This window comes from Aquarana catesbeiana, linkage group LG01, assembly GCF_042186555.1.
Source record: "Aquarana catesbeiana isolate 2022-GZ linkage group LG01, ASM4218655v1, whole genome shotgun sequence".
Taxonomy (NCBI): domain Eukaryota; kingdom Metazoa; phylum Chordata; class Amphibia; order Anura; family Ranidae; genus Aquarana; species Aquarana catesbeiana.
In genome coordinates this window covers 601,567,269-602,103,725 of record NC_133324.1, presented here as the reverse complement: position 1 = coordinate 602,103,725, position 536,457 = coordinate 601,567,269, and the positions used below count along the sequence as shown (strand labels likewise).

Below are 536,457 nucleotides of genomic sequence, written 5' to 3'. Positions count from 1 at the left end.
CTTATTATAATTAGGGGCAGGGTATTCGTTTGTGGGCGTGGCATAGCAAAAAATTTGCGTGGTTTTAGCAAAATCGTTGACGTGGCTTAAAGGGCATGGCTCTAAGGGGGTGTGGTTAGAGTCTGAGATGAACGAGGGTTCATCTCATCTCAAAAATTTGCGTGGTTTCAGCGTAATCGTGGGCATGGCTTAAAGGGTGTGGCTCTAAGGGGGTGTGGTTAGAGTCTGAGATGAACGAGGGATGGAGGGAGAGAGAGGTTGAGAGGGAGAGAGGGAGAGAGAGATGGAGGGACAGCAGGCCCAGATCCTACACAACAATAGAAATATGTGTATTCCAGAAAGTATAACAATCAGCAGATAAAAATACTCCAAACACCTGGTGTTAACGCTTCAATCATCCGGGCATCATGGTTGTTATGGTGTCAGGATGATTGAAGCGCATTATTTCTATTACATTGTAATATAAAATCAAATTATTCAACTCACCATAATGCATAATCAGTGGGAGCCCTGAGCGTGTCACCTGCCAAGTCGCCTGCCACCAGATGTCATCAGGTGCCCCCAGTGGAGTCCGTCCTTACATCGGGTGCCCCCATCAGAGTGCCTCCTCATATCTGTGTCCCCATCAGTGGAGTCCTCCTCACATCTGTGTCCCCACCAGCGGAGCCCTCTTCACATCTGTGTCACCATCAGCGGAGCCCCTCCTTACATCTGTGTCCTTATCAGCGGAGTCCCTCCTTACATCTGTGTCCCCATCAGCGGAGTCCTCCTTACATCAGTCAATAAAACAAATTTCTATCAGCGCAAATATTAATAACCTTAATTACTATATAGTGATATGAGTAGTAAGTGATATAACAAAATCCCACAAAAAAAAAAAATGGAAAATACCCCTCCACCTGGCTGCTGCACACACAGAAAATGCGCAAAGGATAATAACCTTAATCACTATGTAGTGATATGTGTAGTAGGTGATGTGACAAAATTCCACCACAAACCAAAAATTGGAAAATACCCCCCCCCCCCCCACCTGGCTGCTGCACACACAGAAAATGCTTTCACTTTCCATATTGAATATACTTAACACAACAGTGCTGCGATTCCTAAATAACTACCAATAAATCCTTAAAGAGAATAGATGATTAACTTGCAATAAAGCAAGATACTGAGTGCACAATCAAATATTCGTGTTCCCTGACTGGGAATAGCGAACAATACACAATAATGAAATATACGTGTTCCCTATATGGGAATAGTGAACAATAGACAATAAAGAAAAAGTCCACACACTCAAAAAAAAAAAATTGAGTCAAAATGCACAAAAATAATTCTCAGAGTCTTCTGCACAAAAACGCACAACACACCACTAGTGCATAAACGTTGAAAATGCAAGTGCTCTCCTCCACCCCAATATCCTAGCCACTCACCTCACGTTCTGACCCCTGTTTCACCAGAAGGTCAGAAAAAGCAGGTTCCCTCTCAGGGATATAAACGAATCAGCTGGTCATGGAGCTCCAATTCCGTCCGTGCTGCCTCCGGCTGATTAGGTGGATACCAGCCAGTACAGATTCCCTCAATGGGGGGTGCACATAGGAACAGAAAAGGCAAAATCTAATGCTCTCTGTATCAAAACGGTTTATTTCCTCATAAAGGCATTTAAACGTTACTCACAAACGCAGCACTTAAGCAGTGTGGGCTCAGGATGCATAGAAACGACAAGATGTTCACGGGATGACGTTGCCACTGCGACTTCTTCCCCCTATATGCGTTACGTCAAATGGGCTACTACACCACCGTGACTTCTTCCGTAAGGGTTGAAGACTGGACTTCTCACAGCTGTTTAAATAGACTAATGCCGCGTACACACGAGCGGACTTTTAGACCGAACTGGTCCGACGGACTATCTGACGGACCTTCGGCGGACTTCCAATGGACTTTCCCAACGAACGGACTTGCCTACACACGATCACATCAAAGTCCGATGGATTCGTACGTGATGATGTACGACTGGACTAAAATAAGGAAGTTGATAGCCAGTAGCCAATAGCTGCCCTAGCGTCCGTTTTCGTCCGTCGGACTAGCATACAGACAAGCAGACTTTTTGATAGGAACTGGGTCCGGTGGAGTTTCAACGTAAAGATTTGAAACATGTTCCAAATGTAAAGTCTGTCAGATTTTCGACCCAAAAAGTCCGCTGCAGGTCCGATTAAGCCCACACACGGTTGAATTGTCCACCGGACTCAGTTCGTCGGACCAGTCCGGTCGGAAAGTCCACTCGTGTGTACATGGCATAATATTCTCTAATCAAGTGTGTTGCATCAACATTTCCTGGTCCGACCCACCTTGCTGAACCAGACCTCATGGCACACCCGTCCAGGCTGACACAGGAATCAGGAAGTGGTGAAAACAGCACCAATACACAAGGGGACATCTGACAAGCTGAAAATCATAGAAAAAACTATTGTGTTAGTGACCATTATTAAACCTACCACTAGCAACACCATCCTGTAAGCATCTTGACCACATTTAATAAAATAATAAAATTACACAAATACATCAAAAAACCAATAAAAATAATATAATTATAAAATAAATATACATATATATAAAAACATATAAAATCATGAATAACTGAACTCAAAAATTACTGATAAAACAGTTCAAATCGAAGTCCACGTTCAAACCCCTCGGCCAAAGTACCTTACTTTCATAAATCCAGAAGGATTCCCTTTTGCTGAGTTGTCTGATATAATGACCCCCCCTCCAGTGTCTATCCACCTGTTCTATACCCCAAAATTGCAGCGAACTAGGATTCTTATTGTGTACCAATTTAAAATGTTTTGGGAAACCATGGGTGGTTATACATTTTTTAATATTGGTAATATGCTCTCCCACTGTAATCTGCAAGGTTCTTGATGTACGCCAATGTACTGCAATCCACATCCACATTGCAGCATATAAATAACACCTGTGGATACACAGGTTACAAAATCACGAATTTGGTACCTTTTGCCTGTACTGGTAGAACAGAATTCCTTTCTCTTTTTAACATTCTTCTTTGTGTGTCTACAAGCCCTACACCTGCCACACACGAAGAAACCAGGGAAAATGCCGAAACAAGATGCAGAAGGTCCCTTCTGCTTTTTTGGGGGATCTATCATCACTCCTGGTGCTAAAAGATCCTTCAAGGTAGGATGTCAGAAGAAGCCTTCATTCCGGTCCGGTCGTTTTTCACGCATTCCCGGCGGAACGGCGTTCCGGCACATGCGCGTTCGTGGCTCAGCGTTACGACGCTCGCGCACGCGCACTGGTGCACACCCAACGTGATTCCCTGGGCAGCCTATAAAAGGCGCTCAGAGAATCAAACAAGTTGCTGGTTTGTCTCAGCTTCCTGTATTACCTGAACCTGTATCCTGCATCTCTGCCTGACTACCCGTTGTGACCCGGATCTGCCTTTGGACTTCTCTTGCCTCTCTCCTGGACCTGACCTCTGCCTGTTTATCGGACTCCCACCAATCTCCTGTGTTTGACCCTCGGCCTGTTACCTGGACTGTCTCCTGTCTCCTAGCCTGACCTCCTGCTTGTACCTGGACTCTCTTGATCTTGTCACCTTACCTTGCAGATCCTGCAGTGCCATAGCACCATTCCGGTGTCTGATCCTCTGCCCAGCTTCGGACCTTCTGCCTGTGGTCTCTGACTGCACCTACCTACCAGTACCTGCACAGCGGCTCCTCTCTATCAAGACCCCACAAGCAAGCCACCTACGGTCCATTGGGGAGCCTGTGCCTCTTTGTGCCGTTCACTCCCTGTCCCAACTCCAGGGGGGGGACTGCGCTTAGTCGCAAGGCGAACCCGCTCTCGGCATATCGGCCTCGGTGAGTACCATTAGTGACAGTACAAACCAGCCATGTCTGAGGCCGACAGAGCGCGTTCCCCATTGGAGATCCTGTGTCAGCAGGTCTCGGCCCTCACTGAGGCCGTCCAGAAATTGCAAGATGGCTACGCCCAAATTGATGGCCGCCTTTAGCAGCTTTCCAGACCATCTCCAGCTCCTGCCACGGCTTCTGTACCTCCCAGTGGAGCTTCCTCTCCTCAGATACCAACTAATCCCACTGTGGTCATGGCCGCTCCAGAACCTAGGGTCCCCATTCCAGAGCGTTTCTCCGGCAATCGCAAGAAGTTCAGGGCTTTTAAAAATGCTTGCTCTCTGTATCTGGCTCTGCAACCCAGGACCTTTTCGTCAGAGGTGGTAAAAGTTGGGTTCATCATTTCTCTCTTGGCCGATGAACCACAAGCTTGGGCTCATAGCCTAATGGAACAGAGGAACCCTATACTGAATTCAGTAGATGTCTTCTTCGAAAGGTATGGCATAACTTTATGACGACCCCCAGCGCACGGCCACAGCCGAAGCCTTATTGCATAACCTGAGCCAAGGACGAAGACCAGTAGAGGACTATATCGTAGAGTTCCGGAAAAGTTCAGCTGATACTGGCTGGAATGAACCTGCCCTTAAATACCAGTTCCGTCAAGGGCTGTCTGAAGCATTGAAGGATGAGCTGGCCAGGATTGAGACCCCTGATTCTTTGGAAGACCTCATCCAAATTACTACTAAATTGGATCGTCGCATGCGTGAGCGACGCACAGAGCGCTTCCAGACTCCTCGCCCTACCTGGATGATGCCTAAACCAACTCCTGTCCATCCACCTTACACAGCTCCACCAGTTTCTACCGCTCCTGAAGCTGAACCAATGCAGCTCGGTCTAGTCCGTGCCCCACTCACTTTAGAGGAAAGACTACGTAGGCGCCAGGGCAATCTGTGCCTTTATTGTGGGGGTTCTGGACACTTCCTTCGTTCTTGCCCCGTGAGACCCAGTAAGTCCTACCTACGGTCTGCTATTAATCAACAAGTTACCGGTTCTTCTCAGCCTTATGTAACTCTTTTTGTCTCCTTACAGCTTACGGAAAAGGAGGTTCACCTACCCGCTATAATTGACTCCGGAGCATGTAGCTGTTTTTTGGACGCCTCATTAGCCGCAAGCTTGCATGTTCCTTTGACCACGAAGAACCAAAGTCTACGGATCCACCTGGCCGATGGGTCTCTTCCCCGCTCTGGGCCCATCACGCAGGAAACCAGACCCATCCTTACCACCACTGATACTGGCCACCAGGAATACCTGCTCTTTGATATCATCTCTTCTCCGATGTTCCCCATAATCTTGGGACTCCCATGGCTTCAAGCCCACGAACCACAGATCAACTGGAATAAGAAAGAAGTCTCTTTTTCGTCTCAATATTGTTCCAGACATTGCCTCCTTCCGGCCCCAGCCTCTGTTTCTACCATTACAACCATGTCCGATAGTCTGCAACATGTACCCGAAAGCTACCTAGAATTCAGAGATGTGTTTGATAAACAACAGGCAGACTGACTACCACCTCATCGGCCTTACGACTGCCCTATAGACCTGTTGCCGGGTGCTGAAATTCCTTTTGGTCGCATTTTCCTTTTGTCCGAAACAGAATTAAAAGCTCTTAAAACATACATTGATGAAAATCTTGAGAAAGGGTTCATTCGCTCCTCCTCATCACAGGCTGGAGCTGGTATTTTCTTTGTAGAAAAAAAAATGGATCCCTCCGACCTTGCATCGATTACAGGGAATTAAATAAAATTACCGTCAAGAATCGGTACCCGCTTCCTCTCATCCCGGAATTATTCCAACGTTTCAGATCCGCCCGCATCTTCTCCAAACTAGACTTGCGTGGCGCATACAATCTCATCCGGATCCGAGCAGGCGATGAATGGAAGACCGCCTTTAGATCCAGGTTTGGACACTATGAGTACCTGGTAATGCCGTTTGGACTCTGTAATGCCCCGGCTACGTTCCAACACCTAGTGAACGATATCTTTCGTGAATATCTTGACGACTTTCTAGTAGTCTACCTTGACGACATTCTCATTTTTTCAGCCACCGTGGAACTCCATCGGGTACATGTCAAACTGGTTCTCTCGATTCTCAGAAAACACAAATTATATCTCAAGGCGGAGAAATGTGAATTTGAGAAGACTACAGTGCAATTCTTAGGATTCATAATCTCAATTGACGGCATTGCAATGGACCCCCAGAAGGTCAAAGCAATCCAGGAGTGGCCAGCTCCTGTAGACAGAAAAGGGGTACCACGGTTCTTAGGTTTCTCCAACTTCTACCGGAGATTCATTGTAGGGTTCTCAGCTATCGTGGCTCCCATTACTCAACTGACACGCCAGCATAATCGTTTTCAATGGTCCTTGGAGGCTCAGGAAGCATTTCTAAAATTGAAAGCACAATTCTCGTCTGCACCAGTCTTACGACACCCGGATCCAGCCCTGCCTTTTATTCTGGAAGTCGATGCTTCAGAGACCGCTACTGGTGCCATCCTCTCACAAAGACAAGGGCTCAAGGCTCTATTACATCCTGTGGCTTTTGCATCCCGGAAATTAAGCATCCCCGAGAGAAACTATGACGTAGGCGATAGGGAGTTACTGGCCATCAAATTCGCCTTAGAGGAGTGGAGATATCTGCTTGAAGGGGCGTCCAATCCTATCATGATCTTTACTGACCACAAAAACCTGGAATACCTGTGAACTGCTAAACGTCTAAGACCCAGGCAAGCCCGATGGGCTCTCTTCTTTTCCCGATTTAACTTTCACATATCTTATAGACCAGGTTCAAAGAACGGAAAAGTGGACGCACTTTCAAGGATGTTCCATGAAACTTCCCAGGTAACAGAGCCAAGTACCATTTTGTCTCCGCAAAATTTCCTCCTGGTTACTCAAGGAGACCTAATGTCCGCAATCAAATCTACATCCGCTCAATGCTCTGAACCCCACGTATCTTCTATGGAGAAACCCAATGATTTATTTTGGTCTCATGGAAAAATCTTCGTCCCGCTGGAAGCTAGGCTACTAACCCTACAGTCCTTTCATGACCACAAGCTAGCAGGCCATTTCGGGTCACAAAAGACCATGGAATTGATCTCACGTTCCTTTTGGTGGCCAGGCTGGAGACAAGACTGCAAAAACTATGTTTCATCTTGCATCCCGTGCCAGCGCAGCAAAGGCTCAAATACAAAGTCGTGGGGCCTACTCAAACCCTTGTCCATCCCTGAACGCCCATGGGCGGAAATCTCCATGGACTTTATTGTGGATCTGCCTCCATCAGGAGGGTTCACGACTATCTTTGTCGTAATTGACCGACTCTCAAAAATGGCACACTTTCTGCCCATGGTGGGTACTCCCTCTGCCTCCGCTACTGCTAGCATGTTTTTTAAAGAAATTATCAGGCTTCATGGTACCCCGGTGAGCATCACCTCTGACAGAGGGGTTCAATTTACTTCAAAATTTTGGAAGGAATTATGCAAGACCTTGGAAATAAAAATTTGCTTGTCTTCTGCTTATCATCCTCAAAGTAACGGTCAGACGGAGAGGACAAATCAAACCCTGGAACAATACCTCCGATGCTTCTGTTCCAATTCCCAGGATGAATGGTCCTCCCTCCTGTCATATGCAGAATTTGCATATAACAACTCCATCCATTCCGCTACCAACCAGACACCTTTCTGGTCCAATTTTGGATTTCACCCTTCCTTTCTTCCAGTTTCCATCCCTGAATTATCTGTCCCTGCAGTGCAGAACCGAATAAACTCTATCCAGTTAAATTTCCAAAAGATCAAAGCAGCGATGCAAAAAGCTCAGGATGACTACCAAAAATATTACAACAGGGGAAGGAAGGAGAACCCGGCCTTTAAAGTAGGCGAAGAAGTGTGGCTATCAACTATCCATCTCAGACTGCCAATTCCCTCCCGGAAACTGGGGCCAAAGTTTATAGGTCCTTTTAAAATAAAAAGGGTAATCAACCCAGTCGCTTTTGAATTAGCTCTTCCTGATGCTTACAAGGTGCACCCAGTCTTCCATGCATCCCTCTTAAAGCCTATTGCTCCCAGCCCTTTTTCTGACAGAGAAAAACCTCCACCGCCACCGGTTCTAATCGACGGAGAAGACGAGTTTGAGGTAGAAAAAATTCTAAATTGCAGAAAAAATGGCAGACAGTTACAGTTTTTAATCAAATGGAAGGGGTATCCTTCTGAGGATAACTCCTGGGAACCAGCCAGGAATCTACATGCTCCTCAGCTTCTCCAGGCTTTCCACCAACAACATCCAGAACTGATGTCAACCTTGGGTGTCCAGAGGCCACCCCTCGGGGGGGGGCACTGTCAGAAGAAGTCTTCGTTCCGGTCCGGTCGTTTTTCACGCGCACTGGTGCACACCCAACGTGATTCCCTGGGCAGCCTATAAAAGGCGCTCAGAGAATCAAACAAGTTGCTGGTTTGTCTCAGCTTCCTGTATTACCTGAACCTGTATCCTGCATCTCTGCCTGACTACCTGTTGTGACCCGGATCTGCCTTTGGACTTCTCTTACCTCTCTCCTGGACCTGACCTCTGCCTGTTTATCGGATTCCCACCAATCTCCTGTGTTTGACCCTCGGCCTGTTACCTGGACTGTCTCCTGTCTCCTAGCCTGACCTCCTGCTTGTACCTGGACTCTCTTGATCTTGTCACCTTACCTTGCAGATCCTGCAGTGCCATAGCACCATTCCGGTGTCTGATCCTCTGCCCAGCTTCGGACCTTCTGCCTGTGGTCTCTGACTGCACCTACCTACCAGTACCTGCACAGCGGCTCCTCTCTATCAAGACCCCACAAGCAAGCCACCTACGGTCCATTGGGGAGCCTGTGCCTCTTTGTGCTGTTCACTCCCTGTCCCAACTCCAGGGGGGGGACTGCACTTAGTCGCAAGGCGAACCCGCTCTCGGCATATCGGCCTCGGTGAGTACCATTAGTGACATAGGAGCTTTTCTGTAAATAAATCCTGGAAGGGCTGGTAATTTGGGCCCTAGCACCCTATCTTTCCTTAGGATACCCCAATTTTTTTTATTATTTTTCCCACCTGTCTGAATTTCACATTAAAATCAAGAATGAGATTGAACTCACGACACAAGGGCTCATGTTATTTCTTATCTGATAGTAGTTGGTCCCTATCCATGTTTAGTACCTTCATTTTAACTTCCTCAACTTTCTCAAGGTCATATCCTTTTTCCTTAAACCTACTGGTCAGTATTTCGGATTGACTCAGAAAGTCTTCCTTTTTGGTACAATTTCTACGAATCCTCATGTACTGGCCCTTTGGTATATTCACCAGCCAGGGCTTATGATGCCAGCTGTCCATCGACAGATAGGAATTTCTGGCGGTGGGCTTAAAATGGTTCTTTGTCAGCAGTCTACCCTCCTCCTTGAAGATCTCTAAATCAAGGAAGGTGATAAACTCATTGCTGACAGTCCAGGTGAGCTGAATATTTTTGTCATTCCCTTCCATGGATCCTTTAAATGCTTCAAAGGATGTCACACCCCCCTTCCAGATGATTACAAGATCATCTATGAATCTTTTGTATAAAATAAGTTCTTTAGGTCTAGGGTTGAGTACATCCACGCCCTCCCAATGGGCCATAAAAAGGTTTGCGACACTTGGTGTGAACCTCGCACCCATAGCTATACCCCTTATTTTCAAATAATAATCACCACTATACCAAAAATAATTATGCTTTAAGCAGAATTGTAAATATTTAATCAGAAACTTCTTTTGTTTACTGGGGAGGTTGGAGCTCTCCAATGCCCATTTTACAGATACCACAGCCTCATGATGTCCAATAATGGTATATAAAAACCCTACATCCGCAGTGGCCAAAATACACTCCAAATTCTTGGTGTCCCTGACATACGCATCAGTTTTAACCACCAGCGGTTGCAAGAAGGTATCTATATATTGCCCTAAGCGGGCACAAACTGAGTCGATACCGTTAATGATCGGCCTCCCTGGTGGTTCTGTAGTGCTTTTACGGATTTTCGGCAAAAAATAAATAATAAATAATGGGCGTGCGACAAGATATGGGGTTCAAATATCGTGCTTCTTTGACAGACAAGATATCTTTGGATTTCCCTTTTTCCACCACCTCCCCAAGTTTGTTCTTAAATTCCAGCATAGGGTTACCAGTGAGCTTGAGATATGTAACTGCCTTTCCATTTCTGTTTGGTAATACTGTTTGGTCATAATGACCAACCCCCCCCCCCCTTTATCAGCAGGTCGTATGACCACGTCTTTATGCTGCTCAAGTCTCCAATTCCCTTTTTGATCCAATGAGGATAGTGAACCTTTCTTATTTTTAGTTGTTCCAGATCTTCAACTACCATAATTTTGAAGAAATCTAAAAATGTATTATCAACATTTTGGGGGTTAAAAACAGATTTATTTTGTAGGGATGAGTGGTGAAAACTACTAGCATAGAGTGGGGGTCTTGGATTGGGTTTAGACAAAAAATATTTCTTCAAATTCAATGTGCGTACATACTTGTGGATTTGGACATAGGTGTCAAACTTATTTACATTTTTAATTGGTGCAAATTTGAGTCCCTTGTCCAAAAGAGTAATCTCTTCTTTAGTGAGATCTATATCACTGAAATTATAGATCCCGGTCCCTACTGGTGTTTGCTTTTTTGGGTCCTTCTTCCTGCTCTCCTCCCTCTCTTTCTCTTCTTTTCCCCCTCTTCCATTTCTGGTCGGGTTGGAAATGGATAAGTTTGACACCTACAGTATCTCACAAAAGTGAGTACACCCCTCACATTTTTGTAAATATTTTATTATATCTTTTCATGCGACAACTCTGAAAAAATGACACTTTGCTACATTGTAAGGAGTGAGTGTACAGCTTGTATAATAGTGTAAATTTGCTGTCCCCTCAAAATAACTCAACACACAGCCATTAATGTCTAAACCGCTGGCAACAAAAGTGAGTACACCCCTAAGTGAAAATGTCCAAATTGGGCCCAATTAGCCATTTTTCCTCCCCAGTGTCATGTGACTTGTTAGCCTCGGTTCACACTGGGACGACTTGTCAGGCAACCTAGGTCGCCTGACAAGTAGCGTCCCGTTCAGTACAATGGAACCGTTCTAATCGGAGCGACGCAAGTCGCTCCGACTTAGAAAAAGGTTCCTGTACGACTTTGGGCGCGACTTGGGGCGACTTGCATAGACTTCTATACAGAAGTCGTTTTGCAAGTCGCCCCGGCAGTCGTGTGCAGGTCGCCTCGGTGAGGCGACCTGCAAGTCGTGCCGCCTCTGGTGTGAACCGAGGCGTAGTGTTACAAGGTCTCAGGTGTGAATGGGGAGCAAGTGTGTCACATATGGTGTTATCGCTGTCACTCTCTCATACTGACCACTGAAAGTTCAACATGGCACCTCATGGCAAAGAACTCTCTGAGGATCTGAAAAAAAAGAATTGTTGCTCTACATAAAGATGGCCTAGGCTATAAGAAGATTGCCAACACCCTGAAATTGAGCTGCATGGTGGCCAAGATCATACAGCGGTTTAAAAGGACAGGATCCACGCAGAACAGGTGTCAGGGTGATAACCGTAGGACGGGTAATTCTGCCAGTATTCCTCATGGTGGCGCCCTTCTGCCTATTTAAGCCTGCTGCTGCTGCATGCTGGTTGCTGGATTATCATCAGCTTCCTGTGTTCCTTGTTCCTGTTGTGATATCTGCTTCCTGTTACTACTCGGCTTGCCTGACTGCTCCAGTATTCCGCCTGCATTGACCCCGGCTTGGACCTAACTATTCTTTGGCTCCGCATCTGTACCTTGATCGTCCTCCTGTGTTTGACCCCCGGCTCGGCTACCTTCTCTGTTCCTGATTATCCTGCTGTACCTCAACTTGTACTGATTCCTGTGCTGAATGACCATTGGCCTGGCTCTGACTCTGCTCCTGGTTGCTCCATGGCTCCATACCTGGAATCCCTCCTTGCACGGTTGCGCTTCAACCTTACCAGCGCACCCCAGCAGCTCCCTGCTACTCAGCAACAGCGCTCTGGCAACCCGTGCACCTTTGGGCACCGTACTCCCTGTCTCACTCCCAGGGTTACGCTGCACTTAGCCGCAAGGGGCGCCCCCTCTGCAATCCGGCCTCACATCCAGGACTCTGACAGTATAATCCAGCCATGACTGAGGCCGGCGGAGGTGCGTCCCCAATAGAGACTTTATGCCAACAAGCCGCTACCCTTACACGAGTAGTCCAAGTTCTTCAGGAAAGATACCTTCAATTAGAAGGAAAACTCCAACATTTTATGCTACCATCTGCCTTTTTGGATCCTGGTTCTTCCTCCACCAATCTCCCTGCTACGGCCTCTTCAGTACTGACCTTGCCCTCAGAACCGCGGGTACCTACCCCTGAACGTTTCTCTGGAGACCGGCAGAAATTCAGATCCTTCAAGAATGCCTGCCTGTTATATCTGGCTCTGCAACCCCGTACCTTTTCCACTGAGACTGTCAAAGTTGGCTTTCTTATCTCCCTGCTGACCAATGAACCCCAGGCATGGGCCCACAGGTTATGGGAACAGAAGGACCCAGCTGCTAGTTCAGTGGAAACGTTCTTTACGGCCTTGTCGCAATTGTATGAAGACCCTCAGCGTACAGCCACCGCTGAGGCCACTCTGCATTCTCTTCAACAGAAACAGCGCCCGGTGGAAGACTATACTGTGGACTTCCGCCAGTGGTCTGCCGATACAGACTGGAATGAGGCAGCGTTGAAATACCAGTTTCGCCTGGGGCTTTCTGAATCCCTTAAGGACGAGTTGGCCAGGGTCGGCATCCCTGCTACCCTCGAGGGGCTCATTCAACTATCCATCCAGTTGGATAGACGCCTTCGGGAGCACCAGGCTGAACGTTCTCAGACTCCCAAAGTGCTGGTACCAGAGATCGGCGCTATGCCCGTTGGTTTGGTGGGATCTGCACTGACTCCTGAGGAAAAACAGCGTCAGCGTCAAGCCAATCTCTGTCTCTATTGTGGCCGAAAGGGACATTTCCTGAGCAACTGCCCCATAAGGCCCAGCAAGGTACCCAAGAACTCTCCAGTGTACTTCCAGATGTCCGGAACTTCCACTTCTCACCTTATCCTTTCCATCACGCTACGGTTGGCCAACAAGGGGGTTCAGCTTCAGGCCATAGTCGACTCCGGGGCATGCAGTTGTTTCTTGGACTTGGACTTAGCAGTAAAGCTCGGTCTGGCCCTACTTCCAAAGAACCGTAGATTGGAAGTTCTCCTGGCTGATGGCACCCTGCCTAGTTCCGGTCCTGTGACACAAGAGACCGTTCCTCTTTTGGTTACTACTCCTGATGGTCATCAGGAATTCATACGTTTCGACATTCTAAGCTCACCTATGTTCCCCGTCATCTTGGGTACCCCATGGCTCCAAGCCCACAACCCCCAGATCAACTGGATCAGGAAAGAAATTTCATTCACTTCACCTTATTGCCTACAGCACTGTCTTGCCTCTGAAACCAGTAATGTAGCCAGTTGCCTGTCAGTTCAACCTGTACCTGTCAACAATCAGAGTATTCCACCGGCCTACCAGGAGTTTGCAGATGTCTTTGACAAGAAAAAGGCTGATGTCCTGCCACCACACCGGTCATACGACAGTCCAATTGAATTACTCCCAGGAGCCAAAATCCCATTCGGTCGCATATTCCCCCTCTCGGAGATGGAACTAGGAACATTGCGACAATACATTGATGAAAACCTGGAGAAAGGCTTCATCCGTTCCTCCTCTTCTCCTGCTGGAGCCGGAATCTTTTTTGTCGAAAAAAGGGACAAATCCCTAAGACCATGTGTGGATTACAGGGAGCTCAATAAAATCACTATAAAAAACCGTTACCCTCTTCCTCTAGTTCCGGAACTTTTCCAGAGACTCCGTACTGCCCGAATATTTACTAAGCTTGACCTTCGAGGAGCCTACAATCTCGTTCGCATCCGAGAGGGTGACGAATGGAAGACAGCATTTAGAACTCGCTTTGGACATTTCGAGTACTTAGTGATGCCATTTGGATTGTGCAACACCCCGGCCACATTCCAACATTTCGTAAACGATATCTTTCGAGAATTTCTGGATTACTTCGTCATCATCTACCTGGATGATATCCTGATATTTTCAACCACCCTGGAGCTCCATCGTACTCATGTAAGGACATTTCTGCACACTCTACGTAAGCACAAACTCTATGTAAAAGCAGAGAAGTGTGATTTTGAAAAGCAGTCAATACAATTCCTGGGGCTAATTATCTCCACCGGTGGTGTTGCCATGGACCCGCAAAAGGTACAGGCAATCTTGGACTGGCCAACTCCATCGGATAAAAAGGGAGTACAAAGATTTGTGGGGTTTGCAAACTTTTATAGGAGGTTTATAAAGAACTTTTCCTCCATCATCTCACCAATCACCCAAGTTACCTGTTTGCATACTCGGTTCCTGTGGTCTTCAGAAGCCCAATCAGCTTTTGATAAGCTCAAATCCCTCTTTACCTCCGCGCCTATCCTGCAACATCCTGATCCGGCCCTCCCTTACATCTTAGAGGTTGACACCTCTGAAGTTGCCACAGGGGCAGTCTTATCCCAACGTCAGGGTCCTAAGTCGTTACTCCATCCTGTGGCCTTCTCCTCGCGGAAGATGAGTCCGTCTGAAAGGAATTATGATGTGGGAGATCGAGAGCTCTTGGCTATTAAAACTGCCCTGGAGGAATGGCGGTACCTTCTTGAAGGTGCTCAGCATCCCATCATGATAGTCACGGATCACAGAAACCTGGAGTATCTTCGCACTGCTAAACGATTGAGACCCCGACAAGCTCGATGGGCCTTGTTTTTTGCCAGATTCAATTTTCATATCTCCTTCCGCCCGGGGTCTAAGAATGGGAAGGCCGATGCCTTGTCCCGGATGTTTCCTGACACTCCCGAAGAAATTACTCCTAGCACTATATTGTCTCCACAGAATTTTCTCATGATTCAAACCGACCTGAGTTCCTCACTGAAACAAGCTTCTTCCTAATGCTCTGAACCAGAAGCACTGTCTTTAAGAAACCAGGAAGGTTTTCTTTGGTATCAGAACAAAACTTTTGTTCCGCAGCAAGCCAGAGCCCAGGTCCTAAAGACTTTACATGACCACCAACTTGCTGGTCACTTCGGGGTACGAAAGACTTTGAGCTTGTTCAACGATCTTTTTGGTGGCCCACTCTGAAGCCTGACTGCAGGGAATATGTCAGTTCCTGCACCATTTGTCAACGTAACAAGGGGTCTAACATCAGATCTTGGGGTCTACTACGCCCATTGCCTATGCCGGCGCAACCATGGAAAGAAGTATCTATGGATTTCATAGTAGAGTTACCACCCTCTGAGAAATTTACAACCATCTTGGTAGTCGTTGACCGCCTGTCCAAGATGGCGCATTTCTTGCCCATGATGGGTACACCATCTGCTGCTGACACAGTGAAGATCTTCATAAAGGAGATAGTCAGACTTCACGGCCTACCGAACAACATTGTGTCCGACAGAGGGGTGCAATTCACCTCTAGGTTCTGGAAGGAGCTCTGCAAAATGCTTTCCATTAAAGTGTGCCTATCTTCAGCTTACCATCCTCAAAGCAACAGTCAAACCGAAAGAACTAATCAAACTTTAGAACAGTACTTACGTTGCTTCTGCTCCTTTTCCCAGGACGACTGGTCCTTGCTACTCCCGTGTGCGGAGTTTGCATACAATTCAATCCATGCTTCCACCAATCAGTCACCTTTCTGGGCCAACTACGGTTTCCATCCCTCATTCTTGCCTAATGTTATACCAGAGACCTCAGTCCCCGCAGTCCAGGACAGGATAAATGCCATTCAGGCTAATTACCTAACTCTCCAGGCAACTATGCAGAAGGCCCAAGAGAATTATAAAAAACATTATGACAAAGGGAGGAGAGATCCCGTCTTTAAAGTTGGAGATAGAGTGTGGCTTTCCTCAACAAATCTTAAGCTTCCTTGCCCCTCCCGGAAGTTAGGACCAAGGTTTATCGGTCCATTCACAATTAAGAAGGAAATTAACCCAGTGGCATTTGAATTGTCTTTACCAAGTTCCTATAAAATCCACCCAGTATTCCATGTTTCGTTATTAAAATCTGTTGTCTCCAGTCCTTTTCCAGGGAGAGAAGAAGCTCCGCCGCCTCCAACCTTGGTGGACAATGAAACAGAATACGAAGTAGAAGCCATTCTGGACTGCCGTCGGAGAGGTAGGACTGTTCAATTTCTTGTTAAATGGAAAGGTTACTCTGTAGAAGATAATTCTTGGGAACCAGCAGATAACATTCATGCCCCTAGACTGTTGCAGAGATTTCAAGCCCGATACCCTGAAAAATGGGCCAGATTGGGCATCCGGAGGCTGCCCCTAGAGGGGGGGGCACTGTCAGGGTGATAACCGTAGGACGGGTAATTCTGCCAGTATTCCTCATGGTGGCGCCCTTCTGCCTATTTAAGCCTGCTGCTGCTGCATGCTGGTTGCTGGATTATCATCAGCTTCCTGTGTTCCTTGTTCCTGTTGTGATATCTGCTTCCTGTTACTACTCGGCTTGCCTGACTGCTCCAGTATTCCGCCTGCATTGACCCCGGCTTGGACCTAACTATTCTTTGGCTCCGCATCTGTACCTTGATCGTCCTCCTGTGTTTGACCCCCGGCTCGGCTACCTTCTCTGTTCCTGATTATCCTGCTGTACCTCAACTTGTACTGATTCCTGTGCTGAATGACCATTGGCCTGGCTCTGACTCCGCTCCTGGTTGCTCCATGGCTCCATACCTGGAATCCCTCCTTGCACGGTTGCCCTTCAACCTTACCAGCGCACCCCAGCAGCTCCCTGCTACTCAGCAACAGCGCTCTGGCAACCCATGCACCTTTGGGCACCGTACTCCCTGTCTCACTCCCAGGGTTACGCTGCACTTAGCCGCAAGGGGCGCCCCCTCTGCAATCCGGCCTCACATCCAGGACTCTGACAACAGGCCTCGCCATGGTCGACCAAAGATGTTGAATGCCCATGCTCGGCGTCATATCCAGAGGTTTTCTTTGGGGAAATAGATGTATGAGTGCTGCCAACATTGCTGCAGAGGTTGAAGGGGTGGGGGGGTCAGCCTGTTAGTTCTCAGACCATACGCCGCACACTGCATCAAATTGGTCTGCATGGCTGTCATCCCAGAAAGAAAGCCTCTTCTAAAGATGATGCACAAGAAAGCCCGCAAACAGTTTGCTGAAGACAAGCAGACTAAGGACATGGATTACTGGAACCATGTCCTGTGGTCTGAGGAGACCAAGTTAAACTTATTTGGTTCAGATGGTGTCATGCGTGTCTTGCGGCAACCAGGTGAGGAGTACAAAGACAAATGTTTCTTGCCTACAGTCAAGCATGGTGGTGGGAGTGTAATGGTCTGGTGCTGCATGAGTGCTGCCGGCACCGGGGAGCTAGAGTTCATTGAGGGAACCATGAATGCCAACATGTACTGTGACATACTGAAGCAGAGCATGATCCTCTCCCTTCAGAGACTGGGCCACAGGGCAATATTCCAACATGATAATGACCCCAAACACACCACCAAGATGACTACCGCCTTGCTAAGAAGCTAAGGGTAAAGGTGATGGACTGGCCAAGCATGTCTCCAGACCTAAACCCTATTGAGCATCTGTGGGACATCCTCAAACGGAAAACGGAGGAGCGTAAGGTCTCTAACATCCACCAGCTCCGTGATGTCGCCGTGGAAGTGTGGATGAGGACTCCAGTGGCAACCTGTGAAGCTCTGGTGAACTCCATGCCCAAGAGGGTTAAGGCAGTGCTGGAAAATAATGGCGACCACACAAAATATTGACACTTTGCGCCCAATTTGGACATTTTAACTTAGGGCTGTACTCACTTTTGTTGTCAGCGGTTTAGACAGGAATGGCTGTGTGTTATTTTGAGAGGACAGCAAATTTACACTGTTATACAAGCTGTACACTCACCACTTTACATTGTGGAAAAGTGTAATTTCTTCGGTGTTGTCACATGAAAAGATATAATAAAATATTTACAAAAATTTGAGGGGTGTACTAACTTTTGTCAGATACTGTATGTCCAAATCCAGAAGTATGTACGTACATTGAATTTGAAGAAATATTTTTTGTCTAAACCCAATTCGAGAGCCCCACTCTATGCTAGTAGTTTTCACCACTCATCCCTAAAAAATAAATCTGTTGTTAACCCCCAAAATGTTCATAATACATTTTTAGATGTCTTAGATACATATCTCAAGCTCACCGGTAAACCTATGCTGGAATTTAGGAACATCTTGGGGAGGTGGTGGAAAAAGGGAAATCCAAAGATATCTTGTCTGTCAAAAAAGCACGATATTTGAACCCCATATCTTGTCGCACGCCCTTTATTTAAGCACTACAGAACCACCAGGGAGGCCGATCATCAACGGTATCGACTAAGTTTGTGCCCGCTTAGGGCAATATATAGATACCTTCTTGCAACCGCTGGTGGTTAAAACTGATGCGTATGTCAGGGACACCAAGCATGTGATCCAGTGTCTGGAGTCCCTTGAGAATTTGGATCAGTGTATTTTGGCCACTGCAGATGTAGGGTCTTTATATACCATTATCGGACATCATGAGGCTGTGGTATCTGTAAAATGGGCATTGGAAAACTCCAACCTCCCAAGTAAACAAAAGAAGTTTCTGATTAAATGTTTATGATTCTGCTTAAAGCATAATTATTTTTGGTATAGTGGTGATTATTATTTGAAAATAAGGGGTATAGCTATGGGCGCGAGGTTCGCACCGAGTGTTGCGAACCTTTTTATGGCCCATTGGGAGGATGTGGATGTACTCAACCCTAGACCTAAAGAACTTATTTTATACAAAAGATTCATAGATGATCTTGTAATCATCTGGAAGGGGGATGTGATATACTTTGAAGCATTTAAAGGATTCATGGAAGTGAATGACAAAAATATTCAGCTCACCTGGACTGTCAGCAATGAGTGTATCACCTTCCTTGATTTAGAGATCTTCAAGGAGGAGGGTAGACTGCTGACAAGGAACCATTTTAAGCCCACTGCCAGAAATTCCTATCTGTCGATGGATAGCTGTCATCATAAGCCCTGGCTGGTGAATATACGAAAGGGCCAGTACATGAGGAATCATAGAAATTGTACCAAAAAGGAAGACTTTTTTAGTCAATCCGAAATACTGACCAGTAGGTTTAAGGAAAAAGGATATGACCTTGAGAAAGTTGAAAAAGTTAAAATGAAGGCACTAAACATGGATAGGGACCAACTACTATCAGATAAGAAATCACATGAGCCCTTGTGTCGTGAGTTCAATCTCATTCTTGAATTTAATGTGCAATTCAGACAGGTGGAAAAAATAATAAAAAACATTGGGGTATCCTAAGGAAAGATAGGGTGCTAGGGCCCAAATTACCAGCCCTTCCAGGGTTTATTTACAGAAAAGCTCCTACCTTGAAGGATTTTTTAGCACCAAGAGTGATGATAGATCCCCCAAAAAAGCAGAAGGGACCTTCTGCATCTTGTTTCTGCATTTTCACTGGTTGCTTCGCGTGTGGCAGGTGTAGGGCTTGTAGACACGCAAAGAAGAATATTAAAAAGAGAAAGGAATTCAGTTCTACCAGTACAGGCAAAAGGTACGAAATTCGTGATTTTGTAACCTGTGCATCCACAGGTGTTATTTATATGCTGCAATGTGGATGTGGGTTGCAGTACATTGGCCGTACATCAAGAACCTTGCAGATTACAGTGGGAGAGCATATTAGCAATATTAAAAAAGGTATAACCACCCATAGTGTCCCGAAACATTTTAAATTAGAACACAATAAGGATCCCAGTTCGCTGCAATTTTGGGGTATAGAACAGGTGCATAGACACTGGAGGGGGGGGTCATTATATCAGACAATGCAGCAAGAGGGAATCCTTCTGGATTTATGAAAGTAAGGTACTTTGGCCGAGGGGTTTGAACGTGGACTTCGATTTGAACTGTTTTATCAGTAATTTATGAGTTCAGTTATTCATGATTTTATATATTTTTATATATATGTATTTTTATTTTATAATTATATTGTTTTTATTGTTTTTTTGATGTACTTGTGTAATTTTATTATTTTATTAAATGTGGTCAAGATGCTTACAGGATGGTGTTGCCAGTAGTAGGTTTAATAATGGTCACTAACACAATAGTTTTTTATATGAAAAAACCTGACTTGGGAAGAATTGATTTTCAGCTTGTCAGATGTCCCCATGTGTATTGGTGCTGTTTTCACCACTTCCTGTTTCCTGTGTCAGCCCAGATGAGTGTGCTATGAGGTCTGGTTCAGCAAGGTGGGCCGGACCAGGAAGTGTTGATGCAACACACTTGATTAGAGAGTATTAAACAGCGGTGAGACTTCCAGTCTTCAACCCTTACTGAAGAAGTCACGGTGGTGTAGTAGCCTATTTGACGTAATGCGTATAGGGGGAAGAAGTCGCAGTGGCAACGTCATCCCACGAGCATCTTGTCGTTTCTATGCATCCTGAGCCCACACTGCTCAAATGTTGCATTTGTGAGTAACGTTTTAATGTTTTTATGAGGAAATAAACCGTTTTGATATACAGAGAGCACTAGATTTTGCCTTTTCTGTTCCTATGTGCACCGGACCCCATTGAGGGAATCTGTATTGGCTGGTATCCACCTAATCAGCCGGAGGCAGCACAGACAGAATAGGAGCTCCATGACCAGCTGATTTGTTTATATCCCTGAGAGGGAACCTGCTTTTTCTGACCTTCTGGTGAAACAGGGGTCAGAACGTGAGGTGAGCAGCTAGGATATTGAGGTGGAGGAGAGCACTTGCATTTTCAACGTTTATGCACTAGTGGTGTGTTGTGCGTTTTTGTGCAGAAGACTCTGAGGATTATTTTTGTGCATTTGGACTCTTATTTTTATTCAATTTTTTTTCTGAGTGTGTGGACTTTATCTTTATTGTCTATTGTTCACTATTTCCATATATGGAACATATATATTTGATTGGGCACTCAGTATCCTGCTTTATTGCAAGTTAATCATCTATTCTCTTTAAAGATTTATTGGTAGTTATTTAGGAAGCGCAACTCCTTACATCAGTGTCCCCATCAGCGGAGCCCCTCCTTACATTGGTGGCCCCATCAGCTAAGCCCCTCCTTACATCTGTGTCCCCATCAGCAGAGCCCTTCCTTACATCTGTAAACCAATTAGCGGAGTCTTCCTTACATCTGTGTCCCCATCAGCGGAGCTCCTCCTTACATCAGGTGCCCCCAGCAGCGGAAGCCCTCCTCACATCTGTGTCCCCATCAGCAGAGTCCTCCTTACATCTGTGTTCCCATCAGCGGAGCCCCTCCTTACATCTGTGTCCCCATCAGCGGAGCCCCTCTTTACATCTGTGTCCCCATCAGTGGAGTCCTCCTTACATCTGTGTTCCCATCAGCAGAGCCCCTCCTTACATCTGTGTCCCCATCAGCGGAGCCCCTCCTTACATCAGTGTCCCCATCAGCAGAGTCCTCCTCACATGTGTGTCCCCATCAGCAGAGTACTCCTCACATGTGTGTCCCCATCAGCAGAGTCCTCCTCACATCTCAGTGTCCCCATCAGCAGAGTCCTCACATCTCAGTGTCCCCATCAGCAGAGTCCTCCTCAAATCTCAGTATCCCCATCAGCAGAGTCCTCCTCACATGTGTCCCTGGCAGCGGAGCCCCTCCTTCATGCCACGTCTGTCCCCTTTAGCAGCAGCTTGTCAGTTGCCGGCTTTCTCCGTGTGTACAGTGGAGAGGGGCCTCCCCTCTCTACTGAACACAAGGGGATTAGTCCTCACAGCGGCCATCTTTTTGTAACCCGCCATAGTGATACAAAGCACCCGGCATAGTGATACTACGGCCGGGCGGAAGTTGTCCGGCGCGATGGACTGCGCCACAAGCCCATTCAAAACCCCACAAATGAAGCATCTCGTCTGCAATCTCGTGATTGCATAGACGTGACGCTTCCCATAGTGCACTGTGTCCGGCGCCCAAAGACAGTGCACGTAAAGGAAATTTTTTTCTATTTTTTTTTAAAGGGCCTTTTTTAAAAAAATGTTTTTTTTTGTGACTGCTGGGGGGGACGGGCCACCATTGATAGGCACAACATTGGCCTTATGCTAATCCAGTGATACTATTCCAGTCATTAAAGAGTCCCTAAAAATAAAAAACAATGGCTTTAAAATGACAGAGCTCAATTATTTTAGGATCCATGGGTGTATGCCCTCTAGTCCAGGTGCTTTATTCACCTTTATGCTTTTTAAAAATTTCTGGATAATATCAGTTTTGCGCTCTTGTGGATCATTTGGGGCTGTGTCAATACCATCCCCATTATGGACTTGAGCTCCTCCATGCTCCTTTGTATACACAGAGCTGAAGGAGGTATTTAATACATTTGTCTTCTCTTGGTCCCCAGTCACCCACTCTAGATTATTTTGTAAAGGGCTCAGACCTGACCTTTTTACTATTAATATATTTGAAGAAATTTGGGGGGTTTGTCGTACTAACTTTAGCAATCTGTTGTTCGTTTTGAATTTTTGCGGTCTTGATTTCCTTTTTACATATTCTGTTAGTCTTTTCTTTTCTTAATATTTATAGCTTTTTTAACTTTGGCTGTGAGCCATGAAATTTTTTTTTTAGGCTTTTGAAATTATTGTCCATGGGAATATATTGCAGTGTGTTCACATACAGTCCTTTTAAAGAATTTCCATTTCTGTTCTGTGTTCATCGATACCAATACTCCCTCCCAGTCTAAGACTTGGAGAGCAGCCCTCATCTTTGGAAAATTTGCTCTCTTAAATTTAAGTGTTTTTATATTTCCAGTATGTGTTTGTTGCTTAAAGCTTACAATAAATGAAATCATGATATGGTCACTACTACCCAGATGTTTTTTTATATGAACATTAGTAATAGGCTCTGCATGGTTTGAGATTACCAGGTCCAGGAGAGCATCATTCTTAGTCAGGGCATCTATGAACTGGACCATAAAATTGTCTTGTAATAGGTTTAGGAAATATTGCCCTTTAACTGTTCCAGCAGTGCCATTACTCCAGTCAATCTCCAGGTAGTTAAAATTCCCCATTATTTTCACTGTCCCAGCCATTGCAGCCCTTTCTATCTGTGCAAGGAGCTGAGTCTCCACCTCCTCATTAACACTGGGTGGCCTATAACAAACTCCAATGATTATCTTTCTAGTACACACGTCTATGTGCAATTCCACCCATAATGCCTCAGCCTTATCATACTCCCCATCAACTAGGTCCTCTTTCACACTTGCTTTGAAATCACTTGTTGCTTGTAACACGGGAACCTTCTTTTCACCAGCCATAGCCCTCCCTTCATCTTTCCCCATTCCACCCACCAATAGGGACTGACCCCTGTCTGACCCATTATAATCTAATTGACCCTCCCCCTAAATCCTAATCTAAATACTCCTCCAGCCTTGCCCAGAACAGCACACCCCCTTCCATTTAGGTGCAAACCATCTTTAGCATATAGGTTTTTCCCCAATGAGAAGTTAGTCCAGTGCACTAGAAACCCAAATCATTCCCTCTTATTCCAGGTCTTTAGCCATGCATTCAGTTCTCTAATCTCCCTCTGTCTTTCCTGTGTTGCGCATGGCACAGGCAATATTTCAGAGACTACCACCTTGGAGGTCCTTCCCTTCAACTTGCAGCCTAGACCTAGCTCCTTGGGGAGCTTTCTTCGAGACCAGGTGGTTCCTGTGACAATCCTCTGAAGACCTACCCTTTGATTTGCTTTAATCCCATCATTTTGTAGTAGCTGTAAAGCCAGTGATGGATTGGGTGAAGATCCATTACCGCCCAAAAAAGATGTAAGAAATGCTATACAAACTTACAGAACAGGACGAGTTGTATCCTTATGCTTTCCTATCTTGCAGCTGTAGAATACTTCTCTCAGGATAGACACATCTTTACATAGGCTGGCCAGTTTACTAGAGCAGGGGCAGTCTGTAAATCAGTGATAGCTTTGAACCCAGTGTGGTTTTCTAAAGTAAAGTCATCCTTAGCACAAGAAACAGAGGATCAGTGTCAGAAACCATGAAATCAGACCGAGACAGAAGTACAGTTAAATCACTCTTGTTTAATAATAAAAGTAAAAAGAACAAACATAGTCAAAACATTGCCAAAGTTTAGTAACCGGAATGGATAGTCAGCCAAGCAGAAGTCAGGGATCAAAGTAGTGGAACAGCAAGTAGGATCTGGAGCCAGAAGGGATGTCAGCAAAGCCAGTCTTTAAACAGGAACGCAAGAGATAGTTTCTTGTGATGTGACCAAGGTGAAGGCAGAGCTCCTCTGGACTGGATGGCTTAAACGAGCAGGACTGATGAGCAGGAACATCAATTAGCCGACAGCTGAGTGGCCAGCTCAGAGAAGGAAGGGCTGAGCCCAGCCCTGACAGTACCCCCTCCTCAATGACCCCTCCCCCTCAGAGGACCACCTGGCTTGAGGGGAAAACATCTATGGAAATCACGGAGGAGGACAGGGGCATGTACATCTGAGGATGAGACCCAAGAGCGTTCCTCCGGACCGTACCCTTTCCAATGCACCAGGTACTGTATGCGCCCACGGAACCTACGGGAGTCAACAATGGACTGTACTTCATACTCCTCATGGTTCTCAACCTGTACAGGGTGAGGACGTGGCACCGAGGTGATAAAGCGGTTGCAGACCAAAGGTTTTAATAAGGTGACATGAGATACATTTGAAATACGCATATTAGAAGGAAGGTCTAATGCGTAAGCCACTGGGTTAATCCTGTGAAGAATACAGAAAGGCCCAATAAACCGAGGAGCGAACTTCAGTGAGGAGACACGAAGTCGGAGGTTGCGAGATGACAGCCAGACCCTGTCCCCAATCTGGTAGGAAGGTGCAGGCAGGCGTCTGCGGTCAGCATAGAGTCTGTACCTATCATTAGCATGACGCAAAGCCTCCTGGACTTGTGCCCAAGTGGAACGAAGACCATGGAGATGCTCCTCTAATGCAGGAATACTCTGCGGAACAAACGAGTCAGGCAACATGGCAGGTTGAAAACCATAGTTCGCCATAAACGGGGACAATCAGGAAGCAAAATTCAAGGCACTGTTGCGAGCAAACTCTGCCCACGGTAATAAGTCTGACCAGTTGTTATGATGGTCAGAAATATAGCAATGTATGAATTGCTCAAGGACTGATTGGCTCGTTCTGCGACCCCATTAGACTGCGCGTTATACTCAGAGGAGAAAGCAAGCTGAATTCCCAACTGTGCACAATAGGCTCGCCAGAACCGGGACACAAACTGACTAACCCTGTCCGAGACAATCAGCTTGGGTAGCCCATGTAAGCTAAAGATCTCCCGAGCAAAAATGGAAGCCAGTTCCTTAGAAGTGGGCGATTTCTTAAGTGGAATACAATGACACATCTTTGAGAACCGGTCAACCATCATAAGGATAACAGTGTTGCCTTGGGAGTTGGGTAACTCCACAATGAAATCCATAAACAGGTGGGTCCAGAGCCTCTCTCCATAGGGTATGGGATGTAGGAGGCCCACTGGAAGGTGTCGTGGAGTCTTACTCTGAGCACACACAGAACAGGCAGCTACAAAGGCAGTTACATCAGCACGTAGACTAGGCCACCAGAATTGTTGGGAAATGGCCCAAATGAGTGGATTCTTCCCAGGGTGGCCAGCTGCCTTGGGAGAATGGTTAGTCTGGAGCACGGCAGTACGGAGACTCTCTCCGACAAAGCTTCGGTCACAAGGTTTCTCAGGAGGAGCATGGACCTGAGCAGCAAGAATTTTGTCACCCAAAGGAGAACTGAGATTGGTGCGAACCATAGCCAGAATGCCATCAGGAGGAATCACAGGAACCGGAACAAACTCCAACTTGGAAGTGGAGGAAAATTGTCGTGACAAGGCGTCAGCCCTTACATTCTTAGTACTGGGTAAGAATGAGACAATGTAATTAAAACTTGACAAGAAAAGAGCCCATCGCGCCCTTCTGGGAGAGAGGCTTTTGGCCTCAGACAAGAATGTGAGATTCTTATGGTCAGTAAGAATGAGAACCGGCACAGTGGTACCTTCGAGGAGATGTCTCCATTCTTTCAGGGCTAAAATGATCGCCAACAGCTCTCTGTCACCAATTTCGTAATTGTACTCCACAGGTGACAATTTCTTGGAAAAGTATCCACAAGGATGCATAGCGATCCCAGAGGTAGGATGTTGAGACAGAAGGGCGCCAACACCAGTCTCAGAAGCATCAACCTCAAGGATAAAAGGTAACGTAGGATCAGGATGTGCCAACACAGGAGCAGAAACAAAGGCAGCCTTGAGACTCTCAAAGGCCTTAATGGACTCCGGAGACCAACTTTGTGGGTTACCATCCTTTCTGGTCATATCAGTCAGGGGCTTGACCACAGACGAGAAGTTACAAATAAACTAACGATAATAGTTGGCAAAGCCCAGGAAACGCTGCAGAGGACGTAAACCCATGGGTCAGGGCCACTGTAGGACTGCCGAAAGTTTCTCTGGGTCCATCGAAAAACCAGCAGTGGAAATGACATGCAATTTAACCTGTTCACGATGGAACTCGCACTTCTCCAGTTTACAATAGAGATTGTTCTCTCTTAGTTTCTGAAGCACACGACAGACATCTGTGTGGTGGCTCTCCAGGGACATGGAAAATATGAGGATATCATCAAGATAAACCACCACACATAACTGCAACAAATCTCAGAGGACATCGTTAATAAATTCCTGGAAAACTGCCGGAGCGTTACAAAGGCCAAAAGGCATTACGAGGTACTCATAATGGCCTGTTCTGGTATTAAACGCAGTTTTCCACTCGTCGCCCTCCTTAATCCTCACGAGAATGTATGCCCTTCTCAAATCAAGCTTTGTGAAAACCGTTGCTCCATTGAGGCAGTCAAATAACTCTGAAATCAACGGAATTGGATAGGCATTCTTAATCGTGAAATGATTGAGACCCCTATAATCAATACAAGGTCTCAGTTCACCGCTCTTCTTCTTCACAAAGAAGAAACCAGCACCAGCAGGAGACAAGGATTTGCGGATGAAACCTCGAGAAAGTGTGTCTGCAACCAATAACCAGCAGAAACTTAGGTGAGGAAATAACTTGGAATTGGATTATCACATGGTGAAGAGCCCCTATGGCCATGGACAACGAAACCGTCTCATGAGTCACATGGGCAGGCTGTAGAGGTCTCCCGTCAAGAGCCTCAATGGCAAGTGGAGTGTAACGCAGCTGCAGCGGAATTGAGTGCTTCGATACAAAGGCAGCATTAATGAACAGGCCTGCAGCCCCAGAATCGATTAGAGCCTGTATCTGGATGGACGACTTAGCCCGAAAAAGGGTGACCGAAACCAGGGGCTTATCCTTCTGGATAACTGGGGACGAAACAATGCCACCTTCAAAAAGTGACCTGCCTGGCCACAATAAAGACACAATCTCTCCCTCCTCCTAAAGGATCTCTCATCCGCAGAGAGACGATGAAGCCCAAGTGCATGGGTTCATCTTCACTGACCGACTCGGTACCAGGAGGCATGGGAGGTGAGGGAGGCACGGGTGGGACTGCAAAGTTCGAAGGCAAACGTACAGGTGGCTTTCGCAAGCGCTCCTTAAAAGAGAGTGTTTTTCTGAGTCTGAAGTCAATGAGGATGGCAAAAGTGATCAACTTCTCCAGCTCAGTGGGTATATCTCGGGCTGCTATCTCATCCTTCATGGAATCCGAGAGACCATGAGAAAAAGCAGCCACGAGGGCCTCATTGTTCCAAGCGACCTCTTCTGCCAGAGTACAGAATTCAATGGCGTAGTAGGCAATAGTTCTCGTACTCTGTTTAATGGACATGAGGCACTTGGCAGCAGAAGAAGAGCATGCGGGAACGTCAAATACCCTTTTAAAGGAGGCCACAAACTCAGGGTAACTCAAGACAACAGGTTTTTGCGTCTCCCATAGAGGGTTTGCCCAGACCAAGGCTCTCTCAGAAAGCAAAGATATAACAAAACCTACTTTGCTTCTGTCCGTGGGAAACACCTGGGGCAGCATTTCAAAGTATATCTCAACCTGGTTGAGAAACCCTCTGCATTGAACTGGATCACCCCCAAATCGCTGTGGAAGCGGAGCGGAACCAGACATACCTCTTATAGAGGTAATACTCGAGGCTGGTGCCTGCACAGAGACTGGCGCTCAGGTTGTACTGGAGCAGCCACAGTGGGAGATTCCAGGTGAGCCGTGTGACTCAGGAGCGTTTGTAACGCTATGGCAAACTGATCCATGCGTTGATCTTGCTCATCCAATCTGGAAAAATATTACCAACAAGTGGATTGACTGTATCTTCTGAATTCATGGCCTTCGCCTACTGTCAGAAACCATGAAATCAGACCGAGACAGAAGTACAGTTAAATCACACTTGTTTAATAATAAGAGTAAAAAGAACAAAAGTAATCAAAACATAGCCAAAAGTTCAGTAACCGGAATGGATAGTCAGCCAAGCAAAAGTCAGGGATCAAAGTAGTGGAACAGCAAGCAGGATCTGGAGCCAGAAGGGATGTCAGCAAAGCCAGTCTTTAAACAGGAACGCAGGAGATAGTTTCTTGTGATGTGACCAAGGCAAAGGCAGAGCTCCTCTGGACTGGACGGCTTAAATAGGCAGGACTGATGAGTAGGATCATCAAAAGCTGGGTAACTGTGGAGAGAGATGGGAGCTGGCAATTAGCCGACAGCTGAGCAGCCAGCTCAGAGAAGGAAGGGCTGAGCCCAGCCCTGACAATGAGTCAGCCAATGCAGCATTGGAGGGTCTAAGGCTGTTATCCAAATTGCTGTAGAGTTTGTTAAATTAGCTTTAGGAACATGGGTCAGCATACTCTTCCAGCAAGCAGGGTTTATGTACCACTGTTTGTCTCCATTGCCAAAGAACTTGAAATAGTATTATAGTCACAACATACTCTTTTATTTTATAACACCAGCATTGTAATATAAATAATTTTTTATTTTTGACAGTATAAGCTTACTTGAAAAAATCTCCTTTCATGTTGTGAGTTTTGTCTGTCTGCTGGCTATCTTTTTTCACAACTTCTTGGATTCCTTGAATGCTTTGCAGCACTTCCTCTGATGTTAAGTTTCCGCTTTTGAGACTACATGTCCAATGGTATCTCGTTGCATGTAAACAGTGATTTCAGCACTGTTCCCGCCTCCTTAAAGAGGAGTTCCACCCAGGGGGGCCGTCAAAAAAAAAAAAAATTAAAAGTCAGCAGCTACAAATACTGCAGCTGCTGACTTTTAATTGGACACTTACCTGTCCCTGGGTCCAGCGATGCGGGGGATCGAAGCCCCGCTCTTCCCCCCCCTCCGCTCGTCGGCGCCGGCATTTCAACTGTGGGCGCAGGGCTGTGGCTTCACAGCCTGGCACCCACTGCGCATGCGCGAGTGGCGCCGCGCGCCATGATTGGCCGCTCAATCACCTGGGACCTGTATTGGGTCCCAGATGATTGACAGGAGGGAGGGAGCAGAGCGGAGCCCTTCCTGTGCCTGGGGGGAAGTGATGTCACCAGCCCAGGCAAAGGAACAGGCAGACTACGAGGGACCTACTAGCAACAGGCATTTAGAGGTAAGTGAAAAAAAAAAATATCCAAATGTTTTTTTGGTTTTTTTTTTAGAATTTTTACAGGTATTTTTGTTTTTTGGGTGGAACCCCACTTTAAACTCCTCCTTTCATCACCACTGCAGTTCAGAAGGCAATCTCTGTAAATTCTTTAAACAGCAGTGCCTACTCACGGGGCATATTAAATATGTATCACATAATTCAAGGATGTAAATGTGTGCGGTCTTCACAAAGTACATTTACAAACTTCAAAATTGTCCAGATTCATTCATCAAACCACTTTTGACCTCCAATTCCTGTTCATGGCAGATGTCCTCAATTTTTATTTAATCAGGTCTTAATGGTGGATTGAGCTACAGCACTCTCAAAGTACTTATCTCAGCACTGTATGTACTTATAGACCACCAGTGGGTCACTTGCAGTTCGATTTCTACACTATTAAAATACAACTGCTGTCATCCTGTCTTCCCTAAATGCAGCTTGCCGCTTTTCCAAGTTTCTTACCCAAAGCAAGCTCAGAATCTCATTTAACTCGGATCTACTCTCCCGGCCATCCCATCCTCAGCCTTAAATTTAGAATTGTGTTGGAGTGAACTGGACTAAAAGGCCCTGTTACAAACTTACATGCTTAGAACACAGTCTCTTTGTTTTGCCAAAGGGATTGAAGAAGAGGACCTCCAATGCATTCCCAAGGGTGATATCCTCATGAGTATACAAGATCACTTACTCAAAGGAAGTTCTACCCTCTCCAGTGGAAGTGAAAGTGAATTCGACCAGGGTAGTGGAACACATCCTGGGCAGCTTGGTGGAAGGTATCGGTAGATGTGGTTTGTAAAGCGGCAAGTTGGAGTACTCCCAACACATTTGTCCACTACTATATGCTAGATGTGGGTTTAAATCCTAGACAAATCATGGGTACTCCAGTCTTTTCTTCTGCTCTGGAGCAGCATTTAGGCTAAACTTACGCTGTGTGATGACTGCATTGTAAAATGCCACTTACTGCAAGGACACACAGAAAACAATTCTTTTCTGTGTGTCCTATTCACACTGCAATGCAGACTGGAGCTGTGCTGCAGCAAGCTACAATAAAATTCAGACATTTTATTGCAGCTTGTACACTTCAAATAAAGTTCAGTGAAACAAAAGGGAGCTGTTTGATGCACTGCATTGCGCGCCACACCGCCAGCTATGGCGGCCAGAACAGACAGCTGCCAGAGGGGAAACTACTACAGTTTACCTCTCTGACAGCTGTCCATTCTGTGTGAATTAGCCCCCTTTTTTTCCAAATTCTTTAAGCGTAATGCCGCGTACACACGAGCAGAAGTGCGATGGGCGCTTTTCATCGTATATTCCGATCGAGTGTTTGCCTCATCAGACTTTTTCCATCAAAAATTCTGACGGACCTAGAAAGAGAACATGTTCTAAATATATCGGACAGAACCAATTCCTGTATGCTGTTTTGACGCACCAAAAACGACGCATGCTCTGAAGCAAGTACGAGACGGAAGCTATTGGCTACTGGCTATTGAACTTCCTTTTTCTAGTCCCTTCGTAGGTGTTGTACATCACCACGTTCTGGATGGTCGGCCTTTGGTGGGATCGCGTGTACGCAAGACAGTTTCAGCGGAGTTCCGTCGGAACTCCGTCGGAAAAAACCTTCAGAGTTTATTCCAACGGGAAAACCGGTCGCGTGTACAGGGCATAAGAGGCATTTTGCAGATGGAAACGAAATCATACAATTAGACACGAATAGTGAAGTCTCTGAATGGGCATTCAAAAGCGATTATAGACATGGTATGATATCATTCCAAATCAAAGTAGAGTCAGGTGACAGTCACTAAAAAAAAAAAAACTTAGCGACAAATCCTTACACAGTTTTTTCAGTATTTATGCTCATATCTAGAATTTGGAAAAAAGGAGAATGACTAAAAAGAAAGTTAGAGGGGGTTTTAGAGAGAGCGGAGAGAAAGAGGTCAAAAGAGAGGAATGTTGGGAAACAGAGGGAGGAAAGTGGTGTAGGGAAAAGATATGTAGTGGTGTAATAGGGTAGAATAGTTACTGCATTAGCACTTTTTGAAAAGCATTATATCTGGCCCAGTAAATTAATTGCTAATATTCTTACTTTGCAGTTTACAACTTTCAATGCTGATTCCTTGCTTAAAGGATTTGTGTATTGTTAATGTTGCCCTTGAAGCTGCATGGTATTTAAAAGAAAAAAAAAAGTCTTTCTATGTCCCCAGTCCAATGTCCAGCTTCCCATGCCCTTTTTTTTACATTTTTTACATTTGTTTGCTGTTAACTCTTAAAAATGGCCAGAATTTACTACGAGGACCCCCCCCCCCCCCCCCAATAGACTTTAATGGGATTCACTACAAAATTCAGGTTTTGCAAATCCTGTTTGAAATTCTTGGCAAAAAGACCCCAGGCAGGTTCGCCTATCTCAGATTAGGCACATTTAGATTTTAAAGAGCCACCTAGTGTTCATGATAGTATGTAACAGTGATTAGTACCTTTCTATCTAACATATGATGCATTATACATCCCTTTAGCTTGCAGACAAGCAGAGCTTGACTAGTTTATGCAACTTTATTAAAAGTGCTCAAGAAGGCTATATATCTCTGATCTTCAACTTTTTACCCTGTGAAAACAGTCTTGATAGGAGCTACATGCTGTGAATGAGCCTTTGTGGCACAAGGACTCAGGGCGTTCTTCAGATGTTTCCAGCTATCAGTGTGCATGAATACACATCCCTCATCTCGTTCTCATATCAAAGAATCAAGACACCTCTCTTCTACTTAATAATCAACTGTGCAATTCTCTTGGACTTTAACCAGTTCAGAACCAGTACCATGATTTCAATATTTGACTGACCAACAGGGAAAATATGATTTATAATTATAGTTATAGTCTTATTTTTTAAGCTTATAGAGATTTAAACTGATAGTTTTAACACTTTTTTATCTTTATTAATATGAAAAAGTCAGACTTGCATTTAGCTACTGTAAGGTTTAGAAATATATGTTCTGTTCAGTGAAAATATCAAAACTAAGCACCATTTTACCTATAGCAATAATTTTTCCAAAAAGGCTGGAATGCCTACTGGTATTTGGATACCTCCCGAGACTAAGTGCAGCGTTATATTCTCAGAACTGGGTACAGGTACCATTTCAGATAACTTCATGATGTGGAGATGGTTCAAGGCAGGTACCGTATGCAGGAGTGACTAGGACTAGTGAGTGACAGGGTTCAGCGTGTGGTGGTCAGGACTGGCTAGCAGTAGACAGAGGCAGAGTCCATTATCCAAGCAAGGCTCAGGGCAGGCAGCAAGGCAATCACAGGGTAATCCGTTATCCAGGCAGGAAGTTAGTAACTGGAGAATCCATGACAAGACAAGGCAAGGCAGGTGTACAGCCAGGAAGCAGAATGCTAGCAAACAGAGCACCCAGTGCCACCAACCATTCAGAGCTGTAATAGGGGGCAGGTAGCATCAGGCCACTACCAAGCAATGCAGACACCACAGCCCCGCCAGTCAATCAGACAGTGAAGAGCCGCTGCCTAGCAACAAGGATGCAACTGGCCTGAGAGAGTGAAGGGGGTATTGCTGGTGGAGAGTGGCTAGCTGCAAAGCAGTTAAGGGAGATGCTGTGGGTAAATAGCCATGCTAAATAATAAACCATAAAGGTTAGAGTAGCCAAAAGCAGCAGAAGCTTTCTGGGAGGCCAAAGCATGCATAGGGTTGTTATGTGTGGATTTCCAAATGAGACAGAAACAATCCACAAGTTTTTTAAATATAAATATATGAGAAAAACCGAGCAGCACCTGGGATGGAGGCCATATATGCAATAATGGGATCAAAACCGAGAGGAAGACTCTAAATGTTATAGGCAAATTCTGCCCACCAGATGAAAGAGGCCCGTTCAGTTTGCTTGTCGAAGGTGAAGCAGTGGAAGAACACATCTAGGGACTGATTAGTGCACCCTTCTTGCCCTTTAGTTTGCAAGTAATATGTAAAGGACAGGTAGGACATTCCCAACTGAGAACAGAAGACTTTCCAAAAAGAGAGATGAGATGAGAACCTCTGTCAGAAAGAATGCTTACTGGCACACCATGAAGCCAAATAATTTATTGTATGAATAAAGGTTGTTTGCCATAAGTTGTTTGCCATAAGGCAACTTGGGTAATGACATGAAGGGAGTTATCTTACTAAAGTGAACCACCATCACCCAGCAGACAGTCTTGCTCTCAGAGGGAAGTAAATCAATGATAACATCTATTGAAAGATTAGTTCACAAATATTCAGGCACAGGCAGCAGTAAGAGTGGGCTAGAAGGCTTAGCCCCGGAAGACTTTAACTGTGTACAGGTCTTGCAAGCTCTGACATTGACAGAGATAGCGACGGAGATCTAGGCATAAGGCAGAATAGGGTGCTCATCATATTGGAAAGCAAAACAGGGGTTTAAAACTTCAAGAAGGAGCCTCTGTCTTTAAGTTCTTACAACCCAGAAGACAGGTCGTGATGATATTGAGCTTTAAGAGGAAGAGCGACCACAAAGTCTGCTGGGAATTTCAGCATTTAGCCAACTTAATATACTCTAGGCTCTTGTGTCCGTATAGATTGTAAATGGATGTTGGACCCCCTCCAGCCAATGATGCTACTTCTCCAAGGCCCATTTAACAGTCATTACCTCACAGCTATCAATATCATAGTTGCACTCAATAGATGAGAACTTGAGAGAAAGTAATGCTTAAGAATACAGGTTACCATTAAAAGTATGTTGTGATATAAAAGCTTCTGCCCCTTTCAGAAGCATTGTCTTCCAAAAGGAGCGACAAAACTGGGCCTGGGTGCCTCAAGATAGGAGCATAAGTGAAAGCTTCAATAGATTCTTTTGACCACACCTTGGGAATGGCACCTTTCTTGGTAATGTCAGTTTTGGGTGCCACCTGCGTGAAGAAGCCTCAGATGAACTCTCTATAGAAATGAGCAAACCCTAGGAAACATTGTATGGAATGAAGATCCTTAGGCTAGGGCCACTGCAAGATGGCTCACACTTTGATGGGATCCATGGCTAAGCTACTGTCTAAAGCCCCATACACACAATAGGACTTTGTACAAACTTTCCCTTGGATTTTTGGACAAAGGACGTTGGCGAGAAGTTTGTCTTGCATACAGACGACAGGACTTTTCCAGCCAACTTTCACCAAATCATGTGGTTTTTCAGCTCTTTACCACCACCCTTTGGTCAACTTCTGTATGGTTGTCTGATATTGTGTCAATCTCGCCACTTTTATTGGCGAGATTGACACCTTGTGAGCCGGGTTCACACTGGTGCGGGGATCTGTGTGTGGTATGAATCTTGAGGGGGAATTCCACGCCAAATTTTAAATAAAAAACCGGCATGGGTTCCCCTCCAGGGGCATACCAGGCCCTTAGATCTGGCATGAATTTTAAGGGGAACCCCCTACGCTGAAAGAACAGCGTGGGGGGTCCCCCCAAAATCCATACCAGACCCTTATCCGAGCACGCAGCCCGGCCGGTCAGGAAAGGGGGTGGGGACGAGTGAGAGCCCCCCCCTCCTAAGCCATACCAGGCCGCATGCCCTCAACATGGGGGGTGGGTGCTTTGGGGTAGGGGGGCATGCTGGGACTGTGAGGTCATAAGGGGGCGTGGTCATAGGATGACATGACCACTCCCCCTTATGACCTCACAGTCCCAGCATGCCCTGGGACTGTGATGTCATAGGGGGGCGGGGTCACCGCCTATATAAATCATAGCAGAGCACACAGACAGCATTACAGCCGGAGAGAGCGTCATGTCAACATCTCTGGAAGAGAAGAGGGAATGTCCGGGCTCCTCCGCTAGCAAAAGAGCGGCAAAAGAGCAGAAGATAGTGGAGGAGCCCGGCAGAAGGCACCGGAGAAGAACCAGAGAGCACGGAGACGACACCGGAGAGAGGGAGAAGAGGCCTGAGAGACCCCCGAAGTCGGCAGAAGACCCCCGAAGTCAGAAGAAGACCCCTGGAGCTGCCTAATAAATTACTTTTAAAACCTGTGTAGTGTGTTTTTTTTTTATTGACACTTTTATTCCCTAGGTGAATGGGTAGGGGTACCATGTACCCCATACTCATTTACATTGGGTGGGGGGCCGGGATCTGGGGGCCCCCTTATTAAAGGGGGCTCCCTAAATCCGATAAGCCCCCCGCCCGCAGACCCCGACAACCAATGGCCAGGGTTGTCGGGAAGAGGCCCTTGTCCTCATCAACATGGGGACAAGGTGCTTTGGGGGAGGGGGGCCGCAGGGCGCCCCCCTCCCCCAAAGCACCCACCCCCCATGTTGAGGGCATGCGGCCTGGTACGGCTCAGGGGGGGGGGGCGCTCGCTCGTCCCCACCCCCTTTCCTGACCGGCCGGGCTGCGTGCTCGGATAAGGGTCTGGTATGGATTTTGGGGGGACCCCCACGCCGTTTTTACGGCGTAGGGGGTTCCCCTTAAAATCCATACCAGACCTAAGGGCCTGGCATGCCCCCAGAGGGGAATTCCCTCTCGCGCTCGCCGCAATAGTAAAATGTGTTTTTCCTATTGCAGCCAGCGCAAGATGTACAGTACCCTGTCGCCGAGAACCAGCGCGATGGGTTCGCGCTGGAAACATTCTCGCGGCCACGTACTGTAGTTTGTACAAAAGTCCGATGCTTTTGTGTACACACGATCGGACTTTGCTCCATCTAACTTTTGTTGCCGGAAAGTTTGTCCGCTGGCACAGCCAACAACAGTCAAATGGAAACAGAAAAAGTTTGTCCGATGGAGCGTACACACGGTCGGATGTTGCTCCAAAACAGCTACTTTGCATGTTTGTTGTCAAAAAGTCCGATCGTGTCTACGGGCCTTAAGATAATGTACCCCAGAAATGGGTCCTCAGTAACATGAAACTTCTCAAGTTTGGTCTAAAGAGGGTGTTCTAAAAGCTTGGCCAGGACTGCTTCAAGATGATATTTTTGGTCAACGAAAGACTAGGAAAAAAATCAAAATATCATCCATGACTAAGAACTTGCCCAAGTATCCACAGAAATTATTATTTACAAATTCCTGAAAACACAGCACAAGCATTAAGTAAATTGAATGGCATTACCAAGTACTTGTACTGTCCATCTCTGCTGTTGAAAGCTTTATTCCACTCACCCCCCTCAGGGAACATAACTAAGTTGCATGCTCCCCTAAGACAAGCTTAAAGAAAATCTGGGCTCCCTTGGTATAGCTGAATAGTTCAATGAGCAATGGGAGAGGGTATTGCTTATGAATGGTAATGTGAATCAGGCCTCTACAGTCAATAAATGAACAGAGGGTGCCATCTTTTTTCTCAATAAAGAAGAAGCCCGCACAAGCAGGAGAAATTGAAGGGCAACAGTGTTTTTAGGTTGTCATCAATGTAGTCCTTCATGGCCTGGTTTTCCGTTTCCAAAAGGAGGTAAACTTAGTCCTTGGGCAGTGAGGTTTCACAGAGCAAATCAAATAGGCAGTTATTAGAAGGACGCAGAAGTATCTTGTCAGGAAGAGACTGTAAAGCAAGAGAAGCTAGAAGTTTTTGCTCATGTAGTTAGTTATCAGTGCAGAAGTTCCCACAATCTTCTGAGTAGCCTAACTGGCACTTGGGTTGTATACGTAACCATAGACACCTTGTGTGTAATAATAGTTAGAGCAACCTACAGGACCAGGGCTGTGGTGCACCTGTCTAGTGACCCTGACCCTGAAGATTCCTTAGAGAATGTGCCCAATGGAAGGGAAAAGACTATCAAGATGGGCATGTCTCCTAGATCCTAGTATCGCAGGGTCAGTGTCAGGAAGTTGTAAAATTGTCCCTAGGCATTGCTGCGCCTGTATAATTTTCCTTATATGCTGCCTCACTACGCATGCATACCCCCCTCTTCTTTTTTTGGGGGGCTCTCGCCTTTCCCTCTGCCTGTGCACCACCTCCATGATCCTCGGGATGCCTTGAACTTCTGCTGCCTTCAGTGATAGAGCCATGGACTGGAATTAACCCTCTTGTGCTAGCATTGGTTTGTTTGTTAGTACCATTGTGGGCAACTTCAATCCTCATTTGCATACTTTGGTGATTCACAAGACCAGGAGCAGTGGTCCTGCAGGTCGTGTTAGCTTGCATTACAATCACAGGATCTACAGCAGTGTTCTTTCTAATAGACCTGACACCAATAGCCCAGATCACTGTCCCCTGCTTGGGTCACAGCACTCCACTGAATCTTCCTTACCTCTTCAGGGGTTCACGCTTTCTTTCTAGGAAAGAATTCTCAGCTACTATGTCTGTGGTTACTAGCAAAATTGCAGCAATGATTATTCTTTCAATGTAAATCCTTGTTTTGTTTTTCTTGTCGGAGCTGATTGTGTTGTATGTTGCAATCTTAATAAAAAAAAAAATTGCAGCAATAATAGCAGACTCAAAAACAACATTCTTCCTCCATTTCTGAATTCCCTGAGGCTGCAGTTGCTTCTGCACAGCCATCTGAGAATGAGGAGGTTTTTTTGCCCTATCCTTATTTGAGGACTTGGCACACGAGGAGCTGCAATCTGCGGGTATTATTCCAAAACATAAAGATATCTTCTTGATCCTTATTGATGCATTGCACACATGCCTAGATTTGGAGCTTCTTGCAGCACCTACACCCTAAGTCAGTCAACCCAAGCTCCGTCAGCCAATGTCTAATGGACTGTGCAGAACCTACAGAGATTCGGTGGATTCCAAATCTCTAGAAATCAGCATTGGACTATTTGGTTTGAATGAGGATATGGAGCTAACAGGCGTTTTCCTTTCCTGGACAAATGCCAGTCTTTCTGCTCCAATGTTTGGACATTGCAGTCCAGGACCCAGTAGGATAAGAGGGTGCATTTGAAAAAAGTGCTCTTGTTGGATGCCAGCCTATCAGGCTGGGGAAGAGTCCTAGGTATACAAAAAGATGGCAACCACCCCAGTTTATATCTAGCAATTGTAGTAAGATGCACATGGAAGGCCAATACATATTACATACAGACAAAAATTTACCAGCACTCTTACTAGCCAGCCTGCAAAAAACAAAAAAAAAAAACAAATCGACCCCTAACAAAATTACATTAAAAAGAGAGGGTTTAGTAGCACACATTTTCAAATATATGTGGAAACGGCAGTGCTTACACCAAGGCTCCTCTGTAAACTGTGGTCCTAACTCTAAATTTTTGAGAGTCTCCAAGTTGGAGCATAAATAGCAGTGGATAAAATAAGGGCAGGTTTGCCTAAAGGGAGCCCGCACCTCCTTAAAGGCCAGGGCTTCCACATATATTTGCAAATGTTTTTAACAAATGTGAATTGTTAGACAGGGTAATTTTTTTTTGCAAGCTAGCTGGTAAGTGTGCTGGGAAATCTTTTCTGTTTGTGAGGAGTCCTAGGTACCCTACTAGTAAAAAATCATCAGAAAAAAACTCATCACCCAATCAATATTCTGCAACTCAGGGCGATTTAGTTATCCATTCAGTGCTGGACCTCTCACCTGCAACCAGGATTCAGTTAGACAATGCCACAACAGTGGCTTACATCAACCATCAGGCTTGAGAAGTCTCATGGCTAAAAGAGATTCTTGGTTGGGCAGAACGTTCCAGCCCTACCCACCATGTACATCCCAGGGATGGAAAATTGGAGGGGACTTCCTCAGTTTTTATGTCTGAAATTCAGAGTATGGTTTCTTCACCCAGAGGTGTTTCAAGACCTCTGTCGCAGGTGGATTATGCTGAACGTGGACTTTCTGGCTTCCAGATTCAGTAACAAACTGAGCAGGTTTGTCTCCAGATTGAGCAATCTTCTAGTCTTTGCAGTAGATTCTGTGGTGATTCCCCGGGATCAGTTAAGCCTGACCTATGCTTTTCCTCCTTTCTTGAGTACTCCAGTGGGCATGGGGAGTTTTCCAGTGCTTCTCATCACATCGAACTGAAATAGGTATTTGGACCCTGCAAGGCTTCTGGCAGACTTTGTGTGGGGGCTCCCAGATTCTCTGGATTCTCTGTCCTAAAGTCTGGTTTGCCACCCTGTTTCTCGGTTGCTGGTTTTAATGGCTTGGCTGGTAAAGCTCTGTTCTGAAGGACAGGGACCTATCAGATTCAGGCACCCCTACACTCTTTATAGATAGAAAATAGACCATGGCACATTGAAAGTATATTTCTCTTGGTGTGAGACAAAAAGTTTTAATCAAGTTCTCCATTGGATGAATCATGAATTTTCTCCAGTTTGGTCTGGATAAGCTTTTGGCCTTATGTACTATAAAGGGTTTAAGTATCAGCCTTAGCAGTTCTGTTTTAGAGCCTGCTTCTTAGTGAAGACTTTTGTACAGGGTGTTGCTCACAATGTTTTTCCTGTAGGTTCCCCAGTGACTCAGTGGGATGTCAACCTGGTTCTGTCAGCTCTTCACTGGCCGCCATTTGAAACTATTAAGGCTATAACGCCATCTATTCTTACTTGCAAGATTGCATTTCTCATCACCATCACTTTTGTGAAGCAAGTTTTTGAGTCTGAGACCTTAACCTGTAGAGAACCCTCACTTTTGCTACACAGCCAAACACCCATTAATTCGGCCTTTCACACAGAAGTACAAAAATGCAGAGGTCTCTCTCATATTTTTTCCCCTTCTGGTTGAACGTTCTCCATTGGTGAATGTTCTTCACCTCTTATGGTCAAATGTTCTTATTGGCTATTTTCTCTTGGGATCAAATGATAAAGGAATGTTACATTCTCTTGGCGAAAGGCAACAAATAGAAACTGACATTATCCACATATTACAAATATTATGGGTATTATTTGTTACTTTTGCCTGAACGATGAGACATTCACAAAGCAATTTTTTTTTTATACATAGACCCCATTGTGTCTTGTAGATTCAACAGGAATTGAGAGGCTACCTTTCCAATGTAAGGGAAATCCCCTGTTAGACCCTTCCAATAGTATCCCTACTTTAAGATTTCCCCTCTATTCCTGTTCTGGTGGCAACTAAAAATTTTCGATTTTCCCCTTACTTTCATTACCTATGATATTAGTCATCAGGACAATTAGAGAAAGTGAATCTCCCTAACGAAGACACAGACAGCAATGATGACCTGGCATTGGTTCTAACTCCTCACCACTCTAGCCAAATCTATAAAAAGGTTTTGCCTTTACATATACTCTAACAACAAACATCTTGCAAACATCTTTTCTCTGTTCATTTTGGTTTTTAATCAGGCTGTTGTATTAATGGTAGTTTTTGCAAAGTTGCTTGACAGGTCCACTTTAACATCCTTGCTCTAAATTGTGCATGTTCATATTCCAGAGTGAAAAGATATGTTTTTCACCCAGCAATGATTTTGACTCGTAGTACAAATGTAATTCAAATAGAAGGCATGAAACACAAGGGGGAGAGTGGCATCTAGTAAAGAACTTACTTCAGCACAGTGCTGGCAAGCTCTTTATTTGGGATCACTTACACAGATGGTATCTTAGAAATAGGCTCTAGTCCTTATTGCACCCTTCGAAAACCAGATCAACAAGTTCCAGAGACAGCCTGAAAGGGAAAGCCAACCTTTCAATTTCCTTGGCAACAGTTAAAACACATTTGTCTATGGCCATTTTTTTTTCTACGGCTTTAATTTCATAGAATCCCACTGGGACTGAAAGCGTTTTCCGAATATTTGAATTTGACCAGGATTTGAATTCGCTATCTGGCCTCTGGTTAAATAGAAGGCCTTTTAAAGCCAAAAGTTCTTTTGTTTAAAGTCTGAAGAGAAGATTTTACATTGCAAAAATACTTGCACATGTATGTAGATTTGACTAAGGTTACCCTGTGTATACCTTTCCTAAAAGAATAAGTAGCAGCCATATCTATTACCCTATTGCTTATGCTCAAATGTTAAACAGGGAACGGGTAAATACATGTAAAATTGGAATGTAACAAAATACAATTACATTTCCCCATGCCTCAATAAATTCTGTACCTATGGGTTTTTTTAATTATTCAGTCCGAGTTGAGGAATTATGCCTTATTAGAATTGTTTTGACTATTTATTGGTTATTATTCGTGTTAAACTCTTGTTAAACTCTGCTTGGTGGTATGTAAATATATTACTAATATTTTGTAAATTATGCTTATTTAGTATGTGATTTTGTTGTTTCAGGTGATGTGTTAGGCACAGTATAATAAATACTGTATATTATTTTCATTCATTTAACATAGAGGTTCGTTGTTTTCATGTATAGGTTGCTGAATTAACATGGAACTAAAGTTGCAATACTTACCTCTCCTAATGGTCCAAGGTCCCTCGCCGGGACTGGCATTGCATCTTCTACCCAGCTTCTTCTGGGTGCAAGGCTATCATCTTCATTGGCAGGTGTGAAATTATGTCACATCTGCGCTTGCAAAGGGTTCAGTCATCCTGCCACACAGGATCTGCGTGCTTGCAGTTTTTCATTTAGAGACGTCAGTTCCACTTTAAGCATATGATGCAGTATTTGTATTTCACTAGTTATTCTCTGTTTTATTAGGAAATGCTTTGATGTATGCGAAAGGTAATTTATCTTAAGTTATACCTTGTACTTCACACATGCAGAACATAAATATATTTACTTTGTTAATCCTCTACTCCTAACCTAGACTAAACTAGCATTTAACCCACGTGGTGCGGGGAGGACAACACTGCAAAGGTGGATTTTTTTATTTTGCTGAAGTTGGGTTTTAAACATGGGAATGGATTTCAATGATGTCTCCTTCACTACTAAACTCTCTGAGCCAGAAAAGCTACTAGCTACCTCTCCTTCCTTGGGGAACACAGAAGCAGTCAGAGGAAAGTAAGAAAGATGGAATCTGGGAGAGATTGATAAGGAAGCTCTCTTGCAGTCCCTGCGGTCTGAGGAGGACAGCGACTCCAAACACGGGCAGTGGTTTAGGGGCAGTAGAATTACAGTTCTGCTTGGAAATGTCACCAACCCCCCCACTTAATCATTAGCAGAAATAGTGCCAGCAGAGCCCACAGACCCACCACCTTGAACATATGCTCCGTCTTTTGTGGCGAGGTAGATCCTCCTAGGGGTACTTACAAAACCACATCTGGAGAGCAGGAAGGGTTCTGTTAGCAGTCATTGGCCTACAGGGGGCCCAGTATGTCCAAGAATTGCTATGCTGTATCCACTAGAAGCGGGGGTGCAGCCAGTTAATGTGCAGAGAGAATAAAGGGTTAAAATTAATAACGCCTTTTTCTTGTGACTGTGGTACTCTCCACTTATGGTGCAGAGCCATAAGTGGAAAGTACCATAAGTGGAGAGGACTTAGTTCAGTGCAGAGAATACCAGGGGCTTACTGGAACAACAAGTGAATTGTGGGACTTTGTTATCCCCTCTGCAAGCACCCCATAATAGGAATTACTTTCCATATTAAATTCCATATGTGGAATGTTATGGACTATGAATTTAAATTGGAGTGTCTCACTCCGGAGAGAGTAGGATAGTGACTGCAATGTAGCAGGCCCTTGTGTGTGTGAATCAGGTTGTATCTTTCAGGATTGGTGCTCAGTTATGTACTTCTTCTCTAACAAAATTTTTGGACTGCATTGTCCATTATTTGGACATCAAGGAAGGTCTGAAGCAGCTTCTGTCTGGTTCTGTGCCTCCCAAGTCAGGCCACAGGACAGATTAATGTAGAAATGGGATGGAGGGAAGATAGCAAGTTTGAGGCAGAAATGGTGGAGGCCAGTGACAGAGGAATGTTTTTTAATGTCAAGGCACATCAATCATGGGCTACTGTCTTTGGTCCTCAGCTGCATCTCAAGGCCTGGCCTAGGGGCCTGCCTAGAACTACAATATAGCAGGGCCTCACAAGTGTTCAAAGTGATGTGTGGCTCTGTTCTGCTGTGTTGTGGACCCTGTGTGTATGAAGTAAGCTGATAGAAGGGATTGGGTTATAATCTGTACAAGTGAGCAGATAAGAATGCCTGCACAGCAACCCATTTTTAATAGTCGCATGTAATGTATACTGGTAGCTCCTTCCCCCATGTAAGACTCTCTATATGTGTCCTATATGTGTTCTGGCCATGACATCCTGCGATTACTAGGGGACACTTACACATGCGCAGTAGGCTGGGGAGAAAAAAGGCTGTGCAGATACCCGAGTGGCCCTAGGTTGGCAAATTTTACAATGAAAAACAAATGCTGGATTGTCCCCAACTGTTGGCTGCAACTAGTGAAAGGAGATTGCTCTGAGGTAAAGGGGGTATGTAATGTGAAGGGGGGGGGGGGGCTGAGAATAGGGAAAAATTGAGGACACTGATGTAAAGGGAAAGCTGTGATGTGATCGGGGAGACTGAGGACACTGATGTAAAGGGGGAGACTGAGGACACTAATGTTAATGGAAAGCTGTGAGGCGAAGAAGGAGACTGAGGACACTGATGTAAAGGGAAAGCTATGATGTGAAGGGGAGATTGAGGACACTGATGTAAAGGGAAAGCTGTGAAGTGAAGGGGGAGATTGAGGACACTAATGTACTGTAAATGTAAAGCTGTGATGTGAAGGGGAGACTGAGGACACTAATGTAAAGGTAAAGCTGTGATGGGAAAGGGGAGATTGAGGACGCTGATGTAAAGGGAAAGCTGTGATGTAAAGGGGGAGATTGAGGACACTGATGTAAAGGGGGAGATTGAGGACACTGATGTAAAGGGAAAGCTGTGATGTAAAGGGGGAGACTGAGGACACTAATGTTAATGGAAAGCTGTGAGGTGAAGGAGACTGAGGACACTGATGTAAAGGGAAAGCTATGATGTGAAGGGGAGATTGAGGACACTGATGTAAAGGGAAAGCTGTGATGTGAAGGGGGAGATTGAGGACACTAATGTACTGTAAATGTAAAGCTGTGATGTGAAGGGGAGACTGAGGACACTAATGTAAAGGTAAAGCTGTGATGGGAAAGGGGAGATTGAGGATGCTGATGTAAAGGGAAAGCTGTGATGTAAAGGGGGAGATTGAGGACACTGATGTAAAGGGAAAGCTGTGATGTAAAGGGGAGACTGAGGACACTGATGTAAAGGGGGAGAATGGGGACACCAATGTAAAGGGAAAACTGTGATGTGAAGGGGGAGATTGAGGACACTGATGTAAAGGGAAAGCTGTGATGTAAAGGGGAGACTGAGGACACTGATGTAAAGGGGGAGACTGGTGACACCAATGAAAAGGGAAAGCTGTGATGTGAAGGGGAAGACAGAGGACACTGATGTAAAGGGAAAGCTGTGATGTGAAGGGAGAGATTGAGGACACCGATGTAAAGGGAAAGCTGTGATGTGAAGGGAGAGATTGAGGACACCGATGTAAATGGAAAGTTGTAATGTGAAGGGGGAGACAGAGGACACAGATGTAAAGTGAAAGCTGTGATGTAAAGGGGGAGACTGAGGACACTGATGTAAAGGGAAAGCTGTGATGTGAAGGGGAAGACAGAGGACACTGATGTAAAGGGAAAGCTGTGATGTGAAGGGAAAGCTGTGATGTGAAGGGGAAGACAGAGGACACTGATGTAAATGGAAAGCTGTGATGTGAAGGGGGAGATTGAGGACACTAATGTAAAGGGGGAGCCTGAGAACCCTAATGTGGGAGCCTAGTAGCAAAATTCTCTGTAAAAGGAACACCAACCCCTCTACTCTAATTGACTAAAGCTGTTACGGCCACTGACTTCTGATCAGTGACTGCCTCTGTGAGTCTCATAATCTGTGGGTCCATATGCTGCATGTAAAAGCTTAAAGTTATATTATACAGAAACCCACAATTATGCTTCCCTCTCCTGACCTCTTTTTGTCTCATCCCATTGTCCCGGCCCCTACTTTTCTGTGTTCGGGTGTCTCTTTGCTCTAGGATACTATGTAGAGACAATCAGTGTTTATGGACTTTAATATAATCAAACACTTAATTCAAAGCGCTGTTGATGACTATACAAGTGTATTTAAGAAGAAAAACTGGCATGAGCTCTGCTGTACTAGTTGATGATCACGCGAGTCCATTGCATTTCATGCACATGTCAAACTCTGGACCCCACCTACTGTGCATATTGTACCCTTAAAGTAGAATTGAAGGTAAGAGTTGTTGTTTTTTTTTTTTGATAGAGTAAGTCTCTATTCACACCTATGCATGTTGCTTTTGAGCGTTTCTGCAGTGCTTTTTGCTGGCTTTTTTTACTGCGAATATGCTGCAATTTGCAGTTTTAATTTTATTTTTTTTGGGGGGCAAAATTTGTTGGACAGATTTAAAAACGTAAGATGCAAATCACAGTAAAAATGCGCTATGTGCTTTTCTGTAGCTCTTCAATTGAAGTCTATTGAACCCAAAAAGCAAAAAAAAACATTTTAAAAAGTCCCTGACCCTTCCCAAAAACATAGAGGCTCAAAAAAGGCATTGATGAGAACGTGTTTCGTAGGAACCAGTGTTAAAAATAATGTTCTGTGTTTCTGCAGAAAGCATGAAAAAAATGCATTTGTGTGAATGGAGCCTAAGGAAGGGTTATAATCCATGTCAGTTGTTTTGGAATCTAGGTCCCATTGGGGATATTTCTCTTCACTTCCTTTACCATAGCCAAAACAGGAAGCAAGAGGAATTCCCTCAAAGCGGGGATAATCCCTGGTAGTCACCAGAACTACTGTCCCCTTTATTCCTGTTATGGTGATAACTCCAAATTTAGAATTTTCTTTCACACCTGGTGATAAGTAAATAAGATAACTAGAAAGGGCAAATCTCCCAATGTGAGGACGCAGGCGCAATAAAAATCAGACAGGTGTTTTAATCCCTCTCTACTCTAGCCAAAAAAGTGTCTTCAGCTATAATGGCTTACTGTACAATCTATCCACTATGTAGAGCTAGGGCCTACCTGATTTGATACAAATGGAATCAGTTGTTTAGCTTTGTCCTCAAATGACATAGTTTTGGTAACTTGCAAGGAGATTGTACAATCATATTCTTTAACCACTTGCTGCCCACCCACAGTACATTTACTACAGGCGGCAGCTCCAGGATAAGCGATGTACGGGTACGTCCAGGCTTACTTCCTGGTTCCTGGGCGTGCTGTACATGCCCCCCTGCTGATCTGTGTTGTAATTGGCCACAGCACATGTCTGTCAGCAGGTTACAGCTAATGATTTTGTCTCAGCACAGACCTCTATGTGTTTATAAAAAGAACACACAGGATCTGGACAGTTTCTTCCTCCCTGAGCTGTTTTCATTTAGGGAGAGAAGCCAGCCAGATTCTGTGCGAGTACAAGCAGCACATATACACTTGCATATACTTGTTAGGCACTTTTAATCCCTTGATTGCCCTGTCACCCAGCCAGTGTCATTAGTACAGTGACAGTGTACGCAGTATTATCACTGAGCTAGTGTAACTAGTGATGTCGGTGTCCGTTATTGTCCCTCCCAGTCAATGTCAGATTGTCTGCCACACTATCACAGTCACACTATAAGTCACTGATCACCACCATTACTAGTACAGTGTCTGTATGGATTAGTATCTTGATCACAATCAGAAGTATACAAGTGTGGTCAATGATATAGTGTCCTCAAAAATGCAATTTGGTTTTTACCAAAGACATGTAGCAGAATACATTTTGGCCTATTTCTTTAAAGAAATTACATTTTATTGGATATGTTTTAAACAAAAAGTAAAAAATTTTTTTTTTTTTTTCAAAATGTATGGTCTTTTTTCTTTTATAAAAAAAAAAAGTAAAAAGACTGGTGATCAAAATAAAGCTCTATTTGTGTGAAAAAAAATTATATAAAATTTTATTTGGGTACAGTGTTGCATGACTGAGCAATTGCCAGTTAAAGTAGCACAGTGCTGAATAGCAAACAAATGCCCTGGTCATGAAGGGATAAAACCTTTCAGAGGTCAAGTGGTTAACATATGGCAAGCTTAAGACCCCTATGTAAACAAAGAGAAAATAGCCTTCCCACCTCAACTGACTTTGAGGTGAAATAAAAATGCTGCAATGTTGTAAGACGCAGTCTCAACATCCTTCTATGTAGACGGAATGGTTACTGCATAGAAGTGATTAATAACCTGAGCTGAACTTTTAACACTGCTTTGATCCTGGTTGGAATTTGGCTGGGGAAGGAACAGTAAGGAGGTTAGGTTGTATGGGGATGCTACAAGTATACTGCTCTGTATGCTTCGTGGGTTTTTTTTTTTCCTTTTCAATCATATTTTTGTTTTAAAGAGAAAGTGTACAAAACATTGTGGGTTTGGCACATGAATACAATCTTGCCCTTTGCGCATAAAAAAACGCATTATATAAAGAAAAGGAATTTTTCCCATCTTTGATTATGTGTGGTAACATAGAAATTAGACTAGATAACATCAAATATTAGAACAGATGCAATCAATATAAGTATGAAAACAAAAAAACTGAATAAATGGAACCTTTCTATCCCCTACCAATATGCTAAAACGAAAATTCTCTTTTCAGTGTGTCTATCTGAAATTAACCAACACGTGTTGGGCAAACTGGAATGATACCCAGTGGAGCCGGCTCCTCTTTACCACCACATTCTGCTTTAAAAATCAGCTAAGTCTTTCATGGGATGCCCCACTGAAGCAGAAGACAACCTCCAAGAAAAGGAGAAGAAAACGAAGGTAGAAAGTGGTACAAAAGTGAGAGATAAGACCAAAGGACCCCAAATCTTTTCAAATTATTTTATCATTTAGAATTGCAGAAAGTCTTTTATTTATCATGATCCAAGATAGCTTTAATTTGACAAGATCAAATGGAATAATAACAGACTTTGGATCTCACGATAGTAATTTGGACCGCTATAAATATGAAAAAAAGTAGTCTCCTCACATGTCTCTGGGCCTCTTGCACAGGATGACCCAATACAGCTTGTTGTGGGGATTTTTTGAGGTTTGTTTGGGTCAATGAGTAAATGTAATTATGGACATGTATCCAATAACGTTTTACTTTTGGACATGTCCACCAAACATGGTAGAGTGTGCTCTCCTGACTGCAACCTCAAAAACATTGCAGAGGCTTGAAACAAAAGAGACCAACCTAGTCGGAACTATATACCATTGAAGCAGTATTTTATAATTAGCTTCAATGATAGACATGTTTGTGTAAAATTTAGAGGTGTAGCTCGCTATCTTGTATCATTTGTCCTGATCCATTTCCAAGTCGTTTTGCATTTTGCCATATAAGACAATTTTGTAGATATAGACATTAATTAAGAATACAAAGCTGAAATATGGCCAGAATGTTTATCAAGATTCCTGCACAAAGATTCCAACACAGTCATGCTAGACAGGTCATTCTTTCATTGTAGGAAAGTTATAAAGTGAAAAATTTGCGATCGGTATCGGTAGAGTTGTGTGTCAGAGAACTGGTATTTTTCTCGCAATAATTGTTGTGATAGAACACATCTGCAATCCTTAAAAAGCTTTTATTCTGCCACCATTTAAATATCGAAGGGGTGAGGCCTGGGGTAAACTGTGGGTTGAGAAATAAAGGAGCCAGGGGAGTGTGAGCAGATCTTCATGTTTTTCTAGGCACAAAGCATACCACTTCTGCTGCAGGCGGTGTGTAATTTTCTGTATTTAATTTTATTGTGATTGCTTCACAGTAGCACTTATGTCTAATTATCAACATTTTCCCACAAGATTCACAAATTTAACTGAACTAGGAAAGAAATGTGTGACTCTTGGGTGACAAAATTGATTAATTGACTCCTAATTTATGTAATTATTACAATAAAATTTTATTTAAGATGTATGGATGCTGCATAGGAGCACCTGTCCTCTTATTAGTTTATTTAGTACAGTAGTATTATATTATTTTAGTATTTTTTTTTATTTTCTATTTACAGATGTTGAACATTTCTCTATTGTGAAATGCTGAGCATAACTTCCTTAAACCGATTTACAATGGACTATATGAACTAAGGATTACAAGGCAGTTCGGCCTTATGTACACTGATTTAAAAGCATAGGATAAGACTGTAGAAAGCCAAATATTATGGTTATCACGTAATCCAAAGCTTTAAGGCTATAGCTGGCTGTGCGCAGCCTGCCCATACATGGATCAAAATTCAGGCGATCCCTGCCGAACAGGCCAAATTCATGTACAGCCAGCTTAAAGCGGAGGTCCGGCAAAAAAAAAAAAAAAAAGATTAAAGGCCCGCAGCTACACATACTGCAGCTGCTGGCTTTTAATAGTAGGACACTTCCTCATTGCCTTTTTACTCTATTATGCAAAAAAAACGATTCTTCTTAGGTGGACATCTGCATCCCCCCCACCATGAAGCTTTGGGAAGAAACTATCAATAAGGCTCTCCCACTGTATAAAATGACGTATTTGAATAGAAAGTGCCCCAAGGAGTTTGAGGGTATTTGGTCACCTTGGACAGCTTAGGGTTTTATGAGGGACATGTTTGAAAAGCATAATGGAACGTGTATACACCTGTTGCCTGAAATGCTCTGCCCCCCCCCCCCCCTATCGTCTGTATTCTCGTGGTTCTACCCACCATATATGACATGTAAGGCATACCATTTATATATTTCTGTCTTGTACCATGTTGTTTTTCTTTATCAATAAAATTAGATTTTTGACCATGAAATAATAGGACACTTACCTGTCCTGGAGTCCAGCGATGTCGGCACTGCAGCTGATGTTTCCATTAGCTGTCGGGTGCTGCCACCGCCATTGTGGGTAAGGGAACCCTGTAGTGTAGCCTTACGGCTTCACGCCGGGAACCCTACTACTTATGCGCGAGGCCCCGCTCCTCTCTCCTACTGGCCTGGCGACAGGTGGAGGAGGAGGGAGCCCCGCGGTGACGTCATGGGCCGATGCGCGGACTTCCGGAAGTGGAAACGGGATACCTGTCAAAGACAGGTATCATGCCCCCCCCCTCCCCCCGAAAGGTGCCAATTGTGGCACTGGAGGGGGAGAGGAGACAAATGAGAGGAAGTTACACTTTTGGGTGGAACCACGCTTTAAGACTTTGGTATTTGGCAATTTCAGGAGTGGTGGAAGCCAGTGTCCCCTGCAGAGTTCTGTGGTTCCACTTTCCAACCCCTACAAGACTTAGCAGTGACAAAGGAGTTGAGGATGAAACCACAAGGTGTGGGGTGTGGGGAATAATACTTCTAACTTCAGGGAGGCGTCTTTCAGCAGGATTTGTTTTTGCAGCTAGGTAAATAATTCTTCATAGGCGATGGAATGTTTATTATGGTTGCATCCCTTCTCAGATGAAACATTTTTTACATTTATTTGTTTTAAATTTTAGCTTCTGTCTTTGTATTCTATGAAGCTAATCTTTCTTTCTGCAGCAAATCACTATAGTGTTCAAATACAAATGGAGAAAGGATGGAAAAAAAAAAAAAAAAAAAAGCTTTATTCACAATATTCTGTACAATGACTAATAAGCAGATACATAACAAAATAAATGAAAAAAGTTACTGTAGTATCAATAGTGTGTATAAATATTTACACACATACTGCAAATGTAATGAAAATTGAAATACTTTTCTTTTTCAATTTATTTCATTTTTTTTTTAACAAAAAGTACCATGTTTTCTAAATATGATTTCTAACTATAATTTTTCCTGCTGCAAGGTCCCAGGGAACAACCTGTTCAACTTGCAGTATATAAAAACAAACCACCCTTACTGGAGATGTGTACCGTAAAACAATTATAAAGAGCCTCTTAGCAGAGCTTTGCTCATATGTCCTCACTGTTGGTCACCCTGTGACTGGCTGTCTGATGCCTCACTGAGTGCTCTGGAGGTAGCTGGAAGATAAAGCTGTCATTCAGGTTCTTATATGGCCTTGTATATACTGAGCTGTAGTTTGACAAGTATTCATGTGGTCCAGTTTGTGTTTGGATAAATATGTGGTTCTGAAGAGTTTGTAGTGAATTAGCAAGCATTTGGGTTATTGGAGATTTTCAAGTCATCTGCACCAGGGCTTTCCAAATCTGGGGAAAATTTCTTTTCAGCCATATTTGCAGATTCTGAGCTCAGAGGGTCTTCTGGCTCTAATACTGTCCTCTCTGTATTTGAGCATGTCTGTTCCTCTGTGGTGTCTAATGTGCCCTTCTCTGTGCCCATTTGCTGCTGTTCTTCTGCAGAATGGCATTCTTGATCTACGTTAGGTTCCTCTTTCTCACTGTGCTGTTCCAATACTGGCTCTGAGCCACTGGGAGCTAGAACCAGAGGAGGATTTGGAAGGTCTTTTTGCTGAAAAAGGAAGCAAATGTCAGCCAGTGTATAGAATGTAGGCAGTACTACAAAATACACTACATACATTTTATGCAGGTCTGAAAAGGTGAGCCATTATAAAAAGACAGTAAAATACATAAATAACGTGAAATATAAAAACAAAAGTTCTGAAACAATGGCAGAAGCTGATTAGTAGCATAATGTAAACCCACAGGAGTTAATCATACTAAAACTAGAATTTTTTTTTTTTCTCTACAACATACCAAATACCAACCTGACTGGATACAGTTGGAGGTGCAGACTAGTCCCTATTTATAGACCTCCTGATGTGGCTCCCAACATGAGAACGTTGGGCTATTCTGAGCCCTTCTTTATCCCAATCTCACTCTCTACGTCTCTGGGACATGGTGTGCATATTATACTCGCTGAGGTCTCCCCATTTCCCTGTGGCCCCTATAATTAATAACCTGCATTTTCCTCCAGGACAGAATCCCCAACAATTAATGTGGTAGGTTAACAAAGGCCTTTACAGGATAGCACACTTCATAGATTACAAAGGGATTAGGGTCTTATTTTCTGGACATGCTACAGATGCCCCAGACAGAATCCTTTTGCCTGTATCAAATTATTCATTTTATAAAATCCCTGAGTACGGATCAGATAGACATAACCACTAGGCCCTTGTTTGAAAACAAATGCTTACGCGGACGCGAGTCACGTGGGGGGGGTGAGATCTCGGAGCTCTATGTCCTCTTCAATGGTCAACAGACTAAGCCCTCCTACCAAACGGCATGGGAATCAGACCTGGGCGAGACTACAGAAGAGGAGGTATGGGTGCAGTAGTCAACCATGGTGCACAGAGGAATACTCAATACTTCCTTGGTGGAAGTGAATTACAAGGTGCTGTCCAGATGCTACCTGGTCCCAGCGAGGCTGGCAAGATTGCACCCTGGTATTTCACCCCTTTGTTTCAGAGGGTGCGGGCGAGAGGGTACTATGTTCCATGTTTGGTGGACCCATCCAAAGGTCCAGCGCTTTTGGATCAGAATATTCACCCTTGTTTACAGTATTCAGTGACAGGACAAAATATACCTAAAAAAAAATCCTAAAACGGCGCTGTTTGCGGACTTGCTGAATAAGATCCCTTGAAATCTCCGAACTCTCATTTTCTTAGCAGCTAAATTTACTATAGCACGAGCAAGAACATCACCATTGGTCAATGTTGCATTAGTAAAACACAACGTTTCCTGGATCACGGTCAATGAAAAACTGACCATCATCCTCAGGGACAAACAAGCCAGATTCGAAAAAGTGTGGCCCCCTGGATTAAACACTTTCAAGCCTCATAGCTCCCAGAATTAGTGGTTGCGGGCCTGGGCCGAGGGAATCGATGCCTGCTTCTTTCTTCTTATCACTTTTTTTTTTCTCTTTGTATGCTTTATGACATTTACCCTATGCATGCAAATAGAGAGTCCTAGCGCCTCTCATTTTTCGATGTCAATATGACAGCTACGTAAAGTGCCAGGCATCCTCTGGTCCTCCTCCAGGCCCTGCACTTTTTGCTTCCCAGCTCTGCCCCCAGCTTCTTCCACGCAGCAGCACAAGGGAAGGTGGTTATACTGTGATGTAAGGGAGGGTGGGGGACTCTTGACTTCTAATGGTGGGGGTGCTCTGGACATCTAGTCTTACTGATACAACTGACACTTTGAGGGCAACCATAATGCTGACACGGCTCGCAATGAAATTAAGTTCAACAATCCTGGCCAAGGTGATCCGAGTGAAAGTGGGGGTGGGTACCTGTCCAAACTTAGTCCAAAAAAAAAAAAAAAAAAAAAAGCTCTTTAAACGTTGTAAACTGGGGAAAAGCAGCACTTCCCTTTTTAGCTGGTGTTCCACGCTTCAAAGTTTTCTTATTGGTACAATTTACTCAAATGATCATTTAGGTGTGCTGCACAGGTATGTGACAGAATGTGAAAAGGGCTAGATGTTCATACAGAGTCTGAGTCACCCAAGCTTAAAGGATGGTGAACTTTAAACATCCAATCGTGTAGGGAAATTTACGGGAAGAAAAAAAATACACGTATTCTAGGCATGAATAAATGTATGAAATTAACAAAGGTACACTTCATACTTTACTAAAGCATGCTATAAAATATAGATAGTGGCAGAGAGGGTATTAATAATCACAATTAACAAAAGCTTTATTAATTATGAAGATGTGTCATCATTCTTCTGCGTGGTGAAACATTTTTAATATTAATAAATCCAGTTAAAGTGTTACTAAACCCAGTAGTATGAAAATAGTTCCTCTGTCCTCCCCCCCCCCCCCAACAGCTTCTAAATCTCCCTTTTACATTAAAATACTGCCACTATATATATATTTTTTGCTGATCTGTATACCACGGTCACATGATAAACTGCACAGTTTGTCCAGAGCTGAGTTTCCAGGTAGGAGATTTCCACTATAGCCTGTTTACACACCCACATGTGTAATGTCAATATCATGTGACCTGAACAGTTCAACTGAAACAGGAAATGTTCTCTCCAGCAATAGAAACTAAGCTGAGCATATGCAGGACGGCTACCCTCACTGTATTATATGGCCTTGCCAAGATAGACAGTGCAGGAGGAAAGGATCTGTCCCATATAGTGTCAAACAGCCTTTTTACACAATGCAGAGGATAAACCCTTTAAGTTCCACAGTGAGTATAACAAGCATGCTATTCTGCATATACAGAAAGATTTTACTGTTGTAGGTTTAGTAACACTTTAAATATGACTAATACTAGCTATATCATGAGCTAGATAAATTAATGTGTTTTTCAGCAGGAGGGAGCAGAGTGCTCTCAATGTCCAGCTCATTCTAGCCTCAGGGAACAGGGGGAATTATATAAATAATAAAAATTCTGTCACCTGGGAGTCTCTGATTTTAAAATACTGGCAATATTCCCTAAATATTGACCTAATAACAAACACCGAAAGAGCTATTAAGCTCCCTATACATTTTGAGACCCTGCATTTGAAGGGCATTTAGATCAGAGCCATCTGCCAAGCGGAAAAAACAAAAAACAAAAAAAAACAAAAAAACACACAGTAAAGAAAATGGAAAAAATACCCCACCGCAATGTGATTAAGAGTTTTGCACACGTGTTTATAGACCCCCCTTTTTCTAAACTAACTAAATAAATTTAAAAAATGGCAGACATATTAAGCAGAATTGTGGAATCATGGCATGAGTCCTAACACATTTAATGAAAAGCTGTCATGCAGCAAAACATCCATGTAATGAAGCTGTCTCAGAAACAGCTAGGTCCTGACTCGTCTCAAGTTCCAGGCAGTTACTGCACACATGTCATGCACTTGTGTTTTGCTCATAAACAGGTTCACTTCAACACAGGTAAACACACACAAGCAGTAACATTTGATAACAGAAATATGATCCTATTGTGTTAATTCTGCAAGGGGTTACTCAACTTTATCTGATTTAGAGTTTAAAACATTAGTAATTCTTGAAGACAGTCATATCAAACAGGTATTCACCACAAAGCCGCTGCCCGTCCAAAACATAGGGAGTTCCTTTCGCCAAAGGGCCACAGTCAGACTTGTAAGTAGTGTGCAGGGGACTAAATAGAGAAGAGCAGGCTGGCCCCTCTGCATCAGGGCGAGAGCCACAAACGTCACCAGGAGACCAATACCATAGGCTGCATGGGGTAAAAAGAGAACAAGTAAATATATAGAACAAAGTTTAAAGATAACATGACAAGGTAACATATTTTAGAAATTACATCTAAGGGGTTGTAAGACATAGAGGGGGAGATTTACTAAAACTGGTGCACACAGAATGTGGTGCTGCTGTGCATAGTAACCAATCAGCTTCTGGGATTTATTTGCAAAGCTTAATTGAACAAGCTGAAGTTAGAAGCTGATAGGTTACTGTGCACAGTTGCACCGGATTCTGTATGCACCTGCTTTAGTAAATTTCCTCCAGAGTGCCCACAAAGGGTCCTGGCATTGGGTAGTTGATAGGTGCAAAGATTGTATGCAGCCAGTAAACGGCTGCAATTAGCCCTTTAAATAACTGCACTTTCAAACAAAATGCATTGATTCTTTTCTCCATTGCCTCCACACACTTACACAAACCTCACAACTGCAGGCTTTGGCATTCATGTATATTGTCTTGGCGAAAATCTTCTGTAAACTTGCAAGTAAACATGAGATAGTGGGGTGGTCTAGAGTCCGCTTTTTGTCAGCACTCAGTACAGTGAGTAGAGCATAGTGAGATGGACATAAGAGAAACATACCTATGGTGCATGCTAGAAAGTAGATCCTTGAAGACTGAATCTGAATGTCAAATCTGTGACAGTAAGCCACCAGAAGACCTGCAGAAGGTACAAAGAACAGAATACAGTGAAAATGTTTAGCTTTGGATACAAATATGTTCTTATTTATTTAATTGGCAATCATTTTTTTAATCATTTTATATTTGCTTCAAACGCACTTGTGCATGAAAAATGTGGAAAGCCTGCAATGCCTCAAACAGTATAATGCCTTAAAATTATAGTTATTCAATTTTTTCCTTATATTTTCTGCTCTTGGAATATTTAAATAAGTCCTAGATACACCAAATGTTAGATTGCAGTATGCACAACCTGGCCCTAGGGTCTAAGGATTTAAATTTGAAGACTAAGCCAAAAGCGCCAACAAGGCTCACTTGAGCGTCAGAACTGGACCACGGAGCAATGGAAGAAGGTGTCTTCGAGGTCTTGACTTGGCCTCCAAATTTTCCAGATCTCAATCGATGGAGTATCTGTGGCATGTGCTGGAAAAATAAATCCGATGCATGGTGGCCTCACCTCACAACTTACAGGACTTAAAAGATTTGCTACTGACTGCTTGGTGCCAGGATCCACAGCATACCTTCAAAAGTCTAGTGGCATCTATGCCTTGACAGGTCAAGGCTGTTTGAGTCACAAAAGGGGAACCTACTCATTATTAGGTGGATGGTCATGATTATGGCTGATCAGTGTATGTGTTCTTGTTCCAGGTCAGTAACTCAATGTAGGGAAAAAGGCGGCCAGACAGCATGATAGCGAACACCTTCATTAGGAAACTTATCAACGGCCTTTATACTTCTCTCAAGATAGGCTTTTCCAGTAATACAGATTTGATAAAATAATAATTATTAAAAAAAAAAAAAAACTCTGTAATTTTATAACATCCTGTACCCAAACGTCTGCTCTCTGATATATTTTAGCTATATTCCTAATTTGTCTTTGGCTAGAATATATTGTAGGAACTAAAGCAGTAATAGCAATTGTAGAGACTACTGTTTGACAATTCATAATACAACATTTCTTTTCCATTTGTTCTTATTGCTTAATAGATTTCAATATTTTGTTGTCACCTTGTATTTTCAAAATGACATGAAACAAAAATCATCATCATTTGGGTAACCTCTTTACCTGGTACCAAAATGTCTCCGAAGCCCAAGAGAGAGAATGGCCTGTCACACAGAGCCAGGGGTGAAGAGTTTAATCTTGGCACTTTAAGAACCATTGGGAGCTAAATGGGAACAAAAATAATCATGAAACAATCACTGACATAAAGGCCCAAAAATGTATGACATGAAACACTGAATATATAAAAAAAACAAAAAACAAAATAGATCGAGAGATAAAATGGTGCCAGAAGGCAGCAAGGCTATGGTAATGTTTTTTTAATTTTGTAGAAATAACCTAAATCTGGGTATACACTAATTAGACAGTCGTTTACATTTTTTGTTTTAAGTGCATTTGTTTAATTTTGTAATCATTAGAGGGTCAAATCGACCTTCATTTTTGACCACAGTGATGAGAAAATTCAAAGGAACAATATGGAAAAATGTTCTCAAACAAATATGTTTTTAACAGTGTGTGCAGTTGTTGTTTGGGAAAATACATTCATTCATTCCAAAATCGAATGTTAAAAGCAAATGACATTTTAAAGCACTTTGGAACAGCATTCATCCTGTCAACGAAATGTACAAAGAGTTTTCACATGAATGTTCTTATGAACGTTTGTACAACAGTTCAAAAGTTTATTTGAAAATATACTAGTGTATTTTCACACATGCGGATTATTTGTCCATTTTTCATTCATCCGTTGACGGATAAAAAAACAGACATCGATGCATCTCTATGGAAAAACAGATGTAAATACAGTAGATGATCATCCATTTACACCTGTTTACATCTGCTTCTGTCAACATCCATTTTTTGGAATGGATCGGACAAAAAACGGATGTAAAAACAGACAAACTGTCTGTTTTTGCATAAAAAAATGGCTCCAGGAATGAAGTGGTTAAGTACTCTCGTTGGTGGATGTAAAAAGCGAATGTGAAAACGAAAAAAACTGATTCAAACTTCATCTGTTTTTTTTTCTTTCAAAAAACATAACTTCACTGATGAAACAAACGGTCTGCATGTGTGAAAGGGACCTACAGCTAGTTTTAGGCCCCTTTCACACATGAGGACCCTTTGTTTCATCAGTGCAGTCATGTTTTTTTCAAAGAAAAACCCGGATGAAGTTTGCATCAGTTTTTCGCATCTGCCAGCTAGAGTCCTTAACCACCCGAGTCCCAGAGTAAATTTTTTTCATGCAAAAATTAACTGTTTGTCCGTTTACATCCGGTTTTCGTCAGATCTGTTTTTTAAATGGAAGTAAAATAGGGTTTTGATTCCTTCCAAAAAACATTGCCAAAAATGTATGACTAAAGATTTTTAAAAAAACAGCCTAGTCTAACAAATTTCGATTTCTGCTGCAAAATGGATGTGTCATGTCAAGATTTTTGTGTACACAGCATGAATTCATGGGTCCATTTAAAACCTATATAATCTCTGGCTAGTTCCAAGAATATGATGGTGAATAATAGAGTGCTCTAATACTGTGCAATACTTAGCTCTTAATCTAGAAGAGCATCTTTGGAATGTGTTGAAATGGGAGGTTTGCTGCGGTAATGTGTGGCAGACAAATCTGTAGAACTCTGCACTGCTCTGTCAGCATGGACCAAATTCCCTAAGGAACATTTTCTTTAACTTGCATAGAATTCAAGCGTTTGTAAAGGTACATTTAAAAAAAAAATAATAATCATGTTATACTTCATGCAGGCTCTGCCCCTGCTCACTAGCTGTGATTGATAGCAACAGGAGCCAGTGAGTAGCAAGAGAGAGAGTAGCAATGCTGCTCTCATGCACAGTGGTGGATCTACATCAGGCTCACGTATAAGGGGGGGGGGGGGGGGGGCGGGGGCGGGGGGGGGGGGGTTGGGGCGCTGAGAGAGACACACACACGCTATTATATATATATATATATATATATATATATATATATATATATATATATCACACACACACACACACACACACACACACACATATTAGGATTTTTATAGTAGCTTACCTGTAAGATCCTTTTCTTGGAGTACATCATGGGACACAGAGCCTAAGTAATAACTTAAATGGTATATAGGCACCTTCAGGTGATGGCCACTGGTATACCCAATACAGGAAGTTCACTCCCTATATAACCCCTCCTTCTTCCAGGAGCACATCAGTTTTTGTAGCGAAGCAATATACTTAAACCCCATAAAAGAGGGGAGGGACCTCTGTGTCCCGTGATGTACTCCAAGAAAAGGATTTTACAGGTAAGCTGTTACAAAAATCCTATTTTCTTTATCGTACATCATGGGACACAGAGCCTAAGTAATAACTTAATGGGACGTCCCATAGCAATGCTATTTAAGGGGAGGGAGAGACAACTCAGACTTGAGAACTTATACTGCTGCCTGCCTGATAGAATTTTGTAAATGTATGTACTGAAGACCAAGTTGCGGCCTTGCAGATCTGAGCCATGGAGGCCTGGTGACGCACTGCCCAAGAAGCACTAACCGACCTGGTAGAGTGCGCTTTGACTTGAAAAGGAGGAATCTTTCCCCTTAAATCATAAGTCTGAATTATAACTTGCCAAATCCACTTAGTGGCAGTGGATTTCGACGCTGCTTGTCCTTTCCTAGGACCCTCTGGCAGAATACATAAGACATTAGTCTTTCGAATCTGAGCAGTTGTCTTTAAATAGATTTTCACTGCTCTCACCACATCAAGACAACGTAGTGACTTTTCTTCCCTGGAACATGGTTTTGGAAAAAACGATGGCAGGACAATATCTTGATTCAGGTGAAAACCTGAAACGACTTTTGGTAAAAAGTCTGGACGAGGGCGTAACACCACTCTGTCCTGAATAACCAAGTATGGCTCTTTACAAGAAAGAGCAGACAATTCCGAAAGCCTCCTTGCTGAGGATATAGCAACCAAGAACACCAGCTTCCTTGTCAGAAGGACTGAGGGAATATACTGTATCCATTCAAATGGCTGTTTTTGTAATACTGACAAAACTAAGTTCAAGTCCCAAGGGGGCTCAAAAGGTGATTTAACTGGCGGATTAATCCACATCACCCCTTGCGTAAAGCCCCGGACTAGAGAATGCGTAGCAAGCGGTCTTTGAAATAAGATCGATAAGGCTGAGACTTGGTCTTTAATAGTACTGAAGGCCAACTTCATCTCTACCCCTAATTTTAAAAAGGCAAGAATTCTGCCTATGATATATCTCAGAGGGTGCCAACCCTTGGATTCACACCAGGAAACATAAGCCCTCCAGACTCTATAGTATATAGTTCTGGAAGCTGGCTTCCTTGCATTAATCAAAGTAGAGATAACTGACCCGGAAAGCCCACGTTTCTTCAGAATGTGGGTTTCAATAGCCGAGCCGGTAAATTTAGCTTTTGTAAAGTAGGATGGAATATCGGTCCCTGTGAGAGCAGGTCTGGCCTTAGTGGAAGGGACCATGTAAATCCTCCACTGCCATCTTTACGATTTCTGCATACCATGACCTTCTGGGCCATGCTGGTGCTACCAGAATTACTGGCTTTCTTTCCAGCTTGATCCTGCAAAGAAGTCATGGCAGCAACTGAATAGGGGGGGAATGCATAAATCAGTGAGAACCGATCCCACGGGGTCACCAACGCATCTGTTTCACATGCAAGTGGATCCCATTGTCCTGGACACAAAGTTGACTAACTTCATGTTGAATCTGGATGCTAGAAGATCTCCGTCCGGAGTTCCGCATCTTTGGCAAACAGCCTGAAAAATGTCGGGCTGAAGAGACCCTTCCCCCGGGAATAACTGCTGGTGACTCAAGTAGTTCACCTGCCAATTCTCTACTCCCAGAATGAAGACTGCTGATAGGCACGGAACATTCCTTTCTGCCCAAGTTAGAATATGGTTCACCTCTCTCTGCACCGAGAGACTCTTGGTGCCCCCTTGCTGATTGATATAGGCCACAGCTGTGGCATTGTTGGATTGGATCCTGACAGGACAATCCCTTAACCTGGAAGTTCAGGCCTTCAGAGCCAGACGCACAGCCTGAATCTCTAGGATGTTGAAGGGCAAGGCTCTTTCGGTTCTTGACCATTGTCCCTGGACAGTCGTCTTCTCTAGTACCGCTCCCCAGCCTTAAAGGCTGGCATCTGTCGTTACCACTTTCCAGATAACTGGTCTGAAGGATTTTCCTTTCAGCAGATTCTGGGTTAGTAACCAACTGAGGCTTTAGGACAGCCGCATTGGCAAGTCCAAAGCTTGGATCGCTTTGTTCCAAGCAGACAGGATACTGTTTTGCAACAGTCTCAAAAGGAACTGGGCATAGGGGACTGCTTTGAATGAAGCCACCATCTTTCCCAACAACCTCATGCAAAGGCGAATGGAGGGATCTCCTTTCGACCTGACCATCTGCACCAGCTTTCTTTTGGAGTTGATTTTTGCCGGAGGCAAGAACACCTTTTTCTGGGCTGTGTCTATAATCAGGCCCAAATACTCCAGCTTTTTTAGCGGTTTTAAGGAAGACTTCTCTAGGTTGAGAATCCAACCCAGACTTTCCAGGTAACTGGTTGTAATGCGTACACTTTGCTCCAAGCGAGCCACAGACAGGTCTATTAGCAATAGATCCTCTAGGTACACCAAGACTGTTATGGCCTGTGCCCTTAACCTGGCTAGAGGTGGGGCCAGCACTTTAGTGAAAACCCGGGGTGCTGTAGCTAGCCCGAAGGACAAGGCTACAAACTGAAAGTGCTGCTGTTCTACTTCGAATCGCAGAAACCTTTGGTGAGCGGGAAATATAGGGACATGCATCCCTGATGTCGATGGACGCCAGAAGTTCTCTTCCTTGTAGGATAGAAACTACTGACCTGATCGACTCCATGCGAAAGGACCGGATCTTCAGGAACTGATTTAGATTCTATAGATCTAGAATGGGTCTGACATCTCCATTTGGTTTTGGTAGCGTAAAAAGGTTTGAATAAAACCCCAAACCTTGCTCTTCTGTGGGGATCTGTATGATCACCCCCTGAGCCAGTAAACGTTCTAATGCTTGAAACAGAGATTTATTTTCCCTGGATCTTTGGGAACGCTTGATCTCAGAAAACGAGACGGTGGAAACTCCCAAAATTCTGGTTTGTATCCTAGAGACACCGTGGAGATGACCCATCTGTCCTGAATTTCCTCTTGCCAGACTTCTGAGTATTGCAGAAGTCTTCCCCCCACTCTGGCGAGGGGGGGCGCATCTTCATAATGAGGCTTTAGTATTCTGCTTTGCAGATTTCCGGCCCCAGGTCTTCTTTTGTGCCTGGGCCTGACCCTGAGGTTTTCCTCTAGAGTCTGATGGCGGAGGCCATCGGCACTGCCTAGAGGCGGATGCCCCTGGTACAGGAGAAAAAGTCTGTTTAAATGAAGGACGTTTATACTTTCTTTTGACTGGCAAAAGAGTACTCTTCCCACTAGAAATCGTTTGGATGTATTTATCCAAATCATCCCCAAATAGTCGATCCCCATGAAAAGGGAAACTAGTCAGAAGCCTTTTGCAAGGTGCTTAAACTGACCAATTTTTTAACCAAAGGACCCCACGCATGTATACTAGCATTGCGGGTTGCCTGGTGAATAGAGTCTTTCATAGCGTCTATGGCAAAACGCAATGCCTTTGGTAGTTCGGCCAACTCACAGGCCTGTTTTACAGAGACCTCCTTAAGGGCCTCTCTGAACTGGTCCTTTAGGGATTGACAGATGCCTATTGCAGCGACTGCAGGCTGAGTAATGTCCCCCGCCAAGGAAAAAGAGGATTTTAAGAATTCCAACTTTTTATCTTTTGGATCTTTAAGCATTTGCGCATTGTCTATTGTACAAGTTAAACTTTTATTCATCTGGAAATTGCAGCGTCAACTGCTGGTACATTCCATCTTTTGGTGAATTTCTCCTCCATGGGATAGAGAACTGAAAATTTCTTTGGAGGGAGAAAATGCTTATCCGGGTGATCCCATTCAGTATAAATAAGCTTTTCTAGTAATGCATGGACTGGAAACGCATGAAAAGGCTGTAAAGGTTTTAAAGAACCCAAGGAAGAAACCGAACTTTCAGCCGACTCTATTAGGGGTAGCATGAAAGTGGACCGAACCATCTCCGTAAGAGTTTGTGCCAGCCATTTCTCAGATTGCGAAACTGTTGTTTCCTCTGCAGAGGAATAATCAGCTTGTTTTTCCTAGTGATCGCCTGAGGGTGATACCTCATCCTGTATCCACTGTTCCCTTGGTAAAGGGTTTGAGGTGTGGGAGGGGGATCTAGCATGCTTCCTATCCATTTGGATGGAGGATGTGATTAAAGCCGCTAATATTCTTTCTAGGCCCTGCAGTAGTCTAGCAAAACAATGCCACCATAAAGATCAGCTTGATGCCGAGTAACAATGTATTTCCTGTACTGGAAATGCCTGTATACATCCCTTACGTGCCCCAGCGCTCCTGTGTCCTGTGTGGCAGAGAATCTTCTGATAATGAGAGTGTCTGTTTTACAAAACACTTCAGGTGTGAGCCTGATTGGCGCCCCAGCGTATGCGCCGCATGCTCCACGTGGACGCTGAGTCTTGCACACGCCGCCTGCCTTAAGCCACGCCCTTCCAGTAACCCGCCCTCCTCCTTTTTTAAAAATGAGCCTTAGTGCACGCAGACGGACGGACGCAGCGGCATTCGGGTCTGTAATGCAGAATCGATGGAGGAGGCTCTGCATTCGACCATCTGGCGCTCTTGCCAGGTTTCTACATGTACTGGAGCGCAACAAGGCTTATTAAAAAGGCAGGTCAGACATACTAAATGTAAGTCATTATAGTAATTTACCCATAAGGAAGCTGCCACCGCACTCCTCGGGGGGGATGTCTTCTCAGTAGTATGAGGCTTAGTTCTGGTAACACCTGAGTGTTTAGCAGGAGCCATATACATCACAATGCTGAACCCCGAGAGCAACACCTTTGTTCAATTAAGAACCCCCTCCTGGCTGCTGGGGCGCACACACTTTGTTTATAGCTGGACACAGAGCTGCTGAGAAGCAACGTAGCAAGGTATTGTATTTTTACTCCCTCTAGTGGAGATTTTAAGGCATTACAATGTTTTTCATATGAAAGAAAAAGGCATAGGTGGACTTTTTACAGTTCCTAGGCTTCTTACCTTACCTTCTCTTCGCTGTAGGATACTGCTGAAAACAGACAGATCCAAACTTCACCCAAACTTCACAAAAAGTGTCCTGGGTTCCAGCCCTCAAAAGAGAGGCTTACAGGCAAAACCTTGTTCTTCTATGTCAGGCCTGGGTACCATCCACTTTGGCCTCAGTGGCTTGGATGGATCCGGTGTGTGGAGGTTATTTAAATCCAGCATGGATTCCTCTTGGAGCTCCTCTGAGCACATCTTCACTCGCGACCAACACCTTAGACACTGGCGAAAAAACTGATGTGCTCCTAGAAGGAAGAGGGGTTATATAGGGAGTGAACTTGCTGTATTGGGTATACCAGTGTCCATCACCTGAAGGTGCCTATATACCCATTAAGTTATTACTTAGGCTCTGTGTCATATGATGTACGATAAAGAAATATATATATCCTAAAAACCTGGAAAGTATGCACAAATGGGTGAAAAGTAGCTGTGCTGAAGACCCCAGAAAATCAAAAGGTTATAAAAGAAATACTTCAAACTAACAGATTTGCATATAAACTTCCACCAGCATCAAAAGAAGCATAGAAATGTCTCCATTTACTGTTCTTGGTCAGATATCCATTATTAAAATCACTGTGATAGCCGTTTAATCACATAACTTTATGCAACAGAAGCTAATAAAGACTGCTAGTAGATTACAATACTATAGAAAAGATGAACCGTTCTTACCTTTTCCTGGGTGCTTGAATCTGAGGGGCCAGCAGCAACTTCCACCATGATGCTCTCCCCACTCTGCAATTTAAAAATGCATATTTCTGAAGTTGAAGTGATGAGACTCATTCAGTGTATTTGATAATTAAATTATATTAGATCAAATGTTCATTTAGATGTGCTCGCTAGTCCCCCCCTAGGACCCTTAAGCTGACCATAGATAGTTTGAATCCTACTGAACAGGTCAAGATTCAAACCATGTGTGGGCAGGCTAAATGTACCAAGTTGATTGATCGATCAATTTGAGTACAACCAGCCTGCCGGATTCACTTTAGCGATTATCACTAGTGGTTGCTATAGCAGCTAGCAATTATCACTGTCTTCCACCAGGCGCGGACAACTGCTCGGCAGGAGAGAACTCCCTGCCAGCACTGTCTGTGTTTATGGGGGCAATCGTGAGAATTTCTTTCCTACAACCCGTGGTTGCGTCAAAGAATTTTGCACCGTCTATGGCCTGCCTTCCTCTTTGGACAAGTTTCTGGAAATATTATCTGCCATAACAAAAAGATAAGAGGGAAAGTGTCTAAACCATGCAAATTTCAGGGCTAGTGCCTAATACATATAAGGAATTAAAAAAGTAGGTTGACAAATAAAGCTTGAAATTTTATATATATATATATATATATATATATATATATATATACACACATATAATCATCTTGAAGAGCTGCATGCATCAGAGATTGTTTGTGTTTAGGGGGGAAAAGAGTCCACTTTAAGCCCCACCATCTTGTTAAAACCTGGGCATGAAGGCCTACAAAGAAAACACAGGTACGCCTATCCTAATTATTACTTTTAAAAAGGTTTGAGGGGCAAATTGTCGAAATACGCATTCTAAGTTCCAGTGACACTAGTTACCAAAACAAAGAAGAAATGTATTAGTCATCAAGAGGGAATAAATAGCTAAGCAGATGCTAGAAATACAGCTCAGTTGAAGCCTCAGTGTTTACCACTGTAATACATTCAGGCTGCATATACCGTAATAAATATGCTTTCCTTCCTGTTTAATTTTAATGTAATGTTAAATACAAAGTAACACAGCAAGAGTAAAATACACAGTGCTAGCTGTACACTGGAGAGTCAGACCGCTGTTTGCACTCAAAAGCAGTGGCTTCGGTATCCAGTGTTCCAAAGTTACCCATGCACAGTGCTTGAACAACAGCACTCACAATCACTGAGCAAAACTGTTGACTAAAGAATTCTGAGGGGTAAGTTTGAGACCACTAGAGACATGGGCCATGTGCTGTGTTGCTAGCAGAAACAGATGCTGAGAAATTCCATACAGCCGTCACTAGGCAGGAAGAATACACAGCAAAGGGACTGCAGGAGATAAGCAGCATTAAAATGCAACAAAGGATCAAAACAAGTATTTTGAATGGATATATGAAAGACACCTTCCCCACTCATAAGTCAACCACCATATTAAAAAAAAGTCATACCTTTGTAAGAAATGGAGTGATGAACACGAAAAACACGTCGTATATAAAGAGAACGAACAGGAGTAAAGTGCAGCTCTGCAGGGAAATTGAGGGAGAATTAACACTTATTTTAAATTTTTTTTTAAAATTACTTATTTAACAAGATGACACGTTTGATATGATTATTTTTCTTATATTCAGAAAATTGTTCTTAAAAATAACGATAATACCGTCTGGATTGCAGCTACCTAGCTAGCAATACTTTTGTACAGCAGTGGCAACTTCTGCATAAACTATTGGTGCCCAAGACATACAGTGGGGACGGAAAGTATTCAGACCCCCTTACATTTTTCACTCTTTGTTATATTGCAGCCATTTGCTAAAATCATTTATGTTCATTTTATTTTCCTCATTAATGTACACACAGCACCCCATATTGACAGAAAAACACAGAATTGTTGACATTTTTGCAGATTTATTAAAAAAGAAAAACTATAATATCACATGGTCAGAAGTATTCAGACCCTTTGCTGTGACACTCATATATTTAACTCAGGTGCTGTCCATTTCTTCTGATCATCCTTGAGATGGTTCTACACCTTCATTTGAGTCCAGCTGTGTTTGATTATACTGATTGGAATCGATTAGGAAAGCCACACACCTGTCTACATAAGACCTTACAGCTCACAGTGCATGTCAGAGCAAATGAGAATCATGAGGTCAAAGAAACTGCCTGAAGAGCTCAGAGACAGAATTGTGGCAAGGCACAGATCTGGCCAAGGTTACAAAAAAATTTCTGTTGCACTTAAGGTTCCTAAGAGCACAGTGGCCTCCATAATCCTTAAATGGAAGACATTTGGGGCGACCAGAACCCTTCCTAGAGCTGGCCGTCTGGCCAAACTGAGCTATCGGGGGAGAAGTGCCTTGGTGAGAGAGGTAAAGAAGAATCCAAAGATCACTGTGGCTGAGCTCCAGAGATGCAGTCGGGAAATGGGAGAAAGTTGTAGAAAGTCAACCATCACTGCAGCACTCCACCAGTTGGGGCTTTATGGCAGAGTGGCCCGACGGAAGCCTCTCCTCAGTGCAAGACACATGAAAGTCCGCATGGAGTTTGCTAAAAAACACCTGAAGGACTCCAAGATGGTGAGAAATAAGATTCTCTGGTCTGATGAGACCAAAATAGAACTTTTTGGCCTTAATTCTAAGCGGTATGTGTGGAGAAAACCAGGCTCTGCTCATCACCTGTCCAATACAGTCCCAACAGTGAAGCATGGTGGTGGGAGCATCATGCTGTGGGGGTGTTTTTTAGCTGCAGGGACAGGACGACTGGTTGCAATCGAGGGAAAGATGAATGCGGCCAAGTACAAGGATATCCTAGGCGAAAACCTTCTCCAGAGTGCTGAGGACCTCAGACTGGGCCGAAGGTTTACCTTCCAACAAGACAATGACCCTTAGCACAGAGCTAAAATAACGAAGGAGTGGCTTCACAACGACTCCGTGACTGTTCTTGAATGGCCCAGCCAGAGCCCTGACTTAAACCCAATTGAGCATCTCTGGAGAGACCTAAAAAAAATGGCTGTCCACCAATGTTTACCATCCAACCTGACAGAACTGGAGAGGATCTGCACGGAGGAATGGCAGAGGATCCCCAAATCCAAGTGTGAAAAACTTGTTGCATCTTTCCCAAAAAGACTCATGGCTGTATTAGATCAAAAGGGTGCTTCTACTAAATCAGGGGTCTCAAACTGGTGGCCCTCCAGCTGTTGCAGAACTACAATTCCCATTAAGCATTGCAAGACTCACAGTTACAAGCATGACTCCCATAGGCAGAGGCATGATGGGACTTGTAGTTCTGTAACAGCTGGAGGGCCACCAGTTTGAGACCCCTGCACTAAATACTGAGCAAAGGGTCTGAATACTTAGGACCATGTAATATTTCAGTTTTCGCTTTTAATAAATCTGCAAAAATGTCACCAATTCTGTGTTTTTTTGTCAATATGGGGTGCTGTGTATACATTAATGAGGAAAAAAATTAACTTAAATGATTTTAGCAAATGGCTGCAATGTAACAAAGAGTGGAAAATGTAAGGGGGTCTGAATACTTTCTGTCCCCACTGTATAAAACCCACATACCTGTCACATATGAAACAGTATGGAAAATTATGTGACTACAATACATAATAAACAGGTGAAGTTATAAGTTATAAAATGGGGAAGCAGCATAGTGATGAGTATGCCTCATGTCAGCACATGAACCAACTGGTTCCTTATACTGCTTTTTTCTCTCCACACTAGCTTTGCTGTACTGGGGCTACAGGAGGCTTATACCAGCAAAAAATCAAGATACTTACACGGCTGGCACTTAAAAATAGGATTTTTATTACAGCTTACCTGTAAAATCATTTTCTTGGGACACAGAGCCTTAGGGTCGGTTCACACTAGGACGACTTTTCAGGCGACTTAGTCGCCTGACAAGTAGCGTCCCATTCTGTACAACGGAACCGTTCTAGTCGGAGCGACGCAAGTCGCTCCGACTTAGAAAAAGGGTCCTGTACTACTTTTGGGGCGACTTGAGGCGACTTGCATAGACTTCTATACAGAAGTCGTTTTGCAAGTCGCCGTGGATGTCGTGTGCAGGTGAGGCGACCTGCAAGTCGTGCCGCCCCTAGTGTGAACCGAGCCTTAAGTAATTACTTAATGTGTTATAGGCCACCTTTAGGTGTTGACACTCGTAAACCCAATCAAAGGAAGTTTACCCCCTATATAACCCCTCCTTCCTTCCAGGAGCACATCAGTTTTTGTAGCAAAGCAATATACTTAAATCCCAAAAAAGAGGGGAGGGATCTCTGTGTCCCATGATGTACTCCAAGAAAAGGATTTTACAGGTAAGCTGTAATAAAAATCCTATTTTCTTTATCGTACATCATGGGACACAGTGCCTTAAGTAATTACTTAATGGGACGTCCCATAGCAATGCCACTTGAGGGGTGAGAGAAAAAACCCGCAGGGTACACCCAGACTTGAGGATCTATACTGCTGCTTGCAGCACACTGCACCCGAAGGGGATATCCTCATACCTCCTTACATCCACCTGATAAAATTTTGTGAATGTATGTACTGAAGACCAAGTTGCGGCCTTACAGATCTGAGCCATGGAGGCCTGATGACACACTGCCCAAAAAGCACTAACCGACCTGGTAGAATGCGCCTTAACTTGAAAACGGGGGAATCTTACCCCTTAGATCATAAGTTTGAATTATCACTTGCCGAATCCACTTGGCGACAGTGGATTTCGACGTTGCCTGTCCTTTCTTAGGAACCTCTGGCAGAATAGATAAGACATCAGTCCTACGAATCTAAGCAGTTTTCTTTAAATAGATTTTCACTGCTCTCACCACATCAAGACAATGTAGTGACTTTTCTTCCCTGGAACATGGTTTTGGAAAAAACAATGGCAGGACAATATCTTGGTTCAGGTGAAAACCTGAAATCACTTTTAGCAAAAAGCCTGGACGATGGCGTAACACCATTCTGTCCTCATGAAAAATCAAATATGAATCTTTACAAGAAAGAGCAGCCAATTCTGAAACCCTCCTTGCTGAGGATATAGCAACCAAAAATATCAACTTGCTTGTCAGAAGGACTAGGGGAATCTGTTGTATCAGTTCAAACGGCTATTTTTGTAACACAGAGAAAACTAAGTTCAAGTCCCAAGGGTTCAAGGGAGGTTTGACGGGCGGATTAAGCTGCGTCACCCCTTGTATAAAGCCCTGGAATAAAGAAGGGGTAGCGAGTGGTCTTTGAAATAAGACCGATAAAGCTGAGACTTGGCCTTTAATAGTACTTAAGGCCAATTTAATTTCTACCCCTAATTGTAGAAAGGCAAGAATTCTGCCTATGACACATCTCCGAGGGTGCCAACCCTTGGATTCACACCAGGAAACGTAAGCCCTCCAGACTCTAATGCAAGGAAGACAGCTTCCAGAACTACATATTATAATCAGGGTAGAGATTACTGACCCGGAAAGCCCACGTTTCTTTAGAATGTGGGTTTCAATAGCCAAGCCATTAAATTTAGAGACCGTAATGAAGGATGGAATATCGGTCCCTGAGAGAGCAGATCTGGCCATAGTGGGAGGGACCATGGGCCCTCCACTGCCATCTTTACGATTTCTGCGTATCATGACCGTCTGGGCCATGCTGGTGCCACCAGAATTACCGGCTTTCTTTGCAGCTTGATCCTGCAAAGAAGTCGAGGCAGCAACTGAATAGGGGGAATGCATAGATCAGTGAGAACTGATCCCATGGGGTTACCAACGCATCCTTTCCGCATGCGAATGAATCCCTTGTTCTGGCCACAAATTTGACCAACTTCATGTTGAACCTGGATGCTAGGAGATCCACGTCCGGAGTCCCCCCATCTTTGGCAAACAGCCTGAAATATGTCGGGGTGAAGAGAACATTCCCCTGGGAATAACTTCTGGCGACTTAAGTAGTCCGCCTGCCAATTCTCTACTCCCGGACTGAAGACTGCCGAAAGGCATGGGACATTCCTTTCTGTCCAAGTTAGAATATGGTTCACCTCTCTGTGCTGAGAGACTTTTGGTGCCCCCTTGGTGATTGATATAGGCCACAGCTGTGGCATTGTCGGACTGAATCCTGACAGGACAATCCCGTAACCTGAAAGTCCAGGCTTTTAGAGCCAGACGTACTGCCCAAATCTCTAGGATATTGATGGGCAAGATTCTTTCGGTTCTTGACCACTGTCCTTAGACAGTTCTCTTTTCTAGTACAGCTCCCCAGCCTGAAAGGCTGGCATCCGTCGTTACCACTTTCCAGATGACTGGTCTGAAGGATCTTCCTTTTAGCAGATTCTGGGTTAGTAACCACCAAGTGAGGCTTTGGGACACTCTTGGGGACAGCTGCATTGGTAAGTCTAAAACTTGAATTGTTTTGTTCCAAGCAGACAGGGTTTTGCAACAATTGAACTGGGCATAGGGAACTGCTTCGAATGAAGCCACCATGGTTCCTAGCAACCTCATGCAGAGGCGAATGGAGGGATTGCCATTTGACCTGACCCTCCGCACAAGTTCTCTTATGGAGTTGATTTTTGCCCGAGGCAAGAACACCCTTTCCTGGGCTGTATCTATGATCAGACCCAAGTACTCCAGCCTTTTTAGCGGTATTAAGGAAGATTTCTCTAGGTTGAGAATCCAACCCAAACTTTTCAGATAGTTGGTTGTAGTGCATACGCTTTGCTCCAAATGAGCCACCGACTGATCTATAAGCAATAGATCTTCTAGGTATGCTACGATCGTTATGCCCTGTGCCCTTAACCTGGCTAGAGGTGGGGTCAGCACCTTGGTGAACACCCGTGGTGCTGTGGCTAGCCCGAAGGGCAGGGCTACAAACTGGAAATGCTGCTGTTCTACCTCAAACCGCGGAAACTTTTGATGAGCGGAAAATATAGGGACATGCAGATATGCATCCCTGATGTCGATTGACGCCGGAAGTTCTCCTCCTAGAAGGATAGAACTACTGACCCGATTGTCTCCATGCGAAAGGAGCGGATCTTTAGGAACTGATTCAGCTTTCTTAGATCTAGAATGGGTCTGATGTCTCCATTTGGTTTTGGTACCATGAAAAGATTTGAATAAAACCCCAGACCTTGCTCTTTGGTGAGGATCTGCATGACCACCCCTTGTGATATTAATCTGTCTAGTGCCTGAAACAAAGATTGCTTTTTCTCTCAGGAAACGAGACGGTGGAAAGTCCTGAAATTCCAGCTTGTACCCCAGCGTTACTGTGGAGATGACCCAACTGTCCTGAATTTCCTTTTTCCAGACTTCTGAAAATTGCAGAAGTCTTCCCCCCACCTTGGTGAGGGGGGTTGCCTCTTCATGATGAGGCTTTAGGATTCTGTTTTGCAGATTTCCTACCCCAGGGCTTCTTTTGAGCCTGGGTCTGACCCTGAGGTTTTACTATAGAGGAGGAGGCCGTCGCCACTGCCTAGAGGCGGAAGCCCCTGGCGCAGGGGAAAGAGCGCGTTTAAATAAAGGGCGTTTATATTTTCTTTTGACTGGTAAAAGAGTACTTTTCCCATTAGAAATTGTATTGATATATTTATCCAAGTCTTCTCCAAATAGTCGCTCCCCATGAAAGAGGAACCCAGTTAGGAGGTTTTTACATGGTGTTTCAGCTGACCAATTTTTCAACCACAGGATTCTACGCATATGTAGAAGCATAAGCGTAAGACGGAATGCCTGGTGAATAGAATCTTTAATGGCATCTATGGCAAACCATGCAAAGGATGGGAAGGTTTTAAATAACCTAAGGAAGAGGCCGAGTTTTCATGAGACTCTGAGGCAGCATGAAAGTGGAACAAACCATTTCTGTAAAAGATTATATCAGCAATTTCTCGGATTGAGAACCTAAAAAAAGGTTCATCTACCGTTGTTTCCTCTGCAGAGGAATCATCGGTTTGCTTTTCTTCCTGATCGAATGAGGGTAACACCTCATAATGGGGGAAGGGGACCTAGTCCCCTTCCTATCCAATTGAATGGAGGATGCGATTAAAGCTGCTAATCTTTCTTCCAGACCCTGCAGGGTGGAGGAAAGAACATCTTCAGTCACGTATACAGGTGCTGAGATGTGAGAGGCAGCTGCACCATCAATTTGTTCCAATGGCTCACCCTGAGTTGCCATAATTGGTAATTCATGCGAGGATGACAGCGTGGAAATACAGCTCGAGATCCCAATGCCTGGGGGTGTAAACAAGGAAAAGGGCGCCTCTAAGTATGTATCATAAAACAATTTAAACAACAATATCCACTCACATGAAAGAAAGAGGAGTAGCATTCAGGTCCATAAGCTGGGCTGATAAGATGGTATGGGACTGCAGGTCACAGCAGATCCTGTATGGCTGGCACCACATCAAATCCAGGAAGGAGAGGGTGAAAATGGCTGAGCACAGCGCAGACTCCTTCAGTGTTCCCGGCTAGATGCCTATCGCAGTCCGGTGGAGTAATAAAAAGTCCATCAGATGAAGATAGGGGTTCCAGTGAGGGGGGATGGACATCAGTGCGGATGGCTCTGTGGTGTGGAGAGAGACACGCCCGTGTATCCGGATCGAAAGCGAGGCTTGGGGAGCAAACACAGGACGGCGCCCAGCCGTGACGTCATACACATGCATGTGTTTGCTCCCCAAGCCTCGCTTTCGATCCGGATACAAGGCCGTGTCTCTCTCCACACCACAGAGGCGGAACGAACGCTGTGGAGATACAGCGCGGCTCAGCCATCCGCACTGACATCCATCCTCCCCTCACCGGAACCCCTATCTTCATCTGGTGGACTTTTTATTACTCCACCGGACTGCGATAGGCATCTTGCCAGGAACATTGAAGGAGACTGCGCTGTGCTCAGCCATTTTCACCCTCTCCTGCCTGGATTTGATGTGGTGCCAGCCATACAGGATCTGCTGTGACCTGCAGTCCCATACCATCTTCTTAGCCCAGTTAATGGGAACCCATACGTGTCCCACAGCTCATGTTTACCTGTGTGCAGGCAGCTTGTTTCCTCCTCATCAGCAGAGGAGAGACTGTCACAGCTGTATTTATCTGCTTTTAGCCTGGCGTCCGTCCTCGTGGATGTTCACGGCACCTGTGTTCCGGCGCCGTCCCCTCCCAAAAAATTCCACCCCCTTTTTTATTTAAATTGTTTCCCGCACCAGAGCGTGGTGTTTTTCGGGTCCCAGACCCAACACGAGGGGGGAGGGGAGGCAGAGACTCCTGCAGTGAGGCACAGATATGTAAAAAATACAGCCACAGTAACAAACTTTTAGCGGTAAAATAGCGGGACCTCTGCATCCCCCATGTCGGGGGGGGGTGGGGGGTAATGTAAGGGGGGTGCAGCGCTGCTGTCCCCCTAACCCTCTGGTCCCATCAGGGGGAGAAAATGAATTTTTTGCAGATTTCTTTTTTACTTTGCAAATCTCCCTCAACACGCTGTGCAACCAGGCACGGATTGAGCTAACAGTGTAGACAACAGAGTAAGGTAAGTCAGGTCCATAAATATTGAGACATCGACACAATTCTCATCTTTTTGGCTCTATACACCACCACAATGGATTTGAAATGAAACAAACAAGATGTGCAGACTTTCAGCTTTAATCTGAGGGTATTTACATTCAAATCAGGTGAACGGTGTAGGAATTACAACAGTTTGTATATGTGCCTTAACAATCATCCATCAAACTTTCACTTTTTAATACTTGGTTGCAAGTCCTTTGCAGTCAATTACAGCCTGCAGTCTGGAACGCATAGACATCACCAGACGCTGGGTTTCATCCCTTGTGATGCTCTGCCAGGCTACTGCAACTGTCTTCAGTTCCTGCTTCTTCTTGGGGCATTTTCCCTTCAGTTTTGTCTTCAGCAAGTGAAATGCATGCTCAATTGGATTTAGGTCAGGTGATTGACTTGGCCATTGCATAACATTCCACTTCTTTCCCTTAAAAAACTCTTTGGTTGCTTTCGCAGTATGCTTCGGGTCACTGTCCATCTGCACTGTGAAGCGCCGTACAATGAGTTCTGAAGCATTTTGCTGAATATGAGCAGATAATATTGCCCAAAACACTTCAGAATTCATCCTGCTGCATTTATCAGCAGTCATATCATCAATAAATACAAGAGAACCAGTTCCATTGGCAGCCATACATGCCCACGCCATGACACTACCACCATGCTTCACCGATGAGGTGGTATGCTTTGGATCATGAGCAGTTCCTTTCCTTCTCCATACTCTTCTCTTCCCATCACTCTGGTACAAGTTGATCTTGGTCTCATCTGTCCATAGGATGATGTTCCAGAACTGTGAAGGTTTTTTTAGATGTTGTTTGGCAAACTCTAATCTGGCCTTCCTGTTTTTGAGGCTCACCAATGGTTTACATCTTGTGGTGAACCCTCTTTATTTACTCTGGTGAAGTCTTCTCTTGATTGTTGACTTTGACACACATACACCTACCTCCTGGAGAGTGTTCTTGATCTGGCCAATTGTTGTGAAGGGTGTTTTCTTCACCAGGGAAAGAATTCTTCGGTCATCCATCAAGGTTGTTTTCCGTGGTCTTCCGGGTCTTTTGGTATTGCTGAGCTCACCGATGCGTTATTTCTTTTTAAAGGATGTTCCAAACAGTTGATTTGGCCACACCTAATGTTTTTGCTATCTCTCTGATGGGTTTGTTTTTTCAGCCCAATGATGGCTTGCTTCACTGATAATGACAGCTCTTTGGATCTCATATTGAGAGTTTACAGCAACAGATTCCAAATGCAAAAAGCACACTTGACATGAACTCTGGACCTTTTATCTGCTCCTTGTAAATGAGATAATGAGGGAATAACACAGACCTGGCCATGGAACAGCTGAGCAGCCAATTGTCCCATTACTTTTGGTCCCTTAAAAAGTGGGAGGCACATATACAAACTGTTGTAATTCCTACACCATTCACCTGATTTGGATGTAAATACCCTCAAATTAAAGCTGAAAGTCTGCAGGTAAAGCACATCTTGTTCATTTCAAATCCACTGTGGTGGTGTATAGAGCCAAAAAGATTAGAATTGTGTTGATGTCCCAATATTTATGGACCTGACTGTATGTGCATAGACCCCATCTAGTGGAGATTTTAAGGCATGACAACATTTTTTTTCCTTTAATGGAAGAAATACATAGATATTTTTAAATACCTAAGTTTATTCCCTTACCTTATCCTCACCGCAGGATTTTGCTGAATTAACAGAAAATCCAACCTTCACCCATCACGGCGGGCTGCATTTAGCAAACCTTCAAGGACTGGGTCCCTAAAACGGGGTTCCAACTGCCTTTGTCTATGTACAAGCACCCCATCAGGAAGCTTTAGGAAATGTAACGAGACTAAGCCCTGGGTTCCTGGGGTCCAGCCCTACAAAGAGAGGTGTTACAGGCAAAACCTCATGCTTCGGATACGAGGTCCCAGGTACCATCAATCTTAGGCCTCAGTGGCACTTTGAATGGATCTGGCTTCTTTTTATGGAGGAATTTAAATCCAGCATGGATCCCTCTTGGGGCTCCTCAGAGCACTTCTTCACCAACTTCGTGACCAACACCTTAGACACTGGCGAAAAAACTGATGTGCTCCTGGAAGGAGGAGGGGTTATATAGGGAGTAAACTTCCTTTGATTGGGTTTACCAGCGTCAACACCTGCAGGTGGTCTATAACCCATTAATTACTCTGTGTCCCATGAAGTATGATAAAAAAATATAATTTTATGATGAATCGATGATTATAGATCTGCATTCCTCTATTTTATATCTGCCTAGAGTTCAGCTGTAGCATTTCTTTTACCTTAAATGTGGGTAGGCGGATGGTCTTCAACATGTAAAGACAAAAAGCTATACCAAGAATATCCTGGAGAATCCAAGCCCACCTAAAAGATAAAATACTTTATTATTACAGATTCTTAAATGGCTTTTTAAAAATAATTTTTAGGCTGGTACACTTTAGTACTTACTGATCTTCATTTCGATATACTCCCCATAATACACTGACAGCAATACAGAATGACGCCAGCAGGAGTTTCCATATAGGTGGTCGATTGTGAAAGTATGGAAGGTTATTGTCTGGAATTCTGATAAGGAATGTATAAATGTAGTGCAGATTATTGTCTGTAATTCTAATGCAAATTTGTAAAAAAAAAATTATGGTAAAGATGAAAAAAGTGATACATAAAAAAGTGATACAGAAATAATTGTAAAATTAAACAGAAAAGTCAATTTCATCTTATCCAGTATACATGAGAGTGTATTTCCTGGGCATCTTCTATAAATAACCTGTATACTGCTGCCCAGTTATGATATAACTCCTATCCGGTTCTCATGTATTATACAAACAACACAAAAAAGGGAATGAAGAAAAAAGTGTCTTGTCAGTAAACATGGGTAAATTAAATTTGCAGGTAAGCACAAAATGTTATAACTTGTGTATCCTTTTAGCTAAAACCAAACATATTATATCAAGGGAAATAAAAAAAAACTCCCACAAATGGGGGACAAACCTGGCCACAACTAAGATGCAGGACTAGTGAGAATCCATGTGGGTAATTGTTACTAAATTTACCAATATAATTTTGGCTCTCAAGTCTTCGTATAAAGTACTCATGCATTGGTAACTACAAGAATTTCCCACACAATACTCTCCTGCCTCGAAACTTGCTGCTTGCACCACACAACACATTTGCCACCCACAAATAATGAATTTCAGGCCCAAGGTCTTTGGCCTTAACCCATAGGCCCCTTTCACACGATTGGCCCGCAAAGATCCGCCTTTCCTGAGCGGGCCACCCATTGACTTGTATGGGCAGGCAGATGTCAACGTAGATGTGTCCGCTGACACCTGCCTGCCATCCGATAAGATCAACTGAAAACAGACAGATGGCGATACGTTCGCCATCCATCCAGTGTATCGGATGGAATCGGATAAATATGGACATGCTCTCCGGTTTCATCCGATCTTCCCATAGAGAACAGCGGGGCTCTGACAGGTCCATCCCTGCAAGGTGAGCAGAGACGGATCCTGTCATCCACAGCTTAGCGGGAATCAACAGAGCGTTCCCCCGCTGAGCGGATTCCGCCCCATGTGAAAGGGGCCATAGTCTCTTCTTCAATGTTGTTTAACGAAAAAAACCCATGGAGGGCACTTCTGTATAAACCATTTGTGCGATCGGGAGGCCCGGTGTCCGTTCGGCTGCCTTCGGCGGCTGGGGGCGGACTGGAACGAAGCTGCGAGCGGCTTCGTTCCAGCCTTCTTGTTGTAAACGCGGAAGCGACGTCATGACGTCACTTCCCGTTTACTCGGCTGCCAATGGCGCCGAATTGAAAAAAGTACACAGTATTCAGAATCGCCGTTTTCGGCGATCTGAATACTTTGAAGTGTAAAGGAGGGATGGGGGGTCTTTTAGACCCCCCATCCCTCCATAAAGAGTACCTGTCACCACATATTACTGTCACAAGGGATGTTTACATTGCTTGTGACAGCAATAAAAGTAAAAAAAAAAAAAAAAAAAAAAAAAATTTTAAACACAATTTATAAAGTACAAAAATAAATAAAATAAAAAAAAAAAAAAAAAAATTTTTAAAGAGCCCCTGTCCCCGCGAGCTCGCGCAGCGAAGAAAACGCATACGGAAGTCGCGCCCGCATATGTAAACGGTGTTCAAACCACACATGTGAGGTATCGCCGCGATCGTCAGAGCGAGAGCAATAATTCTAGCCCTAGACCTCCTCTGTAGCTCAAATCTGGTAACCGTAAAAAATTTTTAAAGCGTCGCCTATGGAAATTCAAAGGTACCGTAGTTCGTCGCCATTCCACGAGTGCGTGCAATTATAAAGGGTGACATGTTTGGTATCTATTTACTCGGCGTAACATCATCTTTCACATTATACAAAAAAAATTGGGGTAACTTTACTGTTTGGATTTTTTAAAATTCATGAAAGTGTCACTTTTCCAAAAATTTGCGTTTAAAACACCGCTGCACAAATACTGTGTGATAAAAAATATTGCAACAATCGCCATTTTATTCTCTAGATTCTCTGCTAAAAAAATATATATAACGTTTGGGGGTTCTAAGTAATTTTCTAGCAAAAAATACGGATTTTAACTTGTAAACACCAAATTTCAAAAATAGGCTTAGTCATGAAAGGGTTAAAGTTATGCTATGTGAATGGGAACACATAAATATAAAAGTAGGTGTTATCCCAATACAGTAGAGTACAGATAAAATACAACAGTGCTCTAGTTTCTTACCTGCACTTGCCATATGGGATTCTGCGGACAAATGGAAAGAGACAACTGTATAGACCGATGGATGCAGCCAAACAGAAAATTGCAATGATTACATAAACTGCAAAAAAAAATAAAAATAAAATAAAAATAAAAAAAGTGATGCATATGCACTTTTTACTACACATTTTTAAAATACTGTTGAAAACAATCACAGCAAAATATTTCTGGGGCTAAGCCACATGTGATAGCCTATACTGTATATACATTTTGCTAAATGTGAATTGATTGTCTGCCAATAGCAGTTGTATTTTAGTGATTAATATCATCAGTCATTGATTCATTCACATTGGGTCCTCTTAATGCAATCAGTTTTTGAAAGGAATGCATTTCCATGGAAACAAACAATATATTAAACGATCTTAAAGTTATGCATATAACCAGAATAAAGGATATTTAATGTATGCGCTAGCTAATGGTAATAAATCTACCAACCAACCATCCAGTAAAATAAAATGCAGTTCCTGGGAGCTAGCTTTTAAGAAGCAGCAGGATACTTCCTCAAAGGGAAGACTGGTATTATACAGTGGAACATCATGCTGCCATAAGTCGATACCACACCAGATTTAATCCAGTGATACAAAAACTGTGTGCCACTTGAAGAATTCAGAAAGAGAGCCCTATTTTTATGTAGTAAGTGGGAAAATGCCATTAAAACATTAATCTTTCCACTGCCAGACCAATTCTCCCATTTTTCACACACATGCCACAAGGGCACATTATTGCTGTGAAAATTGACTAAAGACCCCCAAACGATATATATATGTTTTTAAATAAAATGAACATTTAAGCAGATGACAAAAAGTAAAAGCACTGGTGTAAGACGGCTCTAATAGGTACAGGTACCCGGTTTGATCAGGGAACAATTTAAAGAATATGTTACACTAACATTTCATATTCCTGATGTGTACCTGCTGTACCATGTACTTGTATGAAAAAGTATCAGGTTCTCTTTGTATTGTTTCCTTTGTGTGAAATACCCAGTGTTCCTGCCAGTCCCTTGGCTTTCCTATTAAAAACTGATCACACCAGGCATGAGAGCACGGCATGGTCAGTTTTCTAACTTTGCTGGGAACTCAGCCTTCTTTTCTCCAATGATCAGACTTGTACTGACAGCACCCCCCTACACAGCCATTCAATGGGAAGATCAGTGTCCTGCTGTTTCACTTCCCGTAGCTCTCTGAGCTCCTTATGCAGCTGATAACAGAGGGTATGTGATCACTTATAAAAAAGAAAAAGAAAAAGGTATATACACATACATACATAGACAAACACACACATACACAGTATGTCACAAAAGTGAGTACACCCCTCACAATTTTGTAAATATTTTATTACATCTTTTCATGCGACGACACTGAAGAAATGACACTTTGCTACAATGTAAAGTAGTGAGTGTACAGCTTGTATAACAGTGTGAAATTGCTGCCCCCCCCCCAAAATAATTCAACACAGCCATTACTGTCTAAACCATTGGCAACAAAAGCGAGTACACCCCTAAGTGAAAATGTCCAAATTGGGCCAAAAGTGTCAATGTTTTGTGTGGCCACCATTATTTTCCAGCACTGCCTTAACCCTCTTGGGCATGGAGTTCACCAGAGCTTCATAAGTTGCCACTGAAGTCCTCTTCCACTCCTCCATGACGACATCACGTAGCTGGTGGATGTTAGAGAGCTTGGGCTCCTCCACCTTCCGTTTGAGGATGTCCCACAGATGCTCAATAGAGTTTAGGTCTGGAGACATGCTTGGCCAGTCCATCACCTTTACCCTCAGCTTCTTTAGCAAGGCAGTGACCGTCTTGGAGGTGTGTTGGGGGCTGTTATGTTGGAAAACTGCACTGCGGCACATTTTTTCTAAGGGAGGGAATCATGCTCTGCTTCAGTATGTCACAGTATATGTTGGCATTCATGGTTCCCTCAATGAACTGTAGCTCTCCAGTGCCGGCAGCACTCATGCAGCCCCAGACCATGAAACTTCCACCACCATGCTTGACTGTAGGCAAGACACACTTGTCTTTGTACTCCTCACCTGGTTGCCGCCACACACGCTTGACACCATCTGAACCAAATACGTTTATCTTGGTCTCATCAGATCACAGGACATGGTTCCAGTAATCCATGTCCTTAGTCTGCTTGTCTTCAGCAAACGGTTTGTGGGCTTTCTTGTGCATCATCTTTAGAAGAGGCTTCCTTCTGGGACGACAGCTATGCAGACCAATTTGATGCAGTGTGCGGCGTATGGCCTGAGCACTGACAGGCTGACCCCCCACCCCTTCAACGTCCACAGCAATGCTGGCAGCATTCATACGTCTATTTCCCAAAGACAACCTCTGGATAGGACGCTGAGCACGTGCACTCAACTCCTTTGGTCGACCATGGCGAGGCCTGTTCTGAGTGGTACCTGTCCTGTTAAACGACTGTATGGTCTTGGCCACCGTGCTGCAGCTCAGTTTCATGGTCTTGGCAATCTTTTTATAGCCCAGGCCATCTTTATGTAGAGCAACAATTCTTTTTTTTCAGATCCTCAGAGAGTTCTTTGCCATGAGGTGCCATGTTGAACTTCCAGTGACCAGTATGAGAGAGAGCAATAACACCAAATTTAACACACCTGCTCCCCATTCACACCTGAGACCTTGTAACAATAACGAGTCACATGACACCGGGGAGGGAAAATGGCTAATTGGGCCCAATTTGGACATTTTCACTTAGGGGTGTACTCACTTTTGTTGCCAGCGGTTTAGACATTAATGGCTGTGTGTTGAGTTATTTTGAGTGGACAGCATATTCACACTGTTATACAAGCTGTACACTCAATACTTTACATTGTAGCAAAGTGTCATTTCTTCAGTGTTGTCACATAAAAGAATATAATAAAATTTTTACAAAAATGTGAGCAGTACATTTATTTTTGTAAGATACTGTAAATATTACACACACAAAGGTTTTGAATTTCATTTCTATTTTAAACTGAATGAGTTGTTTTACAAGGTGAGGGTTCACATAGTGTATACTTTAATGTTTATGGGACACCCAGAGACACTGCTGGCTCATTAGGAATAATGGTGATTGGACAGGTAAACCTTTTTTCAAATGCTACCGTTTTGAATTTGATGAGCTGGTGGCTAGGTGGTGTCTGCAGCCAGTATCTCCTACTTTGTGCCCCACAAGCCTACAAATGGTCACTTATGTGATTCGTGGCACATAACCAGACTGCTCTATAGAACCTATGGCCAGCTTGAGACCAGCTTTAATAAATGACACTAAAATCATCGCAGATGTCAGAATTTTTTTTTATGCGCAAATTAATGCACATTTCAAATAATGTACACAGAGAAATAAAGCAATGCAAGTTGCACCATTTTGTACTGGGCTTGTTCTTCCTAAGGATCATCTAATGTGAGAATTGTGTAGGGCATTTACAGTTTGGTAAGCATGAAAAGAACAAGCAAGAGAAATATCCAGCCACTGTTTCTTCACCTAAGCGATCATAGAATTGGTAGAGAAGAATCAACATTGAGCAGCACATGACCACAAACACACAGATCATGACAGGCGTAACATCCACAGTCTCATCATCATGTTTCTTATCAGATCCATCATCCCTCTTATGCTTCATGTACCGCCTGCAAGTAAGAGAAAGAAAAACATTTGTTACTCTTATGTTTGCTTACAAACAGATTTATTTTGTTTTCTAAAATTAAAAGTACAACTAAAGCCAAAATTTTTTATACATTTTTTTTGGCTAGAGTGGCGAGGCATTAGAAGACTATACTGCATTTGTTCCGTTTACCATTATCATTATAAAAAAGAAAATCCCAAATTTTAGGTTGCCCCCAGAAAAGTAATAGAGGGGAAATCATCCTATGGGGACACTAGTTCTGGTGACCTGGGGGTCCCCAAGGGATTTTCTTAATTTGCAAGGATTTCCTCTCACTTCTTGTTTTGTTTAGGCTATGGGACAGGAAGTGAAGTGAAATCTCCTCAATGGGACACAGATGGCAAAAAATTAACTGACAGGAGTTATGACACTCCCTTACTCTAGCCAAAATGAAAAAAAAAGGTTTTGCCCATAGTTATACTTTAATGTAGAGAAGGGTTTAAAAAAAAAAAAAAAATTAAGTGTCACTAAGATTTTCGGAATCAAAAATTAGGCCTAAACTATATGAGTGACTTTGATCTGAGTGCTTTAACTTCTTGCTGCCAATCACCTCATTTGCAATATATCAATGTCAATCTGTTGCAAATTAGGTGGTATCACAGGCAAGAATGGGTGAACACCACCCCACTGTTAATTTTGACGTCAAATTTCGATTTAGGTTTAGTCATAGTCTTTTGACTAAATTTCATTTTTAGTTGTATTTTAGTTGACTAAAATCTGTAGTACATTTTAGTCGACTAAAACCTCCTGTACCCACCTGAACTTCCACTTCCCTCTGAGCTTTGCTGGTCTGTTAAAGCCCCAGCCCGACTCTATTGGCAAGCTGTATTGGCTGAGAGAAGCAGGCTCCCTCTGTCTGCCTGCTGCCTGGGAGTTCTGGGACAATGCCCTGCAGACCACAGAAGAGAAACTCCTCCATCGGATTTGTGTCTGTCAGGATGTGATGTGGTGTGGTGAGTGTATCCCCTCCATCAAGGTAGCAGTGCTTAACACTATGTAAAATAACAGCCTTCCCAGACCATCCAGTTCTCTGCCCTGTGCACTCCCATTTACTTCTCCATCCCCACTTGCAGGTCATCTCCCCATCCCCAAAGTATAATGCACCCTGCCCTGTGCACTCCTTCACTCTCATTTACTTCCCCATCCCCACATGCAACCTGGCGTTACAGCCAATAGAGTTTACAAGTTTGTTTTTTTTAATATTTATATATATTTTAAAGTTTGTCAAAAAGCAATATTTTTTTTTGTTTGTGAGACTTAGTTTTAATCATAAAAACATTATATATCACAACAGGTAAATCTGTGTCTGTAGTGCACGTTCAAACTTTAATACCATATTCGATTTTTACTCCAGTAGTGTATAATGAGTTTGGCAATTTCTAGAGAAATGCTTAAATAATGCATTACAATTTAGCTAAACCCATTAGATTTTAGTTGACTAAAACGTACTGGAGATTATAGTCAACTAAATGAAAATTGGAATTGATTTTCGTCATAGTTTTCATCAATTGACTTAGTTAGAACTTTATTTTCAATTCGTTTTCCTTACTGAAAACATGCAGCTGGCGAAAACTATGACGAACATATGTTTGGCAGTGAAATTAACACTGCACTGGCCCCATCAAACAGAAATAATGTGTAAATTATTGCAAAAGTAAAACTATATCAATTTAGAAACACTTAGGACCGGTTCACACAGGGGTGGCTTGAAAGTCGCCCGACTCTCGTCCGACTCTGAAGCCGCCCTGTACAGAGTGACTTCAGTGCGGCTTGCAAAACGACTTCTGTATTGAAGTCAATGCAAGCCGCTCCGAAGTCGCCCCAAAGTAGTACAGCAACCTTTTTCTAAGTTCTGAGTTGCTCCTATTAGAACGGTTCCATTGCAATGCATGGAGAGCGACTTTTCCCAACTAGAGATCCTGCCAGTAGCAGCCCTCCATTCCTAAGTACACATCTTACCTGGTAGCCAAACCTCATTATTAGTCTCAGCTTTCCATGAGCGTTTTTATATGTGAGATGACTGATGCTCAGGGCTCTCGCATTCTCTTTGCTGTGGAAGCCTGTTGCTGGGTGAAAAGGCTGAGTGTTGACAGAACATAAAAAAAGGGTACAAAAGCTGCCAGTTTGTATTTGGGTACTGATTATGAAGAACCCTTCAAGAACGGACCTGAGTTTAGTAAGTGGCTTGGATGAGCAATTGCTGTGCATAGTCCTCCTGGAGTAAAAACTTTACTTTTGTTTCTTGCCTTGCTGAAAAAGTGCAGGACAAACCTGCTTAGACTGTTCCTATGCGTCCCTGTCTAATGCATGGTTTACCACTGCTAAAACCAATTGAGCATGTTCCCCTTACAAAAATATATATACACACACACCAATTAGCCATAATATTATGACCACTGACAAGTTAAGTAAATAACATTGCTTATCACCTTACAATGGCATCTGAAAGTCGGTGGGCTATATTAGGCAGGAAGTGAACATGCTGTCCTGAAAGTTGATGTGTTGAAAGCAGAAATAAATGGGCAAGTGTAAAAATTTTAGTGACCTTGACAAGGGCCAAATTGTAATAGCTAGATGACTGGGTCAAAGCATCTCCAAAAATCTGCAGTTGTCAGACCCTACTAAAAGTGGCCTAAGGGAGGAACACCAGCGAACTGGCATTAGGGTCATGTGTGGCCAAGACTCACTGATGCACGTGGGGAGTGAAGGCTGGCCTGTGTAGTCTGATTCAACAGAAGAGCTACTGTAGCTCAAATTGCTGAGAAAAGTTAATGCTGTTTCTGATAGAAAGGTGTCAGAATACATAATGCATTGCAGTTTTCTGCATATGAGGCTGCGTAATCGCAGACTGGTCAGGGTATGATGACCTGTGTCCACAGCCAAAAATGCCTCAAATGAACCACGGAGCAATGGAAGAAGGTGGCCTGATCTGATGAATCACATGCTTCCTTTTACATCATTTGGATGGCCGGGTGCTTGTGCATCGCATGTACCTGGGGAAGGGATGACAGCAGGTTGCACTATGGGAAGAAGGCAAGCTTGCGAAGGCAGTGTGATGCTTTGGCCAGTGGTGCCAATGCCTCAATGGGTCAAGGCTGTTTTGAAGGGGAAAAGGGGGGAACCTACTCAATAATAATTGGGTGGTCATAATGTTGGCTGATCGGTTTATATATAATCACCTATCTATAAGTCAGCTTACAAATATATGCTAAACAACAGTGGCCATAGGGAAGGAAAGGTTCTTTCTTCATACTGTAACATTCTCACTTTTTTAATAACTAAAGTCGTAACAATTTATTCTGTATTCCACTGCAGCATAAACATTTTTCTGTAATAACAAATGAAACGACAGACATAATGTTAGTCCAAATGCCTATTCTAAACATAACACCTAAAATATACTTACTTTTTAACATCTCTGCTACCTGCCCAATAGCCACCAATGGCTACAGTTCCTACAGCCATTACGAAAATGATGACCATGTTGTAGTCCAGAACAGGCTCATTTGGTGCATACATGGCCACTTTCACTGAGGGACCGAATGTCTAGCAAAAAAAGGTGAGAGAGTGTGGTCAGCTAACAATTAAGTATGCAAGGTACATTTCTTAGGAAAAGCTATAATTAAATTAAACTCAATCTTTATTACCCTTGGAAATAGAAAGTAAAGAACAGTAGACAATCAAATAGGTTAAAATATATTATGTCAATGAAGTATGATAAAAAAAATTAACTTCAAAAGGGGTCTGCCCATTTGGTAGTCAGATGTTATTTATTAATATGATGCTTAAGATACTTCAGATGTACTGTATCAGCATTTTTTTCCTTACCTTACTGATATCCAACATATCACTGTAGCTAAGTAGAGCCACTGGAATATCAATCTCTTCATACTGACTACGATTACCGCCAGGAGGGACCTGAAAATAGTATTAACACATTCAATACTAGACAAAGGTATTATTAAAATCGAGTTCCACCCACTTTTACAACTCTTCAGCATCCCTCACTAAACTGTGCACTGTAAACGAATTGGATATTTAAAAAATTTTTTTCTCAGCACCTACTGTATATCTGCTGTATTCATTTTTCACTTCCTCCTCCCTGGCCGTGGCCCATCGCATCATTTTCTGTTTGCAATGCCTTCTGGGAAGGGGCAGCAACTTCCTCTGACACTGCTGTTGCTATGAAAACCTGACCTGAAACCTATTACACTGCTTGTGCTGCACTGAGCATGTGTGAGATCTGCAAGGATGAGATTCAGGAAGAAATACAGTCTGGCTTCAGATGCCCACACTTAAGATGGCCACAGCCTTCTGTAAGTTTATAAAATAAACTACTGCTATAAACTAACAAAACAGACCTTAGTTTACAGACTAACTTTACTAGAATACATTAAGCTTGTGTATTATAGGGGTATTTTTATTTAAAAAGTATAATTTCGGCCGGAACACCACTTTAAATTCAATTATCATTAACATTCTCAGGCTAAAGAAACCATTAAAACTCAATGATATTTGTGGTTTTGGATGCTTGTGGCTTTTTAGGGGCTTGCATACATGGGTATTTGTGTCAGAAATTGAAAGGCAAAAGCAACTGAACTCCAAAGGTTAGACCATGAGCTGCCTGAATTGATCTTCACTGCCACCTTTAGACTATTTCTGGTACTGCAATTCTGCCACTGTAAGCGGCACACCTGACTCTTGTTTAATATCTACTGTATATAGGAAATGCAGTAATTCCATCCAGGGCCTGATTGACAGATTCTTAAGCTGGGTACACACTAAGAAATTTGAAAGAAAAATTACGTACGAGGAATGATCGACCGATTATTATTTGCTCGTTAGTTTAGTGCTTTTGACAGCCGATTAGGGTGGGGAAAAAAAAAAAAAAAAAAAGAGTGCCAGGCTAGAAAATTTTTACTGTACGTGAACATATCGTCTGATTTTCACTCAATGTGTACAGTAATCATACAGAAATAATCGAATACAGAAAAACATGCATGATCACAAGCAAAGAACGAGCCAGAAGAACGTGGCAACAAAACATATAAATCATACACAAGAAAGAACATTTGCCTTTGTCGTTCGAGAATTTTTGTACAAGCTAATTCCATTGTCAGTTACATCATGATACACACCCTTGTGGAAAAGCTGATGACCGTTCATCTGATTTTCTCATACTGTGTACCCACATTTAGTCCACTTGATTACACTGCATTTAAACTGGGTTCACATATGTCCAGGCGCGGTTTTAGTGCGATTTTTAAAAGGAGTCTAATGCAGTTTCGTTCTTCGGTTTAGGTGCAAATTTTTACATGAAATCACACCTGAACCAGACTGAGAAATGTACAGGACTCTTTTTTAATACAGACTGCTGCCGGCCCGGACATATGTGCTGCTTAGAAAGTCAGGTAGGTTCACATGTCATGTAAATTGGATGTGGTTTAAAACGCATCCAATTCTCATATATGTGAACCAAGCCTTAAACTTGACATCTGCAATATAACCTCTGCCTGTCATTTGCACTTAACTATCTGCTGCCCCTCTCAACTCCTTGGCTGTTTGACTATGCTTCTGTTTTCCACCTGCTTCGAACTTTTGCTTGTCTGACTAAGGCCAGCCATAGATGGTATGAATTTCGTTCCTGCAACCAAAAAATTTTGCACGATTCCTCCATCAACTCAGACAGTGCTGACAGGGGAATCAGCAATTGTCTGCTCCTGGCAGGGGAAGCCAGTGGTTATAGCAGCCGCTAGCAGTAATAGCAAGTGTATCCAGCAGGCTGGTTGTACCCAAGTTGATCGATCAGCTTGGTGCATACAGCCTGCCCACACACGGTTCCGGCTGAATCGGCTGAGATTCAAACAGTCTATGGCTGGCCTAAGTTTCTGCTTCTCTACTTGGTACTCTGCCTGTTTGTTGGTTCACTGTCACCACTGGATCCCCTAAAAAGTAGCCCCAGAGGCATCGGCTGTGTAACATTCACACCGCCAGCGAATCTTGTAAAGACCTCACACTCCAAGGTTGCGGTTGGGAGGGAGTTTGGCACCGCTGACATGGAGGGTTCACTAACTCACAAAAAGCAGTATTAACAAGCTAAGAAGTTTAGAAACATCCAAGAAAGAACTTTAATATTAAATGCAAGCCTAATGCACCTGAAAGCATTCTGCATTTGCCTTTTTACAAATGTTTTAAATAGCTTGACCATGGCAATGATGTTTGCAGCAGAGCAAGACAGGGCTTGGAAAAAGAAAAGGGCTGAGACAAGGAGGGGGCTGAGGTAGCACATGCCCTGGGCACTGTGTTAAGGGGGGAGAGGGTGCATTGGTGACTTGTCCACTCATCCCTCTCCTCACTGACAGGAGTAACTGCAGTGTCACTCCTGTTAGAAGGAACAGCGGCTGAAACTGCTAGAGGGAAGATTTGGCTTCCCTTCCTCTAGCCTGCACAGAGTGGAGCAGAGCCAGTGCTGAGACTGAGAACTCACCTCAGGCTCAGGGCAGTACTGCTGAGGAGTGAGGGCAGACTGCCCTTTTTCCTCTCTCCCTTAGTCATGTGACATATCACATGACCGGACAGGGGAAGAAAAAGCTGCCATAAAGCTCCCAGCAGGTGCTGTGTTAATCGGAGTCATCTGTGAGACCTCCCCTCTCCTCCTCAGACCCCCTTAACCTCCTCCCTCTCCTAGTCTAGGTTCACATTTGTGCATCGCAGGAATGCGAGCAGAATCATATGTGTTCCCGCAATTAATAAAAACACAGCCCTTTTACTAGTGTGCGATTGTGCCATTAATTTCTTAACGCATGTGCTCATTCACCCACGCCAAAACACGATAAAAAAGTACTATGCGTTTTGGTGTGGAGCGATCAAAAAAAAAAAAAAGGGGGTATGCACTTCTTTTGTGAGTTTTTCACACAAATGGCAGCCCATTGAAATGAAACACATGCACTTTAGGGCTAGTTTAGACTTGCAGTAGCCTTCTGAAGAGAGATTCACACTGGATTGCATTTCAGAGGGCATTTGACAGGCAGTGAGAAGTAGTTTTGTCGCCTTATCTGTGCCTGTTTTAACCCCTAAAATCCCACATCGCTGTGCCATAGCCACATGCATTGCATGTGGTTGTGGGGGAGTGGCATGGGTCGTGTTCAGTGAGTGATACGGACCATCAAATGTGACAGGGGATAATTTTTGGCACCCATAAGGCTGCCTTTGCATCTTGGAGGTAGTAAAAACACAGTTCAACTGCCTGTGTTTACAGCCCCTCCCAACCAACCACAAGTGTACGCAATTCTAGTCAGTGTCCTTGCCAGGTATATCCAAAACACCAGCATAGGTTACTCTGCACACAATCAGCATGCCTCAGTTTTGTAGCAGAGTAGTAAGAAAGCATGAATATAAAACACAGAGGGCTGGGACCTGTGTGAGCCACATAGAGAGGGTGGAACAAGAAACCTGAACACCTTTCCACAGTGCATTCGAGATGACAAAAGTTATCAGTCTTTTGAAAGTGATCTGGAGTCAACTGGAATCAGACAGAGGGATGGAAGAACAATGACTGGGTTGAGGCTGACAGCAGAAACTACCTTAGGCAAGGAGGAAGTCCTGAGCCTCAACACTACTGTGTCTCCAGGATAAAGCCACCAGTTCAGACACCTACCTCGCAAAGGTGATGGCTACAAGGAATACCAACCTTATGGGTAAGAAAAGAAGAAAGATGTTTTTAGTGGGTTCAAACAGCAGTTTCTAAAGCACAGACAGAACCAGATTCAGATGTCAAAGGGAAACTAAAATGGAGGAGCTACATACGAGACTCCATGTTCAAAGGTCTCAATCAAGGAAAGAGAAGCCCAAAGTACTTTGAAACAAGATAGAAAAGTCCAAAAACCTGACTCTGAAAAGAATTGAAAGCAAGATGGTGCGCTGGTCAGGAAGATGAAGATTCATCCCACATAGAAACTCCTACAGTGAAAGCCTTGAGATTCACACCAAGCAAAGTAAGCCTTCAACATGTATAGATCTTAACAGAAGCACCCTTCCTATCTTTTATCATTGTAGAAATCAAAGATGAAGAAACGTTCCAGGGGCTGCAATAACCAGGTTCTTAAGCCAGTGACCACAAAGCAGAATGGTAAATCAGTCCTTAAAAGAGGAGATCCTGACATTATAGGAAAGCTCAAGGAACAACTTCCAGGAATCTTACTATATTAAAGTACCACCTGCGCCTGGACCATTCCAGCACAATGAGAATCACTGGAATGCCTTTTATCTTGATCCTGCGAAGCAGATGAGAAAGAAGCTTCAGGGGAGGAAAAAGATTCCACGGAGTCACCAGAGCATCCCCACTAGATGACATTTGACAGTAGAAAAATCTTCTAAATGAACAAACAAACAGCAGAGCTGAAGAAAACATGACCGCTCTCCAGAGGACACAGGAAAAAAACTGAGGCATGAAGGTTGTGGGCGGAATTATCCTGTACAGGCTTTTTTGTTGCTAGTGTCCATTTCTCCTGTAGGCAAGAATACAACCCAACAACTTAAGAATTTCTGTGTCCCTCAATGGACAAGAAAAAAAAAAATGAAGATACTTTTCCTTCCGTAAAGTTTAGCATATTGAGCCCAAATCTGTAAATCATTAAAGTGGAAGTAAACCCCCCTGTTGTTTTCAGCCAAGGAAGCTGCCATCTTGGTCTCTGTTTAAAGCGGTTGTATACCTGCACAGAAATTTTGTTATTTTAAAAAAAAGAAAAAAAAAAACCTGCAAGGCAAAGGCATAATGAGCTAGTATGCAGCGCGTACTAGCTCATTATGAAATACTCACCTTAGAAGGAAGCACCGGCATCTGATCCCGGTCCACACCGAGGGAGCTGACATTTTGCCCTCGGCATTTCTTCCGGGTTCGCGGCTCCAGCGATGTGAGTGGCCGGAGCCGCGATTACGTCACTCCTGCACATGCGCGCGGGAGTCTTCTTCCCGGAGAGGTCTGGCAGCGTCTGCCGGACCTTCAACCGGGCCTTCACAGCGCATGCGCCGCTGACGTCAGCGGCTGCATGCAAAGTGAATATCTCCTAAACCGTACAGGTTTATTATTGATTTTATAGGCTTACCTGTAGGTAAAAATATTTTTTAAAAAAAGGGTATACAACCGCTTTAAATTTCAACTACCATGATCCTGCACGTGTGATCAGTTATGACACCAGCCACTGGATGGTTTGACAGTTTGGTTGAGAGCACAACCAATGTGACAGTTACATTTCTGGCACGTGGAATCTAACTATTTTTTAAAACTGTTAAATCAATGGGTTTACTTCCACTTTAAATTGCTAGAATTTTATAATGACAAGATGATGCAGAAAGAAATGCTTGACTAGTAACCAGTATCTGGAAAAACAGATTTTAGCAATGAGGGCCACTTGTTTTCCCTCATTTCCAGCCTGTGTTTGGGTTGGAGGGGATACTCATCTTTTATAAGAAAAATGTTTAGGCTGTTTATTGGCATTGAAAAATGGCAACTACTACAAAGTATGTCATTAGAAAACTGATCACGCAAAAGATCCATAATACCCTTCTACTCACCAGCCGCTCCCGACTAACGATCAGTAGCCCACGTGCTCCATTGATTTGCGCCAGTCGCACCTTCTCATAAAAAGTGCAATTTCCTCTCATTACCATAGGGATACGATTACTGAAGCCACCATCTGGGACATCCGCAGGGGAACAAAGAACAGATGCAGTCTGATCTTGAAGATGGAGCAAGGCCTATGTTTAGGACAAAATGAGAACGTTTTTAATTAAACTAGTAAAATAGCAGATTTCTGACATATTACTCAATATTTTACTGAGTACACAGAGCAATTGTCATTAGTCCCTGCCTGCCAAAGGAGCTTCTAATCTCAAGTCCCTAAAATACTTCCTAGTTGCCGACTTTAGAAGTATTGAGCATACAGAGCCATCTTTATAAAGAGATTTTCCCTACCCACTGGAGTTTATTTACTAAAGCTAGGGAGTGCAAAATCAGGCTCACTTCTGCATAGAAACTTCAGCTTGTTCAATTAAGCTTTGGCAATAAAACCTGGAAGCCAATTGGTTTCTATACAGAAGTGAGCCTGATTTTGCACTCTCCAATTTTAGTAAATAAACCCCGCTGTTACTAGAATAGGACATTTCTGTTTTCACGGTTGTCCGTATTCTCATCACTTCTTACATCGATGACCACTGTCAGGAGGGGCACACAGTAAACACCTGACAGAGGTTTCATTTTTCTATACTCTTTTCAAATATCCAATATTGTAAAAGTTCTATCCATCTTACCAGGTTATCCACTAAAACAAAAAAATAAATACCTGCAAAAGAAAGAAAAAAAAATCCAGGGCAGCATATGTTATCTCTTCACCCTACTCTTTGTTCCTGTGGGGCTGCGTTAGTGGCCTTTGGGCTTGTGTCAATGGCATCAGTTTGACATTATTTTGAAATGTTTGCTGGGATCATTCAGAAGTCATTGTCAGGTGCAATTGACCTCCTCCTCACGTGCATTTGACCTGCCACAACCATGTTTTGCAAACCCATAGACTTGTATGAGGACGCAAAACTGTCTGAAGCAAAACAGGCCCTTATTCTTTTTTTTTATTTCGCACAGTACATTCGTACCTAGAACAACATTCGTACCTAGGACTGTAACCGTCTTATAGTTGTGATGCATTACAAGGCTTCCCTTTATATTATAGGGGAAATTGTATTTATTGCAATTTGGAGATTCACATAGTTTGCGGATAGCTGTAAAGTATTGTCCTTGTAAAAATTACTTTCAAAGCAAAACTTTCAATACGAGATATATATTTTTAAAGCACTGCAAGAAAAACATAGCAGGTTAAGTGATGGATGGTCCTTGTATGATGAATGGCTGCAAAAACAAGGCTTTGTTTTTTGTCCTTGAAAAGGATTTTGTATCTACTAGACAGGTCTGTCAGTGATCCTGGAGATTTTTATTGAGATTGTTTGTTTTGAACATATGTGTGTGTTAAGGTTGCCACCTCATCACATTAAACCTGAACGCATATTAACCGCTTCAGCCCCACACCATTTGCTGGCCAAAAACCAGAGCACTTTTTGCGATTCGGCACCAAGTCGCTTTAACTGACAATTGCGCGGTCATGCGACGTGGCTCCCAAACAAAATCGACGTCCTTTTTTCCCCACAAATAGAGCTTTCTTTTGATGGTATTTGATCACCTCAGCGTTTTTTATTTTTTGCGCTATAAACAAAAAAAGAGCAACAATTTTGAAAAAAAAGCATTATTTTTTACTATAATAAATATCCCCAAAAAATAGATTTAAAAAAAAGTTTTTTTCCTTAGTTTAGGCCGATACATATTCTTTTACATATTTTTGGAAAAAAAAAAAATTGTAATAAGCGTATATTGATTTGTTTGCGCAAAAGTTATAGCGTCTACAAAATAGGAGATAGTTTTATGGCATTAATAATAATTAATAATTTTTTTTTACTAGTAATGGCAGCAATCAGCGATTTTTATCGTGACTGTGACATTATGGCGAACACATTTTTGGGACCACTGGCATTAATACAGCGCTATTAAAATGCATTCATCAATGTAAAAATGTCACTGGCAGTGAAGGGGTTAACACTAGGGGACAGTGAAGGGGTTAATGTGTGTCCAAGGAAGTGTTCTAACTGAAGGGGGACTGTGGACTGTGCAGGGAAACTAACAGATCGCCTGTTCATACTCTATATGAACAGAGGATCTGTCAATTCTCCCCTCAGAGAACCAGAAACTGCGTGTTTACACACACAGCTCCTGGTTCTACGTGTGCCCTGAGCGATCGCGAGAGCCCGACGGTGATCGAGACCGCCGGGCACTCGCATTGGCTCAGTGGACAAGCAAGGGGCATGCGCACATGCCCCCTAGTGGCCGTCTATGGTACAGACGTACCATGATGGCGATTCGCCTGCCTGTGCCATTCTGCCGCAGTATAACTGCGGCGGACAGCCGGCAAGCAGTTAATTACACAGGTTCTGTGGCTGATTAAGGTGGTAATTAAACTCACTTAAATGCCTTAAATGCAAAAAATTTGCCTCAGAACCTGTATCATTCATATGTGTTCTGTTTTAAAAGGATGAGGTGGCAACGCTAATATGTGTGTGTGTGTGTATGTGTGTGTGCTTAGTTGGCTACATACACAGTATTGTTGCATTACATGCAACATATAGAACATTTGCATTTTGACTGCAGGTAAAGGACAATCTGGGGGTGATTTACTAAAACTGGAGTGTGCAAAATCTGGTGCAGCTGTGCATGGTATCCAATCAGCTTCTAACTTCAGCTTTTTCAATTAAGCTTTGACAAAAAAAAAATGGAAGCTGATTGGTTTCTATGCAGAGCTGCACCAGACTGTGCACTATTTAGTTTTAGTAAATCTCCCCTCTGTATTAATGTCAATGGGGAATACATGCTGATGCTGTCAGACTCCTACTGCACCACATACTTTAGTGCAGCTGGGTTACCTCCTGACTGCAAGAACTTGTTTCTAGTATAGCAATCAACAGGCAGATTTAGCCTTGGTTCACACCAGTGCGGCTTTGAAATCTACTTCAGCGCAACTTCAAAGCCACAAATCAGTGCGATTTGGATCTCAGATTTAATTTCAGCTTAAGACTTAATTTAACAGAAGTCAATGCAAGGTGCAATGAAATTTCAGAACAGTAGTTACAGGAACCTTTTTCAGAGTCGCAACGACTTGAATGGTTCCATTGTCGAAAATAGGGTGCAACTTGTTATGCGATTTTGAACTGTCAAATCGCATTGGTGTGAACTTTACCCCACAACCGTCAAATGTCAACTCAATCACTCAATACAGCAATTGCATGTGTTTTTCCACACATATTTCTAATGCAAATTAATTAGCAATGGAAAACAAACAGTATTCTGAGAACTTTCTATTTAACCAACGTGGCAAATTAAATATGGAGTTAGGAGCTTGATATGGCTTTGTGCCAACACTGCAGATAGAAAATTAAAAGTGTGATGTTCACGCTGTCATTAACATCAAAGCAGACATGTCACAAATGTGGAAAATTCAGGGTGAGTTTATGATGAAAACATTGTATAATCAGAGCTAAGGATGAGTGAAAACCACATGTCAGAACAGCTGGTAGTGCTACAGATACACTATGGGGATGATTAACTAATGTTGGCTGGCTTCGGCTGGTGCAATAGAAATTGGCTGACATTTGGCTCATTTAAATGGCGGCCATTCAGCTGGCTTCTGTCGAAGGCTTAAGACCGAAAAGGGTCTGCCTACGGGCTCTCTATCGGCGCTCTCCTGACCAGAGTGTTCTGGCGGAGGGGCCCCCCCCATGTCAGAACACAATAAAACAGCAGGGGAGATCGCTATACTAACATCGGACTGTTAGTACAGCGGCGTCAGTTTTTTGTAGTGGTGTGTACAAGGCTTCAGTTCTAGAGAAACTGCAATTGAAGTGCACAGTATAATTGCCTTTAGTAAATCAATCTCAATAGCTCTATGGAGAGACATTTAATTAAGTTAGATAAACAGTTACACAGTTATGGAATGTAAGGAGGGAAGGCTTACTTACAGCTTTGGTCAGGTCATGAGGCAAATGAGCCCAATCTGAATTAAAAAGAATACAGTAATCTTTGGCACTGCCACTGCTTTTCTCTGATGTTACATGAACCATTCCATATTCACACAGTACCTGAAAGAGATCAAAGACACAGCTGAATATTCTGTCCAACTTTACAAAGCAAATTATTTTAAAAGAACATCCTGATTAATCATTTATTTAAATAGAAGTATTAAAGCCCAATGTTACCAAAAAATGTTTTTTTTTTTTTTTTTAAAGGATTTAGATATACTTGGTAAGAGGAAATACTTCTGCCCAGTCTTTTTTGTTCTCTGTGACACCAGGAAAGATTTTCCCTCCTTCCTGTGTCAGTGACCCAGCATGTTGGTCATATAATGTTGTGTACAGCTTCCATCCTCCCACACTCCTCATGCACAACTGCTTTGCATAACTGAAGTCTCACAAGAGCTTCAAGACCTTTCATGTTTTCCAGGTTCTGTTAAAAAAAAAAAAAAAAAAATCCCGTTTTCAGTTTCAACAGATGAAGTTGAAATTCACACACACACACAAATGAATTGCAGGAGTAACCCACACTATATTACCAAAAGTATTGGGACACCTGCCTTTACACCCACATGAACTTTAATGTCATCCCAGTCTTAAGCATGCCGTACACAGTCGAATTTCCAACTAATTTTCTTTTCAAAATCAGAATGTTTTTTTGTGATCTGATGATGCCACCATTGATTTTCATAATTCGGCCGACCAAGCCCTCAATTTCACCTCATGTTGCTAAATAAAAGAATTTTCATGGCCGGGAATCTTCTTTTCTCTCCGTAAATTTTCTTTCCTTATTACATTTCTCACACGATTCTCCCATCATTGATTAGAAAATCGTTTGTTTTTCTAAAAATTTCCAACATGTCCGATTCCTCAAATTTGATTTCCGCAAGAAAATCAGCCCACTAATGGTGCGAAATTCGTACGAAAATTCTTTCATACGATTTTCAAAAGAAAATTCTTACGGAATTCGAACTGTGTATGGCCGCCATTAGTCTGTAGGGTTCAATATTGAGTTGGCCCACCCTTTGCAGCTGTAACACCTTAAACTCTTCTGGGAAGGATGTCCACAAGGTTTAGAAGTGTCTATGGGAATGTTTGACCATTCTTCCAGAAGTGCATTTGTGAGTTCAGGCACTGATGTTGGACAAGAAGGCCTGGCTCGCAGTCTTCCCTCCAATTCATCCCAAAGGTGTTCTATCAGGTTGAGGTCAGGACTCTGTGCAGGCCAGTCAAGTTCCTCCACCCCAAACTCCCTCATCCATGTCTTAATGGACCTTGTTTGTGCACCGGTGCGCAGTCATGTTGGAACTGGAAGGGACCATCCCCAAACTGTTAATACCCCAAAGCACCTTGTCCCCATGTTGATGAGGACAAGGGCCTCTTCTCGACAACCCTGGCCATTGGTTGTCGGGGTCTGTGGGCGGGGGGCTTATCGGAATCCAGGAGCCCCCTTTAATAAGGGGGCCCCCAGATCCCGGCACCTGTGTAGTGTGTTTTTTTTAATTGACACTTTTTTCCTAGGTGAATGGGTAGGGGTACGCTGTACCCCATACTCATTCACATAGGGTGGGGGGGTCGGGATCTGGGGGCCCCCTTATTAAAGGGGGCTCCCGGATTCTGATAAGCCCCCCACCCACAGACCCTGACAACCAACGGCCAGGGTTGTCGGGAAGAGGCCCTTGTCCTCATCAACATGGGGACAAGGTGCTTTGGGGTGGGGGGCCGCAGGGCTCCCCCTCCCCCAAAGCACCCACCCCCCATGTTGAGGGCATGCGGCCTGGTACGGCTCGGGGGGGTGCTCGCTCGTCCCCACCCCCTTTCCTGACCGGCCGGGCTGCGTGCTCGGATAGGGGTCTATTATGGATTTGGGGGGACCCCTACGCCGTTTTTTTTGGGTGTAGGGGGTTCCCCTTAAAATCCATACCAGACCTAAGGGCCTGGTATGCCCCTGGAGGGGAACCCATGCCGGTTTTTTATTTAAAATTTGGCGTGGAGTTCCCCCTCAAGATTCATACCAAACAAAGTGCCTGGCATTGGCGGGGATCCAAGTCGGATCCCCGCACCAGTGTGAACCCAGCTCACAAGGTGTCAATCTCGCCAGTAAAATTGGCGAGATTGACACATTATCAGACAACAATACAGAAGTTGACCAAAGGGTGGTGGTAAAGAGCTGAAAAACCACGTGATTTGGTGAAAGTTGGCTGGAAAAGTACTGTCATCTGTATGCAAGACAAACTTCTAGCCAATGCCCTTTGTACAAAAATCCAAGGGAAAGTTTGTACAAAGTCCTATCTTGTGTATGGGGCTTAAGACTGGGATGCCATTAAAGCGGGGGTCCACCTAAACCGCCAAAAAAAAAAAAAATATTAAAAGCCAGCAGCTACAAGTCAAGCTGCTGACTTTTAATACATGGCCACTTACCTGTCCCAGGGTCCAGCGATGTCGGCAGGCGACGCCGAGAACCCGCTCGGTTCTCAGCAGCTGCCGCCGCCATCCTAGGTGAGGGAATCAGGAAGTGAAGCGTTGCGGCTTCACTTCCCGGTTCCCTACTGCGCATGCGCGAGTCGCACTGCGCATCGTAACTGGTCCCCGCTATTCTCCTGGAAGCTGTGTGTTTCCCAGGAGACAGCGCGGACTGACAGGAAGAGGCATAGACTCCCATGGGAGTCTATGCCGGAAGTGGGTGCAAATACCTGTCTTAGACAGGTATCTGCACGCCCCTCTCCCCTGAAAGGTGCCAAATGTGACACCGGAGGGGGGGAGGGTTCCGAAAAGCGGAAGTTCCATTTTTGTGTGGAACTCCGCTTTAAAGTTCATTTGTGTGTAAAGGCAGGAGTCCCAATACTTTTGGTAATATAGTGTATTTCTATCTGTGACCCATAGGAAGGCACTGACAGCAATAAAAATGTTATTAGAGATCTAACCCCTCTCCACTCTACTAAAATGTGTTTTGCCTTTGGAGAGATTTCTCATCACTTCCTGTTGTGACCAGAATTGAAGGGGAAACACATTGCAATAAAAAGCTCATTTGAAAAAAAAATAAATCTGGAAATGGGCTTTAAACTTTAAATAAAATTGACCTAACTCATTACAGATTTCCGTAATATGCTGTGATCAGAGGGAATGCAAACCATATTGCAGGCCAAACAACTCTGGTATGCATGTTAAATGCCATATTACCGGTATTTACAACATTTTAGGTCCTCTGATAGGTGTTCTAGTCAAGTAATCACGGTCCTTTTTCAGATTATAAAAGGAACATCACAATGGAAGTTTTTTTTTTTTACATAAAACAACAATGAAACATTTCTGATGGAAGTATTTAGTTATTACAGAAGCAATTCTGTCCCAGAAATACTGGGCTATTAGTTTGATTGTTTTTGTGATGGACAAAAGACGGTCTTCTATGAAACATTTCTCCATAAATGCTGTAAAAGAACACTATTGGTTAACGAGAAACAAAGGCAAGCAGGATCCGCAGTATCAAAATTTCATTTACTATGGCTGCTTGCATGAAAACACGATACTTATCCAAAAACGTTGTGCTGATTAGCTATTAGCCACAGAAACGCAGTTGGGATGCATTCCTGCATTTTTGATGTGTTTTGCTGCATACTGGTGCTTTTTTGATGCATCCCCCCCCCCCCCCCCCCCCGCCCATGTTTCCTGGGGTTGTTTTACTGTAATGCGTTCTTTATGCGTTCCAGTGTGTTTTTGATGCGTTTTGCCGCTTTCCAGTACAGTTCTGTGCACTAGAACTGACCGCACTAGTGTGAACTAGGCCAGTGGTTCTCAACCTCAGTCCTCAACTACCCCCAACAGGCCATGTTTGCAGGTTTTCCTTTATCTTGCACAGGGGCCTCAAATCAGAGTCAATGGATTGGTATTCTGGACAGTTATTTTATCTAAGAGAAGTTCCCAAAACATGGCCTGTTGGGGGTACTTGAGGACCGAGGTTGAGAATCACTGAACTAGGCCATTTAAACCCATATAATCCTCTATCAATGCATATCTGATGCAGAAAACAAATGAACTGGACTGCATCTGGTGTGAACCAGTCCTTAGATTGCTTTCACACATCTCTGCAGCAAAATCACGGGAAAAAACGCATATGCATATTAGATGCATTTCTCGTGTTATCTGGTTGCCTGCACCTGTGAAAAATGGACATGTGACTAAAAAAACAAGAAAAAACACTAAAGCATTTTTGGTGTGTTTTTGCTGCGTTTTCCATTCATTTCAATGGGGAGCTGTGTTTTTGGTGCGGTTTTAAAAACCGCAACAAAGATGCAGCATGTGGGACTTTTCCAAATGCACTGCACCCGCAGCGCAGTGGTGTGAAGAGTCCCTTAGGATTAAGGGCCAATTCACACTATGTGGTGACAGACCTTTTACTGCATAGGCATCCTGACCACTTTGCGGCTATGCAGTCCCATACACAACAAACTGCATTGCCCATTTTTTCTGCTTTCAGCACATCAACTTCAGGGACAACATGTTTACTTGCTGCCTAATATATCCCACTGACTTTCAGATGCCATTATAACAAGATAATAAACGTTATTCACGTAAGCGGTTAGTGGTCATAACGCTATGGTTGATCGGTGTATATACGCTTGGGTTCCTGCATTTGTAAATCTGCTGTGGCCATTAGTCTATTATTACGTTGAATTTTTTAGGTATTTTATATTATGCAGAAGGCAATAGAAGGTGCTAAAAAATGCAAAGGTTGGTGGAAACAGCGACAGTATTGGAGGAGTTATGGCAGAAAGAGTATCCAAAATATCAGTAAAATTGGGCGGCGTTGTAACCCACTATGCATGCAGCCATAAAGAATTCTCTAAAGGAGTTGGTACGTGGATGGTCTTAGTTCCAAGGTGATTTTCCCAGAATCCACTTCTACCTAAATGCATTTTCTACCCTAGTTAACTGTTAAAGCCTAACTTCAGCCAAACATATTTTTACACTGATTTGGCTAAAGCAGGAAAGGGATAAGAGCCTTTGTGAGATTTTATTGCCATCTATTGGAGAATTTCCCCTTAACTAAAGCCATTTATTTTTTAAATGTTGAATGGAGTAGGGTAGGGGTGCTCAACCTCTGGCCCTCAGAGCATTCTGATGTGGCCCTCAACCTCAAACCAGGGAAGCGCACTTCTACTATATCCTGCAGATTTGGTGTGGTTTATGAAAGCGCACCAAAATGGTTTTGGTGCACCACACCCACAAAATATAATAGAAGTCTATGGCAAAGCTAACCCACAGGTGCACCCATGTTGTGGGTAAACCACAGCGCATCAATGTAAAAGCAGCCTTACAGGGGGCTCAAGACAGCAGGGGCTTCCTTACATTTGTGGTTTGGGGGGGCCGTAAATCACCATAGTTGAGACATGTTTTTACCCCCCAACCACTGGTGTAGCATCAGGGGTATTTTACACATGGACAGGAGGGGCTGTGGGGGGTGGCATATACAGGAACCAATCCTCTCCATTTTCCTCCTGCAACCTCTGAAAGCCAGCTTCTCCTCCTCTCCTTCCCACCGGCAATAAATGTGAAATTATGAACCATTTCATTTCATTGTGGCCTGGGACCAGTTACCAAATCATACAGTTGTGCTAAAAAGTTTGCATACCCTGGTAGAAATTGTGAAATTTTATCATTTATATTGAAAATATGACTTTTATTCAAGGATAGTGATCACATGAAGCCATTTATTAGCACATAGTTTTTTGGCTCCTTTTAGCCACTTAAGCCCTGGACCATTTGGCTGGCCAAAGACCAGAGCACTTTTTGCGATTCGGCACTGCGTCGCTTTAACTGACAATTGCGCGGTCTTGCGGCGTGGCTCCCAAACAAAGCGGACGTCCTTTTTTACCCACAAATAGAGCTTTTTTTGGTGGTATTTGATCGCCTCTGCGGTTTTTATTTTTTGCACTATAAACAAAAAAAGGCGACAATTTTGAAAAAAAGCATTATTTTTTACTTTTTGCTATAATAAATATCCCCAAAAAATATATAAAAAACATTTTTTTTTCAGTTTAGGCCAATACGTATTCTTTTACATATTTTTGGTAAAAAAAAAAAAAAAAAAAAAAAAGCAATAAGTGTTTATTGATTGGTTTGCGCAAAAGTTATAGCGTCTACAAAATAGGGGATAGTTTTATCGCATTTTTATAAATAATTTTTTTTTTTTACTAGTAATGGCGGCGATCAGCGATTTTTATTGTGACTGTGACATTATGGTGGACAGATTGGACACTTTTGGTGCTATTTTGGGACCATTCACATTTATACAGCGATCAGTGCGATTAAAAATGCATTGATTACTGTGTAAATGTGACTGGCAGTGAAGGGGTTAACCAGGAGGGGGCGCTGCAGGGGTTAAGTGTGTCCTAGGGAGTGATTCTAACCGTGGGGGGGAGGGCTACGTGCGGTGATCAGTGTCACTAGGCAGAATGGGGAAATGTTTACATCAGCACTTCCCCGTTCTTCAGCTCCGTGAGACGATCGCGGCTATCCCCACAGACATAGAGTCCACGGGACCCGTGATCACACTCACGGAGCTCACGACAGGGTCGCGCGCCTGCGACCACACAGCAGCAAATTCAAAGGGACGTACAGGTACACCTATTTGCGCAGCCGTGCTATTCTGCCGACGTAAATGTACATGTGGCGGTCGGCAAGTGGTTAAATTTGACTATTTATACACAGACATTAATTGTGATTTAAAAATTCACAAATGTGAGAAATTAACCTTTAATTGCCATTTAAACCAGTGTGTGCCACCTTCTGTGTCTGTACCAGGGCATTCCAGGGTATGTAAACTTTTGATCAGGGCCATTTGGGTGATTTCTGTTATCATTATGATTTTAAAAGGAGCCAAAAAACTATGCGATATTAATTGGCTTCATGTGATCACTAGCCTTGAATAAAAGACGGTTTTTGGCATGATCGGTCATATTTTCAATATAAATGTCAAAGTTTCACAATTTCTGCAGGGTATGCAAACTTTTGAGCACAACTGTACACTGCCCACGCTCGCTAAATGGTTGAGCACCTCTGGAGTAGGGAATGGTTAAAACCCTTGTCAGTTTTTTGGGGGTTTTTTTGCTATCTATCCCATAGACACAACACAGAATGGAAATCTTTCACTTCCCTCTTGGGGGTCGTTTACACATGCAACAAGGACTGCGCCACCTCTGAAAAGTGATCTGTGGACAATATATGTGGCCTCCTCACTGCCTGTTTTTAACCCCATCAATACCACACCACTGTGCAGCAACCATTCACTTGCATAAGTTAGGTTCGGTGGTGGTATTGGCTGCTAAAATGTGACAGGGAGCAAGTGAACCCCCTGTCTGCTGACGTTGAAGCTTAGGGGGGAGTGGTTAAAAAAAAAAACCACAGCTCAACCACATGTTTTTACCACCCGTAAGTGTAAACAAGGCCTTAGACAGTTGTTAGCTACACAAGTGACTCCTTGCTACTCTGTACAAAACAAAAAAACAAAAAAACAAAAAAACAAAACTCTCAATTGTCTTCTTGTAGCCACCTTTGCAGTGCTGTCTGTTCTAGATTTGCTGTTCCAAAGTTTTTGCAGTAGTATATACGCTGGCACAAGCCTGTGGCCCTATTTTACCATCCAGCAATGGTACAGACTTCCAATTACTTAACTTCAGATACAGCATAGCAGCAACCCCTAAATCACACATAGGAAGGGACAATATCATTAATCCACATCCATTAGATGAGTGCAGCTTCTTGGGATTTCATTAAATACTGCTTCCAGTTACAAGAATGGAATGGATGTAACTGGATGAGGTGTCCTTCCTGGCCCAGATTATTCGGATATTTTTAAAATAAACATGTTTTTGTTACCTTCCATGATAAATAGAAGTGAAGAAAATCAGCTTGGTCTGCACTCCACTAAGAGGCTAAATTAACTACTGTGGTCATTACAAAGAAGATATTCTAAAAGGGATTGTAGCAACAACTGATGTATTTTCCTATGGATAATACAATTCTAATACCCTTGAAATAAATATATTCATTTTTCACATGTATACCTATAAACACTGGCACTCCAATTACCCTACACAAAAAAAAAAAAAAAAAAAAAAAAAAAACTACACAACTCACGTACAATATGATTTACTCAATATACTGTGACCATGCTGTTTTACTGCAAAGGGTACGCAGAATTCTCAAGGATGCAAATTGAGGGGCTCCACAGTATCAGTTCTGAGATTTTTTTTCGATTCTCAAAGTGAGTTGTGGAGTTCAGAGACTTCAAAGAGTCTTGGGAGGGACGAAGCCTCTTACCCTGTGTCCAGGTCATACCAAACACCAGCAGGTCTTGTGTGTGCACACCCTTATTAGTCACAGGGCTCAACCTTGGAGACAAGAGGTCCCAAGCCAGGGCATAGATCAGTGCAGGAGGGGGCTTGAGAGAGTGCAGAGCGAGAGGTACAGGGGTGCTGTGTAGCAGTCAGAGGGACCAGCCAAAGAACTAAGCTTGAGGCCTAAGCAGTGGTGCTGCAAAAGAAGGAAAAACACTACGAAGGCAACTGTTTGTTTTCTGAAACTTTTACATTCTTTTCAAATAAAAGTGGGCCAACAACACTTAAAACAGGACTACCTGGCTGGACTGAAATCATTGGTAAGCATTACACCTTGAGGGAAATCCACCACATATCACAATACCTAGAATTGGTCCATATACTCTAATACAATACATTGATCTACTCTCCATATTAAAAAACAGAATATTCAAAACACCTCGATGTCGCAACATATTCTTTTGTGAAAGCAGTGAATTGTAACAGTGGAGCCATTATTATACAGGATTTATATAGTGCCAATAGTTTGTGCAGCGCTTTACAACATGAGGGCAGATAGTACAATTACAATACAGGAGGAATTAGAGGGCCCTGCTCGTTAGCGCTTACAATCTAGGAGTATAGGATCCACTTCATCTTATGTCACAAGCAACTATGGATATTACAGTTGTATGCAAAAGTTTAGGAACCCCTGACAATTTCCACGATTGTCATTTATAAATATTTGGGTGTTTGGATCAGCAATTTCATTTTGATCTATAAAATAACTGAAGGACACAGTAATATTTCACTAGTGAAATGAGGTTTATTGGATTAACAGAAAATGCGCAATATGCATCAAAACGAAATTAGACAGGTGCATAAATTTGGGCACCCCAACAGAGAAATCACATCAATATTTAGTAGAGCCTCCTTTAGCAGAAATAACAGCCTCTAGACGCTTCCTATAGCCTGTAATGAGTGTCTGAATTCTGGACGAATGTATTTTGGACCATTCCTTACAAAACATCTCCAGTTCAGTTAGGTTAGATGGTTGCCAAGCATGGACAGCCCGCTTCAAATCACCCCACAGATGTTCAATGATATTCAGGTCTGGGGACTGGGATGGCCATTCCAGAACATTGTACTTGTTCCTCTACATAAATGCCCGAGTAGATTTTGAGCAGTGTTTTGGGTCGTTGCCTTGTTGAAGTATCCAGCCCCGGCGTAACTTTAACTTTGTGACTGATTCTTCAACATTATTCTCAAGAATCTTCAGACATTGAGTGGAATCCATGCGACCCTCAACTTTAACCAGATTCCCAGTACCGGCGCTGGCCACACAGCCCCACAGCATGATGGAACCTCCACCAAATTTTACTGTGGGTAGCAAGTGTTTTTCTTGGAATGCTGTGTTCTTTTGCCGCCATGCATAAAGCCCCTTGTTATGACCAAATAACTCAATGTTTGTTTCATCAGTCCACAGCACCTTATTCCAAAATGAAGCTGGCTTGTCCAAATGTGCGTTTGCATACCTCAAGCAACTCCGTTTGTGGCGTGTGTACAGAAAAGGCTTCTTTCACATCACTCTCCCATACAGCTTCTCCCTGTGCAAAGTGCGCTGAATTGTTGAAGGATGCACAGTGACACCATCTGCAGCAAGTTGATGTTGTAGGTCTTTGGAGGTGGTCCGTGGGCTGTTTTTGACCGTTCTCACCATCCTTCACCTTTGCCTCACCAATGTTTTATGTGGCCTTCCACTTCTGGCCTTAACAAGAACTGTGCCTGTGGTCTTCTATTTCCTCACTATGTTCCTCACAGTGGACACTGACAGCTTATATCTCTGCGATAACTTTTTTTTAGCCTTCCCCTAAACCATAATGTAGGACAATCTTTGTTTTCAGGTCATTTGAGAGTTGTTTTGAGGCCCCCCCATGTTGCCACTCTTCAGAGGAGAGTCAAAGAGAATAACAACTTGCAATTGGCCACCTTAAATACCCTTTCTCATGATTGGATGCACCTATCTATAAATTCAAGGCTTAATGAGCTCACCAAACCAAGTGTGTGTTCCAATCAATCAGTGCTAAGTAGTTACAGGTATTCAAATCAAATTTGATGCATATTGCGCATTTTCTGTTAATCCAATAAACCTCATTTCACTACTGAAATATTACTGTGTCCTTCAGTTATTTGATAGATCAAAATGAAATTGCTGATTCAAACAACCAAATATTTCTAAATGACAATCATGGAAACTTTTTACCTACGATTATCTCTAGCATCTGCTATAGCCACTAGCAATAATCACTGTCCACCCTTTCCCCGTCGGGAAAAGACAATGGCCCGGCAGGAGGGATTCCCTCATCAACACTGCCTGTGGTTGCAGGAAAGAAGTTCGCTCTGTGTATGGCCAGCCTTATTTTTAAGCTCCTAGCAGCTAGTTTAGGCATTTTTTTATTTTATTTCTGCCCCTAGAAGCAAATAGTGTTATTCTATGTGCCCATGCACACTATTGTAAGCTGGAAGCGTTTTCCAGCTTCAGCGTCTAGAAGCAGATTTAAAGAAAAAAAAAAAGGCTTTTTTTTTTTGCTTTTTTGGGAGCAATTCACCAGCTGGAAAAAAATCTGACAGCTCCTAGAAGCTCCTTAACACTGTTAATAGCTGTCAAGCACCCATTTCCAGCATTTTTGTTTTCTGGCCAGCAGCCCGCCAGCATCCTTAACAACGAATGAATAGCTAGGGGGCCTCCTTCCCCCAAATCCATACCAGACCCCTGTCCGAGCATGTAGCCTGGCAGGCCGAGAAAGGGGGTGACAATAAAGCACTCCCCCTCCCTCCTGAACCAGACCAGGCCACATGTCCTCAACATGGGGGGGTGCTTTGGGGCATGTTGATGAAGACAAGGGCCCTGGCTTCATTGTTGTGTGGGTGTGGGAGGGGGGGTGACTTATCAGAATCTGGAAGCTATTTACTGGTTGTTGAGGACATGGGCGATTATCTGATCCTTAACAAAAACACTACTGTTCCTAAACAGCAAAAATGCTGGAAAAAAATATAAATATTAGCATTTTTTTATCATGTAGTGTGCATGGAGCCTGAATTTCAGCCCGTCTATGGCCAGCTTTAGACTTCACTAAAGCATTTGACATAGGTGGCTAATGTGTACGTTAAAGTGGAACTAAATTGACTGATTTAACAAAACAAACACATTCAAGACATGCCCCTATTGATGTCTGTCACAATTGCTGCCTGTGTGCCAATAAGCCCCCAACCAAACATTCAAGCCTTCAAATGGCTGGCGTCATAGCTGATCACAAGTGCAGCACCATGGCACCTGCAGATCTAAATAAAGGCTAAGATGGTGCACTCCACAGCTGTAAAGGATAGAAGGGTTTAACTCCTCTTTAGGATTATAGGTTTAGGCCGACCATACATGGTTCAAATCTCGGCTGGTTCAGCAGAAACCAGTCGAGATTCAAACTGTTAATGGGCAGGCTGAATGTACACTATATTGTCCAAAGTATTGGGACGCCTGCCTTTACACTCACATGAACTTTAATGGCATCCCAGTCTTAGTCCGTAGGGTTCAATATTGAGTTGGCCCATCCTTTGCAGCTATAACAGCTTCAACTCTTCTGGGAAGGCTGTTCACAAGGTTTAGGAGTGTGTCTATGGGAATGTTTGACCATTCTTCCAGAAGTGCATTTGTGAGGTCAGGTACTGATGTGGACGAGAAGGTCTGGCTCGCAGTCTCCACTAATTCATCCCAAATGTGTTCTATCAGGTTGAGGTCAGGATAGTCAAGTTCCTCCTCCCCAAACTCACTCATCCAAGTCTTTATGGACCTTATGGGACTTGTGCACTGGTGTGCAGTCATGTAGGAACATGAAGGGGCCATCCCCAAACTGTTCCCACAAAGTTGGGAGCAGGAAATTGTTCAAAATGTCTTGGTATGCTGACACCTTAAGTGTTCCCTTCACTGGAACTAAGGGGCCAAGCCCAACCCCTGAAAAACAAACCCACACCATAAGCCCCCTCCACCAAAGGATTTGGAGGGGTGGCCCAATACTTTTGGCAATATAGTGTGGATAAACTTGACAGGCCTGACCTCAAGCCAATAGAACACCTTTGGGATGAATTAGAGCAGAGACTGTGAGCCAGGCCTTCTCATCCACATCAGTGCTTGATCTCACAAATGCTCTTCTGGAAGAATGGTCAAACATTCCTATAGACACACTCCTAAACTGAGTCTGGGATGCCATTAAAGTTCATGTGCGTGTAAAGGCAGATCTTCCAATACTTTGGACAATAAAGTGTACCAAGTTGATCAATCAATTAACTTGGGTACAACCAGCCTGCCGGATTCTCTTTCAATTATCGCTAACGGCTGCTATATCCGCAAGCAATAATCACTGTCTTCTCCTGGCGGGGACGGCTTCCCCCACCTGTTGAAAACAACTGCTCAGCAGGAGGGATTCACCCGTCAGCACTGTGTTGATGGGGGAATTGTGCGAATTTCTTTCCTGCAACCGCACTGTGTATGGCCGGCCTTAAACATTTCAGTCTGTAAATGTATAAAGCATTGGTTTTAAGATCATAGTTGTAATTAATGATTCATACTCTGAATGGTTGTTAGCAGTGTACTCCAAGGTTCAGTGTTGAGTTACTTTTTAAGCTATTTATAAACTATATAGAGTATGCACACTGGGCTTAAAAAACGCTGCTTCTACAGGAGTTTTGTGTTTTGCCTGTAGAAGCAGCTCAATGTTATCCTGTGTCCATGTACATTAGGATGATTAGAGTAAAATTGTAACCACATCAGCTCCGGAAGGTTTTTTCTCCCTTCATGACCAGGCCATTTTTAGCTATTTAGCCCTACGCAAATTTAACTGGCAATTGCACGATCATGCAACGCTGTACCCAGATTAAATTTGTATGATTTTTTTACATATAAAATAGAGCTTTCTTTTGGTGGCATTTGATCACCGCTGGGTTTTTTCTTATATGAATAAAAAAAAAATTGGAAAAAAAAAACAAAATGTTAATATTTACTTCCTGCTATAAAACATAAAAAAAAAGTAAAAAACATTACATTTCTTCATAAATTTAGGCCAAATTGTATTTTGCTACATGTCTTTGGTAAAAAAAAATCTCAATAAAGTGTATATTGATTGTCTTACGTGAAAGTTATAGCATCTACAAACTATGGTATATATACTTCAATTTTTTTTATATACTACTAATACCGGTGTACAGTGACTTATATTAGGACTGTAATAGTTGACGGCTAATCTGACACTAACTTACACTGGGTGGGAACTAACTGCCACTAATACAGTGATCAGTAATAGAGAGATTATTCCCTGTGTACAGAGCCCTGTGTTATTTGTCAACACAGGGCTCTGGGCTGTGATTGGACACAGCCGATCAGCAGGTCTCAGCCATGAATCATTGTTGGCGGGTGTCATGTAGGCGGACAGGGTCGCACATGCCTTGTACCCGGAAGAGGCCAGCAACGTATAGGTACATCACTGTGCTTGTACAGGTCACGTGTCTGCAGTACATTGCGGGCAGGCGGTTCTTAAAGTAATCGTAAAGGTAAAATAAATAAAAAAATACCAAACATGTCTATACTTTCCTGTTCTGTGCAATGAAGTTGCACAGAGCGGCCTCAAACCTCCTCTTTTCAAGTCCCCTGCCGGTGCTCCTGGCCCCTCCCCTTTGTCCAATGCTTGTTTGCTCCTGAGCTCCTGCTGCATCCATTGACACAGACAGTGGGACTCGGCCCTGCCCCCTGCTCCCTTGTCACTGGCTTTGATTGACAGCACTGGGATCCAATGGCTCCCGGTGCCCCAGCAAAGCTAGGGACACTCAGTGAGGGGTGAGGGGAGAGGAGAGCTGCAGATGTGCACGGCACGGATTGAAAGAGGGCTCAGGTAAGTAAAAGGGGGGGGGAGAGGGGGGATGCCGATACCTAAAATTTTTTTACCTTAATGCAAGGATGCATTAAGGTAAAAAAATTGCTCTATGTAAGTATTTTTTTCTGTAAAAAAAACTGGTGTTTCTTTAAGCCCAGTGTGTATGGACCCTTAAAGTAGTTGTAAACCCTAGAAAAAACTAAAAAAACCAACAAAAAAAAAAACAAAAAAACCTGCAAGACAAAGGCATAATTGAGCTAGTATGCATAGCATACTAGCTCATTATGAATTACTTACCTGAGATCGAAGCCCCTGCCAGCCATCCTCATACCCCGCTCCGGCGGCCGACATCGCTCCCAGAGTTACTTTCGTGTATTGCGGGCTCTGGCGCTGCTATTGGCCAGAGCCGCAATGACATCACTCCCGCACATGTGCGCGGGATCTGCCGGTAACGGCACAGTCTAACTGAACCAATTGCACGTACTGCCATTGCTTCAGTGCGCATGTGCCGATGACGTCAGCACATGCAAATACAGGGGAGCTCTCTTAAACCGCGCATGTTTAGGAGATATCCAGTGTAACTACTGGTAAGCCTAATTATAGGCTTACCTGTAACAAAAAGTGGTTGTAAAGGGTTTGCAACCACTTTAAAGTACGATCTCTGTACACCAAGTTATGTAGTAGAATGCCGTCCTAACAAGGTCTCAAATTTACAAGCTTACCAAGATTCACTCTGAGTGGGCAACTACATGGCAAATGAGGTTTAAAGTTTTTAAATTAGCTAAAGGCAATTTTTTTTTTTTTTTCATTTTGGATAGAGTAATGGGTGGGTATACCACCATAATTTTTATTTTATTTTTTTCCCATCTGTGTCCTATTGGGGAGAGTTCCTTTCACTTTCTGTCCCATAGTTGAAGTAGGAAGTGAGAGGAAATTCATCCAAGTGAGGCAATCCCTGGTCGTCACCAGAACTTCACATTTGTAGACCACAAGAACACTTTAGTAAGGCACCATACAGCGTTATGGTGATATGCAAAATGCACTCCATCATTTTTTTTTTTTTTTTTGTAAAACATGAGAGCTTGGTCAAATGTTGAGTACAGCAAGTACAGCATAAAAATAACAGTTCACTGACGTCAGTCAAAATGTAGGCACAAAACTATATTGAGTAAAGCCCTTTATTATGCCATTATCTCTAAAAATATCCTGCTCAACCCAACTTTAGCAGGGAAAGTAGGTCCACCCCCCTATAGAGAACTGCTATTCTCTGACCCACCTATATTATATTTGCTAAAAATATGACTGCCTAAAAGACCGATGTTCCCAAGCCTTTATCAAGCAAGCCTGGCAGTCTGGATTAGTCACATATGCATTGTTCAATTCCCTGCAATGCAAAGAAATCTAGAACAGAGGCTGTTAGACACAAGCCATTAAAAAACAGCTCTGCAGTGTAGATTCCTCCCAACCGCTATAAACCATGACAAGTGCTTGTTAGCTGCAGAAAACCATGTATAGATATTTGGCCCTTCATTCTCTTTGACATCTCAGGTAGAGTTTTGTGGAAAGCAAAAGAAAAAAAAAAAAAGGACAATCGCGTAAAAACCAGCAATTTCAGCTATTTTTTAGGAGCATAAATCTTGGAATTTTAATAAGATAGGTGAATGGTAAGGATTTAAAAAAAAAAACCTTCTATTGGAGGATAAAGAGGTCAGAGATATGTCTAGTCGTAAATTTGTAAAATAACTTGGTATTCTGTGCACACAAACGTATAGCCCACCGACTGCCTACCTAAAAGATAACATACTGCCAGTGAGGGCTGTACACATGCTGCAAGTCACAATGCTTTGCTTTCATTCCACTTGTTGAATTTGACTGGCAGCACCACCTGTCAAATTCGCCCATTGGAGTCCACCCCATTCCAAAATTTGGGCTGAAAAAACAAAAACAAAAAAAAAAAGAAACAGGCATTCACCTCCTGCGTGATTTTGAGTGAGACTTTACACGCTCTGGAACTCAAGCTGCAAGAAAGTGGAATCGAAGTAATGCAGGAATCTTTTCCGAGTCGATGTAAGGGCTGAACAAGCTAACAGCATGAATAGAGGAATCTCCACTGGAGGACTCATTTATTTAGACAGCCGCAGCACCCGTGGCTGCATGAATACAATGGGGCTGTCGAACAGCGACTGCATCTGATCGGGCGCAGTCACTGTTCTGACCGATCATTTTCCACCCGCATTACTCAGTTTTTAAATGTGGTGCTTGCAGGACCACTCTCGGCTTGAAATTTGACTAATTTAGCAAGAATTGGCCACAATCTGAGTCACTTATAGGTGGGCCTTTACTCTCTCAGAAAACTCATGCATGAACTGACGGTGCCCCGCTTACTTTTCCAGGACAAGAAAATACTGAAGGTGTATGGTTCAGCTAGGACCCCACAACTGTCCTTCCCCTAGAACTCCAGGGTGGTGGGATGATCTGCTTAGGCAAAAGGTATCATACATATCCATTTAGTAATAGGGATGGAGCAGATTCAATGCCAAAAAAAACACTAAAATCTACCTCCCATGCAATGCTGCACTTGTGTGTGGACACAAAGTACAGTCCACCGTGATTTTACACCCACCAGGCCTTTCCTGTTTTGGCTTCATGGAAACACGTCATGAGAGAAACACTAATGCCCCGTACACACGGTGGGATTTTCCGATGGAGAATGTCCAATCGGAGCGTGTTGTCGGAAATTCCGACCGTGTGTGGGCTCCATCGGACATTTTCCATCGGATTTTCCGACACACAAAGTTTGAGAGCAGGATATAAAATTTTCCGACAACAAAATGCGTTGTCAGAAATTCCGATCGTGTGTACACAAATCCGACGGACAAAGTGCCACGCATGCTCAGAATAAATAAAGAGATGAAAGCTATTGGCCACTGCCCCGTTTATAGTCCCGACGTACGTGTTTTACGTCACCGCGTTTAGAACGATCGGATTTTCCGACAACTTTGTGTGACCGTGTGTATGCAAGACAAGTTTGAGCCAACATCCGTCGGAAAAAATCCTAGGATTTTGTTGTCGGAATGTCCGAACAAAGTCCGACCGTGTGTACGGGGCATTAGGCCTTGTTTGTTTTTACAGCTGTGGTTTCGGGCGTCAGACGTGATTTTTTTTTTTTTAACAGCTTCTAAACTCCGCTCCATGTTATCCTACTGTATGTGTTCATGCGGACATAGGCTTTTAGCGTTCTGGAGCAGCAGCGTTTTGGCAGAAAAAATGCTGACAGCTCCTAAACTCTGCTAAATGCCGGTGCCCAGTGTTTTTCCTTTCTTTTGGAAGTGCTTCTTTTTACATTTTGGCATGGGATTCCCCTTTCACAATTTTTTATTGGCGGCAATTTTTTTTTTTTTACATTCAGCTGTCAGCGGGGAACCTCACTGACAGCTGATGACTGGCCTGTTGATAAGGACACGGCGCTATTTACTGGTTGTTAAGGATGCCGGCGGCCCCACTTCTTGATGCTAAATGTAGCTTAAACACCGGAAAAAACCCTAAAACATTAGCGTTTTTTGTTCAGCATTTTTAAAGCAGTTTTTAGCGTGCATTAAGCCTTAAGCTGGGTATGCACTATGAAAATAAAAAATTTACAGATAAACTGTACTAATACAAGCGATGCATTTGCAGCAATCTCCCCCACTGAGCTATTGTGTTTTGACAGGGGGACTGCCCCCTCCAGAACACACTGATCAGTGCGCGCAGCCATTCGCTGCGTGTGCTGATTGGATGCTGGTTTTCCGGCATGCTCATTCAACAGAACCCGGGTGCGAGACTGGCTTATTTATTTATTATTATTTATTTATTTCAGGTACTTATATAGCGCCATCAATTTACGTAGCGCTTTACATATACATTGTACATTCACATCAGTCCCTACCCTCAAGGAGCTTACAATCTAAGGTCCCTAACTCACATTCATACATACTAGGGACAATTTAGACAGGATCTAATTAACCTACCAGCATGTCTTTTGGAGTGTGGGAGGAAACCGGAGTACCCGGAGGAAACCCACGCAGGCACAGGGAGAACATGCAAACTCCAGGCAGGTAGTGTCGTGGTTGGGATTCGAACCAGTGACCCTTCTTACTGCTAGGCGAGAGTGCTACCACTACACCACTGGGCTTCTGTGTAACCCAATCACAGGCTGGATTCACACCTATGTGTGTCAGTAAGGCAAGTTAACGCACCATACACGTGTTTGTGTGTTACATTTCCTCTTCATTTTCAGTGGCATCGTAGTACACTAAGGCCCCATTCACACTTGTGTGACTTGTCATGCGACTTTGGACCCCAAAGTCACATGACAAGTTGCACCCAATGAGTAAAGTTTATATTTGAGCAACTTTAAAGTAGTTCCTGCACTACTTTGGTCCGACTTTTATGGAACTTGAGGGCAATAGACCTCAAAGTCGCATCAAAGTCTCACCTGCTGATATACATGCGACTTTGTAGAGCAAAAACAATCACATTGTTCAAAGCCAGAGCAGCATCAAAGCTGCACACCTCTAAAATCGCAAAGTCACATCAAGTCTCACTGAAAAGTTGCAATGGAAATCGCACAAGTGTGGATGGACTCTAAGAGAATGCATATTCGTGCTGCTGCACTACATATTTGGAGAAGGGAATTAAAAAAAAAAAAATTGTGAAAAAATGTGTATTAGAATACGTATCGGCCTAAACTGAGGAAAAAAAATGTTTTTTTAAATATTTTTTCTGGATATTTATTATAGCAAATAGTTAAAAATGCATCTTTTTTTTCAAAATTGTCGCTACTTTTTTGTTTATGGCACAAAAAATAAAAATCGCAGAGGTGATCAAATACCACCAAAAGAAAGCTCTATTTCTGGGAAAAAAAAAGGACGTCAATTTTGTTTGGGAGCCACGGTGCACGACCGCACAAGTGTCAGTTAAAGCGACGCAGTTCCGAATTGCAAAAAACGCACTGGTCAGGAAGGGGGTAAATTCTTCCGGGGCTGAAGTGGTTGAATTGTTCCCTGATCAAACCGGGTACCTATACCTATTAGAGCCTGCTTACACCAGTGCTTTTACTTTTTGTCATCTGCTTAAATGTTCATTTTATTTAAAAACATATATATATTGTTTGGGGGTCTTTAGTCAATTTTCACAGCAAAATTGTGCCCTAAAGGGATGCTGGGGTAGGCAAGAAGATGTTAGGGCAGAATGGGACCCTAGGTGGGGTAAAAGCTTTGGACCCGTTTTGGAGATCCTGGTGACATACTTTTCACTACAATTGGTGATCCTTCCTACCCCGGGTGTTTAAAACCTTTTTAAGGGACGCTGGGGTAGGCAGGAAGACGTTAGGGCAGAATGGGAACCCTTAGGTGAGGTAAAATCTTTGGACCTGGTTTGAAGATCCTGGTGTACCATTGATGTACTTTTCGCTGATTGATGATCCTTCCCGCCCCCCACCATGGGTGTTTAGAACCTTTTTAAGGGACGCCGGGTAGGCAGGAAGACGTTAGGGCAGAATGGGACCCTAGGTGGGGTAAAAGCTTTGGACCTGGTTTGAAGATCCTGGTGTGCCATTGATGTACTTCTCGCTATGATTGGTGATCCTTCCCGCCCCCCACCATGGGTGTTTAGAACCTTTTTAAGGGACGCCGGGGTAGGCAAGAAGATGTTAGGGCAGAATGGGACCCTAGGTGGTGTAAAATCTTTGGACCTGGTTTGAAGATCCTGGTGTACCATTGATGTACTTTTCGCTGATTGATGATCCTTCCCGCCCCCCACCATGGGTGTTTAGAACCTTTTTAAGGGACGCCGGGGTAGGCAGGAAGACATTAGGGCAGAATGGGTCCCTAGGTGGGGTAAAAGCTTTGGACCGGTTTGAGCTCCTGGTGACATACTTCTTGCTATGATTAGTGATCCTTCCCTCCCCCAACCCTGAGTGTTTAGAACCTTTTTAAGGGACGCCGGGGTAGGCAAAAACATGTTAGGGCAGAATGGGTCCCTAGGTGGGGTAAAAGCTTTGGACCGGTTTGAGATCCTGGTGACATACTTCTCGCTATGATTGGTGATCCTTCCCACCCCGGGTGTTTAGAACCTTTTTAAAGGGATGCTGGGGTAGGCAAGAAGATGTTAGGGCAGAATGGGACCCGGGGGGGGGGGTAAAAGATTTGGACCTGTTTTGGAGATTCTGGTGTGCTGGTGACATACGTCTCGCTTTGCACCCATCTGCTGCCATTTCAGGATACTTGGGATTGGCAATCATGTGACGGGGTGTCATGTGATTTGGGCGGTTAATAGAGAGCGAGGGCTGTCTTGGACAGCTCGGTCCCTGCGCTGTGATTGCGCTCTCAGCACAGGAACACTGGCCCCTCAGTGACGTATACGTACGGCGTATGGGCGTTCAATGCCCAGGTTCATGTATCTCAGATCTCCCTTGTTACCTTTACCAGGAAGCCATCAGGAACAAAGCCGTACTATGTGGAGGGTGGAGGGTGAAGTGTGAGTGTGCTGTGCAGCCATGATTATCTGGGAGTCTCCCTCCATCCTAGGAAGGACAAACACTCTGCTCATAGGAGATGTCGGCGCTCACATCACCATCAGAGGGCATCCCCTGCCGCCTCTTCTCCTTCAGAAAAGTCGGCCTCCTCAGCACTAACCTTGGACAATGTGGCCGCCCAGGTGAGGAGAAGAACGGGGCTCTTCATTCTGGTTTACTGTCGGTGCCCTCAAACCGGGCGAACACATCCAGAACACTGCCAGTCAGCTGTTACTCAGTCAGCACCATGCTCTGCGCATGCGCACTGAGCCATTGCCGGGTTCTCTCCCAGCCTCCCGTCCTCCTCTCGGGCGCAGGATCCCTGGCTGGGAGTGGAGAGCGGATCATGACGTCATTACAACCGTCTCCTTCTACAATAATACATATTACAGGCGCAAGGAGTTACCAGCAGAGGGCGCTCTTGTGTTTAAACACGATGCCTTGGAACAGCGCGCTATGCTTTTCATACATAGGAGAGCTATAGGAACTATTAATAATTTATGCATGAATAAAATAATGGTAAATGGTAAGTGACATTGCGCCACGGTATTTATCAAGCGAATATATGTGAAAGTAAACAGGTGGGTGCCCCAGTAATCAAAAAAAAAAAAAAAATATATATATTTAAAAAAAATAAATGAAAAATTATATATGTATATGTGTGTATATATATATATATATATATATATATATATATATATATATATATATATATATATATATATAAAGTATAAGAGAAATTGCTGCCTCTACATATTACTACCACCTATGTGGAGCAAAAATTGGGTTAAGAGGTGTAGATATGGCGCTATTTCTCTCTAGGTGGAAAAGAAATGTCTGGCAATTGGGGGGCCTTGGAATGAAAAACATATTTTTGGAACCTTGGTTTGCCACCAGACCTAAACTAACATTTATGATAAAAGAAAAGATTCCAGGCAGAACATAACAAAAAAAAAAGGAGTGAAACAGTGAAAACTGCTGTTGTGCTACACCCTCTGCCTTAGTAAAATCAGGCAAATAATAAAAAGGTGTATATGTGGTAGTTTGACTCTACCTAAAAGATGTTATGGAATCCAGATGTCAGGGTGTTAGGTGTCAAAAAAATGGCCCAAGTGTGTTACACCCCCTGTCTGCCACTAATAAATTATATGCCGGTAACTGGTGTACAAATAAATAATAAATACCCCTAGTGTGATAAGCACACAGAAAATTGAGCAGGTAAGCTGGTATGGGAAACAACAGGGTAAATGCAGTGTGTTACACCCTCTGGAATAAAGGGTGTCAGAGGTTAAATCTCCTTTTATACCCAAAGTGATTCATGTGTTTGATCCTTTGTGTGTGTAAGAAATCAAAACATAAAAATAAAAGGTAAATGCAAAGTAGACTAGTGTGTTGCACTCTCTGGAGTAGAGAATGCCAAAAGTTAAAAAATCTTAGTGCAAATAAAGTGACATGTGTGTTTGATCCTCTGCATCAGAGACCAAACCACAAACGTGATCACAAATGTAAATAATATATGTAACGAGCAAATATGAAACTCTTTTGTGAATACAAAGTTAAAGAAATGAATTCTTTTGTGAATACAAAATTGAATATGTGAAATAAAATAAAAATAAATATAAATAAATAATTGAACTGTATTAAATGATATACAATTTCATTGAATAAAGTGACTTAGTGCTTTAAAACAGTGTTCGGTGCCCATTCAAAAATAGTTCTGATTTTTCTCTCAGGTGACAAATGGTGCCAGGTGACTTTATCCGTGCTGGAAATAAGTTTGCACTCACCAGATGGCATTACCCCCCGGGGGTATTAAGCGTTCACAGTAGGGATAAGCTTCAAGTTCGAGTCGAATGTAAGTTAGACCTGAACATAGGCCGTTCGACAAATTGCGAACATTATGGGCCAATTGCTGGTGTTCTCTTCCTAATATACTTACAGGCAGGCAGCTGCAGTATTTTCAGTCAGTGTACTGTATCCTGTGCACAGTGTGCAACTAAAGCTAACTGCACACAATTGCTGGTGGAAGGCCAACAAGGAGAGGCAGACAGTCACAAGCCAATAAAAGAGGGCAAGCAGGCTCTGTGTCTAGAGGCAACAGTGCTGGTCATGGACATGGTGCATCCTCATCAGCACGTGGCCGTGGGGCATGCTTGTCCTTTTTCTCAGCAGCTGGCCATGTTGAGCCACAACATGCCGAAGAGTTGGCAGAGTGAATGACCAAGCCGTCCTCATCCTCTGTCACCCAGGCTACCTTGGCTGCCAATGCAGGTGCCAAAGTAGCCTATTCCTTGGACTCGAGGTCATCATCAGTTACTCCTTCCCTAGCCCCACTGGAGGAGTCCCCCGAACTGTTCGACCACAGTGTCGTGTACATGCTGCAGGAGGATGCGCAGCGTTTTGAAAGTTCCGATGATGGTACCAAGCTTGAGGAAGGCAGTAACGTGAGCCCAGAGAGAGGGGTTGCCCAAGAAGGACAACAAACTGGCAGTCATGTTCCCCCAGCTGCAGCATACTGCCAGGTTTGCTTCAGTGACGAGGAGGGAGGGGATGATGAGCTCACTGACTCTACGTGGGTGCCTGATAGGAGTGAGGAGGCGATGGAGGAGGCACATCTCCAACGAGGCAGGGTATCTTCCAGGGGCCAGCTTAAGGGCAGCCAACCAACTGCATTGCACCGCAGAGCTCCGCAAGTGCAGGGCGCTGGTGACTCCGCGCGTTATTCCAAAAGTTCTTCGGTGTGGGCCTTTTTTGAGACGTGTGCAGCAGATTGCACCATTGCTATTTGCAACATATGTCTGGAGCGAACATATGCTTGTGGCACAGGAGCCACACTGGGGCAGAGATTCTGTCAGCTCTGCAGGGGCAGGTTCAGAGGTGGTTGACGGCGTGCCAGCTTAAGCCAGGAATGGTGGTTTGCGACAATGGCACCAACCTCCTCTCCGCCCTCCGACAGGGACAACTGACCCATGTGCCCTGTTTGGCTCACGTCCTTACCTTGGTGGCGCAGTGGTTCTTGGGCAGGTACCCGGGCTTACAGGATGTCCTGAGGCAGGCCAGGAAAGTCTGTGTGCATTTCTGCAGGTCATATAATGCCAGTGCTCGGCTGGCTGACCTCTAAAAGGAATTTAACCTGCCCAATAACCGCCTAATCTGTGACATGCACACCAGGTGGAACTCAACATTGGCAGCAGAGGGCCATCAATGAGTACCTATACGACTATGGCACCAGGACAGGGGAGCTTGTTTTTTTTCCCCACGCCAGTGGGCCATGATCAGGGATGCATGCACTGTCCTGTTACCATTTGAGGAGGCCACGAGGATGGTGAGCAGTGGCAGTGCATGCATTAGTGACACTGTCCCTCTTGTCCACCTGTTGGAGCACACGCTGCGTAGAATAATGGACAGGGCACTTGAGGCAGAACAGAGGCAGGAAGAGGAGGACTTCCTTACCTCTCAAGGCCCCCTTTAACCAGACAGTGTTCCTGCGTGCCCACCGATCACACAGGAAGAGGACGAGGAGGAGCAGGAGGAGGATTGTGTCAGCATGGAGGTGGGGCCTAGCATCAGCAGCAGTCTTCAAGGGATCATTTACAGTCCGAAGAAATCCATGGACTTGTACGTGGCTGCGGATGGTCTGCAAGTCAGATGCTGGATGGTTGATGATTAAATGAAGCTCATGGCACAGGCATCCGGGGTAAAGCGGTCCACATAGACCATCCCTCGCAACGCCGGCGCTATCAGTCTGCAATCATGACCGTGGTCTGCAATCGTGACCGTGGGCACGATTACAGACTGACAGCGGTGAGAGCCGGTGGTGCGAGGGATGGTTTTTGTGGACCGCTTTACCCCGGATGCCTGTGCCATGAGCTTCTTTTAATCATCAACCATCCAGCATCTGACTTGCAAACCATTCAGCAGGCTCCAGAGAGCTACACAGTGGCTAATACTGTGAACGCTTAATACCCCCGGGGGGGGGGGGGGGGGGTAATGCCATCTGGTGAGTGCAAACTTATTTCCAGCACGGATAAAGTCACCTGGCACCATTTGTCACCTGAGAGAAAAATCAGAACTATTTTTGAATGGGCACCGCACACTGTTTTAAAGCATTAAGTCACTTAATTCAATGAAATTGTATATCATTTAATACAGTTCAATTATTTATTTTTATTTTATGTATTCAATTTTGTATTCACAAAAGAATTCATTTCTTTAACTTTGTATTCACAAAAGAGTTTCATATTTGCCCGTTACAGATATTATTTATATTTGTGATCACGTTTGTGGTTTGGTCTCTGATGCAGAGGATCAAACACACATGTCACTTTATTTGCACTAAGATTTTTTAACATTTGGCATCCTCTACTCCAGAGGGTGCAACACACTAGTCTACTTTGCATTTACCTTTTATTTTTATGTTTTGATCTCTGACACAAAGGATCAAACACATGAATCACTTTGGGTATAAAAGGAGATTTAACCTCTGACACCCTTTATTCCAGAGGGTGTAACACACTGAATTTACACTGTTGCCCACACCAGCTTACCTGCTCAATTTTCTGTGTGCTTATCACACTAGGGGTATTTATTATTTATTTGTCCACCAGTTACCCGCATATCATTTATTAGTGGCAGACAGGGGGTGTAACACACTTGGGCCATTTTTTTGACACCAAAAGTGGCCTAAAACCCCGATATCTGGATTCCATAATATTTTTTAGGTAGAGTCAAACGACCACATATACACCTTTTTATTATTTATTTGTCTGATTTTACAACACCAGTTTTCACTATTTCACTCCCTTTTTTGTGTTTTTTTGATGTTCTGCCCGGAATCTTTTCTTTTTCTTTTATCATAAATTTTAGTTTAGGTCTGGTGGTAAGCCAAGGTTCCAAAAAAAAGAATCCATATTTACACCTCTTAACCCATGAATAAATAATACTGAATAAATGCAAACACTCTTGTCTTTATAATAAAGTTGAATGAAACGACGTGCACTAGAGCGCGGTTGTTTAGTGAGTGTATTAACACTTGGCAGCCATGTTTGTGAAGCCAAACACCCGTTAAGATTCAGGCTTTGTACTTCTCAAAAATGGCTCCTGTATTGCAGACTGAAAAAAAAAAACCCGGAAATGTAGGCCAACATTGTCCAGCTTTTTGGACGCTACCAAAAATAGGAGGCAAACATAAGCGTTTGTGTTTTATACAGACGTAGACGCGTTGCCAGTTTTATGGAGAGTGATAGAAGCAGTTTTTATTTTGTGTCCTGCGGAAAGAGACTGAAGACGGGGTGAGGATTAGGAGTTGTGTGGGAAGTGGAATCGTTTGGTCACCCCCCCCCCATGAAAGGGTAAAAGTGGCAGAGCCCGGGTCGGGGAAGTAAAGGCGCGGAAAGATGGCGGTAGGTGTTGCTGGGAATGGAATGAATAGTGATAGCGTAGTATGTTTATTTTTTACAATTTCTAGGAATTGTAGTGTCAAAGCATGTTCCGTATTGTAGGATATGGAGGTAGACTGTGGGGTGGTCTCCAGGCAGTACCCCTTGGACCACACGGAACTTGTTCCTGCTAGTGACATGTGTTTGGGGGAGATTAGAGCTGTAATAATCCACAGGCAACATTTACTAATGTGCAGCTCCTCAATACTTAGATGTTAAGGCTGTATTCGTTTGTTTTAGGCTTTCTTTTCATCTGGTGATCTGGCCAGTAAGTCTGTTTTTCAAACGAACAAGCTGTTCTGTAGATATTACAGGGATGAGACAAACCATTGTTTACATGTATTCATGGCTTTGTGTTAAATTGCAAATTTTTAACGCAGTGCAATGCAACACACTTGTTTGCAACATTGTAGCGTGGACCGAGGCACCTAGAAATACACCTGAATGGGGCCAGGCTGCAATCGTGTGCAATGCAGGATTTGAGGTTAAAATGGGTGGTGAGGAGGTGACATAACACCCCCTCACCACCCTCTGAAGTACAAGTACTACTTGAGGCTGGGTTCACACCATTGCGAATTGGATGAGAGTTTCCCCGCATCCAATTCGCAATAGCAGGAGATTTTTACTTGCTCTCTATGGAGTCGGCTCGCGTATCTCTGCAGCGGGTCCGGTGCATTTTGCACAAAACCGCTGTGCGTCTTTTTTGCTCCGTTTCAGGTCCAAATTCAACCCAAAATTTGGGGCTGAAATGGGGAACCAGGATGCACCGGACCTAGGGTTGCCACCTCATCCCTTTAAACCCGAACACATATTAATTACACAGGTTCTGTGGCTGATTAAGGTGGTAATTAAACTCACTTAGTGCCTTATCTGCATTCAGTTAGCCACAGAACCTGTGTAATTAATGTGTTTGGGTTTAAGGGGATGAGGTGACAGCTCTAACCGTACCCCTTCTGTGAGCCGGATGCGGCAAAGGCGTGAACCCAGCCTGAAGGTTGTTGATATCCTGCTAGCAACTTGTTTAAAGTGACAATCAGTACATCTATTAAGATCAGCGTTTAACATTTCTAAATAGGAGCTGAGGGGTTCTTTACCTCTTTTGCTGCCACCGTGCTTCAGTGCAGCAGCTAGCCCCATTTGAGTGTTATGCCCCGTACACACGGTCACACATTGATCAGACATTCCGACGGATGTTGGCTCAAACTTGTCTTGCATACACACGGTCACACAAAGTTGTCGGAAAATCCGATCGTTCTGAACGCGGTGACGTAAAACACGTACGTCGGGACTATAAACGGGGCAGTAGCCAATAGCTTTCATCTCTTTATTTATTCTGAGCATGCGTGGCACTTTGTGCGTCAGATTTGTGTACACACGATCGGAATTTCCGACAACGGATTTTGTTGTCGGAAAATTGTATAGCAAGCTCTCAAACTTTGTGTGTCGGAAATTCCGATGGAAAATGTGTGATGGAGCCTACACACGGTCGGAATTTCCGACAACAAGGTCCTATCACACATTTTCTGCCGGAAAATCCGACCGTGTGTACGGGGCATAAGGGAGATATCAGGAGTCTAATAGATACCTGATGTCTCATGAAAGAGAACCTGTTACTATAAATATGCTATCACATAGTGGGCTGTTGGTCCCCTATGTGATAGCAGTAAAGTTAAACGAGTAAAAAAAAAAAAAAAAATTAAAGTTGCACTCGAACAACCTAAACCCCAAAAAAATAAAAAAACTGCCCAGGACACTCCTACCTTCTCAGTAGGATGCAGGTGGACCTTCTGTGCAGCCCGGTTCCCTGGCCGCTTCAGCTATTGTGGGCAGCAGGTTCTGGAGGACCTTTCTGGCCAGGTGGTGTATGTACCATAGAGTTCACAGGACCCAGCCCACAGCTGGGCCTGGTTCACTACCCAAGGGGTGTCGTCGTATTAGTGGCTTACTTGTTTTGCATTGTGTCTCAAGGTCCTGAAAGTGATATCAGAATTAGGAAGCATGTTGGGGGGGAGAAACTCCTTACGTCTGGAAAGTCCTGCTGGAAGTCTAAGTGAAGTGCACTCAGATATGGGGCAGTATTCCCTTGTGCTTCTGGATTTAGAGTGGTTGTAAACCCTTACATATACCCAATGAAGTGACTGGCCTCGGGTGATGCACAAACAAATCCTCCTACATACGTTGTTTCTGTTTATCTACAGCTGTTCAAAGTGTAGGATTTATAAAGCTCACCTGAGCTTTCGGAAAGCAGGTGGCAGGGAGATGAAGTTACTCTATAGAGCTCAGTGAAAAGAGATGATTGGAGGGAAGGGACACACCCCCAGCACACAAGTACAGAGCTGAGGCTGTCACTCACAGGCTGTGAACTGAAGCTCCCCTGTTGTTTTACCTATTGGTATCGTGAAAACTTGTCAGAAGCGACTCATGCTGATAATAGAAGAACAGGGCAGCAAAGAGAAATTACACTTAGTTCTCTGGATTGAGACAAGTACACATTATAGAGGGATATGCCTTGTTCATATTTCATTTCAGTGGAACTTCCGCTTTAAGTACTCGTGAGTCCCTGACATGCCACATTTGGCATGTCATTCTTTTGGGCGGCGCCGGAAGGAAGTTCACCTCTCCCCCCTCCATCCTTGCAATCTTCTGAAGATTGCCCGACCATTCATAATGCGCAGTGTGCGCCCAGCTGTGAAGCCACAGCCAGGCTCCCACACTTGCAATGCCAACGCTGCAGAGAGGAGGGGGAGAGAAGCGAGGCTTTGGGCAGCCACATCGCTGGATTGTGGGACAGGTAAGTGTCTGTTTATTAAAAGTCTTTTTGTAGCTGCTGACTTTTAAAAGGGTGGAACTCCGCTTTAAGGTGGCGGTAAGCATACCTCTTGTGTGGGCGCATGTGGCAGCAGTTACATGGCAGTCTTTAAATTACTGTGCAAAATTTGTAGATGTCTTTGGTCCAGATTGCCTCTGCTGTACCAAGAGCTCTGCAACAGAGGACCTCAAAGCTGCAGCAGGGCACTGGCTCTTCTGTGGTAAGCTTTCTTCAAAAAAGGGAATTTGACTACAGCAGAATAAAGTGAAGGTTCTGGAGTGGCCATCTCAGTCTCCTGACCTCAATATCATTGAGCCACTCTGGGGAGATCTCAAATGTGCAGTTCATGCAAGACAGCCCAAAAATTTACAGGAACTGGAAGCTGTTTGCCAAGAGGAATGGGCAGCTTTACCATCTGAGAAGATAAAGAGCCTCGTCCACAAATACCACAAAAGACTTCAAGCTGTCATTGATGTCAAAGGGGGCAATACACGGTATTAAGAACTGGGGTATGTAAACTTTTGATCAGGGTCATTTGGGTAGTTTCTGTTGTCATTATGATTTAAAAAGTAAACACAGTTGACTGATAATAAATGGCTTCAGCCAAACACTAACCATGAGTGAAAGAAAAGTTTGTGTTATCAATCATAGGGGTTGATTTACTAAAGGCAAATCCACTCTGCACTACAAGTGCACTTGGAAGTGCAGTCGCTGTAAATCTGAGGGGAAGCTCTGCTGATTTTATCATCCAATCTTGTACAAGCAAAAATGCATGTCCCCCTCGGATCTACAGCGACTGCACTTCCAGGTACACTTGCAGTCCACTTGTAGTGAAAAGTGGATGCGCCTATAGTAAATAACCCCCATATTCTCTTAAAAATGGCCAAGAAATCACAAATTATCTATCTCTAGATATATATATTGAGACTAAAATGGCGGTCGTTGCAATACTTTATTACACCGTATTTGCGCAGCGGTCTTATTTTGGAAAAAATACACTTTTTTTTTAAAATAAAAAAACCAATTGTTTTCTTTGTGTTCTTATGCAAACCTACATCAGGAAAATGCACGTCTCTGCACAAGTTGTGAACAAGCACAAATACTCTATGAAAGTCAAACCTACGCATTTTTTTCTCAGTTTTGATGCACATATGATGTAGAGGCCTAAGAAAAGATATTGTACTTTAGAAATATCTGTACTAGAACAACGTCAGTTCTTATGTTTTCTAAGTTGAAATACAAAGTTGCCTTCTTTATTTATATTTTTGATTTATTTTGTCTAGGACAAGGAAAAGAAGAAAAAGGAAAGCATACTTGACCTGTCCAAATACATAGACAAGACTATTCGAGTGAAGTTTCAGGGTGGAAGAGAAGGTATGTATGTAAGAAGTGTGTACTGTGAGAGAGTTACATGTATTTACACAGCTCAGGCGTTGGGCTGGCTCTGTCGCTAGTGGAAATGGGGCAAAGCACTCTGCTTTTATCAACTTTATATAAGCATCAAATTTAGGAAGATAGCTTTCTTTCTGTCTCCTCGATTGGTTTGTTAGGCAAACCTGATCACAATGTTGACCTGTACCTGTACTCTATGACCCCTTTCACTCTGAGGCACTTTTCAGGCGTTATAGCGCCTGTAAACTGCCTCCCCAGTGTGAAAGCCCAAGTGCTTTCACACTGGGGCGGTGCGCTTGGTGGAGGGGAAAAAAAGGCCTGCAAGCAGCATCTTTGGGGTGGTGTTGGAGTGCTGTATACATTAATAGGTGTTCAGTAGATACGCTAGAAATAATTTACTGGTTTTGACATTCCCAGTAGGCATTCAGTGTGTATTATGTGTAGTATTTTACATATTAAAGTTGTCTTTTGTGATGATTTTGTGCATGCTGCTACTAAATGCCTGTTTTCTGCCAGCATTTTTACTTTTGTTTTCTTTTTCCAGCAAGTGGAGTTCTCAAGGGATTTGATCCTCTATTGAACCTTGTATTGGATGGGACCATAGAGTATATGAGAGGTGAGTGTTAAAGTGATACTCAAGCCTTTATTATTAAAAAAAAAAAAATGTTATACTTACCTGCTCTGTGCAGTGATTTTGCACAGAGCAGCTTGGATCCTCCTCTTCTGGGGTCCCTCGCCGGTACTCCTGGCTACTCCCTCTTGCCGGGTGCCCCCACAGCAAGCAGCTTGCTCTGGGAGCACCCAAGTAGGTGCGCTTTTGACCCACGGCTGTGTGTGACATCAGCGGAAGCCAATGACTCCTGCTGCTTGCAAAAGCCAATCAGGAGTACGAGTCCCCAGAGAGGCAAGGCTCTCGTGGACAACTCCTGGATAGAGAGGGGGCTCAGGTAAGTATTAGAGGGGGGCTGCTGCATACAGGTTTTTTTACCTTCATAGATAGACTGCATGAAGGTAAAAAAACCTTGTGCCTTTACAACCACTTTAACTCTTGTCTTCTTTGTCACACAATTATATATGACTGTAAAGGGCTCAAATTCCTTTATTTCGGAAACCTATTGCTACATGTTGAGTGACTTGTTTAGGGTTAATGACAATAGACAAATCACTCCACAGGATTCTTAGGGTCTTTGAGCCTAGGTTCACACTGAAGCGATTTGGCAATCAGCGCGATTCCAGCGCTGGCTCACGCATCGCATCTCTCCCGCAGGCAGTTCACACTGCCCTCTGCGAACTGAGGCGGGTGTCAATATAATGTTAATGACACCCCTACAACGGTTCAAAGATTGCAGTGCGATGAGAACACCCATGCGATCCGTTTCCAGTGCGGGGGGTGTTGAAAGAGCGCCTGCACTTTTTTGTGCGAGTTTAGCGTTACATCTGTATGGCTGAACTTGCATTGCACAGACATTGCATGCGATCGGCACCGCAGTGTGGGTGCGAATCACATGCGATGTCTGTGTTCACTATAGTGTAAACTCAAGCTGATAGTTGGATCTCCAATTTAGAGTTTTCAGGGCAGTCCATTTGTTTACAGTATTGAGAATGCAGTAGAAGGCATGAAAAGCCAGTGTTTGGCTTCCTAAATAGTAAGGGGCAGAACTCAAAACTCTGTTAGATGTGGCTGCTTAGAAATGTAACAAGCCAGAAAGTGATAACAACTTAATCCAAAATAGAAACACAAGTGTGTGTTTATTAAATTGAGATAAGCCATGATAGTGATTATCTTGGCTCATCTCCACTGTGCAGCAGTTTATTAACCACTTCAGCTCTGAAAGATTTTACCCCCTTCATTACCAGGCCATTTTTTGCTATTTAGTATTGCGCTACGTTAAAGGGGTTGTAAATATGTTTTTTTTTTTTTTTTTTTAAAATAACAAACATGTTATACTTACCTTCACTGTGCAGCTCGTTCTGCACAGAGTGGCCCCGAACCTGGTCTTCTGGGGTCCCTCGGCGGCTGTTTCAGCTCCTCCCCGCAAGCATTTACCACCTTCATGCGAGCTCCCTCGCACGGTGGTGAGTGCTTGCGGGCGCGCTCCCGTGATACAGCCGGCGGCTATAGCCGCTCGCTGTATCACTCGGCCCCGCCCCCCGGCGCGCCGCGTCATCGGATGTGATTGACAGCAGCGCGAGCCAATGGCTGCGCTGCTTTCAATCCATCCACTGCAGCCAATCAGCGACCAGGCTGAGCTGCAATGAAGCTGACGAGGACGAGGAGCGAAGATTCGAGGCGTCAGGTAAGTAAAACGGGGGGGGGGCTGGGGCGGCGGTACTGTCAAAAGTTTTTTCACCTTAATGCATAGAATGCATTAAGGTGAAAAAATTTTTACCTTTACAACCCCTTTAACTGTTAATTGCACGGTCATGCAACGTTGTACTCAAACTAAATTTTTATATACCGTATTTATCGGCGTATAACATGCACCCCAAGTTTAGGAGGGAAGTTTAAGGAAAAAAAACTTACATTTAAATGCCCATCAATGCAGCGTTATCGTGTCCATCTGCAGCCTTGTCAGTGCAGCCTTGTCAGTGCAGCCTTGTCAGTGCAGCCTTGTCAGTGCAGCCTTGTCAGTGCAGCCTTGTCAGTGCAGCCTTGCCAGTGCAGCTTTGCCCCAGTGCAGCCTTGCCAGTGCAGCTTTGCCCCAGTGCAGCCTTGCCAGTGCAGCTTTGCCCCAGTGCAGCCTTGTCAGTGCAGCTTTGCCCCAGTGCAGCCTTGTCAGTGCAGCTTTGCCCCAGTGCAGCCTTGTCAGTGCAGCTTTGCCCCAGTGCAGCCTTGTCAGTGCAGCTTTGCCCCAGTGCAGCCTTGTCAGTGCAGCTTTGCCCCAGTGCAGCCTTGTCAGTGCAGCTTTGCCCCAGTGCAGCCTTGTCAGTGCAGCTTTGCCCCAGTGCAGCCTTGTCAGTGCAGCTTTGCCCCAGTGCAGCCTTGTCCCCAGTGTACATTACATGATCGCCGCCGACATACACAAGTTTAGTGTGTAATTTTAAATATGGCGCCGCAGAGTTCGGAGGGACTCGGCGGCGCTCATTCAGCTGAACGAGCGCCGCCGAGAACACAGTGACTGGGTGGAGCCGAGATACACATAGCCGAGGGTTCTCGGCTCTTCTCGCCGCCGTTCACAGTTACGCCCAGTCCCTATGATGGACATAACAGAGGTCCAATGGCGGGACTGTGAACGGCGCCGAGAACCCTCGGCTATATGTATCTCGGCTCCGCCCAGTCACTGTGTTCTCGGCGGCGCTCGTTCAGCTGAACGAGCGCCGCAGAGTCCCTCCAAACTCTGCGGCGCCATATTTAAAAATACACGCTATGTGAATGTCGGCGGCGATTGCTCCGATAGATCACAAAATAGCGGGGATCGGCGTATAACACGCACCCACGATTTTCCCCTGATTTTAAGGGGAAAAAATACGGTAATTTGTTTCACACAAATATGCCTTACTTTTGGTGGTATTTGATCACCACTGGGTTTTTTATTTTTCGCAATATAAACAAAAAAAAGGCCAAAAATTTTCAAAACAAAAAGATTTTTTACTTTCTATTATAAAGCACATAAAAATCTAATTTCTTCGTAAATTTTGGCCAAAATGTATTCTGCCACATGTCTTTAGTAAAAGGAAAATCCCAATATGTGTCTATTGATTGGTGTGCATGATTTTTTTATTATTTTTTTAATACTATTAATGCTGGTAATCAGCGACTTATAATGGGACTGCTATAGTGCAACGGGCAATCTAACACTAACTGACGCTGGGGGGGACCTGATTGACTGCCACTGACATCACCAGTGGCACTAATACAGTAATCGGTGATAATACTATACACTGTCACTGTACTAATGACACTGATTTAGATCATGTGACCATTCTGAAAGCTTCATATCCCATCATGCACTTCCTTATGCATCGCAGAATAGGGCGTGCTTACCTGTTTGGACCACAGCTACCTCATTAATATATAATATGCCACTTCATTATTACACACCCTCTGTAATATCTCCTTTAGATCTACCATTAGCTGTGCAGTGCAAGAGCCTGTCTGATTTGATCCACATTGAATAGATTGTTCAGGTGGGTTCTCCTATTCCATAGTTTTGGTAAGATCTAAAATAAATTGTACAGAGATTGTACAATCAAATTGCATAGTGTATGGCCATCTTTATACAATTACATAGGAAGGAGTGGTTGGAGACACTCAGCTGTCAGGCCCCTTTCACATCTCTGCGTAGTGGAAACTCAGGTTCCCGCAAGCTTTTTTTTTGTGGGGGGGCGTCTTGAAGCGTTTTACTTGAATGCGCTGCCCTATGTGTGACATATGCCCCAAAGAAGCTTCAGCACTTTTTTATAAACAGAGCGTGCCGCATTTTCTTACCACGCTTTTTTGGTGAATTTGCAGCATATTTGTCACATTGTAAACATGCTTCTGCTACACACACTTGGGGTGCCATTACCATTTAATGGCAGCACAAGCATGATGAGGATTTACAGTGCATTCCCAAAAAAGTGCAGAAAAATCAGCGTTTTCTGTGCCTTTTGCCATGCGTTTGGAAACACAATGATGTGAATGGAGCCTCATTGCTCTTGTGTAAACACTCCAATTTCACTTTGAGGCCCCATTCACATCAACCGTTGTGGAAACACACGTTTTTTTTTAGCTAATTTTTTCTGACACACACATTGAATTCAACGGGCTGTGCTGCATATGGTAAAGTAACTCCTGGGACATTTTGGTGTGTTGCGGTTTGCATGCTTTTTGCTGCGTTTGATGCTTGTTTTTTCACGCAGCAAAATGTGTGTTTGATTCTGCATTTGGGGTGCCGTTAACAATTAATGGCACTAAAAAGGCAAACTAGTTCATTTTAGGTGTATAGAGGTGGCCATACACTATATACAACAGGGGTAGGCAACCTTAACCACTTCAATACCAGGCACTTAGACACCGTCCCGCCCAGGCCAATTTTCAGCTTTCAGCGCTGTCACAATTTGAAGGACAATTGCGCGGTCGTGCTACACTGTATTCAAACAAATTTTTTTATTATTTTGTTCCCACAAATAGAGCTTTCTTTTGGTGGTATTTGATCACCTCTGCGGTTTTTATTTTTTGCGCACCAATTCAAAAATACCGAAAATTTTGAAAGTTTTTCTTTGTTTGTTAAATTTTGTAAGTAAGTAAATTTTCTTCACTGACGGGCACTGATAGGGCGGCACTGATGGGCACTGATAGGTGGCACCGATGGGCATTCATAGGCGTCACTGTGTACTCGTAGGTAGCATTGATGGGTACTTATGGGTGGCACTGGTAGGTGGCACGGATGGGCACTGATAGGTGGGCACGGATGGGCACTGACAGGTGGCACTGATGACACTGGTGGCACTGATGCTCCTAAGGTTGGCATTGCAGGGCATCTAGGCAATATTATGGTGCCAATCGGTGCTCATTTGTGGGCACAGATTGGGCACATGTGGATGGCCATGTGGTACATACCTGGCCATCCACATGTTGCCCCTTCCCTGGTGGTCCTAGTGGCGATCCCTGGTGGTCCAGTGTGGTCATCTGAGGGGGTTCTGCGCTGATAAACAATCAGCACAGACCCCTCCTGTCAGGAGATCGGCTCTCTTCTGCTCGCGTCTGTCAGATGCGAGTGAGGAAAAGCCGATCAACGGCTCTTCCTATTGACATCGTGATCAGCCGTGATTGGACACGGCTGATCACGTGGTAAAGAGCCTCCGCCGGAGGCTCTTTACCAAGATCGGTGGAGCGACTGACACACCGCTCTGCCGGTGGAGCGACTGACACACCGCTCCGCCGATCACCGCGGGCGTGCGGCGGCATGTTATCCTGCTGGACGTCATATGACGCCCAGTCAGGATAACGGAACCACTTCCCGGACGTCAATCCGCTATAGGCCGGGCGGGTAGTGGTTAAAGATGTGGAGATCTACCTGAACAACATGGGAGAAGCAAAAGATCACTGGGCACAGTGTCAGCACCTCAAACCTGATTTAAACCTCTAATTGCCGTACTATCATATGGCAATCATGAGTCTAAATCAGGTGGTGAGGAGGCAACATATTTTCTCCTCACCACCTGTCGAACACTCTGTTTGCTTTTTAGAGTAGCGGCAGTGCCTACTGCACTTATGCATGAGCCTTTAGTTGCATTCGGCAGCGGCCCCCCTAGGGCTCGTTCACACATAAAGTTTGGAGGTGGTAAAACCCTGCAGTTGAGTCGCAGTATTACCTCCCCCAATCCCTACCCCCTTTAGCTACTGAGGCAGCAGGCAAAGGTGTACACATAACACTTGGGTGCTACTGCCTGCCAATCACAACCTATTCAAGTAACTAGGGCCACTTTGCAAGTGCCCCACAACTCCATGCTTCTGTGGGGTCATAGGGTTTAAATAAGGTGGTAAGAAAGCAATAGAACACTGCCTGCTTTAACCCATTGTTTACTGTACTGCACAAGGTCACAGGGCACTTGCAAAGCCGCCTCATTCACTTAAATGGTTAATGCTTGGCAGGTGCTACACGCACCAACCGTGACAGAGCGTATAACTGCGACATGTGTACAGGTGCGGTTGGGTAATAAGATCACGTATATGAACCCTTACTGTTCTGAGCCCCCTATAACGCTGCTTTCACACTGATGTGCTGTGGTTCATCTGCACTGCAGGTGCAGCGCAGTGCATCTGAAACTTTCCTGGGTAAGTTGTGCTTTGCCATAGACTTCTATTATATCCTGCAGGTGTGGTGCACTTTCTGAAAGCGCACCAAAACTCCTGCATACAGACAGTGCACCAAACCCACAGGATATAATAGAAGTCTATGACTAAGTGCAGCCAACTCGCAGGTATGTTGCACTGCACCCGAGGTGTGGGTAAACCACAGCACATCGGTGTGAAAGCAGCCCTATACTATCATGCCCAGTGTATTGCTTCACACTGAGCTGAAGATCTCCTCTTTCCTGCTTCTGGCACCACTCTGGAGACCGCTAGCTGGGATAAGAGGTGGAGTGCAGTTGGTATTACTCCTCATGAGACAGGAGCCAGCACTACAAAGACAGCCTAGGTTTATGCGGCTCTTGCTCCCTACTACAGCTCCAACTATACAAGTAGTCCCTCTGCATTTTTTTTTTTTTTAAAGATATTTTTATTGGGTTTAAAGAGGGAGTCCACCTAAACCGCCTAAAAAAAAAAAAAAAATATTAAAAGCCAGCAGCTACAAATACTGCAGCTGCTGACTTTTAATAAATGGCCACTTACCTGTCCCAGGGTTCAGCGATGTCGCCAGCCAAAGCCGAGAACCCGCTCGGTTCTCGGCAGCTGCTGCCGCCATCCTAGGTGAGGGAATCAGAAAGTGAAGTGTTGCGGCTTCACTTCCCGGTTCCCTACTGCGCATGCGCGAGTCGCGCTGCGCATCGTAACTGGTCCCCGCTATCTCTTGGGACCTGTGTGTTTCCCAGGAGACAGCGCGGAGGGACAGGAAGAGGCATAGACTCCCATGTGTATTCATTCTGGGTTAAGTGTCAGAGGACTAGCTATCCATCTACCCCAAATTTTGTGGAATGTCTTATTCCTTTTCCGGAGTTCAAATGTGTGTTTGTTTAGTGGTATAGAATCATTGATTAACTTTAACCAGAGGGATTTCGGAGGGGTCTGTGTTCCCTTCCAAGACGGCAAGATAGTCTTTTTAACATAGAAATACAGAATGCGGAGTAGTCTCTTAGCATGGGACGGTATGCGTAAGTCACCAAAGATGCCTAGAAGGCAGTTCTTGGGATGAACACACGGGAGGCCCACCGCCAAGGAAATTAAAGAACCTACATCTGCCCAGAAGTCTTGAACCACTGGACAGGACCAGAAACAGTGTAGGAAGTCAGCGGTTTGGCACAGTCTCGAAAGCACTCACCGAGGGTGCTGTTCCCATTTTATGTAACCTAGCTGGAGTAAGTTGAGAGTGGTGAAAGCTTTTGATGTGTATAATTCGGTCCCTGGATGAGATAACTGAAGTCTTGTACGTATCACTAAATTCCGACCAGACATCATTTTGTGAGGGAAATGTCCATAGAGGTCCATTTCATCTGAGCCATACGGAATCTAGGGTTAAAATCAGTCGTGAGGGCAGCATAGTAAATGGAGATGAGTTTAGTGGGGTGAGGGTGTCTTAGCAGTTTCTCCAATGGGGGTATAGTTGTAGGGTCGTCTAATGAGCCAAACTGGGCACGAATAGCATGTTAGAGCTGATAATAATAGAACAGGTAGGAGCATGGTAGGTCAAAGTCAATGCGTAGTTGATAGATTTAAACCCCTGTGCATCGTGTAAATGACATGGGTGTTTAACCCCCTTAGAGTTCCAGCGATTGGGATCGGGTAGGGAGTACAGTTCCTGCAGATTGGGATTGAACCACAGAGGATTATTGGGAGAGGTCGACCAAGATTGTTTAGATAGCTTCAAAACAATTGAGCGAAATAATGAAAGAAGTAGCTAATATGGATGTGCCAGGACCCGGCCTCTATAGATAATGTTATGGAGGGAGGGTCTCTAGGGAAGAGGTAATGGCTTCCTCGGTAGTAGTACATGCTTTTGCTGCAACTGGGTGCAGCCAATCATGAATATGGACCAGTTGAGATGCTAGATAATATAGATAAAAGTTAGGAAACGCCAAACCTGCCAGATGTGTCGGCAACCTATAGCGTTTCAAGTGCTTCATTATAGTTTAATTTTTAAATAAAACAAAATGTCAGCATGTGTTAATACAAACATAAAACATTAAAATATTTACCTTTTTGTATTACAGATCCAGATGATCAGTACAAGCTAACAGAGGACACACGACAACTTGGACTTGTTGTTTGCAGAGGGACATCTGTGGTTCTTATATGCCCACAAGATGGCATGGAGGCTATTCCAAACCCTTTCGTTCAACAGCAAGATGGTTAATATTTCTACAAAGAAAACACAACCAGATTCTATTGGGATGCAGCATACTTCAAGTTGAAGACTTTTTTTGTTTTGTTTTTAAGATTTAAAAAAAAAAAAGAAACTTTTTTTTGTGGTGGCAGACATGAGCCATGTACAGCAAGTCAGGACTTGCTCTGTAAGTTAAATTTTACTTTTTGTTTTAATCACGCTTTATTTTATAGTGATTCACAATTCCTGTGGTCACGCTGTGTGTGTTTTTTGTTCTGTTTCAATAAATTTTTATTGAAAAATTTTCAAGTTACAATAAAACACATTAAAACAAAGCAAGATGATATTACTGATAAGAGTTAAATTCTTAGAACAAGGATTTTGCTATTGTATGGAGTATTCAACCAAAAGAGTATAGGAGGCCCATGCTTGTATGGTAAAAAGCCTATAGATGAGTTGGTAGAGTGTACTTTTTGTATATATTACATACCCAGATACCCACTCGCCTATAACACAGCCTTTAACGGTGTGTCTGTGGTAGAAGAAAACCAGGTTTTACAGAGAAGTGGAAAGTATATATAAAGTGGGAGAGAGAGAACCCTGGAGTAGGACAACTCTCCAAACGTTAGGCAGGCATGTTTGTGTATGGAAGTGAACGAGAGTTATATAGTTAATAAGGAATTAACAAACGTTTGAAAAATAGTTATCCGTGGTGTCTAGACTTTCTGGAATCTGTTCATAGACTCCCCCCGAGTATGACTATGTGAGATTACATTTTTTTAGGTACCAAGCAATTTTGTTTCTGACCTGTGATATTGTTGATAGCTTAGACCACCATGCTCTGGACATGGTTTGTTTTGACAGTTTATAGATAAAGATAAGTGGTTTTTGTACCATAAAAAATTGCAGCACATAACACATCTTATACAGTATAAATGTAAAAATGAAGTTCAAAGTGAGTCTTGTGCAAAAAATTGAAGGTAATATATTCAAGGTGGTCTCTCACCTCCAGTGCTTGTCACCCAGTGCGGCCTCCACCAATAACAGAAAGACACACTCACCAGATAAAGTTTTTGTCTAAGAATCTTGCATATTACAGGATCCAAGTCATCAGAAGTATGTAGCTATCCTTTTCTCACACCTTCCACCTCTATCCAATCCAAGGAATCGTCTCTTTAAATGTGTTAGGATATATGGATTGTAACACGAAAAGACTCTCCTCATAATCTAAGGCAACGAGTCACCAACAACAAAGAAGAAAATCTCACGGTGCCGTATTTATTGGCAAACCAGCATAATTAAAAAAAAAAAAAAAAAAAAAGCAAACCTATAAAACAATAATGCCTAAAAAGCTGCCAATCCAGCAAGGGAAAGTGGCGGCAGGACCTTGGGCATAAAACACTGTGCATAAATAGTAAGCACACACTTACATAATGTGCTGCCAGTCTCTCGGGCGATAGATCAAAGCGAACCTCTACAGCTGTTTCGCGCACACACACACGGATCATCAGGAGTATAAAAGTTTTGCATGTAAAAACAAAAAAGCAGTGATTTATATAGCCTAAGTACATAGTACAAGCGGTTTCCGGGGTCAAAACAGATCCAGAACCTCACCTCTGGTTTCACACCATCTTAAAAAAAGGAAGTATAAACTAGAAGGGCAAAAACAGGCAATGTAAGGGCGAGAACGTTACTTCTGGCCCAGCACTGTCTTAAAGAAGGGCAAGGCCATGTATATGATTAGTGGCAATTTTGGGACAGGGAATACCCTCATATTAAATTGATAGCTAATGGGTAAAATTTACAAACTGGAAATTACATCACCATCTTAAAGGGCAAACCTTCCTAATGTGTAACACTGGCAAGGCAAATATAATTAAATAAAAAAATAAAAAAGGGGTAAAAACATAATGATCGGGTGTTAGGTCTATATAAAGGCCCAATTGTAATGATAACTAAAGGGGGGGTATACTGAAAAACAAAAGCATATTAACATATGCAGCATGTTGTGGCGTCGTCTTAAAGTAGACTTACCCTGTAAAATGCCGGCGTCCCCAAAGTATGATACTAGCTAACGAAAAATGTAAAAAAGGTATAGGCATATTGTGATGTGCAACATGCTGCAACGTCATCTTAAAGGAAACGCAATCTATAAAGAAACAATGGGGTTGATTTACTAAAGGCAAAGAGACTGTGTACTTTGCAAAGTGCAGTTGCTCCAGAGCTTAGTAAATGAGGGAAATGTTTTCTTTGCAAAGAGTACCCAATCCCATTCAAGGAAAATTTAAAATAAATTTTTGCTTGCACGTGATTGGATGATAGAAGTCAGCAGAGCTTCTGCTCATTTACAAAGCTCTGGAGCAACTGCACTTTGCAAAGTGCATTGTCTCTTTTGCCCTTAGTAAATCAACCCCCAATGTGTTTTCCCTACAAAAATATATATTAATATAAATGAAAAGAAAATATTTGACAAAAAAAGTAATGGATATGAAAATCTTAAAATAACAGGCGAAGTATCTGAGCTATATAGCACACATGCTCATACAACACAGTAACTTACAACATCTCTATATTATATTATCTATAGTATACATGAATGGGTGAAAGATCAAAAAAAATGGAATACTAAAGAGTCTCGATAGGTTATACATGTATCCTTCACACGATCAAAAGTTAAACGGACAAATATCATATATACTGTGTGTGTATATATAATATGTGTGTGTGTGTGTGTGTATATGTTAACCACTTCAGCCCTGGAGGATTTGGCTGCTCAATGACCAGAGCGCTTTTTACAATTTGGCACTGCGCTGCTTTAACTGGTAATTGCGCGATCTTGCAATGCTGTACCCAAACAATTTGCTTCCTTTTTTTTCCCACAAATAGAGCTTTCTTTTGAGGGTATTTGATTGCCTCTGCGATTTTTATTTTTTGCGATATAAACGAAAAAAGACCCAAAATTTTGAAAAAAATAATTATATTTTCTAATTTTTGTTATAAAAAAAAATTGAATAAACTAAATTTTAGTCATACATTTAGGCCAAAACGTATTCAGCCACATGTCTTTGTTAAAAAAAAATGTCAAACGTATATTTATTGGTTTGCGCAAAAGTTATAGCGTCTACAAACTAGGGTACATTTTCTGGAATTTATGCAGCTTTTAGTTTGACTGCCTATCTCATTTCTTGAAGTGCTAAAATGGTAGGGCAGTACAACCCCCCCCAAATGACCCCATTTTGGAAAGTAGACACCCCAAGGAAATTGCTGAGAGGCATTTCGAGCCCATTGAATATTTTATTTTTTTGTCACAAGTGATTGAAAAATGACAAAAAAAAATTAAAAATTACACAAAGTTGTCACTAAATGATATATTGCTCACACGTGCCATGGTTATATGTGGTATTACACCCCAAAATACATTCTGCTGCTTCTCCTGAGTATCGGGATACTTCATGTGTGAGACTTTTTGGGAGCCTAGCCACGTACAGGACCCCGAAAACCAATCACCGCATTCAGGATTTCTAAGGGTATAAATTTTTGATTCCACTCCTCACTACCTATCACAGTTTTGAAGGCCATAAAATGAAAAGATAGCACAAACCCCCCCAAATTACCCCATTTTGGAAATAGACACCCCGAGCTATTTGCTGATAGGCATGTTGAGTGCATGGAATATTTTATATTTTGCCACAAGTTGCGGGAAAATGACTTTTTTTTTTTTTTTGCACAAAGTTGTCACTAAATGATATATTGCTCAAACACGCCATAGGCATATGTGAAATTACACCCCAAAATACATTCTGCTGCTTCTCCTGAGTACTGGGATATCACAAGTGTGAGACTTTTTGGGAGCCTAGCCATGTACAGGACCCCGAAAACCAAGCACCGCCTTCAGGCTTTCTAAGTGCGTAAAATGGTGATTTCACTTCCTCACTACGTATCACAGTTTCGGAGACCATGAAATTACAAGATGGCACAACTCCCCCCCCCCCCCCCCCCAAATGACCCCATTTTAGAAAGTAGACACCCGAGCTATCTGCTGAGAGGCATGTTGAGTATTTTGCAGATCTTGCTTATTGTCACAAAGTTTTGAAAATTGAAAAAAGAAAAAAAAATTTTTTTTTCTTTTCTTTCTTAATTTTCAAAAATAAATGAGATCTGCAAAATACTCACCATGCCTCTTAGCAAATACCTTGGGGTGTCTACTTTCCAAAATGGGGTAATTTGGGGGGGTTTTGTGCTATCTGGACATTTCAGGGTCTTCGTAACTGTGATAGGTAGTGAGGAGTAAAATCACAATTTTACACCCTTGGAAAGCCTGAAGGCGGTGCTTGGTTTTTGGGGTCCTGTATGCGGCTAGGCTCCCAAAAAGTCCCACACATATGGTATCCCCATACACAGGAGAAGCAGCATAATGTATTTTGGGGTGTAATTCAGCATATAACCATGCCATGTTTGAACAAAATATAATTTAGTGACAACTTTGTGTAAAAAAAAATTGTAATTTTCCAAAAACTTGTGGCAAAATATCAAATATTCCATGAACACAGCATACCTCTCAGCAAAAAGCTTGAAGTGTCTTCTTTCCAAAATGGGGTAATTGGGGGGGTGGGGGGTTGTGCTATCTTGGCATTTTATGGCCTTCAAAACTGTGATAGGTAGTGAGGAGTGAAATAAAAAATTTACACCCTTAGAAATCCTGAAGGCGGTGATTGGTTTTCGGGGTCCTCTGCGTGGCTAGGCTCCCAAAAAGTCTCACACACAAGGCATCCCCGTACTCAGGAGCAGCAGCAGAATGTATTTTGGGGTGTAATTCCACATATAACCATGCCAAGTTTGAACAATATATCATTTAGTGACAACTTTGTGCAAAAAAAAAAAAAAAAAAGTGTAATTTTCCCAAAACTTGTGGCAAAATATAAAATATTCCATGGACTCAACATGCCTATCAACAAATAGATTGGGGTGTCTACTTTCCAAAAAGGGGTTATTTGGGGGGGGGGGGTTGAACTGTCCTGGCATTTTATGCACAACATTTAGAAGCTTATGTCACACATCACCCACTCTTCTAACCACTTGAAGACAAAGCCCTTTCTGACACTTTTTGTTTACATGAAAAAATATTATTTTTTTGCAAGAAAATTACTTTTAACCCCCAAACATTATATATTTTTTTAAAGCAAAGGCCCTACAGATTAAAGTTGTGGGCGTTGGAATTTTTTTTTTCACACAGAATTTGCGCAGCGATTTTTCAAACACAATTTTTTGGGAAAAACACACTTTTTTAAATTTTAATGCACTAAAACACACTATTTTGCCCATATGTTTGATGAAATAAAAAAGATGATCTTATGCCAAGTACATGGATACCAAACACGACATGCTTTTAAAATTGTGCACAAACGTGCAGCGGCGACAGACTACATACATTTTCTAAAATTACTGCCCTCCATCTGACCTTTGCGGTGATACCTCACATGCATGGTGCAATTGCTGTTTACATATGACACCAGACTGACGCTTGCGTTTGCCTTTGCGCATGAGCACGGGGGGACAGGGGTGCTTTTTTTTTTTAATTATTTATTTTGCTTTTTTTATTATATTTTTAAACTGTTCCTTTAATTTTTTTATTTTTTTTAATTTCTTTTTTATTATTTATTATTATTATTATTTATTATTGTTATCTCAGGGAATGTAATTATCCCCTATGATAGCAATAGGTAGTGACAGGTACTCTTTTTTGAAAAAATTGGGGTCTATTAGACCCTAGATCTCTCCTCTGCCTTCAAAGCATCTGACCACTCCAAGATCGGTGTGATAAAATGCTTTGCCAATTTCTATGGTCAGCTGGCGGAACCACCGGCTGCATTCTTGGGTTCCCTGTTGGGACAGGAGAGCCCGAGAAAACCATGGAAGAAGGAGGGAGGGGGGGACGTTCCCTCCCACTGCTTATAAAAGCAGTCTAGTGGCTAATTAGCCATTAGGATTGCTTTTACATGAAAGCTGACCGCTGGCTGAAAAGAATGATACCAAGATGATACCTAAACCTGCAGGCATCATTGTGGTATAACCACTCAAATTCCAGCAACATACCAGTACGTTGCTGGTCCTTGTTGGGCATACCTTTTAATGTTCCTTTTTTCATGCAGCCTGTGGGCTGAACAAAAAAAAGAGATTGATCGGTGGGTATGCCCACCATTAGAATACCGTCCTTCATCCACCCGCTTCTAATGATGGGCAAACATGCACCATTTTCTTTTAACTAATCACCTCCTATAGCGCTGGAGTCGCTGATTTACGTATCGTGGGAGCAAACGCTGCGCCTGTCAATAAATCAGTGCTGCAGCAGAATGGCCTACCTGTTAAGCAAATTATGGTTAACAATAAAACAAAGTAACATTACAGTATAACAGTAAGACTTACCATACCTGCAAAGCAAATACAATACAACATAGTAAAAATAAAACATTTTTAACACAATCTGTGCCTAAAAAATATATGCCGAAGCATGGGGGCATCTGTCCCTAATGCTAGGAGCAAATCGCTCCTCCACCCCTGCTGCCCCCATGCTTCGGCATATATGCTCGTTTTTTTAACTAGTGGTAAAATCACCTCCGACAGCGCTGGAGTCACAGCTTTACATATTGTCAGAGCAAATGCTGTTGTTGTCAAGATAAATAAACCCGTCCTGCAGCTGAATGGCGTACCTGAAAACAAAAAAATGGTTAACAATAAAACACAGTAAACAGTAAAATATAAAAGAATTACATACCTGAAAAGCAAACATGATAAAACATAGTAACAATAAAACATTGCTTTGTAGAATACAGTAAAAAAGAGCAGAACAATAGAGAGAAAATAGAGCGAGAACAATAAAACGACAACAATTTTTGTTTTTTTTATTTTATTTTTTTTGGTTTTTTTACACTTTTTTTTGTAACTGTTATAACGGTTTGGTTCCAGGTTCGGGCCTCCCGATGGCATCTTTGGAGCCCTTGTGAATGTGTGTCCTAGTCTGTGCAGTGCTGTACCCTACGCTAAAACTCCACTAGTGTGTGGTAGCGTTCAAAACATTCACCAATGCAAAGACCAGGATGACTTCCTCTTCACTATCTGTCATGCTCAGAAACGTGTAGGCCTCTTCACTAGTGTACCTTCGATTTGACATTTTGGTCTCTAAATTTACTGGTACACTAGTGAGACTCACAGGTAAAAAAGCTCCTGACTGTTAGCGACTGATTCAAACCCTACCAGAAAAACTGTTAGCATTCGCAGGGATCAGGCCTGACTCTGCGAATGCTGCAGTTATGTGTGTTGTGTTTTGTAAGTGACAGTGATCGATTGATACTGCACTTGGCTGGGCTGGGCTGGGTGGAGGGGCTAAACACAGGTGCTAGCAGGTATCTAGGCTGATCCCGCTAACACTGTGTTTTTGGGAACCCTAAACTGCTGGGGACACTAGTATAGATCTGATCAGATATCGATCTGCTCAGACACTATACTACTAAGGGAGGTGTATGGTGCACGTGTGGGTATTAGCACTACTGGCACTAATCTGGCGCTGCCTGGGGCGACGCAGACCCTAACTGATGCTAAAACCTAACTTATATCACCTGCCAGGCGATCAAGGGGTTAAACCTTTATTGGGTAATATACGGCGGGTGCCCTGATACTATAAAAAGCAAACTAACTAACCAGCATCACCCGTAACACTAATATGGTGATCACTGGTGACAGGGGGTGAAAGGGTTAACTAGGGGGCAATCAGGGGGTTAAAACCTTTATTAGGTAATATATGGGGGTACCTGAGGCTATAAAAACCTGACGGTGAAACTAACTGGCTAACTAGCGTCACCAGTGACACAAATATGGCGATCAATTAGTGACACTGGCGACAGGGGTGAAAGGGTTAACCAGGGGGTTAAAACCTTTATTGGGTAGTATATATGGGGGTACCTGACACTATAAAAACCTGATGGTGAAACTAACTGGCTAACTAGCGTCACCAGTGACACAAATATGGCGATCAATTAGTGACACTGGCGACAGGGGTGAAAGGGTTAACCAGGGGGTTAAAACCTTTATTGGGTAGTATATATGGGGGTACCTGACACTATAAAAACCTGATCGTGAAACTAATCACCTGACTGTCTAACTAGCGTCACCAGTGACACAAATACGGCGATCGATTAGTGACACTGGCGACAGGGGGTGAAAGGGTTAACTGGGGCGATCAAGGGGTTAAACCTTTATTAGGGGGGGTATCAGTGAAAAATCAGTGAAAAATCTGAAAACTGCAATAGGTGATACAATGACAGGGAGTGAAAGAGTTAACTGGGGGGGGGGGGCGATCGGGGGGTGAAAAGTGTACCTATGTATGCTGATGTCAGTTTACTGTTGGTGCAACTCATGGTTAGATGTCTCCTCTCTCTCACTGGAATTGAAAAGACTCCACGAGAAGAGATTACATCACTTCCTCCTGTCTGTGTTTACATTTACACAGGCAGGGGAAGCGATTGTGCCCCCCGCCCACGGGGAGGGTGGGATGTACAGCTATGCCCATTTGCCCACCTGTGCCATTCTGCTGACGTACATCAGCGTGCGGCGGTTGGGAACTGGTTAAACGTTAAAAAAAGTCTTGCAAGCAGCATCTTTGGGGCGCTTTAGGAGCCCCCCTGCCGCCAAAGCGCCTCGGCAGCAGCGATATACGACGCATTTAACCCTTTATTTGGCCACTAGCGGGGGTTAAAAGTGCTAGCGCCCAAAAAGCGCCTCTAAAACAACGGTAAATCGCCGCTAAAGCTAGTGGCCGCTCTGTCAGTGTGAAAGGGCTCTTTGAAACTGACCTTTAGGAACGTAAAGGATGATGGCAGCTGTCGAGGGGAATATAGCTATTCCTGTCAGAAGCCTTATGCCGCGTACACACGGTCGGACTTTTCACCTGCAAAAGTCCGACGGACGCCGCCGTGGTCGACCACGCCCCCTAAAACATCACAGTCCCAGCATGCCCAGGGACTGTGACATCATATGGGGGCGGGGTCTCCGCCTATATAAGTCACAACGCAGCCCTCAGAGACCAGTCCAGCCGGAGAGAGCGTCGTGTCAACATCTGGGGGAAGAGAAGAGAACACAAGAAGCCAAGAAGCCAAGAAGTCCGGACCTCTGCTGGCAATAGAGCTACCTGAAGACAGCGGAGGGGCCGGCCGAAGACCTGGGACACCGGGAGAAGAGGCCGGAGAGCGGAGAAGAATCAACCGGACGCCGGGAGAAGATGAACCAGAGGGACCCCCGAAGACGGAAGAAGACCCCCCCCCGGAGCTGTTTAATAAATTATTTTAAAAACCTGTGTTGTGTTTTATTATTGACACTTTTTACCTAGGTGAATGGGTAGGGGTACCATGTACCCCATACTCATTCACATAGGGTGGGGGGGCCGGGATCTGGGGGCCCTCTTATTATAGGGGGCTCCCGGATTCCGATAAGCCCCCCGCCCGCAGACCCCGACAACCAACGGCCAGGGTTGTCGGGAAGAGGCCCTTGTCCTCATCAACATGGGGACAAGGTGCTTTGTGGTGGGGGGCACCGCAAGGCGCCCCCTCCCCCAAAGCACCCCCCCATGTTGAGGGCATGCGGCCTGGTACGGTTCAGGAGGGGGGGGCGCTCGTTCGTCCCCACCCCCTTTCCTGACCGGCCGGGCTGCGTGCTCGGATCGGGGTCTGGTATGGATTTTGGGGGGACCCCCACGCCGGTTTTTCGGCGTAGGGGGTTCCCCTTAAAGTTCCATACCAGACCTAAGGGCCTGCGACGGGGCTCGCAAGGTTTCAATCTCGCCAAAAAAAGCGGCGAGATTGAATTCCTTTTCTAGTCCCGTCGTACCCAAGTCACGTTCAAAATGAACGGACTTGTCCGTGTGTGGGAAAGTCCGTTCATTCTGAAAGTCCGGCAGAAGTCCGTCGGGAAGACCGGATTCCGGAAAGTCCGACCGTGTGTAGGCAAGTCCGGCCGTTCAGAAAGTCCGGCGGTAGTCCGCCGGAAGTCTGGCGGCAAGTACGTCGGACCTAGCTTTCTAGAAAGTCCGACCGTGTGTATGCGGCATTAGAGAAAGGTTTGGTTAATATTTCTTCATTATGAACACATAAATGCAAATCTAGGAAAATAATTTCTGTCTTACTGTAAGAGAAGGTAAAGTTTATGTTTTGATCAATGTCATTCAAGAAGGCAATAAAATTGTACAAGGAGGATTCACTACCCCTCCATAATAGTAAAATGTCATCGATGTATCTTTTATAAAAAGTAAATTGTCCCATTGTTGGCCATATATTGTTTCTAATTCCCAACTGGACAAACAAATTACCAAGCTAGGGGCAAATTTGGCCCCCATGGCAACTCCTTTACGTTTCAAGTAAAAGGCACCGTTGAACCATCAATAGTTATGTAACATAGAGAATTCCAGTACTGTAAGCAGGAAATCCCTTTGTTTTGGGTGATAAAACTATTCATTAAATAATGTGAACTGCTTTCATTCCATTAATGTGGTTAATGTTAGAATACAATAAAGCCACATCTAGCAATGTTTCATCATCGACATGGATATTACTCAATTCAGTCAGAACAATATATTCTCCTACCCGGGAAGTTAGAGACCCTATTCCACAAATGATTGGTCTACCCGGTGGATCAATGGGGTTTTTGTGTATCTTCGGTAAAAAATATATGATGTGAATTTTTGGTGCCACCGGTATCAAATAATCCCTTTCTTTTTTATTCAGGATCCCCTCTTCGTAACCTGTTTTTATTAGTGTTTTTAATTCTCTGTTATACTTAGCGGTGGGATCTCTATACAATGGAGAATAAGTGGTGGTGTCATTCAGGATCTCTTGCATTTTGTTCACATAAGTCCTACCCACATGTCTAATAGTGACAAGCCACACCCACATTTACAATAGTGACAAGCCCCGCCCATATTTCCAACAGTGACAAGCGCCGCCTACATTTCCAACAGTGACAAGCCCCATCCATATTTTCAATAGTGACAAGTCCCACCCACATTTACGCTTATTCATGTTCTTTGTGCGTAGAGCCAGCAATCAAACCTAAAAAATATGTAATGCATGTTAATAAGTATAAATAATTAAAGTAAACCTAATCATTAAAATCTCATATGAACAAATGTTCAGTAATTCTAAATATTTAACTTCCCGATGTTCCTGCAATGGAGGTCCTTGTTTGGCATCCTCTTCTTATTTAATTTTGTTCCTGCGTTCATCATAAGTTGGGCCCCCGCAGCTGAGAAAAAGTGCGTTGCTCTGCGCCACAAGAAAAGTTGGGTGTGATTTTCATTGCGGTGAATACTGGCTGTGGCTTAAAGGGAGAGTGCCGGGGTTCAGTAGTAAGTGACACAAAGGTTCAGGAATAATTTCAACAAGTTCCCAGAAGCTCAACAGTAATTCCACAAACTGTCACCTGTTTGTTGTTTTCTCAATCACAGTGAAGTCCCTTATTTTTGAGATTGGTAGTGGCAACCAAGCGAGTCATCTTCCTCCAGATGGTGGGCAGGGCTAGCAGGACTGTGATTGGCTTTAGCAGTGGCCAATGACAGTCCTCCTCCTCTTGGAAACAGGGACAGCCCCCCCACCCCTTAGCAGAACTACACCCAATCTCTTCCCCATCACAAAAGCTGACGATCGCAGCTACAGCAAAGTTAGAGAACCAAACAATGTTTCCCATCTTTTACAATGTGTGGGGGGCGATCAGGGGGTGACCAGGGGGCCTCCCCTCAGTGTAGGTACGGCGTGGGGCACTCTGAAATTGGAATGCATTAGTGTCTCACTGACACTTCCCTGCGCTGCTCTGCTGATGGAGAGGGAGTCGAGTGCCGGCAAAAGAGACTCTGTGTGCCGCTTGCGGCACCAGTGCTAGGGGTTGCCTACTTCTGTTTTAGAATGATTCATTTTTGGAATTCATTTAGTGTATTCAGATTTGTTTTGTATTTTCTGATCTGTTTCGTATATTTGTTTTTTTTTTTAAATTGATTTACATTTCAGAAGTTGTTTCAGAAGATTGGCTATGCTCGTTTTGACATGATAATTTGTTATTTCGCGCGATTACTAATGCACTCTGGCTTGGATGAAGGTGGATCCATCAGAATCATAACGTAACGAATTGAATGAAATTAATTTCGGATTCATTCGCTCTGATTCAAAGATTCTGAAGAATACACCTACATCCAACCCAAACACAATAAGGGCCCTTTCACACTGATCCGTTTTTGATCCGTTTTTCAGTATAAAAAAGCAGAAGGAAAATGCGTTAAAAATGCACCCCTTTAAATCCTATTGAACTCCTAACATTGGTCCTTTGCATATCAGTTGTGTTTTTAAAAGTCCTGCTTGCTGCAGTTTTGGTGCATGTTTTGTGAGGTAAAGAAAAAAAAGCACCAAAAACACACCTCTCCATTGAAATGAATAGAAACCACAGCAAAAACACATCAAAAATGCAACACACCTATGTTTTGTGCTTTAAATCATGCAACAATCGCGGGAAAACCACACCGTGTTTTGGTGCCTTTAAATATGAATGGCACACAAACATATGTCATGCGTTTTGCCAGCATTACAGTGTGATTTGGAATTACGGAAAAAGTTGCAGCAATTTCACCCCCCCCCCCAGAATTCCATCTGGTTCAGTTCTTCAGCTTTTGAGAAAGAGAGGGGAGTGGGTCTCTCCAGTGGGATGCATGATTTGGCGGCATTAGGAAGGCGTCGGAGGACCGATTATTTTGTATGTTATAACAGGGATATCTGAAACGTGAAGAAGAAAAAAGGAAGGATCCTCTAAGAGAACATAATCCGTAAATTTATGTGAGATTCTTCATACTTCCTTCCAAAAATGTGACAGCTTCGAGCAGGACCAAAATATATGTAATATAGTCCCCCGTTCCTCCTGGCATCTTCAGCAGTGATCAGAAACTGAGGGAATGTATTTGTTAAAGAACAGATGGTGTCCGAAACCATCTTGTGAGAATTTTTAAATTAGCTTCTTGTAGTCGTGTACTAATTGAAGATTTTAATTTAAAATGGCTGATGTTCCTATTTTGCTCTGTGGAAAAGGATCTACACGAATTGGTGGTTTGTATTAGTCTGTTGGTAATATCAATAGAGAATACATAGAGAGTGTTGAAGGGGCCCAGTGTCAGAGCAGAGATTCTCGAATGGTGTTAATGAGCGGCGGTAAAGGCAGGGTGGAGGGAGAGATACCAGAAAATGTCGAAGTTGAAGGGCCTTCCAGTGATCTAGGCCATAGGTTCCTGGGGAGAACATCAGAGTAGAAAGGGTCAGCCAATGTTTGGAGTGAAGAAAGTGTGATGCTTGAAAGCACTGTGCCTCCAGGGCAGAGCGAAAGTGGCCATCCAGAAGTCCCAAAGCAAAACATGGGTTTCCTAGGTAAGGAAACAGTAGGGAATTCGGTGAGGATGGGGGGTGTCAGAGCATATGCAGGACCACTTGTATAATGTGTAGTGGATGTGCTTTGATTGAAGGGGGTAAGACCGTGTAACACCAAGGTGCTCTTTTAAGCAAAATGGAGATTTGAGCCTATTTAATCAGTGGCCACATTTTAAGGTCGGTTTGTCACCACCCATCAATAAGTCTCCCTAAGTGGGCAGCTTGATAATAATCTGGATAGCCTGTAGAGTTAGACCTCTATATTGTTTAAGCAGTGTTAGCCAGGCATCTAGGTAATCTTGGTGTCTTGTTGGTCTATATGGTGAAGAGGGTATTAATCTTTTTAAAAAAAGTGGATAGAATATGATTCGGAAGGGCTTGCAAATTTGTTTTGGCAGAATGGCCATTTTAATAATGTTACAGAGTCCAAACCAAGAAACGAGACCGGACTGCCTCTCTTATTTCCTGTTCCTGACGCCAACATGGCAGCATACATATGATATAGCTCCGCCCCCACAGGACCTGTCCAAATCTATAAAAGTCTGACTAAGAGCAACCTCCCCCATTCTCATTTTTGTCCTCAAGATATACACCCGCAAGACTGTGATGTTGCGATAAGTCCCTACCTGCTGACTGTGTCGGTGTCCTTCTGGATTCAGCCTCTCCCAGGCGCAGTCCCACATCTTAGGTTGCTAAATGCACCAACAAGGTGGGAGCCCCTTCTGGTGGTCTTTTGGGGCTGAGGAGTTCTCTAACTAGAGACGTCAAGCGTTCATGTGGTGCACCTGAGCTGGCGTTTGGTTGCTGGAGTCCATGATGCATGTGTTTCTCTGCACACCTGTGCTGAATCCTGATGCTGGTGTCAGTGTTGCATTTTCTTTTCTCCTACAGGTATGTGCTAGTCCATTTTTGTTTTCCACTCTTCCCTCTAAATTCATTAGGCTTAAAATTAGATTGAAGATCTCCCTCTGCTTGTTGTTCTGTGCTGCATACACACCACAAGATTGGTTCTGTCCTTGTCAGTTTGCCACTCAAATTCAACCAATGACCCCCATGGACTATTATTGGTGAAATATGTTTCATGATCACAAAACAAAGACACTGCTGAGATTTTAGTTCACAATTCTCAACTCATACTGCACACATTCCATTAGATGGGGTCAGAATTTTCTTTCACATCTGAAAAGATAACATCACACCGTACAATTTTCACATGATAATAATCTCAGAATGGTGGCTGGTACTTGTAATTTCTTTTTTTTTTATTTGTCTGCAGTTATTCTCCTTTCATCTGTGGCTTTTGCTATGACGAGTGTGTGTGCACAGTCTGGTCCAGGTTTTGTGGCTGTTTCTGGTCTCGGAGCCAGCTATGGTGTCCATGCATGCACTGTGCCGAGGGCCTCATGTGGTAGGCATCTTTGCTATGGCATGTCCAGGCTCACACATGCGTGAGGTAGTTTTTGCACTGGAAACATCTTGTGTTTTCCCTTGATTATGCTGCAAGTGAATGGGGGAGGGGAGGAAGGTGATTCAGGCACATGTATATGATCTGTTTGCTTTTTTTCTCTGAGCCCGGGTTCACACCTATGCGAATTAGAGGTGCGTTTCCGCACCTCTAATTCGCATAGCAGGAGAATGTGACTGGCTCCCTATGGAGCCGGTTCACATATCTCCGGGGCGGCTGCGGTGCGCACTGCACAAAAACGCTGTGCGTCTTTGGCTGCGTTTCAGGGCCGAATTCAGGCATAGAATCGGCCCTGATTCGTCCCTGAAACGGTGAACAGGGACGCACAGCGCTCCTGTGCGGTGCGCAGCGTATTATGGTGTGAACCCGGGCTCAGTCTTTTTTCTTACTGCGCAGTGCTGACATCCTTGCTTCAAAAGGAACTTTCTGCCACATAGCCAAGACCTCCGTGTGCTCAGGTGGGACCATCAGCCTGGTAATTAAGAAGAGCAAAAAGAGTGCCTTTCCATGAGCATGCCCTTCGTCTTCTGATGCAACTCTCTCTCTTGCTAAAAGTCAAGCTAAAAGAGCGTTGCCATGTCATGACAAGTCCAGTGTGGACAGCTGCTCATCCATCCCCGCAGGTCTCACCCAAGAGGCACAGAAAGTTACCAGTAAGTGTCAGCATTCCTCCTCCCCTGAGTGCTAATAGAGACAAAACGGTAAGAAGTGCTGTGCCTGCGGTGCAGCCTTATTACCATACTAACATGTCTGTGGATATTGCCGCTGAAACCTTTCTAAGGACAAAGGATGCTGTAAGCCAGAAAGTCATGGCCGTTCATGGGCAAGTAGCTATTGAGTCTCTGAGTTTTCCAGCCACTTATGTCAGACTCGGCGCAGCCCTGCAGATAGGTTCAGGGCATCACAATCAGCCCTTCTAACCAAGGAGGCCCCGAGTCCATTACAGCCAACTTTGTTCCCAGCTCTGAGGGCACCTTTATCCAAGCCATTCAGCCCTGCCTTATACCTGGCTACACCAGAGGTAGAAACGGATTGGTAGTCCTCTTTGAAGGGGCTAAGCAGATTTTGTGTGTCTCTTGGGTCCAGTCATTCATTAGGGTGGTAAAGCAGGCCCGGAATGGCGGGGATCGACAGGCACATCAGGGATCGACAGGCACATCAGGATTGACGGGCACATCGGACAGGCTGCGGCAGGCATCTGGCAGCGTCTCCTGTGTTCTCTTCCCTTCTGAGATCACGGCGGCTTCTCCTCCCCTCCTCCTAGGTGTCCACCCTATTTTAAAGCCTATGGCTCTAATCCAGTGAAAACACCCCCCGCCGCTGTAATTTATGCGCCATGAATGAATCTATCCATTAACCATATAGGAGGGTGGAGTGGATAGTAGTACTTTGTGGCAAGCGCAATAGAGTTGAGACCCAGAGTGGAGGTCTCCCTCACCCATGAATCGCTAAAAGAGCAGATTTTTTAGTGCTCTTGGTGAGCTTAAGTGCTCAGCGGATTTTGTGGATGAAGTAGTATTTAGACATGTGCAGGAGGAAAAAATTAGTTTAGTTTCGTTTCTATTCGTTATTTACATAAATTAGTTTAGTTAAATTTGTTTAGTTTGTTTAATTCGTTTTCTAAATTCGTTTTGTTTATTTGTTTTCTAATCGATTCGAGTTTTCCAATTTCCAAAGAGAATAAAAATAAAGAAAATAAATAAAGAAATATAAGAATATAATTTTCTCTATTCCTTTTTTTTCCTAATTTATTTTATTTTCTTTGGATATTGGAAAACTATTTGAATTCAAAAACATTTCGAAAATGATTTGAATTCAAATTTCATCCAATTTTTTTTTTCGTTATTTCAGATTAGTTTAAATTTGGTACTATTCTAATTCAGAAATTCGGATACATCCGAAGTTCCGAAAAACGAAAATTAGTAGCATTTGTTGTTATTAACAGGCAGTGCTTCATTCAGTGACAATAAAGTGGGCTTTAAAGCCCAGTCCTTGGTCAACAAACATGTCCTCAGGCAGAGTGGTCGTAAGTGCCTGTATGATGACAAGTTTTTCCCTCTGACTAAAAATGTTGACTAGTCCAAGAGACTCACCGCCACTCAACCCTGGATATCCTCAGTGTCATGGACACACTACTTCCAGAACTGCAACAGGGCTCAGGTGCATACCCGCCAACAGGTCCCCAGTAACGAACAGGCGTGCGCCAATGCGCGTGCGCCGATCGTGGAGATCATGCGCGCGCGCACAGTAAGGTGGCTCTGGCGCCCAGTGGCCTTTAAGAGGGGCTTCCACCATTCAGCTCTTGCTGTTTGATCTGCAGCTTCAACTGTTTCCTGTTCCTGTAATCTGCATCTGATCACCTTCTGACCTGGCTCTCTGACTACGCTGCTGTCTCCAATCCTGAACCTTGGCTCTCCATTGACCCTGATCCTGTTTGCTTGCCTGCCTGATCTCCTGCTACCAAAACCAGCCTGAACTTGACCATTCCTTGCCTGCCAAATCTGTTGATCTGATCCGCTGTGTATGACCCGGCTTGTCTGACCTTGCTTCTGCCTGCTGTGCACACTCATGTGCGTTTGCTGCTTCTTGGCGCACCTGCATCCAGCTCACCTGCATTCAGCTGACCTGCATCCGGCTTACCTGCACCCTGCTGACCTGCATCCGGCTTACCTGCAGCCTGCTGACCTGCATCCAGCTCACCTGCATCCAGCTGACCTGCATCCGGCTTACCTGAACCCTGCTGACCTGCATCCAGCTTACCTGCAGCCTGCTGACCTGCATCCAGCTCACCTGCATCCAGCTCACCTGCATCCAGCTTACCTGCACCCGGCACTCCAGCCAGTTCCAGTGCCTCCCAGCGGACGTCATCTTCGTTTCCAGAGAATCCACCAGGCACTCATACCCCGCTGTGCTCCTACGGTCACTGTCCTCAACTCCAGTGATCTGGGAACCAGGGCTGTACGAGAGGTCTCCCTCTGCACGTCAGGCTCACATACGAGGTACGTGTCAGTATCAAACAGCCATGCCTGAGCCTGCAAGAGGAACCTCCGCTACTAATGAAATCTGCCAATTGCTCTCTGCCCTCACTCAAGAGGTGAAATCCCTCCAGGACAGCTATGAACACCTTGAGAGACAAGTGCAGTCCCGGACGAGTATTACAAACCTTCCTTTCAGCGGGTTGTCGTCAGAGGCTTCCCCCACACTCCCTGTAATGATGTCATCTCCAGAACCTAGGGTCCCAATTCCGGAGAAGTTTTCTGGGGATCGAAGCAAGTTTTGGACTTTCCGTAATGCATGCGAGCTGTACTTTTCCTTACTACCCTTAACTTTTTCACGGGAAAGCACCAAGGTGGGGTTTGTTGTCTCACTTCTGCTGGGAGATCCACAAGCCTGGGCTCATCACCTGCTGGAAGAACACCATGTTTCTCTGGACTCTTTGTCATCCTTCTTTGACACAATGTCACTTCTTTATGATGACCCCCCAATGAACTTCCACTGCCGAGGCTGCTCTTAGTACACTCCTGCAAGGCCGCAGAGTGGTAGAGGACTATATAACAGACTTTAGGCGCTGGAGCGCAGATACCCACTGGAATCATGCAGCTTTACGGCACCAGTTTCGCCTAGGCTTGTCAGAAGAATTAAAAGATGAACTGGCTCGGGTCGGTGTACCAAATTCTCTGGAATCGTTGATTACCCTAACTATTCAGATAGACTGTCGTCTTCAGGAACGCAAGATGGACAGGGTGACTCAGCAGACCCAACTAACTTGGTTGATACCCCAAGTGTCGACAACCTCTCGTCCTGTTCCTCTCAGACCGGTCCCAGTTAATCCTGCACCAACCAAACTAACACCGGACTTTCATAAATCTGGGCAGGTTGGACTAATGAGAACTGCATTATCCGCTGAAGAGCGTCTACGTCGGCAACAGCTCAACCTTTGCTTGTACTGCGGGGGAACTGGCCACTATGTACATTCATGTCCTGCCAAGTATCGTAGATCTTCACCCATCCCATCACACAGTCACCCAGCTCCCTCTACTCACCTGGTGATTCCCATCTCCCTTCAGTTCTCCGGAAAGACTGTGTCTGTTACTGCAATAATAGACTCTGGTGCATGCAGTTGTTTTATTCATTTGAACTTTGCCAATCAACAACGCATTCCACTCCAACACAGGGCTCAAGGACTTTCCGTTTTCTTGGCGGATGGATCCCGAATTAAATCTGGCCAGGTGACTCAAGAGACTCTTCCACTGCCTGTAGTTACTGCCTCAAACCACAAGGAGCTGCTTAAGTTTGATGCAATTGCTTCCCCTTTGTTCCCGGTCATCTTGGGTCTACCGTGGCTTCAGGCCCACAACCCGCAGATTGATTGGGGCTCCGGAGAAATCAAGTTTCAGTCTCTCTACTGCCAAGGACACTGTCTGCCCTTACCTCCCTTTGCTGGGTCTGGAAGCTGACTCAGAATTACGCTCAGCGGTACCCGCACAGTACCACGAGTTCTTGGACGTTTTTAGTAAACGAGGGGCAGAGACACTTCCTCCTCATCGTTCCTACGATTGCCCAATTGAGTTACTGCCCGGAGCTGAAATCCCCTTCGGGCAGATTTTCCCCCTGTCTGAGCGGGAGTTGGAAGTGTTAAAGGAATATGTTAATGAAAACCTTAAGAGGGGGTTCATCCGGCCATCCACCTCTCCGGCTGGGGCAGGGATCTTTTTTGTGGAGAAGAAGGATCACTCATTGCGTCCTTGTGTGGACTACCGGGAGCTGAACAAGGTCAAGGTCAAGAATCGGTATCCCTTACCCCTGGTTCCTGAGCTTTTTCAGAGGCTGAGAACTACTGTTGTGTTCACCAAACTCGATCTTCGCCTACAATTTGGTTCGCATTCGTGCAGGGGACGAGTGGAAGACGGCCTTCCGTACCAGGTTTGGCCACTATGAATACCTAGTGATGCCCTTCAGCCTGTGTAATGCCCTTGCTACCTTCCAGCACCTGATAAATGATATCTTCAGAGACTATCTGGACATCTTCGTCATAGCCTACTTAGGCGATATCCTGATCTTTTCCTCATCCTTGGATCAGCATCGGAAACACGTCAAGATGGTACTCTGCCGACTCCGTCAGCATGGGCTATATGCCAAACCAGAAAAATGCGAGTTAGAGCGGCAGAGTATCCAATTCCTGGGCCTGGTAATTTCCACAGAGGGGTTCAAGATGGACCCACAGAAGGTTACAGCTGTCCTGGACTGGCCTGCACCCTCGGATAAGAACGGGGTGCATGTTTTGTTGGCTTCGCCAATTTTTACAGAAGGTTTATCAAGGGATTTTCTGCAATTATCTCCCCGATCACCCAGCTAACAAGACAAAACATCCGATTCCAGTGGAATCCCCAGTCTCAAGCCGCCTTTTCTACCCTAAAGGGACTTTTTACCTCTGCCCCCATCTTGAGCCACCCGGATCCTTCTCTTCCTTACCTACTCGAGGTTGATGCCTCAGAAACAGCTGTGGGGGCAGTTATTTCTCAGCGTCAAGGACTCAAGGACCTCATGCACCCCATAGCTTTCTTCTCCCGGAAGCTTTCGCCTGCCCAGAAGAATTACGATGTAGGTGACCGTGAACTTCTGGCCATTAAGGCCGCGCTCGAAGAATGGCGATATCTGCTAGAGGGAGCTGCACATCCCATGCTTATCTACACAGATCATAAAAATCTGGAATATTTACGAACTGCCAAACGTTTGAAGCCGCGCCAAGCACGATGGGCGTTATTCTTTTCCAGATTTTCATTTCACATCACCTACCGACCAGGATCAAAGAACATCAAGCCTGACGCTCTCTCTCTGATGCACGATGACCCCAAGGGAACTTCAGTCCCTGACACCATTTTATCTGAGGGCAACTTTCTGCTTTTCCAGACAGACCTGATGTCCGGTCTAAAACAAGCCTCAGAGGGGGTGTCCGGTCCTCCAGGATCAACCTTGATACCCAGGGATGGGATGCTTTGGAAGGACAGCAAAATTTTTGTGCCAGAAAGTTGCCGGACAGAAGTTCTGAGCCTGTGTCACGACCATCCACTGGCCGGACATTTTGGGGTTCACAAGACTCGTGAACTAATCCAGCGCATGTTTTGGTGGCCGAAGCTTGAAGAAGATTGCAAGGACTATGTCAAATCATGTGTCACCTGTACCTAAAGCAAGTCTGCCAGGACCAAGTCCTGGGGTCTCCTCAGACCACTACCAATTCCTGACAGACCCTGGAGCATGATTGCCATGGACTTTGTAGTGGAACTACCCCCTTCTGAAGGACATACAGCTATCTTTGTAGTGGTTGACCGTTTGTCTAAGATGGCCCACTTCATACCCCTAAAGAGTACTCCGTCTGCTTTGGAAACTGCCCGGGTGTTTGTCAGGGAGATCGTAAGGCTGCACGGGGTACCAACCAACATTGTATCTGACAGGGGAGTCCAGTTCACCTCCCGCTTCTGGAGGTCACTATGCCAAATCCTGAAAATCGAGCTTTCCATGTCATCTGCTTTCCACCCCCAGACTAACGGACAAACTGAGAGGACGAACCAAACCCTGGAACAGTACATCCGTTGCTTTACCTCGTTTGTCCAGGATGATTGGGTAGCACTTTTGCCTCTAGCGGAATTCGCTTTCAACAATGCCAGCCATTCAGCCACAGGTCAGTCACCATTCTTTGCAAACTATGGGTTCCATCCTGTCTTCCTGCCTAACATTATCCCGGAATCTCCAGTTCCAGCAGTACAAAGCACTGTCGAATTCCTGGGTCGCAACAACAAGTTGTTGCAAGAAGCAATGGCCAAAGCGCAGCCAACCAACAAGAGGCTTTATGACAGGAAGAGAAGAGGTGAATTACGTCTCCAACCAGGTCATCAGGTGTGGTTATCTATCACCAACCTCAAGATGGCTTGCCCTTCAAAAAAGCTGTCACCCAAATTCATTGGCCCTTTTCCAGTTAAAAGGAAATTGAATGAGGTCTCCTATGAGCTTACCTTGCCTGAGTCGCTCAAAGTGCACCCAGTGTTTCACGTGTCTCTGCTTAAACCCACAGTACCTGACCCTTTCCCGGACAGAGGATCGGGGCCACCCGAACCTGTTATTATTAATAAGGACGAAGAGTATGAAGTGGAGGCTGTCGCAGACTGCAGGAGGAGAGGTAACCAACTTCAATTTTTAATCAAGTGGAAGGGTTATGGACCAGAGGAGAACTCATGGGAACCTAAGTAAAATGTGCATGCCCCTGCTGATGGGTATGTCAGGGGACCCTCACTTGATCCCATCTGGAAGGTTCACTAACCAGGACCATTGTAAACACTGATGCCAGTACTTGGTTTACAATGAATGGGTCTTTAATCGGAAGGTGTTGCTCATATCACTCAAGTATGTGGCCACCCTCAGCTGAGTCTGTTTGCATCACTATCCATTCACAAGGTGCCTCTCTTCCTACTTTCACCCTTTGGTAGAGGAAGTGGATGCCCTCACTCACCCAAGAAATAGTGACCTAGCAGATGCCTTTCTTCTAGTGCCTTTGGTCATGAAGTTCCAGGGGAGACTTGTCTGAGGGTCTCACTGTGATAGCAAGCATGCCGATTGGATCACAGGCCTTGGGTTTACCCCATCCATGCATTCTAGTCAGGACCAGACACTTCAGGTATCAGTGTTTTTCACAACACCTGTCCCACAACGGACTGTAAATTGAGGGGGAAGGATTGGGGGGCCACCTTCTAGAAGTTGTTCAATCCTGTCAAGGTTCCAGAATGGACGTCAACAAATGCTATTTACTTTTAAGTCTGGAATAGGTTCACAGACTGAGCAGAATTTTGATCCTCGCAACCCGGAGCTTGTAGAGTTACTATCATTTCTTCACATAGATCTGGATTTGTTGCTCAGCCTAGTTCTGTAAGGACTCACCATTTCAGCTATTTCAGCTTTCACCAGGAAAAATGGGCATGTGAGGGGAATGCTTCACAAGGTCAGCCCTGAGACTTTGCCCTGAGGTGGAATAATGTTCCCCAGTAGGTTTTATTCTGGTCCCGGATTTCCTTGCCTTTCCTTGTTTGCATCATCTGAGAGCAGTCCTCAGTGGGACATCACTTGAGAGGCAGTGTCCCTCGATAACTTCAGGAAATAGCTTCAAGGGGCAGAGGATCGGCTCTGCAAGCACTTGGAGCTACAGAATCCTACATCTTATTCCTTATGGACAAGTTGGGTCCTATGCCCCTCAAGCACCTTTGTTCCCAAGGTGGCTTCTGTTTTCATCTTACAAACAAAGTGGCGGTTCCATCCCTTCTGGTAGAGATAGTACCTAACCTACACTGTATGTACCAAGGATCTAAATGCCTACCTCTAAGCAGCTACCTAGGTAAAATCCTCCGGAAGGCTGTTTGTGTTTCCATCAAGCAAATTCGGAGGAGGAACCTACAGCAAAACCGTGTCATCTTGGAGAGTCAAGGTCATCCAGAAAATATACAGTGTGGCCAGGCAAGAGCCTCCAGAAATGATACAGGCTCATTCAGCTAGGTCCATTTTTAGATCTCTAAATCCGGGCATTTGTCTATGGCAGGCATGTCTAAAGTCCGGCACGTGGGCCAATTGCAGCCCGTGGTCCGGTTTCACACGGCCCCACTGGTAATTTGTAAATATATATCTTTTGTGGCCCCCAACGAATCCCAGAGTGCCGCACAGTGCTCGGGGATTTGTTAGGGGCCACAAAAGATATATACTGTATTTAACATTCCTCGGAGGGGACAGGGAGGGGGCGGGACGAGTGTCGTCAGATTACATACAGGAGATTCTTTTTTGATTTTTTAGTTATATGTCAAATATTTAGCACAAATGTTATTTGTTCACTCCTAGCGCTGCTACATTCTTTTTAAACCTTTGGAAGCCACATGCACACTCTGAACTGCCATAATGAATCTGGCATTCCTACATCTAACTTCTTTGACCAATTTACATTAAGCACCTAGATCTTCATAATTGCTGCTTCACTGTTTGTAGGTGTCCACGAGGTTTGCACAGCTCTAGTGGTTTTCAGGACAGCACAAGTAAACATTGATTAAATATCAGTTTAAATTGAAATAAAATTGACCAAAACCCATCAGTTGCGGTTTGAACACTTCTTGCAAGGTGAGTAGCATTGCACCCTGACATTCTGTATGAAAACATGGGGGACTTCTGTAAATGACCTGAATCGCACAATAAAGTATCTTTGGAAAATGTAGGAAAGAGATTGTGAGAATCTGACTTTATCCCTTTCATGACTAAGCCTATTTTTGAAATTTGGTGTTTACAAGTTAAAATCTGTATTTTTTGCTAGAAAATTACTTAGAACCCCCAAACATTATATATATTTTTTTAGCAGAGAATCTATAGAATAAAATGGCGACTGTTGCAATATTTTTTATCACACGGTATTTGTGCAGCGGTGTTTTAAACGCAAATTTTTGGAAAAGTGACACTTTCATGAATTTTAAAAAATCCAAACAGTAAAGTTACCCCAATTTTTTTGTATAATGTGAAAGATGATGTTACGCCGAGTAAATAGATACCAAACATGTCACCCTTTATAATTGCACGCACTCGTGGAATGGCGACGAACTACGGTACCTATGAATTTCCATAGGCGACGCTTTAAAATTTTTTTACGGTTACCAGGTTTAAGCTGCAGAGGAGGCCTAGGGCTAGAATTATTGCTCTCGCTCTGACGATCGCGGCGATACCTCACATGTGTGGTTTGAACACCGTTTACATATGCGGGCGCGACTTCCATATGCGTTTTCTTCGCTGCGCGAGCTCGCGGGGACAGGGGCACTTTAAAAATTTTTTTTTTTTTTTATTTATTTTATTTATTTTTGTACTTTATAAATTGTGTTTTAAAAAATTTTTCTTTTTTTTTACTTTTATTGCTGTCACAAGCAATGTAAACATCCCTTGTGACAGTAATAGGTGGTGACAGGTACTCTTTATGGAGGGATCAGGGGGTCTAAAAGACCCCCCATCCCTCCTTTACACTTCAAAGTATTCAGATTGCCGAAAACGGCGATTCTGAATACTGTGTACTTTTTTAAATTCGGCGCCATTGGCAGCCGAGTAAACGGGAAGTGACGTCATGACGTCGCTTCCGCGTTTACAAGGAGAAGGCTGGAACGAAGCCACTCACAGCTTCGTTCCAGCCCGCCCCCAGCCGCCCAAGGCAGCCGAATGGACACCGGGCCTCCCGATCGTACGGGAGGCCCGGTAACAGCGTCGGGAGGCGGCGGGAGGGGGGGGATGTCCCCTCCCGCTCCTCCGGTATAACAGCCGAGCAACTTTTAACCGCATCGGTTGTTATACACGGGTAGCCGATCACCCGCTGTAAACAACGGTACCGGAATGATGCCTGCAGCTGCGGGCATCATCCCGGTATAACCCCGGAAAGCCGAGTACGCATATCTGCCTACGGTCGGCGGGAAGGGGTTATATTTTAAAGCAAAAACATATTTGTAAAATACAAAATTTGTACTAAAATGATATCAAAACAGGTTTGTAGGGGCAATTATCTAGCTGGCCAAAAAAAGAGTACTTTGTCGAATAGTAACAGTTTAGAAATTTAAAGTTGTTAGTCATGGTGTTCCAATATTTTGATACTGAAAAGCAGACATGTTTACCATGTGTCACTGTTTATTTAGCATATGTTGCTGTCATTACTATAAAATTTTATAATTTTTTTAGTGCTGTGCTGAAGTGGACTCTCTCTCGTAACTTAATGGGTGAATTCCTTTGCTAAATGAAGAACATACGCAGTGTTTAAAAAAAAACAGCAAGCTATTTCTGGAACAGCTGAGCAGTCAACATTCAAAGTATGATACAGCCAACACACCGTGTCTGCAGTTTGAATACAGAATCTATCTTCCTTCCATGAGAACAGGCCATGCAGTACAGAACCTCGCCTTGCTGGATGTATTGCTGTCAGGTTAAGCAGTGAGTGCCGTATGGACTTTGAGCAATATATATAATCTAAAATTCATATTCAGTTCGCATTTAAATGTCGTCTTGTGTTATTTTAATTATTTCTGCATAGTTAAATAGAATTTCTGCTTGACAAGCTACGTGCTCATACACACCGATTCTTCAAATACGAATGCATGTTTATTAAGGACATTTATTATGCTAAAGTTCCATGGGCTACATGTTCTGGAGATTATGTGATGCTAGTTTTTGTAAATGGTGCATGTAAGAGCCGTCTGAGATGGAGCAGGTGGAAGAAATAATCCTTGAGGTAGAACAGAAATGTTTTCCTGTGGCCAAATCTGCCCTAGCAGCAGAAAGTAGCTATTTTCAAATAATGTTTTATGGTGGATTCAAAGAGAGCTCTATGCGCCAAATCCACCTGTATGGTGTAAGTGAGACCTGTTTTCGGATTCTTCTGGACTTTGTAAAAACTGGTAAAATTGAACTGAACCAAGGAAATGTTACAGATCTTCTGGAGACGGCAGATTTCTTAGATCTAAGACAAGCAAAGCAGCTTTGCATTGGATACCTAGTACAAGAATTAGGAGTGACTAACTGCTTGGGTATGATGGCCTACTCTCAGCAATATGGCTGTACTGAGCTTTTTGATTCAGCTTTCCATGTTGCAGTCACTCATCTAGTGGAGCTTATGAAGGATGCTGAAGATGAATTTAATCAACTGGACAAGAATACCCTTGAAGAGTTGCTGCAAACTGATGAACTGTATGTCCCCAATGAAGACCTTGTCTTCGATGCTGTGATGAAGTGGGTCATGGGAGACCCTGTAAGAGAGAAGGATTTTGAAGAATTAGTCAGTCTGGTTAGGCCTGCTTTTCTTAGTCTCACTTTTCTTGATGTTCTAGTAAAGCGCAGTCAGAGATCAAAAGAAGGTGATGTCTACACAAGACTTTTACAGATACTGAACACTAAACCACCCAAAACATGGAGTATTATGAAAGAGATTATGTCTACAAGCAGAATCTATGAGACCTTATATGTGCTCGGTGGCAAACATGAAAAAGAACAGCAAGAACTATATGTCTACCTGCCAAAGACCGCAACATGGAAACCCTGCTCACCCTTACAGCGCAAAAATCTCACACAGTATGCAGTCGCCACAGTAGGTAACACCTTTCTTACAACTTAAATTTAATCACTATTTCTATTTCTATGATGTTATAAAAAATATGATGGTAAAGTCTATGTGAGGTATACATTTATATGAATGTTTTTACTGTTTGTATATAGTTTTTGTTCCATTTTTGCCAGTTCTAAAGCTAAACTGCAGTCAAGCAGCTAGAAACACAGCTAGAATACAAATAAAAAATGCAGTCCCTCTATATTTGTTTGATTTGGGCATTTACCTGGCCAAGGATTTGTAAATTTGTTCAGCCAATCGTGTGATCCAGACACCACTATCAGACAGCGCAGAAAAGTCATTGACCCCCATTGCCAATGGAACAATGAAGTAGCAGCAGGCAGCCACGGATTAACTGATCTATTTGTTCACTCTGCTCTACACCCTCTTCATCATGTTCACTGTCAGCACTTGTGCACCATACAGTCTGGTTGGCCACTCTCTCCTAGTTTGAGTGCTTCTACACATTGAATTACAGGAAACTAAAATCAAGATGGTTTCAGATACAGACTCTTGTTTCACTTAAAATATATTTAAAGCCTAAGTTCAGCCAAAAAAAAAAAAAAAAAATCAAAAATCAACACAAGGGAAATAACTTATAGCCAGCAGGATATGTCCCTTGTGCTGATATCTGATGATCCTCCTCCATTGATGCCCCACCCCCCACTACCATAATCTTCCAGTGCGGCAGGGGTTAATAATACTCTGGGCACTGTCACAGGCTGTCATCAAGAGTACCCGACCGTGCACTCCCTTTCCTCCCAGCTGCTCTGTTCATACTAGCTGTACTGCAGGTTCTATGAATTAAATATGATCTATGAGTAGAGGATGAGCAGATGAAAGGCCTACCCCCTCCAATCATAGATCCTGTTTCAATGGTAATTTTAGTTTATAGTATGCCTGGAGTCTATCTTTAAAGGGTAAGTTCACCTTTGTACTCTTTTTATTTATTTTTTTCTAAATTCCAGCTCCCCTATGCAACAATATAGCATTCATGTACTTTTTTTGCAAAAATATCAAAGCTTTCCATTAAATCTACAGTCACTTACTTTTTTTGCCCTAATCCATGTTTCCAGACATTTCCATTAGTAATGTCTTTCTTCCTGATCAGACTTTAGGTCATGACACAGGAAGGAGTTGACCTCATTAGCACACACCCTGCATCATCCTCCCACCCATTCCCAGTTGCATGTTGCAATCAATCAGTGATCACCCTTCTTGTGTCTTGTTTTTCCTTTGACACACATAGGATAGCTTGATGATTTCAATTGGCTGCACTACATGTGGTTACTGGGACATTTTGGCTTTTTGTGGGTTGTGTGTTTTTTACTTTTTTAAATTGCAGAATTTGCCCCTTGTTTTTCACATGGCAAAATGTGTGTTTGCTTCTGTGTTTGGTGTGCCGTTAACAATTAATGGCACTGAAAGCGCAACTAGTAATTTTAGGTGTATAAACATGGCCATACACTATGCAATCTAATTGTATATTGTGTATTTAGTGAGAAGGGTGATCACTGATTGATTGCATTTCATTTAAAAAACGTGCAGCTGGGAATGGAAGGGTGGATGATGTAGGGTGTGTGCTAATGAGGTCAGCAGGTCAACTCCTTCCTGTGTCATGACCTATAGTCTGTGAGGAAGAAAGACATTAGTAATAGAAATATCTGGAAATGTTTATTACGTTGATTAGGACAAGAAAAGTAAGTGACTGTAGATTTAATGGAAAGCTTTGATATTTTTAAAAGGTACATGAATGCTATATTGATGCATAGTGGAGCTGGAATTTTGAAAAAAAAAGTGTACAAAGATGAACTTATCCTTTAACCACTTGCCGACCGCCTAACGTAGATATACGTCGGCAGAATGGCACGGGCAGGCAGAATCACGTATATATACGTGATCTGCCTCCCGCGGGCGGGGGGTCCGATCGGACCCCCCCCCGGTGCCATCGGCGGTCGGCATCTGACTGGGAGCGTCGGGAGGCGAGGGGGAGACCATCCGATCGTGGCCCCCCCCTCGCGATCGCTCCCAGCCAATAGGAATCCTCCCCTGCCTGTGTGTAGTTTCACACAGGCAGAGGATGTGATGTCATCTCTCCTCGGCTCGGCAGTTTCCGTCCAGCGCCGAGGAGAGAAGACATGTAAGTGCACACAACACACACACACACACAGTAGAACATGCCAGGCATACCTTACACCCCCGATCCCCCCCCGATCGCCCCCCGATCCCCCCCCAATCACCCCCCCCCCCTGTCACAAACTGACATTAGCAGTATTTTTTTTTTTTTTTTTTTTTTCTGATTACTGCATAGTGTCAGTTTGTGACAGTTACAGTGTTAGGGCAGGTAGTATTACCCCCCTTTAGGTCTAGGATACCCCCCTAACCCCCCCTAATAAAGTTTTAACCCCTTGATCACCCCCTGTCACCAGTGTCACTAAGCGATCATTTTTCTGATCGCTGTATTAGTGTCGCTGGTGACGCTAGTTAGGAACGTAAATATTTAGGTTCGCCGTCAGCGTTTTATAGCGACAGGGACCCCCATATACTACCTAATAAATGTTTTAACCCCTTGATTGCCCCCTAGTTAACCCTTTCACCACTGATCACCGTATAACTGTTACGGTGACGCTGGTTAGTTTGTTTATTTTTTATAGTGTCAGGGCACCCGCCGTTTATTACCGAATAAAGGTTTAGCCCCCCGGTCGCCCGGCGGTGATATGCGTCGCCCCAGGCAGCGTCAGATTAGCGCCAGTACCGCTAACACCCACGCACGCAGCATACGCCTCCCTTAGTGGTATAGTATCTGTACGGATCAATATCTGATCCAATCAGATCTATACTAGCGTCCCCAGCAGTTTAGGGTTCCCGAAAACGCAGTGTTAGCGGGATCAGCCCAGATACCCGCTAGCACCTGCGTTTTGCCCCTCTGCCCGGCCCACCCAAGTGCAGTATCGATCGATCACTGTCACTTACAAAACACTAAACGCATAACTGCAGCGTTCGCATAGTCAGGCCTGATCCCTGCGATCGCTAACAGTTTTTTTGGTAGCGTTTTGGTGAACTGGCAAGCACCAGCCCCAGGCAGCGTCAGATTAGCGCCAGTACCGCTAACACCCACGCACGCAGCATACGCCTCCCTTAGTGGTATAGTATCTGATCGGATCAATATCTGATCTGATCAGATCTATACTAGCGTCCCCAGCAGTTTAGGGTTCCCACAAACGCAGTGTTAGCGGGATCAGCCCAGATACCTGCTAGCACCTGCGTTTTGCCCCTCCACCCGGCCCAGCCCAGCCCACCCAAGTGCAGTATCGATCGATCACTGACACTTACAAAACACTAAACGCATAACTGCAGCGTTCGCAGAGTCAGGCCTGATCCTTGCGATCGCTAACAGTTTTTTTGGTAGCGTTTTGGTGAACTGGCAAGCCCCAGCGGCCTAGTACACCCCGGTTGTAGTCAAACCAGCACTGCAGTAACACTTGGTGACGTGGCGAGTCCCATAAGTGCAGTTCAAGCTGGTGAGGTGACAAGCACAAGTAGTGTCCCGCTGCCACCAAGAAGACAAACACAGGCCCGTCGTGTCCATAGTGCCCTTCCTGCTGCATTCGCCAATCCTAATTGGGAACCCACCACTTCTGCAGCGCCCGTACTTCCCCCATTCACATCCCCAACCAAATGCAGTCGGCTGCATGAGAGGCATTTTCTTTATGTCCTCCCGAGTACCCCTACCCAACGAACCCCCCCAAAAAAGATGTCGTGTCTGCAGCAAGCGCAGATATAGGCGTGACACCCGCTATTATTGTCCCTCCTGTCCTGACAATCCTGGTCTTTGCATTGGTGAATGTTTTGAACACTACCATTCACTAGTTGAGTATTAGCGTAGGGTACAGCATTGCACAGACTAGGCACACTTTCACAGGGTCTCCCAAGATGCCATCGCATTTTGAGAGACCCGAACCTGGAACCGGTTACAGTTATAAAAGTTAGTTACAAAAAAAAGTGTAAAAAAAAAAAAAAAAAAAAAACACATACAAAAATATAAAATAAAAAAAAAAATAGTTGTCGTTTTATTGTTCTTTCTCTCTCTCTATTGTTCTGTTCTTTTTTACTGTATTCTATTCTGCAATGTTTTATTGTTGTTATGTTTTATCATGTTTGCTTTTCAGGTATGCAATTTTTTATACCTTACCGTTTACTGTGCTTTATTGTTAACCATTTTTTTGTCTTCAGGTACGCCATTCACGACTTTGAGTGGTTATACCAGAATGATGCCTGCAGGTTTAGGTATCATCTTGGTATCATTCTTTTCAGCCAGCGGTCGGCTTTCATGTAAAAGCAATCCTAGCGGCTAATTAGCCTCTAGACTGCTTTTACAAGCAGTGGGAGGGAATGCCCCTCCCCCCCCAACGTCTTCCGTGTTTTTCTCTGGCTCTCCTGTCTCAACAGGGAACCTGAAAATGCAGCCGGTGATTCAGCCAGCTGACCATAGAGCTGATCAGAGACCAGAGTGGCTCCAAACATCTCTATGGCCTAAGAAACCGGAAGCTACGAGCATTTTATGACTTAGATTTCGCCGGATGTAAACAGCGCCATTGGGAAATTGGGAAAGCATTTTATCACACCGATCTTGGTGTGGTCAGATGCTTTGAGGGCAGAGGAGAAATCTAGGGTCTAATAGACCCCAATTTTTGCAAAAAAGAGTACCTGTCACTACCTATTGCTATGATAGGGGATATTTACATTCCCTGAGATAACAATAAAAATGATTAAAAAAAAAAAAATGAAAGGAACAGTTTAAAAATAAGATAAAAAAATAATAATAATAAAGGAAAAAAAAAAAAAAAAAAAAAAAGCACCCCTGTCCCCCCTGCTCTCGCGCTAAGGCGAACGCAAGCGTCGGTCTGGCGTCAAATGTAAACAGCAATTGCACCATGCATGTGAGGTATCGCCGCGAAGGTCAGATCGAGGGCAGTATTTTTAGCAGTAGACCTCCTCTGTAAATCTAAAGTGGTAACCTGTAAAGGCTTTTAAAGGCTTTTAAAAATGTATTTAGTTTGTCGCCACTGCACGTTTGTGCGCAATTTTAAAGCATGTCATGTTTGGTATCCATGTACTCGGCCTAAGATCATCTTTTTTATTCCATCAAACATTTGGGCAATATAGTGTGTTTTAGTGCATTAAAATGTAAAAAAGTGTGTTTTTTCCCCAAAAAATGCGTTTGAAAAATCGCTGCGCAAATACTGTGTGAAAAAAAAAAATGAAACACCCACCATTTTAATCTGTAGGGCATTTGCTTTAAAAAAAATATATAATGTTTGGGGGTTCAAAGTAATTTTCTTGCAAAAAAAAATTATTTTTTTATGTAAACAATAAGTGTCAGAAAGGGCTTTGTCTTCAAGTGGTTAGAAGTGTGGGTGATGTGTGACATAAGCTTCTAGATGTTGTGCATAAAATGCCAGGACAGTTCAAAACCCCCCCAAATGACCCCATTTTGGAAAGTAGACACCCCAAGCTATTTGCTGAGAGTCATGTTGAGTCCATGGAATAATTTATATTGTGACACAAGTTGCGGGAAAGAGACAATTTTTTATTTTTTTAATTTTTTTTTGCGCAAAGTTGTCACTAAATGATATATTGCTCAAACATGCCATGGGAATATGTGAAATTACACCCCAAAATACATTCTGCTGCTTCTCCTGAGTACGGGGATACCACATGTGTGAGACTTTTTGGGAGCCTAGCCGCGTACGGGACCCCGAAAACCAATCACTGCCTTCAGGCTTTCTAAGGCCGTAAATTTTTGATTTCACTCTTCACTGCCTATCACAGTTTCGGAGGCCATGGAATGCCCAGGTGGCAAAAAAAAACCCCAAATGACCCCATTTTGGAAAGTAGACACCCCAAGCTATTTGATGAGAGGTATAGTGAGTATTTTGCAGACCTCACTTTTTGTCACAAAGTTTTGAAAATTGAAAAAAGAAAAAAAAAAAATGTTTTTTCTCGTCTTTCTTTATTTTCAAAAACAAATGAGAGCTGCAAAATACTCACCATGCCTCTCAGCAAATAGCTTGGGGTGTCTACTTTCCAAAATGGGGTCATTTGGGGGGGGTTTGTGCCACCTGGGCATTCCATGGCCTCCGAAACTGTGATAGGCAGTGAGGAGTAAAATTAAAAATGTACGCCCTTAGAAATCCTGAAGGCAGTGATTGGTTTTCGGGGCCCCGTACGCGGCTAGGCTCCCAAAAAGTCCCACACATGTGGTATCCCCGTACTCAGGAGAAGCAGCTAAATGTATTTTGGGGTGCAATTCCACATATGCCCATGGCCTGTGTGAGCAATATATCATTTAGTGACAACTTTGTGCAAAAAAAAAAAAAAAAAAAAAAAATTTGTCACTTTCCCGCAACTTGTGTCAAAATATAAAATATTCCATGGACTCAACATGCCTCAAAGCAAATAGCTTGGGGTGTCTACTTTCCAAAATGGGGTCATTTGGGGGGGTTTTATGTCATCTGGGCATTTTATGGCCTTCAAAACTGTGATAGGTAGTGAGGAGTAAAATCAAAAATGTACGCCCTTAGAAATCCTGAAGGCAGTGATTGGTTTTCGGGGCCCCGTACGCGGCTAGGCTCCCAAAAAGTCCCACACATGTGGTATCCCCATACTCAGGAGAAGCAGCTAAATGTATTTTGGGGTGCAATTCCACATATGCCCATGGCCTGTGTGAGCAATATATCATTTAGTGACAACTTTTTGTAATTTTTTTTTTTTTTTTTTTTTTTTGTCATTGTTCAATCACTTGGGACAAAAAAAATGAATATTCAATGGGCTCAACATGCCTCTCAGCAAATTCCTTGGGGTGTCTACTTTCCAAAATGGGGTCATTTGTGGGGGTTTTGTACTGCCCTGCCATTTTAGCACCTCAAGAAACGACATAGGCAGTCATAAATTAAAGGCTGTGTAAATTCCAGAAAATGTACCCTAGTTTGTAGACGCTATAACTTTTGCGCAAACCAATAAATATACACTTATTGACATTTTTTTTACCAAAGACATGTGGCCGAATACATTTTGGCCTAAATGTATGACTAAAATTGAGTTTATTGGATTTTTTTTAGAACAAAAAGTAGAAAATATCATTTTTTTTCAAAATTTTCGGTCTTTTTCCGTGTATAGCGCAAAAAATAAAAACGGCAGAGGTGATCAAATACTATCAAAAGAAAGCTCTATTTGTGGGAAGAAAAGGACGCAAATTTCGTTTGGGTACAGCATTGCATGACCGCGCAATTAGCAGTTAAAGCGACGCAGTGCCGAATTGTAAAAAGTGCTCTGGTCAGGAAGGGGGTAAATCCTTCCGGGGCTGAAGTGGTTAAGGTGTGCATATAGAGGATGTCTTTAAAGTATATGTAAACCCTCACCTTGCAAAACAATCCATTCCGTTTAAAATAGAATTTAATGACAAAACATTTGTGTATATATAAAAACATTATAAATACCTTTTCCCCTTTTTATAATTGATCACATTCCCTCTGTTTTCAGCTGCATTAGGAGCTCAGAGAGCTGGCGGAGGAACAGCAGTACACTGGTCTTTCCAGTGAATGGCTGTGTGCATGTGAGGGGGTGTCAGCACAAGTATGATCATTGGAGGAGAGCAGGCTGAATTGCCAGCACAGCCTGAAAACTGACCACACTGTGCTCTCATGCCTAATGTGGTCAGTAAAACAGAGGGACTGGCAGGAACACCAGGGATTTTAACACAAAGAAAGCAATACAAAGAGAACAGGATACTTTTTCATACAAATATATACATGGTACAGCAGGTACATATCAGGAATATGAAATGTTGTACTACTGCATACATTGTGTACCTTTTATGCTGCCGCACTCTGAATTCTGTGTTATACAGTTCATTTCTATTATTAAGAAGCTATGATTTTCATCCCTTGTTTTTACAAACAGGCTCACCTTTTCCAGTAATTTTTTAGAATAATTTACATATACTTGTGCCACATGTGTTACATCTACCTGCCACGGTATAGTGGTTAGCATGTTTTAAAGCACCTAGATATGAAGGTTACCTAATGCAATTCGACTTGCTTACAAATAAAATTTATATACAAATGAAAACTAATATATAGTCAGGGCGTCCTTCAACACAGAATAGGAATGGTAACAAGAGGTCAAAGCATAGTGCCTGTGGGGGACTGCACTTGGAGAACAAAGATGAGTATTGCGGCAGAAGCTGCATTTTTTATTTCCACAGGTACAGTCAAATTATTATTTTCGTTTATATACCCCATAAAAACACTCATGCATATTCCTTAATGTTTCCATTTCTGCTATGAGTCTATTGATTTACAGTAATAAACAAATATATACAGTATATAATTTTATTTATTTGGGACAAGCAAGTCTTTCATACAAAATCTATTTTATGTTCCTATTTTATCATGGATATGTGATAGTTTACATTTTTTGGGGTTGTATTTGATTGTGCAAGGAGAGATCACACAAATACTTAGAAGTATCACCTTTAATGAAGTAATAACAGATACAGATAATATTATTAGAAAATATAACAAATACTTAACTAAAAATGCTGTTTTGCCACGGAGTCTCCGCCCACTTTTGCGGAGTGGCCAGATGATCGGACCCAGGCAGATGCTCGCCCTGGTAGAGACTGAATATCTGAATATTCCAAATTATAACTGTAGCATGTAGAACTTGTGTGTAAGGAATGGCCACTCCCCCTCCCCCCCAGTCAACTACCCTCGCAAGCAAAATTATCTTTTAAGAACCTGATCAGGGGACTAACACAGGAGGAGACCCCAGAAGGGTTGCCTCCGAAGTTAGTCAGTAGTTCCAGTCCCCCAATGCCTGTACCCACACAGTACCCAAAACAAATTGTCCCAAACATTGCATTACTCACTCAGCCAACCTCTGTCTCTCTCGTAGAACATACCCGCTGCTGGGGGGAAGTGTGTACTGGCCCTTCTCCCTGGAGTCCTTTCAATTGTTGAAGAAAAGACAGGGTGGCTGGGCTCACTCCATCATGCTGTTGGGGATCTGGGCCAACTGCCCAGCATCCCTGGGGTATACAGATGGAGACTGCAGTCCAATCCACCTAACAGACCAAGCTGCAGTTGTAAGGGTGCCAATTGCATTCTCTCCCTGGAGCTCCTGCGGAGTGGATTGTTCTGTGCAGAGGCCAGTAGTGTTCTGCCCTGTTAGCGCTTCAGTGCTCACATCATCCGCTCCGGCTAACTGTTGGGGAGGGAAGACAGTTTCCTCCACTCTGGCTGACTGTTGGGGAGGGAAGATGACAACCTTCTCTCCCTGGGCCTCCAGAACTGCCGCAGGTGTGGGGCAGAGGTCTTGGAACCTCTGTCCGGTTGACAGCGCTTCAGCTGGGTTGGTGTCCTCATTCTGTCTGCTGTTGGGATGCCCTTTCTCTTGTACTGTCTCCCAAGTGCACGAATCCCTATTGGGGTGGGGAAATGGCTGCTTTCTCTCCCTGCATCTCTGCAATCCACTGGGGAAGAAGAAACACCACCTCCTCACCTCGGGCCTCCAAAACTGCCACGAGTGTGGAGCAGGGGTCTGCAGTACTCTGTGCTGCTGCCAGCACTTCTGCTGGGGATTCGCTAGGTGGTTCCTCCTCTACAGAAACGTCTTTTAAATCCCCAGACTCTGGAATTGCTAAAACTCCAGGGTATGGGCTAGCGGCCTTTGGGCCCAGTGCCAACACGTTGGCAGGTGACTCATCAATTAAATCCATTGCTGACACTTCAGCCGAGATTTCAGAACTGTCGGCTGGTACTTTTGGATAGTCCCAAGCAAAGGGAGCCCAGCCCTGGTACTGAGCAGAGTCTAGCAGCCGCCTGTAGGCGATCTCCAGCTCCCATTACTGAACGGCCAGAAACTCTATATCTTCCAGTGCCCAGTGTACTTCCGAGACGTTCAGTATCTCTTCTCTGAAATCCTTTATTTAGTCCAACCGCAACTCCTAATGGAAATTGGTCAGCCATGGCAATACAAACTACAATCACAACATATGAGCCACTCCAAATCGCTCCCAAAGTTATGGTCCCCTGTCAGCTTCACGTACAACACCCCCAGGCTGCCATAGCCAAAGCCTTCCGTTGGGCTGTCATCCGCTATCCAAAGGAATGCTTGTGATACTTGCCACTGGAGGGCTCCGTAGCTCTCATCCAGCTGCATCTCTGCCCAGACCAGCCTGATTAACTCAGCTGTCGGCTCCTTGTGCAGCATTTCTTCCAAAAACAGCACCCGCAATCCATACTGCGACCAGTACCTTTCCTGGATGGAGGGGAGAATTTTTCCCTGGTGGCGCTACTCACGGGCTAGCACTGCCTTCCAGAGTTCACAGCGGATAGAATCATACCATCCTAGCAGGACCTGCTCTGATACTGGTCCCCTGTGCTGTATCTGTATCTCTCACTACCTCCGTCCGAATTCCTCTTCCATGGCAGCTGGTATCTGTACCTCTCCTGTCCTGCTATCTGGACCTTGGATCCAGGTGGAGGTTTGGATGTCCCAGACTGCAGGAAGCGTCCCACTGCTTGCCACCAATGTAACAGATCCCTGTCGCACTCCGCTTGAGTGCTTCCGCCAGTACACTTCTTCCTCCAGTCTGGACCATTAGATATCAGATATTACAGCCCATATATTATAAGAACCAGGGGAGACTAGCTCAGTTACACAGCTTGAACATGGAACTGTTTATTGAAAACACCCGGTACACAGAGGTAAAATTCGGGACAATCTCCCCCACCTTTGCATTCGGAGCGGGGTAAACATTACCTCCTCCAGTAGCACAACACACAGGTATTCAACTATCCAATAGTAGACTGTCTTTGGGAGGGGCTGCTGAAGGAATTACCCCCCCCCTTCACAGCTTATCCACATAGACATACATCCCATAATACTTTGCTCACAAGGCAGACAAACAATAGAACAATAGAATACAGCCACACCTCAAATAACCTAGCAAACAGTCCACAACAGTATGAGACAATATACAAATATATATACTGTATATATACAACATTCCAGTGTGATTGTACAGTGAGTCTGACTAGTACAGATCAGATTGGGGTTCTCGTTCACACTGTGCCCCCAATGGACACAGGGTGACTTACACATAGGAGGGGCCTGGGAGCTGGACCAGGAGCTTCCAGTGCTCTCCAAGGTAAGCTGGGTTTCACAAGCCCCCTGCCTAAAGTGGCTCTCATCACATATATAACTATAGTCATGTTACATTCTCAATATTACTCCTCAGCACCATTCATTTTTTTAGAGCATGCGTCTTATACTCAAAGCCCTCAGCTGGTGAACCCCCTGTTGGGCTTTAAAATCTAGAAATAACTCAGGGCATCTTCATTCATTAGGTACATTTTGAGAGGAAGCAAGGAAATTATTTGTCCGCTTTCGCATGGTAATATGGGTAATTCTAATAGCAGATGATGCATCTCTTATTTCTTAATAAAATCGAATAAAAAGTTCGAACTACCCCACCCCAGTCTACCAAAAAGGTTTGCTCAGTGGGGCTTTTAAGGTGATTTTTTTTTACAAAATTTTTTAAAAGATTAAGGCAAGGTTAAAACCCCTGTCACGAATTTAATGGTCTCCAGTGGGTAAATTTATTCCTAATGAAATCCAGTGATTTAATTACAGTAAAAACTTGGATTGCGGGCATAATTTGTTCCGGAAACGTGCTTGTAATCCAAAGCACTCACACATATATATGAACGCGAATTTCCCCATAAAAAATAATGGAAACTCAGATGCTTTGTTCCACAACCATTTGTAACCATATTGCTACACTTATGCCCTGTACATACGATAGGATTTTCCGACAACAATATCCATGTTTTTTTGTGTGACGGAAATTCTGATGGAAAATGTCCGATGGAGCCTACACATGGTCGGAATTTCCGACAAGCTCCTATAGAACATTTTCCGTTGGAAATTCTATCATATGTACGGGGCATTATGCCGCGTACACACGAACGGACATTCCGACAACAAAATCCATGGATTTTTTCCGACGGATGTTGGCTCAAACCTGTCTTGCATACACACGGTCACACAAATCTTGTTAGAAATTCCGAACATCAAGAACGCGGTGACGTACAACACGTACAACAAGCTGAGAAAAATGCAGTTCAATAGCCAGTGCGGCTCTTCTGCTTGATTCTGAGCATGCGTGAAACTTTGTGAGTGGGAATTGTGTACACAAGTTCAGAATTTAGGACAACGGATTTTGTTGTCGGAAAATTTGAGATCCACATCTCAAATTTTGTGTGACGGAAATTCCGATGAAAAATGTCTGATGGAGCCTACAGACGGTCGGAATTTCTGACAACAAGCTCCCATCGAACATTTTCCGTCAGAAAATCCGAACGTGTATACGGGGCATTATTATTTGTTATTGGCACACTTCAGCTGGGGTTGTTTCTTCTCAAAACTCCTAATCAGGTGATACAAAGAACAAAAAGAACAAGCCATCTAAAGGCCCATACACACAATCTGACTTTTTTACAACAAACATGCAAATTACCTGTTTTAAGGCAACATCCGACCGTGTGTACGCTCCATCGGACAAACTTTTTTGATTTTCATCGGACAAATGTTGGCTGTGCAAACATACAAACTTTCCGTCAACAAAAGTCAGATGGTGCAAAATCCTATCGTGTGTACACAAGTCCATAGGACTTTAGTCCAAAGTACAAACACGCATGCTCAGAACCAATGCAAAAGATCAGACAACAATACAGAAGTTGACCAAAGGGTGGCGGTAAAGAGCTGAAAAACCACACAATTTGGTGAAAGTTGGCTGAAAAAGTCCTGCCGTGTGTATGCATACCAAGTTCACGGCCAACGCCCTTTGGACAGAAATCCACAGTAAAGTTTGTTTGAAGTCCGATCGTTTGTATGAGGCTTTAGTGTACTATAGTATGATCACAGTTTTAATGTAAAAAAAGTGGAATGACACTCACAGTGTTAAAAACAATATCCAGCGTTAAGGAGTCTGGTGCTCATCTGCGTAAAGCCGCTGGTGTATATGTGGCCAGAGGTCCAGGGGGTGCTGGTGGCTCCCAGCGCTTCTTGGAGAATTTGGAGACACTGTTGGAACTGGGGGAACTGTTGACGTCACTTCTCGGTACTCCGAACGCACGCTATGCCTGCTCCACCTGGCTTGGAGTGTCTCCGAGTTCTCCAGGAAGCACTGGGACCAGCACCAGTCCCTGGAACTTTCGCCACGTATACACCAGCGGCTTTACATGGATAAGCACCAGACTCCTTAAAGTGCATTCAATGCATTAAGATAAAAAGCTGTGTAGCAAAACCCCTCAGCCCCTCTAATACTTACCCGAGTTCCGTCTCGATTCAGCGATGTCCACGAATGCCTCGGTTGTCCGGGACTCTCCCTCCTGATTGGCTGAGACACAGCAGCGGCGCCATTAGCTCCCGCAGTCAATCAAACTCAGTTGGCTAGTGGGGAGAGAGAGAGGGCAGGGTCGAACCACGGCTCTGTGTCTGAATGGATACACAGAGCTGCAGCTCGGCCCTGGTGCCCCCATAACAAGCTGCTTGCTGTGGGGCACTTAACAGGAAGGAGGGGCCAGCAGCTCCAGCCAGGGACCCGAGAAGAGGAGGTGCTGGGCTTCCCTGTGCAAAACCACTACACAGAGCAGGTAAGTATAACATGTTTGTTATTTTAATAGAAAAAAAAAAAGAGACTTTACAATCACTTTAACGCTGGATATTGTTTTTAACATTGTGAATGTCATTCCACTTTTTTTACATTAAAACTGTGATCATACTACACTTTGATGGCGCTGCTGGATGCTACTCGTATTGCAAGACATCGCTCGTATATCAAGTTAAAATTTTGCTCATCTTGCAAAACACTCGCAGACCAAGCTACTCGCAATCCAAGGTTTTACTGTATAAGCTAAGCTTTCTGTTTCCCCTGTGAATTCTGTTTCATTATTTTTATTGTTGTTCAGTGAGAACAAGAACGGGCACATAGTTAAACCCTGCAGGGGCTGTTCAGGTAATACAGAAAAAAAAACCCAGCAAGTCATAGTAGCTGATACCAAATAATACTGAATTGTAGGGGTGTCAACTGTAAAGAAAGTGACAGAAAGCCATATCCCTAAAGCCTAGTACACACTGTGAGTCTTTTTCCATTCAACCCGAAGGGACAACTCTGGTCAGAGCCGCTGTACTAACGATCCTACGTTAGTACACCAATCCCCCCCCCCGCTGAGCTGTTATATTCTGATCGGGGGCAGCCCCTCCTTCAGAACATTCCGGCCATTAGCTGAGAGAGTAGATCGGGAGCCGGTCGGCTGCTGGTTTTCTAGTATGCTCAGTTGGCTTCTGTCGGACCGCCTCCCATACACACAGGAGTAATGTTGGCCGGTTTTTATTTAAACGGCCGATGTCGCCCGGCATTCGGCCCGTGTGTACAGGGCTTAAAGCCTCAGTATGATTGTCTTGGGAGTGATCCCCTACCCGTATGAAGCCAGCCCCAAGAGACTACGACCCTATGAAAGAGAGACACATAAAGACCAGAAAAGGAAACCAGGGGGGAAAGGCAGTAAGTTATATTAAGAAGGGGAGGAAGGAGAGGGAGAAGGAGAAGGAGGAAGGGACATTCTAGACTAGGAAGCTTTGGGGGTAGCCTTATTTCTCCCGCAAATTCTCAATACATTTCTTTGGAAAATCCACTAAGGAACCTGTGACACTGTCATCAGCTCCTAGTGGAACATGCTGTATATGATCTATAGAATGGATTTCAAAAAAGAGCAGAAGAAAGTTGGGTTCACAGCCTTGGGTGTCACAAGGACAGAAAGTGAGAGGAAAACTTTTTAGTGGGGACACAGACATTAATAAAAAGCCTTTTCTTTTTGCAATGCAGGATGCTGGAATGCTGTGCCATATGGTAAATATTCAGCATGTAATTGCTACAGACATGTAAGGCCTGTAAGTAAAACCGAATTGATAAAAAATATGAGTGAACATTTTTTTCAATAATTAATTATTTTTAATTCCCTGTTTATTATTTCAGGTAACCTGGTAATAGTGACTGGTGGATACTTTCGTGGAGATTTTGTATGGTATAGCATAGACTGGGTTCTCATATATGACTCTTCAAACAACTCCTGGAAAGAAGGACCACCTATGAAGATATCCCGGAACTGCCATTGTGCTGTAGGGGTTGGACTCTACCTTTATGTTATAGGAGGAAATACAGATGAGGGTGTTACTGCAGATGTTGAGAGGCTGGACCTGGCAGAGATGACTTGGGAAGCTCGTAGCCCTCTTATCAGACCTGTCGAAAGAGCAGCAGCTGCCAGTGTGGATACTAAGCTGTACGTAATATGTGGCCGTGATGAGAATGGAGATGTGTACAGTGGAGTGCAGAGGCTAGACACAGAGACTGGTGCATGGGATATAATTACATACTCTCCTATGCCAAGGTATGCTGATAACACAAACTAATGTCTCTTGCCAGTTTTAATACATCTGCTCCTTGCTTTATATACATTCTGAATGAAAGTGTACTGTATCTCTAGGCAAAAAACCTTTTATAGTTTTAGATAGAGCTGGCAATGGTTACACTTTCTGTCAAGTTTTTAAGGTTGTGTGTGTCCCCTCTATCTGAAGTGGTGCATTTCAAAGTCAGGAGAGATCCTAAATTTTAGAATTGTCCACAGAATGGGAGATGAGGGGGAATCTACCAATAGGGACACCTGTCCGGGGACAACTGTCTAAGACTGGAACCCCCCTCCCTTTGTAGAGATTTCCTCTAACTTCCTGTGGTGTCTTTTGGACAGGGAGTGAAGGGAAATGCACAGACAGCAAAAAAAATCAGGGGTTTTATCCCTACTGTATCAAAAACTAACAAAAAAAGTTTGGGCTATACATACACTTTAAAACAAGCCATAGATAGAGCTCTCGTCAATTTGGGTGGAAGAGTAGATATCTGTGAATTGTTGTTAGGATTACTGACTCTCAAATTTGACATTTGGGGACACGCACCCGCATGGCTGTCAACTTGGGACCATTAGGTGTTTCTGTACAGCCACTGTGTCCCAACAGACTTGAATAGGACTGCCTGCACATGAATGCACAGAACACCTATGCATCTCGTAGAGGCAAAGGCAGGGCTTCTCACGGGTGTACGGATTAGTGTATGGATAGCTGAATGAGGCCTAAAGGTCATCAGTGGCCTACGTAAAGAAAGGCTTGCATGTGGATGGAGCTACCCTTAGGTCATGTGTTGATGCCTTTTATTTGTGTCTCCACTGCTTCTCTCACCAACCTAATGCATTAATATGTAGATGAATGTGGCCTCAGCCAACGCTGCTGTACCCTGACATGTTTTGCCCCCGCTCACCTCTGTGACCAGGGGGGCTTGGTCGGGGGGGTATGGCTAGAGCGATGCTGGCTGAGGCCACATTCATCTATATATTAATGCACTGGGTTGTTGAGCAGCCCTCTTTCTTCTCTTTGATAATGCTCTTACACCTCTAAATGGTGCCCTAACACCAGCTCATTGCAACCGTCGGGGAGATCTCTGTTTCAGCTTAGAGCAGCACTGCAAGTTTCATTTGGATCAACTACTTCTCTCCCATACAAGTCAACAAGAATGCAAAAGAAACTTGAAGCAGGTTAATGCAGTATAGAGGGAGGTTAATGCAGGTCAGAAAAAGATTTGCAGGTCATATGCGCTTGTTAATGAAGTCTGAATGATCTCAAAAGCATCTTAGGGCCCATTTTCACTATTGCAGTGTACATAACGCTGTACATTAAGGCACAATAACATGCTAACGCATAATTGTTAAGGCAGTTTATTCAGCTAAATACACAATTTTTTGCAAAAGAAATGTAATTTTGTTCAGCATTCTTGTGATGTACATACCTCTGCCACACTGCAAAGCCTGCAAGATCATTCTAATACTGTCTAATATGGATTCATTCAGTGAGCAGACTAGAGAGAAAGTGGTTATAAAGGAACCTGCATTGTCAAGTCAGGAAATAATTGTGTTAGCTGCTTGGTTATGCAGTATGACAGATGTGTGTGAAGATTGGCCGCATAGAATTAGAAATCCTACAATTCTACGTGTAAATGGTGTTTTTTAGCTGTTTGCCTGGAGTTCTGTTTCAACTGGCACAAATCAATTTATCTTATCAAAGAAACTGGATAACTACAATGGATATAAAAAGTCTACACAAAAACGAGACAAAGATAAACCATTTCAGAACTTTTTCCACCTTTAATGTGACCTATAAGCTGTACAACTCAATTAAAAAACCAAATTGAAATCTTTTTTTTTTGGGGGGGGGGGGGGGGAGTAAAAATAAAAAACTAATAAAATAATATGGTTTCATAAGTGTGCACACTCTCTTATAACTTGGGGTGTAGCTGTGCTCAGAATTAAGTAATAACATTCAAACTCATGTTAAATAGGAGTCAGTACACACCTGTCCAGGTAATTTTCTGGTAATTTTCTTTGGGGGGGGGTGGCAAACAGTATTCAGTATTCATTAGCTGTTGTAACACCTGGGAGGGCTCATGGCGCAATGCTCTACGCCAAAGGCCACATAGTTTGAAGCCTATTAGAGCCTATGGCTCTATTCAGGTGCTTAAAAAAAACACCCACGCTGCTGTAATTCAGGCGCTCGACCTCCTGAAAGGGGCCGGACGCCTAAATAGGGGGTGGCAGCGGCGACCGTGGATAGATTCATGCTGTGCATGAATCTATCCATTAGTCATATAGGGGGTGGCGTGGAGAGAGGGGGTGACGCCCCGGTGCCCGTAAAGGACAGGCCACCACTGCACCTGTCATCATTTAAAGTGCCTCTGATTAACCCCAAATAAAGTTCAGCTGTTCTAGTAGGTCTTTCCTGACATTTTCTTAGTCGCATCATACAGTAAAAGTCATGGTCCGCAAAGAGCTTGCAAAGCATCAGAGGGATCTCATTGTTAAAAGGTATCAGTCAGGAGAAGAGTACAAAAGAATTTCCAAGGCATTAGATATACCATGAACCACAGTGAAGACAGTCATCATCAAGTGGAGAAAATATGGCCCCTGCTTAGTCATGGTAGAGGTAATTATGAACATTTCTAAATACCAGTATTGGCACAAAACCTTCAGGCTTCTGCTAGAAAGCTGAATATGAAGAGGAACTTCCATCTTTTAGCATGACAACGATCCAAAGCATACAGCCAAATCAACAAAGGAATGACTTCACCAGAGGTAGATTAAAGTTTTGGAATGGCCCAGCCAGAGCCCAGACCTGAATTCGATTGAAAATCTGTGGGGTAATCTGAAGAGGGCTGTGCACAGGAGATTCCCTCGCAATCTGACAGATTTGGAGTGTTTTTGCAAAGAAGAGTGGGCAAATATTGCAAAGTCAAGATGTGCCATGCTGATAGACTCAATCCCAAAAAGACTGAGTGCTGTAATAAAATCAAAAGGTGCTTCAACCAAGTAGTAGTTTAAGGGTGTGCACACTTATGCCGCGTACACACGGTCGAAATTTCCAACAACAAATGTTCGATGTGAGTTTGTTGTCAGAAATTCCGACTGTGTGTAGGCTCCATCTGACATTTTTTGTCGGAATTTCCGACAAACAAAATTTGAGAGCTGGTTCTCACATTTTCCGACAACAAAATCCGTTGTCGTAAATTCCGATCACGTGTACACAATTCCGATGCACAAAATTCCATGCATGCTCGGAATCAAGCAGAAGAGCCACACTGGCTATTGAACTTAATTTTTCTCGGCTCGTCGTACGTGTTGTAAGTCACCGCGTTCTTGACGTTTGGCATTTCCGACAAGATTTGTGCGACCGTGTGTATGCAAGACAAGTTTGAGCCAACATCCGTCAGAAATAAATCCAGGATTTTGTTGTCGGAATATCCGATCGTTTGTACGCCGCATTACAGTGTGCAACCATATTATTTTATTTTTTTATTTTTTACTTCCCTCCAGCTAAAAGATTTCAATTCGTTGTTCAACTGAGTTGTACAGTTTATAGGTCACATTAAAAGTGGAAAAAGTTCTGAAATTATTTATCTTTGTCTCATTTTTTTACATCACAGAAACCTGACATTTTACCAGGGGTGTGTAGACTTTTTATATCCACTGTATCTTCTCCTTTAGGGCTCATGCACATGGGCATACAATTTGCTGAGCACAAAATAGAGTGTATACTTATGGTATGGTGAAAAGGTTTTTGTTAAATTAGATTAATTTTATCATTTGATACTGTCTAAAATTATCAGATACTAGCTATACTAAAGAAGTAGGCTCAATATTACAGGATGTTGCAGGTGTTAAGGAAATTGAATCTGTCACTATGCCAGAAAAAAAAACAGAATGTTCAAAAAGCTTGTCTTTTTAAGTTTTTTAGTTAGCAACTAAAAGGTATCACTTTGACAATACTAATTTGTCTTCTGTTGGATTATCTAAGATGTATAAAAAAAGCTAGGGTGCAATCTGGACCACACTAGTCCACCTAGAACTATCACTTTAGTCAATATTTCATCCTCAGAATACCTGAATGTACTTGGCCTGCTCTGTTGCATAAAATCCACCAATTGGCAGGAACACATAATCCCAAGCCTGCACATCTGCAGTACAAGTTTAACCAAATCTTTACATTAATATCTAATCATGTACACCCTAATTATATAGAAATAACTTATTCATACCCCTGGTCCATCCCCCTTGTTGTCTAAGAGGCATTATATCCAGGAAAATGTAACTGAGAATGTTTTCACAAATGAGATTGTGCAGAAGAGAGTAACTGGCTATAGCTACACCTTTTTAACAATAGGAACATTATGTTGAACATTAATATTCACTGGGTGGACTTTTTGACTTTGGCATATTTATTAGTTCACCTAATTATTTTGATTATTGCTTGGAGTTGCAACTTAACTATACTGTCAATATTTTAGGTATGATCTCTGTGCTACGGTGCTTAATGGAGTCTTATATACGATTGGGGGCAAGGCTCTGAGATTTGACCTTCGTACTGAGAAGTGGTCAGTTATTGAGGAGGAATGTCTTGACCGCAAGTTCTACATGGGATGCTGCTCCGCCAATGGAAGAATGTATTTCCTGGGACAAAGAAGAGCAAGTATAACTAGTGATATTTCCAACTTTGTCTTGTTTGACCCTTATCTGGATGTCTGTCAGGTGGTCAATACCAACCTTCCTTGCCCTCTTCCTATTAGGGGCTGTGTGACCATGAGACGCTATGATGTTTGGCCTTAAAGATCAACAATGCAATAGATTGCAAAATATTGCTTTGAAACTCTGGCCTGTTGCTGGAATATATAACTGCAATATTTTTTCTAATAAAAATAATTTCATTCAAATGTACATCTTGGTTCAAATACCTTCCAATATTGTTAGATACAGAGAAACAAATGATAGATGTACTGGGTTTTTGAGATATCACATTCAGTACAGTCCATCACTCAGATTACTCCTAATATGTATGTGTTTGAAGATAGATGTAATAAATCAAAGCGTCTCTATTTTTATGGGGAGAGAATAGTGGCTTTACATTATTTATTATGGTCGAAACTTATAAAAGAAAAAAAAAAAAATTAAATATTTTGCTTTTTTTAATTTGAAAATTCTACTATGATTATTGCATATTTTATTTTAAGTAGTTACAAACATCCAACTTACAAACGACTCCTACTTACAAACGGAGGGAGACAACAGGAAGTGAGAGGAAATCTACCCCATAGGAAGGTAAATTCACTCCTGTAAGAGCTATTATGGGGAAAAGGTACCTCCACTGATGCTTTATCACCAATCCTTGTTTCCACAACAACCCAAAATTTTCAAAATCCAATTGTCATTGGGACAGAAAGTGAGGCAAAATCTTCTGAACAGGGGCACAGACAGCAAAACAAATGTTACAGGGGTGTTAACCCTTCCCTATGCTATCCAAATAGCTTAAAAATAGTTTTTTTGGCTGGAGCTACACTTAAAACATGTACCTGTTCTGACTTACAAACAGATTCAACTTAAGAGCAAACCTACAGTCCCTAGCTTGTAACCCGGGGACCCCCTGTACTCGGTTTCTTTTCAAGTTTAGTCGTACAGCCTTTGTTTAAAGAAGAGCTTCATATTTAAGATATCAATGGCTTAAGCTACAATTTATACATGAATGAATGAGTCTGAATAGGGATTCATCCACCTAAATCAACCTCCCCTCTGCTGTGTACAGACAGCTTCCTGCAAAGGTTCATATCGAAAATAACAAACATAATGGTAAACAGCTTCTGCTCTGGCCCCTCTTTAGAAAACCCATAGTGCTCTGCAAATTTTGTGTCAAAGTTATACACTGTGGTAAATGCTTAATGTAGTTGTAAATCAAATAAAACCTAAACTAAATAAACGAAAACAAAAATGTAAATATAAATGATCAAGTTTCCCTTTGGATCATGAAAATAAACACCTTTTATAACTGTTAATAAGTTTTTATTTAAGAAATGATGCACTGTGAACCATAGCAGTAAATCCAGTTGGGCATTTATGGGCCTGAAGCTTTGCAGTAGTTTCTACCTGCTGAGTTGTAACCATCTCATGCTCAAAACAAAGCACCTATGGTGAAACTAGTGATTGTTCTTATATAAAGGTACACGGGAGAAGTAGGACATAAACATTGTAGACTAGAAACCAACGTAGTGCCAAAAGTAGGAAATGTATTATTTTAAAATGTATGTTTGCTTAGCCTCTGTATGTATAAAAGGAACGTACCCATGTAAACAAGGCAGATTGCCGTTCTGACAGGAGGGAAGGGATGCTATTGCAAAGCAAGGAACAAATTCCATTTCTTCCCCTAGTAAAAGCACGTCCCACAGTACAGTAAAACACTGGCTAGGCACACAGTTAACCCTTTGATCACCCCTGATGTTTAACCACTTCCCAGCCAGTGTCATTAGTACAGTGACAGTGCATATTTTTAGCACTGATCACTGTATTAGTATCACTGGTCCCCAAAAAGTGACAAAAGTGTCAGCCGCAATATTGCAGTCCTGCTAAAAGTAGCTGATCGCAGCCATTACTAGTAAAAAAAAAAAAAAAAAAAAGTGTGTATATATATATATATATATATATATATATATATATATATATATATATATATCCCATAGTTTGTAGATGCTATACCTTTTTGCACAAACCAATCAATATATCATATTTGAATCCATTAAGTCAACAGCATTCTGTTAATTGTTCCATTGTCTTTCAGCTTCCCTTTCACTCTGATATGAAACCATTGCCAAGATTCTGGAGTTTGCTTTCTGGAGTGGCCTTTGTATTGATGATAATAAGAAATAAGTATCAACATTCATAAATCAACTTTAACATTTAGACTTTATTACTTATTTAGTTCATTAATGTTATATTTCTACCATCAATAATAAAAAAGTATACATTTATTCTGAGTTAAAACAATTCAAAAAGGTTCCAATCCCCATTTATCTTTTTATTAACCTTACATATAACTGCTCATAAATTATTTTGAAGCTGGTTTGCTGAATTTGGTTATTAAAAAAAATGGTATCATTTAAAAGAAACCAATAAGGCATCATTCAAGAAAAGGTAACCACTTAAAGCGAGTTCCACCCAAAAATGGAACTTCCACTTTTTGGATTCCCCCCCCTCCCTCCGTTGTCACCTTTCAGGGGGAAGGGGGGAGCAGATACCTGTATAATCCAGGTATTTGCTCCCAATTCCAGGCATAGATCGTTGCAGTATCCACAACTATCTACACAATGTCTGGCCTCCCCCCCCCCCCCTGCTGTCTTCTGGATGACACACAGGTCCCAGAAGACAGCATGGACCAGTGAGATCGTGCAGCGTGACTCGCGAATGCGCAGTAGGGAACAGATCGGCTTCGGGTGAGGACATCACGGGCGCCCTGGACAGGTAAGCGTCCTAATATTTAAAGTCGGCAGCTGCAGTATTTGTAGCTGCTGACTTTTATCAATTTTTTTTCGGCGGAACTCCGCTTTAAGGGTCAGTCCATCTACTCGTATTTCAGTTTTTTTTTTTTCGGTCACTGCTAGTTGCCTAAACATTCACTACCTTCTTTTAAATGGAAAATTACCATCTAATGTTCCAGGTTCTGATCTTCCTTTTCCAAAAGGCTCAAGTACTATAGCCATTAGATGTTCCTATGAACTTGGCACAGCTGAGACAACAGCTACCACAATTTTTCTCTGGTGCCCCTGTTAAAAATAGAAGCTAAAGGGTAATTCATCATTCAGGCATCTACCAGCAGGCTGATATTTGGGTGGACTGAACCTTTACAATGTAGCCTTTATCCCACTTATGCTAAAGACCCAAAACAAGGCAGTAATAAAAACTCTAATTGATTACCACAATGATTTAGTAAAGATTTTGATGAAGAGCTACTAAAGTTTGACGAAGCCGTACAATCAGATTTTTAAATTAGTAATAGGGCTACAGGATTTGGTGTAAGTTGGCAACTAACTGCCAGAGTGCATGACCACTATATTCAACACAACTAAAGTAGCAAAGATCACAAAAGCATTAGGTAGTACAGTCCATAAGTAGCTGTAACTTAAATGGTCTTTCAGTGGCTGTTACTAATCACTCCGTTTCCTGTAGCTTTGCGGGACACACAATTGTTGTTGCTGCGCCGGTGAGCCCTCTTTTTCTCTACTTCTGAAGACTTTTTGAATCCTTGTCCACTATCATCACTGTCCTCCACATCACTTCGAACATCATTGCCTAGCTGCATGGTACAAAAGATTTAATTGGAATAATGTTCAGATTTAATTTGCACTGTTATAAGCAGAATTTTAAGGATAAAAGCAATAAATTAAACAAAGCATAAGAAACAATGCATTTTAAGTTAATATAAGTTAATTTTCAGATATACAGTAAGTAAAACTGAAAACCTTGCTGAGAACTGAGAACAAATGCTGAAAGAATAGTTTTCTTAGCCTTTTTTTGTAAGAAAAGGCAACTATAATTTAAAAAATCTAAAATTATGAGACCCTAAACAATATATTATGGATAACATTGCCCCGCTCCTAGCTAAATTTAGGGGAAAAATAAAAATATGGAAACGGCTCCCACTATCTGTAGCGGGACGATGTAATCTTATTAAAATGCTATGGATGCCGCAGCTTCTGTATGCACTGCATAACTCCCCAGTGTGAGTGTATAAAAAGTGCTTTCAAAAGATAGACACTATTTTTAGAGAACTAGTCTGGAAGGGTGGCCCGGCAAGAATTAATTTGTGCACTTTACAATTACAAAGACAGAAAGAAGGAGTAGCACTTCCACACCCTTGGAGTTACTTCCTAGCCTCACAGCTTCAGTATATGGGATAGTGCAGTAGGCTGGATGGGGGATATTTGAGGAGGGAAATGCTGTTACAGAACACCCTGCATAGATCAATGGTGGAAGCCGTGGAGGCGGGCTCCTTCCCCTCTGGGTTTCCTACTTTAAGATTGATGGTTAGATTATGGGACACAGTGAAGACATTGCTGGGGTATAGAGGATTCACAGAGTATCCCCCCCTGTGGGAGAATAGAAACTTGGGGGAAGTCCAGAAGATGGGGGCAATAAAGGAATGGGAAAGGTGTGGAATAAAATTCATTAATCAGCTATATAAAGACGGTACTCTGAAGTATTTCCAGGAATTGAGAGAACAATATGCAATACCGAATAAGTCTTTCTTTAGGTATTTACAGATTAGGCATGCCCTAGGAGAACAGTTTATAGAGAGGACACTGGAATGAAGCAAGATCCCTCTGCTCCAGAAAGTTATCAACGCAAAAATGTTAAAAGGCCTAATATTGAGCGTATACCCACATATATACAAGGGGAGCCTGGAGGGGATAGAAGCCCCACCATGTAGGATGAGATGGGAACAAGACATGGGAATTATAACTGAAGCACAGTGGAATAGAATCCTGGAACTCGCCCTGTTGGTCTCGCTCTCCCCCTCCCAGAGGATGTCACATTTGTTTTTGTTATATAGAGCTTATTATACCCCGCAAAAACTTTTTTTGTTTGGCCGCAGATTAGATGCCAGCTGCCCCAGGTGTGGGGAAATAGAAGGTGATTTAATCCACATGTTCTGGAGGTGCCCGGAGCTATTTTTGCTACTGGAGGCAGGTCCTGGGAATTATAGGACAGGTATTTGGGGGGCCCCCAAATCTGGATGTTAAGTTATGTGTTCTGGGCTTGGTAGAGGGAGAGGGAAACTCTGGAAGTATTCAAGTCGCAATTCTTGGATGCTTATCTCAGGCAAGGAAACTAATAGCTCAGAGATGGCAATCGGTTCTACCACCATCCAGTAGAGGATGGGAACGCGACATGAATGAGACAATTTTGAAGGAAAAGTCGGTATATGTTGGACAAGGTGGCATAAAGAAATATGACGAGATTTGGAAACCTTGGTGGGATATAAAAGGATACCCGCCCTAGTAGAGGATGTAGGACGAAAATGAGAGAGGAATTTCCTGTACAAAGTTAGGGAAGGAAGAGAAGGTGGAAAGGGTAGAGGTAAACAGCTTCTGGTAACAGGTACAATTCAAAGCAGAGCAATGACAATTTTTAAATTAGTAGGTGGGGAAAGGATGAATGTTTGTTATCCAGGGAACGTGTCCTAGCTGTAAATGTCAGACAATATGCAGTGCCTTGAAAAAGTATTCATACCCCTTGAAATGGTCCGCATTTTGTCATGTTACAACCAAAAACGTAAATGTATTTTATTTGGATTTTATGTGATAGACCAACACAAAGTCACACATAATTGTGAAGTGAAAGGAAAATGATAAATGGTTTTCAATTTTTTTTACATATAAATATGTGAAAAATTTGGCGTTTATTTGAATTGAGCCCCCTGAGTCTTTACTTTTGTAGAACCACCTATCACTGCAATTACAGCTGCAAGTCTTTTTGGATATGTCTCTACCAGCTTTGCACATCTAGACAGTGACATTTTTGCCTATTCTTCTTTGCAAAATAGCTCAAGCTCTGTCAGATTGGATGAAGGAGTGTCTGTGAACAGCAATTTTCAAGTCTTGCCAGAAATTCTCAATTGGATTTAGGTCCAATAGACTTTGGGCCATTCTAACACATGAATATGCTTTGATCTAAACAATTACATTGTAGCTTTGGCTGCATGTTTAGGGTCATTGTCCTGCTGGAAAGTGAACCTCCGCCCCAGTCTCAAGTCTTTTGCAGACTCTAATGCCCCGTACACACTGTCGGACTTTGTTCGGACATTCCGACAACAAAATCCTAGGATTTTTTCCGACGGATATTGGCTCAAACTTGTCTTGCATACACACGGTCACACAAAGTTGTCGGAAATCCGATCGTTCTGAACGTGGTGACGTAAAACACGTACGTCGGGACTATAAACGGGGCAGTGGCCAATAGCTTTCATCTCTTTATTTATTCTGAGCATGTGTGGCACTTTGTCCGTCGGATTTGTGTACACACGTTCGGAATTTCCGACAACGGATTTTGTTGTCGGAAAATTTTATATCCTGCTCTCAAACTTTGTGTGTCGCAAAATCCAATGGAAAATGTGTGATGGAGCCTACACACGGTCGGAATTTCCGACAACAAGGTCCTATCACACATTTTCCGTCGGAAAATCCGACCGTGTGTACGGGGCATTACAGGTTTTCTTCTAAGATTGCCCTGTATATGGCTCCATAACTCTTCCCATCAACTCTGACCAGCTTCCTTGTGCATGCTGAAGAAAAGCATCCCCACAACATAATGCTTCCACCACCACGTTTCACGGTAGGGATGGTGCGTTCAGGGTGATGTGCAGTGTTTAATTTTCCACCACACATAGCTTTTGCTTTTAGGTCAAAAAGTTCAATTTTGGTCTCATCTGACCAGAGCACCTTCTTCCACATGTTTGCTGTATCCCCACATAACTTCTCACAAACTGCAAACGGGACTTCTTATGGCTTTTTTTCAACAAAGGCTTTTTTCTTGCCACTCTTCGATAAAGGCCAGATTTGTGGAGTGCACAACTAATGGTTGTCTTGTGGACAGATTCTCCCACCTGAGCTGTGGATCTCTGCAGCTCTTCCAGAGTTACCATGGGCCTCTTTGCTGCTTCTCTGATTAATGCTCTCCTTGCCCGGCCTGTCAGTTTAGGTGGACAGACATGTCTTGATAGGTTTGCAGTTGTGCCATACTCTTTCCATTTTCGGAAGATGGATTGAACAGTGCTCCGTGAGATGTTCAAAGCTTGGGATATTTTTTTTAAACCTAACCCTGCTTTAAACTTCTCCACAACTTTAACCCTGACCTGTCTAGTGTGTTCCTTGGCCTTCATGATGTTGTTTGTACACTAAGGTTCTCTAACAAACTCTGAGGGCTTAACAGAACAGCTGTATTTATACTGAGAATAAATTACATACAGGTGGACTCTATTTACTAATTAGGTGACTTCTGAAGGCAATTGGTTCCACTAGATTTTAGTTAGGGGTATCAGAGTAAAGGAGGCTGAATACAAATGCACGCCACACTTTTCACATATTTATTTGTAAAAAATTTGGAAAACCATTTATCATTTCCTTCCATTTCACAATTATGTACCACTTTGTGTTAGTCTATCACATAAAATCCCAATAAATTACATTTACGTTCTTGACTGTAACATGACAAAAAAATTTCAAGAGGTATACTTTTTCAAGGCACTGTAGCCTTATAACATAGAAAGTGCGGCTTCAGCAGGTAAGCTTATCTATGTTAGGCTGCTTGCAAAGTTTCATAGTATATAAAGCAGACATTTATGTTACTGTGTTTCACATTACCAAATACAGTTGCTAAATTTTTAAAGTATGCTTTTATGTAGCATAAGATAAAATGTATGCAACTTTTATTTATTTCAACACTTTATTAATTACTAGCAATATTAATGAACATCTAGGACACATGATATGTGCTAGAAACAATTACTGGATATCAAACTAAACTGTTATAAAAACATTTTTCTCAAATGGTTACAGCGTACAATATATCTACAGTACATGCCCAATGGCTTAATGTAATATTTATCAACCTGCCATAGGCAATTATTGTATATATATATATATATTGTATATTTTCCTTCTATATTACTTCTATTTTTTCAGAGTCTAAACTCTATAGCTGCTATAGCTTCTTCTGTGCCAATATCACTGTTTATCAACTTTACATTTCTTCATATGTAAAATCTTTTTTTTTTTAACAATAGATGCTGGCCATTTTAACATGGTACTTCTGCTGCAATTGCAATATTTACTGATACAGTGCATCCAGAAAGTATTCACAGTGCCTTCCGCATGTTATAGCCTTATTTCAAAATGGATTAAATTAATTATTTTCCTCAAAATTCTACAAACAATATCCCATATTGACAATGGGAAAGAAGCTTGTTTGACATCTTTGCAAATTTATTAAAAATAAAAAACAAAAAAAGTCACATGAACATAAGTATTCACCGCCTTTGCTATGACACTCAAAATTGAGCTCATATGCATCCTGTTTCCATGCATCATTCTTGAGATGTTTCAATAACTTGATTGGAGTCCACCTGTGGTAAATTCAGTTGATTGGACATGATTTGGAAAGGCACACACCTGTCTATCCACTTCACGCCCGCCATATAGCAGAATGACGGCCGGAAAGTGGTTGCATTATCCTGACTGGGCATCATATGACATCCAGCAGAATAAGCCACTTGTGCGAGCATCCAGGGACGCGCTGCGTGGCGATCGTTGGCGCAGTGTGTTGTTCCCACACACCGCTTCTCAGATCTAGGTAAAGAGCCTCTGATAATCAGCGCATTGATTATCAGTGCAGACCCATCAGCAATGCCCACCAGTGCCCCCAGTTATGCCCATCAGTACCCCACCAGTGTTGCCCACCTGTACCCACATCATAAGCCAATCAGTGCCCATAAAGGATGCCAATCAGTGCCCATTAGTAATGCCAGTCAGTGCCCATCAGTGATGCCTGTCATTGGCTCCTCATCAGTGCTGTCTATCAGTGCCATCTATCAGTGCTGCCCCATCAGTGCCCATCATTGCTGCCCATCAGTGCCTATCAGTGCCCATCACTGCTGAATATCAGTGCCACCTATCAGTGCCCATCAGTGCTGCATATTAGTGCCTCCTCATCAGTGCCCATCAGTGCCCCCTCATCTGTGCCGCCTTATCAGTGCCCCTCAGTGAAGGAGAAAACGTACTTATTTACAAAATTTTATAACAGAAACAAAAGAAAAACGTTTTTTTCCCAAATTTTCGGTCTTTTTTTATTTGTAGCGCAAAAAATAAACAAGCCAGTGGTCATCAAATACCACCAAAAGAAAGCTCTATTTGTGGAGAAAAAAAAGCTAAAAATATTTCATATGGGTAGTGTTGCATGTCATTCAAAGTGTCATAGTGCTGAAAGCTGAAAATTGGGCTGGGCAGGAAGGGGGTAAAAGTGCCCTGTATTGAAGTGATTAAATAAGGTCCCACAGTTAACAGTGCATGTCAGAGCATAAACCAAGCCATGAAGTTCACAGAATTGTCTGTAGACCTCTGAGACAGGATTGTATCAAGGCACAGATCTGGAGAAGGATACAGAAACATTTGTGCAGCATTGAAAGTCCCAATGAGCACAGTGGCCACCATCATCCGTAAATAGAAGACGTTTGGAACCGCCAGGACTCTTCCTAGAGCAGGCCTGCCTAGCCAAATTTAACAAGGGAGAAAGACCTTGGTCAAGGAGGTGACCAAGAACCCGATGAGCACTCAGAAAGAGCTCCAGCATTTCTCTGTGGAGAGAGGAGAACCTTCCAGAAGAACAACCATCTCTGCAGCAAACCACGATCAGGCCTGTAGTGTAGAATTGGCAGATGGAAGCTACTCCTCAGTAAAAGGCACATGACAGCCCGCCTGGAGTTTGCCAAAAGTCACCCGAAGGACTCTCAGACCATAAGAAACAAAATTCTCTGATCTGATGAAACAAAGAATTAACTCTTTGGCCTGAATGGCAAGTGTCATGTCTGGAGGAAGCCAGGCACTGCTCATCACCTGGCCAATACCATCCCTACCATCCCTACAGTGAAGCATGGTGGTGGGAGCATCATGCTGTGGGGATGTTTTTCATCAGCAGAAACTGAGAGACTAGTCAGGATTGAGGGAAAGATGACTGCAGCAATGTACAGAAACATCCTTGATTAAAACCTGCTCCAGAGTGCTCTGGACCTCAGACTGAGGCGAAGGTTCATCTTTCAACAGGACAACGACCCTAAGCACACAGCCAAGATAACAAAGAAGTGGCTACGGGACAACTCTGTGAATGTCCTTGAGTGGCTCAGCCAGAGCCCAGGCTTGAATCCAATTGAACATCTGGAGAGATTTGAAGATGGCTGTGTACCGATGTTCCCCATCCAACCCGATGAAGCTTGAGAGGTCCTGCAAAGAAGAATGGGAGAAACTGCCCAAAAATAGGTGTGCCAAGCTTGTAGTATCATATTTAAAAAGACTTGAGGCTGTAATTGGTTCCAAAGGTGTTTCAACAAGCAAAAAATAAAGAGGAAAATAATGAATTTAATCCATTTTGGAATAAGGCTGTAACAAAATGTGGAAAAAGTGAAGCTCTGTGAATACTTTCCGGATGCACTGCAAGTACCCTTTTTTCAACGCTAAAATTGCGGTCATATGACCACCAATGGCGTCACTTGGGGGTGGCTATTGAGGCTGGAGCCCAGAATCTGAGGCCCATAGCTCCAAGTCCAGGGCCAGCCCTACCGTGAAATTGTCCCGGGCTGCCTGACACAGCGCTGTCCCACTCAGCCGCGGCACTCTCACTGAGTCTTCACTCTGTGCTTCACTGACAGCCATAGCCAGGAGATCAGTGTGTGTGAGAGTGAGCCTGGTTTCACACATGTGCGGTGCGAATTGAAGCTCAGGTTTCACTGGGGAGATAACAATCTCCTGTTCAACGGATTCATTGCGTTTTGGCTCAGGATTAGAGTGCAGGGAGAGGGGGAGGGAGGGGGGGGGAGAGGGGGAGGTGTAGTGAGGAGAAAGAGAAAATCCTTGTTCAGAACGCAATGCATCTGCGAATCAGATGCGTTCCCATAGGAGATAATAGGCTTGTAGTTCGCACCGCAATGCCCAAAAAACGCACACGTTTTTTGTGCAATGCGCAGTGCGAATGCAACGCACATATGTGAACCAGATACATTCATATGAATGTATTTTAAAATGTCCTGCGAATTAGATGCGGTGTAAGCCGCATCTAATTCGCATAGGTGTGAACCCGGGCTTAGTCTTCTCCCTTGCTCTTCCCATATCATAGAGTTGAGAGGAACTTTCTTACACAGAGCTCCTGAGCAGGTGAGTGCAGACCATGGGGGAGGGGGGAAACTGTACTACCCAGTCTGTCTGTACAGTATATACACCAGCCTCTCGGTATATACACTGACCTCTCTGCATATACACCAGCCTCTATGTACAGTATATACACCAGCTTCTCTGTACAGTATATACACCAGCCTCTCTGTATATACACTAGCCTCTCTGTACAATATATACACCAGCCTCTCTGTACAGTATATACACCAGCCTCTCTGTATATACACTAGCCTCTCTGTATATACACCAGCCTCTCTGTATATACTATATACACCAGCCTCTCTGTACAGTATATACACCAACCTCTCTGTATATACACCGGCCTCTCCGTACGGTATTTCCACCAGCCTCTCTGTACAGTATATACACCAGCCTCTCTGTATATACAGCAGCCTCTCTTTACAGTATATAAACCAGCCTCTCTGTATATACACCAGCATCTCTGTATACACCGGCCTCTCTGTACATACCCCAGCCTCTCTCTGTATATACACCAGCCTCTCTGTATACCCAACCTCTCTGTATATACACCAACCTCTCTGTATATACACCAGCCTCTCTGTATATACACCAGTCTCTCTGTATATACACCAGCCTCTCTGTATATTCACCAGCCTCTCTGTATATACACCAGCCTCTCTGTAAATACAGCAGCCTCTCTGTATATACACTAGCCTCTCCGTACAATATATACACCAGTCTCTCTGTACAGTATATACACCAGCCTCTCTGTATATACACTAGCCTCTCTGTATATACACCAGCCTCTCTGTATATACCCAGCCTCTCTGTATATACCCAGCCTCTCTGTATATACACCAGCCTCTCTATATATACACCAGCCTCTCTGTATACCGAGCCTCTCTGTATATACACCTGCCTATCTGTATATATACACACACACACATGTATATTATATACATGTGTATGCCTGCCCAAGCGTATGACTTTCTTAACTTCACTTCTATGGGCTCAGACTTAGCAACGCCCCTGATGACCACTTAGTTCTCCTTCTTATGCTCGTAGTGCTCCATGTGAAAGTTGGGAACAGTGCAGCTCAACACCCTCATGAGGCACACACTTGCATAGGGACTGCATGTGCTAGTAGACCTAGCGACTCATGCTGTGAAAAGTGTGAGGCTTTGTTTGAACAATTTCATGCTCACAAACGTGTTAAGCCAGGTCGAGGAAGACATCAAATTTAATCACATTTCCCCTTTATTTTGAGGTACTACAGTGTGTGTGACATTGACCAGAATAATAAAGAGATGTCTAATGGTGACCGTCACACAACTAGAAGTTTAAACAAAGCCAGAGCCACAAAAAAATGGGGATGTCTGCATGTTATACATAGAGCAAGCAAAATAAATGATGGGGGTCAGAATGCTCTGTCCTAGCCCAGTCACATGAAAATTTATAAATTGGAGTTCTACGTTAGTTTTTCTTTTAGGTGCCAAATAGAGAGTGACCCTGACCAGACTATTAGCCCCCATTCACACTGGTGTGACAGTTCCAAATCGCATGACAACTTGCATCGTATTGTCGGCAATGGAACTGTTCAAATCGGTGCAACTCCAACTTTGTGGTGCTGCACCGGTTTGTAAGAAAAGATTACTACACTTTTTTTTTATGATTTTAGGTATGACTTGCATAGACATCTGTGCATGAAGTCGCACAGATGTCAGGCAAATCGCAACTCTGAACTTGCACTGACCTGCGACTTTGAAATCATGCCACTTTCAGTGAAGTAGCACAATTTCAAAGTTGCATTCAGTGTGAATGGGGGCTTAATGAAACAGTTATTAAGATACATTTTTAAACATATTTTAATTATATTAGATTTCAATAAATAACACTGGGTTTGCAATAATAAAATGATCTGAGAGATGTATATGATGGTTCAACATTCCTTGCTGGGTTCTTAAAAATATGCATCAGGATAGGCACTCTGAAAAAATCTGTGCATAGCCTCCACCTCTGATACTATTAGCCACTCACCTCAAATATAAGACCCCTGAGTTAACAGGTAGGTCAAACGCACTTGCCCATAAGGGCATAAATCCTCAACATGGTGCAAAATCTGCACCATGTTGTCAGGTATGCTATCCATGTCGGATAGCAAACCTGACTACATCGTAAGGATTTATACCTTCATGGGCACAGTGTGAAAGGGGTCTTTGTGTCCTATGTCGATGAACTGTTTTCTATGAACTTTTTTCATTTACCTCATTTTCCAGCGCTGTACTATTGTATTTTATATTGATTGTTGGGGTGTTGTAATATTGACCTTAAGTGTCCAGCTGCTATTTGTTTTTAGGAATTATTTGTTTGTGCTGAATATACCTTTTATCAGGTTCTTAAAAAAGCAGCTTTTCTTATGAGTTTTTAAATACATATACTTTTTCCTTTTAAGGCTTAAAACATGATATAGACTGCACAATAAAAAAAACCTCCTCAGCAGGGCTTCAGGAGGAGCGGTGCAGTTTTAGGCCTATTCATACCCCAACTAGAAAGTGAGGGACAATCTTGACTGGACATGGGCAAATATACTGTTGTCAATGGATCCCCCGGGACTCCACGTGACATTATTACAGTCATAGACATGGATGTCCGCAGAACTTTTTTCAGGGGGTGGCATCATTTTAGGGTCACCCATGCGCCGCCTCTTTTCAACCATGTCATTATGCTCAGAGACTGTAGATGTAGTACAGTCCCTAGGATAAGTAATGGGTAATGGCACTCTTACCAGACCCAGCGAAATTACAGCAGTGATCCCTCCGGCTGGACAATCGCTCACTCTGGGTTCCCCGGGGGGTGACTCTGGTATAATGTCTATACCCTGGCAGTGGCTCAGTCTCTCTGGTGGCGCTGAGCAGCATGGCTCTCTCTCTGGTGGTGCTGGGCAGCATGGCTCTCTCTCTGGTGGCGCTGGGCAGCATGGCTCTCACTGGTGGCGCTGGGTAGCGTGGTTCTCTCTGGTGGCGCTGAGCAGTGTGGCACTCTCTCTGGCTTCCACCCAGCACACCCCTCTTTCTTTGTCCTGTAGCACTTGCTCCCTCAGCTTTTTTCCAGGCTGCAGTTTCTCAATCTCTCTTGATCGAGCTGTAGCCTCCTCCCTGTGGAAAATGGAGCCGCCAATCTTTGGGACTACATGTCCCATGATGCTCTCTTCTCCTAGTCTCCTTTGATTGGCCCTCAGTTATGGCCAATGGGGAAGGAACGGAGTGGGCAGGAAGCTGGGCGGCGAACCTAGCGAAAGTCCCCGTCTCTTCTCCCTGACAGGAGAAAGGGGGGGCGAGCGGGGAGAAACCTCTGACAGACCGCAGCTCACCTTTCTCCTGTCACATTGCCGCGAGTTCTCTGCTGGACTGAGCAGGGAAAGGAGCCTGCAGTCACACTACACTGATGGGGGGGCTTGACAACACCTTGATGGTGTCACCTGACTGGTGGGCTGCCCGCACCCCCATAGCGACGCCACTGTGCTGAATTTAACAGTGCCGATCTGATCCCCGATTCCAGGGGGGGGGCACTTGACCCCCCTTGCCCCTACCTGCGGACACCCATGGTCATAGACCATATTTATTTTAACAATACCATATTTGGACACTCAGAAATAGCTGGGAAATTACTTTTTTTAATAACATCTTTGTCAATGAGCCCAGCTGAATGATATGGTACTTGCCTGGCTTATGTCACTCAAAATGACTGTGGTTAAAGCACAGTATATTTAACTTTTTTTAAAGTTTTTTTTTTTTTTTTTTGCTAGCTGTGTCTAATTCGGGAGATTTCCCTTCATTGCCTGTCCCAGAGATACAACAGGAATTCAGAGGAAATCCTATCAGCGGTCACCTCAACAAGTGCCCCATTGGAATATTTTTTCTCTGTTCCTCTTCTGGTGACAGATCAAAATTTTGGATTTCTAATTACTTTCTGCCCCATTGATATTGTCACCACAGCAAATAGTAGGAGTGAAAAAAAAAATTAACAAAGTACCAAACAGTGGTACTAACCCTATTGTATTCAAAACAAAAAAAATTGTTATGGTTTTAGATACACTCTAACCAGCAACAGCCTGTCCAGCGTCCATACGGGGCGCAAGGGCGCCGCCCCCCTAATTCTTGCGCCCGGCCCCTAATTTACATGCAGGGTGCTGGACGCATGGATTCCAAAGGAGTTTTTTTTTTTGAAGCACGTGATTAGAGCCTGAGGCTCTAATTGGCTTCAAAAAAGGGAGGGCTCGGGGCGGAGCCCACCCAATTGTGTCACAATTGCGAATTAATATTCGCTATTGTCTTCCTGATTCTCCTACTGGCCAATCCCGGCTCAGGAAGTGGGTCCTGAGACCCGATTTGCTGAGAGGAGAAGCAATTGTATTGGCCACTGAGGAGGAGAACGGAGGAGACGCAGGGGAAGCTGCACCACTGTGAAGCAGTGGAAGGAGGAGACGCAGGGTGAAGCTGCCACCCGGAGGAAAAAAAAATATACCACCAGCCACCACCGGCTTTAACTATTTTAAAATATTCAAACTACAACATGCTCTACCTAGTAGGGCCTTGGTGTGGGAAAGTACACCTCATAATTCAGTTTGGCCTTCATAAGACTCAATGGGGCTGATTTACTGAAACTGGAAAGTGCAAAATCTGGTGCAGCCATGCAAGGTAGCCAATCAGCTTCTAACCTCCACTTGTTCAATTTAGCTTTGTCAAAAAAAAAAAAAAATGGATACTGATTGGTTTTTGTGCAAAGCTGCACAAGATTTTGCAAAACAAGCACACACCTAGGGGTTGATTTACTAAAGGCAAATAGACTGTGCACTTTGCAAGAGCTTAGTAAATGAGCAGAAGCTCTGCTGACTTCCCTCATCCAATCATATGCAAGCAAAATTGCCATTTTTCTTGTTCTTACACATGATTGGGTATTCTTTGCAAAGTGGAGCTTTACTTTATTTACTAAGCTGTGGAGCAACTGCACTTTGCAAAGTGCACAGTCTATTTGCTTTTATTAAATCAATCCCTTAGTGTCTTATGAATGTGCGTTTTCCGCACACTTGTTTTTTTTTTTTGCACGTTTTTATACACAACAAACGCGCCAACAAAGCTCATGTAACTTTTTGGGCATTGAGGTTCACACATTTAACTGCATGTTTTAACGCGCCCCTGCTCTTCACATTTGGGGTGCCATTAACAATCAATAGCACCACAAGTGTGGTGTGCGCTTTTCACGCATGCCATTAATGCATGCAAAGCCACATGCTTTTGCATGCACGCTCAGATGTGAATGCAGCCTAAATGAAGAGCATTATATTACATTATAGTACATACAGTGCCTTGCAAAAGTATTCACCCACTCCCTTGGCTTTTTACCTATATTGTTACATTACAGCCTTTAGTTCAATGTTTTTTTAATCTGAATTATATGTGATGGATCAGAAATTGGTAAAGTAAAATTAGAAAAATATATACATAAAACTATTTTTCAGAAATAAAAAACTGATAATTGGCATGTGTGTATATATTCACCCCCTTTGTTATGAAGCCCATAAAAAGCTCTGGTGCAACCAATTACCTTCAGAAGTCACATAATTAGTGAAATGATGTCCACCTGTGTGCAATCGAAGTGGTGTCACATGATCTGTCATTACATATACACACCTTTTTGAAAGGCCCCAAAGGCTGAAACACCTAAGCAAGAGGCCCCACTAACCAAACACTGCCATGAAGACCAAGGAACTCTCCAAACAAGTAAGGGACAATGTTGTTGAGAAGTACAAGTCAGGGTTAGGTTATAAAAAAATATCCAAATCTTTGATGATCCTTAGGAGCACCATCAAATCTATCATAACCAAATGGAAAGAACATGGCACAACAGCAAGCCTGCCAAGAGACAGCAGCACACCAAAACTCACGGACCAGGCAAGGAGGGAATTAATCAGAGAGGCAGCACAGAGACCTAAGGTAACCCTGGAGGAGCTGCAGAGTTCCACAGCAGAGACTGGAGTATCTGTACATAGGACGACATTAAGCCTTACGATTCATAGAGTTGGGCTTTATGGCAGAGTGGCCAGAAGAAAGCCATTACTTTCAGCAAAAAACAAAATGCCACGTTTTGAGTTTGCGAAAAGGCATGTGGGAGACTCCCAAAATGTATGGAGGAAGGTGCTCTGGTCTGATGAGACTAAAATTGAACTTTTTTGGCCATCAAAGAAAACGCTGTGTCTGGCGCAAACCCAACACATCACATCATCCAAAGAACACCATCCCCATAGTGAAACATGGTGGTGGCAGCATCATGCTGTGGGGATGTTTTTCAGCAGTCGGGACTGGGAAACTGGTCAGAGTTGAGGGAAAGATGGATGGTGCTAAATACAGGGATATTCTTGAGCAAAACCTGTACTACACTGTGTGTGGTTTGACGCTAGGATGGAGGTTCACCTTCCAGCAGGACAATGACCCCAAACACACTGCTAAAGCAACACTTGAGTGGTTTAAGGGGAAACATGTAAATGTGTTGGAATGGCCTAGTCAAAGCCCAGACCTGAATCCAATAGAAAATCTGTGGTCATACTTAAAGATTGCTGTTCACAAGCGCAAACCATCCAACTTGAAGGAGCTGGAGCAGTTTTGCAAAGAGGAATGGGCAAAATTCCAAGTGGTAAGATGTGGCAAGCTCATAGAGACTTATCCAAAGCGACTTGGAGCTGTGATAGCCTCAAAAGGTGGCTCTACAAAGTATTGACTTTAAGGGGGTGAATAGTTATGCACATTGACTTTTTCTGTTATTTTGTCCTATTTGTTGTTTGCTTCACAAAAAAAAAAACATCTTCAAAGTTGTGGGCATGTTCTGTAAATTAAATGATGCAAATCCTCAAACAATCCATGTTAATTCCAGGTTGTGAGGCAACAAAACATGAAAAATGCCAGGGGGGGGGGGGGTGAATACTTTTGCAAGGCACTGTACAGATATACTTTAAAGCACATTTTGCAAACAAATGGTAAAAAAAATCATTCATACCTTTCCAGTGAATGTTAACCTATAAAGCATCCGCAATATCATATATGCCCAAATCATATGCAGTATTTGCAGAATCATTAGTAGGGCATTAAAAAAATAATATCCAAAGAAAGGCTGAAAGCGTACCATGGAGTAGTAATACGTGCTATAAATAATCCTGGAAAACAGAAATTTGGACATCTTAATCTGGATTGGAGTATACATCTATTATTAAAACATTTCAGGTGACCTATGGAAGAGGTAGTAGCAATGACTGTGAATTCTTATTCCATATTTATGACCTACCAAATGTTAAAAGTACAAAATAGCAAACAGTGTGGCATTGCCCATGGCGTTATATCATATACAGTATCTGCCACTGCATTAAAAATCATGAAACAAAATTTGAGATAGTTTCTATGGCTAATTCTTCCACTTTTCACATTTGTGTAGAATATTCATGTAAGAAAAAACACTGAATATGTTAATTTTATGTTACAAGTTATTGTAATGACATGATAGAAGACAACACATAATTAATTAGGCAATATACTGTATTTCAATCTCATTTGCTTTAGATAACCTTTGCATTTTGGGTCCTTAGTGGCAATTCATAGTGAACTGACATCTTAAAGCAAAGAAGTATTTATATTTCTACATATAATATATACAGTATATAGCTTTGTAAGATAGAGGCAACATGAGGCAAAAAGGAAGTTTTGGACAGCCGCACTCCGGAATATAGCCTTTATTAGTAAAAAGTCCAACAAATACAAGCCACAGCAAAAAATGGGACAAACAAGCTGACGCGTTTCGCACTTAACTGTGCTTAGTCATAGCTATGACTAAGCACAGTTAAGTGTGAAACGCGTTAGATAGTTTGTCCCATTTTTTGCTGTGGCTTGTATTTGTTGGACTTTTTACTAATAAAGGCTATATTCCGCAGTGCGGCTGTCCAGAACTTCCTTTTTGCCTCATGTTGCTATATGCTTAGCAGGCACCTGGTGTTCCAGTTCCGAGGAGCGTTCTATATCCACATTTCCACCTGGAGCGGTGATCCCTTTCCCTTCCCCCATTGTTCTAGGATAGAGGCAACATAGATCTGTCCAGTTATGATAGGATTACAAATTCCAGAGTTCTGTGCCACTGACTGGTGAGGAATTCTGAGACTGTAATTCCACCATAGTTGGACACATATGTCCGTTTTCATCCGATCCGCTAGACGGATGGAAAATAGGACATCCATCCGTCTGGATTTTGCGGAGAGGATCGGATCAGGGCGGATCGGATGTCAGCGGACATGTCACCGCTGACATCCGTCGCTCCATAGAGATGTATGGAGCGACCGTTCAGATCCGCCTGAAAAAACTGACCGGCGGATCTGAATGGTCCGCACATAAAAGAAAGTAATAAAGCATCAGCAACAACAAGGGAAAAAGTTTCTGCCGGAGTGCAGCTTTAAAATGGTTGTAAAAGCACAAGGTGTGCTCCCCACCTAATACACAATACCAGCGTTATGCATGAGAGCCTCGCCTGTCCCAGGCCTCTCTCTTCTCATTGGCTGAGACAGCAGCGGGAGCCTTTGAGGAGAGAGTGGGGGACGGGGCCGAGCCGCGACTGTGTGTGAATGGACACACAGGAGCAAGCCTGCTCAGGCACCCCCACAGCAACCTGCTTGCTGTGGGGGCACTCAACAAGAGGGAGGGGCCAGGAGCGCCGATGGGGGACCCGAGAAGAGGAGGATCGGGGCTTCGGAACAAGCTGACATTAGAAGCTGATTAGCTACCATTCACAGCTTCATTGGATTCTGAGTACACCAGTTTTAGTAAATCTCCCCCCATTTTGTCTGTAACATTTGAGGAAACGCAAAAACCAGAGCATTTTTTATAAAATAACACAATTTTACAAGATACAAAAAACTTTAAGCCAAAGTACATGGATATACATTATAGTATATGGGTGTAATATCTGACAGATACTGTGTTGTCTTAGGTAAGAACTAGGCTACCTCTCACCAGCTATTTCTTTTCAAGCTGCAACAGTTCTGCTATATCTCTAACTATTGAACCCCTCCCACAGGCACACCGCTATTGATGCACGGAAATTCCCTGATCTGTGTCTGCTACCTCCCTATTTTGGGGGTGCTTCTTCCTTACTCTCTTCCTGTATGGGGTTACCCTATGGCAAGACTGATAAGATGTCTGAATAATGTTTGCAAGTAAGTCACTATTAAGCTTCACTGCACTTAACAGCATCAAGGGCCCCTGGGCAAAGTAATGCACTGAGGCCTCTACTAGGAAGACGGTGACCTACAGCCACAGCAAAGAGTTGTTGTGGCTCAACCATGCTACATATTGAGTGTGTTTTGTAAAAGTAAAAGTTTTGTAAAAGTTTGACCTTTTACAATTTTTTAAAATATTTTTTTACATTTTTTTTTTTCATTTTAATTTTTTATTCATTTTAATTTAATATTTTTTCCCACAATGCTGTTGGGGCCATTGGTGTGATATCAGAAGTCTCACTTTTGATACAGAAAAAGGGACTGAGGTAACACAGTCCCCGGACCCTTTCTCTGTATCCTTAGCTGCACTGCAGATGAATGAACAGGAGACAGAGGCTCCTGTTCATTCATAAACTGAAGAATTATTGAACACAGAGAGTGATCAAAAACAATCATTTACTGTGTTCACTTAGAAAAGGAAGGGGACAGTAAATTACATATTTACAAGCCCCTTTCCTGCTCTCCACCCTTATGATCCCCCTTTGTGCCTGCAGCTGCTGCCGGCGGGAGAGGAGGGCATCTGGTAGTGGTGCAGGGGAAAGGGGCTTTCCGCAGGGGCACTCAATGAAAAGGAGGGGCCTGGAGCGCCGGTGGGGCACCCCAGAAGAGGAGGATCGGGCTGTTCTGTGCAAAATGATTGCACAGAGCAGGTAAGTATAGGCATGTTTGTTATTTTTATTAAAAAAAAAACAAAAAATGATGGTTTACAACCCCTTTAATATGTCAGTCACTAATGTTGACCTGGTCCTCTCTATATTGGCCCATCCAACTATAATAAAATCTTATTGGTTGTTATGGGCACCTAAAATTCCTTCAGGCACTTTCATAAAAGACCAAATTGGCCTTCTCATTTCAGTGAATGAATAAAGGTCTAGGACAGATGCTATGATTTGCATAATTTGGTGAAACATGTAAAGGGACACTATTTTAATGCCCAATTTCAATGGAGATGGGGAGCTTATCACACAGGGCAACAGTAGTGGTCAAGGCAGATGCCTGATTGAATGGTCCTGTCAGTGGCGGCTGGTGCTCAAAATTTTTTTGGTGGGGCGCAAACAAACTGAAAAATACTGAAACCCCCCAATCCATTGCAGCCTCACTGTGCCCATCAATTGCAGCCTCACTGTGCCCATCAAATGCAGCCACTGTGCCCATCAAATGCAACCACTGTGCCCATCATATGCTGCAGCCACTGTGCCCATCATATGCAGCCACTTGTGGCCATCTTATGCAGCCAGTGTGCCCATCATATGCAGCCACTGTGCCCGTCCTATGCAGCCTCTGTACTCGTCAAATGCAGCTACTTGTGCCCGTCAAATGCAGCCACTTGTGCCCATCATATGCAGACACCTGTGCCCATCAAACACAGCCCTTGTGCCCATCAAATGCAGCCACTTGTGCCCATCAAATGCAGCCACTTGTGCCCATCAAACACAGCCACTTGTGCCCATCATATGCAGCCACTTGTGCCCATCAAATGTAGCCACTTGTGCCCATCAAATGCAGCCACTTGTACCCATCATATGCAGCCACTTGTGCCCATCATATGCAGCCACTTGTGCCCATCAAATGCAGACACTTGTGCCCATGAAATGCAGCCAATTGTGCCCATCATATGCAGCCATTTTGCCCATCAAATGCAGCCACTGTGCCTGTCAAATGCAGCCACTGTGCCCATCAAATGCAGCCACTTGTGCCCATCAAATGCAGTCACGTGTGCCCAGTATATGCAGCCACGTGTGCCCAGTATATGCAGCCACTTGTGCCCATTATATGCAACCACTTGTGCCCATCATATGCCACCACTTGTGCCCATCATATGCAGCCACTTGTGTCCATCAAATGCAGCCACTTGTGCCCATCATATGCAGCCATTGTGCCCCTCAAACGCAGCCACTGTGCCCATCAAATACAACCACTGTGCCCATCAAATGCAGCCACTTGTGCCCATCAAATGCAGCCACTTGTGCCCATCACATGCAGCCATTGTGCCCATCATATGCAGCCACTGTGCCCATCAAACGCAGCCACTGTGCCCTTCAAATGCAGTCACTGTGCCCATCAAATGCAGCCACTTATGCCCCGTATATGCAGCCACTTGTGCCCATCATATGCAGCCACTTGTGCCCATCAAATGCAGCCACTTGTGCCTGTCAAATGCAGCCACTTGTGCGCAGTATATGCAGCCACTTGTGCCCACCGCCCCCCCCTCACGGCCTTGGCGGCCCCCCGCTCACGGCTCTGACGACCCCCCCAGCTCGCAACTCTGACGGCCCCCTGCTCGTGGCTCTCTGACAGCACCCCCCCGCAGATGGTCCAGTACTGGCCGCCAGTCCTGAGTCCATCAGAGCAGCCATGGCGGCGGGGGTGTCAGTCCTCGTGTCTCCTCTGTGCCACCTCTTCCTAAGCGCCAATAGGATGTCCTGGCGCTTTGGCCAATCGGGAAACAGGTCTGACGAACTGCCTCCCTGATTGGCGGGGAGGAGAGTTGGTGTGAAGATAGCGAAAATTCATTCGCTATCGTCAGACAATTGGGTGGGATCAGGGCGCACTCTCTGCGCTCCAAGCCCACCCTATTTTGAAGCCTATTAGAACCTCTGGCTCTAATCAGGTGCTTCAAAAAGTACCACCCCCTCCTGCCCCTGCCATAGGAATCCATGCGTCCAGGCGTCCTGAAAGGGGCCGGGGGCATGGATGAGGGGGCGGCGCCTGTGCGCCCACAGTGCATGGGCCGCCCCTGGTTCCTGTTGACATTGGGATGGAGAACCTACCATAGACATGAGCTGCAATAGGTAGTGCACATTTTTCATGGGTGGTATTTATTGCAATAAACAATTTTACTATATGGAAACACACATCTATATGGAAACGCACATCTAATCTGCAAAAAAAATGGTCACAAATTACGTATCAGGACTCACCTTGCAGGAAGCAGATACAGACGAGTGACAATGAATGCTAAGGTAAAGATTACAAACAATATGTTGCACGTCCTTTTCCACTTGCTGTAAGTGAACATCTTTGCTAGCTAAGGAAAAAATGAAGAAAAGGTTTTAAAAAGTTAGCTTTTTTTGGACAAATAGATACTGTATAACTTAATTTTACACAAGACTTAGAGGATTATTTATTAGGTTAGTGCACTGAACATTACACACAGTAATTCTATAATTCTATTACTTTTTAGCACATTCCAAAAACCAAAATGTGATTTCTAATTGATTGCTATACATTGACCCACATTGTTATCCGCCTAATTAAAATGCAAATTAGGAAGTCTCTCAGCACACAGATTTTTTTTTACCACTTTAGGACCAGTATGTTACACACCCTTCCTGTCCAGACCATTTTTCAGTTTTCAGTGCTATGAAAGTTTGACTGACAATTACTTGGTCCTGCAAAACTGTACCCAATTAATTTTATATTAATTTTTTGAAACAGATAGAGATTTTTTTTGGTGGTATTTAACCACTTCAATCCTGGGCACTTTTACTCCCTTCTTGCCCAGGCCAATTTTTAGCTTTCAGTGCTGTTGCATTTTGAATGACAATTAGTCAGTCATGCAACACTGTACCCATTTGAAGTTTGAATCATTTTGTTGAGACAGATAGAGCTTTATTTTTGTGATATTTAAACAAACAAAAATAAGACCAACAAATTTGAAAAAAAAAATGTTTTTCTTTGTTTTTCTTATAAAATATAGCAAATAAGTAATTTTTCTTCACTGATGTACGCTAATGAGACTGCACTGATGGGCACTGATGAGGCTGCACTGCTGTGCACTGATGAAGCTGAACTGATTATCAGTGTATACTGTATGTGCCCTGTCAGACTTGCCGGTTATCGGCTCTCCTTTCCTCGTGCTGTGGCAGTTGGTTTACATATTATTAGCTGTGATTGGATACAGCTGATCACATGGTAAAGAGCCGCGGTGATTTGCCCTTTACGCGATCTGTGATCAGCTATGATCAAAGTACACATAATTCATACAGCATGCCCAATGCTCGCCCCAGGAGGCACGCATGAGGCATGTTCTGGGAGGATTTCTATGGATGCCCTCCCAAAACAAGAGAGCCACGCTGTAGCCGTCCTTTGGTTATGAGGCAGTATTGAGGTGGTTGATAACCACAGTTTTTTTTTTTTGTTTTTTTTAGTTTGTCTGTGTTTTGTACTTTAGAAAGGAAAACACTTTGAGGAGGAGGAGAAACACATCCAAGGAGAAGTTCTGGCAGGAAATGATGTGCAACAATGTATATTTGTGTGCTTGCACTACCTGCTTGTTGGATATCAAGTAAAGAATGGCAGAAGTTCCATCTGTTTGTTAGTATGTGGATATTGTGAGGAAGAACAGATCCCAGAAGGTATGCACCCATAGTTCGTGGATCTCTAAAAGTGTCACTTGGTGATGATTTGAAAGATAGTCAGGGATGGTAACATTTTTGTGCATGTTTACTCAGGAGCAGAAATAATTGCATTCCTTCTTTCACCTTATTTGGCAATACCTCTTTATAATGGAAACACCCAAATTGTAAGTATCTTGCAGTACTGTAGGTCAGGGGTCCTCAAACTTTTTAGACAGGGGGCCAGTTCACGGTCCCTCAGACTGTTGGGGGGCCGCACTATAGTTTAAAAAAAAATATGAACTAATTCCTAAATTCCTATGCACACATCTTTTTTGTAGTGCAAAAGAATAAAAGAATGAATAATAAATAATAATATATATAGGGGATGGACAGGGGGACAGAGGGATGGACAGGGGGACAGTGGGATGGACAGAGGGGTGGACAGGGGGACAGAGGGACAGAGGGGTGGACAGGGGGACAGTGGGGTGGACAGGGGGACAGAGGGGGGGACAGGGGGACAGAGGGGTGGACAGGGGGACAGTGGGGTGGACAGAGGGACAGAGGGGGGGACAGTGGGGTGGACAGGGGGACAGAGGGATGGACAGAGGGACAGTGGGGTGGACAGGGGGACAGTGGGGTGGACAGGGGGACAGAGGGGAGGCAGTGGGACAGTGGGGTGGACAGGGGGACAGTGGGGTGGACAGGGGGACAGAGGGGGGACAGTGGGGTGGACAGGGGGACAGTGGGGTGGACAGGGGGACAGTGGGATGGACAGTGGGGTGGACAGGGGGACAGTGGGGTGGACAGGGGGACAGAGGGGTGGACAGGGGGACAGTGGGGTGGACAGGGGGACAGTGGGATGGACAGGGGGACAGTGGGATGGACAGGGGGACAGACAGTGGGGTGGACAGGGGGACAGTGGGGTGGACAGAGGGGGGGACAGGGGGACAGTGGGGTGGACAGGAGGACAGAGGGGTGGACAGAGGGGTGGACAGGGGGACAGAGGGGGGGACAGGGGGACAGGGGGGGGACAGGGGGACAGGGGGACAGAGGGACAGAGGGGTGGACAGGGGGACAGAGGGGTGGACAGGGGGACAGTGGGGTGGACAGGGGGACAATGGGGTGGACAGGGGGACAGTGGGATGGACAGGGGGACAGTGGGATGGACAGTGGGGTGGACAGGGGGACAGTGGGGTGGACAGGGGGACAGTGGGGTGGACAGAGGGGGGGACAGGGGGACAGTGGGGTGGACAGGAGGACAGAGGGGTGGACAGGAGGACAGAGGGATGGACAGGAGGACAGAGGGGTGGACAGAGGGGTGGACAGGGGGACAGAGGGGGGGACAGGGGGACAGAGGGGGGGGACAGGGGGACAGTGGGGTGGACAGGGGGACAGTGGGGTGGACAGGGGGACAAAGGGGTGGACAGGGGGACAGAGGGGTGGACAGGGGGACAGTGGGGAGGACAGGGGGACAGAGGGGTGGACAGGGGGACAGTGGAGTGGACAGGGGGACAGAGGGGGGGACAGTGGGGTGGACAGGGGGACAGAGGGGTGGACAGGGGGACAGTGGGGGGGACAGTGGGGTGGACAGGGGGACAGAGGGGTGGACAGGGGGACAGTGGGATGGACAGGGGGACAGGGGGGGGACAGGGGGACAGTGGGGGGGACAGTGGGGTGGACAGGGGGACAGAGGGGTGGACAGGGGGACAGTGGGGTGGACAGGGGGACAGAGGGGTGGACAGGGGGACAGTGGGGTGGACAGGAGGACAGAGGGGTGGACAGGAGGACAGAGGGGTGGACAGGGGGACAGAGGGGGGGACAGGGGGACAGAGGGGGGGACAGGGGGACAGAGGGGTGGACAGGGGGACAAAGGGGTGGACAGGGGGACAGTGGGGTGGACAGGGGGACAGTGGGATGGACAGGGGGACAGTGGGATGGACAGTGGGGTGGACAGGGGGACAGTGGGGTGGACAGGGGAACAGTGGGGTGGACAGGGGGACAGTGGGGTGGACAGAGGGGGGGACAGGGGGACAGTGGGGTGGACAGGAGGACAGAGGGGTGGACAGGAGGACAGAGGGGTAGACAGGAGGACAGAGGGGTGGACAGAGGGGTGGACAGGGGGACAGAGGGGGGGACAGGGGGACAGAGGGGGGGACAGGGGGACAGTGGGGTGGACAGAGGGACAGAGGGGTGGACAGGGGGACAGTGGGGTGGACAGGGGGACAGAGGGGTGGACAGGGGGACAGTGGGGTGGACAGAGGGACAGAGGGGTGGACAGGGGGACAGTGGGGTGGACAGGGGGACAGAGGGGTGGACAGGGGGACAGTGGGGTGGACAGGGGGACAGAGGGGTGGACAGGGGGACAGTGGAGTGGACAGGGGGACAGAGGGGGGGACAGTGGGGTGGACAGGGGGACAGAGGGGTGGACAGGGGGACAGAGGGGTGGACAGGGGGACAGTGGGGGGGACAGTGGGGTGGACAGGGGGACAGTGGGGTGGACAGGGGGACAGAGGGGTGGACAGGGGGACAGTGGGATGGACAGGGGGACAGGGGGTGGACAGGGGGACAGTGGGGGGGGACAGTGGGGTGGACAGAGGGGTGGACAGGGGGACAGTGGGGTGGACAGGGGGACAGAGGGGTGGACAGGGGGACAGTGGGATGGACAGGGGGACAGTGGGATGGACAGGGGGACAGAGGGGTGGAAAGGGGGACAGAGGGGTGGACAGGGGGACAGAGGGGTGGACAGGGGGACAGTGGGGGGGACAGTGGGGTGGACAGGGGGACAGTGGGGTGGACAGGGGGACAGTGGGGTGGACAGAGGGGTGGACAGGGGGACAGAGGGGTGGACAGGGGGACAGTGGGGTGGACAGGGGGACAGAGGGGTGGACAGGGGGACAGTGGGGTGGACAGGGGGACAGAGGGGGGGACAGAGGGGGGACAGGGGGACAGTGGGGTGGACAGGGGGACAGAGGGGTGGACAGAGGGGGGGACAGAGGGGGGGACAGAGGGGGGGGGCAGTGGGGTGGACAGGGGGACAGAGGGGTGGACAGGGGGACAGAGGGGTGGACAGGGGGACAGTGGGGTGGACAGAGGGGTGGACAGGGGGACAGAGGGGGGGACAGTGGGGTGGACAGGGGGACAGAGGGGTGGACAGGGGGACAGAGGGGGGGACAGTGGGACAGTGAGGTGGACAGGGGGACAGTGGGGTGGACAGGGGGACAGAGGGGGGGGACAGTGGGGTGGACAGGGGGACAGTGGGGTGGACAGGGGGACAGAGGGGTGGACAGGGGGACAGTGGGGTGGACAGGGGGACAGTGGGATGGACAGGGGGACAGTGGGATGGACAGTAGGGTGGACAGGGGGACAGTGGGGGGGCAGAGGGGTGGACAGGGGGACAGTGGGTGGACAAGGGGACAGTGGGGTGGACAGGGGGACAGTGGGGTGGACAGGGGGACAGAGGGGTGGACAGGGGGACAGTGGGGGGGACAGTGGGGTGGACAGGGGGACAGTGGGGTGGACAGGGGGACAGAGGGGGGGACAGTGGGGTGGACAGGGGGACAGAGGGGTGGACAGGGAGACAGAGGGGTGGACAGGGGGACAGTGGGATGGACAGGGGGACAGAGGGGTGGACAGGGGGACAGTGGGGTGGACAGGGGGACAGTGGGGTGGACAGGGGGACAGAGGGGTGGACAGGGGGACAGTGGGGTGGACAGAGGGGGGGACAGGGGGACAGTGGGGTGGACAGGACAGAGGAGTGGACAGAGGGGTGGACAGGGGGACAGAGGGGTGGACAGAGGGGTGGACAGGGGGACAGAGGGGGGGACAAGGGGACAGAGGGGGGGACAGGGGGACAGTGGGGTGGACAGGGGGACAGTGGGACAGTGAGGTGGACAGGGGGACAGAGGGGTGGACAGGGGGACAGAGGGGTGGACAGGGGGACAGTGGGGTGGACAGGGGGACAGTGGGGTGGACAGGGGGACAGAGGGGTGGACAGGGGGACAGTGGGGTGGACAGGGGGACAGTGGGGTGGACAGGGGGGACAGAGGGGGGACAGTGGGGTGGACAGGGGGACAGTGGGGTGGACAGGGGGACAGAGGGGTGGACAGAAGGGGGGACAGGGGGACAGAGGGGTGGACAGAGGGGTGGACAGAGGGGGGACAGAGGGGGGACAGGGGGACAGTGGGGTGGACAGGGGGACAGAGGGGTGGACAGGGGGACAGAGGGGTGGACAGAGGGACAGTGGGGTGGACAGAGGGGTGGACAGGGGGACAGAGGGGGGGACAGGGGGACAGTGGGGTGGACAGGGGGACAGTGGGGTGGACAGGGGGACAGAGGGGGGGACAGAGGGGTGGACAGGGGGACAGAGGGGGGGACAGAGGGGTGGACAGGGGGACAGAGGGGTGGACAGAGGGGTGGACAGAGGGGGGACAGGGGGACAGAGGGGTGGACAGAGGGGGGGACAGGGGGACAGAGGGGTGGACAGGGGGACAGAGGGGGGACAGTGGGGTGGACAGGGGGACAGAGGGGTGGACAGGGGGACAGAGGGGTGGACAGGGGGACAGTGGGGTGGACAGGGGGACAGAGGGGTGGACAGGGGGACAGTGGGGTCCTCACTTGTTCGTAGGCTGTTGCTTGAAGCCTCCGCTCTCTCTGTCAATCTTCGTGCCTCCTGTCTCCGTGCGGGACTGTGCTGGGAACTACACTTCCCAGCATGCAGCGCGGCACACAGAACCCTCCATTACTGGTGTGGGGGAGGCGGCTTGAGCGGAGCGGAGCGGATATGCTCCCTGCCGAAGCCGAGCCGCATGTGGCCCGCGGGCCGTAGTTTGAGGACCCCTGCTGTAGGTAGTCCATCATAATGACCAAGTGGGATTGTTTGCAAGCGTTACCGTTATAGTGTAATGTTTGTATTATTGTATATATATACATATACACTGCTCAAAAAAATTAAAGGAACACTTTGAAAACACATCAGATCTCAAAGGGGAAAAATATCATGCTGGATATCTATACTTATATGGACTGGGTAATGTGTTAGGAACAAAAGGATGCCACATCGTTTGATGGAAATGAAAATTATCAACCTACAGAGGGCTGAAATCAAAGACACTCCGAAAATCAAAGTGAAAAATTGATGCAGCAGACTAGTCCATTTTGCTGGAATTTAATTGCAGCTACTCAAAATGGTACTCAGTAGCTTGTATGGCCCCAATGTGCTTGTATGCATGCCTGACAACGTCGGGGCCTGCTCCTAATGAGACAACGGATTGTATCCTGGGGTATTTCCTCCCAGATCTGGACCAGGGCATCACTGAGCTCCTGAACAGACTAAGGTGCAACCTGGTGGACTGACACATACAGTGGGGATCGAAAGTTTGGGCACCCCAGGTAAAAATGTGTATTAATGTGCATAACGAAGCCAAGGAAAGATGGAAAAATCTCCAAATGGCATCAAATTACAGATTGGACATTCTTATAATATGTCAAAAAAAGTTAGATTTTATTTCCATCATTTACACTTTCAAAATTACAGAAAACAAAAAAATGGCGTCTGCAAAAGTTTGGGCACCCTGCAGAGTTAATATCTTGTACTGCCCCCTTTGGCAAGTATCACAGCTTGTAAACGCTTTTTGTAGCCAGCCAAGAGTCTTTCGATTCTCATTTGAGGTGTCTTTGCCCATTTCTTCCTTACAAAAGTCTTCCAGTTCTTTGAGATTTCTGGGCTGTCTGTCACGCACTGCTCTTTTAAGGTGTATCCATAGATTTTCAATAATGTTGAGGTCAGGAGATTGTGAAGGCCATGGTAAAACCCTTAGTTTACACCTTTTTTATGTAATCCCCCATGGATTTTGAGGTGTGTTTAGGATCATTATCCATTTGTAGAAGCCATCCTCTCTTTAACTTCAGCTTTTTCACAGATGGCATCAGGTTACCATCCAAAATTTGCTGAAATTGTATTGAATCCATTTTTCCTTCTACTCGTGAAATGTTCCCTGTGCCACTGGCTGCAATACAACCCCAAAGCATGATTGATCCCCCCCATGCTTCACAGTTGGACAGAAGTTCTTTTCATTAAATTCTGTGCCCTTTCTTTTCCAAAGGTACCTTTGCTCTTTCCGGCCAAAAAGTTCTATTTTAACCTCCTCGGTCCACAGAACTTGTTTCCAAAATGCCTCAGGCTTGTCTATATGTTCATTTGCAATGTTCAAACGCTGATTTTTGTGGTGAGGACGTAGAAGAGGTTTTCTTCTGATGACTCTTCCATGAAGACCATATTTGTACAAATATCTCTTTATAGTGGAATAGTGTACCACAACTCCAGTGTCTGCCAGATCTTTCTGGAGGGATCGTGCAGTCAAACGTGGGTTTTGAATTGCTTTTCTCACAATCCTGCAAGCTGTTCTGTCTGATATTTTTCTTGGTCTTCCAGATCTTGCTTTAACTTCCACTGTTCCTGATGACTGCCATTTCTTAATTACATTCCGAGCAGAGGATATTGACATCTGAAAACGCTTTGCTATCTTCTTATAGCCTTCTCCAGCTTTGTGAGCATCAACTATTTTCAGTTTCAGTTTTCTAGACAACTGCTTAGAAGAACCCATGGTGCTGATTGCTGGGGCAAGGTCAGATGAGTCTGGCAATTTAAAACCTTTGAGATTGACATCACCTGGTCTTCCCAGACGATGATTGAGAACAATCAATGACACTGGCAGGTCTCCGCTTTGCAAAGGGGGCAGTGCATGCTATAAATTCTGCAGGATGCCCAAACTTTTGCAGACGCCATTTTTTTGTTTTCTGTAATTCTGAAAGTGTAAATGATGGAAATAAAATCTAACTTTTTTTGACATAGTATAAGAATGTCTAATCTGTAATTTGATGCCATTTGGAGATTTTTCCATCTTTCCTTGGCTTCGTTATGCACATTAATACACACTTTTACCTGGGGTGCCCAAACTTTCGATCCCCACTGTAATGTCCCAGAGGTGTGCTATTGAATTTAGGTCAGGCGAGCGTGGGGGCCATTGAATGTTATCAATTCCTTCATCCTCCAGGAACTGGCTGCATACTCTCGCCACATGAGGCTAGACATTGTCGTGCACCAGGAGGACCCCAGGACCCACTGCACCAGTGTAGGGTCTAACAATGGGTCCAAGGATTTCATTCCGATACCTAATGGCAGTCAGGGTGCCATTGTCTAGCCTGTAGAAGTCTGTGCGTCCCTCCATGGATATGCCTCCTCAGACCATCACTGACCCACCACAAAACCGGTCATGCTGAACAATGTTACAGGCAGCATAATGTTCTCCACAGCTTCTCCAAACCCTTTCACGTCTGCCCCATGTGCTCAGCATGAACCTGCTCTCATCTGTGAAAAGCACAGGGCGCCAGTGGTGGACCTGTCAATTCTGGTGTTCAATGGCAAATGCCAATCGAGTTCCATGGTGCTGGGCAGTGAGCACAGGGCCCACTGGAGGACATCAGGCCCTCAGGCCACCTTCATGAAGTCTGTTTCTGATTGTGTGGTGAGAGACATTCACACCAGTGGCCGGCTGGAGGTCAATTTGTAGGCCTATGGTAGAGCTCATCTTGTTCCTTCTTGCACAAAGGAGCAGATACTGGCCCTGTCCAGCTCTCCTAAAGTACCTGCCTGTATCCTGGAATCTCCTCCCTGCTCTTGAGACCGTGCTGGGAGACACAGCAAACCTTCTGGTAATGGTACGTATTGATGTGCCATCCTGGAGGAGTTGGTCTGCCTGTGCAACCTCTACAGAGTCCAGGTATCGCCTCATGCTACCAGTAGTGACACTGACCCTAGCCAAATGCAAAACTAGTAAAAACCAGTCAGAAAAGAGGAGTAGGGGAAAAAAATGGCAGTGGCCTCCACCTGTAAAAGCATTCCTGTTTTGAAGGTCGTATCATTGTTGCCCATCTAGTGCACCTGTTGGTAATTTCGTTAACACTAAGGCTCGGTTCACACCAGGGGCGGCACGACTTGCAGGTCGCCTCACCGAGGCGACCTGCACACGACTGCCATGGCGACTTGCAAAACGACTTCTGTATAGAAGTCTATGCAAGTCGCCCCAAGTCGCCCCCAAAGTAGTACAGGAACCTTTTTCTAAGTCGAACGGTTCTATTGTACTGAACGGGACGCTACTTGTCAGGCGACCTAGGTCGCCTGACAAGTCGTCCAAGTGTGAACTGAGCATTAAGCAGCTGAAACTGATTAACAACTTTGCAATTGACTTGATGCTATACTCTGATTTTTTTTTGAGCAGTGTATATGATGTAAAGTTCAGGGATTATAGCACTTCGGGATCATGTGCAAAGCCATTTGTCTTAAGCATAAAAGTCTTTATTCTTATCTTAAGAGCAAATATAAACAGAGCTTCCAGCAGCAAACAAAACTGACTTGACTACATCAACACAAACACAAAAGTCTGCTTGTCTTCAGCACAAAAGAAATACAAGACATACAAATTTCAGGTAAGGGATTCATGCATAGCATCTATCCATGGCCGCCGCGGCCACCCCCTATTCAGGCTTCCAGCCTCCTTTAGGACGCCGAGTTCCTGAATTACAGAGGCGGGGGTTTTTTAAGCACCTGATTAGAGCCATAGGCTTTAATAGGCTTCAAAATAGGGTGGACTTGGAGCGCAGAGCATTCCGCTCGGAGCCCATATAGGTGTGTTAGAAAATCAAATGAATATTCGCTTTTCTAACACTCAACTGCCAATCAGGAAGCGCGGGTTTAATACCCGTCATTTGATTGGCTGAAAGTACAGGCACTCCTATTGCACGCCTAGCAGGAAGAAAGAAGAGACGCACTGAGGACACAGCTTGCTGCTGCCTGACCTGCTGCCTCTCCCACAGCTCGCCGCCGTCACCCACTGCCTGACCTGCAACCGAGATGGGGTAAGTGCCGATCAGACATCGAGCGGGCGGGCGGGGGTTACAGTGGCAGCATTTGATTGGCACAGTAGAAACATTTGATGGGCACAGTGGCTGCATTTGATGGGCACCTGCAACTGCTGCCATTCCTTTGTACCCTACACCCCCCCAGAATCCATTCCCCTAAAAAATATCATCCTTCCCCGTCTGTAAATCATAAGGCAGATGGCGAGTTTTCTAAAAAAAGCTCTGTTTTCACATGTGGAGTCAGATATGAAAATTAGCATCAACTTATAAAAAATAGTTTTAATTAAGAGAGTACTGAGAATTATTTTCAAAGCATAACTATTAGGTAACCATTTATGATGTCCTATGGATTTTGCAAGCCTTGCTAAGCTTTGTTCATTGGTTAATGTAAAAACTAAGTCTATGTTCTCTATTTTTTTACACTTGATTATGCCAAAGATTTGCTTTGTTCTCTGCTTGTTAACCTCCCTGGTGGTTTTCCTGAGTGTGGCTCGGGGTTAAATTTCAGCACCATTAGCGGTAACCCCAAGCCACACTCGAGATTGCATTGCAGGATCCTGGTGCAGTATACTTACCTTGTCCCCAGGATCCTGTGATGTCCCCCCACTGTGTCCGCGGGCTCTGTCCTCCGCCCGGAGCCCCTCTATGCCGTGCTCCATTCCCTGCGAGCGTCGCAACGCACGGGGGCAGAGCCCGGCGGCAAATTCAAAAACGTGAAAAATCATAACACATACAGTACACTGTAATCTTACAGATTACATTACTGTATGAAATAATTTCACATCCCTTTTGTCCCCAGTGCTTTGTCCAATGTCCTGCATGCAGTTTTATATTATATATACCGTTCTTTCTGCCTGGAAACTGGAGATTGTCCATAGCAACCAAAAAGCATCCCTTTACGTCAAAAGTGGTTTTAGACCAGCTAGAAAACAGCGATAATAAATTAGAACACTTGCAGAATTGAGCGATAGTGAATCGTGGGGAAATTCATTATTATTATTATATTATATTATTATATTATTATTTTTTATAATTATATATATTTATGTATTATATTATAATTTATGATTTTGTGTTTCAAACTTCATCATACCCGGGATGTCTACTAGACTCTGGTTTGGACAGATTTAAGTGTGTTATTGCTAAGAATTACAGGCCTACAATATACAACACCAAATTTCTATGCAAAATAATTGTACCGCTTTCAGCACCTAAAATCCGACATAATCATACCGCCAGGGAGGCTACTGATAGCTAGAGTTTGTGGATGCTGTACATTTTGTCAAAACAGCCTATGTTTTTGTTCTCATTACATATCTTTGTATTTAATTGTATTGCAACCGCTTTGTCTGTATTATTGGAATCACTAAACAGGGAATTTTAAAACATTGCTATGTTTTCTATATTAAAAAATAGATTACTCAGTGTAAAAAAAATATTACTCAGTGATTTGGATGTGAATACTGAAAAAGTAAACTGAAAACACATGAGGGGTAAATACTGTATTATTCTATAGAATGTGTGGTGCATACGTGCAATGAAAGGATTTACTTGCATTAATTTGTAAAACCAATAGACTGCATTGCAAAGGCTAATTTACAAGTCATCTCTGAGTAATTTTGAACAGCACCATTCTACTTCTTGCAAAGGGCAACTATTCCTGCTTAGAAGGCACAGCTGCTGTTCTTCTCTTGTTACTGAAGTTGTCAATGTCAGGCTTTACACTAACAACTGTACAAGTGGCTGTGGCTGGCATAAGTGCTGCTACAGTGGAACAGCAGATTTTCTAATATTATTAGTAGTACGTTTTGTATAAACCATCTCAACAACCCTAAAAAAACTAAACAAATAACTCTTAGGGATATATTAATGAAAACAATTGTTGTTCAAATGTAGAAGCATTTGCACACACATTGTGAATAATCCCTATGTTTGTAATATGTATGAAATGTCACTTTCTTTCTCGTACATCATGGGACACAGAACAGCCATATACATTACTACCTGGATTATGCGCCACCTATAGGTGAATGGACACTGGCAGAATAACCAAAAACAGGAAGTGATCCCCTATATAACCCCTCACATACAGGTAGTACTCCAGTTTTTTCGCCAGTGTTTAAAATGGTGGATGGTCACTTTTGAGCTCTCTGTGAGCTTCCATGCTGTAATCCCGGACAGGTTCTTAAGAATCAAGGGACAGCGTTTCTAGATCGGAAATATTTCAAAAAGCTACTATGCTAAGATAAATGGTACTTGAGCCTCGTAAAGAAGATTAAAGGATCAACGAGGTTTTGCCTGTAATGCAACCTTCGGGTGCTGGACCCTGCGTAATGGAATTCTGGACACCACAGCGCTAAGGCATTCCTGCAGGGTGCTGTACAGGTCCAAGGGAGTGGACCCTCATACTAAAAGGGTACCCAGTCCTTGAAGGTCCATGGTGACAGAACTTGCCACGATGGGTGAAGGTTGGACCTCTGGCTTAGGCTATTGTCCTACGGCGGGAGTGGTAAGTGGCCCTGTAAAAAACCAGGGTCCAATTATTATATTTTCCCCTGCTACAGTTGTATCTAGGCTGACATGTTTTGAAAAAAAAAAAGAAAAATATGTTTTCCTTGCTATGCTTGTTTGCCCTCTAGAGGGCATGGGTTTGCTGCTCTGTGTTTTCTCTTCCCAGAGCTGCACAAGCCGTGGGAAGCTTTAAAAAAAAAAAAAAAGCCTACAGTCAAAGCTCCTGTTGGACAGACTGGAGGGACACAGAGCAGCCTATCCTGGTGTGGGTAGGTGATAGCAGATGTAGCCTAGTTATGTTGCACTGACTGGAACTTGTGTATTGTGTCACAAAGCCAGTTACCATTGCTTCAACAAGCTATGTCTTCCAAGAAGCGTTCTGGGTGGAGTGCTGCAGCAAGGGGCACATGTGTTCCATCAGTGGCCCCTGTAGAGGCTAAACTGAACTCTGCTGCAATAGCCTTACCTGAAAGACCAGATGACACCGGGCAATCTGAGCCGCTGCATCTATCTGCCAATGTGCCTGCTACCAATGCTTTTACCTCAGAGTATATTACTAAGGAGGATCTATCATCAGCTTTGGCTGGTCTAGAAAGCAAGATTACTGGAATGATCGCTTCTGTCACACAGAGTGGAAGAAAGCGTGACAGATCCCCTTCCCCTATTCCTCCTATATTGGAGCAAGACTGGGTTGATGAAGAAGAGGAGGTAATGGCCGATTAGGCAGCTGATATCCAAACAGAGCAATCTCCCTCAAGTGATTCAGAGCCTGAAGAGGCTCAGATTATATCAGCCTCTCAATCACAAATCTTCTCATCCATTCTCTTATACAGATGGCCCATACAGCTTTTAAGTTACCTCCAATGGCGGTCCCTGAAACACCTTGTTCCTCCCTGGGTTCTTTGAAACCACAGCAGGGTACACAGGTGTTTCCTTTTTACCCAATCTTGAAGCAGGTGGTATATTCCGACTGGGAGCACCCAGACAGGATATTTGTTCCTCCAAGGAGGTTTTCTCTGTTATATCCTATGGAGGAAAGCTTTACCAAGAAGTGGAGCATACCGGTTGTAGATGCAGCGGTTTCCTTCCTGAGCAAGACCTTAACTTGTCCAGTGGATAATGCACAGGTTTTTAAGGATCCTGGGGATAAGCAGCTGGAAGCCTTGTTAAAGGCATCCTTCGCCCTGGCAGGTTCCGCTATTCAGCCCACAGTAGCAGCAATTGGGGTCTGTCAAGCATTGAAAGATCAGGCTAGACGGCCCAATAGACTGCAGGATTCTGTTCAGGATAGAGCAGCTCTGCCTCAGGCTCTTTGCTTTGCTATAGATGGCCTTAAATACTCCATGCAGCAGATCTCCCGCATGGCTCTTTTGTCTGTGCACATGCGCAGAATTTTATGGCTAAAAAGCTGGTCAGCAGAGCTCCCTTGTAAGAGGATGCTAGCTGGTTTTCCTTTTCATGGAGAACGTTTGTTTGGGGATGATTCTGATAAGTACATGCTAAAGATATCTGGAGGAAAGAGTTCCTTCCTTCCTGTGAAAAAGGTAGCTACATGGCCCTCTTTTAAGGTGCCACATGCTAATTTCTCAGGTTTTTTTAGGCCCTAGGCAGTTCCGATGACACCATGGATCTGCTGCCAAAGGTAAACAGCAGGGCCAGGGCCAAAAGAGGCTGTGGGTCCAAAGTTCCACTAATACTGGCACCAAACCTTTCTTGTGAAGGGACACCCCCACTCCTGTGGGTTTGCTGCAGTTTGTGAGATTGTTGGGAACGCTAATACAGGACAGGCAGGTCATCTCCACAGTGTCTCAGGGTTACAGCTGGAATTACACTCTTACCCTCCTCAAAGATTTGTCAGGTCTAGCGTTCCCACGGACCTTTCAAGAAAGGGCTTATTACTCCAAGCACAGACCGTTTATGGCGGCAGGGGGTGATCATAGAGGTCCCAGTTCCCGAAAAGGGAACAGGGTTTTATTTGAATCTGTTCACGGTTCCAAAGCCAAATGGCAACATAAGACTAATTTTGGATCTAAGAGCGCTGAACCGTTATCTCTCAGTGCGGCCATTTTGGATGGAATCAGTCTGCTCTGTCGTGACCTCTCTCCAAGAAAGAGATTTTCTGACATCCAAAGATATCAGGGATGCATACCTGCACGTGCCAATTTTTCAACCTCATCAAAGGCTTTTGCGCTTTGTCATAGAGGAACAACATTTTCAGTTTGTGGCTCTGCCCTTAGGGCTTGCAACCATACCCCGGGTCTTCACAAAGTTCCTAGCACCAGTACTGGGTCTTCTAAGATCTCGAGGGATCTTGATTGCAGGCTACTTAGACGATGTCCTACTCAGAGATTAATCGCTGCAGGTTTTGATAAGGAACAGATGGATCATAAATTCTGAGAAATCGGCCCTAAAACCAGTTCAAACTCTGGAATACTTAGGCCTTGTTATGGACACAGTACAGGCAAGAGTGTTCTTGCCTCCAACAAGGGTCGAGGCCCTAAAGGATCAGGTTTGGCAGGTAAGCTGAAAGAGACGCCCTTCTGTCCGACTCTGTATGAGTTTTCTGGGAAGGATGGTTTCCTCATTCGAGGCAATTCTGTATGCCAGTTCCATTCCAGGGCATTGCAGCAGAACATTCTGTCTGCATGGAGCAGAATGATGCAGGTTTTGGATTTCTGCATGATCATAACCCCCAAGGCTCGAGGAAGTCTCGCTTGGTGGTTAGTGGACCAGGATATGGTTCAGGGAAGGTCTTTTCCTCCACTGTTGTGGAAGGTAGTGACCACAGATGCCAGTCTTTCCAGCTGGGGCACAGTCATGGAAAGTTCCACAGTCCAGGGGAAATGGACTCTGAAGGAACAGGGATTGCCCATCAATGCCTCGCGCTGAATTATTGGACGTCAAAGTTACAGGGTCACCTGGTAAGGGTGCAAACCGTCAATGCCACGGCTGTGGCCTATGTCAACCATCAGGGTGGCACCAAGTGTCGTCTGACCCACATGGAGGTCAGAGGTCAGTCATGTGTTATCCTGGACAGAAAGGCATGTGCCAGTGCTGTCCGCCGTCCACATTCTGGAGGTAGAGAACTGGAAGGCAGGCTATCTCAGCCGCCAACAAATACATCCAGGAGAATGGTCTCTGCACCCACCAGATGTAGACCTGCTGGCATCCAGGTTCAACTTCAAAATTCAGCAGTTTGTATCCAGAGCAAGAAATCCACTTGCAATCGGGATAGATGCTCTGGTAGTTCCCTGGACTCAGTTCTCTTTGATTTATGCTTTCCAACCGATTCCTCTTCTGCCACATCTTTTGCGCAGGATCCGAGAAGAGATGACATCATTCTGGCAGTTCCAGCCTGGTACCCGGGTTAGTGAGATTAGAAGTAGGCAAGCCTATGACGCTTCCTCTCTGGCTCAATCAAATGTCACAGGGGCCTATATTACACCCAAATTTACTCACGCTGAATTTGAAGGCGTGGCTATTGAAGCCAGGTTGCTAGGAGATAATGGTATCTCAGGACCAGTGGTAACTACATTGGTGAATGCCAGAAAGGCGGTCACCAGGAAGATTTATCACAGAGATTGGAAGGCTTACATTGTGTGGTGTGAGGCCAGAAGTTGGCATCCTTGCAGATATTTGATAGAGAGAATTCTCTTTTTTCTTCAGTCAGGCTTAGATAAAAGATTAGTCTTGACAACAATTAAAGGGCAGGTTTCAGCTTTTGTCTGCATGGAGCATTCTGTCTGCATGGAGCAGGAAGATGCAGGTTTTGGATTCCTGCATGATCATAACCCCCAAGGCTCGAGGAAGTCTCACTTGGTGGTTAGTGGACCAGGATCTGGTTCAGGGAAGGTCTTTTCCTCCACTGTTGTGGAAGGTAATGACCACAGATGCCAGTCTTTCCAGCTGGGGCACAGTCATGGAAAGTTCAGTCAGGCTTAGATAAAAGATTAGTCTTGACAACAATTAAAGGGCAGGTTTCAGCTTTATCAGTGTAGATTCAGAAGCCTTTGGCTTCACATTCCCTGGTCTGGACTTTTCTTCAGGGAGTGACTCACTTATTGCCGCCCGTTAAATCACCTCTTTGCCCTTGGGATTTGAATTTGGTTTTGTCGGTGCTTTTGACACGGAAGTTGGCTTTTCTTTTTGCAATTACTTTGGCTAGAAGGGTCTCTGAATTGGCGGCCCTTTCTTGTAAGGAGCCGTATTTGAATTTTGCACCATGATAAAGTGGTGCTATGTCCTGTTCCATCCTTCTAAGGTAGTCCCTGAATTTCATTTAAATCAGGATATTGTTCTACCTTCTTTTTTCTCTCAGCCTGGCTCGCAAGAAGAGAAGCAGTTGCACCTTTTGGATGTGGTGCGGGCGGTCAGAGTCTACCTGAAAAGGTCTGCAAGCATCAGAAGTTCTGATGCATTTTTTGTTTTGCCAGAAGGCCCCAAGAAGGGTGAAGTGGCTTCTAAGGTGTCCATTTCACTTTGGATTCACCAGTTAATTACTCAGGCCTATGCCTTGAAGAGTAAGGCTCCTCCTTTTGGGGTTAGAGCTCATTCTACCAGGGGTGTTGGAACCTCCTGGGCTTTTCGCCATCAGGCGTGGTCTTCGGTACATACAGTGGGGCAAAAAAGTATTTAGTCAGACACCAATTGTGCAAGTTCTCCCACTTAAAAAGATGAGAGAGGCCTGTAATTGTCATCATAGGTATACCTCAACTATGAGAGACAAAATGTGGAAACAAATCCAGACAATCACATTGTCTGATTTTTGAAAGAATGTATTTGCAAATTATGGTGGAAAATAAGTATTTGGTCAATATCAAAAGTTCATCTCAATACTTTGTTATATATCCTTTGTTGGCAATGACAGAGGTCAAACGTTTTCTGTAAGTCTTCACAAGGTTGTCACACACTGTTGCTGGTATGTTGGCCCATTCCTCCAGGCAGATCTCCTCTAGAACAGTGATGTTTTGAGGCCGTCGCTGGGCAACACGGACTTTCAACTCCCTCCAAAGGTTTTCTATGGGGTTGAGATCTGGAGACTGGCTAGGCCACTCCAGGACCTTGAAATGCTTCTTACAACGCCACTCCTTCGTTGCCCGGGCAGTGTGTTTGGGATCATTGTCATGCTGAAATACCCAGCCACGTTTCATCTTCAATGCCCTTGCTGATGGGAGGAGGTTTGCACTCAAAATCTCATGATACATGGCCCCATTCATTCTTACATGTACACGGATCAGTCGTCCTGTTCCCTTTGCAGAGAAACAGCCCCAAAGCATGATGTTGCCATCCCCATGCTTCACAGTAGGTATGGTGTTCTTTGGTTGCAACTCAGCATTCTCTCCTCCAAACACGACGAGTTGAGTTTCTACCAAACAGTTTAATCTGACCATATGACATTCCCCAATCCTCTTCTGGATCATCCAAATGCTCTCTAGCAAACCTCAGATGGGCCCGGACATGTACTGGCTTAAGCAGGGGGACACATCTGGCACTGCAGGATCTGAGTCCCTGGCGGCGTAGTGTTACTGATGGTAGCCTTTGTTATGTTGGTTCCAGCTCACTGCAGGTCATTCACTAGGTCCCCCCGTGTGGTTCTGGGATTTTTGCTCACCGCTCTTGTGATCATTTTGACCCCACGGTGTGATATTTTGTGTGGAGCCCCAGATCGAGGGAGATTATCAGTGGTCTTGTATGTCTTCCATTTTCTAATTATTGCTCTCACAGTTGATTTCTTCATACCAAGCTGCTTGTCTATTGCAGATTCAGTCTTTCCAGCCTGGTGCAGGTCTACAATTTTGTTCCTGGTGTCCTTCAACAGCTCTTTGGTCTTCACCATAGTGGAGTTTGGAGCGTGACTGTTTGAGGTTGTGGACAGGTGTCTTTTATACTGATAACAAGTTCAAGCAGGTGCCATTAATACAGGTAATGAGTGGAGGACAGAAGAGCCTCTTAAGGAAGAGAATACAGGTCTGTGAGAGCCATAAATCTTGCTTGTTTGTAGGTGACCATATACTTATTTTCCACCATAATTTGCAAATAAATACTTTCAAAAATCAGACAATGTGATTGTCTGGATTTGTTTCCATATTTTGTCTCTCATAGTTAAGGTATACCTATGATGACAATTACAGGCCTCTCATCTTTTTAAGTGGGAGAACTTGCACAATTGGTGGCTGACTAAATACTTTTTTGTCCCACTGTACGTTCACAAGATTTTATCAGGTGGAAGTTAAGGCAGCAGAGGACTCGGCTTTCGCTGTAGTATCTTACAGGCTGCTATATAAATCTGATGGTGTTTTCATACAGTGTGTCTCTCTCCCCTCAAGGCTATTGCTCTGGGATGTCCCAGATAGTAATGTATATAGCTGCTTTGTGTCCCGTGATGTACAAGAAAGAAAATTGGATTTTTTCTTCATACTTACCTGTAAAATCCATTTCTTTGAGTACATCATGGCACACAGAGGTCCCTGCCCTCTCTTTTTGGGAGTTCATTGCTTGCTAAAACTGGAGTACTTCCTGTGTGTGTGAGGGGTTATATAGGGGATCACTTCCTGTCTTTGGTTATTCTACCAGTGTCCATTCACCTATAGGTGGCGCATAACCCAGGTAGTAATGTATATGGCTGCTCTGTGTCCCATGATGTACTCAAAGAAATGGATTTTTACAGCTAAGTATGAAGAAAAAAATAGAATTTTCTGTTTTTCCTATGATTGTCACTTCCATTTAATGGCCATACATTCGATATTTTCCTTATTGAGGCATTTCAGGAAAATACTGCAAGATGGTAATGACAATCATAGGTAATACATATAAAATTACATTTCACACACGCTACAATATTAAGACATTTGCAAAGCAGATATTTTTATATCTAGACCCCTTTGTGTTTACAAGGGAAAACCTGAAGTGTTATCGCATCATATAGATATGAGGAATTAAGGAAGTAGCCAAGTATATTATTTGTAATATCCTAAACATCCCCTGTTCTAAAAGAGATATAGTTTTTCTTGTTAATAATAAACATTTAAAATTTCAGTATAATCTCCTCTCTAATCCATTTTCAATTATTCAAATATTATCATCAGATTTTTATAATATTGTTGAGGTTAAATTGGTTCCGTTTGGTCCTGAAAGGGGATGACCACTTACGAAAAAAAATATGCAATTTAGATTTCCCAGTGAATACTAGCTGCATTAAGAAGACTGATGACCATCACAGGAGATAGACTTTGGCAATAACTGGATTATTCACCCAAATGCAAGCTGCTATGAAAGTTAAAGTAGAACTATATGAAAAACCTTTTTTTTTTTTCTCATTTTGGATAGAGTAAGGGAGGGTTATAACCCTGTCCTTACTATGGTCAGCATGTGTATACATACAGTTTTTTTTTTACAGTACTTTTAGCTGTCCTCTTGATCTCTGCATTCACAGCTGTCCATGAGATTGCATCACTACACTACCTGGTTTATAGTTTTTAACTCTCATCTGTTGGCTTGCAACCACTAACCCCTCTAAGAGTTTGTTAGCATTTAGAATACCATGTTGCTATATTTTGTAATATGCTATTATTGTTCAGTTACACTTGAACACTTGAGAGTTGTATATGGGGGTCTGTTCTCCTAAGGTCTAAGCTTACAGTGTATATTTTGAGCTATGATTTTATGTTCTGTAATAAAAATATATTAAACTGTTTTTATACTTTATATATTTTCTGATTTTAGATTGTTAAATTCTATGCATTGTCGTTTTAAGAAAATGTTTTGCCATTTATTAAGAGATAGTAGGAGGAGGTAGAGCAGGAAGTTTGTATGATTAATAAAGATGGTGACCTGTTAACTCTCTCTGCACTTCTCAGACACAACAGTGGCTCATGAAGGTCATCTAGGTGTGGTACAGACAAAACAACTTTGCAAAGAAGCAGTGTGGTGGCTTGTTATAGACCAGGAGTCTCCAAACTGCGGCCCGAGGGCCAGATATGGCCCTTTGCTAGCCTTTATCCAACCCTTGGGGCACTATTCCTCTCACTTATATGAGGCACTATTCCTCCCACTGACACCAACAATGGGGCGCTATTTATTCACCCGATACCAGTGATGGGATCCTATTCCTCTTACTAATAGGGACACTAATCCTATTGACCACCAACCCTAAGGCCATAATACTTCTCACTCATGCCAGGTCTGTGACATTTTCTGCCCCTGCTGGCCACAATCCAGCCCTCTTCAAGCCTGAAGGACAATAAACTGGCCCTTTGTTTGAAAAGTTTGAAGACCCCTGGTATAGACAACCAAATAGAAGCTTTAATTCACAATTGTAAACTGTGATATCTCCCAAAAGGCCTGTGAAGGAATGTGATGTAGATAATAATAATAGTAATCTGAAAATGTCTATTTTCTTATGTGCATACATATTTTTCTCCTTACTCATTATATAAGTATACAGGTTTGCTCTGTTCCTATATTTTCTCAAGATGGCGGGTACCCCCTGCATCCCACACATCAGAAGAACGCGGAACTGAAGATAAAACCAAAGACAGCCAAACCTCGTTATGAACATTCTCCATTTTCTTTTTCTATCTTAACCAATGAGATGTACCTATTAGACTAACATAGCAATGACGTATTTGTGTGTATAAAACATTAACACCGCCTTGAATAAATTAGAAGTGTAAAAAGTAACGGTGCTGAGCGTGTCTCAGAGTGTTTACTTTTAAATGCATGCATATCAACACTTTTCAAATTAGAGACAGCAGCAGATAACCTTGGGCTCGATTGGAGCTCTTAATCATTTCCTTAACAGATGGTGCCGAAACCCGGGACCTCAGGCTACAGTCGAAGTTATACCGCGACAAGCATTCGGGCGTTAACTGATTGATGAGAGTGGGGTTTGCGCAGCCCTAACAGTACCAGTGAGTTTGATTTATATTCTTACCACTGTACGACTCTCTTATCTTTCGGTTGACGGCTGGATTCTGTCGGTATGCTGAGACTGTCTTAGAGGCAGGTATTTCCTCGCCTGAGGTTGTTTAACGAACCTGTCAATGGGTTTCTGCTGACTGTATTTGTTCACTGTCTGCCATTCTTTGTGCTACGAAACTCAGCAGTCTAAAAGTGCTACATGTGTGTTCTCATTTCCAGACGAGCTGTCGGCTTCTGGAATGAGATGGGTTATTGTGGCAGTCGGTTATAGGACGGTTACTCAAGGATTTGTCGGATCTTTAAAAGGAAATCTCAGCTGCTGGCGTTGCAGTCTGAAAGCATTACAGATGTGTCACCCCCAGATGTGCTGTCGGCCTCTGGGAGGTAACTGTAATGACGGCCTTTAACTGGATTGTGAAGGGGGTGATGTCTGCCCCTGGGGTTATCTTAGCCTGCTGAAATTTTGCAGTTCGAAGAGTGACAGGTGTAATGTCCTGTCGTGAGTGTATTTGTGATTTACTGTTTGCTACGTTGCTCCCTATTACCCCTGATGTGTTTGTTCTTGTTCTGAGATTAAACGTACATTAGTCTTATGTGCCCCCACCGAAGGAATTTGTTGATAAGAACACTGAGAAAAAATATTAACCCCTTGGTTGAGAGAGAGAAAAGAAAGTGATATTGTAAAGAAGGAGAGAAGAAGATGTTGAAATAGTTAACAAAGTTGAAAGAAGTGGCGAAAGTTATGTTGCTGAAGAAACAGGGAGAAAAATCCTGTGTGATAAAGAAAATTGGATAAAGGAAGTTAAGAAAGATGGCGATTGTATTATGTATGTGTATCACAGAGCTGATGATATGTTGGAACTTGAAACAAAGGAGGGGAGGGACAGCACTGCCCTCCGTCTAACAACCACTCCTTTCTCACCACCCAAGCACAACCCACTGTGACAACTCAGCCCGGCGGCCATCTTAGTGCACCCATGCCTTCACTTTCTACCCAGTCCAGTGCACTTCCTGCTGGCGGCCATCTTGGTACACCCAGTAAGCTTAAACAGCCTGTACCCAGCCCTCCCTGTTTTAAACCAAGATGGTTCATACCACACACCTGTCTTCCCCAATACGGGAGCATCACATTCCCAGGCCGGATATGTTAATGATGAAGAAGCGTCTGAGTGGGAAGCCCAACAGCAGGCAGCAAGGCCACCCACTGATTTAACCCCCAATCCGGCTCCGGACTCACAGTTCCGAGAGGATCTCAAACACATGCTGGCAACCGTAAAGAACAGTGCCCCTTGCCAGCCCCTGCCCCAACAACAGTCTCGGTTACCAGAAGGGGCACCAGTGATGTATGTCGCTTTTACTCTATCACAAGCAGCGGCCTTAGTGACAAGTCTGCCTGACCCAGAGAAGCAGCCAATTCCCTTCTACCACAGGATAGTGCAGATACAAGAAACTTACTCAGCTGCCTGGAGAGACTTGATCAGCCTATGCCAAATCAAAGCAGGATATGTCTTTTGGCCAGTCATGCAGACGGCCTTCAATGATGCCAGCCTGACAAGTGCCACTTCCTACACCTCAGGCGTGGAGTTCTGTGCACAACTCCACGACTGGGCAAAGGAGAAGTTGACGGATCAGAAGACCACAATCCAAGATATTACCCAAGATAAAGGGGAGTCTGTGAAGAAGTATCATGCTAGACTCATAAAGGCACACACACACATGTTATCAACTGCTTTTGTTTCAGGGCTCAGAGAGGATATCAGAAAAGGCCTGATGGTGGCCCGCCCTGAATACCATTCAATGAAAATGTCTGATTTATTGTTGGTGACCAGAGGTATAGAAAATCAAAAAAGGAAAAAACCAACGCCCCTCATGGTAACCCATGACGAAGATCCCGCCTACACTAGTCCACCACCACTGCCCAATACCAGGGAAAGGATCACCTGTTACAACTGTGGGAAACGGGGTCACTTCAGAAAAGAATGCAGAGCCCCAAGATGTCCCAGACGAAAAACCTACCACTTTCCTCATTGACAGGGGTGCAGCCAAAAGTGTGTTGAGGGCGGTGAACCTGCCTAATAGTTCTTTCCTTTCCACTATTGATGTTTCCTGCGTAGGAATGGATGGGGTGCCCCGCTCCAGTCCACTTCCTGATTTGCTTGCCAGATTTGTGGTGTCCTCTACATGTCCCTTGAATCTACTAGGAGCTGATGTGTTGTCCAGACTACAGGCCTCAATCAGGACACGCCTGAAGGGGGGATGAAGTTACATACTCCCCTATCTTTAGAAGACTCATCTGCCTTGTGTTCTCTGCCTCTCCTGATGACACTTAATGAAGAAAAAACTTCAAGTTCAATACTGCAGGAAGTACTTGACAGAATCCCTGCGTGCCTATGGTCCACAGGACCGGAAGACAACGGTCACTTAAAGGTGCCACCAGTTTCAGTCAAGCTAAAAGAGGGCGCATCATTGCCCCGGAAACCACAATAACCCCAAGAAGAGAACCCCTAAAGGAGAACCAGGTACCTGCTGTGGATGCCTTTGACTGCAAAATACCTCACAGAGGTGGACCTTACAAACGTTTTCTTCAGTGTCCACCCTCACCCCCCCTGCTGGTACCTTTTTGCATTCATCCACGGAAAGAAACGGAAACATACCTAAACAGTTGTGCCACAAGGGGTACAGAACTTTCCAAGCCAGTCTGCAAAAACTATGGCTATCATCCTTGACACATGACAAGAGGAACAGCCGGAAGTGATTCTCTTCCAACATGTTGATGACCTTCTCCTTTGTGCAGCTGACTTACCCCCTGTTGAAGTCACCTCAGAAAGCCTGTTGTGCTATCTTGCCAACCAGGGCTGCAGAGCCTCAAAGCCCAAATTGCAGTGGTGCTCAACACCTGTCATTTTCCTTGGACTAATTTCCGAGTGCAGAGCATGGATTCCAGAAGCCTTCCTACTGATGCTCTGCAATCAGACCCTTCCAGATGTCTCCTGAAGAAATATCTAAAGTTTGAAGCCTTTAAGTGCGCCACCCCCGGCGCTAGGGCTCCCAGCCTACGGCAAAACGCTCAAGTTCTTTGTATCCGAACGTCTGGGACATGCTGCAGGTGTACTCACCCAATCACACGGCATCAGCCTACGCCCTGTAGGATATTATTCCTGTCGACTGGATGTGGTAGCAAGAGGAGGCCTATTGTGTCTGTGAGCTGGCTTTGCTACACAAGCCTTGCTTGACAAAACTTTGAACTTGGTCCTCGGACACTGCCTCGTTCTGCTTGCTCCCCATGACGTTGTTGCCATATTCAACCAAGATCCAGCCGAAACACTAGTCTACTACCAGACACTTGAGACTCCTGTGTTCCCTCCTACTGGACAGCATTACTCTATTAAGTTGTCAAACACTGAACCCTACCACCCTTCTTCCACTTCTCGAGGGGGGAAAGGAGGAGGAGGAGTAGAGTCTTGACTTGTTACCCCATGACCACACAGGACACGCGGTCACCACTGAAAACACTGTTCTACAAGCTGAAGCCTTACCACTGGTGATGTCTGCACAGGAGGCAGAGCTGTAAGCACTTACTACAGCATATAAATGGGCAGAGGGAAAAAGAGCCAACATTCATATGGACTCAAGATATGCTTTCAGCATTGCCCATGATTATGGTGTTATCTAGGACAGAGGATTCCTGATGGCTGCAGGAACACTTGTGAAAACTTGATTGATGCCTTGCTTCTCCCAACCCAAGTGACTATTCTGAGTAAAGCACACAACAAAATGAACTCAAAGGAAGCTTAAGGCAATCATCGAGCCAATACAGCTGCCAAACAGACAGCTGGTGGTCCATGGGAAGTGGACAGCAGGGTGGTAGAAGAAGACCACCCCGTGCTTACCTTACAGACTTTCCCAGTGGACAGAGTTTATCTAAAAGAACTACAGGAAACAACAAGTGCGGATAAGAAGGAAAGCTGGAAACGGAGAGGAGCAACTCTCAGAAATGGACTATTCGAGTGCAACAAGAAGCCTTGTCTACCCAGGAGTATGTACCCAGCCGTGGTGCAATGGGCACATGGAGCTGCCCACTTGACAAAGACTTTTATGAACTCTCTTATCAACAAGTGTTGCACCAAGAGTTACTCCACTGACCGACAGCTTCTGCAGATCATGCATTATCTGCACCAAATGTAACCCAGGAAGCACAGAAGAAGCACAGAAGAAGCACAGAAGAAGCACCTGGCAAAAGCCCTATACCCCATTCCAGAGGATGCAAATTGATCATTCTCAAGTGCCAAGAAGTGGCAGATTCGAATACGCCCTAGTGGAAGTGGTCATGACTGCCAGGACCACAGCTAAGAAACTACTGAGTGAGATAGTATGTAGATTTGGGGTCCCAGAGGTGATATTGAGAGATCAGGGACCAGCCCTAACAACAACCCTTACTAAAGAGATTTGGGCAGCACTGGGGGTTCAGTTGGCACTACACATCCCATACCACCCTCAAAGTAGCGGGAAGGTAGAAAGGATGAATGGGACACTAAAAACAGGATGTTAAAGATGGCCCAAGAGACTAACATGAGTTGGCCAGACAGTTAGTCCATTGCCCTGTTCAGTGTCAGACACACCCCCAGGGGAAACATGCCCTATCCCCTTATGACATTTTGTTTGGTTCAGCTCCCAGACTTGGTTGTTACTTTCCACAACAGTTACAGTTACAGTCTGATGTGTTGACTAATTATGTAACCACATTATCACGAGAATTAACCTGAATGCATGTCCAGGTGTTTTCTTCCATTCCAGATCCTGAATTAGATACAGGAACACACCAACTACTGTCTGGAGATACTTGAGCCAAGTTATGATGGTCCATTCCAAGTTTTGCTGACCACAGCCACCTCAGTCAAGTTGGCCAGGAAGAACACCTGAATGCACGCTTATCACTGCAGGAGAGCGTGTTTTCGGGTGCTGCATATCCTTTTCCTGTTTGATCTAGGGGGGAGGGGCCCAGGAGGTGGCCATCACAAAAATGATAACATAATTACGTTTTAGTGTAACTCTTCAGGTACACATGTGACCACCTTTACCTTAGATTACTGTGACATAGTACCTAGTCCGTTTGACCCTTCATGGTGATGCCATTGGTACAGTGATATCCCTGATGGTAAGGACATATATGTATGCCACACAGACAGTTACTGGGGACAGAGTTGTGGTTTCTGTGGGGGCCAGTGGGTTGGAACCCAGGGCCAGACTGGGCGACCACAGAGTGCATTAGACAAAAAAAAAAAGATGAAAATAGAAAGCCCCATATCCTAACCAAAGATACCCCTGATACATACACTGACCCAGCACACAGTCAGAGGAGGAAGCGAGCAGCTCTCTCCGGAAGCTTTGATCCTCATGTATACATACATGTCATAGGGGTTACAAGGGGGGTCCCTGATGAGTTTAAAGCCAGGGATCAGGTAAAAGCTGGTTTTGAGTCTTTGATCCCCATAACAACTGTCAGCAAGAATGTAGATTGGATTAACTACATGTCATGGTTATGCAATAGAGTTTGTCGATCAGCATACCTGTCTCCATGTGTTCATCTCTAGAGACCAGCTGACCCTCACCTGACTACTTTTGTAACCTCTCCTCTAAGCATGGCCCCACCCCAGGCCCTATCAGGGAACCCTATATTAACCTGTGCACTGCAAGCCAGCAGTGCTGATCAACCACTGTGTGTTAGCCTCTGTGTGTACTTGCTGTGTTTCCTACATCTGATTCCTGTTACCGACCTTGGCTTGTACCTTACTTTCCTTGTTGTTCCAGCCTGCTGCCTCCTTCCTCTTCTCCTGTAGTCTACCGTGAGCGTGAGCTGTGAGACCCTGGGGGCCGCGACCTGGAGCCAGACTGCAGCGCAGTCCATCCTTACCTTTAAAGGCTCTGGTGAATACCTGCTGGCTCTTAGACTCCGCGCCCTGGGGAATCTATGCTCTAGCTCCCAGTGGGATCTGTGTCAGTGATCCAGTAGACCTGCTTCCTGAACCTCCCAGGGTTCAATCCACAGCAGTCACCCGTAGGGTCCACTACCTTGCGGTGCACTCCTGATCCCAACGGTGTGCATCTGTCACCCAGCCTCTAGGTGACCTGACACTACACATATTATAACCAACAGAGATTTGTAAATTACTCTAAAGATGCCCTCCAGCGAATTGCTGACCAGTTAGCCCCCACTTCCTACATGACATTCCAGGACCGGATGGCCTTAGACATGGTGCTAGCTGGGAAAGGAGGTGTTTTGTAAAATCATAGGAAAAAAAAAACGGGAACCTGTTGTACATACATTCCTGATAATACTGGCCCAAATGGTAAGGTTACTCTAGCTATAAAGAAATTAGAAGATCTGTCACTAGAGTTGAAGAAGAACTCAGGTATCACAGACCCATGGGACGAATATTTTAGCTGGATGAGTGGGTGGCAGAAGGTGCTCGCCCAGATACGGGTAACAGTATTAATAATCCTGGTTCTTTTAGCCCTGATTGTATGCTGTATTCTACCTTTCATAAAAAGTTAACCACTTAAGGACCGCCTAACGCCGATTTACGTCGGCAAAGCGGCACGGGCAGGCAAAATCACGTACATGTACGTGATTTGCCTTCCGCGGGTGGGGGGTCCGATCGGACCCCCCCCCGCCGCCCGAGGCGGTCCCGTTCTGTTCCCCGGCGATCCGAGATGAGGGGGAGGCCATCCGTTCGTGGCCCCCCCCTCGCGATCGCCGCCGGCCAATGGGAACATTCCTTTTGCTGCTGTATGCTAAACAGCAGCAAAGGAAATGATGTCATCTCCCCTCAGCTCGGTATTCCGTTCCAGCGCCGAGGGGAGAAGACATCAATGTAAGTGCACAACACACTACACACACAGTAGAACATGCCAGGCATACAAAACACCCCGATCCCCCCCCCGATCGCCCCCCGATCCCCCCCCAATCACCCCCCCCCCCTGTCACAAACTGACACCAGCAGGTTTTTTTTTTTTTTTTTTCTGATTACTGCATAGTGTCAGTTTGTGACAGTTACAGTGTTGGGACAGTTAGTATTACCCCCCTTTAGGTCTAGGGTACCCCCCTAACCCCCCCTAATAAAGTTTTAACCCCTTGATCACCCCCTGTCACCAGTGTTGCTAAGCGATCATTTTTCTGATCGCTGTATTAGTGTCACTGGTGACGCTAGTTAGGGACGTAAATATTTAGGTTCGCCGTCAGCGTTTTATAGTGTCAGGGACCTCCATATACTATCTAATAAATGTTTTAACCCCTTGATTGCCCCCTAGTTAACCCTTTCACCACTGATCACCGTATAAACGTTACGGTTGACGCTGGTTAGTTCGTTTATTTTTTATAGTGTCAGGGCACCCGCCGTTTATTACCGAATAAAGGTTTAGCCCCCTGATCGCCCGGCGGTGATATGCGTCGCCCCAGGCAGCGTCAGATTAGCGCCAGTACCGCTAACACCCACGCACGCAGCATACGCCTCCCTTAGTGGTATAGTATCTGATCGGATCAATATCTGATCCGATCAGATCTATACTAGCGTCCCCAGCAGTTTAGGGTTCCCAAAAACGCAGTGTTAGCGGGATCAGCCCAGATACCCGCTAGCACCTGCGTTTTGCCCCTCCGCCCGGCCCACCCAAGTGCAGTATCGATCGATCGCTGTCACTTACAAAACACTAAACGCATAACTGCAGCGTTCGCAGAGTCAGGCCTGATCCCTGCGATCGCTAACAGTTTTTTTGGTAGCATTTTGGTGAACTGGCAAGCAAGCACCAGGCAGCGTCAGGTTAGCGCCAGTAGCGCTAACACCCACGCACGCACCGTACACCTCCCTTAGTGGTATAGTATCTGATCGGATCAATATCTGATCCGATCAGATCTATACTAGCGTCCCCAGCAGTTTAGGGTTCCCAAAAACGCAGTGTTAGCGGGATCAGCCCAGATACCTGCTAGCACCTGCGTTTTGCCCCTCCGCCCGGCCCGACCCACCCAAGTGCAGTATCGATCGATCACTGTCCCTTACAAAACACTAAACGCATAACTGCAGCGTTCGCAGAGTCAGGCCTGATCCCTGCGATCGCTAACAGTTTTTTTGGTAGCGTTTTGGTGAACTGGCAAGCACCAGCCCCAGGCAGCGTCAGGTTAGCGCCAGTACCGCTAACACCCACGCACGCAGCATACACCTCCCTTAGTGGTATAGTATCTGAACGGATCAATATCTGATCCGATCAGATCTATACTAGCGTCCCCAGCAGTTTAGGGTTCCCAAAAACGCAGTGTTAGCGGGATCAGCCCAGATACCTGCTAGCACCTGTGTTTTGCCCCTCCGCCCGGCCCAGCCCAGCCCACCCAAGTGCAGTATCGATCGATCGCTGACACTTACAAAACACTAAACACATAACTGCAGCGTTCGCAGAGTCAGGCCTTGATCCCTGCGATCGCTAACAGTTTTTTTGGTAGCGTTTTGGTGAACTGGCAAGCACCAGCGGCCTAGTACACCCCGGTCGTAGTCAAACCAGCACTACAGCAACACTTGGTGACGTGGCGAGTCCCATAAGTGCAGTTCAAGCTGGTGATGTGGCAAGCACAAGTAGTGTCCCGCTGCCACCAAGAAGACAAACACAGGCCCGTCGTGCCCATAGTGCCCTTCCTGCTGCATTCGCCAATCCTAATTGGGAACCCACCACTTCTGCAGCGCCCGTACTTCCCCCATTCACATCCCCAATCAAATGCAGTCGGCTGCATGAGAGGCATTTTCTTTATGTCCTCCCGAGTACCCCTACCCAACGAACCCCCCCAAAAAAGATGTTGTGTCTGCAGGAAGCGCGGATATAGGCGTGACACCCGCTATTATTGTCCCTCCTGTCCTGACAATCCTGGTCTTTGCATTGGTGAATGTTTTGAACGCTACCATTCACTAGTTGAGTATTAGCGTAGGGTACAGCATTGCACAGACTAGGACACACTTTCACAGGGTCTCCCAAGATGCCATCGCATTTTGAGAGACCCGAACCTGGAACCGGTTACAGTTACAAAAGTTAGTTACAAAAAAAGTGTCAAAAAAAATATATATATATAAAATAAAAAAAAATAGTTGTCGTTTTATTGTTCTCTCTCTCTCTATTCTCTCTCTATTGTTCTGCTCTTTTTTACTGTATTCTATTCTGCAATGTTTTATTGTTATTATGTTTTATCATGTTTGCTTTTTCAGGTATGCAATTTTTTATACTTTACCGTTTACTGTGCTTTATTGTTAACCATTTTTTTGTCTTCAGGTACGCCATTCAGGACTTTGAGTGGTTATACCAGAATGATGCCTGCAGGTTTAGGTATCATCTTGGTATCATTCTTTTCAGCCAGCGGTCGGCTTTCATGTAAAAGCAATCCTAGCAGCTAATTAGCCTCTAGACTGCTTTTACAAGCCGTGGGAGGGAATGCCCCCCCCCCCACCGTCTTCCGTGTTTTTCTCTGGCTCTCCTGTCTCAACAGGGAACCTGAGAATGCAGCCGGTGATTCAGCCAGCTGACCATAGAGCTGATCAGAGACCAGAGTGGCTCCAAACATCTCTATGGCCTAAGAAACCGGAAGCTACAAGCATTTTATGACTTAGATTTCGCCGGATGTAAATAGCGCCATTGGGAAATTGGGGAAGCATTTTATCACACCGATCTTGGTGTGGTCAGATGCTTTGAGGGCAGAGGAGAGATCTAGGGTCTAATAGACCCCAATTTTTTCAAAAAAGAGTACCTGTCACTACCTATTGCTATCATAGGGGATATTTACATTCCCCGAGATAACAATAAAAATGATTAAAAAAAAAAAAATATGAAAGGAACAGTTTAAAAATAAGATAAAAAAAGCAGAAAAATAATAAAGAAAAAAAAAAAAAAAAAAAAAAAAAGCACCCCTGTCGCCCCCTACTTTCGCGCTAAGGCGAACGCAATCGGCGGTCTGTCGTCAAACGTAAACAGCAATTGCACCATGCATGTGAGGTATCACCGCGAAGGTCAGATCGAGGGCAGTAATTTTTGCAGTAGACCTCCTCTGTAGATCTAAAGTGGTAACCTGTAAAGGCTTTTAAAGGCTTTTAAAAATGTATTTATTTTGTTGCCACTGCACGTTTGTGCGCAATTTTAAAGCATGTCATGTTTGGTATCCATGTACTCGGCCTAAGATCATCTTTTTTATTTCATCAAACATTTGGGCAATATAGTGTGTTTTAGTGCATTAAAATTTAAAAAAGTGTGTTTTTTCCCCAAAAAATGCGTTTGAAAAATCGCTGCGCAAATACTGTGTGAAAAAAAAAAATGAAACACCCACCATTTTAATCTGTAGGGCATTTGCTTTAAAAAAAATATATAATGTTTGGGGGTTCAAAGTAATTTTTTTGCAAAAAAAAATAACTTTTTCATGTAAACAATAAGTGTCAGAAAGGGCTTTGTCTTCAAGTGGTTAGAAGAGTGGGTGATGTGTGACATAAGCTTCTAAATGTTGTGCATAAAATGCCAGGACAGTTCAAAACCCCCCCAAATGACCCCATTTTGGAAAGTAGACACCCCAAGCTATTTGCTGAGAGGCATGTCGAGTCCATGGAATATTTTATATTGCGACACAAGTTGCGGGAAAGAGACACATTTTTTTTTTTTTTTTTTTTTTGCACAAAGTTGTCACTAAATGTTATATTGCTCAAACATGCCATGGGAATATGTGAAATTACACCCCAAAATACATTCTGCTGCTTCTCCTGAGTACGGGGATACCACATGTGTGAGACTTTTTGGGAGCCTAGCCACGTACGGGACCCCGAAAACCAAGCACCGCCTTCAGGCTTTCTAAGGGCGTGAATTTTTGATTTCACTCTTCACTGCCTATCACAGTTTCGGAGGCCATGGAAAGCCCAGGTGGCACAAACCCCCCCCAAATGACCCCATTTTGGAAAGTAGACACCCCAAGCTATTTGCTGAGAGGTATAGTGAGTATTTTGCAGACCTCACTTTTTGTCACAAAGTTTTGAAAATTGAAAAAAGAAAAAAAAAAATGTTTTTTCTTGTCTTTCTTCATTTTCAAAAACAAATGAGAGCTGCAAAATACTCACCCTGCCTGTCAGCAAATAGCTTGGGGTGTCTACTTTCCAAAATGGGGTCATTTTGGGGGGTTTTGTGCCACCTGGGCATTCCATGGCCTCCGAAACTGTGATAGGTAGTGAGGAGTAAAATCAAAAATTTACACCCTTAGAAATCCTGAAGGTGGTGATTGGTTTTCGGGGCCCCGTACGCGGCTAGGCTCCCAAAAAGTCCCACACATGTGGTATCCCCATACTCAGGAGAAGCAGCTGAATGTATTTTGGGGTGCAATTCCACATAGGCCCATGGCCTGTGTGAGTAATATATCATTTAGTGACAACTTTTTGTAAATATTTTTTTTTTTTTTGTCATTATTCAATCACTTGGGACAAAAAAAATAAATATTCAATGGGTTCAACATGCCTCTCAGCAATTTCCTTGGGGTGTCTACTTTCCAAAATGGGGTCACTTGGGGGGGTTTTGTACTGCCCTGCCATTTTAGCACCTCAAGAAATGACATAGGCAGTCATAAACTAAAAGCTGTGTAAATTACAGAAAATGTACCCTAGTTTGTAGACGCTATAACTTTTGCGTAAACCAATAAATATACGCTTATTGACATTTTTTTTACCAAAGACATGTGGCCGAATACATTTTGGCCTAAATGTATGACTAAAATTTAGTTTATTGGATTTTTTTTATAACAAAAATTAGAAAATATCATTTTTTTTCAAAATTTTCAGTCTTTTTCCGTTTATAGCGCAAAAAATAAAAACCGCAGAGGTGATCAAATACCATCAAAAGAAAGCTCTATTTGTGGGAAGAAAAGGACGCAAATTTCGTTTGGGTACAGCATTGCATGACCGCGCAATTAGCAGTTAAAGCGACGCAGTGCCAAATTGGAAAAAGACCTCTGGTCCTTAGGCAGCATAATGGTCCGGGGCTCAAGTGGTTAATGAGCAAGGCTGCAGACAATAGCACACCTACATTTCTCCACCAAGAAGAAGAGGACCTCCTTATGATGGAAGATGACAAACCGTTCACTCCTCTACAGTCACTGCCTGTCCAAAATCTCACAATCCTATAGGGTTATAGGGATAGATAGCGCCTGACTGCACCTCTCCAGCTGTATCGAGGAGGGAAGTGAACAGTTGCTGCCCAATTCTATATACAGCCTAAAAGAGTTGCTGAGGAGAAGGGCCAGGCCAAAGTGGGACCTTTAGTATTAGGGACAGAAAAGAGAAAATAGTCATTTTAGGGGGGATTGTGAAGGAATGTGATGTAGATAATAATAATAGTAATCTGAAAATGTCTATTTTCTTATGTGCATACATATTTTTCTCCTTACTCATTATATAAGTATACAGGTTTGCTCTGTTCCTATATTTTCTCAAGATGGCGGGTACCCCCTGCATCCCACACATCAGAAGAACGCGGAACTGAAGATAAAACCAAAGACAGCCAAACCTCGTTATGAACATTCTCCATTTTCTTTTTCTATCTTAACCAATGAGATGTACCTATTAGACTAACATAGCAATGACGTATTTGTGTGTATAAAACATTAACACCGCCTTGAATAAATTAGAAGTGTAAAAAGTAACGGTGCTGAGCGTGTCTCAGAGTGTTTACTTTTATATGCATGCATATCAACACTTTTCAAATTAGAGACAGCAGCAGATAACCTTGGGCTCGATTGGAGCTCTTAATCATTTCCTTAACAGGCCCATGGAATACAATCCAATTAGATGTATGTGGAGAAATTACAGCAGGACCAAACCTCAAAGATACTTATGATTTGTACTTAAAATGGCCAGAGGTGGCTACAGCAGAAATCATGACTATTAAAGTTGTCACCACCAACTTGGAGAAATGGTAATCTAAAGCCACGCACAAACGAGCGGAATGTCCGACAAAAAAATTCAGACGGAAGCTTTTCATTATCTATTCTGATTGTGTGTGTGTGTGCCTCATCGGACTTTTTTGTTTTTGAAAATTCTGACAGACCTAGAAATAGAACATGTTCTAAATATTTCCGACGGAACCAATTCCTATCGGGAAAGCCGCTCATCTGTATGCTGTTCCGATGGACCAAAAACGATGCATGCTCTGAAGCAAGTATGAGACAGAAGCTATTGGCTACTGGCTATTGAACTTCCTTTTTCTAGTCCCGTCGTACGTGCTGCACGTCACTGCGTTCTGGACGGTCGGACTTTGGTTTGACCATGTGTAGGCAAGCCCGCTTGAATGGAATTCCGTCGGAGTTCCATCGGAGAAACCTTTGGAGTTTATTCCGAAGGCAAAACCGGTTGTGTGCACATGTCATAAGTGGGACTTCCTCTGGAAATCATTACTGACAATGGTCAACAATTTATTTCAAAAGAGTTTGAGACTTCCCTTAAAGGGTAACTCCACTTTCGTGGGGGAAAAAAATGGCAAATAAAGAAAAAAATAATATAGTGTATAGAATTGCAATACAAGTTATATTATAATTAAATGTTATTAAAATTGACCTTCTTTTTCAATCTGCAGCTATGTAATTTTCTGAAAATACAATGCAATATGGCTATCTGGAGGTATTCTGTACTCAGAATGTGTACAGAACGCCCCCCAGAAACATAATTTCCTGCTTGTGTGATTAGCTCATTGATTTTCTCAGAAGTCTGTCCTAAGATACATGTCAGATATCAGGCATCCCCTGCAACAAAAATGTCATTTTTGGTGAGATGCTTCCAACTTCACGTCTAAAGGCATGCATGCCCAGCAGCTTTCCTCATTAGAGCCCTACAGGTGCACAGCTGATTGATAATTATGAAACCACTCCCATTAGACTCACTTTTCCACATGGGCACAGACAAACACACAGGGATTTCTTGATAATAACAAAAGTTAGGAATCTGCATCAAAGTTTGTTAAAATCCTTGTAATGTACATAGATCCCCCAGAGGGCGGAATGTTTTTTTCTCAACAAAAGTGGAGTCACGCTTTAACATCACAACACCATCCACAAGTCGATGGAGGTGTGGAACGTTTTAACCAGATATTAAAAATGACCTAAAGACACATCTGCACGAGGGACTCGAATTCAGCAAAGCTATAACTGCTTTTCTACAACAGTACAGGTCAGCTCCTCATAGCACCATTGGGGAATCTCCTGAAAGACTGATGATCTTGATGATTATTGGTGATTTATGGTCATGATTATCAAATCCCACTCACAAGTTTGAAGCCACCAAATAAAGTAAGAGAACCACTAAACCTGTGAGCTAGTGTGGCGAGGTACCAGGTCAAAGCAAAAACTTTTGTGATGCATAAAAAAGGACTGCCAAAACAACTATCCTCATTCCTGGCTGGTGGGTGAGGATAAGAGAGCCAGCAACCAAAGTCAAAGTTTACCCTAGCATTTAATCCTATCCTATCTATCTAATCCACAGCCAATTGGAGCCAATAACCTATAGCTTGGAGGATGGATCAATTTGACAAAAGAGCAGGTTGGTGCCTAATGCCCGTACACACGATCGGAAATTCCGCCAGCAAAAGTCCGATGTGAGCTTTTGGTTGGAAATTCCGACCGTGTGTATGCTCCATTGGACTTTTGCTGGCGGAATTTCTGCCAGCAAAAGATTGAGAGCAGGTTCTCTATTTTTCCGTTGGAAAAAGTTCCTATCAGAAATTCCATTCGTCTGTATGCAATTCCAACGTGCAAAAAACCATGCATGCTAAGAATCATCGCTTCGTATGGCACTTCCCTTTTCTAGTGCCGTCGTACGTGTTGTACGTCACCTCGTTCTTGACGGTCGAAACTTCAGAGAATTTTTGTGTGACTGTGTGTATGCAAGCCAAGCTTGAGCGTAATTCCGTCATGTGTACAGGGCATTACTTAGCTTACTTGGGATGGAGCGTCCATCCCAGCCACAAACATCTGGAAGCCTGCAAAACACCTTCCATTCCAGTGAATTGGAGAGGGGAGCCCAGAACGCAATAAAACCTTACCTAAGCATCTGCTTGGCTATTTACTTTGTAATGTGATCAAGTTTTGAAGTGTAACGAAGGATAGGCAGTTTTTTGTGTATTTATTAGGTTCGGTGCATTTTCCGTTTAGAAAAATATTATGGCTTTCTGCTTTAAGAGATAGCAGGAAGAGTTTGAGCAGGAAGTTTGTGTGATTAGATTAACAATAGTGACCTGTTAACTGTCTGTCTGCACTTCTGAGACACAACACTCACCAGTATGGACACAGAGAGCAATGAAAAACCTAAGAGATGTTCTAACCCTTCCACACTCTATCCACAGCTAAATTAAAAATAGTGGCTATAGGTACACTTTAAACTCAAACATGGACTACATCTTTAAAAAGGAGAACATTGCAGATCTTATCATTTTCTGGTGTTACTGGGCTATTGTGGTCTGAATACCATTGTGATGAAAATGCTAATTTTCTGTTGCCAGTTATTGTTAAAAAAACAAACTGTGGTATATATGTGGGTAATCTTTAATAACTTTGGTGAAACTGGGAAAGGGGCAATCCATTAACAAGTTTACATATACTGCATCTGCTCTCTCTTCAGTCCAGCACCAGATGAGGGTGGAGGGGAGAGCGTAGTAGGAAGGAGTGAAGTTACAATGAAGCTTTGTTCTGAAAGCACATGGCTGGGTTCCATCTCAAGGGATGGCTTTATGAGGAGGACAGAGAATGGTTTGAGAAACTGTTTCTGGAAGGGCCTAATCTACATTTCCCTATAACAAGAACCATTGTGTAGAGTTGAAATCCTTGATGCCTTTTTTATTGCATTTATAAGGGAAGGGAATTTCCAGTCTAACTGAGCCTGTCACTCGTTTACCTTGCTAGTGCCACTTGTTTATTTAAAAAATAAAGAAATAATGACATATTTTCCATAAGTGCGTTTTATAAATACTACAACAGTTCTTCGAACTGTCATTTCAGTGCTCATTAAAAAATCATATTACCTAACATGAACTCTCATCCATTGTCCCACACATAACTGCTCTTTTCACAAACACACATACAGTATGTAAATGGAATGGCTGATTTAGTAAAAGAGGAGAGCATGTTAAATTTCAAGGTGGATTTTACCTATTGAATGAGGTGAAACAAACTAAAAATTCACTTTGCAAAAAATACCCAATCATGGGAAAAGGAAAAAAATGATTTTTGTGCATTTCTGATTAGGTGATTTAAGTCGGTCCAACTTCATTTTATTCACTAAGCTAGGTAAATTTCCTCTTTGCAAGGTACATTTTCACTTTAATCAGTGAAAAGAATAAAGCTGTTTGTATTCAGCAAAAATATTTTTCCTTGCACACAATTGGGTATTCTTTGCAGAATTATTTTCACTTTGCTTCACCTCATTCACTAATGATAACTTCACTTTGCAAATTAACATGTTAAAATTAAAATTAACAAATTAAAATTATAGATCCTCCAGTAAATCAATCAAATATTTTAGTAATTATAAACTGCTAAATACCTTTTTTCATCAGTGGTATTTAGCAGTCTTGTGACTTTTATCAGTGTCTGGTTAAAGCTCGTAGGAGGAGTTTTCATTCTGCCCTGACAGTCCTATCAGGATGCAGGACCCCTGACCCTCTATCTGAATAGTGCTGATTGGCCCTGTGCTGATCACATGCACCCTCCCAAGAAAAAGAAACTCTCTAGCAATGCACACAAAGCTGAGCATGTGCAGCCTCTCCCCTGGCTCTATATTATAAGGAAATATATTGGGGACAGTGGAACAAGAGGATCAGAGGAGAAAATATCAAACAGCCTTTTTACACAATGCAAAGGATTAACCCCTTAGGTTCCACAGTGAGTATAACAAGCATGTTTTACTGCATATACAGACTGATTTTACTGTTGTGGGTTTAGTAACACTTTAAAGCTTAGGATTTTTCCATCTATATCTCAAATCCTATAGGTTTACATCACAAATAAGCTCTGTGTAGACCTATGAGAAAGAATTTTATCATACACCCAGTGATCACTAAATTAAAGCGGAACTTAGCTCACTCAATAATCGTTGACTGTTTTTAATCTTTGTGCTGCTAACATTCATAAATAGATAAGAAATTATATCATATTTACTTGGTTTAAACTTTTTTTTTACATTTCTTCAGTTACTTACTGGTTCCCAGGCCTAGGCAAAGTATGCCATGCTTCCCATGAGTCTTCAGGAGTGGAGGAGGGATCTTCTCAGCTAAGTACAACCTCCAGCCTGCATGCCTGAGCTAAGGGCAGATGGATTCCAGGAAGTAAATGCTATATGAATCATCTGTCCTAACTCAAGATGGCAACAATTAAATCAAAGTGATTGATCAGCAAAAAAAAATGAGGCATGGATGGATTTGTGAGCTTACATTGAATATTAAAACAGTGTTTTTTGTTTATTAGTTCCACTTCAATTATGCCCGCTTGTTAACATAAGCATTTAAAAAGCAAGGCGAGTGCCTTAATCATTCAGACATGGTAAAGAGTTTGAATTTTGTTTAAACACTATAACACTATGTAGCCAGGTTGGCAGCCCTGTAAGGGGTGATGGTCCAAAGACCCACAGTTGGACTGCTGCCTTTGGTTTGTCTTCCGCTGTAAGATTGGTCAGTGTGACTGTGACACACAATATCAAAAGAAAGGAGAACTGTGATTGACTCCAAGGCAGTCTAACGGCTTATCTGCACCCACTGGATAAGATATACAGAGCCTGGGGAGATGGGAAGACAAATGCCCATCAAACAGGCAATGCAGGCACTGGATGAATGGGACATTCCTGAGCCTCAGAAGAAGCAAAGAATTCTGGAACTGTGGAAGGGTAGACTCGCCTGACATTGGAAACTGTCTGAGCCCTATGTCAAGGAAATGAACACCGGGTCAGAGGGGCAGCTGGGGTTGAAGCCATTAGAGTTACTGTTGCTGGCACCTCAAAGTTATACTCTAATTTGACTTAAGTGAAAAATGAAAGACTACCTATGTTCAACAAGAAATATTTGACGAAAGACAAAGAAGACGACCCCCTTATGTCATACAACATTGAAAGTGCTGGAGAGTTGTTGTAAGTAGGTTTTCCCAACGGACTCTCCAGAGGCGGCCCGACTGGCCCATAAAGAATGTGTTCAATTACTTCATTGTGATGGGGTGGTCTACTGAAGCGGTCCCTCATGTGATCCCAAAGACGAGTGGCTATTGTTTTTATCTGAAATGCACAGAGGAAGTTCCAAAACTTGCATGATCAATATGGTCAACATGGGACCAGAGAGGGATTTTAAATTAGTTACAGACCTGTCCTAAACTCGAGACAATAAACAGAGTCAGGAGGATAATTCATCCTTCAAAAAGGAACTGTAGTCTTTGATTGTCCAATTCCATGGTGGAAAACAGTGTGGCCAGGAAACACTGGCTCAGGAGGAAGGAGGACTGTGATTAGCTGGGTCAGATGGGAGAAACAGACAAGAGTAGGAGGAGAGAGGCAGAACATGAGAGACATGTATGGATTGGGAAGACACTTAGGCTTAATGTACACGGGACGCTGAGGCAACCTCCTCTGAGCGATTTTTTTGACAGCTTGGAACCGGCGTTTAAAGACGCCTGTTTAGCCGCGTTTGCATGCCGCGTTTAGTGGCATTTTGCCAGAGTTCATTGCTACTTCAGGGGGAAAACCTAACCCTAACACCCTAAACCCTAACCTTAACCTTGTTCTTCAGGGGGAAACCCTAACCCTAACCCTAAACCCTAACCTTGTTCTTCAGGGGGAAACCCTAACCCTAAACCTTAACCTTGTTCTTCAGGGGGAAACCCTAACCCCGTAACCCTAACCTTAATCCTAACCTTGTTCTTCAGGGGGAAACCCTAACCCTGACGCCTAACCCTAAACCCTAACCTTGTTCTTCAGGGGGAAAACCTAACCCTAACACCCTAACCCTAATGGGAAACCCTAAACTATGATTATGACTATGATTGGAGGGAGGAGCATAAAATGATGTGTATCATTGTCTGAAAGAACAATTTGTGTCAACAGCCAGACATTATGAAAATATAATTTGCTACTGTACCTAGGTTCTCTGCCTCTATGGGGGTTCATGAGCCAAAGCACACAGTTTTGGGCAATAATTATCAACATTGAGGGCTTGCTCATATAGGGATGGTTGGGCTCATAGGTTTATAAACTTACATAGGTAAGCAAAGGCTGGGGGAGCGGGGTGGGTTGGGGACAAATAGTGCAGTTTGCTCAAGGGTAGGGTGGTCTCCTAGGTAACCTGAGAGTCATGTTGTGGGGGGTGGGGGGGCTGAGTAAACATTGATATGAAATGCCTGCTGAAGTTGGGACTTAGAAAATATCAGACTGGGTGAAGACACTGATAAGATAAGTTAGAACTTGGATGAAGGGTGGGTGTCCAAGATAACAGGTTGGCGTGAGGGGAAGAGACAGTGCTGTGAATCATTGTTGAAGCTACCTAGAATTTAACATGAGGGCAAAATGCAATTAAAAAAGCCAGATATTAAATTTCATGCAACTATGTTTGATCAAGTCGGGGTCAAGTTCCATGGTGGGATCATCTGGTTCAAATCTAACAACATATAGTTCAAATTCCAATACTACTTTGGCTAACACCAATGCTACTGGTGTATTGGATTGGATCATGGGCTCATTAGGGATATTTAAATGGTCTATGAAGCATTGCAAGCATTTACAAGTTTTTAAAATATTTTTTTATGGTTTTTCATCATTTACTATCATTTTTAAGATTTGTAATGTAAAAAAAATAGGGCACCTTTAAAAACGCGTTTAAACTAAAACGCGGTACCGGCGTTTAGCCGCGTTTGGCCTCTGAAACGTCGGAAACTTCGGCTTCTGAACTAATTTAAAGCCTATAAACGCAACTGCCTAAAAACGACATTAAACAAACCTGTGAACATGTACACATAAGATAACATTGGATGAGTTCAGGGGCAGCTGAAAAAAGCATCCAACTGCCTCTGAACGTCCGTTTACCAGCAGCAGTGTACATGAGGCCTTATGCTGCCACAGATACCAGCAAAAGAACCTGTCTGTGATGTATGATAATATGGACTGACAATCTTGTGCTACCTAATAATAAATGCCTGTGCATCTGTCAATATATGTGATAAAACAACATAAAAAACAAAATATAAATAATAAATACTAGGAAGTGCCTGCAAGCAAAAATTTTGTTCCCACAACCCATACAGTAAAAATATTATATATAGCAATGCTGAGCCTCCCTTAATGTCAGCTATTACCTTCAATTACAATTCCTATACATATACAAAATGCAACACCACTTTGTAAGCCTAAACAATATACTGTAATGAAGATGGAAATGTGTCAATATACATACATTCCAATGTTTCTGGCATCAATATATTTCTGCGTTTAAGTGTCCCAATATATATAATACTCTTAGTCTCTTAATGATAATACAAAAAAATAAAATAAAAATTAAAAACATTCTTCTACATCCAGCACTTCTATTCCTCCACTTGTGTTCTGGTAACATCATGCGTAGTGACTCCCATCACAGTTCTTTTATGTGCTCATCTCAGATGGTGGACCTTCCAATTTTCACGTCAAATGACACTTTACCCTCCTTGGAGCTACTTTCAGGTTCCACCTAGATAAAGCCTCACTTGGATAGCCTCCTCCTGTTGCCACTTTTGATGGTATATAGAACTTCCACATATACTGTACACTGTAGTTGTATGACCATTTAAAGGATCAAACTTCCTCCCGTTTATTTATTCATAAAATAGAGGGGTTCCCCATAGTGTAGTATGTTTTCAAAACTACTTTATTAGCTTAAAATTGCACTTACTGTCACTGCCTCTGCACTAACTTGACCCACTAAAGTCTCAACCTTATTTGTAAAATCCTATACCCTTCCTGTACTAGGACAGGAACAATAGTAAAGTCAATATATATATACCCTACCACCTAACAAACACCTGAACTCTGCCTGAATCTGTGGTATCTAAAGATATGTATTTAGTGTCTGAAATATGAAAAGCTCAGTGCTGCAGATCTTATGTGCTCCTCACCTTCTCATATATTTTTATATAGTACCCTCACTATAAGCCTGGGTTAAAAAGTAAAGTGATTGTTAACACCTTTTTTAAATAACAAATATGTCATACTTACCTGCTCTGTGCAATGGTTTCGCACAGAGCAGTCCCAATCCTCCTCTTCTGGGGTCTCCCGCTGGCACTCCCACCCCCTGCCAAGTGCCCACGTAGCAAGCTGCTTGATATGGGGGCACTCATAGACACACACAGCACGTCTCGGCCCCGCCCCCACTCTCCTCATAAGCAACTTCTAGACCTTTGTCCTATTACTATCCACAGTTTTGAAAAATAAAATTGAGTATATCAATCACATCGAAATGTCAAAGCAAATAATTCTACAAAGGTGCCGTCACCTTGTGGTGCCAGCAAATACTTCTTCAAATTGATTTTTGTATAACTGCAAAGCCCCTAGATCCCTGGGCAGAAGGCCTTGACTTCTATTTGACCTACAGCCATGCCTCAGTCCTTCTTAAAGCTGAACTTACTCCCACCATTTAAAGGTCCAACTTGAGTACCAGTACTGACCAGTGAGACTCTGGCACAATTCTGTTAAACCAAAGGATGGTGTTAAGCTCCTAGAGGGACATGGGCTTCTTCCACAGTAGACAAAAGTCAAAGCTCTGTATACAATGCATTTCTAGAATACAGGGACTCTCTGTGCACACGGAAATCAATAAAATAATTATCAAAGGTGCATGATATATATATGTGCTGGTAGTATTTTAGCATGGCATAATTCTATACCTTCCAGATTCTAATTAAATCCACTTGTTTTATCATAATTTAAAAAATGTTCTGTTTTCATATGATCTTATAACTTGGTTTACCTCTAGCAAGTGGTCAGCTGCATCATGCAGGAGCATCACCAAGGTTCCAACTCGCATGTAATTAGCACAATAGGAGAATGTAATCAGGAAAATGGTGGCAAAGTGATGCACTGTCTGCTCCTTAATGTCCTGTAAACAACGCATCAAGACAATTGTAATTAAACAAAATAGATATCTTCCTTTAGTAACAGGATAATAATCTATGTTCATGCACAAAAAAAGTCAGTTGTAATTTATTGTCAACAGCATCTATGTATGTCCATTTTTTAAAAATCAAATTACAATATATGTTATGGTAGTCTTCAAAAGGATCCCGTGTATTTTTTAATTTAATTAGGATTTTAAACATAAGTGTGTAACATCACTTTCTTTGCTGAAGAGTACACTAAAAATAAAAATCCTAAAAAAAAAACTATAAACCCCTAACTACAATTTAAAAAAAAAATCAAAAACAGGATTTTTTACTTAACGTAAAATAATTTTCTTGAGGTTCAATAAGGGACACAGAGCTGAAGGAATTCTGAGATGCTGAGTTATGCTGCCACTTACAGTAGAATTGGACACTGGCAACAAAAACAATGGTTGAACAGGCAGTATAACCCCTAACAGTTCCATCATGTCTTAGTTTTGTGCAAAAGCAGTAGTAGCAGTGATCATAAGTAGTAGCAGTGATCATAAGAAAGAAGGGTGGCCTGTGTTCCTTAATGAATTTAAAAAAAATGATTTTACAGTAAGTCAAAAATCCTGTTTTCTTAATAGTTCAAGGAAAAGGAATTCTGATACTTTGGGGAGTCCCAAAGCAGTCCAACTCATGGGTGAGCAGTACAGCAAACAACACACTAACAGACCCACAAACTAGAGGGTAAAAACTGGGGGCTACTTGCGCCTTGATGAGCTGCCTGAAGGAACCTTTGCCCAAAGTTTGCATCTGTGGAGGCCTGAACATTGACCTGGTAAAAATGTATGAATGGAAGACCCAGTGGCAGGTTTGCAAATTTTGGGAAACACATGCCTGATGCTGAAAAGCCTAAGAGACACATACAAATCTAGTAGACTGTGCCTTGGCAGGAAACGATGTAACGTTATCCTTAAGTCAATAGGCTTGAATGATGAGCTACCTAAGCCACCTAGAAATGGTGGAGTGAGAAACAGGTTGACCCTTACAGGGGCATTCTTGTAATGACAACAACAGAGCCAGTCAGTCTAAACGAAGACATGGCAGAGAGATAAACGCTAACAGCTTGTTCCACATCCAAACATACAAGGAAATTCTTCTTGGGATGTACCAGAGCGGGACAGATAGATGGAAGGAAAACATCACCTTAGGGAGAAAAGAGGCCCTTCCTACGGAGCCGAAGAAAAGGTTCCCTATAGGACAAGGCTGCCAACTCTATTGCCAAGGTAATGGCAACAAGAAATACTACCTTGAAAATGAATAGGTTCAAAGGTATTTTTTTGGAGAACTATCAGAGGCTCCCTGGAGTCACAACTATTAACTCAGTAAGAGGTTTTTTTAATGTTTTATTTATTCCAGAATGTGGCATACCCTGAGAGCATAGCAAGCCTGGAACAGGAGCCAGCACCTTGGAAAAGTTTGAGGTGACAGGAAGGGCAATGAACTAGTAGTGCATGCCCACAGCAAAATGCAGGAAGTGTTGATGTGCCATAACGATGAGGGCTTTCAGGTAGGTATCTTTTATGATGTCCACTGAGCTTAAAAAGTAAACTGGAAGGAGGGAAGCAATGACTGATTGGGTAGATCCTATACAGATTTTTTTCTTTAGAAGAAAACAAATGTTTGAATGCCTCCTTTGTTTTGGGAATGTTAAACAGTGCATACCTTGAGCACTTAGTAAATAAACACATAGGGGTTTATTTACTAAAATTGGAGAGTGCAAAATCTGTTCCAGCTGAGCATGGTAGCCAATCAACTTCTAACTTCAGCTTGTTCAATTAAGCTTTGACAAAAAAAAACTGTATGATTGGTTTCTGTGCAGAACTGTACCAGATTTTGCACTCTGCAGTTTTAGTAAATCAGCCCCAATATTTTTTTCAACAATTGTATATAAGTTAAATTTGCAAGTGTAACTTTTGCCTCTACAGAAGAAGATAAATTAGTGTACATAATTGCACAGCAAAATGCTACATTACACAGTAAGTCTCCTTTCACTCATGTGGACTGATCAGACCACCTATTGTTCTCGATGGAGAGGCGGATGTAAACGGACATGTGTCCGTTTACACCGCCTGCATCTGATCTGATCCGTTACGCTAAAAACAGATGGATGGGGATCTGTTCCCCATCCATGTAACAGATCAGATGGCAGTCGAATGGAAATGGACAGACAGTTTGTTTCCATCCGACTGCCCCATAGAGAACAGCAGACTGTGTCCGTGTCCGCTCTGCATTAGCGGAGCAGACATGGACCTGTCGTCTGCCTGCTCAGCAAGGATCAGTGGACAGATCCCCCGCTGAGCAGGCAGATCGCTTGACAGAGTCAGCCCCGTGTGAAAGGGGCCTAAAATAAAGCAAAAATATGGTAGAACCATACACTTTAGCAGGACACGAATTATTCATACCTTTCTTTTTACATCAAAAGCTAAAGTCATGAGCATCGATGAGTAAAATCCCAGCTGCAGCATGTAATACCAGTACAAGGAGGACACCAATGGCTGTAGAGAGATGAACCAGAAACATATTCATTAGTATATACATGAAAGAAATCATTTCTAAATCTATATATTATTATTATTATTATAATACAGGATTTACATAGCGCCAACAGTTTGCACAGTGCTTTACAACATGAGGGCAGACAATACAGTTACAATACAATTCAATACAGGAGGAATCAGACAGCCCAGCTCGTTAGAGCTCACAATCTAGGATATATTCTACAATTCCTGAACATCCTCCCTTATGCGAGGCCCAATGCCCATCCCAAAATGAGTAAGATATCTGACCCAGCCAGTGATACCAATATTGCACTTCTAAAAGCAATACCATACATATTGCAATCAGGAAAATAATTAGTTAAACTCAGGCTGCCTCTGGCAACAGGTCTTCAACAGTTTTGCATATACTGTGCCAACAGTCCTGCCTAGTCAACCACAATAGATTTGCAAAAATCTGTAACAAATTTCTACTGGGACTATACTGCAGTTATATCTGTTTGCTATTAAGGCACTTAACTTAACACCTATTGGTTGGCAGCAGGGCCGTATTTTATTAACCATTAGGCACAGTAGGCATGTGCCTATAGACAGCAGAGGCGAAGAACCAGCTCTTCCTATATAGTAGGGACCAGGGCTTTTTTCTCAGAAAGTAGGTGCAGGAACTCAACCACAACCACCCAACCCCCCCCCCACACACACACACACACACACACACACACATACCCACCCTCTAAACCGCATCACATAGTAGATGTGGTCAAATTTCACCACTAACAGTGGGAAGGCCTTAATACCAGGGGCACTAAATACCAGGAGTGCATTACGTACGGTGTAAGAGTGCAGAGTTCCGTGGGGTGGGGGGTTCTTGCAGAGTTCAGGAGTGCACTACTTACAGAGTTTGGGGTGCTTTATGTACATAGTGCCAAGTTCAGGGGTGCGCTGCATATAGAGTGCCGAGTTCAGGGGTGCGCTACACAGAGTGCAGAGTTCAGCGTTCTTTCACAATTGCTCACCTCTGTATCTCCCATCCACATCTAACTTTCACCCCTCTTCAGCTCTGACCTCTGCATGCAACCTTCCCTCCTTCTTAAAAGCTCCACCATCTTCCACATGTCTTATTTTTGTTGCTGTATTAAACTGAAGCACCCAGTTGGCTCTAGTACCTCTCTGCACACTGTAGGTGGCACCTTCTCCCTCGCTTGCAGATCATCTAGTGGGGGTGTCAGCATCCACAATGAACCCCGTGCACTTGCATCTCCCTTGATCCCATCCTGCGCTCTGCAGATCTGTTGGAGACAAGCTATCACTGGTAAACACAGAAGCCAGACTTCTGTGTTTACCAGTGATAGTGGTGAGCAGGGAGCAGAGGGCTTGAGCCAGAGGTAGTGGAACTGAGTTCCACCAAGTTCCAGCTGAAAAAAAGCCCTGGTAGGGATGAGCTGAACATCCCCCGGTTCGATTCGCAGCAGAACATGCGAACAGGCAAAAAATTTGTTCGAACACGCGAACACCGTTAAAGCCTATGGGACACGAACGTGAAAAATCAAAAGTGCTAATGTTGAAGCTTATTTGCAAGTTATTGCCATAGTAAGTGTTTGGGGACCTGGGTCTTGCCCCAGGGGACATGTATCAATGCAAAAAAAAAAAATTTTTTAAACTGCCGTTTATTTCGGGAGCAGTGATTTTAATAATGCTTAAAGTGAAACAATAAAAATGAAATATTCCTTTAAATATCATGCCTGGGGGGTGTCCTTAGTATGCCTGTAAAGTAGTGTATCTTTCCCATGTTTATAACAGTGCCACAGCAAAATGACATTTCTAAAGGAAAAAATGTAATTTAAAACTGCTCGCGGCTGTAATGTATTGTCGGATCCCGGCAATAAAAATACCAAGAATACCAAAAAAAGGGCATGGATGTCACCCCCAAAATCTTTACCAGTATTAAGGGGAACCCTGCACCCAATTTTTTTTAAAAATGGCGTGGGGGTCCCCCCAGGCACTATATACTCTGAACAGCAGTATATATACTATACAGCCCGCCCAAGATACTCTGCAGAAAATTGGGCCTTAGGTGTTGGTGGTACCAGAACACTGTAAACCCTCACAGTTACTCTTGTTGGGCGCAGGAACGGGCCCTGCTGTGAAATATTATATCAAGAATTGTAATTACCCTGTTAAAACCAACCCTCAGGATGTTGTACCCTATCACCTTTGTTTGTCTTGGTGTGAGGTTCTCTGGTGGTCTTCACTACACTTTTTTCTGATCCTTCACTTTCACCTTGACCCCATCACTATAGGCTCTATATCCTTCGCTAGTTTTACCCCACACTTTCCATTGACCACATTCATTTCACATTTCACACAGATTGAAGCTGTTTTCAGGCATCATCATGCAGCTCACCATGGACACTTTTCATCTCTCCCCTCGAGTATGGTGTTCTCCGCCTTGGCTGCCCGCAGTATTACGCCTCCAGAGTTTTCCTGGCTTTCCTCAACTACCAGGTTTTAGCATTCCATGGCCAACTTTAGAGCTGATATGTAAGTAATTTTGGGGTGTTTGGTTTTCTCCTCCCCCTACATCCTTATTTAATTTATTGGAGTGATTTGGAATATTTTTTATAGATACGCATTCTACACTTGCTTCTGAAGAAGTGGAACTTCATCCACGAAACACGTCGAGCTTTTAAATGCAGTTTTTTATTCAATCATGCGTTTATATTATACCTTTTTCTTTGATTTTATGTATCATGTGCAAAAATGGAATTTTCACATTTGTCTATTATATGCCCATCAGCTCATCATATCTGCTATGTACCATGTCCCATGTGTATTTATATGAATAAACTTTCTCATTATTGTGCAATGTATTTATTTTTGTCTAACACACATTTAACTCAAAGTCCCAAATCCCCCCTTTTCTTTGCATTGCACAAACCTTTTTTTCAAGGCCTCCTGAAGATGTTTCATCCTCTGCTCCCTCTGCGAAGGCAGGATGAGTTCTGCAACCTTACCCTTGTAACGTGGATCAAGAAGGGTTGCCAGCCAGTAATGATCCCTCTCCTTGAATCCACGAATCCTAGGGTCCTTTCGCAGGCTTTACAGAATCAGGGAGGCCATAGAGCGTACATTTGCAGCGGCATTCTGATTCCGAGTCCTCTGGCTCACTAAGGATCACATGATCCATAACTATCTCCTTTCAGCCACGTACAACTCCTTGGGTTTCTGGGGACTAAAAACCATCCCTTGAAGACTGCTGCTGAGTGTTATCCTCTACATCCATGCTGACACAATTCTCCTCATCTTCTTCCTGTGTGTTTGGCGGGCCCACAGGAAAGCTATCTGGATAAAGGGGGCCTTGAGAGGTAAGGAAGTCCTCCTCTTCCTCCCGCTGTTCTGCCCCAAGTGCCCTGTCCATAATTCCATGAAGCGCGTGCTCCAACGGAAAGACTAGAGGGACATTGTCACTGATGCATGCATTGTCTCTGCTCACCATCCTTGTGCCCTCCTCAAATGGTGACAGGACAGTGCATGCATCCTTGATCAGTAGCTGAAAAGAAGCCAAGCTCCCCTGACCCTGTCCTGGTGCCATACTAGCACAGGTACTCATTGATGGCAAACTGCTGTGTGTGCAGCTGCTGCAGCATTGCCAATGTTGAGTTCCACCTGGTGAGCTTGTCACAAATGAGGCAGGCTGGGCAGGTTGCATTGCCCTTGAATGTCAGCCAGCCGAGCACTGGCATTGTATGACCGGCGGAAATGACCACAGACTTTTCTGGCCTGCCTCAGGAGATCCTGTAAGCCTGGGTACCTGCTCAAGAACCGCTGCACCACCAAATTAAGGACATATGCCAAACATGGAACACGGATCAAATGTCCCTGTTGGAGGGTGGAGAGAACATTGGTGCCATTGTCACATATAACCATTCCTGGCTGGAGCTGGCATGGTGTCAACCATCTCTGAGCCTGCCCCTGCAGAGCTGATAGAATTTCTGTCCCAGTGTGGCTCCTTTCCCCTAGGCAGACTAACTCAAGCACTGCATGGCATCTTTTAGCCTGACTGCTTGCGTAGCCCCTTGAACGCTTACAGAGCACTGCTGGTTCAGAGGACAAATCTGCAGAAGAGGCCATAGAGGAAGAACAGGAGTGGGTGGAGCAGAGAGCTGTGGCAGAATCACCACTAGCATTTTGAAGGCGTAGTGGCGGAACAAGCTCCAACAACACTGAACTCTGTACTGCATCCTTCCCAGCTGCCAGCAGATTTACCCAGTGCTGCGTGAAGGAAAGGTAACATCCCTGCCCATGCCTGCTGTACCATGAGTCAGTGGTAATATGAACCTTACTGCTTACCACCCTGTCCAACGAGGCCAAAACATTGCCTTCCGCACGCCGGTAGAGAGCCGGAATGGCCTTCCGTGAAAAGAAATGGCATTTTGGAACCTGCCACTGAGGTACAGCACATTCCACAAATTCATGAAAGGGGGCAGAGTCTACCAGCTGAAAAGGCAGCAGTTGCAGTGCTAGCAATTTGGCCAAGCTAGCATTTAGACACTGAGCATGTGGATGGCTGGGACCGAATTTCTTTTTCTGGTTCAGCAACTGGGGTAAGGAAATTTGCCTGCTAAAATCAGATGGTGGTGTACTGCTAGCAGATTGTCTGCAAGTACTTGGGACACCTATTGCTATACCTTCATTCCTCTAATTGCAGGTTTTTGAGAGGACTGGAGGTATAGTAGGGTTGGAGATCCCAGATGAGGAGCAGGGAGAAGTCCACATTTTTCTTTGATGTGGGTCTTTCAAGTGCTGTTGCCAACGGACTGCATGGTGTCCAAGTGGCTGCTGTTCTGGCCACGCTTGATCTGCTCCAGACATAGGCTGCAAACAGCAAGGGTGTGATCTGCTGCACACGTGTCGAAAAAGGCCCACACCAAGGAACTTTTAAAAGTCAGCGGGGAGTCAGCAGCGTCCTGCACCTGCGGAGCTCTGTGGTGTGATGCAATAGGGTGGCTGCCGTTAAGCTACGCCCTAGAGGACATCCTGCCTCATTTGGAGTTGTGCCTCCTCCTCCTCTCTTCTCTCAGGCACCCAAGTACAGTCAGTGACCTCATCACCCCCTCCCTCCTCGTCACTGGAGCAAACTTGGCAGTATGCTGCAGCTGGGGGAACATGACTGCCAGTTTCTTGTCCTTCTTGGGCACCCCCTCTCTCTAGGCTCATGTTGCTCCCTTCCTTAACCTGGGAACCAACATCAGAGCCTTCAAATCGCTGCCCATCCTCCAGCAGCATGTACCCGACTTTGTGGTTGAATAATTCTGGGGACTCCCTTGTGCATAATGGTGGGCCTATGGAAGGAGTGACTGTGGACAAGGAGGCGGTGGAATAGGCCACTTTGGCAGCTGTGTTGGAAGGCAAACTACGCTGAGCTTGGTTGACAGAAGATGAGGAGGATGAGGATGGCTTTGTTATCCACTCCACCAACTCTTCTGCATGTTCTGGCTCAATAACATGGCCAGCAGCAGAAAAAAAGGACAAGCGTGCCCCACAGCCACCTGCAGAGGATGCACCATGTCCACAACCAGCACTGTTGACTGTAGACACAGAGGCTGCTTGCCCTCTTTTAGTGGCCTGTGAGCATCTGCCTCTCCTTGGTGGCCTTCCGGACATGATGTATTTTTTGTTTTGCAACCCCACACTACATTGTATTAGATACTGTGTACACTACCTGAAGTGTATTAGAAACTGTACACACTGTATTACATACTGTGTACACCGCCTGCACTGTATTAGCAACTGTACAACGGCTGCACTGTATTGTATACTGTGTACACCACCAGAAGTGTAGTAGAAACTGTACACACTGTATTAGATACTGTGTACACCGCTTGCAATGTATTAGAAACTGTACTCTGGCTGCACTGTATTGTGCACTGTGTACACCACCAGAAGTGTAGTAGAAACTGTACACACTGTATTAGAAACTGTACTATGGCTGCACTGTATTGTGTACACCAGCAGAAGTGTAGTAGAAACTGTACACACTGTATTAGATACTGTGTACACCGCCTGCACTTTATTAGAAACTGTACTACGGCTGCACTGTATTGTGTACTGTGTACACCAGCAGAAGTGTAGTAGAAACTGTACACACTGTATTAGATACTGTGTATACCGCCTGCACTGTTTTAAAAAACTGTACCATGGCTGCACTGTATTGTGTACTGTGTATACCACCAGAAGTGTAGTAGAAACGGTACACACTGTATTAGATACTGTGTACACCGCCTGAAGTGTATTAGAAACAGTACACCACAGAATACACTGTAGATTTAGGCTACACTGAATGCAAAGTATAAGTGTGTATATATATATATATATATATATATATATATATATATATATATATATATATATATATATATATATATATATATTAATACACTGCCTGAATATATATCTTAGCAGTATAAGACAGTCCTTTTAAATAATGCTCAGCATCCCAGCCACAGCATATAACATAGCAAAGTCCCAGTTCAGGTAAGCTCACCCAGCAGGATCAGGTCATAGGTAACAGGGGTCCTTCCAGCTTCAAGCTCCTCTCAGCTTTGATAGCTCAACGGCCATCTCTCTACAAACACACTTCTCTCTGACATTTTCAACTCAGCTGGCAATAAGAAGGTCTGAAGGGGAAGTACCTGGCCTCTTCAATTAACCCCTTCTTAACCCTGCCCCAGGCTGACTCTCCACAATAGATACAGTTGTGCTCATAAGTTTACATACCCTGGCAGAATTTATGATTTCTTGGCCATTTTTCAGAGAATATGAATGATAACACAAAAAAATGTCTTTCACGCATGGTTAGTGTTTAGCTGAAGCCATTTATTATAAATCAACTGTGTTTACTCTTTTTAAATAATAATGATAACAGAAACTACCCAAATTACCCTGATCAAAAGTTTACATACCCTGTTGATTTTGGCCTGATAACATGCAAGTTGACACAAAGGGGTTTGAATGGCTATTAAAGGTAACCATCCTCACTTGTGTTCTGCTTGCTTGTAATTGGTGTGTGTGTATAAAAGGTCAATGATTTTCTGGACTCCTGACAGACCCTTGCCTCTTTCATCCAGTGCTGAATTGACATTTCTTGATTCTGGAGTCATGAGGTAAGCAAAAGAATTGTCAAAGGATTTGCGGGAAAAGGTAGTTGAACAGTATAAAACAGTAAAGGGATATAAAAAGATATTCAAGGAATTGAGAATGCCAATCAGCAGTGTTCAAACGCTAATCAAGAAGTGGAAGATGAGGGGTTCTGTTGAAACCAAACCACATTCAGGTAGACCAACTAAAATTTCAGCCACAACTGCCAGGAAAATTGTTTGGGATGCAAAGAAAACCCCACAAATAACTTCAGATGAAATACAGGAGTCGCCAGAAGAAAGCCATTACTACGCAAATGCCACAAAGTATCCGCTTACAATACGCCAAACAGCACAGAGACAAGCCTCAAACCTTCTGGCACAAAGTCATTTGGAGTGATGAGACCAAAATTTTGCTTTTTGGCCACAACCATAAACGCTACATTTGGAGAGGAGTCAACAAGGGCTATGATGAAAGGTACACCATTCCTACTGTGAAACGCGGAGGTGGATTGCTGACGTTTTGGGGATATGTGAACTACAAAGGCACAGGAAATTTGGTCAAAATTGATGGCAAGATGAATGCAGTATGTTGTAAAAAAAAAACTGGAGGAACATTTGCATTCATAAGCCAGGAACCTGTGCATGGGACATAATTGGACATTCTAACATGACAATAATCCAAAACACAAGGCCAAGTCGACCTGTCATTGGCTACAGCAGAATAAAGTAAAGGTTCTGGAATGGCCATCTCAGTCTTCTGACCTCAATATCATTGAGCCACTCTGGGGAGATCTCCAACGTGCAGTTCATGCAAGACAGCCCAAGAATTTACAGGAACTGGAGGATTTTTGCCAAGAGGAATGGGCAGCTTTACCATCTGAGAAGATAAAGAGCCTCATCCACAAATACCACAAAAGACTTCAAGCTGTCATTGATGTCAAAGGGGGCATTACACGGTATTAGGAACTGGGGTATGTAAACTTTTGATCAGGGACATTTGGGTAGTTTCTGTTGTCATTATGATTTAAGAAGAGTAAACACAGTTGATTGATAATAAATGGCTTCAGCCAAACACTAACCATGAGTGAAAGAAAAGTTTTTGTGATATCATTCATATTCTCTTGAAATGTGGCTAATAAATCATAAATTCCACCAGGGTATGTAAACTTATGAGCACAACTATATATATATATATATATATATTAGACTGACTGTGTATACAGTGAATATACAAAGTCTACACACCCCTGCTAAAATGTCAAGTTTCTGTGATGTAAAAAAATGAGACAAAGAAATAATTTCAGAACTTTTTTCATCTTTAATGTGACCTATAAACTGTACAACCCAGTGGAAAACAAACTGAAATCTTTTCGGTGGAGGAAAGTAAAAATAAAAAACTAATATGGTTGCATAAGTGTGCACACCCTTACACTAATACTTTGTTTAAGCACCTTTTGATTTTATTCCAGCACTCAGTCTTTTTGGGTATGAGTCTATCAGCATGGCACATCTTGACTTGGCAATATTTGTCCACTCTTATTTGCAAAAACACTCCAAATCTGTCAGATTGCGAGGGCATCTCCTGTGCACAGCCCTTTTCACATCACCCCACAGATTTTCAATGGGATTCAGGTCTGGGCTCTGGCTGGGTCATTCAAAAACTTTAATCTTTTTCTTGTGAAGCCATTCCTTTGTTGATTTGGATGTATGCTTTGGGTCATTGTCATACCGAAAGATAAAGTTCCTCTTCATGTTCAGCTTTCTAGCAGAAGCCTGAAGGTTTTGTGCCAATATTGACTGGTCTTTGGAACTGTTCATAATTCCCTCTACCTTGACTAAGGCCCCTGTTCCAACTGAAGAAAAACAGTTTCAAAGCATGATGCTGCCACCACAATGCTTCACGGTGGGTATGTTCTTTTGGTCATGTGCAGTGTTGTTTTTGTGCCAAACATATCTTTTGGAGTTATGGCCAAAAAGTTCAACCTTGGTTTCATCAGACCATAACACATTTTCCCACATGCTTTTGGAAAACTTCAGATGTGTTTTTGCAAAATTTAGCCGGGCTTGGATGCTTTTCTTCATAAGAAAAGGCTTCTGTCCTGCCACTCTACCCCATAGCCCAGACATATGAAGAATATGGGAGATTGTTGTCACATGTACCACACAGCCAGTACTTGCCAGATATTCCTGCAGCTCCTTTAATGTTGCTGTAGGTCTCTTGGCAGCCTCCCTGACCAGTTTTCTTCTCGTCTTTTTCTTTTGGAGGGATGTTCAGTTCTTCGTAATGCCACTGTTGTGCCATAATTTCTCCACTTGATGATGACTGTCTTTATTGTGTTTCATGGTATATCTAATGCCTTGGAATTTTTTTGTATTCTTCTCCCGACTGATACCTTTTAACAATGAGATCCCTCTGATGCTTTGGAAGCTCTCTGCAGACCATGGCTTTTGCTGTAGGATGTGACTAAGAAAATGTCAGGAAAGACCTACTAGAACAGCTGAACTTTATTTGGGGTAATCAGAGACACTTTAAATGATGGCAGGTGTGTACTGACTCCTATTTAACATGAGTTTGAATGTGATTGCCTAATTCTAAACACAGCTACATCCCCAGTTATAAGAGGGTGTGCACACTTATGCAACCACATTATTTTAGTTTTTTATTTTTACTTCCCCCTCCTTAAAGATTTCAGTTTGTTTTTCAATTGAGTTGTACAGTTTATAGGTCACATTAAAGGTGGAAAAAGTTCTGAAACTATCTTTGTCTAATTTTTTTACATCACAGAAACCTGACATTTTAACAGGGGTGTGTAGACTTTTTATATCCACTGTATATATCGAATACACTGCCACTAACTGAATAATCTGCCTGCTTAATCTAAATCATGCTATCTTTCTGTCCACGCCAACAACACTACACACGGCCGCCGTGTAAGCAGCCTTATATAGTGTGGGGTGTGGACGTAGTCCCCCTGAGCCATGATTGGTCAAAGGCACCCTGCCTTTGGCCAATTATGGCTCTCTTAGCAGAGCACACTGTGATTGGTCAAAGCATGCAGGTCAGGTGAATGCTTTGGCCAATCATCATACAGCAATGCACTGCGATCTCGCAGTGCATTATGGAGTGTTCCGCGGCGCTCAAATTTTCCACGAACGCCCCATAATGTTTGCTCTTCGGCGAACTGACGAACACCCAATGTTCGAGTTGAACTTATGTTCGACCCGAACATTGAGCTCATCCCTACTATATAGTTATCATGCTTGCATATTTTTTCCTCATTCATCAGAAAAATATATTTATCTCATATAAGTATAATTACACATTGGTGTTGATTTACTAAAGGCAAAGAAATTATTTGCAAAGAATACCCAATCAAATACAAGGAAAAAAAAAACAGCATTTTTGCTGCACCTGATTGAATGATGGAAGTCAGCACAGCTTCCCCTCATTTACAAAGCTCTGGAGCAAATGTACTTGCAGAGTGCAACTTCGCTTGCAAAGTGCACAGTCGATTTGCATTTAGTAAATCAACCTCATTGTCACAATATAATAATCAGGTCAGGACCTGTAAAACCATGTTCTGTATAAGGGCTCATTTACACTTGCTTTGGCTTCAACACACATTAACGGCTAGTTTACACTTGCTTCAAAACATGGCTTTGGACTCGTTTTGTTAAAGCTCTCTTGAAGCCCCACTGAAGCCCCACTAAAGCCCCACCGAAGCCTCATCGAAGCCCCACTGAAGCCTCATCGAAGACCCACCAAAGGCTCATCGAAGCCCCATCGAAGCTCCACCAAAGCCTCATCAAAGCCCCATGAAGCCTCATCGAAGCACCAAGCAAAAGCAAGGTGTAGACAGGACTGTAAGCTAACCATTTTATTTAGTGACAGGAGCTTTGACTGGCATTCAGAGAGCTTTAACAAAGCGTGTCCGAAGCCATGTTTTGAAGCAAGTGTAAACTAGCCCTAAAAGAGGTGATGCCAGCAAAGCGGTGTTGCTTTGGACACCATAGGCAGTGCTTCTACAGGTTCCATTCATGGAGTGATGAGCCTTGGTTGGCAGTATTGTCATTTGCAATACCTTAATATCAATGTACTGCTGTAGTGATGATAGGCAACAATTAGTTGAATTTCTTAGTAGCAAGGGGATCGCAAGTGTAGCCCTAGCCTTAAATATGTGTGAGATTTTCTACTTAAAGCGGAACTGCAAAAATTTTTTTTTTTTTGGCCAGTGCTGTGTACAAAGACATTACCTCTAATGATGGTTATCCTAGGTCTGGGTCACTGCTGTGTAAGGTAAAAATCCTCAGACAGAAACTGGAAATGCTACACCGGAGCCCAGCCACTATACAGATAGGTGAAGATGCGGCTTCAGCCTAAGCTCCTCCTGATTACTCTTCTCTGCCATGTTTTGCCCCATCCACGGGTCTTAATAATAGAAATCGCTAGGATTAAGCCCAGTGGGTGAGGCAAAACATGTCAGAAGAGAGTAGTCAGGAGGAGCTTTGGCTGAAGCCATATTTTCATCTGTTTGTAAAGTGGCTGAGATCTGGTGCATGGTGTTTCCACCTTCTGTCTTCTGATTTGCTTCCGCTAGCCTGGATGAGCTTGTTTGAAAGCACCTGTTTTGTGGTTTTAACTGCAGGAAGAGGCTTGTAGTGCTTTGAGCGCCACTCCAAGTTCTTTGCATATGAGTTACAGGTAAAAATCCTAATTTAAAATATGTTGGAAAGTACAGTCAGTGCTGTGGGTATGAGAGCTATGGTAGTAGTGGCCCTCATATAGTGAAGAGATACTTTTGTTTACCCTTCCTTTTTTATTTGTCCATTCACAAAACATCTTGTATCATGTTTACAGAATACAAGGTGTCCTGTATATGGAAAATGGGAGGGGAGTGGAAGGGCAGGTAAATAAAAGGATCTCCCCTTTCTATTCACAGAATGCCTTGTATTCACTGAACAGAATCCTAGGCATTTTGAAAATGGATAAGGGGAGGGGAAAGGGAAAGAAACAACAGTATATGTTCACTGTATGAGAGCCACAGCTCTCATACCCACAGTGTCAGATTTACGGAGCTGGTTGTACTTTACAGCCTGAATAAATCTAGAATTTACACCTTACACAGTTGTGATCCAGACCTAGGATAATAATCTTTTGCATGGTAACTTATTTGTACACCACATAGGTAAGAAAAAATATTTTCTGGAGTTTTGCTTTAAAACACATAAAACTAAGAAACAGTCTGGGACATGTGTTATGTTAGAACAAAACTATTAGGAATTTAAAAAGAATATTTCTATGAAGGTTCTAATTGATCCAGGTCATTGTATACAATAGTTAGTAATAGTTAGGCACACCCAACTAGACTTGTTTTGTTATATTCACATTAAAGAACAAGTTCAGTTAAATAAATTAAATTACTACTAGCTAAAAGAGGGAGAGTGTATTAATTAAAGTGGATGTAAACCTGATTCATGAAATTTGACTTGGGCACATATATCTGTAGTGTTTACTTATCTCTCGCCAAAGCCCTAAGTTCCCTGTCTTTCTGCTGCTCCGTTCTGTTATCAGCATGATAACTTCTGACAAGTTCTCTGATACAGGAGATAAAAGCAGCTGGAAGTTTGTGTCAGGGTGGGTGCTATAAATAGATTAGCAGAGAGCTTGTCTATTCACAGAGCAGCTCTGCAAGTAACTTCGTTCCTCTGCCTATGTGGAAGGGGGGAGTGCCTTTTCTCCAATCAGATGTCACACAGTGTATGCCCAGACTCCCCTCCCACTGCTGAAACAGGAAGAAAAAATTCTAACACAATGTTCACTTTCTAAAGAATATAGCAAGCTGAAGACAGAAGATATACAAATAAAAATTAAGTAGGGAGATTTGTTTCATCCCCGTGTATCATCTGAGGCTGTTCACTTCACTGGGTATAGGAGAGGGTTTACATACACTTTAAGCTACGAACTTATAATAAATACATCTTACTCCTCCCTTTTTAAACTACCCCTGCTGTGTACCAAATCTAGTATATGTGCCCCATGTTTTTCTTACTACATAATTTGAAAAGTAATCTGAATCCCCAAAATATCATGTGCTATCCAAAAAGCTTCTACATGGTTATTTTAAATATTTAGCAGTTGTAACATAAAAAGTGTGCAAAGTCATTAGCTTTTTTTTACCTACATTTTTTTAAATTTCATGTTGGTTTTAACTGAAAAGTAAATTATGTCAGCGTTGGTTGTCTGAACTGGCCCTAGTATGTGTATGTATAAATGTGAGTTAGGGACCTTAGATTGTAAGCTCGTTGAGGGCAGGGGCTGATGTGAATGTGCAATATATGTGTAAAGCGCTGCATAAATTGACTACGCTATATACGAACCTTAAATAAATAAAATACATTTTTTTTATTTCCAGCCTATTGGCTACAGAGTGAAATTGGGCCAATAGGGAGGAGATGAAAGGAGAAAACAAAGCATCAGCCAGGTAACGACCTGGTAGATCTTTCCCCTAAAACAGCAACCATTTTGTTAGGTAAGTTGAGTCTTATTATGCACTGTGTACACAGTACTTACTAGCAGAGATCTGCATAGGATTGGGATGATGTTTTTATAACCAGGGGAATGTAGATAATGTAGGACAGTTGAATCAAGAAAGAGAGAAAGGGAAAGAAAGAGTAGAATGAGTGGCTGGCAAAAAAGCAAGTAAGAAATAAGTAGAGAAAGAGTGTTAAGGGACAGTAAGAAGGATACATGCATAAGTCAAATCTAGACCATGCAGTCTATTGCAAGTAATAGATTTCATTATTCTGGGATGAGAATGTTGTCTTTATCAGTTTTAAGCTGGCCATATACTAATAACATTTAGTTAAACACTTTTTGATTTAAGAGTGTTCATTCAACTTTGTAATTGTTAATGGAGTCAAATAGATGTTTGTCTATGACCACAATGGTGAGAAAATTTGAAGGGGCAGGATGGAAAGTTTTTTCCAAAATGAACAAAACTCTAAAGGTGGGTATATACACTAAAAGAAAATCAGGCGAACAATCGCTTGGTTTTCCTTGTTGTTTCACAGCAAGTCAAAACCAAGGATGGAACTAATATACGAAAATTCTCATATGACAAAGGCTTTTTTTTGTTTGTTTATTGTTTCTGATCATGCGCAGTCTTTCGTATGTGATTGTTCCAAATTTCGTTTGGAAAGTCTGAAAGTTGGGTGTGCACTATGCAAAAATGGAACGATCGTGCCTCGAACTGAACTTTTCTTACAATTTTCTTATAGTGTGTACTCCACTTAAAAGTGTATGTTGTTTTCATTTGGGAAAGCCCATTCATTCCAAAATTGAATGTTAAAAGTAAATACATTTTTAAGTACTTTTGAATGATATTCAAAAGTCCTCAAATCTGCTGAGCATTGTTTTTTTACGAATATTTATACAAAATACTACAAGTGTATTGTGGGAGAAAAACAAGGACAGGCAACAAAATAATGGTACATTTGATGGCTCTTATAAGGAAATAAGGATGCAATAATTTGTTGCTCTAGTACTTTAAAAGTAGATAACTGGTACCTGTAAGAGCCCATTCACACAGGGGCAACTTTGGATCCGACTTGAAGTTGCCCCAAGTCACCCCTAGTCACCTCAAGTCACCTCAAGTCACCTCAAGTCGCGCGACATGATAAAAATGTAAGTGAATGAGAGCTGTCTTAATGCAGTCGCTCCGACTTTAGAAAAGGTCCCTGTACTACTTCAATCCAACTTCTAGGCGACTTGTACCCATTGATTTCAATGGAAGTCGCCTCCAAGTTGGATCACCGTTCATAGTGAGGCAACTTTACAGGAAGCTTTACAGGAACTTTACAGGAACAAGAATGATGCCAGAAGAGCTGATAAGCTCTGATTGGCCACTTGTAAGTTCCATGTCCTGGAGGCGACTTCAAGTCATTTTGTAAGTCGCCCCAAGTCGCGCTGAAGTTGCCCCAAGTCGCGCTGTGATTCATACTCAAGTCGTGTCCAAGTTGCCTCCCAAAGTCGCGCTGGAAGTCGTGTTGCCCCTGTGTGAATGGGCTCTCAGAGAAAGAAATAACAACATTGTAGCCACTTGCTAGATCCAGCAGAGATATGATAATGAAAGGTAAAATATTATCTTGATACGTGCTACAATTAAAGTGTAACGCTTTTACTAAAAACAAAACAAAAGGGACCCCTGTTGGAACCAATGACAGAATACATGGAAGGTGGAGGTTCCTTAAGAATCAATGTAAAGAACTAGGCTGCAAGTTGAAGGGAAGGACCTCCAAGGTGATATTCTCTGAAATATTGCCTGTGCCATGCGCATCATAGAAAAGGCAGGGGAAGATTAGAGAGCTGAATGCATGGCTTAAGATCTGGTGTAAGAAGGAAGGGTTTGGGTTTCTAGAGCACTGGGCTGACTTTTCATTGGGGTGCAACCGATATGCTAAAGATGGTTTGCACCTGAATGGAAGGGGGTCTGCTGTGCTGGGGAGAGGTTTATGGGAAGGCTGGAGGAGTATTTAAACTAGGATTGAGGGGGGAGGGTGAACTAGAATTCCATTGGGCAGACATTCCATTGAACTAGAATTCCATTGGGCAGACATTAATAGAGGGTGAAATGGGGATATATGGGGGGAGGGTTATGGCAGGCGACAAGAAAGTTCCCATGTTGCAAACAACCATTGGAAATGATAGTGCCATTTGTACTATTAAAAAACATGTGCAAAACACCAGAGCAAAATGTAATAATTCAATTAAAGTGTTTCACCAATGCCAGAAGTCTGCCAAGCAAAATAGGTGAGTTGGAAGCTCTTGTGCACGAGGAGAGCTATGATGTAATCGGTGTTGATGAAACTTGGCTTCATTCCTCACATGACTGGGATATTAATATTCCTGGCTATGCACTCTTTCGGAGAGACAGGGTAAAAAGGAAAGGTGGCAGGGTCTGTCTCTATGTGAGAAGGGATCTCAAAGCGAGTGTGAATGAGGACCTAATTGATGGAGAATGTGATGTGGCTGAAGCATTATTGGTGGAACTGCATATAGATGTGCGTAGTTCAAAGTTAATCATTGGAGTTTGTTATAGACCACTCAATGTTAAAGAGGAGGTGGAGACTCAGCTCCTTGCACAGATGGAAAGGGCTGCAAGGGCTGCGACGGTGATAATAATGGGGGATTTTAACTACCCGGAAATTGACTGGAGTAATGGCACTGCTGGAACAGTTAAAGGGCAAAAATTTCTGAACCTATTACAGGACAATTTTATGGTCCAGTTTATTGAGGCCCCAACTAGGAATGATGCTCTGTTGGACCTGGCAATCTCAAACCATGCAGAGCTTATTACTAATGTTCATATAAAGGATCATCTGGGTAGCAGTGACTATAACATGTTTTCATTTGATGTTAGCTGTAAGCAAAACACATATATGGGAAAGATAAAAACACTTAACTTTAAGAGAGCAAATTTTAAAAGGATGAGGGCTGCTCTCCAGCTCTTAGACTGGTGGGAGGGAATATTGGCATCAATGGACACAGAACAGAAATGGGAATTCTTCAAAAAGACTGTTTGTGAACTCACTGCAAAGTATATTCCCAAGGGGAAATGAGTTTAAAAGGCTAAAAATAAAACCTATGTGGCTCACGGCCAAAGTTAAAAAAGCTATAAACAATAAGAAAAGAGCTTTTAAAAAATATAAAAATGAAGGAACACTATTGTCGTTTAAATGTTACAAAGAATATAACAGAATATGGAAAAGGGAAGTCAAGGACGCAAAAATTCAAAAGGAACAACAGATTGCAAAAGATAGTAGGACAAACCCCCAAAAATTCTTCAAATATATTAATAGTAAAAAGGTCAGGTCTGAGTATGTAGGCCCTTTACAAAATAATCTAGAGTGGGTGACTGGGGACAAAGAGAAGGCAAATATATTAAATACATTCTTCAGTTCTGTGTATACAAAGAAGCATGGAGGAGCTCATGTCCATAAGGGGGGTGGTAGTGACACATTCCCAAATGATTCACAATGGATCAAAAGTGATATGGTCCAGAAATATTTAGACAGAATAAAGGTGGATAAAGCACCTGGACCAGATGGCATCCACCCACGGATCCTAAAAGAATTGAGCTCTGTCATTTCAAAGCCATTGTTTCTAATATTTAGGGACTCATTAATGACAGGAATAGTACCACTGGATTGGCTTAGGGCCAATGTGGTGCCAATATTTAAAAAGGGAACAAAGTAACTACAGACCTGTTAGTTTAAATTCTATAGTCGGGAAGATACTGGAGAGTTTAATAAAAGACCACGTAGACAAGTTCTTGCTGGCAACAAATATTTTAAGCAACAGACACCTTGGATTCATGAAAGACAGAAGTTGTCAAACAAATCTGATTTCTTTTTATCTTGGATAGAGGGGTGGCTATGGACATGGTATACTTGGATTTTGCAAAGGCATTCGATACAGTTCCCCACACATGGCTAATGTGTAAGGTAAAGTCTACAGGCTTGGAAATATCAGTTTGTAAATGGATAGAAAACTGGCAAAAAGACCGAATTCAGAGAGTAGTGGTTCATGATTCTTACTCTGAATGGTCTAAGGTTATCAGTGGCGTACCCCAAGGTTCAGTGCTGGGACCCTTACTTTTTAACATCTTTATAAATGATATAGGGTCTGGGATTAAAAGTACCATTTTAGTCTTTGCAGATGACACCATGCTATGCAGTGGAATAACGTCCTTACAGGATGTCTCTAATTTACAAGTTGACCTCAATGTACTGTCTAATTGGGCGACTATGTGGCAGATGAGGTTTAATGTTGATAAATGTAAAGTTATGCACTTGGGGGCTAAGAATATGCATGCATCATACATACTATGGGGAGTACAACTGGGGAAATCCATAGTGGAAAAGATCTGGGTGTTTTGGTAGATCATAAGCTCAATAATAACATGCAATGCCAAGCTGTGGTTTCCAAAGCGAGCAAAGTCCTTTCTTGTATTAAGAGAGGTATGGACTCCAGAGAGAGAGATATCATTTTGCCCCTGTACAAATCATTAGTAAAAACTCATCTGGAATATGCAGTTCAGTTTTGGGCACCAGTCTCAAAAAGGATATCAGGGAATTGGAGAAAGTGCAGAGAAGGGCAACCAAACTGATAAGAGGCATGGAGGAGCTCAGTTATGAGGAAAGATTAGAGGAACTGAATTTATTCTCTCTTGAGAAGAGGAGGTTAAGGGGGGGTAATGATCAACATGTACAAATATATAAGGGGTTCATATAGTGAACTTGGTGTTGAGTTATTCACTTTACGGTCAACACAGAGGACAAGGGCGGCACTCTTTACGCCTAGAGGAAAAGAGATTTCATCTCTAAATACAGAAAGGTTTCTTCACAATAAGAGCTGTGAAAATGTGGAATAGGCTCCCTCCAGAGGTGGTTCTGGCCAGCTCAGTAGAATGCTTTAAGAAAGGCCTGGATTCTTTCCTAAATGTACATAATATAACTGGGTACTAACATTTATATTAGGAAGATTCACCCTCTCTATTTGTCCTGTTTACTGTTATCACCGAAAGTGAAAGTAAAAGAAAATTCCAAATTTTGGATTGCCACCAAAACAGTAATAGAGGGGAATTAGCTCTGGTGATCCTGGTCACACGCCAAGATTTCCTCACATTGGATGGATTTCTTCTCACTTTCTATTTTGGCTAGGGATTTAGAAGTGAAGGGAAATCTCCCCTATGGGATACAGATGTCAATAGAAACAGGAGATTTGGCTGTGAGCTCTGTGTGCAGCCAAATTTTGATAACACCATAAACGCAGTTGAAGGGTGTTAAGAAATGCATGTTTTTTTTTTAGCATTCCCAATTGCCCCTGCCTTTATGTTCATAGTAAAACTATCGCTCCTGTTGTGTTCAGCGTCAGTAAGCATTGGGTATACCCTATACCCCTAATTTTTAGTCGCTCTCAAACTGTTCATGCAAACAAGTGGGGCCCACACGGACATCAAGTGACTAAGTACAAATACAGGTTGCCATAAGGTCACCGCATATACTGACAATTTAGTCTTCTTTATTTCTTCCCTAGCAATTATGACAATATCTCTAACTTCAAATTAATCTTCTCCAAATCAGAAAGTATGCCACCCCAGATACAACCAAATCAGAGGGAACTTCCTCTTCAAATGGTCCTCTTCCTAATTCAGATATCTAGGAACCAATATTCCCTCTCATTCTTAAACAGATTTTCGAGGACTATCAAAGCGGGCCTACAATGCTGAGACAAAGATGCAATCGCATACTTTTGTCATAAAAACACTGTGAAAATTAATTTCTTGCCACACTTATTGTATCTTCAAACACTACCATTAAATCTCCCTCTGGGTTATCTACAAGACTTGCGGGCACACTTCTTGAGATATTAGTAAAAACAAAGGTGTTCACTCGGGCCTACAATACACCTCTCAGCGCCAGAGGCAAAATTACTGTTCAAAAGTAGAGGCAGCACCTATTGATACAAACGCAGGTATCACCCAATTTGTTATCACAAAGAAGGTAAAAAAATTAAAATATTAGATTATTAAAAGCAGCCGTTTAAAATATAAGTAAATTATAATAAAAAGTAGTATATATAAAACAATCAGTAATTATACTGTGATAATACACTACAAACAGCGCTAATGTTGAGCAAAAACACACAAGCATGTGGCCAACTTCACATGAAAATCCTTTAAGAGTAGTGAAGAGTTTAGAAAGTGGTTCAGAGAGTGTTCATAGGTGATCATAAAACAGAGTCTCAGTGTGCACCTTCCATCGGTCAGTCCGATTCCACCATGTGAGAACACACTCCCCTCAGGGGGTTAAACTCAGGGGGTCCCCTCAGGGGGTTAAACTCAGGTCACGCCCTGATGCCTTTCGTCATATCCTGACTTCAACAGAGGGCGTCAGTTGAAGTCTGTTGAAGTCAGGATATGACGAAACGCATCATGGCGTGATCTACACGACGCCGGAAGTGACGTGTGCGCTCCACCGCAGCTGGATCCATAACAAGGAAGTGTTTCTTCGCTCCTTGGGACACTGAACCGGCTGATCTCCTTAACGGTGAAGTGCACAGCTCATACGCTTCCATTACTTGTTTGATTGCAGTGCTTTTGTACGTATTTATTGAGGGGGGTTTTGTGAGATGTGATGCATATTCATTTAATAAACGGGATTACGCTATGTGCGCTTCTCTTTTGTCTATGATTTATTTGGAGCCCCTATCATCTGTTAATCTGCCGGAGTGGTGTTGGTAGCAGTTTTGGCTCAGAGGTTTCTTCCCTTGGAGGCTTATTTCTCAGCTCTGGTGAGTTTAACCCCCTGAGGGGAGTGTGTTCTCACATGGTGGAATCGGACTGACCGGTGGAAGGTGCACACTGAGACTCTGTTTTATGATCACCTATGAACACTCTCTGAACCACTTTCTAAGCTCTTCACTACTCTTAAAGGATTTTCGTGTGAAGTTGGCCACATGCTTGTGTGTTTTTGCTCAACAATAGCACTTCTTGAGATATGTCTTGCTGTGAGAAAGGCCAGATTCAATAGATCCATTCTTTGAAAGCAAGGGAGGAAGTGGTTCCTGGATCCAGTAAAATACAATGCAACTGTTCACCTAACCAGGTTAGTTGATTGATGCATGCAAAAGGGTCTAAATCCTTAGATCCCTATTCTGGACGAATTCCAACTTGCCAACCCCAAGCCTCATGTCTCCTGTCTTGGGTTTCCTTCAGTCACAGTCTGTACAATCCCAAATTTCAAAACCTGCTTGAGAGAGATATTTTTAGGCTAACTCATTTCTCTGATCACCACAGACCAATGGTTAGGGCAGACTTAGAGGCAGCTTTCAGTTCCCATTGAGTTTTGCTGAGATGTTCTCAAATCAGTGTTTCTTTTCTTTTTTTTTTTTTATTATTTTATTAATTTTTAATTAATTATTTATTCTTTATTCATTATTTTCTTCCAATACAAAATATCTTAAAAACAATTCAGATATTCCAGATTAAATCAATGTAAATCAATTAGAGAAACTACCCAATGCAAACAAAATATGCCTAACCCAGTCTCCATTGTGCCACACCTTTACGCTACTCCATTGGAAATGGTAAACAGAGGAACCCCCTATTCCTGTGAGATTGGGAGGAGGACCTACAGACTACTTTCTTGCAGGCTCAGAAAGATTATATCCTTTTTGCTCACAAAAAGTCAGTTTCCTGTATATAATAGGAGAGACGATATAAGCTGCTTACCAGGTGGTACAGAACTCCCACTAAACTACGCCAGATTTACCTGCAAGTCTCACCTTTCTGCTGACCATGCAATGAAGTAGAAGTTATTGCTCTACACAATTTCTGGAGCTGCTCAAGACTCTGGGGCTTTTGGGATGTGTGTCTCTTGCAAACAAGCCTGTGGTATACCTACTACCTACCTATACATCTCATGAATGCCACTATATCATGTACAGTAAACCTGTGCTGTGAAAAAAAAAAAAAAAAAGAACCACCAAACAAAGAGCAACGGTTCACTAGAATATGTGAGATTCAACAGATAGAAAATCTTACTTTAGCAATAAGAGACCAGTCTGAGAAATACCTTTCTCTGGACCCCTTGGCATCTTTTTTTTCAAAGGGTCATTTGTATTACATTTCAGATTTTAGAAACATACAACTGTAGCACATGGCATGAAGATGGTACAATGCAGACTCAATTACAGAGGTTCATTATAAGCATTATATACCGGAGAAAACAAAGGTGGTATATTTGGTCAACAATGAAGAATGACCATATAGAGCACCAAAGTCAGCCATGAGTATAGAAAGAGGAAAAAAAAACATAAAAGAAAATGAAAACTATAATAACATGCTGATGTAATCTCATTATACTATAGAGGCTGTGATGAGGATGTCACAACGGCTGGGAGAGGCCACCCTGAAAGGGAACCCTATGAGTTACTAAGAAAGATCTATGTAGCCTTCATAAGGGGCAAACCTATAAGATTCTGATGCCTAAAAGAGAAGTAGTATAGCAAATCACACATCAATATCCGCAGACAACAAAGTGAGCCGTCCGTACCGAATCTCCAGTAAAGCTCCATTAATGAGATCAATCCAAAATTGAGTGGGAGGGGACGGGTCTTTCAATTTAAGTTCTAATGCCTTTTAACCATAAAAAAACAATACCTGACACAACACTTTCTGTGAGCCACTCAGGCCCTTGGCTTTATAAAGAATAGGCACAACTCCTAAGAAGACAACTTTTCTCTCCCCTGGCACCTCCCTCTTTGCCAAATGCAATAAGGCTCTGGATTCTTAAACCACTAGGCTCCCTCCCTACCCTTGGTGGGGAGAGCACTAAAGGAGACTCCTCCTAGGTTCTCCACTATACTTTTGCTTATTCCACTCACCTCTTTCACCCCCCCCCCCCTTTCTTAGCCCCATTATACTTTATCAGGCTTGTCTTACCCTACCTTCTGCCTCCCCCCACCCAATAATAATTACAAGGAAACAATGGACACATCAGTGTTGGTAATACATTCTTTACTGCTATTATTGAACACAGGAACACCAGATACAATAGGACCAGACATGAGATAACTAACCACACTATTAGTGCACGTCAACTTATACTCAGTTTATAATATCCCCATACTGCTAAAAGTTTTACCTGCCTTGACCATTTTAATGAGATATGTATCTATATATATATATATATATATATATATATATATATATATATATATACATATACATATATATATATATACATATATATAAAATTATTATTATTATTATAGATGATTTATATAGCGCCAACAGTTTACGTAGCGCTTTACAACTTGAGGGTAGACAGTACAATTACAATACACTTTAATACAGTAGGAATCAGAGGGCCCTGCTCCTTAGAGCTTACAATCTAAGAGGGAAGGTCAAGAGATACGAGAGGTAATAACTGTGGTTGATGTGCTGATTGAGAAGATAAATGTACAGTTGTAAAGTGGGGGCCAGATAGGCTTCTTTGAAGAGATGAGTTTTCAGGGATCGTCTGAAAGTGGATAAAGTAGGAGAAAATCGGACGGATTGGGGTAGAGCATTCCAGAGGATGGGAGAGGCTCTGGAGAAGTCCTGAAGGCGAGCATGGGATGAGGTGACAAGGGAGTTTGAAAGCAGGAGGTCTTGGGAGGAGCGAAGAGAACAATTAGGTTGGTATTTTGAGACTAGGTTAGTGATGTAGCTGGGGGCCAGGTTGTGGATGGCTTTGTAAGTTATAATTAGTATCTTGAATTTAATTTGGTGACTGAGTGGCAGCCAATGGAGGGATTGGCAGAGGGGTATAGCAGACACTGAGCGGTTTGTGGGGCGGATGAGCCTGGCAGCAGTGTTCATGATGGACTGAAGTGGGGATAGCCTATTTAGAGGTAAGCCAATGAGGAGGGAGTTGCAGTAGTTGACGCGGGAGAAGACCATAGAGTGGATTAGAAGCTTTGTGGTGACATTGGTAAGGAAGGGGCGTATCTTTGTGGCATAGATTCAACAAGGTGATGCAAATCTCCCATTCCACCACATCCCAAAGGTGCGCTATTGGACTAAGATCTGGTTACTCCGGATGCCACTGGAGTACAGTGAACTCATTGCCATGCTCAAGAAACTAGTTTGAGATGATTTGAGCTTTGTGACATGGTGCATTATACTGCTGGAAGTAGCCATCAGAAGATGGGTACACTGTATTCATAAAGGGGTGGACATAGTTAGCAACAATATTCAGGTAGGCCATGGTGTTTAAACATTGCTCACTAAGGGGTCCAAAGTGTGCCAAGAAAATATCCCTCACACATTAACCTCCCTGGCGGTAATCCCGAGTGTGACTCAGGGTTAATTTTTAGTACCAAAAGCGGTAATCCCGAGCCACGCTCGGGGTAACAAGTTAGTATCCCTGTAGTGTCACTTACCTTGTCCTTATAATCCCCTGATGTCCTCCCGCTGTGTCCTCCGGCCGATGCCAGCTTCCGTCTTCTGGGTTCCCTTCCCTGCGAGCTCCAGCAACTCAGGGGGCATGGAAATTCAATAAAATAAACAAAAAATGACATACACACAATACATTGTAATACATTGTAATCTGTTAGGATTACATTACTGTATTAAACCATTTCACCTCAGTTTTGTTCCTAGTGCTTTGTCCAGTGCCCTGCCTGCACTTTTATTGTTCCTTCTGCCTTGGGAACATCCATGGCATCCAAAAAGGGTCCCTTTAGGTCAAAAGTGGTTTTGCACCAGCTAGAAAACAGCGATAGTGAATTAGAATCACTTGTAGAATTGAGCGATAGTGATTTGTGGGGAAATTCGTCATCAGCCACTGAAAGTGATGACAGTGACATCCGCGACTGAGCTCAGTGATGTGCGAACTTGGTGCTCTATTGACTGTGGTACAAATCAGGCAGCACCCCCAAGATTCCCATTTACTGGAGCATCTGGTATGAAAGTAGACATTGAACATGACAACCCCTTGGCATACTTACAATTATTTCTGACCGACAAGATTATTGAAAAAATAGTTACGGAGACAAACCGGTACCAAGAGCAACAATTAGCTACTCTGCGTCGGAAGTTTCCAAGAAGCAGAAAGTGGGAACCAGTGACCAAAGATGACATTTGGAAATTTCTGGGCCTAATAATACTTCAGGGAGTGGTGGGGAAACCCCTGCAGAAGTGGTATTGGACAACTAATAAATTACTTGCCACTTCATTTTTTGGCACGGTCATGTCAGAGTACAGATTTTCCCTGATCATGAAATTTTAACACTTTGAAAACTATGAAGAATTTGATGAAACTACTCATCCTGCACCAAAACGAAAGAAAATTTGGGAAGTATCTCAAATGATTCTAAAGAATTTCCAACTGAGCTATGTGCCAGAAAGAAATATCAGCATAGACGAAAGTCTAATGGCCTACAAAGGAAGGCTCAGCTAGGTACAATACATTGCATCAAAGAGAGCACGATTTGGTGTAAAATCCTAGATACTATGCGAATCGCCAAATGGCTACATTTGGAATTCAGTCATATACCCTGGAAAAGGAACAAAATTCAATCCAAAATAGAGCAACTATGGAATGGCAACACCTTCCATTCTATCACTGATTGAGCCATTGCTTTTATACGTCTCCTGAACTTTATCAGTTTCTTCTGCAAAACAAAACAGATGCCTGTGGAACCGTTACGGCTAACCGGAGAGACATGCCGCCAATGTTTGGCAATAGGAAGCTGAAGACTGGTGAAATGGTTGCCTGGCAGAAAGGCGAAATGATGGCACTGTGATGGCATGACAAGAAAGATGTGTACCTAATGAGTACAGTTCATAATACCTCCAATGTTATAGTACACACAAAAGGTGGGAAAGAAATCATGAAGCCACAACTAGTGATAGATTACAATAGCACCATTGGAGGTGTTGACAGAGCCGACCAAGCAATGACATTCTACCCAGCAATGAGGAAACAGCAAAAGAAGTACTACAAGAAGATCTTCAGGCATCTTCTTGAGCAATGCTTGTGGAATGCATTCTGCTCAAAAAAAAGAGTGACAAGCCTGTGATTCATTCTGACTTAATTTGGAAAGTTGCCGAACTTATCTTTGTAAACCACCAAACACCATCAATGGCTGTGAATAGAGCTGGACGTCGTGCTGTTGGCATTGTCAACCGGGAACGCTTGACTGGTCATCACTTCATGGACTACATCCCACCAGCTGAGAAAAGGTCATCACCTACAAGGATGTGCGTGGTTTGTTGCTCGAAGCGAGATGACAGTGGAAAGAAAATCAGAAAGGAAACCAGGTTCCATTGTCCTGATTGTGACGTCAGACTTTGTGCAGTCCCATGTTTCAAAAGTTTTCATACCCAGGAAGTTTACTATACCAATATGCAGTGTCTAGTATTACAGTGACTAGTAATATTGCACCCTTGTTTGGACACATTTCAGTGCTTATGGTTTGATTACATTATTGAATAAAATGTATTATTGTTATATTATTATTTATTATATTTTAATTTATGATTTCGTGTTTCAAACTTTATCATACCCAGATGTCTACTAGACTCTTGTTTGGACAGATTTAAGTGAGTTATTCCTAAGAATTACAGGCCCAAAATATAAAAAAACAAATTTCCGTGCAAAACAATGTACCGTATTGACATTCACAAATGCTGACATAATCAGACCGCCAGGGAGGTCAAACCACCACCACCAGCCTGAACCATTGATACAAGGCATGATGGATCTATGCTTTCATGTTGTTTACGCCAAATTCTGACCCTACCATCTGAATGTTGCAGCTGAAATCGAGACTCATCATACCAAACAACATTTTTCCAGTCTTCTATTGTCCAATTTTGGTGAGCCTGTGCGAATTCTAGGCTAATTTTCCTGTTCTTAGCTGACAGGAGTGGCACCCGGTGTGGTCTTCTGCTGCTGTAGCCCATCTGCTTCAAGGTTTAATGTGTTCTGCGTTTAGAGAAGGTATTCTGCATACCTTGGTTGTAAGGAGTGGTTATTTGAGTTACTGTTGCCTCTCTTTCATCTCAAAACAGTTTGCCTATTCTCCTCTGACTTCTGACATCAACAAGGCATTTTTGTCCATACAACTGCCAATCACTGGATATTTTCTCTTTTTGGACCATTCTCTGTAAACCCTAGAGATGGTTATGTGTGAAAATCCCAGTAGATCAGCAGTTGTTGAAATACTCAGCCCAGTCTGTCTGGCACCAAGAATCATGCCACGTTCAAAGTCAAATTCCCATTCTTTTTTTCATTTAGCCTGCAGGATGCTAAACAGCGAGGATGGATGAATCACCTACTGTAGCCATTGTATTCTGACAGCCAGCGCAGCCACTCCATGTATAGCCAGGTTTAGTGAAGCTGCATACAAGGAAAGAGGGGTTAGAGGTTTAAGGCGCAAAATGCAGAGGGGTGAGAGGTATCAGTAGATGCACAGGAAGGAATGAGATGAAGGGCCTGAGGAGAAACACAAAGTAGAGTGTTGAGAACTATTAGGAGATGCACATAGATGGGTCGGCAGTCCTAGAAGAGAGTTCAGAAATCTAACATCTGTGGACCTGCACTGACCAGGAGGTGAGATGTCTGTGAAATGTGGACGCAGAGGGGAAAGGGGAGAGATCTGATGAACACATTTCCCAAAGTTTACAGTAGTAGAATAAATTCATTTTATACATGCTTCAAATTTATCTTAGGGTTCATGCACACTGGCTTAAAAATCACTGCTTCTACAGGAGTTTTGTGTTCTGCCTGTAGAAGCAGCTCAATGTTATCCTGTGTCCATGCACAATAGGACGATTACAGGCATATTGTAAGCTCAACGTTTAGAGGCAGGGAAAAAAAACCTTCTGGTTTGTGTTTCTGATTGGAGCTTTCTGGCAGAAAAACAGAACAGCTCTCCTAAACTCCTCTAAACTATGTACAAAAATGCTCTATATGAGTGTTTTTTTTCAGCAAAGGGGACTGGCATGTGCATGGAACTGTGCAGTTTGCAAAACTTTACAACTTGCCTACAATGAAAAAAAAGTAGATAAAGAAGCTTTGATCATTCACTTCCCAGCAGACGGTGGGTGACCTATTAAAGCGGAGTTCCACCCTAAAGTGGAACTTCCGCTCATCGGATTCCTCCCCCCCTCCGGTGTCACAATTGGCACCTTTCAAGGGGGAGGAGGGTGCAGATACCTGTATAATACAGGTATCTGCACCCACTTCCGGGCATAGCTAGCCGCAGCTAGCCGCAGAGTCCCCGCCCACCCCCGTTGTGTTGTGGGAAATACACAGTTCCCACAACACAACGGGGACCAGTGTAGATGCGCAGCGCGACTCGCGCATGCGCAGTAGGGAACCGGGCAGTGAAGCCGCAACGCTTCACTTCCCGATTCCCTCAGTGAGAATGGCGGCGGCAGCACCCGAGGATCGAGGGACGGTTCGTTCTCGGGTGCCGACATCGCTGGACCCCGGGACAGGTAAGTTTCCTTATTTTAAAAGTCAGCAGCTGCAGTATTTGCAGCTGCTGACATCTAAAAAAAAAATTTTAGCAAAACTCCGCTTTAAGTAGCCAGAGGCGCTAACTGCTTTTTAACATCCTAGCATTACAGATCTGGGGGCACCCACAGTACTATACAGGAGATACAAAATGACATGCAAGAAACTGATAGTGCTTTCTATGTGAGGAAGGTGGCAGTTTCATTTGTTTGTAATGTGCACAATGGGGAATCCCTTGCTAACAGCGGAGATGGGTCACTGGTGGTTAAAACAATGGCAGAGCTAGCTCCTTAATAACCAATGACTCATCCCTGCTGGCTGACAGCAGGGATGAGCTAAAACGCATTAGTGTAAAAAATGCAGCAAAAATGCATCAAAACCACAACAAAGTCACACTACGTAATCGTACTGAAAATTGGATCAAATTACAGCCAAACGAATGTGAACTGAGCTGCAAGTTAGAAGATTGTTATCTCTCCATATGTATAAAGAAGAAAAATGAATCTGACAGTAAGGTAAATATGTCAGATACGTATGTAAATGGCATTTATTTCAAATTTCTCCTTGAAATTTTCAGACATAGCCCGGGGTGTCAGGAAGAGTAAGCCTTTCTACTCGATCATTTAAAAATAAAGTGTAAGGAAGCAGTTTATAAGGAAACTCAAGGGGTTGTTGGGATAGCATTGGTTCAGATGAGTATTGACTGCAAACATAAGAAAAGCCTAAGTAATTGGTGGACCAGCACAGCCATAAACTTTCAGTCAAAGGCACACTTGGGTGTGAAGGGAGGGCTTTGTTGAAGGTAGATGGCCACCAGATGTGACTTTTTCATTAGTCTTCAGTTACTGCAATATGTACATATAGCCAAGTTAGTCCCAACAGAAAAATAATTGCAGTTTGTGAAATCAGAAAAATATTGATTCTTCTTCCATGGAGGGGAGTTCATCCTCCTGGAATGACTCTTGCACAAAGATATGATATCAGGAAGTGCGTTCAGAAGGGTTAAAGGTATCCACTAATTCATAATCAAAGTCTGGTAAGGTAAATTGCTGACTTTGCTGGAGTGGTAGCTTGAAAGGGCCAGGTACTATTTGTTTTAGCACGAATATGTGAAAGCGTACACAGAGTCAGAGTTTGCATAAGTCAAGTTGGGATTTTTAGGCTTTCACTGAGAAAATCATGGGGTATCTGTCAAGGATATATTCTGAAGCCATTAACAATAAACCATTAGTCTATCTTGATGGCAGGCTTGTAGCTCTAAAATAATATAAGTGGCAAGATTGGCAAACAATAACTTTCAGGTGAGGTATGACACCATGTGGGTCAACTCACAATAATATGGATGTAGTGACTAGATGTTCCCTGGAGTCACTAATAGGGGAAGATGAAGATGATTGGGAAGCTTCTGAAGAAACCAACTTTGCCACAATAGCTCATGTACAGACGGACAACCACATTTCCGAGGTTCCAAAGCAAGACAGTAGTAGTGAAGAGCAAAGGGCAAGAACTGAAAATTGCTTCAGAAGCAGGACAGTACAAATGCCAGTAAAATGTTTGTGGAAAGCAAAGCCTTAAAGAGAGTTTGCCTATTAAAAAAGTTAATCTGCTATTTAGATTGCAGGTTCTGTGTGCAGCATTGTGTAGAAAGGTTTTCTTGCCCCATTAGATATAGACTATGTGAAAGGTGAGACTGCCTTAATCTGCATTCCATTGCAAATATAAAGGCGTATGAGAGAAAGGAAGATTGGAGCACTATGGAAAACCAAAATGTACACATGTTGATACTACTGCGGTAGAAGAAGTGGGTAGTCCGTGTTGGATTTTTAATGTGACTCATAGAAGGAATGAGAAATCTCCATACTTACCCTACATTCTTAGTTTCCACGGGATCTGTTGATGATGAACTACCTGCAAGTACAAAAGATTGCCTTTGGCCATAGATATGTTTAAGTGTTTACTGATCATCTCATAAAGTGGGTGGACGCTGTTCTTCCAAATCTTTTCTTGCCCAAGACAGATTGTTTCAGATTAATAGACCTGCTGCAATTAGCTAACTTATACACTGAAAAGCCAACCATGCCATACCATCCACAGGGTAACACTGCTCACAAGAGGCCCCATCAGATGTTGCTCACAATATGAAATATGGAGAGCAAGCAAAACATTTTTGGAATGCCTATCTACCTTAGTTAATATGAATGTATAATATTATTGTGACAGACCCAACCAGGACAGGGGCTTTTGGAAGGGACTGCAGGGTGGCCTCTTGCCTACTGACTATGGGCCCTGGCTTTTAAGGGAACACTGCTCTTTGGAAGGTGAGTGCCTGGGGGACCTGTGGAGTGGTCTTGTTTCGGATTCAAGTCTATGTCTCCCCAAAACACACAGACTCTGGGAACTGGAGGACCCATATACATATTTAGGACCTCTATGCCCAAAACCAGCAATGACCGCTTTAGATTCTGATACTCTGAGCAGATGTTAATATCATCAGTTCAAAGCAACCTGTCTGGGGTCTCCTGGTATAATCTGTTTAAGGTGTTATGTGTTAAGTGTCTTTGTCCCATTGTGTGCCTCCTAGGTGTGCATTCCCATTGTTAATTGAGTCACCTATTGTTTCGGCCTGTCTGCTCATCTTGGAGATGAGATTAATATTGTGTCCACGTTACCTTGTTATCAAAATATTGTGAGATGTTATATGTTTATGTTGATTAGCTTACTTAGATTATGTTTATGTTGGCTGTTCCACCTTAGCTATGTTAATTATATTCCTGTTTACAGTTTGTATTGTATACGATAATGTGATCAGGCTCACCTGATATTGTGTGGTATATAAATTCTGTATGAGTTTTCAAAAAAGAGAGTTCCAGTTTGCATCTAAGCTTTTGTCGGCTAGTCTTGGATGGTCAGCTGTAATATCTGGTTCCTGGTTCCAGACTGGAGAAAGCTATATCTTGACAGAAGCACCCAAGCTGGGTGCTGGACAGTTCCCTCACAATTATGGTATACAGCACTGCCATAATAGGGAGGTACAATAATAGTGCAAATAGTTCCTACCGTTCCAGTAAAGAAGCAATATAATCACCTTGATTATTTTGAGTGTCAAGTTATTGCTGTTTGTAGGACATTTAGCTCCTAGTTCATTTACCAATAAAAAATAAAGTGAAAATAATCATGGATCAGATATTTATTTTTGATGGGTTGATGGTTAGAAAGGAATGCCTGTTTGTATTTATATATTTGATACTGTATATCAGCTAAAATATTATAACTATTTAAATTATAAATATTTTCTCTGAAACAATGCTATAGGCTACGTTAATAACAGGAGACCTTCTTTTTTATTACACATGGTTTTTTCCACTGTGTGGCAACTATACAGGAATACTTTGACACAGCACTTTACCTATGATAGCTTGATAAGAAATAATATACTTTAGCAAGGAACAATATGTTTCACATAATAATTATGCTACCAAAATTAGTGTGTGCTGTAAATTGCCACCAGCATTGCACCTGTTTCTTCTTGCTGGAGGCTGCCATTTTTCTGAAGCCCAGAGCCCCTGAGCAGCAGTAAATTTTTAGGCTGTCAGCAGAATGTCAGCAGAATGGCCTCTAATGGCTCTGATTTTTGGCACAATGCCAAAAATTAAAAACAACTGAGCATGTGCAAAGCAGGGTGAGACAGTGTATTACTGGATTTTAAACAGTATAGGCACTTATTTTCAATGTTTTACATAGCTATACCTACAAAAGGATCCAGCCTAAAGTGATCTAGCAGGACTTATTTTTCTGACTAAAGATCCACTTTAAGTCCATGAAACATCCTGGGTAACACTGAAAGTTTAAAGAAATGCATTCACACAGTTAGGGAGTAGGGACATGTTAAAGAACCATTAATAGATTTGTAGCAGGCATGTTGTCATGGACCAATGAAAGACTGTTTGTAATGCAATTTCTCCATTTGGCCACAAAATGGAGACAGAGAGATGCTGACTGCTCCTTCCAGAAAACTGAGAGACTGAGACTGGGAGACACTGGGAAAAAGGGGAGGTTCAGGAAGTGCTGAGGGGACAGAATGGAGGAAAGTACTGAGGTAAAATAGAGAGAGAGTGCTGACAGGAGACAAGTTTGCTTAAAAGAGATACCAAGGCTCAAAAAGTCCTTTGCTGGGACACAGTGACACTTAACAGTGAGGAGAGGAGGAGTGTGTGAGGGGAAGGAACTGAGGTGCCAGAGTGAGGAGAGAGACACACGCTGACACCAGGGACTGTGTGCCCCAACAGAGGAGGAGGGATATCCTGAAGCCTGGAAAAAAAGAGTCTGTGAGGAGAATAAGGAGAGTGGTCTGAGGAGAGAGAGAGAGAGAGTCTAGGAGCCCAGGAAAAAGAAAAGGCTCTGGCATGACAGTGCAGAGACAGTGAGGAGAGAACAACTGTGCCCAAGATTGTCAGCCAGAGAAAGACAGAGCCTGAGTTGGCAGAAATCCACAGCCATTTTGGGAAGTTTGCAGCGAGTTATTGGGGCCAGTGTGTAGAGAGGACGAGGTGCCATTAGAAGCTGATACAGTGTGGGGAAGCAGTTCTGGGACCGGATCGTGGAGAGACGAAGCCACTCCCGGAATGCTGTCTTTGCCATGCTGCCTGCCGCCCTAAGCAACCTAAGTGAGTTGATGCCTGATCGAAGGGGCAACTAAATCAGTGTTACCGGGACTGGTGAGCAGGCCTTGTGGCCAATACTTGCTACCACTGCTAGGGAATAAAGTCACTAGGAGATACTTAACCAGTGATCCCATAGCTCTAATACTGCCTGCAAGCCTTACTGATGGCCGCAACATGCACCAACGAGCTCCAACTAAACTTAGGACGAAGGACTGCCCCTAGTTGTAACTACCTTGTAGCTCTATCTGCTGGCCAGTTTAAAGGGGTACTATACCTCTGTCTATTTGTTTAATTGCACTCAAAACCTAGTGTGGATTTATAAGGACCCTTGTTGCATTTAAAGTTTATATGCATTGTTTATTGATAACCTGCCTGCTGAGTGTGTTCAATTCTGTTTAACTGTTACTTATGCTATAATAGTCAATCAATAGATTAAGCGTATTTATCACTAAACAGGTGTGTGTGAATTTATTGCCATATCCCACAGCCAGGCGAAAGGTATTTCTCACTTGTGTTGTAAATTGTGCTTGCAGTAATGGACTGAGGTTGTTCTTGGAGTCAAGGCGCAGAACAGAGAACCCAAAATTTAACCTGTGGCTCCTTCGGCTAGTTCAGGCTATTTATTACTATTGGAAGTTTCCCCATTGCTACCCAGAACACTGCTGAAACTCATACACCAGCACCTTGGTGGGCTAACGATTCAAAGAAGCCAAATTTAAACAATTGTTTTCCAAAAAAATAAATAAAAATCACCTATGTGAGATAGACCTTAATGTCATGTATATCCTCATTAAAGAGGAACTGCAGTCTGCTCACATAATTTGTAATAAATACATCTTTGCCATTCTGAAGATTTCCTCCAACCACTTTGCATATTATTTTATATATACTGTGATATATTCTGTACTTGCCAAATATGTTGCAGAAACCCCCCTCCACTGAGTCTGGCTGCAATCTACTGAGTCTAACTGTGGGCAGCTGAAGCTGCTGCCTGTTCACTTCCTGGATTTACACAGACACACACCTCCAGCATTGCAGCTCTCATTGGCCCACTTATGACTCCCCCCCTCCTTCTTGGCAAACTCTCAGGAGAGTGAGAGAGAGAGCTGTGCATGATGTCATAAGCCTAGGCTTTTTACCAGACAAGAAACAGGAAGTGGGCTCTATAAGGTATTTACTGGCAGAAAAAAATGTTTTGCTGTCCAAAGTTAAAACAACAAAAGCAGAAGATTTAATAGATGGAAAGATGAAAAAATGACTGAAGGTGCGCTTTAAAAGATTTTGGTTCTCACCTGATAGGGATAATCTGTCCAGAACTCCCTTTGGTCCCAAAACCATGGCTTCTGAAGCAATATAAAAATAAAAAAAAAGATATTTATAGGTGAATGACAAGTAAAATATAAAAGATAACATTGAAACGAAACTCTTTCAGACATAATAAAAATGTAATGCAAAAATAGTAATGTGCAGGAAGTGGCTCATATTCTATTGTTCAGACAGAAACAACAGGTATGAATAAAAACATAGAGAACGTATACAATATTGGGTTAGTATGTAGCTCCAAGGATTGTGTATTTCCTTCAAGATGCTGCAGTCTTTCTTGAACCTACTACAGTGACCACGCAGGACACTGGCTCTCAGAAGAAGAGGGGTTGGCATCACCACAGTTAAAGTGGAGTTCCACCCACTTTTACAACTCTTCAGCATCCCTCACTAAACTGTGCACTGTAAACAAATTAGATATTTTTAAAAAAATTTTCCCAGCACTTACTGTATATCTGCTGTATTCATTTTTCACTTCCTCCTCCCTGGCCGCGGCCCATCGCATCATTTCCTGTTTGCAATGCCTTCTGGGAAGGGGCGGCAACTTCCTCTGACACTGCCGTTGCTATGGAAACCTGACCTGAAACCTATTACACTGCTTGTGCTGCACTGAGCATGTGCGAGATCTGCAAGGATGAGATCCAGGAAGAAATACAGTCTGGCTTCAGATGCCCAGACTTAAGATGGCCACGGCCTGCTGTAAGTTTATAAAATAACAAACTACTGCTATAAACTAACAAAACAGACCTCAGTTTACAGACTAACTTTACTAGAATACATTAAGCTTGTTATTATAGGGGTATTTTTATTTAAAAAGTATAATTTCGGCCGGAACACCACTTTAAACTGAAAATTTAGATTAAAGTGGTATTAAACCCAAAACCAAAAATGTAATATATTACAGCTTACCAATCCTCAGTGGTGGCTGCATTTGTTTTCTCTTTTTTAGGCTTTTCCCTCTGTTTACTCCTGGTAATCTGGCCAGTAACACATCCCCTGTGTTAGAGGGCCTCCACACTGGACGAAGGAGTACAGGGGCACAGCAGACAGCAGCGTTGTCAGTATGTGGGGGGGAGGGCTGGGGGTAGATGTACTAATAGATTTAGCTACACTAACCATCTGAATCCAAGCTCCAGCTCACACTGTGGTTGCACAAGCAGTTACAGCAACAGTTTTTTGTTTTTTCTCTTTTGGGATAAAGATTTTACAGGAATAAATAAAAGCTGCTCATTGTTGGCTCTCCATCAGTTGTAAACGGTTTGTCTCAATGCTTGGAACTGATATGTTTGCAGGCGAGCTTGTTCTTTTGAAAAACAACAGACGTACTGGCCAGATCACCAGGTAAAAAAAACAAAAAAAAAAAAAACGAAAAAAAAAAAAAAAATGTATGCTTCCATAAGATCTAACAATTGGTAAGTGGCAATATTATAAATGTTTGCTTTTGGTTTTTTTTTTTTCAAGCGCGAACGCAGTCCCCCACTACCACAAATTATGCAGTCGAGTTTCCTGCATTTGAGGAAATCGCAGGGGTCAGCACAGCCAGAGTGCAATGGCTGAGCCTCGCCCTGGGAGAACCACCTTCATGATCATGGTATCTCCCCTGCCAGGTAAGTATTTGCTTTTGGGTTTAATGCCATCTTAAATAAAGGATTGGATATAACTTTCAGAGAAGAATCTGACATTTCTAATATACTGTAAATCAGTTAACACTGATATCTGCTTTCCCTTGCAATAAAAAAACATTTTCTTGGTCCGCTAAGTCCTTGTAGTTCCAGAAAGAAATTGAATAACTATGTTTTAAAAGAATAACTACCTAGTAAGTAAGAAAATGGCATTACAGGTCCTTTATTAACTACTTGCCGCCCGTGCTATAGCCAAAAGACCGCTACAGTGCGGGCCTTAATTGTCGGCAGGGCTGCTGCAAGGATTTTTGACACCCTAGGCAAAACCTTATTTTGCCACCCCCCCCCACTGGCTCTGCCCCGACTGAGATTTTTGCAGCTCCTCTCCACCTATCTCTTCAGCTGTCGTACACAGGTCCCCACCTACGCCTCTGGACCCGGCCTGAAGACAAATAGTGGTGGCACCAGCTCGCTTCCTCATGCCAGCCGCAGGTATATGCATGCCTCCCAACTTTCTGAAAGGGACACCTATTAGAAAAAGTATGCAGGCATAGGACACACCCCTGCCACACCCCCCTAAAGGAGAATTGTACAAAAGAAATTGATGCTTTTTTACCACTGCTATTTCTGTTATATTGGCTTTTGGAACTTACAAATACAGCAATTTAGAATTTGGATGAAAGGTTTAGCACTGGGAAACACTTTTTGATAGATAAAAAGTGCATTTTATATACAACTATATAGATCAGACCAAAATGAGGGACAAATGAGGAGCTATGAGGGACAGAGGGACATGGTTCCAAATCAGGGACAGTCCCTCAAAATCAGGGACAGTTGGGAGCTATGGGTATATGGACAGGGTAGGGTAGTATATGGACAGGCTTTGGCAGTATATGGACAAGCTAGTTGTGTAACTGCCTGTTCGTACGAGCAGACAGATACACTGACAATGCGCTATAGCAGTGGTTCTCAATTCCTGTCCCCAGGGCCCATTAACAGGCCAGGTTTGCAAGATAACTGAAATACATCACAGGTGATATCATTTGCTGCTCAGTGATTGCAGTATTCTAGTCTGCATCTCCCCAAGGAAATACTTAAAATCTGGCCTGTTAGTGGGTCCTGAGGACAGGGGTTGAGAACCACTGATTTACAGGCTCCTAGTAAAAATAATAATAAATGCACATTTTTTTTTACCTGCATTTTTTTTACAAAGGTGGACTTAAATCTCCACACCTCAAATCCCTGCAATTCCTGTATTTTCAGGCCTCAGAGCATCACAAATCTTCCACCTTCACACCTCAGATTACCCCAATTTCTTCATCACTGCCTGTCCCCCTCTGCACCTCTGTTCCCCTCTGTACCCCCCCCAAATCTGGTCCCCTCTGCTCTGTACCCCCCAACCCCCCCCCCCCCCCCCAAACACACATGAGTTCCTCTCTGTACCCCCCTGCACATCTGTTAACCACTGTACCCCCCCACTTCAGTTCCTCTCTGACCTCCCACAATAGATCCCTGGCGGTCCAGGAGGAGGGAGAGAGGGGAAATCGCGGCAAGCCTGGACTTACATGTAGGGCTTCCATCCCACCTGCCCTGGCCGATTCCATCTATCATGCGAGTGGCTGGGGATCTGGATTTTGCTGCCTCCCCCACCCTGGTGCCCTAGACAGCTGCCTTACCTGCCTATTGCTAGCGCCAACCCTGCCGACAGCACACTCATCCTGTTGTCAGCTGGCACCAGAAGCTGTAACCGCTGTTCTTGTTACATGGTCAGTCCACTTGCAGTAGCAGCAGATACACACATACAGCTACAAGGAAAGTGGAACAGCACCAGGTGACCAATCACAACACAAGTCAGTGCCCCAGCGCCAATGTCAATGTCATATAATGTCATATCAATGTGCTCCTCCCAGCACAAATATCTGACCCTCCAGTGTATTTCTTCATCCCAGAGTGTATTCCCCCCCCACCCGTGTGATCCTCACGGTGTTCTCCCCTAAGAGTAAATCCCTCCCAGTGTAAACCCACCCCCACCATGTAAATCTCCCTAGTGTACTCCCTGCAGTGTAATCTCCCCCAGTGTAAACCCCTTCCGTATAAATCCCCTCAATGTAATCCCTTGCAGTGTATTCTCCCCTGCAATAGGAGGTGAATTAGTGGAGCTAAGTACTTATTCTGGAACTGGGACTTCAGCAGAATGGGGACACTGGGCAGTGCTTAAGTGCCCAAATGGTTAGTCCACTCCTGCCCCCAGCCTGTCCTGACCCCCCCCCCCCATGACTGATCCCATTAAACCCATCATCATCAGAGTAGGTAGGTATGTCGCCTTAGGCCTCGCACTCCCAGGGGCCTTGTGGCCTCCTAATTAGCCTAAAATGTGTGTAGGAATGGGAGGGAATGTGTCCCCATTGAGCGGGCCGGATGGATGAGCGAGGTTCGCTCCTAGTATGCAGCCGCAGCGCTGCTATATCATCAGTGCCACGCTGACCAGAAGCTTCTTCCCTCTGCCACTCTCGGCTCTCTCCAGTGCCCCCTCTGTGTCCTCCAGGCAGCACCGCCTGCAGACAGATTATATAAGTGGAGGCAGAGCTGCCGGCCGCTGCTGAACCCAGGAGGGATGCAATGAATGCTCGCACATGCAGGAGAGGAGTTTGTTCATGCCTCTCATGTACATACTACCCACCCCCATACATGCCATGTGGAGGTGAGCTGGCAGGCTTTGTGCAGGGACTTGAGATGTGGGAGGGGGAGTTGAGAGCTGCAGCAGGCTGGGAGGCCAGTTCTGGTGCTGTGCAACTTCAGTTGCTCTATGCATGCCACTGCAAGGTGGCCTCTGCAGGGATGTAACAATAAATCAGGGCTCATTAACACCATATACCACTTTTCTACGATGTGCACTCCTCTCATATGCATACTACCCCCCACCATACACTCCGCACCCCTCTCATGTCATACTACCCCACACCATACACTCCGCACCCCTCTCATGTTATACTACCCCCCACCATACACTCCGCACCCCTCTCATATGCATACTACCCACCCTCATACACTCAGCACCCCTCTCATGTCATACTATCCACCTCCATACACTCTGCACCCCTCTCATGTACATACTACCCACCCCCATACATGCCATGTGGAGGTGAGCTGGCAGGCTTTGTGCAGGGACTTGAGATGTGGGAGGGGGAGGTGAGAGCAGAGTCTGCAGCAGGCTGGGAGGCCAGTTCTGGTGCTGTGCAACTTCAGTTGCTCTATGCATGCCACTGCAAGGTGGCCTCTGCAGGGATGTAACAATAAATCAGGGCTCATTAACACCATATACCACTTTTCTACGATGTGCACTCCTCTCATATGCATACTACCCCCCACCATACACTCCGCACCCCTCTCATGTCATACTACTCCACACCATACACTCCGCACCCCTCTCATGTTATACTACCCCCCACCATACACTCCGCACCCCTCTCATATGCATACTACCCACCCTCATACACTCAGCACCCCTCTCATGTCATACTATCCACCTCCATACACTCTGCACCCCTCTCATGTACATACTACCCACCCCCATACACTCTGCACTCCTCTCATGTACATACTACCCACCCCTATACACTCCGCACCCCTCTCATGTACATACTACCCCCACCATACACTCCGCACCCCCCTCATGTGCATACTACCCACCCCCATACACTCCGCACCCCTCTCATGTACATACTACCCACCCTCATACGATCTGCACCCCTCTCATGTACATACTACCCACCTCCATACACTCCGCACCCCTCTCATGTGCATACTACCCATCCCCATACACTCTGCACCCCTCTCATGTACATACTACCCACCCCCATACACTCCGCACCCCTCTCATGTCATACTAACCCCACCATACACTCCGCACCCCTCTCATGTTATACTACCCCCCCACCATACACTCTGCACCCCTCTCATATGCATAATACCCACCCTCATACACTCAGCACCCCTCTCATGTACATACTACCCCCACCATACACTCCGCACCCCCCTCATATGCATACTACCCACCCCCATACACTCCGCACCCCTCTCATGTACATACTACCCACCCTCATACGATCTGCACCCCTCTCATGTACATACTACCCACCTCCATACACTCCGCACCCCTCTCATGTGCATACTACCCATCCCCATACACTCTGCACCCCTCTCATGTACATACTACCCACCCCCATACACTCCGCACCCCTCTCATGTCATACTAACCCCACCATACACTCCGCACCCCTCTCATGTTATACTACCCCCCCACCATACACTCTGCACCCCTCTCATATGCATAATACCCACCCTCATACACTCAGCACCCCTCTCATGTCATACTATCCACCTCCATACACTCTGCACCCCTCTCATGTACATACTACCCACCCCCATACACTCTGCACTCCTCTCATGTGCATACTACCCACCCCTATACACTCCGCACCCCTCTCATGTACATACTACCCCCACCATACACTCCGCACCCCCCTCATGTGCATACTACCCACCCCCATACACTCCGCACCCCTCTCATGTACATACTACCCACCCCCATACACTCCGCACCCCTCTCATGTCATACTAACCCCACCATACACTCCACACCCCTCTCATGTTATACTACCCCCCACCATACACTCTGCACCCCTCTCATATGCATACTACCCACCCTCATACACTCAGCACCCCTCTCATGTCATACTATCCACCTCCATACACTCTGCACCCCTCTCATGTACATACTACCCACCCCCATACACTCTGCACTCCTCTCATGTACATACTACCCACCCCCATACACTCCGCACCCCTCTCATGTACATTCTACCCCCACCATACACTCCACACCCCCCTCATGTGCATACTACCCACCCCCATACACTCCGCACCCCTCTCATGTACATACTACCCACCCCCATACACTTCGCACCCCTCTCATGTACATACTACCCGCCCTCATAGATTCTGCACCCCTCTCATGTACATACTACCCACCTCCATACACTCCGCACCCCTCTCATGTACATACTACCCACCCCCATACACTCCGCACCCCTCTCATGTCATACTAACCCCACCATACACTCCACACCCCTCTCATGTACATACTACCCACCTCCATACACTCAGCACCCCTCTCATTTACATACTACCCACCTTCATACACTCAGCACCCCTCTCATGTACATACTACCCACCCCCATACACTCCGCACCCCTCTCATGTACATACTACCCCCACATACACTCCGCACCCCTCTGATGTACACACTACCCATCACCATACACTCCGCACCCCTCTAATGTACATACTACCCACCACCATACATTCAGCACCCCTCTAATGTACATACTACACACTGTCATACCCTCTACTTTTCTCTCCTACACACCATTGTACAGTGCCATAATAATAGCATCATTGGCAAAGTAATGCACTGGAGCCCCTACTAGGGAGATGGTGACCTGTGGCATATAGTGACCATGGCTCAATTATGCTACATTTTTTTTAATTATTATTATTTTACATTTTAAAAAAAAAATACGTTTTTTTTGGTGAGAGTTTTTTGGCTTCTTTGGTGAGATATCAGGGGTCTAAACAGACCCCTGAAGTCTCAGTTTTTAGACTGAGAAAGGGATTGAAGAAACAAGTTCCCAAACCCCTTTCTCTGCAGCCTCAGCTGCAATGCAGATGAATGAACAGGAGACAGCGGCTCCTCCCCATTCATAAACTGAAGCAGAGTAAACACAGTCACACACTCACTGTGTTCATCTAGAAAAGGAAGGGGGTGGTAAATTACATATTTACCAACCCCTTTTCCTGAAGATCTTCCACAGCAGTCAATGGGAGAGAAGAGCAGGGAAGGCGGCAGCACTGTGGGGGGACATAGTTATTTTTTATTGCTTGAATTATTTTTCCCATTATGGACGTGAGCGTGGCCTCATGTCTAAGTTTTGCCTAAGGCCTCACAAAGTCTAGAGCCGCCTCTGTGCCCAGGCCCTCAGTCTTGACAGCCTGGAGCAGCTTCTGGTTCTTCTTTATTCTGGGTCCTAGAGAAGAAGAGCAGATCCTAGCAGAGCCTGATTGGTCCTGACATCCCCAGCATCCTTCCCTGGAGAGGAGGAGGACTTGGAGATGGATGGGAACCTGGGTCAGATGTGCTGCTGGGGCAGGAGAGCACACTCAGGAACACTCAGGAGAGGGCCCGGGGAGGGAGGGGTGGAGCTGAGGTGCATGGGGAGGAACCAGGAATACCTAGGGAGGAGCTCCATACTCAGGAGTCAGGAGCCGCGCTGGGGAGGGAGGGGCGGAGCTGAGGCACTGGGATTGAGCCAGGGGAGGAAGCAGTGAGCTCCATACTCAGGAGTCATGCTGGGAAGGGAGGGGCGAAGTTGAGACGCTGGGGCGACCTGGAGGATGAGCCAGGAATACCCGGGAACGAGCTCCATACTCGGAGCCAGGAATACCTGGGGTGCGAGCTACATAATCGGAGCTGGATGGGAAGGGAGGGGCAGAGTCGCTGGGGTAACCCTTGGGCAGGAGTGAAATTACATAGAGCAGCCAGGAGGGGAAGGGAGAAGGATCATAACCGCCCATTGGTCTCCTGATCCCACCTCCCTTCCTTGAGCCATATGATTAGCTACACTGACTTCGAGCTGCATCCTGGCCGGGGCGATGCCACCGCACACTCTGCACAACTGGTTAATTATGGTAAGTCCGCCCCTGCCCGGGAGATGTCATCTGGCGAGGAATAGGGAAACCAGCGGCCGTGGCTGCGCCCTAGTGGTAGCGCCGCCCTGCTTATCAGTGCCGCCTATCAGTGTTCATCAGTGCCGGCTATCAGTGCCCATCAGTGCAGCCTCATCAACGCTCATCAGTGAAGAAGAAAAATTACCTGTTTTCAAAATGTTATAACCAACTATGAAAGTTTTTTTTTTTTCAAAATTTCCAGTCCTTTTTTGTTTTATTTAGCAAAAAATAAAAAACACAGCAGCAATTGAATACCACCAAAAGAAAGCTCTATCTGTGTGAAAAAAAGATAAAAATGTCATTTGTGTACACTGTAGCATGACCGCGCAATTGTCATTCAAAGAGTGAAAGCGCTGAAAGCTGAAAATTGGTCTGGGCATGAAGGGGGTTTAAGTGCCCAGTAAGCAAGTGGTTAACAGTAGCACTAATTTAATATTCAAGCAAAATGTAAATGTTCTGCTTACTTAGTTTAGGCAGTGTTTTAATCTAAACATAATATTTAAAGTTATTACCCTATAACCTTGTGTTTAGGAAACATCAGCTATACTAGACATAACCACTTCCTCTCTGAGTTCTATCACATGAGAAAGAAGTTTTTTTTAATACAAAGCACATTTACTTCCTTTTGTCATTAATTTCAGTTTTTTCAGGGTTAGAACATCTGTAAACATTGTATTGATGTCTGTGCCCCGACTGGGAAATTTTCCTCACATTCTGTCTAATTAATGGGCATCAAACAAAACAAATGAGGAAAGATCTCAGAGTGACACAAACATTGAAACAAACCTTTTAGCATGGTGAAGGTTTAGAACCTTTGTAAGGATTTTACCTTTGTCTCCAGTAGGGGGATTTCACCTTACTTCCTGTCAATGTGATAGCTGTCAGACAGAACAGGATGTGAGGGGAAATCTCCTCTACAGAAATAAAAAACAGAACTTGAAACCTCAGAGGTTCTGATCCTTTCCCACTCTTTCCATAACCAAAAAAAAATTGCGTTAGGCGGTATTGTTCATCTATAGTTTTGATGTTTTAAATGTCACTCCCAGTTGACGTACTAACTAAGAGCTGCCATCAGAGCATGATTCTTATATGGGTTCCGAGAAATAAAGCATACTGCAGAGGGTCCCAGACACTGCCTGTTTCTCCATGTGGACTCAACCGAACAGGGAATAAATATTTTTTAATTTCTGTAGGATTGCATGCTCTTTATTTTTTCTTTATGAGGAGTGCTACACACAAAAAAGTGATATGATGCTAACTAACAATAACTATTAGTAATGAACAATAAGGGAATTGGCCTGACTTTGTTCAATTATGCCCATTTTTAAAGTCACCAGGCAAGGAATTGTCAAGTAAAGGACCAGGGGAGCAGGGCACTACCATGGGGACATGTTCAGCAGGGAGAGCTGTTAGAGATAGATGAGGCAGTTTTTACCACGAAAGTAAGCTGAATTTTGAAAATAACAAAGGATAAAGATTTTCATCCCAAAAATTCATATTTAAGTGTATACATTTCACAGAAAAAAAGGAAGAAACATTGTGCTTACTCCATGTATAGAATTTAAGCATGTTGGTAGGCTGTGTTTTGAAAAGGAGGGAAAATATTCAGTTTTAATCCAAAAATCAACATTAGAGTTTATTTCACAAAAAATGCCAGATAAATATTGTACCGACTCTATACAGTGTTTAAGCACAATGTTTAATAAAAAACAAATCAACAGAGAGTATTTATTTCACAGAAAAAGAACACCAAAATTATTGTGGTGAGACATAGACACAGAATTTAAGCACTTGTACTAGGACACATTTTGAACAGGAAGGAAAACAGTCAACTTTCACTCCAAAAACAACATTAGAGCATATTTCTTTCAGAAGGCGACAGGAGATGGTAATGGTGGGAGGCCAGCAGCAGTGGAAGAAGCTAGAAATGGTGACAGATGATACTGCTTTCCGACCAGCAGTGGTAAAAGCAGTTGGTAATGGTGGCAGGTGATGGAATTTGTGACAGAACAGTAGCGGCAACAGGAGTTGATAATAGTGGCAAGCCAGCAGGGGTGTAAGGAGCTAGTAATGATGTGCAGGAATTGATAATGGTACCTAGCCTGTGTGGCAGTAGATCGTAATAGTGTAAGGTATATTAATATTTGGGAACCAGATTTCAAGCAAAAGTTTAGTCACTAGCAACAGCTGCAGGAGTTCTGTAATAACTGCTGATCCAGGACTGGTTCATTTACATAAAAGTGAATCAGTCAATTGTGTTAGGGCAGCGGGATTAATTTCATTGTCACAAAACTGCCCACTGCACTAAATCCCCTCTCTGACTACACACTGTCCAAAGGGTAAGCCAACAGCTCCATATTCTGGACAGTAGTCCAGCTGGTACAAAGGTTATCTGCATCTGCCCTGGCCCCCAGGTAAGCCACCACTGCAGTGTTATCTGGTGGCATAGAATGTTTGTTCTCTTCACTCCTCTGCAAGTGGCCCCATGACAAAACTTTCCTCCACTACATTCTCTGGCACTCAGGTAAAGTCTTCAATCTTGCCATCCCCACTCTCCTAATTGCTTCAGACCACTTGTCAGTAAGTTGCAGGAAAATCAATGACAATTGCTGCTCCATGGCTGATGTCCCCTCCTTCCATGCTCCTGGCACTCTCTTCCTCAACATCCAATAACAAGAATTCTTGCGCATCCTTCTGCTATAAGTGACTCATGCTGTGCTAAATTAATCCAACAGACTCCTTCAAGCCAGTTTGTAGGGTAATTGCGGGATTAGCTGTAGAGGAAGAGGAAGAGGGCACAATTGCAGCTGCTGTTAAAAAATAATTGCTCTGTGCCTGGGACAAAAAAGGTAAGAAAAGCTTTGTTAGCTTCCTTCATGTGCTCTGTATGTAAAGCACTCCAGTAAGATTTGACAGAAGTGTCCTGCCTCTCAAAGGAGTGGTCTGACCACTTCTTTGTCCTGTGGATGTAGGACCTGCTCACCTTTTACTAACTGTGCATGAAGAACCTCTGCCTCTTCCATTAGGCCTCTCAGACATGATGAATACAGGAGATTTTGAGCATCTATGGCAACATTAAGGATAGTGTACTTTAGTGCACTTTATAATGTTGTGATTTAATGCGCTAAACGGTACCATCCTAACCTGCATTAATGTACTAAAAATCAGTGGCCTGTGTCAAAAGAAATTTTACACTACTGACCCTGAAAAAGAAAATAAAAGACCTTTGCAAAATTGTATTGAAATACAAATACTCTGAGGGGATTCCAAAATAAATTTTGAGATCCACCTTCATGCCTGAGTATGCCACTGAGAGCCAGCCACGCCCACCCCCTTCACAACCCAGTGCTCCAGTGAGCAGACAGGCAGCGGAAAGAGCCAGCGACTGAAAATCACCGCTAATTGCTCATTGAAGACCGAGAACTGAGCGATCAGCAGTCTTGAAGGCAGCAGGGGACAGATGCAGCATCAAACCTATGCTGCATCCACCCAGGTGAGTATGAGTCTTTGATTTTTTCTAATCTTGCACTTTTTAGATGGACTGTCTTGAACTTCTGGGGCATAAAACATCCTGTACAATTTTACTAGCATGTAGTTAGAGGAATACCTGCTTCTTCAGCAAAGATAGAGTTACATTTTGGGGTGAAGCCATATTGCACCAAAAAAATTGCAAAACCAAGAGCCAGCTGCACTGGAAAATAATGCATTTTATCACTAGGCAGTGGTCACTGTAACTGACTGAATGCATATTTTAAGCTGCAGTTCCTCTATAATTTGTCATTCAATATTTTTCACAAACGGTATAAGATTTCATGCAGGAGATATCTATTGTCTATAGTAGCCTGTGCCATTGCTATGTTTTGTTTTCAATTGACAGTTTTTCAGAAGTTTTTAAATAATGGCACTTAATAAAAAAATACTAATTCCCATAGCCAAATCCATTTGTGCGAGCCAAGAAAAGAGCTGAGCTGATCTACAGCATTAGCATTTTACAAAATGCCTAGGCAATAGGCATAAACAAGTAGATGTAACTCTCGCAAACACTGCCTGTTGTTTTCCTGTGTTAATCATGAGACCTGTTCAGCTGAAGAAACACATGAACAGTTAACATCTCCATTGCCTCTTCTTATTGAGAAGAGGAAGGATTAGCCAAGTCACGCAGAGAGTCACGCAGAGATTTTCTAACAAGTTGGACATGAGTGATTTTGTGTACTTCTAATGTTATGAGTGCACATAATTGTCTCCTACAGGTAACCCTAGCCAGTATAGTAGTGGGCCCTTGGATTGAGGGTGGGATCAGACTGTTTATGGCCATCCTAGCGGACATACAACCAAACAATATATAATTCTTTCTAGTTCTTTATTCTTCAATGTTGTTTTACCTTGTCCATCAACATTCAGATTATAACACAGAATATACTCACATCGATAAGTACAGCAACTCCAATAAGGAATGAAATCAAATAGATTATAAATCTCCAGCTGGAAAACAAAAAAAAAGTGATAACTGGTTTATGCTTTCTAGATAACAGTGTGAGTTAGTATAGTCATTTTAAATAAACAATACTAATTCTTAACTCTTGATTTAATACATTCTATGTATTTATACATTTTACTATAAAAAGTGAATTTACAAAAAGGAAAATATACTTTAAGCGTCCTTAGATATGTAATCAAATGTATCTTGAATTTTCAACAAGATTGTGAAATAAAACACTCCATGGTGCCCTTGTGCCTAATGAAAGATGTTCCATTTCAATGCTTGTTAGTCATCTATTTTGTGGCAAGTCAAAAACAGCTCCAAGGCTGCATGATTGCACAGATGTGTTGGCATGGCATTGCTTGGACCTAGAAAACTTTTGAAAACTACCAATGTCTTAGCTAATGTCACACATCATGCTAAAGGAGAATATTTGTATCAGTTATTGCATGTGTGTCCTTGCTGAATATGAATTCCATAGGCCAAGTTTTTAAGGCATTTTGATGCTGTCCACTCACCTGGCTTCACAAAATTTTTTGGTTGTGCTTGATCTGTCTTGATTTCTCCTATATCGGAACCAATGTTCAACTTGCCGAATGTGCATGTTACATTCAGCTGACAAACTGAGGATTTCAAGCTGGAACACAGGTAACATTGACATGTTAGAGAGAGAATCAAAATTTTCCTAAAAGACAAACAATTTAATGAAATGCCAATGCAAAAGAATTATTGGAAAATGAGAAAATAACAATTATCCAACTATCAAACCTGAGTTGTGCTGCAAATATTGAAAATTCTGGAGCAGAACACAAATATGCATATTGTGACAGTGCTGTGCCCTGCCATGGTGTGAAAAGGGTTTATGCCCAAGGTGCTTGTGTTCTTCGGAGGAAATGGTGTTTTTCATTTTCCTCAGTGGTTAGTAAAACCTGGTTTGGGACCTGAAGCCTGGAGATTTCGTAGAGACTTGGGTAGGATGAAATCTCCAATCCTGGGTTCTAGTTTCCAATGGTTTTGGGCTCCATCCCAGCAGACAGAGGGGTTTATGTCCAGAAGTCAGGAGGGCTCCATAAGAGACAGTTGGGAGCCAGAGCAGGAAGGGGCTGCTAGCTGTACAGACAAAGCTTGTGTGTTAAGACTGTCTGGAGGATTCAGACAAGAGCCTAAGGTGTAAGACCAGAGCAGCAGTGATGCATGTGCATTAAACCTCATTTGCCCATGTATTTGCCCACTTCATTATTTTGTTCAGGTCTTTCTGTAAAATTTCTATATCCTGATGTGAAGTTATTGCCCTGCTTATATTTGTGTCGTCTGCAAAAACTGAGCTATTTATCCCATCTTCTATATCATTTATGAATAAATTGAATAGAATTGGTCCCAAGACAGAACCCTGGGGCACCCCACCTATCACTCCACTCCAGACCAGTCTGAGTACACATTATTTATCACTACTCTTTGAACATGCCCCTGTAACCAATTTTTTATCCAAGAACAAACCTTATGGTCCACGCCTGCAGACCTCAGCTTGTAGATTAAGCGCTTTTACAAAATCCAGGTACCATAAATCCACTGGCCTTCCCCTATCAAGATGGCAGCTCACCTCCTCGTAGAATGTTAACAGATTGGTCTGGCAAGAACGACCTTTCGTAAACCCATGCTGATAACTACTTATGATATTTTTATCTTCAGTAAATTCTTGGATATAGTCCCTTAGCATCCCCTCCAATAATTTGCCAATGATTGATGTTAGACTGACCTGTCTGTAGTTTCCAGGGATTTGTCTCTGTCCTTTTTTGAATATTGGTACCACGTTGGCTTTTCTCCAATCAGCTGGTACAAATCTTGTCAGTATGCTGTCCACAAAGATTAGGAACAATGGTCTGACTATAACCTGACTGAGTTCTCTGAGAACTCTCGTGTGTAAGCCATCTGGTCCTGGTGATTTATTTGTATTAAGTTTATTAAGTCTTTCCTTTACTCCAGCCTCTGTTAGCCACGAGGGTATGCCCTGTGATGTGTCACTAACAGTACTGTCGCAGTCGGGCCTTTAATGAGTGAGCTGTCCCCTCTGCCCAGTTAATTTCCAGATAATTGAAGTCCCCCATTATGATGACATTTCCCTGTCTCTCTGCCATTTCTAACCGTGATAGTAGGTCCCGCTCCTCCTCCTTCAGGTTGGGTGGCCTATAACATACCCTCACTATTATTTTCCCACTTACTTCTTCTCTTTGAGGTTCTACCCGTACTGATTCCACCTCCCCCCTCGTCCCAATCACAATGTTGCTCCTCTTTACCACCCTTGCATAATTTTTTACATGTAGACACACTCTTCTACCTTCCCTGTCTTTCCGATACAAGAAATACCCCTGGATATTTGCCAGCCAATCGTGTGAGCCGTCAAACCAAGTTTCAGTTATTCCCACAAAATGTAAGTCCTCCTCATGTAATATCAGCTCCAGTTCCTCCGTTTTGTTAGCTAGGTTCCTAGCATTTGTGTATACTCCTCTCAGCATTGTATAGGTGCATATTAACTTCCCCTCAGTTTTCCCCGGGCTTTGTTTCCGAATTGTCCTTGCGTTCACCCAAGGATTAGAAGTTACAGCTGTATTATCCTTGCTGACTCCACTATTACCCTCTGTCCTTTGCTCGCTGCCGGCTCTTGCTTCCTTTGACCCCCCCACCAATACCTAGTTTAAAAGCCCCTCCAACTTTGTGGTCATCTTTCTTCACAATATGGCTGTACCATACTCATTAAGGTGCAGCCTGTCCTTACTAAAGAGCCAGTAACCGACTGAGAAGTCAGCCCAGTTCTCCAGGAACCCGAACCTCTTCCTGCACCAGTTCCTCAGCCACCTGTTAATTAGCATGTCCTGTATCTCTGCCCCCTCCTTACTGGAGCCATCACTCCCCTGACAGCTAGGGGAGGGTGCCTGCTCTAGCACTGCCACCCCTGAGCTTATATCCCCAGCATCATGCAACCTGGCATATTTGTTTGGGTGTACCAGCTTAGGACTGTCCTCCCTAGCGATCTACCCCTACCCCTCCTTCTAGTAGTCACCCAGTTACCTATCTTTGGCTCCTGTGCCTCCATGTCTCCAACCTCCTCTTCACTGGCCCCCGCCAGTACCTGTTGGGTAATGTCCAAGCTCCTTTCCAGGTTGCTGATGCTTCTCAGCATTGTCACCTGATTCTCCAGGATCTGGGCTTCTAGAGACACAACTTGCTCACATCTCGAACAGCAGTATTTGCCCTCGATTGGCTCATCAAGGAACGCATACATAGAGCAGGATGTGCACTGAGTGGCATCACTAATCCTGTTGGACATTTTACCCGCTTTTCTATTGGGGATAATAAGAAAGACTTGCTATTGGTATCCCACACTACTCCCAGCTCTCCCCGTGACACTCTCAGAACCCAGCGACACTCTCGGTACTAACGTACTCCCAGACCCTATAGGCACCCCTAGTTACTCCCAGGTGCTAAAGGTCTCTTAAGATGACATGTGGCCACTCAATGAAGTTGGATGAGAAGCAGTTTAACCTTAAACTACATAAGGGGTTCTGTATTGTTAGAGCAATAAGGATGTGGAACTCCCTTTCACAATTGTTGTCAGCAGGGAGTGTCGATAATTTACAAAAAATCTTAGATGGGAATCTTAGTGATCGCAATATACAGGCAGGAATAGGGGAAATGGTCGTGACATTAACACATAGACACACATACGTTGAACTGGTGTCTTTAATTACCCTTACCAACACGCAGCATTTTTTTGGACTGGTTGTTAGCTGTATCCAGTTGTCTGCGCTCCATACTCATTGAGCAAAACTCACTGGAGTTGGGTTTCCTGGACTAAAGTAATAAACCTACTACTACTATATTTGTGAAATGCCTGCGCTGCTTTGAACAGAAAATGCATCCTATCTAATTTAGAACCAGCCTTAATAAGCTTATAAGTAATCCATTCAAAATACTCTGAGTTCAACCACTAGCTGTCCCAACTCTGTCTCCTCTGCCCTCCTTCCGATGGGAAGAATTCTTCAGATTTCAGCTTCCTGTCATTCCAGAAAGACACATTTTGGCCCTGGAGCCTCTTGCCACTGGGATCTGAGCAAAGCTTTCAATACATGAACTCGCGTTTGCAAACACACATCACAAAGTTAATGCTTTTTGCTGACAATATCTTATTGAATATCTCCAGCCCGTATGTTACTCTGCCAAACCTCTTTCATACCCAGTTTTTGCAGCTGTTTCAAGGCTAATATTACTATATATCAGTGATGGCGAACCTTGGCACCCCAGATGTTTTGGAACTACATTTCCCATGATGCCTACCCACACTGCAGAGTGCAAGAGCATCATGGGAAACATAGTTCCAAAACATCTGGGGTGCCAAGGTTCGCCATCACTGCTATATGTGATCAATTATGCAACCAGATCAGGAAGAACTACAACTTCAATTGGCCCACGTCTCTATCATATTTGGGTGCCAATATCAGTTTTTCCTTATGTAAGGCATATTACCCACCCCTACTCACTGAACTCTTCAGCCTCTTAACCATCTGGCACTCCACCTCCCTATCATGGTTTGGCAGAATACATGCCATCAAAATGTCCTTTCACCATAAACGTACCCATTACTTCAGGCTTTTATCAGGATATTTCAGTCAGATACTCTGTACTGAACAGAGAAAGATTCTGAAATTTAAATGGTACACATGGACACTGAGGCTGGCAGTCCATATAGCATATTGACGTAAATTGTCTGGCGGATGTTGTATTCCCAGCCTCAGGAAATACTACACTGCACCACATATAGCACCCTAAGGGGTTGATTTAGTTAAACTGGCGAGTGCAAACTCTAGTGCAGCTCTGCATGAAAACCAATCAACTGCCATGTTTTGTTGTCCAAGCTGAATTTACAAGCTGATTGGCTACCATACACATCTACACCAACTTTTGCACTCTCCAGTTTTAGCAAATCAACTCCTTAGTGTTTATCCACACTACCCTTGAACTTACCATATGGTCTTACTTAAATATTTTGTATATCATTTTTTTTCCCAATTAACAAACTGATTTGGACTCCCCAAACCTCAGACTATCCACACTACAGCAATCTGTCATTTTCCAATACAGCTTTCATATTTCACAGGTGGTTATGCAACAATGCACATGTTATTTCAGATTTATTAAAGGATTAACCTATTTAATCTCATTATTTTTTCCCTGCAAACTCCAGAGTGTATTGGCATTGTATTGCTCATCGCAAACAATCTAATTGAGTTGTTTTTAAGGATGTGGTGGAAAATTAAAACAAATAGCTATTTATATGACAGTGTAACCTACCTCAGTTGGATGCTTTCCATTCTTTGAGTAAAAGTCTTCCAGAATTGGTTTATTTGAAGGTTTCCGTTTGTACTTTTCCCGTATGCCCATTTTTTTGCTCAGAGGTAAAGCCACAAACCTGGTGAAAGGGAGAACAAATGAGAAAAATAATCATTAATGAAAAAATATACAATAATCCAGATTTATAACAGCGTCTGTGAGAGTCTTTGGAGAAAACTCTGACACCGAGGAGTAGTAAGATGATGTCACTGGAGGAACATCAACTTTGTGTTGATTGCCAAGCTAAACAGAAGTTTAAAAACAATTACTCAACATTTTGCTTACACAAAGGAAAAGTATACATTTTGGTGACTCCTATCTTAAAAATAAAAGAAGTGACTCAAACTACAAAGAAGTGATAGTCTTTGATCACTTTTGTATAGCCGTACATCTAAAAACAGCAAAGTGGTGGACGATTATTTACACAGTGCCGTTTATAAACTGCTGGGCAACTGTTAATACGCCCCTTAATGCCTGGGGCCAGAGTCGTCTGAAGGCAGTTCAATTCACAGACACTGTGTACACAGCTATTCCGAGTGACTACCTACGGTGGGATCGCTGTGACTGGTTATAGAGAGACCAATCACATCAATCACAGATGTAAACAGTGTAGCGGATGTTACAGTTACAGTTTGCAGGATGATTCTGGCCTGAGCAGACATCCAGTTTCTCGGTGTTAAAAACTATCCAAGACATATCCACCGAGCCATTACCAGTTATTTATTACGTACCCCCTTGAGCCATCTACTGAGCCATTATCAGGACCCGCCCTCGGCCTCAGTGGAGCTCCAGGTTTTTAAACCTTTTTACGCCCCTTTTTGGGCTTTTCTTAATTTTTTGAAGAAAATACCACTCACCTACATCCATACGTAAAACATTCTTTACTGTTACGCATGAAGTAACAGCACTGATAATATGATAATGAACTTCCATCTACCATAATCAGGAATACGCTGGATAGACAGACAATGTCAGTGCCTTTGTTTTTAGCTGTTCTGGAATGCCAAGTCAGCCTACACAGTGTTAATAATTTTCTGTAAACCTATATCCACCCCCGAGGAAGGAGGCTAAGTAACTCTGAAATGCGTCGGGTGCAAGAATATTGGTATCAACATTGTATCTGTGTATAAGTACATGACCTGCATTCCTTATAATTGTTATATTTTTGCTTGGTGGTTTTACTATGTTTTCAAATCAATAAATTACTGTTTATACTATACATACTCCCTCTACACTCTTTTACATGTGCCTCTAAAATCCACCAATAGGGGAATTCCTTTTTTCTTGATATAGTGCCCATTAATGCAGCCACACCAGTGCCCATTAATACAGCCTCACCAGTGCCCATTAATGCAGCCTGATCAGTGCCCATCAGTGCAGCTACACCAGTGCCCATTCATGCAGCCTTATCAGTGCTCATCAGCGCAGCCACACCAGTGCCCATTAATGCACCCTAATCAGTGCCCATCAGCACAGCCATACCAGTGCCCATTATTGCAGCTACACTAGTGCCCGTTAATGCAGCCTGATCAGTGTCCATCAGCGCAGCCATACCAGTGCCCATTAATGCAGCCACACCAGTGCCCATTAATGCAGCCTCACCAGTGTGCATTAATGCAGCCTGATCAGTGCCCATCAGCGCAGCCTCATAAGTGCCCATCAATGTTAGTCCCCCCCGTGCCTGGTCTGCACAGCTTCTTCTACCTAGGTCCTGGGTACAGTGCTTGTCCTGCAGTTGGTTCCTCTGGAGCTGGGAGCCTGGGACCAGCTGTGCACTGCTGGTACATTTGGTCCTCTCCCTTCCTCCTGGGCACCACAGAGCTGGGTAACTAGGGCTAGAGGAAACGGGGGGGTGAGGTGAGTGGGTGGGGACTTCCAAATACTGTCCACTAATCTGCTAATCTCCTGACTCCCGCTGTGTAGCTTTTAGAAAAAAAACTTCCCTGGGTCTCCTCTGTGTTCAGTGGGGGCCGGGGGACAGAAAGTGGACTATTTCATCACTTTCGGCGTTGGCGGATTAAAACGCAGCAGCGCTCCCGGCCGGCTACAGTGTACTGATATAGCACAGGCCGGCCTAAACTGTGTAGTGCGCTGCTGCGGATTAATCTGCCCAAATCCAAAAGTGATGATATAGTCCGCTTTCTGTCCCCCGTACCCCACTAAACTCAGGGGGCCCAGAGAAGTTTTTGTTCTAAACAGCTGCACAGTGGGAGATTAGCTTATTGGTTGACAGGGTTTGGGAGTCCCCGCCCGCTCTACCTGAGCTGTCACTGAAACCGGCCCACTGAGCCATCGGCCCACCGGGAAATTCCCGGTAGTCCCGATGGCCAGTACATGCCTGGGCAGCAGCAATTTCTTTTCTATTAGATTTCTCTCATTCAGCTTGCAGCTGTATTTACGGGCTAATCACTGATCTCCCCTCTGGTGAATGAAACAGAAATGACGTGGGGTCTAGGTAACCTCTGATATCTCAGTGAAGAGAACCTGTCATTAAAGTATGCTATCACAAAGGGGGCTATTGACCCCCTATGCAACAACAATAAAGTTAATTGTAAAAACAGAAAAAAAAGTTAAAAAAAAAACAAAAAACTAAGTATGATCAGCAGCTCACATTATTACTGAAAGTAAAAGTAAAAGAAAATCCTAACATTTTCGGTTGCTCCTTCCTAGAACAGTATAAGAGGGAAATCTCCAATGGGGGCACTAGTTCTGGTGACCCTATTGACAAGCAGAGATTCCCTCACTTTGCAGAGATTTCCTCTCACCTCCTGTTTTGGCTGTTTTGGCAGGAAGTGAAGGAAAATCTCCTCAAGTGGGCTTATATGGGATTATAACTCTCCTTTACATTATCTAAAATAAAAATAAAAAGATATATGCTGTATAACAGTTTTAAAAGCCAATACAGATTTGAAGTCCATAAATAATCTTCTGTTAACTAAAGTACTGAAAGCAGAAAGACAATTCTTTACATAAAGAACACTGCTCATCATGCTTCTTTTGACCATAAGTGACTGCAATGAAATGAGTGCTTAGCCGAAATTAAATATTTCCAAAAGGGTGTGATAGGTCATATATAAATTCTGGGTCAGGAGACTCTTGTCTTCCAACATGACCCTTCAGTACAAATCTGTGAGAGAATATGAATTGTGGCCAAGAGTGGCACTAAGCTTCAGATCAGATGAAAATTGCTGGCAGCACCGTTTAAATTATTCACATTGCAGCTGCCCAGAGCTATTTTGAAGGGCACACTGAACTAACCTTGCAGGTTAACGTCCCAAAAGCACTTAGTAGAGTAACGCATTTGATGATATTATTAGAAGCCACCTAATTAATGCTTATATGTGTTTGGTTGTGAGAACTAACACTTGCCTGTGGCAGAGTGACACTATGAAATGTAAGGGCAATAGGTAGAGCATTTTTTTAAATAAAATTAATGCAGAAAGTTTGGAATTTAGATGATACCCTTTATTGGCTAACTTGAATTATTAAAGAGGCTTGCTTTCGGTGTAAGTCAGATCCCCTTGTCAGGCTTTATACATGTATAATGTGAACTGTATAATGCTTGATGAAGGGATCTGAGTTATTCTGAAAGCTTGCATCTGTAATAACTCAAGTTAGCCAATAAAGTGTATAAACTCCATTTTATATACTATGCTATGGTGGCTCCTTTGTTCTTTTCCCCTATGCTGTTTAAAATATTTGAAATTTTAGCTCATGCTGTATGTGAGCCGCCTCACCAGAGCTATTGAGCTTGTTGGTAGTCTCCCATCATCTGACTATAACTGCAATTCTCAGGAGCTGGTGTGCGGTGCGGATGAGATCAGTGCAACAATGATGTGCTGATTTTGGCACATCGCATTGTTTCCTTTTTTAACAAACTTTATTGAGATGTCACACAGACATTTTAAAAGTTCAACTGCCGGTGCAGTAGTAAGAGGCAATGCACCGCATTGAAAAAAGTATTCTTGCAGTATTTTTTTCAGCGCACCGTGTCCGCACACCACCGCAACCCAGTGGTGTGAATGGGGCAGATAGAGAGACAAGGCATTTTGCCTTGTCCATGCGGTAGGACTGCACTGGAATAGCTGCCCAGTGCAGTCCCACCACATGTGGTGTGAACCTAGCCTAAAGCTGGATACACACTATACAACTTTTGGCGAACATGTGGCTGGTAGTGGCGCCTGGGGTGGTGATTTAGTGAAGTAGCTGCCCCTTTAAAAATATATATAGCATGAAGAAACAAAAGATAAAGGTGTTGGCGCTGTAAATCTAATTGGTGGATTCAACATAGAAATCAATAATTATGAATCATGAAAAAATCGCAAACGTGAAGAGTCCAAATGTGACAATCCCAGCACCATAGGAATAAATGGATTCTTCTGATTAGAAAATTCTCCAAAGACTTCACCACGAGTGCTCGAAAGGTATATGACAACTCACCAGAGGTGTTTGACCACTTTTTAGCCCTGTTTCACACTTGTGCGGTGCGAATTGAAGCTCAGGTTTCACTGGGGAGATAACAATCTCCTGTTCAACGGATTCATTGAGTTTTTGCTCAGTATCAGAGAGCAGGGAGAGGGGGAGGGAGGGGGGGGGGGAGAGGGGGAGATGTAGTGAGGAGAAGTAGAAATTCCTTGTTCAGAACGCAATGCATCTGCGAATCAGATGCGTTCCCATAGGAGATAATAGGCTTGTAGTTCGCACCGCAATGCCCAAAAAACGCACACGTTTTTTGTGCAATGCGCAGTGCGAATGCAACGCACATATGTGAACCAGATGCATTCATATGAATGTATTTTAAAATGTCCTGCGAATTAGATGCGGTGTAATCCGCATCTAATTCGCATAGGTGTGAACCCGGGCTTAAGGTAGGGCAAAATGCGCTTAGTTAGATAAACCAGTAAAATCCTCGATAAGACATATCTCCACTGTGGGATCCCCTCCATCAGCAACCAAGGATATGGGAATGTATTCCACCAAGGACACAAAAGAGACCTCTTATAGTGTAGTAAGTTTTATTAAAAAAGGGTTTAAAGGGTATCAAATTTTTTCACTCACATGTGACTGTGCCAAGTCCGGCACCAAGGTGTCTACAGCATGTGCGGATAGATATATCAGACTCTCAACGGCATGCGATCCACACCTCATTCTGAATAAGATAGTAGTAAGGAAGTCACATATGGGACACTGAAATGACGAATCCCCGCATTTCCAGGTCCCATATGTGACTTCCTTACTACTATCTTATTCAGAATGAGGCGTGGATCGCACGCCATTGAGAGAGTATGATATATCCATCCATATATCCTAACGTCAATAAAACTTACTACACCATAAGAGCTCTATTTTGTGTCCTTGGAATACATTCCCATCTTCTTGGTTGCTGACGGAGGGGGTCCCACAGTGGAGAGATGTCTTATCCAGGATCTACTGGTTTATCTAAGGAAGCGCATTTAGACCTACCTTAAAAAATGGTCAAACACTTCTGGTGAGTTGCCATCTACCTTTTAAGCACTCGTGGTGAAGTCTTTGGAGAATTTTCTAATCAGAAGAATCCATTTATACCTATGGTGCTGGGATTGTCACATTTGGACTCTTCATATGTTTGTGATTTTTTCATGATTCATAATTATTGATTTCTATGTTGAATCCACCAATTTGATTTACAGCGCCACCACTATAAAACTTATGTTAGATTTCCTTTAAATTTACCTTCAACTATGTAGTGCAGGGGTCTGCCTGATTGCATACAAATTAAAAGTGTTTAGGTTTGGCCTCATATGATATGGTTTTGGTAAAGCTAAAGGAAAAAATTGAAAGAAGATTGTATAATGTGTATCCAGTTTTAAAGTTCCCAGCGCCAATTTGAATATGTTTTTCTGGAGTCCACAATTTCCACAGCAGTTTCCTCATGTGGTTTATAACCAAATGAATTAGCAATAACACTGGGAGACATTTTCCTGTTGAGGGCAATTTCTAGTCTAATTAGTTTATTCCCCTCATGAGTCCTTGTTGAATATTCACACGGTAAAAGATAAACAGTGGAGCGTAAAACAGTGTGAATAACACATTCCTTGCATGCACAATTATTTAGGCTGGATTATATAGGCTGGTCATACACATTGCCTATACTATCCACTGTACTGTAACCAGTGTGATTATGTTTGATACATTTACGTATGTTTTACGTGGGAAAAAAGTATGGTCATTTGTTCACTATCAACTTAGGCACCCACAAATCCATGACTGTAAGACATTTTTTGTGACTGTGAGAAATCCTTTAAAGTGTAATTTCACCTATTCACAAAAAATAAAAAAATGAACTAACACCGTCACCACCCCTGCCCCCCAGTCTATGCTGCACTTACTTCTGTGGGTAATTAACTGTCACTTCTCCTTCTTTTCTTAGGGCTTCTGGGATGGATCAGAGCGATTGTGATAGGCCATGTGCTGCCATGTCACCACTTTGACCAATTATGACCAAAACCGAATAACAGGTGCCATTCAGGACTTCGCTACAAGGTCATCTCCTAAAACAAGCCAGGCAAGTACAGAGCTTATCCCAGCTCCAACAGTCACATGGTGAGAATAAACTCCTACGAGCCGCACATCAATATGTCTATGTGTATGACAGCCTCTGCCCAGGGCACACAACACATAGGAGTTGATTTACTAAACTCTGCAGAAAATCCAATCAGCTTCCAGGTTTTTTTTGTCAAAGCCTAAAGTGATACTAAGCACACACTATTTAAAGCGGTAGTGAACCACAAAAAAATTAATAAAAAATAAATCTTCTCCCTGCAAATAATGTCATAATGTGCTAGTATGCATCAAATACTAGCACATTATGAAAGACTTACCTGAAAACTAAGCCCTCCAGCAATGAAGGAGATGGAGAGAGGGAGTGGGCTGTCATTTACCGCTGTGTATATGTCCATATGTGTGACTGTTTAGTCACATGGGCTGCTCAGATGTGATACGAAGGAAATGCTTAGCATAGAAACTAACTGAAAACTGAGCATGTGCAGAGTTGCCACTACAGCTGCAAAATCTCCAGCTGAATTGGGGACATGAACAGAAGTTGGAGATAGAATAGCAGGCTCAACCAGGTTTTTTTTGCAGAAAACGAATCTCATAGTGACTGAGTGAGTATGAACAGCATGCATTTATTGATAGTTTTTTATGATGTTGGTTTAGTGACACTTTAATTGAACAAGCTATAATTAGAAGCTGATTGGCTAACATGCACAGATGCGCCAGATTTTGCATTCTCCAGTTTTTTAGTAAATCAACCCTATAGGGGCTTGTAGTCATGTGCAGCTTGAAAGGACTTTGTTTCTCCCCAATTTGACCAACTGGAATTGCTCTGATCCATCCCAGAAGCCCTAAGGAAAGAAGGGGAAGAACAGCGGGGCTTTCAAATCCTCAGACCGCTGCACCGGCTACGTGGGCAATGACCGCTATTTACCCAAGGAAATAAGTGCAGCCGGGAGTGGGGCATTGGGGAGTGTGTAGGGAGTTCATTCATTTTTCGTGAAAAAGGTTAACTTACACTTTAAATATTACCATGATTTCTATCATCCAACGTTAGCACTATGTATAAATACATGTACATTCTACTAGTCGGGTTTTACCTTTCAAATATAAATCTCAAACCAGTAAGGATGAGTGCACATGGAATACCGAAAAAGAGATGAGAAGGTCTAGGATAATGGACATTTTCTGTTTCCTTCATGTCCTCCCAGGTAACTCCAGGGGGAAGCCAGTATTCCTGTCTCCAGAGCCATTGGTTGAGAAGAGCTTCCATCCTGCAGCCAACAGAGAAACCAAACAGAAATGAAATCCTGAAAACAATTTTTTAAATTTTTTTTATTTGTAACATAAGAAGCCAAAGGAGTTGAGAATCTTCACTCAACAAACTACATGAATATTCATGTCCAAGATTTAATCATGTCAAAAGCAAATTCCTGTTTACTCATTTGCTTTTAACTTGATTGGATAATTGTTGTGAATATTCACACAATTTATTAAGACAAGATGCTTTGCAGCTTTAGTAAATCAGCCTCTATTAAAAGTTGATTTACTAAAGGCAAATTGACTGTTCACTTTTCAAGGCAAGTTGCAGTTTGTAAGGGAATTTGCCCCAGAGCTTAGTAAATGAGGTGAAGCTTTGCTGACTTTCAGCATCTATCATCACGTGCAAGCAAGAATGTGTTTTTATCCTTTTTTCCTTTGTATGTCAATTTGTATTCTTTGCAAAGGGAAACATCATTGCATTCACTAAGCTCTGAGGCAAATACCTTTGTAAATTGAACAGCCCATTTTTCTTTAGTAAATCAACCCCTATGTGTTAATATCATTCATCTGTTGCCAAACCAATGTAAGAAATACAGTTCTATACAGTTCTAGAGCATAAATTCAATGATTGATCAAGCCTGAATTATTGCACAGTCTTAAGTGGGCTGGAGTACAAATTAGTGTTTGAAAAACAGTTGTGTTAATCATCTACACATTCTGCATTATGTCAAGGAAATAGTATATTTACTGGAAACTATGCTTTCCATTCATGCTGTAATGCATCGCATTCTCATATGCGTTGTTGAAATTCTGATTGTGTTATATGCAAATGTTTAAGTCTCGTACTTACTTTTTTGCAATATCTACTAAAAATTATTGGAAAAAAATAGATAATAAAACAAGTACCAAAAACTATTTGTAATAAGAATTAAAGTGTAACTTCACTCAAAAGGTGAGGTTCCGCTTCCCCTCCCATATTTGGAATTCTTTTTTGTGAAAGGGAGAGAGCTGGTACCTGCTCCCACTTCTGGACAAATCAGCAGACGTTTGGGTCCCCTCCTTCCCCCTCAGCCCCCTGGGACACATCACAGGTCCCAGGAGATTGCGGGACTATTCATGGGACGCAGTGCAGCTCACACAGTCAGCTGCCCACAGTTACAGCCCTTTCACACTGAGCCGCGGCCGCGTTATTGCTAAAGCGCCGCTCCTCTTCTTTAACCCAAAGAAGGGGTATAAAAACGCCCGTGTTGCGGCACTTCCAAAGTGCTTTTCAGGCGATTTGTAAGCGCTGCCCATTCATTTCAATGGGCAGGGCGTTTTGGAAGAGCTGTATACAGCGCTCCCAAACAGCCCCAAAGATGCTGCTTGCAGGACTTTTCCTAATGTCCTGCCCCAGTGTGAAAAGACACACTGAATAGAATGGGAGGTGGTTTTCAGGCGTTATTTAGAGGCTATTTCTAGTGCTAAAATGTCTTAAAGGGGTCTTAAAATGCCGACTCCTGGACCCAAAGACCGCCAAAGAGCCGGGTCGGGTGAGGACATTACTGGATCCTGGGACAGGTAAGTGTGTGTTTTTTAAAGTCAGCACCTACAGTATTTGTAGCTGCTGACTTTTACATGTTACATTTTACTTTTACATTTTACATTTTTGTTGTTTACAGGGTGAAGATCCTCTTTAATTGACAGAATACAGACACCTCCAGAAAACATTTTCAGGTGGGACCTACAAAGAGGGTAGCAATAAACAACTGCGTACATGAAAATAGCCATAATAGCAAATTCATATTTTCTTACACTTTTTTTTCCATTTGGCTGTTTGCTTTCCAATGCTACAGCTCATCAATGCATGATTTGCTTGAAAAAAACACATCAAGATTTCCATTAACCTGATAAGTATTCAACTTTTAACGCCCAAAGAAGATTTTCTTGATCATCTAAGTCAAAGGCAATCAATTTTTCTTTTTACATCATCCCCATGCACACTGGATTTTATTAAAAAAAGCCAGTAGCATTAGCTGTAGCTGTAGAATGAGTTTCTCAGTGTTTTTGCAGTAGCGTTGCCACGTTTTTCAGCGTTTTTTTAAGTTAGCTTTAGTTAAAGCGTGAAAAAGTTACAGCTGAAAAACTCTCAAAACCCACTAGTTCTGGGGGGGGGGGGGGGATTTCCAGCCAAAAAACGCCCTGCCAAAACCTGCTGATAACAGCCTATGTGTGCATGGACACATGCCTGAGCTAAGGGCAAAGGGATTCTAGGAAGTAAATGCTACATGAATCATCTGTTCCTATTCAAGATGGCTACAGATATAAACATTAGGAGGGTGTTTTTCAAAGTGATTTCTCAACAAAATAAAGCTTGGAGACATGGATGGATGGGTGAATTTAAGAATGAATTAAATGGTGTTTTCAGTTTGTGGTGCTTGGATATAGTTAACTTCTAAAACAAGGTACAACTCTGGTTTTGTTGAGAACTTCTCCCTGCGCCAGCAACAAATAGTAAATTGATGTTAGAAAAAGCCATTGAAGAATACCATCTGTTACAGTTTGTATTGGGACTCATGGGTTCTTCTCATTTCCTACTTGAGGCAACCACTGCATGCTTCCTAAAGCCTCGTACACACGATCAGATTTTCCATAGACAAAACCTCTGACTTTTGTCCAAAGGCGTGTGCCTGGATTTTGTCTTGCATACAAACGGCAAGGAATTGTCGGCCAACAAACACGCACATAGTGACGTACTACATGGTTTTTCAGCTCTTTAGCGCCACCCTTTGGGCTCCTTCTGCTAATTTCGTGTTAGTAGAATTTTGGTGAGTGTTGATTTGCGCTTTTCATTTTGTGCATTTCAGTTTGTTTCTGAATGGCAGTTCGTCAACCAGGCATATTGCGCAATCATTCCTGTGTAAAATTGACAAGGGACACCAACATAGTTATAGTATATTTGATCTTAAAAACTACAGGATAATGGTGTTGTGGTAACTTGCCCCAAAAAAAAAACAAAAAAAAAGCATAATAATATTATTCTTGATATCACTAGAAAATAAAAGCCTTTTAAAATACGTTTGTCAGAACTCCATCAGTATCACCAGCAAAGCAGCTTCATTATTATCCCATTAAAGAAGAAGAGAATTGTGCGCTGCATTTTGAGATTTCATAATTTGTCACGTCACGAATGTTAATTCTCCATTACAAATGCTAGTTTACAAGACCGACCGCTTCTGACCCATCCTTGCTTCCGAGCATGCGTTTTTGTATTTTGGACTTTTGTCCGACGGACTTGTGTACACACGCTCGGAAGATCTAACAACACACACTTGTCCATGGAAAATTTTAAAGCCTGCCATCCAACATTTTTCCGCGGAAAATCCGACAATTGTCCGATGGAGCATATAAACGGTCGGATTTTCCGCCAACAGCCTGTCATCACACATTTCCCTTCGGAAAATCCGATCGTGTGTACGCGGCTTAAGGCTCCATTCACACCTAAACGTAGTGGGAACGTTTGTCACTCTCCAAGTAGCTCTGGAACCTTTTCGGTCATGAAATGTCGGGCATTTTTTCAGTGTGCCTTTTTGGCGCATTTTGTCGCGTGACAACAGCTTGGCAAAACTCACTTGTGCTACCTGCTCTTGGGATACCATTAACAGCACCACAAGCGCGACCTGCAATTGCAGCAATTCTTTAAAATCTGTGGCAAAACACATTTTTGTGTGTTTTACTACGTGGTTAGGTAAGAAGTATTTCCCAGTTTGGGTCAAACAATTACTCCTATTGTAATAGGAAAAAAAAAAATTCTGGGAACAGGGGAGGGGTGTTATTGTTTTGGGCGGAGAGGGTGGGAGGGGAAGGGGGATATTTGGGAACCCACACACTGCCAATCACTGCACTACAACACCCAGCAGACCTGTAAGAAGTTTTGCAGCAGCAAAGCCTGGCTCAGTGCAGGACACACTACTCACCAGGCAGGCAGATCTGTCACCCTGCAGCTGCCTGCAGAAGAGCCCGAGGAGGAGAAGCACATCGCTGGAGGATACAAAAACCAGAGCTAAGGGGGAGGGGTGGAACGGTGTGGGAGGAGGTGGAGCAGGCATTGGAGGGAGCAGAGCCAGGGCGGGTCCACTGGGGGGGAAGGGAAATCCCCAGTGACAGCTAAAACGTCATAGGTTGTTAAGGATGCCGCGGTCCCGCTCCTTAACAACTAATGACTGCCTGCATTCTTTTGTCTACATTTCATCTGTCAGCTGACAGATGAAAGATGAAAGAGCTGAACCTGATGGTATCGGTTTCAGGTATCGGCGCATTTGCACAAGTACCGATACTCATGCAAATGCTTAGTATCTGCGCCGATACAGTATAGGTATCGGTGTAACCCTAGTAGTGAGTGTACAGCTTGTATAAGTGTAAATTTGCTGTCCCCTCAAAATAACTCAAGACACAGCCATTAATGTCTAAACCGCTGGCAACAAAAGTGAGTACACCCCTAAGTGAAAATATCCAAATTGGGTTTAAAGTGTCAATATTTTGTGTGTCCACCATTATTTCCCAGCACTGCCTTAACCCGCATAGAGTTCACCAGAGTTTCACAAGTTGCCACTGGAGTCCTCTTCCACTCCTCCATGACAACATCATGGAGCTGGTGGGTGTTAGAGACCTTGCGCTCCTCCACCTTCCATTTGAGGATGCCCCACAGATGCTCAATAGGGTTTAGGTCTGGAGACATGCTTGGTCAGTCCATCACCTTTACCCTCAGCTTCTTTAGCAAGGCAGGGGTCATCCTGGAGGTGTGTTTGGGGTCGTTATCATGTTGGAATACTGCCCTGCGGCCCAGTCTTCGAAGGGAGGGGGGTCATGCTCTGCTTCAGTATGTAACAATACATGTTGGCATTCATGGTTCCCTCAATGAACTGTAGCTCCCCAGTGCCGGCAGCACTCATACAGCCCCATACCATGACACTCCCACCCCCATGCTCGACTGTAGGCAAGACACACTTGTCTTTGTACTCTTCATCTGGTTGCCACCACACACGTTTGACACCATCCGAACCAAATATTTTTTTCTTGGTCTCATCAGACCACAGGACATGGTTCCAGTAATCCATGTCCTTAGTCTGCTTGTCTTCAGCAAACTGTTTGCGGGCATTTGATGCAGTGTATATGGTCTGAGCATTGACAGGCTGACCCCCCACCCCTTTGATAAACTTGATTATTACCTTTAAAACCATGGAATTGGAGAAACTACGGGAAGATATCACATCTTTGCAGCAAGAAATTTTGCCTTTACACAATGTGACTCATTTTGCTGACTTGGATCAACAACTTAATGAAAAGGTGAACAAAATTGAAATGGACACTATTGCAGGTAAAAAGGAAAAACTTTGCTGTGACAAATTAGATTATAAACTTGACGACGTCTATTATTGGAAGAAACCACGTCCATGGGGCCATTTTGGTAATTTAGCTAAAAAACGGGTCAGTTTTGCTGACACAGAGCCAGAAATCATGGACAATACTCTGGCAGTGTCACTGTTTGATGATTCTTCTGATCAATCTGGAGCTTCTGGTCTCACTAATCAAGTGAGTACACCCATGTCTTCAAAAAACGAGCAGCAGAAATTCAAAAGCAAGACATTTTATTCAAAGAAATCTACAAGAAGACAAGAAGGGGGAGAAAACATAGGTGATTCTACCCAGTCACGTTATGCTCTCAGAGCCCAGAAGAAGTAAGTACTGTAATAATGTAATTAATGTGTCACACAGAAATTTAACAGATGTGGAACTGTTACTTTTGTCTAAGGGCTTGAACTTTTGTCCACATGCACATTTTGACCCCTTCAACACCATTCTGGAAGTTAACAAATTTATCTGCAATTTAACTGTCTGTCAACATTATTTTAATGAAGATATACACATGGATGATGAAGATATTGATGTACAATCTACTAACAATAACGTTTTTTCCTTCGGTGAGAATTGTGCAGTGGTTGACATGGAGAATTTGTTATATGAACAACCGATCCTGTTGGGACGTGAGACTGGTGGGGGTGGCACCCGGAAAGTTCCTTTCTCTGTGCATTCAGATTTTTATCCCATACAGTCTCGCAGCCCTGATATGGATAAGTTCCACAGATTGATAGAGAGAGATCTATTTGATTTAGCCACACACACATTGTTTCAATCTCATATTAGGGAGGACAATCTTTCATGCACAGAGAGGTCAACCCTAAAAGTTTCTGGTATTGGGACCCTCAGCGAGCGTTTGGGACAATGGATGGATGGGCAACTCAAGCCATTGGTCCATGGTTTACCTAGCTATCTGAGGGACACCAATCATTTACTTTCAGTTGTGGATAAATTTGTTTGGTGTGAGGTCTATGTTTGGATTACGTGTGATGTGTCCAGTCTTTATTCTTCCATACCGCATAGATTGGCACACATTTCAGTTTTGTTTTTCCTTCAACATTGCACTGATTTGTCATTAGAACTTCTTGCCTTTATTTTAGAGGCTCTAGATTTTTTATTGATTCACAATTATTTTGTTTTTGATGGGGTTCACTATCTCCAGAGGTGTGGGGCTGCGATGGGTGCAAAATTTTCGCTCTCACTTGCCAACCTATTCATGGATTGGTGGGAGGGGTCTCACATCTTTGGAGATGGGAACCCTTTCAGGAGTTCTATAATTTAGTACTTTTGTCACATAGACAATCTCATCTTTGTTTGCAAGAGGGATATGGATTTTACATCCTTCTTGCTATATTTGAATGATAATCAGCGCAATTTACAGTTTACAGGTGTAAGTGATCCCAGAACTGTCCCGTTTTTATGTAGTCTATGTTATTACATGTGCTGCTTGCTGTAAACAATATGTGGGAAGAACGATTAGAAGACTGCGGGATATATTTAGAGAACATCTGAGAGATATTAGGTTGAATAAATCTATAAATGTTGCAAGACACTTTAATAGTCTACATAATGAAGATTTGTCCCTAGTTAAGTTCCACATTATTGAGAAAGTAACAATACCATTAAGGGGAGGGGATATTTTCCACCTCTTATGTAAAAGAGAAGTATTCTGGATATTTAAAGGGGTTGTAAACCCTCATGGTTTTTCACCTTAATGCATTCTATGCATTAAGGTGAAAAACCTCCTGTGGTGCTGCAGCCCCTCCGAGCCTCCGTTTTACTTACCTGACCCTGATTCTTCGCCGGCCGGGCTCTAGCTGGTGTCTCGTATCCTGAGCCATTGGCTCCCGCTACTGTCAATAAAATCCAATGACGCGGCACCGGGGTGGGGCCGAGTCCTGCATTCTGTGTGAATGGACACAGATGTGGGACTCGGGAGCGTGCCCGCGCGGGTGTCCACCAAGGAGAACGCTTCTCTAACGTGGACACTCAATGCGGGGAGGAGCCAGGAGCGCCGCTGAGGGACTCCAGGAGAGGAGGTTAGGGGCCACTCTGTGCAAAACGAACTGCACAGTGGAAGTGAGTATGACATGTTTGTTTTAAAAAAAAAAAAAAAAGCGAGGGTTTACAACCCCTTTAAATTACTAAGTAGAATACCCAATGGATTCAATTATGAATGGGATGTGACTCACTATTATGATTAGTTTACATTATTTTGGATGAATTCTTTCCTGCATTTTGATTACTCTAGTCATGTCTGTATATATATATATATTTTCACATATATTCATACATTTATATTCATATTCAATGAGATGTATTTTTGTTTTTTTGAATAATATATACATGCAATTTTTTCAGTGCTTTGTCTATACCAGTGGCTCTCAACCTGGAGGTCGGGACCCCCTCGGGGGTCAAATGACAATTTGCCAGGGGCCACCAAATCCTGGGCTGTTCCTGAAGCCTGCACCACTCTCCCAGCCGTTTTGCGGCCACCCAGCAGCCTGGCCATGGAGCCTGTGGAAGCCCAGCTGGGCTGTTCCTGGAGCCCGCGGCCGGCCGGCCACCCACTCAGCCTTTTTACCAGCCACTCATTCAGTTCATGGCATGGCTTGGGGAGCAGAGACAGGAGGTCAGCTGACTGGTGAGGAATGTGAAGTGGGAGGGGCTGGAGGAGACCCTATCTCCTGACTTCTGCATAGGTGTCACTGTTGCGAGACACCACAGAGCTGGAGACACAGTGAGTCACACTACCTGTGATTAGAGTTGCCATTAAAAGTCCACACTACAGTTCTCAGATCAGCAGATGACCTTGATCAAGAGCACCTAAGTTGGCTGATCAGAACTCCCCGCCAACACTGCCACTCATCCCAATTCCCATCACCCCCAAGGTGTAAGAGAAGGAATAAAAATAGAGAATACATGAAAAAGAGAGGAAAAGAGGGGGAGGAACAAAGAAAAAGGGAGAGAAAGAATAAGAAAAAGACAGCTAGAGAGAGGAATGGGGGGAAAAAAACAAGAAATTAGGACAGAGAGAGATAAAAAGGAAAGAAAGGAGAACACAGAAAGAGTGGTACATCCTAAAATGTACCATAAGGGGTTTTAATGCTGTACAAGTGGAAGGGACTCAGGAAGCGCTAAATGTCCGTGGGTTAGGGTCGCAAATTCGTTGTCCTGCCTTGGGTGCTGACAACCCACGCTACGAAAATAATTTTACTGTTAGGGGTCCCCACAACTTGGGAAATTTTATCAAGGGGTCATGGCACTAGAAAGGTTGAGAACCACTGGTCTATACAGAGATTATTGTGTGCTATTTATACCTCTGTAGTAGATATCATTCCCTCAGCTTTCTTCCCCTGTTTTTTGATAAAATATATTATGTATCTTTGTCGCTTTATCTGCTTGCTACATGTCCCTTGAGGCAATTTTCTATTTTAGGTGGATGTGTTTGGTCTATTTATTATCCCTACTACATCCGTGCAGAAACTATATATATATATATATATATATATATATATATATATATATATATATATATATATATATATATATATATATATATATATATATACACACATGTTCACTTTTTGATTTTACTTGTGTTGTGTTTTTTCTGTGATGTTTGTTTGGAGCAGAGCCAATTAAGCACTTTCATGTCACTCAGCTGTTTTATTATTATTTAAAGCATGTGACTATTAGTGCTTATGGGTTATGACTAAGCGAAGAAATTAGTGAAACGCATCAACCATGCTCTCCTCTGTGCTGTCATGATGCTGTAACCTCGATGGTTTTTCATGTTGGATGTGTTTACCAATAAAACAATTTTCCTTATCCTTGGAGTGCGGTCAATCGTTTTGTCTCCTGCATCAGTTACCTCCCGCATCAGTTACCCAGATCACGGACTGGACCTGCATCTGATCATTAACCACTTGACAACTGGGCACTTAAACCCCCTTCCTAACCAGACCAATTTTCAGCTTTCTGTGCTCTCACATTTTGAATGACAATTACTCAGTCATGCAACACTGTACCTATATGAATTTTTTGTCCTTTTTTTCACACAAATAGAGCTTTCTTTTGGTGGTATTTAATCACCGTTGTTTTTTTTTATTTTTTGCGCTATAAAAGAAAAAAGACAGAAAATTTTGTAAAAAAATGCATTTTTCTTCATTTGTATTATAAAATTTTGCAAATAAGTAATAAGTAATTTTTCTTCATAAATTTGGGTCAAAATTTATACTGCTACATATCTTTGGTAAAAATAACCCAAATTAGTGGATATTATTTAGTCTGTGTGAAAGTTATAGCGTCTACAAGCTATGGTGCCAATCACTGAAAATTGATCACATCTGATCACACCTGATGTACTGAGTTTATTGAGACCCTTACAAGCTAGGAAAGTACAAATACCCCCCAAATGACCCCTTTTTGGAAAGTAGACATTCCAAGGTATTTAGTAAGAGGCATGGTGAGTTTTTTGAAGTTGTCATTTTTTTCCCACAATTCTTTGCAAAATTAAGATTTTTTTTATTTTTATTTTTTTTCACACCAAATTGTCATTATAACAGGTTATTTCTCTCACATGGCATGTACATTCCACAAATTACACCCCAAAATATATTCTGCTACTCCTCCTGAGTATGGCGATACCACATGTGTGAGACTTTTACACAGCCTGGCCACATACAGAGGCCGAACATTGAAGTAGCACATTCAGGCTTTCTAGGAGCATAAATTGCATATCTAATCTCTCAACCACCTATTACACTTTTGAAGGCCCTGGAGCACCAGGACAATGGAAACGCCCACAAAGTGACCCCATTTTGGAAAGCAAACACCCCAACGTATAATCTATGAGGCATAATGAGTCTTTTGAACGGTTCATTTTTTTCCAGAAGTTTTTGGAAAATGTGTAAAAAAAATGAAAACGCATTTTTTTTTACGCAAAGTTGTCCATTTCTAAGATATTTCCAACACATAGCATGTACATAACAAAAACGACACCCCAAAATATATTCTGCTACTCCTCCTGAGTATGGTGATACCACATGTGTGAGACTTTTACAAAGCCTGGCCACATACAGAGGCCGAACATTGAAGTAGCACATTCAGGCGTTCTAGGAGCATAAATTGCATATCTAATCTCTCAACCACCTATTACACTTTTGAAGGCCCTGGAGCACCAGGACAATGGAAACACCCACAAAGTGACCCCATTTTGGAAAGCAAACACCCCGACGTATAATCTATGTGGCATAATGAGTCTTTTGAACGGTTCATTTTTTTCCAGAAGTTTTTGGAAAATGTGGGAAAAAAATGAAAACGCATTTTTTTTACACAAAGTTGTCCATTTCTAAGATATTTCCAACACATAGCATGTACATAGCAAAAATGACACCCCAAAATCTATTCTGCTACTCCTCCTGAGTATGGCGATACCACATGTGTGAGACTTTTACACAGCCTGGCCACATACAGATGCCCAACACTGAAGTAGCACATTTAGGCGTTCTAGGAGCTTAAATTGCATATCTAATCTCTCAACCACCTATTACACTTTTGAAGGCCCTGGAGCACCAGGACAATGGAAACGCACACAAAGTGACCCCATTTTGGAAAGCAAACACCCCAACGTATAATCTATGTGGCATAATGAGTCTTTTGAACGGTTCATTTTTTTCCAGAAGTTTTTGGAAAATGTGGAAAAAAAATGAAAACGCATTTTTTTTTACACAAAGTTGTCCATTTCTAATATATTTCCAACACATAGCATGTACATAGCAAAAACGACACCCCAAAATCTATTCTGCTACTCCTCCTGAGTTTGGCGATACCACATGTGTGAGACTTTTACAAAGCCTGGCTACATACAGAGGCCGAACATTGAAGTAGCACATTCAGGCGTTCTAGGAGCATAAATTGCATATCTAATCTCTCAACCACCTATTACACTTTTGAAGGCCCTGGAGCACCAGGACAATGGAAACGCCCACAAAGTGACCCCATTTTGGAAAGCAAACACCCCAACGTATAATCTATGAGGCATAATGAGTCTTTTGAACGGTTCATTTTTTTCCAGAAGTTTTTGGAAAATGTGTAAAAAAAATGAAAACGCATTTTTTTTTACGCAAAGTTGTCCATTTCTAAGATATTTCCAACACATAGCATGTACATAACAAAAACGACACCCCAAAATATATTCTGCTACTCCTCCTGAGTATGGTGATACCACATGTGTGAGACTTTTACAAAGCCTGGCCACATACAGAGGCCGAACATTGAAGTAGCACATTCAGGCGTTCTAGGAGCATAAATTGCATATCTAATCTCTCAACCACCTATTACACTTTTGAAGGCCCTGGAGCACCAGGACAATGGAAACACCCACAAAGTGACCCCATTTTGGAAAGCAAACACCCCGACGTATAATCTATGTGGCATAATGAGTCTTTTGAACGGTTCATTTTTTTCCAGAAGTTTTTGGAAAATGTGGGAAAAAAATGAAAACGCATTTTTTTTACACAAAGTTGTCCATTTCTAAGATATTTCCAACACATAGCATGTACATAGCAAAAATGACACCCCAAAATCTATTCTGCTACTCCTCCTGAGTATGGCGATACCACATGTGTGAGACTTTTACACAGCCTGGCCACATACAGATGCCCAACACTGAAGTAGCACATTTAGGCGTTCTAGGAGCTTAAATTGCATATCTAATCTCTCAACCACCTATTACACTTTTGAAGGCCCTGGAGCACCAGGACAATGGAAACGCACACAAAGTGACCCCATTTTGGAAAGCAAACACCCCAACGTATAATCTATGTGGCATAATGAGTCTTTTGAACGGTTCATTTTTTTCCAGAAGTTTTTGGAAAATGTGGAAAAAAAATGAAAACGCATTTTTTTTTACACAAAGTTGTCCATTTCTAATATATTTCCAACACATAGCATGTACATAGCAAAAACGACACCCCAAAATCTATTCTGCTACTCCTCCTGAGTTTGGCGATACCACATGTGTGAGACTTTTACAAAGCCTGGCTACATACAGAGGCCGAACATTGAAGTAGCACATTCAGGCGTTCTAGGAGCATAAATTGCATATCTAATCTCTCAACCACCTATTACACTTTTGAAGGCCCTGGAGCACCAGGACAATGGAAACGCACACAAAGTGACCCCATTTTGGAAAGCAAACACCCCAACATATAATCTATGTGGCATAATGAGTCTTTTGAATGGTTAATTTTTTTCCAGAAGTTTTTGGAAAATGTGGAAAAAAAATGAAAACGCATTTTTTTTTACACAAAGTTGTCCATTTCTAATATATTTCCAACACATAGCATGTACATAGCAAAAACGACACCCCAAAATCTATTCTGCTACTCCTCCTGAGTTTGGCGATACCACATGTGTGAGACTTTTACAAAGCCTGGCTACATACAGAGGCCGAACATTGAAGTAGCACATTCAGGCGTTCTAGGAGCATAAATTGCATATCTAATCTCTCAACCACCTATTACACTTTTGAAGGCCCTGGAGCACCAGGACAATGGAAACGCACACAAAGTGACCCCATTTTGGAAAGCAAACACCCCAATGTATAATCTATGAGGCATAATGAGTCTTTTGAACGGTTCATTTTTTTCCAGAAATTTTTGGAAAATGTGGAAAAAAAATGAAAACGCATTTTTTTTTTACGCAAAGTTGTCCATGTCTAAGATATTTCCAACACATAGCATGTACATAACAAAAATGACACCCCAAAATATATTCTGCTACTCCTCCTGAGTATGGTGATACCACATGTGTGAGACTTTTACAAAGCCTGGCCACATACAGAGGCCGAACATTGAAGTAGCACATTCAGGCGTTCTAGGAGCATAAATTGCATATCTAATCTCTCAACCACCTATTACACTTTTGAAGGCCCTGGAGCACCAGGACAATGGAAACACCCACAAAGTGACCCCATTTTGGAAAGCAAACACTACAACATATAATCTATGAGGCATAATGAGTCTTTTGAATGGTTCATTTTTTTCCAGAAGTTTTTGGAAAATGTGGAAAAAAATGAAAACGCATTTTTTTTACACAAAGTTGTCCATTTCTAAGATATTTCCAACACATAGCATGTACATAGCAAAAATGACACCCCAAAATATATTCTGCTACTCCTCCTGAGTATGGCGATACCACATGTGTGAGACTTTTACACAGCCTGGCCACATACAGATGCCCAACACTGAAGTAGCACATTCAGGCGTTCTAGGAGCATAAATTGCATATCTAATCTCTCAACCACCTATTACACTTTTGAAGGCCCTGGAGCACCAGGACAATGGAAACGCACACAAAGTGACCCCATTTTGGAAAGCTAACACCCCGACGTATAATCTATGTGGCATAATGAGTCTTTTGAACGGTTCATTTTTTTCCAGAAGTTTTTGGAAAATGTGGGAAAAAAATGAAAACGCATTTTTTTTACACAAAGTTGTCCATTTCTAAGATATTTCCAACACATAGCATGTACATAGCAAAAATGACACCCCAAAATCTATTCTGCTACTCCTCCTGAGTTTGGCGATACCACATGTGTGAGACTTTTACACAGCCTGGCCACGTACAGAGGCCCAACATTGAAGTAGCACATTCAGGCGTTCCAGGAGCATAAATTACACATCTAATTTCCTTACAATCTATCACATTTTTGAAGGCCCTTCATATTTGGTCCTGGTAGTAAGCAGGAACATGGTCCAAGTAGCAGGCCAGGAAAGAATGGGGACAGGGGTAGAGGCTTCTCCCACCCAAATCTCTTTGAAGCCTCCGAGTCTCCAGACCCTAATCTGGGAATGTGAAAACTAAAAAATAGTTTTCTTCATCCAGAAAAACAATTCTGGAGCCCCTCACATATGTGAGACCCCTGTGTTATGAAGCCCACTATTCCAGTAGCAGAGTAAAAGACCAGTCCAAGAGGCAGGCAAAAAACATGGTCAAACAGTCCAGGGTCAGTTCCAGAGCAGGCAGAGGTAGGTACAGTTTAGCGTTAGGCAGAAGCATGGTCATATATCAGGCCAGGGTCAGTTCCAGAGCAGGCAAAGGTAGGTACAGTTTAGCATTAGGCAGAAGCGTGGTCGTTTAGCAAGCCAGGGTCGGTTCCGGAGAAGGCAGAGGTAGGTACAGTTTAGTATTAGGCAGAAGCGTGGTCGTTTAGCAGGCCAGGTTCAGTTTCGGAGAAGGCAGCGGTATGTTTAGTGGCATAAAGGGGTGTGGCGGTAAATGACAATTACGTTTACCATACTTCCCTAATAATGTAGAGAAGTATGGTAACGGCGGAAACATTCATCAATACAAAGGCCTGGTTGGGAAGGACAATCAGGACAATAGAACACAGTGTCTTTTCTAGCTCCTCCTCTGGAGCACACCTGGCATTTCTTCTGACGTTTCCGGCCTGTTTCATGGTGAGGGAGTTTTTCAGGAAAGTGGCGTTCGTGGAGTCTGCTCACTGAATCCGAGCGAATGCTTTCTGGTGCGCCTTCAGGGTACAAAAGGGTGGAGATAATTTGTTCTTGGTACTGAAGATAAGATACGGGGCTCTCTGTAGATTTACGGTAAATAACAAAACTATTGTAAATGGCCAAACTGAAAAGATATATAGAGACTTTTTTATACCAAAAGCGGCTTTTTCTTGTGGGAAGGTAAGGTTCGATCATCTGATCATTGAAGTCGACACCCCCCATAAACAAATTATAGTCATGGACACATTTTGGTTTCTGTATTGGGCCGTATCTTCGGGGGATTTCCACATAGGTGTCATTGTGGATAGTTGTGAGCATGTGGACGTTTCGTCTGTCCCTCCACCTGAGAGCCAATATCTCTTCATTCCGTAAAGACGCCATCTCCCCTTGTCGTAGTCTTTCAGTAAGCAGCCTTTGCGGGAAGCCCTTCCTATTGGCTCGCACTGTACCACACGCTGGAGTGTCCTTGCGGTAAAGATTACGGAAGAGGGGCAAGCTTGTATAGTAGTTATCCACATAAAGGTGGTAACCCTTTCCAAGGAGTGGATATACAAGCTCCCAAACAACCTTTCCGCTGGCTCCTATGTACTCCGGACATTCAGGGGGATGCAATTGGTTGTCCTTCCCTTCGTACACCCGGAAGGCGTAGATATACCCCGTTTCTCGGTCACATAGCTTGTAGAGCTTAACCCCATATCGGGCCCTTTTGCTTGGGATAAACTGCTTGAACCCAAGCCTACCTGTGAAGTGGACCAATGACTCATCCACGGAGATATTTTGGTCGGGGATGAATAACTGGGGGAATTTCTCAGAGAAAAAATTTAGAAGTGGCCGAATTTTAAATAATTTGTCATGTGATGGGTCATTTCGGGGAGGGCACTGGGTGTTGTCATTGTAATGGAGGAAATGCATTATCATGAGGTATCTTGATCTTCGCATAATGGATGAATAGATTGGCATATGTTGGATGGGGTTGGTGGACCAATAGGAGTATAATTCATTTTTTTTGTGAGTCCCATATTAAATGTTAGACCTAGAAATAATTTAAATTCCTCCACTGTCAATGGTCTCCACTTATGGGGACGGGCATAACTTGAACCAGGGTTGCTTGTTATAAATTGTTGTGCATAGAGGTTGCACTGGGCCACGATGGAGGACAATAGGTCTTGGGTAAAAATTAAATTAAAAAAATCAATAGAGGCAAAATTCTCTGTGTTCACCTGAACACCTGGCTGGGCGATGAAAGGGGGGATGTTTGCTACTCCTGAATGAGTCTATCAGTGGGAGGAATACCACTGATTTCAGTTGGAGGAATAGTGCCCAGTCATTGGTGTCAATGGGAGAAATTATGCCCCACTGTTGGTGTCTGCAAAAGGAACGGTGTCACATAGTTGGTGTCAGAGGAAGAATAGTGCCTCGAGGACCAGATAAAAGTTAGCAAAGGGCCACATCTGGCCCACGGGCCGCAGTTTGGAGAAAACTGCTCTAAGTGCATGTGCACTAGTGTCATCAATCTCTTAAGCTGTTCCTAATGTTTAGTGCAAAGTAGCCACACAAATAATTCTATTGTGGATGACTTCCCCTCAACGAGTTATCCTGCCTTCTCATGTTCTAAATTTGGAAGTAAAGGTTGCGACATGTAGTGTCCATGCTTACAAAATGAGAACTGATACTGAGAATTATAACCTTCAGAGAACAAAAGTGCTATTGTGCAGAAGGAATAAGGCTAAATGTGACAAATAACACATTCCTACACATTTTTTTTTTTTAATTATAAAGTGGGAATTTTCAACTGATTTTACTAACTTGGGGGTGCATAATCCGAATATTATCATCAAAAAAGTCCTAAAAATACAGGCTATATTAACCATAATAGACATGAATCTCATTGGCATCAAAAAGTATATACTTTGCAGTTTCATAGCAGGCACAGGGATGCAGATAAAAAGTGCATTCACATGATTGCATTCATTACCGGCTTTAGTTCATGTAGCTAAGCAGCTAACGAAGATAAGGTATTCCAGTAGAACAAACTGTCCATCTTTAAATAATAGGTAGAGGTTTTTTGTGTATATTTGGTAGTAGGAATCCTAGCCTCACAGCAGACAGAATTCTGTGGCATGACAAACAACTCAAATAATGCAGTCCAATCAAAGGTCACTATTATAAGATATGAAGAATAGCAGTCTCTCAGATCTATTAATATTTCAGTAGGCTGCAACATTTTACCTTTTTTTTGTCTCAGGATGACAGAGATCTATGAATGCTGGTGTGCAGAGGAGGCAAATAAAAGACTTGTTAAAGTGAACCTTTATTGTGGAAGCTGTGTCCAAAAATGAAGTGGGTGGGGGCAAATTACTAGCCACCAGTATTGCCGGTAAGCTCCCTGCAGCTTATATTTTCCCCATTACTGATATACTCTGCCTTATTCCTCACTGTGTCGCAGTGTGAAGGTGGCCATCTTGGTGGAGGAGCAGGTCTTTGTTTCCTCATGTTAGAGCTACCCCACTTATGACTAGTAGCTTGATGACTGGTGGGGGAATATTCAAGAAGCAGAAGTAGATGTGCAGATAAGTGGACACCTGAGTAGAGATATTTGCCTGATTTGGACATTAGTCAGAGAAGGAGCTGTAGTCAGTGACTATTTGTGGTAATAGCATGGCATTTTATTTAGAGTTTTACTTAGGTGAGTCTGTGTCATTGTCAGAGAGCTACAGTCATCCTAATTGGCACTTAAAATACTCATATATTTTCATCATGGTAGTCTTTATTAGAGAGGAACAGTCTTTGGAATTTTACACAACAAACACAAGAACAAATATTAAGCCCCTTTCACCATGGGTAATCCAATCAGGTCAGTATGTCTGTCTTACTGGTGGACCTGTTCGGAAGGTTCATGCATTTTTATGGACAGGTGGGTGTAAATGGACATGTGTCTGTTTACTCCCACCTACCTCTGGGTCCGTTCCAGTGCGCAAATAACAAAAAACAGAAAGGGGATCCGTCCTCTTCCGTTTAGGCAGATTAGATTGGAGAGTAGTTGGGTGTAAACGGACAGCGGAATTCATTTATTCCTGGCTGCCCATAGAGCAGAGTGGGCTCTGTCAGTGTCTGCTCTGCAGGCAATCTGGATACGAATGTGACATCTGTTCGCTCTGCAGGCAATCTGTGAGCTGATTCCCTGCTGATCGGAACAAAATTTGCTTCATGTGAAAGGGGCCTTACAGAGTTAAACAGTGTGGCTTACAGTACAAAAAGCATCAGAGAAGCCTTTCTTCTGGTTACAAATATAGAAAGAAGAAGCATCTGGCAAAATCTTGAAATACAACTCTGTAGTACAGGGGTCTGCAAGATGTCGATCCGCGATCTACCGGTCAACCACAGGCAGGTAGATCATGAACATGGCTCTGCTTCTCCCAAACCTTCGCTGCTCTTATGTTCACTGCAGAGTGGAGAGCAGGAGGCAGCATAGTTCTGGATGAAGGGTGGGAGCGGGAGTTGATGGAGTTAAGTTTTCATAATAACCAGCAGGTGATTGGTTGCTAGGACACTGGGAGGTCCTAGCAACCAATCACCAGTTTTAGTGGCGCTTTACCGCTGTTATAGCGGAGCTTTTCGACTGCTAGCGGGGCACTTATAACCCTCACTAGTGGGCAAATAAAGGGTTAAAAGTGCCACTGCCGAAACACTTTGCAGGAGTTCTGGCAGCGCTGCTTATTAATTTCAATGGCAGGAGCGGTTTGGAAGCGCTGTATACATCTCACCCGCTTCGGCAGTGCTGCCCATTGATTTTAATGGCAAGGGCGGTTTGGAAGCGATGTATACATCGCTCCCACACCACCCCAAAGATACTGCTTGCAGGACTTTTTTTCCCATCCTGCAAGTGCACCGCCTCAGTGTGAAAGCACTCAGGCTTTCACACTGGGGTGGCTTGAGAGGCACTTTTCAGGTGCTATTTTTAGAGCAAAAATGCCTGAAAAGCGCCCCAGTGTGAAAGGGGTCTAATAGTAAGTAACCTAGTTCTTCTTTATGTAGTTATGTAGTGTGTAATGTCTTCGGTCAGCGGCTATGAGGATCAGCTTGTGGCAAAAATGGATCTGCTTTAAAGTAAAAAAAATGCAAAAGCTGCAGACAAAGAAGAATTAAAGTGGTTCTAAAGGCTCAATGTTTTTTTTTTTTTACTTTCATGCATTCTATGAAGGTTCAGCTTCCCCCCTCCAAGCTCCCCTGTATACTTACCTGCGTCCCATCTTGATCCAGTGATGTGCATGAGAGCAGCGGCTCTCCAGGGTCTCTCTCTCTCCTCATTGGCTCAAACAGCAGCGGGAGCTGTTAGCCCCCACTGCTGTCTATCACAGCCAGTGTGAGCCAATGAGGAGAGGGGATGGGGCCGATCAGTGCTCTGTGTGTGAATAGACACACAAAGCGTGGTTAGGGAGATAGCCTGCTTGAGTGTATCTATAACAAGAAGCATGTTTTTGGGGGTACTAGGCAGTGGGGAGAGGCCAGGACCGCTGGCGGGGAACCCAAAAAGAAGAGGATCGGGGCTGCTCTTTGCAAAACCATTGCACAGAGCAGGTAAGTATAACATGTTTGTTCTTGTTTTTTTTATTTTATTCTTTTCTTTATAATCACTTTAATTGACCATGTAAAGCAGAAGAGAAATTATAGCAAGCTAAACCTACTCAGGTTAACAAAGCCATCTCAAATAAGTAATAAAAACATTACCAGGGCAATTGTATCAGAATCTATATATTTTCTGTAACATGCTGGTTCTTATCCCTTTGAAAGAAAAATATGGGCAACAAAATTATTTTTGTTGTACACACTGTAAAAACCAGGAACATTTTCAGTCACTCACAATGACAGCTGGCTGCAGTGCATGGGTGGTTCAAATGTAGATTGGGGTCTATTTACCAATGTTTTTACCCAGGATTAACTCATCAATGATTTGCACAGAAAGTATGGAAAGGAGCCTGGAATTACACCTACTGGCTGTCAATGCAAGTGTGAAATATTCATCCATATTTTATATTTACCTGTCTAAACAGATATTTTTAAAGCTAAAAAAAATGTTTAAATATATTAGAGAAAATAAAAACTTTGAAATTACATACATTTTTTTTACTGGGATAGAGGGATCTCAAAAAAATAATAGGCACGTTAAAACACTTAACTTTCCTGGAAAAGCAGTGTTCCAGGCTCCATACAAAACTCAAGGCATTTCGTCACGTGATCTCTATTGATGGGAAGAATCGGACTTCAGTTTGGCCAATCCATTCTTTAACCACTTGAGCTCCAGGCCTTTTCTGGCACTTTTTGTTTACATGTAACAATCAGTATCTTTTGCTAGAAAATTACTGAGAACCCCCAAACATTTTATATATATATATATATATATATATATATATATATATATATATATATATATATATATATTTTAAAGCAGAGGCCCTAGAGAGTAAATTGGTGGGTTTTGCAAATGTTTATGTCACACAGTATTTGCGCAGCAGTTTTTCAAATACACTTTTTGGAATTTTAATGGAAAAAACTGGGGTACTTTAATTTTTTTTTTAAATATTATTATTTTTTTTTTTTTTACACTGTCGCTTTTAAAATATTTTTTTTTTTAATCTCTTTTATTGCTGTCACAAGGAATGTAAACATCCACAGCAATAGGCATGTGACAGGTACTCTTTATGCAGAGATCTGGGGTCTATAAGACCTGGAAGAAAAAAGTGAGACCAGCATATTCGCATGCCACTTACATCAATATCAATATACTCAGGCATAGAAAAGCTCTGGTTTGCGCTCCAATGACTAGAAATGACATGTCCTGGTAGCCCCTCCTCTGTTGTAATGTTTGTGCTTACAGTGCCTCGAAAAAGTATTCATACACCTTGAAAATTTCCACATTTTGTCATGTTGCAAGCAAAAATGTATTTTATTGGGATTTTATATGATAGACCAACACAAAGTAACACATAATTGTGAAGTGTAAGGAAAATTATAAATGGTTTTCAAAATTATTTACAAATAAATATGTGAAGTGTGGCGTGCATTTGTATTCAGCCACCCTTGTATTCAGCCAATACTTTGTAGAACAACCTTTTGCTGCAAAATTGCTCAAGCTCTGTCAAATTGGATGGAGAGCATCTGTGAACAGCAATTTTCAAGTCTTGCCACAGATTCTTAATTGGATTTCGGTCTGGACTTTGACGGGCTATTCTAACACATGAATATGCTTTGATCCATACCATTCCATTGTAGCTCTGGCTGTATGTTTAGGTTCGTTGTCCTGCTGGAAGGTGAATCTCCACCTCAGTCTCAAGTCTTTTGGAAGACTCTAACAGATTTTCTTCTAAGATTTCCCTGTATTTTGAACCATCCATCTTCCCATCAACTCTAACCAGCTTCCCTGTCTCTGCTGAAGAAAAGCATCCCTACAAGATGATGCTGCCACCACCATGTTTCACGGTGGGGATGGTATGTTCAGGGTGATGTGCAGTGTTAGTTTTCCGCCACACATAGCATTTTGCTTTTAGGCCAAAAAGTTAAATTTTGGATTCATCTCACCAGAGCACCTTCTTCCAAGTGTTTGCTGTGACCCCAACATGGCTTCTCGCAAACTGCAAATGGGACTTCTTATGGCTTTCTTTCAACAATGGCTTTCTTCTTGTCACTCTTCCATAAAGGCCAGATTTGTGGAGTGCACAACTAGAAGTCCTGTGGACAGATTTTCTCACCTGAGCTGTGGATCTGTGCAGCTCTTCCAGAGTTCCCATGGGCCTTTTGGCTGCTTCTTTGATGAATGCTCTCCTTTCCCAGCCTGTCAGTTTAGGTGAACGGCCATGTCTTGGTAGGTTTGCAGTTATGCCATACTCTTTCAATTTTTAGATGATGGATTGAACAGTGCTTTGTGAGCTGTTCAAAGCTTGGGATTTTTTTTATAACCTAACCCTGCTTTAAACTTCTCCACAACTTTATCCCTAAACTGTCTGGTGTCTTCCTTTGCCTTCATGATGCTGTTTGCTCACTAAGGTTTTCTAACAAACCTCTGAGGGCTTCACAGAACAGGTGTATTTATACTGAGATTAAATTACACACAGATGGACTATATTTACTAATTCATTAGTGACTTCTGAAGGCAATTGGTTCCACTAGATTTTTGTTAGGGGTATCAGAGTAAAGGGGGGTGAATACAAATGCACACCACACTTTTCAGATATTTATTTGTAAAATTATTGGAAAACCATTTATCATTTTCCTTCTACTTCACAATTATGTGCCACTTTGTGTTGGTCTATCACATAAAATCCCAATAAAATACATTTACGTTTTTGATTGTAACATGACAAAATGTGGGAAATTTAAAGGGGTATGAATACTTTTTCAAGGCACTGCATAGATTTAAAAAGCAACAATTTTCCTATCTTTTCTGGGTGAAACTTTCCATCTGTGTGATTGCATTGGTGAATAAGACTGCCTCTGCTCATAACCATACCTTGTAGATTAATTTGTTCATTTAAACAACCTCTGTGTATCCATTCAAGGTCAAATTACATGAATATTTCATGTGCAAACCAGCATAAATGCAGGGATTGTAAAACTGAGACTATGGCATAAATTAAATCTACAAATGTAGCATAAATGTTTAACCATGCAAGGTGAGTTTTTTCCTAGCCTAAGTTGTAGCTTGTAGCTATGCTATTTTACCCAATATTAAGATACATTTGATAAACAAATGTAGCAAAGTTCCAGGTCTCCTTAGGCCCAATAGTGACCTCCAGAGTTAGACTGCTTTCACACTGGGACGTCGGCGCCGTCGGTGGTAAAGCGCCGCTATTTTTAGCGGCGCTTTACCATCGTTTTTGCGGAGGTTTATGGCCACTAGGGGGGCGCTTTTAACCCCAGCTAGCAGCCGAAAAAGGGTTACAACGATCTGCAAAGTGCCGCTGTAGCGGCGCTTTGCCGCCGTTCAGCGTCGCTGCCTACTCATTTCAATGGGCAGGAGCGGTGAAGGAGTGGTGTATACTTCTCCAAAGATGCTGCTTGCAGGAATTTTTTTAATGTCCTGCCAGCGCATCGCCTCAATGTGAAAGCACTCTGGCTTTCATACTAAGACTGCAGGGGAGCCCTTTTTCGGGCACTTTACAGGCGCTATTTTTACCCCAAAAGCACCTGAAAAACACCTCAGTGTGAATGGGGTCTTAGGGAGTGCTGACATCCTTCAGTGTTGAGTGGGTTACAAGGCATGGTGGGTGTAATGCAAGATGAACAGGTGGGTGTCAGGCACTTTTTGAATGCAAAGAGATTTATTGTCTCTTAAACAGAACTGTGGGAGAGAGGGTTGGGGCCAGGACACCCTTAGGTAGATGCAATGTTAATTGGCAGACACTGAGACTTCTATAGGTAGACAGCTATACAGGTGAAGGCCTCCAGCCGGACACCACTTCTGAATAGGTAGGACCTCTGTCTCCTATGGCAACAATCTTGTAGCTGTTACTAATGGTAAAGGTATTCAACTATCTGCAACACGAACAGTTCTCTTTACCCCACACTCACTCACTTTTTGGCCTTCACTCAGCGAGCTCCCAGTCTCTCTCACTAGACTTCAGATCCACTAGCCACTGGATCCCCTGAGCTCTTTCACGATAACACTCAGTATCTTCCTCAAGCGTCACCCCCGCCTCACTGCTGGGTCCCTGGCTTGGCACTAACAGATACTCTTCAAGCTTCACCCCCGCTGACACGTTAGGCCCCTGGCTTGGCACTCCTCAAGCGTCACCTCTGCTGTCCCGCTGGGTCCTGACTTGGCACTTGCTGAAGCTTTCCCACTTCTTTACCATCCCCGGCGAGAAGTCTGCTCTGGTACTGGCCTCAGCTTACTCACAATGGTCTCCGGTAGCAAGGTGGATGGTCCCTTAGTGGCGACAGCTTTCCTACTACCTCTGACCACGACTGGTTCTCCAGCCAGTGGAACCATTACTTCTGGTTGGACTACAAGCCTGCAGTCCCAACCCTATGCTGCTCTCCTGCTTCTGGATAGGCCCTCAGACAGCCTAGCAGCCAGCTGTCCCTGGGATAGGCCTTAGGGTTTCTGGCCTAGCAGCCCGGGGCAATACAATACAGCCGTCCGGGTGGCACAGAACCTCGATCACCTGACTACACCTAAATAAATAGGTTCTCCCAGCAGGCCAAGGGACCCAAGAAAATCCCTGCTTATTGGCTGAGACACCCCATTTATTCCTAATCTGTCCTTGCAATGCCCTTGTCTTATCTAATGTCACCAGGTACCCGGCCACCCAGCAACAGAAGAGAGAAGTGCAGCAATTCTAGAATTTGGGTGAAATCAATTGATCTCCTACCAATTGGCCAAGGCAACTGTCACTTGGCAAATACATTTAATAGCAACCTTGCCTAAACATCAGGGTGCTACACAAAAAATTAAAACACATATCGTAATTTTCCTTTCCTGACCTATCTCTGTGGGAGAATACATATAGGTTGGGTTCTGTACCCCAAGCTCTAATAGGACCTCATACCAATAACTTGAAGCCACACCACAACTGACCCCTGTTCTGTTACAAATCTGTACACATTCTGGGGTGCGAAGTATGCTGCCATGAAGAAGTCAGGAAAGGAAAATTACGGTAGGTATTTTAAACAATTTTCTGTTTTCCTGACAGCAGTATACACATGGAAAATAACTAGCCAAAAGCCTGGATGGGTTGCCTCAAAGAAATATTTACTCTACTGTCATTGGAAAGGCAGGCCCAACACAACAATGTTAAGTAAATATATTCAGAGATGACCATGTTACCACCTTGCAGAACGTCTCTGACAAAACTTTCAAAGAATATGCCAAAAAAGTGGTGACACTCTTTTGAGAATGTGCAGTCACCTCAAGTAGTGTCAAATCTTTAGAACTGTAAGCTGCTTAAATTGTCTTGACTAGCAATGAAAGCAATGCGATGGAAGCGATGGAGCAAATGGACGCCTCTTTCCCTCTGCTCTATTTGTGGGGCATTGCGAATAACTGATCTGAAAGTTGGAATTTGGAAGATGCTGGAATGTAGGCTCATAAGACTTCTGCCATTTTCAGTGGATGTGTCACTTTAGTATCCACTTCCCTGAATGTGGGTAAGACCAGCGCTTGGTACCAGGATAACCATGTTGGGAAGAAAACTTAGATTTTAATCTCTAAAAAGCAGGGCCCACTGATTCCTCCTGTATTGAATTGTATTGTAACTGTTCTGCCTGTCTTCATGTTGTAAAGCTCTGCATCCCAAAACTTTCAGCTTCGAAACCTATCTGCCAGAGGTGATTGCAACTAGAAAGGCTTAATACATTGGTGCTCACTGTGCATCCTTACATTGATGAACAGCATGCTCCCTTGCATTGATGCTCACTGTGCATCCTTACATCAGTGAACAGCATGCTCCCTTACATTGGTGCTCACTGTGCATCCTTACATTGGTGCTCAGCTTGCTCCCTTACATAACAAAAATGAGTGGAATTAGGTTTTAACATTGCAAGACACCATATTACAATGAATGGGCTATTTATCAGAACTTATCCTTATGAGCATTTTTACTTTAATGATCCCATTTGTTCTGTTATCCAACAATCAAATCTGGCAACCATAACCATCAATCAGCAACCAAATAGGGAAGTTCTAGCCTGCATGCTCTTCATTTTTTGTATCGAATACCAGGGATGAGCTGAATACCCCGGTTCAGTTCACACCCAGAACATGCGAACGGACCGAAAGTTTGTGCGAACATATACAAGTTATTGTCCTAAAAAGGGTTTGAGGACCCGGGTCCTGCCCCAGGGGACATGTATCAATGCACAAGAAAGTTTTAAAAACGGCCATTACAAAAAAAGCAGTGATTTTAATGATGCTTAAAGTGAAAAGATAAAAGTGAAATATTCCTTTAAATATCATACCTGGGGGGTGTCTATATTATGCCTGTAAAGTGGCGCATGTTTCCCGTGTTTAGAACAGTCCCTGCACAAAATTACATTTCTAAAGGAATAAAAGTAATTTAAAACTGCTTGCGGCTGTAATGTAATGTCGGGTCCCGGCAATATGGATGAAAATGATTGAGAAAAACGGCATGGTTAACCCCCCAGCCCATTACCAGGCCCTTTGGGTCTTGTATGGATATTAAGGGGAACCCCGCACCCAAATTAAAAAAAGAAAAGATGTGGGGCCCCCAGGCCCTATATACTCTGAACAGCAATATACAGGCGGTCCAAACAAGACAGGGACTGTAGGTTTGTTCTTAAGTTGAATCTGTTTGTAATTTGGAACAGGTACATTTTTAAAGTGTAGCTTCAGCCAAAAAATCAATTTTTAAGCTTTTTGGATAACATAGGGAAGGGTTATCATCACCCCGTAACATTTGTTTTGCTGTCTGTGCCCCTGTTCAGAAGATTTCACCTCACTTTCTGTCCCAATGACAATTGGATTTTGAAAATTTGGGTTTTTTAGGGAAACAAGGATTGGTGATAATAAAGCATCAGTGGAGACACCTTTTTCCCATATTAACTCTTACAGGAGAGAATTTCCCTTTCTAGGGGTAGATTTCCTCTCCCTTCCTGTTGTCTCCCTCCATTTGTAAGTAGGAGTCTTTTATAAATCGGATGTTTGAAAGTAGGGGACCGCCTGTATATACTATATGGCCTGCCCTATATACTCTGCAGAAATTTGGGCCTTAGGTGTTGGTGGTACCAGAACACTGTAAGCCCTCACAGTTACTCTTGCTGGGTGCTGGAACAGGCCCTGCTGTGAAATATTATATCAAGAATTGTAATTACATGCCCCTGTTGAACAGGGTCAGAAAAATTGGGCCTTTGGTGGTGGTGTGGTGGTGTTGCCACAACACTGTAAGCCCTCACAGTTACTCTTGGTGGGCGCTGGAACGGGCCCTGCAGACAACGTAATCAGAACAAGTCGAGTCGGTACACAAGAGTTCAGTTCACGAGAGGTCAGGTTAAGGCAGGTTACACGAAGGGAGCTCAGAAACAAATGTTGCTCAAGCAACCAGAACTAGTCAGAGAGGGATTTAAATAGAGAAGCACATGAGGGGCTGGACAGGAAGTAGCAGGAAGAAATCATCAGGTGAGGCCGACGACACCCACAGCTGCAGAGTGCAGCAGAGCTGAACACAAGCTAGTGGAACAACAGGTGCCAGCCGGCCTACAGCAGTAAAGGTGAGACACAGATCAGCTGCACAGCTGATCTGTGGCATGCTGAACCATGAGTCAGCGGTAATATGCACCTTACCGCTGACCACCCTGTCCAACGAGGCCAAGATATTGCCTTCCACATGCCGGTAGAGAGCCGGAATGGCCTTCCGAGAAAAAAAATGGCGTTTGGGAACCTGCCACTGAGGTACCACACATTCCACAAATTCTCGAAAGGGGGCAGAGTCTACCAGCTGAAAAGGCAGCAGTTGGAGTGCTAGAAATTTAGCCAAACTAGCATTCAGCCGCTGAGCATGTGGATGGCTGGGACCGAATTTCTTTCGTCTTTAGCAGCTGGGGTAGGGAAATTTGCCTGCTACAATCGGATTTAGGTGTACCAGTAGCAGATTGCCTGCAAGTGCTTGGGACACCTAATTCTACACCTTCATTCCTCTCAGTGCAGGTCTCTGAGAGGACTGAAGGTATAGTGGGGTTTGAGATCCCAGCTGATGAGGAGCAAGGAGAGGTCCGCCTTGTTCTTTGGTGTGGTTCTTTTAAGTACTGTTCCCAACGTACTGTATGGGAGCTTGACATATGTCTGTCCAAGCATGTGGTTCCCAAGCGGCTGCTGTTTTGGCCACGCTTAATACGCTTCAGACATATGTTGCAAACAGCAACGGTGCGATCTGCTGCACACGTCTCAAAAAAGGTCCACACCAAAGAACTTTTGAAAAAAACGAGCGGAGTCAGCAGCGCCCTTCACATGCGGAGCTCTGCGGTGTGATGCAGTCGGTTGGCTGTCAGTTAAGCTGGCCCCTGGAGGGCATCCTGCCTCGTTGGAGATATGCTGCCTCCTCCTCCTCTCTTCTATCAGGCACCCACGTAGAGTCAGTGACCTCATCATCCCCTCCCTCCTTGCCACTGGTGCAAACCTGGCAGTATGCTGCAGCTGGGGGAACATGACTGCCAGTTTCTTGTCCTTCTTGGACACCCCCTCTTTCTAGGCTCACGTTACTGCCTTCAACCTCAAAAGGACAAGCGTGCCCCACGGACATGTGCTGAGGATGCACCGTGTCTACAACCAGCACTGTTGGCTGTAGACATAGAGCCTGCTTGCCCTCTTTTAGTGGCCTGTGAACGTCTGCCTTTCCTTGGTGGCCTTCCGGACATGCTGTAAAATTGGATTAGCAAAACACCGCCTGAAGTTTACTAGAAAAATTACACCAGGAAATGGCCTGCAGTCAGGTATAGGCTTGGTTAGACTAGAATGCAGTGGATATATATGTAGGAGACTGTATATATATCCTTATGCACTGCAGATCACTGAATCACCTGCCTGGCCTACCTGCCTGAAAGTGTCTTTGAATACGTACATCAGGAAGGGCCTATAGTCAGGTATAGGCTTGACTAGACTATAATGCAGTGGATATATATGTAGGAGACTGTATATATATTTAATGCACTGTAGATCACTGAATCACTTGCCTGCTTGCCTGAAAGTGTATTTGAAAACGTACACCAGCAATGGCCTGCAGTCAGATATAGGCTTGGCTAGACTGGAATGCAGTGGATATATATATGTAGGAGACTGTATATATATTTTATGCACTGCAGATCACTGAGTTACCTGCCTGCCTGCCTGAAAGTGTATTTGAAAACGTACACCAGGAACTACCAGCAGTCAGATATAGGCTTGGCTAGACTAGAATGCAGTGGATATATATGTAGGAGACAGTATATATATTTTATGCACTGCAGATCACTGAATAACCTGCCTGGCCTGCCTACCTGAAAGTGTATTTGAATACGTACACCAGGAACCGTCTGCAGTGATCTAGCTAAACTGGATACAATATATATATATATATATATATATATATATATATATATATATATATATATATATATTTATTTATTTATTTATTTATATATACAAAGCCGGGATGTATATATTTACTAATAACACTGCAGCTAACTGAATAAACTGCCTGCCTGAAGTATATTAGAAACAGTACAGCAGGAACGGTCTGCACTGAGATCTAGCTAAACTGGATACAGTGTATATAAATAAATATATACATATATATATATATATATATATACTGTATATATAAAGCCGGGATGTATATATATATACACTAAATACACTGCAGCTAACTGAATCAACTGCCTGCCTGAAGTATATTAGAAACAGTACAGCAGGAACGGTCTGCAGTGAGATCTAGCTAACTGAATAAACTGCCTACTCAAAGTAAATGAAATGACACTCTCTCTCTCTCTCTGCCAGCAACACACTACACAAGGCCGACATGCAGGCGGCCTTATATAGTGTGGGGCCTGGACTTAACCCCCTGAGCCACAATTGGCCAAAGGCACCCTGCCTTTGACCAATTATGGCTCTCTTTGCTGACGGCGCTGTGATTGGCCAAAGCATGCGGGTCATAGTGCATGCTTGGCCAATCATCAGCCAGCAATGCACTGCGATTACGCAGTGCATTATGGGGCATGACGCGCCACTCGAATTTGGCACGAACGCCCCATAATGTTCGATCTTCGTCGAACGATTGAACAGCCGATGTTCGAGTCGAACTCATGTTCGACTCGAACTCGAAGCTCATCCCTGTCAAATACTGTGCAACCTCAAAACAGGAAGAGGAGACTGAAAAAATGCTTCTGTATGTCTGCAGCTTGCCGATTCTCATTCTCTAAATGTCTTTCTCTCAGTCTAGAGCAGGTGACTGGCCAGGAGCACAGGACAGCTTTTTTCATAGCAAAAGGTGCAGTTTTCTTTTATAGAAATTATACTCTTTGTATGTTGTGACATGCCAGAAATGATCCATTCAGACCTCTAAAGTTACTTTTAGGTCCCTTATTTAGAAAGTTAGTCGGTCCCAATAACAGAGCTACAGATTGGAATGATAAGGTAGCTTATTTACCACAAGGGGCCAGAGTTAAAAAAAAAACAAAAAAACAACAACTTATGGTACATGTATTTTAGAGAGATCTGGTGACCTCACAGAATAATTAAACATTCAGGAATTGATAGGTAGGCTATGTTTCATTACTCATCTATTACTCATCTGTGCACCATTACTCAGCTATTATTTCTTGATAATAATTTGAATGCATTCTCTGTGAGATAAGACAGTCTTTGTATGCAAACAATGCATTAAGCAAACCCTCATTTTTATTTTGGGATGTCCTCTGGGAACCTTAGAGTTTGCACTTGTGTTTGCATATCAAAGCCAGACCTCAAAAGTGTTGCCAACTTTCCCCTCACTGATATATGCAACTTATTCAGGGCAGTGTGTTTGATGTGCCTTTTTTTAGCCTACATTTATTCATCCAGCTAACAATTTGTATAGCGCGTGCATTAAGCTTGCCACTCTGCAACTTCCCAAAGATCAGGGTGGAATGGCTGTTCCACATCCACAAATTTTGCAGCCCAATTACAACACTTTACAAGCTGGGATCTTGCGACGGCCACAGACTCTTCTAGGGATAATTTCCTTGGCCCTGATACAGGCTACACAGCCCTATCCCATATGGAAATGGGCCTCCCTACAGTCCCATCTCATTGCCCCACAGTTCAGCTATTAATGAAAATCTGGAAAGGGGTCAAGAATACATTGGGACTGACTGTGTTTCTTCGTAAAATGCGCATTTGCCAGAACCGCTTTTATACAGATTTACAGTAGCAAAAGTTGTTAAACAACCGATCTGGGAAAGGGCGTGGATTCGATTCCTCAATCAAGTACTAAATGACTCTGTCATAAACCATATATTCAACTTCTGCGAGAATTCCCAGGGCTGAAAGGTCATCATTACCAGTACATACAACTACAGCATGCCATGCGTTGCCAGCCTAGACACTCTAATCTAAAGTTAGAGGACTCCACTTTCTTGGAATCCTTATACACTGACCCTAAGAAAAAAGGTATCATCTCTAGAATTTATACCCATCTACTATTACATATACAAGCCCCTGACCTCTTACCCTGCAGGGAGGGATGGGAGAGAGATGTTGGTCCCATTGATGGTGAACAGTGGGATCAGATTCTTGGAGTGGGACCATTGGTGTTGGTATCTGCGGCGCAGAGGCTGTCACACTTGTTTATTTATTGCACTGAGTATATCGTACACCCGTACAGCTACATAAATGGGATGAACGAGAGACTTCCATATGTCCAAAATGTCAGTCTCATCCGGGTGACCTCATCCACATGCAATGGAGATGCCCCAAGTTGGTGCGATATTGGAACAGAATTGTCACCAAAATTAACAATGTATATCAGGTTCATCTAGCAGTGGACCCATTGATATGTCTGTTGGGGAGTCTCACTGAGGAACTGTACCCCCCTCCAGTGTACATCGCCCCCACAAGGGATTTATACCTAGCTAGGAAGCTGATTGCCTGACTTTGGCTTTCGGCACACATCCCGACGGAGGCACAGTGGATCCAAATGGTTAAAACTATCCTTAACCGAGAAAAAAAACAACTACTGTCATAGGAAATCACCTAAAAAATGTATAAACATCTGGCAGAGTTGGTAGAACTCCCCAGAGGTGGTACCCCCGCAGCTGTCTCTAGACAGTTTACTAATGGGCTAGATGGTTTCCTGCACTAACTTCGAATGACCATATGAGACTATAAGTGGCCTGTCAGAAGTGATTTGCTTTATGCGATACTTGGTGTTAGTGTGATGGAATTGGGATCTCTATAATACATAACACATAACATAACTGCTGTAGACTCAGGGTTTTTATTCAGCGGGAACGCGGGGGAGCGCAGTTCCGGCACCTCCAGCACTAAATGTATGGGGTGTGTGGTGTGCTGGAGGGTCTATTGATATTGGCTGCTGGGGGATCTATTGTCACTGGTGGGGATCTGATTTTGTGTGAGGGTCTATTGTTGCTGATGGGGAATCTATTGTTGCTGGGGGGGGTCTTATGTTGCTGGAAGGGATCTACTGTTGAGGGAGAGGTCTATTTTTATTGGCTGCTGGAGGATCCATTGATGCTGGCTGCTGGGAGATCTGTTGTTGCTGCTGGGGGTACGGGCGTCTAATGTTGCTTGGGTGGATATTTTGTTCTTGGTGTGATATTTTGTTGTGGGTAGTTCACTGCTGCTGCAGGGAATCTATTGTTGCTGGGGTGGAGTCCATTGTTGCTAGGGGAGTCTATTGTTATGTGTGGATCTATTGCTGGGATTCTATTTTTGCTGGCTGCAGGGGATCTATTTTACTGCTTTTCTTTTTATCATTAACATGTTCCATACAAATGATTAGCACCACAAAATGATACTTGGTTCTGTATTCTCTAAAATGGGCAGTACTGGTAGGTGGGTAGGGGGTGGAATCAAGGGACGGTGGTCAGAGGTGAGTAGGGGGCAGAGACAAGGGGTGACTCAGATGGGGGGAGTTCCTGCACCTATTCTCCGAGAAAAAAAGCCTTGTGTATACTACCAGTTGGACTGTCCTCTTCTTATTTTCCTTTTACCTCTGTTTGTTGCTCTGTTTAACTATTTGTACTTTTCTTTCCAAGAGTGCTTGGAACAGTTTTGTTTGTTAGATAAGTTGGCTATACAGTTACTACCATTAATTTAATGTTATGAGGATTGAAACCCCTGTTTTCTATGGATTGTATACCTATGCAACTGTACCATTTAATACCTTGTGTTCTTTTCAATAAAAGTCTATTTTGTTGTTTTTAAAAAAAAAACATTTGTATAGCAATTTGTGTAATGATACTATCAACTACTGCATTCCAAGCATAAATTCACCCAAAAATCTAGACTTACCAAAATCTGCAGCGAGAAACCAAAATGTTGCATAGATGTTCCATTGTTTGTCTATGTGTTGGTATGAACATAGAACATTTTATTCTGAAATATTGCAACTGCACCTTCTCTATACAAAGTGCAAGAAGAACGTACAATACCCCTGGATTCAGTCATCTCTGGATCTAATGTTGTAAATACCCACTCACCCTTGGTTTCAGAGGGTTTACGTTGTTGTGCCTTGTGAACTAATGTCACCTTCATGTATGAATTCAGCGAAGCATCCCCTCTGTTGGGTGGGAATGCTTATTCAGTGGTTTTGCAGACATTTAGGCCTCATGCACACAGGACTTCCCTTTTTCCTCCCCTGGACACCTTTGCTCCAGGGGAGGAAAAAGCAGCTTACAAAACACACCTAAAGCCGTATTTTACAAGCACATTTGGGCATGTTTAAATGCATCAAGCATTTGGGCGTTTATTCATCCCACTAGCCAGAATATTAATTCGTTCTGGCCATTGGAATGAATGAACACTCCAGTGCTAAATACGCCTAGTGTTAAGGTGCGTTCAGCATTTATTCTGCCCAAACACTCCTGAAAGCGCAAGTTTTTTTTTTTTTAATATGTCTTGAAACGCTCCACTTCTAATATGCCTGTAAATGCCTATGTGTGCATGGCCACATAGGCTAACATAGAGGTATGTTTAGAGGCTGTAAATAAGCTCAAGTGCTAAACACGTCTAGTGTTTAGGCACGTTTAGGTGCATTCAGCCTTTTTTTCTGCTGAAACAAATATCTCAACGGTGATCCCACCATAAGTAAGAAACTTTTCAGTACCAGGGAGTGTAAGAGGACACGGGGCCACACGATGAGACTGAAAGAGAAGCGGTTTAACCTTAAGCTGTTTAGGGGGTTTTTCACTGTCAGGGCGGTAAGCTTGTGGAATTCCCTTCCACAATTGGTGGTTACGGCAGGAAGTATGGATAGTTTTAAAAGACTCTTGGACATGCATCTTAGCGAAAACAATGTACGGTGATATGAAAAATTATTTTTCTACACACACACCTACATAGGTTGAACTGGATGGACTGTTGTCTTTATTCAACCTTACCAACTATGAAACTATGTAACACTTCTGAACGCGCAAGTGATGTTTTGTTGTCTTCCTTGATATACTCCTCTTCTAATACATCTGTTAACGCCTATGTGTGGATAGCCACATAGGCTAGCATAGAGGTGTGTTTAGATACTGAAAAAAAAAACCATCGGGTGCAGCCCCACTGCATGGGAGGACAATAGAATGAGTAGTTCTCAATTCTATTAAGAACTACATCAGGACAATTAAACATGATGTGTCCCACAAAACCTCAAATAGAGCATACACCAATTTGAATTCCGATGACTTTGCTGCACTCAAATCACTTAAAGACGATAAGAACATTATCATCAAACCCGCCGATAAAGGCCGAAGTATTGTTATTATGGATTACAGTGAGTATAGTAAGGGTATGCTCTCCCTGTTGGCTGACTCCACTAGCTACACAACATTGAGTAGGGATCCATCTGAAAGTGCCAAGAATACCTTGTTTCATCTAATCAACATAGGGCAATCGGGCGGTTGGCTGACCGATGAAGTGGCCAATTTCCTTTATAATGACCATCCCCGTATGCCTGTCATCTATGGATTACCTAAGATCCATAAAGGCACCACACCATTGAAATTTCGACCCATAGTATCCAGTACGGGGGCCATCACTCAACCATTGGCTCAGGTCATTGATTTCTACTTTGCAGCCCATCGTAAAAGATTTACCTGCCTATACACGTGATACGAGTGATTTCCTGAGGAAGCTGAGACCCTTCCATACCCTTCAGAACAACTGGAAATTTGCCACAATTGATATATCTTCCCTATATACTTGTATACCGAATTCTGCCAGCATGCGGGCCCTTGAACACTTTTGTACTAAGCATGACCTCCCTGGGGTACCATGTGGATATATCCTCGAATGTCTTGAATTTATCCTTACTAACAACCACTTTAAGTTTGAGGGAAGGACATTCACACAAATACGTGGCACGGCTATGGGGAGCTCGGCAGCACCCTCGTTTGCCAACCTATTCGTTGGCTACCTTGAAGAACAACACATCTACCCATCCCCCCTCTTTCACAAGCATGTTGTTAAATGGATGAGGTACATCGATGATATTTTCCTTATTTGGTCAGGAAGCAGCGATGAGTTCAGCATGTTTGTAGACTTTTTGAACAGTATTTTTCCAGGAATTGTGTTCAATCCCGAATTCTCCTGTGAACGTATCTCATTCCTTGATGTGCTCATCACCAACAACCATGGCACCATCACAACATCCCTATACTCGAAACCCACTGACAGGAACACCTTACTCCACTTTCAGAGTGCACATCCCGAACACCTACGCAGGAATCTACCTATCTCACAATTTGCCAGGGTACTACGCATTTGCTCCAATGAGGAGGACAAAAAACAGCAACTCGAGATTATGTATAACAAATTCTTGGAGCGTGGGTACCCCACAAAGGTACTTGACCAAGCTCTGGACAAAGCCCAGAGTAGACGGATCAGAACCCCTAACCCTGTCATCTGTCCATTGTTCGTACACACTTTCAATCAAGAGTCCGGTACGATCAAACACGCTATTGAACACAATCGTAATATCCTATTATCTGACAGATCCCTGGGACCCACTACAAAGGCCAGGCCCATGATAGCATATAAACGGGGCAGAACGCTGCGTGACCATCTTATACAAGCTGATCCCAGACATAAGTACATCAAGACATTACCCAAAATATCACTTAAAACAGGTTGCTACAGATGTTACAACTGCAATGTGTGCAATTCACTCATCTGCGGCACACATTTCACACACCCACGTATGGGTAAACGTTACCTGATACGTGAATACTATAACTGCAATACCGATTTTTGCGTATATGTGCTGAAATGCCCCTGTACATTATCATATGTGGGCAAGACCGTTGGCCCATTTAAGAAAAGATTCCAGAAACACAGAAGCGACATCAGGGTTGCCCTGGCCAAGACCGAAAAGGGTGAACAGGCTGATCCCAACAAACCGGTGGCAATACACTTTGTAACAGCTAAACACCAAACACATGAGCTCCGTGGGATGGTGATTGAGCACATCAAACCTCCCCATAGAGGAGGGGACCGAGATCTGTTACTTCTCCGCCGCGAGGCCTACTGGATTTATACCCTGGGCACGGTACACCCTGGGGGACTCAATACTAACCTGTTGTTCACATGTTTCATTAATGAAAGATGATTGTTTCACATGTATGTTTTCTTTTCCACCCAGGATGACGTAAAACGCGCAATTTTGATCATCCAAGTATCACTCTAGCAATTACTCATCGGATGTTAATATATACCTTGTATTTATATACCTGGTACTTCTCTCCCCTTTGGGGACCTTTTACTACTTTTTCATCTCTCCTCGCATCTGGTATTTATCAGTGGTAATCGCACCTCCCCTGTTATGTGACCGTTTTCGTTTAAAAAACCTTTTTTGGACAATCTTGCTTGCTGATCCATGGTGTGCTGGCGAAGATGTACTTCTGTTTGATGCTTCCAGAACCCAACTGGTAATCGTTACAGCACCCGTTAATATTCTATTGCCATTTGTCCGGGAACGTGTGCGACTGGAGTATCGAATTGACAGTGATGGTGACAGAGCGACAAAAAAATTAAGCTTGTTACATCATTGGCAGGAGGCACTTTAAAAGGTAAGTATTCCATAATTATGCTTTGCATACTTGCACATTAGGACCAGACTGGCCTACCGGGATAGCGGGAAATTTTCCGGTAGGCCGCCTGCTCTGGGGCCGCTGTCAGCTAGGAGCTCTGGAACTTTGTTTTTTTTTAAAGAACAGCTGAGAGAGAAATGGCAGCGGCTGTGCTGTGAACAGGAGGCAGGGCTGGCTGAGGAAATGTGTAGCAGCGAGGGCCGGAGGAGCAAGTAACCATCATGCAGCAGACAGTGTAACCCTACCCCCCCTCTCCACATTTGAGTGTACACAGGTGCTGGATCGGGGATAAATGGGGGCGTCAGGAGGGAGATACACAGTACCTGAAGCTGAGAAGATAGAGGATGGTATGACCACAGCCATAGCAAAACTAATCCTGCAGCACACAGAGCTCTGGCTGAATGGAAACAAGATCGTCGGGAGCAATGTCATATGTAATGCTGGCCGGTGTCATCCAGAAATCTATGCCTTTGGACAGTGTGCAGGTTATTGATCAGCCTCCCCTCCCTCTTGTCGGGCTCCTTACTCTTTCTTTTTTTTAGCTTCCTAACCTGCACACTGATAAGATCTCTGGGAGAGACCAGCATTCTGTGTCCAGTGACAGGTTACACATGGCTGGCTGTTAACCATTTCAGCTCAGCTATTTAGCCAGAGCTCTGTGTGTGCTGCACAGTTTGATGTTTTTTGGATGATTTACTGCTGATTCAGGCTAGAAGCTTCACAGACTCATTAACTGTTTACTGTTCTCCACTAATCCTGACCAGTTCACTGTAAGACAATTTGAATTTTGGAAATTGGATGTGTTGCTGTCTTCTGGCACTTGGTTGTACTTTAAAAGGAGTATTACTAACTTGATCTTGAAGGGCTGGTATAAGTAGAGTGGCGCAGCCCTACTATACGCTTTTACACTGAGTTCAGCCATACATGCATTCTCTGCCCATCTCATGTACTATGTCTGCAGTCTCTGACCGTCTCCTGTATCATGTCTGCAGTCTCTGACCGTCTCCTGTATCATGTCTGCAATCTCTGACCGTCTCCTGTATCATGTCTGCAGTCTCTGACCATCTCCTGTATCATGTCTGCAGTCTCTGACCATCTCCTGTATCATGTCTGCAGTCTCTGACCATCTCCTGTATCATGTCTGCAGTCTCTGACCATCTCTTCTAATGTGTCTGCAGTCTCTGACCATCTCCTGTATCATGTCTGCAGTCTCTGACCATCTCCTCTAATGTGTCTGCAGTCTCTGACCATCTCCTGTATCATGTCTGCAGTCTCTGACCATCTCCTGTATCATGTCTGCAGTCTCTGACCGTCTCCTGTATCATGTCTGCAGTCTCTGACCGTCTCCTGTATCATGTTCGCAGTCTCTGACCATCTCCTGTATCATGTCTGCAGTCTCTGACCATCTCCTGTATCATGTCTGCAGTCTCTGACCATCTCCTCTAATGTGTCTGCAGTCTCTGACCATCTCCTGTATCATGTCTGCAGTCGCTGACCATCTCCTGTATCATGTCTGCAGTCTCTGACCATCTCCTCTAATGTGTCTGCAGTCTCTGACCATCACCTGTATCATGTCTGCAGTCTCTGACCATCTCCTGTATTATGTCTGCAGTCTCTGACCATCTCTTGTATCATGTCTGCAGTCTCTGACCATCTCTTGTATCATGTTCACAATCTCTGACTATTTCTTGTAGTGTGTCTTACACATATACAAAAATGACATTTAAATCCTGCAAGGCTATTTAAAAACACCTGAACATATTCAAATAATATGGGGATTTGGTCACACTATATGGCTGCCCACTTACTGCGCCAAAGTACCCCTTAATTATTGGGTCCTACACTAGTAAAAGAATGAAAGATCCTGCATCTAAACCATGGGAGATACATTCCTCTTTTATGGGAGAACTGAAGGGACGTCCTCTATGAACTGGTGGATAAGAGGTAATTGGGGGGGGGGGGGTTCTCCCATAAAGAAGAGTGTATCTCCAATGGTTGAGACGCAGGATCTTTCATTCTTTTACTAGTGTAGGACCCATTAATAATGGGGTACTTTGATGCAGTAAGAGGGCTGCCATATAGTGTGACCAAATCCTCCATATTATTTGAATATGTTCAGGTGTTTTTAAATAGCCTTGCAGGATTTAAATGTCATTTTTGTATATGTGTAAGACACACTACAAGAAATGGTCAGAGATTGTGAACATGATACAAGAGATGGTCAGAGACTGCAGACATAATACAGGAGATGGTCAGAGACTGCATTCACTTTCCGGAAAGAAAGAGGGAGAGGGGAGGGGGCAAGAAAAGAGATGAGAGAGGAAAAAAAAAAAAAGAGAAAGAATAAAAACAGAATGCATGGAAGAGAGAGGAAAAGAGGGGGAGGAACAAAGAAAAAGGGAAAGACATAATAAGAGAAAGAACAAGAAAGATGGATAGAAAGAGAGAGAGAGAGATGGAAAAAAAAACAAGAAATTATGATAAAGAGAGATAAAGGGGAAAGAAAGGAGAATAAAGAGAAGGGGTGGTACATCCTAAAATGTACCATAAGGGGTTTAATACAGTATCAGTGGAAGAGACTCAGGGGGGGCTAAATGTCCGCCGGTCAGGGGTGCAAATTACTTGCCTTACCTTGGGTGCTGACAACCAACGCTACGTCACTAGGGATGATATGAAATTATTTCCAGGACTGGTTTTTATCCCCAGTCTGACCCTGATTAGGGCACTATCCCACCCACTACAAAACACTTAAAGCCCATCTCTGGAGGAAAAAAAATGTTCCCTTGCAATGAGGCAGTCCCAGCACTACAACTGACCCCCATACTACACTAACTGACCCCCATACTACACTAACTGACTCCCATACTACACTAACTGACCACCATGCTCCACTAACTAACCCCCATACTACACTGACCACTATACTACACTAACTGACCACCATGCTACACTAACTGACCACCATGCTACACTAACTGACCCCCATACTACACTAACTGACCACCATACTACACTAACTGACCACTATACTACACTAACTGACCCCCATACTACACTAACTGACAACTATACTACACTAACTGACCACTATACTACACTAACTGACCCCCATACTACACTAACTGACCACTATACTACACTAACTGACCACCATACTACACTAACTGACCACCATACTACACTAACTGACCACTATACTATACTAACTGACCACTATACTACACTAACTGACCACCATGCTACACTAACTGACCCCCATACTACACTAACTGACCACCATACTACACTAACTGACCACCATACTACACTAACTGACCCCCATACTACACTAACTGACCACTATACTATACTAACTGACCACTATACTACACTAACTGACTTTCTCTCCCCCCCGGGCCAGTAACAGGACTGTCACGAGGGAGTCTCACTCACCTTCGTGTCTGGCTGGCCTGCATCAGTCCGGAGGAGGAGAAGACAGCGGCGGCTCACAATGCTTCTCTCCCCCGCGCTGTAGCTGCAATGTTCAGTGTCCGGCGCAGCGCTCTGTGATTGGGCGTATGGGGGTCATGTGCGGAGGGTTGGGACTTCAGGAGCAATCACGGACAGGCCAGCTGTAGCCTCACATGACCCCCATACGCCCAATCACAGGGCGCCGGACACTGAACATGGCAGCCAGAGCCCGGGGACACAGGAAGATAAAATTAGGAGGAGGCAGCCAGTGACACATACTGGCGCCCCCCTAAATGTCAGGCCCGGGGCCACGGCACCCCCCACGCTAGGAGCTCACTCACCTGCCAACTCCCGATGACTGCCCCGCCCGCACACTCGTCCCTGGGCCCTGACTGGCCTGTTCATTGCACTAATTTCTCAGAGGGGGCAATTGCCCCGTTGCCCCCCCTGGATCCGCCCCTGGGTTGAATGCTAGTTTAGATTTAGGGGGCTGCTAATAGCACTTTACCCCTACCTGATACCCTGCTCCTCGGGCAGCCTCGCTCTCTTCTCTACTTCCCTATGCTCCAGCAGTGGACTGTTCCACATATCCAATACAGGGCTATGGGCATTAATCTTGATAACATCAGAAGGCATCCAACTTCCAGTACGGAGAAGAAGCTGTGGGAACTGGTCTTACAGTCTGGGGGTGCCTTTAGACCAGTGGTTCTCAACCTTTCTAGTGTCGTGACCCCTTGATAAAATTTCACAGGTTGTGAGGACCCCTAACAGTAAAATTTTTTTCGTGGCATGGGTTGTCAGCACCCAAGGCATGACAAGTAATTTGCGCCCCTAAACCACGGACATTTAGCGCTCCCTGAGTCCCTTCCACTCGTACAGTATTAAACCCCTTATGGTACATTTTAGGATGTACCACTCTTTCTCTTTGTTCTCCTTTCGTTTCCTTTTATCTCTCTCTATCCTAATTTCCCTCTCTCTATCCGTCTTTCTTGTTCTTGTTCTTATTCTTTCTCTCCCTTTTTTATTTGTTCTCCCCACTCTTTTCCTCTCCCTTCCATGTATTCTCTATTTTCATTCCTTCTCTTACTCCTTGGTGGGGGGTGGGGGGAGAATGGGATGAGTGGCAGTGCCCGTGGGAGTTGGGATGAGTGGCAATGCTGGGGGGAGTTCTGATCAGCCAACTTAGGTGCTCTTGATCAAGGTCATCTGCTGATCTTAGAACTGTAGTGTGTACTTTTAATGGCAACTACAATCACAGGTAGTGTTACTCACTGCTTCTCCAGCTTCACTGTGCCACAGGCTCCAGGGACAGCCCTGCTGGGTGGCCACAGGCTCCAGGGACAGCCCTGCTGGGTGGCCACAGGCTGTAGGGACAGCCCTGCTGGGTGGCCGCAAAAAGGCTGGGAGAGAGGTGCGGACTTCAGGAACAGCCCAGGATTTGGTGACCCCTGGCAATCATCATTTGACCCCCAGGTTGAGAACCACTGCTTTAGACCTTTAGTATGTTTAGAAGTAGTGATTAGGTAAGCAAAACTGCTTTTTGAAAGCTCCCCCAGACCTAAATGAGCATTTAACCAATTGCAATGCTGGAGTAGCCCCACTGCAGGGGAGCAGTTTTTCTTTCCCTAAAGTTCAGCTTTAAAGTGCTTGTAAATCTTTTTTTTTTTGTATTAAACAACAAACATGTCAATATTTACCTGTTCTGTGCAATGGTTTTGCACAGACTAGCCCCAATCTTCTTCTTCTGAGGTCCCCTGTTGGCGCTCCAGGCTCCTCCTCTTAATTGGGTGCTCTCACGGAAAGCCCCTTTTTATGGGGGCACACTTGCATACTCCCTCCCGAGTCCCACTGCTGCGTCCATTGACACAGACAGCGAGACTCAGCATCACCCCCCCCCCCCCAGCTCCCATGTCACAGGATTTGATTGACAGCAGTGGGAGCCAATGGCTGGAGCCGCTGCACTTGTGCACATCTCTGGATCCAATTGGGCTCAGTTGATAAAAAAGGGGGGGTCTGGGGGAGCTGGAGCATGGAGAATGCATTAAGGTGAAAAACCTTAAGACTTTACAACCACTTCAAGCTCTACTTAGACATGGAATTTTCATGTAAGAGTGTGGGGTTCCCATCTAAAGTGGGAGCTCTGAAATGCATAGAGATGAAATAATAGTCTCACAAATGTAGGAAATTGTAGCTAAACCGTCTGTGATGTACAGTATATATAATAAGAAATTAAAGCCAGGCTTTAAGAAAACAGAAAAGCTGAATGTCTGCCTTGCCCATAGCAATCAGCTAGACAAAGCTGCCCAGAACATAGTTTTTTAATGTGCTTACAGTAATAATTAAAGATAAATCTCTTTTTTCTATAGTCATTATGGCCATGGCAAAAAATAGCAATTATTTTTTTTTGTCAGATAACTACTTAAATATTTTCATATCAGTATTATAATTCAGAGGAGTGACTCAAATCCTCTTGTCTCCTACTCATTTCTAACAACTCAGTCTGACCTTTCAGTGAGAAACTGTGTGCCCGAAAGGAGAGAACATCTGCTGTCTGTTCTCTTTAGTAAACCCAGAGTTCCCTTGGAATCCTTTGTCATGTTTTAAGCAGTTGTTACTGACATTTGGAAATGAGTAAGCCACTTGGATGAGTGGTGAAAAGTCAATATTACAGAACACGTTCAGCTAAATTTGATGAACCACTAATAGGTATACTAAGATCTAAATAAATGAAAGCCTTCACAGATCCACTAAGCTATTACATTTCTGATGAGTACAAAGAACAAATATATTCAACAGTAGGTACAAGTACAGAAACGCCCATTGTTATTTATTTTTTCTGCTGATTTTAATGAAACAACATCTCTAAGTTAAATGAATTAATGTAATTAGGAAGAACAGAGATGTGCTGTTTTTGCATCAGTTAAAATGCCATGTTGTTTTAATGTTCCTATCCTCCTGAGGCCCAATCAACAAACAATTACTGCAATTATGTCTCGAAGGAATGAACCAATCACCAAAAACAATGTTTTGCTGCAGCACAGCTAACTGATGAATGTCATAGAAAATCTAAATCAGGAGTTTGACTGACAGCAGCAGGAGCCAATGGGATTAGATTTGGGCGTTATTTGCCTTAATGTAGTGAATGCATTAAAGTACCAAAAGTAGCATTTAGAACCACTTGAAATTGGAATGGAAATAATAAACTATATTGTGAAAATACCCCATATCCCCACCTACCCACCCCAACATGTCCAGTAAAAAAAACTGCAGATTTCAGATCATGTTAACACTCGAAAAATCTTCAATGCACCTGCTCTAGCTACTATACTTTTCCTTGGCAGTACTGTTCAAATACTAGCCAGCTGCATATAATTCTATAGGCTGCCCTACATCAGCTACTGGACAAATTGGCAATAATTAAAGTTTAAAAAGCAAAAATCGTTTTTCAGTTTTGAGTAGAAGAGGAAGGATCAGAACCTTTGTCTGGTTTTTACTGCTGTCTGTTAGCCTGGGTTCACACTGAAGGCGCAGGTTTGAAATTGTGCGAGTTCAACCGACTTCGCAAGTGATTCCTGCACAGATGTCTATTGAAATCGCCCCTGAAGTCGCCAAAAGTAGTACAGGAACTACTTTGGGGAATAGGTGCGGCGCCGCAAAGTCGGCATTGCACCAATTTACATCAGCTGGCGATTTGACATGTGATTTGACATGTCAAATCGCATGTCAAAACGGCCCGATGTGAACGTGGGCTTAGAGAGATTTACCCTCACTTTCATTCCTGGTGACAATGGCCTTTCCAGACAAGACATAGGGAAATAATCTAGTTGGGGTTCTACCCTTCCCCTACTCTTCTAAAAAAAAAAAAAAAAAAAGGGGGGGGGTTTATTTTTGTGTTAAAGTGATACTAAAGTCTCGTTTTTTTTCTTTAATAATAACAAACGTTATACTTACCTGCTCTGTGCAGTGGATTTGCACAGAGCAGCCTGGATCCTCCTCTTCTCAGGTCCCTCTCTGGTGCTCCTGGCCCCACCCTCCTGTTGAGTGCCCCCACAGCAAGCAGTTAGCTATGGGAGCACCCGAGCCGAGCCACAGCTGTGTGTGTGTGTTCAACCTCTCTCTCCTAATTGGCTAACTGACTTTGATTGACAGCAACAGGAGCCAATGGCACCACTGCTGTGTCTCTGCCAATCATAAGGGAGAGTTTCGGATGACCGAGGCACTCATGCACATCGCTGGAGGAAGATCAGGCTCAGGTAAGTATTAGGGGGGCTGAAGGGGGATGCTACACACAGAAGGTTTTTTTATCTTAATGTACAAAATGCATTAAGATAAAATAACCTTCTGACTTTACAACCACTTTAACCTCCTTGGCAGTATTCCCGAGTGTGGCTCGGGGTTAAATTTCAGTACCACAAAATGCATTAAGATAAAAAAACCTTCTGACTTTACAACCACTTTAACCTCCTTGGCGGTATTGGCGAGTATGGCTCGGGGTTAAATTTCAGTACCATTAGCGGTAACCCCGAGCCACACTCGGGATTGCATCGCAGGATCCAGGAAGAGGTTACTTACCTTGTCCCCGGGATCCCAAGATGTACTCCCGCTGTGTCCGGCTGCTGGATCCTCTGCCCGATGCTCTGTGTTCCAGCTTCCGTTCCCTGCGAGCACTGCGACGCATGGGGGCGGAACCGGCAGCAATTTCAAAAAGTATAAAACACAATACATACACAATACATCGTAATCTTATTGGATTACATTACTGTATCAAATCATTTGACCTCAGTTTGTCCCCAGTGCTTTGTCCAGTGCCCTGCCTGCAGTTTTACTGTTCTTTCTGACATTCTTTCTGTCTGGAAACTTGCGTCCATTGCATCCAAAAAGCGTGCTCCTAGATCAAAAGCAGTTTATGACTTGCTTGAAAACAGCGATAGCAATTCAGAATCACTTGCAGAATTGAGCGATAGTGATTTGTGGGGAAATTCCTCATCAGACACGGAAAGTGACGACAGCGATGATTCTGCGACTGAGCTCAGTGATGTGCGAACTTGGTGCTCTATTGAATGCGGTACAGATCACGCAGCGCCCCCAAGATTCCCATTTACTGGAGCATCTGGTATGAAAGTGGACGTTGAAGATGACAACCCCTTGGCATACCTACAACTATTTCTGACCGATGAGGTAATTGAAAAAATTGTTACGGAGACAAACCAGTACCAAGAGCAACAAGATACTACGCATCGGAAGTTTTCAAGAAGTAGAAAGCGGGAACCAGTGACCAACGATGACATTTGGAAATTTCTGGGCCTAATAATACTTCAGAGAGTGGTGGGGAAACCCCTGCAGAAGTTATATTGGACAACTAACAAATTACTTGCCACTCCCTACTTTGGCACGGTCATGTCAGAGTACAGATTTTCCCTGATTTGAAAACAACAAAGAATTTGATGAAACTACTCATCCTGCACCAAAACTCAAGAAAATTTGGGAAGTATCTCAAATGATTCTAAAAATTTTCCAATGGAGCTATGTGCCAGAAAGAGACATTAGCATAGATGAAAGTCTAATGGCCTGCAAGGGAAGGCTCAGCTGGATATAATACATGGCATCAAAGAGAGCATGATTTGGCATAAAATCCTTCATGCTATGCGAATCGTCAACTGGCTACATTTGGTATTTAGTCCTAAACACTGGGAAAGGAACAGAATTCAACCCAAAATTCAGCATCTATGGAATGGCAACATCTACCGTTCTTTCACTGATTGAGCCATTGCTAAATCTGGGCTATTGCATAACTACCGACAACTTTTACACATCTCCTGAACTTTATGAGTTTCTTCTGCAGAACAAAATGGATGCCTAAGGAACTGTTATGGCTAACCGGCGTGACATGCCGCCAATGTTTGGCAATAAGAAGCTGAAGACTGGGAAAATGGTTGCCTGGCTGAAAGGCAAAATGATGGCACTGTGATGGCGTCACAAGAAAGATGTGTGCCTAATGAGTACAGTCCATAATACCTCCACTGTTATGGTACGCCCGACAAGTGGGAAAGAAATCATGAAGCCACAAGTAGTGATAGACTACAACAACACCATGGGAGGTGTTGACAGAGCCGACCAAGCAATGACATTCCAGCAGTGAGGAAACAACAAAAAAGAAGATCTTCAAGCATCTTCTTGAACAATGCTTGTGGAATGCCTACATTCTGCTAAAAAAAAGAGTGACAAGCCTGTTATTCATTCTGACTGTATTTGGAAAGTTGCCGAACTGATCTTTGTGAACCACCAAACGCCAATGGCTGTGAATAGAGCTGGACGTCGTGCTGCTGGCATTGTCAACCCAGAACGTCTGACTGGTCGTCACTTCATGGACTAAATCCCACCAACTGAGAAAAGTCAGCAAGTACAAGAATGTGCGTGGTTTGTTGCTCAAGCGAGATGACAAGGGAAAGAAAATCTGAAAGGATACCAGGTTCCATTGTCCTGATTGTGAAGTCAGACTTTGTGCAGTCCCATGTTTCAAAATTTTTCATACCCTGGATGTTTACTAAACCAATATGCAGTGACTAGTAATATTGCACCCTTGTTTGGACAAATTTCAGTGTTTTTGATTTGATTATTTATTGAATAAATTTGAAATTTATTGAATAAAATGTATTATTATTATATCATTATTTGTTATTCTTTATAGTTTTTTTTTTTTTATTATATTATAGTTTATGATTTTGTGTTTCAAACTTTATCATACCCAGGATGTCTACTAGGCTCTTGTTTGGACAGATTTAAGTGAGTTATTCCTAAGAATTACAGGCCTTCAATATAAAATGCTAAATTTCTATGCAAAACAATGTACCGCTTTGAGACTCAAAAATCCGACATAATCATACCGCCAGGGAGGTTAAGTTCCCCTCACAATGTTTTTGGTAAAATGCCCATAGGACAGAAAGTGAGGAGGAAATCTTTCTAGTAGAGTCCGAGATAGCAGTAAAAAACACAAAAACAGAGGTTCTAACCATTCCCCAATCCAAAACTAAGAACAATTATATCCAGACAGAAGCTCATGCTCCAGTCTCCTATTTTACATCATTAGCATGATTACATTTCAGGTGTGCTGAAAAAAGTCCATTATTAAAAGAACTTAAACATGTCATCACACCAGTAAATTCTTCATTATTAGGCAGAGTTTGAACATTCTGTCAGACAAAGCAAGATGTAAAGCAAACAGTTTTTTTGTGCTACTGCTTTACCTAACCCATTGTGCTCTGTGAAGCCTTTGTCATGTGTTTGTTTGTAAACAAAGATTGCATATAAAAGTACAGATAAACATGTGAATTTGATGTGACTTTGCACTCTCTGGCAATCGAGTTGCAGCAAAGTCGCATCAAAGTAGTGCAGGAACCTTTTCAAAATTGCTGTGACTTTAAGGGACATAGATCAGAAGGGTGCCATTGAATTAATGGGTTTGTCATGCTACTAAAGCACGCAGAATCTGGTGTAGCTGTGCATGGTAGTCAATCAGCTTCTAAGTTCAGCTTGTTTAACCTCCCTGGCGGTATCCTGAGTGTGGCCCAGGGTGGATTTTCAGTACCAAAAGCGGTAACCACACTCGGGATCGTATCGCAGGATCCAAGTACAGTTACTTACCTTGTCCCCGGGATCCTGCGATGTCCACCCGCTGTGTGTGCGAGCCGTTTTTCCGCTCCATGTATCACAGCGCCGAGCTCCGTTCCCTGCGAGTGTTGCGACTCACGGGGACGGAGAATGGCGCCAAATTCAAAAAGTGAAAACACACAATACATACAGTACACTGTAATCTTACAGATTACATTACTGTATCAAATAATTTCACATCCCTTTTGTCCTTAGTGCTTTGTCCAGTGCCCTGCATGCAGTTTTATATTATATATACTGTTCTTTTTCTGCCTGGAAACTGGAGATTGTCCATAGCAACCCAAACCATCCCTTTACATCAAAAGCAGTTTTGGACCAGCTAGAAAACAGCGATAATAAATTAGAATCACTTGCAGAATTGAGCGATAGTGATTTGTGGGGAAATCCGTCATCAAACACTAAAAGTAATGACAGCGACAATTCTGCAACTGAGCAATTTTCAGTGTTTTTGATTTAATTACATTATTGAATATTTATTATTATTATATTATTATATTATTATTTGTTATAATTATTTATAGTTATTTATTATATTATAATTTATGATTTTGTGTTTCAAACTTTATCATACCCGGGATGTCTACTAGACTCTTGTTTGGACAGATTTAAGTGTGTTATTCCTAAGAATTACAGGCCTAAAATATAAAACGCCAAACTTTCATGCAAAACATTGTACCGCTTTGAGCATCAAAAATCTGACATAATCATACTGCCAGGGAGGTTAATTAAAGTGGTTGTAAAGCTAGAAGGTTTTTTTATCTTAATACATTCTATGCATTAAGATAAAAAGCCTTCTGTGTGCAGTAAGCCCCCTCGGCCCCCCTAATACTTACCTGAGCCCCATCTCTGTCCGGTGATGTCCACGAGTGTCTCGGCGGTCTCCGAGACTCACCTCCTGATTGGCTGAGACACAGCAGTGGTGCCACTGGCTGTCAATCAAAGTCAGCTAGCCAATCAGGAGAGAGAGATGGTGGGGCCAGGCAGCGGCTCCGTGTCTGAATGGACACAGGGAGCTGTGACTTGGCTCGGGTGCCCCCATAGCTTGGGTGCACTGAACAGGAGGGAGGGGCCAGGAGCACAGAACAGGCATCCGAGAAGAGGAGGATCCGGGCTGCTCTGTGCAAATCCACTGCACAGAGGAGGTAAGTATAACATGTTTGTTATTTTTATAGAAAAAAAAATAGACTTTACAATCACTTTATGCACAGTTGCACCAAAATTTGCACTCTTCAGTTTTTGTAAATAACCCACTACTGAGTTGATTTACTAAAACTGGAGAGTGCAAAATCTGGTACAGCTGTGCAAAGGAACCTGTTATCTTTCAGTTTTTTTTCTCAAAGCTTAACTGAACAGGCTGAGGTTAGATGCTGATTGGCTACTAAGCAGTGTTGGCCCGTCCATTAGGGGTGCCCCCTCTCTCCCCGTCACCCCCTATATGCAGTGGATAGATTCATGCATATCATGAATGAACTTTAAAGAAAAAGTTTTCCACAATGTCTGCAGATACGGAGGTAAATGAGGGCTTGTTTTAAAGTATTTAACTGCTTGTTCGGAATACGGTAGCATGTTAATGAGTCTGGGTACAGGTTCAGTTTAAATTGCCTGCACTGAAAAAGACAGCCAATTAAAAAATGAATATTATACATGAATGTCACAAAATAAAAATACATGAGATGGAAAAAAAAAAAAAAATTTAAGCAGAAGTCAAGGCATCAGAATAAAGACATAGTTCAGTAAATAATGTCTTAATACATGAGATGAAATGTTTTTCATATCTGATTAGCTATTTAAAGTGAACACATTTTTATTTTATTTACACATCCACTGCCCTTACTCCTTAGATAAGTTAATCCCATCGGGGGGCCATACACACTTTAATGCAGTGACCTAACACACATGCATTTTGGTATATTGAAGCAAATAAAGTAGGCAGCCCATTTTTCTTGAATGGGTCATCAGCACACCTCAACCAATTAGAAAAATAGGTCCTGCACAGTTTTTTCAGTGCCATGACGCACATTATGATGTAAATGAGTCCTGACTGTATTGTAGCACAAATCCCGTGCCAATGGCATGTGACTCTTTAAAATGTTACATGCTGAGATTCTGCAGCAATGTCTTCTCCTAGGCTGCATCTTCTGTAATAAAAAGCAGACCACTAGAATTAAGTAACCTGATTTTAGAAGATGATTTTATGGTACATTCACGATTTATTGTTATATGTAAAGTTTTATATTTCATGTAAAAAAAACTGTGCAGGACCTATTTTTCCAATTGGTTGAGGTGTGCTGATGACCCATTCAAGAAAAATTGGACTGACTATTTTAATTGCTTCAATATACCAAAATGCATGTGTGTCAGGTAGGGTAAGGACTCAGGGTGGTGGGGGCCCCTGGGCTTGAGTCACTTTCGGGACCTACCCTTCTATACATATGCACAGCTCTATAAAACAGAAATAGAAAAAGGACAAGGTGCGCCACACTCAGTGCTGTATTAAAGAACTTCTGTTTAATTGGACAAGACAAAACAGCCAAATGGCTACTCACAAAAGTAGATAATATATAAGCGTATGTGGGGGATACTGTACTGGTGTTCGTCCTGGGTCCACGATTAATAAAAGCAATAAAAATGGATAAAATGATAAATACCGTATTTATCGGCGTATAACACGCGCCAGCGTATAACACGCACCCCAAGTTTAGGAGGGAATTTTAAGGAAAAAAACTTTTAGGAGAGAAGTTTAAGGAAAAAAACTTACATTTAAATGCCCATCAATGCAGCCTCAACAGTGTCCATCTGCAGCCTTGTCAGTGTCATTGCAGCCTTGTCAGTGTCAGTGTATCCTTGACAGTGTCAGTGTAGCCTTGCTCCAGTGTCATTGCTGCTTTGTCGTTGCAGCCTTTCAGTTTAAAAATGGCGCCGCCGAGATACAGAGCCGGATGTCCTGTGTATCTCGGCGGCTTTCGGACGCTCTCGCAGGCTTTCGCCCGCTCTCGGCGGCTTTTGAAATGGGCGGGGCCCCCTATCAGCCGGGGCCCATCGGCTTGAGCCCAGTCAAGCCCAATGGTAAGTCCAGCCCTGGTGTCAGGTCACTGCATTAAAGTGCGTATGGCCCCTCAATGGGGTTAACTTATCTAAGGAGTAAAGGCAGTGGATGTTGGTAAATAAAATAAAAATGTGTTCACTTTAAATAGCTAATCAGATATAAAAAAACATTTTTTAAAACATTTTTTTGCTAGTATGTGATTAAAGATGTAGTAAACCGCTAAAAAAAACAAAAAAAAACCCCAAACCTGCAAGACAATGACATAATATACTAGGATGCGTCGCATACTAGCATGTTATTAAATACTTACCTTAGAACAAAGCCCCCGCAGTGGCGCCCGGTCTCCACTGGGGGGGCTGACATGTTCCCCCGTCCGCAGGCTCCGGCAGTCTGTGTGTGGCCGGAGCCGCGATGACGTCACTTGGTTCCCGCAAGAAGCTCTGAATTTCGGCACAATACGCCGGACCTTCAGAGCGCATGCGCCGCTGACGTCAGCAACTGCATGCAGGGTGAATATCTCCTAAACCGTGCAGGTTTAGGAGATATTCATGTTACCTACAGGTAAGCCTTATTATACGCTTAAATGTAGGTAAAAACCACCAAGCGGGGTTTACAAGCGCTTTAAGTATTTAAAGTGAAACCAGCTCATCTGTGTGTGTGTTATAGGCATAGCAGGCTTCCCTTCTTACTATTGATCCCCATGTTTAGTTTAGAACCTTTTTCTTTGAAGCTGATCTAAAGACAAAAACCATTGACTGATAAATAGGCAATCACAAAATCTAACTACAGTGCCCTGAAAAAGTATTCATACCCCTTGAAATTTTCCACATTTTGTTACGTTACAACCAAAAATGTAAATGTATTTTATTGGGATTTTTTGTGATAGACCAACACAAGGTGGCACATAATTGTGAAGTGGAAGGAAAATGATAAATGGTTTTAATTTTTTTTTTTTTACAAATAAATATGTGAAAAGTGTGGCGTGCATTTGTATTCAGCCCCCTTTACTCTGATACCCCTAACTAAAATCTAGTGGAACCAATTGCCTTCAGAAGTCACCTAATTAGTAAATAGAGTCTACATGTGTATAATTTATTCTTAGTATAAATAAAGCAGTTCTGTGAAGCCCTCAGAGATTTGTTAGAGAATCTTAGTGAACAAACAGCATCATGAAGGCCAAGGAACACACCAGACAGGTCAGGGATAAAGTTGTGGAGAAGTTTAAAGCAAGGTTAGGTTATAAAAAATATCCCAAGCTTTGAACATCTCACAGAGCACTGTTCACTCCATCATCAGAAAATGGAAAGAGTATGGCACAACTGCAAACCTATCAAGACATGGCCGTCCACCTAAACTGACAGGCCGGGCAAGGAGAGCATTGATCAGAGAAGCAGCCGAGAGGCCCATGGTAACTCTGGAGGAGCTGCAGAGATCCACAGCTCAGGTGGGAGAATCTGTCCACAGGACAACTATTATGCCCGTACACACGGTTGGACTTTGTTCGGACATTCCGACAACAAAATCCTAGGATTTTTTCTGACGGATGTTGGCTCAAACTTGTCTTGCATACACACGGTCACACAAAGTTGTCGGAAAATCCGATCATTCTGAACGCAGTGACGTAAAACACGTACGTCGGGACTATAAACGGGGCAGTGGCCAATAGCTTTCATCTCTTTATTTTTTCTGAGCATGCGTGGCACTTTGTCCGTCGGATTTGTGTACACACGATCGGAATTTCCGACAATGGATTTTGTTGTCGGAAAATTTTATATCCTGCTCTCAAACTTTGTGTGTCGGAAAATCCGATGGAAAATGTGTGATGGAGCCTACACACGGTCGGAATTTCTGACAACAAGGTCCTATCACACATCTTCCGTCGGAAAATCCGACCGTGTGTAGTCGTGCACTCCACAAATCTGGCCTTTCGGAAGAGTGGCAAGAAGTAAGCCATTATTGAAAGAAAGCCATAAGAAGCCCCATTTGCAGTTTGCAGCAAACATGTGGAAGAAGGTGCTCTGGTCAGATGAGACCAAAATTGAACTTTTTGGCCTAAAAGCAAAAGGCTTTGTGTGGCAGAAAACTAACACTGCACATCACCCTAAACACACCATCCCCACCGTGAAACATGGTGGTGGCCTCATCATGTTGTGGGGATGCTTTTCTTGAGCAGGGACAGGGAAGCTGGTCAGAGTTAATGGGAAGATGGATGGAGCCAAATATAGGGTAATCTTATAAGAAAACCTGCTATGCCGCGTACACACAACCGGACTTTCCGGCAGAAAAGGTCCGAAGGATTCATTCCGATCATGTGTGGGCTTCATTGGACCTTTTCTGTCGAAAAATCTGTCGGACCTTAGAAATAGAACATGTTTCAAATCTTTCTGACGGACTCGATTCCTATCGAAAAAAACGTTCGTCTGTATGCTAGTCCGACGGACCGAAAACGACGCAAGGGCAGCTATTGGCTACTGGCTATTGAACTTCCTTTTCTAGTCCGATTGTACGTCATCACGTTTGAAACGATCGGGCTTTGGTGGGATCGTATGTAGGCAAGTCCGTTTTGTCAGAACTCCGTTGGAACTCCGTCGAAAAGTCCTTCGGCGTTCAGTCCGGCGAGAAGTCCGCTCGAGTGTACGCGGCATTAGAATCTGCAATAGACTTGAGACTGGGGTGGAGGTTCACCTTCCAGTAGGACAACGACCCTAAACATACAGCCAGAGCTACAATAGAATGGTTTGGATCAAGGCATATTCATGTCTTAGAATGGCCCCGTCAAAGTCCAGAATAAATCTGTGGCAAGACTTGAAAATTGCTGTTCACAGACGCTCTCCATCCAATCTGACAGAGCTTGAGCTATTGTGCAAAGTAGAATGGGCAAAAATGTCACTCTCTAGATGTGCAAAGCTGGTAGAGACATCCCTAAACAGACTTGCAGCTGTAATTACAGCGAAAGGTGGATCTACAAAGTATTAACTCAGGGGGGCTGAATTTTATAATTTTCCTTCCACTTCACAGTTATGTGTCACTTTGTGTTGGTGTATTACATAAAATCCAAATAAAATACTGTTGTAACATGACAAAATGTGGAAAATTAATTTCAAGGGGTATGAATACTTTTTCAAGGCACTGTATAACCTTTTATTTCTTGGAGTTCGATCATAAAGTGGAGCTACACTGCATCTGAGCAACACCAACCAAAAACGCTATTTAATTCATTTACCCAGCTGATGAGAATGTACAATATATATATGTAAAGTAAATTGTTGGCGCTATATAAATACCTGTAATAAATAAATAGATAAATAAATACATTTTTAATATTCAAGGCAAACTCAACCATCCATGTCTCCATGCTTTATTTTGCTGAGAAATCACACCCCCCAGAATTTCCGGCTGTGGCCATCTTGCGTAAGGGTAGATGATTCATGTAGCATTTACGTCATTGAATTCATCTGTCCTTAGCTCAGGCATGCAGGCAAGAGGGTGTGCTTAGCTGAGAAAACCCCTCCTCCCCTCCTGGAGACATCTGGGATGTATGACATCACTTGTCTAGGCATGGAAACCAGGAAGTAACTGAAGAAATGTAAAAAAAAGGTTAAAACAAGTAAATAGGATATACTTTTCAATCTATTTACTAATTCTATCAGCATAAGGATTAAAAATAGTCAATGTTGATTGAGAGAGTGAAGTTTGACAGTCATTTTAGGAGAGTAAAGCCTCGTACACACGATCGGATTGTTCGCCAACAAAACTGTGGACTTTTGTCCGAAGGGCGTTGGCCCAAACTTATCTTGCATACACATGGTCACACAATTGTTGGCCAACAAATATGAACGAAGTGACGTACTAAGTTGTTTTTGAGCTCTTTAGCGCCACCTTTTGGGCTCCTTCTGGTAATTTCGTGGTAGTAGAAGTTTGGTGAGTGTTGATTCGCGCTTTTCATTTCGCACATTTTCAGTTCGCACTTTTCAGTTTGCGCTTTTCAGTTAATTTCTGAATGGCCGTTCGTCAACCAGACATGTTGCAGAATCGGAGGAGATAACATGTTATTTATTATTGGCCTTGGAGTTATTGCTTTGACATTATTTTTTTGGTTGAATAATGATTTGATTTGGTATATTTTCTATATTTTTGGATGCATAGAATGCACTTTTTGGTTAAGTTCTATTGGCGGATAGCATGTCTAATTTTATTTGTTTTCTTTTTTTAACCACTTGCCGACCGGGCCATAGCCGAAAGACGGCTGCAGCGCGGTCGGCTAGTTCTAGGTGGACGTCCGTGGGACGTCCTCCCAGAATACTGCTCTCGCGCGCCCCCTGGGGCGCGCACCCGAGAACTTCCGTGACCGCCGGGTCCAGAGGACCCGGCGCATCACGGATCACGGTAAACGGCCGCTGATCGCGGCCGTTTACCATGTGATCGCTCCATCAAATGACGGAGCGATCACATGTCAACAGACCGGCGTCATGTCATGACGCCGGTTCCTCCCGCCCCTCTCTGTACCGATCGGTACAGTGCGAGGGGAGAGGGGGAGGGATCGGATGGCAGCACCGCTGTGGGCTGTATGTGTAGTGCTCACAGCGGTGCTCAGTGACAAATACAGTCACATCCATCCATCCCTCCATGCTCAGCCATCCCTGCAATATGCCCAGCAATACTCTGCATAATACTCTGCATAATACCCTGCAATACTCTGCATAATACCCCGCAATACTCTGCATAATACCCTGCAATACTCTGCATAATACCCCGCAATACTCTGCATAATACCCCGCAATACTCTGCATAATACCCTGCAATACTCTGCATAATACCCGCAATACTCTGCATAATACCCCGAAATACTGTGCATTATACCCTGCAATACTCTGCATTATACCCTGCAATACTCTGCATTATACCCTGCAATACTCTGCATTATACCCCGCAATACTCTGCATTATACCCCGCAATATTCTGCATTATACCCCGCAATATTCTGCATTATACACGGCACTACTCTGCATAATACCCCGCAATACTCTGCATAATACCCCGAAATACTCTGCATAATACCCCGAAATACTCTGCATAATACATACAATACTCTGCATAATACCCCGAAATACTCTGCATAATACCCTGCAATACTCTGCATAATACCCTGCAATACTCTGCATAATACCCCGCAATACTCTGCATAATACCCCGCAAAACTCTGCATTATACCCCGCAATACTCTGCATTATACAGAAGCGAACACATACGTAAGTCCCGCCCACATATGAAAACGGTGTTCAAACCACACATGTGAGGTATCACTGCGAACGTTGGAGCGAGAGCAATGATTTTGGCCCTAGACCTCCTCTGTAACTCAAAACATGTAACCAGTAAAAAATTTTAAAGCATCACCTATGGAGATTTTTAAGTAGCGACGTTTGGCACCATTCCACGAGCGTGTGCAATTTTGAAGGGTGACATGTTTGGTATCTATTTACTCGGCGTAACTTCATCTTTCACATTATGCAAAAACATTGGGCTAACTTTACTGTTTTATTTTTTTTTAAAGCACAAAACTGTTTTTTTTCCAAAAAAAAACGCGTTCGAAAAATTGCTGCGCAAATACCGTGCGAGATAAAAAGTTGCAACAACCGCCATTGTATTCTCTAGGGTCGTTGCTAAAAAAAATATATATAATGTTTTGGGGTTCTATGTAATTTTCTAGCAAATAAATTATAATTTTTACATGTAGGAGAGAAATATAAGAATTGGCCTGGGTGCTCCAGAACGCCTGGAGGTGCTCCGTGCATGTTGGGCCTCTGTATGTGGCCACGCTGTGTAAAAGTCTCACACATGTGGTATCACTGTACTCGGGAGTAATAGCAGAATGTGTTTTGGGGTGTAATTTGTGGTATGCATATGCTGTGTGTGAGAAATAACCTTCTAATATGACAATTTTGTGAAAAAAAAAAAGAAAAAAAAAAATCTTGATTTTGCAAAGAATTGTGGGAAAAGATGACAATTTCAAAAAACTCACCATGCATCTTTCTAAATACCTTGGAATGTCTTCTTTCCAAATAGGGGTCATTTGGGGGGTATTTGCACTTTTCTGGCATGTTAGGGCCTCAAGAAATTAGATAGGCCGTCAGTACTTCAGGTGTGATCAATTTTCAGATATTGGCACCATAGCATTTGAACTCTCTAAGTGCCGGTTCACACTACCGCGACTTGGGATCCGACTTGTCAGACCTCAAGTCGCCCCAAGTCGCTTGACATCTGAAAGTCCATGTAAGTGAATGAGAGCCGTCTATATGAACGCTACTGAAGTCGCTCCGACTTCAGAAAAGGTCCCTGTACTACTTCAAGGCGACTTGTAGGCGACTTGTACCCATTGATTTCAATGTAAGTCGCCTACAAGTCGGATCGTGATCTATACTGAAGCGACTTCACAGGAAGAGAAGATGTTTTTTTCAAGCAAACCCCTCCCTCCCCCAGAGCGGATTCTAGTTTGATTGGCCACTGGAAAGTCGCCTGTCCTGGAGGCGACTTGAAGTCGCCTTGTAAGTCGCCCCAAGTCGCTCCAAGTCGCGCTGTGGTGTCGCCCTCAGGTCGTGTCCAGGTCGCCTCGCAAAGTCGCGGCCAGAGTCGTGTTGCCCCTGTGTGAACCGAGCCTAACACTCACAAAGACCAAATAATATACACCAAGTTGTACTTATTTTTACCAAAGATATGTAGCAGTATAAATTTTGGCCAAAATTTACGAAGAAAAATTACTAATTTGCTAAATTTTATAACAGAAACAAAAAAAAATTCATTTTTTTACCAAATTTTCAGTCTTTTTTCTTTTATAGCGCAAAAAATAAAAAACCCAACGGTGATTAAATACCACCAAAAGAAAGCTCTATTTGTGTGAAAAAAAGGACAAAAATTTTATATGGGTACAGAGTTGTATGACTGAGTAATTGTCATTCAAAGTGTGAGAGCACCGAAAGCTGAAAATTGGTCTGGTTAGGAAGGGGGTTTAAGTGCCCAGTGGTCAAGTGGTTAATGCACAATAAAAAAAATGTGGAGAATAATACTTGGCTCTGTGTTTTACTTCAAATGACAGTTTGGGAGTAGGCAGTTACATTTTATAAAATACAATGTAAAATTAACAAGGGACACCAACATAGTTGTATGTTTGATCTTAAAAACTACGGGATAATGGTGTTGTGGTAACTTGGCCCAAAAAAAAAAAAAATAACAAGCATAATAATATCATTCTTGATATCACTAGAAAAATAAAAGCCTTTGAAAATGTGTTTGCAATAACTCCATCAGTATCACCAGCAAAGCAGCTTCATTATTATCCCATTAAAAAAAGAAGAGAATTGTGCGCTGCATTTCGAGATTTCATAATTTGCCGTGTCACGAATGTTAATTCTCCATTATGAACGCTAGTTTACAAGACCGACCTCTTCTGGCTCATGCTTGCTTCCGAGCATGCGTGTTTGTACTTTGGACTTTTGTCCAATGGACTTGTGTACACACAATCAGAAAATCCGACAACATCCAACATTTGTCCGCGGAAAATCAGACAATTGTCCGATGGAGCATACAAGCGATCGGAGCCTGTCAGTGGAAAATTTTAAAACATGTTATCCAACATTTGTCCGCGGGAAATCTGACAATGAAAAAAAAATTCAGACGAAATTCTAATTCGAATCGATTCGAATAGTTTTCTAATTCGAAAAATTTTCGAATTCGAATAGTTTTCAATTTGTTTTCTAATTTCCAAAGAGAATAAAATAGAATAGAAAATAAAGGAATAGAAGAGAAAAAAATTTATAGAATAGAATAAAAAAAGAAAGAATATAACCATCTTATGAAATTTGAATTTCAATTAGAATAAATTTGAATTTGAATACATACGAAAAGAATAGAATAGACTAGACTATAATAGAATAGAAAAGATCAGAATTAAAAAAACAATAGAATAGAATAGAAAGAATATAGCCATTTCCCAAAATTCTAATAGAATTTGATTAGGATAGAAAAGAACAGATTAGAATAGAAAAGAAAAGAAAAGAACAGAATAGTATAGGAAAAAAACAACAGAATAGAATAGAACAAATATAACCATCTAATTTTGAATAGAATAAATTTGAATTTGAATAGAATAGAAAAGAATGGAATAGAAAAAAATAGAATACACAAATAGAAAAAGAATAGAATAGAAATAATATAATCATTTCCCAAAATTCAAATAGAATCAATTGAAATTTGAATAGAATAGAAAATAATAGATTAGAATATGAAGATGGTTATATTCTTTCTATTCTGTTGTTTTTTTTCGATACTATTCTGTTATTTTCTACTATATTCTAATCTATTCTTTTCAATTCTATTTAAATTTGAATTGATTCTATTTGAATTTTGGGAAATGGTTATATTCTTTCTATTCTATTTGTATGTTTTTTTAAATTATATTCTTTTGTATTCTATTGAAATTTCAAAAGATGGTTATATTCTATTTATTTTATTCTATTCTTTTTTTATTCTATTCTGTTCTATTTGTTTCTATTCTATTCTGTTCTTTTATTGTCTATTTTATTTTGTTCTGTTTTACTCTATTATATTATATTCTTTTCTATTCTATTACATATGTTTCTATTTTATTCCTTTATCTTCTTTTCTATTTTATTCTCTTTGGAAATTGGAAAGCAAAATAAAAAACTTTTCAAATTTGAAAACTTTTCGAATTGCAAAACTTTTCAAATTCAAATACAAAAACTATACGAAATTGATTCGAAAACTATTCAAATTCGATTTTGGAAAATTCTAATTTAAACGAATAAACAAAACAAATTCCGAAAATGAATTAAGCAGATTAAACGAATTTAACTATACGAATTTAAATAAATGTATATTAAAAAAAAAAAAAACGAATCGAAACAAAACAAAACAAATGTATTCGTTCTGCACATGTCTAGGGGAAGCAGAAGTTTGTGTGAGATGCTGTTCACTCCATACTGGGGTTGCACTGATCCCGATACCAGGATCAGTGCCGATACCAGGCATTTTTACTCAAACTTGAAACCGATACCTTTGCGGTGCGATTTGAGTCCATACAAAATTAATGGGCTCAAATTGCACTGCAAAGAATCGCCTGCGATTTGAACAGGAATGCAGTGCGATTTCCCCCATGGCTCCGGTGTGTACCTAGAAGCAGAGATGGCATGAGTGTGTGTCCCCGCCTCCTTCCCGTCTGTAACCGACCACTGGTTGTCTCCCTGGGGTGGCAGTGCTCGAGAATTTCCATGGGCGGGCTGGAGGGGTCCCGGTGGGGGTGTGAGCTGGGTGCCATGAACCATGTGTGTGGGTCCTTAGGCTGGTAAATGACGGACCTAGGACGTGTATGCCAGGGAGGTGACTCCTGGCATTCTGAATGGAACATGGCTTCCTTCCATCCGAGGTGATTGGAGCCTAGCCCGACCTCTCTGCATCATTATTAACCCCTTTACTGCACCCAACCCATCACCATCCAGTAACCCCTTACTGCCTGTCAATCTATCTCTATACATTAACCCCTTACTGCACCCACCCCATCCAGTAATCCCTTATTGCCCATTACCCCATCTTTATACATTAACCCCTTACTGCACCCACCCCATCTCCATCCAGTAATCCCTTACTGCCCATTACCCTATCTCTATACATTAACCCCTTACTGCACCCACCACATTTCCATCCAGTAATCCCTTACTGCCCATTACCCTATCTCTATACATTAACCCCTTACTGCACCCACCCCATCCAGTAATCCCTTACTGCCCATTACCCCATCTCTATACATTAACCCCTTACTGTACCCACCACATCTCCATCCAGTAATCCCTTACTGCCCATTACCCTATCTCTATACATTAACCCCTTACTGCACCCACCCCATCCAGTAATCCCTTACTGCCCATTACCCTATCTCTATACATTAACCCCTTACTGCACTCACCCCATCTCCATCCAGTAATCCCTTACTGCCCATTACCCCATCTCTATACATTAACCCCTTACTGCACCCACCACATCTCCATCCAGTAATCCCTTACTGCCCATTACCCTATCTCTATACATTAACCCCTTACTGCACCCATCACATCTCCATCCAGTAATCCCTTACTGCCCATTACCCCATCTCTATACATTAACCCCTTACTGCACCCACCACATCTCCATCCAGTAATCCCTTACTGCCCATTACCCCATCTCTATACATTAACCCCTTACTGCACCCACCCCATCTCCATCCAGTAATCCCTTACTGCCCATTACCCCATCTCTATACATTAACCCCTTACTACACCCACCCCATCCAGTAATCCCTTAGTGCCCATTACCCCATCTCTATACATTAACCCCTTACTGCACCCACCCCATCCAGTAATCCCTTACTGCCCATTACCCCATCTCTATAAATTAACCCCTTACTGCACCCACCCCATGCAGTAATCCCTTACTGCCCATTACCCCATCTCTATACATTACCCCTTACTGCACCCACCCCATCTCCATTAAGTAATCCCTTACTGCCCATCACCCCATCTCCATACATTAACCCCTCCTGCACCCACTCCATATCCATCCAGTAACCCCTTACTACCAGTCACCCCATCTCTATACATTAATCCCTCCTGCACCCACTCCATCGCCATCCAGTAACCCCTTACTGAAAATCACCCCATCTCTATACAATAACCCCTTACTGCATCCACCCCATCTCCATCCAGTAATCCCTTACTGACATCACCCCATCTCTATACATTAACCCCTTACTGCATCCACCCCATCTCCATCCAGTAATCCCTTACTGACATCACCCCATCTCTATACATTAACCGCTTACTGCATCCACCCCATCTCCATCCAGTAATCCCTTACTGACCATCACCCCATCTCTATACATTAACCCTATTGCACATCCCCATCTCTAAACAGTAACTCTTTATTGCACCTCCCCATCTCCATATGCATCCTTAACCCTCTACTGCACCATCCCATCTCTATATACAACAGCAACCCCTTACATCACACCTCCCCCCCCTCAGTTGCCGTACATTGACCTCTTACTTCACAGCCATAAAATAGCCGGAGTCATTGTTGATCACATGCAGCTCCACAGCACTACCGATCAAACAGAGGATAAGATGGCAGTTGCTCTGGCTGTAAAGGATAAGAGGGTTTAGTGTCACTTTAACCTCTTCCCAAGCACGCTATAGCCAAAAGACGGCTGCAGCGCGACTCTCCAGTTCTGGGAGGATGTCCATGGACATCCTCCCATGTGTGCACCTCTCGCACGCCTCATCAGTGTACATCAGTGCAGCCTCATCATTACACATCAGTGCAGCCTCATCATTGCACATCAGTGCAGCCTCACGAGTGCAGCATTTTTCAGAATGTTTGGTCTTTTTTCGCAAAAAAAAACAAAAAACCCAGTGGTGATTAAATACCACCACCAAACGAAAGCTCTATTTGTCTTGTACAGTGTAGCATGACCGTGCAATTGTCATTAAAAGTGTGAGAGCACTGAAAGCTGAAAATTAGCCTAGACATGAAGGAGGGAAGTGGCCTGTATTGAAGTGGTTAAGGATTGGTTATCTGCAAAAAACAACTTGTTGCCATTAGATTTTGACATGCTTTAACCGCTTCCTGACCGCCTCACGCAGATATACTGTGGTAGAAGGGCACGTACAGGCAGATTAACGTACCTGTACGTTGCCATTTAAGGGGCGCCGGGAGATCCGTGACCGCGATCGTCTCACGATGAGGAGTAACGGGGAGATGCTAATGTAAACAAGCATCTCCCCGTTCTGCCTAGTGACACTGTCACTGATAAGCTCTCCCTGTAATCGGGAGCGGTGATCAGTGACATGTCACACACAGCCCCTCCCCCCCTTACCGTTAGAATCACTCCCTAGCAGTGAGGAGCCGGATGTGGGCGTCTAGCTGATCCCGTCGCTGGTCCTGGGATGCCAGGCGTCTCTCCCCCCGTGAGTCTGGCTGCGGCTGCAGGCTAGACGTGGACCGCCCGCCCCTGGGGCTCTTCACGGGCTCCGACCCCCCCGATCTGGCGTTTTCGCCCCCCATCCCTCGAGCACTCGTAGCGAGCGCGCGGTGTCTCTGGAGCAAAGGAGCAGAGCGTCTTCCTAAAGATATCCAGGTGGAAGCGAGCACTGGACCGCACGGCACTCTCTCTCTCTTTCAAGGTGGATGGGGGGGAGCGGTGATTGCCAGTTCGGGACGGGGATACGGAGGTCGTGATCCCGCCACCCTGCCATCAGATACTCCAGGGACAGAGACACTCTGGAGAGGATCACGATACTAAACCCCCAGACGAGTGAAAGGCTGGTAAGAACGAGTCAGGCTGAAGGGGTAAGTGTCTCACACTAAGTGTCTATGCGGGGACACCTCTCACTTCGCTCAGGTAGCCTCTGCTCAAATGCTGTTGTTTTCTCTATCCACCTAAATCAAATTAAATGAACCCTGGATCTTCTTTTTTTTTTGGTTGCTATGTATACCTTGAAGTGTAGTCTCAAGAGTTAAGATAACCGTGGACAGAGTGCGGGCTGGTATTGAGGCTGATACCCTTATGGTGGGGACTACTAGACTATGTGACATGAATGCATTTATTTAATGTGTTCATTAGGGCTGTTGAAAATGATCGCCGCATCGATGCATCGCGATTCTGCCCTTCCCGATTCGGCATCGATGCGGTATCCGGCCGTAATCGATTATGCGTGACGTCATTACGGCTCCTCCCCCTCCCCCCCGCATAGCAGTGCCTGCTGGAGGTGACAAGCCACTGATCGGCTGGCTAAGCCTGGCGCCGTTCCCCGTCAATGGGAGATGTATCCTCAGCTACTGCCCCCACCCACGCTCTCCCTCTTCTCAGACACGGGACAACGTCCTCTCTTATCTCCCCGATGTGCGGGGCGCAGAGCCCCACGGAGCTGTGAGACAGATCACTGTAGCTGTCATCACATCCGTGGGAGCGGTAGGACAATCGGGGTTGCCGAAGTCCCTGGAGATCCTGCACTGTGGGGGACATTGCAGTGTTTCCAGACCCCCATTATCTCTGTGACAGTTTGAGGATACAGACTGATTTCTCCCGTCCGTAGGACAGGAGAATCAGTGTGTACATTTAGGGGCTGGTGGCTGCAGCTGAGCGGAGTGTCTCTGACACTCATCTCACACAGCCCAGCGAAGCTCACTCCCCCCTCCCAGCAACGGACAGAGATTACATGCATACAGCTGCCCCCCTCCTCCTCCTCCTCCTCTCTCCCCCTGTGTCTGCCCAGCCCGCCCACTCTCCTATCCCGACACAGCTGTGAAGGAGAGAGAGAGAGAGAGGAGGGGGGAGGGGGTGTGCGCGGGAGATATGAAGAACAGTCAGCAGCTCCACATTCCAAGCTGTGTGAACTTCCAGCCTTGTCCCTGAATAAGTGAGCATTGCATTGTTCATTACACATTCATCATTGAACTGTCCCTTTCTCTCCCCTATCTGTCTCCCTCCCCCACTCTTTTTTCGTTTGGTCATTACACTGAAAAAAAAAAAAAAGATCCAATTCCTCATCTACACATTCCAGGTGGATGGGGGAATCCTCCGACACTGGACCAGTGGGCGAACAACCAGGGTTGCTGTCCTGGCACTGCTATTGACAGCGCTGGTCTCTGTCTCCATGGCAGCAGCAGCGCATTATAACCCAATGCTGGCTACTTGGTGCATCATGTCTGCAGTCTCTGATCATCTCCTATATCATGTCTGCAGTCTCTGATCATCTCCTGTACTATGTCTGCAGTCTCTGATCATCTCCTATATCATGTCTGCAGTCTCTGATCATCTCCTGTACTATGTCTGCAGTCTCTGATCATCTCCTGTACCATGTCTGCAGTCTCTGACCATCTCCTGTAGTATGTCTGCAGTCTCTGACCATCTCCTCTATCATGTCTGCAGTCTCTGATCATCTCCTGTACTATGTCTGCAGTCTCTGATCATCTCCTATATCATGTCTGCAGTCTCTGGCCATCTCCTGTAGTATGTCTGCAGTCTCTGACCATCTCCTGTAGTATGTCTGCAGTCTCTGACCATCTCCTGTAGTATGTCTGCAGTCTCTGACCATCTCCTATATCATGTCTGCAGTCTCTGGCCATCTCCTGTAGTATGTCTGCAGTCTCTGACCATCTCCTGTAGTATGTCTGCAGTCTCTGACCATCTCCTGTAGTATGTCTGCAGTCTCTGACCATCTCCTGTAGTATGTCTGCAGTCTCTGACCATCTCCTGTAGTATGTCTGCAGTCTCTGACCATCTCCTGTAGTATGTCTGCAGTCTCTGATCATCTCCTGTACAATGTCTGCAGTCTCTGATCATCTCCTGTACCATGTCTGCAGTCTCTGACCATCTCCTGTAGTATGTCTGCAGTCTCTGACCATCTCCTGTATTATGTCTGCAGTCTCTGATCATCTCCTCTATCATGTCTGCAGTCTCTGACCATCTCCTATATCATGTCTGCAGTCTCTGACCATCTCCTGTATTATGTCTGCAGTCTCTGACCATCTCCTGTACTATGTCTGCAGTCTCTGACCCTCTCCTGTATAATGTATGCAGTCTCTGACCATCTCCTGTATCATGTCTGAAGTCTCTGACCATCTCCTGTATCATGTCTGCAGTCTCTGACCATCTCCTGTATCATGTCTGTTGTGTTTTTTGTTTTTTTTAAGAACAGATAAAGAAAAAAAAAATGGAGTTCTCCTGACTGCTTGAATTTTTTTTTATGAAAACCGCGCGCGGTAATCGTGATGCATCGTGATGCATCGCGGAATCGAATCGAATCGTTGACCTGATAATCGTAATCGAATCGAATCGTTAGGCAAGTGAAGATGCGCACCTCTAGTGTTCATATTGGTATATAACTGCTTCCAGCCCACCCCGGTATTACATAAACAGAGACTATGTGATCTTTTCCTTCGCTGGATACCCTCATCTGTATTCTCTTGGCTAAGGGGTCAAAGTTCACCGATATTATATATGTAAACTGAAACTTGATGTGTATGTTATACATAGGCACCGGAACTGACTTTAAGAGGTTTTTTGATACTACTTTAATAGAGACTATGTGCTCTCTCCCCTTGCTGGATACCCTCATTTGTATTTTCATGGCTAAGGGGTCAAAGTTCACCTAAACTACAGGTGTAAACTGAAACCTGACGTGTATGCTATACACAGGTACAGGAAATGACTTAAGAGGTTCTTCGGTAATGTGCAGATAAACTGGGGTAAGTGGCGGGCGGAGTCGGTGGCGCAGCCCCAAAACCAGGACTGTAGTCAGAATTGTAAGGGGGACCGCAGTTTTGGACTCCTGAAGTGATTTGGACAGTGAATTGAGTATTCTGGGTGTAACCTTCCTATACAGGGTCAGTGCCTAATAGTATAAAAGGTATGTGGAAGGGGGACCTAACTGGGACTCTCTAGAGTTATTCTACATAGCTTACCAAGGATCCCTCAAATATACAGCAACTGGCATAGTCAAGGTCACCAGTATAGCCTGTAAAGAGTTTAACAAGTCTGACTTTTCACCCTGCTGGGGGACCCTTCTGGCGCGGGGGTCCCACATTACATATCCCCCACTCACATCATACCCGGTAGTCCATTTAGAACAGGACTATATAAAAAGGGAAGGGAAAGAAAGGAGAAAATGAGGGAAAAGTCAGGGAAGGGGGCCGCAGCTAACACTACTAGAACAAGTGCTAGTCCAGGCACCATTAGGAAATACATGGTCCATGAAAATACTAATGAAAGCCCGGGAAAGGCAACTGGCCCTAAAAGCAAAACCCCTGATTGTCCACCCAAAATTAGTACGAGAAGACAGCTAGCGGAAATGGAAACCCACATTATAAGCCCTGAGATAATAGAGGAAGCCCCAATGGATCTCCAGCAGGACAGACAATTACCAACAAAGAGTGAGATGGCAGAAATGTTCGCTAGATTGGAAACATCGATCAAAGGTGAAATTGAAACAGTACGGGAAGATATGAGCCACATCCTAAGAAGAGTAGAAGAGGCTGAAACAATGATAGAAAGGCAAGGAATAGAGATAAAAAATCTCAAATGTCAGATGGAGGAGATTCAGCGAGAGCAGAGGAACCTTCGCAGGAACCTACAGACTGGAAGACCAGGAGAACCGCAATAGGAGGAAAAATCTACGGATTAGAGGCCTTCCAGAGGCACAGGGTGAAAAAGAGAACCTACAGGAAAAAATTGACCAAATCTTTGGAGGCCTGTTAGACCCATCCGATAACAGTCATAAAATTAAACTGGATAGAGCTCATAGAATAAGAAAACCGGCTGAGATTAGTGAGGAAGCTCCACGGGATGTAATTGTGAGATTCCATAACTATCAAGACAAGGAGACGATCAAGTCAAGTCTGAAAAAGAATCAGCCAGCGAAATATGGAGAGACATGCCTGCAGATCTATCCAGACTTAGCTGCTGAGACGCTATCCAGGAGAAGAGTACTTAAACCATTATTGGCACAACTTAAAGCCCACGATGTCCAATATTCTTGGGGTTTCCCAGCCTGTTTAATTGGGCGTAAGGATGGTCGCTCAGTAACATTGAGATTCCCAGAAGAGACTCAGAAATTCTGCCAGGGCTTAGATGTGCCACTACTGGAAATTCCAGGATGGTGGGAAAAAATAGTAAATCAGGACACTGCAGAGGAACCACAAACCTGGAAACCAGTCTTTAAAATGGGAGGCACATAAACAAAGTAAGGGAAGGGCGAGACCGGTCTATACCTCAATGTTTCCCACTATTTAGCTCTGTTAGGCTATGCAAAGGCCCACCCATGGTAAAAACAATAAGATGTCCGGGATAAATTTAATTACATATAATGTAAGAGGCCTCAATTCCCCCATAAAATGTATGAACATAATGGGCGAATTGAAATCCCTTAAAGCAGAGGTGGCCTTCCTACAGGAGACGCACTTGTATCTTGGTAGGAGCCAGAGAATAATCTCTAGAGACTTCCTGTTCTGGATTTACGGAGACTCCCCGATAAGGGGAGCAAAAGGAGTTGCGATCGATTTTGCAAAGGATGTTAGGTTTAAGATGGAGGAGAGAATAACTGACCCTGGGGGTCGTTTTTTGTTCCTAAAAGGCAAACTTAATGGGATGGAATGTTCATTAGCTAACGTATATTGTCCAAATATTAACCCAGGAAGGTACCTACTGGGAGTTCTCTCAAAGTTCGAAGGCTTTAAGAAGGGGAGGGCCATTGTAGCAGGAGATTTCAATATATGCCTTGAGCCAGGTAAAGACAGTATGCCGCGTGCCCGGGGGACTGGAGGTATATGGATGAACAAACTTAAGAAAAAGTTGCGCCAATACCAACTGGTGGATGTATGGAGGATGCAACACCAGAGTGTAAGAGACTATACCTTCTACTCCCCCGTACATGAGACGTACTCTAGGCTTGATCTCTTTTTTGTGGAGCATTGGTATATGGAAGAGGTGGAGAGTGCAAATATAGGATCAATGACGTTCTCTGATCACGCCCCATGTGAGCCTACGAATAAAACTAAGTAAACACAAACCGTTGCGTAATAATTGGAGACTAAATGAGGATCTCCTTCATGATAGAAAAATAGATAAGCTTATTAAAGAAGAACTAGAATTCTACTTTAAAATTAACACATCAGAGGAGACATCAGAAGCAATAGTTTGGGAGGCCCACAAAGCGTATATCAGAGGGATTATAATAAAGGCAGGAGTGGAGAAAAAGAGAAGGCAGGCAAGGAATTTTTGTGTGTTACAAGAGGAAATTATTAAACTAGAACAACAGCATAAGATATCGGGAGATGGAAAGATATTGGAAGGATTATATAGGAGTAGGGAGGCTATGCGGCAGCTAATTGAACAAGAAAATCGAAAGACGTATAACCTCGTAAAAAAGGAAAGATACACAGGTAGTAACAGACCCGGTAGACTCCTGGCAAAGATGTTAAGTAAAAAGAAAAACAACAAATATATCGATAAGATAAAGACCAGAACAGATGAGATCAGTTATAAAAATACAGATATTGCAAAGACGTTTCAAGAATTTTACGGGGAGTTATACTCTATAAATAAAAACGACAAGATTAAGGAGAGGGAACAAAAACAAGTGAAAATTAAAAACTATTTAAAAGAGGTTGGAATGGCCAAAATAACTGGAAGGGAGCGAACCTCCATGGAGGCCCCCATTACGGAGACCGAAGTGAGAAAGGCGATTAGGGAGACGCAAGTAGGTAAGAGCCCAGGCCCGGACGGGCTGACGGTGCTCTATTATAAAAAATATCAAGACTACCTAATACCAAAATTGTGCTCCTACATGAATGACATAGGGGATAAAGGGGAAATGAGTAGAGAAGCACTGGCAGCCAATATAGCGATCATTCACAAAGAAGGCAAAGATGCTACATTATGCTCTAGCTACAGGCCTATCTCCCTATTAAATGTGGATACAAAACTATTCGCAAAAGTGATTGCGGAAAGAGTGAAGCAAACAATAAACAGGATCATCCATCCGGACCAGGTTGGGTTTGTATCGGGTAGGCAGGGACGATATAATAGTATCAAAACCCTCCTGGTAGCCCAGGAAATCAAAAAGAGTGGAGTCCCAGGTCTACTTCTTTCAATAGACGCGGAAAAAGCGTTTGATAGAGTAGACTGGGACTTCATGATGAGCATGCTTGAAGAAGTTGGTTTTGGGGAGAGGATCCGCAAATGGATAGGGGCTTTATACTCTAGGCCCTCAGCGAGAGTGAAGATAAATGGGACCCTATCTGAGCCTTTCGACATGTATAACGGCACGAGACAGGGGTGTCCAATCTCCCCTACGCTTTTCTTACTGTCATTGGAACCCCTTCTCTCGAAGATTAGGCAGAACACAGATATCAGTGGGGTAGCGATAGGTAACATTGAATACAAACTTGCTGCCTTCACAGACGACATCTTGCTTTATATAACACGCCCAAGGATCTCCCTCCCGAATGTTATGGCCACCCTAACAGAATATGGGAAGTTATCCAACTTTAAAGTAAATCCAACTAAATCTGAAGCATTAGATATAAATTTTAGTAAAGTGAGGGATCACTCATTTCAAAAGCACTTCCCCTTTGTGTGGGGAAAAAAAGAATTGAATTATTTAGGAGTTAAAATTACCACATCAACAGAAACGTTGTATCAAGCGAACTTTATACCGCTCTTGAATGAGGTAAAGTTAGAACTAAATAGAATACACCTGGGACAATTATCTTGGGCGGGAAGAATAAATATTTATAAAATGGTTTCACTGCCAAAAATAACATATAAAATGCAAATGCTCCCAATAACGTTGCCACAAACATACCTTAGAAGTTTACACTCAATGTTTTTAAGATTTATTTGGAGAGGGAAAACACCTCGACTAAAATTCACCCAACTGACGAATACTAAAAGTAAAGGGGGATGGGGAGCACCAGATGTATGGAAATATTATGAAGCTATTGCACTAGCTAGGGTTGTAGATTGGGTTAAAAATAAAGAAAAACACTGGGTAGAAATGGAAAATAAAATTAGTGATACTAAATTGTATAAAGTAATATGGATTTCACCTCAGTTGAGAAAATATAGCACTGAAACTCATGATATCACCAGACATGCACTTTTGCACCAGGGAAAGAGGAGTGGTTTGGCAAGTGGTTATTGGAAGAAAATATATAACTAAAAGATGTAATGTGCCAGGGCAGAATATGCTCACTCCAAGAGCTTCAAGCTAAGAGAAACATGATAGTCATTAACACTTGGCGCTATAACCAACTAAAGCATTTTATAGATTCCCTACCGCGACCAATTAGATCATCTGATAATCTACTGCCACTAGAGAAAATATGTACCGACAAAGATGGGAAGGGTGGTTTCTCTCGGATTTATAAAGTCTTAGTTGAATTGGGAAGGCCAGACACTCCGGCCTTTATTGGGAAATGGAAAAAGGAGCTAGAGAGAACACTTTCAGCTCCAGAAGTTTCATTGATATTGAAGAGAGTCTTGGCCACATTGGTTAACAGTAAATTGTTAGAGCTAAACTTTAAGTGTCTGACTAGAATGTATCTGACCCCGGATCGGGTACATAAACTTCAAAAGGAAACGTCACAGTATTGTTGGAGGGGCTGTAAAGAATTAGGGACAATGGCTCACATTTGGTGGCTCTGTCCGGAAATGAGAATATTTTGGGGCGAAGTAAGAAAATATATCAAAGAGATCACAAGTTTCGACATACCCAACGACCCTTGGGTATGCTTATTTCATCTGAGCGATGTGCCCACTAAAACATACCTTAGAACACTTTTGCCACATCTTATCGATGCGGCCAAAAGCCTAATCCCTAAGCATTGGCAAAAGAAAGAAAGACCCACGATGAGGGACTGGTTTAATAAAATTAACGAGATACATTGTCTAGAGTACTTAAGGTTTAGTGAAGGGATAAAAATGGGGGCCTATGAAACAAAGTGGAGAGAATGGGTAAAATTCAAAGAATCCTCAAAAGCAGTCGAGATGTGGACCACTTAGATTAGAGTGGGGGTTTTTGCTCTAGTGCAAGATACAGAGGGGAATCTAAAATGGGGGCAGATAGGAAGAGATAGGAGGAGGCTGGAGGAGTAGAGTGAGGGAAAATAGATGGGGTACGGTCTCGGGGAGGGGGGGGGAGTTTTCAGGAGGGAAGGAGGGAAGTAATCGCAACTTGTTGAGTAAATACTTTTTGTAATATGTCGGCTTAGTCTATCAAACGGACTTATATGGCCACTATGATGTGATGATAAGACGGGAAAATTTTGAATTTTAAATAATTGAAAAATTTATTCCCGGGGAAAACCCTCTCGCTGACGTGGCTAAAAGAAAAAAAAAAAAAAAAGAATCACTCCCTAGGACACACTTAACCCCTACAGCGCCACCTAGTGGTTAACCCCTTCACTGCCAGTGACATTTTTACAGTAATCAATTCAATTTTTTAGCATTGATCGCTATATTAATGCCAATGGTCCCAAAAATGTGTCAAAATTGTCCGATGTGTCCACCATAATGTCGCAGTCACGATAAAAGTCGCTGATCGCCTCCATTACTAGTAAAAAAAAAATTATCAATAAAAATGCCATAAAACTATCCCCTATTTTGTAGACGCTACAACTTTTGCTCCAACCAATCAATAAACGCTTATTGTGATTTTTTTTACCAAAAATATGTAGAAGAATACGTATCGGCCTAAACTGAGGGGAAAAAACTGTTTTTTTAAAATATTTTTTGGGGATATTTATTATAGCAAAAAGTAAAAAATAATGTGTTTTTTCCAAAATTGTCGCTATTTTTTTGTTTATAGCGCAAAAAATAAAATTTGCAGAGGTGATCAAATACCACTAAAAGAAAGCTCTATTTGTGGGAAAAAAAAGGACGTCAAATTTGTTTGGGAGCCACGTCGCACGACCGCGCAATTGTCAGCTAAAGCGACGCAGTGCCGAATCGCAAAAAGTGCTCTGGTTTCGGAAGGGGGCAAATTCTTCCGGGGCTGAAGTGGTTAAGATACATTTAACAAAATGCAGAGAAAGTTGAATGCCACACAGGTTTCAAACATTTTTGGCAGTATCAGAGTCTAAATGCATCCATTTCATAATAACCTGTTGCCATGCAGGATACAAGTCCCACCAATCCTGCGATACACAATAAGTGATTACACTGATGTATGAGAAGATGCCAGCAGTGTTCATTTTGGCAGCAAATTTCGATTTAGTTTTAGTCTTAGTCTTAGGACTAAAATGGCATTTTAGTTTTAGTCCCATTTTAGTCTTCTCAAATTGTTTTAGTTTTAGTCGTATTTAGTCAACTAAATCTCCAGTACATTTTAGTCGACTAAAACTAATTTTAGTCGTCTAAAACCTAATGGGTGTAATTAAATTGTAATGCATTAGTTAACATTTCTCTACAATTTCCAAACTCATTATATACTGCTGGAGTGAAAAATTGAATATGTTATTTATTATGGTATTGAGGTATGAACCTTTACTACAGACCAGTGTTCATTTTGAAGTCAAATTTCAATTTAGTTTTAGTCTTAGTCTTTTGACTAAAATGGCATTTTAGTTTTAGTCCCATTTTAGTCTTTTGACTAAAATGGCATTTTAGTTTTAGTCGTATTTTAGTCATCTCAGTTGTTTTAGTTTTAGTCGTATTTTAGTCGCCTAAAATAATATTCATTTAGTCGACTAAAATGTTTTAGTCGTTTTAGTCGACGAAATTAACACTGGATGCCAGAGTTAGACACCAAACTTGTCCATGCCACAAAGTTTGGAAGACATATGGCTCACATTACATCTCCTAAGCATGTGATTATTGCTTTCTGTTCAATAATTTGTTGATTGCAGCACTGCAAGCCCCCATTCACATCGGGCCGATTTGGCATGCGATTTGTATAAATTGCCGGCAATAGCACCATCTGAAATAGCACCACCGACTTTGCGGCGCTGCACCAATTGCCAAAAGTAGTTCCTGCACTACTTTTGGCGACTTCAGGGGCGATTTCAATAGATATCTGTGCAGGAACCCGCACAGATGTCTCTGAAATCGCTCCCAAAGTTGGAATGACATGCGGGTATGAGATTGTGCAAGTTCAGCTGACGCACACGTTTCTAATCCGCAGTCAGTGTGATCCTAGGCTTAAACATGATCAGATGGAAATATAAATATAGTTAGAAGTGTTGGATCTGCTGAACATCATGAAACACTTCAACACCCACCTTAGACTCTTTGGTTAAGTTAATTCTGTACACGCCCGCATCAAGAACCTGAAAAGATAACTGCAATTACAACAGCTCTTGCTTATCATGAAAATTATGAAAGAATATTACAAGTCATTTATGAAAACCAGTGAAACTAATCAGATGGGACTCTGCATAAAATGAAAGACCGGGTGAACTTTGAATTGTACTTTTGACTTTTAATCCAGTTTTTTGTTTTCATTTGTAATATGTTTTCTGTAAATCTTTTATCAGATTTTTGTTTCTTTTCACCAGCAATATTTTCAATTGTTCAAATGTTTCATACCTCAGATCAGCCCCAATTCCTGTACCATCACACCTCAGATCAGCCCCAATCTCCTGCACCTTTACACTTCAGATAACCCCAATTCCTCTACATTCACACCTCACATTAACCCGATTCCTCCACCTTCACACCTCATATCACTCATGCTCCTGTACCTTCACACCTCGGATCAGTCCCACTTCCTCTACCATCACACCTCAGATCACCCCAATTCCTCCACCTTCACACCTCATATCACTCATGCTCCTGTACCTTCACACCTCAGATCAGTCCCAATTCTTGCACCTTGACACCTCATATCACCCCAGTTCTTTTACCATCACACCTTAGATCATCCCAATTCCTGTACCCAGTGGTGTATTTAGGTTTTGTGCTGTCCTAGGCCTGACTAAACTTGTGCACCCCCTAATTTAAATATGACCTGCCCCTTCCTGTCAATGACACACCCCTTTCTGTTTAAGACCCACCCGGTCATCTGTAAACCACACCCCTTCCTCTTTAGGGTCCACCTCTCTGTACATTAAAAGTGGGTACCAAGTGCCTACTTGTAAGCTCCTTGAGGGCAGGGACTGATGTGAATGTACAATGCAGGCCTCAAATTTTCATGTCATGAACCACTAGCCAGACCTTAAAAGTTACTTACCACCACTTGCCCCACTCAACCACTACCCTGCCCCGCCCTTAAACACGCTCTCATAAATTATCTCATGAGGTGACCCTGTAAGGCCCCTTTCTATCTGTTTTGACGGACACCGCTAGCTCAGCGGGGATCGTCCCATTGATTCCCGCTGAGCAGGTGGATGACAGGTCCGTCTCTGCTCATTGTGCTGAGATGGACCTGTCAGAGCCCCGCTCTCCTCTATGGGGAGATCGGATGTCACCTGGTGCGGTAAAACATGGTGTCACCCCCCTCAGTCCCTAGGATCAGTAATGCATTATGGCCGACAGGCCCTTTTACCAGACCCAGCAAAACAGCAGCAATGATCCCTCTGGCTGGATGTTCGCTCACCCTGTGTTGTGTAGCACTCTCTCTGGTGGTGCTGGGCAGCGTGGCGCTCTCTCTGGTGGCACTGGGCAGCATAGCACTCTCTCTGGCTTCCGTGGCATGCTCTCTGGTGGCGCTCTTTCTGGTGGCGCTGGGCAGCGTGGCGCTCTCTCTGGTGGCGCTGGGCAGCGTAGCACTCTCTCTGGCTTCCACCAGCACAGTTCTCTTTCTTTTTCTGGTCTCCTGTAACTGGCTGCTTTCACTCCCTCAGCTTGTTTCCGGTATCTCTCCCTCTCTTCCCCCAGCAGAGTGCATGCTGGGGGGTGTAGCCGGCTCCCTCTGGAGAACAGTGGGACTATGTACAACAAAATGATTCAGCACTCGATGGGTTAATAGGGAAAGTAGTTTATTCAATGGTAAGCATATAAACTAATCCTGTTTTCAATGCAAGAGGAGATGGGGGTGGCTTTTTTGCTGCCCCCCGCAAAGTGCTGCCCTAGGCCTGGGCCTTGTCAGCCTAGGCCAAGAGACAGCACTGCCTGTACCATCACACACAGATCAGCCTCAATTCCTGCACCATCACACTTCAGATCACCCCAATTCTTCCACCTTCACACCTCTCATCACCCCAGTTTCGGCACCTTCACCCCTCAGATTACCCCAATTCCTGCACCTTCACACCTCACATCACCCCAATTCCTGCACCATCATACCCTAGATTTGCCCCAATTCCTGCACCATCACACCTCATATCACCCCAATTCCTGCACTTTCACACCTCAGATCAGTCCAAATTCCCGTACCATCACATCTCAAATCAGCTCCTGCACCATCACACTTCACAGCACCCCAATTCCTCCACCTTTACACCTCAAATCACGCCAATCCCTTTACCTGCACACCTCAGATTAACCCCAATTCCAACACATTTACACTTCAGATCACTTCTGTTACACTTCAATTCAGACCCAAATTTCTGCATCTTCAGATGGCGAAAAATCCTAATTTTTGCACCTTCACTCCTCAGATCAGCTCCAATTCCCGTGCCTTTCACACCTCAGATCACCCCAATTCCTCCACCTTCACACTTCTTATCTAGCAGGTGTGGACTCCCCCAGCCAGCCAGCAGCCGCCGACATTGGGTAAATGGACCTGTTATTGACAGAGGGAGAGAGACAGCAGCTGTGGGGCTTCCTCCCCCCTCCCTCTCCTCCCCGTGCCGCGGTGCTAGCGTAGCGGGGCTCGCACGGACAGCCGCCTGCTCTGTTCTTTCCCCCTGTTTCCTCATTGTCTGGGGGAAGGGGACCAGTCAGGAGGAGGAGGAGTCAGAGGGTCATGGGACATGTACTCCCGAAGATCAGCGGGCCCACTGCTGGAGAGAGAGAGAGTGGACTGCAGCTGCCAGCATGCCCATGGCACAGGAGAAGAGGAGGAGTTGACCAGTGTGCTGGGGAGGAGACACCACAAGGAGCCTGGGCCAGGGAAGGAGAGCCACGAGGTAGACAGGATCACAGGATGAGAGGAGCTCTTTCCCCTTGCCGGTCGTGGTGGAGACATCGCGGTGTGGAGCAAGTGGTGACCCTTTCTGTCAGTAAGCTCCACAGGTGGACGCTGGTGACTGGTCGCAGACATCCTATCAGCTGCGAGGACACCCGAGTCACCTCCAGGCGCATCTATACAGGCATCGCTTGGTCCCATGGGTCATCAGGTTGCCAGTCAGACATCCTTCAGGAGCCTGTTCCAGGTCATGCTTTGGGCCTTGGTGTCACCAGGATTGGTGAGCGGGCAGAAGCGCACCATGTGCACACTCTAAAAGAGACACTGCATGCAGACATCTTTATCTTATTTTCCCACATTATGACTTTCAAGGAGACACTTTGCATAAGTTATTCCCTGTTGCTGGCAATTGCTGTGCAGAGATCTTTTTGGGCCCTTGTTGAGCTAGCTGTAGACGCCAGATATCTACAAGTCAAGGGCTCCCTCTTAGCTTTCTCCTACAACTTAAAAGACAAATATTGGCACACATTAAAGGGGAACTCTTACTAAAAAAGTTGCATTCTCTGAAAATTATTGTTTATCGCACAGTGCATTTATGTTCTGGACCCGTGGTCTCATGATTTTAAGGAAGTAGATTGACATACAAGAAGTCATTCTTTCTCCCTTTCTTACCTGAGCCCATAGGCCATCTCAGTGCCTGTGGGTTGGTTAAACTGTAATCTACTTGCTTCCCTTTCTTTATTTACTTATTAGGGATGGAATCATGCACCATACATGGCCTATATTTTTTTTTTCGGTAGCATATATTGTATACCTATTACTGTGGAGACACGTATCAATGTGTCTGGCGATTTTATGATGTCACTATTGTGTTACCATTACGCAGCATGATAATATGCTATTATGTATTATGTTATGGAATTAAAGTTTCCTAATTTTTACTGTATTTTATTGTATATATTATGTCATAATGCAATACGAATGGTCACAATTATGGTATACCCACCATACATCATTGCACTGTGCTACCTCCCTGGCTGCATGATTCATATCAAGTCCCAAACTTTGCTCTTAACCACTTGCCGACCGCCTAACGCAGATATACGTCTGCAGAATGGCACTGGTAGGCAAAATCACGTACCTGGTACGTGATTGCCTTCCCGCGGGCGGGGGGTCCGATCGGACCCCCCCCCGGTGCCAGAGGCGGTCAGCTTTGGTCTGGGAGCGTTCAGAGATGAGGGGGAGGCCATCCATTCGTGCCCCCCCCTCGCGATCGCTCCCAGCCAATGAGAATCCTCCCCTGCCTGTGTGTAGTACACACAGGCAGAGGATGTGATGTCATCTCTCCTCGGCTCGGCAGTTTCCTTTCCGCCGCCGAGGAGAGAAGACATCTGAGTGAGTGTAAAACACAAACACACACAGTAGAACATGCCAGGCACACTTTACACCCCCGATCCCCCCCCGATCGCCCCCCGATCATACCCCCCCCGTCACACTGACACCAAGCAGTTTTTTTTTTCTGATTACTGCATGGTGTCAGTTTGTGACAGTTAGAAGTGGTAGGGCAGTTAGTGTTAGCCCCCTTTAGGTCTAGGGTACCCCCCTAACCCCCCCTAATAAAGTTTTAACCCCTTGATCACTCCCCGTCACCAGTGTCGCTAAGCGATCATTTTTCTGATCCCTGTATTAGTGTCGCTGGTGGCGCTAGTTAGGGACGTAAATATCTAGGTTCGCCGTCAGCGTTTTATAGCGACAGGGACCCCCATATACTACCTAATAAAGGTTTTAACCCCTTGATTGCCCCCTAGTTAACCCTTTCACCACTGATCACGTATAACCGTTACGGTTGACGCTGGTTAGTTCGTTTATTTTTTATAGTGTCAGGGCACCCGCCGTTTATTACCGAATAAAGGTTTAGCCCCCTGATCGCCCGGCGGTGATATGTGTCGCCCCAGGCAGCATCAGATTAGCCCCAGTACCGCTAACACCCACGCACGCAGCATACGCCTCCCTTAGTGGTATAGTATCTGAACGGATCAATATCTGATCCGATCAGATTTATACTAGCGTCCCCAGCAGTTTAGGGTTCCCAAAAACGCAGTGTTAGCGGGATCAGCCCAGATACCTGCTAGCACCTGCGTTTTTACCCTCCGCCCGGCCCGGCCCAGCCCACCCAAGTGCAGTATCGATCGATCACTATCACTTACAAAACACTAAACACATAACTGCAGCGTTCGCAGAGTCAGGCCTGATCCCTGCGATCGCTAACAGTTTTTTTGGTAGCGTTTTGGTGAACTGGCAAGCACCAGCCCCAAGCAGCATCAGGTTAGTGCCAGTAGCTCTAACACCCACGCACGCACCGTACAGCTCCCTTAGTGGTATAGTATCTGAACGGATCAATATCTGATCCGATCAGATCTATACTAGCGTCCCCAGCAGTTTAGGGTTCCCAAAAACGCAGTGTTAGCGGGATCAGCCCAGATACCTGCTAGCACCTGCGTTTTGCCCCTCCGCCCGGCCCAGCCCAGCCCAGCCCACCCAAGTGCAGTATCAATCGATCACTGTCACTTACAAAACACTAAACGCATAACTGCAGCGTTCGCAGAGTCAAGTCTGATCCCTGCGATCGCTAACAGTTTTTTTGGTAGCGTTTTGGTGAACTGGCAAGCACCAGCCCCAGGCAGCGTCAGGTTAGTGCCATTAGCGCTAACACCCACGCACGCACTGTACACCTCCCTTAGTGGTATAGTATCTGAACGGATCAATATCTGATCTGATCAGATCTATACTGGCGTCCCCAGCAGTTTAGGGTTCCCAAAAACGCAGTATTATCGGGATCAGCCCAGATATCTGCTAGCACCTGCGCTTTGCCCCTCCGCCCAGCCCAGCCCAGCCCACCCAAGTGCAGTATTGATTGATCACTGACACTTACAAAAACACTAAACGCATAACTGCAGCATTCGCAGCGTCAGGCCTGATCCCTGCGATCGCTAACAGTTTTTTTGGTAGCATTTTGGTGAACTGGCAAGCACCAGCAGCCTAGTACACCCCGGTCGTAGTCAAACCAGCACTGCAGTAACACTTGGTGACGTGGCGAGTCCCATAAGTGCAGTTCAAGCTGGTGAGGTGGCAAGCACAAGTAGTGTCCCGCTGCCACCAAAAAGACAAACACAGGCCCGTCGTGCCCATAATGCCCTTCCTGCTGCATTCGCCATTCCTAATTGGGAATCCACCGCTTCTGCAGCACCCGTACTTCCCCCATTCACATCCCCAACCAAATGCAGTCGGCTGCATGAGAGGCATTTTCTTTATGTCCTCCCGAGTACCCCTACCCAACGAACCCCCCCCAAAAAAGATGTTGTGTCTGCAGCAAGCGCGGATATAGGCGTGACACCCGCTATTATTGTCCCTCCTGTCCTAACAATCCTGGTCTTTACATTGGTGAATGTTTTGAACGCTACCATACATTAGTTGAGTATTAGCGTAGGGTACAGCATTCCACAGACTAGGCGCCATTTCACAGGGTCTCCCAAGATGCCATCGCATTTTGAGAGACCCGAACCTGGAACCGGTTACAGTTATAAAAGTTACAGTTACAAAAAAAAGTGTTAAAAAAAAAAAAAAAACACAAACAAAAATATAAAATAAAAAAAAATAGTTGTCGTTTTATTGTTCTCTCTCTCTCTATTCTCTCTCTATTGTTCTGCTCTTTTTTACTGTTTTCTATTCTGCAATGTTTTATTGTTATTATGTTTTATCATGTTTGCTTTTCAGGTATGCAATTTTTTATACTTTACCGTTTACTGTGCTTTATTGTTAACCATTTTTTTGTCTTCAGGTACGCCATTCACGACTTTGAGTGGTTATACCAGAATGATGCCTGCAGGTTTAGGTATCATCTTGGTATCATTCTTTTAAGCCAGCGGTCGGCTTTCATGTAAAAGCAATCCTAGCGGGTAATTAGCCTCTAGACTGCTTTTACAAGCAGTGAGAGGGAATGCCCCCCCCCCCACCATCTTCCGTGTTTTTCTCTGGCTCTCCTGTCTCAACAGGGAACCTGAGAATGCAGCCGGTGATTCAGCCAGCTGACCATAGAGCTGATCATAGACCAGAGTGGCTCCAAACATCTCTATGGCCTAAGAAACCGGAAGCTACGAGCATTTTATGACTTAGATTTCGCCGGATGTAAACAGCGCCATTGGGAAATTGGGGAAGCATTTTATCACACCGATCTTGATGTGGTCAGATGCTTTGAGGGCAGAGGAGAAATCTAGGGTCTAATAGACCCCAATTTTTTCAAAAAAGAGTACCTGTCACTACCTATTGCTATCATAGGGGATATTTACATTCCCTGAGATAACAATAAAAATGATTAAAAAAAAAAAATGAAAGGAACAGTTTAAAAATAAGATAAAAAAGCAAAAAAAAAATAAAGAAAAAAAAAAAAAAAAAAAAAAAAAAAGCACCCCTGTCCCCCCTGCTCTCGCGCTAAGGCGAACGCAAGCGTCGGTCTGGCGTCAAATGTAAACAGCAATTGCACCATGCATGTGAGGTATCACCGCGAAGGTCAGATCGAGGGAAGTAATTTTAGCAGTAGACCTTCTCTGTAAATCTAAAGTGGTAACCTGTAAAGGCTTTTAAAAATGTATTAATCTTGTTGCCACTGCACGTTTGTGCGCAATTTTAAAGCATGTCATGTTTGGTATCCATGTACTCGCCTAAGATCATCTTTTTTATTTCATCAAACATTTGGGCAATATATTGTGTTTTAGTGCATTAAAATTTTAAAAAGTGTGTTTTTTCCCAAAAAAATGCGTTTGAAAAATCGCTGCGCAAATACTGTGTGAAAAAAAAATGAAACACCCACCATTTTAATCTGTAGGGCATTTGCTTTAAAAAAAATATATAATGTTTGGGGGTTCAAAGTCATTTTCTTGCAAAAAAAAAAAATTTTTTTCATGTAATCAAAAAGTGTCAGAAAGGGCTTTGTCTTCAAGTGGTTAGAAGAGTGGGTGATGTGTGACATAAGCTTCTAAATGTTGTGCATAAAATACCAGGACAGTTCAAAACCCCCCCAAATGACCCCATTTTGGAAAGTAGACACCCCAAGCTATTTGCTGAGAGGCATGTCGAGTCCATGGAATATTTTATATTGTGACACAAGTTGCGGGAAAGAGACACATTTTTTTCTTTTTTTTTTGCACAAAGTTGTCACTAAATGATATATTGCTCAAACATGCCATGGGAATATGTGAAATTACATCCCAAAATACATTCTGTTGCTTCTCCTGAGTATGGGGATACCACATGTGTGGGCCTTTCGGGAGCCTAGCTGCGCACGGGACCCCGAAAACCAAGCACCGCCTTCAGGCTTTCTAAGGGCGTAAATTTTTGATTTCACTCTTCACTGCCTATCACAGTTTCGGAGGCCATGAAATGCCCAGGTGGCAAAAAAACCCCCCAAATGACCCCATTTTGGAAAGTAGACACCCCAAGCTATTTGCTGAGAGGTATAGTGAGTATTTTGCAGACCTCACTTTTTGTCACAAAGTTTTGAAAATTGAAGAAAGAAAAAAATTTTTTTTTTTCTTGTCTTTCTTAATTTTCAAAAACAAATGAGAGCTGCAAAATACTCACCATGCCTCTCAGCAAATAGCTTGGGGTGTCTACTTTCCAAAATGGGGTCATTTGGGGGGGGGGTTGAGCCACCTGGGCATTCCATGGCCTCCGAAACTGTGATAGGCAGTGAAGAGTGAAATCAAAAATATACACCCTTAGAAATCCTGAAGGCGGTGATTGGTTTTCGGGGCCCCTTACGCAGCTAGTCTCCTAAAAAGTCCCACACATGTGGTATCCCCATACTCAGGAGAAGCAGCTAAATGTATTTTGGGGTGCAATTCCACATATGCCCATGGCCTGTGTGAGCAATATATCATTTAGTGACAACTTTGTGCAAAAAAAAAAAAATTTGTCACTTTCCCGCAACTTGTGTCAAAATATAAAATATTCCATGGATTCAACATGCCTCAAAGCAAATAGCTTGGGGTGTCTACTTTCCAAAATGGGGTCATTTGGGGGGGGGGGGGGGGTTGTGCCACCTGGGCATTTTATGGCCTTCAAAACTGTGATAGGTAGTGAGGAGTAAAATCAACCATTTACGCCTTTAGAAATCCTGAAGGCAGTGATTGGTTTTCGGGGCCCCGTACGCAGCTAGGCTCCCAAAAAGTCCCATCATATATCATTTAGTGACAACTTTGTGTAATTTTTTTTTTTTTTTGTCATTATTCAATCACTTGGGACAAAAAAAATGAATATTCAATGGGCTCAACATGCCTCTAAGCAATTTCCTAGGGGTGTCTACTTTCCAAAATGGGGTCATTTGTGGGGGTTTTGTACTGCCCTGCCATTTTAGCACCTCAAGAAACGACATAGGCAGTCACAAATTAAAGGCTGTGTAAATTCCAGAAAATGTACCCTAGTTTGTAGGCGCTATAACTTTTGCGCAAACCAATAAATATACTTAATTTTAAATATTTATTGACATTTTTTTTACCAAAGACATGTGGCCGAATACATTTTGGCCTAAATGTATGACTAAAATTGAGTTTATTGGATTTTTTTTAGAATAAAAAGTAGAAAATATCATTTTTTTTCAAAATTTTCGGTCTTTTTCCATGTATAGCGCAAAAAATAAAAACGGCAGAGGTGATCAAATGCCACCAAAAGAAAGCTCTATTTGTGGGAAGAAAAGGACGCAAATTTCGTTTGGGTACAGTATTGCATGACTGCGCAATTAGCAGTTAAAGCGACGCAGTGCCAAATTGTAAAAAGTGCTCTGGTCAGGAAGGGGGTAAATCCTTCCGGGGCTGAAGTGGTTAATTACCCAAATATCGGGGATGGAGGTACAACTCAATGTCCTCACATAAAGTCCCAATCTTTATTTTTTTCTCTCTTTATTGTAATCTAGTTGTATTGCATACCTCTTTTGTGCTCAGATGCCCAAATATCAGAGTTTACCACAGGTAACTAACTACCTGTTTTAGTTATTACTATCTTGTTTGCTGCTAAGCCTGTTAGTAAAATATTTTTTTGATCTGCTACAGTCTGGTGTCCTATTACTTTTTGTCTGCAGTAAAATTACTTTAACCAGGTATGCCAGAGGGGCTGAGGTTGTTCTTGGGGTTGAGGCACAGAACAGAGAACCCAAAATTACGAGGCGGCTCCTTCAGGGGTGGCATTACACTTATCACCCCAATTCCTGTGCCTTTAAAACTCAGATCAGCCCAATTCCTACACATTCACACCTCAGATCCCCCTAATTGCTGCACCATAATACCTCAGATGAGCCCGTTTATGTACATATACACCTTAGGTCGGCCTCAATTCTTGTACGACCTCCACAGATCAGGCTGAATTTCTGCACCTTCACGCCTCAGATCAGCCTCAGTTCCCACGCCTTCACACCTCAGATCATACCAATTCATTCACCTTTACACCTCAGATCACCCCAATTCCTGCACCCTCAGATTTCAAATAAGCCCCAGTGGATGCATCTTTTCACCTCAGATCAGCCCAATTCCTGCCTCTTGACAACCCAAATCAATCCCAATTCCTGTACCTTCACGCCTCAGGTCAGACTCGATTTCTGCACCTTCAGATCTCAAATAAACCCAGTGCATGCACCTTCAGACCTCATTTCACCCCATTTCCTACACCTTCACATTTCAGATCAACCACAGTTACTGCACCCTCACACCTCAGGTCAGTCCCAATTACTGTACCTCTAAATGAGTAATTCCCAATAGTTGGTTAATTACCAGTCCAAAATGAGAGCAGGCAGCCTGAGGCATCCAACTCAACACCAGGGCTGGATCCAGCTTCTCTGATGTGGGAGTGCAGCAAAAAAATGTCAGAGGGGCAGAGGATGGGAGGTCAGCAGGGCAAAGGATATGGTCAGCAGTTTATAGGGCAGTGTATAGGGGCCATTAGTTTGTAGGGCAGCGTACAAGGTTCAGCAGGGCAGAGGATGAGATGTCAGCATGGGAGTGTACAGAAGTCTGTAGGGCAGAGAACAGGTGTCAGCAGGGCAGAGAAGGGCAGTGTACAGGGGTCAGAAAAACAGAGGAGAGGGTTCAGCAGGGTAAACTGCAGTGGTTAGCAGGGCAGAGGACAGAGGTCAGTAGTGCAATGTACAGGTATAAGTAATACCGGGTTGAGCATTGCAAACTACAGGAGTTAGAAGGGCAGAAAACACGGATCCATAGGGCAGAGTACAAGGGGTGAGCAGGGCAGTGTACTGGGGTCAACAGTACAGTGTACAGGGGTCAGCAGGGCAGAGGATAGGGTCAGAAGGGCAGCAAACAGGATTCAGCAGTGCAGGGACAGTGGTCAGTAGGGCAGAGGTCAGGTTTCAGCTGGGCGGACAACAGGGGTTAGCAGGGCAGAGGACAGGGGGTCAGCAGGGCAATGTACTGGGTCCAGCAGGGCAGAGGACAGTACAAAAAAATAGCAGGCAATTACAAACTGTGCAGATGGAGGCCGTGTTTGTAAAAGAATATGATTTCTGTTATGTGCTGTGTGGGAAGACGAGATCTGCTGAGTGCCCTGTGCCCAGGCTTTGTGTGTGCAGTGCAGGGAAGAGAAGGCAGTAGGAGCTCAGTGTGCAGGCACAGACATCCAGCTAAAATCTAAATGGACACAGTCAATGCTAGATCCAGCCCTCCTGAACATCAGCTGCTATAATGTCATTTTAATTGGCTTAATGAGGTGGGGATAGAGGCAGATAGGAGGTGGGAAAAAAACATCCTGCTCCCTTCTGTATAGCCAGCCACAACCGCCAGCCAGCTTTGTTGATGTGTGGGAGGGTGTCCCAGACTTCCTTTGCGGGCCTTCATATATATGGGGGTTTCCAACCCCTGCTCTATAGTGTGTACTTGCCTCAACCCAATGCACCTTGTGTGATTTCTGTCTGCTCTCCATTCTGCATGAGTAACTTCTGACAGTTTATGCCAGTATCAAACAATCCTGGGACAGGCCCTCCCAACCCCTGGCAGTACACAGTAGGTGATTGACAGCCTCAGCTGTGCATGTTTCCTTATTAGACTAAGAAGAGGGAACGTGTCCACACAGGTCTCAGATTACACTCAGCTCCCTGTTGTACAGTGCATGACATCAGATTCCTGCTCCCAGCCGCCTGAAGCTCAGAAATGCGGTGTAAAATGTGTTCTTTAGAATGCCGTGGAAGAGAGAGGGCTGCAGAAAAACAGGTACAACCTATGTGTGAGGATTTGTTTCATCTCTGTGTATCACCTGAGGCTAGTCACTTCACTGGTATATAAAAGCGTTTACAACCGCTTCAAGGATGATTTACTCCACAGTAGCTGCAGTTACATCGATCAGCTCTTTTTACTGCTTTTTAGAATATGTTAACTTTGAACATTTATATCCTGGCTGCGATTCTACTTTAATGATTTAGGTATGTGAACTAAAGTCAAAATGAAGTTGGGATGCACTGAGATTGGAGTTCCCTAAAAAAAAGTGAATGTGCTTATTGCAGGTGATGTATGGCTCTAAATTAATTGTCCCTTTCTAAAGGCAAAAAATCTACACAACAGCATTATCAGGATGAGCAACTTTAAACAGAAGTTTTTGTACTCAAGGTCATGTGAACAATGGATACAAACCTCACATGCATTAGAATAATGTAATCAACGCACAATGCCAAATCTTAGTAGTCTGTATGATCTAGCATTTTTCAGTTGTGTAATATAAACTCACGCCCTTCTTTGTTAGCCAAAAAGCCATCGCATTGCGGTAAGTGATACAACTGCAATGTATAAAGCTTTAACTCTAGGCTGTCTGAATCAAATCTCTATCTTCACTTGCAGTGCTATCATACAGTCTGTACACTTTCTTCTTCTTATTTATTACAGGTACTTATATAGCACCATCAATTTATGCAGCGCTTTACAAATATATTGTACATTCACAGGCCTTGTCCTCAAGGAGCTTGCAATCTAAAGTCCCTAACACACATTCATACATACAAGGGCCAATTTAGACAGAAGCCAATTAAGATAACTGAATGTCTTTGGGTGTGGGAGGAAACCAGAGTGCCTGGAGGAAACTTACACAAGCACAGGCAGAACTTGCAAACTCCAGACAAGTAGTGCCATGGTTGGGACTTGAAGCGACAACCCTAATGCTTATTATGCCGCGTACACACGAGTGGACTTTACGGCAGACTTGGTCCGGCGGACCGGACTCCGTCGGACAATTTGATCGTGTGTGGGCTCCAGCGGACTTTTTTTCCCAAAAGTTCGACGGACCTAGAAATGAAACATGTTTCAAATCTTTCCGACGGACTCGAGTCCGGTTGAAAAATCCCCTCGTCTGTATGCTAGTCCGACGGACTTAAACCGACGTTAGGGCAGCTGTTGGCTACTGGCTATCAACTTCCTTATTTTAATCCGGTCGTACGTCATCACATACGAATCCGTCGGACTTTGATGTGATCATGTGTGTCCAAGTGCGTCTGTTTGCAAGTCCGGCGCACCTACGCTACAAAGTCCGTCGGAAAGATCGTCGGACCAAGTCTGCTCGTGTGTACGCGGCATTAGTCATCTTGTTGACATTATCATATTTTATAGTGGGGATAGCACAAAGGAACCAACATGTTGCAATGCTGGGTGAGGCTTACATGTCTTTTTATGTCGCAATATATCTATCTTTAGTGTCTGTCTCATACTGGTTTCCCTTTCCAGTCTGTTGTTTTAAATTTGGCTTCACACACAGAATACATTTTTATTCACACCAGTGAGTCCAACTTGCATATATTTTTAAAGCTCTCTGGACACCAAACAGGGAGTTCTACCCCATAGGCAATAACAGTTTTCTGCCAAGCTACTATATACACTGGCCTCCCCATATTCCAATAAAGAGCGGATGACGTATCAGGAAGGGGTTGAGCACACAGACGTTTGCAGGCATAAGGGAGCTCTTGCATTAAACCCCTAGCATTTACCCCACACTTTGGGAGCAGCAGCTGGCATGTACAGCCAACAACAGAAGCGCATTGGTGTACGCGCTTGTACTTGTTTAAATGCTGATACTCTTTCGCATCAGAGTTTACCGGCATATATGTGTATGACAAACATCAGTATGCATGTAGCCCTAAAAGAAAAGTATGGGATTTGTTTTCTTTTTAAGAATCATACTTACCTAGGTGGATGCGGCATCTGTCCCCTCCGGCTCTAAAACCAAACACCGCCGATTGCTCGGTTCTCAGAGCTCCCTGAGCAAAGAGCTGGTGTCAGTCACCAGTTCTCTGCTCTGTCCCCCCGTTCTCACTGAAGCGCTGGGCTGTGAAGAGGGAGGGGACGGCCGGCTCAGGCTCTCAGGGGCTTGCTGAGAGGCTGAGCCGGGCGCCTGTCCAGGCATGTAGGTGGATCCATACTTTATGGTCGTGATCTTTCCCGGGCCTGGACCGGCTCTGTGACATCAGCTGACAGCAGGCACACAAACACAATATTATAACTAGTTTGTGGTTAAATATAAAAGACGATGTAGCGTCAAATAGATACCAAACATGTCAAGCTTTAACATTTTGCATGCCCATGAAATGGCGACAACTACGGTACATAAAAATCACTGGTACTGGTAAACTGCAATATAAATTTTTTCTTTTTAGGTTTAGATACACTTTGATTTAGAACAAACATACAACCGTTAAAGTTGCAGGAAAGGCTGATATGCATTCTGCATACTTGTTTTGGGTAGATTAATAATCTAGCCCAATCACAATAAAAGTAGGGGCTCAGTTATAGTGTCCTTTTATATTTGCTGCTGTGGTTATTGTGATTGTCGCACAGTGAAGATGTAATCATAAAATGCATTAAGGTGCAAAAAACACAAATGTTTACAACCCCTTTAAGTTTGTGGTGCTCCAAATGCAACTGTAGCATCCTGGAGTTTAGGCAGGGTTGCTCCTCACAGATTTACTTCTCAGGAGTAGTTATCCTGTTTGATTGCTAGAGATCTATGATTTCTCCCAAATATGGCCTTGCTGTACTTTTCTCTTCTACTGCTAGGTGACCGGATACTTGGTGGTACTAGGTACGAGAAGGACAATGCAAGATCAGGTTATGGGTATATGGGGTATCTCAGCCAATGGGTAGGGTTTTTTTTTTAATCCCTTGGCCTGCTGGGAGAACCTATATATTCGGGTGAGGTCAGCTGATCTGTGTTCTGTGCCACCTAGACGGCTGTCTGGGTGGAAGTTTGTTGTATTGCCCGGGTTGCTAGGCCAGAGAAAGGGCCTATCCTGGGCACATCTGGCTGCTAGGCTGTCTGAAGGCCTATCCAGAAGCAAGAGAACAGCTCAGGTTTAGGACTGCGGCTTGCAGTCCAACCAAAAGTGATGGTTCTGTCGGTCGGAGAACCTGTCGTGGTCAGAGATAGAGGGCAGTGATGGGAGTAAGTCACACATGTGCAAGTCACAAGCAAGTCTCAAGTCTTAACCTTCAAGTCACAAGCAAGTCCCAAGTTACTGTGGTGAAAAGCAAGCAAGTCAAGTCGAGTCCCTGCTAGGAGTCAAGCAAGTCAAGTCAAATCATTTATTTTGGTCAAGTCACAAATTAAGTCAAAATACTGATCTACCCCGAAGCCGGGACTCGGGGGGAGCTTTCTTTTGTGGGGGGGGGGGGGGGGGGCGGCGGGCGGCTTTTGCCTAGGCCAAGACACAGCACTGGTGGTGCCAAGTCATTGCAAGTCAAATAGCCCAAGTCAAAGTCAAGTCGCAAGTCATTAGTGACAAGTCAAAGTCAAGTCGAGTCATTTATTTAATTTTGTCAAGCAAGTCGCAAGTCCTCAAACAGGTGACTCGAGTCTGACTCGAGTCAAGTCATGTGACTCGAGTCCCCCACCTCTGGTAGAGGGGAAGCTGTTGCCAGTGAGCGACTATCTGCCTTATTATCAGGGACCACAGTGAGTAACTGAAGCAAGTACCAGAGCAGTATTCTCACCAACCGGGGATGGTGAAGAATCGGGAAACTTCAGTGGGTATCAAGCCAGGGACCCAGCCAGCAGAGGTGACGCTTGCAGAGCAGCCTAGTGTGTCAAGCCAGGGACTGAGCAGGCCAGCGTGGGTGAATCTTGAGAGGTATCTAGAGTGCCAAGCTAGGGACCCAGCAAAGAAAGGGGGGTGACGCTTGAGGAAGATACCACCGTGAAGATTGGAGGAGCTCAAGGGATTCCGTGTCAGTGTTACAGTGGGTCTAGTGAGAGACCAGGAGCTCAGTGTGCTGAAGAACTACAAGGAGCGATTGTAGTGAAAGTGAAGGAACTGTTAAGCCTTGTGTTTGGAACTGTTAAAGACTGCTGCCATTGGAGACAGCATACACATGCAGATATGGTGTTTTGCTGGATGCCTTTCCCTGCATGGCTGTCCTCCTACTGAAGTCGCAGAGTCTGCCAATTAATCTTGCAACTATCTAAGGGTGTCCTGGCCCTAACCCTCTCTCCCCCAAAAAGGTTTGTTAAGAGAAATAAACTTGCTTTTGCATCCAAGAAGTGTCTGGCGCCCAATAACTTAATCAACTATACACCCACCATGCTTCACAACCCACTACAGAAAGAAGGATGCCAGCTATCCCTGGCCCTGGAGGTTCTCATTAGATCAAAGGAGGCCTGGGACCTTGCTACACATTTGCTTGTTGCTGACCATCTGTTTTTGGTGCTGCCTTTTGTTTGGAGCATGTCTATGCATAATTTGTAAGAACAAAAGAACAAACTCTAAAAACAGTGTGCACTGAAACTAATTCACGCTATACATGTTGTATTACTCTCGTTCACAGTATCCCATAAGTTGCAAAAATAAAAGTTATGAACAAACAGGTTAGGCCTGTCTTCTGTGATGCCAAATTAGCCTGAAGCATGCCAAGGTTTACACAAAGGTATCACCTGATAGTTGACACTACTAATTCCTGTAGGAAACATTTGCCTTTTTTCTTGTCTGCATTTGGGTCTGTTCTCGCTGTTTAAAACTCTCCTGCCACTGGCCAATTTCTATCAAACTCTCAGATGCAGGTGTGTAAAAATTGGCCAGTGGCAAGACAGGCCCAAATGCAGAGGCACAGGCATGCATCAACCCCCCCCCCCCAAATCAAAGTAGGGCTATTTGATTATGAAACACATGCTGCTGCTAAATGTACAAAAAAAAATACCCAAAACCACCCAAAACTGAACTAAACAATAGAAGAATGGGGTGCTGCTTCTCTATAAGCCAAGCTTATTCATAAAGAAAAAATAATCAATTTTATAGCCAAATTTGCAATTTAATCACCCCCCCCCCCTTAAAGAGGTGTTCCAACCTGGGGAAATAAAATCAAATGTCAGCAGATACAAATACTATAAATATAAATATTAAGAAGCAGGACACATGCACAAGGCTTTTATTTTATTTTTTGGTTGAATAATGATTTGAATTGGTATATTTTCTATATTTTTGGATGCATAAAATGCACTTTTTGGTTAAGTTCTATTGGCGGATAGCATGTCTAATTTTATTTGTTTTCTTTTTTTAATGCACAATAAAAAATTGTGTAGAATAATAATTGGCTATGTGTTTTACTTCAAATGACAGTTTGGGAGTAGGCAGTTACATTTTATAAATTACAATGTAAAATTAACAAGGGACACCAACATAGTTGTATCTTTGATCTTAAAAACTACGGGATAATGGTGTTGTGGTAACTTGCACCAAAAAAAAAAAAAAAAAGAAGCATAATATTATTCTTGATATCACTAGAAAAAAAGTCTTTGAAAACTTGTTTGCAATAACTCCATCAGTATCACCAGCAAAGCGGCTTCATTATTATCCCAATAAAAAAGAAGAGAATTGTGTGCTGCATTTCGAGATTTTATAATTTGCCACATTACGAATGTTAATTCTCCATTACGACCGCTAGTTTACAAGACCGACTGCTTCTGGCTCGTCCTTGCTTCCGAGCATGCGTGTTTGTACTTTTGACTTTTGTCCGACGGACTTGTGTACACACGCTCAGAAGACCCGAGAACAGACATTTGTCTGCGGAAAAGATTTTCATCCAACATTTGTCCGCGGAAAATCTGACAATTGTCCGATGGAGCGTACAAACGATCGGAGTCTGTCATCACACAATTCCTGTCGGAAAATCCGATCGTGTGTACGAGGCTTTAGACTGAAATCAATTGATCCCTAACAATGGACCAAGGTAATCACACCTGGCAGGTAAATTTAGGAAGCAACCCTGCCTAAACACCAGGGTGCTACATCTGTGATTTTTGGTGTGTGTGTGGCTGTGTAAGTGGCATACTGTGAGCTGAATGTGAGTGACAACGTTGTCCACTTTTTAATTGATGTTTGGAGGGACAGGCCATTGTGCCTGCCAACGTTGTTGTGAATTTTTTGCATATAATAAAGTTGACACTATTTGACATACACCGTTGTCGGTTCTCCATATGCAACTCTAGCCCTGTGGGGTGGTCTATGGCACCCCCACATCTTTCCCTTTACACTAAATGAGTCCTAAGGCTACCCCAAAATGTCATGAGCTTTTAAATGTTGATATGACCGCTCCCTAGGATACAGCGCTTGGGCCTGAGTGGCCAATCACCAAGAGTAAACAGTGTCATTTGACGACTATGAATAAGAAGTTAACCATGTGTAAGCTCTGACACAATCAGACAAGGAGCTTACACAGGATTACATTCCTGCTGTCAATGAAAAATGAAGCAGTGGGGGGGGGGGGGGGGGGGATGTAGTAAAAGTGAGTATTAGTGGGTTGGGGAGGTTGGCCCTTAAGACAGTCCCTGATATTTACTGGCAGTTGTAATAAAAAAAAAAATTCACAGATTTTACAAACTGTCAGTAAATTTTCTGGCGGTTGGCAACCCTGCTTAAGAGACTCCATGATATTGCCCTAAATAGGGAAAGTGACAGGGTCTCCTTAGTGTAAACAGAATTTATAAAAAAAAAGAAAAGAAATGTGAATTTACCCTGAGGCCCCTTTCATACTGATACAGTTTTTATACATCAATCAGCATGTGAAACTGTGGCAGAAAATCAAACAATGAAAGTAAATGTGTAAGTTCAGGATATTTTCAATGCATTCCATAATTTTCAGCGCTGTCAATGGAATGTACTACCAATGGCACAGAATCTGTAGATATATTTCAATGCGGCCAGAAACCAACAACCCCGAGAATTATATTGCCACATATGCAGACGGGACCAGGCTATCCAGCTGGGTTGTCATTTGAACACTACAAGTTATACATTTAATAATATAGTACCCATGTGGTTACCACCGACAACAAGTGAAAAACCTGAAAACACAACAATTATGTCTTCATACATTGTATGATTACATTAATGATGTGCTGCCCTGCCAACCCATCCAAAATTCAACATTCTGTGAAATAGATTTAAAGGGGTGCAGTTCTAAAAAAAAAAAAAAATATGCATAGCTGTTTATTTCATCGAAACAACGCGTAAACGCCTTATGTGCGAATGGGACAAAACTCGTTTTCTCAGGCTATATTTTCTCTATAGTTCAAATGTGTGACTGGCTGAAAATACAGCATTATGGCCCAAGAAAGCATTTGACTATCATGGAAAATAAGTATGCTCATCAGCTCCACCTAGTGGTCATAAGGTGTTATTTTCCCATATACACACATGTGATTTGCAGAGAATATAGCTTAAAAACAATTGATTTTTGCCCTATTTGCATGAATTTACATGTAGGTTTGATGCATTTTTATAAATGCACCCCAAAGTGTATCCATAGACTAAACGTTGAATTTATTTTTGCAGTAAGAGAAGGCTAAACACCCTCTGTGTCCTGCTGGTGAGATTTCCCTTCACTTGTATGTCAGGGCCACGAAAGAATAAAATAAAGAAGTGGCCCCATGGGAGTGTCGCCCCCTAACACCCATTTGTTTTATAAATACATTTTACTCTTAATAGAGGGCTATGGGGATTAGTAAGTACATGACTCTCTTTGGCTGCTTTGCTGGTTCTTTCTGCTTTGTGTTTAAGGTGACAAGCTGCCTGCTGTTGCTAGGAAGATTTACCTCAGCTGCTGAGCACTGGATTGGTGACAAATCCTTTGGCGGGAAACACCTAGCCAATGTGTGTAACCTGTTATCTATATCCTCTCCTGTCACTGGGCGGAGTCAGCATTTACCTCAGGGTCTCTCAGCTGGACTCACCTCTGGATACTCCTCAGCCTTCCTTTTGGATCCTTTGACCTGCTCTCCCACCCTCCCTCGGCTTTGTTATTTCCGCTCCCCTTTGTTATTTCCCCTCCCCTTTGTTATTTCCCCTCGTTGCGGTCCCTCTTTATGTGGGTAATGTCGCCCACTTTGTGGGTGGACAGTGGTTGGTACGCTTTTACTTGATTTGTATAAGATATCGCTGCTTGAGTCTTAGTGACTAAGCATGTTGGTCTGTTATTGGTTAACAACAGTTCTGATTGATATTGAAGGCCTATCGTTTGGGTAATGTCGCCCACTTTGTGGGTGGACAGTGGTTGGTACGCTTTTACTTGATTTATATAAGATATTGCTGCTTGAGTCTTAGTGACTAAGCATGTTGGTCTGTTATTGGTTAACAACAGTTCTGATTGATATTGAAGGTCTATCGTTTGGGTAATGTCGCCCACTTTGTGGGTGGACAGTGGTTGGTAAACTGTTATTTGGTTGATATAAGATATTGCTGCTTAAGTCTTAGTGACTAAGCAGGTTGGTCTGTTAATGGTTAACAGTGATTCTGTTTGGTATTAAAGGTTAAAGTTCATTTCATAATTAAAATAGTTTTAAACCCAAAAAAAAGAGGCCGTGCCCTAAACTTTGCCACAATCCTTGTTGTGTGTTTATTCTATATTTTAGGTATGTTCTTATGGTATAATGGGTGTTAATGGGGTGTACAATCCCATGAAAGATACAAAAGGAAGTGAAAGAAAATCTTTCTAAACTAAGTGAAATCCTCTTATGCCGTGTACACATGAGCGGACTTTTCGACCAGACTGGTCCAACGGTCTATCCGACAGACTTTCGGCGGACTTCCGACGGACTTTCCAAACAAACGGACTTGCCTACACACGATCACACCAAAGTCCGACGGATTTGTACGTGATGACATACACCGGACTAAAATAAGGAAGTTGATAGCCAGTGGCCAATAGCTGCCCTATCGTCGGTTTTCGTCCGTTGGACTAGCATACAGACAAGCGGACTTTTCGACCGGACTGGGTCCGGCGGAGTTCCGATGTAAAGATTTGAAACATGTTCCAAATCTAAAGTCCGTCAGATTTTCAACCTAAAAAGTCCGCTGCAGGTCCGATGAAGCCCACACACTGTCGAATTGTCCGCCGGACTTGTTCCCTCGGACCAGTCCAGTCGAAAAGTCCGCTCGTGTGTACGCAGCATTAGTTGTCACCAAAATTATCATCCCTATTAGAAAAGGTTCCCTCTATTCCACTTCCAGCATCAACTCAAAACATGGGATTTTCCCTCAATTTCAGTCCTGGTGGCAGTGGTCACTAGGACAAATAGAGAGAGTGTGAATCTCTTCAGTGGGGAGCTGGACAGCAATAAAAACCTGACAGTTGTTCTAACTTGTGTAACTCACACCAAAGTCGGACCAAAGTAGTGCAGAGACTACTTTGAAGTTGGCATGAAGTCACACAGATATAAATGGTACTCATTGGAAATCATGGTGTATGTCTTGTCATGCGACTTTGCAGTCCCAATTTGCAAGACAAGTTGCACAAATGGGCCTCACACTTGTACAACTCCAAAGTCGTGCCGACTTTGGAGTGCAACTTGGTGCAACTTGGATACGACTTTGGCTTTGACCAGTGATATTGCACAACTGTTGCACACAAGTTGCATTGTAAAACATTCAGGTACGACTTTCATGCAACTTCTGAGGGTTACCATTGACATCCTGATGGCCCTCAAGTTGCATGAAAGTCGGACTAAAGTAGTGCATAAACTACTTTGAAGTTGCTGCAACTTTAGGTCACGCATATATGAATGGTTATCATTGGAAAACATGGGGAACGACTTGTCATGCAACTTTGATGCCCAAAGTTAAATGACAAGTCGCACAAGTGTGAATGGAGCCTAAAAAAGAAAATGAATGCAGCCATCACATCTAAGAATTGTTAGGCTGCAATATAATAAATGTTTGCTTTCACACTTGTGCGACTTGTCCTGCAACTTGGGACTGCAAAGTCGCATGACAAGTTGTTCCCCATGATTTTCAATGATAACCATTCATATACAGGTAAAAGCCAGTAAATTAGAATATTTTGAAAAACTTGATTTATTTCAGTAATTGCATTCAAAAGGTGTAACTTGTACATTATATTTATTCATTGCACACAGACTGATGCATTCAAATGTTTATTTCATTTAATTTTGATGATTTGAAGTGGCAACAAATGAAAATCCAAAATTCCGTGTGTCACAAAATTAGAATATTACTTAAGGCTAATACAAAAAAGGGATTTTTTAGAAATGTTGGCCAACTGAAAAGTATGAAAATGAAAAATATGAGCATGTACAATACTCAATACTTGGTTGGAGCTCCTTTTGCCTCAATTACTGCATTAATGCGGCGTGGCATGGAGTCGATGAGTTTCTGGCACTGCTCAGGTGTTATGAGAGCCCAGGTTGCTCTGATAGTGGCCTTCAACTCTTCTGCGTTGTTGGGTCTGGCATTCTGCATCTTCCTTTTCACAATACCCCACAGATTTTCTATGGGGCTAAGGTCAGGGGAGTTGGCTGGCCAATTTAGAACAGAAATACCATGGTCCGTAAACCAGGCACGGGTAGATTTTGCGCTGTGTGCAGGCGCCAAGTCCTGTTGGAACCTGAAATCTCCATCTCCATAGAGCAGGTCAGCAGCAGGAAGCATGAAGTGCTCTAAAACTTGCTGGTAGACGGCTGCGTTGACCCTGGATCTCAGGAAACAGAGTGGACCGACACCAGCAGATGACATGGCACCCCAAACCATCACTGATGGTGGAAACTTTACACTAGACTTCAGGCAACGTGGATCCTGTGCCTCTCCTGTCTTCCTCCAGACTCTGGGACCTCGATTTCCAAAGGAAATGCAAAATTTGCTTTCGTCAGAAAACATGACTTTGGACCACTCAGCAGCAGTCCAGCTCTTTTTTTCCTTAGCCCAGGTGAGACGGTTTTCGCGCTGTTTCTTGGTCAACAGTGGCTTGACACGAGGTATGCGGCAGTTGAAACCCATGTCTTTCAAGCGTCTCTTGGTGGTGGATCTTGAAGCACTGACTCCAGCAGCTGTCCACTCCTTGTGAATCTCCCCCACATTTTTGAATGGGTTTTTTTTCACAATCTTGACTAGGGCGCGGTGATCCCTATCGCTTGTACACTTTTTCTGACCACAGTTTTTCCTTCCCTTTGCCTCTCTATTAATGTGTTTGGACACAGAGCTCTGAGAACAGCCAGCCTCTTCAGCAATAACCTTTTGTGTCTTTCCCTCCTTGTGCAATGTGTCGATGGTCGCCTTTTGGACAGCTGTCAAATCTGAAGTCTTCCCCATGTTTGTGTAGGCTTCAGAACTGGACTGAGAGACCATTTAAAGCCCTTTGCAGGTGTTTTGAGTTAATCAGCTGATTAGTTTGTGGCACCATGTGTCTTCAAAATTGAACCCTTACACAATATTCTAATTTTGTGACACACGGAATTTTGGATTTTCATTTGTTGCCACTTCAAATCATCAAAATTAAATGAAATAAACATTTGAATGCATCAGTCTGTGTGCAATGAATAAATATAATGTACAAGTTACACCTTTTGAATGCAATTACTGAAATAAATCAAGTTTTTCAAAATATTCTAATTTACTGGCTTTTACGTGTATGTGCGACTTCAAGTTGTGCCAACTTCAAAGTATTCCCTGTACTACTTTGGTCTGACTTTCCTGCGAGTTGAGGTCCACAGACCTCAAGTTTACACAGGCATTCCCTGAAGTTGCGGCAAAATCGTGTCAAAATAGCGGCCGCAAAATTGTGATAAAATTACACGACTTTTAAGTCCCGGCAGTCTAAAAAGGGGCAACATTTACAATCATTGGGTCTAAAGACTCGTTCACATGGGGGGTGGTAAAAAAAGATGTCTGAGCTGCAGTTTTGCTACCCACTTTAAGCTGCAAAAGCATCGGATGGAGTTGTAAACATTCTGCAGCTCTGGTACTTTGCTTTGTGGCCGAGGCAAAAATGATACCCCCCTGTCTTGCTTGGTGGGCAGTACCGCAGCTGAACGCGACAACTTCAAACAAGTGGGGCTGTGCCGCAATGCAGGTCGTTGCAGGATGCTGGTGAGGGTTTTAGGAGGCAACATATCTGCCTCCCAGCTACATCAACCGTTGTCTGAAAAGCGATCCACTGCAGATTACTTTTGACAGGGGCAGCAAGGGCTACTGCCTGTGTGAACGAGCCCTTAAAGGGCTGAACAGCAGAATAGTATTGAGTGTTCCTAAGGCCAGGTTCACACTGAATGTGGGTTTGAAATTGGGAGAGTTCAGCTGAATTTGCACAATTTCAAACAGGCATTTCAGTCCGACTTCAGGGGGCGATTTGAGAGACATCTGTGGGGGTTCATGCACAGAGGCAGGGGCGTTGCTAGGTGGCAAAAAAAAAAAAGGGGCTTCAGCCCGAAGTCCGAGCCCAGCACTTAGCACTTACCTGACGCGCGCTGACATACACTAACCTACCTGACCTACACTGACCTACACGGACCTACCTGACATACACGAACCTACCTGACACACACTGACCTACCTGACACACACTGACCTACCTGACACACACTGACATACACTGACCTACCTGACCTACACTAACCTACCTGACCTACACTAACCTACCTGACCTACTCTAACCTACCTGACCTACACTGATACACACTGAGCTAACTGACACACACTGACCTACCTGGCATACACTGACCTACACTGACATACACTGACCTACCTCACACACACTGACCTACCTGACATACACTGACCTACCTGACCTACACTGACCTACACTGACCGACCTGACCTACACGGACCTACCTGACACATACTGACCTACACTGACCTACCTGACACACAATGACCTACTTGACACACACTGACCTACTTGACACAAACTGATATACACTGACATACTTGACCCACACTGACCTACCTGACACACACTGACCTACCTGACCCACACTGACCTACCTGACCCACACTGACCTACCTGATACACACTGACCTACCTGATACACACTGACCTACCTGACCCACACTGACCTACCTGACACACACTGACCTACCTGACACACACTGACCTACCTGACCCACACTGACCCACACTGACCTACCTGACCAGACGTCAGGTATCTTCCTGCAGCTCAGCGGCACGACCATCACACAGTAAAGTAGACTCCAGGCAGCCAGAGCCATGATGAGGAGAGGAGAGCCGCCTGCTTGAGCGCCGAGTGGGGTTGGGATCTTCTGACAGTGGCGCGGCGGCCGCATTGTAATTCCCGCCTTCTGGAGCCTGCAGCGCCTATGATGGACGTCACACATCCCGCGGTCCTGGCATTGGACCAGTGGGACGTCCATCAGCACTGCAGGCTCCAGAAGGCGGGACCTGCTATTACACTCGGCCGCACTCGGGATCAGATCGGTCCCCGCTCGGGGCTAATAATAGAACTGTGCCCACCCGAGACCCGGGGCTTTTTGGGGACCCACTCAGGGCTTCAGCCACTGTCAGCCCCCCCTCCCCCGCTGACGCCACTGCACAGAGTCCAGAAATTAAACGAGATGATGTGGGATCCTCCGCTCAAAGAGGGGCTTAAACCAGAGTGCTTGTGTCTCATTACCTCCAGGAAGAGAAGAGCCCCAGGTGCTGGCTAAATGCTGCAAGTAAAAGAGAACAAGAAGATCTGGACAGCCGCACACCAGAATGAATAAATCTGTCTTTTTATTCAAAATACAGGATCATGGGGTACACAACATGACTGTGGGGTGGTACAAAAATAGCTGACGCGTTTCACACTTACACCAAGTGCTTACTCATAGCTCAGTAACCACTTGGTGTAAGTGCGAAACGCGTCAGTTATTTTTGTACCACCCCACAATCATGTTGTGTACCCCATGATCCTGTATTTTGAATAAAAAGATGGAATTATCCATTCTGGTGTGCGGCTGTCCAGGCCTTCTTGTTCTCTTCTACTTACCACTGCACAGAGGTCTACTGAAATCGCCCCCCCCCCAGTCACCAAAAGCATACCTCCCAACATTTTTTGATGGGAATGAGGGACACCTATTAGCAAATGTATGTAGGCATAGGACACACCCCCTGCCATGCCCCCTTAAAGGGGAAATAACCCCCCAAAAAAATGGTTAATTAAATCCAAGTGCTTTTTTTTTTTTTTTTTTTTTTTTTTACCACTACAACTGTATTCCTTTATACTGGCTTTTAAAAATTTACAAATGCAGCAATCTAGAAATTGCATGAAAAGTTTAGCACCGGGAAACACTTTTTGAAAGATAAAAAGTGCATTTTATATACAACTATATAGATCAGACCGAAATGAGGGACAAATGAGGAGGACAGAGGGACAGAGGGACATTGATCCAAATCAGGGACAGTCCCTCGGAATCAGGGACCTTGGGAGCTATGCCAAAAGTAGTGCAGGATCTGCTTTTGGGAATGGGTGCGGCGTTGCACCAATTCGGATGGTGCCATTGTCGGCAATAGGCTCCGATTTGGCATGTCAAATGGACCCGGAGTGAAGGGTGGAAGTCCTCATTAGCTCTCACAGAGCACTTTCAACATGCTGGAAATGAGCGGTACAAACGTTTGCTGATCACTTCTTTTCTACGGAGAAGATAGACCCCCTATGTATTGTGAATGTGTGCATTGCCTGGATCAGAAAGAAATGCCAGGTGCCTGTGAGTACAGCTAGATAAGGTATATTGGTCTCATCGTCACTTCTAATGACAGGTCGAGCGTTTATACAAATCTCATATCCTAATGATTTACCCGACCCGTCTGCTGTCTTAACTTCTGTGGTTAGCAATCATTGGATTTTTTTTTTAACTACAGCTTTCAGCAACAAATACTAATCTGTTCAAATCTTATCTGGGCTTCTTATGATTTCTGACTGCTTGCAAGTGATTCTAGAATACATTACGGCAAACATGAAGATAGAAAGTCAAAGTACAACTTGCGGTCACAGTACATAAAAGTGACAATTGTCCAGTGACAAGCCCAGCATATAACTCAAGTACAGATCCCATCCATCCCATGCAGTAAGCCCCAAATCTGGTCCAGCCCACCCCTCTCCTCCCTGCCTTAGGTGGACCGTATCCACCAAACACCCAACACACCATTTCATTCCACACAGAAGTTCATCATCTTAAAGGGGGGTCTCTCACCTTACTCAGAAAAGGGCCCGCAGCTGTGAAAGGAGCAAGAAGGGAGGAGAGTGAGGAGGAGAGGAGTGCCCAGAGAAGCTCAGACAAATGTCAGAGGACATAAAACCAATCCCTCTGCAGGGAAGTGCCAGAAAGGAGATGTCGGGGACAGACCAGGGTAGGGGCCAGCAAAGGTGGGGTTAAGGGGGAGGGGAGGGCAGACTGTACAATTGGGAAGGAGGAGAGCCAGAGGAGGGAGGGGCTGTGTGACAGGGACAAGTGAAGGAGAGAAGTGCTGCTGGAACCACACAACATAACAATGTTACTTCAAACGCTGGATCCTTTGTACATCTGAACACTACAGTGTTTTATGCCAGGTTCCCTGTACCACTGAGAAGTGTTTTATACTGGATCCCTTGTAATTCTTAGCAGTGTTTTCTAATGGATCCCCTGAACCTTTGAGCAATGTGTTATACTATACCAATAATTGCTGGATGTTGGATAATCAAGGGCACCACATCCCTATATTGTAAATATTGTGATAGGAAAGAGATCTCTTTCCTTTCACATTTTGGTATACTGGATCCCCTGTACCTATGAGCGGTGTGATATACTGGATCCCCTGTACCTATGAGCGGTGTGATATACTGGATCCCCTGTACCTATGAGCGGTGTGATATACTGGATCCCCTGTACCTATGAGCGGTGTGATATACTGGATCCCCTGTACCTATGAGCGGTGTGATATACTGGATCCCCTGTACCTATGAGCGGTGTGATATACTGGATCCCCTGTACCTATGAGCGGTGTGATATACTGGATCCCCTGTACCTATGAGCGGTGTGATATACTGGATCCCCTGTACCTATGAGCGGTGTGATATACTGGATCCCCTGTACCTATGAGCGGTGTGATATACTGGATCCCCTGTACCTTTGAGAAGTGTGATATACTGGATCCCCTGTACCTATGAGCGGTGTGATATACTGGATCCCCTGTACCTTTGAGAAGTGTGATATACTGGATCCCCTGTACCTTTGAGCGGTGTGATATACTGGATCCCCTGTACCTATGAGCAGTGTGATATACTGGATCCCCTGTACCTTTGAGAAGCGTGATATACTGGATCCCCTGTACCTTTGAGCGGTGTGATATACTGGATCCCCTGTACCTATGAGCAGTGTGATATACTGGATCCCCTGTACCTTTGAGAAGTGTGATATACTGGATCCCCTGTACCTATGAGCGGTGTGATATACTGGATCACCTGTACCTTTGAGCAGTGTGATATACTGGATCCCCTGTACCTTTGAGCGGTGTGATATATTGGATCCCCTGTACCTTTGAGCAGTGTGATATACTGAATCCACTGTACCTTTGAGCGGTGTGATATACTGGATCCCTTGTACCTTTGAGCAGTGTGTTTATTATTATTATACAGGATTTATATAGCGCCAACAGTTTGCGCAGCGCTTTACAACATGGGGCAGACAGTACACTTACAATACAAATCAATACAGGAGGGATCAGAGGGCCCTGCTCGTTAGAGCTTACAATCTAGAAGGGAGGGTCAAGTGGAGACAAAAGGTAATAACTGTGGGGGATGAGCTGATGGAAAAAAAAAATGAAAGTACAGTTAGGTGTGGGTAGGATAGGCTTCTCTGAAGAGAAGGGTTTTCAGGAATCTTCTGAAAGCTAATAAAGTAGGAGATAAGCGGACAGATTGGGGTAAGGAGTTCCATAGGATTGGAGAGGCTTTGGAAAAGGCCTGGAGGCGAGCATGGGAGGAGGTGACAAGGGAGCTAGAGAGCAGGAGGTCTTGAGAGGAACGAAGAGAGCGAGTAGGTTGGTATTTAGAGAGAAAGCTAGTGATGTAGCTGGGGGCGAAATTGTGGATGGCTTTGTACGTAGTTGTTAGAATTTTGAATTTAATTCTTTGGCCGAGCGGAAGCCAGCGGAGGGATTGACAGAGAGGAGTGGCAGACACAGAGCGATTGGTAAGGTGGATGAGTCTGGCAGCGGCATTCATAATGGATTGAAGAGGTGATAGACTATGTAGCGGTAAGCCAATGAGAAGGGAGTTGCAGTAGTCAAGGCGAGAGATGACCAGCGAGTGAATTAAGAGCTTTGTTGTGTCATTGGTTAGAAAGGGGCGTATTTTGGAGATGTTGCGGGGGTTGAGGCGGCAGGATTTGGACAGTGATTGGATGTGTTGCTTGAAGGAGAGTTCAGAGTCTAGGACTACACCTAGAACCCTGGCATGTGGGGATGGGCTTATCGATTTTGACAGAGAGATCAGGGGAAGAGGCATAGGGGGGAGGAAAAATTAGAAGTTCGGTTTTGGCTAGATTGAGTTTAACCTGCTCAGATCCGGGCCATTGCCAAATGACGGCAACAGCGCGGATCTGAAAAACCGGGACGACGTCCATTGACGTCGTCCCCTTTCCTCATTCCCAGCGCGCTCTCGTGAGCGCGCCTCGGGGAAAATCTGTGTTGGCCGTGTCCCTTGGACACAGCCAATCACAGATCGCTGTAAACGGCCAATCACAGCGGCTGTTTACAGCGCGATCGTCGCCTCCAATGAGAGATGATCTAAAAGGTAAACAATTGAGATCATCTCTCATTGCCGGCTCTCTCTCTCCTCACACAGAGACAGCGTGTGAGGAGAGAGAGATTCTGTGAGTAGTAAAACAGCAAAGTGTGCCCAAAAAGTGCCCAACAGTGCCCACAGTGACACCAATATAGTGCCATCTGTGCCCACCTGTGCACATCAGTGCCCACTTGTGCCATCAGTGCCCATCTGTGCCCATCTGTGCCCGTCTGTGCCCATCAGTGCCCATCAGTGCCCGTCTGTGCCCATCAGTGCCCGTCTGTGCCCATTAGTGCCCGTCTGTGCAGTGCGCATCTGTGCAATCAGTGCGCATCTGTGCCAACTCATCAGTGCCCATCTGTGCCACCTCAGTGCCCATCTGTGCCATCTCCTCAGTGCCCATCTGTGCCACCTCATCAGTGCCCATCTGTACCAATCAGTGACCATCTGTTGCTTCAGTGCACATCTGTGCTGCCTTATCAGTGCCCATCTGTGCTGCCTTATCAGTGCCCATCTGTGCCGCTTCATCAGTGCCCATCTGTGCCGCTTCATCAGTGCCCATCTGTGCCACCTCACCTGTGCCACATCAGTGCATATCTGTGCCCACCTGTGCCGCCTCATTAGTGTAAATCTGTGCACATCTGTGCTGCTTCCTCAGTGCTCATCTGCTGCCTCAGTGCCCATTTGTGCCGCCTCATCAGTGCCTATCTGTGCGATCAGTGCCCACCTGTGCCGCCTCATCAGTGCACATCTGTGCCATCAATTAGTGCCACCTCATCAGTGCAGGCTTAGCACACAGCTGTGCAATCTCATAAACCACCAGCAGCCATGTCCAAAAAAAGCTTTTCCGCCGAGGAGGCATACCAAATTCTTTCTACGGCCGACGAGAGCAACGCGGAGCTCTCTTTTTCAGATTCCCTCTCCAATTCGGATTCTGACGTAAATTACGAGCCAGTCCTCAGTAGTGAAACACTTACAGACTCGGAGGAAGAAACTCGGCCCGCCAAACCAAGGCGTTCTAGTGAGGAGGCAGTGGCATCCGCCAGCACCGCAGTGGCATCCGCCAGCACCGCAGTGGCATCCGCCAGCATCGCAGTGGCATCCACTAGCACTGCAGTGCCATCCACTAGCACCGCAGTGCCTCGGCAAGAAAGGCCAAGTACCAGTGGGGTGTCACCCCAGCCCCAAAGGGTTAGGTCCCATGCCAGCCTTCCCTTTGCACTTCAGAACCCCTTGTGGCTTCCTCCCAATTCAGGAGAAGCTAGCGTTCCCCCTTTCACGGCCCAGCCAGGAGTCCAGGTGGATACAGGGAATTTCACCCCAATTAATTTTTTTAATTTAATTTTTACGGAGGACATGTTGGCGTCAATTGTGGCCCAGTGCAACCTGTATGCACAGCAATTTATTTTGCAAAATCCCACATCATATTATGCCCGTCCCTATGAGTGGAGAGACCTGACAGTGGAGGAGTTCAAGGTTTTTTTGGGCCTCACATTGAATATGGGGCTCACTCAAAAAAACGAATTCCGTTCCTATTGGTCAACCCACCCCCTCCACCACATGCCGCTCTTCTCCGCGGTAATGCCCAGAACCAGGTATCTGATGATAATGAGGTTCCTACATTTCAGCGACAATACCCAGTGCCCTCCCCGAACTGATCCAAATTTTGACAGGCTTTACAAAATTCGCCCAATATTAAATTATTTTTCCGAAGTATACCCCCAGCTGTTCACCCCGGACCAACAAATATGTGTAGATGAGTCCCTTGTGAAATTTAGCGGCAGGCTTAAAATTAAGCAATATATCCCCAGCAAAAGGGCCCGCTATGGGGTGAAGGTGTACAAACTATGTGACCGAGCCACAGGGTACACATATTCCTTCAGGGTGTACGAAGGGAAGGACACCCAGCTGCAGCCTCCTAATTGCCCGGACTACTTGGGAACCAGCGGGAAAGTTGTTTGGGACCTCATATACCCCCTACTCGACAAAGGATACCACCTGTATGTAGATAACTTATACACTTCTCTGCCCCTGTTCCACAACCTTCATCGGAAGAAGACGCCAGCATGTGGCACCGTGAAAAAAAATCGGAAGGGCTTTCCTCAAAGTCTTGTTAATAAGAAGTTGAGAAAAGGAGAAACGGCATGTCTGCGTAACAAAGAGATTCTGGCAGTGAAGTGGAGGGACAGAAGGGATGTGTATATGTTGTCTTCCATCCACAACAACACCTATGTGGAAATCCCCAGAAGGAATGGCCCCATCCAGAAACCCACATGCATCCATCAATACAATTTGTTTATGGGGGGAGTCGACTTTAACGATCAAATGTTGGAACCATATCTTGCCTCAAGAAGGACATACCACTGGTACAAAAAAATAGCGATTTATTTTTTTCAATTGGCCATATACAACTCCTATATCATTTACCGCAAATCCACCCAAAACCCCCAACGCTTCCTTGGCTACCTGGAGGAAATTTACACTGCCCTTATATTCCCGAACGGCCCACCAGTAAACATCCGATCAGATGTTGTTAGTCGACTCTCCGAGTGCCACTTTCCAGATAAACTCCCTCCCAGACCAACAGGCCAAAGACGCCAAAAAAGATGTAAGGTGTGTACCAGAGCAGGAGTCAGAAGAGACACATCTTATTATTGTGCAGAATGTCCTTCCGAACCAGGCCTCTGTATAGGTGAATGCTTCCGCCGTTACCATACTTCACTAAATTATTAGTGAAGTATGGTAACCGTAATCCTCAGTTCCTGCCTTCACACCCCTTATGCCACTGCCTGCTCTGTAACTGACCCTGGCTTGTTATTTGACCACGCTTTTGCCTGCCGATTTTGTACATACCGCTGCCTCATCTGGAACTGACCCTGGACTGTTTTTTCGACCATGCTTCTGCCTAACGATTCTGTACATACCTCTGCCTGATATGGAACTGACCCTGGACTGTTATTCGACCATGCTTCTGCCTAACGATTCTGTACATACCTTTGCCTGATCTGGAACTGACCTTGGACTGTTTGACCATGCCTCTTGCCTGCCTCTTGGACTGATCTTGTACCCTGCAACTGGACTAGTGGGATTCAACACAGGGGTCTCACATATGTGAGGGGCTCCAGAATAGTTTTTCTGGATGAAGAAAACAATTTTCTTTGTTTTCTCATTCCTAGATTAGGGTCTGGAGACTCGGAGGCTTCAAAGAGATTTGGGTGGGAGAAGCCTCTACCCCTGTCCCCATTCTGTCCTGAACGAGGCCCTACTTCTGCCTGCTGCCTGTAGGAGTTACTGCTGTCATGCCTCTGTTTGTCGCACTGACCACAGCACATGGACCTTGTTCCTGCCTACTACCAGGACCAATATTTTGGCACTGCTGACAATCTCTGCCTGCACTGACCCTGCACTGCACTGACCTATGGACAGTATCCCTGCCTGCTGCCTGTACTGACTATGGACAGTATTTCTGCCTGCTGCCTGAAAAATTGTGTTCGCTGTTGCTGACCAAGTCCCTGCCTGCTGCCTGGACCAGTGCTATCCTCCTGGGGACAACTATACTACTAAAACCACAGGTAATCTTTTGTTTCTCTTTGCTCACCATAATGTATTTTGGGGTGTAATTCTTGGTATATGCATGCTATGTGTCCCTGGAACACCTGATGGCGTTCCTTGCATGTTGGATCTCTGTATGTGGCCAGGCTGTGTAAAGGTCTCACACATGTGGTATTGCCATACTCAGAAGGAGTGCCACAATGTATTTTGGGGTTTCATTTTTGCTATGTAAATGCTATGTGTTGGAAATATCCTATAAACGGACAACTTTGTGTAAAAAAAATGCGTTTTCATTTTTTTTCCACATATTCCAAAAACTTCTGGAAAAAAATGAACCATTCAAAAGACTCATTATGCCTCATAGATTATATGTTGGGGTGTTAGCTTTCCAAAATGGGGTCATTTTGTGGGCGTTTCCATTGTCCTGGTGCTCCAGGGCCTTCAAAAGTGTAATAGGTGGGTGAGAAATGAGATGTGTAATTTATGCTCCTAGAACACCTGAAGGTGCTACTTCAATGTTAGGCCTCTGTATGTGGTCAGGCTGTGTAAAAGTCTCACACATGTGGTATCGTTTTACTCAGGAGGAGTAGCAGAATGTATTTCGGGGTGTTATTTTTGCTATGTAAATGCTATGTGTTGGAAATATCTTATAAACGGACAACTTTGTGTAAAAAAAAATGCGTTTTCATTTTTTTCCACATTTTCCAAAAACTTCTGGAAAAAAATGAACCGTTCAAAAGACTCATTATGCCTCATAGATTATACGTTGGGGTGTTAGCTTTCCAAAATGGGGTCATTTTGTGGGCGTTTACATTGTCCTGGTGCTCCAGGACCTTCAAAAGTGTAATAGGTGGGTGAGAATCGAGATGTGTAATTTATGCTCCTAGAACACCTGAAGGTGCTACTTCAATGTTAGGCCTCTGTATGTGGTCAGGCTGTGTAAAAGTCTCACACATGTGGTATCGTTTTACTCAGGAGGAGTAGCAGAATGTATTTCGGGGTGTTATTTTTGCTATGTAAATGCTATGTGTTGGAAATATCTTATAAACGGACAACTTTGTGTAAAAAAAAAATGCGTTTTCATTTTTTTCCACATTTTCCAAAAACTTCTGGAAAAAAATGAACCGTTCAAAAGACTCATTATGCCTCATAGATTATACGTTGGGGTGTTAGCTTTCCAAAATGGGGTCATTTTGTGGGCGTTTCCATTGTCCTGGTGCTCCAGGGCCTTCAAAAGTGTAATAGGTGGGTGAGAAATGAGATGTGTAATTTATGCTCCTAGAACACCTGAAGGTGCTACTTCAATGTTAGGCCTCTGTATGTGGTCAGGCTGTGTAAAAGTCTCACACATGTGGTATCGTTTTACTCAGGAGGAGTAGCAGAATGTATTTCGGGGTGTTATTTTTGCTATGTAAATGCTATGTGTTGGAAATATCTTATAAACGGACAACTTTGTGTAAAAAAAAACGCGTTTTCATATTTTTCCACATTTTCCAAAAACTTCTGGAAAAAAATGAACCGTTCAAAAGACTCATTATGCCTCATAGATTATACGTTGGGGTGTTAGCTTTCCAAAATGGGGTCATTTTGTGGGCGTTTCCATTGTCCTGGTGCTCTAGGGCCTTCAAAATGTAATAGGTAGTCAACAAGTTAGATGGGTAATTTATGCTCCTTGAACACCTGATGATGCTCCCTGCATGTTGGGCCTCTGTATGTGGCCAGTTAGTGAAAAAGTCCCACACATGTGGTATTGTAATACTCAGGAGGAGTAGCCGAATGTATTTTGTGGTGTCATTTGTGGTATGCACATTCCATGTGAGAGAAATAAGCTATTACAATGACAATTTTCTGAAAAAAATATAAAAAATAAAAAAAAACCTTAATTTGCAAAGAATTGTGGGAAAAAATGACAACTTCAAATAACTCACCATGCCTCTTACTAAATACCCTGGAATGTCTACTTTCCAAAAAGGGGTCATTTGGGGGGCATTTGTACTTTCCTGGCTTGTTATGGTCTCAAGAAAGGAGATGGGCCTCAGTACATCAGGTGTGATCAGATGTGATCATTTTTTTATGATTTGTACCATAGCTTGTAGACTCTATAAATTTCACACAGACCACATAATATCCACTAATTTGGGTTATTTTTACCAAAGATATGTAGCAGTATAAATTGTGGCCAACATTTATGAATAAAAATTGCTAATTTGCAAAATTTTATCACAGAAACGAAGAAAAAAGCATTTTTTTTCAAAATTTTCGGTCTTTTTTCATTTATAGCGCAAAAATTAAAAAACCCAGAGGTGATCAAATACCACCAAATGAAAGCTCTATTTGTATGAAAAAAAGGACAAAAAAATTGTTTGGGTACAGTGTTGCATGACTGAGTAATTGTCATTCAAAGTGTGAGAGCACTGAAAGCTGAAAATTGGTCTGGGCAGGAGGGGGGTTTAAGTGCCCAGTAAGCAAGTGGTTAAAGATGTGGTGAGACATCCAGACTGATATATCTGAGAGTAAATTACTGATACGTGAGGAGACAGAGGGAGTGAGCTGAGGGGTAGAGAAATAGATTTGGGTGTCATCAGCGTAGAGGTGGTATTGGAAGCCATGGGAGGCTATCAGTTGACCCAGGGAGGCAGTGTAGATTGAAAATAGTAGAGGTCCAAGAACAGAACCCTGAGGGACCCCAACAGAGAAAGGAAGAGGAGAGGAGGAAGTAGAGTTATAAGAAACGCTAAAGGTGCGGTTGGATAAGTAGGACGAGAACCAGCGAAGTGTACAGTCACGGAGACCAAAGGCGTGTAGTTTTTTGAGGAGGAGGGAGTGGTCAACCGTATCAAAGGCAGCAGAGAGGTCCAGGAGTAGGAGTACAAAATAGTGTTGATTGGTTTTGGCCGTTAGTAGATCGTTTGTTAGTTTTAGGAGAGCAGTTTCTGTGGAGTGTTGAGGACGAAATCCAGACTGAAGGGGATCGAGAAGGCCATTATCAGCGAGGTGGACGCTCAGTCGGTTGTAGACCAGACGTTCGAGGAGTTTGGATAAGAAGGGGAGCAAGGAGATGGGGCGTAGGTTGTTAAGATTGGATGGGTCCAGTGAGGGCTTTTTAAGTATGGGTCTGACAAGTGCATGTTTTAGAGAGTTATGCCGCGTACACACGGTCGGACTTTTCGTCTACAAAAGTCCGACAGCCTGTCCGACAGACTTCCGGCGGACTTTCGGCGGACTTGCAGCAGACTTTCTAACGAACGGACTTGCCTACACACGACCACACAAAAGTCCGACGGATTCGTACGTGATGACGTACACCGGACTAAAATAAGGAAGTTCATAGCCAGTAGCCAATAGCTGCCCTAGCATGGGTTTTTGTCCGTCGGACTAGCACACAGACGAGCGGATTTCGGGGTCCGTCGTAGTTACGACGTAAAGATTTGAAGCATGTTTCAAATCTAAAGTCCGTCGGATTTGAGGCTGAAAAAGTCTGCTGAAAGTCCGGAGAAGCCCACACACGATCGGATTACCAGCCAGCTTTAGTCCGTCGGCGTCCGTTGGACTTTTGTAGACGAAAAGTCCGACCGTGTGTACGCGGCATTAGGGAAGATGCCAGAAGAGAGGGAGAGATTGTAGATGTGGGTTAGAGAGTGTAGTATAGGGCCAGAGGGTGAACGTAGCATTTGTGAGGGAACAGGATCCAGAGGGCAGGTGGTAAGGTGGACATTAGCAAGTAGTTTAGCAACTTCGTCTGTAGTGGTGGGGTTGAAACAGGGAAATAATGATTATGCCTGTGGGCATGAAGTGTAAAGCGTGGAGGGTGTCGGCACAGTAGAGATCTCAGCGCGAATAGTATCAATCTTCTGTTTGAAGTGATTGGCGATCTCCTGTGCAGTGAGTGAGTTGGCGGGTGGAGGACGAAGTAGAGAGTTGAAGGTGGAGAAGAGTTGATGGGGACAGGATGATAAGTTGCTAATGAGAGTGGTAAAATAGGTCTGCTTGGCAGAGAGGAGGCTGGACTTGTATTTTTGGAGGGCAGATTTATATTGGTAGAAATCTCTCTGGGACTTAGTCTTACGCCACAGGCGCTCCAGAGCACGACTACGTTTTTTCAGACTTCTAGTATCATCTGTTTGCCAAGGTTGAAGGGGTCTGGGCTTGATTCTGTGTGTAGTGAGGGGGGCAAGTGAGTTCAGTGAGGCTAGAAGTGAAGCGTTGTACACAGAAGTGGCTAGGTTGGTGCAGGATAGGGGTGAGATTTTGTCGTAGAGGTTGTTGATAGCAGAGTAGAGAAGAGAAGGGTTGAGATGACGTAGGTTTCTGCGGGTAACTTTAAGGTGGTTGGAGGGAGAGGAGGGGAAGGAGAGGGAGAGAGTGAAACTAATAAGGTGGTGATCAGAGAGAAGGGATGGATAGTTAGAGAGGTTGCATGGAGTGCAAAGGTGAGAGAACATGAGGTCAAGGATATTGCCTTCTGAGTGAGTTGGAGCATGTATCCACTGCTTCAGGTCAAAGGAGGATGTTAGGCTGAGAAGTTTGGAAGTGGAAGGAGTGTTAGTATTAATAGGGATGTTGAAGTCCCCGAGAATGATAGTGGGGATTTCAGAAGAAAGAAAGTAGGGTAGCCAGGCAGAGAAGTCTTCAAGAAAGGTTGATACTAGTCCAGGGGGCCTGTAGATCACAGCTATTCTTAGGGAAATTGGAGTGAAAAGGCGAATACAGTGTGCTTCGAAAGAGGAGAGTGACAGAGAGGGAGGTGGCTGAAGTACCTGAAAGGTGCTATGTGGGGCTAGAAGGATTCCGACACCTCCTCCCTTACGTCCGCTGGATCTGGGGGAGTGAGTCCAGAGAAGACCACCATGGGATAGGGCAGCAGAAGATGCAGTGTCGGATTCGTGGAGCCAGGTTTCGGTAATGGCGAGTAGGTTAAATGAGTTGGCAATAAAGAGGTCATGGAGAGAGGTGAGCTTGTTGCAGACAGAGCGTGAGTTCCAAAGGGCACAAGAGAAAGGGAGTCTGGATTTGGGAAGAATAGAAATGGGAATTAAATTGTGTTGATTGTGGCGGCTGCTGCCAGAGGGTGCAGGGTGATGGGTGCATGGGGTACAGTTAAATGATGGAGGCCCAGGGTTTGGGGATATATCTCCAGAGGTTAGGAGAAGCAAGAGGGTGAGGGAGGTAATATGGGAGTGGGATTTGTATGAAGTGACATGCCCCAGGGTCTTGGAGATTTTTAGTGTATGTGGATTTAGAATTAGCAGGAGTTGGTGGGTGCAGTAATAAGGACAGGACAAGAGTGAGGGTGATATATATATGCTGTGGGGGGGAGAAGAGGGGTGAAGGAGAGATAGTTTTAGGATGGAGGACAGAGTTGTCAAAACCAGTGGTAGAGAAAGCATGTTCCAAGGAAAAAGAGCTAAAGGAGTAAACAAGTTCACCTGATGTCTGTGTGCTGTTTTTCAAAGTGTTTTTCTTGTGTCCTTTCGCTTTGTGCCTTCACTGAAGTGCAGAGTCAGAAGTGCATTTCACTTGTAGAAATTGCCACTTTGAGAAAGAGCCAAGTTGCAAATGTGTCCCCCCTGAAAATGTTTCCCCCAAGAGAAGCTTAAATATATCCTGATAGGGGTAGGGTGTGGGCGGATTTCAATTAGCAATCAAGAGGTTATAAAGCTTGGCTGGTTAATAGGGCAAAATTCTTAAGTCACAAACAGACTAGCAAGAGGGCACTAAAGTTAAGAGAGCCATAATTTTGGGTAAGACCAGGGAGATAATAAAGCATTGTAATGTGGACAGGTCTACAGACAGTTAAGTAAAAATAACATACCAGCATTATTAGAGACACATAAGAAAAAAAGATAGCAGTGTTTCAGTTTTTGGCTGGAGTTGTAGCAGTAGGAGCATACCAGAGTTAAGAGACATAGGAGACAGATTTCACTAATGCGATTCTGGCTGGAGTTGTAGCAGTAGGAACATACCAGAGTTAAGAGACATAGGAGACAGATTTCACTAATGCGATTCTGGCTGGAGTTGTAGCAGTAGGAGCATACCAGAGTTAAGAGACATAGGAGACAGATTTCACTAATGCGATTCTGGCTGGAGTTGTAGCAGTAGGAGCATACCTGTGGGAGGACAAAGATGATATTTTCAGAACAGACAGTCAGATGATGAGTGATAAGTGCAGAGTCAGAAGTGCGAGTACCTTTGAGCAATGTGATATACTGGATCCCCTGTACCTTTGAGCAATGTGATATACTGGATCCCCTGTACCTTTGAGCAGTGTGATATACTGGGTCCCCTGTACCTATGAGCTGTGTGATATACTGGATCCCTTGTACCTTTGAGCAGAGTGATATACTGGATCCCCTGTACCTTTGAGCAGTGTGATATACTGGATCCACTGTACCTTTGAGCGGTGTGTTTATACTGGATCCACTGTACCTTTGAGCGGTGTGATATACTGGATCCCCTGTACCTCTGAGCAGTGTGTTTATACTGGATCCCCTGTACCTTTGAGCAATGTGATATACTGGATCCCCTGTACCTTTGAGCGGTGTGATATACTGGATCCCCTGTACATTTGAGCAGTGTGTTTTTACTGGATCCCCTGTACCTTTTAGCAATGTGATATACTGGATCCCCTGTACCTTTGAGCAGTGTGATATACTGGATCCCCTGTACCTTTGAGCAGTGTGATATACTGGATCCCCTGTACCTATGAGCTGTGTGATATACTGGATCCCTTGTACCTTTGAGCAAAGTGATATACTGGATCCCCTGTACCTTTGAGCAGTGTGATATACTGGATCCCCTGTACCTTTGAGCAGTGTGATATACTGGATCCCTTGTGCCTTTGAGCAGTGTGATATACTGGATCCCCTTTACCTTTGAGCAGTGTGATATACTGGATCCCCTGTACCTTTGAGCGGTGTGTTTATACTGGATCCCCTGTACCTTTGAGCAATGTGATATACTGGATCCCCTGTACCTTTGAGCAGTGTGATATACTGGATCCCCTGTACCTTTGAGCAGTGTGATATACTGGATCCCCTGTACCTATGAGCAGTGTGATATACTGGATCCCCTGTACCTTTGAGAAGTGTGATATACTGGATCCCCTGTACCTTTGAACAGTGTGTTATACTGGATCCCCTGTACCTTTGAGAAGTGTGTTATACTAGATCACCTATACCACTGAGCAGTGTTTTATACTGGATCTTCTGCAGCACTGAGCAATGTGTTATACTGATTATACTGAGTCTTATACCAGATCCCCTGTACCTCTGAGCAATGTCTTATACCAGATCACCTGTAACTCTGAGCAATGTTTTATACCAGATCCCCTGTACCTCTGAGCAATGTTTTATACCAGATCCCCTGTACCTCTGAGCAATGTTTTATACCAGATCCCCTGTACCTCTGAGCAATGTTTTATACCAGATTCCCTGTACCTCTGAGCAATGTTTTATACTGGATCCCCTGTACATCTGTGCGGTGTGTTACACTGGATTCCCTGTACCTATGAGACTTTAATGGATAAATTCTGTGACTACACACAGATGTTTACTAATTTGGAAGTGAGAAATTGTTGTTGTTTTATCCATTAAAGTCTTCAGTTTTACCACTCCTGTGCCCTACGTGTTTTTTTTTCTCTGTCTTCTAGTTTGGATCATCCCAAATCTACTAGAGGAGCTACAGGATCCATTGCCTATACCCAATGGATGATCATATTTGCCTCCATGGACCATGGGTCTGACTAGGCTAAAACTGACATACATACAGTGTGCTGGCTCAGATTACAATCTTCTCGCTGTGTCCCTTTCTTTCTGTATCTTTGAGCAATGTTGGGGTAAAAAAAAAAGAATAGGATAGTGGCCCCATGGAATTATCACCTCTATCACCTTCTTTTATTTAATTTATTAGTCAAATCACTGATTGAATCCCATTAATTTTATTACATATTTAGTTTTATTGGGATCGTGGCCTGATTTCTTTCTGCTTCTCTTTCAGGTACCAAACTGTTTGTCGTTAAGCCGGCCATATATGGATCAAAATTTGGGTGGTTCAGCAGGGACTAGACAAATTTTGATCCATGTATGGGCACTGTGGATTTACAGAAGTCATTTTCAACATTCATGAACAGCTTGCTTACGGTTGGGATCTATGATTGCCCAAATCAATCACATAATACCTGGCTACCTGTACCATGTGATCAGCTGTAGCCAATCACAAATTAGAGCCATAAGCAAGCTGTTCATGAAGGTTATCCCATTCATGAAACTAATGCTTATACTGTGATCATCACTGTATTGGCAGTGTAAAAAAAAAAAAAAAATCACTCCCCAGAGTAGTACACTGAACTACTCTGATGACAGGATGTACAAAAAAAATGTAAAAAAGTAAAAAAAGAGAAACGATGTTTAAATTGAATAAAAAATTATTTACTTTGTTTTTTACATACTGTCACAAGTTAGTATCTCTGATCACTGCCACACCAGTCATATGATGTGATACTGTACTGCACTGGTGACAGTATGGAAAAAAAGAAATTGTGAATTTTTTTATTTTTTATTTAACTTCATTTTCCAAAGAAAGTGACAAAAAATTACAACTTCAAAAATCTTGCCATGCCTCTTACTAAATACCTTGGACTGTCTACTTTCCAAAAAGGAGTTAATTGGGGGGTATGTGTACTGTCCTGGCATTTTAAGGGCCTCAATAAATGAGATGGGCCATCAGTACATCAGGATTGACCAGTTTGCAAATATACATAACATAGTTTGTAGACGCTATAACTTTCACACAAACCAATTAATGTACATTGTTGGGATTTTTTTTTCACCAAAGACATGGAGCAGAATACATTTTGGCCTACATTTATGAAAAAATTAGATTTTATTGGATATGTTTTATAACAGAATGTAGAAAAATCGGCGTGGGGGTCCCCCCAAAATCCATACCAGACCCTTATCCGAGCACGCAGCCCAGCCGGTCAGGAATGGGGGTGGGGACGAGCTAGCGCCCCCCCCCCCTCCTGGACCGTACCAGGCCGCATGCCCTCAACATGGGGGGTGGGTGCTTTGGGGCATGGGGGGGGGCGCAGTGCGGCCCCCCCACCCCAAAGCACCTTGTCCCCATGTTGATGAGGACAAGGGCCTCTTCCCGACAACCCTGGCCGTTGGTTGTCGGGGTCTGCGGGCGGGGGGCTTATCGGAATCTGGGAGCCCCCTTTAATAAGGGGGCCCCCAGATCCCGGCCCCCCACCCTATGTGAATGAGTATGGGGTACATGGTACCCCTACCCATTCACCTAGGGAAAAAAGCGTCAATAAAAAACACAGTACACAGGTTTTTAAAATAATTTATTAGGCAGCTCCAGGATCTTCTTCCGACTTCGGGGGTCTCTCCGCCGTCTCCTCCCGGTGTCCGCATCTTCTGCCGTCTCCTCCGCTATCTTCTGCAGCTCAATTGCTAGCGGTGGTCCGGACTTCTGCCTTCTTCTTTTCTTCCAGAGATGTTGACCGACGCTCTCTCCAGCCAGAATGGTCTCTGTGCGCTCCGCAAGGGACTTATATAGGCGGTGGCCCCGCCCCCTTATGAGGTCACTGTCCCGGGGCATGCTGGGACTGTGCCGTCATAAAGGGGCGTGGTCATCACCTGGTGACCACGCCTCCTAAAACGTCACAGACCCAGCATGCCCAGGGACTGTGACGGCATAAGGGGGCGGGGTCACCGCCTATATAAGTCCCTTGCGGAGCGCACAGAGACCATTCTGGCTGGAGAGAGCGTCGTGTCAACATCTCTGGAAGAAAAGAAGAAGGCAGAAGTCCGGACCACCGCTAGCAATTGGGCTGCGGAAGATAGCGGAGGAGCCGGCAGAAGATGCGGACACCGGGAGGAGACGGCGGAGAGACCCCCGAAGTCGGAAGAGGACCCCCGAAGTCGGAAGAAGATCCCGGAGCTGCCTAATAAATTATTTTAAAAACCTGTGTACTGTGTTTTTTATTGACACTTTTTTCCCTAGGTGAATGGGTAGGGGTACCATGTACCCCATACTCATTCACATAGGGTGGGGGGCCGGGATCTGGGGGCCCCCTTATTAAAGGGGGCTCCCAGATTCCGATAAGCCCCCCGCCCGCAGACCCCGACAACCAACGGCCAGGGTTGTCGGGAAGAGGCCCTTGTCCTCATCAACATGGAGACAAGGTGCTTTGGGGTGGGGGGGCCGCACTGCGCCCCCATGCCCCAAAGCACCCACCCCCCATGTTGAGGGCATGCGGCCTGGTACGGTCCAGGAGGGGGGGGGGCGCTAGCTCTTCCCCACCCCCATTCCTGACCGGCCGGGCTGCGTGCTCGGATAAGGGTCTGGTATGGATTTTGGGGGGACCCCCACGCCGATTTTTCGGCGTAGGGGGTTCCCCTTACAATCCATACCAGACCTAAGGGCCTGGTATGCCCCCGGGGGGGGGGAACCCACGCCGTTTTTTTCATTTAAAACTTGGCGCGGTGTTCCCCCTCTGGATTAATACCAGACAGCTGTCAGCACTGCCTGTCGCTCATCGGGAAAGGAAAGAAAAGTTTTCCTTTCCCGAATAGCGAGGCCAGGCTTGTGCTTACAAAGTCGTACTGAAGTCGTGTCTATATTATTCAGGCACGACTTGCATGCTACTTCAGTGCCGGTTCACACTAGACGCGGCACGACTTGCAGGTCGCCTCACCGAGGCGACCTGCACACGACTGCCGGGGGACTTGCAAGACGACTTCTGTATAGAAGTCTATGCAAGTCGCCCCCAAAGTCGTACAGGAACCTTTCTTCTAAGTCGGAGCGACTTGCGTCGCTCCGATTAGAACGGTTCCATTGTACAGAACGGGAGGCGACTTGTCAGGCGGCTAGGTCGCCTGACAAGTCGCCCCGTGTGAACCGAGCCTCAGGGTTTAACATTGAGGTCTATGGAGTACAACTCGCATAGAAGTTGGACCAAAGTAGTGCAGGGACTACTTTTAAGTCGGCACCGTGCCAATATGAATGGTAGTCATTGAAAATCATGGAGAATGACTTGTCATACGATTTTGCAGTACAAAATCGTGGGACAAGTCGTATAAGGGCCGGTTCACACGGGGGCGACTTGTCAGGCGACCTAGCCGCCTGACAAGTCGCCTCCCGTTCTGTACAATGGAACCGTTCTAATCGGAGCGACGCAAGTCGCTCCGACTTAGAAGAAAGGTTCCTGTACTACTTTGGGGGCGACTTGCATAGACTTCTATACAGAAGTCGTCTTGCAAGTCGCCCCGGCAGTCGTGTGCAGGTCGCCTCGGTGAGGCGACCTACAAGTCGTACCGCGTCTAGTGTGAACCGGCACTAAGTGTGAAAGGGGCCTAACTCTGAGCAGAGTTTTTATACTATATCTTCTGTCTGAGTCATGTTTTATATATTCTATGTACCTCCTGTACCACAGAGAAGTGTGCACATAGGTATAATGTTTTATACTGTTACCCCACTATCTTAGTACTGTACACTCCAGGAATGGCTTACATACAGATTTAGTGTACTATACTGTATTTTTTATACTCCTGATCAGCTTGCACATGCGTATAGTGTTTTGTGTACCTCTCAGGATCCCTCTTAGTGCCCATATACACTTCTCTGCAATACACCAGAAAACAGCGGCAGCGGAAAAGGCTGCATTTTCTCACAGCAAAATCCATGTTATGTGAATGTCAAACCCTTGACTATAAGCTCCATGCTGTCTTGATAGAAATAATATTTTCAAGACTAACTCCCTAGTGGCTAATGGTTAAAGGAATTCAATGATCACAGCATACACTTTCGTTTTATAAGCCTTGAAATACAAACAATAGTTATATTTGACAATCCAATATAAGCTTACTTGAAAAATCTCCTTTCATGCTGTGAGTTCAGCCTGGCCTGTCTGCTGGTCATCTCTATTCTTCACAACTTCCTGTATTCATGGCATACTTTGCAGCTTTTCCTCTGCATTTTACTTTCAATTTCTAAGGACTACATATCCCATGGTACCTTGCTGCATGCAATCAGTGATTCCTGTACTGACTCCGCCTACTGAAACTCCTCCTCTCAGCATCTTTGTAGTTCAGAAGGCAGGCTCTGTGCAGTGTGTGTGACACACCAGTGCCTATTCACAGGACATTGTGAATAGGTGTCACAGAACTGAAGAAAGTAAATGTGTGGGATTCTTCACAAATTAAGTTTTAAAACAATGTGGAAATTCATTTACAATTTCACATTTTGACCATGAATACACTTTAAAGTATAGCTAAAGGCAAGACTATTTATAAGCCCTATTTAACCCAAAACCAAACATGTAATATATTGCAGCTTACTAATACTTAGATGTGGTGGCTGCATTAGTTTTAGTTTTTAATGCTTCCCCCCCCCTCTGTTTTCATCTGGTGATCTGGTCAGTAACAGTAATAAGGAGAGCCGGCAAAACTGTAATCCTTGAAGTGGTACATCAGAGTGACAATAAGACAATAAACTGACGCGTTTCGGCAATAGCCTTAGTCGTAGCTATTTCGAAACAGATATGGCAAAATATATATGTACTCACATACACATATGCAAACCCAATCTCTACAAAATTGACCTATCAGTTTAGTGTCACAGGAAATTAACATATTTGTTTGATACCACTAATTATTCAAGTAGTTAGTGACTACACCTGTTTTAGCCAGCATAAGAGGGAGAGGAAAGAAAGGCAATAGAAAAAGTTATTTTGTTGAGCCAAAAAAAATGCTACATGAGATTTTAGGACCTTATTACTCCAAGGAAGAAATATATTCCTTAAAAGAAGGGAAAAATGTTCAAAAAATAAAATACTTTATGGTAGCAACAAAATGTTAAGTCAAGGTTAATAGTAGGATCAAAAGAAAAGGAGGGGGGGATTAAATTTATGGCAGGATCAAAAAAGAGGGGGATTAAATTTATGGCAGGATCACAAAAAGGGGGATTGAATCTATGGCAGGATCAAAAAAGAGATACAGTTAATGAAAAAAGAGGGATGGGATTTATGGCAGGATCAAAAAAGAGGGATGCAATAAATGGCAGGATCAAAAAAAGGGGGGTTAAATTTATGGCAGAATCGCAAAAAAGGGGATTGAATTTATGGCAGGATCAAAAAAGAGAGATACAATTAATGAAAAAAAATCACTCTTCTGTACCAATAAACGACACTTCAAGGATTACAGTTTTGCCGGCTCTCCTTATTACTGTTGCATTGGAGTGTGTTGGGACACATCGAGCCTCGGCACCTGTGGTGTATGGATTGAGTTGTCCCTGCAGAGAGCGCTGTTACCTTTCTTCTTTTCCCTGATCTGGTCAGTAACACACTTCCTGTATTAGAGTGCTCCCACTCTGGATGAATGACCACAGGGGCACCTTTGGATAGCAGCACTGTCAGTCTGGGGGGAGAGAAGTGTTAGATATACTAGCAGATTTAAAGTGGTTGTAAACCCTTACATGTAGACACAATGAAGTGACTGGCCTTAGGTGATAAACAGGGGACAGGGAGCTGAAGTTACACACTGCAGAGCACAGTGAGGAGAGCTCTGAGAGCTGATTGGAGGGAAGATACACACCCTTCTTCACAGAGCACACAGGAATCGAGCTGAAGCTTTTAATCACTGTATGTGTGCTGTTGCTCTCCCCCAGATACCTTTTTTCTCTTAGTGTCAGGAACACTTGTCAGATATATACTGGGATTCTGTACTTGCCAAATATGCTGCAGAAATCTCCCTGCACTAGTCTGGCTGCAGCCATTTTAAGTGTGGGCAGCTGAAGCTGCTGCCTGTTCACTTCCTGGATTTACACGGGCACACAGAGGCACACCTCCAGCCCTGTAGCTTTCATTGGCCCTCTTATGACTCCCTCCCCCCTTCTTGGCAAACTCTCACAAGAGTGAGAGAGAGAGCTGTGCATGATGTCATAAGCCTAGGCTTTTTTCCAGACAAGACACAGGAAGCGGGCTGTATAAGGTATTTACTGGCAGAAAAAAAAATGTTTTACTTTCCAAAGTTAAAACAACAAGGGCAGAAGATTTAATAGATGGAAAGATGAAAAAATGACTGAAGGTCCCCTTTAACCACTTCAGTACTGATCACTTTCACCCCCTTCCTGCCCAGGCCAATTTTAAGCTTTCAGAGCTGTCATACTTTGAATGCCAATTACTCAGTCATGCAATCACTGTGCCCATATGAAATCATATTTTTTTTTCACACAAATAGAGCTTTCTTTTGGTGGTATTTAATCACCTCTGGGTTTTTTACTTTTTGCTATATAAATTAAAGAGACCAAAAATCTTGAAAAAAAAAACTGTTTTTCTTATTTTTTGTTATAAAATTTTGCAAATAAATACTCGTAAAAAATGTAGGTCAAAATTTAATATGCTACATTCCTCTGGTAAAAAAATGACCCAAATCAGTGTATATTATTTAGTCTATGTAAAAGTTATTGTGTCCACAAACTATGGAATACAGATGCGTCTCAAAAAATTTGAATATCATCAAAAAGTTAATTTATTTCAGTAATTCAATAAAAAAAAGTAAAACTCATATATTATATAGATTCATTACGCACAGAGTGATATATGTCAAGCATTTCTTTCTTTTAATTTTGATAATTATGGCTTACAGCTGATGAAAACCCAAAATTCAGTATCTCAGAAAATTTAGAATAGTGTGAAAGAGTTCAATATTGTAAAGTCATGGTGTCATACTCTAATCAGCTAATTAACGCAAAACACCTGTGAGCCTTTAAGCACTTCCGGACCAGCCGCAGCAGTTTTACTGTGGCAAGTTGGTTCCCCTGCGCGAAACCACGTTACTGTACGTGGTTTTACGGGGTCCGGATAGCAGACGCGCACGCGCGCCCACTGCACAGCAAGGGTGCCGATGCTCGTGGCCAACGGTCGTGATGACCGCCGGCCACGAGCGATCGTAAACAGGAGATACAGAACAGGGACGAGTGTGTGTGAACACACACTTCCCAGTTCTGTTCTGACAGGAGTGACAGATTGTGTGTTCCTATTAGCTAGGAACCACGATCCGTCACTTCCTGTAGTTAGTCCCTCCCCCTTCAGTTAGAATCACCTCCCAGGGAACACAGTTAACCCCTTCACTGCCCCCTAGTGTTAACCCCTTCACTGCCAGTGACATTTTTTACAGTAATCAATGCATTTTTAATCGCACTGGTCGCTGTGTTAATGACAATGGTTCCAAAAATGTGTCAAAATTGTCCAATGTGTCCGCCATAATGTGGCAGTACTGATAAAAATCGCAGATCGCCGCCATTACTATAAAAATAATAATAAAAATGCTATAAATCTATCCCCTATTTTGTAGACGCTATAACTTTTGCGCAAACCAATCAATATACGCTTATTGCGATTTTTTTTTTTTACCAAAAATATGTAGAAGAATACATATCGGCCTAAACTGAGGAAAAAAAATATTTTTATATATTTTTCGGGGATATTTATTATAGAAAAAAGTAAAACATTCTCAAAATTGTCGCTCTATTTTTGTTTATAGCGCAAAAAATAAAAACCGCAGAGGCAATCAAATACCACCAAAAGAAAGCTCTATTTGTGGGAAAAAAAGAACATCAATTTTGTTTGGGTACAATGTTGCATGACCACATAATTGTCAGTTAAAGCAACGCAGTGCCAAAAAGTGCTCTGTTCAGGAAGGGGGTAAATTCTTCCAGGGCTGAAGTGGTTAAATGGTCTCTCAGTCTGGTTCAGGTGGTTACACAATCATGCGGAGGAGTACTGACTTGACAGTTGTCCAGAAGATAATCATTGACACCCTTCACAAGAAGGGTAACTCACAAAAGGTCATTGCTAAAGGAGCTCGCTGTTCACAGAGTGCTGTATCCAAGTATAGTAATGAAAAGTTGAGTGGAAGGAAAAAGTGTGGTAGAAAAAGGTGCACAAGCAACAGGGATAACCGCAACCTTGAGAGGATTGTGAAGCAAAGGCCATTCAAGAATTTGGGGGAGATTCACAAGGAGTGGACTACAGCTGGTGTCAATGCTTCAAGTGCCACCACAAACAGATGTATCCAGGACATGGGCTACAACTGTTGCATTCCTTGTGTTAAGCCTCTCCTAAACCAGAGACGTCAGACGCGTCTTACCTGGGCTAAGGAGAAAAAGGACTGGGCTGTTGCTCACTGGTCCAAAATCCTCTTTTTGGATCCAAGTAAATTATGCATTTCATTTGGAAATCAAGGTCCCAGAGTCTGGAGGAAGAGCAGAGAGGCACAGAATCCATGTTGCCTGAGGTCCAGTGTGAAGTTTCCACAGTCAGAGATGATTTGGGGAGCCATGTCATCTGCTGGTGTTGGTCCACTGTGTTTTATCAAGTACAAAGTCAGCGCAGCCCTCTATCAGGAAATTCTAGAGCACTTCATGCTTCCCTCTGCTAACTAGTTTTATGGAAATGCTGATTTCATTTTATAGCAGGACTTGGCACCTGCCCACACTGCCAAAAGTACCTGGTTTAATGATCATGATATCACTGTGCCTGATTGGCCAGAAAACTCGCCTGACCTAAACCCCATAGAGAATCTGTAGGGTATTGTCAAGAGAAAGATGAGAGACACCAGACCCAACAATGCAGATGAGCTGAAGGCCGCTATTAAAGCAACCTGGGCTTCCATAACACCTTAGCAGTGCCACAGGCTGGTCGCCTCCATGCCACGCCGCATTGGTGCAGTAATTTATGCAAAAGGAGCCCCAACCAAGTATTGAGTGCATACTATACTGTACATGGACATACTTTTCAGTAAGCCAACATTTCTGTATTAAAAATTGTTTTTTTATGGTCTTATGTAATATTCACATTTTCTGAGATACTGAATTTTGGGTTTTCACTAGCTGTAAGTCATAATCATCAAAATTAAAAGAAAGAAATGCTTGAAATATATCACTCTGTGTGTAATGAATCTATATAAAATATATGAGTTATACTTTTTGAATTGAATTATGGAAATACATTGACTTTTTGATTTTCTAATGCACCTGTATATCTGAAAATTGATCAATCTTGATGTACAGGCATCCTATTTCATTTCCTGAGGCCCTAAAATGTCAGAACAGTACAAATATTCCCCAAATAACCCATTTTTGCAAAGTACACATCCAGAGGGATTTAGTAAGAGGCATTGAGAATTTTAAAAGTTGTAATTTTTTCCCACAATTCTTTGGAAAATGAAAAAAGTGAATAAAATGTGTTTTTATTTTCACAGTATAAAGATAAAAATATTGTACTGACTCCATGCACAGAGTTCAAGCACTTTTCACTGAAAAAGATTCCAAAATATTGTGACTTCATACACAGTATTAAAAGTAGAGTTCCACCATAAACCAAACTAGTCTTAAAAATTCTCCTTACCTTCTCCTAACACCTATGCTGACTAACCTGTGTCAAAAAAGTATATACTTACCAATTTTCAGCCTGCTTTGGTCCAGTCATGGGAGGATCCGGCTCCCCTCTGTCAGCCAGAGGTGGCTGCAGGGGAGAAGAGAGACCACAATGTCTGGAACATGGGAGCCTATAGGTGATATTACTGCTTCCAGATTTCCCAGCCATTATTGAGCATTCTCTCCATCTCCCTGCAGCTGGCTGACACAGGGGATCAGGGCTGACACAGCAGCATCTACAGTTGTATGCAAAAGTTTAGGAAACCCTGACAATTTCCATGATTGTCATTTATAAATATTTGGGTGTTTGGATCAGCAATTTCATTTTGATCTATCAAATAACCGAAGGACACAGTAATATTTCACTAGTGAAAAGAGGTTTATTGAATTAACAGAAAATGCGCAATATGCATCAAAATCAGTCACAAAGTTGAAGTTACGCCAGGGCTGGATATTTCAACAAGACAACAACCCAAAACACTGCTCAAAATCTAGTCGGGCATTTATGCAGAGGAACAAGTACAATGTTCTGGAATGGCCATCCCAGTCCCCAGACCTGAATATCATTGAACATCTGTGGGGTGATTTGAAGCGGGCTGTCCATGCTTGGCAACCATCAGGCTATAGAAAGCATCTAGATGCTGTTAATTATGCTAAATGAGGCTCTACTAAATATTGATGTGATTTCTCTGTTGGGGTGCCTAAATTTATGCACCTGTCTAATTTCGTTTTGATGCATATTGCGCATTTTCTGTTAATCCAATAAACCTCATTTCACTACTGAAATATTACTGTGTCCTTCAGTTATTTGATAGATCAAAATGAAATTGCTGATCCAAACATCCAAATATTTATAAATGACAATCATGGAAATTGTCAGGGGTTCCTAAACTTTTGCATACAACTGTAATCAAAAGTGTATTAATTTTTCTGAAAAAAGCCCCCAAAACATTGTAGTGAGGACATGCACAGTTTTTATATTTGACTTGGCTGTTTTGTCAACAAGATTCATGTCAGCTAGTTAAAAGTGTATGTGCGGATTCAATCTAAAATTACATATTCAGCACAGCTCTCCAATACAGGCATATTTTCTCATGTTATGCCTATTTAAAAATGCTTCAGCTACTGAAATATATTGGTTGATCTAACCAGAAATGCAGTCAACTCGTAACTTATTGTATGGGAGAGGAGCGAGTGCTAAGAGAGTAAACATTGAGGAATAGGGCTCCATTCACACCTGATCGCGGGCAATAAATTAACGCTGTCATCACGGCAAAGCGCGACACTGTCGCCCAAAAGAAGCTCATGTTCCTTTTCAAGCGACAAGCATCAGGTGTGATTGGAGCCTTATATAGATGAGTAGAGTGAAGAGTTTGAGCATCCTCCGAACGCATCAATAGCCCAACTCCAAACTCATGCTATTTTTTTTTTTTTTTACTCTAGTGAGCTGTGTGCCCTGCAGCCTGCCTCTTTTGTTAAAGTGAGCTGTGGGGCACTAATAACCTGGTCATTGGAGTAAAAGAAAAAGTGTGAGTTCGAAAATTCCATCAGAGATATTTTTGGAGGATGCCCAAGATCATCTCTAGAGATGAGAAAAAGGGGATGTGTCGCCGTAGTCATGCAGAGAAGAACTCTGCTTGTGGTTTTAGTGCAACGGTTACATTGCTGTCAACCACTTGCTACAGGAAGTTAGGAATTGACTGCAGTTCTGGTGAAAACGGGGAAATGTGTATGTATTGGAGTGTTGTGCAGTGGTCTCTCCACAGTGATCCAAGACAACACCCCTCACTGCCAAGCTAGTTGGAGCTGCACAATCCTCAATGCGGGGAGCATGGGCTTTGTTTTTAGCTAAGCTCTAGCTGTAGCTCAGCGGTGGAATCAGTGGTACATTCAGATGGGTAATTAGCACACCCTGAAATTTCCAGCGGTTACTGCGTGTCACGTACTTGGTCCTGAAGCCAAAATGCTGAGAGGGCTTTCCTTGCGGCTGAGTACTAGGTGTCCCTGAAGGTGGAAACAGGGAACACGAAGCCCAAAAAAGCAGGGATTTCTGCTTGTCCCACAGATGAGAGATGCAGGTGTGAAGATTTATCCAAGATATATCCAAGCTGGATATAGCAGGCAAGTACTGCAAGCTGGAGCAACAGGTGGGTACTGCAGGTAGGCACCAAGGCAGATTACAGCAGACAGTGCAAAGCAGAAGGCGTAGTCAGAGACGGATGCAAAGGTCAGTGAGCCAGTGGTCAGCAGACAGATCAAAGATGTGGTCAGGCAAGCCAAGGTCATACACAGGACAGCAGACAAGAGCAGATACATGGGAAATCTGAGGTCAGAGCCGGAAGAGAGACATGAGGTATCCAAGGGCAAGCCGGGTCTGTAACGGGTAATCAGAAGCATGAGCAAGACAAGGGAGCAGGAAGCTGAAGCCCAGTCAGCAATGTCTATGTGCAACAGTCACTCTTTTAACCTCCTGACATCCGTGCTATAGCTGTATGACGGCCACAGCGCAGACCTGAATTGCCGGGAGGCCGTCGTGCACGTGCTCTGCGTGCGCCCTGCAGGCCGCGCGCGGAGCGCGCTGTGCTCACCGAGTCACTGAGACTCAGGTGATCACCAATCCGAGTAAGGGGCCGATCCCGGCCCCTTATCATGTGATCAGCTGTCAGCCAATGACAGCTGATCACATGATGTAAACAAAAGATCGGTAATCATTTTTTTTTTCTCCTCACATTAACAGCGTGAGGAGAAAAAAAAGAAGATCACCGGCTCAGCTGCAAGGGACATTGGTCCCGAAGAGGAAGAGGCACATCTGTCTCATCTGTGCCACCTGCCATTGCCACCTAACAGTGCCCACAGTGCCACCTATCAATGCCCACAAGTGCCACCTATCAATGCCCAAATGTGCCACCTATCAATGCCCACCAGTGGTGCCAATCAGTGCCAACTAGCAGTGCTGCCTATCAGTGTAACTGATCAGTGCCTATTATTTGCACCCATCAGTGCCCATCACTGCCACCCATCAGTGCCCATCACTGCCACCTATCGGGGGCCCATCAGTGCCGCCTCATCAGCGTACACCAATGAAGGAGAAAAATTACAACAAAATATAAAAAAAAATTATTTTTTTTTAAAATTCGGTCTTTTTACATTTTTTTAACAAAAAATAAAAACCGCAGAGGTGATCAAATACCACCAAAAGAAAGCTCTATTTGTGGGAAAAAAATGATAAAAAATTAATTTGAGTACAGTGTTGTATGACCGCGCAATTGTCATTCAAAGTGCATCAGTGCTGAAAGCTGAAAACTGATCTGAAAAGGAGGGGGGTTTAATTGCCTAGTAAGCAAGTGGTTAAAGGCCAGAGGGTGCCAGGATCTGTCGTACAATGCTAGGGGCCTTCGTTCCCCTCAAATACATGTACGCGCATTTGTGCGCAAACGGGTGTGGCCATTTTGGAGATTGGCTAATGTGCCAGGCCTACTGGCAACTCTGCTCTGGCTAATCTCCTGACACTGCAGCAATTTCCTGCAGTGATTGTGGCTGGATGCATTTTGTGTGCATTGAGCCATGATCACTCTAGTTAACAGCTGGCTGTGTGAACTGTTGGGAAGCATATTTCACTATAATCATTACTCAACTATCCTGGAGTTTTATAAGTCTAGTATTAATACTATCTAAAGTTTTACTAGATATACCTGCTCTTTGTGCCTAAGACCTTGTGCTTCTGTATCCTGATGTAGCCAGAAGCTGGTTAATGTTGCCTGCATTGTCAGGAGACACTGTGCAGCATTGCTGCTGTGAAGCTGTTCTCTGTAATGCCACGTACACATGACCGTTTTTTCTGTTGGAATAAACTCTGAAGGTTTTTCCACCGGAGTTCCGACGGAATTCCGCTGAAACTGTCTTGCGTACACACGATCACACCAAAGTCCGACCGTCAAGAACGCGGTGACGTACATGTACGACGGGACTAGAAAAAGGAAGTTCAATAGCCAGTAGCCAATAGCTTCCGTCTCTTACTTGCTTCAGGGCATGCGTCGTTTTTGGTCCGTTGGAACAGCATACAGATGAACGGTTTTCCCGATAAGAATTGGTTCCGTCAGAAATATTTAGAACATGTTTTATTTCTAGGTCCCGCAGAATTTTCTAAAAAGAAAGTCTGATGAGGCATACACACGATCGGAATATATGATGAAAAGCTTCCGTCAGACTTTTTCTGTCGGACATTCCGCTCGTGTGTACGCGGCATTAGTGTTCAGTTTGGACTCTGTGTTGTCATATCCTGAAGATAGAGTGACTGAGCTCTAAAAATAAAGCAAAGCATCTTGGAACATGTAGTCCAGGGAGCCAATATTTGCATTCAATTGATCTACAATTACCAGCTGGCTGGGGAAGAGGAAAAGGATGCTGGGAGAGGGAATAAAAGGCCTGTGAGTGGGCAGGATCTTCCTCTTGGGACCCCGGTCTGGAACTGCGAGCAAGTAACTCTGCGTCAGTCTGTGCTACAGGGAGAGAGAGTTGTTGCATGCGGGTGCAGGAGCATCCACTGCCTGCTACTTTTGACTGTTCAGCGGCAGCCTGGAGGCCGCTCGTCACACGTCCATGCCAGATCCAGCCGAGCTGAAGCATGGTGTGACACTGGATAACATTATCCTTTGAGCAGGGCTCTACCGAGGCCTATCACGGAGACCCAGGTCACTTTCATTACCAAGAGTCGTTGGGACTGGTGAGCGGGCACTTGCCCATTCTATTACCACAAGACACACTGCATGCAGACACCATTGCTTTCTTCTTTGCCTAAGCCTGTAGGACCTGGTGCTACCCTGACTCTTTGTAGAGCAGTAACAGATTTCCTCTTTTCACAGGACACCAAAAGTACACTTTGCTACACACTGCTTGTTAAGGTATCACCAGGCTACTTCACCTCCTACTAATTACCAGGATATCTCAAGTACTTTACTAAAGAGCTAGCTGAAGACTAAAGGTTTTCTTCCCTCTGAAAGATTACAACATATCCCCCTCCCAGCCCCCCAGGTATTAAAGCAGTCAGTGCCATAAGAACAACTATTTTCACCCAGGACTCTATCTGTTAATTGAGCGGGTTTAGTTACTCCAGGGTTTAATAGTTTTATCCATTTAAGAACAGTGTTGTGACTTTCTGCTTTATCTGGCCTGTGGCGTTGAGGTAATTCCTCTCTCCAGCCTGTTCCCATAGGTCTTATATCATTGTTATCACTTGCTATAGTGAAACTGGTATCTCATGTTCCTAACTTTTCAGTAAACAAAGCTCAATTATTTCACTTAAATTGTGTGTGTCTATAATTACCTTCATTGTCACCAGTCTGAACCCAGGCTGTCAGAGGTGTCGGAGGACTTGCAGGGTCGGGGCCACCACTGGGGTACAGATTCAGTAAGAAGCCCTCACGGGGGTAACGCTCCACTTCTATACATTAGTGACTTTTTACTGTATCTATTTATCTTACACTATTTATGCAATTTATCATTGAATTATGTAACCTTTAGCGGAATCATTTTCAGTTGTTTTTAGTGTTTCCTTGTACTGAGGAAAGGGGAGCACTTCCCCAAAACGCATTGGCTTTACTTATCAATTGTCAATTTCAATAAACTTTTTTAATATTCAAGCGGACCTTCACCCAAATGTATCCTTCAGAGCACCTTTTTGTCACCAGCAGAGAGGCAGCAGCTGAGATCCTAACAGGGCTCACCAATACCAGACTACAAACACCCTAGAAGGACAATGCAGCCCAGATTACCTTCAGTGATATCAGACCATACACTGGCCCAGCACTGTTATACATGCACATTGCTTAGAGTCTATGGAATACATATCAAAGCTGTGGATATCTGTAAAATGTACAGTAATGGAAACAAAAAGCCATAATGTAATATATTATAGCTTACAAGAAGTTAGATGGGGTGGTTGCATTTTTATTTTTTATTTTTTTTTAATGTAGGGCTTTTTTACTTGCATAGTGATCCTGCCAGTATTACTCATCCGGTCCTACAGTGACAATGCTCACTCATTGTACTTCATCTATGGAAGAGCAGTGTTGTTGCCCTAGGCTGCTCTCCTGATTTGGACTACAAAAACCTCCCACTCTACTTCTCTTAATTGCATAAGGAGTAGGTGTTCTGTAGATCAAAGCAAAAGCTGGAAAACCTGATAACACAAAACTGGTAAATTATCATTTGAATACACAGAAATTCTATACAAGTATTTTTCTGTATTGGCCTGAAAACAGAAAAATAAATACAACCACTACATCTAAAGACTTGTAAGTGGTATTTTATTACATTTTATTTTCGTCCTAGGATTCCTTTAAATTTAAAGCATCGAGCAAACAAATAGGCATGCTTTTTAGTGACAGTACCCAATATGTAATATCAATAAGCTTTGGAATGTTTGACAAAACTCATCTGCATGAAGGAGAAAACCACTTGTGCAAAACTTGGCTACTCTGGTTGCACCTTTTGACTTTAAGCTTGAAGTCAAAAGACTTTGAAGTATGTGCAGTTACAACATATTCCAGCATTGAAACATAAATATTGGGCATTGCAAAGTCCTTCCTTAGGGTGACAACGTTATCCCAGCAGCTCCTAATGCTGTATGAGTGTTATCACCATCCGCTGTGGAACTACAGGCAGCCATGCTTTATCCAATCTGGCAACCTCATGCAGCATCTCCCATCCAACAGCCCTCAATTGCAGAGACTCAAACGCTGATTCATTTGGAGGCGAATGACGCATGATTTTAACTGACTTTTTTTTTTTTTTCTTTAATTACGAAATCTACAGAGTATTAATATTATATGTCGGCAATATACCCTGCGTTATTTTGAAATGCAGGGTTCACATACACTTAAACTTTATGCAGCTAGATACTTCTGCACTCTATCAAAAAGTTGAGAAAAAAAAAAGTTTTGACTGGAGACACTATTTAAGTTTCAGAATCAAAGGCAATGACTCAAACAATGATTTCTCCCTGTGTTCAGTGGAGGACTCAGGACTCTATCCTTCAACTTGTGGTATAGCTTCTGTCTATAGGAGCTTTTGGACACTATGCAAAGCAAAAGGCACAGTCCCATCTAGTGGCAATTCCCTGTACCTACAGTATATGCAAGCTTAGTAGTAGCAAAGCAGTTAAAAACCAGAAGGATTTACAACCTTCCAAAACATATTTACCAAACTGTATTTACCAAACTGTGGCAGCAGGTCAGCATAATAAACAGCACTAATCAAAGGGAGGAAGCTGAATCTTCCATTTGTATACTGCAGAAAAAGGATTAATAATACAAAAAAAATCCTATTTTTTTCTTTTGATAGGAAATGTGTTTCTGCAATGTCCTTGCTACACTTTAAGAACTAAAATATGTGTAAAGCGTCCTGTGAGCCTCCACTAGCAATAAAAGCCACTAAACTCTCTTTGAATCAGCTGCAAGCGATGAACATGTCTCATACACCATGCAAAAATACTAGAATCAAATTACAGTCGCTGCGCTATCAAAGATATAAGCATAAATGCAAATCGTAAGATTTCTGTGAAATGGTAAAATAACCCATACTTAGTTATATAAAAAGATAAACATATAAAGTCAAGTGATTAATAACCATAAATATAAAGTGACAAGCTGCATTCATATAGTAGTGAAAAGTTTAAATCAAGTCCATGGGAAATAAAAATATCAATAAATCCCAAATACTGGAATTAAAAAGGTGCTGCTGTGCATTGTGAAAGTTCAAATGAATTCAATCCACAGGTGCTCCACACTCCATGCGATTCAGTATGCTGTGAAAACGATCCAATAACTAGATGCTGTGTCTCTCACTCAGGTGCTGCCTCCCATGTATTGAAGGCTCACCTTAAGGTATGTGACCTTGCTGTTAAGCTTGGTCGATACACACTTTTAGAACCACTACTGGGTTCAGCAATGTATCCGGATTCCTGGATCAGTCTCTAATATGCCTGAGTGAATCAATGGAGAAAAGAGGATTTCATGGTATATGTTTATACAATTTTATTGAAACCAAAAAAAGGTCCCACACAGGGTACTCACAATAGCCTGGCGCTTCAGTACGTCATTCTACATAAAACATAAATCGAGTATGCAAAACCGGCCGGTAACGGGATGATAAGTTGATCGTTCCTAACAGCTGATCTGCTCAATGTTCCGTCCTGTTCCCTTCCCCGTGTTTGTGAATTACTACCATAAGGCATAGCTCCCAACTGTCCCTGATTTCGAGGGACTGTCCCTGATTTGGAGCAATGTCCCTCTGTCCTCCTCATTTGCCCCTCATTTTGGTCTGATCCATATAGTTGTACATAAAATGCACTTTTTATCTTTCAAAAAGTGTTTCCCAGTGCTAAACCTTTCATCTAATTTCTAAATTGCTGCATTTGTACATTTTAAAAGCCAATATAAAGGAATAGTAGTGGTAAAAAAAAAAAAGTCCTTGTGTGTTTAATTAACCTTTTCTTTTGGTTAATTCTCCTTTAAGGGGGTGTGGCAGGGGGCGTTTCCTATGGCCACATACATTTGTTAATAGGTGTCCCTCATTCCCATCTCAAAATGTTGGGAGGTATGCGCACTGGGTGTGCCGGGTCGATGGAGATCAACCTGTCAATTATAGGGTAACAGGTGGACCACAATCCTTCTTTACTGACCCCAGAAACTTGACAGGAAAGGCGGCATTTACTGGAACTAATCTGTATTTTCCTACTGCAGTAGCTGTCACAGGAGGAAAACACAGGGCATTGGTACCAGTCTATGCCACCCCTGCCGCCCCTAATGTTCCTTTTTTATCTTTTTTTTTTTCTGCTGCATGGGTCCCCCTGCGCTCTCCTCTGGTTCCCCCCTCTCCCCCCTGTAAAGTGGCACATTTGTAACATGCATAAAACATGCTGCAGCAAAAATTACATTTCTAAAGAAAAGAAAAAAACAAGTCAAATCACATTTTAAATGACTCGGGTATTGAAAAAAGAAAGACCGGTGTGCCCCCCCCCCCGCCAGTCCATACCAAAAAGAAAAAACAGCATGGAGTCCCACCCAAAATCCATACCAGACCCTTATCTGGGCATGCAGCCTGGCGGGGGGGGGGGACAAGTGAGCGCCCCCCCCTCCCTCCTGAACCATACCAGGCCACATCATGCCCTCAACATTGGGGGGTGAGTGCTTTGGGGCAGGGGAAGCTCTGACCCCCCTGCCCCAAAGCACCTTGTCCCCATATTGACATATTGTCACCATATTGACACCTTACTGACGCTAGAGCAGTGGGCAGATCTAGAGTCTACTAATACTTTTGTTGAGGTGGTGGCCATGGTGAATCTATGCCCAGTGGTAAGAGCCCGGCCCAGACAGCTATTCAATGGCCTACTATGTTAAGCTTCTCCCACTGTTGCTGGCCCTGACATGTAAATACTTCAATTCTATTGCCACTGGCAGTCTGAGCCCTGCTGGCTGACTTTATGGTGCTTCTGAAAGAAGGTAAGGATCATACCCTGCCCCAAAATTACCACCCTATTTCACTACTAGTTTGCTGCAAATTTAAACATTTTTGAGAAGATCCTGGCTAATTGCAAGAAGTATCAACCACTGTCAGTAGTGCACCCGGATCAGAAGGGTTTTATTGTAGGGCGGGAGGCCAGTGATAACTCCTTCTGTGCTATTCAGCTTATCCACTGGGTTCATACTCACAGAGTGCCTGCACCTTACCTCTTTCTATTCACCAATGCTGAGAAGGTGTTTGACCGTGTAGATTGGTCATACCTTACTGAAGTCTTGGAGACTCCAGGATTGGGGCGGCACATGCTGAATTGTATCTCGGCTTTATACACCTCACCCAGTGCCCAGGTCAAGGTCAATGGCACTCTTTCTCTAAGGTTTCCTATACTGAAGTATAGGAATCCTAGCCTAACCTAGCACGAGACAGGGGCGCTCACTCTCTCCCTTATTATTGGCTCTGGCCCTGGAGCCTTTGCTCTGGACCATTAGCGCGAACCCGGACATTAAAGGTGTGACTGTAGAAACTATTGAGCGCAAGCTCTTGACCTTTGTGGACGATATCCTTTTCCACTTCACAGACCCCCTGGTCTTGTTCCTGGTCTTGTTGCTTAACCTCAGGGTCTTTGGATTGGTTTCCAGTTTTAAGATTAATTATACAAATTTGGAAGGGTTGCCGATTACTTTACTCTAGGATCTGCTTCCAACCTACAGAAAGCCTTCTCCTTTTCTTGGGCAAAATCTTCCCTGAAATATATTGGAATCCACCTCACTGACCTCTTTGAGACATTGTATACACATAAATACTCTTCACTGTTGAGAACAGTGTGCCAAGACTTGCAGTTTTGGACTAAGGTTGCTTTTACCAGGTTAGGACGTACAAATGTAATTAAGATGAATGTTCTACCTAGGATACTCTTTTACTGCAGATGGTACCTGTGCCCTTACCTAAACATTTCTTTACACAGCTTACGAGTATGCTTATTGAATTTAAATGGAAAGCACAAAAACTATGAATTGCTATGCACATACTGAAATGTTCTAAAAGATCGGGTACTTTGGGAATACCTGATATCCGGCAATATTGTAAGTCTGTGGTTCTTCAGTTGATCCTGGATTGGCAGTTTTACTCTCAAACTAAATTATGGGTCCCCTTAGAGAAATTGTATGGCAGGACGCAACCTATCCCATGCCCCATGGCTACCTCGGGACTGTAGAAGTTTGTTGGAGATGATTTCTTCTTTGATGACCCATACTTTGAGGGTCTGGGATTTTATTAACGTAAGTGTGTGTGTGAACATTAGGGCAGACAGTACAAATACAATACAATTCAATACAGGAGGTTTCAGAGGGCCCTACTTGTTAGAGCTTACAATCTAGGAGGGAGGGTCAAGTGATACAAAAGGGTAATAGATGTGGGAGATGAGTTGATGAAGAAAATAGAAGTGCAGTTGTTAGGTGGAGGGAGGATAGACTTCTCTGAAGAGAAAAGTTTTTAGGGATTGCCTAAAAGTGGAACTTTGGCACTTTATTGTAATATATGGTGCACCTTGTCATTTGAATGTTTCATATACATTGATTGTTCTTACATCATGGATATTTTTTATTATTATCAATTTTTAGACTTGATTGTTTAAAAGATATGTAAACCTTCCTTTTTTTCTAATCTAAAAAAACAAAAAAAAACCAAAGATGTCATACTTACCTCCTCTGTGCAGTTGGTTTTGCACAGAGGGGCCCCGTTCTTCCTCTTCTGGGGTCCCTCAGCGGCGCCCCTTGCTCCTCCTCTTCTTGAGTGCCCTGTCAGAGAATCGCTCTCCCTCGGCGCACTTGTGCGGGCATGCTCCTGTGTCCTGCTGTTCCGTCCATTGACACAGACAGCAGGACTTGGCTCCGCCCGGGTCCCGCGTCATTGAATTTGATTGACAGCAGCGGGAGCCAATGGCTGCGCTACTGTCAATCTATCCAATCAGGACCGAGACATCGTCTGGAGCGGGTGTGCTCGTCACCGGAGCAGGAATGATCGGGCTCAGGTAAGTAAAAGGGGGTCTCTGGGGAACTGGTGCACTACAAGAGGTTTTTCACCTCAATGCATGGAATGCATTAAGGTGAAAAACTGCGAGGGTTTACAACCCATTTAAATTGATTTTATGTCAGCACTTTTTTGGCACATAATAGCACTTTGATACTTGAGTATATCATACATTATTTTTGTATGACTTTCAATGCAGCACTTGTTTACTATTATTGCTCTTCAGTACTCCTGGCCCAAAGCGAACCTTCTAACCTCCAGTCAGATATGGCTCCTTTCACACCATCATGTGTGTTTGAGCTTTGGGGTGTACACCTAATGCAATAGGCTGCACACACTTATGTTTACTACAGCGCTGAATCTGAGATACTTACTGTATTTTTGTCACCTACCATACTTGAATAGCCTCCTCTCCATCACTGAAAAATCCTAATGAAGGTGCAGGTTTTTTTTGTGACCTATTTCACACCTATTTTTTATTTCCATCTATACTGGTGAGATACATTAATGAGGTCTGGGAACCCACTAAAATGAGTCAGCTAGATGTGGATATCCTTGTTCTGTTACAATTCACCAGTCTGTGACAGAAGTTTTATTCAAATCTAATTCTATCTGTTGGGGCAGCAGAAATTGACACATTTCATACTCTTCCCAAACAAAATACACACAAAATGCATCTCCTATAATGAACAACCTTTTAGCTTCATTCCAACAATCATTATTAGTACTAAGACAGAACACTGCAGAACCACTTAACATCTAAGTAGCATCTTATCTAGCATCAAGACAGAGCCTGGCAAAACAGATACCCTTTTAATTGAGCCAAACATAAATCCCATTGACAGGTCCTAATGGGGGTTGTATATACTTTTAGCAGAAATTAAAGTGTGATTCCAGTCAAAACCTAAGAGCAGCAAAGAAGGACCTGAGAAGAGGACTTAGTAGCCACCGCATCCCTTTAAACCCAAACACATATGCATTACACAGGTTCTGAGGCTAATTTAATGCAGATAAGGCACTAATATGTGTTTAATTACAACCTTAACCAGCCACATAACTTGTGTAATGAATATGTGTTCGGATTTAAAGGGATAAGGTGGCAACCCTAGAAACCAACTGCACAGAGCAGGTAGGTATAACATGTTCTTTTTTTTTTTTTTTTTTTTTCTAAAGCGAGACTTTACAATCACTTTAAATCTACTCCCATTCTAAGCCTATTCTATCTAGCCTGTAAAACCTTGGATTGAGAGTAACTTGGTTTGAGAGTGTTTTGCAAGACAAGCTATTTTTTTCTATAAATTTTGACTTGATAAACGAGTGAGGTCTTGATATACAAGTATTGTCACATAGTTACATAGTTACATAGTTACATAGTAGGTGAGGTTGAAAAAAGACACAAGTCCATCAAGTCCAACCTATGTGTGTGAATATGTGTCAGTATTGCATTATATATCCCTGTATGTTGCGGTCATTCAGGTGCTTATCTAATAGTTTCTTGAAGCTATCAATGCTCCCCGCTGAGACCACCGCCTGTGGAAGGGAATTCCACATCCTTGCCGCTCTTACAGTAAAGAACCCTCTACATAGTTTAAGGTTAAACCTCTTTTCTTCTAATTTTAATGAGTGGCCACGAGTCTTGTTAAACTCTCTTCTGCGAAAAAGTTTTATCTCTATTGTGGGGTCACCAGTACGGTATTTGTAAATTGAAATCATATCCCCTCTCAAGCGTCTCTTCTCCAGAGAGAATAAGTTCAGTGCTCGCAACCTTTCCTCATAACTAAGATCCTCCAGACCCTTTATTAGCTTTATTGCCCTTCTTTGTACTCGCTCCATTTCCAGTACATCCTTCCTGAGGACTGGTGCCCAGAACTGGACAGCATACTCCAGGTGTGGCCAGACCAGAGCCTTGTAGAGTGGGAGAATTATCGTTTTATCTCTGGAGTTGATCCCCCTTTTAATGCATGCCAATATTCTGTTTGCTTTGTTAGCAGCAGCTTGGCATTGCATGCCATTGCTGAGCCTATCATCTACTAGGACCCCCAGGTCCTTTTCCATCCTAGATTCCCCCAGAGGTTCTCCCTCCAGTATAAAGATTGCATTCATATTTTTGCCACCCAAATGCATTATTTTACATTTTTCTACATTGAACCTCATTTGCCATGTAGTCGCCCACCCCATTAATTTGTTCAGGTCTTTTTGCAAGGTTTCCACATCCTGCGGAGAAGTTATTGCCCTGCTTAGTTTAGTATCGTCTGCAAATACAGAGATTGAACTTTTTAGTTTTTGTTTATCCCATCCTCCAGATCTTTTATGAACAAATTAAATAGGATTGGTCCCAGCATAGAACCCCGGAGGACCCCACTACCCACCCCTGACCATTCTGAGTACTCCCCATTTATCACCACCCTCTGAACTCGCCCTTGTAGCAGGTTTCAATCCATTTATCACCCTATGGTCCATGCCAACGGACCTTATTTTGTACAGTAAACGTTTATGGGGAACTGTGTCAAATGCTTTTGCAAAATCCAGATACATCACGTCTACGGGCCTTCCTTTATCTAGATGGCAACTCACCTCCTCATAGAAGGTTAATAGATTGGTTTGGCAAGAACGATTCTTCATGAATCCATGCTGATTACTGCTAATGATACCGTTCTTATTACTAAAATCTTGTATATAGTCCCTTATCATCCCCTCCAAGAGTTTACATACTATTGATGTTAGGCTAACTGGTCTGTAATTCCCAGGGATGTATTTTGGGCCCTTTTTAAATATTGGTGCTACATTGGCTTTTCTCCAATCAGCTGGTACCATTCCAGTCAGTAGACTATCTATAAAAATTAGGAACAACGGTCTGGCAATCACTTGACTGAGTTCCCTAAGTACCCTCGGATGCAAGCCATCTGGTCCCAGTGATTTATTAATGTTAAGTTTCTCAAGTCTAATTTTAATTCTGTCCTCTGTTAACCATGGAGGTGCTTCCTGTGTTGTGTCATGAGGATAAACACTGCAGTTTTGGTTACTGAAGCCCCCCGATTCACTCGTGAAGACTGAAGAGAAGAATAAATTCAGTACCTTCGCCATCTCCCCATCCTTTGTAACCAGATGTCCTTCCTCATTCTTTATGGGGCCAATATGGTCTGTCCTCCCTTTTTTACTGTTTACATACTTAAAGAATTTCTTGGGATTTTTTTTGCTCTCCTCCGCTATGTGTCTTTCATGTTCTATCTTAGCTGTCCTAATTGTACCCTTACATTTCTTGTTGCATTCTTTATAAAGTCTGAATGCTGAGGATAATCCCTCAACCTTGTATTTTTTGAAGGCCTTCTCCTTTGCTTTTATATGCATTTTTACATTGGAGTTAAGCCATCCAGGACTTTTGTACTGAGTATAAAAGAGAAGAGAGGCGCCTCTAACTGTAGCAATATTGTTACATTTAATGAAGGTACAACATTTAGCAACTCACGTGGTTGATGGTTAAAACAGGCACATCTAAGTATGCAGGAATCCGGGGTAAAGCTGTCCACATAGACCATCCTTCCCACCACCATCAACGTCATCCCTTCCACGCTGCACTCCACTTCAACCCTCGCTTTCAGATCACTCTACTGCAGGTTAGTCTTCTGGGTCATGATTGCAGACTGACAGCGGTGAAAGCCAGCAGCATGGAGGATGGTCTATGTGGACAGCTTTACACTGGATGCTTACATACTTAGATGTGCCCTTTTAATCATCAACCATGTGAGCTAAATGTTGTACCTTCATTCAGTGTAACCATATTGCTACACTTAGAGGGCTCCCTCTTCTCTTTTATACTCTGTAGCTCCTGCTGGATTTTGCTTCTAATCCCCTTGTGGAGGCTTCCATTTGTGGATGGACATTTTATGGTTATACAACGCTCTCAATCTGCTGGCACTTAGACTGGCCATACAGCAGGAACCAGCCGAAAATTTAACTGTTGATGGGCAGGCTGAATGTACCAAGTTGACTGATCAACTTGGGCACAACCAGCCTGCTGGTTTCTCTTACGATTATCTCTAGTGGCTACTATAGCGATAATCACTGTCTTCTCAAATGGCTTCGCCCCCCCCAGGTTGCAGGAAAGAAATTTGCACCGTGTATGGCCAGCCTTAGGTTGTGTTATGCCCTGTACACACGATAGGATTTTCCTACAACAAAATCAATGTTTTTTTTCCGACGGATGTTGGCTCAAACTTGTCTTGCATACACACGGTCACACAAAGTTGGTTGGAAATTCCAAATGACAAGAACGCGGTGACGTACAACACGTACGACGAGCCGAGAAGAAGTTCAATAGCCAGTGCTGCTCTTCTGCTTGATTCTGAGCATGCGTGGAACTTTGTGTGTCAGAATTGCGTACACACGAACGGATTTTGTTGTCGGAAAATTTGAAAACCAGCTCTCAAATTTTGTGTGATGGAAATTCCGATGGAAAATGTCCGATAGCGCATTCACACGGTCGGAATTTCCGACAACAAGCTCCTGTCAAACATTTTCCGTCGAAAAATTATATCGCGTGTACGGGGCATTCCCGTTTCACTGTTTATCTAAAAAGGTTTGCGTTGAGATTCACTTAAAGCAGTTCTTTACCCTAGGGGCAAAAAATTTAAATTCAGCAGCTACGGTATTTGTAGATGCCGACTCCTAGTAAAAGGACACTTACCTGTCCAATGATCCAGCGCTGTCCTCACATGAGCCAATACTTCACTGCTCTTCAGGTTCCCGGTGGCAGCTTGTTAACTGTGGGCTTCCGACTGTGACTCCCTGCGGCTTCATAGCCAGCTGCCTGCTGTGCTTTGTGAATGTTTCCGCAGCCTTCTGAGACTTGTGACGTGTCCCAGAAGGTTGCATGGGGGGGAGAACCAGGTACCGCCAAAAAAAAAAAAAAAAAACTGTCCAAAGGTGATGGTGGTGGGGACAGGGAAGTTCTACTTTTGGGTGAAGTCCCACTTTAAAAATTCCCTGAAATCTACCCTGAAACAATTTAACATGCTTCCTCTTGGTGGCAGCATCACCACATCTAAGCGCTGTAAATGGTTTGTGAAGAGTGTGTTCTGAAGCATTTAAAGGGGATCTAAAAACAAAAACATAATACATTGCAGCTTTCCAGTCATTAGATGTGATGGCATCATGGCTACCGGTACGTTTGTTTTTTATTTTCAGGTGAAGAACAGTTTTTATTTTCAGCAAGTACAAAAAACAGCTGTTGATCTTGCCAGATATGCAGTGTACTTGTCAATTCCTGTGAGCTGGAAAGAAAACACAAACATCCTTATCGTTTTTTGTGTAAACTATTAGATTGATGGGACTATCATGTAAAGTAAATGAACAAATCATGGCTCTCTCCATAGATAATTAATAGATAAGTGAGTGTGCTATGGTGAATTCACTGTGTCAACAAAATATGTATATGTATAACAAAAATGTATCAAATATAAAGTGTCCTGTGTGATTACCAATATATGAAATAAATATAAAATGATATCCCATGTTTCAATACATAAGTGTCCTTGGAAAGTGTCTTGTATGCTCCACAATAGATAAATATAACAACAATCAAATCCTCATAATTACATTCATAGTTCATAAATAGTAAGTGTCCAGTGCTAATAAATAAATATAAAAAGAGTCAACTCATCAAATTTAAATTCATCAAGTGTCCTATATGAAAAAAAAAAAATGTGCAAAAATAGTGCAAAAAAATAGTGCAAAAAATTATTGAAAATCAAACAGTGAAGGGCTGCTGTGCATCAAAAAACATTTGACTCATTAATAAAACATGTGACATTAATCATAATACCTCAATCCAGTCCATACACAGTAAAATACTCAATCACGAGTGCAAAAAAGTTCATCAAAGTTTTCATCAAATCTTCACACAAAGTAGATAGTGAGACCAAAATCCCAGTGCTGCAAACACAAATGTAATCTACTCGTGATCCACCCTAGTGTTTAGGGTGTGCCCTCATCTTCAATATTTGACCTATAAATAAATATAGGTCGATCTGTGCCTTCCCCAACTTCAGAGGCATGTATGTATAGCCTAGGATCAGTGGCGGCTGGCGCAAACAAACCCCTCCAGGTCCTTACCTGCAAATGAAGCCTCCAGTCTAGGCTGTCACGGCTCCCCTGATACCCAGCGGTTTCCGTGTTCCAAATCTTCTGGGAATAGAAACTGGAAGTGAAGCCATGGCAATTTTTTATTCACTAAAATCAAAAGTGGAAGGGTTCAGGGCGCACTGCTCTGCGCCCTGAGGACAATATAAAACAAGCCAATTAGAGCTTTCAGGCTCTAAAGCTAATAGACACCTATTAGTCCGGCGCCCTGCACAGTGCACTGCACACACATAGAACGATTTATTTTTAAATAAATAATAATATGACTAACATTTTTTAACTTTAAGATGTTAGAAATGTTTAGTCATATTATCATTTATTTAAAAATAAACCGTTCTATGAATATAGACCGGCCACCTCTGCCTAGGATAGACTCCAATTCATTTTGCAACTTTTATTCAGACCCAAGAAGCTGCTCCTTAAAATTTTTGGTGAAAGTAGAACAGGCACTGCAATACTAAGAATCATGAAGACACCACCTTAGTGTAGTAGTAAAGAGATTCACACATTTTTTAAAAAGGTAATACACTCACAGGGTAAAATTCAAATCAGGCATTTAGGAAATCACCATCAGCTCACCAGCTTTATATCTTACTTCCGATAATGGCGCCCGCTTCACCCCAGCTCTGCTCTAACGCGTTGCGCCACTAGTCACATGGCTTCGTCAGAGGATATAAAGGAAGGGGTTAACCCTCTATTGGCTAAGAAAGACCTGATGGATTAATATAAATAAAGTCTTTGACTGTGCATTTGGTGAGTACAGAGTGTGCAAGGTGACAGTTCCTGACAGTTCCAGACTGCCTGAATGTCTGACAGTGCCATTAGCAGGTGGAACCTTTCCTGACACACTCGTGGACATCACTGGACAGAGATGGGGCTCCGGTAAGTATTAGGGGGGCTGAGGGAGGCTGCTACACACAAAAGGCTTTTTATCTTAATGCATAGAATGCAATAAGATAAAAAAACCTTCTGACTTTAAAACCCCTTTAAAGTGTTACTAAACCAAGGACCCTGCAATCACTATATCTGGCCTCCCACAGTACATAGAACATGGAAAAACAATTATTTTAGTAAATATAAAATATAATTGGCTAAATACCTTTTCTCATCAGCAGTATATAGCAAGGGCCAATCCTGGGCGGGTGCGCGGGGTGTGCCGCACCCAGGCGCTGTAGGGGAGGGGGCACCGAAGTGCCAGGCACCGTCAGTTCCGAATGTGCACCTCCACCGCCCACTCAATCGCCCGCCGGCACGCCCGTTGCAGTGTGCACATCCCCTTCTTGCCTGCTAAACATCCACCGCTGCAGTGTGCACATCCCCCGCCCCGCTGTATAGTCCACACGAGGAGGGAGGAGCAGGTACACTAAGTCTGCCCCACCTCCTCCCCATGTCTCCCCTATGTCTGCCCATAACCCCTTCGTGCAGCCAATCTGTGCCTGGAAAGGAGATTTAAAAGCAGCCAGTGCTCCTGTCCTGATGTCGCTGCCTGTGCCTCTGAAGACAATGCAGCATTGCAGCCCTGGGTGAGTGATCTCTCCCCTCTCTCTCTTCCCTAATGTACCAGTCTTCCAGCTTCCCATGTGCCAGTCTTCCAGCCTCCCATGTGATAGTCTTCCAGCCTTCCATGTTCCAAAGTCTTCCAGTCTTCCATGTGCCATAGTCTTCCAGCCTTCCATGTGCCATAGTCTTCCAGTCTTCCATGTGCCACAGTCTTCCAGCCTCCCATGTGCCATAGTCTTCCAGCCTTCCATGTGCCATAGTCTTCCAGCCTCCCATGTACAAGTCTTCCAGGATCCCGTGTGCCAGTCTTCCAGCCTACTATGTGCCATAGTTTTCCCAGCCTTCCATGTGCCATAGTCTTCTAGCATTCTATGTGTCAGCCTTCCATGTGCCATAGTCTTTCGGCCTCCCATGTGCCAGTCTTCCAGCCTTCCATGTGCCAGAGTATTCCAGCCTTCCATGTGCCAGCCTTCCATGTGCCATAGTCTTCTAGCCTTCCATTGTGTCAGCCTTCCATGTGCCATAGTCTTCCAGCCTCTCATGTGCCAGTCTTCCAGGGTTAAATGTGCCAGTCTTCCAGGATTCAATGTGCCACAGTCTTCCAGCCTCCCATGTGCCTGTCTTCAAGCCTTAAATGTGCCAAGTCTTCCAGCCTTCCATGTGCCATAGTCTTCCAGCTTTCCATGTGCCATAGTCTTCCAGCCTTCCATGTGCCATAGTCTTTCTGCCTTCCATGTACCATAGTCTTCCAGCCTTCCATGTTCCATAGTCTTTCTGCCTTCCATGTACCATAGTGCTACTTCCTGCCTCCCATGTCCCATAGTGGTCCTTCCCTCCATGTACCATAGTGATCCTTCCTGCCTTCCATGTGCCATAGTGCTTAGGATGTAAAAAAAATCCTTGCACCAGCCCTGTTGCAATGTCAGGTGGGTGGCAGCGGGAGCATGGCACAGCAGCATCCTCTGAGTGCAGGCATCTCCACATGTTAAGTTGGTGGCCCCGCAGAAGAAGGCTGCATCTGCGTGGAAGGTGATCACAGAGGGCAGCTGGGAGTCCAGGAGAGAGAAAAGCTTCCTTAACCCCTAAAGTGGCGCTCAGAAGCATCCCCGGGGTCCCAAAGCCTGGACTCTGTCTCCTCCAACCTCCTCTCTGCTCCAGCATCAGCAGTGAGGCCTGGAGGATAGGGATGAGGGAGAGGTGCAAGCTGCCAGGGAGCTGCTGGAAGAAGCAGCAGAGCACCTCCCGGATCAAGAAGGTACTGGGCATCATACACTGACACAGACCTACCTGTAGATACAGACTGGGATGGGGGGGGCAGAGGAGGGACTGCGGATAGGAACAGGGCTAGGGGTCTCTCTCTCATCTCCCCCACGTCTGTCAGCCCCCCCTCTCTCTCTCTCATCTCCCCCGTCTGTCAGCCCTCCTCTCTCTCAAATGCAAGAACAAAACAAGAAAGTCCGGATTGCCGCACTCCAATTAAAAACTATTTCTTTATTATTATAGATCTATACAGCAAGGATAAAACCACTGACGCGTTTCACACCATTAGAGCAGGTGCTTATTCATAGCTAAGTTTAAAAAAATGACAGACATATATATATGCAAACAAACAAAACCATAAATTGGCTCAATTAAGTATCGTGTACACCCACTACAGGTGATACAATGTTCTAGATTGATATTAAGGTGAGTCAGCTGGACTTCTCCTTCATGTGAACACATAATTAACTCTTTAAAAGAGAGGGATGTCAATGGTTTTATCCTTGCTGTTTGGATCTATAACAATAAAGAAATCGTTTTTCATTGGAGTGTACCCATCCAGACTTTCTTGTTTTGTTCTTACATATGGTTGCATATTGAGCCGCACCCACACCTGAAGAGGGGAGAGATCAGTGGAAACAGACACCTGGAGCGGGTTCTCCTTGTCCCCCTCTCTCTCAGCCGCCCGCTCTCTCTTAGGTCCGCTCTTTGTCCACCAGTCTCCCTCTCTTTCAGCCCCACCTCTGTCTGAGACCCTTCTCTCTCGCTCAGCCATGTTCTCTCTGAAACCCCCCCTCTCTCTCTCTCTCTCAGCCACCCTCTCTCTGAGCCTACTCTTTCTGTCAGCCCCCCTCTCTATCCGCCCCCTCTCTGTCAGCTTTCTCTCTCAGCTCCCTCTCTGTCAGACCCCCTCTCTTTCAGCTCTCTCTCTGTCAGCCCTCCTTTCTGTCCACCACCCTCTCTCTCAGCCCCCTTTCTGTCCATCACCCTCTCTGTCAGCCCGCTCTCTCTCAGCCCCCTCTCTGTCCATCACCCTCCCTGTCAGCCCCCTCTCTCTCAGCCCCCTCTCTGTCCAACACCCTCTCTGTCAGCCCCCCTCTCTCTCAGCAGCCTCTCTGTCAGCCCCCTATCTGTCAGCCCCCTCTCTCAGCTCCCTCTCTGTCAGCCCCCCTTTCTCTCAGCTCTCTCTCTCTGTCAGCTCCCTCTCTGCCACCCCCCTCTCTCAGCTCTCTCTCTGTCAGCCCTTCTTTCTGTCCACCAACCTCTCTGTCCATCACCCTCTCTGTCAGCCCCCTCTCTCTCAGCCCCCTCTCTCTCAGCCCCCTCTCTGTCCATCATCCTCTCTGTCAGCCCCCTCTCTCTCAGCCCCCTCTCTGTCCACCACCCTCTCTGCCAGCCCCCCTCTCTCTCAGCTCTCTCTCTGTCAGCCCCCTTCTCTGTCCACCACCCTTTCTCAGCCCATCCCTCTCTCTCAGCCCCCCATCTCAGCCCATCCCTCTCTCTCAGCCACCCTCTCTGTCCATCACCCTCTCTGTCAGCCCCCTCTCTCTCAGCCCCCTCTCTGTCCATCACCCTCTCTGTCAGCCCCCTCTCTCTCAGCCCCCTCTCTGTCCACCACCCTCTCTGCCAGCCTCCCTCTCTCTCAGCTCTCTCTCTGTCAGCCCCCATCTCTGTCCACCACCCTCTCTCAGCCCATCCTTCTCTCTCAGCCCCCCATCTCAGCCCATCCCTCTCTTTCAGCCCCCTCTCTGTCCACCACCCTCTCTGCCAGCCCCCTCTCTCTCAGCCCCCTCTCTGTCCATCACCCTCTCTGTCAGCCCCCTCTCTGTCCACCACCCTCTCTGCCAGCCTCCCTCTCTCTCAGCTCCCTCTCTGTCAGCCCCCATCTCTGTCCACCACCCTCTCTCAGCCCATCCCTCTCTCTCAGCCCCCCATCTCAGCCCATCCCTCTCTCTCAGCCCCCTCTCTGTCCACCACCCTCTCTGCCAGCCCCCTCTCTCTCAGCTCTCTCTCTGTCAGCCCCCTTCTTTGTCCACCACCCTCTCTCAGCCCAATTCTCTCTCTCAGCCCCCCATCTCTGCCCATCCCTCTCTCTCAGCCACCCTCTCTCTGAGCCTACTCTTTCTGTCAGCCCCCCCTCTATCAGCCCCCTCTCTGTCAGCTTTCTCTCTCAGCTCCCTCTCTGTCAGACCCCCTCTCTTTCAGCTCTCTCTCTCTGCCAGCTACCTCTCTGTCCACCACCCTCTCTCCCAGCCCCCTCTCTGTCCATCACCCTCTCTGTCAGTCCCCTCTCTCTCAGCCCCCTCTCTGTCCAACACCCTCTCTGTCAGCCCCCTCTCTCTCAGCACCCTCTCTGTCAGCCCCCTCTCTCTCAGCCCCCTCTCTGTCCAACACCCTCCCTGTCAGCCCCCTCTCTCTCAGCACCCTCTCTGTCCAACACACTCTCTGTCAGTCCCCTCTCTCTCAGCACCCTCTCTGTCAGTCCCCTCTCTCTCAGCACCCTCTCTGTCAGCCCCCTCTCTCTCAGCCCCCTCTCTGTCCAACACCCTCTCTGTTAGCCCCCTCTCTCTCAGTCCCCTCTCTGTCAGCCCCCTCTCTCTCAGCCCCCTCTCTGTCAGCCCCCTCTCTCTCAGCACCCTCTCTGTCAGCCCCCTATCTGTCAGCACCCTCTCTGTCAGCCCCCTCTCTCTCAGCCCCCTCTCTGTCAGCCCCCCTCTCTCTCAGCTCTCTCTCTGTCAGCTCCCTCTCTGCCACCCCCCTCTCTCAGCTCTCTCTCTGTCAGCCCTCCTTTCTGTCCACCAACCTCTCTCTCAGCCCCCTCTCTGTCCACCACCCTCTCTGTCAGCCCCCCTCTCTCTCAGCTCTCTCTCGGTCAGCCCCCTTCTCTGTCCACCACCCTCTCTCAGCCCATCCCTCTCTCTCAGCCCCCCATCTCAGCCCATCCCTCTCTCTCAGCCACCCTCTCTCTCAGCCCCCCTTTTCTTTCTCAGCCCCCTCTCTCTAGCAGGGATGGAGTGATCTACAGTGTCTAGAGTGGTATCTAGGGGTGTAATCAGGGTAATGGTATCTGGGGAGCAGGGTAGGGTGGGTTATCTGGGGGTGTGATCAGAGTGGGGGGTATCTGGGGGTGTAATCAGTTTAGGGGTATCTGGTTGTGTGTGTGATCTAATTGGGGGGGGTATCTGGGGTTGCAATCAGGGTAGGGGTATCTGGGTAGGTGTGATCAAGGTGGGGGGTATATGGGGGTATACCATATACTAAATGGGAGGTGTGATCAAAGTGTGAGTATTTGGGGTGTGATCTGGGAGTTTGCTTATGGGGGGGGAACCCAGCCATTGGAAGTTTTAATTGGCTTCAGCTGCCTGTGTCCAGTGAAGGTAAGCGAGGAATGCATAACCCCATCCCCTCATTACGCACTGTTTAGTGGAAGTTCAGAACAGATCCATTTTCAGTGGTATGTGACGTCCTTTACGTTGCGCCCCATCACATTACAGGCGCACTGTGAAGGAGGTATCAGCTTGGTTTTAGACAGGGAGTAGCAAGAGGATGGTGTGGATGGGTTGGGGGGGTGGCAAAATGCATCTTCACCTATGTAGTAAAAAATCCTTGCACTGGCCCTGAGTGCCAGAGTACTCCCCTCCCTTTTTCTCTCCTTGTGTATGTCACACACACACCACACAAGGTTTGGTCTGAAATGTCCAGCGGTGCTGTAACAAATTCCTGCCTCCTAGACTGGCTCCTGTGATAGACGGAATATTGATCCAATGCTGTGAAATTGAATCAGTGTGACGTGTATCATAGGAGCCGTGAGCCGGTCTAGGAGGCGGGACCGTGTTACAGTGGCCGCCCAGGCGATTCAAATACAAGCTCCGTGACAGCAGGAGATTGCCGCTCTGTGTGATTCAGGGGCACTGGTAGGCTGCATTTGGGGGGCCCTGATAAGCTGCATTTGGTGTCCACTGATAAGCTGTATTTGGTGGGTACTGGTAGGCTGCATTTGGTGGGCACTGGTAGGCTGCAATTGATGGGCACTGGTAGGCTGCATTTGGTGGGCACTGATAAGGCTGTAATTGGTAAGCAATGGTTGGCTGTCCACAGTTGTCCGCAGACTCTGACCATCTCCTGTACTATATCTGCAGTCTTTGGCCATCTCCTGTAGTATGTCTGCAGTCTCTGACCATCTCCTGTACTATGTTTGCAGTCTCCGACCATCTCCTGTACTATGTCTGCAGTCTCTGACTATCTTCTGTACTATGTCTGCAGTCTTTGGCCATCTCCTGTACTATGTCTGCAGTCTCTGACCATCTCCTGTACTATGTCTGCAGTCTTTGGCCATCTCCTGTACTATGTCTGCAGTCTCTGACCATCTCTCGTACTATGTCTGCAGTCTCTGACCATCTCCTGTACTATGTCTGCAGTCTCTGACCATCTCTTGTATCATGTCTGCAGTCTCTGACCATCTCCTGTGTTATGTCTGCAGTCTCTGACCATCTCTTGTATCATGTCTGCAGTCTCTGACCATCTCTTGTATCATGTCTGCAGTCTCTGACCATCTCCTGTAGTATGTTAGCAGTCTCTGACCATCTCCTGTACTATGTTTGCAGTCTCTGACCATCTCCTGTACTATGTTTGCAGTCTCTGACCATCTCTTGGATCATGTCTGCAGTCTCCGACCATCTCTTATATCATGTCTGCAGTCTCTGACTATATATTGTATAATTTCTGCAGTCTCTGACCATCTACTGTACTATGTCTGCAGTCTCTGACCATCTCCTATATCATGTCTGCAGTCTCTGACCATCTCCTGTAGTATGTCTGCAGTATGTCTGGGGGCTCTTTCTAACAGACTCTCTAACAGAGGCCCTCTATGTGTCCATTAGAGAGACCCCCCTCCAGGTCCCATTAGAGTACTCTGCTTCTCTTCCTGTATTTTGTTTATTGTTAAGAGATCGTCGGAGGATCCCAAGGTAACAAAGACTCCTTCGCGGAGCATCTCTGTGCTTGAGTCAATGCCATAGAAAAATTTGTAATATGGAGGCGCCAAAATTATTTCTGCACCCAGGCATCTGTGACCCTAGGATTGGCCCTGTGTATATAGCAGTCTTGTGACTTCTATCAGTGTCCAGCCGAGCACTGATTAAAGTTTGTAGAAGGACTTTTTCATCTCCCCTGACTGCCCTATGAGGCTGCAGGACCCCTGACTTTCTGTCTGGACAGTGCTGATTGGCCCTGTGCTGGTCACATGCACCCTTCCAAAAAAAAAAAAAACTCTCTAGCAATACACACCAAGCTGAGCATGTGCACAGTGCTCACAAGGCTCTGTTCTATCAGTAGATTGATTGGGGACAGTGGAGTAAGGGGAGAATCAGTGAAGACAGGATCAAACAGCCTTTTTGCACAATGCGCAGAATTAACACCTTAGGTTCCACAGTGAGTATAACAAGCATGCTTTACTGCATATACAGACAGATTTTACTGTTGTGGGTTTAGTAACACTTTAGGAGGGATCACTGTTAAGGAAATGATTAAGTGCTCCAATCGAGCCCAAGGTTATCTGCTGCTGTCTCTAATTGGAAAGTGTGGATATGCATGCATATAAAAGTAAGACTCTCTGAGACACGCTCACAGCAGAATTACTTGTTACACTTCTGATTTATTCAAGGCGGTGCTAATGTTTTATACACAAAAATACGTCATTGCTTTGTTAGTCTAATAGGTACATCTCATTGGTTAAGATAGAAAAGAAGATGGAGAATCTTCATAACGAGGTTTGGCTGTCCTTGGTTTTATCTTCAGTTCCGCATTCTTCTGATGTGTGGGATGTAGGGGGTACCCGCCATCTTGAGAAAATATAGGAACAGAGCAAACCTGTATACTTATATAATGAGTAAGGAGAAAAATATGTATGCACATAAGAAAATAGACATTTTCAGATTATTATTATTATTATCTACATCACATTCCTTCACAATCCCCCCTAAAATGACTATTTTCTCTTTTCTGTCCCTAATACTAAAGGTCCTACTTTGGCCTGGCCCTTCTCCTCAGCAACTCTTTTAGGCTGTATATAGAATTGGGCAGCAACTGTTCACTTCCCTCCTCGATACAGCTGGAGAGGTGCAGTCAGGGGCTATCTATCCCTATAACCCTATAGGATTGTGAGGTTATGGACAGGGAGTGACTGTAGAGGAGTGAAGGGTTTGTCATCTTCCATCATAAGGGGGTCCTCTTCTTCTTGGTGGAGAAATGTAGGTGTGCTATTGTCTACAGCCTTGCTCATTAACTTTTTACGAAAGGTAGAATACAGCATACAATCAGGGCTAAAATAACCAGGATTATTAATACCATTACTCCTATCTGGGCGAGCATCTTCTGCCACCCACTCATCCAGCTAAAGTATTGATCCCATGGGTCTGTGATACCTGAGTTCTTCTTCAACTCCAATGACAGATCTTCTAATTTCTTTATAGCTAAGTAACCTTACCATTTGGGCCAGTATTATCAGGAATGTTTGTACAACAGGTTCCCGTTTTTTCCTATGATTTTACAAAACACCTCCTTTCCCAGCTAGCACCATGTCCAAGGCCATCCGGTCCTGGAATGTCATGTAGGAAGTGGGGGCTAACTGGTCAGCGATTCCCTGGAGGGCATCTTTAGTGTAATTTACAAATCTCTGTTGGTTATAATATGTGTAGTGTCAGGTCACCTAGAGGCTGGGTGACAGATGCACACCGTTGGGATCAGGAGTGCACCGCAAGGTAGTGGACCCTACGGCTGACTGCTGCGGATTGAACCCTGGGAGGTTCAGGAAGCAGGTCTACTGGATCACTGACACAGATCCCACTGGGAGCTAGAGCATAGATTCCCCAGGGCGCGGAGTCTAAGAGCCAGCAGGTGTTCACCAGAGCCTTTAATGGTAAGGATAGACTGCGCTGCAGTCTGGCTCCAGGTCGCGGCCCCCAGGGTCTCACAGCTCACGGTAGACTACAGGAGAAGAGGAAGGAGGCAGCAGGCTGGAACAACAAGGAAAGTAAGGGACAAGCCAAGGTCGGTAACAGGAATCAGATGTAGGAAACACAGCAAGTACACATACAGGCTAACACACAATGGTTGATCAGCACTGCTGGCTTGCAGTGCACAGGTTAATATAGGGTTCCCTGATAGGGCCTGGGGTGGGGCCATGCTTAGAGGAGAGGTTACAAAAGCAGTCAGGTGAGGGTCAGCTGGTCTCTAGAGATGAACACATGGAGACAGGTATGCTGATCGACAAACTCTATTGCATAATCATGACATGTAGTTAATCCAATCTACATTCTTGTTGACAGTTGTTATGGGGATTAAAGACTCAAAACCAGCTGGCTTTAAACTCATCAGGGACCCCCCTTGGAACCCCTATGACATCTATGTATACATGAGGGTCAAAGCTTCCGGAGAGAGCTGCTCGCTTCCTCCTCTGACTGTGTGCTGGGTCAGTGTATGTATCAGGGGTATCTTCGGTTAGGATATGGGGCTTTCTATTTTCATCTTTCTTGTCTAATACACTCTGTGGTCGCCCAGTCTGGCCCTGTGTTCCAACCCACTGGCCCCCACAGGAACCGCAACTCTGTGCCCAGTAACTGTCTGTGTGGCATACATATATATCCTTACCGTCAGGGATATCACTGTAAAAATCGCATCACCATGAAGGGTCAAACGGACAAGGTACTATGTCACAGTAATCTAAAGTAAAGGTGGTCACATGTGTACCTGAAGAGTTATACCAAAACGTAATTATGTTATCATTTTTGTGATGGCCACCTCCTGGGCCCCTCCCCCCTAGATCAAACAGAAAAAAGGATATGCAGCACCCGAAAACACGCTCTCCTGCAGTGATAAGCATGCATTCAGGTGTTCTTCCTGGCCAACTTGACTGAGGTGGCTGTGGTCAGCAAAACTTGGAATGGACCATCATAACTTGGCTCAAGGATCTCCAGACAGTAGTTGGTGTGTTCCTGTATCTAATTCAGGATCTGGAATGGAAGAAAACACCTGGACATGCATTCAGGTTAATTCTCGTGATAAAGTGGTTACATAATTAGTCAACACATCAGACTGCAACTGTAACTGTTGTGGCAAGTAACAATCAAGTCTGGGAGCTGAACCAAAATTTAATTAGGGGATAGGGCATGTTTCCCCTGGGGATGTGTCTGACACTGAACAGGGCAATGGGCAAACTGTCTGGCCAACTCATGTTAGTCTCTTGGGCCATCTTTAACAATCTGTTTTTAGTGTCCCATTCATCCTTTCTACCTTCCCGCTACTTTGAGGGTGTTATGGGGTGTGTAGTGCCAACTGAACCCCCAGTGCTGCCCAAATCTCTTTAGTAAGAGTTGCTGTTAAGGCTGGGCCCTGATCTCTCAATATCACCTCTGGGACCCCAAATCTACATACTATCTCACTTAGTAGTTTCTTAGCTGTGGTCCTGGCAGTCGTGACCACTTCCACTAGGGCGTTTTCGAATCTGCCACTTCTTGGCACTTGAGAATGATCAATTTGCATCCTCTGGATTGGGGTATAGGGCTTTTGCCAGGTGCTTTTTCTGTGTTTTTTCTGTGCGTCCTGGGTTACATTTGGTGCAGATAATGCATTATCTGCAGAAGTTGTCCGCCAGTGGAGTAACTCTTGGTGCAACACTTGTTGATAAGAGAGTTCATAAAAGTCTTTGTCAAGTGGGCAGCTCCATGTGCCCATTGCACCACGGCTGGGTACATACTCCTGGGTAGACAAGGCTTCTTGTTGCATTCGAATAGTCCATTTCTGAGAGTTGCTCCTCTCCGTTTCCAGCTTTCCTTCTTATCTGGACTTGTTGTTTCCTGTAGTTCTTTTAGATAAACTCTGTCCACTGGGAAAGTCTGTAAGGTAAGCACGGGGTGGTCTTCTTCTACCACCCTGCTGTCCGCTTCCCGTGGACCACCAGCTGTCTGGCAGCTGAATTGGCTAGATGATTGCCTCAAGCTTCCTTTGAGTTCATTTTGTCGTGTGCTTTACTCAGAATAGTCACTTGGGTTGGGAGAAGTAAGGCATCAATCAAGTTTTCACAGGTGTTCCTGCAGCCGTCAGGAAATCTCTGTCCTAGATAACACCATAATCATGGGCAATGCTGAAAGCATATCTTGAGTCCATATGAATGTTGGCTCTTTTTCCCTCTGCCCATTTACATGCTGTAGTAAGTGCTTACAGCTCTGCCTCCTGTGCAGACATCACCGGTGGTAAGGCTTCAGCTTGTAGAACAGTGTTTTCAGTGGTGACCGCGTGTCCTGTGCAGTATTTGCCACGTTCTTCAGCAAACATAAATTGTTAGGTCTGAATTCTGAATCCTGCAGGGGTATTTCACTCACAGGGGGAAGATGCGTGGTTTCCAACCGTATTAGTTCGATGCAGTCATGGGGTGACAAGTCAAGACTCTACTCCTCCTCCTCCTTTCCCCCCTCAAGAAGTGGAAGAAGGGTGGTAGGGTTCAGTGTTTGACAACTTAATAGAGTAATGCTGTCCAGTAGGAGGGAACACAGGAGTCTCAAGTGTCTGGTAGTGGACAAGTGTTTCGGCTGGATCTTGGTTGAATATGGCAACAACGTCATGGGGAGCAAGCAGAACGAGGCAGTTCAAAGTTTTGTCAAGCAAGGTTTGTGCAGCAAAGCCAGCTCGCAGACACAATAGGCCTCCTCTTGCTACTGCATCCAGCCGACAGGAATAATATCCTATGGGGCGTAGGCTGATGACGTGTGATTGGGTGAGTACACCTGCAGCATGTCCCAGACGTTTGGATACAAAGAGCTTGAGCGTTTTGTCGTAGGCTGGGAGCCCTAGCGCCGGAGGTGGCGCACTTAAGGGCTTCAAACTTTAGATATTTCTTCAGGAGACATCTGGAAGGTGTCTGATTGCAGAGCATCAGTAGGAAGGCTTCTGGAATCCATGCTCCGCACTAGGAAATTAGTCCAAGGAAGGCATGAAGGGATTTCTGGCCTTGTGGCAGTGGGATATCCGAGATTACTTGCACCCTGTCTTCAGTGGGGTGTCTTGTCCCATGGGACAAACAGTGTCCAAGGAAAATGACAGGTGTTGAGCACCACTGCAATTTGGGCTTTGAGGCTTTGCACCCCTGGTTGGCAAGATAGCACAATAGGCTTTCTGAGGTGACTTCAACAGGGGGTAAGTCAGCTGCACAGAAGGAGAAGGTCATCAACATGTTGGAAGAGAATCACTTCCGGGTGTTCCACTTGTCATGTGTCAAGGATGATAGTTGCTGCTTCTTTCCGTGGATGAATGCAAAAAGGTACCATTAGGAGGGGTGTGGGTAGACATTGAAGAAAGCGTTTGTAAAGTCCACCTCTGTGAGGTACTTTGCAGTCAAAGGCATCCACCGCAGGTACCTGGTTCTCTTTTAGGGGTTCTCTTCTTGGGGTTATTGTGGTTTCCGGGGCAATGATGCGCCCTCTTTTAGCTTGACTGAAACTGGTGGCACATTTAAATGATCGTTGTCTTCCGGTCCTGTGGACCTTAGGCACGCAGGGATTCTGTCAAGTACCTCCTGCAGTATTGAACTTGAAGTTATTGCTTCATGAAGTGTCATCAGGAGAGGCAGAAAACACAAAGCAGATGAGTCTTCTAAAGATAGGGGAGTATGTAACTTCATCCCCCCTTCAGGCGTGTCCTGATTGATGCCTGTAGTCCGGACAACACATCAGCTCCTAGTAGATTCCAGGGACATATAGAGGACACCACAAATCTGGCAAGCAAATCAAGAAATGTCCCCCTTGGGGTGGCTCAACAAATGGACTGGAGCGGGGCACCCCATCCACTCCCACGCAGGAAACGTGTGTCTCTTTTCATAGTGGGAGAAACTCAGATCATCGAAGGCCTTTACGAGTCTAGCATGATACTTCTTCAGACTCCCCTTTATCTTGGGTAATATCTTGGATTGTGGTGGTCTGATCCGTCGATCTCTCCTTTGCCCAGTTGTGGAGATGTGCACAGAACTCCACGCCTGAGGTGTAGGAAGTGGCACTTGTCAGGCATGCATCATTGAAGGCATGACCAGCCAAAAGACATTTCCTGCTTTGATTTGGCAGAGGCTGATCAAGTCTCTCCAGGCAGCTGAGTGAGTTTCTTGTATCTGCACTATCCTGTGGTAGAAGAGAATTGGCTGCTTCTCTGGGTCAGGCAGACTTGTCACTAAGGCCTCTGCTTGTGATGGAGTAAAAGCGACATACATCACTGGTGCCCCTTCTGGTAACCGAGACTGTTGTTGGGGCGGGGGCTGGCAAGGGGCACTGTTCTTTACGGTTGCCAGCATGTGTTTGAGATCCTCTCGGAACTGTGAGTCCGGAGCCGGATTGGGGGTTAAATCAGCGGGTGGCCTTGCTGCCTGTTGTTGGGCTTCCCACTCAGATGCTTCTTCATCATTAACATATCCGGCCTGGGAATGTGATGCTGCCGTATTGGGGAAGACAGGTGTGTGATATGAACCATCCTGGTTTAAAACAGGGAGGGCTGGGTAGAGGCTGTGTTTAAGCTTACTGGGTGTACCAAGATGGCCGCCGGCAGGAAGTGCACTGGGCTGGGTAGAAAGTGAAGGCATGGGTGCACTAAGATGGCCGCCGGGCTGAGTTGTCACAGTGGGTTGTGCTTGGGTGGTGAGAAAGGAGTGGTTGTTAGACGGAGGGCAGTGCTGTTCCTCCCCTCCTTTTGTTTCAAGTTCCAACATAGCGTGGTAATTTCACACACTGTATCATCAACTCTGTGATACACATACATAATACAATCGACATCTTTCTTAACTTCCTTTATCCAATTTTCTTTATCACACAGGATTTTTCTCCCTGTTTCTTTAGCAACATAACTTTCGCCACTTCCTTCAACTTTGTTAACTATTTCAACATCTTCTCTCCTCTTCACAATATCACATTCTTTTCTCTCTCTGTTTCTCGGCTAACGGCTTGAGAGGAGAATACGTACAACTAAGGGGTTAATATTCTTCTCACTGCTCCTTATCAACAAATTCCTTGGGTGGGGGCACATAAGGCTGCGCTCCTAGCTGCTACTGTCTGCTATAACCCTGTAATCTACCATTAATCTCAGAACAAGAACAAACACGCCAGGGGTAGTGGGGAGCAACGGCCCGCGACCCAACAGATCCCCCGGGCAGCCCCCCCTCCGACCTTAACCAGTCCCCACCCCAACCCCTCTCGTGTATAGCAAACAGTAAACCACAAATACACTCACAACAGGACATTACACCTGCCACTCTTCGAACCGCAAAGCTTCAGCAGGCTAAGATAACCACAAGGGCAGACCACCCTGCAAAAATTAACCCGTTTATAGACGTCTGTTACACCTCTCCCTCCAGAGGCCGACAGCTCATCTGGGGGTGAGACTTCTGTAACACTTTCAGACTGCAAAGCCAGCAGCTGAGATAACCCTCAAAGGTTCGACAAACCTTGAGTAACCCGTCTATAAACGTCTGCTAGACGGACCCATCTCACTCCAGAGGCCGACAGCTCGTCTGGAGATGAGAACACACATGTAGCACTTTTAGACTGCTGAGTTTCGTAGCCCAAAGAATGGCAGACAGTGAACAAATACAGACAGCAGAAACCCATTGGCAGGTTCGTTAAAACAGCCTCAGGCGAGGAAATACCTGCCTCTAAGACAGTCTCAGCATACCGACAGAATCCAGCGGTCAACCGAAAGATAAGAAAGTCGTACAGTAGTAAGAATATAAAGAAGACTTACCGTACTACTGTTAGGGCTGTGCAAACCCCCTCTTATCAATCAATTAACGCTCAAATCCTTATCGCGGTATGACTTCGACTGTAGCCTGAAGCTCCCGGGTTTTGGCACCAGCTGTTAAGGAAATGATTAAGAGCTCCAATCGAGCCCAAGGTTATCTGCTGCTGTCTCTAATTGGAAAGTGTGGATATGCATGCATATAAAAGTAAGACTCTCTGAGACACGCTCACAGCAGAATTACTTGTTACACTTCTGATTTATTCAAGGCGGTGCTAATGTTTTATACACAAAAATACGTCATTGCTATGTTAGTCTAATAGGTACATCTCATTGGTTAAGATAGAAAAGAAGATGGAGAATCTTCATAACGAGGTTTGGCTGTCCTTGGTTTTATCTTCAGTTCCGCGTTCTTCTGATGTGTGGGATGTAGGGGGTACCCGCCATCTTGAGAAAATATAGGAACACAGCTAATCTGTATACTTATATAATGAGTAAGGAGAAAAATATGTATGCACATAATAAAATAGACATTTTCAGATTATTATTATTATTATCTACATCACATTCCTTCACATCACAACATCAGAAGCTCTTGTTTAGGGGGATGATCATAACACGCAGTAGGTAATATTACAAGCACAATATTGCAGCCAGGGAGCAGTTTCCTTGTGTACAATATGACTCATATTTGTTTGCATTGTTGACAACAAAGTCCTCTTGTTGAAGTATGCAAATGTTCATGTAAAATAAAGATGGGACTACTTTGGCTAATTTTCATAAAACACAGAAGAAGCTCAATATATAATACCTTTTACAAGCTAGACATCACATTTTTAATTTCTCCTTCCACCCAGCAGATGGCAGCAAAACTCTGTGACTGTTTGGCCATTTTATTCTCTGAACAATCCAGCAAATGATACTTTGATTCTGTAAAAGAACATCATCGTTTGCAAGTAACTGTAATAGGTGGAAGAAATAGTTTACTCTTCATGAACATACCATGTTTGGCCTTTTAAAGTAGGGGACGATATGGAGTAATGTTGGAACCCCGCCCAGGCTCTGGTGCTTTGAGGTATAGTCACCAGATGCACTAAAAAGCTTTGGGTTTAGAGAGTTCAGATGGGGGGGAGTATTGTGCAATGAAGATCACATGGTGGCTCTGTGAGAGGGAGCACATGGCACCCACATGGCACCCAGGACAGAGCCACTTATACCTTTTAATAGTGGAGAACAACAATGAAAGCTTGAACACAGATGCACTGTTAGGAAGTGTGCTGCAGAGATCAAACACTGTGTGCTATGAAGGTGAAGGTGTGAAGGAGGCCTTAATAATTTTTTAATAAATTCATAACATACTGGGCAACAGCAACCAATTAGAGTTGATGAAAGTACACATTACTGCGCACAGATAAGCTATATTAAAATGTTCTTGATCTATTAAAGTGTTTTCCTTTTTTCTCTGTGGAAGATTAATTAGGTTCTCACCTGAATCGGGGACAAAGGTTGTGACAGGTTTTGGTGGTATGGTGACCACAACCAACATTTCAATGGGCAGAATGTTGTTCTGGCAAGAGATATGCCCATATAGACTGGCCATAGGATGAATAAGGCTTTTATAAGCATGTAAAGATTAATGAAATATCTCTGGTGTATGCTTTACACACTGTGTACTATAAACAATTGCCTTTTCTTTTTAATAAAATACTACAGTGCCAAAAGTATTCATACACCTAACTAAAATCTAGTGGAACTAATTGCCTTCAGAAGTCACCTAATTAGTAAATAGAGCCCACTTGTGTGTAATTTAAGCTTGGTATAAATACAGCTGTTCTGTGAAGCCCTCAGAGGTTTCTTAGAGAAATTTAGTGAACAAACAACATCATGAAGGCCAAGGAACACACCAGGCAGATCAGGGATAAAGTTGTGGAGATGTTTAAAGCAGGGTTAGGTTATAAAAAAATATCCCAAGCTTTGAACATCTCACGGAGTACTGTTCAATCCATCATCCAAAAATGGAAAGAGTATGGCACAACTTCAAACCTACCAAGACATGGCCATCCACCTAAACTGACAGGCCCGGGCAAGGAGAGCATTAATCAGAGAAGCAGCCAAGATGCCCATGGTAACTCTGGAAGACATGCAGAGATTACCATCTCGGGTGGGAGAATCTATCAACAGGACAACTATTAATCGTGCACTCCACAAATCTGGCCTTTATGGAAGAGTGGCAAGAAGAAATCCATTGTTGAAAGAAAGCCATAACAAGTCCCGTTTGCAGTTTGCCAGAAGCCATGTGGGGGACACAGCAAACATGTGGAAGAAGGTGCTCTGGTTAGATGAGACCAAAATTGAACTTTTTGGCCTAAAAGCAAAACGCTGTGTGTGGCAGAAAACTAACACTGCACATCACCCTGAACACACCATCCCCAAAGTGAAACATGGTGGTGGAAGCATCATGTTGTGGGGATGCTTTTCTTCAGCAGGGACATGAAAGTTGGTCAGAGTTGATGGGGAGATGGATGGAGCCAAACACTGGGCAATATTAGAAGAAAACCTGTTAGAGTCTGCAAAATACTTGAGACTGGGGTGGAGGTTCACCTTCCAGTAGGACAACGACCCTAAACATACAGCCAGATCTACAATAGAATGGTTTAGATCAAAGCATATTCATGTGTTAATATGGCCCAGTCAAAGTCCAGACCTAAATCCAATTGAAAATCTGTGGCAAGACTTGAAATTTCTGTTCACAAACGCTCTCCATCCAATCTGACAGGGCTTGAGCTATTTTGCAAAGAAGAATGGGCAAAAATGTCACTCTCTAGATGTGCAAAGCTGGTAGAGACATACCCAAAAAGACCCGCAGCTATAATTGCAGCGAAAGGTGGTTCTACAAAGTATTGACTCAGGGGGGCTGAATACAAATGCACACCACACTTTTCATATATTTATTTGTAAACATTTTGAAAAACCATTTATCATTTTCCTTCCACTTTGTGTTGGTCTATCACATAAAATACCAATAAAATACATTTACGTTTTTGGTTGTAACATGACAAAATGTGGAAAATTTAAAGGGGTATGAATACTCTTTCAGGGCACTGTATGTTCATCTTTTAGGTATACACATACAAAACTAGTCAGACCACAGTAATTAGCTAGTAATATTAAGCTGTCAGTATAAGTCTTCAGGTGTTTTAAGGGGACAGATTCACAGTAAGGGCCAATTGACACTGTACTCCATGGTAAAATGTCTGTCACCACAGGGACACACAGGAAACAATTGTTTCCTGTGTGTCCCATTCATACTGCAATGCAGCCTAGCGCTGCGCTAAAATGCAGGCATGGTGCATTTTAGCTCATTGCACTGACCCAAATCGCAGTGCAGCCAGTACAGTGCATTGTACCACCTGACAATGCAGTGACTCAAGTGTATGTTTTGTACACTTCAAATAAAGATTGTACAAAACAAAAAAAGGGGGGAGGCACTAAATCATGCATCACACTGCCCCCTAGCCAGCCAGCAATGCAGAGTGGCCGGACCACTGAATGGCTCCAGTTGCTCTACGATTTGGCTAAGGGCCCGTGTCAATTGGTCCTAAGTTAGTAGGCAAGTTTTTTGGTTATGTCAGAACACGATCCAGACATTCGAAGTGAGGGGAAGAAAGTTGGAATGAAGAAAACATAAGTAGGAAGAAAGGCAAAGAGGAGGAGGGATTGGAGGGTAAAGAACAAATGGCCAAACATTTGCCAGGCTTGGGAACCCAAAATCCATAATTACAATTATCTATAAGGTACTCAGTACAAGTATCATCAAGACAAAAGTGAGCAAAAATTGGGGACTATTACAAAAAGAGAAGCCAAGTGGCTGAAAATCGGTGATAATTGTTAATTGAGCCGTTAGCTCTTCTCTCTGCATCTATAGGTTTAACTCATCAACCCATTCTGTCAAGAGGGTCATCATTTTCCAGTGCCTGTAAACCACAGTTTTTTCTGCTAGGAGGGAAAAGCTTAGAAGACCCTTCTTTACTGAGGATAGGGATCCAGGAATCATAAAAGGAAAGACTACCTATGAGGATCCAGAGACTATTGTGACGGAGGTAACACAAGAGTAGATGTTAAAGACCATGTCCCAAAACTGCATGACATTTGTAGGACTTAAGCCCAGTCTACTGGTGACCTATTACCCCACAGTTTTATCCCCCTCCTTTTAACCTTCATAAATGACTTGACCCGGTTTTTGGAGTAAATGGCCTTTACGGCCTATTTATTAACAACTTATAAATTTACATAAATAACAATAAATAACCATAACATTTATTAATAAACTTTTTAGGGGTACCCCATCGAAACCTAAAAGTACCTGAAATCAACCCTCATCCTTCCATGGATGGGTACCAAACAACCACCATCCAATGGATGGGTACCATACCAACAACCCCCATCCCATGGATGGGTACCACATGTTACATACATGTAACCTTTTACTTCTCAATTCCAGCGACCCCAACACTGCCACAGCACGCAAGGGGTAACCCCTTACCCTTGCGAGCACCTCCACACCCTCAGCCCTTGCTGTATCCCGTCCTGCAGGCCCAGGGACCACAAAACCGTCCCCACATCATTAAGATGTACCCCATCGCTACGCAAATACCTCCAGGTATCTAACTCCAGTTCTCTGTGGCGAATGGCTAAACCACTGTTTTTTATGAAAAACCTGCTTGCTTCTTTATTAACTTTTATGACATTTGTAGGACTTAAGCCCAGTCTACTGGTGACCTATTACCCCAAAGTTTTATCCCCCTCCTTTTATCCTTCATAAATGACTTGACCCGGTTTTTGCAGTAAATGGCCTTTACGGCCTATTTATTAACAACTTATAAATTTACATAAATAACAATAAATAACCATAACATTTATTAATAAACTTTTTAGGGGTAATAGCGGAAAAAACAACCATACCACTGGTCACTGCAAACAACCTCTTTTAACTTTTAGGCCTCCAGTCGGCAACCCTATGACTTGGAGGCGTTGCCCCAATGTTCACAGTGACCTAACCTTTAACCCCTTCCAGGTTACCCCATCGTAACCTAAAATTACCTGAAATCAACCCTCATCCTTCCATGGATGGGTACCAAACAACCCCCATCCAATGGATGGGTACCATACCAACAACCCCCATCTCATGGATGGGTACCACATGTTACATACATGTAACCTTTTACTTCTCAATTCCAGCGACCCCAACACTGCCACAGCACGCAAGGGGTAACCCCTTACCCTTGCGAGCACCTCCACACCCTCAGCCCTCGCTGTATCCCATCCTGCAGGCCCAGGGACCACAAATCCGTCCCCACATCATTAAGATGTACCCCATCGCTACGCAAATACCTCCAGGTATCTAACTCCAGTTCTCTGTGGCAAATGGCTAAACCACCGTTTTTTTATGAAAAACCTGCTTGCTTCTTTATTAACTTTTATTCTAGCCCTATCCACCTTTTTTACCGACCACGCCCACCGCCATGACAACCTACCCACCATATCCAACCATACTATTACCATACCCGGATAGGCCGCTCGAAGACGTAAAAAATCACATTTTATGTCCCGAATAAGGTCCCGCATAGATCTGGCTCCCATATCATTACCCCCCATGTGTAAAAGCAGAACATCAGGGGCCCTATCAAGGCGGGAGAACCTGTGTACTTTCCTCAATACCCTGTTCAACCGCATACCCTGGACCCCAATCCACCTGATTTGAGCCTCCTGTCTTGGGATGCGAAGCTGCCTGCCGTTTGGCCAAACATCAGTTCTCCTAGCCCCCCCAATAAACGTATGAGTGGCCGAGAATCCATACTAGTCCCACTTCTTTACCTGTGAACAAGAAAATAACAACACAGAAACACATAAATTCCAATCCCAATGCCATGTAACCATAACCAACAGTACAGTACACCTGTCATAGTAACATCTGTGGGCGAACATACAGCCTAAATCTGTCCGAGTCCCATCGACCTATACGCCTAATGGCCTCCTGACTCAGACCTGCCCTGGCCGCCTCCATGGCCGTCCCTATCCGAAAGGTAGAGTAGAAAAACTGTCCGGGTCGTACCCCCCAATTGCCACACATTTTTTGAACACCGCTATAAACTGGAACTTAGATAAAAACGAACCATCCTCATGAATGAGAAAAGACCCCGCGACTACTGGTCGCACGTCCAGAAATGATGCCACCGCCCCAACAGGGCAAATGCTGGACTCCGCAATCTTGTGGAACTCGAGTTGCCTGCCTCTTCCAGCTTGATCAGTCTTAGATCGCTTAATCCAAATCCTGATAGAATTCCGTAAATACTCTACGCCCCCATGTAACAACCCCCCTTGAACCCTCTTGGAAGGACTGACCAACTCGCTTATCCGGAGTGCTCCAAAGAAAGCCAGGGCGAAGGCTGCACAAAATAACACACATTCATAAAAGGAACTGCAGACCTTTTCCAAACTATCATGGAAAACTTGTAGCATCTCGAAGGAGACCGGGCACCTGCCATCCCTCTGCTTATGCGCCTTCTTGTACCCTTTTACTGCCTGTCTTAACCAAAATTCTTTTGTGTGGTCCCTTTGCCCTTGCCACTAAAAGAGAAAGGCCAAACCTGCCAATTCACGGTCGATGGCAGCTGCCGAGATTCCCCTTTCAAATTCCCGAGTAATAAAAAAGAGGACAGCCTGGGCTACTTCCGGCCCCTCTGGGGGTATTCCTAGTTCGTTCAAGCAAGCAAACCATTCCCTCCATACATTTGAGTAGGCATTACACGTAGCCGCACTCACTGATTGCTTGATCCACTTTGCTGCAGTCCCAAAGCAATGTTCCACATCCAGTCGGGACAGGCGACCCCATGTTGTTCCGCTTCTGGCGCCAACTTCCGGAACCTGTCCCACTGAAAATGAGACAAAGCGTCAGCCAAAGTGTTGTCAATCCCCGATAAATGCACAGCATATATGAATGCATTCACTTGTAAGCAGCGTAGGACCAAATGTCTCAAAAGCCTGACCACCCGCACGGATGCCGCTGTCAGTCGATTAATCACCTGTACCACACCAAGATTGTCTCAATTAAAGCGAACCTTCAAGTTGTGAAAAGATTCCCCCCAAATTTCCATGGCCATCACAATTGGAAACAGTTGCAAAAGAACCAGGTTCTGCAGAAACCCGGCCTCCTGCCATGCCAAAGGCCATCTGGCTGCACACCATTGTCCCTTACAGAAAGCCCCAAAGCCTGTAGACCCCGCCACATCAGTAAACAGTTCCAGGTCGCAGTTACTGGTGGGGCCTGACATCCAAAGAGCACGCCCATTAAATGACTCTAGGAACTCCTGCCACACCCGCAAATCCTCCCTGTGTTCTCTGCCAAGAGTCACAAAGTGCGTAGGTGCCTGGACCCTTGCGGTGGCTGCTGCCAGCCGACGGCAAAAGATCCTACCCATCGGGATTATGCGGCAAGCAAAATTTAGCTTGCCCAGTAAGGATTGTAGTTAGCGTAATTGCAATTTTCGTACACCAATAGTCCCACGCACCTCCTCCTTTAACTTCTCCAACTTGTCCCTCGGCAATCGGCACTCCATTCTTATCGAGTCTATTTCGATTCCCAAAAACTTAATTATCGCTGTTGGTCCTTCCGTCTTTTCCGAAGCTAGTGGCACCCCGAAGCGGTCCGCCAGGTGTTGTAACGTCCCTAACAAGACAGCGCAGATATTGGAGTCTGCCGAGCCGACACATAAAAAATCATCCAAATAATGAATGACTGAGTTGATACCCGAAATATCCCGAACTGCCCATTCCAAAAATGAGCTAAACGTTTCGAATAGGGCACATGAGATGGAGCATCCCATAGGCAAGCAATGATCAACGTAATAGGCCCCGTTCCACGTACAACCAAGCAGCCGAAAGCTGTCCGGATGCACCGGTAGCAGCCGGAAAGCCGACTCAATGTTGGACTTAGCTATCAAGGACCCCTGTCCGTTCCTCTTAACCAAAGAAACCGCCGTATCAAAAGAGGTGTACGTTACCGCACACTCTTCAGGTGCAATGGAGTCATTAACCGACCTGCCCTTCAGAAATAAGAGGTGGTGGATAAGTCTGAACTTGCTGGGCTCTTTTTTGGGAACTACTCCCAGCGGAGAGACCACCAAATCCGAAAGTGGCACCTCTTGAAAAGGGCCTGCCATGCGCCCCAGCATAACCTCCTTCCCCAATTTTTCAGAAACCACCGCTGGGTGCAGCAGTGCTAACCGTAAATTCTTAGTCTCGGGTGGGACTGTCGCCACAGAACAAGGTATTCTGAAACCACTAGTAAAACTTGCTTGCAGTATGTTCACCGCCACCCAGTCGGGGTATCTACTGAGGAAAGGGAGCATCCTTTCCACCCACACCGGCGTACTCCCTCTTGTTCTCCAGCATGACCTTTTCCTTTCTTAAAGCACTTGGACAGCGCATGGGATCCCCCGCAGCCTGAACACGAATGTTTGAATCGAAAGTTAGACAAAAATTTGCATGTGCCCTCGTTGAACTGCCAACAAAATGCCCATCTTTTGTCGGTCGGTTGTCCCGGGGCTGCCAAACCTCCGACCCCTGCCTGAAAAAACTGATTCGGGGCCCACGCCACGGTCATCAGCTTCATCAACAGACTTATGTCCTTATGGTCCCAGCGTAGGGTCGGTCGTACGGCCATCCGTTGTCTAAATTGTTTGTCGTGTCGAAGCCAGGCCATACCGCCATAAGTCCTGTGTGCCTCACTAATGGCTTCCAGGTAAACGAACAGCGCTGAGCGCTGCTCTGGGGCCTTTTCCCCTACCACGCTCGTCAAAATGGCAAAGGCCTGCAGCCAATTTGAAAAGGTATGTGGAATTAAATGGTATCTCCTTTTCTCTTCATCTTCCTTCTTGCCTTCTACTGGCTTCAATCTGTCCAGATTGAACTTTTCCAAAGGCATAAACGTTAATATCTCCACGTATTCCCAAATTTTTTCCCTGACTTCTGCTTTAAGATGAGCCCCAAGTGGGCCCTTGAAGCAGACATACACTTCGCTTTTTGCAGAGTCCGCAAACCTAACCGACTCCGCCTTCTTATCTCCCACCTTTTCCTGTTCAGGAAAAGGTCGCCACCCTAGCTGTTAAGCTGGAAGACTCGCCGATGGCCCTAGTCGCTCCCGCAGTGGACACGGGCATAGTGCCTGTGGCACGTGTGGGGCACACCGCTAGCGGAGTGGTCTGAGCAGGCGCCCAAGCCCCACTGTCTCCCTAGGACCCGCCTGCCCAGTCTGCTTACTCTGCCCCAACAAACTATGCAATAATGTAGAAATAGACAATGAAGAGTCACACTCACCGGGCTGCCCAGGACTGGGCCCATCAGCCGCCACTCCTGAATCCACCACTGCTGGATGTCCCCGATCTTCACTTCCGTCAGATCCGGACGGCTCCCCCTCCGATCTGTCGCTGCAGATCTCGTTCATGACGACAGCCGCCTGCACCCCAGAAGTACTCGCCCTGGGTGCTGTGGGTCTGCGGTGTTGTGCACGTCCCTCTCTCCCTGCCTTCCCGCCAGACCCGCTCGGTGCCTCTCGTGATGGGCTCCTGCATCTGCGACTTTGTCGGGCAGGTAAAAGCTGACTGTCTCCCTCACTTGCCCCTGACCCAGCACTCCTCCAGTGTCCTCTCCTGGACTGTCTAGTGTTGCTGGCAGACCCTGTTGTCCTTGCAGTCTCACCCTGTGTGGTGCCCCTTTCCTGTGTCCCCTGGCCACTCCGCTCCTCCCCCGCAGCCCCATCCGGCTGTTCAGTGCATCTACGACGTGCAGGGGGGAAGGGCCGTGTGCTGTGCTAGGCTCCCTTCCCACCAGGACATTGCCTCCACGCCGGGTCCCTTTCACCTCTCCCTGTCTGCTCTTCCGGGTCCCCTGAGAGCCAGGGGGCCGTGGGTCGTCCGTTGCCTCCTGCTGTCGCTTCCTCTGGGAACCACTGGGGCCTGCATCCGGGTTGAATCTCTCCGGGGGCCGGGACCGCCGCGCTCGAGGTGTTGCCGCCCCCCCCCGCTGGAGTCTGTTCCGCCGTCCACTTCAATTGCTGCCAGCTGCTCCTGCAGCCAGTCCTCACCTCGAGCAGCCGCCGCTCTCAATTGTTGAATAAAACCCTCCATCACCGCCATGTGTTACTAGGGGAAGAGGGGATGCAGAGTGGTGAGGGTGATGTCTAATCTTTTCCTCCTTCGCTCTGTGACTGACATCACTTCCCCCTCTCTCCTTTCCTCTCTAAACGTGGCCCCAGCCTGACTCAACCCCCTCCCCTTTTCTAAAAGGGGAAACCCATCCTTAAGGCGGCAACTGTGCTGTCCAGCACTGTCATGCCGTTCCTGCACCCATTTGCTTTTGCTGTATGGCTCCGAGACTCTCTATAGGAGTGGACAATCCCACTAGTTATGTGACATTGTGCTTAGGTGAGATAGGCAGTACCAGCAGACATTAGGAACGTTGGGAAAATTTTAATGCAATAAGTGAGGGCATAAATAACTTCTGATAAGGATCTTAAAACTACATTTGTGAGCTATATTAACTATAGAGAGTTTATGTGTTAGGATATATGACTTAGATTTATCCTCCTCTGTGAAGGTGCACCCAAGCTCCCGTTCCCACTTCAGCAGGTATGGGTGAGCCGAAGCAAAAAGGAATAGACAGGAGTCCATGGAGAATTGAGACAGAGTGAGATGGATCTGCAAGTTGCAAGCAAAGGGATTTTAAAAGAAAAAGAGCCCGATATGGGTCCTACTTTCATTGCAGTGTATTGTAGAAACCTTGGAGCTGAAAGTAGAGCCGCCAATGGGAGTGTGATGGTCCTTCATTGAGCAAGACCAGTTGTTGTAAGCCTGAATTAATGAGAGCAATTGTGATGGGGGAGAATTTAGTGGAAAGGGAGGGTTGCCTAAATGAAGTGTCATAGGGCCTATATGGGAAGTTATCTTTTTATTATTTTTTGCATCCCAGTGCTTCTGTACCCCTTCAGGCTTTTTATGCCACTTGCTGTCAACATTTTTTTGCTCCCGTGTCAGCTGCATCTCATTGCTCTGAAGTGACTTAATGATAGTAACAACGGAGAATTACACCTATGCAATGTGTGTCAGCACAGCTGCTTTTAGTTTCCACCAATGGCACACGGGACATCTTGACAATGAAGGAGCACAACTGGGGGACAGTTGACGCCTCACAACAGTAAGTGCCTGTGTTTCATGAAAAGGTCACGAGATATCCTTTGAATGAAAGATGCAGATTTAAAGATTATAAACAAGTTTTGCAACTACAATAACATGTTATAGTCCAGCTTGGGCCATTGTAACTATGCATATACTATACCTGGCCAATGCCCTTGAAAGTTGGAAATCACTGATGTACACATCGCTACTCCAGTGATCTCCACTTGCTTCTGGGTAGCTGCCCTGCTGCATTCTGAACAATGGAAGTTAGCCACTCAGCACAGGCACCAATCAGAGTATACTTTGCATTTCCTTAATCAATGCAAAGCGATCTCTGACTGGATGAGGTTGAAATAGCCAGTTAGGAGCTGATCCCGGCCAGGTGGGTAGGAGTTAATGCCCTTCCCAGTTCTTAGGGCCTGGCCCACTGGTCCTGTGATATATAAGAGGGAGGAGTGAGATAGTTGGAGAGAGGAGTGCGGTAGTTGGGGGAGAGTTCAGGGATTCCCCCGGGGAGAGCCAGAAAGAGAGAGGGATGGCAAAAGACTTTGTGAGAAGCAGGAGAATGACGCTTATCACCATCGGAATGTAAAGTCATCTGAATCTGGGGTTCATCCCAAAGACACCAGCACTGAAGTATGCCTCTGAAGGAGGCCCATCATGATGTTTTTGATGCCGAAACATGTAGGATGGAACTTCGGCACGTGATGTAATTGCGCACCAGAACGTACAGCTGCCAGCTTGTTGGTGTGAAACATTGTTTTTACATGACATGCTGGATTTTTACTGTTTTTTTTTTTTTCTAACAAATAAGGAGCTTTTTACTGTTTAAATGTGAGTGCAGTACATTTGAATAAATGGTCAGATTTTAATTTTACTACACTATTAGATGGCTTTGCTCTTTCTCTGATCTTTATCTTGTGGAGGACTCCTGGAAGTCCATCCATTGCTAGTAGTCTGCTGATTTGACCCCTATTTATTTGGTGGTCAAAACTTTTTGGTAAGAGGCTGCGTGTGATAAATGTTGGTGGAGAATCTCTCTGGTCCAAGCCACACTCTTGGCGCAGCCCCCTTTTAAGCTGATTTCATTTTTGTTATCTTCAGCAACCTTTTAAGGACTGTTGATGGACTCATATAAGATCTATTAAGTTTTTGCACATTTTAGATTCACTTTGGTGTGAATGTCTGTCATTTTATAATATCGTATTTAGAATATTTGTTATGTTTAGTGCTGCACCCATCTATCTGAATCACTGTTAACTATAAACCGATGACCCACATAAAGGCTTTTAAAACATTGCCTATAGACAATTTTGGCTACTGTACTTTTCACTATTTGGCGGGCGTGTCACTTTTAAGGCTTGACATATTTGGCGTCTATTTACACACACAACCTTATTTTTCATATTTTACCAAAAAGTTGGGTATTGTTGTTTATATGTACTGTATTATTTGAGTGTTCTTTTAAATGGAAAATAGATTTGATAAATAGTAGCACAAAAATTGTGTGACATAAAAAATTGCAACAGTCACCATCTTATTCTATAGAATCTCTGTTGTGGAGGTTTTAAGTAATCTTTGGGCCTAAAATCTACATTATAACATGTGCAAAACGTACATAGAATAACAAACACACTGCTGAAAGTCGGCCCACAATCACTACCTAGACCTTTAATCGAACTATAGAGCAGTTCAACCTTGTTCTTGGTTGCCTTATGTATACCAATACTGCTGTGTATGTTACCTTAGCAGCATACTGTTGTTGCTATATTTTCTTTAATATTTTCTTTATATCTTGAAAAGAAAAACTTAAAAAAAAACAATTGAAACAGATTAAAAAGCACAGCAAATTTTCTGGCATATATTACGTTTTTGCACATTTTAGATTCAGTTGTGACCAGTTGAGAAAAAGGATTGTCACACATTGGTCCCAAAATTTGAATTATTACAAAGGTACTAACTTTTAAAGGTATTCAACTTGTAACTGACTGTACGAGGAATGGAGACCACATAAATTATAGGTGCTTTATTCCCAGAAAAGGTTGTACAAGTTATGTGAACAGTTTACATGTAAATACTGCCTAGAAAAGTCTTGTAAAAATCCACCATTGATAAATTCAACTGCTCTATTTTCCATACCCCACATTTTTTCATTTTACTTTCCCAGTCTTGGCCAATGAAGAATTGCTGGGCTTTGTGCCTGAAAATTTAAAATGCTCATTCAATTGTATGAAAAAAAAAAAAAAAAACTAAATGTGTATGCATACTTAGTCTGGAGATCTGGAACTATTTTGGCAAATGCTAACCAACATGAAACTTTCAAGTTACAAAATGTTAGTTAAAATAAACAGTTTGGAATCATGTATATGTAGGCCTGATCCATGCAGGTTCAGACTTTGCATTCTTTTTGCATGAAAAATAAACAAATAAAGGTTTGGAAGACACCGAAAGCAAACTACATAGCAGGAAAAAGCCTGCAATGCAGAGCTTGTCAATCAGGGTAACAGACCTTTTCATATTTCTGTTTCTCTCCATGTGGGGGAAACATTCCTCTGAGAGGGAGATGATATGTAGAATATACAAATTAGACACAGAGAACACTATGGGTTCTTTAAAGTCACACTAGACTGGTTTAAAAAAAGATATTCTATTCACGTATGTATTCTTAAAGTGTCACTAAACTTTTTTTTTCTATAAAATTAATGCAAAATGTCTAAAGAGATTCTAAAACTTCAGTTGTTTGTACCTGCTTACCAGCTTTGTTTAACCAACTCAGCCCTGGAAGGTTTTACCCCTTCATGACCAGGCCATTTTTTGCGATATGGCACTGCGTTATTTTAACTGACATTTGCGCAGACACGCGACACTGTACAAAAAAAAAAAAAAAAATGATGTCCTTTTTTTTCCCCCACAAACAGAGCTTTCTTTTGGTGGTATTTGATCAACTCTGTGTTCTTTATTTGTTGCGCTATAAACAAAAAAAGGCAATTGTGAAAAAAAAACAATATTTTGTTACTTTCTGCTATAAAACGTACCCAATTAAAAAAATGTAAAAAAATCGAATTTCTTTATCAATTTAGGCCAATATGTATTCTGCTACATATTTTTGGTAAAAAATCCCAATAAGTATGTATTGAATAGTTTGCGCAAACGTTATAACGTCTACAAACTATGGTATATTTTAAATGTGTCCCTAGGGGGTGCTTTCTAACTGTGTGGGGGTGCTTGTACTACTGTAAGAAGACAGAGATCCGTGTTCCTGCTTAGCAGACACACAAGATCTTTGTCTTCCCCTGTCACAGAACAGTGATCTGCCTTGTTTACATAAGCAGACCGCTGTTCTGTTTGCCTCAGGAATGGTCCTGAAGGACATTGGATCCGCCGGACCCGCTGAATGGCTCCCACTCACAGCGGTAGCGGGTCATCGGCAGCACACGTGCCTGCCCAAGACCTGGAAGAAATAAATCACGTACATGTACGTGATTTCATGCTAAAGGGCCACCCTGCTGCAGTATATGTACGTGGGGCGGTCCTTAAGCGGCTATTAGTTTAGCACAGAGCAGCCGCAGAGATCCTCTTCTGGGGTCCCCTGTGGACGATCCTTTCTTCAGAGTACCCTCATAGCAAGCTGCTTGCTATGGGGGGCACTGGTGTGGATTCAATGCCAATCTGAGATGTGTGTGTCTATTGACAAACACACACACAGCATGGCTCGCCTCCGCCCTCTGCTTCCTCCTCACAACAGCTGGAGCCAATGGCCATGTCCACTGAGGAGAGGAAGAGAGTCTCTGCTCTCGGGTACAGCACTGTGATAAAGATCAGGCTCAGGTAAGTATTTAGGAGGGCTGGGGGAGAGCTGATCAGATTTTTCACCTTCATTTTTTTTTTTTTTACCTTAATGAAGATAATGCATTAAGGTAAAAAAAAGCTCCTGCCTTTACAACCACTTTAAATATAAGTAGAATATACCTTTCCTTTCAATCTTCCCTTGTTTCATCTTTCAAATGCAAGCTTTTTCACCTCTTTTCTCAGATTTTCTGTTCAAGGATGGCTACATTTATTCTCCATGTCCCTCCACCCAAAAAAAGAAGCCTGAAAACAACAGTAATACAGAGCCATGGTATACTTGATATTTTACAAAGACTGATGTAAAAAAATGTAAGTTTAGTTCCACTTTAACTCACTTTTTCTTTTGCTCTCTCTCAGCCTCCTCTAAATACCCAAATTCTTTTTTTTTTTTTTTTTGCTGCTGTAATCAGACTTCCTGTTAGTGGGTAACTACGTTTGTTCTCCATGATCCCGCTGTATGTAGGAATGTAACCATTCTATTTTGCTCACTCTTGAGATGGATTATGGACTATGTATTATGGAATGTGTAGTGTGTATAGTGCAGTGCATGTGACTTAATGTGCACTGACCGTTCCAAACAAATGGAAGTGAAAGGAAAAAGAAGAGGCTCAGGAGTTTACGGAGGACATCACAAGGAGCCAGTAAAACAAGGCAAGAAACAATTTCATGTAAAATAGATTACAGGACCATTAAAGCGGTAGTAAAGTCTGCTTCATTATTTTTACCTACAGGTAAGCCTATAATAAGGCTTACCTGTAGGTAAAATGAATATCTCCTAAACGTACAACGTGCCGGACCTTCAGAGCTTCTTGCCAAAACCGAGTGACCACATCGCAGCTCTGACCACTCACAGCGCCGGAGCCCACAAACCCGGACGAAAGGCCAGGGGGAAGATGTCAGCCCTCTCAGCGGTGACTGCCGCTGGAAGGGCTTCAATCTAAGGTAAGTATTTCATATTATGCCAGTATGCGATGCATACTAGACTAGCACATTATGCCATTGTCTTACAGGTGTTTTTTTTTTTTTATATATATATTTATTCTGCAGCAGTTTACTACCACTTTAAGTAATGGATGTGTATGGATTAAATTTGGAGAGTAAAGCTATCATTTAGTATCACTTTAACTACAAATGTATTTTCACATCTTAGGCTGGGTTCACACTATTGCGCATTGGATGAGGGGTTTCCCCGCATCCAATGCGCATCTCATGAGACTGTGACCGGTTCTCAATGGAGCCAGTTCACACAGCTCCAGGGCGGCTGCAGAGGAGTCCTGTGCGTCTTCTGGTCCTTTTCAGGCCTGAATTCAGCCACAAATTCAGACCGAAATCAGAGCTGAAATAGTGAATAGGGACGCACCGGACCCCTGCTGTGAGCCGCTCTGCACGACAGTGTGAACACAGCCTTAAAGCGGTATTAAACCCAAAACCAAAATTGTAATATATTGCAGCTTATTATTCATTAGATGTGGTGGCTGCATTTGTTTTTGTTTTTTTTAGGCTTTTTCCCCTTTGTTTTCACCTGGTGATCTGGCCAGCAACACACCTCCTGTATTACAGTGCCTTCACTCGATAAAGGAACACAAGGGGCACAGCAGACAGCAGCATTGTTAATCAGGGGAAAGCAGAGGGCTAGATGTATTAGCAGATTTAGATACACTAAATTGAAGCCAAACTCCAGCTCACGCTGCAGTTACATAACAGTTTTTTTCTTTTGGTATAAAAGTTTTGCATAAATAAATAAACGTGGATAATTTTAAGCACCCCTGTCAGTGGAAAATGGTTTGTCTCCACTTTCCTAACTGATACACTTGTAAGAGACCTTGCCCTTTTCAAAAACAACACTAAGACCCCTTTCACACTGAGGCGCTTTGCAGGCGCTATAGCGTTAAAAATAGCGCCTGCAAAGCGTCCTGAAACAGCGGCTCCATTCACTCCAGTGTGAAAGCCTGAGAGGTGCACTGGCAGGGCGTCATAAAAAGTCCTGCCAGCAGCTCTTTGGAGTGCATTAGGAGCAGTGAACTCACCGCTCCTAAAGCTCCCCTGCCAAATTGAAATCAATGGACAGTGCCGCCGAACCGCTGGCAAAGCCCCGCTGCAGCAGCGCTTTGCAGGCGTTTTTAACCCTTTTTCGGCTGCTAGCGGGGGTTAGATGCTGAATAGCACAGCAAAAATGACGGTAAAGCCCCGCTAAAAATAGCGGCCTTTTACCACCGACGCCTGGGGCAGCTCAATGAAAGGGCTCTAAGACTCCGTTCACACTTGTGCGAATTGTAATGCGTCTTTGGACATCAATGCTGCATGACAAGTCATTCCCAATGTTTTCCAATGATTACTATTCAAATATTAATGTCGCAGCGACTTCATAGTAGTTCATGCACTACTTTGGTCCGACTTTCATGCAAGTTGAGGGCCATAGACTTGAATGTTAACCTTTAAATGTTGCATTAAAGTTGTACCTGAATTTTATACAGTGTAACAGTTGTCTATTATCATGGGTAGAAACTAAAGTCTTATGCAAGTCGCACCCATCCAAAGTTGTGTCAAAGTTGCATCAAAGTTGAATTCCACAGTCGTGCAAATTTGGAGTCATACAGGTATGAATGGAGCCTTATTGGCCAGGTGAAAATGAAAGAAAGCCTAGAAAAGAAAACGAATGCAGCCACCACATCTAAGAATTGGTAAGCTGCAATATAATAAATGTTTGCTTTTGGGTTTAAAACCACTTTTTTTTGCTCATTTGGTTTTGTACCTACAGTTTTTGTATATTTCCGTTAGATTGGAAGTTCTTTTTTTGTTACATGTATTTATATTTATTGCAGGAATTTATATAGTGCCAACAATTTATGCAGCGCTTGTATCTATTGTACATTCACATCAGTTTCTGCCTTCAAAGAGCTTACAATCTAAGGTCTCTATGTCACATCCATACATATACTGTTTAAACTAGAGCCTATTTAGACAGGGGACAATTAACCTACCACATGTATTTGGAGTGTGGAAGAAACCCGTACGTGTATAGTAAGAACATGCAGAGATCATGCAGGTGGAACCCTAGTGCTAACCACTAAACCCCTTTTTATTTTTTGTCTTTTCCCTGTCAGCTGCTGCAGCACCTGCAATAAGTATTTCAAATTCTTTCACAGCAGCTAAGAGCAATGTATTCTAAGGAAAGCCACTGCATGGGGGAGGATTCCGTTTTGAATCAAAGTGTGTTATGTTACGTATAATGATGTCCAAAATACACAAGAAAATGTTGTCTCAGACAGTATTCATTTCCTATTACAGACCTAAAATATGTTATCGAACATTTTTTGTGCACGTGATTACAAAAGTGGACACAAAAATAGGTTTTCACTTGACATACGTTTTATTGGAGTTTGTATTTTTACTTAAAGCGGAAGTAAAGGCAGAACTAACGCTAAATCTACTCTCTGCCACATTCTAAGCCTAATTTATCTAACCCTGTAGAGAAAAGATCGCTATACTTACCTATTTTGAAGCCACTCTGGTCTCTAGCGGCACCCTGTGTGCAGAATAAAGCCGACAACAGCTGATAAAAATGCCTGGGAAGGGATATCAACCATAGTGTAATGCCCCGTACACACGGTCGGACTTTGCTCGGACATTCCGACAACAAAATCCTAAGACTTTTTCCGACGGATGTTGGCTCAAACTTGTCTTGCATACACACGGTCACACAAAGTTGTCGGAAAATCCAATCGTTTTAAACGCGGTGACGTAAAACATGTACGTCGGGACTGTAAACGGGGCAGTGGCCAATAGCTTTCATCTCTTTATTTATTCTGAGCATGCGTGGCACTTTGTCCGTCGGATTTGTGTACACACGATCGGAAATTCCGACAACGGATTTTGTTGTTGGAAAATTTTATCTCCTGCTCTCCAACTTTGTGTGTCAGAAAATCCGATGGAAAATGTCCGATGGAGCCCACACACGGTCGGAATTTCCGTCAACACGCTCCGATCGGACATTTTCCATCGGAAAATCCGACCGTCTGTACGGGGCATTACTATGGGGCGTCCGTTGTCGGCTGCCACTCCTACACACTGAAAGCCGCCACTGACAGCTCAGCCAGGGACCAGACCGGAGTGGCTGCAGAACAGGTAAGTATAGTGATCTTTTCTTTACAGGACTAGATAGATTAGGCTTGGGATGTTGGGTAAGAGTAGGTTTAGAGTTAGGTTTTTCCTTTACTTTTACTTTAACCATAGGTGCATAATTATATCATAGAAAAAGAAACAAGGATAACAGACTTTTGAGGTACTCATACAAGAACATATTTGGGGGGCACACCATACAATGCATTTAAATTCAAGATGGTGCTGCTGTAAGACCTATAAACAGTACAAAATATTTTACAGCACACACATACAAGAATGACATTTCCTGCAGGGCTAGTTAAAAACACCTGAACACCTGAACATATTCAAAAAATACGGGGGTTTGGTCACACTATATGGTCATATAGTGCTAAGCCCACTTACTGCGACAAAGTACCCCGAATTAGTGGGTCCTACACTAGTAATAGAATGGAAGATCCTCTGTCTCAACCATGGGAGCTAAACTCCTCTATGTGGGAGAACTGAAGGGGATACATCCTAATCACTGGTGGCCACTAAATAGGAGGTAATGAGGAGGGGGAGGGGTGCTTCAGCCCAAAAACCTGGTCAGGGCCTATTACAACATACAAGAACATATTTGGGGGGCACACCATACAATGCATTTAAATTCAAGATGGTGCTGCTGTAAGACCTATAAACAGTACAAAATATTTTACAGCGCACACATACAAGAATGTCCTGTAAACACAATAGGAAGTATGAAGGCGTGTCCTCTTCTTCTTTTGGACTTTTTCTCATCTTCAGTCCCAATGACAAAATTAAACAGGACAAATAGGATAAATCTTCCCATTAGAAACACAATAATAAAAACCCAACAGAGGATCTACCCTTCCACACTTCATTCAAATTAAAAATAAAAATGTGCATTTCCTAAAGGAGAAGTACAGCCAAAGCTCAGTTGGCTGTACTTCTCCTGTGGATCACAGGTGTGCAGTTAGTTTTGCACTTCTGTGACCCGCTGAAGCCCACTGTCGGCTGACTTAACAGAGCTGGTCCAGGCTCGGTAAAGATCGCGACCATACTGTCGGGACTCGCCCACATGCCTGAGCCGGCTACTCCGGCCCCCTCCACAGGCTAGCGCTCCAGTGAGCACGGGAAGGCAGAGCAGACAGCGGTGACTGAAAGTCATCAGCTCTCTGCTCAGGGAGCTTGAGAACCGAGCGATCGGCAGTGTTTGATTGGTCGGTTCTCAGCCTTAGAGTCGGCGGGGGACAGATGCAGTATTGGACCAATGTTGCATCCACCTAGGTAAGTATGTTTCTAAAATGTTAAAAAATACCATACTTCTTTTAATATAATATACTAAAATTGTCATTAAACCCAGACTATGAAAAATTGTTCATACTCACAAAGCCACTATAGAATTCATTTTGTGTAAGGTGAAATATACCTGGTCGATCCTGCCCTCAGCTGTCGCTCCCATCTTCTCTATGTCTCCACAGCAAGCTGAGATTGTGAGACCAGCTGGTATCCTCTCCTGAGCATGTTTTCATATTTCAGAATATTTCAGTTCCCTTCTAAGCTCTTCATTTCTTCCTTTTTCTTATCTATGTAGTCCACATGACTAAAGAGTCACACATGGGCGTACAGTGGGGAAAATAATTATTTGATTCCCTGCAGATTTTGTAAGTTTGCCCACTTACAAAGAAATTAAGGATCAATAACTTTTATTATAGGTGTATTTTAAATGATAGAGACAGAATATCAATCACAAATCCAGAAAAAAAACATGATACAAATGTTATAAATTGAGTTGCAGTTCAGTGAGTGAAATAAGTATTTGATCCCCAAGCAAATCAAGACTTAGTACTTGGTGGAGAAACCCTTGTTGTCAAACACAGAGGTAAGACGTTTCTTGTAGTTATTGACAAGATTTGCACACATCTCAGGAGGGATTTTGGTCCACTCTTCTTTACAGATCCTCTCTAAATTCTTAAGGATTCTTGGCTGTCACTTGGCAACAAGAAGTTTCAGCTTCCTCCATAAATTTTCAATAGGATTAAGGTCTGGAGACTGGCTAGGCCACTCCATGACTTTATTGTGCTTCTTCTTGAGTCACTCCTTTGTTGCCTTGGAGGTTTTGAAGACAACCAGGTATGTATAAATATGGAATCAGAAAGGGTCAATCCTAGGACCGAACGCATCAACATCAAGTATCACCTACTGAGGGACAATCAAGAGCACGGTGTTATTGACATTCAATACTGCCCATCAGAGTAGATGACTGCTGATGCACTCACCAAGCCTTTGATGAAGGAACATCATAGTTATTTCCAGAAGAAGCTGAATATAATTTGAGCACGTGCTGTTGAAAAGGGGTGTTGTAAGTACAATAGCATAGTAGCTTTATATACTGTAAACTATACATATGCATTATACCTGTCTATACCAGCAGGTGGCACTGTAGTGTGTATCTATGGTAATGTATGTAATCAGAGGAAGTGTTATCTCTCTGTGTATGCAGTTGTATCCTCCTTGTTCTTGTTCCTGTCTCCATGCTGAAAAGATATGTTATGATAGTTCTCCATAAAAGTAAAGCTGTATGCTGTATCCAAGAAGCTTCCAGCGCATAATTTTAATACTCAGCTAACATAAACCTCATCACTAACTACAAGAAACGTCTTACCTCTGTGCTTGCCAACAAGGGTTTTTCCGCCAAGTACTAAGTCATGTTTTGCTTGGGTTTAAAATACTTATTTTACTCACTGAACTGTAACTCAACTTATATCATTTGTATCATGTGTTTTTTCTGGATTTTTCATTGATATTCTGTCCATATCATTTAAAATACACCTATGATAAAAGTCAAAGACCCTTAATTTCTTTGTAAGTGGGCAAACTTACAAAATTTACAGGGGATCAAATAATTATTTTCCCCACTTTATACACTCCCGATAAAGGACAGCCCTCTCCCTCCCTCCTCCTCCATGTCCTCTGATTGCTTAACACTATGGGGCAGTATATAAATACAAAAGCAATGCACTTTAGAATGCAAAAATACCCAATAGTAGCGCTGCTACTTAAATAACATATAAACATAACAAGAGATGAAAACATAAACATATAACTCTTAAATGTGTCCAAAAAAGACAAAAAAATTTCCCTTATTAAGAAAAAATATATATATATATAAATATACGGTCATACATACCATATTTATCGGCATATAACACGCACAGGCATATAACACGCACCTTCATTTTGGGAGGGAAGTTTCAGGAAAAAAACGTAAACTTTAAATAGAGAACTTTGGCGCAAAATAAGGGTCAGTGCCCATCAATGCAGCCTCACCATTGCCCATCTGCAGCCTCACCATTGCCCATCTGCAGCCTCACCATTGCCCATCTGCAGCCTGATCAATGCCATCTGCAGCCTCACAATTGCCCATCAATGCAGCTTGATCAATGCCCATCTGCAGCCTAATCAATGCCTATATGCAGCCTCTCCATTGCCATGAATGCAGTCTGATCAATACCCATCTGCAGCCTCACCTCAGATTACTGCTGCCTCGGAGGGGACAGGGAGGGGGGCGGGACGAGCGCCGTCAGATTACATACAGCGAGACTCTCCTGTTTATTCGGCAGCCTCATTAATACAAAGTCCTGCCTCCTGGACCGGCTTCTATGATAGACAGAACACTGGTCCAATGTCGGCCCAGGAGACGGGACTTCCTATTACAGAGGCCACCCAAATTAGGCAGCCCAAATTGTAGTATTGGCGTATAACACGCACACACTATTTGCACCCGATTTTCAGGGTGAAAAAGTGTGTGTTATACGCCAATAAATACAGTATATAAATGAATAGTGAGAAAGTCTTGAGAAACCACACCAAAAAGACAGTCCTTATTTAAGAGTGCAAAAACAATATGATGACACCATTTCCTCCACCACAGTGATGAATGGGAGATCAACTCCTGTTAGGAAACAAGCTCACCGGATGATGTTGCCATTCACTCTCTTATTTGGCAAACAAGCTCAAAGATTATATTGAACAGCTGCTGTAAACTGCCACACTCCATTCACATGCCCGGGTTTGACTCCATATGTAGAAAATAGAGGGAGAAATGGAGCCTCCAATAGTGTAAAATCATTTGAGACATTAATCTATTTAAAAAATGTATTGTACGTACATCAAATACAGTTAAAACCAGTTAAAACCAGCCTTTGTAACATAGTACAAGACATGCTGAGCGGCTCTGTGTTGCGTTCTCACCGCTGCTTCATGTCCTCCGATTGCTTAACACTATGGGGCAGTATATAAATACAAAAGCAATGCACTTTAGAATGCAAAAATACCCAATAGTAGCGCTGCTACTTAAATAACATATAAACATAACAAGAGATGAAAACATAAACATATAACTCTTAAATGTGTCCAAAAAAGACAAAAAAATTTCCCTTATTAAGAAAAAAAATATATATATAAATATACGGTCATACATATATAAATGAATAGTGAGAAAGTCTTGAGAAACCACACCAAAAAGACAGTCCTTATTTAAGAGTGCAAAAACAATATGATGACACCATTTCCTCCACCACAGTGATGAATGGGAGATCATCTCCTGTTAGGAAACAAGCTCACCAGATGATGTTGCCATTCACTCTCTTATTTGGCAAACAAGCTCAAAGATTATATTGAACAGCTGCTGTAAACCGCCACACTCCATTCACATGCCCGGGTTTGACTCCACATGTAGAAAATAGAGGGAGAAATGGAGCCTCCAATAGTGTAAAATCATTTGAGACATTAATCTATTTAAAAAATGTATTGTACGTACATCAAATACAGTTAAAACCAGCCTTTGTAACATAGTACAAGACATGCTGAGCGGCTCTGTGTTGCGTTCTCACCACTGCTTCATTCGCTAGACATCAGAACACCATCCCAGCTTCAACATATAGTCACGGCTACACAACGACTGTTACTCCCTCTAAAAGGCTGGTCTTAACTGTATTTGATGTACGTGCAATATATATTTTAAATGGAATAATATCTCAGATGATTTTACACTATTGGAGGCTCCATTACTCCCTCGATTTTCTACATGTGGAGTCAAACCTGGGCATGTGAACAGAGTGTGGCGGTTTACAGTATATAGTATGCTGATTGATTGCTTTCACTAAGAAATTCACAAAAAAAGATTAGTTTTAATATAAATCAGTGTTCAATATATCAAATGTAATTGCTAATACCTGTAAAGTAAAAAAAAAGAGCCTTGGCTGCAGATGCTGTCTGAACAAAGTGAAAGCTAGTGGCAGTCATCTCTGACTCCAGCTACACCATATTATTGCAGAAAAAATAGACATTTCATGTTCAATAAAGAATTATTGGGAGCTGTAAAACTGTTTTTTTGATATTTATAATTTAATTTGAATTGCTCTTCTGAAACTGTTTCTTTTTTTTTTTTTTTCATGTGACTGGCACAGCAACAATCAGGGCTGGCCAGACACAGACTCACACATATGCATACATCAGCAGAGTAAATGAAGCCCCTCTGAAAGATCTTTCCCCGCAGATGCCAAAGAAAAAAAAAATAGTGCCATGCTATACATGATTTATGTGAATGAATTATGGTAATTATATATATATATATATATATATATATATATATATTTACATAGTTAGTCTGGCTGAAGAAAAGATACAAGTCCATCATCTAGTATGTTTTTTTAATTTATTTTGATACCCCTAACTAAAATCTAGTTGAACCAATTGCCTTCAGAAGTCACCTGATTATTAAATAAAATCCACCTGTGTGTAAATTTAATCTCAGTAAATGCAGCTGTTTCTGTGAAGCCCTCAGAGGTTTGTTAGAGAACCTTAGTGAACAAACAGCATCATGAAGAACAAGGAACACACCAGACAGGTCAGGGATAAAGTTGTGGGAGTTTTAAGCAGGGTTAGGTTATAAAAAAATATCCCAAGCTTTGAACATCTCATGGAGCACTGTTCAATCCATCATCTGAAAATGGAAAGAGTATGGCACAACTGCAAACCTACCAAGACATGGCCATCTACCTAAACTGACAGGCCAGGCAAGGAGAGCATTAATCAGAGAAGTAGCCAAGAGGCCCAACTATTAATCGTGCACTCTGCAAATCTGGCCTTTATGGAAGAGTGGCAAGAAGAAAGCCATTGTTGAACGAGAGCCATAAGAAGACTTTTGCAGTTTGTGAGAAGCCATGTGGGGGACACAGCAAACATGTGGAAGAAGGTGCTCTGGTCAGATGAGACCCGAATTTAACTATTGGTCTAAAATCAAAACGCTATGTCTGGCGGAAAACTAACACTGCACATCACCCTGAACACACCATCCTCACTGTGAAACAAGGTGGTGGCAGCATCACATTGTGGGGATGCTTTTCTTCAGCAGGGACAGGTAAGCTGGTCAGAGTTGATGGGAAGATGGATGGAGCCAAATACAGGACAATCTTAGAAGAAAATCTGTTAGAGTCTGCAAAAGACTTTAGACTGGGGCAGAGGTTCACCTTCCAGCAGGACGACAACCCTAAACATACAGCCAGAGCTACTATGGAATGGTTTAGATCAAAGCATATTTATGTGTTAGAATTGTCCAGTCAAAGCCCAGACCAAAACCCAATTTAGAATCTATGGCAATATGTGCTGTTCACAGACGTTCACAGTCACTGTATACTGTTGGCAAGATGTGCTGTTCACAGACTTTCACAGTCACTGTATACTGTATATATATATATATATATATATATATATATATATATATTCTGTATTGTATATAAAACTTTATACTTTTACGTGCTGGGATTGATGCGAAAATACAACATAAAATATAGCTATTTTATTGATTAAAAATAATTTTAAATGATTGCTGGTAAGTAGTTGCAAATGATTCAGCAAGGCTTACATGGTCTTAATTCACAGAGTACCTCAAGCTCACAAACTTAAGGGGCATAATTTCCATTAATGACATTTTGGCAGGTTTCCACACCAACAGTGTTTCGGTATGTCTCTGGGAAAACTTTCTTTTCTTGTGGAATATATGAGACATTGTGGTTTGGATTTCCTCTTTGAAAAAAAGGGAAAGGTTGAAAATGACAACTTTATTTACTTGGGCAGTGCAGTGTTCAGACTCTTATTACCACAGTATGCATGTTGATGGAATAGACAGTCATGCCGATGTAGTAATGGCTGGATGTAAGTGGTGTTGCAATATAGCCTCTCTAGATCTTGCAATACATATAATATACTATTGTCACAAATCCAAAAGAGCTTCAATTGTAATATCTATGCATTTCATTTTAAGGCTCAAGATGCTCAGGCAGGGATTCAAATCATACTCCAATCAGGCCAGATGTTTAATTTTATTAGAAAATATTGGAATTTCTTACTGGATAATAAGGATCTGTCAAAAGTACTCCCTTAAAAATCTTATGATCATGTACGGGAGGGGCCAAAATCTGAGAGATCTCTTGGTGCACAGTCACTTTGATAATAAAATAGTACAAACAACAACCTCAACCTGGCTACCAGAAAGACCTTGGGTGGAGGGTGTTTTGGAAGTGGACATTGTAAGACCTGAACTTACATTGCACTTCAGAGGGAGTAGTATATGTTGCCAAATGTCCCTGCCCACTATTGTATCTGATCCGCACGTGGATTGCTTTTAAGAGGTGTTTGACATGTGGTGAGGAGGCAATTCTTAGAGGGTTCCTAATAACCTTTGAAGGAGAGGTCAGGACAGAGAGCCTTCTGATTCATGCAGCAATGACACCCTTCAGTACCGAGCTCCCAATGTAAAGCATAAAGAAGATCAGTCTATATGTGTGGATAAGCTTCTTGTTAATTTCTTCATATCCCCTATTGTCTTTTCTATGCCCTGGATTCCATTTCCTTTGCTGTTTATTGACATTCCTCTGCTACCATGTTAAAGCAGCAATGCTACGGTCTGTCACAATGTCAAATCCAATTATAGATTCAGCCTCAGAAGTTTCAGCTAAATAATTATCACCTGTCTCACTGGTTTCCACAACATTTTTTGCAATTTTGTATAACATTGCTGAGTATTTTTGCCTGCCTACAAAAGCATTAACACTCAAGATTCCCTGATCATTGTAAGTCCCCATGTCAGTGGTAAATGGGTTGTCAAAACCCTCTAACTGCTACACCTGCAGGAAAGCTTGTTCTGTTGGAAATTAACAGTCTAACTGGCCTGATCACCAGGTTCAAATAAAGAACAGAAAGCCTAAAAAAAAAGAAAACAAATGCAGCCACGACATCTAAGAATTGGTAAGTTGAGGTATAATAAATGTATGCATTTGGGTTATTACCACTGTAAAGTGACTTCAGATAACATAGCTGAATTATTGTAATAATGTATCAGCTGCTATTTTACCACCACTTTTGTTTTCTGGGACCAAATTTTTCCTCCTGCAGCAATTTTCTGCCCACATATATTTTCTTTAACTGTATACTTGCACCATTGACTCTAGCAGCCTTTATTGTGCATTGCAGCAGGCAACATTTTATAAAAGTCTGCTTAGTGCAATGCCTGAGCAAAGAAGTACTGCCTAGTCTTTTATGGTGTCTGAGTATTTTATTACTATTTATTCAATTTGCCCTAGAGAATGTGTCTATTCTATTGAAAATGATCATTGAAGATTGGTCTATTACCATCATATATAATAACAATACAGAAAAATGTAAAATGTTACGAATAGCTAAAGCCACGCATGAGATCATTTTGTGCAGAACATCCTGGACCTGTTTTCTGGTATCTGTCATCATAGTAAGACTAGTCAGACAAAATGGTTGTTCTCGTTCATTTTTGTTTTTTTTAAATAACAAACATATCATACTTACCTCCACTGTGCAGTTGGTTAAGCACAGAGGGGCCTTGATCCTCCTCTTCTGGGATCCCTCAGCGGCGCTGGTAGATCCTCCTCTTCTCGAGTGCCCTGTTTGAGAAGCTCTTTCCTTCGAGAAACCCGTGCGGGCGCACTCCCGAGTCCTGCTTCTGTGTCTATTGACACAGAAAGCAGGACTCAGCCCTGCCCCCCGGCGCCACCTTTCTCAATAAGACTATTTAATTTATGGATATTACTTTTAGCCAGATAGACTCCTCGGCAGTTATCACTTGTATCCATCATTTTCGTTTTACCATGAAGATCGTCAATCTGTGTTTGTGCGCGCCCACTGCTCGCCCACGGAGCCGATGCGAGTGCCCGGAGGTCGCGATCACTGCCGGGCTTCCGCAATCACTCGGGGCACACTGAGAACCGGGATCTGTGTGTGTAAACACACAGTTTCCGGTTCTCAGAAGGGAATACAGACAGATCAATTGTTCATACAGAGTATGAACAGCGATCTGTCATCTCCCCTGCACAGTCCCATCCCCTCTTCAGTTAGAACACACCCTAGAACACACTTAACCCCTTCACTGCCCCCTAGTGGTTAACCCCTTCACTGCCAGTGACATTTTTACAGTAATCAATGCAATTTTATAGGATAGATTGCTGTAAAAATGACAATGGTCTCAAAAATGTGTCAAAATTGTCCAACGTGTCCGCCATAATGTCGCAGTCCCGATAAAAATCGCAGATCTCCGCCATTGCTAGTAAAAAAAAAATTAATAATAAAAAAGCCATAAAACTATCTCCTATTTTGTAGACACTATAACTTTTGCGCAAACCAATCAATAAACGCTTATTGCGATTTTTTTTTACCAAAAATATGTAGAAGAATACATATCAGCCTAAACTAGGGAAAAAAAATAATTTTTTATATATTTTTTGGGGATATTTATTATAGCAAAAAGTAACAAATATTGCTTTTTTTTCAAAATTGTCACTCTTTTTTTGTTTATAGCGCAAAAAATAAAAACTGCAGTGGTGATCAAATACCACCAAAAGAAAGCTCTATTTGTGGGAAAAAAGGACGTCAATTTTGGAGCACCGTTGCACAACCGCACAATTGTCAGTTAAAGCTACGCAGTGCCGAATCGCAAAAAGTGCTCTGGTCTTTGGGCAGCCAAATGGTCCGGGGCTGAAGTGGTTAAAGAAGAAGTAAACTTCCATCTTTAAATTTTACCTATAGGTAAGCCTATAATAAGGTGTAGTGTAAATATGTCCTAACCGTGCACCGTTTAAGAGATATTTACAGTACATGCAGCAGGTGACATCACTGGTGCATGCGCTCTGAAGGAACGGCCACCCATACCATTCCTTCAGAGCCCTGTGCCGTGCCCCTCATGCGCAGGAGTGACGTGATCGCTGCTCCAGCCAGCCACAGAGCCAAAGTCCATTAACCCGGAAGCAAGATGGGTGAAGATGGAAGCTGTCTCCAGCGATGACATTGCATCACTGGAAGGCCTAGTTTTTAGGTAAGTGTCACATAATGTGCTAGTGTGCAATGCATACTAGCACATTATGCCTTAGCCTTGCCAGGTAAGGGGAAAAAAAATATTTAGCGGTTTACAACCGTTTTAATCATGACGACCTTCTGCTTTTCTTCAGATCTGTCAGTGGGGCAGCAAGGCCCTTATCACATCCTCCATCTTTCCACTTGGAAAGGGGGTTAGCGCAACTGGGGATCACTTTCCCTGGGAAAAAAGGTAGTCCAAACGGCAGGCCTTTACTTAAAATACTGAATTGTGGGCAGTTTTATTAAAAAGGTTGCACACACACAGCAAACAAAACAAAATAGAAAATAAATATTTGCCATCAAGGCACTAACTGAATAGTAAAGCTTCCTCTCTCACAAGCGAAGGGCTTCTCCCAACAAAAAACAATTTGCAAATCTTTTCTTTCTCAGGAGGCTTCCTGAGTCCCAGTTCAGATCAGAGCAACCTCTTGTTCCAGTCCTTCCTTATTTATCCCACCTACTACTGGTCACAAGTGGGAAGCAAAACCGATTCAGATTCCACACTGCCAAGGTAGCCCGGAAAACCCAAACCTTATTCTACCATAGTTTCCCACATAAGAAAGCATATGTGGTGAAACATACTGTCCCTAAATCACCTCGCCTTTCATTATGTCACAGTCTCTAAAACAGCAGTTAATGTTTCACAAACCGAAAAGCCTAAAAGATTCAAAAGCAGTTATAAAATCAGTGTACGAAATGTAATTTATTTGTACAATATATGTCAAACCCTGTTTGATTGTCATGCTGATTCTTTGACGTGAGTTTACAGAAAAGGTCTGCCTTAACTTGCTACATGCTTGTTCTGAGTCAGTGACTCAAAATATTAAAACTAGTGGAAACCATTAATGACAGTTGTTGCAATTAGGTAAGGCTCCAAATTTCTTCTGTGACAGATTTTCTTTAAAACTGTTATTTATACATATATCCTTGACCTCTGAATGCCCTGCCTGCCTTTTATCTTTGCTAGACTTTTTGCTGGGTCTGTTCCTGGTTGTGAGAATTGATATCATTTCAGAATTGGCCTCAAAGTGTTTCCTAAGCTGGAGCTTTGCTAAATACCAGCCATAAAAGCATCACTCACCAGATTCCATTTCAATGGTAGATTGAGTTTACACCTTTAAAAAAGATCTCTATAATTCTGCCAGAAGCGACACAATCCAAGTTAAGCAAGTCTAGTTAATCCAAGAACACAAAAATGCTATGTGGGCATTCCTAAACATTACACCATGTGTGGTCTTCTACTGAACTTGATGTATTTAACTCTGATTTACGGGGAACATAAAGTGAAGGAGTTAAAGGAAACATTTTTAAAAACAATTAGTCGAAAATGCTCTAAGTAGGGGATTTGGGGAGCTATTAATAAAAGAATTAAAGGAAGTAATTCGTTTTGTGAGCTGAAAGGCTGTTGTTGATATCCCAGGATAAATGATGGTAGAGTACAATGTATTTAACTGTCATCTGAAAATACTGAGAGTTTCATGGGACTGATGTCCATTTAGGATAAAAATGAAAACGTGTAGTATTTTTACTGAGGGTTTTTAGGCTGAAAACTAGTGTAAAAAAAGGTGTAGCCCCACATGTCTCGACTCTTAATCTTACCCACTCCTCCCCATAATCTAAAAGAACATATCTTCAAAAATAACTTGAACATGTAATCTCTGCATCAACACGTACATTTAACCACTTCAGTACATGGCACTTATACTCCCTTCCTGCCCGGACCAATTTTCAGCTTTCAGCGCTCTCACACTTTGAATGACAATTACTCAGTCATTCAACAATGTACCCAAACAACATTTTTATCATTTTTTCCCACAAATAGAGCTTTCTTTTGGTGGTATTTAATCACCACTGTGTTTTTTATTTTTTGCGCTATAAGTAAAAAAAAGAGCAAAAATTTTGAAAAAAAAACACTTTTTTTTAGTTTCTATTATAAAATTTTACAAACAAGTAAATTTTGTTCATACCTTTGGGCCAAAATGTACACTGCTACATATCTTTGGTAAAAATAACCCAAATTAGTGTATATTATTTGGTCTGTGTGAACATTATAGAGTCTACAAGCTATGGTGCAAATCATTAAAAATTGATCACACCTGGTGTACTGATGGCCTATCTAATTTCTTGAGGCCCTGAAATGTCAGGACAGTATAAATACCCCCCAAATGACCCCTTTTTGAAAAGTAGACAGTTCAAGGTATTGAGTAAGAGGCATGGTGAGTTTTTTGGTGCTGTAATTTTTTCCCACAATTCTTGGGAAAATTAAGAATTTTTTTTTTTTTTTTTTTACACAAAATTGTTATAATAGCAAGTTATTTCTCACACACAGCATAAGCATACTTCCAATTACACCCCAAAATACAGTATCTCACAAAAGTGAGTACACCACTCACATTTTTGTAAATATTTTATTATATCTTTTCATGTGACAACACTGAAGAAATGACACTTTGCTACAAAGTAAAGTAGTGAGTGTACAACTTGTATAACAGTGTAAATTTGCTGTCCCCTCAAAATAACTCAACACACAGCCATTAATGTCTAAACCGCTAGCAACAAAAGTGAGTACACCCCTAAGTGAAAATGTTCAAATTGGGCCCAAAGTGTCAATATTTTGTGTGGCCACCATTATTTTCCAGCACTGCCTTAACCTTATTGGGCATGGAGCTCGCCAGAGCTTCACAGGTTGCCTCTGGAGTCCTCTTCCACTCCTCCATGACAACATCATGGAACCGGTGGATGTGAGGGGTGTACTTACTTTTGTGAGATACTGTACATTCTGCTACTCCTCCTGAGTATGGCGATACCACATGTGTGAGACTTTTTCACAGCCTGGCCACATACAAAGGCCAACATGCAGGGAGCACCATCAGGCGTTCTAGGAGCATAAATGACACATTTAGTTTCCTGACAACCTATCACACGTTTGAAGGTCCTGGAGTACCAGGACAATGGAAATACCCACAAAATGACCCCATTTTGAAAAGCAAACACCCCATCGTATATTCTATGAGGCATGGGCCTGTGACAGGTACTCGGATACTCTGATGGCCTGGTGACAGGTACTCAGGTACTCTGATGGGCTGGTGACAGGTACTCAGGTACTCTGATGGGCTGGTGACAGGTTCCTGGGCGTCTTTGAACTGGGATGTTCCTGGTTCCACAGCTGCAGTCTTACCTGTTGTGCCATGGAGGAGCTCCAGAGTTATTGCTTGATGCATTGCCTTGGACTCACTAGCCCCACCTGCTGCCAGCTGCGGACAAGGTATAATCAAGCAGCCCATAAATAGCAGCACTTCCTGTTACTCAGTGCCCGTTTGTTTGGACTAGCTCCCTGGGTGTATTGATAACTCTGTGATTTGGACTACCGTGTATTGAACCTCTGCCTGAATTCTTGACCATTCTCCAGCCTGCTGATTTGGTACTTCTCTGCCAGCCCGTGTATGACCTCCGCCTGTCTGACCATTCTTTGGAGTTTGATTTTGTACTGCTTTGCCTGATCTGTTGCCGACTTGACCTGCCTGACTATGTTTTTGTCTGAATCCTCAGCATACAAGCTCCACTTTGGACGCTGCCTATCACAGATACCTTACATTACAAACTGGCCACAATGGCAGTGGATCCTGCAGAGAATGTTAAGGTAATTTCGCATCAGGGACAATTGATTGGAGCTCATGAACAACATCTTTCTTCTCTGGACGCCAAGTTAGATTAACTTTGTGCTATGCTTAAATCTTGCTTGCCTGGTCCCTCTGCACCGGTCCAGACTCTGGCTCCTACTCCTGCTCCAATCCAACCCGCCTCTTATGTACCACCCAAACTTCCCTTGCCTGAAAAATTTGGTGGTGATACTGAGGACTGCAGAGGTTTTTTAAACGTTTGCCGTTTGCATTTCCGCAACAACCCTGGGACTTTTAGCACTTAATCTGCCAAAGTGACTTTTGTAATTTCCTTGTTAAAGAGGAAGGCCCTGGCACTGTGTCTCTCCTTACCTGGAAAGCAATCCAGTGCTGCAAGACGCTGACCAATTTCTGGCTTCTCTCCAGACTGTATTTGGCAAGCCAGTTAGAGCTTCTGCAGCTGAGTACTCACTTTTGGACATACAGCAAGGTACACAGTTTGCTATTGAGTTCCATAGTTTGGCTGCTGAGACTAATTGGGACTCAAGGGCACTACGTTCAGCTTTCCGAAAAGGTCTTACAGATCGCATCAAGGACGAATTAGTCTATAAGGATTCCCCAGAAGACCTTGAAAAATTCATTGAGCTGTGTGTTCATCTGGATGTCCGGTATCATGGAAGGTGCCAAGAGAGACTTAGAACTCGCAAGCTTCCTAGGCCAGTTTACCATTTGGCCCCTAACTTCCAAGCACCACCTCAGGCAGAACCTGAAATCTCAGTTGAACCCCAGGTACCAGTGGAACCCATGGAAGTCAGCCGTCTCCACCTAACAGAGAAACAAAGTCAGAGTCAGAGAAACAAAGGAGGCGTGCATTGGGCCTATGCCTGTACTGTGGACTTAAAGGACATTTGTTATCTGTCTGCCCTTCCCGTCCAGTAAAAGGCAGGATCTAACCAGTGTTGGAGGAGCTGGGTTAGACCTTACAGGTATATCCTCCAAGATTACCGTCCCTGCAATTATCCATTTAGCCTCTAAACTTGTCTCCTTTGAGGCTTTTGTGGATTCTGGAGCCGCTGGAATATTCCTGGACTGCACTTTTGCTAAGGAAAATAACATCCTATTAGTTCCTAAGTCTAGACCCCTGAGCACCACCACCCCGAATGAACAACCGTTTGGGAGATGGCCTTGTAAAGTTTGAGACTACTACAATCACCCTTCAGGTAGGCGCACTCCACAAAGAGGAAATCGTCTTGTCTCTTATTGATTCTCCACTTTTGTTGTAACCATGGGTAACCATGGATAACAGGCAGCACAACCCTTCTTTTGATTAGGAAAATGGAGAACTAACCTCTTGGGGCGTCCTGTTATCTAAACTGTTTGACTCAACCCAAAAGACTTTCTGGTTGCCTGTTGGTTTCCGTGGCCATCCCACCTACCTTGCCTCACGAATACCATGAGTTTGCAGATGTATTTTGCAAGCAAAAGGCAGAGTTTTTACCTCCACATCGTTCTTTTGACTGCGCAATTAATTTGATTCCTGGAGCACCTCTTCCCAAAGGAAGGACCTATCCCCTGTCATTGCTTGAACAAAAATCCATGGAGGAATACGTAAAAGACAACTCAGAAAGAGATTTTATCCGACCCTCTTCTTCTCCAGTAGGGGCATGTTTTTTCTTTGTTGAAAAAAAAGATGGGGGTCTTCAACCATGCATAGACTATTGAAGGTTAAATCAAATCATTGAAAAAGACTCCTACCCTTTGCTTCATTCTAAAACTGTTTGACGTACTTAAGGGAGCCGTTATATTCTCTAAGTTGGACCTCCTAAGGGCTTATAATCCGATTCGAATTAGAGTGGGGGACGAGTGGAAGACAACATTCAACACCCGCAAAGGACATTTTGAGTTTCTGGTTATGTCTTTTGGACTGTGTAACGCCCCTGCTGTCTTCCAACGTTTCATGAATGAGATTTTTCACAATTTCAGCAACAGTTTTGTGATCATCTCCTTGGACATTTTAATCTTTTCCAAGACTCATCTAGAGCACATCTCACATGTAAAGCAGGTATTACAACAACTGAGAGAAAACCACCTTTACGAGAAGATTGAGGAATGCAGTTTCCATCAAAGCCGTTTACCTTTCCTTGGATACATTATAAGTGCTGTCGGTTTCCAAATAGACCCTCAAAAACTTTCTGCTGTCTTGCACTGGTCCCAACTGACCACTTTAAGAGGGCTACAAAGCTTTCTAGGTTTTGCAAATTACTACAGATGCTTTATCAAAGGTTTTGCCTCTATTGCTGCCCCCCTTACTGCTATGACTAAGAAAGGTACCAATTGCAAGGTGTGGCCCTCAGAAGCGGAATCAGCTTTCCAGCAATTAACAGACATGTTCAGCAAGGCTCCAGTTCTTCAGCATCCAAATCCCGATCTCCAGTACATTGTTGAGGTTGATGCCTCCGAGGTAGGAGCATGTGCCGTGCTGTCCCCGAGACAGCCTAAGTCCGGTAGAATCCATCCAGTGGCAATTTTTTCTAGAATGTTTTCTCTGGCGGAGATGAATTATGATGTTGGGAATCAAGAACTACTGGCCATCAAATTTGGCATTGTCTGAATGGTGACATCTTTTGGAAGGGGCTCCCAAGCCTTTTTCTATCCTGACTGACCATAAAAATCTGCTGTATCTTCTGATAAACTGCTAAACGTTTGAATTCACATCAAGCTCGATGGGCTCTGTTTTTCTCCCATTTTAATTTTGTTCATTCTTATGTCCCTGGGCATAAAAAAAAAAAAAAAAAACGATGCTCTTTCCAGACCGTTCGCTACTTCTGTAGAAGGTCCACCTACTGAGCATTATATAATCCCACCTCACAAAATTCTTGCACAGATCTCTACGGCTCTTTTCCAACAGTTACAAGAAACCCAGAATCGTGTTCCCCAAGGCTTGATGATGCCACCAGGTCACCTGTTCTTAGCCCCTAGCCTCAGAAAACCTGTACTCCTCTGGGCACATGATGGTGTGTTATCCGGTCATCCTGGTGTCACCATCACTCTTAAGACCTTGCAGCGTCATGTTTGGTGGCCCCATATGAAAAAAAAGATGTTACTGACTATGTGGCTGCCTGTCCAACTTGTGCTGCTAATAAAGTACCCCGCACATTGCCTACTGGACTGTTACAACCACTTCCTGCACCTCGCCAGCCTTGGACTCATTTGACTATGGACTTCATTACAGACTTACCCAAGTCCAAGGGCACAACTGCTATATGGGTCATAGTGGATCGCTTTTCCAAAATGTCTCATTTTGTTCCACTCCCTGGATTACCTACAGCGGAAGCACTGTCTACCCTATTCCTTTCCCTTATTGTGAAACATCATGGCATACCTACCAATGTCTTCTCAGACCGCGGATCCCAGTTTGTTAACTGATTCTGGAGAGCGTTCTGCAAGAAACTGGGAGTAACGCTCTCACTCTCTACCTCACTTCACCCTCAAATAGATGGTCAAACAGAACTCATGAACCAGACCTTGAAAACCTTCAACATTATGTCAATGCGTTACACTCCAACTGGTCTGAGTATTTGCCTTTGGCTGAATTTGCCATTAACTCCCATTGGCACTGTGCTCTTCATACCACACCATTCTTCGCAGCCCTAGGCTATCACCCTCAGACTTTTCCCCTACTTCAGCCCTCTTCTGGTGTGCCAGCAGCAGATCAGCGGGTGAAAAATATTCCGCTACACTGGAAAAAGATTTGCTTAGTACTACGGAAGTCAGCAGGCAAGTATGCGCTTTTCTCCAACAAACGAAGACGCCATATAGCTTGGCTATCAACCAAATACGTGAGACTGAAACAACCTTCTACCAAATTGGGCCCTCGATTCATCGGTCCATATAGAATTATTGCTCGAGTCGGGCCAGTCTTGAAATTGCCCTACTCTCTCCAGATACATCCCGTATTCCATGTTTCCTTCCTCAAAAAGGCAATTTTCAATCGCTACTCCAGAACGCAACAGCTACCTCCCCCTGTTCTTGTTGATGGACAAAATGAGTTTGAAGTCTCAAAGATTCTTTATTCTAGAAGGCAGGGTCGGGGCCTATGGTATCTGGTTCATTGGAGGGGATATCCCGTCACAGACCGTTCCTGGGTCCCAGCTAAAGATTTGCATGCCCCTGCTTTTATTCGAGACTTCCATGCCTCCTGTCCCACTAAGCCCCGCTGGGCCCCCGGAGGTGTCCACTGGGGAGAGGGCTCTGTCATGTTCCTGTTCATGTTCCTGTGTGTCTTCGAACCGGGATGTTCCTGGTCCCACAGCTGCAGTCTTACCTGTTGTGCTACCAAGGAGCTCTGGAGTTATTGCAATGTTCTCCCAGCTTGATGCATTGCCTTGGACTCACTAGCACCACCTGCTGCCAGATGTGGACAATGTTATCAACCAAGCAGCCCATAAATAGCAGCACTTCCTGTTACTCAGTGCCTGTTTGTTTGGACTAGCTCCCTGGGTGTATTGATAACTCTGTGATTTGGACTACCTTGTATTGAACCTCTGCCTGAATTCTTGACCATTCTCCAGCTTGCTGATTTGGTACTTTACCGCCAGCCCGTGTATGACCTCTGCCTGTTTGACCATTCTTTGGATTTCGAGTTTGTACTGTTTTGCTTGATTCAGTTGACTTGACCTGCCTGGCTATGTTTTTCGTCTGAATCCTCAGCATACAAGCTCCACTTTGGACACTATCTACCACAGGTACCTTACAGCTTGTGACAAGTACTCTGATGGGCTGTGACAGGTACTCTGATGGGCTATGACAGGTACTCTGGGGCTGGTGACAGTTCCTCTTTATTTGGGGGGGATCAGGCACTGTACTGTACTCTTTTCTTCCAGATCTCCTCCTCACACACTGAGGAGGAGACCCCGGGAATGGCAATACAGCCGTTTATTGATACTTGTGACCAGCTGTGATTGGACACAGCCCGTCACGTGGTCAAGAGCCAATTTCATTGGCTCTTTACCCTGATCAGGAATGGGCTGTGTCCTAGGGACACGCCTCATCCCCGATCGGCACGCTGCGCGCCCCCGGGAGCAAGCACAAGCAGCTATCACTAGCACAATACATGTGAATGGCTGTGATTGGACACAGCTGGTCACATGGTAAAGAACCAATTTTATTGGCTCTTTACCCTGATCGGGGATGGGCTGTGTCCGAGGGACTTTAGATCAGCTGCCATCTGCACAGATGTGACCAAGGACTTGTTACCTGAGCTTCCAAGCATGAAGGTAATCGAACACAGAATCTATGCCTGTGCTGTGGCAGTAAGAACCATTAGAAAAACATAAGGACATCTAAAGACCAAATTCTGCTGGTATCCTATTCTCATTTTGATGGCTGATGTAGTACTAGTTTTGTCTGAACAATTTATTGGTACAGTAATTTTGCAGCCCATCCTTTCATGACCAGACCACTCTCTTTATGGATTGACATCCTTCATTTGAAACTATGGAATTTCTTGTCACCCCTAAACTAGTCAGTTAGCTTCTGTCTGGCATGCCATGCTCCATTATCACTATACAGTGATGGATTGGCTTTCTAGTGACATTATGTCCTGGTGCCTTAAGTGTCATAACAATTGCCTTGTAAAGGTCAAACCGGCCTGTTCCATTTGTGTGACAGACTGCTACTTTGCCTGACCTTCCTAGAGGGATTTTGTGTATGTGGTTTATAAACCACAAGCAGAGACTCTGCCATTTCATTGTTCATATGTCTTCTCCATCAAACTCCTGCATGAATACATGCCACCTTGTGGTCATGTATACCCCTGTCTAGACTTCATCTGTCCCCCACTAGCACTGCAGTGAGAACACAGCTGATCTCTCAGTTCTCCCTCTTCACTCTGAACAGAGCGCCAGGACGGTCAGTCACCAGTTCTCTGCTCTGCCCCTCCAGCGCCCACTGGTCGCTGAGAGGCTGAGCCAAGTGCCTGTCCAGGCATCTGGGTGGGTCCTGATCATATGGTCACAATATTTCCAGAGCCTGGGCCAGCTGACTTCCACCGACAGCGGACTTTAGCCTACTGATGGCTGAAAACGGGTAATAGGAAAGCAGAAGTCTACCTTACCTGCTTGGGCTGGTTTCTTCTTTGTGGGCAAGAAAGATGGCTGCCTGTGCCCCTCTATAGATTACTGTAATCTTCTCAAAATTAGATATTCATGGATCTACAACCCTATATACATCAAACAAAATGATAGTTGAAAGCAGCTTTCAATACTCAAGAAGTTTACTATGAATATCTCATGCCATTTCAGCTCTGCATTGCCCCTACAGCTTTCCAGAATATTGTTAATGTTTTATAAGAAACTCCTGTGCAGTTGTCGTATATCTAGATGACCTACAGACCTTGAACTCATCATGAGCATGTTAAGATTGTGCTTCCATGCTGCTGGGAGAATAGATTATATTCCAAATTAGAGAAATACCTCTGAGCTCTCAGAGGCGCTTTTCCTGGAGTAGAAAGTCTCATATCAGAGTCTATGTATAGATCTTATGAATGTTTCTATTGTCTTGAAGTGGCCATTGCCACTAGGAGTAAAAGTGATCCAAAAGCATCACCAACTATTATAGAAAAATGTATCTAGGTTTACTCTTCAATTGTGGCATCTGTCATTGCTCTCACCAATAAGGGAGATGACTACAATTTATGGTCAGATGAGAATATGACATTGATCACCTCCTGCATTACAGCATGCTGACCCATCTAGACTATCCTCCATGAATACTAATGCCTCCTCTGTGGGAAAATCAGCAAATACCCTGGACTCAATTCCAAACACTACTGAAATCAGTATGATGGGTGGTCTGTACATGCTGCACTCCTGATGCTAAATTACAGATTCCACTCCCTCTTCCATAATTCTGTCAGAATATTTAGAGTCAATATCACCTCACTGTCAATGCCATTGTCACATACCAACACTAGCCAATTAGAACTGCTCTGATTTGCCTCAGTGTTCCTAGGGAAATGAAAGGAAGAACAGTGCGGTTTTCAAACCCCGTGACCGCTGCACTGGGTTGCGTGGATAGTGAAACTTTTTCACTCAAAGAGGTAAGTGCAACAGGGACCAGGTATACGGGGAGGGTAAAGGCGGTTAGTCCATCTTTTCAGAAAAAATCAAAAGTTGAACTAGCACTTAAGTGGTTAGGAAAATAGAAAGGAAAAAAACAGCAGGGAGTTAATAATTATAGGGAAGAAAACGTTTATTAGGGTTTATAAGGGTACATTAAGTGTTAATACAGGTGCAAATTCTATTAAACAAAGAAACAATCTTTTTTGTTACATGTCAGGTTGCTTTAACTGGCATCATATGAACATTGAAGCTCATCTCTTTGATCTGCAGAGTAATGAAACAGAGTAGATACAAATGTAACAATGTTACTTTGTATCTCTCCATCTTGTGTTTGAACAGTAGGGGTGCAACGGATCAAAAAACTCACGGTTCGGATCGTTCCTCAGATCAGGAGTCACGGTTCGGATCATTTTCGGATCAACAAAAAAAAAAATCTCCCCCACAGTAATATCCACAATCTCCCTATTGGCAGGGCATTGGCAGGGCATTGCAGCAGGGCATTGCAGCAGGGCATTGCAGAGTATTGGCAGGGCATTGCAGAGTATTGGCACTGCTGCCATCCGATCTCTCCCTCCACTGTACAGATCAGTACACAGAGGGGAGAGAGAGAGGAACCGGCATGACATGACGCCGGTTTGTTACAAGTGATCGCTCCGTCATTCGACGTGCTAAACGGCCACCGGGTGTACCAAGATGGCCGCTGCTCCGGAGCTAGGCCAAAGCCGCGGCCTTTCCTATGGCCGAGGCCACAGAGGTGTCCCGTACGGATCAACCTCCGCGGATCGGATCAACCTCCGCGGATCGGATCAACCTCCGCGGATCGGATCACGGATCGATGACGATCCTTTGCACCCCTATTGAACAGTGATTGCAAACACTGTCAGTTGGTCCTTTGACAGCAACAGCAATTACAGCTGCTATATTTACACTCTCGAGTGTCATTTTGACAGTTAAGAATTTCTGGTAAGCCTGTCAGGAGAGCAAGAGAAAAACAGGACCTACTACACATCCCGAGTTCTTTGCTTAAAGCAGATTTCCACCCAAAAGTGGAACTTTCACTCATTTGTCTCCTCCACCCCTTCGGTGGCACCTTTCGGGGGGGGGTTACAGGTACCCTTCCCCACTTTTGGGAGACCGGCCTGTGGCGCATTATGTCAGCAGCTCGGATCCCTCCTCCTCCCTCCTTTTTCCCCCACTGCCGGGCCAGCAGTGAGGCAGCGGTGGTCCCTTGTGAGTGCCTTACCGGCAATGGCGGCAGCAGATGTAACATGGAAACATCAGCTGCAGTGCCAACATCGCTGGACTCCAGGACAGGTAAGTGTCCTATTATTAAAAGTCAGCAGCTGCAGTGTGTGTAGCTGCTGATTTTTAATTTTTGCAGGGGTGGGCGGACCTCCACTTTAAGTTTATTTTTTGGCATGTATAGTATGCCCAGTGTCCACAACTGATTTATTACTGCATACCCTCCATAGCTTTGAAGGGCTTTCTATGTCATTTTGGTGACAATATGTTGTTATATTATAAACCTACCTCGTGCTGGTTTATAATTTACAATGTAAATAGACACCTGCAAACTGCATGTGTAATTATATGAGCATTTAATTATGCATGCTGCATGGCTTTTAGTGCATATTTTGCAACAAATTCAGTACATTCGAACATTGCAGATGTTTGGCTCTAGCTTTTCAGAACCAAATGTATGATGTTCAGCCCAAATTTTGTGTTTTTCTGAACATGAACAATAACTTTATTGGTGAAGAACTTTCATCAACAATTCCCCAAACAAGGGAGTAATACACATTGGCTTTCTTTGATGTTCTGTGACAACTCTATGTAGTTCTATCACCATATAATTTTTTCCTAAGCTGGCAAAAACACTTTTTTCTGTTTTCGCTTAGCTAGAGAGTGAACAAGGTGGATGAAGGAATTCTCCCTACTATCACCACCAGGAAATTGTATTTTGATGGTGGCACCTACTGCTATCGGAATACACTGATCAGCGGCTGCAGCTAATTGACTGCATCCCCTGATCATTAGAAAATTTTCCAACATGTCCTTTCAACAGCAGTTGGTTAAACAATCGAGCCCATGCACTGATGAAAATTAGGCTGTTCCCTTATGGATTGGCCAAATTTTGATCAGTTACGGACAGTTTTATTGGAAGGTATAGGCCAGATTTCACCTGCTAATTAATAGAGCAGCTATACAACCTGTCCCTGCCCAACCTGTCAATTAACCTTACTATTTAGCGGTGTTCAGGCCAACACCAGTTGCCTAAACAATAGGTTAATTTCATAGCCCAAGATTCCAGTCTGTGGTAACCCCTCTGTTCCTACATTTTGCTTCTCTAGTTACAATCTTTAGCTTGTATTGACTATGCTTATTAACTGATTTTGACCTGTCTGTCCACTGGAAGTCCTTCAGTTATTACAGGGTGCTCTGATAATGATGCCGTGGTATGTAGACTTTGAGCCTATGCTTTTTTAGGGTTTACACTCTATCCTGAATGTTATTGTTTTTTCTAGCCTTGTTTAATCCCAGTTTGCAAACTTTTTTTCAAAAGGGCATGGGTAGCTGGGCACTGCCATGGACATGTACCATTGCAAAAACATAACAAAAAAAAAAATACCATTCAGTGGGGAGGACGGGCCTTTTAGTGCAGCTCAAGGGGCAACATTAAATATACACAATTTCTTTAAATAACATGCTTGGGGGATGCCTTAATTCTGCATGTGAAGTTGCACACCTGTATGATGTACTTTCACAAAAGTGATATTTAGGAAAAAAAGTCTGGTCTTAAAGGTTAGCTTCACCTTTTGGAACATGTTCCACCCATATTTTGCTTTGGACATGTAACATGTTCCAGCTCCTGCCGCCAGTTTCTCTGTTCCCCCCTCATTGTGACAGCAGGCGGGGGATCTTCTCCCCACAGTCACTTTTTTAAAAGAGTGTGGCCATTTGGGGCTCCTCCCACACAGCTGTGTCATTCGTTCACAGTTTCCTGTGAATGAATGAACTACAAGTACCATTATCCTCTGCGGCTGACAGCTTGTAGGTCTGAATGAACTGTGAGGGCGCTGATGAGCGCTATCATAGTTCATTCACAAGCCCTGCGACTTTTAAACAGACAGCCTGTATAAAGGTAGCAGCAGAAAGCTGCAGGGAATGTCCGCAGAAGCCTGAGATTGTACCCCTGATCCGTTAATCAAGGGTGCAGTGCCTTCCAGGCTCCTGCAGGAAAAAATGATAAATGCACTATTTTTTTTTGCCTCAAAAATATAGTAGTTTATTGTATTATCTTTTCTGGAAAGGTGAACTTATCCTTTAAGGGTCTGGTATTGGTTCTGAGAGAGACCCCATGCAAAAATAGCATGGGGTCTCTCCTTGAAGAATAAGGTTCCCTCTTTTCTGTGGCCTTATTGAGACAAAAAACACATGCCATGAGAGCCTTTACAGTGATGACAATACTGCAGCAAGTTACGTTTATTTATTCTTAATATACCTTTAATGTATGACAGCCTGGTAAGATTATTAATACCAATGTTTTATTATTTTTCCTATGTACATATCTTGTATTGTTTGGACTGCCTTTGCCCTGTGCATGTATGATCCAATGTTCACATTTATGTTTACACACCACTTTGTTAACCTAATGCCCTGTACACACGATAGGATTTTCCGATGGAAAATGTGTGATAGAACCTTGTTGTCGGAAATTCCGACTGTGTGTAGGCTCCATCACACATTTTCCATAGGAATTTCCAACACACAAAGATTGAGAGCTTACTATAAATTTTTCCGACAACAAAATCCGTTGTCAGAAATTCCGATCGTGTGTACACAAATCCGACACACAAAGTGCCACGCATTCTCAGAATAAATTAAGAAACTAAAGCTATTGGATACTGCCCCGTTTATAGTCCCGACGTACGTGTTTTACGTCACCACGTTCAGGACGATCAGATTTTCCGACAACTTTGTGTGACCGTGTGTATGCAAGACAAGTTTGAGACAACATCCGTCGGAAAAAATCCATGGATTTTGTTGTCGGAATGTCCGATCAATGTCCGACCGTGTGTACAGGGCATTAGAGTGTTAGCTTTATTGTAAAATGATTTAATATTATGTCTCATATATGTTCTTTCTATTCATTGTCTAGAGCTTACTACAATCCATGCCAAAACTCCTGAAGAAGCTCGTATTGAGCGAAACATGTTGAGTGGTAGATTGTTGTTGAACCAAGTGTTTTTTTTTATCGTATGCCCATGAAGGGTTTAAATATTGAGATATATGTATATTTGTTATGTCTTGTCTACAATGACATGTGTTTTAAAAGTAAATTTTCAATAAAATTAATATATTTTTTATAAATACATCATACATGTCTTTCTATTTCATCTATTACACAATTTAAGCACCTTAAAGCGGAGGTTTGCTGAAAAAAAAATATTAAAAGCCAGCAGCTACAAATACTGCAGCTGCTGACTTTTAATATATGGACACTTACCCGTCCAGGGTGCCCGCGATGTCGGCAGCCGAAGCTGATCCATCCTTTGGCTCTCGGCTGCTGCCGCTGCCATCCTCGGTAAGGGAATAAGGAAGTGAAGCCGTGGAGAGTGTAGGTGCCGGAAGTGGCGTAGGTCACCACAAGCGCCGTGGTGATCTATGCCAGGAAGTGGGAGCAAATACCTTTATTAGACAGGTATCTGCTCCCTCCTCCCCCCTAAAAGGTGCCAAATGTGACACCGGAGGGGGGCAGGATTCCAAAAAGTGGAAGTTCAATTTTTGGGTGGAACTCCACTTTAAAAGTCCCTGGGGTGTTTTTCAAAACCCCCTCCCCTTCTCTATTTTCTTCCCTCTTTTCTGGTTAAGGCTTATTACACTAGATCAGTAAGCACCATCTGGGTCTTAAGGCTGGCTATGGGAATCTGTAAAAAGTAAATATGGAGGACAGCAATGTAGGTACAGTCTGTGAATAAACTGTACTGCAGTGTTATATAAAGCTGTTTCTGAATTAAAAATAAACTCACTTACTCAAGTGCAAAACTTCCATTTGATGTTGCTGTTAAATCTTGTTGACTGAATTTTTTTGTTTGTATGTAATTTCTGAGCTGTATTTACATATTTCAATCACAATTTACGGTCCCCATATCACTTACCATGTGTAGGGTTTTGACTCCTTTTACAGTATGCCTTGGCATTTTGCGGTACACCAGAATTAAAAACACAACAATAAAACAGGTCATTAAGAACTGCAGTATTTTCAGTGACCTCTGACCTTTCCCAAGAGACTCCACTACATTCCTCCATGTACCTTATTTCTGGTTGTGTCTCATGAACGGACCTCTTGCATGTGTTCCAGATGCTCCCCACATCTTGCAATAGTTAACTCAAAAACAAAAAATTCTTTACAATAGAGGAATCTTGGCAAACTTCCAAGATTCTTTAGCAGATAGCATCTAAGACAGTCAGGGAAATGAATTCTGACTTCATTATATGTGAACGGTTCTGACTATAACTAGATAAGAGCTTTGGGTTCAAGTTGAAAATGAGTTCCTCCCAAAGTTGTTTGCAGTCGGAAAATGACAAACTAATGCAGCCATTCTGTAGCAACCAATGGCCAGTCGTGCACTTCCTGGCCTTTGAATTGTGGGCAGATGGTTTAGAATGGCCAACCATGGAGGTTTTCATATGTGGCAGCCCCCTCTCTATAAAAGGCAGGCTTCCCAGAATCCTTTTGTCTGTGTGTGTGTTGAAAAGACCTGGAGTGGATAGGGAAAGCTAACAGAGTGTTTGCAGGGAACGATGGTTGCTGTTATACAGTAGTATATACAGTACTATAAAACGTACTGTATTTTCCCACATCATAGCCTATTGTAATTTGTAATGTGGTGGTGGGCTACATGGTGTGTCTACATTATTTATTGTTTTTTATTTTAAATTATTTTATTTCTTTTAATTTCACTTAAGTTAAAAAAAAATAGGGTTTATATATAGGGTTTGGTGTGGGGTTATTAAATGTGGGAGTTATATTGTATATTAAAATGTTGGTAGGGTGTTTTTTGGTGGTCTGCATTGTGAATTTGGTCCTGACACAAGCAAAGCTTCCCTTTGTTTGCAGCACATGCTAGTGCAGTACAGTTTAAATCACTGCAATGTTAAGTGTACCAAAGGACCACATTCTCAATCCTTCTATTGCCATGACTGCTAATAGAGTTGGGCAAACCTCTGTATCCATCATGTCTGTGTAGGCAGGTTGCCTACTGTATTTAGTTAACCAGTTCGGCTACCTAGGTCAGGGGAGAAGGGGTTAATGTTTTGCTGCCTTCCCTGGGCCAGTTTGTGGGCTTTTTGGAGTCCCTCCTCCTGTACTGTACACTATAAATAGAGGGAGAGGTTTGGGGTCCCAAAGGGTGAACGGGAGCTATCAAAGAAGGTTGCAGAGACCTGTGGTCCACTTCAGGAACACTGACTTATCGGGACTCCATAAATATGGACGCCTCTATTCTGGATTCTTGTATTATGGACTTTACATAATTCACCAGAAGAGCTTCACATGTGCAGCCACATTCAGTGTTAGTTAGGGGAAGGACATTTTACCTCGCACTGTACATGCTGAGTTTACAGTAAAGTTGTTTCAACTGCTTTGAGCCTGGTCTGAAGTTATTCAAGGGGTGCTCGTTGAGTCTTGGTGTATTCCTAAAGAACCTGGGTCTGTAAAAGCACTATGGGGTATGAGTAACACCATTACAAAAGGTTAATTTGCAAAGCAAGGAAAAGGAGGTAGTTGCCATGGGTAAGCGCAAGGAAGAACAGCTACAGCAACCAGGCGTGGTACCAGTTTAAGTGATAGGTCCTCAGGTTCTCCAGTGGCAAGGGGGTCGGTGCTCTGGCTCCCTCCCTAGCTGTCCATCTCCTCCGGTCACCAGAGCAGACTAGCAGTACTAAAATCTAAGGCCTGATCATTAGGTACGGGAAGGAGAGAGTTAATGAGTATGCATGGGGCAGGATACCAATCTGTTTCTGGGAGTGAGGTAACAGAGGGTGCTGCACTGCACCTAATGCAAACATCTCAGTTTTAAGTGTGTAGTGACATGGGGCAACCATCTCACAGAGGAACTCTGTATATTACAGCTGCACACAAGGGGCTCATCTCTGAGACAGGGCCACCTTAATGTTTGATTCTTCAAACCGCAACCTCCGCCTGGTCAAAACTGTTACCCCATGTGCACGGAAGCAGTAGATCCCGCCCACACCTGGGAGGCATAAAAAGAGAGGCAGCGGTCCTTTACACACATCTAGTAGGCACAATTTGGTGTTCTGGTCACATCTCCATTTTATTTCCGGCAGTAGGTGTGCTATACAGCCAGAGCATGTGGAAGAGATTGTGGAATGCCTAACCATGCCTTCCTCATCCAAGTCTTCCCTGGCGCAGAGCAGTCCATTTTCCCCAGAAGTTGCAAATGCACCCGCTTCTTCCTCCTCCTCTACAGCTAATGCAACAATTGCCCCACAAACTGGCATGGAGGAATCGACTGAATTATTTGCAGCACAGCATTTGTAACAATGCAGGAAGATGTCCAAGAATTCTTGCCAGATGTTGAGAAAAAGAACACCAGGAGCATAGAGGAATGGGACAAAAGGCAGGGATTAGCAACTGCCATTCACGTTTTCTTACAGCTGCAGCTTACTGTTCAGTGGGTTTAAGCAATGACTATGGTGAGGTAATAGACTATACTTGGGTGTCAGAGATTGCAGAGAAGGAAAGGAGGAGGGAGAGGCACAATAGCAGTGTTGTAGGATTTCATCCAGGGGCAAGGACAGCCTGCAGAGGATTGAAGGTAGAGCAGCTGTACTGTTCCACTGAATAACACCTCCCTATGGGTACAGGCCATTGCTAGTCCCAAGGCCACTTCACATAGCTCAGCAGTTTGGGCCTTTTTTCACACATATTCTGCCAACAACTCCAGTGAATGAGGCATGGTAAATTTACCAGTCATCTGGGAGACACATGATTCATTACCACAAAGCTCAGCTGGAGCAATGGAGCTGTTGGCTTGACCTGTGACCAGTGCATTTTTAGAAACACACAGTTAACTGGCTCACTTTCATAAAAAATATATGAGTCTTGGAAATGGATAATGATTAAGAAAACACTGCAACTAATGCTAACTGTTTTGCATGTAATTTGCCTCCCCCTTATACCTTATGCCATCAACATTTCTTGCCACCGTTGCTGGACTGCCCCCATTACCATCTCCTGCCATAGCAGCAGAGCTGCCACTAATTATCATCTCCTGCCACCATTACTAGCTCCGATCACTGTTACTGGCCTGCCAGCATTACTTGCTCCTGTAACCTCATCTTGTTTGCCATCATTGCCATCTCCTGCCACCGCTGCTGGTCTGCCACCAATAGCTCTCCCTGACACCGCTGATGGCCTGTCAAATACGCAATGTTGATTTCTTAACTAAAAGCTACCTGGTGTCTCCCTGTGAAACTGTGACCTAATAAAAGCTGCTTACGTAGTGTGCCTGAAGTTAGTACAATATTTATGTCTTTTATTTTTCCCTTTCATATAATACACTAAGATATTTTTTTCTTGATTAAAAACTGAAATAGTGTGTACTGTGAAACTGTGGCCTAGTAACAGCTACTTACATAGTGTACATAAAGTCGGTACAATATTTCTGCCTTTTTTTCTGTGAAATGCTACTAATTTTATTTTCGTGATTGTAAAGCCTGGTGTTACCCTATGAAAGGCCATGTTTCTTCAACTTTATGTCCAAAACTAAAGAGTTTGGTCACAGTTGGGCTTTAAGCCGAACAAACAGTTAAATCCATAGTTGCCGACATTTAAAAAAAAACATTTAGGGACACTTTTTTCCTGTAGGTGGAGTATTATTTTAATTAGAGGTGGAGGATTAATTTGTAGGCGTGGTCTAGCAGGAGCGGAAAATGGATGTAGTTTAAGGTACTCTAAATAGTGGGCGTGGCTTAAAGGGGTGTAGTTAAATAGAGTCTGAGATGAATTACATAGTGGAGAATGTGGTATTATATAGGGAAAAAAAAGAGAAAGAGGGATGGAGGGAGAAAAAAAGAGGGATGGAGGGAGAGAGAAAGAAAGAAAAAGAAAGAGGGATGGATGGAGAGAGAAAGAGGGATGGAGGGAGAGAGATGGAGGGAGAGGGAAAGAAAGATAGAGGGATGGAACAAGAGAGATAGAAAAAAATAAAGGGAGAAGGAGCAAGAAAGATCCCCCCCAGCTCAGTCCGCCCCTGCCCGGGACAAAGCCTATTTTCTGGGATTCCGGTGACAGGCTCAGACGGGGACATGGGTCTGAACTCTGTGAATATCCTGGGCAAATTGGGACTGTTGGCAACTATGGTTAAATCTGAATTGCTGTTTCTCAGGCTGCATTTACACTTAAAGTGCATGTAAACTCTCGCATATACCCAGTGAAGTGAACAGCTTAAGATGATACACAGAGATGAAATAAATCCTCCTACATAAGTTTTACATGTATACTATATCTGCTGTCTTCAGCTTTATATACTGTTTAGAAAGTGCACTTCCTCATTCAGCAGTAGCAGTGTAGTGTTGGATTACACTGTAGGCCGGTTGATTGGAGGAAAGGCATACACCCCCCCTCCACATAGGCAGAGACTTTCAGAGCTGTCCTATGAGTAGAGCAGCTCTCTGCTAATCTATTTATTGCACCCACCCTGACACAAAATTCAGCCTGGTTTTATCACGTGTCAGAGAACTTGTCAGGAGTTATCAGGCTGATAACAGAAGAACAGAGCAGGAGAAAGCCACAGGACTTAGTGCTTTGGAGAGAGATAAGAAAACACTGCAGGTACAGTATCTCACAAAAGTGAGTACACCCCTCACATTTTTGAAAATGTTTTATTATATCTTTTCATGCAACAACACTGAAGAAATGACACATTGCTACAAATAGTGAATGTACAGCTTGTATAACAGTGTAAATTTGCTGTCCCAGCAAATTAGCTCAACACACAGCCATTAATGTCTATACCGCTGGCAACAAAAAAATGTTCAAATTGGGCCCAATTAGCCATTTTTCCTCCCCGGTGTCATGTGACTCGTTAGTGGTACAAGGTCTCAGGTGTGACTGGGGAGCAGGTGTGTTAAATTTGGTGTTATCACTCTCACTCTCTCATACTGGTCACTGGAAGTTCACCATGGCACCTCATGGCAAAGAACTCTCTGAGGATCTGAAAAAAAATAATTGTTATTCTACATAAAGATGGCCTAGGATTTAAGAAAATTGCCAAGACCCTGAAACTGAGCTGCAACACGGTGGCCAAGACCATACAGTGGTTTAACAGGACAGGTTCCTCTTAGAACAGAAGTAGAGTGCATGTGCTCAGCGTCATATCCAGAGGTTGGCTTTGGGAAATAGACGTATGAGTGCTGCCAGCATTGCTGCAGAGGTTGAAGGGGTGGGGGGTCAGCCTGTCAGTGCTCAGACCATACGCCGCACACTGCAACAAATTGGTCTGCATGGCTGTCATCCCAGAAGGAGGCCCCTTCTAAAAATGATGCATAAGAAAGCCTGCAAACAGTTTGCTGAAGAAAAGCAGACTTAGGACATGGCTTACTGGAATCATGTCCTATGGTCTGATGAGACCAAGATAAACTTATTTGGTTCAGATGGTGTCAAGTGTGTGTGGCAGCAACCAGGTGAGGAGTACAAAGAACCATAAACATTAGTTTTGAAGGGTTTTATAAAGTTTCCCCGATTGATTTCTCAGTTCTCTTGTATCTGCTTTGGTTGTCTTTGATATAATTTAATTCTGATCATGGGGGCCATTCCACTTTATGAGGAAATTTATTACTATGTCTACTGTGCTCTTCACTTGCTGCTTGGTGACATGTGAGATTGTATTTCTTTCTCTCCCCTTGCAAATAAGTACTTTTTCTTTTGAGCAACTGACAGGCACCTTTTTTTTTGTGTGTTTTTTTTTGTTTTTGACTGCATTACCTGATATGACCACAAGATGGCAGTAAATAGCTATTTGGCATGGTTTGATCTGATTGGACAGTGTTGCTTATTTAAATCAAAGCTTTTTCAATGCCAAATTGTTTTGAAGAAGTACACGGAGGTGTACGAAATGTCAACGCAGCCCCTGCGGGGCTTCTCAGCAATGTAAAGGGGTCTCCCTGTGATTTGCATACAGCACCATACTTCACAAGCTACTTCCGCATCAGCAATTGAATGCAGAGTTCCTGGTTCTTGGTCTTTCAAAACCATGTGACTGGTCATGTGATCACAGTCTGCAGTGTCCATCATTGAGGAGAATGGTGTGCTGTGACTACACACTGAGTGTTGCTCTGAACTGACTGTGAGCCGCTCCATGCCAAACAGCAAGATAGCAGAGTCTGAGGACATCTCCAGCAATTGGAAGTGGTGAGAGCCCAGCTGGGCTGTCTCTCTTTCCCTCCTTATCTGCTTATTAATAGTCTTTGCATCTGTTTGCCATTCACACTCCTGCATGGATTGACACACTTGAAACTGATGAACTGTGAAAATATCATTCTGGTCTAGATTGGAAAAGAGACTAATGCCTCGTACACACGATCAGACTTTCCAGCAGACTTGGTCCAGTGGTCTTTCCGGCGGACTACCTGAACGGACGGACTTGCCTACACACGATCAGACTTTCCGGCAGGCTAGGTCCGCCCGTCTTTCCAACGGACTTTCGCCGGAGTTACGGCGGACTTTCAGTATGAACGGACTTGCCCACACACGGCCAAGTCCGTTCATTTTGAACGTGACTCGGGTACGACGGGACTAGAAAAGGAAGTGAATCTCGCCCCTTTTATCGTCAGGAACGGAGTCCAGCGAGTCCGGCGGACTAAGATTTGAAACATGTTTCAAATCTAGGTACGGCGGACTTTTGGGGAAAAAAAGTCCGCCGAAGCCTACACGCGATCGGATTGTTTGGCGGACTCTGGTCTGCCAGACCAAGTATGCTGGAAAGTCCGCTCGTGTGTACGCGGCATAAGCCCTTTCTTTGGAGCGGTTTGTCCTTTGCTCCTTATATGCTGCATTGAGGAAATAGTGTTTGGCACTGGACATACCTAGTAACAGGAACACTGGTCTTTCTATTTCCAAACACACATTTAGTGCACTGAGGTTGGTAGCTGCTTGTGGAGGATTTTTTTCAAACAGAGGGTAAAAACCCCACCTAATTCAGCTATGTAAGGTCTTGTCTATGTGGATATATGTAGTTTCTTTTCAGTACTGCTCAATCTGATGCACAGTCAATACTAGACCACATAAGACTCTATATCCCATCAGTAGCATACTCCAAGTAATGTATGGTGCTATACTTTTTTCTTTGGATTCAATGGACATTGCATGCGTTTTTGGCCTGCAGGCACGCTCTGCAGTTTTATTCATCAATATTGCAGCATGGTTTTTTAATTTTGGTTTAGTGTAGTGAGACGGACTGTGTTATTTAGATACATTGTTTATCTTACATATATTTGGAATTTTTTGTATATGTAAATACCCCCACCCTTAATAAAGCCTTTTTTTGCATTTTTGTACCATAAGCCTTTGTTGACCATTCCCTTTTTTGCTTTCTGGGGACTCCCTTGTCCCCTCTTTCTGTTTTTGGAGGAGTACAAAGACAAGCATTTCTTGCCTAAAGTCAAGCATGGTGGTGGGAGTGTCATGGTCTGGGGCTGTATGAGTGCTTCTGGCACTGGGGAGCTACAGTTCATTGAGGGAACAATGAATGCCAACATGTACTGTGACATACTGAAGCAGAGCATGATCCCCTCCCTTCAGAGGCTGGGCCGCAGGACAGTATTCCAACATGACGACCCCAAACACACCTCCAAGACAACCACTGCTTTGCTAAAGAAGCTGGGGGTAAAGGTGATGGACTGGCCAAGCATGTCTCCAGACCTAAACCCTATTGAGCATCTGTGGGGTATCCTCAAATGGAAGGTGGAGGAGCGCAAGGTCTCTAACATCCACCAGCTCTGTGATATCATCATGGAGAAGTGGAAGAGTATTCCAGTGGCAACCTGTAAAGCTCTGGTGAACTCCATTCACAAGAGAGTTAAGGCAGTGCTGGAAAATAATGGTGGCCACACAAAATATTGACACTTTGGGCCCAATTTAGACATTTTCACTTAGGGGTGTACTCACTTTTGTTGTCAGTGGTTTAGACATTACAGGAAGTCCCTGAGTTGCGAACACAATAGGGACTGTAGATTTGTTCGTAAGTCGAAGTTGTTCATAAGTTGCAACACTGCATTTGTAAATGTAACTTCCGGTTGGAACACTGCAGTGTAACGTCCGCCTGTGCATGGATGTGGGATGTTACGGGCGCTTGTTATGTTATCTGGGGCTCTTCTGGCCATTCAGTACATGTAGTACTGCAGTATGGGATGTGTCCGGAGGTATCCAGGACAAGCGTGGAGCACAAGTGGCCGGCATTTGAGGCCGTTCGTAAGTAGGAGTCGTTCGTAACTCGGGTGTTTGTAACTCAGGGACTGCCTGTAATGGCTGTGTGTTGAGTTATTTTGAGGGGACAGCAAATTTACACAGTTATACAAGCTGTACACTCACTACTTTACATTGTAGCAAAGTGTCATTTCTTCAGTGTTGTCACATGTAAAGATATAATAAAATATTTACAAAAATGTTAGGGGAGTACTTACTTTTGTGAGATAATGTATATGTGCCCAGCTCAAATTTCACAAATCGGGTTAACATCCACTTTAAGCTGAGTGTTTTTGGTGTTTTACATACGGTTTTTTTTTTTGGTTTTTTTTAAGCAGTGTGTGATTACATAATTTTTGTGAGAATCTGATGCTTGAGTGTTTTTTTTTTTTTTTTTAGCCATCAGAAATATAGTTACCAGGGAACAAATGCACAATGCACTAATATTTGTACTGTATGGTTTTTGCCTTTTTCTCGGGTGCTCTCATTGAAGCCTTTTGGGTCCAAAAATGCCTGAAGGTTATAGTTTAAAAGAAGTACTTTTTGAGTTGTGAAGTGACATTTCCCTGGAAGGTTTAAAATACTAACAACAAATTTATTTTTTATATTTTTATTCTTAGTTGCGTTGCATTTACTGTACATGTGTTCGTATGTGTTGTGTTGCGTTAAATTGCAAACAGGTTGCAACATACACGTGCACATCATTATATTATGAAGGTACCTGCTAGTTAAGAATACAGTGATTTTTTTTTTTTTTTTTTTTAACCAGAGTTTAGTGTTGCTTTAATGCATATAAGCATGTGTAAAACATTATTGGATTATATCCCAATAACCAGACCTCTCCCAATCAATTAAAATATCTTTCATTCCCTTCCTATACACATTATTTTAATAATTTATGCATCAGCTACAAAAGACGCTGTTTTCTAGCCAACAGTCACATGTGTCTGAATCCCCATTTGTCTGTCCTTGTTTGCTTGCATAGTTTTCAAAAACAACGATGTGTTCCTAGCATGCAAAATATTTAGTAAATGACTTTCTATGTATTGTATGCTACAATTTCATGCTCTATTTGTACTGAAGGCAGAACATGACTGGCCAGGCTTTCCATATTTGTTTTCATGAAAAGGTATTTCAAATTCTGAGGTTAGCCTGTGAGCCTTTGTCACCGAAAGGGTTATCTGAGCTGGAGTCTGCATAAGCAAAATGAAAACATAAGTGTGTATAGCTTATTGCCATCTGGAGTTAAAAATGTATGAACTGTGTAAGTATCTTGTTTCCACAGGAACAGTCTCCTGGACAAAGTCCCTTAGGGGCTATGGTGAAAAGTCCCCTATCTTGGGCAGACAGGCCCCAGCCTTAACACATGTGTAAATATAGCCGCACTTTCATTCTGCTCCATTCCTATTATCAAAACTTTTTAAGTTTTTAAGTCTGTGTCAGGTCTGCGTAATCCCGTCTGCGGTTCCTAAACAGACGTCACATAGTTCCAATGACAAACAAGTGTTTAAAACAGCAATGTTTCTTGGCAACAAACTATGGCATATTAATTCTAGTATTTAATATTAGTAACATGTCACAATTGCCGTGATAGGAGTAAAGGCTTGATGTGCACTGGTGGGAGGAGAGGCCACTTGGCACACATTCCTAAAGCCCAATAAGCACTCCCTAGACACCTGGACATAAATGATTGATTAAATTAAATCTGTCAGTGCCGTAAAGGTACTAAACAGATTACAGTGGTGCAATACAGGTACATGCTTTAACACGACCCCAGGGTGCCCCAGTAGCTGATGCTGCTGAAACATACCAGTTTTTGACAAATCCTGGTAGTGTCACGAGCTTGGTCTTTTGTCTACTGCATGTTTGGATTTGCCTACAAGATGAATTGTGCCTACAAGACAAAATGTGTCGAATTGGCACGTTACAGCATTTAGGATTCTGGTCAATCCAGATGCTGGTGTCAAGTCATTTGAAAATATGTGCAGGCACTGACAGGTGCCTATGATCTACTGCTATGCTGGTTATTTGCTTTTATGGCACTTACAGGTTCACTTTAAAGTATTGAACACAAAAACAAAAGTGTATTATACCACAGCTTAGCAGTTGTTACAAGTGGTGGCTGCATTCGTTTTCTTTGTTCTAGGCTCTTTCTCCTTAATTTTTCACTTGGCGATCCAGCCAATAAGTGTGTTATTTCTCAACTTCCTTTAACAGACCGAATTGTCCAGACAAAGTGGCAGTTAGGGAGTTGAGGCAAACCATTTAATGCTAACAGGAGTGCTTACAATGGTCAACTTTTATTTATTGTGACAAACAGCCCCTGTTATTTGTGGATGGAGTGTATCTGCCACATAAGATTTTGTGGTTCGTAAGATAATTGAGTGGCAGTGTAAGGTCTGTATCAGCAATGGAAGTGGGTTAATCACTGACCACACCTTGTTCCCCATCTGGGGTTTAATTTGTCTTTCCCTGTGTTAATGGGTTGCTGCTGGGAAAGGATGCAAGCAGGCTGTGAGCGAACATGTCTGCAGGTCTAAAGCAGACCCAGTGTGGTCTAAATCCTAGCCAGGAGGCTTATTAACTGTTTCTGCTGGACAGTTCTGGGGAGTGTATTTCTTACCCCTGCAAGGGAATTTCTTCTTTTGCTGTAACGCTGACCAATAAACATGGACAGGAAGCCCTTAAACCTACTTGACACTTGGAATACCTCTTTGTGAGGTCTCTACTTGAAGCTGAATCCCACAATTATTGGAGATTGCAGGCATCCCCAGTGTTGTGAGTGGGGTCACATGGCGGCCAAGTGTCCGCTGGACCCCGAGCCTATGGAGTGTAACCTAGTCCGATGCATGCCCCTATTTGCTCTCCTGGGTCTAGTCACACATGCAGACATGCTGAGCTCTATTGTAAACATAAGGGGGAAAAGTGTGCATGCCCTCCTGGATTCCAGAAGCCTGGTTACCCTGGTTCATACACAGCTTGTGGACCCTGAACAGTAGACCCAATGTTAGGTAGGAGTGGTATGTGTGCATAGTGACTGTAAAAAGTACCCTACAGCACTGGTGATCTTTGAAACCAGCTCAGGATTTGTTTGCCATGAAGTGGCTGTGTCCCCAGACTTTCTACTTTTCTGTTTCAGGAACTTTGTGAAAAAGGGTCCTGAGCCTGGACTTTCTAGTGGGGCTGCAGGAAGGACCCCCCATCCCTTTGAACCAAAGGTTGTAGATAATGCTGTAGGGGTAACCTCTGATGAAAATATATCTTTCCCCCTAGCAGTCTGTGCGGGTAAACTGGAGGTGGCCCCTGAGACCCTCAGGAGTTTGAGGTCTCTCAGGACAACTTTGGGACTGCCCAGTCACAAGACCCTACTCTTGCACAAGCTTGAAAAAATGTGAAGGTAAACAATGGGAGCCTGGTAGCTTCGGGGCTTGAGAATGGGTTTCCTCATATGGCAGTTACCATGACATGCTGTATCAAGTTTACAAAATTTGGGGTGAGATTTTGAAACAAGTCATGGTGCCTTGCCCTTATAGGAGGACAGTATTGAACTTGATATATACAACTCCCCTGGGGGATTACCTGGCATATGAAAGGACCAAGGAACATATTTGACAGCATTTCTTTTGTTCTGGTATACATGCAGATGTAAAAAACTATTGTGAGTCATGCCCTGCATGTCAAATGTCAGCCCCTATGCCCCATTACCGTAACCCACTGGTGCCATTGTTGGTGATTGAGGTCCCTTTTGACTGAATTGATCTGAAAGGAACCAGTAGTAATTTATGCTAGAGGCCATTAGTAGATCCTAGTGGTCATGGACTATGTCACCTGGTATTGTGAGGTTGTTCCTTTAACAAAAACTTCCTCTAAGATGATGGCCAGACAGTTGTTACACATGTTTACCCATACTGGGATACCAAAGTAAATCCAAGCTGACCAAGGGACTCTCTTTATGCTGAAAGTACTGAAAAAGTTGTGGCCATTCTTCAGTATTAGGCACTTGCATTCTTCAGTTTACCAGCCTCAGATGGATGGTTTGGTAGAACGGTTTAACAAAACCCTCAAAAATATCCTAAAGAAGGTGGTGAATAAAGTAAGGAAAGACTGGGGCAAGTTCCTCTCTAAGTGGCAAGGGTCCTATGAAGTATTGGAAAACATTGGGGAAGTAAAAGCTATAGGGTGTAGCAGCCAGACAAGCAGAAGAATTAACAATTTTATCATATAAATTTACTCAAGTCTAGAAAGATAGGAAAGCACTCCTAGCCCTGGATGATCAGCCACTGAAGAAAGAGGAGGACATAAGTAAGGTTCAGATACCCAAGTCTATGTTGGTATCACAATAGGAGGTGACAGAGTTTCCACAGTGAAATAAAGATTTCTTCTGAGAGTTGCCATGCTGCATAAATATAATTCAACATAATATTGTCACTGACCCCAAGGTTTGGGTGTGGCTTAAGCCTTATCGTATTCCAGAGGCCCGCAGACAAGCAGCAGCTGAAGGGGTACAGAGCATGTTAGACCTTGGGGTTATAGAAAAGTCTAAAAGGGAATGGTGTAGTTCTAAAGTCTTGGTTCCTTAAGATTTTATACCAACTTCTGAAAACTGAATGAGGTGTAAAAAGTTTGACACATACCCCATGCCTTGGGTTGATGAACTAGTTGAGAAGTTGGGTCCCACCAGGTACATAACCACCTCTGATCTCACTAGAGGGTATTGGCATTCCCCTGACAAAAGAAAAAACAGCTCCAGAGGGCTTGTGACAATATGTCCGGATGTCCTTTCGGTTAAATGGGGCTCCAGCTGCATTCCAGTGATGATGGATGAGATTCTTAGCCCACATCAATGTTATTCAGCAGCCTATTTAGATGATATGGTTATTTGGAGCACAGACTCAAAGCCAAAATCCATAAGGTAGTAGCCATTAGAAACTGGTCTGCCCCTGCAACAAAGAAAGAAGTAAGAACCTTCCTAGGCATGGTTGGGTATTATCGGAGGTTCGTTCCAAACGTTGCCACAATGGCAGCTCCCTTAACTGATATTACCAAGGGCAAAAGCTCTTCTGTAGCAATCAAGGGAATGCCAAGGCTAAAAAAGCCTTTTAAGGGCTGAAGCAGGCCCTGTGTAAACAGCCTGAGCTGGTAGCCCCAGACCTTAGTAAAGAGTTCATAGTTGAGACCAATACCTCAGGTGTAGGTCTGAGGGCTGTCTTGTCCCAGGTTGTGAGTGGAGAAGAATATCTGGTAGTCTATTTGAGTTGAAAGCTTACCCCTGCAGAAAGAAGTTATAGTATTGTGAAGTGAGAGTGTTTGGCCATTAGGTGGGTCTTGGCACCACTTTCAACTCATAACAGGCCATACTCCCTTAAAATGGATGGCCCAGGCTATGGATCGTAATTCAAGGATTACAGAGTATAAACTGTAGCCGTGCTTGTTTTTTACCTAAATGTACAATAAAGTATTTTCTTTTTTATATCTGGTTTTGTATATGATCTAAGTAGCCTATAATAGTCCCTTGTCCAATTTAGAGGGTATCTCCATTGTAGACTTATGTTTTGGGACTTTAATTCTTACCCCTGCGAGTGTATTTATTGTTTTGCTGTAACGCTGACCAATAAACACGGGCAGGAAGCCCTTACACCTACTTGGCAATTGGAATACCTCTCCATGAGCTCTCCACTTGAAGCTGAACTCCTCAATTTAGAGGAGGATGCAGGCACCCCCAGTGTTGGCAGTGCAGTAAGTGGGGTCACATGGCAGCCAAGTGTCCCCTGGACCTTGAAACTATGGAGTGTTATGTAGTCCAATGTATGTCCCTGTTTGCTAGTCCTGGTCTAGTTGCAGGAGGAGACTTATTAACTGTTTCTGCTGGAGTTTTGTTTTTGGACTGTGATTCTTACCTCTGCAAGGGAATTTCTTGTTTTGCTGTAACACTGACCAATAAACACAGGCAAGTAGCCCTTAAAGTGTTACTAAAACTTCAGATACAAAAATAAAAATAACAAACATATCATACTTACCCGCTTTGTGCAGTAGTTGTGCACAGAGTAGCCCTGATCCTCCTCTTTTTGGATCCCCTGCCGGCGCTCCTGGCCCCTCCCCCCTACTGAGTGAACCCATAACAAGCTGCTTGCAATAAGGGCACACTTGCTTGCTTGCTTGCTCGCTTCGAGCCACCTCTGTCTAAAGGTGTTTCTGTTGTTCCTTCATCCAGTGTGGAGGCAGGCATGACAGGAAGTGTGCTACTGGATGGAACACCAAGTCAAGATAAAGAAAAAAAATGCTAAAAAAAAACAAATGCAGCCACCACAATTTAACCACTTGACCACTGGGCACTTAAACCCCCTTCCTAACCAGGCCAATTTTCAGCTTTCGGTGCTCTCACACTTTGAATGACAATTACTCAGTCATGCAACACTGTACCCAAATTAAATGTTTGTCCTTTTTTCACACAAATAGAGCTTTCTTTTGGTGGTATTTTAATCACTGCTGGTTTAAATCAAAAAAGACTGAAAATTGGGTAAAAAAAAAAAAAAATTCTTTGTTTCTGTTAAAATTTATTGCAGAGTATTGGCAGAGTATTGGCAGAGTACTGCAGAGTACTGCAGAGTATGGGCACTGAGCAGCGCTGTGGGCACTACAGATCCAGCCCACAGCGCTGCTGCAAACAATCTTTCCCCCTCTCCCCTTGCACTGTACAGATCGGTACAGAGAGGGGAGGGAGGAACATGTCATGACGCCGGTTTGTTTACAAGTGATCGCGCCGTCATTTGACGGAGTGATCACATGGTAAGCGGCTGCTATCAGCGGCTGTTTACCGTGATCCGTGATGCACCAGGTCTTCCGGACCCGGCAGTCACAGATGTTCCTGGGTGCGCTCCCCAGGGGGCGCGCAGGAGCAAGATTCTGGGAGGACGTCCATGGACGCCCACCCAGAATAAGCCAACCGCGCTGTTCTTTCGGCTATGGCCCGGTCGGCAAGTGGTTAAAGAATAATTCCAAGCATCAGCATGATACATTAGTCCAGCTTTGACCAATGTAACTATGTATATCACATACCTGACTGATTCCCATGAACTCTGGAAAACACTGAAGTAGACACCGCTACTTCAATGATCCCCACTTGCTTCTGGATCCTGTACTGAGCGGCTGCTGTCCTGTGTTGTGAACACAGGAGCTTGGCTGCTCAGCACGGGCACCATTCAGAGAAAGCTTTGCATCTTCTGAATGAATGCAAAGCGTTCTCTGGTTGAACGAGGTAGAGAGGAGGGGCAGTGACATTATGCTGTCCATAGAAAGGAGAGGTTCAGGTTCCTTGAGAACTGAGCCAACTTCAGTTACTGGCTCTTTAGCAGGGACGGACTGCACCTAAATGGGGAGGGTGCAGCTTGGCTGGGAGAGATGATGACCGAAAAGTTAGAGGGGGCTTTTAAACTAGGCGCAGGGGGGGAGGGTCCAGAGGTAGAGATAGCCAGCGCGGAACAAATTCCAGAGGGTAGTATTGGGGACATTAGTGGTAGGTTGACTAAACTACCTAAACCCAAGGTAAGTACAGTAACAAGTCCTATTTGCAACCTCAGAACACCTAATAAGGAGATAGTATGCGTCTGGACTAAACTACGTGGCATGTGCACCAATGCCTGGAGTCTGGCGGACAAGATGGGAGAACTAGAGCTGTTATTGTATGAGGAGGATTTTGATTTTCTGGGTATTTCAGAGACTTGGTTCAACAGCTCTCACGATTGGCTGGAAACCATTCAAGGGTATGCCCTATATCGCAGAGATAGGAAGGGTAAAAAAGGAAGAGGGGTATGCCTGTATATCAAAAACGATGTACAAGTGAATATGAGGGACAACATCACTAATGGAGCAAGGGAGGAGGTGGAATCCTTATGAGTAGAGCTACAAAGGGAGGAAAGCAAGGGGAAAGTAATACTGGGAATATGCTATAGGCCCCCTAACCAGAGGGAGGAGGGGGAGGCGGACCTCCTTTCACAGTTTGGAAAGACGGCAAGAATTGGAAGAGTCATTATAATGGGGGATTTTAATTATCCAGACATAGACTGGGTGGAAGTAACCATGTAGTCTAATGCCACGTACACACGACCGGACTTTCCGGCAGAAAAGGTCCGACAGAATCATTCCATCGGACATTCCGATCGTGTGTGGGCTTCAACTGACTTTTTCTTTCAAAAATTCTGATGGACCTAGAAAGAGAAAACACGTTTTAAATCTTTCCGACAGAATCAATTCCTATCGGGAAAACCGCTCGTCTGTATGCTATTCCGACGGACCAAAAACGACGCAAGGGCAGCTATTGGCTACTGGCTATTGAACTTCCTTTTTCTAGTCCCATCATACGTCATCGCGTTCTAAACGATCTGATTTTGGTGTGATCGTGTGTAGGCAAGTCCGTTTTAGCGGAACTCCGTCGAAAAAACGTCAGAGTTCGTTCCGACGGAAAAACTGGTCATGTGTACGCGGTATAAAGCTCTCCATTTCCTAAATGTCTTGTAGGACAACTTCATGAGTCGGATGGTAAATGCACCGACAAGAAACAAAGCATTACTAGACCTACTCATTACCAACAATACAGACCTGATCACAGATGTGGCAATATGGGGCAATTTAGGAAACAGCGATCACAGGTCAATTAGTTTCAGTATAAATCACATAAATAGGAAACATAAGAGGAATACAGAGACACTGAATTTCAAAAGAGCCAACTTCCATAAACTACGCTCCTTGCTAGAAGATATTAAACGGGATAAAATCTTAGGAACAAAGAACACAGAGGAAAAATCGGTGTGCTTTAAGAGCATATTAAATAAGGTTATTAGCCAGTGCATCCCAATGGGAAATAAATTTAAAAGAGCTAAAAAAAAGTCATGGGTGTCTTAACTCCAACGTAAAAATGCATATAAAAGCAAAGGAGAAGGCCTTCAAAAAATATAAGGCCGAGGGGTCATTATCAGTATTCCAACTTTACAAAGTATGCAATAAGAAATGTAAGGGTGCAATCAGAGCGACTAAGATAGAACACGAAAGGCCCATAGCGGAGGAGAGTAAAAAAGAAATTCTTTAAGAATATAAATAGTAAAAGAGGGAGGTCAGATCATATTGGCCTCATAAAGCTACTCTACTCTACTCATTAGGGGGAAAATCTCTGGGGGAATCTAGGATGGAAAAGGACCTGGGGGTCCTAGTAGATGACAGGCTCAGCAATGGCATGCAATGCCAGGCTGCTGCAAGCAAAGCCAACAGAATATCGGCATGCATTAGAAAAGGGATTAACTCCAGAGATAAAAAACGATAATTCTCCCACTCTACAAGACTCTGATCCGGCCGCACCTAGAGTATGCTGTCCAGTTCTGGGCACCAGTCCTCAGGAAGGATGTACTGAAACTGGAGAGAGTCCAGGGAAGGGCAACAAAGCTAATAAAGAGACTGGAGGACCTTAGCATTGAACTTATTCTCTCTGGAGATGAGATGCTTGAGAGGGGATATGATTTCAATGTACAAATACCGTACTGGTGACCCCACAATAGGGATAAAACTTTTTTTGCGAAAGGGAAATTAAAAAGACACGCGGCCATCCACAAAAATTAGAAGAGAAGCGGTTTGACCTTAAACTGTGTAGAGGGTTCTTTACTGTAAGAGCAGTAACAAAGTGGAATTCTCTTCCACAAGCAGTGGTTTCAGCAGGGAGCATAGATAATTTCAAAAAACTATTAGATAGGCACCTAAACAACCTTAATATACAGGGATATACAATGCAATACTGACATAAAAGCACACACATAGGTTGGACTTGCTGGACTTGTGTCTTTTTTCAACCTCACCAACTATGTAACCTCACCAGTCAGAGAATGCTTTACACTTATTCAGAAAATAAAAAGCATTCTCTATCTGATTGGTGCCTGTACTGAGGGACCCACCTCCTGTATTCACAAGGCATCTGGCTGGCCACTCAGCACGGGACCCAGAAGCAAATGGAAATCATTGAACTAATGAGATCACGTCTTCAGTGATTTCCAGCATCAGCTGGAAGATAAGTACCTCAATAACTGTGCACTTTAAGCCAAGTGCCTCAATACCTGAGCACCTATCAAAATGCTTTACTACATAAAACTCATGACTCTGAAGAGTGATGATGTACAATATCATGCAAGATTTACAACATGAGTGGCAGACACCTTGTAGATCATGTGCTCACCTACCGTAAAAGCAGAAAGATGGCTGTAACTCCTAGCATTTAATTATTTTGGTTTTAAATTTGTTAAGTGTGCTAAAACTGATATACTTCTGTGCCTCAGGGTTTATAAATAAACCAAGTTAAAGATCTCTATAAATAACAGTACAAACAAATGGCCACTGCCCCCACCTATAACTGGCCTTCCCAGCAAGGAACACATGGAAGGGCAACACATGTAAAACCAAACAAAATTCCCAGCTCAACTCGCCAGCCAGCCTGCTACCAACCGAATTAACCTGTCTAACAGTTTGCGTTAAAAACAGCCCGACCCTGCCCCTTTTAGCCTTTTTAAATGCCGCAATGATCAGTGTTATTCTGTCATTGCCCTGCACGGAGGTGATCCGCTCTGACACATATGTCTCAAGATCTGATGCCTATAAACTAAAGAGTCATATACTGGTATGTAAGCCTCTGCCTGCTGCTTTATGTAAGTTCAGGCACTTATTTATATCACAACGTTTTACCCTTTCTCACACAGCATTTTTTCTGTCCATTTGCAGACTCTGCTGTTGTGAAGATTGATGTGTTCATGCGAGTGATTGATTGATATCTTAATTGGTACTCCACATCCCCTGCATACGGTTTCTTTTCCATCCTCATTAGATTGACCACTGCACAGTCTCTAGCACCCAGGTATGACACTATCTAGTTAGCCGACCATGACCCATGGATTGATGTGCCGATTTAGATAACTTTCAATTGAATGCTATACATGTCATTATCTTTTTAGATATCCACTTGGGTCTGTGCCTTTAAGACACAGCACCCTCTTGGACAGGCTCTGCGATTTGGTGTCTCTGTAGGGGTGGTTCAGTGTGGGCAGAGCGGGGCCAGCCCCACACACCCCGGCTCCGGTTTCTGGATCCGTGGGTGTTTTTGACATAGCCGCCACCGTGATTCGGGCAATGGGTGCTCCAACACTGTTCTGCTTGGGTAGGCTGTTTCTCTTGTTTTGGCTTCACAGATTTTATGTTCTTTATGCAATGCTATGGCAATACT

General features: G+C 43.7%; 4 protein-coding genes and 1 non-coding gene across 9 annotated transcripts; 2 read left to right on the top strand and 3 right to left on the bottom strand.

Moving 5' to 3' along the window:
• Positions 1-48,876: 48,876 nt before the first annotated feature.
• On the bottom strand, positions 48,877-117,903 carry SPPL2B (signal peptide peptidase like 2B). 2 transcript variants are annotated; one of them, XM_073598840.1, is made up of 15 exons: positions 117,677-117,901; positions 96,719-96,838; positions 92,684-92,866; positions 86,939-87,028; positions 86,517-86,656; positions 82,930-83,075; positions 79,418-79,514; positions 77,129-77,245; positions 76,963-77,044; positions 66,612-66,686; positions 65,131-65,193; positions 57,311-57,410; positions 56,150-56,227; positions 55,389-55,549; positions 48,877-51,866 (listed from the first exon to the last, which is right to left on the bottom strand). In XM_073598840.1, the coding sequence occupies exons 1-15, from the start codon at positions 117,722-117,724 to the stop codon at positions 51,546-51,548; spliced, it is 1,821 nt and encodes a 606-aa protein (XP_073454941.1). In that variant the 5' UTR covers positions 117,725-117,901; the 3' UTR covers positions 48,877-51,545. The 2 variants fall into 2 exon arrangements, with proteins under 2 accessions (XP_073454941.1, XP_073454951.1); XM_073598850.1 differs by having other exon boundaries at positions 51,728-51,866; positions 55,323-55,549; positions 117,677-117,903.
• Positions 117,904-122,681: 4,778 nt separating this feature from the next.
• Positions 122,682-136,495, top strand: LSM7 (LSM7 homolog, U6 small nuclear RNA and mRNA degradation associated). Of its 2 annotated transcripts, none has more exons than XM_073598819.1 (4): positions 122,682-122,996; positions 127,086-127,176; positions 127,739-127,810; positions 136,048-136,495. In XM_073598819.1, exons 1-4 carry the CDS (start codon positions 122,952-122,954, stop codon positions 136,188-136,190), a joined length of 351 nt encoding a protein of 116 aa, XP_073454920.1. In that variant the 5' UTR covers positions 122,682-122,951; the 3' UTR covers positions 136,191-136,495. The 2 variants fall into 2 exon arrangements, with proteins under 2 accessions (XP_073454920.1, XP_073454926.1); XM_073598825.1 differs by having other exon boundaries at positions 122,690-122,957.
• A 25,427-nt stretch (positions 136,496-161,922) lies between these two features.
• On the top strand, positions 161,923-183,653 carry LOC141107796 (kelch-like protein 23). The gene is made up of 3 exons (XM_073598780.1): positions 161,923-163,201; positions 178,322-178,733; positions 183,227-183,653. The coding sequence occupies exons 1-3, from the start codon at positions 162,316-162,318 to the stop codon at positions 183,543-183,545; spliced, it is 1,617 nt and encodes a 538-aa protein (XP_073454881.1). The 5' UTR covers positions 161,923-162,315; the 3' UTR covers positions 183,546-183,653.
• A 1,994-nt stretch (positions 183,654-185,647) lies between these two features.
• On the bottom strand, positions 185,648-414,747 carry LOC141107806 (ceramide synthase 4-like). 3 transcript variants are annotated; one of them, XM_073598799.1, is made up of 12 exons: positions 414,576-414,742; positions 387,285-387,332; positions 313,439-313,612; positions 305,766-305,883; positions 300,938-301,056; positions 300,364-300,421; positions 287,501-287,551; positions 253,241-253,333; positions 250,661-250,789; positions 206,888-206,994; positions 201,707-201,863; positions 185,648-187,053 (listed from the first exon to the last, which is right to left on the bottom strand). In XM_073598799.1, exons 3-12 carry the CDS (start codon positions 313,609-313,611, stop codon positions 186,892-186,894), a joined length of 1,167 nt encoding a protein of 388 aa, XP_073454900.1. In that variant the 5' UTR covers position 313,612; positions 387,285-387,332; positions 414,576-414,742; the 3' UTR covers positions 185,648-186,891. The 3 variants fall into 3 exon arrangements, with proteins under 3 accessions (XP_073454900.1, XP_073454910.1, XP_073454891.1); XM_073598809.1 differs by lacking the exon at positions 387,285-387,332 and having other exon boundaries at positions 201,833-201,863; positions 414,576-414,747; XM_073598790.1 differs by lacking the exon at positions 387,285-387,332 and having other exon boundaries at positions 414,576-414,741.
• Positions 288,988-289,146, bottom strand: LOC141124302 (U1 spliceosomal RNA). Its single transcript, XR_012240872.1, has one exon. It is a non-coding gene; the product is annotated as a U1 spliceosomal RNA (small nuclear RNA).
• Positions 414,748-536,457: the final 121,710 nt, after the last annotated feature.

Excerpts from the sequence above, each read along its gene's own strand:
- SPPL2B (XM_073598840.1), bottom strand. The coding sequence starts at position 117,724 with ATGAAGAGCCCCGTTCTTCTCCTCACCTGGGCGGCCACATTGTCCAAG. Across the intron at positions 83,076-86,516 it reads GGTAGCAGAGATGTTAAAAA|GCGGTACATGAAGCATAAGA; the intron begins GTAAGTATATTT and ends TCTTACTTGCAG. Across the intron at positions 56,228-57,310 it reads CGGAGACATTTTGGTACCAG|GTCTTCTGGTGGCTTACTGT; the intron begins GTAAAGAGGTTA and ends TACCTTCTGCAG.
- LSM7 (XM_073598819.1), top strand. The coding sequence starts at position 122,952 with ATGGCGGTAGGTGTTGCTGGGAATGGAATGAATAGTGATAGCGTA. Across the intron at positions 127,177-127,738 it reads GTTTCAGGGTGGAAGAGAAG|CAAGTGGAGTTCTCAAGGGA; the intron begins GTATGTATGTAA and ends TTCTTTTTCCAG. Across the intron at positions 127,811-136,047 it reads GACCATAGAGTATATGAGAG|ATCCAGATGATCAGTACAAG; the intron begins GTGAGTGTTAAA and ends TTTGTATTACAG.
- LOC141107796 (XM_073598780.1), top strand. The coding sequence starts at position 162,316 with ATGGAGCAGGTGGAAGAAATAATCCTTGAGGTAGAACAGAAATGTTTT. Across the intron at positions 163,202-178,321 it reads GTATGCAGTCGCCACAGTAG|GTAACCTGGTAATAGTGACT; the intron begins GTAACACCTTTC and ends TTATTATTTCAG. Across the intron at positions 178,734-183,226 it reads ACATACTCTCCTATGCCAAG|GTATGATCTCTGTGCTACGG; the intron begins GTATGCTGATAA and ends TCAATATTTTAG.
- LOC141107806 (XM_073598799.1), bottom strand. The coding sequence starts at position 313,611 with ATGGAAGCTCTTCTCAACCAATGGCTCTGGAGACAGGAATACTGGCTT. Across the intron at positions 253,334-287,500 it reads GGACAGATTATCCCTATCAG|CCATTGGTGTCCTCCTTGTA; the intron begins GTGAGAACCAAA and ends ATCTCTCTACAG. Across the intron at positions 201,864-206,887 it reads CTGTATCTGCTTCCTGCAAG|GATTATTTATAGCACGTATT; the intron begins GTGAGTCCTGAT and ends TCTGTTTTCCAG.